The sequence below is a fragment of the Rhyacophila brunnea genome, unplaced genomic scaffold (assembly GCF_057557595.1).
Source record: "Rhyacophila brunnea isolate RB1 unplaced genomic scaffold, BYU_Rbru_1.0 scaffold_24, whole genome shotgun sequence".
Lineage (NCBI taxonomy): Eukaryota > Metazoa > Arthropoda > Insecta > Trichoptera > Rhyacophilidae > Rhyacophila > Rhyacophila brunnea.
Window position 1 is genome coordinate 3,847,005 of NW_028232904.1, and position 557,070 is coordinate 4,404,074.

The window sequence follows — 557,070 nt, forward strand, 5'->3', positions numbered from 1 at the left end:
TGTGCAGTGGTGTTAAGATTTTTTACATTTATTCACTTTTAAACGCATTTATAAAACCATCAGTATAATTTATGTCGACATTATTATGGTGAAATATTTACGATAAAAATTATATTGATAATCTCTGTGATCCCAAATTTGACAAGAATTAGGCATTTTATTATTCAAAAAATGGGCAAGATTAACACATTTGAAGATAATTCTAAAGATACTAATTATAAGCTATATCTTTGACCATTCAAGTGTGATAAACATCCTACGAATGATGATTGCTTTATAATAATTATTGACCTAAGAATAAGGTAGTGTTTTTTTGAAATACGCCATTTCTTTTGGCATTCCCCCGTGGTTAAGCTACAACATACGGCCGTAGCCATAAATTGACAAACTATAATTGAAGTAGGGAGTAAAATGATGTTAACGCGCGTGTTTGAAGATGTACCTAACCGATTTTTTTTTAAACGGTCTCGGTTCGGTTTAAACGTCAATATTTCTACGTCGTTTTCCCCTCTTCGGAGGAAAAACGCACGCTTAGTTTATACAAATATGTTTACAAGATTATATGAGACAAAATCTAATACCTAAATAATATTCACACAAGTGTGAAAATTCGAGCTTTGAAGTCTACCTGTTTCGATGTACTTTTTCGCAAATTGAAAATGGTCTGTGAGACTTAGAGCGGCATGCACAATCAAAGATTTCGATCCGAAGGATAAGTCGCCAAAAAGCATGACTTAACTATAGACAATCCTGAGTATAGAGTTAAGGAATCCTTAACCATATACTACTTTTGTTATGAACACGCCCCCTTCTGTATTACCATTTACCACTGACAGCTTCTGTCAAAATAAATTCGCATGTCTATAAAACAGTCCATACACTTAAATTCATTTAACAATGTATCTCAATATGGATATTGATAGTGTTAATTCGTTTGGCATGTACTTGCAGAATATTATTTTACTTTTATACGCCAGCACTTGATGCTAGTGTTACCATGCTAAAAAAATATCTTGCAGTGCCTTTGGAATTAGGTATAATGACTTATAACGGAAACATTAGAGTATTATAATTAAATATTAATATGTATTTATAGTTATTGCATTTATAAAATGCAGTTGTCATATTTTTGTCATCGTTTAACAATTATAAAATAATTTACCTAAACTATAGGAAAGAGAATTTTTAAATATGGTATTATTTTCAATAGAAAAAGCGAACGAAGCTTTAAGGCTTACCGCGCATGGACGATTACATAACCGGCCGGTAGCATTCGGACAATCGTTGGTTTGCTCGCGCATGATCCAAATTATTACCGGCCAGTATGTTTGAGCGCGCATGGCATGATATAGATCGGAGGCAATGCGCGCGCACTGAAAATATGCTTCCGCACCGAAAAATGGCAGACGCAATATAAGAAACGTCAAAATGGATTTTGTAGAGCTTATATTATATAATATATAGAGGTTTTGTATAGATTATAAACTGTTTTAAAATGTGGGTGTATACCTATATTATTAATTTATGAAGAAAGAAACTGAAAAAATGGGACTGGTACGCGCATGCAAAGCCAATAGGTACGCATCGATGAACTGTCAAGTCAAATGTGATGGTTCGATGTATGCGTGCGCTACATACGACCGCGTCACTTGTGCGTGCATGTATGAGTGCACTCTCGGCCGGCCATGACTTGTCATGTGCGGGCTCTCATTTAAAAGCATTGCCAATGGGACCCCGGCCGGTTCGAATCGGTGTAAAATTTTGTGTCTGAACACAGATTTTCAATTCGGCCGTTCGCTCGATCGTCCATGCGCGGGGTTGCATTGCAATACGATGGTTACAACTCCTCGGTTGTTGACCGTACGATAGGAAATCGTTCATGCGCGGTAGGCCTAAGACGTGGTGAACCATAGACAACATGATCTTAGCTAAGGACGATGTTTCTGCATAGTGTTTTGTACTGAGGAAATTTTAGTTAAGACAAATGTTTCTGCATTTTAGGCTCTTAGCTGACAGATCTAAGATATAATATTTAACTATAAATTAATAAAATAATAGTGCCTCACTACCTACATCATTACAATTACAATTTTTACATGTATTCTATTTATTTACTACATAAGTATGTACTAATTACGTACGTACTTTTATTACGAGCAAAAATTATAATTTATCATTTACATTAGACAGTGGCGCACCCAGGGGGGGCAAGGGGCCGTGGCACCCCCCAAATATGAAAATTATCAGAATGATTTTAAACATTGAAATTGAAAGGCAATAAACTATACTCTGGGCTTAGACAAGTAAAAACACTGCAAAAAATGATTTGTAATTATTCTCCAGCACCCTTTTTAGAAAAATTTCTTAGATTTTAATTTCTAGCACAAAAATTTCGAAACACTAATGTCGGGTTTTTTTAGAAACCCATCCCTAATGGAACTGTCATAAAATTCTCGGTGTCCACCCGAATTCCGGAGTGGTGTAGGTCATGGCTGGGGAGGGCTGACAGGGCTCTAGTCTGGGGGCCCGGCGTATCGGGTTGACCAGATAAGTGAGATAAACATATCATAAATTAGCTTCAATAGTAAAAAAAAAGTTGCCTGCGGCGCTATTATACTTCATAGCCATGAACATTTTAAATTATATTATTGTACAATATATTTTCTGATTATTATGTGTCGATACTCGAAAGCTCCATTATTAAAGTAGATGTATTAAAAATCACCAATAATTCACTAATTAAGTAATTTGAACTAAAACACAATTTGAAAAACGTTAACGTAGTGTTTCACACTGCCTTTAATCTTAGCGGTAGGTAGGGGGCCCGCCAAATATCCTAGCCTGAGGGTCCGTTTCAGGATGTGGGGGCCATGGTGTAGTGCACCGAGTGCAATAGACAAAATACCGATAAACGAGAAATTAGGCTATCTTGTGTTGAGTAGGTTTGTGTATAAGTTAAATGCAATAATACTTTTTTTTGTCCATTTTCAATTAATATTTTGGAACCTCAATAAAAAAAACCAAAAATCGACGATAAACATTCGGCGAAAAGAACGACTACACCCACTACAGTCGGTGGTGGTGTAAATCAAACGGACCATTTTTTTCAGTGGAATTCGGCATAAATATTTTTACAAACACTTTAACTATGCATAATTTGTTTGTAATAATTTTTTTATTGTGACCCTTGACTTGATAGTTAAGTAATGGAGTTTTTACCTACATTACTGTATTGATTTTTTATATAAGTTACAATTAATAGTATTCGTGATCAGTGTTTATTTGCCTTTTGGTGAGTACACATAGTGCTTGAAGATGCCGAAAGGCAAAACCCGGGTCGCAAAAGACAACTCAAATGGAATAGTACAAAACTTAAATACACGAGAATTTAAATTTATAATTGTATTTATCATTTTACTTTAATATCTACATAAGCACATACTTTCTTATTACATATCGTCGCCCCAAAAGCAAAAGGGCACTTGTGCATAAATTGAGTTTTGAGAAAAACGCATTTTAAGTGTTTTTGGAGTGAAAAAAAATCGTGGAGAGGTTATTACTTAATAATATTTTGAAATGAAATTTGGAACACATGTGACCTAATTACTCAAGATTGAAATGCAATTCTTTTTTTTTAGAATTTGTCAATTTTTGATTTTTAAGAGGTTTTAAGTCACATGTTACCTTTTTCCTATATGCATTAAATTTATGAATCGCTTTATCTTCATCTTTTGATTTGCTAGCATCCACTTTACGCTTATTGTGATCTTCCAAAATATTTATTTGGGCCTATTTGTCCGCTGCTAACATGTTTTTAACTTTTTCACAAATTTCACAAGTGCCCTTTTTCTGCAACGAAATTATTTTTTTCTACAAAGGCCCTTACTCGCTTTTAAATAATTACACTTGTTACCTTTTTCCAATACTATTTTTGTAAACATTGCACATAGTTCCTAAAATCGTGTATATGCTTTTTCCTATACATTAAATGAAGATCAGTTAACAAATACACAAGTAACCTTTATTTTCTTTTCTCAATTGTGAATTCATGGGTTTTGTTTCACAAATGCCGTTTTGCCCATAATGTAGAGAAAAAAATTACGAAGAAAACTGCATTCATAACTCAAAGCCGTCAAAATTGCACATATGCCCTTTTTTTCTAGATGCCTTTATGGATACCTCGCAATTACTATCGAGTTGCTTAAGGACTTTGGCACGCAAACTACTCTACTTGATGCTAGTCAAATGAAAATTGTGCCGGCTGAGAGAATATGCCTTATTGAAAACTGTTCTTCTACCCGCATTAGGTATTGCTAATTTGAATTCGGCCAGGGCCTATGAAACCGCCTTGCAAAAACCCTGGAAAACTCTTATTAGCGCAAGGCGGAGGTGATTCTGATGAATATTTTGTCGTATTCATTGGGAACTGAGGACTGCGATTTGTAGTCGAGTTTTTTTCCCGTGGTAAAATAAATGTCGCATAGGACTGATATTCTAAGTATATACTTATCCTATCTTATATGATTGCAGTCACTGGATCTTAAAGGCATGAATCATCTTTACATGTCACCATTTATTATTTTTATTCTTTTTATTACATCAATACAGAAACGTATGCCCTTTTGCTTTTGGGACGACGATAATATATTGGTTGTTATTTGTGATTAAATCATTTTTATCATCTGTATTTATTATGTATTATAGCGCATTGGCCAATCGCTGTAATGCCATAATACTCTTTTTCTAAATAAATAAATAAATTATTTCATTTCAGACCACCCTGATCCACGTGTCTTCAAAGACATTCATTTCTGGTCTTTTGGGGACAAAACATTGCAGATACCACCAATCGAATCGGAACTAAACCACTTCGACAAGAAAATAATGGAGATCGCTGAACAGTTAAGACCAAAGATGAGTGAGGGTGTTCCTGAAGTTGGTCTACCTCCTCTCGACCCGATGCAGCTTAAAGATATGTCTTTGAACATGGGCGAGACATTTTTCAGGTAACTATTTAGGCGGCAACACAGTCACGTCGTAGCAGATTGTTGCGTTTCCACCGTGTGTCCTTCTTCCTTCAAAAAACAAGTAAAATTTATACAATCGAACGCAATAGACTAATAAATTAAAATAAACATATATTCAAGTGCTATTTCGTTCGCGCGCATTTAATTACAATAGTGTTGAATGTCTACCAACTGGCGGGTGCACAGAACAGCAACTCGTGATCATATCATCAGAAGTTTTTTGGCCCACAAATACTTAGTATGGGTAGTTTCATCCGAAACTTGAGTGCACAAACTGGTGACAGTATTTCCAACTCACCTCTAATAACTACTGTAACATACTCTTTTACTGACTGCTGCAAATAAAACTCGCTCCTCCATCCATCGGAGCAACCATCAAAATCATCGACCTCTTCATCCATCACACCATGACTCACACAGTGATGACCTCCAACACTTGTGTAGCCGTATAATGTTTGAGGCTTTCACGGTTGTTTTTTATCGTGGTAGATTTTTGGGTTTCCACCGTCTTCACTCGTCGTTTCGGGCTCGTTGCAGAGGCAAGAGGAAGATACAATCAAGAGATTATATGTTTTATGATGAAAATGTAGAATGTAAACGTTGCTCTAAGAATGTCAAAAGGAATCCGATTAGCTAAGAGCAAACGTTGCTCAGAGTAATTTGTCAATCGTTACGACCAGGGATACCGGCTCGAATATTGGATTTTGCTGATAGTGCCGAAAGCCATGACGTTTTTAACCGTAATCCATCATCCCTATTAATATTTTCAGTGTTGCCAATAAACTTATTCCAAAAAACTTAGTATGGGTAGTTGCATCCGAAACTTGAGTACACAAACTGGTGACAGTATTTCCAACTCACCTCTAGTTGACAGACACAATTTTTAGTTACCTACTTTAAAATTCATCCTAATTTAAGATCTTAACTTCATTATTCTAACATACCCCAATTTCTTTATTTATATTTCAGCGGTGATATAAACCTCAAAAACGTGATTCTCACCGGAATAAAAGACTTCAAAATCAACGGCATTAATTTTCTAGTGAAGAATAAAACTGCTGTTTTTGATATAACGGTCTCTATGGTAAACATCTCAGGTGAGAGTATACAATGTAAACATATCATCGAATAATGTTAAGAAGCCGTACCACAATCACTGCTAACCTTTTAACCTGATCCGTGCCACGGACGAATTAACTCGCCAAAGCATGTATGTCGCGTCAGGCCACGGACGAATATATTCGCGGGTTCTTGTAAACTTCTGAATAAACATTCTGTGTATATTTTCTAAACAATATTTATCATTTTAGTGTGGAAATATTCACGATAAACTTGATAAACACATTGTGTTGCTAAGTTTTCACAAATATTTATCATTCCGTTGCTTTTTCATATTTTTTAAAGGATTTATTTTATTCCGAAAATAGCTGGCCTATAAGTGTCCACCTAGTAAAAATTGGCTGGCAGTGATAAGATTAATTACCACATTTAAATTAACACGTTAATTACGTCTAATGGCCAACTGTTCCAAACGCGCCAGTAGCAGTGTTAGCACTAAATGAGTTAACCGGCAATACTTAAAATATAACCACTTAAAACCAAATAATTTGGAATATGAATACAAAGAGACTTATCCCGACATATTTTGACAAATTATTTAGCAAAAGCACAAAGCATCAGTGGCGAAGGGGGAGGTAGGCTGTTAAGATTCAACATAAATAGTGCAAACTAAACTTTGTCAGTCATACTTTTTTATTTTCATTGAACTAAGAATACAATTTGCAGATGGTGCTAGTTAGTTTTTACAACGTTTTTATTAGCTCGTATTCTTGTTTTCCCGGTGGTTGTTTGTCCGGTAGAAATCTTGCAATCGATTTTTAACTAACTTCCCGACTAGCTAGATATTTGAAACTTTTAGAATATATCAGAACACGATGCCAATGCATTCTTTTAATACTTTTAGCCATCTTTAAGCTGAATTGAATTCATTTTCAGTTAATTCTGTTTTGTATGGAAAGTTATTTAAGAAAAATCCGTAAAAAAGAAAAGACTATTGGTTGCTAAGGGGGTGGTCCTAGCAACTTAATTATTAATATATACGTGCGTTACTATGGAAATCTAAATGAAATGTCAAAATGACATTTCAGTATTCTATATTTGTTAGTTTGTTTGGTTGTTTTTTATTTACTTCATATCAAGTACAAGTTTGAGCATATTAAGCATAATAATTCAACAGAAAATTTAAAAACGTTGTAAGTATATAAAAAGTTATTTTTATCTTGTAATTATTATAATTCAATTAAACGCTGCTAAACCATAAAAGTTTATATTATATCGACTGTAGAAAAGAAAAAGGACATAATCCACACAAATCGAGTTATACAGGAGGCGCAAAAACGTTTTGTTATGATTTTTTTGGTCAAAATTAAAATACAAAATAGACATAACCGTGAAATGCATAATAATTAATAATTTGGTTGTTATAATTCTAATCTTGTATTAATTATTGAGAAAGAAAAGAAAAAGAAGAAAAACCAACAAAAATTATGGTTAAGTCGTTTTTTCCACTTCACTTCCTTCTTCTTTTTTTTTTTTTATTGTCAACTAAATTTAGATAATAAAAGGGCATTTGCAGCTTACATCCTTTGGACACAACGTATATTTAGTAGTGTACAACGTCATTATCCAATAAAACCTATTTTGAAAAAACTGAGGGCTACGTCCTTTTTCTTTTTTAGAGTCGATATGCTATGGGCGATCCGACAAAAATAGAGCCAACTCTTTCAGTCACACTTATTTGTTTTTGTTGAATTAAGAATACCTACATAATATTATAGATGGTGTTGGTTAGTTTGTTAAAATTCATTAAGCCTTACCTAAACCAAACCATAATCGATAAAAAATATTCTTCTATCTATAAAATACTCGTATCTAAAATTATGTACTTACGGTTTAATGGCATAATTTTAGATATTTTGAAGAACAATATTTTTTTTACTATTATCAACTCTGGTTTGGATTAAGCAGGGTTTAATTGAATTTTAAAAGTTAACAAACACTATCTATACATTGTGGTCTTAGTTCAATAAAAACAAATACGTTTGAATGACAAACTTCAGTGTGCACTATTTATGTCGGATCTTAACAGCCTACCTCCACCCTTCGCCTTCCGAGAAATGAGTCGAAGAATTGTGCATGTGATGGTTTCAGCAAAACTAAAATCTGGCAAAGGAAACTTTCTTTTACAATATTTTTGTGTGAGGACTGTGCGGGGGATGAAAACATTGGTTCTGGGTGAAATTTTCATTCCACTTTTTATTCTTGCACATTCAGAAAACTGTCCTTTTACACCCCGACCCTTAGCTGCGCTGGGGGCTGCCGCCTTGCTCTCACACTCCGTGGTACACCACTGTATTTAGGCCATGGGTGGCCAACCCGCGGCCCGCTGGATGTCAACTTGTGGCCCGTGGAGCAGTGAGAAAATAAAAATAATATTAAATGCTGCCGCTAGATGTGCTAATTTCGCAAATTGAGATTCGATATTGGATCAAGATTTTAAAAAGCATGGTGTGGTTTTTGCTGCGTTTGCAACGCCATTCTCCGTAGACGTGATTTTATTACCGGGAAATTTACAAATGGAACTCTGTGAAATATGTTGCGATGAACAGTTAAAGGAGAAATTCCTTTTTGGTTTGGAAGTGTTTTACTAAACATATTTGGACAAGGAGAAATATCCTGCATTTTACAAACATGCTCTAATAATGACTTCGCTATTTGGTAACACTTACACGTGTGAACAGCTTTTTAGTCGGATGAAGCATATCAAATCCCGAGTGAGAACACGAACCACTGATGTGCATTTGGAAAACTGTTTGCGTGTAGGAACAACCTCAGCCGATATCGATATTGATGCACTTAGTTCTGCCACACAAAATCAAACTTATCACTAAAATTTATTATTTTCATATTACCTATTTTGTTTAATTTTTATTATTTAAAAAAAGTCTAATCTAATAAATATGTTTGATTCTCTTTTTTGTTTTGTGTAATAAAAAAAATCGGTTGTGCGGCCCGGTAGGAAATCTCATTTTTAGAATCTGGCCCGGCTGCTGAAAAGGTTGGCCACCCATGATTTAGACCCATCTCTATAGAACAAAGTTTTTTTTCAACATCTTTGATTGTAACATTGTTAATTTGTCTGTTTTTATGAATACGACAGAGAGTTACGACGTCAGTGGATGGTCTTTATTCATCGTGCCCATATCAAACAAGGGTCACAGCTCGTAAGTATATTTTAACAATAATTCTTTCAACATCTTCTTCCAATCCTTTCGATCTTTCCTTCTTCTTCTTTGTCCATGAAATAAGATCGAGAATCATGGAGGTATTATTTATTAATGTGTGTTACAATGCGTCTAGGACAATTTAGCACCGGGACAACTCGGCCCCACGCAATCGAATGAAACTTGAAAATAAATAGACGTTCGTGAATTATATGTACCTACTATTAAAAATTATATTTATTATATTATTATTTAATATTTGGTGATAATTTAAATATGCACACGTAAATAATGATTTAGTTGTGCATATGTTTAAAGTTCCAACGAGAAAAGAGTTCTTTTATTTTACCACGTTTTCTTAGCTCGTATTCTTGTTTGTCCGGTGGTTGTTTATCCAGCACAAATCTTGCAATCGATTTTTAACTAACTTCCCGACTAGCTAGACATTTGAAACTTTTAGAATATGTCAGAACACGATGCCAATGCATTATTTTAATACCTTTAGCCACCTTTAAGTAGAATAATTGAATTCATTTTCAGTTAATTCTGTTTTGTATGAAATGTTATTTCGGAAGAAATCCGTAATCCAATCCACTATTATTGGTTGCTAAGGGGGTGGTCCTAGCAACTAAATTATTAATATATACGTGCGTTACTATGGAAATCAAAATGACATTTCAGTATTCTATATTTGTTTGTTTGTTGCAAAATAGCAAACAAATGATTTGTTGACAATTGCCTTATTTGTCCTAAATTATTAATACATAGAATTGTCAAGTTTATATGATTCAACAGAAAATTTAAAAACGTGTTATATAAAAAGTTCTTTTAATCTTGTAATTATTTATATAAAGCCTCAGGCATGATAATTCTCAATCCGCAATATAAAACATTATGTTAAAAGCATAATGAATTAAAATTACTAAGTAGTAGATAGAAACTGATTAAAATTCCTCGTAAAACGTAAAACCGTAACGAATGTCTATTTATTTCATTCGACAGTCCGGTGCCTAATTGTACTGGCATCCATTTGTCCCATTCCCTGCTCACGTATGCATGTGAACATGTTAATGAAATCCAAAAATTACGAGTACCTACCTCAACATGATGCATATTGGGCATAACACGAAAAGACACTCTAGCACAGGGGGGGGGGCAAACGGGTATTTTTTTGCGGCCCGCAATCATTAATTGTATTTCTGATTATGAATAACTTTTTTATAATTTTTAAAAAAAATATTGACAATAGATTAAAATTTTAAGAATTTGTTGTTTCTTCCTTGCGTCTCGTCTCACACTATGTAACCACTATTTTCTACGTTGAACATCATGACACATTTAAATACTTTTAACTCCGCGTTGCAAAGAAAAAAAATATATGCCCATCATATGGTAAAAAGTTTGAATGGATTTCAATTAAAACTCAAGTTATTCCTTCGACAATAATCGAATAACAACATGGACTACTTTCCAAATTTGAAGTTGCTGAATATACCAGAATATAAATTTGAAGAATATGGTCTCTGATTTTTCACAAAGATTTGGTGACTTCCGAAAAATTGAGACAAGTTTAGCAATAGTACGCGATTCATTTTCAATAGATATTGATAGTGTACCGACAGAGCTACAACCTGAGATTATTGATCTGGAGTGTGACACTGATTTAAGAGAATTGCATCGTCGTGAAGAAATCTCCAAATTTTACAATGCCCTTAATTCAGACAAATTCGACCAACTTAAAGATTATGCTAGAAAAATGTTCGTTATTTTTGGATCAACCTATATATGTGAACAAACATTTTCGATCATGAACCTCAATAAAAATTCTTTACGATCAAATATCTCCGATGCCCATTTACAAGCAGTTTTGAGAATATCAACTACAAAATTAACTTTTAAAATAACCTGAATTTAAAAAAAATATTAAAAAATGTACAACAGTTTCATTCTTCTCATATTTTTTTTTTGTAATGTTTATTTTTCGTGATAATAAATACTATATATCTAAAAATGGTATTTTACTTGCGGCCCGCCGATTCTTGAATTTGGCCCTCCATCCAAAAAGTTTGCCCCCCCCTCCTCTAGCACAAAGAATTCAAAAGTTTCTATGGGTCAATCCGACTCACTTTGTTTTAGTAATTCTTATAGTATATATATTCTTATAGTATATTCTTATATAAGTAGTCTAAAATTGATGTTATAATTAGGTGGCGCAAATGGAAACTATGCAATTATTCTTAATAGTGTTGACATATGTGCTCCTAATAACTATATTAGAAATCGAGAGCATTCGCTGTGTTCTCCCAAGGTGCAGAACTAACCTGCTATTGGTAATGCCAATTGTGAGGGCAATAACTGTGTTCAATCAAATCACTTCAGATATTGATATATTTCACTTACGTGCCAACGTGAATGCATTTTATTATGATGCAGATGTAACTATGTATTGAAAATATCATTCTTTAACGTGTGCTTAAGTTTATCCTATATTTTTCCACATTCGAGATCCGTAGCCTCAAGCCTGTAATACCACCATACCCAGTAGGGTAAGTCTGTTCCCATTAATTTTGTATTCCCTGGGTTTAACTCATACATAGTTTTTGACATTTCATAAAACAATCGGGGTCGTTCGTTGGTCGTCCTATTTGTGGTGCAACCAATGAGTTGTCACTATTGGTAATATTACTAAGGTCCTAGCGAGGGCTCCATATTCTGATTTCTATGCTTATGAACGTTTCCACAGTACAGCAAATAAAATCAAACTTCATTGTTTGAGACCAGCGGCGGCTGGTCTAACATCATGCAAGTGCACTGCACTGCTTGCATTGCTATGAAACATCGTTCAACATCGTAAATCATATTTTTTCTGCATAGGTTTTTAATATTATCGCTCACTTATTGTAATGCAAACCATAAACCGATGTGCCAATATGCAATATTGGCAATATTGCCAATCGGCGATAATACAGGCACTATGCACCGTATACGTCATCTTCACTGAAATCGTTTGCGCTCCGGCAATATATTTTGTTTACTTAAAATGAACCCAAAGCTTAGTGTTAATTAGCCATTATAAAACAACTTAAACCATGCTAATCGTTTACGCCATGCGTAAGTTCCAGAATATCGTGCGCCGACCGGGTAAAATGACATCATATTGTTCTGAGTAGAGAGCAATTACAGATTTGAATTATGGTTTGTTATTATAGACGCTGCGACTTACTGTTCACGCTCAAATTATGTTTAGTATGATATTTAGCAATCTCGTATGTAAAATGCCTGTTAAACTAAAAACAATAGAATTCATTATTTTCTAAATTTAAAATGGGTAAGAAATATAAAACAATGTCGGTAAGATATTTTGATTTATGTGTACTGCAAATTAAATCAGTAAAGATAAAAATAATTTTGGTACCTACCGCATTTCTGGGAAATTAATATTTCATTATCCTGTGTGTTGACTAAACGCGAAATGACGTCGGTTATTTATAATAGGTATAGAAAATTATTAATTCATGAATTCTAGTGATAAGCTAATAAATCTTAATACTATTTCACATAGTGCAGTTTCATAATAAACATTATTCACGTGTACAAATTGCTAAAGATAATGTACTTATATATATAAAGATGGCTTACGTTAAAAGTAAGAGGTATTTATCTACTTTAAGAGATGCAATCGTTTCTTAAAACTAATCCAATAAAGATCGCAACATGTTTTATTAAAAATATACAATATACAGGTAATTTCCCAAATGTCAATAACGCCGAATTGAATTCATTTGTCAATAATGTAAGTTTCCAGCGCACCCTCAAAAATTACAATCCAAAAAATCACCGGCCGCCACTGTTTGAGACACAATAAAAAACAGATGAGACAATGTAACTATTTTATTTCAGTCTCATTGTAAACGACATCCGTGTGAAGGGTCTCATAAAGCTGGGGTTCAGTCTCACTGGGGTCACCCTCAAGAACCACAAGATCGATTTGACCATCAAAGATTATTATGTAAGTAATTTTTTTAAATTCATAAGGGGGGACATGCTCAGCGTAGGTCAAAATGGAGCTTTTATTATATTTTCAAAGCATGATCCTGGACATACCTTAAACGTTGTACATAATATATTTATATAATTTTGAAGCTTTATTATCCTTTATATTATCCTTATTTTAAACATTTGATGACTGCATAAAGTATTTTTATTACATAAAATAGTATTCTTTTAAACCTCTCGCTCTAATGTTTTAGAATATAGTCATATTTCAGTATATAAATGTGCAGTGGTGTTAAGATTTTTTACATTCATTAATTTTTAAACGCATTTATAAAACCATCAGTATAATTTATGTCGACATTATTATTGTGAAATATTTACGATAAAAAATTGTATTGACAATCACTGTGATACAAAATTTGATAAGAATTGGGCATTTTATTATTAAAAAATGGGCAAGATTAACACATTTGAAGATAATTCTAAAGATACTGATTATAAGCTATGTCTTTGACCATTTAAGTTTGATTAACATCCTACGAATAATGATTGCTTTATAATAATTATTGACCTAAGAATAAGGTAGTGTTTTTTTGAAATACGCCATTTCTTTTGGCATTCCCCAGTGGTTAAGCTACAACATACGGCCGTAGCCATAAATTGACAAACTAAAACTGAAGTAGGGAGTAAGATCATGATAACGCGCGTGTTTGAACATGTACCGTTTAAGAAAAAAAAGATTTTTTTTTCGGTTAGGTACCCATAATTTTTACTTCGCTAGCTTTCGGGAATATCTGTGTATTTAGATTGATATATTATACATGGTTATGAATAGCTTGTACATAAAGCATATAAGCCAATAGTACATTACCAATAACACTTTGGCTAGATCGCAACCACTTTTTTGCGATGTGGTTTTAGTAGATCTAGTTTATTTTGAGATCAGACAAAAAGAGCACACTTGTCAGGTGCTTAAGGCTATACCTCAGTTGAGGCATGGTCTAAAAAGATCGTGGCTAAGCAATGCGCATATTGTGCAAATGACGCGTGCCGAATGAAATATAATTTGTCATACAAATCCAACATGCGTCCATTTAATATTCTGTTTACTGTTCTATTAGTAAAAATAATAATATATTCATTGACATGTTTTCTTTTTCAAGTAAATGGGTAACGTTTTTTAGTCATCTTTACACGATTTAAGAATTAATACCCCCGTCGCCATCACGAAACAAATTGACGTGTTCACAGCTCGACGTTCGCTCTCCGATTGCCAGCGAGTCCAAAATTTCGTCGCACCTATAGTTGAAAATTATTTGCCGTTTCACTGAAGTACCGTCTTAAGGGAAATAAGGAGATAATACGATATTACTACTAATGAATAGGTACACACTAATGACAATGACACACAAGTTGACGAAATTTTAATAACTCACTGACAATATAAAATTGAGCGATGAGTTTGAATTATGTATTTTTCCTAAACATTTATACGATCAAGAAGAAGAATACAATTTGCAGATGGTGCTGGTTAGTTTTTAAAATCTAATTAAACCCTCCCTTAACACCAAAACATTATAGTTTAGGAGCGGCATGCACAATCTAAAATTTCGATCCTAAGGATAAGTCGCCGAAAAGCATGACTTAACTATAGACAATCCTGAGTATAGAGTTAAGGAATCCTTAACCATAGACTACTTTTGTTATGAACACGCCCCCTTCTGTATTACCATTTACCACTGACAGCTGCTGTCAAAATAAATTCGCATGTCTATAAAACAGTCCATACACTCAAATTCATTTAACAATGTATCCCAATACGGATATTGATCGTGTTAATTCGTTTGGCATGTACTTGCAGAATATTATTTTACTTTTATACGCCAGCCCGCAGAAATACAAGATGCCAGGTGATAGAATGACACTTGACGCTAGTGTTACCATGTTAAAAAAATATCTTGCGGTGCCTGTGGAATCACGTATAATGACTTATAACAGAAACATAATAGTATTATAATTAAATATTAATATGTATTTATAGTTATTGCATTTATAAAATGCAGTTGTCATATTTTTGTCATCGTTTAACAATTATAAAATAATTTACCTAAACTATAGGAAAGAGAATTTTTAAATATGGTATTATTTTCAATAGAAATGATCTTAACTAAGGACAATGTTTCTGCATAGTGTTTTCTGCTAAGGAAATTTTAGTTATGACAAATGTTTCTGCATTCCGCTCTAGGTATTGAGATCCCCGGGGTTCCAGCGGCTAGCTCAGGTGTCCATCGAACCCCGGATTCACAAAAAAAAAAATTCAAACGGTTGGAGTATAAATAAAACTCGGTCTTTCGTGTTCGTGACGTGGTCTTATATTTTCTTATCCTTTTTAGTTTCACAAATTTATATCTGGGTTTTTACGATTATAGTCGCAGGTCCTATCCTATCGGAAAGGGGACGCTTACTAACTTCTTTTTATTTTTTCTTTTTCAAACTTCGCGTACCCACGCCATTCCACAAAAAGGACTCTCGTGATTGGCCAAATTTTATCGCGTGATGTTTTTTGATTTCACGAATCACGAGGACCACCCTGGCGCAGGCGCGTCGAAATTTGGACGTTGCCGACAAGCGCGGCAAAATTTATTATTTTTGAATCCTTATATTTAGTCTTAAAATTATCTCTTTCATCCATCATCATTTTTACTTTTTAAATTAAAAAAAAAATACTTACGTGGTTGAGCAAGGAATCAGATTAGATGTTTTATGAAGCCGTTTCTAGAGGTCAGGGTTACGTTTCGACTTGAGCTACTAAATGATTATTTTACACCGGGAGAAGCCCGCCTGTAACAGGGGTGTATCAGTATGCTATGGGTCATACTTATTTATTTTCGTTAAATTAAGAATACGTAAATTATTACAGATGGTGTCGGTTAGTTTTTTTAAATTTATTGAGTCCTGTCTACAATAAATAAGAATCGATAAAAAAATGTTCTTCCATCTATAAAATATTAATTTTTGATTATTATCTACTATGGCTTGAATTAGGCAGGGTTTAATTGAATTTTAAAAATTAACAAACACTATCTACACGTTATAGTCTTAGTTCAATGAAAACAAATACATTTGACTGATATAGTTTAGTATATTATACTATTTATGTCAGATCTTAACAGCCTACCTACACCATTCCTTTACGGCAGGGTTGGTGAACCATTTTACATACGCGGGTATATTTTCATGGGGAAAGATGGTTTTTAAGAAGTATATTAAAAAGATGATGATGTTCTATATACCACTTACAGAACATAGCACACATAAGGGTTCAAATAGACTATATAACGATCGGGCACATATATGCTAAGAGCGTTTTAGTGTCTATGATCAAATCTATGCCATTCCGACATATTATACATACATATTGTATGAGAGCTATGACATCGTATTTACACTCTGTGACACCCTATGACACAGGACGCCAACATAAGAAACGGATTTTTCGACATATATATGACCGATTGTCATAGAGTGTATTTGAAGCATTACACAGTTCGGTCAAAGAACAGATAATACATAGAATACCGATAGGCTATATTCAATACGCCGCATCTTGATGCAGGGTTTGCAATGTGTGAGTATCCTACGAAAATGAAGCACGCATTATGTACGTGCAATAGTGTGTGTAATACACCAACATTAAATGAGCGTAAATGCATAAACCGAGAGCAGTTTTCAGTAATCGACGTAAAACGTATTTTTGACACGTGTGTAAGTTTAGCCCGGATTCTTCCTTCTCGAGTCGGTTACCTGCTATCGCCTTACCCGTTATGTATTTCAGTTCCCATTATTTCTGAGTTCCCTGATTTCGGTTCACCAATTTTGAAACTGTTTACCATTTTTACTACTACTAGCTTCACCAAAATTTTGTTTCTTATTTGGCGCAGCCATTTTTGTGGGTAGAAATCAAATTGTTAATATATTAATTAATCTATGCATAAATTGACACCAGAATTGCTCCGATCAGATGAGGCATCCTCTTGCTACAGTGGTCTCAAGCATCGTAAATCGATCGGCATCCCCCGCCACCTAGTAAGGTTAGTGCGATAATAGTTATTATATGTGACGAATAAAGCCTAAGAACCAACCTACGCAATTATAAATCTACATTAAACGTAATGCTAATTCTATTTAGTATTTGCCTGTCATTTATTATTATTATCAGGTATTATTTTCTCTTCAAACGCGTGCCATGCAAAATCATCTCGCGTGCCATAGGTTGGCCACCATTAAGAGCATACATATTAAGTGAAACGGCAAATAATTTTCAACAGTAGGTGGAAAGAAATTTCGCAGTCGTCGCCAATCGGAGACTGACAGTTGAGGTGTGAGTACGTCAATTTGTTTTGTGATGGCGTCGGAAGAATATATTCTTAAATCATGTAAAGATGACTAAAAAACGTTCCCCATGTACTTGAAAAAGAAAACATGTCAATGAATATACTATTATTATTACGAATATAATAATAAACACCATTAAAAGAACGCATGTTGAATTTTTATGACAAATTATATTTCGTTCGGTTCGCGTCATTTGCACAATCTGCGCATAGCCTTGTCACGATATTTTTAGACCATGCCTCAGCTGAGATATAGCCTAAATGACGACAAATTTATCTAGTAGTTCTTACATAAAATGCTTAACAAATTGCGGCAGGTACGTCATGACTAACAATTTGGAGCGATCCGGACGTCGGTTAGTAATTAAAGCATTTAATTGAGACCTACATTGATTTAATATACGAAAACCGATAGCTAACACTATTAACACAGTTTGATAAGCATTTCATGTAAGAATACATAAAACAATAGCGCAATATTTTGGGAAACTTATCGAGTGCTCCAGTTCATAAACTTTTCTAGTTCGAGCACTGGTGTAATGGTAGAATTAGTAGTGCACAGTTTGAATACCACTGCTCTAACCAATGTTGGATAATACCTTTCTCTTTTCATCTTATATTATAATCTAATACCTACATAAAAATACCATAATATTAATAATTTCTTTGGTTTTGACATTTCAATATAAAATTGTAGATAACAATAAACCACTACATTCAAACAATAAAACGTCTGTCAAAAACAATGTTATCTTTTCTGTACGTTACACAACATTCAGTACCTATTTAGTTTGTGGTAATCCACTCTCTGGCTAATTAAGCTAAAAATAAAAATCCATGTGTGTGACATGCTTCATTCTCAGAATATACGTAGATTCAAGTCCAGGGCCCCGATTTCCTAACTATCGACTCGTGTGGCACCAAACGACATGGCGTAATTGTGACGTCAGCCAATACACGCTCAAGGCATGCCGCCCGCGAGCAGTGCTCACCGTAGATAATTATTACGATGAAACACCTATATGTGTATGGTGACAATGAATAGCGCCGCTGTCTGAGTAGCGTGATTTTCTCGAGTGCTACGAGGGTGGGTCAATAATTCCTTAGAAAAAAGCATTAAAACAGTTTTTATTTTTGTATTTTTTTTTTATTTCTCAACATAATCTCCTTGGAGCTCAATACACTTGGTTAGACGTTTCTCAATTTTTTTTAAACCGTCAGAAAAATAAGTTTTCGGAAGGTCCTCAAAATAAGCATTTGTCCGATCGATGACTTCTTCATTTGAAAAAAAACGTTGTCCACTTAGCCATTTTTTTAAGTTTGGGAAAAGGAAAAAGTCACTGGGGGCTAAATCTGGCGAATACGGTGGGTGGTCGACCAATTCGAACTTCAATTCTTCAATTTTAGCCATTGATCGTAAACATGTGTGAACACGGGCATTGTCCTGATGAAAGAGGATTTTTTTCCTGTTTAAATGAGGCCGTTTTTCTTCAATTTCGTTTTTTAGCTGGTCCAATAAAGATGCATAATAATCCCCTGTTATTTTTTTTCCTTTCTTCAAATAGTCAACGAAAATAATTTCACGTGCATCCCAAAATACAGTAGCCATAACCTTACCAGCTGATTTTACGGTTTTCGCCTTCTTTGGACATGGTTTGTCTTCGCAATCCACTGCTTTGACTGTTCTTTCGTCTCGGGAGTATAGTGGTGTATCCATGTTTCATCTACAGTCACAAAGCGACGAAAAAATTCATCCGGATTGCGTTGCATGAGCGACAACAGGGCTTTAGAGGCCACCACCCTATTGCGTTTATTGTCGACTGTGAGCAAACGCGGCACCCATCTTGCAGAAATATTTTTCATGCCCAATTTGTCATGTAAAATAGAAATGACGCTACCTTTTGAGATCCCTGTAACCTCAATTATCTCACTCAACTTTAATCTTCGGTCACTTAACACCATATCGTGGATTTTATTGATCATTTCTGGTGTAGTCACCTCTACAGGACGTCCTGAGCGTGGTTCATCCTTTGTTGATGTACGACCACGTTTAAATTCATTTAACCAGTTATAAATAGTTGCAAGTGAAGGAGCAGATATGCCGTGAACTAAATCCAACTCATTTTTTATTTCCTTTGCTGTTAACCTTTTTATATTAAAATGTTTCATAACAGCTCTAAACAAAATTTTCTCCATTTTCCATTTTTCCATTTTCCACAAGCAAATTTTTTTTTTAAATGTACGAGAAACACACAACAACCCGACCAATCTGATTGAAACTTCGCAGCATACTGAATCGGTAGTGCCGCTGCATGAAAACAAACCGCTTACAGTACTAGTCGCGCCACCTGTCGGCTTTTCTAAGGACTTATTGACCCACCCTCGTATTATCACTCCGGTAGTACGTCACAATGATGTCATATGACGTCATGTCGACCGGGCGACTTCAACTCGCAAGTTACAACATAAGGCCCCAGAGCATCGAGGCACGGGCACAAAAAAATGGTTTGGGAAGGGTCCATTTTGAAAAAATATCCATAATATTTTTGTGTATATTTAAAAAGCAGTGACACCCACGATGGCCCCGCGGTTTAAGCGTCGGCCTATAGCGTCGTGGGTCCCATGTTCGAATCCTGGGTCTGGCAAGTACACATATTGTTTTTCAATTTGTGTATGAGTCAGAGTATGGACCTAATAGGTTGAGCAAGTGGCTGACATCCATATCTCGTATAAACAAAAATCTGTTAATACAAACCTCTACTCTGTGGAGGCCCATATTATGATCCTATTAGGATCGGACATGATCGGGGGAAAGGGATTAAGAGAATCTAGCAAGTGCCAGTGACTTTTACATTTACCCCGCCTACTGTATACTTATAGCTTTCGCAGGTATATTCCCCACACCCAGAAACTACGCACGTTGAGCCTGGCTATAAAAACCTGTGGTAAACGTGCCGCAGAGGTCGACATGAGATTTTACAACTTTCTTTTTAGACCAAACCAGACCTAACCTAACCTAACGTAACCTAACCTAATCTAACCTACCCCAACCTAATATTACCTCATATAATCTTAGTTTGTGATAATGGTGTATCAAAATGTATGAAAATTTCGAATTTTCAATTAACGATTATTGGATCGAAAAGCCGATGCGCCGACAGAAAAAGGTATTTATTAAAATTGTCTACATGGAATAAACTGTTTTCGTAAAAAAAAATTATAAAAGCTCGTGTCCACTTCTGCGGCACAATTACCAAACCTGTATTTCAGGTATAACTAAGGGTGTTCACCGAGCTGTCGCATCCGCAAGTGGTTATCATCCGTTTGTATCATCCACGCTGTCTTGTGTTTTAAACATTGGATGCAATGACATTAATATGGACGAAGCATTTGGGAATAAAAATGACACTCACTTTTTTGTCGGGTCTGCCGAATGGCATAATCTGTTCTAACGCCATTACAATAAAGGTGATATTGCTATAAATTCCCGATGCTTTTTGTTGGGTCTGCCAAATGGTTCGGTTCGAACGGGTTCGCTCAAATGAATTTAGAAACAGGCATTAGAAACACTGCTCTAACGCCATTACAATAAAGGTCATATTGCTATAAATTCCCGATGCGTGATATCGCATAATGGAAATTGCGTGACGTCTACCTATACATGCGAATTTACTTGCTAGCTACTGTATTGAGTGCGTCGTCCATTAATAATGTCATTGATTGGATGCATCATATAGTTAACAAGTTGTCAATTTATGATTGCCATGGGTTTTCCAATGGCCATATGCCTTGCGTGTAGTAGAATACCAAGAGAGGTAGTCCCAACTGTTCGGGGGGGCTGTTCTATACACCTATACGATACGTATACGTAAGGTTTAATTGCATTTTAAAAATTAACCAACACCGTCTGCAAATTGTATTCTTATTTCAATGAAAATAAATGAGTATGACTGACATAGTTTACTGTGCAGTAGTTATGTCGGATCTCAACAGCCTACCTCCACCCTTCACCACTGATATCTGCACATAGAATCATGTATGTAATTAACTAATTAGGTGAATCTGCAAATCTATTCTATACACCAGACTGCTATCGGCGGCTATCGAGTAATTTTTTGCATTGAAGTATTATAACCTTTACAATAAGTCCTATGTTTTAACAGCACCTCTCTTGGCTGTGCTCACTTTTAGAGCGAGATAGACAGTTTTGACTGTTTAGACGGCTAACTTATTGTAATAATTATAAAAATACATATAATATATAGAAAAATAATTACAAGATAAAAAGAACTTTTTATATACAACGTTTTTAAATTTTCTGTTGAATCATATGAACTTGACTTGACTAGCTTAAACGATCAAAAAAATTTGTACTTGATAGAAATTATTCTGAAATGTTTCCATAGTAACGCACATATTATATATTAATAATTTAGTTGCTAGGACCCCAGTCCCCTAGCAACCAATAATAGTGGATTGGATTACGGATTTCTTCCGAAACAACTTTTCATACAAAACAGAATTAACTGAAAATGAATTCAATTCTACTTAAAGATGGCTAAAAGTATTAAAAGAATGCATTGGCATCGTGTTCTGATATATTCTAAAAGTTTCAAATGTCTAGCTAGTCAGGAAGTTAGTTAAAAATTGATTGCAAGATTTGTACTGGATAAACAACCACCGGAAAAATAAGAATTAGACCTAATAAAAACGTTGTAATATGATAAACTACTATCGATGACCGCCGATAGCAGTCTTGTATATAGAATAGATTCGCTGAAATGATAGTGGATTGCCTTCAAATGAACCTACAATGCGGAGTCACTTGTAGCTAACTTAATCGGTACACCAGATGTGCTTATTTTTACTTCAATTTCATACATTTAGTCTGCATCTTTATAGAAGAATGTCGTTTCTGAAAACTTATGTCAGCTAATGGGATATCGTCATATTCCAGATTCGTCTAGACAACATTACGAGCATTGATGTCATTAACAAAATCATCGACTGGATCATCAAAAAGATTTCCACGACGTGGGCTGATTCCAACCAAGACAGCTTGACTACCAAAGTGGACAATGAGCTTACCAAGATTGCATCAGAATCCCTCAGCCACTTGTCTGTCGGCGATTTGATAGGATAATACCATCGTCATTTTTAACACGGCAATATTTGCATTATGACATATCCAAAACATGTCAACCCACATTGTCTTAAACCCCCCTGACTTTCTAATTATGTCTAGTTACAGGTAATTTCACTTGCTTCATATATAATAATGTAGAAATATGAACAGAATAGAATCTAGATGCATGTTTGACCACTGGTCTATATAATATAGCAACATCTCGAAAGCCTCAACTCTCCGTAACATCTTCTGGTTTAGTGTCCAGTCCATACCTCTATCTATATCTATCTGGTTCATAAACTTATTATGCCCATGGACCCCATCTTAAAACAAAAACCTGACCATGAACCCCCAAGTGAAATAACAAATAGAAATTTAATTTTAATGTGTTAAATGAGGGGTAGTCAACCATTTTATATCTACTGCCCACTTTTGTATCTCTGTTAGTAGTAAAATTTTCTAACCACCCACCGGTTCCACAGTAATGGTGATTTATAAAGTAGGAAAAATAATTATTTACAGCAAATTAAAGCATATAATAATAATTACTTACCAAATACTTTATGTCAGACTTTCGCTAAGTTTGGCAGAATAAATCTTTATAAAAAAACTTACCGTAGTTAAATCTATCTTTTTATTTACACTTTGCATACATAGAAGCATGAAGTGTGATGAAATTAAGTCATTTGCTCCCTGACGCTGATGCTGCGAAACTAAATACTTACTGGATATCTGGCTCAATTTTTGTGAGGAACAAACGAAGGTATATTTTCTAAAATTTAAATTGTCACGGGGAATTTTATGAAAACATAATGAAAATGCTTTTAAAACCACTGCCGCCCACCATGAAAGCTGAAATGCCCACTAGTGGGCGGTAAGGACCAGTTTGACTACCCCTGTCTTAAATAGTAAATGGTGATGTAAAAATAAAATATAAATAATAAATAAAACATTTTGATATTTAAAGTACGTATTCATTGAAATTATAACTTTTGTTTTAAAACACAAAAATGCTTTATTTTTTTCAACGAGATGGGTGAACCAGATGAGATGACATGAGATTATTTATGCTCGGCTCTATGTTTGTGAGTAACATTCGTTAAGTCTCCACGAGCACTAATTTCTTGCCTTGTGTGCCTGACGGCCATAAATCAAAACTTCCGAGACCCGCCGGCGAATGTTGCATGATACAACCTCGCACATCTGCCTAGCGACATCTTCATTTGATATTCGCCGCGCATCGCCGCTGCCGCATCCGCACTGATACCGCCTAAACCATGGCATCCTCAGAGGATCCAAGGCCATGAGGCCTGAATCATCATTGGGCTGATTCATGCAAACATGAACAGATCGACTGCGAGGCAAATTTCTAGCCCGTAAGCTTAGATGTATGAAAATTTATAGTCATGCTTTTGCAAGTTCTACAAAATTTAATGAAATCATTCTAGCCCTTAATGTATGTAAAATCCTGCATTTTCTTTATACCTACATTAATCCTAGAAGCAAGCAAAGTAAAACCTAGCGTCATTATAAATTTTATACTTATTCAATTTTAAACATACAAGCAAGCTGTAATTTAGTGCAGTAATGTTAATCCCAGCAAATGCAGTCCCTTTCACAGTATGTACCTGGAAAAGGTCTGGTTGAATATTTCTGTGGTTAGCAAAAATTCTCAGAAATATGACACCCAATGTACCTACCAGCCAGGTACATAGGGTGTAAAGCTGTCCTTTTGTCATTTTTCAGTGACAGAATTTGTAGGTAATATTTTTAATTCTTGCCTGAGTTAACCTACTCCAAAAAGGTTAATTCAGTCGGTTTTCGAACTCTCGAGGAGTGTGACGTCGGCCGTGGCGTCGCGCTCGCCGACGTCACCGCCATTTTAAATTTAATTTTTTTTTTTTTTAAATATTTTCTACGCTGTACTACTTGACTGTAAATGTATTCCGACAAATAAACGCCCTGTTTTCGCCTATAATTCCGCGTTGTCAATCAACATAAGCATGTCCCCGAAAGAAGCCAGCAGACGATATCTGTGACATTACATCATCACGGGGGGTCCAGCGCTAATACCTACCCCCCCCCCCCTTTCGGAGGTGACAGCGCGTACCCCGAAACGTCAAAATATTATACTCTAGCTAGACAACGCATTGTGCAAATATGTCATCAGACGCGGAAACAGCAATTATTATGTATTGGTACCGCAGACATTTAAGTAGAAGGCGAAAATATTGAATTCATCTGTCAATTAGGCATAAATCGATACACAGTGCATCCTTTATCGCAGCAGAATTCTCTCGTCTGCCATTTTTGTCGATGTACGGAGAAACGTCAAACGCGGCAGCAGTCCGGAGAGAAATGGCCGATTGTGCGGCTGTGCGCATGCGCGGAGTCGATATTCATCGATATCGACTTGCAGGCTCTGGCACAATACAACTCGACGCATGCGGTAGCAACATATTTTTTTCAAGCGTCGCAGTTGCATCGTCCAATCTGCGAAGCTCCATTTGATAACGTTTGTTTCTTGTTTTACGATGACGTCACATCGACGAATTCGTCATAAGACGCATACGGCGAGTTCTGATGTGCGAGCCCTCTACTAAATCCACGTTCTATTAAATAGGAAGACGGGAAAGCAATCAACAGCTTCTGTGCAGTGTGACCTATAATGCAGGATATAATATTGATAACTGTTTTTATAAGCAGAATTTGTAGTATCCTTGTTTGCCATCCTTTGAGCGATCAAGACTTTCCATGCTTCTCGATCTTCCGCTTCTCACAGGGCATAATGAATGGTGCCCCCCAGTCAGCTATTTTGTCGTAATCGACCATTACTATAAGTCAGATCAAAAATGGTTCCGGCCTCTCTAGACCAGTGGTTCTCATGTGAAATTTAACTGTAGCCGCACAATAATCTACGTTGACAGTTCTATGTAAACGTCTGGTGGCCGCACCAAATTTCACTTTTTTTGTGATTGAAAAAATTAAAGCTAAATTTTATTTACTAAGAAAAGAGGCTAAACTGGGCAGGCCATGTCCAGCGCATGCCTGAGTCACGGATACCGAAGAAGATCCTCGAAAGAAACCCAGGGGGGAAAAGGCCAGTGGGAAAGCCACGCACACGATGGGGTGATAGTGTTGCAAAGGATGCCAACCAGCTGCTAAAGGTCGGGAACTGGAAAGGACGTGCGGAGGACCGTTCCGGCTGGAGGACAGCGGTGGAGGAGGCCAGGGCTTGAGCTGTAGCGCCATCGAAGAAGAAGAAATTTTATTTACTAAGAAAATGGATCTATTTATTTATAGATAAGTCATTTAATAAAATACATTTGAACATTTTAGTACATATCTATTTATTTAAAAATAATGCAAATGGAAATTCCTCAATACTTCTAAGTTTACATCTGTCAACTGGCTTCGATATCTGTTTTTATGAAGTGCATTACCACAGGACAGATAATAAATAGAATACCGATAGGCTATATTCAATACGCCGCACGTTGAAGCAGGGTTTTTGAATGTGTGAGTGTCCTACGAAAATGAAGACGAAAATGAAGCATGCATTATGCACGTGCAATAGTGTGTGTAATACACCAACATTAAATGAGCGTAAATGCCTAAGCCGAGAGCAGTTTTCAGTATTAGACGTACAACGTATTCTTGACACGTGTGTAAGTTTAACCCGGATTGTTCCTTACTCGAGACGGTTACCTGCTATCGCCTTACCCGTTGAATATTTCAGTTCCCATTATTTCTGAGTTCCCTGTGCATTACACTAAATAATGATCTTTCACAGTATACAGTAGTAGAAAAAATCGACAATATTAGTAAAGCAATTGTTGCCAATTTTTTAAATTGATTTGACTCTTGGTCAACGTACAACTTTGACCAAAATTTTTCAACCGTGGTTTTATTAAAATGGTTTTTAAGTACCTACTTGGTCATGACTCATTTCCAATAACACATATTTAATGTTAGCCCAGTTAATTAAATTATTATACTGAAAATGATGTTGGTGGCCGTACATGAGAAGTACAGCTCTAGACCCCCAGAGGACATCCCGCAATTGGTGATAAGTTGGGAAGTGTGACACTACCCTAGATAGCTGTCGTAGCGGCCGAAAGCAGTCTTGTATATAGAATAGTTGCGCTGGTTGTTATTACTGTACCACGCACTGCAAGGGTTAAAGATAATAATATAATATGATATTTAATTTTGCCATTTCAAAAATACAAATTTCTCATTCTATTAATAATAAGGAACAAAACAAAACAAAATTGCACACTAACCCAGATAAGCCGTACCTCGCTTGAAATGGTTTTCACAGGATGTGGTCGGCGTGACGATAAACATTAAGTACCTTTTCCTTAAATGAAGATTACTTGACCAGAGTTTAGTTGAGTGTTATTCGTGTTGTTTGTTGCTACAAGAAACGTTCTGTTAATAAGTTTAAAATATTGTCTTGTGAATACCTTCGAAATGACGCAATTCAAGCAAGGAAGCACGGGAGATAAATCTAACTGCTTCAACCGGGAGCATATATATACACCTAACAAGACAAGAACTCACCCATTTAAATGGATCAACTTTCCGATATTCGTAATGGCTTGGTTTATACTGTTCTGGTTTATAATATGTCCGATATCAATCTCGAGACTTTCGAAGGCGTACCCCGAAAAAAATGAGGACTGGAAACTTATGAGTTATTACTTCTGGAGCGGAGCCCTTCTTATTTTTTGCGTGATAATGGCAATCCTGTTGACCATCTGGAAATGCTGCAGCCCGAAGAGTAAGAGTCCTTACGATAAGATATTCCAAAACCCTGAATACGGCGATGAAAAGGAAGTCTTGTGTATAAAATGCATGAATTTTCATGCTCCCGGTATTCCAAACTGTCCGATTAAGCCGAGCGATAAGCCTTTGTGCTGTAAGTGTGGACGAACTAAGGATTCGTTCAATAACTGCTGCCAACAGAAGGCGTTGAACGAAGACAGACTACTAAAAGGACCGAGTTATGATATTATATTACGGAAGCAACAACCGGATGATGCTCAAGATGTCACGGAAGTGCCGATTAAAAAAAAACCGGTTCACAGTAATAAAAGAAATAGTTTACGTAGTGCCAGAAGCAGGAATTCTAGTTCTTCAAGTGTTATTATATCGTCTCATGATATGGATACGAAGAATTTAATAAACGCTCATGTGAAAATGAGTAAAAATGATATGATACCGCTTAAGACGGTACGAAAAGATTTTACTACTGTTGTAAATGAGGTTAAGCAGGCCGAACCGAAGTTAGAGAGAACTGTTTCGAAGGACGTCGACCATTATTATCCGAGCGGTGCTGCGAAGCCGAGTACTTCAAAGAGTAAGAAACCTCTGCATTTACAACCAGTGGATGTTGATCTGGCTAACCGCCATTCGAATGTTGAATTTTTCGGGGAAAAAATTCCTATACGTGATAAAAAAACTACCGAAGCTGAAATCACAGAAGTTCACTACACTAAACCATGCGAGTCCAGTGAAGTAGTTCCTGCAGAGAAGTCAGAGTCTGAAGACCAGCAGAAGACTGGCAGCGTTGGAAGTATGGAGTCAATGAAGAAAGAAAAGTTTGATCAATATTTACATTTGGTGGAAATCAACACGCCGTTTACACCGGATAATGATGAAAACATCCCCAAGTCTCCGATGAGTCCTCGAGAGATATTCTTTTATGATATGATCCAAGCTGCTGATCATTGCGAGAGCGGAACCAGCCCCGATAGCACGCACTGCGGGTTTTATAACAACTTTGAAAAGAAACGGCCGGTTTCGCATATTTTGATGACGTCTGATTTTAATCTGGAAGATGAAACTGCCAAAGCAAAAGCTGACGCGTCAAAGAGGCACACTCTTGGACATGTACAGCCGATACCGAAAGTAGATCCGAGGTTCAAGCCTGCGGAAAATACTGTTGCTGTTATCAAGGAAACAACCGCCAAGGCAGAGCCGGATCCTTCAAGAAACGAGCTGGTGAATAATGATCAAAATATGCCAGTTCAAACAATCACGCGAATTGAAACTACGGTTATTAAACCAGATGTAACTGAACGTAAAACAACAGTTAAGATTCTACGCACAGTTAAAAAAAGCACTTCTAATACCGAATACGTTACCGATCCTAACGATACAGCAAAAATTGTTCCGTTCTCCGAACAAAATTCCGTCCAGGACTTGGACAGTTTGAGGAAAGAGTCGGTGAGTCAGTTCTTCATTTCGGATCTGAATCAAAAGCCACCGAAACCGATGAGACAGATCTCCAACGATAGTAACGGAAGCTCGAGGAGAAATTATGTGGTGACTATTACCAGTTCAAAGACCACGTCCACGGCGAGTACTCCAAACAGTGCTCACGATAACCCGCCGTCATTTGACCAACAAGTGATCGAGGAGGCGTCACATGCCAGTGATGACGTTTTCAGAAAGTGAAAAATGTGACAGTTTCTTGTAAATGAGTGATCGGCCGATAAATGTCTCGTCGCAATGATCTCATTGTTTTGTTTTGCTATTATTGATGTTATAACATTGTAAGACTAATTGAGGTGCTGAGGATTAAATGAATATAAGTGACTTATTAGTATAAATACGTTAGGAACCGTTTTCATATCATCACATATCTATTTGTGTGTGAAGCAGTTTTTAAATACGTCGCCGTCCTGGAACCAGACATCTTCAAAAAATGCAGTTTTGAGTAATCCAATAGTACACACAACGATTATAACGGAGTTATTCCACAAAAATACAGCCTTGCTTTTGATGAAATTTAGGCAATTAGTTTCAAAATCAGTAATCTCCATTTTAATTTTTTTAATTCTGATTCAATAATTACTTAGGGTACTTTTATATTATACTTTATAATATATTGATAAAATATGTGTTATCAACTCTGTTTCTTTTTTCTGACCATGTCCAATCCTAATAAGATCATTATGGGTCTCCACAGAGTGGAAGTCTATATTACTATGATCTTATTAGGATCGGACATGGTCTGATAATAAAAAATACTAGTTTCCCCACGATGGCCAAGACGTAACATGTCGACACAGAACAGATTAATAAATAGAATTAAGATAGGCTATACCCCAATACACTACATTTTGACGCAGGGCTTTGAATGTGTGAGTGTCCTACGAAAATGAACCACACATTATAGACGTCTAATAGTGTGTGTTGCAACCTTCAATACACCAATATTGAATGAGCATCAGTGCATAGACTGAAAGCAATTGTCAGAACGAAGGACAATCTTAGAATGACGTATTCTTGACACATGCTTAAGTTTATCTCATATTCTTCCACACTCGAGTTCGGTTGCCTGTTACTCCACTTTGTCTTTCTTCTTGGCCATATCCGCCCCTTAGTTGGAGCATATGGACACCACGAGGCGCCTCCAAGAATCCCTGTCGCTCCCCAGTCTTCTTGCATCGTTCCATATCAAACCAGCATCCTGTAGCCTTATACACTCTTCTTCTTGGTCGTGCACTCATGGCTGAGGATCGTGACCACATTTAAATTTCGCCATCCATTGAGCGACCAAGACTTTCCATCCTTCTCGATCTTCCGCTTCTCTCAGGGCAGAATGGATGGTGCCCCCAGTCAGCTTTTTCACTTGGTCGCTCCAAGGAGGCTACCCAAAACTACCAGTCTCTCCAGGTTGTCCGGTCCGCGCCTGACAATATGTCCAAAAAACTGCAGAATTCTTCTCAGACATATCGTCGAGAGCCGTTCCTTTATCTTCAGTCTCTGGATGATTGACTGGTTCGTCCTGTGCTCCGTCCAAGAAATGCGACTAACTATAGATAGTGTTTAGCAGGCTTCCAGGACGCTGGAATCCAGTTGGCTTGAAGAACAGGCAAGCCAGGATAAAATTCTGTGGTCGCCAGGTCCAACGTCGCCTCTTCACTCTCAGCGTGATGAGAGGCTGCTTGGTGCGCTCTCTTATCTCCTCGTTGCTCCTAAAGTCATACCACTGCACTCCCAGTATCCGTCGCAAACATCTGTTTTCTCCACACCCATTAGGTATTTCAGTTCCCATTAATTCTGTGTTACTTGCGTGTCAGCTTATAATGGTCTGGTTAATTCATATGTTGTTTTACAATGTCTTTTTGGACCCAAAGTGTTGGACCTAATAGGTTGAGCTAGTGGTTAACATCCATTTCTCGTACAAACAAAAATCTGTTAATGCAGCCTCCGTTCTGTGGAGATCCATACGATCCTCATGGGATCAAACATGGTGATGTAATGTACTACAGTCTGGTTCCAGGACGGTGATGGAACTGTAATGCACGAAAAGTTATAAGCATTTTATTCTTAACATTGGATTTTACATTTTTTGAACTCGTGTAGGTATATATAAAATATTATAAATCTATTGTTATTTTCATTTTAACTAATTTGAATATTAAATGACATTTCCATGTAAAGCTTCTAGGGTCGTATGCGTGAGATTCCCAAATAATTTATAGGCTAAATACTGCTCATTTGTATGCATGATTGCAAATGTAATCCGTTGGTTAGCGACGTCATAATGTGTCATGGCGTCCATATAATGGCAAACTTATAAAATTTCATTCCCCGATCATTAATTTAAAATTTTTAAATTGTAAATGTGTCTGAAAGTGTGCGAACGGTACCATATAAATTTAATAATTATAAATGAATAATTATTATGAACTTTAAATAATTTATCAGTGATTTTATCACATTTATTTTATAATTCTACTGTACGAAAGGATAAAGTATTCCCAGTAAACATTTCCATTTGGTGACAATACATACAGTTATATTATGACTAACTTCACTTCAATCACTTCTATTATGAGATGTCAAAACGGAATAAGAATAAATGAATGAATGAAATGAATAAACAGCACGACTAGGAACTGTTTTTAAAATTCGCAAATGTTTTACAGAGTCTACAAAATGAACGAGGGCCTCAAGCAAACGTTTGTTGTAATGAATGAATTATTAAAATGACATTTGAAAGTGACAGATGAAGCAGCCATTTTGAATGACGTGTGACGTCAGATTGCTTACGTCACAAACAGTGCTATACGCTATATGGTGGAAAATCGGTTAAATAGCTTATAAAGAATTTCGGAATCTCATACATACGGCCCCTAGTGCATATTGTATTAATAAAATATATTTAATCTTTAAAAAATGAATTTTTTTATTAGGTACTGTAATATCTCTTGATTCTTGATATAAAAAAGTCATTCTTTCACTCTTATGGCAGCAGGGTGTCGGTGACACAGTTACACAAAATTACACATCCATGGCCTAATGTCATCCCATAAGAGACTTTTCACAAATTGAAGGAAGGCAAGGAAGTGCAGGAAGCTAAAAAAACTAAATATATAAACTATATATCCTGTATCCGACTGTTAATAGTTCACACATGTTGTAACTGCATAGCATGCCAATAACCCGTAACCAATGACATTAATATGGACGAAGCATCTGGGAATAAAAATGACACTCACTTTTTTGTCGGGTCTGCCGAATGGCATAATCTGTTCTAACGCCATTACAATAAAGGTGATATTGCTATAAATTCCCTATGCTTTTTGTTGGGTCTGCCGAACGGTTCGGTTCGAACGGGTTCGCTCAAATGAACATTAACACTAGAAACACTGTTCTAACGCCATTACAATAAAGGTGATATTGCTATAAATGCCCGATGCGTGATATCGCATAATGGAAATTGCGTGACGTCTACCTATACATGTGCGAATGTCACTGTGCGTGAATTTACTTACTAGCTACTGTATTGAATGCGTTGTCCATTAATAATGTCATTGCCCGTAACGTAAAAAGTGGTAAAGCAAAGCATATAACGCTTAATATGATGATAACATCCAATAAAATGTGATATATATAAATGAAGAGTGACATTCCAAACCGGCCTAAGTCTAAAAATCTGATTTTGAGATAATCATATTTTTGTGATTTGCAATTTACCTCTTAATTTTTCGGTACTATAATGTTTGGCAATTTCATAGAAAATTTAAAGACTCGAAAACATGAAATATAAATAACATTAAAAAGTACAGTTAAACTTCAAAAAAATTCATTCAAAAACTCACTTTTTTTCAAAATGGCCCTAAGTCTGTACTAAGTACAGTTGGAACACAATAAAGTTAAGTTAAGTATCTTTTGTGTGTACAATTATGATTGTGTCATAGAATGTGGTCATGGACAGGTCTGTTGGGATGATTAATGAATAAAAATAATATTAAATTTCTTTCACTTTATTGCATTTTTTGATAAAAAGGTAAATATTGTAACTTTTACAGCATAATATATTATATAATAATACTACAATGTAGGGATTATCTTCAATAAAAAAAATAGTTTACTTATGTGCATATGAACTTATAAAACACAAATTCTCTAATATTTCGTCTGACATTTCTAATCTGACGTGTTACAATATTATATTATAGCCGCTTGGAGCGTAAATGTAACAAAAGAGTTCAACTGCGCATGCGCATATATCCTTAGGCGAGTTTGGAAAGAATCAACCGTTACCTTAGTGCTGTTTTGAAAAAAAAATGAACATGTCGACATCAAATTGAAGAGACTTAGGATTTTTTGTAAAATATGAGTTTTAGTGAGACTATAGATCTCAGCACACTCTATCGGATTCCATCAAAACATGAAAATTTGTAATTTTGGACTAAGGCCGGTTTGGAATGTCACTTTTCAAATATATAAAGATCAGTCAATCATCCAGAGACTGCAGATAAAGGAACGGCTCTCGACAGTATGTCTAAGATACATTCTGCAGTTTTTTGGACATATTTTCCGGCGCGGACCAGACAACCTGGAGAGACTGGTGGTTTTGGATGGCCTCCAGAGAAGGCGAAGCAGAGGAAGAGCGCCTGCGACCAAGTGAAAGAGCTGACTGGGTGCACCATTCATTCTGCCCTGAGAGAAGCGGAAGATCGAGAAGGATGGTAAGTCTTGGTTGCTCAAAGGATGGCAAAATTAAAAAGTGGTCACGATTCTCAGCCAGGGGCGCCTCTACCTTAAGGGTTCATAGGGACCATCCCCACATCGTTATCACGTCAAAAATACACGTCCGATAATTTTAAGTATAACTGTCATAATATACCTACTTAATTACATGGTTAAATGAACTATTTAATTTATTTTATCCATCTAAGCCTGTCGTAATTTTATATAAATAAATAATGCAATGATCGTAAATTATGTTATAACATAATGATGATAACACGGTATTAAAATAATTAATTTAATTAAATATGCCCTAGTTCACGGTGACACCTATGTACAAATTAAGAAAGATATGGCGTCTATTTTTCGTTGATCAGAGTCACTCAGGCCCGTCGCCGCGGTCCAAATTTCGATCTGCAAAGGATGTGAATGCATTAGCGTACTGGGGAATGAATCAAATAGCCATTGGGTGAGTAAAAACGCTCGCTGTATCTCATTGTTCAAAACTCATAATGGCAAGTCTATAATAGTCATTATTATTAATTAAGTTAATATTTTAATCACGCTTCTAAGTAAGTATGTAACGACTCAGATAATTATATTATTTATTCTGAAAAATTACTGACCTCATTAATAAAATCATATTATTATAAGTATCTTGGTACATAATGTATAATTTGAGCAAATATGTAGGTATATTTAATAATTAATGGCTAAACCCCACCACCTAGAAACTCGTCGAGCCACCAGTGTCCTCAGCCATGAGTATACGACCAAGAAGAGAAACATCCAAATTTGTTATATATACTGTTATACCTTTTAAATAATTCGAGAGTGACATTTTGAAGCTGAATATAACACACGTCATGCAACACGCTTGACAGCTTAGAGGCAAGATACGAGTTATTACAGGTTTATTCCTATAATGTTCAGATACGGGAAATTACTAAAATGGCTGTACCATTTTTGTTAAAATAACTACAGATATGGGAATTTCGCAGTCGATGGGCAGTATATTTGTTGTTTTTAGTAGGTACATCAAAAGGTCATGTTCGTCATATAAATCAGATACGGGGTATTTACATCAAAACATCGGTATCAATTAATCATATGCCAGCGCATTTTCATCAGCTTGGTGAAAGTCCTTGAAAAAGGCAAACAAGTTGCTGATCTCAACAATATGTTCAGCGGTTTGGATTCCTCCGAATTCACACAAAGGAAGAGGATTTAATCCCCTGTCATGCATTTTATACACACGTCGGATATCTTCACAGCTATGTCTGGAAATTTGTAAGTATACAGTTCGCCGTATCACTCTTCACGGTGAAATTTTGTATCGGAAATAATAATATATGGTTGTACACCCGATCCTCTTTTTGCACGGTTTCGAAATAATACGGCTTAAAAAAGCAGCGATTATTTTTTATTTGCACTGATTTTTGCTTTAACACGGTTTAAAAAAAATAAAAAGATTAAAAATACGTATGTATGTACAATATTTATCAAAAAATTGCATTTCAATGGACAGGACACCACTAGTGCATACATACATACATACATGGCGCCACTAGTCAGTCACTTCGGGTTCGATAAGAGAGATGCGGCGCGTGCTTCGGCGTCAGCGTCATTAAACGCAACCAGCAATGAGAGTGATTTTTCACCAACGAAAAACAACAATAAACGGGCACGTGTATTGTCAAGTAGCGACACTGAATGTATGTACCTAATTCTCTATGCTAAATTTAATTTAAATCGAAAACTATGTATTTTATGTATAAATAATAAATAAATTCGATTTATTTTTGAATTCAAGAATTTCGTATTTTGAGTTGATTTTAAGTAACGGAACCTATCTACCATTTTTGTATGGGCACCTTATCTTTTCTTACACGGTAATCTTTGGAACGTATCCCCCGTGCAAAAAGAGGATTGGGTGTATATTATACCATTCAACCTCTTCGGGTCGTATAGTACTGACATTAAAATACATGTCTAAATAAAACACGGTTCTTATCGGTTTATAGGAAGCCAGCGGCAAAGAAATTTTGAAAATAGCCGATATACTGGATTATTTGTAAGGTTTTCATTCTTGAATTCATGGATTTTGCCAAAATCGGCTATGAAAATTAAATTAATGTTCATATTGAATCAGAAATACAGAAGCTTCCAGACTTTTTTGATGCATGCATGAAATCTTGCCAACTGCAGTATAATACATGTATAATACAGAGATGGGAAAACTGGTCGATTTTTTAGACTAAGTATACTTGCTACCATGCGCGGCTCCCTCCTTAGGTCAATTAGTCAATGACCTCCCAAAATAAATACCTTACAATCGACAGAATAATATTAATAATATCTACAATGTCATATATAATAATAATCGGTGGATTTGAAATTATAAGGCGTACGCTTGTTTTTGTTTTGTATTCTCGATAGGCGAGAATTCCCCGCCAATTGCCGGACAATTCAATTCTTGACCCAAAATTAATATTTTTATAAAATTTTCTCTCTCATTTCTCATACATTAGACAGAGAAAGATAAATTCAATATTCGACGCTTTGAGTTCCAAAGATCCGTGCATTACAGGCCTCTCGCCCATTGTCCGAGTGTGAAACAAAAAATATTTTCAGCTAATTTTGCGAAACAGAATGATAAAGTCGACTGAATTATGGAGTCCAATGCTACTGCCACGCCGAAAATTATTGTATACTTACTGTATTTTGTTCTGACAGTTGACAAGTTTCAACGAATGTCTGTTGGTTGTTTTAAACGTATTTAAATAGTTTTTGGTGTAGTTATTATACGAATTTACACACAAAGTTTGGTTTTTAGTGATTTATTACATTTTCGTGAAGTTTTGTGGAATTTACGATGGTTTATTTGTTTGAACTGACACAAAATGTCTAATTCAGTGGATTATATTTTAAACGAAATAAAGAATGAGACATTTAACTATGATAAACGTCTACAAGCGAAGATATTAGGCAGGTACATGCCGGATATGAAAATAATTCAAACAACAAAAGAGAAAAGCAAAGATGTTGACAGATATTTCAACAAGAAAAGCTATCATTTTTGTGAATGGATATGTGGTTGCAATGAAAGGAATTTATTTTTTTGTTTTCATTGTTTAATTTTTGATTGCAAAAATGAAAAGCAATGGACAGAATTTGGTGTTGGTGATCTAAAACATCTTAAAGAAAAAATAAAAAAGCATAGCAAGTCAACAGCACACATAAATAATTCTATGAGTTTTGTTTTATTAGGAACAACAGACATCCGAATTCAGTTAGATAGTGCATACCGCAGATCGATTGCTGATCACAATGAAACTGTCGATAAAAATCGTTTAATTTTAACAAAAATTTTAAAGTGTATTCAATTTTGCGGATCGTTTGAGCTGGCCTTACGAGGCCATGATGAGTCTAAAGAGTCTGATAATCCTGGTATATTTCGTGGATTAATAAATTTCATGCAGGAAATAGATATTGTTATGAAGGAGCATTTAGAAAGGTCAACTTCATTCAAAGGAATTTCGAAGACTATCCAAAACGAATTGCTAGATTCAATATTAAAAGTCACTCAAGAAGAAATTAGATGTGACATAAAAAAATCTAATTACGTAGCTATTCAAGTTGACGAAACGACAGACAGCTCTACAAAAACGCAAATGGTTTTCGTTGTAAGATATTTAAAAGACAATATAGTATGTGAAAGATTTTGGAAGTTTGTAAATCCAGAGGTGTGCACGGCAACAGGATTAACAGAAGAAATTTTAAAAGAGCTGAGAATCTTGGAAATTCATCCTCGACAGCTAATAGCGCAACGCTACGACGGAGCGGCAATAATGAGTGGGAAAACTGGAGGAGTTCAGACGAGAGTCCGCGAAACTTTTCCACTAGCACAGTACATCCACTGTTATGCTCACCAATTTAATTTAGTTATGCAAAAAGCATCCACCATAACCACTGGTCTGAAAGTTTTTTTTGCCACCGTCCAATCATTTTCTGTCTTTTTTTCGAGATCACCAAAATGAACGAAAATATTAGATGAATTCGTCAAAGTGCGTCTACCGAAAGCAGCTCCAACTAGATGGTGCTTCAATGCTAAATGTGTGGAGACAGTTTTTTTGTACCGAGAAGACATTTTACAGTGTTTAAATTCAATACTGGACAGAGAAAATGACACCAATACCCTAAGTCAAGCCCAAAACTTAATAAATAATTTGGAAAAAAACACTTTGATTTATTGGTTGACTTTTTTTCACAAAATAATGCCTCATTGTCAAATTTTATTTAAACAAATGCAAAAAAGAAACTTAGACGCTATTAAGATAAAAACATACATCGATAATTTTAAAAAATATATTTCCGAAATCAGAAATGAAGCTAGCACTAATCCGAATTCCAGCTGTGCAACGGGTGACCATAAAAAGAGACGGATAGATGACAATAGCAACGCAGTAGCAATTGAAGTCTGTGATACAATTATAGTGGAAATAGAAGCACGATTCACATCCAACGATCATCTCATTATATCCGATTTGTTCAATAAAGAAAATTACGCTGATTTTAAAAATAATTTTCCCACGAGTCAACTAAATTTGGTAAAACAGTTAGAAGAAATAAACATAACCAAGTTAAAAAATGAATTATTGGTGTTTTATCAACGAGATGATTTGCATGGCGCTAATAGTGCAGTTTCTCTTCTACATTTTTTACTCAGCAATAATTTCAATGAAACATTTTCCGAGTCGATCAAAGTTCTCCAATTTATTTGCGTCATACCAATGACAACAGTTGAAAGTGAAAGATGTTTTTCCACTCTCAAAAGAATAAAAACCTTTCTACGCAATACGATGGGCCAAGATAGACTGACCGCTCTTGCAATGCTCAGTATTGAAAAAAAATATGTGGGAAAAATAGACAATTTTTATAATCGTGTGATTGATGATTTTTCAAAAAGTAAAGAAAGAAAAGTGGACTTAATTTACAAAAAATTATAACGCGTTATGTGCAATTTCGGTTAACGATGGGTTGGCGTTATGAAAAATGGACATTTTTTGAAGGGTAAGTAGGTATCCACCTATAACAATTTCTAGCACTTATTATATAATGTATAAAAAGTCAATTTTCAATACGTCTTTTAAGTATACAACGAAAAGGCAAATTGAAATAATATATTCAAAATTGACCTACCAGTTTTTTGGGCCTAAGGCCGCCAATGCTTACTACCAGTATAAAAAAATACTTAGTATAGAAACTTGTTCCAAAATACTTACTAGTATTTGTACTCTATAGTACTCTATATTATACAGCAATCATTATTCGTAGGATGTTTATCACATTTGAATGGTCAAAGACATAGCTTATAATCAGTATCTTTAGAATTATCTTCAAATGTGTTGATCTTGCCCATTTTTTGAATAATAAAATGCCTAATTCTTGTCAAATTTGGGATCACTGAGATTATCAATATAATTTTTTATCGTAAATATTTCACTATAATAATGTCGACATAAATTATACTGATGGTTTTATAAATGCGTTTAAAAATTAATAAATGTAAAAAATCTTAACACCACTGCACATTTATGTACTGAAATATGACTATATTCTAAAACATTAGAGCGAGAGGTTTAAAAGAATACTATTTTATGTAATAAAAATACTTTATGCAGTCATCAAATGTTTAAAATAAATATAAAGGATAATAAGGCTTCAAAATTATATAAATAGATTATCTACAACGTTTAAGGAATGTCCAGGATCATGCTTTGAAAATAGAATAAAAGCTCCATTTTGACCCACGCTGAGCACGTCCGCCCTTAATAGTAAATCCATGCACGTGTAAACGAGGTATAATACGTTTGTTCAAGTTGTTATTGGAGAGTAGATTAAACTGTACCTACTTGAAGTTCGACACGCCAGCGACAGGACATAGTGGAGATGTTTCCTGGAAATGGCCATGACCTATTTTGATAAGTGCTCATTATGACGCTGATTAGACTATCTATTGTATTTCCATATATTGATTTTATTTCCTCATCTTTTCATTTCCTGTTTGATCATCGCTGTTTCATAATAACTGTGTATTAATTATCCTCAGTACGTAAATAACACCCACTAGAAAATTGCTGAGGATTGAATGAATACAAATGCACCACAATGAGTAATTGTCTCTAAATTGCAGAATATGTAGGTTACCGACATTAAAACTAACAGGCCAGCACTGGAAAAAGAAAAGTTTATCAACCGAAGCGCTCGATAATTTTTCAAAAATATTTGAGTGTCCAAGTTATGTTGTTATATAGGTAAGTACCTTATATACCTACCTCGCAGCAGCGAAGGATGGAGGTAGACTGTGGACACTAAATTTGTCAGTCATACAATATATTTATTTTCATTGAACTAAGAATACAGTTTGCAGATGGTGCTGGTTAATTTTTAAAATTCAATTAAGCCTTGCCTAAACCAAACCATCATAGTGGAGATAGGAGATGGAGATCTGACAAAAATAGTGGACACTTTGTCAGTCATATTTATTTGTTTTCATTGAATTGGAGTTGGTTATTTTTTTTTATTCGTGTTACCCTAACCCAGTGGTCGGCAAACTCATTAGTCAACAGAGCCAAATATCAACAGTACAACGATTGAGATTTCTTTTGAGAGCCCAATTTATTAAACTTAAATTATATAATATGTAGGTACCTACACTGTCTATTAACTTAATAAAACTTGATATCATACGTAATAATGTTCTTAATTATTGATAAAAATTAAATTGTAAGTTTTGGTATTCATAAAATTAAATCATGACAATGACTGACAAATAGTCAATGTGAATATTGGCCTTGCATCGCCTTGGAAATTTTGGGAAGTTAAGTTTGCATCTTGTTGATAAAACGTTTTCTCAATTTCCTCTCTTAGAAATCTCTTTACTAACCACAAAACTTGCAATATTAACATTGTTGGAAGATTGTATTCAGTAATTAAATACAAAACTTGATTTTTCTTGACTCTTCTAAAGTTTCTCAACCGCTTTCTTCCTTACATCACCGACAGGATATTTACTGCTAAATTTTGTGACAGGGCGTATTTAATTGTATAGTGTCTCTCCAAATTTGACTTATTGTTATGCGCCAATTTTTCGCGACAAACAATACACGTCGGTAGGCCATTTAAGTTTTTAATAGACACGAAAGTCTCGGTCCTTCAACTTTAAATTCATGGTTTTAGTCTTCCGTTTTTCTTCGCTTCTTCTTTGTAGCCATGTCAAATAGGGCAGAGGGCATTTGTGGCAGAGCCGTAATCAAGGGCCCAAAGAGCCACATATGGCTCGCGAGCCGCGGTTTGCCGACAACTGCCCTAACCAAACCATAATAGATAAAATATATTCTTCTGTGTATAAAATATCTAAAATTATGTATGGTTTCACCGTTTAACTGCCGAAAGCGTCATTACACGCTGTAATTACTCTTATGTTAATTACTATCAATTAACTTGAAATGAAATGAAGTTAGTGTGTAGACACGTGTTGATACCGGCCTTTCTCTGTCAAGGAGAATGGTGAAGGCTGTATCACTAGCAGGCCAGAAGCGGGGTGGAATTGAGAGAAACGCACGTTGTCGCTTGGTAGTGTTTATTGAAAAGTTATTGCAGGGTATTTTAGTATTCGGTCATGGGTAATGGCGATTTGGCGGGCTGCAGACGCGGTATCGCTGGCTGGAGATGATCGCGGCGTGGTTTTTTATGGTTGGAGATGCTAGCTGTTGGCCGTTCGACGTCCGAGACAAGAGAGTTTTTTGGCGGGTTGTAGACGCAGTGTTCTGGCTGGAGATGCTTGTTGTTCGACGTCCGAGGCGAGAGAGTTTTTTGGCGGGTTGTAAACGCGGTGCTCCGGCTGGAGAAGCTTGTTGTTCGACGTCCGAGGCAAGAGAGAGCATTTCGCGCGCATCAAAATGGGATCTGCGGCGTCATTCTGACGGCGTTGTTCTGTCAGTCACGAACCTCTCTGTTTTACCGACGGATTGACTAGTGGCGGCGCTATCTCATGTGGCCGTTTTCGACAGACCGCGTCTCTGTGTTTTGGCGGGAGTGTGGACGATTTTGAAAGTCGGATTTGAGGAGATGCGGGCTTTGCTCGGCCGAGGGTTGCGAGAACCGCAAAGAGTGGACGTAGGCTGTGGTGTTATGGGAAAGTTGATGGTTCGGTCCGCCCTTTGAGGTGGTCTCCTGTGGGAGACCTTCATCTGGTATCAGTGTGCATCACGCATCTATCGAGTTCTTTTGTTTTAACCTAAAAGTCTTATTTATATTATTCATATTTGTTGAATTATCAAGAACTGTACGCTGTTATGTACTATAATTTTTAGTGTAGGAAAAGATTGCAATTTGCACTGATTAACTGGTTTACTATACTGGTTATACTAACATTTAATTGCTAATACCGAACGGGTATTTTCTCAGATGAATTTAAAATGGTCAGATGTAAGAAATAGATGTTCTGTTGAGTTGATAAAATCGGAATTACATGTTCAATTCAACATGATAATATACTCATGGGATGTACTTTACCAATACATTAAGCAGCAGAAAGAAACTCTTCAGGAAGTAAAATCTTCAGCCAAGTACTTATACATAGGCAAGTGTCAGGAAAAAATATACTTTGACAGTATTATTTTGATTGTTAAAGAGTTTTGTAGGTTGTGTTGTGTCATTTATGATAGATATTATAGAAATAAACATTACAAATATTGAACTATGCATTTTTTAGGTTGTCCTAAATCCCGATGTTTTTAATTTCACATGATAAAAATCCCGATTTGGTGAAATAATTATCTGGCAACGCTGGTAGGCACACATAAATTTGTTCATTCCGAATGGCGGTTGGAGATAACCTTGACTCCTGACCACTACACCCATGGCCCCCACAAGGGGGGGGCTGACAGGGCCCTAGCCTAGGGGCCCGGGCTCAGGAAGGGCCCGTCGAGGCGAGTCGAGCAGATAAGTTAGCTAAACACACATCACAAATTTGCTTCACTAGTAAGAAAGTTGCCTGCAATAATATTATTATTAAAAATTATGTGGTTGTACGATACAATTTTTAATTGTGTATTCAATACTCGACAACTCCATAATTCAAATGGATGTATTAAACTATACAAAAAAACACTAAATATACACATTAATTTTAACGCGTACACCGTTTGGAAAACGCTACTGTAGAGCATCACAATCCCTTTATCCTTAGCGATAGGTAGGGGGCCCGCCAAAGATTCTAGCCTGGGGGCCTGCTTCAGGATGTGGGGGCCATGACTACACCAGTCAATTCTTGACTGGTCACGGTGGATTTTCTGCCAAGCTCATTGAACTTGGACTTGTCACTCGACCACCATGTCCATATGGCGGAGAAACTTCCTCTGGGAAACAGGCATTAGATACAATACAACAATAGTTGTGCTATTGTGATTTTTATGCATACTTATATTATTTTTTAAACTAAAATGTCGATTCTTTCTAATGAACCGACCACATCGTCTGCTAACATGGGATTCTATCAACTAGGCTCCTAAATTCCGATTTGGTAATATAATGATATGGAAACGCTGGTGCACTGGTATAAAATGGTATTTCTGCAAAATTTACAGTACAGGAACATTCTTCATCTTGAATCCTTCAAAATATTAGTATTTTACATTTTGTACAGGCCATCCTAGACTTTGTAACATAAATGGTTCCTGAAAATATATTCAAAAGTAGTTTTTTAAGATAGATAAGATCATGAAAACTTATATTTAGTCACAAATAATGATATAGCGTCTCCCTAGAACAATAAGGTATCATCTGGCATTTTTGTCAATTTTGACTTTTTGGTACCAAAATTCTTATAATAATTTTCTCTTTAAAACTGTGTTACAAAATTTAAAAAAATCTTTATGGTTTATGACATAGCAGGGCATTTAAGTTCTATATCAGATGCACTGGTAATTTGTTTTGGAACGATATGGTTCGATTTAAAATTTGAAAGCAACTATGGACCATTTGCTATAAAAAAAAATTTTTTGTAGCAATATGGTTTCATTTCCGTTCAGCTGTCAAACTAGTACGTTTCTCTCAAATATTCGCGCTTCGTTTTTCAACAATTTAATAAAAATAACATAAAGATGAGCAATAATTTAAGTGAAAGGGGTATTGTGGACATTTAAGAGGATGATAATACTACGAATATACCTCACCAACCTACAATATTGTTGCTTTAAATACAAGGTAAGTTTGAGGTTATGTATTATTTTTGTTATTCATGTATTGCAATTAATTATTCTATTTTGTTTCAAATTTAATATAAGTAATTCTATTATCTATTTATTTTATTTTCAGCAACAATCTCAATTTATTGGATAATATAAACGATCTTCAAGTTATAAGTACTGTCTGATGATATTACAATTGATGAGGATTTTGGGTACTTATGTTTCTTTTCAAATGAGTACTTACTTAATTTATTTGCTGTTCTTTCATATTTTGTAAATTTGACATTACATCTGAATAAATATTTTCTAGAATATGTCATAATTTCATATATATTCTCCTTTTTATTATTCAGGTAGGTGGAAGTACTTGAAGAAGTTGCAGATTATGTTGTTTGCGAAGAAAACATAGATGTTGGCGATGATATTGACTAAATAATAATAGTTGCAATAGCTCTTTTCATAAACTATTTAATTATTACTTTATGAATCACTGCAGTGACAATACAATGATATCTTTATTAAGTTTCATTTAAAAATTGAGTAATTTGAGAGGTTTCGTAATAATAGTTTTGTGAAACTATTTTTTTATGCCAGTCTATTATCATAAAAACTTTTTTTTCAGAGCTGTGAAGTTATGTGAGTACACTGGAGCGTTCATCATGGATCATATGGATTCTAACAACAAAAACCTTGAAAGTGAAGATACTTCATGTCATTTTATAAACTATTAATATTGTTCTAAATATCAGTATTATGAAACATTTTTTTATACCACGTCCTGTCATTTTTCATAAACTATGTTTAATTTAATGTTGTTTTAATAAAGAATTAATCGAAAAAGGTATTTTTATTCAATTTTAAACACAATAATTAAGCCCTGTAGCAAAATATTTTCACAACATCAAGGTTTAATAATCACATAGAACTTTGTTGCTCTGATTTTTTTCGATTTTCAGAGCAATTAAGTTCCATCACAAAATTTTAATGTCTGGATTAGATAATATCAGATATATTTAGTATACAATGCTTTGAAAATACAAACATAATACAATAATAATAGTATTGTTAATATCTACCAATTTTCATTGCATATAGTTAAGATTTTATTCATATTCAAAACTTTGGAGCTCGATATCTCAGTTTGATATAAATGCCAGATGATACCTTGTTGTTCTAGGGTGACGATAGGTTAAAGACCAAAGCCAATAATTATAGTTTTAGTAAACTAATGTTTATATTATTACAACATTTTTCTTAGCTCGTATTCTTATTTGTCCGGTGGTTCTTTGTCCGGTTCAAATTTTGCAATCGATTTTTAACCAACTTCCCGACTAGCTAGATATTTGAAACTTTTAGAATATATCAGAACACGATGCCAATGCATTTTTTTAATACTTTTAGCCATCTTTAAGTAGAATTGAATTTTATTTTCAGTTAATTCTATTTTGTATGAAAAGTTATTTCGACACACTTGATAGGTTGCTAGGGGTCTGAGATCCTAGCAACTAAATTATTAATAATATATACGTGCATTACTATGGAAATCAAAATGACATGTCAAGTACAAATTTTTTTGATCGTTTAAGCTAGACAAGTCAAGTTTATATGGTTCAACAGAAAATTTAAAAACGTTGTATATAAAAAGTTCTTCTTATCTTGTAATTATTATTATGTACATGAAAATGGTTTTAAATTATTTTTACTTGTAAGTGGCATCTGTTGATTATAAATAACACTACCTTATAAAAATTTAATAAAATGTTTCAGAAATTATCAACAGATGTCAGAATTACATAAAAAAAATAAATAGCATTGAATCACTAATTTAATAATTAAATATTTAAAATGTTTTTTATTTTCTTACAATAATTGAAGGGTACAGAATGCCTGAACACCATAAAGGAAAACTAACTATAACTCTAAAATACAGCGCTTATTGGTGATACAGGTTCAAAAAATATATTTGAAGCTCCATTACTTGACGCTGTATGGCAGTAGTGAAGGGTGGAGGTAGGCTGTTAAGATACGCCATAAATAGTGCACATTAAGAGGACGTTCCACAGAAATGGCCTTGAGAATTGAAAATATGATTTTTTAACATGTGGTCCATAATATCTGGTCTACTAGTTAATATAAAAAGGTCGTGTCAAAGTTGTTTGTGTTAATAAATTTGCTCTGTGACTGATCGGACTCATATTTCACATTTATTTCATCAGGGCTGTCGAAGACATAAATCATAATATATATTTATAATTTTAAATTTTTATTTATAATATATGTTATTTAAGTTTTGTGCATCTAATGCCGGGTCCACACTGGCAACAAGTTAATTTGCTGGCAACCTCGTTAGATTTTACGATAATTATTGTAAAATTTCTTAAGCAATTATGGTAAGTATCGTAAAATTTAATGAGGTTGCCAGCAACTTGTTGCCAGTGTGGAAATGGCTTAATATCCACTGTGGTTCACGTAGTGGCATGGACCTGGGGTTAGCTAATTCAGGAAGTCAACACCCATGATAGAATTTTTTCCAGTTTTGGTTGCATTATATTCCAAAACTCTTCTGTAAAAATCGTTTCCGAGTTTATAAATGGAAATTTCTCGGTGTACATAGTAAACAAACCTACGAATAAAAAAAAGACAAAAAGGAACATACTGATTCATCGCAGTAAAATCTGGTAATCAAATTCGCCATTTTGAAAAGCGACGATTTTGCGTAAACAAATATCACGTGGTCTGTACGTGTGCGGCAAACTTCGAATGTGTTTGTAATTTTGTGCAAAGTGCGAATGTAATGTTTTCAAATAATTGATATGGATTAATTATACCATCGTATTATTTTCTCGAAATCATAAACATACTATAATAGTATTTGAGTATCAACCTATGTTCAATTTGAATTGGGTTATAATAATAATATACCCGTATATATATCAATAGTATGTTTGCTACAAAATCCACCCAAGTTATCAGTACGTACTTGCACAGGTTTGATTAAAAACCATGATGAAATTAACATTTAAAAAATATGAATGCTTAATATTATTTTGACAGCCCTGTTTTCTGATCGGCTTCATGTCGCAGGTGTTCATAAAATAATAATAATTCTCCACGCGGCAGAAATTATCAGTAATAATAATAATATTTCTTGAAATAAAATCTCCGATGATTAGTGATTTTTGCGAAAAGATCGATTTAAATTGACGTAGTTACGACGCCGAGGTCCTTTTTATACTAAATTATATTTGAACGGCGGGCTCTTCAGCGGGCCCTTAAGCTTTGTCAGTCACACACGTATTTGTTTTTATTGTACTAAGACTACAATTTACAGATGGTGTTGAATAGTTTTTAAAAATCAATTTTGGACGATACAACAAAATTGTGCATACTTTTTCATTCCCCCATTCAACCCCTGTCTAAACCAAACTATAATAGGTAAGAAATATTATTCTATCTATAAAGTTATGTATGATTTAATTGTATAATTTTTGATATTTTATAAACAGACTGGTATTTTTTTGACTATTATCTATTATGCCTTGGTTTCGTAGGGTTTATTTGCATTTTAAAAACTAACAAACACTACAGATAGTAGGTAGTCTTAGTTTAATGAAAAGAAATACGTATGACTGACAAAGTTTTACGTGCAATATTTATGGCGGATCTTAACAGCCTACGTCCACCCTTCGCCACTGCTATATCTATATGTATACTATCATATTAGTCTATGGATACTATCTGTGACTTTATCTAACTGACTTTCTCTTAGGTATGCTTACATACTGTAGTTTCAACACTAGAAGATAATTTATATATTTGGCCGCATATTATTTCTGACTTATGCGCAGTATAAATGAGAACTCTGCCATTCTTGGTAGTATTGACCTGTGTTTCTCTGTTAGCTAGGTATCTTAGAAATCTGGAGCATCAGTTGTATGTTCTCCCAAGGTACAGAACTAACCTGCCATTGATGATGCCAATTGGGAGGTCAATGTGTTCAATGAAATCTCTTCCAATATTGATATATTCCACTGACGTGAGAGTGAGTTAAGGGGACATTATTTCATAAATTATTAAATATGGCCTACTTGCTCATTCGGCTTACTTCCATGTACTTATCCACTTTAAAATTAATTATTGTTGTAGTAGGTATCTAGCGAAATTTTACTTTGTATATCTAGGTACTAGAGGTGAGTTGGAAATCTGTCACCAGTTTGTGTGCTCAAGTTTCGGATGAAACTACCCATACTAAGTATTTGTGGCCCAATAAACTTATTCCAAAAAAACTTGTGATGATATCATCGCGAGTCGCTGTTTTGTGCACTCACCAGTTGGTAGACTTTCAACACTATTGACATTAAATGCGCACGAACGAAATAGCACTTGAATATAGGTATATTTTAATTTATTAGTCTATTGCGTTCGAATGTATGGATAATAATAGGTCATAAATTTTGTGTCGCAGCACAGTGGTGAGATGACGCACAGGCTTAGGCTTGTTATATACCGCTCAAGAGATGTTAAAAATTAAAAAAAATCACTGTTATTCATTTTTGTTAACAATAATATTGTAACCTAACAGAAAAACAACTCATAAATTTAAAATTTTATAAGAAATGGGACTTTTCGACAAGCGGAGCTCAGCGTATTTTTAGCGATTATATTGAAGCCGATACACAGTCTGAGTTCCCTGAGCCGATACGTATTTTAAAATGCCTACTAATAATATGGAGTTGGTTTTAGTTTCAGTTGAGTATGAAACTTTTGCCGCATACGCACGCCAAACGATCTATATAGTATTCCAAATACTAGTAAGTATTTTGGAACAAGTTTCTATACTTATACTGGTAGTAAGTATACTAACTTAGTCTTCAAAATCGACCAGTTTTCCCATCTCTACTAGGTACTCTAGCAATAATGCTGCTTATATGTCTTTGTTTTGTTCATGCCATGTTGTGAACCTCTTGAATTTGTAATTTGTAAAGCTAACTATGTACTTACCTGTAAATATTTTGAATTTGAATTTGAATTTATTCATGGTAATTTCTTTGTGGCTATTATGTTTAGATAATTCGAATATTCAAATTATTTCTATGATTGGATGTAAGCGGTAAATAATGGTTTAGTATCAAGTCTTCGCCACCGTCTCAACTAGGGTTGCCAACTGTCCCGGGTTGGCCGGGATCGTCCCGGAATTGAAACTCTTGTACAGGATCCCGGTTGAAGCTTGTCCGGGACGCGCAATGTCCCGGATTATTTAGAAAAATCAATCGAGTAGCATCGAGGAGCCAACTTCCCGCACTATTTTTTTTTTTTGCTCTATGACTAAAAGAAGCTTTCGACTTTCATTCTGGACGGGAAAAAATTGTCCAGAAGAGTTTAAAAAAGATTTCGTTAACAAGCTATGACGATAACAAGATATGACGCCAATCATCATTAAATATTAACTTCCTTCAGGCCATATCTAGCTACTCCTTGTCCTCGAACTTGTTGAATCTTGTCCGATATAATAGGTATTGAAAATCCATTAAAACATAATATATAAACAGAAAGGAGATACCTACCTACCTGTATTTTTTTCATTTTTCAACACAGGTAAATAATCTGCGAGGATGTAGGTAATAGAAGGAGAAAGCAATATAATGGTTATCTAAAGCAGATGTTCTCATACTATCAACAGGTAGATTTATTTTATTTATATTAAACAAATTTTCTTTCGACTATTTCCGATACTAATAAGATCATATGGGCCTCCACGAGTGGAGGTTTGTATTAACATATTTTGTTTTTACGAGAAATAGATACCAGCCACTTGCTCAACATGTTAGGTCCATACTCTGACCTATACACAAATTGTAAAAAACAATATGTGTACTTACCAGACCCAGGATTCGAACCTAGGACCCACTGCGTTATAGGCCGACGCTTAAGCCCCTTGGCCATCGTGGGACTGATAAATATGAATACATACTGTCAAATGGGAATCTTGTAATACTTATTATAAATTGATTCTTAAACGTTATGTATACCGTGACGTCTCGTAGGTGTAGGTAGGTCATGCGTTCCTTAGGGGCAGCACACTACAAAAGTCGGCGAATGAAGGAATTATTACAATGTTTGAGAGCAATGGCGGTTTTCCATGAAGCAGACTATATGATCGCGTCGTTAGAAAGTGCCGAAATCTTAACTTAAAAAATAATGGAAGTGTAAAATCACCATATTTTTCTCAAGGGGGCCTCCAAACCCCCAACGCCTAGGATACATAAAACAATAGTCTAATTCTCTGTAGATGCGCTTTGTATTTCTTGCTGACCGCCATTAAGAAGTTGTAAACTGTAAAAAAATAAGTTTCAAAACCTTGTTCCATGCGGCTGGCTTTTGCATTTCTATCTTAATAATGTGTTATGCGCTCAATACTTATAAATATTATAATTTGAATCATTATAGTAGGTCTTGGATTCAATACTTTAGCGGGTAAGAAGGAAGATTATGAAGGGGCACAGTCACAACTCACAAGCACACAACCACATTGCCAAAACAGCACAACGCCTGCGCGTTTTTCAACAAATTGGTGGATGACAGGTTCAGCAAAGTTGATGACTTGTATATTGAATTTAATGAAGTTCCTTTCTACTTTTAGTCGATTAAATTGTGAATCATCATCGGAGTCGACAATGCGATTAGTTGGCTGCAGAGGGTGCCTTTTTATGAAATAATGATGACATTAACGAACTAAAAAAATCAATCGACGCCATCTTATGCGACGATTTTTGGCATTCGACTGTATGTTGAATGACAGTTAAAAGTCAATTAATTGATAAGTGGGAAACATATTTAAACAAAGTTGATTAAACTGTAAGCTGAATTGAACGTAGTCAATGCCCTATCTACTTTTGTCGGTCTATCAGTCAATCATTATTCGAGTCAACTTGTAGCCTAGCAAATTATTGACTACAATTAACTCACGTGACATTTGTTTGATACCCTCCCCCCCTATATCCGTAATCCATCCACTAGCATCTTCAAATTACAGTCCACTGCAAAAAGCGCCACCTACAATAAATAATCATATTCAAAATACAGCTCAACGACAAAAATCACCACACGAAAACACGGTATTATTAATTTCGACTAACGATTCAACTAATATTGATAATATGTAGGAATATTCCTTTCAATTTCATTTTTATTACATCCAACAGTCAGTTGAGCAACAAAATCGACACGTGCAAACGCGGCAATATTTTACTTTAAAGTCAATTCACTCCGGTTGGTTACTGCTGCACTTGTATACATTGAATCCTCATATACCTACCTATAATAATATGATCCTATCACCTTTAATAAAATTATCTAACAACATAGATCACCGCCATCTTTAGATTAATAAAGCCTGAGCATAACGTTTTGCACAAGCAACGAGTGGTCCACTTTTCAGCTGTTAAAATCAGATCCCAGATTGCTTGTTGCTCGTTTAAAATTGAATTATAAAAAAAAAAAATTCAAATATATTAATTATCAGTGTTATTAATAACTAATATACATTCCTGTTATTCATCAGCTGTCAAAATCAGACTAGTCCTTCACACAAAAAATTCAAATATATTAATTATCAGTGTTATTAATAACTAATATACATTCCTGTTATTCATCAGCTGTCAAAGTCAGACTAGTCCTTCACACAAAAACCGGTGGTAATATCGATTTCCAAAAAATATGTAGTATTTATTACATTACATTTGTAGAAGGCTAGTGCATTATTTATCATGTAACTTAGCTATTCAAATCAAACCATTCTCTGTGTGAACACGACAGACGCGTCAGTATGAGCACTCTATAGAGTATAGAACAATGACAGGTCATCCATAGAAAACAACGGGAGGGGCGGAAAAAGTAGGACCAGTCATTGTGAATGTATCGGCTTTCTACTCAAGTCGGCAATGTCCTATCACCTTTAATAAAAATTATCTAACAACATAGATACATATCACATGTAGGTATCTACCTACCTATCTAATAAGGTGCCATTAAGTCTGTGCTAAATTCGATTCCCGGAAAAAATAATATACATAATAAATAATTCTAACCATTTAAATTAATTGTCATTAATTTTAAAGTTACAGAGCCGCTGACATAAATTACGGCCGACAACTTACGAATATTTCCGAACGCATCCGACAGCCGTGAATCAAAAACGAGGAAAGGTAAAATTAATTTAGTACATTGCCAACGGTCGGTTGTGTTGTTTATCGCCCGACGAACCGCGATTTACCGGCTTTTTTTGACGTACAAATAATTCGACACGCGTGCGCTGTTTATTTGTTGAAATTATCCCCAAATCTGACACAATACTAGTCGATTGATACTGAAAGTGAATAATTTGACAGTTGGTTAGTATTTTATGCAGTGTTAAAAGAGTTGTTTCAATCACAAGTGGGGTAAATTGCTAAATTAATTGGAGCGAAAAGTCAAATGTTTCCGCGAAGTGCCAACATTTATCATTTTTGCGAATTGGCTTTTTAATCGATTCCTAGTATTGTTGCCGTTAAAAAAGTAGAAATTTTGTTAAAAAATCAATATAAACAGTGTTTACGTTAAATTGAAGTGTTCTATTATTGTTTTTTTGCAGCGGATAAAGTTTTTACATTCGTTTTAAAGTGACGTCATTTTATATATATTTTTATATACAATACATTCTGGGTTTTATCGGCTGTTTTTAACTACAGGTAAATAAAATACATTCTATATAAACTTTTTTAATCTTAATTTATGAATTATTCTATTATCTAAATGTTTTGGGAACATTTATTATGTAGGTATACACAGAAAAGATTAATGAATATAATTCAGATAGGCTACATTTTGAAGCAGACTTTTGAATGTGTTGTGTCCTACGAAAATGAAACACACATTATAGACGTGCAATAGTGTGTGTTGCAATCTTCAAATACACCAATATTGAATGAGTGTCAGTGCATTCACCGAGACTGCAGTTGTCAGAATGAAGGACAATCGTATTCTTGACACGTGCTTAAGTTTATCCCATATTTATTGATTTTTATAGCGTTGGGAAGGGGGACGTTAACAAAATCTATCTGCCTAGCCGGCAGGAATAAACAAGGGTGCTAAGCACAGAACATATTAATAAATAAAATTAAGATATTCTATACCCCAAGTACAAGAGTTTTGAATGTGGTGTGTCCTACAAAAATGAAAAACACATTATAGACGTGCAATAGTGTGTGTTTCAACCTTCAAATACACCAATATTGAATGAGCGTTAGTGCATAAACTGAGCGTGTCCGGAAACTTGTACGTATGCAGTTCGCCGTATCACACTTCACTGTGATATATTTTATGGTCATATATTAAAGACCGTCTAACCTCTTTGGGTCGTATAGTAGTAACATAAAATTCGTGTCTAAATAAAACACGGTTCTTGTCAGTTTACACTTTACAGAAAGACAGTAGCAAACGAATTTTAAAAATAGCCGATATAGTGGATTATTTGTTATGTTGTTATGGTTTTCAGATCAGCTATGAAAATTTAATTAATGTTCATATTGAATGTAATAAAATTTTCCGATAAGAAAGCTCACGGCGAACTGTGCCACGGTGAAATGTTTAACGTACAATTTACATGGAACCTAAACCGAGAGCAGTTGTCAGCATGAAGTACAATCGTACCTATTCTTGACACGTGTTTAAGTTTACCTATCTCATATTCTTCCACAATCGAGATCGGTTGCCTGTTACTCCACACCCGTTAGGTATTTCAGTTCCCATTACTTAGGTATGTGTTCCGTGTTTAACTAGTTTGACGTCAAATTAAGATTTATGTTTGTCAGTTTTATTATGGTGAAAAACAAAATTAATATCCCAACAAAAAATACATACCTACTTCCACACAGTTGTTAGCTATTCAGATTATTTTACAAACTATGCAGTTGTGAGTTTAAGGACACGGATGCCTGAGGCCATGGCCCCCACATCCTGAAGCGGGCCCCCAGGCTAGGATCTTTGACGGCCCCCTACCTATCGCTAAAGATAAAGGCAGTGTGACGCTCTACGGTAGCGTTTTCCAAATGGTGTACGCGGTAAAATTAATGTGTATACCTACCTATTTAGTGTTTTTTGTATATTTGAATGTCTATTTGAATTATGGAATTGTCGAGTTATCGACAGACAATTAAAAATTGTATCGTACAACCACATAATTTTAAATAATAATAATATTGAAGATAAATAGCGCCGCTGGCGACTTTTTTTTACTATTCGAGAGAATTTGTGATGTGTCTTTAAATCACTTATCTGGTCGATTCGCCACGCCGGGCCCACCCTTGTGGGGGCCATGACCTAGGTATTATAGCGCAAAGTGTTCAACCAGTATGTGCTTCCCGTGATCACATATGCGTGTGAAACATGGACCCTAAGTAAAAGAGAGATCCAGAAACTTAGAGTAGCACAACGTGGTATGGAGAGGTGCATGCTGGGCTAAGGAAGGAAGCAGACAACGGTTTGCGATGTAATAGAGTTTATTAAAAGCCTTAAATAGAGATGGGCTGGACACATAGCTCGAAGAAGAGGCAATCGTTGGACAAATCTAGTCATCCAGTGGTATCCAAGAAGTACAAAACGTCCGCAAGGTAGACCTAGAGGCCGCTGGATCGATGAAATGATAAAGTTCTGCGGAAGTACGTGGCAAAACAACGCACAGGACCGAGAGAAGTAGAAGCAGCTTGAAGATGCCTTCAGTGGATAGATTCAGGCTGATGATGATGACTATAGCCACATCTCGAAAGCTTCAACTCTCAGTGACATCTCTTGGTTTAGTATCAAATACTATGTAATGCGGAACCATAATTATTATAATATTTAGGAATATATTGTAGGCACTTACCTATAAACATAATATGACGCCACAATTCACCTACCTAATGAGGAAGTTTTTTACTCAAATTTACCGTATTTCTAATTTGTATGAGTCAATATTAATATTTAGCCAAGTGGGGGATCTATTTTGTTTAGAAATGGCATGTCTTGAAGTTACCTGTTTATCTTAAAATGCATATCTAATTAATATTTAATTTAATAAGGTCTATTATAATATAGAGTCAGTTTGAGTTTGAACCCATCCATTTATCCGGTTTTTCCTAGACTAAAAACTATCATTGACGTATTCAGGTAAAGGTAAAAATTTCCAATGTCTACGAAAATTGATCAGCACCTATGTAGGTAGGTATTTAAAAAGTTTTCCTTGTGTACTTACTTACCAAAATTGACGCAGAAAACGTATAGTAGAACATCTTTATAACAGAAGATGGTGACGGGTGTCCATTAAAGCCGAATGTCCGTTATATAAAAACAAAAATAAAATCCTGTTTATTTGTCTTCGGATGATATATATATATATATAAATACAGATACACCCATTAATGTTCAATGTCAACGCGCTTGCTTTTGGTAATCCTGCTTTGAAAATACAATCAAGTTTTGTTTCCAATTTTTCAGTATGCTGTTTTATTTTAAATCGTTTTTACGGTTTGTACGGTACATGTTCAAACACGCGCGTCAACATGATCTTATTCTCTACTTCAGTTATCGTTTATCTTATGGCTACGGCCGTATGCTGTAGCTTAACCACTGGGAAATGCTAATAGAAATAGCGTATTTCAAAAAAAATACTACCTTATTCTTAGGTCAATAATTATTATAAAACAATCATTATTCGTAGGATGTTTTATCACATTTGAATGGTCAAAGACATAGCTTATAATTAGTATCTTTAGAATTATCTTCAAATGTGGTAATCTTGTCCATTTTTTGAATAATAAAATGCCTAATTCTTGTAAAATTTGGGATCGTAGAGATTATAAATATAATTTTTATCGTAAATATTTCACTATAATAATGTCAACATAAATTTGACTGATGGTTTTATAAATGCGTTTAAAAATTAATAAATCTAAAAAATCTTAACACAACTTCACAAGGATGTACTGAAATATGACTATATTCTAAAACATTAGATCGAGAGGTTTAAAAGAATACTATTATATGTAATAAAAATACTTTATGCAGTCATTAAATATTTAAAATAAATATTAAGGATAATAAGGCTTCAAAATTATATAAAAATAGATTATCTACAACGTTTAAGGAATTTTCATTTTGATCTTCGTTGGGCATGTGGGCCCTAACCCCCTATTAAATTATGTTATCCCCGAAACTTGTTTTTAATGTTTATATATTAATGAAATTAATCAATACATTTTTCTTGTTGTTCCAGGTGGATCAATAGCAACACTGTTCATAAGTAATTATTATAATTCCTTGCAAATCAATCGAATCTATTTTTATAACAATAATGTTAGCTGATAAAAAACCAGTAAGTTCATATCTAATCGTTTTTTAAATAGATAACATTTTCAATCACCGCGCAGTTTAATTCCGGGGAATCCCCGAGCATAAAGACATATATTTACTCAGCTACGTCACGGAAATGAAATCCAACATGACGGCATCAGACAATAATTCAATGTTTGACAGACTTCAAAGATCCGCATTATTAAATTCAAAAGAAAATAGCATCACTGCATCAGAAAAAATGTGTCAAAACAGTGCAAGAAGAAGTGGTTCCAAGTTATCTCTCGTAGTGCTATGGGTGTTTGTTTTCGTCGAGGCGCTGGCTGGAGTGTCAGGTCTGGTGGATTACTGCTCCACCAACACCTTCCAGACCAACTCCACGTGGCTGCAGTTCACAAAAGAAGTCAGCTCCACGGAGTATGCCGTTGTTAAGAAGTTCAAGAGTCTTCATTGCTGTGCCAAGGGATACAGGAGTATTGAATGGTGAGTGTTTTAATTTTGTTACAATAATCTCTTATTTTTTAGTGGCTTGTCTTCGTCGACTATTATTGATGAATGACGATGTTGTAGAGACGAACTGTCTGAGATTCTTCAGCCATTAAAATATAATAGTTATTTATTGCACCATGACAGTAACGAAGACTGCCTGTTAGAGATAAAATGTACCTAAGAAATAGTGGATTACCTAGGTACCATGTTTGATTCTAAGTTGAGCAATATGGGCATCCATATAATGGACGTTGACCACTTGCTCAACCTATTAGGTCCATATACTCTGGATCCAAGCAACATGTGACTTTGCCAGATCTGAGATTCGTACCTGAGATAACCTAATATAGCAAACAATTGATAACGTAACCATTGATACCATTACAAAAATACACTGGGACAGTTATAAACATAATGAAAGCACAACAGTGCGTTTCCTTATGGGTATGGTTGTTAGAAGGTATCGTACCTTCCAGAGTATGGAGAAATGTGGGGGAAACTTAAACAAGTTACAAGAAATGAAAATATAAATAATTCTACAGGTTTTTTAAAACGTTTTCTTTGATAGATATTTCGGTTGTAACACCATTATCAAAACTATCTTGTCTTAGTCTTGATAATGGTGTTACAACCGAAATATCTATCAAAGAAAACGTTTTTAAATTTTCTGTTGAATCATATAAACTTGACTTGCTAGCTTAAACGATCAAAAAAAATTGTACTTGATAGAAATAATACTGAAATGTCATTTTGATTTCCATAGTGACGCACGTATATATTAATAATTTGGTTGCTATGACCCCAGACCCCTAGCAACCAATAATAGTGGATCGGATTACGGATTTCTTCCGAAATAACTTTTCATAAAAAACAGAATTAACTAAAAATTAATTCAATTCTACTTAAAGATGGCTAAAAGTATTTAAAAAATGCATTTGCATCGTGTTCTGATGTATTCTAAAAGTTTCAAATGTCTAGCTAGTCGGGAAGTTGGTTAAAAATCGATTGCAAGATTTGTACTGGATAAACAACCACCGGACAAATAAGAATACGACCTAATAAAAACGTTGTAAAATGGACGTTTGCAAATTCGTAACAAATATAATATTTAAGTAGATACCTAACCGTCCTAACCTATGAGTAATATTTTACTATTATTTTCCAGCATTTCTTATTTTTATTTTCAATGGCCGTTCAGAATTCTGACAGTTAATATTTATTGTATTAATGTTTTTGACAATGGCATTAATAACGAGAAATCGAACAATGAGGAACGACGGTAGACATTTTGGATTTCTCACAAAATTTCACACTTTTACCATTCTTGCAGTCACTACCTAAGTCCTAAACAGTAGCGGCGCTGAACTTTTGGCAGTCGAGTGAAAAATACAAAACCTGGGAGACTTTCAAGTGTGATTGCCCCGAGACCTAAGAAATCTCATTGATAATATTATATATTTAAATTCTTTGTTGGTTTATAGTCCATTTAAGCCTCAATTACATTGAGCTTCTTTACGAGCTGTGCGTTGGCGAATTTATAATCTGCCTGTAAACTCGCCCAGTGTAATCATCGAACAAGCTAACATGTTCCATGATTACACTGGGCGACTTTACAGGCAGATTATAAATTCGCCAAAAAACAGCTCGTAAAGAAGCTCAATGTAATTGAGGCTTTACGTTTAGTGTTGGTATAGTACGTTACCTAATCTAACCTTACCTTACATTAGGTACCTACCAGCGGCGAAGAATGGTGGAGTGGTGCAGTTTGCCGATTTCACTATATTGTATCGGAAATATATGGCCGTACAATAAAGACCGTCCAACCTCTTTGGGTCGTATATTACTGACATAAAACTCAAGTCTAATGCGTCAATTACATTTAGCTACTTTACGACCTGTTTGTAAAGTCGCCCAGTGTCATCATTGAAAAAACTAACAAGCAGATTGTAAATAATCTACCGAGAAAAGTTGAAAGCCGGTCAACTTTACACGCTACACGCCGCGGTGCGCCGGCGTGTGGGCCTGCTGGCTTGTGGCTTCTCAGCGAATGGAAAGTGTTGTGTGTCATCATCACAATCGCAGTAGCTGAATCGCCCGCTTTCAAATTCGCCACAAACAGCTCGTAAAGTAGCTCAATGTAATCGACGCATAAATAAAATACGGTTCTTGTCGGTTTTGTTAGAACTCCACAGCCTACGTCCACTGTGGTGGTTTGGTTGAGCAGGGTTTAATTGGTTTTTTTAAAACTAACCAGCAAAATCGTAATTTGTATTATTAGTTCAATGAAAACAAATAACTATCAAAGTTTAGAGTGTACCTAATATTTATGTCGGATTTGAGCACCTTTCCTTGGTTACATGTAAATTGTACGTAAAACATTTCACCGCGGCACCGTTAGCCATTAGCTTTCTTATCGGAAAGAGATGACCGTTTACTATACGGTCTCCAATTTTATTAGATTCAATATGAACATTCAATTTTCATAGCTGATTTTGGCAAAATTCAAGTATGAAAACCTAACCTAACATATACCGAGCAAAACTGTTAATGTGTCAATCGTTTAGAAACAACATTTTCGACCCTAAGCAATAAAATCCGACCGGGCAGTTAAATAGACCGATGCCACGGGAATCGGATTACGTTTATGACACTAGTTAAGTGTCAAGTACCTAATTGATGTTTTCACCGACAAAATTGAAAAAGTATCCACGCATATGGTTGAAATTACATGTATAAAATCCAAGCTTTGTGAAGTCAGTAGGTACCTATCAGCGCGGGTGGCTCAACACTTCATTACAATAAACAACTTCTTTTGTAGTTTATGAATGCCATGCTTGTTTCGGGGTTTTTACGATACGGTTTACAGATGTTTTACAACGTTTTTCTTAGCTCGTATTCTTATTTGTCCGGTGGTTCTTTGTCCGGTACAAATCTTTCAATCGATTTTTAACTAACTTCCCGACTAGCTAGACATTTTTAGAATATATCAGAACACGGTGCCAATGCATTTTTTTTATACTTTTAGCCATCTTTAAGTAGAATTGAATTCATTTTCAGTTAATTCTGTTTTGTATGAAAAGTTATTTCGACACCATTATTGGTTGGGTTCCTAGCAACTAAATTAATAATATATACGTGCGTTACTCACATTACTCACTCAAATTGATATTTCAGTATCATTTCTATCAAATACAATTTTTTTTGAACGTTTAAGCTAGTCAAGTCAAGTTTATATTATGATTCAACAGAAAATTTAAAAACGTTGTATATAAAAAGTTATTTTTATCTTGTAATTATTATGTTGTATGCTTAAATAGAACGTGGCGCGAAAAATGTTATATAACGATATAACAAGTAATGCTTTTAACGAGCAAATTCAGTCGGTCCAATCGTCCTCGTAATAACCAAGTTCGACTGTATTTCGTCTTTCTTAGATAGGTTTAAGTAAGGTGCACTTTCCTACTCTAAGTTCTAAGTACCTACCTACTTGGTAAACACCTCTATTGCTCACCTTTGGCAGCAGGGCACAACACACCTTTTCAATCCATCGCAATAAATAACAACAAAGCTTACCTACTTCTGAATGGTTTGCAGAAGAGACCCTCATCTTTGTACCCTATTGTCATTTTTTTCTCTACCTTCAAGTTGAAACTTGCGACGGCTTTGTAATAGAATGATAATAAATTGTTGAAAATCTGAAATTCCAGGTAAACTGAATTATTATTATGTTGTATCTCGATTTTATTGGATGCGCTTGTTAGTATTATGAAAGGTGTGCTTTTGTATTTATTTAAACAGGGGTGGATGGTGGAAAATCGTTTCTTTGTCACCCCATTGATGGCACAGTAGCGATTATTTGAATTTATTAATATGTAATGTAGTATTAAAACTATGCTATATTCCGGATTGTAACAAAATAAATATTTACATTGTCACAGCTGCTGTCAGATATTTATTCTTATTGTGCCATCCCATGGCGGAGATCGGCCACGACGTCGTCTGCTACCCGGAACAGTTCAGTGGAGCTGCACTCGTACCAATCACGGAGGTTCTTAAGCCACGTAATGCGGCGCCGTCCTCGCTACATGTTATTGTATAATATGTGCTTTTCGGTAACCGAACAAAACAGAACAGCCAGGGGGAAAATGAAACCTTAATTTTTGTGGAATCTATTTAGGTTGGGTTAGGTCATTATTTCGTTGTACCTAGTCACCCAATCATTTTGAACATATTATATTGATTAAGATGAGATATCCTAAGCTTGCCGGCAAAGTCCCGTTTATTTGAGGCTTTCTAGCGATTAGGTATGCAGAAATTAGGTATATAATTTGATTTATTATGGCGTATTGAAAATCTGTGCTATTAAAAATCTATCAACATAATAGAGTTAGAACAATTTCAATATTAAATTAATATTTTTCCTGAAAGGTCATAGTTATATTATTGTTGTTCTGTTTTGTCATGGAACCACTTGCTTTTCATGTTAATTATGCTGTGAACGTGTTGAATTTATAAATTGTAAAGATCTCAATGTGCAAATAATGCCATTGATTCTTTCGTGTTGTTCGCTTTTACAATTTAATAAGAATTGCTGGAAAACATTATTAGTTTAAAGTCGTTGACGACTTTATCAGACGACGAGTATTTAAGTATTTTCCACGAAAAGGCGGGAAATTACTACTTACTTTGTTGGCAATCACTAAATATTTTAACAATAACGAGGGAAAAGCCCCGGATAAAGTATAATAACCATTATTGGTTTAATGCAAGTAAAACCACCCGGATTACCATTAAAATATTGCCAATAAAAGAGGTATAATTTTTTTCGCGATATTACCTCCTACGGTTGGGTCAAGACTCTCCAAAATTGAGACAATTTAAATGGGAAATCATCACATATTCACCATAATTCGGATAATTAATATCAATATAAAAAAAAATATATAACTTCGGATATTGATATGTTCCACTTACGTTAGAGTGAATTCAGGTGGACGTTGTTTTAAGTTTTTAAGATAGGGTCTATCGATTGTTCACTCTGTGTGCTTCCATCTACTTTTACTTTTGATGCTTTATTTTATTTCTTTTCTTATTTTGTTTCTTATTTTATTACTTATTGTATTATTAAGTCACATTTCTCTGTATTTTTATTTTATGTCATATCGTGAACGCTTTGAATTTGTAATTTGTTGTGTTCATTATATGTAAAATAAATAAATTTAATTTGATTTGATAATAATTATTTTACTGGCCTGACACCAGTGGCGAAGGGTGACTTTTGAAAAGAGGTAGGCTGTGGAGATCTGAGAAAAAGAACACACTTGTCAGGTATACTTACGAGAAATAAGAAGATAAAACGATGTTACGACCGCACATCTACCAGAATGTGTCCGCACACATGTTTGCATCCCCCGCACAGTCCTCACACAAAAATATTGTAAAAGAAAGTTTCCTTTGCCAGATTTTAGTTTTGCTCGAATGCACGGAACCATCACATCACATGCACAACTCTTCGACTTATTTCTCGAAAGGAATTTTCTTGAAAAGAGGTGGACTTTTGAAAATAATTAAGGAAACACCCTAAGAACGAAAGAATAGGATTGAGATCGCTGAGCGCAAAAAAATTGGTTGCGATCTATTCAAAGTGCTAATTGATAATGTAATATTGACCATAAAAATAAATGCATCTATGCTTTCTGTAGGTACAAGATATTATTATTCATAATCATGTAAGTATCTAAAATACACAGATATTCTCGAAAGCTGGTGAAGTAAGAATTATGCGGTCGAGTTTGTCGAATAATGCGTGATGCAGTCATTAAAAAAGATTTTTTTTGACGAATTACGGAAGTTTTGGTTTCATACATTAATTGTTGATGAAAGTACGGATGTATACTAATTACAAATTGACTAATTCAATGAAACTTCAAAAACTTACTGACTGCGTTTAATTGAGATTTTAAATTACGTATTTTTACAAACATTTATACCTACACATCAAAAATCATTAGATATAATTTATTGTTAAGTATTTAATTAAACGCCATATAAAATATTTTGTTTAATTATCAAATTATTAATTATTTTGGACAAGGTGCAGTATGACAACAATATTATGCTCGAAGGTTTTAGGCTCTACGATAGGAGCCTACCATATTTCATACAATTCGATAGACCGACTGAGGTTACGTGACGTTAAGTCCATAATACGAAAAAATATCACAATTCCTTCACAAATAATCTGACATTTATTTACGTCAAGACAGATGGTGCGATGTGGTATATATTTTTGAAATCTTTGCAGATTGTTGTAACCTGTATAATATTCAGTGACGTCCCGAGACAAAATGCCGCCACATTTTTTTATACAGTACTTTTTATCATCGTTATTACTCAAATATCAAAGAAATTTAATGTGTTCTGTGGATACATTACTAACAAGTTATACTTACCTAGGTCGGTATACTACTAAATCAATGCCATCTCTGGTTCAATAGACAATATTGCGAGTCTACGGTTTCAGATAGGTACCTGCATTTAAAAATACACCTGAGAACTTCCAATACTCGCTAATTACTGGTAAACATATTTGGATAATTTTTAAATTAGGTATGCACGTCTCGTTGCTGTTCACCAAGAACGTGACGTGCAAGGACAACGGAAGTAAACTAGACATCGTGAACCCGGCGAAAAAATAAAGTCCTGTTAAACTTTAAATTTTTTTTTTTTTTTTCGACCATGTCCGATCCTGATAGGATCATATGGGCCTCCACAGAGTGGAGGTTTGTATTGACAGATTTTGTTTTTCACGAGAAATGGATGTCAGCCACTTGCTCAACCTATTAGGTCCATACCCTGACACACACAAATTGAAAAACAATTTTTTTTGTACTTGCCAGACCCAGGATTCGAACCCGGGACCCACGGCTTTGTAGTCCAACGCTTATGCAGTGCCTAATTATATTTTGTTTCCAACCAGTGATTATTACTAAGTTTAGGTAGCTTTCTATGTACCTATACCAAGTGCTTCCTCTCGATTTTCCGCCCTTTGGGTGACTGCCGCCCCCAAGTGACGCTCAATCTGCCTACCCACTCGGGACGTCACTGAATATATTCCTACATCATGGCCCCTACGAGAGGGGGGGGGGGGGGGGTGACAGGGCTCTAGCCTAGGGGCCCGGGCTCAGGAAGGACCCGGCGTGACGAGTCGACCGATCGTGATCGTGATCACAGACCACAAATTTGCTCAAACAGTAAAAAAAGTCAGTAAGCTTATTAATAATTTAAATATTCGATTGTACGATGCAATTTTCAACTGTGTGCCGATACTCGACAACTCCATAATTCAAATGGATGTACATATTAAAAATACAAAAAATCGCTAAAATTAAACCTTAATTTTACCGCGTACACCATGGAAAACGCTACTGTAGCGCGTCACACTGCCTTTACCATTAACGATAAGTACGGGGGCCGCCAAACATCCTAGCCTGGGGGCCCACTTCAGGATGTGGGGGCCATGTCCTACATAATATAATATACAACATCTGTCTTTGGCAAATTAAATTATTTTTATAGAAATTTAAATAATCAAGTGATTTTATAAATATTAATATAATATAATATGCAATTTAAAAATATTTTTCTTAAGAAGGTAGGCTTTAAATAATCGCCTTTTATGGAGTCTTATCCACTGGGGTATTAATTTAATCGGCTTGCAAAAACCTTTGTTTTAAATTTAAAGAGTGCATCCATTTTAAATTGCAGTACTGCGCTTTGACCTCCGTTCAAAGAGATTGTTAATAATTAATAATTAGTAGGTGAAGGTAAAATTGGGTCAATCAACGCGAAACAGCTAGCAACTAGGTATTTGACCCCACAACACAATTACAGGTAAAGCATTAGTGAGAATGAAAGGTAGCTGTGTACAATGGCGGCTGGTCTATTAGGTCATTTGGTCAATGACCCTCCAAAAATAAACATCTTACAATCTATGTAGGTTATAATCTAAGATGTAGGTACAATGTATTATAATAATTATCAGCTAACACGTCAAGGTGAGACGCACATGGACGGACGAACTGTGTGTATAAAATTCAAACAAACAGAATCCGCTTGGTCGCTATACTTTGGGTCATTTTGGAATACGCCGGGATAAAATATTTCTAATATTTCTCTTTCTCTCTCATTTTCCATATGTGAAACGGAGAAAGCACACATTTTGCCAGTCTTTTTTTTAATTTGTTTTTACGCAGCATAGGCAAGATTTTCGTCATTGTCCGAGAAAGAGATAACAATACATTTTTCAGTGTGTTAAAGGAAACAGGTATAAAACGTTGTTCTGTTATTAATTATTATTGCCTCGCGATTTCATCGAGCATGTTTTGTTTTACCTACCAAACATGCGATTTCATTGAGCATGTTTTGTTTTACCTACCAATTGTTTCAACCGTATTATTTTTATCTGGTTAACCTTTTTATATTTTTATTATTTCAAACTTCCTATTGTTGTCTGAAAGTTTCATATGCAATGTCATTGTTTGTTTTGTAATATTATAGTACTCTACCAAAAATAGCTTTTTAGTTTAGTTTAAATACAACCTTTGACTAAAACGCATCGACTGCATTCATTGTGTTAAACAGTTAAACCATTGTATAAATGTTACCCTTTAAAATGTAATCTGCTATAGGTATCAATCATAAAAGTAACCTTCTAATAAAATCAGTGGAAATATAAAAAGTGTTTATATATAAATGATCCCGCCATTTCATAACAGTACACAACACTTTTTCTGATAGTGACAGTTTAAAGAAAAATGAAGCTAAAAAGCTACGGAGTTTTTATTAAATATTTTTGATTGTTTGATGTGAAAATATACATTTTTTTGAAGGGTAAGTAGGTACCTATCTTTTCTATCTGACTATCTAACAATTTATAGCACTTCTTTTATAATGTTTAAAAAGCCAGTTTGCTATACGTCTTTTAAGTGTACAACGAAAAGGCAAATTAAAATAATATAAAATTATTTAAAACTGACCTCCCATATTATCTAGCAAAGAGCCGCCAATGGCTGTGTACATAATATATTAAATATTAAAACATAGTGCATAGGTATGACGTTATTACAGGGTTCAGTCTATCTAAACATGTGGTCCGCAACGTTTCTCTAATCTATGTATTATGTGCAGCTAATTCAAATTAATTGTAATATTATAAAACACATAAATAATAAACTATCAAGACAAACGAGTGTAGGCAGGTACTTACAGACCTACAAACTTATCTGAAGAATGGGATGCGGGAGCCACTGTCGAAAACTAACCATTCAAGACTCGTAACTGGACAAAATCTGACATTCGAATGACATTTTCAAAATGGCGTCCTATGGTAGTTCGTAGTACCATTTTTGGCCATTCTACAGATAAGTTTGTGGGTCTGTACCTAAGCAGGCCTGGTCTTAGAGCGAATGGACGGATTGTCCCTACGGTTCTTCGGGCAAAAATAAAATGATAGATTAAGGGGGAGAGGCATGCCAGCAGAGAACCTAGCGGAAAAATACGAAGCTTGCAATTTCAGATTTTTTTTTTGATAATTTACAATTTCAACTGTATTAATTAAATATGTATCTGAAAACATTAAAAAGATTTTTTTTTAATATAAAGATAAACTTACAATTGTAAAAAAAATGTAATAAAATTTGAATTCGTTGCAGGGTCACATCTTATTATTACATTATATTTTATGGTCATATTTATTATTAAAATTTAGTTTATTAAGTTTTCAATTTTTCGTCGTTCAGATTTTTGACTAATTCATCGTTTTAATATTTTTTATATTTATTTTGAAAAACATCGATTTTTATAAAAATATAAACGTGTATAACTTGAAGTCCTTCTTATGTATATCAAATCAAACTTCAATATTGGGACCATACCAATATTGAAGCTCGATTTGATGTAAATAAAAATGATTTCAAGTTATACACATTTATATTTTTATAAAAATCGATGTTTTTTAAAGTAAATATAAAAAATATTATAGGGACGTCACTGTCTCAGCATGGTCCCCTGCGTGCGCAGAAGAGAGTTGCAACAATGCTGAAGGTTTGATTTATGGCCGTATCTCAGTCGAGTCGATGTTGTACGTGGGCGGGCAAAGTCAAATTCTGTCACAGAATAATCATTTAAAAAAAAGCTCAAGTGTTACAAGATTGAGAAGCTCTGGTTGAATTACCAGGTCACGCGAGGCATTACCTCATCGTACCGAGTCTAGGAATTTTCGTCACTACAATTTCTGATAAAGTTAAAATTGCCAATGTACACACCATTTTGTCTGAACGAACAAATATATTTTTTAATATTAAATAATATAATTTTATCATCTATTCTATTCCACACAAACAAAGCGGATAAATAAATGCACATCTTTAATCAGTGACGTCTCCAGGAAGTGCCGTGTCCGGAAACCTGTACGTACGCAGTTCGCCGTATCACACTTCACCGTGGAATGTTGTATGGGAAATATTTATGACCTCTTTGGGTGGTACCACATGAAAATGTACCCCATTAGAGTCTGTATTCAATAAGCTGGCGTACACGTCACACGGAAAGCATTTTACCATCGCGTTTAACTGTTGCAAGTTTTTAATGGAAGGGAACGAGATGGATTCTGAAGCCAGGGGGGGGGGGGGGGGCGCACGCCTGTTTATAGAAGAGAGACTCTAGTTGAATCATTAGAATTGTGTTACGTATTAATGGAATTGCCTCGTGCACATAAAGTTAGTGGTAAATATTTTTAGTTAATTTAGTAGAAAAGATGGTTCTGTGTGTTGTATTAAAATGTGATAAGTGATAGGCAAGAAGATGGTATTACGTTTCATAGGTAAGTTGATACATGTTCGTGATAATTTATTTGTATATTATTATGTATTTTAATATCAAGTGACCTAGTGTTTCTTTAAAATATCTTAAATTATGGATATCTTTACCTAATGGTTGCATTTTGACCGCTTAAAAATACTATATAATGAATAAATAAATAGAAAATTATATTTTAATTCTGAGCGTCTAGTTCGAGCACTAGCGAAATGGTCTATGGTCTCAAACATTTGTATACGAATGCGTTCTCTCGCCCACAAACCAAACGCACGCACGCAGCTTCATTTAGCAATGCAATGGGTGGCGTCTAGATGTATCTATAGTCTAAGCTCGTGCCCTCTGGTTGACCAAGTCGACAATCAATTTAAAACACATACCTACTTACACACAGAATAATATGACGTTGGCAAATTATATTTTTGTGGAATATAAAATAATGAAGTTATTATTTAAATTCCTACGTCAATAGGCAATTAAAAATATGTTATCCAATTATTATGGAACCATGACCTTGTAAAACATATAAAAAGGATCTGTGACTAAACTTATTGGGAAACGCATTCTTGAAACGATGACCGCGCGGCTCAAGCGTCGGCCTATAGCGTCGTGGGACCCAGGCAGTGATGCCAACTGTACTATAATTTTTAATTCAGCGAAAAATGTAAAATACCATAATTTTACGCCAAATATACCAAAATACTATAATTTTAAAGGGTTCAAGACGAAAAATGTTCCTGTACTATATATTTTTCAGACATACTATAGTTTTTACGCCTTTGTACTATAATCGGCATAGAAAAGTATGGCAACACTGGTTCCAGGTTCGAATCCTGGGTCTGGCAAGTACCTGCGCATATTATTGTTTTTCAATTTGTGTTTGATTCAGAGTATGGGCCTAATAGGTTGAGCAAGTGGCTGACATCCATTTCTCGTCAAAACAAAATCTGTTAATACAAACCTCCACTCTGCGGAGGCATGTCATTGGCGGAGGCCCATATTATGATCTTATTAGGATCGGACATGGTCGGAATGTATGAAATGTCTTAAAGTAATTAAATAAAATATGGTAAAAATGGCTTCAATCAAAGTAGAAACTCAGTTCGTCTACGATCAATTTCCCGCGAACATTAAGTTACGGTTGGTACTCATTATTCGCGGTCTAGTCTAGTCACCCACTTAAATACAAATATCGGCTCTCTCTTGGTTTTTATGTATTGATCGTATTTCGAGAGGTAACTTAGCTCTTGGTATTTTTTCTCGGAACTCTGTTAATCGACTAGCACACTTTGGTTTATTAAAAATAAATTTTAGCCGAGAATTTATTCTGGTTTGCTTTTCCCGAATCCGCAAATGGTTTGATATTTTTACACTCTCTAGAATCTAGTAGGTTCTCAAACTTATTTCGACCACCGCTCACTTTGAGATTAAAAAAAAATCTAGTGCCCCGTATATTTTTTAACTTAGGTACCTTTTTACATTACCATCCGTTGTGTATCTTACAAACAGTTATTGCAAATATTATTTTTATACATGCATTATTATATGGATAGGATAGATAGGGTGTGACCACAGAACAGATAATAAATAGAATACCGATATGCTATATTTAATACGCCGCATGGTGAAGCAGGCTTTTGAATGTGTGAGTGTCCTACGAAAATGAAGCACGCATTATGCACGTGCAATAGTGTGTGTAATACACCAACATTAAATGAGCGTAAATGCATAAACCGAGAGCAGTTTCAGTATTCGAAGTAAAACGTATTCTAGACACGTGTGTAAGTTTAACCCGGATTCTTCCTTACTCGAGTCGGTTACCTGCTATCGCCTTACCCGTTGTGTATTTCAGTTCCCATTATTTCTGAGTTCCCTGGGTGTGACCCATATCCTACTTCTGAGATCAAAGAATGTTTCAATGAGAGAAAATAAAACTCATACGTAATGGGTCGCCGCGATCGACCGAAAATTTTTGTATGAAAAAAAATATCGGAAATCAGACAATTTTATATACTTAGTTAACTTAACCATGGACTACGTATATGAAATATAAAGCTGCATCCACATTATTACATGTGTAAGCGACTCTAATTTAACCGTCTATACTGGACTCCAAGCATTCGAGTAGTAAATCGCATCTCAAGTGGTGTCGTGTCTAGATTCCATCGGATTTTTCTAGATAGAATTGAAGAGTGACATTCCAAACCGGCCTAAGTCTAAAAATCTGATTTTGAGATAATCATATTTTTATGATTTGCAATTCCTCCTTGCATTCCAACCTCATAATTTTTCGGTACTATAATGTTTGGCAATTTCATAGAAAAATCAAAGACTCGAAAACATGAAATATAAATAACATTAAAAAGTATAGTAAAACTTTAAAAAAAAATTATTCAAAAACTGACTTTTTTTTCAAAATGGCCCTAAGTCTGTACTAAGTACAGTTTGGAACACAATAAAGTAAAGTTGAGTATCTTTTGTGTGTACAATTATGATTGTGTAATAGAATGTGGTCATGGACAGGTCTGTTGGGATTAATGAATAACAATAATATCAAATTTCTTTAACTTCATTGCATTTTTTGATAAAAAGGTAAACATTGTAACTTTTACAGCATAATATAGGTATTATATAATAATACTACAATGTAGGGATCATTTTCAATAAAAAAAATAGTTTACTGATGTGCACATGAACTTATAAAACACAAATTCTCTAATATTTCGTCTGACATTTCTAATCTGACGTGTTAAAATATTATATTATGGCCGCTTGGAGCGTAAATGTAGCAAAACGAGTTCAACTGCGCATGCGCACATATCCTTAGGCAAGTTTGGAAAGAATCAACCACAGAACATAGAATACCGATAGGCTATATTCAATACGCCGCATGTTGAAGCAGGCTCTTGAATGTATGAGTATCCTACGAAAATGAAGCACGCATTATGCACGTGCAATAGTGTATGTGATATACCAACATTAAATGAGCGTAAATGCATAAACGGAGAGCAGTTTTCAGTATTCGACGTAAAACGTATTCTTAACAGTTGTGTAAGTCTAACATGGATTCTTCCTTACTTACCTGATATAGCCTTACCCGTTATGTATTTCAGTTCCCATTATTTCTGAGATCCCTGGAATCAACCGTTACCTTAGTGCTGTTTTGAAAAAAAGGCACATTTCGACATCAAATTGAAGAGACTTTTGTAAAATATAAGTTTTATTGAGACTATAGATCTCAGCACACTCTATCGGATTCCATCAAAACATGAAAATTTGTAATTTTGGACTAAGGCCGGTTTGGAATGTCACTCTTCAAATTGTCTGCCATCGCCCCTCTAGATTTCCTTAACGCCCCGTTTTCTTTGAGCCTTTTAGATAATAATTATTATATTTTCCCAAGAAAATCGAGTAAATTGCGCTATTCTGCTTTACGGAATAGTAATTGCCTAAAGAGCTACGGCAAGCGTATTCATAATGGGGGGGGGGGGTGGTTTCGAGTCCGAAAAAAACATTAATAATTTAGGTAAATGAAAAAATATATCTTCTCAACGCTCTTATCTCGATATTCTACGATATGCAAGGCTGGAAAAACCGTGGCAATAATAGATAGTTGAATTTATCTGGGGCATCCAATGCATGGTTTAATATTCCGATGTGGCGTGTCTAAAAGACAAGACGGCGCGGATGACACCAACGGACACAAGCGATCCCAGGTAACGTTAAGCCACGCGCAGTCCATAACCACGTATGGATGCGACAGTTTACAATAATTCGTAAGTGTTTATCGCTAGATTAAAAGTGCGGAGTGTCTGGATATGGGAAATATAGGCTGTATTCAGCGGTAGAAGCGACGATAAGCTATATGTATTACTTATTGCAGACCCTGGAGCGGAGCTGGTGCAAGTATTAGGTCCAGGAGCGGAGCAACTCACAAAAGGGTCCGCTCCAACCCCCCGATTCAAATTCTGTACAAGGATAACTGGATGGTTTTAATTACTATTAATTGTATTATATTATCTTATCACTCTTATCAGTTATCACTCAGTACCTAAGTACTTAGAAAATTAATGTGAATTCATTTGAAGTTCCCGCCTAAGTACCGTTTATTGACATTTTAACTGCTTCTGCAGAAGTGTATTATTTTATTGTTGGTATGTTTGCAATAAATGATAATATTGGTTGGTTTTGCAGCTCATTCATTCATAGAATTATCCACAAGTCATTTTCCGTAGGTGATACACCGATCAAAAGTGACTGATGAATGAATATTGATAATGATAATACAAAACTGATAAAATATAAAATGCCATCAGATCTGTTATCGGTTTATCATTTACCCGATTTACCGCTTATCGGCTTGCAATAAAAGCTATTTGCAACATCACTGAATAATTAGATTATAGCCACTTTTTTGGTATTTTCTAAAAGTAATGAATAGCTAATAGCCACACGACTGATAATATTAAGGCGATACATCAGTGAAACAGCAAATAATTTTCAACCATAGGCACGACGAAATTTTGGACTCGCTGCCACTCTTGGAAACTCTTGGAATGCTGGAAACACGTCAAAATGTTTCGTGATGGTGACGGGCGTATTAATTCTTAAATCGTGTAAAGATGACTAAAAATGTTACCCATTTACTTTAAAAAGAAAACATGTCAAAGAATATATTAATATTGTTACTGATAGAACAATAAACAGAACATTAAATGGACAAACGTTGGATTTTTATGGCAAATTATATTTCGTTTGACATGCGTTATTTGCACCCGCGGTGGCCGCGTGGCTTAAGCGTTGGACTATCACGCCGTGGGTCCCAGGTTCGAATCTTGGGTCTGGCAAGTACAAAAATATTGTTTTTCAATTTGTGTGTAAGTCAGGGTACGGACCTAATAGGTTGAGCAAGTGGCTGAATCTATTTCTCGTAAAAAACAAAATCTGTTAATACAAACCTCTACTCTGTGGAGGCACATATGATCCTATTAGGATCGGACATGGTTGGAAAAAAATTTGCACCCGCGACCCGCAATCCGCGCATCGCTCAGTCACAATCTTTTTAGACCGTGTTTCAACTGAAGTATGGCCTTGAGTAAATAAACATTTGATCGCCCGCAGTGACGTCCCGTGGGGGTGGCATGTCGTGCGCTGCACACGGGCGGCGAATGAAAGAATAAATTCAAATACTGCAACTTTTCAGAGCAGTTGTGAAGATGCGAAGATGAGAGGAAGATATTAGTTTAAAAAAAATCGAAGCATAGCTGATCCTGACAACGTAACTATTGTAATAACTACTCACCTCCAAACCGGTCAGCGTCATAGACCTAAACATGCCTGTTTGAGAGCAGTTTCGCGAAAACTTACAATTCATCATAATATATGTAGTTAATTTAATAAAAAGAAAAAAACAGTGAATTATCAATATTAGGTAATATCATTTCCCTCCATTTTGGTATGTGAATAGCAAACTGTCACTTTTATTTTGTTGTCTGGTTTTTCGTCTGGATTCGGGATGTGGAGGTGAACAGATAACACACCGGAATTGTTTTGGAAACGGCAAGGTATATTTACGTTAATATATTCTAAACAGTTACATTTTTATACAAATTCTTTTTAATTTAATTTTGACGGATAGCGAGGTTAACACTGCTTACAGCGTTGCTGTCAAAATCGCTTCTCCCGCTAAAACCAACGGTCACTTGAGAGCCGTACAAAATGCGGCGTTGCCATTCGTATTTTTTTAACGCTATTCAGACAATGTTGCCGACAGATATTTAACATTATTTAATTATTTTCACAATCAGCCGTTACTATTTGTTGGATTTGATACCGATTCGGGCCTCTCCATATACACAAAGACATCCCCAAATGGGGACCTTACGGGGGAGTCACAGTAAGTACATATAATTATCCAAATGAAAGACTAAACAATCAGTAAAAAAGACGATTCGTCCCCCGATAATTTAGTCATTTTAGGATGAATTTTTCCGTTCATTTTATTGCTGCACTTTCAACGAAACTCCACTTCTGCGGCCCTACCGGAGCTGCGCCCGAGACAGCTGCCCAGCTCGCAACACCTTTGTTACACCACTGGTCAATTATTGACTTAATTATACAGACATAGTTATTGACCCTCTCATTGTAGTATTAATAAACAACATTTTGGTTATATTATACATTATAATATTATATCATATTAAAATCCATTAAGGCTATATTTCAGCTGGGGCACGGTCTAAAACGATCGTGACTACGCGACGCGGAGATGTTGCAAACGACGCGTGCCATAATATATAATTTGTCATAAAAATTCAACATGCGTCCATTTAAGGCTATACCTCAGTTGAGGCATGGTCTGAATAGATCGTGGCTAGGCGATTATTGCGGGTCGCGGGTGCAGATGACGCATGCCTAACGAAATATAATTTGTCATATAAATCCAACATGCGTCCATTTAATGTTCTGTTTATTGTTGTATTAGAAACAATAATAATATTATATTCATTGACATGTTTTCTTTTTCAAGTAAATGGGTAATGTTTTTAGTCATCTTTACACAATTTAAGAATTAATACCCCCGTCGCCATCACGAAACAAATTGACGTATTCACACCTCGACGTTCGGTCTCCGAGTGTCAGCGAGTCCAAAATTTCGTCGCGCCTATAGTTGAAAATTATTTGCCGTTTCACTGAAGTATCGCCTTAATGTTATGTTTATTGTTATATTAGTAATAATATATTCATTGAAATGTTTTCTTTTTCGTGTACATGCGTAACGTTTTTTTGTCATCTTTACACGATATAAGAATATATTCCTCCGACGTCATCACAAAACAAATTGACGTGCTCACACCTCGACTCCGCTTTAAGATTGGCAACGAGTGCGAAATTTCGTCCCATCTATTGTTGAAAATTATTTGCCGTTTCATTTATGTATGCTTTTAACAAGTGAATAGTACATTAGGTTGCTACCACATTATCATAATATGGGCCTCCACAGGGTAGAGGTTTGTATTAACAGATTTTGTTTTTACGAGAAATGGATGTCAGCCACTTGCTCAACATATTAGGTCCATACCCTGACTCACACACAAATTGAAAAACAATATGTGTACTTGCTAGACCCAGGATTCGAACCTGAGACCCACGGCGTGATTGTCCAACGCTTAAGCCGCGCGGCCACCGTGGGTGTATCTTATACGGCACGTATAATATAATATAATAATATGTAGAGGTTCTGTACATACTTACCAGTTTTTTCACTGTATTCAAATGAAAATTAATTGCAGTACAAACACTTGAATTAAAATGAGACGCGATGATGTGATGATGAAAGATGACGGAAGATAGTGATTCATGAATCATCAGGGCTAGGCCAAAGAATAATAACTTGAATTATACTCAGGACCGAATCTATAATATTTTTGTGTCCGCTGGTCATTTGCGCAGTTCTAATTCCAAAAATGTTATTTGTAAGTCAAAATATGATAACATGCAGATAAACAAAATGGTTACATGTAAATTGTACGTTAAATATTTCACCGTGGCACAGTTCGCCGTGAGCTTTTATATCCGAAAGAGATGACCGTACTTGCACTATACGGTCTACGATTTTATTGGATTCAATATAAACATTAATTCAATTTTCATAGCTAATTTTAGCAAAATTCGTGTTTTCAAGAATGTAAACCTAACATAACCAAACAAATAATCCAGTATATCGGCTATTTTAAAAATGTTTTTGCTGCTGGCTTCCTGTAAAGTGTAAACCGACAAGAACCGTGTTTTATTTATTTATACATGAATTTTATGTCAGAACTATACGACCCAAGAGGTTGGACGGTTTTTAATATCATCATCATCAGCCTGAATCTATCCACGGCGGGATGAAGGCCTCTTCAAGCTGCTTCCACTTCTCTCGGTCCTGTGCATTGCGTTGCCACGTACTTCCGCAGAACTTTATTATTTCATCGATCCAGCGGCCTCTAGGTCTACCTTGCGGACGTTTTGTACTTCTTGGATGCCACTGGATGACTAGATTTGTCCAACGATTGTCTCTTCTTCGAGCTATGTGTCCAGCCCACCTCCATTTAAGGCTTTTAATAAACTCTATTACATCGCTATTACTCTATTACACGGTCTTTAATATACGGCCATATATTTCCGATGACACACTTCACGGTGAAGTGTAAATCGGCGAACTGCATACGTACAAGTTTCCGGACACGCCTTACCTCCACCCTTCGCCACTGGTAGGTACCATAGGTAAGGTAAGGTTAGATTAGGTAATGCAGTACCTACACTTTGCGTAAATTGACTATAGACCAACAAAGAATTAAAATTAATCATTGACATTTCTTAGGCCTAGGGACAATCAGACTTGAAAGACGGTCTTTATTATACGGCCATCAGTGGCGAAGGGTGGAGGTAGGCTGTTAAGATCCGCCAAAAATAGTTCACACTAAATTTTGTCAGTCATACGTATTGGTTTTCAATGAAATAATAATACAATTTACAGATGGTGTTAATTAGATTTTAAAATTCAATTACACCCTGCAAAAACCAAGCCATAATAGATAATAGTAAAAAAATACTCGTGTATCTATGAAATATTTAAAATTATGCGATTAAATCATAAATATATATATATCTTTGGATATTTTATAGGTAGAATAATATTTTTATCTATTATAGTTTGGTTTAGGCAGGGCTTAATGAATTAAAAAAATGAACCAACGATATACGTATCTATTTTTAATCCAACGAAAACTAAAATAATTTGAATGTAAAAGTGTGCATAATTTTGTCGTATCGCCCAAAATACACCAAAATTATTATCGATTGTTTTGGGCAGGGTTGAATTGATTTTTAATTACTAACCGATACCATCTGTAAATTGTAGTCTAAGAGCGGAATGCAGAAACATTTGTCATAACTAAAATTTCCTTAGCAGAAAACACTATGCAGAAACATTGTCCTTAGTTAAGATCATTTCTATTGAAAATAATACCATATTTAAAAATTATCTTTCCTATAGTTTAGGTAAATTATTTTATAATTGTTAAGGTGACGCATCAGTGAAACGCCAAATAATTTCCAACTGTAGGCGCGACGAAATTTTGGACTCGCTGCCATTCACTGAGAGAATCTCGAGACAGAAGCACGTCACTTTGCTGCGTGATGGCGACGGGTCAATTAATTCTAAAATCGTGTAAAGATGACTAAAAACGTTACCCATTTACTTTAAAAAGAAAACATGTCAATGAATATATTATTATTGTTACTAATAGAACAATAAACAGAACATAAAATGAACGTATGTTGGATTTATATGAAAAATAATATTTCGTTTGACAGGTGTCATTTGCACCCGCGACCCGCAGTCCGCGCATCGCCTAGCAACGATCTTTTTAGGCCGTGCCTCAACTAATGCATGGCCTTAAACGATGACAAAAATATGACAACTGCATTTTATAAATGCAATAACTATAAATACATATTAATATTTAATTATAATACTCTTATGTTTCCGTTATAAGTCATTATACTATACCTACGTGATTCCACAGGCACCGCAAGATATTTTTTTTAACATGGTAACACTAGCGTCAAGTGTCATTTTATCATCTGGCATCTTGTATTTCTGCGGGCTGGCGTATAAAATTAAAATATTATTCTGCAAGTACATGCCAAACGAATTAACACTATCAATATCCATATTGAGATACATTGTTAAATGAATTTGAGTGTATGGACTGTTTTATAGACATGCGAATTTATTTTGACAGCAGCTGTCAGTTGTAAATGGTAATACAGAAGGGGGCGTGTTCATAACAAAAGTAGTCTATGGTTAAGGATTCCTTAACTCTATACTCAGGATTGTCTATAGTTAAGTCATGCTTTTCGGCGACTTATCCTTAGGATCGAAATCTTAGATTGTGCATGCTGCTCTTAGTTCAATAAAAACAAATATGTATGACTAACAAAGTTTAATGTGCAATGTTTATGGCAAATCTTAACAGCCTACCTCTACCCTTCGCCACTGACGGCCATATACCTACTTATTTCCGATACACGGTGAAGTGTGATACGGCGAATTGCATACGTACAAGTTTCCGGACACGACATTATAGAAGCCAGTATAAAATACCTAATAATGAATTAACAATAATTTAGAGTGGTACATATTTTTCCTACATTCATAGATGAGCTTTTCACCTGCTTATTTGTAAAGATGTAACCTTCATTAATTGCAGGTATGCTAGCACTTCATTATAGGTTGTTTTGTACCGCAAAACACCTAGAATTTACATTCGTGTATTCCTATTAACGTCTTACTAAAGTAAGCCTATTTCGGCTACCTACCACAAAGGATAAGTCTAAACACACCTGTATTGTGTTAAAGATTAGGTGAGGCGCACCCTCGCTGTTTCTCAAACGGTTTCGGTCCCTACCACACGTCACATAATAATATATTCGTCCATAAGATTCTAAAGCGCGACCCAAATTGAGGTGCATGTCGCTTACTGTCATGGGCTGGTGCTACGGGAAAAAAGTGTGTAATGTCGTTGTTCTTGGTGTTTAAAATGTTATCGGACTGATGTTCCCATCCCGTAGCTCATTTTGAACCTTTACCGTAATCACTAAAACAACAATTAGGTCACTTCACTGCACTGAATCGGCACCTGCAAGACGTTTTGATCATATTCCACATCCCTGCAATTTTTGAATGTCATGTGAAAATCACATTCTTTTGTTTTTAGATGTTTTTGATCGGTGATTCAGCGAGTTGTAATATTGTTACAATAAGTGCTGTTTTAACAGCACCTCTCTTAGTCTCTCTCTCAGTTTGGACGGCTAACTTATTGTAACAATTATAATACCACAATACATAAATGTGATAAACTATCCTAGATAGCGGTCTATAGCAGTCTTGTGTATAGAATAGATGCGCAGAAATATTCCCAGTCGTTAAAAAAAATATGCTTCACAGCCAAACGTGGTTCTCGTGATATGCCTGGATGTGGTGCGGAGCGGGTGTTGGTTTGGTGGGCCATAAACTCCAATGTCCAGCGGTCATCCGCTCGCCATTGTCTGTTAGTATATTATAATATTAGTGTACCAATACTACCAATTCCAATGACGAATGGCATGGTTTACGCTGGGTGTAATAGAATTTTCCAGGGAAAACGAAACTGAGGAAGAGCGTCGACGCGCTGAAGCGACCAAGTGATGGAGCTGACTGTGGGCACCATTCATTCTGCCCTGAGAGAAATGGAAGATCGAGAGGGATAGAAAGTCAAGGGATGACAAAATTCAAAGTTGGCTGCTACGAGTGTACGACCAAGAAGAAGAGAGAATAGAATTTTAAAACCAACTAACACTATCTTGAATTTGAAGTCTTAGTTCAATGAAAACAAATACGTATGACAAAGTTTAGTATGCACTATTTATGTCGGATCTTAACAGCCTACATCCACCCTCCGCCACTGACCACTTGTAAAAAAGGCGAATTAGCCTAAATGCTATTTTACAGGAGGAAGATTTCAAACTTTTGACATTTATTTATTAATTACCTGTGGATTATAAATGTCTAACAAGTGTATAATAAAGTTGGAAAGAATACTGTTTTTATAATATAATATTTTGAAAGGCACATTCGCTTTTTATCCGTAACAATATATTCGCCTTTACGATTATCGTTTTTAATTTTAAGTACTTTCCTGTGGGGCAGTGTTGCCATCTTTTTATATACTGATTATAGTACAAAGGCGTAAAAATATAGTATTTCGGAAAAATATATAGTACAGGAACATTTTTCGTCTTGAATCCTATAAATTATGGTATTTAGGTATATTTGGCGTAAAATTATAGTATTTTACATTTTTCGCGGAATCAAAATTATAGTATTGTACTATACTTATATTACGGTTGGCATCACTGCTGTGGGGTACAAATTCGCCATTTTAAGGTACATATTGTTTTTTTTATTAAAATCTCGATTACACCAAAATGGTTGATTCGCCTTTTTACAAAACCCGACGTCATGTCGTCTGTTACTATTGTCATACTTATTTTATAAATTCATTATTATCGTAATTCGCTGCAATTCACAGTTTTACAAGCTTGCGAAATATGCTACATTCACCTTAAACTGGGCTTAAACTAAACCCAGGTAAATCTCCGAACCTAATAGTTTGTAAGGTAAGTAGATTTCCAGCAACGTTTCCCTGAAGAGGTGTCATAAAACTGTGAAAAAAATCATTCACAACATTATAAGTCGTAAAAATCATTTCAGGTTTCACTCAAATTTAAATCTAAACAATTGAACGTCAGGAGCTTATGGCTTACTCGCCTTTTGAAAAGTTGCGACATTTACTGAGAAATGGGTACACATTATAATTTGTTTTTGGGGAATGTTACTTACTGCAATTTTGAGAAAGGACCACAGTGATCTAAACATTCTAAACATAAAAATAATATTCTAAATAACTTTCTCCACTGCTTTCTTTCATTGATTCTGGACTTTATTATTTTGTAGTTCGTCACTTTCAGATGGATCTTAAGACGATACATCAGTGAAACGACAAATAATTTTCAACTATACGCGCGACGAAATTTTGGACTCGCTGGCATTCGGAGAGAGAACGTCGAGCTGGGAAGATGTCAATTTGTTTCGTGGTGGCGACGGGGGTATTAATTCTTAAATCCTGTAAAGATGACTAAAAACGTTACCCATTTACTTTATATAGAAAACATGTCAATGAATATATTATTATTGTTAGTAATAGAACACGTTAAAGTGCCCACCACCACCCGTCATATATGCACAACCGTGGATATGCACGGCCGCTTTCTATGACGCTTTAAACGTGTCTGAAAGAAGTGATTTTAAGTGCTCATTCCATCCCGAGACGGAGCCGCACGGAACTGATGCTGCAACCATGCACCATAGTGCTTAAAGAAGAAAGTTAAGAAAGAAAATTTTTGTTTTTTGGACTGGCTCTGCTGTCCGCTGTAAAGGAAATCATACCCTTACAGAATAAGAAATGCTCAAATATTATGTTTGAACCTAGTTTACCTACTCAAAAATAACCAGAATGGACTATGCTTGTGAAACATCCATAATGCTCTATGAATCGGATGACTTTGATGTATTGTTCTAGCATACAATATTCATATATAGACTTATAGACTTACCAACTTTTGGCAGCAACCCACGTCGTGGGGTTGGTAAATCAAAAGCTGATCAAGTTGGTAAGCAAATCGATAATTTAGGTATTTAGTGTTAACAATGGTCAATATATAAATATGTATGCTAGAAAAAAAATTCAAGGTCGTCCGATTATAGAAGATGCCAGTGGCGAAGGGTGGAGATAGGCTGTTAAGATCCGCCACAAATAGTGCACACTAAACGTTGCAGTCATACGTATTTGTTTCCATTGAAATCATCATCATCATCATCAGCCGGGGTCAATCCACTGCTGGATGAAGGCCTCCCCAAGCTTCTTCCAACTCTCTCGGTACCACGCTGCCACGTATTTCCGCCGAACTTTACCAGTTCGCCAATCCAGCGACTTTTAGGGCAACCCTGTGGCCGTTTCGTGCCCCTTGGGGATGACGGCATTTCAGCGGCCGCCCTTTCCGCGAGCAATGTGCCCCGCCCGTCTCAATTTCAGCTGTTTGGCAACGCTTACTACACCGCGTACACCTGTCTGCTTCCTAACCCATTCGTTGATTGAAATAAGTCTACAATTTACAGGTGGTGTTGATGAGTTGATGCACTGTGTGTGCACAATTTTGTCGTATCGCCCAAAATATACCAACATTATGGTTTGGTTTAGGCAGGGTTTAATTGGTTTTAAAAATCTAACCAATACCATCTGTAAATTGTAGTCTTAGCGATGGTGCCCATAGAACGCGTCGAGCGGGCGAAGTCCGCGTATGCAGCGTTTATTCATAACCATAATCACACGTCTCGTGCCGCGCATTACCCTTCACCTATGTAATAAGCGGCCCAAGCAGCACAAAATAATTATTATTACAGTGCCTCTCATAACAAAGCAATAAAAATATTATATTATTTCGGGGCTTGTAATTAATATTTACGACGACATTATTCAACCAGCGATAAACTTGACACGCAATAAAATTAAACAATGATTCTCTGTTATTAAATAATTGTTTTTCGCCCGTCGATCGACGACGCATCGAGCAGCGTAATTTTGGTAGCCATGTTAAATGAATGGACTCCATTGTATTTTCTTTTATTCGTATCGCCGAGAAGCGGTGATTCGCGAAAAAACGACGATTCATGCGGCGGGCGCGTATAATGCGTCGTGAAATCCAGTGGGCGCTGGCGTATTTGATTACGTTGTATTTTCGTTGATTTAGCGCCACTTATAGAAATTTTGCGCGAGCGCCGCACTCGCTGCGTCAATGGGCTTTATGCCTTAGTTCAATAAAAAACAAATACGTATGACTAACAAAGTTTAATGGGCATTATTTATGGAGGTAGGTACATTAAATTACGTACATGTTGTGTTTTGTGAATACCAACAAAATTCCATCGGCATAAATTCGAAGTAAATTATTGCAGTCGGACGAGTTTAGGCATAAAGTCCACTAAAGCAGGCTTACGGGGCGCTCGCGCATTTTCTATGTGAATCATCGAAAATACAACGTAATCAAATACGCCAGCGCACACTGGATTTGACGACGCACTGTGCCCGCCTGCCCCATGAGTCACCGTTTTTGGCTTCTCGGCGATATGAATTAACGAAAATACAACGTAGTCCATTCATTGAACACGGCAAGCAAAATCACGCTCCTCGAAGCGTCGTCAATAAGACGGGCGAGAAGCCATTATTTAAGAACAGTGAACTCTTTGTTTAATTATTGCGTGTCCGATATTACAAGCCCCGAGAAATTTAATAATATTTTTATTGCTTTGTTATGAGAGACGCTGATAATAATAATTATTTTGTGCTCCTTGAGCCCCTTATTACGTTGATGAAGGGTAATGCGCGGGTGGGAGGGGGCCTACTTAGTAGTGAGCGCACCGAACGCCTTTTTGGTGGGCTTTATAGATTTGCGACCCGGATTAAAGCGTTCTAATTTAAAACAGTTTTGATAGAATACAAAACTTCGATTGAATACAAACAAGCAAATGCAAATATGTCAATGAAATTGAATTTTTTGCGGCAACTGTGTCAATTTGCGAAAACCGCGGACAGCATGCTAATAAGTACCATTAATTTATAATCATAGTGTAGCACAAAGACTAGAGGGATTGTTGTGTGTAGATAAATTTTACAGTTGACATGAATTAAGAATTAAAATGCACGTCAGTTTTGGTGCGGTGCATAATTGGTCAATAAAATAATTTAAGAGAACGTCTTTTGCGGATATAGTTGCGTCGATAGCTGTCCGATGACGTGTTCACCAAATCCATAATACATGTTCGAACATGCTCCGATAAGAATTCTGTCAACCTACATACAGCCGATTTTATGCGGAATATTACTGGACAACTTATTTCTTATAACTTATAACTTATAACGTTATAATAACTTATAAGGTAGGTTATCAGTGTTATCAGTATCGATCGATTTTGCAATACAATTAATTGTTACCTATGTATGAATTATTATCATAGTAAAATAAAAACTCTCAACGCTTACTTAAATAGTTATTTAATTGAAATAAAATGTAATGTGAATGGTGGACTGTGGAGATCCGACATACTTAGGTACTTAAATCTTCTTCTTCCACAATGTCATGTCCAAACATTGGGGCATATAGGTAATGTGACCAGACGTCCCGTTTTCAGGCGGCGTGTCCCAGTGTCTCCGAACACAGCTTCGGGACGCCAAAATGTCAATTTTTGAAGTGAAAGAAACTTGTGACCAAGATACAGAAATATTTGATGAGTATTCACTTTTTTCTAATTACATTGCACCGGAAAAGGTGTCTGAATGGAACACTGGGAATCAGTAGCGCACCCAGGGTTGGGGGAGGCAGGGGGCCCTGGCACCCCCCAAAAATGAAAATTATCAGAATGATTTTTAAACAAATTAAAAGCCAATAAACTATAACCTTTGGGCGTAGAAAAATAAAAACACGGCATAAAAAATGATTTGTAATAATTCTCCAGCACCCTTTTGAGAAAAATTTCTTAGATTTTAATGTCTAATACAAAAATTTCGAAACACTAATGTCAGGTTTTTTTAGAAACCCAATCCTTAATGGAACTGTCAAAAATTTTTCGGTGTCCACCCGAATTCCGGAGTGGTGTAGGTCATGGCTGGGGATGGCTGACAGGGCTCTAGCCTTGGGGGTCCGGGCTGTGGGGGGCCCGGCGTGTCGGGTTGACCAGATAAGTGAGATAACCACACATCATAAATTAGCTTTAATAGTAAATATAGTAAGATATAATTGTGCAATATATTTTTTGATTAATATGTGTCCGATACTCGACAGCTCCATTATTAAAGTAGATGTATTAAAAATCGCCAATAATTCACTGTATAAGTACCCTTAATTTGAACTAAAACACAATTTGAAAAACGTTAATGTAGTGTTTCACACTGCCTTTAATCTTAGTGGTAGGTAGGGGGCCCACCAAATATCCTAGCGTGAGGGCCCGTTTCAGGACGTGGGGACCATGGTATAGACTATAGGTACACCGAGTGCAATAGACAAAAGACCGATAAACGAGAAATTAGACTGTGAAGCAGACTAATTTACATTCTCATCCTTGCCCCCCCTCCAGTATTAAATCCTGGGTGCGCCACTGCTGGGAATGTTTCAACCGAAAGTCGTTTGGTGAAGTTGTTCAAACACTTTCGCGCCAATAATTTGGATCACAAATTGTTTCGTATAATAATTATTGAATCTATTTTATGTCTTCCCGGCACTATTGCACCAGTAGAAAGGGTCTTCTCTCTTATGAATAAGTTGTAGACGAGTGAAAAAACACAGTTGAGAGTATATCTTCTTAAAGCAATGTTAATTATAAAAGTAAATTCGAAAAAATCCTGCCAAGAAGTTCATTCGTTTTTTAAACCAACACCAGATAATAATACTAAATTTGTTCTTCGGAAAAATATAACAGATAAATTTTCATGTATTCATAACCTGTGTGTACTTTTCATTAATAAATAAAATAATATGTACCTACTATTAAAAATATGTATAAACTCGAACGTTGTATGCGCCTACTCAAACATTCCTACCGATAATCTTCAAATAAATAAATAAAACAATCTCCAAAGGTTTTAAAAATATACCACAGCGCGCCATCTGTCTTGACGTAAATAAAGGTCGGATTATATTTCAAATAATTCTCATTTTTTTTCATATGGACTTTACGTCACGTAGCCCCTCCCAACCTGTCGAATTGTATGAACTACGGTAAGTTCCGATCGCAGAGCCTAAAACTAAATAATTAATAATTAGATACTTAATTTAAAAAATTAATTTCTATGGTGTTTAATCGAATATTAATAAATATAGACTGTTTTTAAAAATAAAAAGAACTTTTATCTAATAATTTTTTGATGTTTATAAATCTTTTGAAAAAATACGTACTTCATTTAATCCTTGGGTGGCCAACCTTTTCAGCAGCCGGGCCAGATTCTAAAAATGAGATTTCCTACCGGGTCGCACAACCGATTTTTTTTATTATACCAAACAAAAAAGAAATAATATATTATATATTAATAAAATAAAACAAAAATGAGAATCAAACATATTTATTAGATTAGACTTTTTTAAATACTTAATAAAAATTAAACAAAATAGGTAATATAAAAATAATAAATTTTAGTGAGAAGTTTGATTTTGTGTGGGAGAACTAAGTGCATCAATATCGATATCGGGTGAGGTTGTTCCTACACGCAAACAGTTTTCCAAAAGCACATCAGTGATTCGTATTCTCACTCGGGATTTGATATGCTTCATTTGACTAAAAAGCTATTCACACGTGTAGGTGTTTCCAAATAGCGAAGTCATCATTAGAGCATGTTTGTAAAATGCAGGATATTTCTCCTTGTCCAAATATGTTTTGTAAAACTCCTCCAAACCAACCTGATGGATTTTCTCCTTTAACTGTTCATCGCAACATATTTCACAATGTTCCATTTGTAAATTTCCCGGTAATAAATTCCGTAATAAAATAAATAAAATTAAAATGGCGTTGCAAATGAAGCAAAAAGCACACGGTGCTTTTTAAAATCTTGAGCCAATATCGAATCTCAATTTGCGAAATTAGCACATCTAGCGGCAGCATTTAATATTATTTTTATTTTCTCACTGCTCCACGGGCCACGAGTTGTCACCCAGCGGGCCGCGGGTTGGCCATCCATGATTGAAACTGATCACTTAATTTTGTGTCGTCAGTGAGTTTTTGAAGTTTCATTAATTTAGTGTGTCGTTGTCATTAGTGTGTACCTATTCATTAGTAGTAATATCGTATTATCTTCTTATTTCTCGTAAGTATACAAGTGTGTTCTTTTTATCAGATCTCCACAGCCTACCTCTTTCCAAAAGTCACCCTTCGCCACTTGTGAATAGTTATCCAAAATGTGTGAAGAATGTGTTTTTCACGAGCAGACGGGAGACAGACTCAGTTGTCAATACCTACTATATTTTTTTGTTCGATGGTTTTTTTTAAAATTTCAACCAAACCGATGAAAAAATACAAATTCCGCAGCTCTGACCTCAACACGGCGGTCATATGGAACAAACCAATTCCCAGCTAAAACACAAAAACAAACAAACCCAAAAAATGTATTTTCGTTTGAGTGCACCTCGCCGCTATCTTGTTGGTTATTCGGACATCATAATGATGACTTTTGGAGGGTCCTAAAATCCATCCTTTCCCGCTTTTTGTTGTTTTATTTAGTTTTGTCGCAATGTGTAAATTTGTTTAGCCTTTTTTTGCTAGAATCATATTTCACCTACTTGTCCCGCCAGGTTTTCTGACTGTATGTATACCTGACGAAATATAGTCGACTCGAAAGTCATGTCAGTATAGTATTTATGATATTAATTTTTGAAATTAAATTTATTGAATCGCGCCAGCTTTAGACAGCGGCGATCTTCTTTGACGAAGATGACGCAATCGAAAGAGGGCTTCGAAACAGTTCAAACGAGTTTAGTTAAGTACACCAAAAAGTACATGTACCTATTTCTCACAAATTGAGTACGTAATATAAAATATCATTGAAAGCAGATATCTGTTATGCTTCGTTTTGTGTTGGGGGGGGGGGGGGTCTTAGTATCTTTTTCTTTCGTAATATACAGATAAGACGGTAACCGAACAAAACAAAACAGCCAGGGGAAAATGAAACATTAATTTTTGTGGAATCTATTTAGGTCAGGTTAGGTTAGGTCATTATTTTGTTGTACCTAGTCACCCAATCATTTTGAACATATTATATTTATTAAGGTGATTCATCAGTGAAACGGCAAATAATTTTCAACCATAGGCGCGACGAAATTTTGCACTCGCTCCCATTCGGAGAGAGAATGTAGAGCTGGAAACACGTCATTTTGCTTCGTGATGGCGACGGCCGTAATAATTCTTAAATCGTGTAAAGATGACTTAAAACGTTACCCATTTACTTTACAAAGAAAACATGTCAATGAATATATTATTATTGTTACTGATAAAACAATAAACAGAACATTAAATGGACACATGTTGAATTTGTAAGACAAATTATATTTGGTTTGACATGCCTCATTTGCACCCGCGACCCGCAATCCGCGTATCGCCTAGCGACGATCTTTTTAGACCGTGTCTCAGCTGAGGTATGGCCTTAAGATGAGATATCCTAAGCGTGCCGGCAAAGTCCCATTTATTTGAGGCTTTCTAGCGATTGGGAACGCAGAAATTAGGTATATAATTTGATTTATTATGGCGTGTTGAAAATCTGTGCTATTTAAAATCCATCAACATAATAGAGATAGGACAATTTCAATATTAAATTTATATTTTTCCTGAAAGGTCATAGTTATATTTATCGTTGTTCTGTTTTGTCACTGTTCTGTTTTGTCATGTTCTGTTTTGCCATGGAACCAGATAAGACATACTTACCAACAAACCACTCCCAATTATTATGTACGTCAACACCAGAGAACTCTGAAATAATGGGAACTGAAATAAGGTAAGGAGAAGCGGGCATCCGAGTAAGGAAGAATTCGGGATAAATTTAAACACGTGTCAAGAATACGTCAGACGTCGAATAGTGACAACTACTCTCGGTTTATGCATTGACGCTCATTTAATATTGGTGTATTACACACACTATTTATTGCACGTTGTAGGACACTCATAATATATTCAAAACCCTGCGTCCAAATTTACTGTATTGGTATAAAACCTATCGGAATTCTTTTTATAATCTGTTATGTGTTCAACACGTTGAAACCCTGTGACGTCCCGTGGGGGGGCAGATTGAGCGTCGCTTGGGGGTGGCAGTTACTCGAAGGGCTGCAAATCGAGGAAAATCATTTGGAATATATAGAAATAGCTACCTAAACTTAGTAATAATAACACTAATAACAAAAATACATTTCTATTAAAAAAATCAGCTCACTGGTTTTGTCGGGCTCGCGATATCTAGTTTACTTCCGTTGCCCTTCGACGTCCTTGGTGACGTGAAACGACACGTGTAGATTTACGAATAATTAGTCTGATATGTTGTTAGTAATGTATCCATTCAATACACTTCTTAGATATTTGACTCATGAAAGAATGATAAAAATAATGTAAATATAAAAAAACGAGGCGGCATTTTGCCACTGCCTAGGGGCGGCATTTTATCTAGGATCGTCACTATGAAACCCGTCTCATTCACAAGCGATTGTCGTATACAGAATAAACAATTTAACTACGATAGTGATGAACTTTTTTAACGCAGATATATTTTGGGCATCTCTATTTTCAATCCTGTTTCTTATTAAGTTTTGTTAAGTAAATATTTAGCTTCTATATTTCATGTTGAAGAGGTTGGAAATGTTGGAATAGGTGGAGGCAGTATGTGAATATACCTTTAACCTCTTTCCGCCCGTATTTTGTGCACGTGAGAATTCTTTCAGATAGTCCATTGTCGTTTAGACAATATACAATGTGTGGGGTTGCCAACCTTGAGCTAAATACGACAGATAATAATTAATAGTATATCTGAAGAAAATACATACAACTTTATCAGAAACCACGTCGAAGCAATATGATATTATGTCGTTATACGTAACTAACTTGTCATATCCTAAAATATGTTAAATGAATACCATTTACATTTAGGTACATCTGATCTACGAGATGGCAGTAGGTATACAACTAAACCAAACAGAAAACAGTTACTAACTTCATTGATAGTAATATTATAGGTACTTCTCTCCCGAAATCTAAGCCGGCTCGCACATCACAACTCGCCTTGTGTGCCTGACGGCCATAAATCAAATTTTCTGAGACCGCCGATGAATGTTGCATGCTACAACCTCGCACATCTGCCTAGCGGCAAACGTCAAACGCGAAAAAGGAGAGTCTCTCGTCTGCCATTTTTATTGTGTTGATTGTATGAACAAACGTCAAACGCGGTGACCAGCGATGAGCGAGCAATGACAGTGTAGACAGAGACAGAAATGGCCGATGGCCGCAGGCTGTGCGCTTGCGCGGAATCGACTTTTTTAGATACAACATGCAGGCTGTAGCAAATGCGACATGTTGCATCTGCGGATCGTCTCGCGTCGCAGTTGCATCGGCCAATCTGCGAAGCTTCATTTGATAACGTTTGTTTCTTGGTTTACGATGACGTCACATCGACGAATTCGTCGTAAGACGCATGCGGCGAGTTCTGATGTGCGAGCCCTCTAATAAGCAAATCTATCATGAAATTCTCAATGCCATGTTTCTTGAAGAAGTAAAGATATTCGAACTTTTACCCCAAATTTTATATGGAAATCAAATAAGCAATATATATGTATATTAGATGCAGGTGTGCACACCGAAAACTGATTTAGGAGGGGGGTCCATTTTGAAAAAAATATCTAACAGTTTTTAATATTTTTTAATGTGCCAAGAGGGGGCACCGTTTGTCTATTGATAAACACCTGAATCGCAGTTATAACGTTTATGGGGGGGGTCCGAATACCATACTTTCATAATTTTGGTTAAACAATACATTTTACACAATTCTTGGTTCATTTTTTAAAATTCATTAAATCTTGCCTAAACCAGACTATAATAGATAAAAGATATTATTCTATCTATAAAATATAAGTTATGTATGATTTAATTGCATAATTTTAGATATTTTATAGATAGACGAGTATTTTTTGACTATTATCTGGCTTGGATTAGGCAGGGTTTAATTGAATTTTAAAAACTAACTAAAACGATCTGTAAAATGTAATTTTATTTCAATGAAAACAAATACGTATGACTGACAAAGTTTAGTGTCGACTATTTAGGGCGTATCTTCACAACCTAGCACCATCCTTCGCCACTGGCTCATACCATCGGAAAGGCAATCGACTTGAAAGTCAGTTAGTGTAATCGGAGCTTTAGTAAGTTAATACAGACACGTCTCGCAACCCGATTGTTGGCAACCCCACATATTTGATTTTTAACCATAGATAAACATCAACTTGCCTCTTGTGAGAGGTTTCTTTTTCACACAATTCTCTCACTTTTCGGAACGCAAATGACAAAAGACATTAAAAATAATAATGAAAAAAAAAACACACACAATCATCAAACACACTGCAGGAATGTTGTTCTATTTTTTTATTGTTTTTTTATTCCATGCACTTCTGCATTGTGTTATTTGGTCTGGTATTTTATTATTTAATTCAAATTTGGTAAAACACAGTGACGTACCATAAGCAGGTCATGTGTTGCATAGGGGCGGCGAATGAGGGAACCACAGAACAGATTATTAAATAGAATTCCGATAGGCTATATAGGTATATCCCAATACACTACTGACGCAGGGTTTTGAATGTGTGAGTGTCCTACGAAAATGAAACGCATATTATAGATGTGCAATAGTGTGTGTTGCAACCTTCAAATACACCAATATTGAATGTGCGTCAGTGTATAAACCGAGAGCAGTTGTCAGAAGCTTAGAAATACGTATTCTTGACACGTGTTTAAGTTTATCCCACATTCTTCCACGCTGGAGATTAGTTGCCTGTTACTCTACACCCGTTAGGTATTTCAGTTACCATTATTTCTGACCTGGTCGCCACAAAGGCCGATTTTGTTGCATTTAGAAAATTTGCGGTGTCAAATTGGAAACGTGGAGATCTCTTCACTTGGACTATTCAGCAGTTCTGCATTAATTAACTTTGATTACTTAGGTACTACAATTTTGCCTTGGCGTGGTTCTCTCTCCCACGGGGACTCTTAACTTAAAGTTACGTAAATTCAGTTACAGCACATTTGGTTGCATATCGACCTCAGTCTTGGGTAACTGCTCCGGATACATTACATCCAAACGTAGGGTCACGTGATACGCCCGATTAAGCCCGGATGTGGTTTGGTGGGGCCTTTAACTCCAATCTTATAATAAAAGATTTAAAATGTAATAAACAAAATACACATTACATAAATATTAGTTTTTATTTTGTGTTTGCGGTCCGCAAAATATTTCTCATATTTTCACCGAACCGCAGGTGTAAAAAAGTTGGGAAAGACTGCCCTAGACGGCTGGGAAAGAGGTTTCTTGTATGATAGATACTACCTACACTACACTTTCATAATAATATACAAGCTCTGTCTACGCTCTACAGCAGTGGTTTCCAAACTTTACGTTACTACACCTCCCTTTTAAAACAATCTAATCTTGGCGACCTCCCCCTTTATTTCATTAAATACATTTTTACACTAAAGTGCTTTTTTCTACTAAACGAGCTCGATATATGGATTTCATTGCATCTAATACAGAAAATTCCGTTTCGCATAAGTATAATGTTACGAATAGTAGCAGGTAGCAGTACCTATTTGCATTGTTTTTCTTGACAAAGTATTATATTATTCTTCGGTTCGATTCAACCAAAATTGAACAAAGGTTTTTGTTTCCATATAGCCATTCTTATTACTTATTAGTCAGGAAATACATTACAAATATGTAATTATAAAATAAAATTCTACATGTGTATTATCATCAATCACACACACCACACAATCACATCAAATTGTATCACACGGGCACACATAGGTATTGTACAATGTTAATATTCTGTAACCGAAACAGCACCGCAGGCGACTTTTTTAAAACTAATATAACGAATTTGTGGTGTGTGTTATCTCACTTAACTGATCGACCCGTAACGCCGGGCCCCAGGCTGGAGCCCTGTCAGCCTCCCTCGTGTGATGGCCATGCACAATAGTATAGAAAAGAGGTATAATAAAATTAGTCTCCATATCTTCATACAGCTTTGCAAACAACCTAACTTTTATAGGAATGTTTTTTTATGTAGTTTACATAGAGATATTAAATAAAAAGAGGGGCAAGGAATAGGCTTTCTCATACAACTGAATGAAGCAGGCCAACAATAGCCGATAACTTACGAGAAATAGCGACGGGATAAAAAAAAATTCAGGGCATCACTGAGGATTTACTTTGGTCATACGTACCCTTAAAGTTGAAGCTTTGTCGCGACTTGTTTACCAACCCGCCTCACCATACTTTTTCACCATACCAGCCTGCTTCACCATACTTTCTTATAACCTGCCACCCCTGGGTAGTTTATAACTAACTGCCATTTTATAAACTATGCACTTGCAAACTGCAAACCTGTGGACCCTGTGGCTACATTATTGTGTTAATCTTTTCGCACCTCCCTTTGCAACAGTCCGCACCTCCCCAGGGAGGCGCGCCCCTTAGTTTGGAAATCGCTGCTCTACAGTGAAAGATTTTTCTTTTGATCGGTGGGTACTAATAATCATTATCTTTGATACACAAAATCCTATTGATGAGTATATAATTAAAATACACCAACCTCCACTTCTCGTTAAAAATATATTCATCAAAGCCAAGTGGCCGCAGCGATCAACCCTTGCCGGACAAAGGCGTAAAGATAAAATTAAAAAGAGCAAAACTTGTTCCCGGCGAGAAAGATGTGACTAATTTTCTTGTTAGCGACATCACAATGCTTCGCTCATATGTTGACTTTATTATTTATTTTTTCGTCTACCTGTTACATACCTGTAAAAAATCTCCGACAAAATCCTTTTTATTCTTTATAGACTGTCTACGTTTGCGTTGAAAGTGTTTCGTCCACACGGCGTGGTATATTTCGACCGGTCGCCAAGACTCGATAGTTACGCTGCCGGTATATATGTGTACGTATTCAATTGGCCGTATTTTGTTTACATTATTATGTCATTTCCATAGAGATATTAAATAGAAAGAGGGGCAATAAATCGGCTTTATCATTCAGCTGAATGAAGCAGGCCAACAATAGCCGTCAACTTACGAGAAATAGCGACGCGATAAAAAAAAACAGGGCATCACGGAGGATTTACTTTGGTCATTATAATGTACCTATATAATATAATGTTAACGTGGAAATTTTGCCGCAAATTGATTACCAGCCTGCCTCACCATACTTTTTCACCATACTTGCCTGCTTCACCATACTTTCATATAACCTGCCGCCCCTAGGTTATTTCGATAATAGATATCCAGAATCTTGAATATCGAAATTGTGTAGGTAGTGCATATCGTCACCTTACTATTAAAACCTCCTCACACTGGTTGTGAAATACGAGGTTTTAATTCCATGTTTGAAACCACGAGACTTGTCTTTAAAATCTGTCGATAGATAGACAGCATACTAGTCTAGAGAACCGAGATTTAAAATGTTTTTTTGTTTACATTTTGTCGAACAAACTTCATTTTTTCATAATATCGGACTTACGAGGTGTTAATAGTAAGGTGACGATATGCATCAAATCGTTGTTTGTTCACTAAAGGTTGTATTTCATATTGTGCTATTATTTACTCTTATTATTAAAAACAGCCAAATAAGGGAAGGGAAGGGAAGCACGCAAATTCACACAAATTCCAATAAATATGACCGTTAAGCCACGCGTAATTGATAAGCACTTGTGGATGCGACAGCTCCCAACAGGTCGTAGATGTTTATTGCTAGACTCATAGCGCGGAGTGCCTGGGTATGGGGAATGTATCCGAAAAAGTAGAGTTTCCGCGGGTGGGGTAAACGTTGAAGTCAGGTTTTGTCAACCCCGCTCCATCTCGCCACCATAAAAATCAATAAAAAAATATTAAGGAGATTATTTCAAAATAACCCCCCCTCAAATATGTTTTCTGTTTGCGCGCCTGATTGTCGTGTTCTAGTCAGACGGCAAAATAAATAGTGAGCTTCTTGTATGTCTTCCACCGAATGTGTGAAATTGCGTATTACACGAAATCGGTAATATTTTGCTTAATTCATGAATAAGACAACGGGCTTGCATTATTCATGAATTAGGCAATTTATCTGCCGAGTGCGTGAATTTGACAGGGTATGGAATTCTTAAACAGCTGTCAACATGACAGTAGAAAAAGTAAATTTAATACGGATGGTTTTATTAGTTATAATTGGACATAATATAATATTATTATTAGGTTAGGTTAGGTTTTTTAATTCTGAATTCAACTGAATGTTCGTTTTGAGGTTAGCTAACAAGTGCCAACAAACTATCAAATCATACTATCACAAACAAATATCGACCATTGCTTGAGACCCAAGCACGAATCAAATCGCGACAATGCCTTTTAATAAAATTCTTCCGTTATCATATTATAGTTCTAGATTTTTTAGGCATAGTAAATAGATAAATTAACGTCATTGTAGTTATTGATTGGTATATTTTTATATAATCAATGACATTTGACACATTTGGTTAGTTTGATTAATTGCAAAAAACACCACCGGAGCGCGACCATCTATTTTGACCAATGCATGAGCATTTGACACATTTGGTTTAGTTGCAAAAAACACCACCGTAGCGCTACTATCTAATTTGCCCAATGCATGAACTAGGCAGAAAAAAATACTGCTGAATTCACGCATTCGGCATATATTTTGCCTAATTCAAGAATAAAGCAACGTGCTTACATTTTTCATGAAATAGTCAAAATTTTGCCGATTTTATGTAATACGCAATTTCACACATTCGGCGTAATATATGTACCAACAAACACATGTAATATATTTTTCCGTTCGGACGCAACACTACCTGAATTCTCAGAGGCTGATTTTTTATTTACTCTTTTATTGAAAAGGCATCCCAAAGGGAAGCGATTAATTGGAAATCCCAACATTCCCAATTGATTCATAAGAAACTGCCTTATTTGTTAAAAACTCCATTGTATAAGCATTTAATTAATTTTCCGTCTAGCCTTTCGGTCGAAAAATCAACCATTCCCAGATAAAACGTTTTGTGCAATAAATGAATAACATAGGTATACCTACACTAGAGAAACCTATTTAGTATATTAATGCTATATTATACGTATTTAATGGGTGTGGTATTAAATATGTTTCAAGATGACCGTACACAGGGAACACTGAATTAATGGGAACTGAAATAGCTAACGGGTGTGGAGTAACAAGCTACCTACCGATTTCGAGTGTGGAAAAATATGGGATAATCACTCGAAATGAATTTGGCGAGCTTATTCTACGAACTCCGTCTCAAGGGCATCGGGTAGTCTGGTTTTATTCATACGAATCTATAAGCGTATAAGGCAAAGCTTATCTCCGGATATATTTAGTGTCGACGTCTGCTGCTTTGGCGCTTTATTCAAATAATAATTAATAATGCCATAATTAAAAAATAGGTTCAATCACTTCATATAAAGATAGAATATTTTTAAAATTAATTAATAATTTTATGTCGTGATTATTATTTATCAGTTAATTCAGTCATAGACTAACATAATATAAGTATATTATTTTTTTGTTTCGTTGTTTGTCATTTTGAGCTGTTGATACCGCTATATTTACCGATGATATAATATTTTTAGGCGTATGTTACGTGTAGGTATAGGAAAAGAGGTAAGTACATAGTTTATATTCATTGCTGAATTCTATATCGTCAGTGAGCTATTGAAATTTCTTCGATTTAGTCTTAGTGTGACGTTGACATTAGTGTGTACATCAGTAGTGATATCGTCTTATTTCCCGTAAGTATACCTGACAAGTGTGCCCTTTTTCTTTAATCTCCACTGCATACCTCTTTCCAAAAGTCACCCTTCGCCACTGGTATCCAATGATCTGGTGTCAATCTGGTTGTTTTCCATGCGATGCAATAATATTTGGAAAGTAAACTTTACCAAAACACCGTTCATTTCAACAAACTATAGGTACCAATTTTGGCGTATCGTAACGCTTGTTTTCCCACTAGACTTATGCAATAATGACCGCATGTCCGGTGTATTATTTGATTAGCAGAAATTCATTATGATGGCGGACGCAGTACGAAAAACAACTACGTGTTGCATTTTTATAATTGCTTGACTTCCGCTAATGACCGGATGCGGGGGTTGGGTCGATGGACGGAGCGCCGTGTGGGGAATCTATAAATTATTATATTCTGTTTATGGCCAACCATAGACCATTATTGCGAATCAATTAATCCAGTGATGCATAACTTTGTATTCCCATGTCAAATATAATTTATGAATTTTTGTCTATAATTCACACACCGAAAAGATAACGTGTGTCGCGGATGATTATTAAATTTATATGTCAGAGATAACCTGCGTGTACCCACGGACTCATTTGTAGATTTTCTATTAAATATTGTATATTATAATCAACTTTCCCTCTATTTTACAACGTTTTACTTAGCTCGTATTCTTATTATTTGTCCGGTACAAATCTTGCAATCGATTTTTAACTAACTTCCCGACTAGCTAGACATTTGAAACTCTTAGAATATATCAGAACACGATGCCAATGCATTTTTTATTACTTTTAGCCATCTTTAAGTAGAATTGAATTCATTTTCAGTTAATTCTGTTTTGTATGAAAAGATATTTCGACACCATTATTGGTTGCTAGGGGTCTGGGGTCCTAGCAACTAAATTATTAATATATACGTGCGTTACTATCGAAATCAATATGAGATGTCAAGTATACATTTTTTTTGATCGTTTAAACTAGTCAAGTCAGGTTTATATGGTTCAACAGAATTTAAAAACGTTGTATATAACGTTGTTCTTTTTATCTTGTAATTATTTTTTATATTGTGTGTGCGGATCATCAACGCATCTGAGCAGTGGCGTACCTAGGGTTGGTGTCACCCGGTGCGGTAAATTTACACCCCCCCCCCCCCCACAAACACAGACATACAATTTTTCATTAAAACTTATACGCTAACAATTATAATTTTTGAAGTACCTATCTAAATTAAAAAAAACGGAAATAAAGATAAAGGTCAACAAACACTTTTACCGTTTAAAAAATACTGTAAGAACTGATATTTTTACAATAAGGACTACTATGAGATTGTACTGAGAATGTTTCTTGCGAATTGAAACAGTGTGAGGACTGTGCGGGGGATGAAAACATGTGTGCGGACACTTTTGGTAGGTGTGCGCGTGGGGAACCTTACGCCACCTTACGGGGGAACATTGTATAAAATGTTAAAAGTTTCTAAATGATTAGGCATCCTATTCGCAGCATTGGCGAAGACGATTATTGAAAGCCTACTTTCTAAATAAAAAAACAAATGCCTATTAACTGTATATTCATAAAAATATATCATTCGCCAACGACATAATAATATGCCTGTAGCAGTGGCTAGCGTTGGGTATTTCTCGAGAAAATCTCAATCTCGAGATTCGGGATTTCCAGATAAGAATTCCCGAGAGTTCTCGAGATATTGGGGAATTTAAAAAAACCCTTAAAAATCCTAAAATCTAAAAACAGACGAATTAAAATTTATTTAAGAAGGCAAACAAAATAGAAGTAGGAAAACAAAAATAATTCAAAACATTACTTATTAAAATGGAATTTCAAAAAACACAGACTGTCAATCGCGTACGCTTTTGAGACACAAAATTCCCTGATGTTGCAAAAATTGCGCACATTTTAAGTCGACGTTGGCTTAATTGTGTTAAATGCCCCGATCAGTCTTGTGTTTTGTGTTTTCTGTCCACTTTTTTCATAATATAGAAAATCGATTTTTCAATTAATATTTCCTAAGAATCCCGAGAAAAGTTCTCGAGATCCGGGATTTCCCGAAATGTTAAAAATTTCAATTCTCGAGATTCGGGATGGAAAATCTTGAAAATTTCTCAAGAATTCCCGTCGGGAAATTCCCGAAACCCAACTCTAGCAGTGGCGAATAGTGGGGCTAGACTGTTTGGATCTGACATAAATAATGCACACTTTGTCAATCAAACATATTTTGTTTTCATTGAACTAAGACTAGTGTGTGTTAGTTTTTAAAATTCAACCTTCCTAATCCAAGCCGTAGTAGATAATAGTCAAAAAATATACATTTATCGATAAATTATTTAAAATTATGCAAAGAACAAATTTTAGATATTTTAGATAGAATATTTTTTATCGATTACGGTTTAGTTTAGGTTGGGCTTAATGATTTTTTTTAGAACTAACCAAGTCGATTTCTGTACCATGTATTCTTAGTTCAACGAAAACAAATAATTAGTATGACTGAAAAGGTTTGCACTCTTTTAGTCGGATCGCCCAAAGTATACGAAAACTATTATGGTTTGGTTTAGGCAGGGTTTAATTGAGTTTTTAAAACTAACCAACACCATCAGTGTAGCCTTGTTCAATAAAAACGAAATATACGTACTAGCAAAGTTTAATGTGCACTATTTATGGCGGATCTTAACAGCCTACCTCCACCCTTCGCTACTGCTATAATGCGCGCTTCATTTTCGTGGGATACTCACACATTCATAACCCTGCTTCAAAATCTAGTGTATTGAGGTATAGCTTATTGCATATAGGAATTCTATTTATTAATCTGTTCTGTGGTTGCTATATTCCACTGTGGGAGCTTCGAGGGTTAAAGGCATACATAAGTGAAACGGCAAATAATTTTCAACAGTAGGTGGAACGAAATTTCGCAGTCGTCGCCAATTGGAGACTGACAGGGAGGTGTGAGCACGTCAATTTGTTTTGTGAGGGCGTCGGAGGAATATATTCTTAAATCGTGTAAAGATGACTAAAAAACGTTCCGCATGTACTTGAAAAAGAAAACTTGTCAATGAATATACTATTATTATTACGAATATAATAATAAACATGACATTAAAAGGACGCATGTGAATTTTTATGACAAATTATATTTCGTTCTGCTCGCGTCATTTGCACAATCGGTGCATCACCTAGTCACAATGACATTATTAATGGACAACGCACTCAATACAGTAGCTAGCAATTAAATTCACGCATAGCGACATTCGCACATGTATAGGTAGACGTCACGCAATTTCCATTATGCGATATCACGCATCGGGAATTTATAGCAATATCACCTTTATTGTAATGGCGTTAGAATAGTGTTTCTAGTGTCAATGTTCATTTGAGCGAACCCGTTCGAACCGAACCGTTCGGCAGACCCGACTAAAAGCATCGGGAATTTATAGCAATATCACCTTTATTGTAATGGTGTTAGAACAGATTATGCCATTCGGCAGACCCGACAAAAAAGTGAGTGTCATTTTTATTCCCAGATGATTCGTCCATATTAATGTCATTGCCTAGTCACGATCTTTTTAGACCATGCCTTAGCTGAAGTTAAAATATAGCTTCCAATCCCGGGATCCCGAGCTATTTTCGATACCTATGAATCCCGGGATTGATTTTTTTATCAATTTTTATGGAAAATAAAATAAAAGCGAAAATATAACAGAAAAATACTTTTAATAAAAAATAACTACATTAGAAATAAACTGAGTTTCAATGAAGTTTGATTTATACCCATGTGTAGGTTGCCGATTCATTTTATTTTTTTCACATAAATTATTAATAATGAGAAAGATTGGAAAAAACAATGCTTCGCACTTTTAACAAAGTAATTCCACCATGATATCATACGTTTTACGGCAGTTTCATATTTGGCTGACTAATTAGATTTATGAAGCGGAAAGGCCATAAGTACGCCATGATTATTTGCTTTACTTACTATTTTAAATCTCGCTAATCCATTCATTATGTCTTTACTACCAGAAACAGCAATCTCATATTAAATTCACATTATTATTTATATTACAATATTATTTACTCCATTAAACTTATGTACGTCCAAGATTGAACGTATAAAATATTAACAATAAATGTCTTAAATAGTATAAATTATACTAGATTTATATTTGACCGATTTTATCAATGTTATTTGTAAATATAAAATTTTTATATTTTAACAATGGAAAAAAATGTCAATCCCGGGACCAGTCCCGGGATCCCGGGGTTGTCAAATTGTAATCCCGAAATCCCGGGATCAGAATTTTGGCTCGGGATTGGATTCCCTACTTCCAAGTGACAGAGATCTTTGCTTATCATGGATTAATGAACTGAGACTACAATGATTTATATTTTTATTAATTAAGAACCTGCTACTTTCGTCCCAGGTGGTCGTAGCATTTTGATGGTTTATAATTTATAAACAAAGGCGAAATTAGATTCGCTAAACACATACAATGCTGATTCAAATTCGGAGAATAAGACAATTGGTTCTCCACTGCAATCGTGTGAGGTCACTAGGGTCTGGTTGCGCAAGTTCAACTCGAAGTAGCACCAATAATAATTTGTAATGGTTTATTTTTTTCAACATATCCCAAAGATTTCGAAGAATATCTTCTTTGAATCTGAAAAAAAAATCATTTTTCATTAGTACAAGAATGTCATAATTATGTCAATAATAAATACGTAGCTAGCGCCCAGACGTTTGTTACAATTAACGGCCCACGTGCTCAGCATAGGTCAAAATGGAGGTTTTATAGTGTTTTCAAAGCGTGATCCTGGACATTCCTTAAACGTTGTAGATAATCTATTTATATAATTTTGAAGCTTTATTAATTATTCTTTATATTTATTTTAAACATTTAATGACTGCATAAAGTATTTTTATTACATAAAATAGTATTCTTTTAAACCTCTCGATGTAGTGTTTTAGAATATAGTCGTATTTCAGTACATCCATGTGCAGTGGTGTTAAGATTTTTTACGTTTATTAATTTTTAAACGCATTTGTAAAACCATTAGTAAAATTTATGTCAACATTATTATAGTGAAATATTTACGATAAACAATTATATTGATAATCTCTGTGATTCCAAATTTGACAAGAATTAGGCATTTTATTATTCAAAAAATGGGCAAGATTAACACATTTGAAGATAATTCTAAATATACTGGTTATATGGTCTTTGACCATTCAAATGTAATAAACATTCTACGAATAATGTTTGCCTTATAGTTATAATAATCATTGACTTAACAATAAGGTAGTATTTTTTTTGAAATGTCCATAGCTGATGTTACTATAAATGACATTGAACATATCTACTTACATAATTTTGAAAAACACTTTTGATGAAATGACTGTAGGTAATGAAGAATGTACCATTCTAATTATTATTGAACATACATACTTTTGAGAGAAAATATATTATAACCAATAGAAAAAATCTTTTTGAAAAAAGTAAGACACCCGGCAGGAATCTGACCAGTATCTCTTGGGTTTACGCCCGTCCGCGCATTATCCTCTATGCTGCGAGGCGACATACTAATTGCGACAAATTTTAACTAGTTAGTATGTCGCCTCGTAGCATAGAGGATAATGCGTGTAAACCCAAGAGATGCTGGTTCGATTCCAGCCAGGTGGCTTACTTTTTTCAAAAAGATTTTTTCTATTGGTTATAATATATTTCAAAATTATGCAGATATGTTCAATGTCATTTACCTTAATTTATAGTAACATCTATCGACATAAAATAAAATAGTAGAGCGTTGGCGCTGAATTCGGAGCAGGAGCACGGAGCAGTGGAGCAATGGGTCTATGCCCGGAGCAAGAGCGAAGCTTGAGCTCCGAGAATCTGTAGTGCTCCACTGCTTTGGATGTTTTTTATTATTATTAAATTTTCGTCCTAAAATCCAATATATAATATAATCTAACATACATATTATTATTGATATATACACATACTCCGTTGTTAACTCTAAATACCTAAATTATCGACTTACTAATTTTTGCCAGTAACCCCGCGATATATTGAAATTTTTTGACATTATGTATTACATATTTAAATTAATATGATTTAATTGCGCTCAATTATAATATATTGCTATAATTTAGCTTGGCTCTTTTAAAAAAAATGCATGACCGCTGTAATTTGAACCATTAATCGGTTTAACATTTCAAATATCCGTTACCTGTGGTTGTAATTTGATAGACACCATAATTATTACATTTATAATATAAGTCACTTCACCTGTTTCAATTTCTGGGTGGTCCACGTTTTAACTATAATAATTTATTAATTGTTATCTTATTGTCGTGTGCATGAGATTCCCAAATACTTTATAAGCTAAATACTGCTAGTTCGCATGCATGAGTACAGATTATGTAATCCGTTGTTTAGTGACGTCATTATGTGTCATGGCGTCCATATAATGGCAAACTTATAAAATGTCATTCCCGATCACTAATTTAATATTTTGAAATTGTAAATGTGTCTGAAAGTATGCGAATGGTACCATATAAATTTAATAATTATTATGAACTTTAAATAATTTATCAGTTATTTTATCATATTTATTTTATAATTCTACTGTACAAAAGGATAGAGTATTCCCAGTAAACATTTCCATATGGCAATACATACAGTTTTTGCCGATAACGTTTCTTGACATTTCTAATTGATCCGATTGATCGCTTCAAGTTATCTCATAATAATTTAAATAATGAATCCATCAATGGCATCAATCCAGCAACAAATGTCTGCTGCGTACCTGTTAATATTCGTGTTTGCTGTACGGAATCCATTATTAAAGTGACAGATGATGCAGCCATTTTGAATTATGTGTGACGTCTGATTGCTTACGTCACAAACTGTGTTTCAACGCTATATGGTGGAAAATCGGTGAAATAGCTTTTAAAGAATTTGGGAATCTCATACATACGGCCCTTAATTTTTAGAGGTCATCCATAAATGACGTCATACGATTTTCGACCCACCCCCCTCAAGCCCCATCTTAACAAAATATTTGACCACCGTTTAAATCACGTATCACATTCGTTGGAAATGTCATATTTCTCATACCCAACTATTTCCTTATTCAAAATTTAATTATATTATATAAGACCCCTCCCCCCCTTAAGTCGTAACGTCTTATATGTACTACCTCTTATTATGTGCCTTGCAATGACCTTATAACCAACATTATTCGTGTCTTTCGTTAAATTAATAAGTGATGATTTTTTAAGAAAATCCAGATGCGATCATTCATATTAAATCATTTTTAAATGTTAATGCCATGAATTAATATTTAAAATATTAAAAAAAACAGATTGATATCTTATACCATTTTGTTTTTATTTAAAATTAAAAATATAGTACAGTCGAACTTGGTTATTACTATCACGGAAATAGCGAGATCTCGGGTGTAATGAATGAGGAAACATTCGTTGACATTTTAGTTTATGATTATCTCCATACATTTATTCACTTTTCTCGGGTATACCGAGCAAAACTGTTATTGTGTCGATCTTTTCAACAACATTTACGACCGTAATCAATAAAATTCGACCGGGAAGTTAACTAGACCGATGCCGCCGGGATCCGATTACGTTTATGACACTAGTTAAGTGTCAAGTACCCAAATGATGTTTTCGCCGACAACATTGAAAAAGTATCCACGCATATGGTTGAAATTGCATGTAAAAAATCCAAGCTTTGTGAAGTCAGTAGGTCCCTACCAGCGCTGGCGCTTTAATTGGCGCTTAATTACAATAAACAACTTCTTTTGTAGTTTATAAATTTATGTTCTATGGTTAAATGGAACGTGGCGCGAAAAATGTTATATAACGAGTAATACTTATAACGAGCAAATTCAGTCGGTTCCATCTTCCTCGTAATAACCAAGTTCGACTGTATATCTATATCTCTTGATTGATAACCCTCATTATGTAAAAATAAAAGCAGTTGTATTACATATTTCAAAGATTCACCACATAGGGCCGTGGCATAGCATCAACTCTAATAAGCAAAGATGTGAGTTCAGATACCTGTGTATATTGAAGTCAGGTGCTCGGTTCTTCGCGTTTGCGAACACGCGATCTGTTCGCTTGGCTGCATCCTAATGACCTCTTAGGTTTCTTTTCTTCTCTACTTTAGGAAAGTGCACTCACTCGAGACATACTGCGGCCAGTTCACTGTCTAAATTTTGATATATTATTATCTTACAGCCTTACGCTGTGGAAGACTTATTAATGTCTAAAAAACTCGTGAATGTTCATTAAAACATAGATTCCATGTATTTACTGACATACTTTTGAAAACACTTCTGACAAAATATATTATAACCAATAGGAAAAATCTTTTTGAAAAAATTAAGACAACCCCACAGGAATCCAACCAGCATCTCTCGGGTATCGCGCCCATGCACATATACCACTATGCTAAAGGCGTCATAATTAATTGCGACAAAATGTTAACTAATGTCTTTTAGTACTCTGAAGCATTTTCCAAATTGAGACAGTATATTAGTTGGTCTATGGCAGGCGCGCTCGAAAAAAAATTAAGACAAGACATGTGTATTCAACAAATTTCATAATTTTATAAACTTATTTTTGAAATATTATTCTGTAAAGCGCTGATGGTCTTTAGGTATTATACGGCCATATATTTCCGATACAACATTTCGCGTTAAAGTCTGATACGGCGAACTGCAGATGTACAAGTTTCCAGACACGGAATAGTAGATGACAGCTTATTTGAAGTTGGATATGCCTGCACTAAAGGTATGCAATTTCAACTACATTGTCTTAAACCTGCGCTCCGTGGCTAATGAAGTGTGTGATGCATCCAGCATGCCGCATGCATATTGCATGAGCTTGCCCGATTTTATGATTGAGGTAACATTACTTTGTGTGGTTTCGTTTTGATGTTAGGTGCGTTCAGCATTTTGCCCATTCTACTTTCAAAATTATCCAGAAAGGTAATACAGTTGAACTTGGTTATTAAGATCACGGAAATATCGAGATCTCGGATGTAATGAGAAAACATTCGTTGAAATTTTAGTTTATGATTTTCTCCATACATTTATTCACTTTTATAACGACCTACTTCTCGGGTATACCGGACAAAACTGTTAATGTGTCGATCGTTTAAAAACAACATTTTCGACCCTAAGCAATAAAATCCGACCGGGCAGTTAACTAGACCTATGATCCGGGATCGGATTACGTTTATGACACTAGTTAAGTGTCTAAGTACCTAATTGGTGTTTTCGCCGACAGCATTGAAAAAGTATCCGCGCATATGGTTGAAACTGCATGTAAAAATCCATGTTTTGTGAAGTCAGTAGGTACCTACCAGCGCCGGCGGCTCGGCGCTTCATTACAATAAACAACTTCTTTTGTAGTTTATGAATGCCATGCTTGTTTCGGAGATTTTTACGATGGTTTTCAGATTTTTTATGTTCTATGCTCAAATAGAACGTGGCGGGAAAAATGTTATATAACTATATAACGATAATGCTTATAAAGAGCAAATTTAGTTTGTCCCATCTTCCTCGTTATAACCAAGTTCGGACTGTATGATATAATGTTTCTCGTTAAAACTCCGTAGACAGTCATCCAGCCCAGTGGTCCGCAACCGGTGTGCCGATGCTAGGTGTGCCGCGGTGAAAAAAATCATAAATAATTAGTCAACGGGTCTTCACACATAATATGTACCTACACCAATTTTAGACAGCTCGTCAATAGCAGTCATGGCGTGCCGCGTGTTAATGGTCACCCTCTCTCTCTCGCAGTCACACAGTCTCACTTGCGTGTGTCCAAGCGAGAAAGAGATTCACCACACGCTACTGATATATACTTTTGGTGTGCTGCGGAATTGTGGGATGGAGTTTGGTGTGTCATTGGTGAAAAAATGTTGCGGAGCACTGGTCTTGTCCATAGTCAAGATATAACTAATTTCATTACCTGGATATATCTAATCAATTATGTACAAAATGTGGGGAAGGTGTGAAGATGTGAAGATGTTTACACGCCCAATCTTTAAAACATTATATTGTACAATGTCGCTCAGATGTTTTTTGTCGCATAATATTTAACAACATGACAAGCTTAAAGTTTTAATATGCAATAAAAGGTTGTCACTCCCTGGGTTTCATGTGACGCCCTCTTATCGAAGATCTCCCGGTCAGATGTGGTCAACCCCGCAAAATAAATTAATTATTAACAAATATATTATTATTGTGTTGAATAATGCAGTAAAATTACTGCCTTGCTAAGTAAGTAAAAATACTGTATTTACTTAGGGCAGTTTAGTAAACATCAGTAAACTCAGGCGAGTTTACAATTCGAACACACAATAGACAAATCAGATTGGTGGTCGAAGGTTGATGGGTTTTTAGGAATCTAGGGCATCCATTGTTTGTTCTCCCAAGGTGCAGAACTAACATGCCATTAGTAATGCCAATTCGGAGGGCAATAACTATGTTCAATCAAATCGCTTCGGATATTGATATATTCCACGTGAGGGTGAATTAGGTTGCACATTGTTTTATATGTTTTAAGGTAGGGTATATCAACCTGGTTCACTCTGTGTGCTTGCATGTACATACTTTTATTTTTCTCATTTTATTATTGTATTATTTACTCACATTACCACATACTTTTATTTTTCTCATTTTATTATTGTATTATTTACTCACATTACCCTGCATTTTGTATTTGAAAAAGTGTTAATTGTCATGTAACGATTTGAATTTATAATTTGTCATGTTCCATTATATGAAAATAAATAAATTTGAATTTGGAAGTAATCCGGCATACAAACGTGTGAAAATATATGATATATGTGTTTTATTTAACTATGACTTTTCGTCGACTAAATGGATACGTAGGTAAAGTGGTTTTCAGTTACTATTTTCGTTCTTGGTATAAATATTCATTGGATCCAAGAGTAAAAATAAAGTTAATTTTGCGTTTAAAATAATTACCATCCAATGAATCAACGTCATTTGGCGAGGCGTTGCACTTTCGATGAATCTGTTGGCAGACTATCGCGGAGTAATATTTTAATTGTAAATAGTCCCTTCATCTTCAATTCGAAACCAGAAACAATATAGCAAACAGCGTATCAATAGTTAAATATTAAGTTAGTTATACAAATCTGATGATTACCGCTTTTATTTCTTCGATATTTCAACGCAAACTTGTTATGTTTTGTTTGCTGTGGGTTATAAAATTTGATGAATACCTAAGTATTAAACAATTAAACTAACTAAAATACAAGTTTCGAGATAGTTGAACATTAATGTTTTTGTCATACAATTACCTACTTATAATTATATTTTGTTTTTTCTGTGGTTTATAATATATGATAATGGTACGATTTTATATTTTTTTTTTGACCATGTCCGATTTAATAAGATCATATGGGCCTCCACAGAGTGGAGGTTTATATTCTCATTTAGTGCTAACACCGCGACTGGCGCGTTAATTGTGTTAACACAATCACTGCAGACCTTTTAATTACCACATTTAAATAACACGTTAATTACATCTAATGGCCAACTGCTCCAAACGCGCCATTAACAGATTTAATTTTTACGAGAAATGGATATCAGCCACTTGATCAACTATTAGGTCCATAATCTGAATCATATACAAATTGAAAAACAATATGTGTAGGTACTAATTGCCAGACTCAGGATTCAAACATAGGACCCACGACGCCATAGGCCGACGCGTAAGCCGCACAGCCATCGTGGGAGTGTCTTCTCAGTTTTCAGTTATCCCACTGTAGCTTTTAAGTTACGTGTCAGTTTTAATAATTGCAACATTGGCGTTTTTTCTTTTAAATGGGGTATTAGCAATGACATTAATATGGACGAAGCATCTGGAAAATAAAATGACACTCACTTTGTGTCGGGTCTGCCGGATGGCGAAATTCATATTTTAATATCGGTATCCTACGCTCAAGTGAACATTCTGCTTGCAAGCGGTCTGGCGACAGCGCTGGGTCTGCCCATACAATCTACAACGTCTAATCTCCGAGAAGTCGTAAGTAACCTAGAATCTGTTTCTAACGCAATGAGTAATGACACTAATACGCCATTATAATAAAGGTTATATTACTATAAATTCTCGAAGCTTGTATCGCATAATGGAAATGGATACGTCATATGGTCACGTGACGTCTACCTATACATCTGTGAATGACTTTCATGCACAATTTCTCGTGCGCGCCGATATGAAGTGAGTCGTCCATTTAATATGTCATTGGGTATTAGCCATAAAGAAAATGTGCCAAAGCATGTGAATAGATTTTCACCATAGGGTCCACCAAGTCAATTCTACCATCCCCACAGTTGGTGCCCTGGTTTGTGGTCTCCTTTGAAGTCAAATGAGCTTCAGATGATGCTGAGTCTAAGAATAGGACACACAATGGGTAAAATATGTGATGTCCTCATGAGAAGAAGCGATTCGTAGCTCTGTGATGAATGTGATGTTTTGTAGGACATTGTGTATATAGCTATGCAATTCCCTAAATTAATATGAACGACACAGTACAGCTGCGAATTGCTGATATCTTTAAGAATGTCGACGAAATGAAAGGTGCCCTGGCGGTGAGTAAGGCGGAAGAGGTTGCCAAAATTTTGAAGTTCTTTAACAGAATTGGAGTGAGGACCTGATCGGCGGATCCCCTTCTGGAAGAGAAGAGGCAGTATGACAGCGAGTCGCAGTCAAATCCTCGGTAAAATCATAAATAGGGGTAGGTATTACAATTTATTTATCTCAAAATCGACTTTTTTCAATCTATCTCACACAATCTACACATATCTGTCTTTCGAATGAATCATTATAATTACCTTATTGGTTTATTCATAATAAAAGTGTTTATCATGAAAACAATAATTAATAATCTCTCGACAATGTGTTTCAAAATATTCAGAGCGGAATGCACAATCTAAGATTTCGATCCTAAGGATAAGTCGCCGAAAAGCACGACTTAACTATAGACAATCCTGAGTTTAGAGTTAAGGAATCCTTAACCATAGACTACTTTTGTTATGAACACGCCCCCTTCTGTATTACCATTTCCCACTGACAGCTGCTCTCAAAATAAATTCGCATGTTTATAAAACAGTGCATACATTCAACAATGTATCTCAATATGGATATTGATAGTGTTAATTCGTTTGGCATGTACTGGCAGAATATTATTTTTCTTTTATACGCCAGCCCGCAGAAATACAAGATGCCAGATGAGAGAATGACACTTGACGATACTGTTACCATGTTAAAAAAATATCTTGCGGTGCCTGTGGAATCACGTATAATGACTTATAACGGAAACATAAGAGTATTATAATTAAATATTAATATGTATTTATAGTTATTGCATTTATAAAATGCAGTTGTCATATTTTTGTCATAGTTTAACAATTATAAAATAATCTACCTAAACTATATGAAAGAGAATTTTTAAATATGGTATTATTTTCAATAGAAATGATCTTAACTAAGGACAATGTTTCTGCATAGTGTTTTCTGCTAAGGAAATTTTAGTTATGACAAATGTTTCTGCATTCTGCTCTTACCTGTTAAGTATTTCAGTTCCCATTATTCCCTGGCTATCAGCAATCGATTGGCATACTTATCTCAAAATTCGACTTTTTTTCAATTTATCTCACACAATCCTTACATATCTGTCTTTCGAATGAATCATCATAATATTGGTTTATTCATAATAATAAAGGTGTTTATTATGAAAACAATAATTAATAATGTCTCGACAACGTGTTTCAAAATATTCAATTTATAATAATGAACTTAAAAACACCTGTTTAACTGTTCGCTGTTTCCAGGTAATGTAATCCATTGTTTCGTATTGTGTGTGTTCCAAAGAATCGTATTGTGGACGGGATGCGGCTAATAGGTAAGCTTTGTGCACCTCCCGACATGCCCGTCACACTTACGTCAAAATATTACCACACCAATGAACGTAATATATTTTATTTCAAACAAATCCATTGTTCACTTTAATGTAGTTAACTGTAAATTCTTAGTGGAAAGACATTGCTGTAATTAAAATATAACATTACAGGGATATCGTCGTTAATTATCTACAAACACGTATCTCAAAAAACACAACTTTTCAGGAGAGGCGAATAACAACTTTATTGTCTCAGTTTTTAATTGAGAAATACCTAAATTTTCTTCTATAAAATATCCATTTAGTATCATCATCATCAGCCGAGGTCAATCCACTGCTGGATTAAAGCCTCCCCAAGCTTTCTCCAACTCTCTCGGTCCTGTGTCGTTCGCTGTCACGTATTTCCGCCGAACTTTACCAGTTCGTCAATACAGCGGCTTTTAGGGTGGCCCTGTGGCCGTTTAATGCCCTTTGGGTACCACTGGGTGACGGCATTTGTCCAGCGGCCGTCCGTTCGGCGAGCAATGTGCCCCGCCCATCTGCATTTCAGCTGTTTGGCAACGTCTATTACATCGCGTACTCCTGTCTGCTTCCTAAATAGTTACACATATGTTCATGAAAAAAATGTTATGTTTATTCAATTTATCGCACTATACTTTCGACCGATCAGTCATATTGCCGTTGCAACTTTACTGTGAATATCACTGCATACACTGCAACCGCGTATCTTGACTTACGAGAAAGAACTTCAGTATAATCATCTGTCGGAGTTCAGTATTCTGTGTACTTACAAACACGTAACTCAAGATACTAGTTTATAATATTTATAAAAGTCTTTTATTGTGATACGAGTTTTTTGCTATTGCTTAAATTTATTATGTTATGAACAGGGAACTCAGAAATAATGGGAACTGAAATACACAACGGGTAAGGCGATAGCAGGTAACCGACTCGAGTAAGGAAGAATCCGGGTTAAACTTACACATGTGTTAAGAATACGTTTTACGTCGAATACTAAAAACTGCTCTCGGCTTATGCATTTACGCTCATTTAATGTTGGTGTATTACACACACTATTGCACGTGCATAATGCATGCTTCATTTTCGTAGGACACTCACACATTCAAAACCCTGCATCAAGATTCGGCGTATTGAATATTGCCTATCGGTATTCTATTTATTATCTGTTCTGTGGTTATGAAGTATGTTTTGAGATACGTGTTAGTGGAATATGTGCGTATTCAAATTCTGAATTCATTACATCAAACAACTCAAAACTGACGAAAATTTAGATACGTGTTTGTAGAAAATAAGCGACGATATGCAATGTTGTCAACTGTCGTTGACAAAAACATGACAGACGGGGTATGAAAACAAGCTATTTGGCATGAAAAAACTCTAGATTTTGTGAAAATAAAATTGCAAGTAAATTTATTATTTTATAAAGAACGAAGTCAATACCTTTGCGTATCGAAAAAATGAAAAAATCGAAAAATTGTCGATATTAATAAATTTAATTAAGACTATAGGTACTTCAGCTGGGGCACGGTCTAAAACGATCGTGACTACGCGTCGCGCAGTTTGTGCAAACGACGCGTGACGAACAAAACATAATTTGTCATAAAGAGTCAACATGCGTCCATTTAATGTTATGTTTATTAATTGTTCTATTACTAATATCTAATAATATATATATATTTGGTAGGAGATGAAATAGGGAACAGGAGGGTAGGTTGACTCCAAAAATGAATAACTCAGAATTTGGTGCGTGAATGAAATGAACCCTGGTTTTATTATCTCCTTCCAAATAAATGTCAATTTAATTATTACAGGTAAGTTCACAGATTTATAATTTAGCTGAGTGGAAGTACGTGTATGCGTTATAAGAAGTTGCGAAGTCGATCGGGTGGGGCGGAACTATAACCTTACGGTTAACTCTTTGATAACTGACTGACAATATTGTTTTCATGTACTGGGTGTTTTTATAATGATTCGATACAATAGAAAATGCTGTTATCGTTACTTGAATATTTTGATAATCATGCTTTGTTGTGTAATGCATAGCTTGTTTGTAAATTATAAATAATTGATTTTAATTTTAGACAATTAAGCACTTTTTAATTATTAGGCACGATTGATTTTCATATAAACAATTTTGTGCATATCATGATGTTTTGTAAATTATAAATAATTGATTAATATAATTATTTTGCTAAATTAGCTTTATGTTAAAAATTGATTTATTCACATAAATCGCTTGTTTTGCTATTTCAACCGTGTTATGTTGCAAGATAGGTACATTGTAATTATAAATTAAGTCATGCAGATGGTAGGGTATTGACCCCTACATATATATATTCATTGACATGTTTTCTTTTTCAAGTACATGGGTAACGTTTTTTAGTCATCTTTACACGATTTAAGAATTAATTCCCCCGTCGCCATCACAAAATAAATTGACGTGTTCACAGCTCGACTTTCGCTCTCCGATTGCCAGCCAGTTCGAAATTTCGTCGCACCCATAGTTGAAAATTATTTGCCGTTTCACTGAAGTACCGTCTTAATGGTAGAAAAATAATATTGACTAATTACGCTTGTTTTAATTAGGCAGTGACATCTGTTTGATAGCAATGAAATCTTGGGATTATATAAGCTTTTAAGAGCTTTCAAGCGTCACGCATATAGTTGAAAATTATTTGCCATTTCACTGAAGTATGCTCTTAAAGTAAGATCTCTCTTCTTGGTCGTGCGCTCATGGCTGAGGATCGTGACCACATTTAAATTTCGCCATCCTTTACTTATGTCTACCCAAATGCAAGTCACTTTTCGCGGCGTATCCGTTCCACTGTTCTGTCACCTGTTGACTATCGTCGGCAATTGTGATAAACCTCGATCAGCGATAAGGGAAAGGAGACGAGGAATATTGAGTATTGTTTTATTGTCTATGAGGGGGACGTATTGTAAATAATAATTTAACCTACGTTCATTTTATTGGGTAGGTATCTTCCATACTTATATGACAATAAACATGGCGAGCAATAATAATTGTCTATTATCAGTGGCATTGAAACTGTGCGACGCGGTGGTTCTACTAGGCCAGTGGTCGGCAAACTCATTAGTCAACAGAGCCAAATATGAACAATTCAACGATTGAGATTTCTTTTGAGAGCCAAATTTCTTAAACTGAAATTATATACCTATGTAGGTACACTTTTTATTAACTTCATAAACTTTAGTTAATGATTTAAGTCTTAATTAAACTATTGGTACACTGAATAAAACTTGATATCATACTTAATAATGATCTTATTTATTGATAAAAATGTAATTGAAAGTAAGGTATCTATAAAATTAAATCATGACAATGACTGATAAACACTCAATGTAAATTATGGCCTTGCATCTCCTTGGAAAGTTTGGGTACGTCAGGTTTGTATGTAGATGTTTTTAATTTTAAGTCTTATTGACGATTCCAGGTTCTCATCAATAAGATGACTTCTCGATTTACTCTTGATTTCCTCACTTAAAAATCTCTTTACTAACCACAAAAATGCAATATTAACATTGTTGGAAGATTGTATTCAGTAATTAAATACAGAATTTGATTTTTCTTGCCTCTTCTAAAGTTCCTCAACTGCTTTTTTCCTTGCATCACCGATAGGATATTTAGTGCTAAATGACGTGTGTTTAGTTGTCAGGTGTCCCTCCAAATTTGACTTCATGTTATGCGCCAATTTCATGTTATTCGACAAATAATACAGGTCGATAGGCCATTTAAGTTTTGAATAAACGCGAAAGTCTCGATCTATTCAACTTTAAATTCACGGTTTTCCTCATCCGATTTTCTTCGCTTCTTCTTTGTAGCCATGTCAAATATGGCAGAGGGCATTTGTGAGAGAGCCGCAATTAAGAGGCCAAAGAGCCGCATGTGGCTCGCGAGCGGCGGTTTGCCGACCACTGTACTAGGCGCAAGGTAATAAATTTAAATTAATAATTCAGGCAATCGTAACTGATGCATGGTCACAGTGATAGTTCCCAGCATGGCTACCACAAGGGGGGGGGGGTGCTGACAGGGCTCTAAGAGCCTAGGGGCCCGGGCAGAGGGGGGCCCAGCGTGGCGGTCGATCAGATAAATGTGATAAACACACATCTTAAATTTACTCTAATAAGTAGTAAAAAAGTATACTTTACTTAGGTTTATTCCCATTTTAAAATAATAATATATGGTTGTGTGACGCAATTTTTGGTTGTTGTGTGTTAAAAAATCTGCACTGAATTTTATTCGACCTAGAAAACCATTTGGATAACCCCACCGTAGAGCATCAGACTGCCTTTAACCTTAGCGATAGGTAGGGGGACCCGCCAATGATCCTGGTCTGGGGGCCCGCTTCAGGATGTGGGGGTCATGGTTCCCAGTGTTGCAATATTATAGTTGGTCAACTATAAGTGCTTTCTCTTATGTTTTAAAATTATTTTTATACAGCACCCATCTTACCTTAGTTGTTAGTTTTTACTTTCAGGAATATATTTTAGAATTAATAGATAAGTTCACATATTGTATTCGTGAAGGAAACGCAAGTATCTGCAATGATGTATCATGTGGTTAGGAGGCAATACGTTGCTTAGGGATGGCAATTTAAGGATGAAATACAATTTTTGACAAAATTCCACGGAGTTGACACTAATTGTTGACAGGATGTACATTCATTCGATTTTAGATCTAATTACTTAGGGGCGACACTTTGCCTAGAGATCACTGTTGTGTTGACATCGATTCCGCAGCATCCTAAAAATGGATAATGACACGCAAAAATGTTTTTTATATAAATTAATTTATGCATTTTATAATAATTATAGTCTTTATTTTGAAATATATTATGATATCTTAAGCTAAAGAAATGGTTAGTTAGTATCAAATGTTAGTATATGCACAATCTTTTGTAATTCGACACGGCTAGCCATTGATATTATAATATAACTTGGAATGTCTGGAGACAATATAGATAGTTACTCTTCTAGCTGTGTCATATTATTTAAGATTTTTTCGTGGATTATCTGAAACGACTGTTTTTGCTTAATATTCTTCGAATTTGGAGGCTCCATGTCAAGGCGAGTCCCTACTCCTTCGCACACTCAGAATACAGGTAATTCCTCCCCTGGAGCTCACACATCCCACCAATTCGATATTTTTAGGGCGCAATGAAAAAATATTTCTAAATGATTGGCTCTGTGAGATGTAAACGTTTTAAAGCCACTGGTGTTTGTGCATATTCAATTTTAATTTTAGATATCTCATTCGTGCAATGATACCTATAAAACTTCATACTCTGTGTCTACTAAGTTGGTAGTGATTGAATCATTGGACTGCGATCAGATCAGGTGTCGCTACTTATCGTATAACTTAATATCTTGTTGTGAACGTCCTGAATTATAATTTGTTATGTTTACAATGTTTTGTCCAGCTGATGTAATTTAATCGATAGATTTTTGAAGTTATACTTCTTTGGCGCGTTTGTAAAATCAGATCAGAGTGTATTTTTGGCGTGTGACATGTAACTCATAATTTATTTTTTCACACAAAAAACACACTCGATTGGATTCGAACCACAGATTGTTCGGTTATCAGCCGAACGCACTACCATTACGCCACAGTATAATACTCCAATCGTGACGATTATACAGTAAAATATTTTAGTTTAGAATTGTTCCGTTGCCTAGGCAGCGAATTTATTATACAGTATAATATTATAGTTTACAATTGTTCCGTTGCCTAGGCAGCGAATTTATTATTGTCGGCCATTTGCAATTCCTTACGTAAACGAAGTATAAAACGTCATAGTGGAAGTTGTTACTTTAAAAATAAAAACAACGATAAATAATTATATAATTTAGTAATATAATATGTTAAAGTGTATAGAAATAAGCCAACGGCGTTGCAATAGTCCTTTTTTGAGTGTGTAATTTAACAAGATAATTAAGAGCTAGTCGAAGAAGCTATACTACGAGTATCACAAGTTTTGTTTTTGTTTTGTTACGCCAAACTTCTAACCCGCGTACACAAGTACACACACCGATTTTTTTTATTAGGTATGGGTAAATAATAACATGACCATTTACTAATGACAATTTTATTTTCATTTTCAGGTAAGATCTTCTAATCAATGATAACAACAATGGTGGAAACTTTGCCCCCTAATCTCCCTGTCCGCAAAAAGCAAGTATTTAAATAATATACCTATAAGTATTATACTATACTGTTACCATTGTGATATTATGGACTAAGGGCCGTATGTGTGAGATTCCCCAATTCTTTATAAGCTATTTAACCGATGTTCCATCATATAACGTATAACACTGTTTGTGACGTAAGCAATCTGACGTCATGCGAAATTCAAAATGGCTGGTTCAATCTGTCACTTTCACGTCTAGCTTTACCGGCAAAAACTGTATGTATTGCCATATGGAAATGTTTACTGGTAATACTGTATCCTTTCGTACAGTAGAATTATAAAATAAATGTGATAAAATAACTGATCAAGTATTTAAAGTTCATAATAATTATTAAATTTATATGGTACCGTTCGCACACTTTCAGACACATTTACAATTTCAAAATTTTGAATTATTTATCGGGGAATGAAATTTTATAAGATGCCATAATACGAACACCATGACACATGATGTGTCACATTCGTGACGTCACTTAACAGCTAATTACGTTTGTACTCATGCATACAAACGTGCAGTATATAGCCTATAAGGTTATTGGGAATCTCATGCATACGACCCTAAGAGCGCGATGCTCAATTCGTACTTACAGTAAAATTGGTAATTTTTTAATAAGTATACATGAATATTAATTGGAGCCACAGTACACAGCTGTGCGCGCAAGGTTGAGAGGGGGGGGGGGTCCGGACCCCTCCCGAAAACGGATCTTTTTTAGGTTAACGGAATATTACACCTTATTCGTGAGGACCTTCTGAATAAGTATCGTAGCCGGATGATTTGGATATTCAAACAACACCATTCTAAGACACGCAAGGCCTGTGGTGACACTTGTAAATTGGGGCAACTATCTGGAGCATCCAATGTTTTCTTTAATATTTAATGCAGCAAGTCTAAAAGATAGGACAGCGCGAACGACACAAAAGGACACTAACCACACTAATAACCATACTAATAACCTTAGTTATACATTTGGATCAGCGCATCTATTCTATACACAAGACCGCTATCGGGGGTAGTTTTGTATCGAAGTATTAGCACTTATTGTAAAAATAATACCAATAAGTTATTGTTACAATAAGAGCTGTGTTTTAGCAGCACCTGTCTTGGGTGTGCTAAATTTTAGAGCGAGATTTAACTATGTAGACGGCCTTAATTCCTTAGTGAGAAGCCGGCTTGAGAGTGGGTCGATTGTTTGGGCCCCGCATCAGTTGAAATATGACCTTATGGTGGAGCGAGTTCAAAAGAAATTTTTGAGACTCCTTTATTTGAGGTTATATGGATACTATCCGTGGCTTTATCCAACTGACTTTCTCTTAGGTATGCTTACATGCTGTAGTTTAAGTGCTAGAAGATATCAATATTTGGCCACGTATTTTTTTCGACTAATACGTGGTGTGAATGAGAACTCTGCCATTATTGGTAAAATTGACTTATGTGTCCCTGATAACTATCTTAGAAATCGGAAGCATTAGTTGTTTGTTGTCCCGAGGAGCAGAACTAACCTGCCATTGGTGATGCCAATTGGGAGGGCAATAACTCTATTCAACCAAATTGCTTCGGATGTTGATATATTCCATCTACGTGAGAATGAGTATAGGTGGATGTTATTTTATAAATTCTTAAAATAGGGTCTGCTTAACTCATCCGGTGTACTTCCTTGTACCTATATACTTCATATTTTTTGTATTTACACATTTATACTGTAGAATAACTTAATATTGCATAATTACAGTATTACATAATACTGTTTTAATAATATTTCTTTGTTTCTAAATGTCACGTTGTGAACGTCTTAAACTTATAATTTGTAATGTCCACAATATGTAAAATAAATTAAAATTGAATTAAATTAAATTAAATACTTCGATACAAACATTGAAAAACTACCCTCGATAGCTGCCGATAGCAGTCTTGTGTATAGAATAGATGCGCAGGTGTTTATAGCTACATTCATAGTGCGGAGTGTCTGGGTATGGAGAATGTACCTAGAACAGCGTTGTAGTATGCGGTTGAAGCTCAGAGTAATGATATATATAGGGCGCCTATTTTTTGCCAAAGTGAAGCCGTGTTTCTTGCGTATAAAGCACAGTAGAACCTCGATTTTATTATTATCAACTTAACTGTGAAATGTTATATATGCTATCGTGTTGCTTGTCTACCTACATAGTTAACTATAATATGTTCTACTTAAATAACTACGAATAAATTAACACTAACTATATAACTATATAATATTATTTAACACAAAAACAATAAATTTCAGCAACACCGCTCGCAGTTTTTAAATGAATGTAATCAGTCTAATCCATTTTTACCGGTGACGTCTTGAAAAAATATTTAATTCAGCCGTAGAAATTCTATCTTCCTCTAACGTATAGTGCGGAGATATTAGCGTGCCGAATGCTTACTCACTCGCACTTATGGTTCGTTTTTGTTCATGCCTTGGGTTGAAGCGACGAGAGGATATAAGAAGTAGGCGAGTTTAATGTGGAAGTCAGTGGCGCTTGCTATTATAGATTTTGTTAATCAACCCTTGCACCTCACACCGCCTTAAAAATCAATAAAAATAATCAAAATGGATCCCCCATCAAACCATTTTTCTGTATGTGTGCAGTGCCGAGTCAGTACAAATTAATGTAGTTTTAAATTTTATAAATTATATTATTCAGTAGCACTAGAAATGTTTTATGAATGATTGATTATTACGTGGAAAACAAAACCATTTGTTTACATATAATTAAAGTACAATACAATATGCCACACCGCAAAATTACAAGGAGAAAAAATGATCATAATTCACAAAACCTTGTACGCCACAGACCACACAAAGAAAACGTTTTGCAATATATTTTACATCGACGTATTGAATTTGCAGAGATACAGTATGTAATTAAGACCATTTAGATCAGTGCTTCCCAAATTTTTCAAAACCCAGCCCCCCTCCGCCGAAAAATAAATTATTTTAGTTATAAAAGGCCGGATTTTGCATTAGTTATTATATGACTCAGTGGCGAAGGCTCCATACTAATGCGATTATTTAAAGCTTACCTTTTTAAGAAACATAATTTTTATTTGCACATTAACGTACTTAAAAAAAAAATCATTTATATTCTATAAAAATAAATTAATTTAGAACATGTTGGAATGTAAGTATTATAAATATAGGTATACCTACAGTTTGCAGCACCATCAGTTAAAGGCTTAAAAAATATGGCACTGTAACAAAATATCTTTAGAGGCAGAATGATGCAAATCCACACTACGTATTTGATAATATAAAATTGTATTATATTTATTCCTTTCTTACATATTCCAGAAGTACTTTAATTGAATTAGAATACAAAAAATCTTGACCATTCTATGTATTTTGTTTGAACAAATTGTTTTTTGGCTCTCCTGAACAATTAGGTATTTGGCACTTGCATCCGTCTGTCTTTGAGGTAAGTACAGATATTAATGTATATGTATATACTTTCATAAACCAGGTTTTCATGATGTGTATTGGTAAAAGTTGATAATAATAATTTTTAGTAAGAAATAAATAATCGAATGTACTGAAGAATTGGTACTGCTAGCATTAGGCCCCAGATATTTTTTTTTGACCATGTCCGATCCTAATAGGATCATATGGGCCTCCACAGAGTAGAGGTTTGTATTAACAAATTTTGTTTTTTACGAGAAATGGATGTCAGCCACTTGCTCAACCTATTAGGTCCATACCCTGACTCACACACACATTAAAAAAACAATATGTGTATTTGCCAGACCCAGGATTCGAACCTGAGACCCACGGCGTGATAGTCCAACGCTTAAGCCGCGCGGCCACCGTGGGTTTACCAGATATTTACCTACGTAAATAAATAAAAATAATCTATTAATTTTATTAGGTACATGTACAGATGCAATATAAGTTTTAAATTTTATAAAACTAGATAGTCCGAAGAATATTGATATTTTTTGTATGCACTTTACGTCACGTGACCTCAGCATGTCTATCGCAATATACAGGCTCTAAATTTTAGATCATACCCTACTCGGTCAATAACACTGACAGTAATTCTGACAATATTCATAAAAATGGCATTCATATTTTTCGACTTTACATGATTAATTACATAATGGTCATAATGGAACATCATTTGGAAAATATCACTCATAACTAGGCTTACCATAATTATGAAACTCTAAACCGGGACAGGAACGGGATATATGGCAAAGAAACAAATTTAACGACCAAAACATGTTAGTACCTATGTACAAAAGACGAATGCAGACCTTCTGCAGCAGAAATTTAAATTAATTATTTATTTATTGTACCAGTCCGTACTTCTAGCTGGAATGAACTTTTTTCGCATTTCTCCCCGCTGTCTCATCACATAATATACGCTACTACGGTCAATTATGACAATTTATTATTGACAATCATTCATTCATACGCGGAACAGCCGGGACCAATGTGTGAAACCGGGACAATCCCGGTCAAACCGGGACGCATGGTAAGCCTACCCATAACCCCCTTTCACTCATTTAAATCGTGAGCCGACGTCGCATTTCCGTGATTGATTCGAGTGCAGCTCCGCTGAACTGCTGTTAATTAAATTTAAAAAAAATACTAACCTACACTATCTGCAATTTGTCGTCTTCTTTCAAATAAGCTTGACTAACAGAGTTTAGTGTGCAATGTTTATGTTTAATCTTAGCAGCCTACCTCTACCCATCACCACTGGTAGATAATAATACGTAATTAAAACATAATAACAGCATCCCTACAAGAAAAGCCACAACACGCCACTGATAGCTCAGTTTTATATTCATTTGTTTTTACCCTGTAGTATGTAGTTGAATATAATAATATTTTCATATAATTCACCCAACCAACGGCTATTCTGTCATAAACAAAATTCGTGGATGTTGATATAATATAATTTAATAATTAAAAAAATCGTCTGAATTCATGGAAACCGTTTTAATAGGTTTAGCGGTCATTCACGAACACACGACGTCATAAACAATAATGAATAAAAAATGCCTACACAACACGACAGGAAGTGAGATGGCTAGCTGGCGATTGCTTTAACATGATTCTCGGGGATTCCCGGAAATTTGTTTAATAAATGAACATCGTCTCTTTGAAGCCTGTCAAAACAGCCAGATATGATTGTAATCGCTAGATTGCTTTCAATTGATTGTGTGCTAATTGAGTGGTGTAACTCTTTCAATGTAACGCTTCTTTCAACTGGTTCCAACGCAATCCTGTATGCATGGCAAACGAGGCCGGAAGAGATGAGCTTTTTAATTTCTGTATTGATGTATTAAAATTAATTAACATAATAAAAGGTGACATGTCACTATGATTCATGACTTTTTGATCCCCTGATTGCAGTCATATACATTAGGATAATCAGTATATGTTATAAGTTATAAGACATTATTCAGGCGGCCAAAAGCACTCCAACCCAGCTTTCCTCTGCGAACAATTTCATCAAATATACACCCATATATAGATACTTGTACAGATATTAAGGCCGTACATCAGTTAAGGCACGGTCTAAAAAGATCGTTGCTAGACGATGCGCGGATTGCGGGTCGCGGGTGCAAATGACGCCTGTCAAACGAAATATTATTTGTCATATAAATCCAACATACTGACACGAACAAAAACGCCGACCTTCAGTTAGTGTTTATGGCAGAGTATGGTTTAACGACATAACTATACAAATCTAGCCTTGTAGTCAATTCTACTTCTCAAATAGCCGTGCGACAACCTCACGACGAGGTACAAACAGAATATATAAGTCCCATGGTCCTAAACTATGGAAGAAGCAGAGAAGAAATGGTCGAAAAAGACCATGAACAGGTAACCAGTAGCGTAATCGTTTAGTATTAGGAAGTAAAATGTATGTTGTTAACCTTTTCTTTGTAAAATGTAATAAAATTTTACGTAAAAAATTTCGCCTCGGAGAATCGAGACTGTTCAAGTGTAATTGGAACGCTGTGACCACAGACCTCGAAATGACACGCCATGAAATTTCAAATCGATCTATTTCGGAAATAATTTCCGGGAAATCTCCATTAAACTTAGAAAATAAGTTATGGGAGAGATTGTTTACGTAAAATTAAGCAGGTACATGCTTCAATAACTTTTATAGCTATAATGGAAGTGTATGAAAATTGGAAAAGAAAATTGAATATTTATAAATTTATATACTGTATAATTGTAAATAAAGAATTTTAATACTAATTTTATCAATACAAGATAGGAGTTAACTACCGTTATAAAAATATTGTAAACGCGTATCTATATCTATAGACGCGTAATTATAATTATAGATTTTGTTAATGCTATAACTTGCTGACTATAATGAATATTGTAAAAGTAACAATTGGAAAAACTTGAAATTCTGGTATAGATGGGTTTCTACCCATAAACAATAATAAATCTTAATTGCCTCCTAAGTAATAAAAGAATCAAATACTGCGACTAAAAACACAAACTGGCGCGTGACCTTGAACCTTAACTAAATTCTGTTCGACTAGAATTTACGGCCCGGCTGTGTTGAGTTGCCGGATAAAAATAGATTCAAGGTTACGTTTAGATTACTATGGAAAAGCCACTATTAAGGACGAAATAAATTTGTAGTCGCTTGTAAATAACATCTTGTTAGGATTAAGCATTTATATATTTAAGTTGAAATGTTAAGTATAATATTATAGTATTTTCACGTAATAATGTTCGTCCGAAAGGTAAATATCGAATGAAACGTTTTCTGCGGCTCCAAATAGTTTTATTAAAACTTAGTAAAATTCTATTGGCCTAAAAAGGCCAAGAGTGGTGGAAAGGACTAGTACGTGGGTGTCAACCTTTCATTTTGACATTTTAAATTTAAAGACTGCCATTCCCTTATTTAGTACACGAGTACCTATTCTGATACCTCGTTGGAAAGCTAAAAACTTTCCCCTCCGTTTGAACACGAAAAATCATATAAAATCAACTATTTTGCTGACGTCACCGTAACTACGTATTTAAAGGACATGTTCTAGAGGGTGCTTAAAACACCCCTATTAAGTCTTAATTTTGCGGAAATAAAGTAGAGTAAATTTAACCCGATTTAATTAGAAGATATCTCTATTAGAAAGTTACCAGGAACGGGAGATATACGTAAATTTATCCCGTGAGAGAAAGATATACATCTGCTATCCCTTACGGACTGTTTCCTGTTAAACCTTCATCCCGAGGGTATAAAAGGTGACATCCTTTTTCCGTAAAATCATTAGTTTCTACACTTCTCACCGGCGATCTTCAGTAAGCAGCAGACCTCTCTGCGAGCTTGTGGGACACGGTTCTCAGTACATTCGCGATTCATACGTACCAGTAAGTCCCCTTCGACGGGCAAAACGTAGCGCGAATAACTCGTATCTGTCGGTAGTGACGTCGGCCGCCAAAACGTAGCACGAATACTACGTATCTGTCGATGGTGACGCGCCGCGGATTAATTTTATTTTTCATTACTCATCATACGAGGTGACGTAATCGAGATAAATTACGCGATCGAATTTGTTTTATAAAAACAAATTAATAAACTCAGTCTGTAATAATAAATTTTACAAATCTTTTCGGGATTATAAAATAAATTTTTGAAACTTTATTAAGTAAACATAATTATAAAATAAATTTTTGAAACTTTATTAAGTAAACATAATTATAAAATAAATTTTAGTAAACAAATTCATAAACATAAAAACAAATTTTAGTAAATAAATTTGTAAACATTAAGCAAACCTTTTGTAAACAAGTCTGTAAACACAAATAAATATTTGTAAATACACTGTGAACATAAATAAACTTTATAAACAACAATAAAATAATTCTATTCTTTTATAAACCTAATACTGTGTGACCAAAGAATAATTTATATTTTCTTTCTTATGGGAAAATATTTCATGAATTAAAAATATCCAAAGAATATCTGCGTATACATTCTCTGAATTAGGTGTGACTTTTCTGGAATTTGTGAAAGATTTCACAGAGATCCTATAGTGAACAAATAAATAGTTTGCTGATACTTTAATGAGATTTAATTACGGGAACAATGACAGTTAATCTTATTGTGTGACCGTGAACTCTAGTACCTGAATAAATTCGGCACCACACCAGCTGAGAGTTTTATTCGGGAATTCAAAAGTTGTGATACTACAAAGGAGATCCACCTCTCCTAATTCATCACTAGTCTCCTCAGTGACGGCCCGGTAGCATTATTGAGCTAGCCGTGAGCCGGGTCATGTCATTATGGCGCCCAAATGCGTGCGGCATCTTCAGGTTGCGAAAACCTGAACGATCCTACAACTAAGATCTACTAAAAGATTTTAAAAACAATATATTGTGAAGTGTATCAATGAATTGTGGTTACCTGAGAGGTTTTAAGAACCTTATACCGGAGCTACAAGAGCGATCTACCTCAACTTTATAAATGTGAGTACAATGAAATAAAGTGTAACTCGCATTAACGAGGAACCAGTAATGAATACTTTTGAAAAATATAATTTGGAGAAGAATATATACGTAAAGGCGACTATATATAGAATACTTTTCTTGATTTACTTGGAAAAGGAAAGAATAAATAAAATAAATACTTTTGGTAATTTATTAGAGTCAGATACCGACATTAAGCAAAAGTATGTCGATGAGACTATCCAAAGGATCTCTCTGACCCTTTTAAACCATAAAGAAAGTATAAAAATAAATTGTGTTACTCACCGTAACAGAAATAATAGAATTAAGAATAAAATGCACAATAAAAATTTCGTGTGAATTTTTAAGCTTTTTTCTAATATAAAGTTGAGTACCATACAAGTATAGGTACAAGAACCCAGACAAAGAAAAAAATTTTTGAAAAAAATAAATTTATACTACTTTGTATATTAAAATCTCGATAATTATCATAATTACCGTGACGTCATGGGTATAGGTACATGAAGGCCTGTACCTATTACAATATAAGATTTTAAACGGAGAAGATTGGACGCTTGTAACAGGAGTTGCAAGCCTTCAGGGTTATCAGCGACAAGCAGCGCATGCCCTCAAAATACTTTAAACGTCGATTGCGGACGAACGGGTGGTCGTAGGAAGCTGAAAACCGGCGCAATCGATAGCTGAATTTTTATATGAATTTACGGTCGAAGGTCCGCTTCTTCCAACTCCAGGGGACGGAGGAATTCGAAGAAATTATGCCGAACCCTGTTCCGGGTCCGAGTGTAGAAGAAGACTTCATATTGGAAGAAGGCTTGCAAAACGCGCAAGTATTCCCCGAAGAGGATTCATTTTTGCAAGTAAGCACGTCGGATCCCAAACAAAAAATGGCACCACCAGAACCAGCCGTGTGTACCCCGTGCCATGTTAAGCCGGAACTCCATTCCACCTATGAGGGTAGCCCAAAGCAGAGCGTTGAACTTTTTCTCCGACGCTGCAGAGAATATTGCGAAGCTGTGAAGTACCCAGCTGAGAATTGGACAGAGTTGGCTATGCGTCAGCTCAGAGGAGAGGCCAAGACTTGGGCCAAGAATATTGACACATCGGACAGTTGGCGGTCGTTTAGTAACGACCTGAAAGAGCACTTCGAATCACCTTCAAGGCGTCGTGCTCAACGAACGGAGCTCGAACATAAAGAGCAAGGACCTCAAGAGGGAGCTTATGGTTTCCTCCTGAAGAAGATGGAGTTAGCCGAGGTACTCCTTCCAGAGATGAAGTCGGAAACCCTGGCTTCGACCTTTTATGACCTACTCACTGTGAGCGATCAGATAAGGGTTAATCAAGAGAAATGGAAGACGATGGACGAGCTGCTTGAAGTAGCTCATACACTTCGACCATTGAAATCGGCATTGGCTTCCGTGCCATCTCCAGCAAATGCCGTCAAGGCGAATAATGAAAAGAGGCCCGCTCAGCAAAATACTTGGCGCGAGAAGCCGCGTTCGGTACAAGAGACTAACGCGAAATCTGATAAGACCACGGAGGCTGTTGATAAAAGGCCTCCACGGCAATCGGACCAGCAAAACGATTCGGAAAGACCTGCGTACCGCCCACGTCCTCGCATTGATGAGCGAGGCGGTGCCAGACAAAGGCGCTGTCAACATTGTCCTGGCTTCCATGAAAACAAGGATTGCCCAGACAGGCAAGCAGCTCAGCAGACCAGAAAGGAGCCATGAAGACGGCTCGCGGACCGGGTTGATCGTCGATGGCTCCAAGACGACGAACACTGGCGGACCGCCGAAGAGAAGACTCAAGAAGGTGACACGAACGTTCCTCGAACGCCGTTCAGCCGAGTTCTAGCTAGTGACATAGACGCTCTTCTGGCGAATAGGGTTAACTGTGAAAGTGAACTGAAGGACACCCTTCCGGTGAAATCATTTAACCCTAAGGTTCACTGTGAGGTCGAAGCTGGCCCCAGTAACCAAGTTAATCTTTGTACAGGTCCTCTTGTAAAGGATAGCAGCGTAAGACCGGAGAAATATCGCAAACGCGATATTAAGAATTCTGCTAGTAAAATAGTAGGAAATTTTAATAAAAAGAATAGCGGTAAGACGTTGTCCAATGTTGAGACTTCGCGAGCTAATAATTCTTTTACCGGCGGCGAAATAGAATATAAAAAGTTTTTAGATAAATTAGAATTAGGGAGTTATGAAATAAATGTTGGCAACAAGGAAGAAGGTTATCAAGATAAGCAGTTAAAGACAGCTAGCGGTGGATGCGGCGAAGGCGTAAGCAGTGGCGCTCTTGGTGTGCTGAGAACATCGGCAAACGTAAGTAACTGTAGTCTCGTCGATACTGACGACAGATCTCTTGTAACAAATAATTTAACGAATTATTGTGCTTCCGCTAACCATTTGTGTAAAAATATTAATAGTACTAACTATACTAAAGCCGAAGCTGGCAGTTTACTTGATATTAATAGCGATGTATGTAGTTTAGATAGTCGATCGTCGTTACAATCGAGCAACGAAACTTTAGGAAGGGACTCACCTTTTAAATTAGCGAACAGACCCCACGAGGCTGACGTTAAGAATATTATTAGGAAGAGTCGAACTAATCGTCGACTACAAAACATTAATACCTTCGGTAAATTAAGGCGAAATAAACTTAATGAAGAAGAGCTCATAGCATTAGATGACTATAATCGTTATCTTAAACAAAAATCAAGTAAATGTAAGTCCTTTAGTATTAAGATTATTAAAAATAAGTTACGTAAGCTTAATAAGATTAATTTTGATAGCGTTAAGTTTGAACTAAGAAATATGAACTTAATGTATATAGATAAAGCTAGATATAGTGACGAAAGAGTTGTTGTGTATGATCATCGTCTCAAAGGCGGTGATATACTCAATAACGGAGAACAAGAGTTATGGGACTCAGCTACGGCGGCCCATGACCAACAAAGCAAAATATCTACGGATTTTCTCGGTTCTGTAAATATTTTAGATCCTAGGGACAGGTGTAGTCGGGGACAGAACTTTGCGGCGTGTCAAAAGACACTACCATCTGTAACGACTGCAGACCGTCCAAATAGCGTAGTCAGAAGTACGTGGACAATTGTAGGTAGTACGTTGGATGCGTCGGGTGAAGAGAAATTGCCAACTACTGCAATTGCACGTAATAAAAATAGTTTACCTCATAAAGATTTAAATATTAAACTTGATAAAAATGTTAGTAATAAGAGTGCTTTAAATGCTAGTGATAAGTTTGAAATATTTAATAGTGATAAGTGTAATATATTTGAAATTAATAGCGGGTCGAACGCCGCCGTGTTGAATGGTATGCCCTCTGCGGGAGTATACAGTGCATGGGGTAGGGGCGCACCGAAATTGATCGGAGGTCACCTCCTCACACTGCCCTTCCGTATCTTCGGAATAGAAACAGACTATGAGGCTGTCATCGATACAGGTGCGACGCACTCCTTGGTGCGTAGTGACCTACTTCGCCCTCCAATTGAGCCGTGCGGGAGGCCTCTGACTTTGACCACGGCCGGGGGTGGATCACTGTGCACTGAAGGCGTCGTCAATGTGAAGGGTTTTCTTCGAGACACACCGATAGAAATACCGGCTTATGTTTCGAAAGACCTTCATATAGACCTATTAATAGGTCTGGATTGGCTAGAAAAGCAAGAAGCAGTCGTCGATATGAAGCGTCGCTGTTTACATTACGGCGACGGCATAAGGCAGACATTGTACTGTAAAACAACGCGGGAACCACTGCCATGTGGTCCTGTAAAATTAGCAGAGCTTGCGCCCGGAATCCCAGAATCGGCACGGATCGCGTTGACTGAAGTCATGGAAGACTTTAGAGACCGTTTTGCTGAAACTGGACCTCCGTGCCGCACAACTGAGTTTCGCATCTTCTTGAATAAGGAGACTCCATTCCGTCTGGGCCCTTATCGCCAGTCGGAACAGAAACGAAGACAGATTCAGGAAGATGTCGAACAAATGATGGTCGATGGAATAATCGAGCCGAGTTCGAGTCCCTACTCCTCACCCATCGTTTTGGTGCCGAAGAAAGATGGGACCTCGAGGTTCTGCGTCGATTATCGAAAGCTTAATACTTTGACAGTGGATGAAGCAACTACCTTACCTCTGATCTTGGAAACATTGAAAGATCTGGGAACGGCAAAAATCTTTAGTTCATTGGACCTTAAAAATGGATACTGGCAGGTGAAATTACACCCTAGCACTAAACCCTTAACTGCGTTTACGACTGCTGATGGTGGTTGTTACCAGTTTCGCGTGTTGCCGTTCGGTTTGAAGGGCGCGGTGGGGTCGTTTCAAAGACTCATGTCTCAAGAGGTTCTCATTGGACTCGTCAACAAGATTTGCCTCGTCTACCTCGATGATATTATCATTTATAGCGATACATGGGAAGAACACGCGCAGCACTTGCGAATCGTGTTTGAGAGGCTGCAGTACCATGAACTTCGCGTCGCGCCAAAAAAATGCCAGATAGGGAGACGAGAAGTAGACTATCTGGGACATCATATTACGGCCACGGGAAATGAACCGCAGACTCATCATCTAGCAGAAGTAGAAGCTGCGGCGGTGCCAAAGACTCGAAGGGAGGTGCGTGCCTTCCTCGGCCTTTGCAATTGGCTGAGGGAGTATGTAACTCGTTTCGCTGAGATGGCGGCGCCATTGACGAGATTACTCCGAACCACTGTACGATTTCAGTGGAACGATGAAGCTGAGGACGCCTTTCGTAAAATAAAGCGTGCCCTATCACAGCCTTTGAGATTAGCCCGACCCGACTTTACTAGATCCTTTTGCCTTCAAACGGATGCTAGCGGACATGGCATTGCGGCCGTTTTATTCCAGCCAAAGGAAGACGGTGGTCGTGATGTCGTTTCCTTTGCGAGTAAGCGCGTTAATGAGGTGGAAGCTCGTTATCATATTAATGAATTAGAAACAATGGCTGCCGTCTGGGGAATCACTAAGTACCGTGGTTACCTGGAGGACAGGAAGTTTAAATTAATAACCGACAACCAAGCCTTAACGTGGTTAAATACTGCAAAGAATCAGAAGGGGAAGTTGGCTAGATGGGCAATGCTGTTATCGGAGTTCGATTTCGAGACAGAACATTGCCCAGGAAAGGAGAATCACCTCGCTGATCATCTGTCAAGATTTCCCCAGAACCCTGCGGGTGCGACTTTAAGCCCAGAAGTAGAGTGTGCTCGTATGGCAGCTCCGACGAGACGACCGGAAGTAGCAGTACTGTTGCTAGAGGCGGTAAACATTCGGGAAGAGATAATTACGAAGCAAAGGACGGATCCACAGTTTATTGAACTGATGGCGTCTCTCGATTCTCCCGCTCATGTGAGGAGGAGGCCTACTGGACTGACTGTACGCGACGGGATTTTAGTACACGTTGACAGCGAATTAAACCCTCGATTAGTAGTACCGGAAAATTTAAGAAGAACAGTAATAGAAATATATCACGATCAGTGTGGACATCCGGGTGCCACTGAAACTGACCGATCAATAAGAGAATGGTATTTTTGGAATAGGCGACGATGCGATGTCCAGAAATATGTGCGCGCCTGTAAGATCTGCGCGACGCGCAAGCGAGGAGCGTTGCAGCCTCCTGCCCCGCAGACCTCGCATATCGAGGCTGTGAGACCTTGGGAGATACTCACGCTAGATCTAATGGGTCCATATCCCGTTACGAAGAAGCGTAACAAATACGTACTTGTCATGTCCGATATGTTCTCGCGATGGGTGGAAGCGTTTGCCATGCGTTCTGCAATGGTTACTGCGATTTTACCGCTTGTGGAAGAGCAGGTCCTCAAAAGGTACGGGTACCCTCGAGCTATCCTTACAGATAACGGCACGCAATTCGATCATCCGAAATGGCTAGCAGCAATGGAGTCGTGGGGGATTAAACACTGGACGACGGGTATTTATCACCCTCGGGCAAATCCTACCGAACGCCGGAATCAGGAGATCAAGAAAGGACTCCGTGTTCGTCTGGAGAGCGATTCTCACGACGAATGGGACATACACTTGAACGACATTATGTACGACCTACGTTGCAGGAAGAACGCCGCGTCTGGCTTCTCTCCTGCGGAAGTATTGTGGGGATATCCTATTTGCCGACCGGGGCATTTTAATAATCCCCTACGGCCAGAGAGCGACGATCGAGTTAGGCTTGATCGCGACGAAATGAATATAGCGGTTTCGGCCCATCAGAAAGAGTATTTCCGAAAAATGGGTACCAACTCTGGCGCTGAGCCGCTGGCATATGAAGTGGGGTGTAAAGTTTATACTAAAGAACACCCGAAGAAGAGGCCCGGAGCCTGCGCCGGCCTCGACGCCCGGTGGTCAGGACCTCATACCATAATCATGAAAGTGGGAAAGACCCAATATTTTGTTAATCGTCGCGGAAGACCTTATAAATTCCACGTCGATCAGATCAGACCTTACATTCCGTCAGCCCCGGCTGAAGGGAATGTAACTAGTGAAAGTGCGGACGACCCAGTGGAACCGCCTGCACCACTTTCCGAAGCTACCAACGACAGAGACGAGGGAGTGCACGCCCTGTCGGAACGTCGTATGGATGCGCAGGAATGTGCGCGGGAAGAACTACTGGCGAGTTCAGGAACAGATTCCGAACTAAGCGATGGAGGAGCTGAAGTGGAAAGAATTGTTGACTCGACAATATCTAATGAAGAGAGGATCCTTGGCGAGAGGCTGGATGCGTTGGACGCAGTCCTACGGGACGCCCCCATCAAGATAGCGCCCCCCAAGAGAGAATTTAGGAGGATGGGACGATTGGGAGTGCGGCGCCCTGCGCGGACCGACCTCCCAACGCCCTGGAGCAAAGATCAAGGTACTACCTTTGGCGAGTGGCGGGATGCGTTGGACGCTGTCTTACGAGACGCCCCCATCCGGAATGCGCCCCCCAAACGTCAGTATCAGCGTATAGGCCGATCAGGTAAGCGTCGCTCAAAGCGATCGCTACCGCCATCGCCTGTAAGCTAAGTCTCTAACTAAACCGAGCTATAAGTCTTCGAGAGGAGCGATAAAGAAATAAGTCTATTATCGAAGCGAGCGATAAGACTTCGAGAGGAGCGATAAAGAAATAAGTCTCTGATCGAAGCGAAAGACAAGTCTTTTCTCGAAGCAAAAGAGAAATAAGTCTTCGGGGAGAGCGAAACGAAGAACGTGTTGCTAATTAAGGCGTGGGGAAGTCCGTGACTTTCACGCTAAGTCCTTATTAGTATTCGGAGCTGCGAAACAAACAAGTCTTCGAGAGGAGCGATAAAGAAATAAGTCTATTATCGGAGCAAACCACAAGTCTTCGAGAGGAGCGATAAAGAAATAAGTCTATTATCGAAGCAAACAACAAGTCTTTGAGAGGAGCGATAAAGAAATAAGTCTATTATCAAAGCAAACAACAAGTCTTCGAGAGGAGCGATAAAGAAATAAGTCTATTATCGAAGCAAACAACAAGTCTTCGAGAGGAGCGATAAAGAAATAAGTCTATTATCGGAGCAAACCACAAGTCTTCGAGAGGAGCGATAAAGAAATAAGTCTATTATCGGAGCAAACAACAAGTCTTCGAGAGGAGCGATAAAGAAATAAGTCCATTATCGAAGCAAACGAGTCTTTTCTCGAAGCGAGAAAGAAATAAGTCTTCGGGGAGAGCAAAACGAAGAAAGTGTTGCTAATTAGGGCATGGGGAAGTCCTTGACTTCCACGCTAAGTCCTTATTAGTATTCGGAGCTGCGAAATGAAGAGAGCGTTGCTAATTTAGGCGTGGGGAAGTTCGTAACTTTCACGCTAAGTCCTTATTAGTATTCGGAGCTGCGAAAAATAAGTCTCTTAATTGGGATTGATTTCAAATTCTGTAGAATGTAATATATAGCCAGGAGTATTGAGCGTTGGATTAAATAGGTTTAAATGACCCTATGTAATTTAATGTTAAAGGTATTGTCAGGGGAGTCTCCCTGGCATATCATGGTACTATGCCGTATTTTCTAGTAAGCGGGAACGTGATTCGCGACGGGAAGTCGAACTCTACTTCTGTCCATGGGTCGTAAAGGGAGCGTCTCCGTGAGTCCTCTTCTTTGCGGTTGTCCCTCGGCAGGAAAAGCAGTAGTCGTCCCATACAGCACTCACCGTCCTCGAAATAAAATTTTTAACTTCAGAATTATTGAATTATATAATTTTCTTTTATTAATTAGAATTTTAAGACCTGAATCTGGGCGAATATTAATTATAAAAAGTAAAAGAAAAACTTTGTGTGCATGCGCAGATTTTGTGTATTTTATTTTGAATATGCTTTACTGTTGCTTTATCGCTTTGCATATTACTGAGTCCTGAGGTGTGGCAATGGTGAATTGAGACTGGACATATACAGTTATGTCTTTATTAAGGGTGGGCATTTGACACGAACAAAAACGCCGACCTTCAGTTAGTGTTTATGGCAGAGTATGGTTTAACGACATAACTATACAAATCTAGCCTTGTAGTCAATTCTACTTCTCAAATAGCCGTGCGACAACCTCACGACGAGGTACAAACAGAATATATAAGTCCCATGGTCCTAAACTATGGAAGAAGCAGAGAAGAAATGGTCGAAAAAGACCATGAACAGGTAACCAGTAGCGTAATCGTTTAGTATTAGGAAGTAAAATGTATGTTGTTAACCTTTTCTTTGTAAAATGTAATAAAATTTTACGTAAAAAATTTCGCCTCGGAGAATCGAGACTGTTCAAGTGTAATTGGAACGCTGTGACCACAGACCTCGAAATGACACGCCATGAAATTTCAAATCGATCTATTTCGGAAATAATTTCCGGGAAATCTCCATTAAACTTAGAAAATAAGTTATGGGAGAGATTGTTTACGTAAAATTAAGCAGGTACATGCTTCAATAACTTTTATAGCTATAATGGAAGTGTATGAAAATTGGAAAAGAAAATTGAATATTTATAAATTTATATACTGTATAATTGTAAATAAAGAATTTTAATACTAATTTTATCAATACAAGATAGGAGTTAACTACCGTTATAAAAATATTGTAAACGCGTATCTATATCTATAGACGCGTAATTATAATTATAGATTTTGTTAATGCTATAACTTGCTGACTATAATGAATATTGTAAAAGTAACAATTGGAAAAACTTGAAATTCTGGTATAGATGGGTTTCTACCCATAAACAATAATAAATCTTAATTGCCTCCTAAGTAATAAAAGAATCAAATACTGCGACTAAAAACACAAACTGGCGCGTGACCTTGAACCTTAACTAAATTCTGTTCGACTAGAATTTACGGCCCGGCTGTGTTGAGTTGCCGGATAAAAATAGATTCAAGGTTACGTTTAGATTACTATGGAAAAGCCACTATTAAGGACGAAATAAATTTGTAGTCGCTTGTAAATAACATCTTGTTAGGATTAAGCATTTATATATTTAAGTTGAAATGTTAAGTATAATATTATAGTATTTTCACGTAATAATGTTCGTCCGAAAGGTAAATATCGAATGAAACGTTTTCTGCGGCTCCAAATAGTTTTATTAAAACTTAGTAAAATTCTATTGGCCTAAAAAGGCCAAGAGTGGTGGAAAGGACTAGTACGTGGGTGTCAACCTTTCATTTTGACATTTTAAATTTAAAGACTGCCATTCCCTTATTTAGTACACGAGTACCTATTCTGATACCTCGTTGGAAAGCTAAAAACTTTCCCCTCCGTTTGAACACGAAAAATCATATAAAATCAACTATTTTGCTGACGTCACCGTAACTACGTATTTAAAGGACATGTTCTAGAGGGTGCTTAAAACACCCCTATTAAGTCTTAATTTTGCGGAAATAAAGTAGAGTAAATTTAACCCGATTTAATTAGAAGATATCTCTATTAGAAAGTTACCAGGAACGGGAGATATACGTAAATTTATCCCGTGAGAGAAAGATATACATCTGCTATCCCTTACGGACTGTTTCCTGTTAAACCTTCATCCCGAGGGTATAAAAGGTGACATCCTTTTTCCGTAAAATCATTAGTTTCTACACTTCTCACCGGCGATCTTCAGTAAGCAGCAGACCTCTCTGCGAGCTTGTGGGACACGGTTCTCAGTACATTCGCGATTCATACGTACCAGTAAGTCCCCTTCGACGGGCAAAACGTAGCGCGAATAACTCGTATCTGTCGGTAGTGACGTCGGCCGCCAAAACGTAGCACGAATACTACGTATCTGTCGATGGTGACGCGCCGCGGATTAATTTTATTTTTCATTACTCATCATACGAGGTGACGTAATCGAGATAAATTACGCGATCGAATTTGTTTTATAAAAACAAATTAATAAACTCAGTCTGTAATAATAAATTTTACAAATCTTTTCGGGATTATAAAATAAATTTTTGAAACTTTATTAAGTAAACATAATTATAAAATAAATTTTTGAAACTTTATTAAGTAAACATAATTATAAAATAAATTTTAGTAAACAAATTCATAAACATAAAAACAAATTTTAGTAAATAAATTTGTAAACATTAAGCAAACCTTTTGTAAACAAGTCTGTAAACACAAATAAATATTTGTAAATACACTGTGAACATAAATAAACTTTATAAACAACAATAAAATAATTCTATTCTTTTATAAACCTAATACTGTGTGACCAAAGAATAATTTATATTTTCTTTCTTATGGGAAAATATTTCATGAATTAAAAATATCCAAAGAATATCTGCGTATACATTCTCTGAATTAGGTGTGACTTTTCTGGAATTTGTGAAAGATTTCACAGAGATCCTATAGTGAACAAATAAATAGTTTGCTGATACTTTAATGAGATTTAATTACGGGAACAATGACAGTTAATCTTATTGTGTGACCGTGAACTCTAGTACCTGAATAAATTCGGCACCACACCAGCTGAGAGTTTTATTCGGGAATTCAAAAGTTGTGATACTACAAAGGAGATCCACCTCTCCTAATTCATCACTAGTCTCCTCAGTGACGGCCCGGTAGCATTATTGAGCTAGCCGTGAGCCGGGTCATGTCAATACGTCCATTTAAGTTCTGTTTATTGTTCTATTAGTAACAATAATAATATATTCATTGACATGTTTTCTTTTTAAAGTAAATGGGTAACGTTTTTAGTCATCTTTACACGATTTAAGAATTAATTGGCCCGTCGCCATCACGAAGCAAAGTGACGTGTTTCTAGCTCGACGTTCTCTCACTGAATGCGAGCGAGTCCAAAATTTCGTCGCGCCTACAGTTGAAAATTATTTGCCGTTTCACTGATGCGCCACCTTAATACTTTGGAGGAGGCCTTCACCCGAAGAGGGGTTCTTACAAACCAAACAAACTAATTATATACCATTGTTCAATTTATAAACATTATCTAATAGTATTATATACTAAAATAAAAAAAATCTTAATATGTATAGATATGTATTATACAAAAAATATAAAAAAATAATAATAATTAATATTATATAAACTAGAAAATAAGTAGATAATACAACCATAGATAGATAGGTATATATACATACTATATTCATAGGTTATATATATATTCATTAGATATAGACATTTAACTGTCATTTACTTTTGTTTGTAAGAAATAAAAAGGATTTTTGTTATTATTATTATTATATAGATACATGTTGTCCCAGATAGATGTAGTTTTTCACTTGTTCGAGCTGAGCTAATCGAAATGACCTTCCACTTTGCCCAAAGCGCAATGTGTGCAACCTGTGTTTGCTTCCCGTAATTACATGCGCGTGAAACATGGACCTTAAGTAGAAGAGCGATCAAAAACTTAGAGTAGCACAGCGTGGTATGGATAGGTGCATCCTGTGCATAACGGGAATGGACAAAAAGCGGAATGATTGGATAAGAAAACAGATGAAGGTTTACGATGTAATAGAGTTCGCTAAATTCCTCAAATGTAAATGGGCTGGATACAGCTCGAAGAAGGGACAGTCGCATGCATAAATATAGTCATCCAGTGGAACCCAAGAGGTATAAAACGTCCGCAAGGAGACCTAGACGCCGCTGGATCGATAAAATGGTTCTACGGAAGTACGTGGCAACGCAACGCACAGACCGAGAGAAGTGGAATCGGTTTGGAGAGGCCTTCATCCAGCAGTGGATAGATTTAGGCTGATGATTATGATAATATAGCATTGTTTGAGCAGGCTGCTATAATTCTTAGTCAAAAATTAGTAATATAATTACAATAATTATATTATCAGGTATTTCACATACATAACTTAACAGTATGACGTCCAAGAGTCCGTGCTCCTGCATGCGCAATATATTGTTTGGATACTGAATAGAGATTTAAAGTTCTTGCGATATTCCCACGGTTAAGGGTCAAGGGGAGAATATGTAGATGCCCTAACTAAACAACAGATGTTCTACAAAAACATCATAAACTATCGATTTTATGATGTGAACATTGCAATTTATATTATTACACGCTCCACAGAATTGTAGAAACATAGCTACTTCTTAAAATTACACAATAAATATAATCTATAATCAGTACCTAATTTAAAAGGTATCCCTTATTTACGAGTATTTATTTATTTCAAACATGCCCTGCTATAATATTTTACTATATGACACAATACTGTAGAAATTAGGTCAGTTAGAAATAATTTACTTATTGATTCGTGACGTCTTATAATATCTAATAATATTTTACTTATAACAGTTCTGAAGATCAGTGGCAATGCGACATTCCATTTTCATCGAGAGCTTTTTAAAGCTCTTATTCCTAAAGTTTACTCTAGTTTTAATTAGGAGTCGAATTACTAGTTGACTAGTTAACACATTGTATTTTACGAATCTGTGGCCCTATGCTAGAACTTGCGAAAGCAAGCGTCCCGGCCGACATGACGTCATATGACATCATTGTGACGTACTACCGGAGTGATAATAGCACTCGAGAAAATAACGCTACTCAGACAGCGGCGCTATTCATTGTCACCATACACATATAGGTGTTTCATCGTAATAATATCTACGGTGAGCACTGCGCGCTGGGCGGCATGCCTCGAGCGTGTATTGGCTGACGTCACAATTACGTCATGTCGTCTGGTGCCACACGAGTCGATAGTTAGGAAATCGCGGTGCAGCACTATCAATACAAATTTCACCGAAAAAATGTTATAGCATAGGTACAAAACAACAATTAGTGTAATGCGGTGACGTGTCACAGAGATGGGGGAAACCTTTGTCATATTAGCCAATGCATTATAATTATCATATTAGTATCTATTAGTCACCATCATCATGAGCTGCGACCCAGTCAGTATGCGCAATAAAATAAAACATTATGGCCGGTCCCGCTCCACATATTAAAATATCGTTTGCCGAGTTCCTCGTTAACCCCTTCAATACCAATGGCAATGTAGGCAGTTAATGTTTAAAAGTTACATAGTAATTTTACATAGGTACTGTAACCTCCACTTTTCCGATTACATTCCGCCGGGCCGAAAGCGTTATTTCAATTTGAGACGTTGGTTTGGTAACAAAAATAAGTATCACGAGTTTGTTGGTTTGTTCCTTCCATTTTTAATTGTTTACAATAGATTAAGAGAGAGTTTGCCTATCCTAGATTCAATGTTAATTTGGCGTTCTTTCGTTTGACTTTTTATGCTATCAGCTATTTTGACATATTAAATGCCTTCTTCTAATTGTGTCATCCCTTAATATATGTCGACCACCATCTATCATCTGCTACCCGGAACAATTTGATGAAGCTGCACTCGTACAAATTCCGAAGGTCCTTCGCCATGAAATGCGGCATCTTCCTCTCCTAAATTTATTATTGATCTTAAGTTGGGGATTGTCGCACCTTTGTCCTTTTATAATATAGCTGAGGTACTGTAGTTTTATGGTTTTGGTCGATCCTTTCCCAATCAATGGAGAACATCAACATTTGTCCATTTAAGCCGGCTCTCATATCTGAACTAGCCCGTCTGCCAGACATAAATCAAACCTTCCAAGAACGTCGATCCGGTGTTGCATATGAACACCGCGCGCATCTACTGCGAACTACTACGAATGACCAAGTCGTAGGTGTTCGTATGCGTTCTGGCGTCTTCGAATTGCAGCCCGAGAAGCATGCATATTGTCGATTGCAACAGTAGATTTTTTTTCAAACTAAAAGTCGCATTCAACCAATCAGCGTAGCTCCATTTGGCAATGCGTGTTTTGTGAATAACGATATGTCACATCGACGTATTCGACACGTTGCAGACTAGGCGAGTTTAGATATGAGAGCCAGCAAATAGTCCAATAAATTTTAAGGATAGGTACGTCTATACAGTCACACATCAAAAGCCTCAATTATCTGTAACATCTCCTGGTTTAGCGTCCATATAGAAAAGGATTGAGATCTTCTTGAGATCTCAATTTTAGTTTATATTTCCATTTCTAATTGACCCATGTTCCGAAATATTTATAGTGGCCAGTGGGTCACACGTTCAATGTTCAATAGATACCTACAAGATAGATACAAGCGATCTCGTGCACAGCCAGGTACTTCAGCTGCTAACATAAGTAATATTAGTTTCATTTTTTAGTCGATAGCTATTTTTCTCAGAACATCATTATTTATAACCAGTGAGTTTTTTTTTTCAAAATTATTGTGTTAGCCACACACTTTTAAATCAATTGGAATCTGGCGTCACAAAATTATTGGATTTAAAAAAAATCTACAAATTTACATTTATTATACCTACTTCGTTTTTGAAAAATATTGTGATACATCAGTGGTGTATTATATCTTACGCCGAATGTGCGAAGTTGACTATTACATGAAATGGGAAAAATTTTGCCAAAATCATGAAAAATGCAAGCCCGTTACCTTCATTCATGAATTATGCAAATTATCTGCCGAGTGCATGAATTCTTCAGTAATTTTTCTGCCTAGTTCAAGCATTGGGCAAATTAGATAGTAGCCCTCCGGTGGTGTTTTTTGCAACTAATCAAACTAACCAAATGTAATTTATTATATAAAAATATAACAATAAATAACTACAATGACGTTCATTTCCATTTACTATGCCCAAAAAAAATCTAGATCTATAATATGATAACGGAAGAATTTTTATTAAAAGGTATTTTCGCGATTTGATTCGTGCTTGGGTATCAATCGTGCAATGGTCGATTGTTTGTGATGGTATGATTTGATAGTTTGTTGACAGTTGTTAGCTAACCTCAAAATAGACATTCAGTTGATTTCAGAATTACAAAACCTAACCTAATCTAACCTCAAAATTGTATATGACAATTGGTCCATATTTACTTAAATGACACCACATGCAGAAAATTTAGTAAAACTGTTACATGTCCAATTAATAATTATATTATATCATTAATAATAATAATATATATTATGTTATAATTATATTATGTCAAATAATAACTAATAAAACCATCCGTGTTAAATTTACTTTTTCTACTGTCATGTTGACAGTTTAAGAATTCCATACTCTAACGAATTAACGCACTCGGCAGATAATTTACCTAATTCATGAATAAGGCAACAGGCTTGACTATTACATTTCATGTAATAGTCAATTTCGCACATTCGGCGTAACATATATAATATAATGCATTTATCATTAACGTAAATAAATTTAGCGTTTGATTTTGGTGCACCTCAATTTTTTCTTGTGATCAAAAGTGCACCGTGACTTCGAAAAGGTTACGAACCACTGGATTAGACTTTAGTGACATTACTTTCCCGGTCTAAAATTTAAAGTTGCTGTCGACAGAGTAGAATTTACTATGATTCATTAATAATTATACTTTTCTATTTCGATTGTCTATGGCAGCTCGGGCGAGCTTTGTGCGTTCCTCTTGTCTATGACGAGACACGGCCGGCCGTTGTTTCGGTTTCCCCCTCGAAGTTGCTCATCCGAAATCTGCTTCGCCGAAATTCACTTTAATTATATTCCGAAAGTATTTCCGCGAAAACCGCTCGGCTTGTTGATTGTTATTGGTGCGTTGAATTTGTTGGCGTTGGTTGGTATTTGAGTAAGTAGTTTGTTTTGTATTAGCTGTTGAATTACGTCTAAATTTGCTGTTGCGTACTGAAGAATTAGTGGTACACTAGTACCTATTGATACCAAATAATATTTATTATATTATCATAATGCCTAAATCCCCCATAAAAAATCCTTCAATCGACAGAATTGGGAATATAATGATATTATTGTAATTGAAGAGTGACATTCCAAACCGGCCTAAGTCTAAAAATCTGATTTTGAGATAATCATATTTTTGTGATTTGCAATTTACCTCTTAATTTTTAGGTACTATAATGCTTGGCAATTTTATAGAAAATTCAAAGACTCAAAAACATAGTATATAAATAACATTAAAAAGTATAGTAAAAATTCATTCAAAAACTGACTTTTTTTTCAAAATGGCCCTAAGTCTGTAGTAAGTACAGTTTGGGACACAATAAAATAAAGTTGAGTGTCTTTTGTGTATACAATTATGATTGTGTAATAGAATGTGGCCATGGACAGTTCTGTTGGGATGATTAATGAATAAAAATAATATAAAATTTCTTTCACTTTGATGCATTTTTTGATAAAAAGGTAAACATTGTAACTTTTACAGCATAATAATATATTATATAATAATACTACAATGTAGGATCAGTTTCAATAAAAAAATAGTTTACTGATGTGCACATGAACTTATAAAACACAAATTCTCTAATATTTACTCTGACATTTCTAATCTGACGTGTTACAATATTATATTATGGCCGCTTGGAGCGTAAATGAAGCAAAAAGAGTTCAACTGCGCATGCGCATATATCCTTAGGCCAGTTTGGAAAGAATCAACCGTTACCTTAGTGCTGTTTTGAGAAAAAAAGGCACATTTCGACATCAAATTTAAGAGACTTAGGATTTTTTGTAAAATATAAGTTTTAGTGAGAATATAGATCTCAGCACACTCTATCGGATTCCATCAAAACATGAAAATTTGTAATTTTGGACTAAGGCCGGTTTGGAATGTCACTCTTCAACTGTAAATGAATCAAGGCTAGACCATGATGCACAGCGAAACAAAGAAAAAGAAAGTTACCGTTATCTGTTTCTGGGCGGACGAAGGGTCGAGAGTGGGTACGGTCAGTCAGTTACCTACCCTTGAGCCTCTTACGTTGCCGCTAAATACGATTTGCTACCTTTTTCGCGCCAAAGCGTGCGTTTACATATGTTGTTAGTAATTAATTGTTACTTGTCAAGCGAAATATACTTAATGTCCCTGAATCAGTTTTTTAATAAGTGGAAAAGTGTAAATCAATACCCTACCACTCACTATGTACCTACTTACAACTCTTTCAGATCCTCGTGTGGATACTGCCGAAAACTTTTGAGAAGCCTCATTGCCATCTTAGGTACGAGGGTGGGTCAATAATTCCTTAGAAAAAAGCATTAAAACACTTTTTATTTTTGTATTTTTTTTTATTTCTCAACATAATCTCCTTGGAGCTCAATACACTTGGTTAGACGTTTCTCAATTTTTTTTAAACCGTCAGAAAAATAAGTTTTCGGAAGGTCCTCAAAATAAGCATTTGTCCGATCGATGACTTCTTCATTTGAAAAAAAACGTTGTCCACTTAGCCATTTTTTTAAGTTTGGGAAAAGGAAAAAGTCACTGGGGGCTAAATCTGGCGAATACGGTGGGTGGTCGACCAATTCGAACTTCAATTCTTCAATTTTAGCCATTGATCGTAAACATGTGTGAACACGGGCATTGTCCTGATGAAAGAGGATTTTTTTCCTGTTTAAATGAGGCCGTTTTTCTTCAATTTTGTTTTTTAGCTGGTCCAATAAAGATGCATAATAATCCCCTGTTATTGTTTTTCCTTTTTCCAAATAGTCAACGAAAATAATTTCACGTGCATCCCAAAATACAGTAGCCATAACCTTACCAGCTGATTTCACGGTTTTCGCCTTCTTTGGACATGGTTTGCCTTCGCAATCCACTGCTTTGACTGTTCTTTCGTCTCGGGAGTATAGTGGTGTATCCATGTTTCATCTACAGTCACAAAGCGACGAAAAAATTCATCCGGATTGCGTTGCATGAGCGACAACAGGGCTTTAGAGGCCACCACCCTATTGCGTTTATTGTCGACTGTGAGCAAACGCGGCACCCATCTTGCAGAAATTTTTTTCATGCCCAATTTGTCATGTAAAATAGAAATGACGCTACCTTTTGAGATCCCTGTAACCTCAATTATCTCACTCAACTTTAATCTTCGGTCACTTAACACCATATCGTGGATTTTATTGATCATTTCTGGTGTAGTCACCTCTACAGGACGTCCTGAGCGTGGTTCATCCTTTGTTGATGTACGACCACGTTTAAATTCATTTAACCAGTTATAAATAGTTGCAAGTGAAGGAGCAGATATGCCGTGAACTAAATCCAACTCATTTTTTATTTCCTTTGCTGTTAACCCTTTTATATTAAAATGTTTAATAACAGCTCTAAACTCAATTTTCTCCATTTTCCATTTTCCACAAGCAATTTTTTTTAAATGTACGAGAAACACACAACAACCCGACCAATCTGATTGAAACTTCGCAGCATACTGAATCGGTAGTGCCGCTGCATGAAAACAAACCGCTTACAGTACTAGTCGCGCCACCTGTCGGATTTTCTAAGGACTTATTGACCCACCCTCGTAACTGGAAAAAACAGAGCCATGATATAACAATAATTACAAGATAAAAAGAACTTTTTATATAGGTACAACGTTTTTAAATTTTCTGTTGCATCATATAAACTTGACTTAACTAGCTTAAACTATCAAAAAATTTGTACTTGAGAGAAATACTGAATAAACATAGAATACTGAAATGTCATTTTGATTTCCATAGTAACGCACGTATATATTAATAATTTAGTTGCTAGGATCCCATACCCCTAGCAACCAATAATGGTGTCGAAATAACTTTTCATACAAAACAGAATTAACTGAAAATGAATTCAAGTCTACTTAAAGATGGCTAAAAGTATTAAAAAATGCATTGGCATCGTGGATATATTTTAAAAGTTTCAAATGTCTAACTGGTCGGGAAGTTAGTTAAAAATCGATTGCAAGATTTGTACCGGACAAATAAGAATACAAGCTAAGAAAAACGTTGTGATGAATCTCAAGATAATAAAACTATCACTAGTATCAAAAATGGCTAATTTAACGTGTGACCCATTATAAATAGTTAGGTACGAGGGTGGGTCAATAATTCCTTAGAAAAAAGCATTAAAACAGTTTTTTTTTGTATTTTTTTTTTATTTCTCAACATAATCTCCTTGGAGCTCAATACACTTGGTTAGACGTTTCTCAATTTTTTTTAAACCGTCAGAAAAATAAGTTTTCGGAAGGTCCTCAAAATAAGCATTTGTCCGATCGATGACTTCTTCATTTGAAAAAAAACGTTGTCCACTTAGCCATTTTTTTAAGTTTGGGAAAAGGAAAAAGTCACTGGGGGCTAAATCTGGCGAATACGGTGGGTGGTCGACCAATTCGAACTTCAATTCTTCAATTTTAGCCATTGATCGTAAACATGTGTGAACACGGGCATTGTCCTGATGAAAGAGGATTTTTTTCCTGTTTAAATGAGGCCGTTTTTCTTCAATTTTGTTTTTTAGCTGGTCCAATAAAGATGCATAATAATCCCCTGTTATTGTTTTTCCTTTTTCCAAATAGTCAACGAAAATAATTTCACGTGCATCCCAAAATACAGTAGCCATAACCTTACCAGCTGATTTCACGGTTTTCGCCTTCTTTGGACATGGTTTGCCTTCGCAATCCACTGCTTTGACTGTTCTTTCGTCTCGGGAGTATAGTGGTGTATCCATGTTTCATCTACAGTCACAAAGCGACGAAAAAATTCATCCGGATTGCGTTGCATGAGCGACAACAGGGCTTTAGAGGCCACCACCCTATTGCGTTTATTGTCGACTGTGAGCAAACGCGGCACCCATCTTGCAGAAATTTTTTTCATGCCCAATTTGTCATGTAAAATAGAAATGACGCTACCTTTTGAGATCCCTGTAACCTCAATTATCTCACTCAACTTTAATCTTCGGTCACTTAACACCATATCGTGGATTTTATTGATCATTTCTGGTGTAGTCACCTCTACAGGACGTCCTGAGCGTGGTTCATCCTTTGTTGATGTACGACCACGTTTAAATTCATTTAACCAGTTATAAATAGTTGCAAGTGAAGGAGCAGATATGCCGTGAACTAAATCCAATTTAATAACAGCTCTAAACTCAATTTTCTCCATTTTTGTAAACAAGCAATTTTTTTTTTTAAATGTACGAGAAACACAACAACCCGACCAATCTGATTGAAACTTCGCAGCATACTGAATCGGTAGTGCCGCTGCATGAAAACAAACCGCATACAGTACTAGTCGCGCCACCTGTCGGCTTTTCTAAGGACTTATTGACCCACCCTCGTACATGGTCAATGGGATCAGTCTCAGAAAATAAAAACTAGAATTGAAATCGCAAGGAGTGCCTTTCTCAAAATGAGAATACCATGGACATGGATTCCATTACTATGGAAATCAATATGACATGTCAAATTGATATTTCAGTATTATTTCTATCAAGTACAATTTTTTTTGATCGTTTAAGCTAGTCAAGTCAAGTTTATATGATTCAACAGAGTTTAAAAACGTTGTATATAAAAAGTTCTTTTTATCTTGTAATTATTTTTTTGTATCATTTGATAATAACAATACTTACATATAAATAAATATCTATATAAATATGTATAACTGTTTGGTATTGCACACCATAAAGTGATTGATTGTAATAGCATTTAATTTATTAGCTGAGATTTCTAGGAAATGGCCACGTAATGAAATAGGTGGTACATTAAAACATATAATTGATATTTTCTTTTCATTGGAATCAGACCACCTGCAGTTAGTTTGAATTTAAAACATTCACTGACATTTCAATGCAAACACAATTTGAAAATTACTTATACCAGACATGTCCAACTTTAAGTAGACTGCGATCTTCTATCCAGTATCAAAACTTGCAGTTATCCACTGCACTCATCTATCTATCAGTGCTTGAAATGGACAATTCGAAGAACCGGACCGCTCGATGATTTTCCGAAAATATTTACATGCTAATATCGCCAAAGAGTGCGACATTTCGTACCCTTGTGGCACAGCCTCAAGGGTTCCGTCGCCGTAGCCGTCAATGCAGTGGTGCTACAAAAGTGATCTACGTGCTGCAGGTCTGACATGGCGGGAGGCGCAAGTATTGGCGATGGAGCGAGGGAAGTGGTGTGAACTTGTGCTTGCCTTATGCTCAGTGGCGGCTCGCGGATAACATATCTGGGGGTGCTACGGATCATAAAAATAAAAAGAAATGTTTATTTGGATTATATTTTACTATTAACATCAAAATTCAATATAAATTATTAACTATATTAATAAGTAATTAAAATAAAGAACTTTGAGTAAATTGCTTGCGGAAATAAATTTTAACATTGTTAATAAATCATTAAAGCTATATATTTTTTTTGTGATTTTACCGAGGCTTTGACTGCGACTTGCTGTCATATCGCCTCTTCTCTTCTAGAAGGGGATCCGTCGATCAGGTCCTCACTCCTATTCTGTTAAATAACTTTACAATTTTGCTTAGCTCTTCCGTCTTACCCACCGCCAGGACACCCTTCAATTCGTCGACATTCTCATAGATATCCGCAATTCGCAGCTGTACTCGGTGGAGTTCATATTTAGGGCATTGTAGTGCTATATGTACAATGTCCTCTAAAACATGACATCTATTGCAGAGTTGTGATTCGCTTCTTCCCATGAAGACATCAAATCTTTTGCCCATTATTTGTCCTGTTCTTAGCCTCAGTATTAACTTAAGCTCATCCCTCGTCAAAGAAGACTCTACAAACCAGGGCACCTCTCGTGGTGATGGTAGAATAGACTTACTCCATTTCCCCTTTTCTAATTATGCCCTATGGTGAAAATCTATCGACATACTTTGAAAGCTATATTTCTTTCTTCCGCTGTCGTTCGCGTGCTCACGTACGAACGCAGAAACGTCGATACACTGTCGGGCCGACAGTACCGATCAAGCTCCCAGCTGCTTGCTCCGCTCCCCGCACCCCTCCTGCGCCGATTAGAGCACGGTTGAAAACGGTACTGCATTACCGCGGTGTATGATAATTATTGGATAATATATCGGTGCGCAGCGAGCTTAATTCACACTTAAGTAATATTCATATTTTCAAATAATATAGATAGATTAATTTATGTATATTATGGTTGAGCTTTTTAAGTGGACTGTAATTATTTTAAGGGAGGATGAGGAGGTCGGATCTAGGGGTGGGGGCGATGGAACAGGATGCCATCACTGACCTTTGTGATGATGTATGATGACTCCGTGGTCTGGTTTCAACTTTCACTCGAGTATCGGTATTGTTGTTTTGGGTCACCCGGTTCGTACACTCACGCACTTTGTGATACAGTTTTATGGATTATATGTGAGTGTTTATTAATGATGGTGATAGATTCTGAATGAGTCTGTATCTACTGAATCAATCACTTAAGGCGACGGAAAGCTATTAGAAGCCCGCACGCGCCTGCTGTCGAGATGCAACTAAATGTCTCTTTGCCGACGTCATGACGCATCATTTCTTATACATTGTCTGGTGACAATAACACTGGGGATTAGGAGATAGGGAAAGGAATGGGAATATAAATGGCCCAACCATATTATAATATTCCATTTTTCTCAATTTGCTTGGGGGTGCTGCAGTACCGCAGTGCATATGGATGAGCCGCCACTACTTATATGCCCCAATGCTGAGTCTTGACAGGGTGAAAGAAGAAGAAGATGATTGCAATCCCTAGCCTCCATATAAAGTGCGGGGATTCAAATCATTCGCTTTCTCACTTCTACGGAAGCCCTACCCTATTTGTTCCAATACGATTCATGTGATACGACTAGATTACGCGGGCTTTCTCATTGTTAATTTGAAAACGACTTTCACGTAAACTGGTTAAAGAAATAAAACATCGGTTTGTGTACTTACTTATGTACGCGCGTTAGAAGTTATACTTCTTTGGCGTAACAAAAACAAAACTTGTGATAAACTAGATTCTTTGACTAGCTCTTAATAATCTTGTTAAATTACACACTCAAGAAAAAGAACCGCTTATTGGAACACCGTTGGTTTATTTCTATACACTTTAACTTATATTACTAACTGACGTTTAATCGTTTGTTTACGTAAGGAATTGCAAATGGCCGACAATAATAAATTCACTACCTAGGCAACAGAACAATTCTAAACTATAATATTATTATACTGTATAATCGTCACGGTTGCAGTATCATACTGTGGCGTAATGGTAATGCGTTCGGCTGATAACCGAACAATCGGTGGTTCGAATCCAATCGAGTGCGTTTTTTTTTCGTGTGAAACAATAAATTATGTGTTACATCTCACACGCCAAAAATACACTATGATCTGATTTCCCAAACGCGCCAAAAGAAGTATAACTCTTAGACTATAGATACAAATCATCTATAACTTCAAAAATGTGCTTCCCCTTCAAAATCATAATGAAATCATATTATATTAATACTAAATTTTCACATCTCAATTTATAATGGTCTGTAGTGCGATCGCGATCGACACGTTAAGAATGCCTGATTTATAGTAATCTAACAGAAATTCGTGACTTTCCTCTATCTTTTGTTTGTAAACCATAATAACATCTCTTCTATACAACGATATGTATTAATCTATCATATATATGGTGTAGATAATAGTTATATGCAATTAATTATATTTAGCGTGGTGTGATTGCGGATATGCGAACTCTTAGAATCTTGGAGTCGTATGCATGAGATTCCCAAATACTTGATACGCTAAATACAGCTCATTTGTATGCATGAGTGCAAATGTAATCTCTTGGTTAGCGACGTCACGATGTGACGTCATAATGTGTCATGGCGTCCATATAATGGCAAACTTATAAAGAATTTCATTCCCCGATCATTAATTTAAAATTTTGAAATTGTAAATGTCTGAAAGTGTGCGAACGGTACCATATAAATTTAATAATCACAAAAGAATAATTATTATGAACTTTAAATAATTTATCAGTTATTTTATCACATTTATTTTATAATTCTACTGTACGAAAGGATAAAGTATTCCCGGTAAACATTTCCATTTGATGGCAATACATAGTTATATTATGACTTATGACTAACTTCACTTCAATCACTTATTATGAGATATTATGAGATGTCAAAACGGAATAAGAAATGACAGAAATGAAAATGGATTTAGCTTAGAATGTAATGTAATGATCTCTGTATACTATACAGATACAGCAGTAGGTACCTATCTTTGCGGTCGTTTAGCGGAGGTATTTTATCGTATTTTCAAAGCATGATCCTGGACATTCTTTAAACGTTGTAGATAATCTATTTACAAAATTTTGAAGCCTTATTATCCTTAATATTTATTTTAAGCATTTGATGACTGCATAAAGTATTTTTATTACATAAAATAGTATTCTTTTAAACCTCTCGCTCTAATGTTTTAGAATATAGTCATATTTCAGTACGTCCATGTGAAGTGGTGTTAAGATTTTTTATATTTATTAATTTTTAAAAGCATTAATAAAATTTATTTCGACATTATTATAGTGAAATATTTACAATAAAAAATTATATTGATAATCTCTGTGATCGCAAATTTGACAAGAATTATACATTTTATTATTCAAAGAATGGGCTAAATTAACAAATTTAAAGATACTGATTATAAGCTATGTCTTTGACCATTCAAATGTGATTAACATTCTACGAATAATGTTTGCTTTATAATAATTATTGACCTAAAAATAAGGTAGTATTTTTTTGAAATATGCCATTTCTATTGGCATTTCCCAGTGGCTAAGCTACAACATACGGCCGTAGCCATAAATTGACAAAACGATAAATGTAGTAGGGAGTAAGATCATAGTAACGCGCGTGTTTGAACATGTACAATTTAAAAAAAATCGGATAGGCACATGTTCAAACACGCGCGTTAACATTATCTTACTCCCTACTTAATTTATCGTTTGTCAATTAATTTATGGCATTGAATATGTATTTTCTCCATCTGCATAACTAAAATGTCATTGGTAATTCCAATTCTGCGCTTATTAATCAATGACAGTTAGTTGGTATTAACCAATGACATTATTAATGGACGATGCACTCAATACAGTAGCTAGCAAGTAAATTCGCGCATTCGCATGTATAGGTAGACGTCACGCAATTTCCATTATGTGATATCACGCATCGGGAATTTATAGCAATATGACCTTTATTGTAATGGCGTTAGAGCAGTGTTTCTAATGTCAATGTTCATTTGAGCGAACCCGTTTGAACCGAACCATTCGGCAGACCCAACAAAAAGCATCAGGAATTTATAGCAATATCACCTTTATTGTAATGGCGTTAGAACAGATTATGCCATTCGGCAGACCCGACAATAAAGTGAGTGTCATTTTTTTTTCCAGATGATTCGTCCATATTAATGTCATTGGTATTAACAGTGGTGGCAGCATTCCACTTATTATGCTTGGAAGAATCCAGAGGCTTCTTTTTATGTCCAATTATCCAATTATATGTTCCATTCGCTTTGAATCCATTGCATCGTATTTTATCTTCAATAATATATGTAACTGTGTAGGTATATAATTATTTAAATATCCCCTACAAACTGCATTTGCCGTCATTGTCAATGTGTGGCTCGGGACGGGCGGATCAAAACGTTTGACAAACTTTGATTAATAATATTTTGTAATGCATTATAATATCTAATCGCTTTGTACTATAATAGATAACGAAGTCGTGCGTCAGATCAGCGCACAGGCGCATACAAATGACAGAACACGAAGTTGTTTGTATTATAATCCAACCAAACATAGTAAACGTAATCCATTGATTTAATAGGTTAACATTGTCAGTCTGACCCCTGGCTGTCCTTTTTTTGGTTGCTTCCACACATTGGCGAGGGAGTTATCAAAATGTACTTATTTAAAAAAAATTAAAAACGTTCTTTTTTTATAGGGCATCATTAGAAAAGGGGAAATGGAGTAAGTCTAGTCTACCATTACCACGAGAGGTGCCCTGGTTTATAGAGTCTCCTTTGACGAGGAATGAGCTTAAGTTAATACTGAGGCTAAGAACAGGGCACACAATGGGCAAAAGTTTTGATGTCCTCATGGGAAGAAGCGAATCGCAACTCTGCGATGAATGTCATGTTTTAGAGGACATTGTACATAATATAGCACTACAATGCCCTAAATATGAACTTCACAGAGTACAGCTGCGAATTGCGGATATCTATGAGAATGTCGACGAATTGAAAGGTGTCCTGGCGGTGGGTAAGACGGAAGAGCTAGGCAAAATTGTAAAGTTATTTAACAGAATAGGAGTGAGGACCTGATCGGTGGATCCCCTTCTAGAAGAGAAGAGGCGATATGACAGCGAGTCCGCAGTCAAAGCCTCGGTAAAATCACAAAAAAAAGTTCTTTTTATCTTTTAATTATTGTATATTAAAATGTCTGCTTTTATACGGATGTGAATTGTTAAATTGAAGTCGAATTCAATTATACACTGTCCAATTCTGTGAATTTAAGTATTTGCGACTTTTTTGCCAATATCTGCACATGTAAGTATGTACCTACTTATTCATATTAAAATTTATTTATTTTCCATATAATGATCATGACTAAAATATAAATTGAAAGCGTTTGAAATAAAATACAGGTAGGTAATGAGTGAATAATAAAATATTTAAAATAAAAGTACACGTGAGCACACTGAGTGAACTAGGTAGATAGACCTTATCTTAAATACTTATAAAGCAACATCCATCTCACGTAAGTGGAATATATCAATATCCTCCCAATTGACATCGCTAATGGCAGGTTTTTTCTGCACCTTGTGACATAATAACGGATGCCGCCGAATTAGAAGATACTTATCAGACACTCACATATCAAGAATGACAGAGTGAAATCGGGAGCATCAGTTGTTTGTTCACCCGAGGAGCAGAACTAATCTGCCATTGGTGATGCCAATTGGGAGGGCAATAACTATGTTCAACTGAATCGCTTCGGATGTTAATATATCCCACCTAAGTGAGGTGAGTAAAGTGGACGTTGTTTTATAAATTCTTAAAATAGGGTCCACTTGGCTCATTCGGTGTGCATTTATATTTTTTATAATTTGTGTACTTTTTACTTTACTTTTCATACTGTTTTTGTGATACTGCATATCATCAGCCTGAATCTATCCACTGCTGGATGAAGGCCTCGTCAAGTTGCTTCCACTTGTCTCGGTCCTGTGCGTTGCGTTGCCACGTACGTTCGCAGAACTTTATCATTTCATCGATCCAGCGGCCTCTAGGTCTACCTTGCGGACGTTTTGTACCTCTTGGATACCACTGGGCGACTAAATTTGTCCAACGATTGTCTCTTCTTCGAGCTATGTGTCCAGCCCATATCCACTTGAGGTTTTTAATGAACTCTATCACATCGCAAACCCTTGTCTGCTTCCTTATCCACTCATTCCTCTTTTTGTCATTTCGCATTATGCCCAGCATGCACATCTCCATACCACGTTGTGCTAGTGTTAAGTTTCTGGATCTCTCTTTTACTTAGGGTCCATGTTTCACACGCATATATATTTATTTATTCTTTCCACTATTTCTTTATTTTTAAATGTCATGGTGTGAACGTCTTAAATTAATAATTTGTAATGTTCACGGGTATGTAAAAAAATAAATAAATTTGAATTTGAATAGAGAAATCGTGATTGTATGAACAAATACATTTCTTATAAATCACCGTTTAAGTGGATTGTAATGAGATGGTCCATCGATGGTGGTGGATAAATTAGTTAGCGAGAAATCCGCCAGGCACGCGAGTTGCAAACACCAACACCCCCCCAGCACCACAAATCATTATAAGGAATCATTACGACATTCCGATAAACGGCGGATTCGAGGAAATTGATCGCGTGGACTCGATGCGTTACGTGAAACAGTTTAGTTTGCTAATCGCAGGAAATTATGTCGGAAAAATGACACGCAATATTGCGTCTAAATAATATGTTAATATTGCAGACTTGGGCCGCGCGCACGCGATAACCACTTGTGGGCAACGTTCCCTTTAATTTTTAGTGTGCGCATCATCGACGCATCTGAGCAGTGGCGTAACTAGGGGTGGTGTCACCACCATCACCCGGTGCGGTAAATTTACACACCCCTCCCCACAAACATTCACAAACAATGCTTTTTGGCATGAACACTTTTGCTGTTTAAAAAATATTGTAAAGACTGATGTTTTCACAATAAAGACTACTATGAGACTGTACTGACAATGTTTCTTGGAAGTTGAAACATGTCAAAGACCAGGAAATGTAGAGGACGCGTCACATAGGTGGACATTGATAACACGTAAGTATCTTATTTTCGTATACTTTGTCACGTGATAGAACGGGACGGATATAGTGATCCCGCTGGACGTAAATTTACTTGCGTGCTCGCGTTAGTCGCACTTGACTTTCGCTTTCCGAGAAATGAGTCGAAGAATTGTGCATGTGATGGTTTCGTGCATTCGAGTAAAACTAAAATCTGACAAAAGAAACTTTCTTTTACAATATTTTTGTGTGAGGACTGTGCGGGGGATGAAAACATGTGTGCGGACACATTTTGGTAGGTGTGCGCGCGCACAGACGCACACCTTACAGGGGACATTGCTTCTGGGTGCGACGACTTGCCACATTGAAAATCATCTCGTCTGGGATACCTATAGTCATAAAGCAAAACGGGGCGCGATGCCATGTCCGGACAATGACGTTACGCGGTTAGCCAAAAATGAATGACGAATGTCAGGTAAGCCCAGTCGCATATTGAAAATCGTCTCGACTGGGATAATAGTTATAAAAACTGAGCGCAACATGCAACTTTCTTATGTGCGTATAGCAAGACAGCGCGAGGACAATGACGTCACTCAGTAAGCCAAATTGAACGACGAAGTGCGACATTTCGGGATTATAGAATGCGCTGCATGTCGGGTGAAAATAGTTGCATGACGTGCCTCCAGATGTTTTTTTCAAACTAAAATGTTATCTTCCAGCAATGTGCGAAGGTCCATAAGATAACGTGTGTTTTGTGAATACCTATCGATGACGTCATATCGACGTATTTGACACGTTGCGGGCGAGACGAGTTTAGATGTGCGAGCCTGCTAAAGTTCGTTGTTTGCTACATCAGTTTTTTTCAAACTAGCTAGAATGTCGCTTTCGAGTTGTCTGCGGAGATACATTAAATTACATACATGTATTTTGTCAAAATCAAAAAATCGTCTTGCAGTCGGACGAGCTTAGATGTGTGACCCGGATTATAATGGATTGAAGTTGAGCATCTCATCCAGTGTTTTTATTGCAAGATCTAGCATCTTTGAAGACACGTAGTTTGGAAAATACGCATCTGGTGTATCGTCTTAAGGCGATGTCTTTACCTACCAGATGCACCTAGCGGAAAAATATGAAGCTTGTAATTTGAGACATTTTTTTGATAATTTACAATTTCAACTGTATTCTCCCACTTGACCTGCACATTCAGGTCAGCGGCGCTTCAGTGTTGCTCCTCAAAGGTGAGGAGGCCGACGTTGGTGATTTTCATCTCGTCCCCCCCCCTCGACGAGCCGGCGAGGGATTAGCACTACTGAAGCGCAAAATTAGACTCATGTCGCTAGATGCGGCCATTAAGACCTGGCAGCGAAAGTGGGACGAATCCACCAAGGGCCGGCACACATACAGCTTTTTTCCAGACATTCAGTGGCGAATGGAGATAACCAAGTATTTGACTCCAGACCATTACACCAGTCAATTTGTGACTGGTCATGGTGGTTTCGCTGGCAGGCTCTTTGAGCTTGGACTTGTAAGCCATCCGACATGTCCATGCGGATGGGAGGTACAGGATGCCAATCACATCCTGTGGGAGTGTCTGAGTATGTGCTCCGAACGGGAGGAAATGCTCAGGTCGGTCCAACCAGCTGTTGGACCCATCGGCCCGTCCGACCTGGTTGCTACTAAGGCCAACTATCTTGCATTCAAAAAATTTGCGGCGTCTTACTACGGGCGTGAAGATCTCTTCACATAAATTTTGCTGCCTGTATGATTAGCTTCGTTCTTTGTTATATTAAAATAGTAGCTTCTTTTTCTTTAAAGTAAATTCCATGTGCTTTTTCTCTCCCTGGCACTTTGCATTAGAGTAAACTCAGTAAACTCAGTCAGAGCTCACTTTGAGCGTAGCAACCTAAGTCTTGGGCATCTTCTCCCAGGACACTCCCAGGCCAATTTTTAGATGCTTCACATCACCAATTGATGGGTCCCGTGATACTCTCGATTAAGACCGAGGGTGGTACGGGGCGGGTTTTGGTGGAGGGAATTTAACTTCAATGTAGATATTAATTAATAAATATGACGTATCTGAAAACATTAAATATTGTATATATATATTGTAAAAAAATGTTATAAAAGTAAATTTGTCAAAGGACCCCATCTTATTATCACATATATTTTACGGTCATTTTTTTTATTGAAATTTAGTTTATTAAGTTTTCTATGTTTTGTCGTAGAGATTTTTGACTAATTCATAGGTCTAAAAAGATCGTGGCTAGGCGATGCGCGGATTGTGCAAACGACGCGTGCCGAATGAAATATAATTTTGTCATAAAAATCCAACATGCGTCCATTTATTGTTATATTACTAATAATAATAGTATATTCATTGAAATGTTTTCTTTTTTAAGTACATACGTAAAGTTTTTTAGTCATCTTTACACGATTTAAGAATATTTTCATCCGACGCCATGACAAAACAAATCGACATGCGCACACTTCTACTCTCGGTCTCCGATTGGCGAGTCCTCAGTCCAGGCGACGAGTGGGAAATTTCGTCGCACCTACGGTTGAAAATTATTTGCCGTTTCACTGAAGTACGCTCTTAATACTTTTTATATTCATTTTAAAAACATGGATGTTTATAAAAATAAAAATGTGTATAACTTGAGATCCTTTTTATTTATATCAAATTGAGCTTCAATATTGGGACCATACCTAAATAAGATCCAAAGAAAATCTTATTATTACCTAATAATATATAAAAAAATATTGGGGATGGACAATTTTGGGCTGGTTGGTACTCGGACGGCAACCACCCTGATGGTATGTGACACTTCAAAATAAGTGCATTATGATAATAATTACAAGATAAAAAGAACTTTTTATATACTTACCACGTTTTTAAATTTTCTGTGGAATCATATATCTAAACTTGACAATCCTATGTATTAGTAAAAACTCGATCCATGTCATTGTTCACAATGAAATTGACGATGGAGGGAATAATATCATCCACATATTCGTTGAGGATTGCTGTCACGGAAACCTTCGATCTGAAACAATAATAAAATAGTTTTTTAAATTTTCTAAAATGCCGCCCTTTTTTAGAGAACATAAATTATTATAATCATTAGTGCCTACATTCAAAAATAATTACAAGATAAAAAGAACTTTTTATATACTTACCACGTTTTTAAATTTTCTGTTGATTCATATAAACTTGACAATTCTATGTAGGTATTAATAATTTAGGACAAAAAAGGCAATTATCAACAAATCATTTTTTGCTATTTTGAAACAAACAAACAAATATAAAATACTGAAATGTCATTTTGATTTCCATAGTAACGCACGTATATATTAATAATTTAGTTGCTAGGACCACCTCCTTAGTAACGAATGATAGTGGATTGGATTACGGATTTCTTCCGAAATAACTTTTCATACAAAACAGAATTAAGGCTGTACCTCAGTTGAGGCACGGTCTAAAAAGATTGTGGCTAGGCGATGCGCGGATTGCGGGTCGCGGGTGCAAATGACGCATGCCAAACGAAATATAATTTGTCATATAAATCCACAATAATAATATATTCATTGACATGTTTTCTTTTTAAAGTAAATGGGTAACGTTTTTAGTCATCTTTACACGATTTAAGAATAAATACGCCCGTCGCCATCACGAAACAAATTGACTTATTCCCAGCTCGACGTTCTCTCTCAGAATTCGAGCGAGTCCAAAATTTCGTCGCGCCTATAGTTGAAAATTATTTGCCGTTTCACTGATGTATCACCATAAAGATGGCGAAAAGTATTAAAAGAATCCATTGGCATAGTGTTCTGATTTATATTCTAAAAGTTTCAAATGTCTAGAGCTAGTCTGGAAGTTAGTTAAAAATCGATTGCAAGATTTGTACTGGATAAGCAACCACCGGTCAAACAGGAATACGAGCTAAGAAAAACGTGGTAAAATATGCGGCATAATGCAATTAAACTCTTGCAACAGTTTGCATCGATATTGTTATCGAATTTCAATGGAATTTAACGGTGCATAACTGCGTACATTATATTACGACTATGACTAACAGATAGAGCTTTTTTCAGAAATTCCATTATGAGTTTTATGACTACATCAACAAATCGTGATGTTTATTACAAAAGTTGGTACAAGTCTGTTTACTGGATACCAGGCGGGAACAGAGGCAGTTTTCATAGACGATTTCGGTAAAATTTATGAATGAATGATAACCTAACCCAGGGTTTCCCAACCTTTTTCTGCACTGGAACACTTCGCAAACCCGGAAATTTCAACGGAACATTTATCTTATTTTTTAGGTTGGCCGGTCAAGTAAAAACAATATGCCTACTATCACTTCCCTCCATTTTCGAAAGTGAATAGCAAGCTGTCACTTTTATTTTTAGTATGGTTTTTCGTCTGGATTTTAGGACTTGAAGGTGGATAATTAACACACCGGAATTATGATGGAAACGACGAGTTTTATTTAAGTTAATATTATATAATAGTTACATTTTGAATATGCTTGAATAGTACTCGTATTATTCGCCATTTTGTGTTTCGAGAGCGTTGTCGAAAAACGGCGACGTTGAAAATATTTTTCAACGGTCATAATCTACGGCATTGCCGGCTCTATCATTATTATTTTTTTTCGTAATCAGCGCTTACTATTTGTTGGATTTGATACCGACTCGGGCCTCTCCAGATACACAGAGACATCCCCAAATGGGAACCATTCGGGGGTGTAACACTACCCCATTTCGTTTAATGCGCAAGGTGTGAGAAAATATGGTCCTCCGCCTGCACGAAATACTTGACGTCATAAACATCAGTGGAGATTGATCATCACTCGCCTTTCAATCTGAAGTAGATTCTTTACTTATTTTAGATTTACTTACTTACTTAGTAGAAGATCTTTAAATGTGTTGCAGTGCATAAAACCTTTCCAAATTGTCGCGGAACACTGGTGTTCCGCGGAACATAGTTTGGGAAACCCTGACCTAACCTAACCCAACCGAGAGTTGGCGAACGTTTTTACGTACGCGTGCCAAAATTTCCCAATTATTATTTTTGTACTGTCTGACGTGCCGAGCAGTTTTTCAGGGGGTAAAATAGTTTTTAAAAATCCTAATTAATAAAGCTACTAGCTTCACCAAGTTTTGATTCTTATTTGGTGCAGTCATACACACTTGTCAGGTATACTTACGAGAAATAAAAAGATAATACGATATTGCTACTAAAGAAAAGGTACACACTACGAAACTTCAAAAACTCACTGACGACATAAAATTAAGCGATCAGTTTAAATTACGTATTTTTTCAAAACATACACATCAAAAATCATTAGATAAAAGTTCTTTTTGTTTTTAAAAACTGTCTATAGGTCTTTATTAATCGATTAAACACCATAGAACTTATTTTTTCCGGTTTTAGGCTCTGCGATCAGAGCTTACTTTAATTCATACAATTCCATAGACTGGGCGGGGCTACGTGACGTTAAGTCCATATGAAAAAAAATAAGAATTATTTGAAACATAATCCGACCTTTATTTACGTCAAAACAGATGGCGCGGTGTGGTATATATTTTAAAACCTTTGCAGATTGTGTTGTAATTATCTGTGTAATACATTCCTACACATACGGCATCTCTCGTTGGCAAAATAGATTATTTTATAGAATATAATTATAATCAAGTGATTATATAAATAAGTCAATATGCAATTAAAAAATATTTGTCTTAAGAAGTTAGGCTTCAAATAATCGCCTAGTATGGAGTCTTCGCCACTGGTAGACATGAAATTGTTTGTTAATGTATTCATTAGTTTGATTCTTTGCGCATAAATTGACACCAGAATTGCTCCGTTTAGATAAATAAATCATTCTCTCTCTACAGTGGTCTCATGCACTGTAAATCGATACAAATTAGAGGTTCGCGGCGCGGCATTCCCCGCCGCCTGATGCGGTCAGTGCGATAAAGTTATATGTGACGCATAAACTCTGAGGACCGACTATGCATCGTCAAGGAAAGAAGGAAGAAGTACACACGTTGGAAACCCAAAAATCTATTACGATCAAGGCCTGAACAAAAACGATGCATAAGTGCGAGGGAGAAAGTATACGGCAACCTTATAATCTCTGCGACACGCGCTAGAGTAAGATAAAAGGTTTACAGATGCGTAAGATAGTTTGCTATGGTGTCGCCGCCAAATCTTAGTTTGTTGCTTAACTAAGCGTCGATAACCTGCGAGCGCGTGTTGCTAAAATTGATATTTTTGTGTTGAACATAAAGTCAGTGGTAAATATTTTTAGTTAATTAAATAGAAAAAAATGGTTCTGTGTTTTGTATTAAAATGTGGTAGCCGTACTGATAAGCAAGAAGATGGTATTACGGTTCATAGGTAAGTTGATACATGTTCGTGGTAATTTATTTGTATATTATTATATATTTTAATATCAAGTGACCGTGTTTCTTTAAAATAACTTAAATTATGGATATTTTTACCTAATGGTTGCATTCTGACCGCTTAAAAATACTATATAACGTAAAAAAATTAATATATTATATTTTAATTCTGAGCGTCTAGTGCGAGCACTTCGGGCGAGCACTAGCGAAATGGTATATGGTCTCAAACATTTGTATACGAATGCGTTCGCTCGCCCACAAACCAAATCCACGGCACGCAGCTTCATTTAGCAATGCAATGGGTGGCGTCTAGATGTATCTATAGTGTAAGTTTACGATAAAAAAAACAACCGTGAATCTCTAATCTCAATCTTTGAGTAATTGCATGGTTTTGAATAAAATTACTTTTAAATTCATTTTAAAAGAAAGATTATACTTTGTCACGTCTTGTTGACTTTCGTTAAAGATCGTTTTTCGACGATTCTTAGTAATGAAATAGATAATATGAATATCCGATATTCATATAGATAGTGTAAGTAATTTCGATACCATGTGCTTACATTATCGCCTGACAGAAATCACATATGGACTACTGCGAATTATTGCTATGTTACATTAATTAGGTATTTATCGAAACAGTGGGAAAGGCAGGTACAAAGTGGATCGAAGCAACCTCAACAAAATTGCTTTACCAATCTCATGTAGTTAGTTGTTCATCAATCTCCGTTGGGATTACCATTCAATTTGTAGTTGTTTAGTAGGTTTTAACCTATGGATACATGTGAATTTTTCAGGATCACTTAAAAAGGCACACTGCTTACTAAAATTGATATAACACATGTACTATTCTTTTAATTCAAATATTTTTTTTAAATATTTATAGGTACATATTGCATTCTTTTATTATTTGTATTTTAAGCTAAATTTGTCGATATGTCTGAGAAGAATTCTGCAGTTTTTTGGACATATTGTCAGGCGCGGACCGGACAACCTGGAGAGACTGGTATAGATCTACCATCATAAATTGGCATTTCAGCGAGGGCGCTAGTATGACATTGAGAATATTACCATAACTAACCAAAAAATGGTAATTTATAATTTTTTATTGGTAGAAGATTTTTGTACAAATATTATGCAATCCATAATTCGAGAAACATGTTGTAAAATTAAATGGCATTTGTAACAAATTTATCCTCGATAGACAATTTTAGTTTCAAATTCGACCGGCTGCCAACTTACGATGGTAGATCTTTAGTTTTGGGTAGCCTCCAGGGAAGGCGAAGCAGAGGAAGAGCGTCTGCGCGATGGAGCGACCAAGTGAAAGAGCTGACTGGGGGCACCATCCATTCTGCCCTGAGAGAAGCGGAAGATCGATAAGGATGGAAAGTCTTGGTCGCTCAAAGGATCGCGAAATTTAAATGTGGTCTCGATCCTCAGCCATGAGTGCACGACCAAGAAAAAGAAGTTAAATTTGTGTGTCAGTGGAATCAAGAAAACAGGTCAAATATAGTTTTTTTAGCCTTTCTTTATACAAAAATGACAACGGTAAAAAGTATATGATCGAAGTAAATGATAAAAGGAAGATATACTAAAACTGGAGCTAAATATAATACTTTTCGAGATATTTAGAAGATGGAGGGCTATTATGTTTTTTACTGTCGCAAACACCTCATACCTACCATACTGATCATTTTTACAAATTTAAATAAAAATAGATGTAAAACTGAAAAAAATATATCTGACTATATATAACTAACATCGTAAAATTATAGCTGCTACATCTTTTATTAAGTAATTTCTACTTAAAAAAAAAACAAAATATTATTAAAATTGTTTGATTTTCACCTTGTCCTGGATCTTGTAACAACATCGACAAATTAGCGCTAATTTAGTGGTTCTTAACCTTGTTGGAGGTACTGACCCCCACCAGTTTCATGCGCGCATTCACTGAACCCCTTCTTAATTGGAAAAATATTTTTTTTATAAATTTTATTTATTTTTTCAAAATCAAAACATAGTTTTTTTTTTGGTTTTACCGAGGCTTTGACTGCGACTCGCTGTCATATCGCCTCTTCTCTTCTAGAAGGGGATCCGTCGATCAGGTCCTCACTCCTATTCTGTTAAAAAAAACTTTACAATTTTGCCTAGCTCTTCCGTCTTACCCACCGCCAGGACACCCTTCAATTCGTCGACATTCTCATAGATATCCGCAATTCGCAGCTGTACTCTGTGAAGCTCACACTTAGGGCCAAAACATAGTTATATATTCTACTGGTGCACAAAATAAACCGTGCATCAACATCACTGTGTTCAAGGAACAAAACCATTAAAACATGATTATCACACAAAAACAAAAACATAATAATGAATATTTACTGCAAATCAGTGTGACTTCTGCTGTTGCCTTTCAGAGACCAGTTCAGAAATGCGTGGCTTCACATTGGTAAGTGCCACTCTCATGTCATTTTCGCAACAAAGTCTGTTTCTTTTCTTCGTTTTTATGTCCAGCATCCTCAAAAAGGATTGCTCGCAAAGATATGTTGTAACAAACGGTATGAAAATATCCAAAACTTTCTTAGCAATAACAGGGTACGTTACCATTTGTTGACACCAAAACGTTGAGAGCGTTGTTGTTCTGAAGAGTTGCTGTTGAACTTGGCTCTGCTGAACTTCAATGATTTCATCGAGGTATTCATCATTGACATCTGTTGTCTCAACACTAAACGTGCACAGCTGTCTCACCCATGCTAGATATGACCGATATCGCCGAACCCCTGAGACTGACTCACCGAACCGCTGGGGTTCGATCGAACCCAGGTTAAGAACCACTGCGCTTATTGGGTCCAATGGGTAAAATTTTATATTGATACATATTTGATTAATAAATACTGACTGCGACTTTTGGTGGACTATAGGAAAGGGATGAAGGGAAAAATTAGCCGATATACTGGATTATTTGTTAGGTTAGGTTAGGTTTTCATTCTTGAATTCATGAATTTTGCCAAAATCGGCCATGAAAATTGGCGCGGTTCCCGTCTGGCTTCCTGTAAACGACTTGTACCAAATCAGCATTATAAAAATGTGTTAAGGCCGGTTCGTATTAGTCGAGTAGTTTAGTCGAGGGGCGAGTGATTTAGTTACCACTAAATGATTTAGTAACTGAAAAGAGTCCAAACACAGTACATTTTAGTGAGTGACATGTCAAAATGAACAGAGCACAATGTAACAAAGCAAAAATAAATAATTAACATTTTTTTTAAGAATGACACAATAACACAGGATTAAAGAATCTTATTTTTATTGAACATACATAATTTAAAAACACTTCGGAGAAATATATAACCAATAGACAAAAATCTTTTTTATAAAAATACGACACCCAGCAGGATTCAAACCTGCGTGATGATGAAAGTATTTTCAAATTATGTATGTTAAAAAAATAAATATATTAATAATTTCATTTATAATGGCTATATTAGAAAAATTGGAGGAAGAAATTCTACGACAACCAATGAACTTGACTAAAAATAACGTCAGACGTGACTCGTGGCTTGTTTAGTATTTAGTGAGAGGCGGTGGGGGTCGCTACTCGACCGAAAAATTAGAACAAAATGCATTGACTCGATTAAATGATTTTACTAAATTTGTCTGTTCGTACACGTTTAGATACTAAATTACTCGCCACTCGACTAATCTGAACCGGCCTTTAAAACCAGAATTAAAAAATTGAAGTGCTCAAATAATGTAGACATAGCTTATTATATTATTAACCTCTTTAGTTTCAACAATGAACTTTTAATAACATTAACGGTAAAGCACTTCACTGTGTTTCACTGAAAAACAACGTAGTCGCAGTGGTAAATTATAAAGTTTGCGTTGATTTTGTATTGTGAACGGGCTCGCTAAACAGTTCGGGGAAAGCGATGCTTCGGCTACGAAAACATCGTAGCTCTATATTATATTGGTTGTTGATTTTGTTTGAAATTTCACCGATAATAGGTACCACTCAGAATACTTTCCGATACGTTCTGTAAACCATTATATTAGGCGGCCACAGACGTACAGTTTTCGTAGCAGGTTGAACATGGCATAGACAATTACTGTACGTTAGTGGACACACCACAGATCAGTTTAACTACCCCATTTAAATCTGTCGAACTGTCAACAGACGTGCCCATATACGTACAGCTATTGTCTGTGGCAGAGCAAGTGTCAAAAACTATGGAGGTTAGGTTCGCGGAGATATTACCCAGGGTTATTGTTTAAATTAGTTTTAGGTAGGGTATACTTGAACGATATTGATACCCGAATAATTTTACTTTGAATTTATTATGGTTATAATTATTGTTTTTATTAGAAACAAATTGACATAAAATACACACCTATGACGTTGGTAAAATAAATCATGATTTCGCTAGTGGATTGTGTATTTATCGATTCACCGAAACAATATTATACACATTCGTGTAAATATAAAATAATAATGTAATATTTATAAAGGTATTGATTTTATATATAATAAATTTAAACATGCCACAAAATTATATTTACATCAATCATCAGTATAATAATTAATTACTATGATATTATTAAAATATATACTTACATTTTATTTAGATATACCGACATTGTCATTCACGATTAGGTATATTAATTACTTACTTACTGCTGGCAGTTTGAACCTGGCACACATCTGGCAGGTCGAAAACTGTCCGTCTATGGGCGCAGATTGGAATTTTATAGTCAGTCCACACTGGGAAATTCTATAATATCGTTCATATAATATTATGTTATTTTTTTATATATAAGGCTCATCAGTATGTACCAGTAGCGACGGGTGGAAGTAGGCTGTTAAGATCCGTCATAGATAGTCCACTTGTCTGTTATACGCACATATTTGTTTTCATTGAACTAAGTCTACAATTTACAGATGGTGTTGGTTAGTTTTTTTAAAAATCAAGTAAACCCTGCCTAACCAAACCATAACAGTTTTATTATATTTTGGGCGATGCGACAAATTGTGCACACTTTTTCATTCATACTTATTTGTTTTCGTTCGCTTAAGAATACATATTACACATATTGTTGGTTATTTTTTTTTAATTCATTAAGGCTATACATCAGCTGGGGCATGATCTAATCATACTCCATTTAATGTTAATATGTTTATTGTTTTATTACTAATTATAATATATTCATTGCCATGTTTTCTTTTTCAAGTAAATGGGTAACGTTTTTTAGTCATCTTTACACGATTTAAGAATTAATACCCCCGTCGCCATCACAAAACAAATTGACGTGTTCACAGCTCGACTTTTTCTCTCCGATTGCCAGCCAGTCCGAAATTTCATCGCACCTATAGTTGAAAATTATTTGCCGTTTCACTGAAGTACCGTCTTAATCCCTGCCTAAACCAAACTATAATAGATAATAATATTATTCTATCTATAAAATATTCAGAGTAATGTATGATTTAATTGCATAATTTTAGATATTTTATAGGTGGACGAGCATTTTTGACTATTATTTATTATGGCTTGGTTTCGCATGGTTTAATTGAATTTTCAAAACTAACCAACACCGTCTGTAAATTGTAGTCATGTTTCAATGAAAATAAATACGTACGACTGACAAAGTTTAGTGTGCACCATTTATGGCTGATCTTAATAGCCTACCTCTACCCTTCGCCACTGATCGGTACAGGTACATTCTGCTTACTAATAAGTACTTATACTTTGTACCTATACTCGTTCAAATTGGCTATACATGAGACTCTTAACACAATTTTTCTAAATAATCTGTTATGGAGAATCACACGAATAACTGGTCGAGTGAATAATTGTTATCTTTGATTTATTTCACGTATTTTTTCTGCCTGATAAATAATATTCCTCGCATGTATGGACTTTCTATTTAAGCTGAAACGTATAATTTCAAATTTCCACGAAAAAATGTTGCCAGCCGCCAATTTCAATCGGTAGTAATTACGGGCCATTGACAGTGAAACAATCAAACGGATAATTTGTTAAAGGTAATAGTTTATATCTGGAAATAATATTTTTTAATATGTCGAGAGGGACTACGCCTAGGTTTAACACGATACCATTTAGAATTTAGATTAATATTTATTTAATGCAACGATTATAATATTGTATAGTATTGTTGTTTTATTTAATAAAACGATTTTTTTTTGTAGTAGGTACTTATTCCACTTTTAATAAATAGATTAGGACCGGTTTCGTCCGCCTCAGAGGGACATTTTCAACTGAATACATTTTTTTAAAACAATATTTATCAAACAAAATCCAAAGCGACAGAAATAATATAACACTAGGTACTTACATAAATAGATTAGGACCGGTTTCGTCCGCCTCAGAAGGACATTTTCAACTGAATACATTTCCTAGGAAGAGTGTCTGAGAATATTTCAAGAAAAATAGATAAAAATCTTTTCAATGTAACATTTTACAACACACAAAATTTGAATTCAATACTGGTGAATACTAAAGATAGATTAGATAAACTTAACCAAAGTGGAATTTATCTATTAGTTGTGACTCTTGTGATGCCAAATATGTCGGACAAACGGGACGATCTTTTAACACTAGGATCAAAGAACATTTAGCCTGTTCCAAAAATGGTAATGATTCTTCATCTTTAGGAAATCATTTAAGTTTAAATAATCACTCTTTTAATATTAGTAAACATTTTAAAATCCTGCATTTGAATGAGAAATCTATAAAATTGGATAAACAGGAAAATTTAGAAATTAATAGGTATAAATTTTTTCCCAATTCAAATTTGTTAAATGATCAATTATATTTTGTGTCTTCTCCATTATTATACCCTATTTAATATTTGGGATTGTTATAAGTTATAACATACCTTTATAATATATTGTACATTATTTTTTATTTTAATTTTTATTTAATTTTGACTCATATTTTGGTTGTATTTGTTTTTGTATTCGATCTCACTTCAATTGATAATATTGTTTATTTTATTATTTTTTATAAATTTTTTATTGTAAATTTTGACTAATCATAATTATTTGTTGATATTAATGTTATTGTAAATGTTGATTGTTTCATATTATGGTTTGTTAATATTTAAAATAATTTGTTTAATGCCCCTGATGTAGTATGAAATATTAATGTCCAACCTCATTAATTTTAAATTAATCTGTTATTGGGAAGGTATTATTGGACGGATAATTATTTATGTAAGTACCTATTGTTATATTATTTCTGTCGCTTTGGATTTTGTTTGATAAATATTGTTTTAAAAAAATGTATTCAGTTGAAAATGTCCCTCTGAGGCGGACGAAACCGGTTCTAATCTATTTATGTAAGTACCTATTGTTATATTATTTCTGTCGCTTTGGATTTTGTTTGATAAATATTGTTTTAAAAAAATGTATTCAGTTGAAAATGTCCCTCTGAGGCGGACGAAACCGGTTCTAATCTATTTATTAAAAGTGGAATAAGTACTACTAAAATTTGCGTTTTATTAAATAAAAAAAAACAATACAATGCAGTTCCACCATGAATGACAGTTAACAAAATAAATGATATTATATAGTATGTCATGCCTTTTTAAAAAGCTAGGCAAATTTAATTGATTTACGTTTTAACAGAGAATTTTATTTAATTACTGTCAATATCTTCAATAAGTAATGTCACCTTTAAAATTTGTTAGTATACATACCTGTAATATTGTAGGTATACAAGAAACACAACATTAATGGGAACTGAAATACCTAACGGGTGTGGATTAACAGGCAACTGATCTCGAGTGTGAAAGAATATGGGTGTTTCATTTTCATATGACACTCACACATTCAAAACCCTGCTTTAAAATGTAGTGTATTTGGGTATAGCCTATCTGAATGATATTTATTAATCTCTTATGCTTGGTCCACACTGGCAACATGTCGCGCGACAACCTTGTTAAATTTTACGATAATTATCATACTTATCGTAAAATTTAACGAGGTTGTCGCGCGGCATGTTGCCAGTGTGGACCCGGCATTATGTGGTGTCGATATTGTTGACATTGGGACTTAGGGACTAGAATCTAGATGGTGCCACAACAGAATCAGCAACAAAATATAATATTATCTACTGGAGCAAGTGCAGATGTGCACCAAGTATGTGAGTTACAGCCCCAATTTTTTTCAGCCAGTTTTTGTTAATACTGTTGATATCAAACCCTGAACAAAAGCGAACCATAAGTGCGAGTGAGAAAGCATTTGGTACGCTTATATTCTCCGCCATATGCGTTAGATTAAGATAGAACTTATACGGCTGAATTATTTTTTTTTTGTACACGTCGCCGGTAAATATTGGTTTTGTTTTCAATATCAAGTTAGTGGTAATTATTATTTTCAGTTAATTTAGTATAAACTATGGTTAACTATGTTGTGTGTAAATTTGGTAGCTGTACTGAAAAGCAACATGGTGGACGTTTCCTAGTTTAGTTAATAATAATAAAATTGAGGTTCTAATGTGCGTTGTATGCAAGAAACACGGCTTCAAATTATGGTTACATGTGAATTGTACGTAAAACATTTCACCCTAGCACAGTTCGCCGTGAGCTTCCTTACCGGAAAGAGATGACCGTCTACTATACGATCTCCAATTTATTAGATTCAATATGAACATTAATTCAATTTTTATAACTGATTTTGGCAAAATTCTTGAATTCAAGAATGAAAACCTAACCTAACAAATAATCCAGTATATCGGCTATTTTAAAAATTTGTTTGTTGCTGGCTTCCTGTAAAGTGTAAACCGACAAGAACCGTGTTTTATTTAGACATGAATTTTATGTCACTACTATACGACCTACGACTCAGAATTGGCGCTGAAAAAGGCATTCACAGCACTAGAAGCCTCTGCCAAAAGAATGGGTTTACAAATAAACGAGGCAAAAACTAAATACATGCCTGTCTATGTCACACCACGAGAAGTCGCACCAAAGTTAGATATTGGTGCATACAAGTTTGATACGGTCGACAGTTTCATATACCTTGGATCTCTTGTAACTCGACATAATGATATTACAGAAGAAATCAACAAGAGAATCATGTCTGCGAATAAATGCTACTTTGGTCTGTTAAGACATTTTAAGTCCCGCTTACTATCTCGTCGAACTAAAAGCACTCTTTACAAGACACTTGTAAAGCCAGTGCTCACCTACGCATCGGAAACCTGGACATTAACTCTCCGAAATGAACGAGCCCTGAACATCTTTGAAAGAAATATTCTCCGCCGTATATATGGACCGATCAGGGATGGCACCAATTGGAGGAGAAGATATAATGCTGAGCTCTACGGACTGTACGAAGATTGCAGCGCAGTTCAATCAATTAAGATTGGGAGACTGCGATGGCTAGGTCATGTGCACCGTATGAATGACAATGAACCGGCAAAGAGAGTGATGTCCAGCAATCCAATAGGACGTAGAAGAAGAGGGAGGCCAAAGATTCGCTGGTTAGATGGAGCTGCCAGTGACTGCCGTATTCTGGGGGTACCAAATTGGAAAGCGGCCACACTGGATAGGGACAGGTAGAGGGAGCTGTTGGAGGAGGCCAGGACCCACACCGGGTTGTCGCGCCCCTGATGATGATGATGATGACTATACGACCTAAAGAGGTTGGACGGTCTTTAATATACGGCCATATATATCTCCGATACAACGTTTCACGATGAAGTGTGATACGGCGAACTGCATACGTACAAGTTTAGTTTCAGGACACGGGATTCATATAGTTGAACAATACACACTCTTTTTACAACGTTTTTATTAGGTCGTAGTCTTATTTGTCCGGTACAAATCTTGCAATCGATTTTTAATTAACTTCCCGACTAGCTAGACATTTGAAACTTTTAGAATATATCAGAACACGATGCCAATGCATTTTTTTAAAATACTTTTAGTAGAATTAAATTCATTTTCAGTTAATTCTGTTTTGTACGAAAAGTTATTTCGGAAGAAATTCGTAATCCAATCCACTATTATTGGTTGCTAGGAAATTATTAATATATATCTACCTACATGCGTTACTATGGAAATCAATATGAGTGTCAAAATGACATTTCGGTATTATTTCAATCAAATACAATTTTTTTTGATCGTTTAAGCTAGTCAAGTCAAGTTTATATGATTCAACAGAAAATTAAAAACGTTGTATATAAAACGTTCTTTTTATCTTGTAATTATTATATTTTTACTCTTGTTTTCACGATTCTTGGTAATTCTCTTGACATCCGCGATATTGTATTTTATTTAATGTCTATCTACAAATTGACAGTTAACACCATGAAAGAGACAAAATAACAAACTATTTTAGATAAGTAGATAAGTAATTACGATGCAATATTATTGTATGTTGCATGTTTGGTAACGAAATCATTAAAACGTTGCGTACAGTTAGCAGTAAAGTCTTTTGCAACAAAGTGGAATCGCGCAAAAAAATATCCCATCAACTTTTACAATGCTGTCTTGTACTTGCCCACCGTCGTCTTGGCTACACCGTACACGGTGTTTACAAAATCGGCTGTCAAAATTCAAAACCCAGTAAGGGACTTAAAAAAATGTTTTTATGAATCCCATTGCTACAATTATCAACAAAAATAATATAATTAATGTCTTGTTATGTATCCATAACTCCACTCTCTATGATATCTCCGCAATAAATTGTCTTTTGTTTAATTCATCGACGCCCTAAGTAACTAATGAAGTAGTTATTGTTAAGAATATTATATTGATGTGATTTCGACTATTTACTCAATATTATATCCTGGCACTTTGCATTAAAATAAACTCATTAAACTCTGTCAGAGCTCACTTTGAGCGTAGCAACCTAAGTCTTGGGCGTCTTCTCCCAGGACACTCCCAGTTAAATTGTTTCAGATACTTCACATCACCAATTGTAGGGTCCCGCGATACGCTCGATTAATTCCGAGTGTGGTGCGGGGCGGGTTTTGGTGGAGGGCGCTTAACTTCAATATTGATCAACCCCAACGTATCTATGTTACTACACACATAAATCGTCTCTGTTCTGGCAGAACACACTAACTGGAGAATGCTAGTTTTGAGTAATTTGACTTTGAAGTTGTTAAAATGTTTGAAATGGTCTATCATGTGAGTTTATTAAGTAATCGTAAAAAGGATGACTTTAAAATAAAGACTGTTTATTTATTAAGTAGGTTTCCAGGCGGTAAAGTTTGAAATAAGGAACATTTTACTCTACAATACACTCAATATGTCATTTTTTTCGAATTAGTGTCTTCTGCCAGAACAGTGACGATATATTATGAACCCTTGTACATGAACTAAACGTCACTAATAGTACTTACCTTTTTTAACGATTTTACCGAGGCTTTGACTGCGACTCTGACATACCGCCTCTTCTCATCTAGAAGAGGATCCGCCGATCAGGTCCTCACTCCAATTCTGTTAAAAAAAACTTTACAATTTTACCAAGCTCTTCCGTCTTACCCACCGCCAGGGCACCTTTCAATTCGTCGACATTCTCAAAGATATCCTCAATTCACACCTGTACTCTGTGTCCACAGAATAGATAATAAATAGAATACCGATATGCTATATTCAATACGCCGCATATTGATGCAGGGTTTTTGAATGTGTGAGTGTCCTACGAAAATGAAGCATGCATTATGCACGTGCAATAGTGTGTGTAATACACCAACATTAAATGAGCGTAAATGCATAAACCGACAGCAGTTTCAGTATTCGACGCACAACGCATTCTTGACACGTGTGTAAGTTTAACCCGGATTCTTCATTACTCGAGTCGGTTACCTGCTAACGCCTTACCCGTTAGATACGCCTTAATCGTTCGTATTTAGGGCATTGTACTGCTACACGTACAATGTCCTCCAAATCATTACATTCATCGCAGCGCTGGTAATCGCTTCTTCCCAAGAGGACATCCTCATATTACTTACTTCCTTTTTTCATATTTATAACATTATAAATGATTCTAATACCATTCAACTTGTTCAAACTTAACTCAGCTCTACCCTCCGAGTTGTTTCACTGCGGATCGAACTCTTTCCCTTTTATTTATACCATGTAACTATACTTTGAGATTAATTGACGAATAAAAAACACTGAAGATTAACTATTGATTGACTAATTACCGACGTATACCTTCCACTGGACCACGTGAAGGATTGTTGGTAAGGATATCCGTTGCCGAACACATAACACACTGTTTTATGGGCTTTACCACATAACAGATAATAATTTCTGAGTTCCCTGGGCTTTACCATCCAATCTACAAGAATTAATGGATTCCCAAATTGAAATAACAGTATCTACACAAATTTAATTCAAAACCTTCATATTATTAAAATTTAAGTGATGTCAAATGAATAATACATTTCTTGTGTAGACGCAGCGCCGTCTTTAGATTAATAAAGCCTGAGCATATCTTTTTGCACTAGCAACGAGTGGTCCACTGTTCAGCTGTCGAAATCAGATCCCAAATTGCTTGACATATTGATTAGCCCTTTCTCGTTTCCAATTGAATTATAAAAAATTCTCAAATCAAATATATTAATATATGTTATTCATCAGCTGTCAAAGTCAGACTAGTCCTTCACTCAAAAACCGGTGGTAATATTGATTTCCAAAAAATATGTAGCATTGATCTATGCATTACATTATTGTAGAAGGTGTGTTAATGCTAGTGTATAATTTATCATGTAACTTAGGTATATATTCAAATTAAACCATTCCCTGTGTGAACACGACAGACGCGTCAGTATGAGCATTCTATGCAGCGCTCGAAATGGAAAAGTTTACGAACCGGAGCGCTCGACAAATTTTCTGAAGATATTTACATAGTCATCAAATCGTATGTGTATTTTATAAAAATAAATGTGTCAGATTTTCTATTCTATGGCCTATCTAGCTCAGATGGTCAACATATTTTTTCCACGAGACGGAGCGATAATTTTACAAATTTCACGAGCCGGAACGGCGCTCCGGTGCGTTCCGTTCCATTTCGAGCCCTGCTATAGAACAATGACAGTTCATATATAGACAACAACGGGAGGGGCGGAAAAAGTAGGACCAGTCGTTGCGAATGTATCGGCTTTCTACTTTCGTCGGCAATGGTAGACACCATTAGTAATATTATTGTTTGATTTGAGCATACATTTCCAAGAACTGGGTAAATACCGCGGGGGAATCCCCATAAAATGTGCCAACTTAAATCGACGAATGTGACGACTTAAATTAACTCAATATCAATAAAAACTCCTTTAGATGATTACAATTCTATACTAGATTATTTATTGCACTTCGACTGTTTAATCTGCAAACCGGCTAACTCCATTTGGGCAAATTGTTCAGGAAGGAGAAAAAACTTAATAATTTAACTATCGAGCGGAATTTAACAATTCCAAATATTTTTTTTACAAACAAGCTGCATAATGAAAAATAATTACACTATTATAGCTTCCCGTTTATATATAAAGACAATTTATATAAAGAGCGGAGTTGTTCCATTTATGATATTGGAAATTTTGCCCCTGCAGTTGGGTGTTTTGTATGAAGAACGACAACGCATGTATTTATAGGTTTAGGAATTTGAAATTTTGTGTGAGCATAGAAAATATGCTTTATAATAACAAATCTCACTTTTGGTCAAAATTGCAGTTAGCTGGTTTGCAGATTAAGCTGTCGACTGTCGTATTTATCAATTTATTTATATTCATCAGTATTATACTGAATGAAACAAACATCTACATCAAATCGCAGTGTGGCCATAATCTATTGTAAAACAATGCTACAATCCAAAGTTATATAACCCAGCTCACATACTTGTTTTAGAAATTGTTTTTATTGAATACTGTGTAATGAATTTGTTTACTGGCGGCAAGGTTCGAAAATGAAGCAATTTTTAAAACACACAAGAATGTGATTTATGGGATTGTATATTTAAAAATAAAATAGATATAAAATGTCCCGTACTATGTTTAACATTTAGACAGCCAAAACAGCTTGTGAGAAAACGGAAATCGTTTCAAAAAGAAGTTGTAATTTTGGACTACTAATTAGTATGAAGTTTGAGAAATATAACTTATAGCATTTTTTTAGTGTCGTTAAATTGGTAGCCATAGGAGAGATTATAGTCTTCATAAAATTAAAAGATGGCCAATTTTATATGCGTAATGCGTATCTTTCATTCGAGCTCGATTCTCGGTAAGGTCACAATATATTTATACAAAGCGTTGGAGCGGAGATCGGGGCAGGAGCACGGAGCGGTGGAGCAATATGGTTTTACCTGGAGCAGGAGCGGCGCCGGAGCACCGAAAATTTGTAATACCCCACTGCTCCGGATATTTTTTTTATTATTATTAAATTTTCGTCCTAAAACCCAATGAAAATATTATATCTTTTGATAGTGTGCAACACTGGAACACTGCTAAATGATAAATAACCTCACTTTATATAATGAAAATGACGAATAATTAATAAACTTGTTTTAAAACTACTATTTTTTTTTACATTTGTATACATATACTCAGAGCGTTGGAGCGGACCATTTCTTGAGTTGCTCCGCTCCAGCTCCGCTCCGGGACCTAATACTTGCTCAGGCTCTGCTCCAGGGTCTGCTCCGCTCCGGGTAAAAAGTTTTAATAAGTATATATTATATGTATAAAAATGTTAAAAAAAAAATAAAAAAATAAGTAGTTTAAAATAATCGTCATTTTCATTATTAATTCTATTAAACAAAACCGACAGCAAGTCGTCTCTCATTATTTGCCTCTTCTGTCAAAAAAGTGAGAATAAAGTGTCAAAATATACTATTTTCATTGGATTTTAGGATGAACATTCAATAATAAAAAAAAATATCCGGAGCAGTGGAGCACTGCAAATTTTCAGTGGTTCTGCTCCGCTCATGCTTCGGGTATAATGCCATTGCTCCAGTGCTCCGAACTCTGCTCCAACGCTCTGCATATTATAATACTTACCTATTATTTTTTTTTACTCGCAGCAGACTGGAGCAAGTATTAGGTTCCGGAGCGGAGCTGAAGAGGAGCAACCCAAAAAAGGGTCCGTTCCAACCCTTTGTATTTATTGATTTTCTCAAAGCCTGAGTATTTGTAATTGTTTCACTTCTATTACTCAATATACTACTGTCACCGGGCCTCATGACTTGTTGTAGTGCGTAAAAACTTCTTCAATTTATAATTTGTTTACATTATAAAAAAATCAGCCACACTCGTTTTATTTTAAGATAAATATTAAATTATTTTGTAGTAAGGCTGTACTCTTGCAAAGAGTGTATTATATTGTGTATATCGTAATTCGCGGAGTAGGCCGTAATTGACCGTTCTTGGAGTACGTAGAAGATGAACAGAGTATCGCCATCTTGGTCGCTGATAGGTGGTGGTGGTTGGTACTATGTGATGGCTGCAAAGCGCAGGCCAGGGTAGGATGGGCAGAGATGAATCAAGGTATTATTTCACCTGTCGAAAGATGAAACTATTGCGATTCCAACTTACACCCAAAGTACACGAGTGATTTTTTGATTCTATAATACTATATTCCTTGAATAGTCAAACGCAAAGTAAATGCTAATCATTGATATACTACTAGATGAGGAGTTCCCATACAAGTGTCATTTTAAAAATGTACCACAAAAGAAGATATTACGAATATCGTCTTATAATATTTCCTTGTAGGTATAATGCGTTAAGACCGTTAACATGGATTCCCAAATTTCACCCGTATTGCCCTGACTGTAAAACTAAATTTGCGTTCTTGGAATAGTGACCCTAAGGCATAAAGTCCACTAAAGCAGGCTTGAAGGGCGCTCGCGCATTTTCTATGTGAATCATCGAAAATACAACGTAATGAAATACGCCAACGCACACTGGATTTGACGACGCATTGTGCCCGCCTGCCCCATGAGTCACCGTTGTGTGGCTTTTCAGCCGGACGAATTAACGAAAATACAACGTAGTCCATTCATTGAACACGGCAAGCAAAATCACGCTCTGGAAGCGTCGTCGATAGACGGGCGAGAAGGCATTATTTAACAACAGAGTACTCATTGTTTAGTTATTGCGTAATTACAAGCCCCAAGAAATTATATAATATTTTTATTGCTTTGTTATGAGAGACGCTGATAATAATAATTATTTTGTGCTTCTTGTGCCTGGTCCACACCGAAAACAAGTTGCGCGACAACTCGTTAAATTTTACGATAAGCATGATAATTATCGTAAAATTTCTTAAGCAATTATGATAATTATCGTAAAATTTAACGAGTTGTCGCGCGACTTGTTTTCGGTGTTGACCAGGCATTGGGCCCCTTATTACATAGGTGAAGGGTAATGCGCGGATGGGAGGGGGCCTACTCAGTAGTGAGCGTACCGAACGCTTTTTTGGTGGGCTTTATGCCTAAGGGTGCTGCAACCCAAAGCTTGCAAGCTACCAAAAATTCATGTCTGAGCGGACAGAGCAAGTCGTCATGCGCTGATTATTAGTTAGAGTAATGCCGGGGCCACACCGGCAACAAGTCGCGCGACAACTCGTTAAATTTTACGATAATTATCATGCTTATCGTAAAATTTAACGAGTTGTCGCGCGACTTGTTTTCGGTGTGGCCGCACTTTTAGATGCAAGCTAGATCGGGCTTACTCATAATTATTGCCAGGTCGTTTTCGAGACAAATATTAAGTGAGCTTATATCGAGTTAAGTCCGCTGATATTAAAACAGTAAGTTTTAACACTGGCCGAGTCGCTGAAAATCGGGCGTCATTTTAAGAAGCATATGATTCATCCAGTACTATATCAATGATACTAATGAATTAAAATACATCGAATGCAGTCAATTCTCATTTATTCCCATATTACTCCAGCGCATCTACTCCACAAATTGTACGTAAAACATTTCACCGTGGCACAGTTTGCCGTGAGCTTTCTTATCGGAAAGAGATTACCGTATACTATCCGGTCTCCAATTTTATTAGATTCAATATGAACATTAATTTAATTGTCATAGCTGATTTTGACAAAATTCATGAATTTATGAATGAAAACCTAACCTAACCTAACAAATCATCCAGTATATCGGTTATTTTAAAAAATTGTTTGCTGCTGGCTACCTGTAAAGTGTAAACCGACAAGAACCGTGTTTTATTTAGACATGAATTTAATGTCAGTACTATACGACCCAAAGATATTGGACGGTGTTTAATATACGGCCATATATTTCCGATACAACATTTTACGGTGAAGTGTGATACGGCGAAATGACGGACTGACGGACTCGCTCAGTACTCGCTGGCATTCTGAGAGAGAACGTTGAGCTGGACACACGTCAATTTGTTTCGTGATGGCGACGGACGTATTAATTCTTTAATCGTGTTAAGATGACTAAAAACGTTACCCATTTACTTTAAAAATAAAACATGTCAATGAATATATGAAGCGCCTAGTTTCAAAAGCCCCTAAAACGGTTTTTGAAATTTTTTGAGTTAGATATGTAGTTAGATGGAAATTTCTGTTACCTATATGATGGCCTAAGATTGAACTTAAAAAAAAACGCCAAAATTCGTCAATACGCATGACCAAAAATTAGGGTAAATTTCAAAACCCGCTAAAATGGTTGGGTGTGCTTTTCAAATACCGCTAACATGGAAAGCCAAAATACTCTTTAGAATGTAACGAATTAAAAAATAAATACATAAAGTTCACAAATTTAATATATAAGATTTTTTCTCATTTTTCTCAAAACTACCTAAAATCGTTTTTCTCATTTGTCTCAGAACTACCTAAAATCGTTTTAGGGGCTTTTGAAACTAGGCGCTTCATATTATTATTGTTACTAATAGAACAATAAACAGAACATTAAATGGACGCATGCTGGATTTATATGACATATTATATTTCGTTCGGCACGCGTCATTTGCGCAATCCGCGCATCGCCTAGCCACGATCTTTTTAGACCATACCTCAACTGAGGTAGATATAGCCTTAAAAAATACTGAATTCACAACGGCCGGGGGCATAGTAATTCCTGAAATCAGCTCTGTTCTAATGCTGTAATGCTGGTTCGACACGGCCGCGTCAGTAAAACAGTACTGTAACAGTTAGTAAGTACCGCAGATTGCTGTTGGTACAGCAATTTACAAGAATAGTCAGATGGATCCCCATCACTCGTTGGCCTCTCCGATGCGACAGGCAAGACGTATATACTTGACGATCGACACTGTTAGAAATGTGCAACTGCAATGATGTCTATTTGTGAAGGTAGATAATAATGTTTTTACAAAGAAATGGAGGAACACACGATAAAACGGTATCTCTACAGATTCCACCTCGCACGTGTAATACCAGTGGGTCGGAAGTAGGCTGCTAAGATTCGACATAAATAGTGCACACTAAACTTTTTCAAACACACTTATTTGTTTTCATTGAACTAAGAATACTATTTACAGATGGTAGCTAGTTTTTAAAATTCAATTAAATCCTGCCCAAACTAAAGCATAATAATATTAATACTATCGACTGAAGGTACTTGATGGAATTTGAATTTAAATTCTAATGGATTCAAGCTCTGTACTATTAAATTTTAGTCGTTTTTTGCGACCCGGGTTTCGCCTTTCGGCATCTTCGGGCGCCGTGTACACTCACCAAACGTAAACACACACTGACAACGAACTGTCTTTACTCTAGCTTATATAATAAATCAATACAATTTAAGAAATAAATAATCGAATGTACTGAACAATTGGTATATTTGACATAGGCACTGCTAGCATTAGGCCCCAGATATTTTTTTTTGACCATGTCCGATCCTAATAGGATCATATGGGCCTCCACAGAGTAGAGGTTTGTATTAACAGATTTTTTTTTACGAGAAATGGATGTCAGCCACTTGCTCAACCTATTAGGTCCATACCCTGACTCACACACATATTGAAAAACAATATGTGTACTTGCCAGAGCCAGGATTCGAACCTGGGACCCACTATCAAGTCAAAGGTTACAAAAAATACAATAAACAAATTATGAATAGTTAAGCGAAGTTAAGAATAATTTGTTTATTGTATATTTTTTGTAACAACTGTTCATCATTTACTTATTATACAGGCGGATTTGGATGGTTTTGATAATACAGAAGTGTTAGAAAGCATTAGTTCTTCAGCAATTCACAAAAAGTCAAAAATACCTAAAGGTGGACTTGGCTGATTTTGAAATGTAGCGACACAAATAATTATATAATTTAGTAATATAAATTAAGATGTATAGAAATCAACCAACGGCGTTCCAATAAGCGGTCCTTTTTATTAAGGCCATGCATTAGTTGAGGCACGGTCTAAAAAGATCGTTGCTAGGCGATGTGCGGATTGCGGGTCGCGGGTGCAAAAGACGCCTGTCAAACGAAATATTATTTCTCATATAAATCCAACATACGTCCATTTTATGTTCTGTTTATTATTCTATTAGTAACAATAATAATATATTCATTGACATGTTTTCTTTTTAAAGTAAATGGGTAACGTTTTTAGTCATCTTTACACGATTTTAGAATTAATTGGCCCGTCGCCATCACGCAGCAAAGTGACGTACGTCTGACTCGCCGTTCTCTCAATGAATGCGAAGCGAGTACAAAATTTCGTCGCGCGTACAGTTGAAAATTATTTGGCGTTTCACTGATGCGTCACCTTAAGTGTGTAATTTAACAAGATACTTAAGAGCTAGTCGAAGAATCTAGTTTATTACAAGTTTTGTTTTTGTTTTGTTACGCCAAAGAAGTATAACTTCTAACGCGCGTACATAAGTACACACACCGATTTTAATGGGTAAATAATAACATTACCATTTACTAATGACAATTTTGTTTTCATTTTCAGGTAAGATCTTCTAATCAATAATAACAATAATGGTGGAAACTTTGCCCCCTAATCTTCCTGTCTACAGAAAGTAAGTATTTAAATTATATACCTACGTACTGTTACCATTGTGATGTCATGGACTAACTAAATAATTGGTTAACCTAAACTAAACGGACCAAATGTAATTTAAATTCATTTATTCAAAATTCCCGCCTTTTCAGGACATTATTTAAAATAATTACAAGATAAAAAGAACTTTTTAAATACAACGTTTTTAAATTTTCTGTTGAATCATATAAACAGACTAGCTTAAACGATCAAAAAAATTTGTACTTCATAGAAATACTGAATAAATATATTGAAATGTCATTTGACACTCCATATTGATTTCCACAGTAACGCACGTATATAATAATATTAATAATTTAGTTGCTAGGACCCACTTAACAACCAATAATAGTTTTACTTTTTACGGATTTCTTCCGAAATAACTTTTCATACAAAACAAAATTAACTGAAAATGAATTCAATTCTACTTAAAGATGGCTAAAAGTATTAAAAACTGCATTGGCATCGTGTTCTGATATATTCTAAATGTTTCAAATGTCTAGCTAGTCGGGAAGTTAGTTAAAAATCGATTGCAAGATTTGTACCGGACAAACGACCACCGGACAAACAACCACCGGACAAATAAGAATACGAGCTAAGAAAAACGTTGTAATAAAATATAGCATTAGCCGCTCTGTCACTAGATTGCAAGTACAAAGTAATTGCAGTAAGGACTTTTTGAAAAACGGCAATTGAGAAAGGACCAGGCGCGCGAGTACTTTTTTTACTAACCCATAGGTGGCGCTTTTAGCAGTGGACTGTAATTTTAAGTTGATGGTGGATTGGTGGATTACGGATCTAGCGGGGGGGGGAGTTTACACAGGATGCCAGACACTGACCTTTATCTTGAGAGGGCTGGCGCGCGGGGGCCAGTTCGGTGTTCACGCACTCATGCACTCATGCACTGGTAAACGGACGCTACACTTTTGATGGATGATATCGTCACTGTTCTGGCAGAAGACGCTAATTCGAAAAATGACATATTGAGTTAGTTATACCAAAATGTTCCTTATTTCACACTTTATCGCCTGGAAACCTTCTTAATAAATAAACAGTCTTTATTTTAAAGTCATCCTTTTTACGATTACATAATAAATTCACACGATAGACCATTTCAAACATTTTAACAACTTCAAAGTCAAATTACTTAAAACTAGTATTCTCCAGTTAGTGTGTTCTGCCAGAACAGAGACGATATATTATGAGGTTGATGAATGATAATGATACGCTCAGGATGGATGATATAGACGCGACGTTCACTCAAACCGTAACAGATTTAGTGCAACGAAGGTCGAACAGATGCGTTTTGAGTTACTCGGTAGTTAACGACGGCTAAGTTATCACAAGCCCGCAACGCTTCTTGATGTCACTTGAGCTAACTTTTGAAGCAGTCTACTTGGTTGAATTAACCAATAAACTGTGGTTTAGCGGTAACAGGCCTATATGCACCAGTTGTGTTGAGCTAACTAAACTTAACTTTGATCACGGTCAATCATGACCCGTGACTGGTGGTCTTGTGACAATAATTTGGGATTTGAGGTTGGTGGAAAGAAAAGCCTATCGGCCACCATTAGCGAGGGGTGCAAGATTAGTAAATGCGCACCCTAAAGACAGACATTTGCAATGATGTAGTTTGCATTTTGTTTTTGAAACTTTATTTAGTATATTTTGATTTTTTTTGTTATTAAGTATTATTATTATTATTTTCTATATTCTCTTCCTCTCTCTTGTGAGGGTAATATGTTATAATGTAAATCTCATGTTATGTACGTCTTGACTTTAGATTTGTTATGTCCACAATGTTTTGTTTTCTTAAGGGGGGACATGCTCGTCGAAGGTCAAAATTGAGTTTATATTGTATTTTCAAACCATGATCCTGGACACTCCTTAAACGTTGTAGATAATCTATTTATATAATTTTGAAGCCTTATTATCCTTTATAGTTATTTTAAACATTTGATGACTGCATAAAGTATTTTTGTTACATAAAATAGTATTCTTTTAAACCTCTCGCTCTAATGTTTTAGAATATAGTCATATTTCGGTACATAACTGTGCAGTGGTGTTAAGATTTTTTACATTTATTAATTTTTAAACGCATTTATAAAACCATTAGTATAATTTATTACGAGATAATTTTTGTAAAATATTCACGATAAAAAATTATATTGATAATCTCGGTGATCCCAAATTTGACAAGAATTAGGCATTTTATTATTCAAAAAATCGGCAAGATTAACACATTTGAAGATGATTATAAAGATACTTATTATAAGCTATGTCTTTGGCCATTCAAGTGTGATAAACATCTTATGAATAATGATTGCTTTATAATAATTATTGACCTAAGAATAAGGTAGTGTTTTTTTGAAATACGCCATTTCTTTTGTCATTCCCCAGTGGTTAAGCTACAACATACGGCCGTAGCCATAAATTGACAAACTATAATTAAAGTAGGGAGTAAAATAATATTGACTTAATTAATTAATTTTTAAAATAACTATAAAGGATAATAAGGCTTCAAAATTATATAAATAGATTATCTACAACGTTTAAGGAGTGTCCAGGATCATGGTTTGAAAATACAATAAAAACTCAATTTTGACATTCGACGAGCATGTCCCCCCTTAAATAAATAAATAAATAAAAGATGAATGCGAATACTGGCCCAATACATAATAATACATAAATCTATCAGTGATGGTCGTGCAATTGAAAATGTATTGATCCAAGTATTCCTACACAAATTTTTGCATCAAAGTACTATTATGTATGTTCGCTTTGTAAATTTTCGACGCAACAGCCTTTAAAATATAAAAAAAAGAAACATGGGAACGCAGGAGGGCCGGACACGAGCGAACCATTCAAAAGAAGCCACCACTTGAAAAGGGAACATGCTTGATAACCATTTCTTGTCGAAGTCATTATTTACAAATAATATAACATCAATTTATTAAAATTATCATTATCATCAGCCGGTAGATCCATTGTTGGATGAAGGCCTCCTCTAGCTCCCTCCGCTCTTCTCTGTCCCTAGTTCTTCACTGCCACGTATATCCATCGAACTTTACGAGTTCGTCTATCCGGCGGGTTTTCGTGTCCGGAAACTTGTACGTATGCAGTTCGCCGTATCATACTTCACCGTGAAATGTTATATCGGACATATTATAGGGCCGTATATTAAAGACCGTCCAACCTTAAAATTCATCAAGACTCAATGGGAGGTTACTTTTGAAGATACTATTCAGCCCAAATGCACTCCGCGCCAGTTTGATTCTGCGGGCAATCTCGTCATACATCATATCTACCACTATTAATTTATTATAATAGTATGGCATCTAAAGGCGTGTGCATGTAGTTACAATATGATCACCTACATGACATCGTTGTATAATTTGACAGCCTGCTACAGGAGTGAGAGAAAGATAAGGTGTTAATTCCGCGATTAAACTGATGTGTAGTTTCCCATTACTGTCACGTACCAGGCTCTTTGTACAGTAGAATAATAGTTTGACCATGAGTGTCCTAAACATAATTTTCACGCCAACAAATTAGATGTTGATAGACAGATGTTTAATTTGTATAGCCTCTATTTCCTCGTTGGAATATAATACGTTTATTGAAAAATGATAATGTAAGAGTGTAGAGTCCGTATTCTTTATGCTGGTATGCGGTTTCCTCCCCGCTTCAGAATCTTAACACTGCATTCCCTCTCGTTTCCTCCCATTGAAAACTTGCAACAGTCGAACACGATGATACAATGCTTTCCGCCCGCGAGCAACGTGACGTGAACGCCAGCATAAAGAATACGGACTCTAGTAGGACACTGCCAGTTTTGATTCAAAAGAGTATAGCCTGCCAAGCTGGAAATGCTTGGTTTATAAAAGGTTCCTATCATTCAACCTGAATTGAACAAATCAAATCGCACCGTTGGATGTGTTTGATTTGGGACCGTTTGGTAGAATGTCCACGGAAACGCTTTTCTGACGTTTGACAGATCATCATTAGTCTATGAACCGTCCGAATTGGTTTGACGTTTCATGTCAAACCATTTCTGATGGTTCGATAACGGTTTGATTTTTAATGATACACTGAACCAAACGTCAGATCTCAAACCATTTCCGGTCTACTTTCTACTCATACAATTTGTACGACTTTGATTCAGGTTGAATGATACGAACCTAAAATAATCGCTCTGTGCAGAAAGGGTTAAAAGTCAAAAACGTAATTCTGATTTATTCGTCCATTTCGATCGCGGAAGAGACCTAAATCATCCCAATGTTCGGACACAGCGTTCGCAAGGCCCAGTCTCATCGCACGGCAATGCCTTATTGGCTTCGCGACTCGTTTTGAATGTGACGTAATATTAATTACAGGTATAATATGTAGCAAAACCGGTTGGGAATATCATTCACCCAAAACTGCACGCGGTCGGTCAATTGGCAGAACTTTCAGGATTCGAATTTCGAACGGAATTTGACGTTTCGTTTTGACCAGTGTTTCCCAACGTGGCGTACGCCCCACCGCGGGACAATTTGAATGTTTTAGGGTGGGCAATGTGGCAAATCATTAATATTTTGTACATTTTTTGTTGTTAAAAAACACATTTTCGAAAATTTTTGATATTGCAACCATGACTTTCCGAGAAAATTACTGTTGCCATTCCCATCATATTATTTTTAGTTGAATACGGCGCTTTAGCGCTATAAATGATTTGTTTCTGAAAAAAAAAAGAAATCGTTTTGATATCACAAACTGTGGAGATTTAAGATTAAAATTGACCAAATTGGTGGAGAGCGTAAGCTACAGAAAGACTGTATCTGAGCTGGTCTACAAGACCGCATATGCGGCATGGCAGGCGAGATGTCTGGCCTCCCCTAAGGGCCGCCAGACTTTTCTATACTTTCCAGATGTCTCGGTGAGACACATGACGAGGAGACTGATGCCGACCCGCTGGACCAGTCAATTCATGACTGGTCATGGAAACTTTGCGGCCAAACTGCAAGGGTTTGGCTTGGCAAGACATGGGTCGGGTTGCTCATGTGGATACGACCAGCAGGACGCAGAGCACGTCCCATGGGCCCCGAACGAGCGGAGTTGTTTCCCTGGGTCCGACCCCATTCGGGCCCAATAGGACACGCTGACATGGTGGCAACCGAGGCCAATTTTGCGGCCTTTACTAAATTCGCCAGAGCGTACGAGGAGCGGGACACTTAGCGGGTTCCATGACAACAGAACAGTGACAAAACAGAACAGCCAGGGGAAAAATGAAACATTAATTTTTGTGGAATCTATTTATTAATTAAATTTTAAACGAAATAGGTACATATACTTATACAAAATATTTAATAGGTATTTAAAAAAAAAACAATTTTTAAGTGAAATCATCAAGGTATAATATTAAGGTAAATAATTATATACTTTCATTTTTTTCATCTCATTTATCTGGTCGACTCGCCACGCCGGGCCCCCAGGCTAGAGCCCTGTTAGCCACCTCCCCGTCGTGGGGGCCATGCTGACAGTAGGCGAGTGTGGTCAGCATTGCCATAGATTTGATTCTGGATAGTCGATCATAGCATATCTAATTGAAGTTAGACATGTCTAGATGGTACAATGCAGTGCATTGCGTGTGGCCGTCACATCATTTGACATGCGGCAAATTAGACGCGAATTTAAAATCTGTAATGTTCTTGTATTCCCTTAAAAGGGGGTATGGCGGCACACTGCCTTCGAATTTAGGCACCGTCCTGCTGAATAATGCATGGCCTGATTGCATGCACCAGGAATAATATGACGCTTTGCAACGCCGTTTTACATAACTCGTTGTGAGGTTTATTTATCACAAATCCAAAGCTCAAAGATTGGACATAGCTGATGCCTTGGTTTGTGATTCGCAAATCGACTAGGTATATCCAATGACATTATGGTATATCCAATATGTTAGCAAGGTCTCACACCAAAACTCGTCCGCCTACAACGTGTCGAATACGTCGATGTGATGTCATCGTTATTCACAAAACACACGTTGCCAAATGGAGCTCCGCAGATTGGTCGAATTCGACTGTTTCGTTTGAAAAAAACATCTGCTATTGCAATCGACAAGTTGCATGCTTCTCGGGCTGTCGCCAAGACGCCAGGACACACGCAAACACCTACGAATTCCATCCAAATAAATATCTATATGTTTCGAAGGATACATGCAACTGTCGCTAAATAGATGTGCGCAGTCTTCATATGCAACACCGGATCGACGTTCTTGGAAGGTGTGATTTATGTCTGTGCGGCAGACGAAGCCTGTTTAGATGTGAGAGCCGGCTAACATGTCCAGTCGTACACACAAGGGGGGGTCCGACCCCCATAAATAGTTAGAAAACAAAACATTACTGTTTACTCTAGCAGCATTCACTTTCAGCTAGACCACAATATACAGACCTACAAACTTATCTGGAGAATGGCCAAAAATGGAACTACGAACTATCATAGACGCCATATTGAAAAAGGTCATTTGAATGTCAGATTTTGCCAGTTACGAGTCGTGATTGGGTAGTTTTCGACAGTGGCTCCCCAATTTCATTCTCCAGATAAGTTTGTAGGTATGTACTCGTACCATAGTTATTTTCTAAATTTAATAATAAAACAAAATAATATGACGTGTAGGTATCTTCCTCTGCTGCAGGTTGCAAGAATAAAACATCGCGAACACACAGCCATACGCCCCGGCAAAAAAAAACAAGAAAAAAACTAAAATTTCGCCGAGCTTTTGCTTCGCCGGTGGCTCTTTGCGAACGAAATATTTTTTTATAACTATTTGCAACTCTTTTCTCGATAACAATGTCAGCCTTCCCCGGCTTTGTTCATTTTTCTCGCGTTGCCGTTCTGAAAAAAATGTTTTCGAGTGAGCAACATTGTAAAAAAAAACATGATAAATTTTTTGAAATAGGAATCTGCCTAAGCCAATGTGAACGTTCTAAGTTTAAAATGTTAAACCGGAACTTATAACCACTTTAAAAAGAATTCCCTTGTTACTATCGATTGATTGTAGTGTAGATATGTATAGTGACTAATGGTAAAGAAAAAATATTTATGTCATGTCGCAAACTTCGTATTCGCCTGCGGCGTTGACAATATTTACATAATAAAATAATCTTGCATACCTACCACAAGTTTAAATTCTATTAGAGATCATCTGTGAGAGTGACGTACCTAGGTATATAACAAAACACACTTATTGTTACAAAATATTCATAAATATACCTATTTACTTATTGATATTTTCGTTAAATTATCGAGCGCTCCGGTTTGTAATTTTTGGCATATCGAGCCCAGGGCTCCAAATGGACCGGAGCGCCGTTCCAGTTCATAAAATCCCCAAAATTATCGTTCCGTAAATCAATTAATTTGATCGCGTGAGCTGGATATGTCATGTAATGAAAAATCTAACACACTTATTCTTATAAAATTTACATATAAAATTAGATCACTGTATTAATATTATTTTCGTAAAGTTATCGAGCGCTACGGTTCGTAAAATATTTCATTTCGAACGCTGTATTCTACCATACTCTCATATTTATAGTGTCCGGAAACTTGTACGTACGCAGTTCGGCGTATCACACTTCACCGTGAAATTTAATATTGTATCGGAAATACATGGCAGTATATTAAAGACCGTCCAACCTCTTTGGGTCGTATAGTACTAGTACTGACATACAATTCATATCTAAATAAAACACGGTCCTTGACGGTTTACACAGGAAGTCAGCAATAAACAAATTTTGAAAATAGTCGATATACTTGATTATTTGTTAGGTTAGGACAGCTTTTCATTCTTGAAATCATGAATTTTGCAAATTCAGCTATCAAAATTGAATTAATGGTCATATTGAATCTAATAAAATTGGAGATTGGTCTTTTTTTAATTAAATAAATATACCCAAATAGGTAGTATAGGTATATATATTATCAATGATATTAATATGGACGAAGCAGCTTGAAAAAAAATGATACTCACTTTTTTGTCGGGTCTGCCGAATGGCATAATCTGCTCTAACGCCATTACAATAAAGGTGATATTGCTATAAATTCCCGATGCTTTTTGTCGGGTCTGCCGAATGACATAATTCACATTTTAATATCAATATCGCTCGCTCAAATAAACATTGACACTAGAAACACTGTTCTAACGCCATTACGAAAAAGGTGATATTGCTATAAATTCCTGATGCGTGATATCGCATAATGGAAATTGCGAAATTTTGTCACGTGACGTCCACCTATACATGTGCGAATGTCGCTATGCGCGAATTTACTTGCTAGCTACTGTACTGAGTGCGTTGTCCATTAGTAATGTCATTGCATATTATAGACTTATAGAGAATTCCAAAAGTTGACCGCTCATGAGCTCGTAAAGCAGCTTTCGGGCTTTCGTTTCATTCCGTCGCAGCGATGTCGAACCGCAAAATTAAGATGGACGACGACCGACCTGCAACCTGCGGTCGGATATAGGTATTTCCTTTCGAGAATACGACAGCGCGGTTTGTCCGAGTAATCGATATACTTACCTATTTCATATTCGATAATATGTAGGTAGATACGTTTATATTGCCTATAAGCATGGCACGATCCTTCGTTTTGTTTACGATCATTTGTAAAAAAAGAGTAGGCCAAAATTACAGGTCGGAGGAGACAATAGTAATCATTGGAGACAGTAATTTTAGAACTATATTAGACCCGGTGGCCATTAGATATAATTAGCATGTTATTTAAATGTGGTAATTACATATTAATTAAAAAGCAGCAATGGCTTTATCCATTATCAATAATTGATATCAAATATCTCGTTTTCTTCTGGGTATGCTATCAATGCAATCCCTGTCCACCCGAAGAGTGATTGCTCTTTTAAATCATTTCTTTTTACTTCTTCGTGGCTTCATTTACAATCCGTATACCTATACTGGCAAATATTAATTTTCATGTTCCCACCAATATCACTCGTAACTCTACGGTCTTCAAGATACCTCGTCGCAGGATCGGCGTTATGTTTCATGATGCTGTGTATCGTGCGATTAACTTATTTGATGGCACCATAAAGGTTGATTTATTTTTTATTAATTAATAATGTTTGTGGACGTGTTAAATAGGTTAACTTTATAATTGTATATATTATCATGTTTCTTTAATATTTACATAAACACATGCTGTCTTTTCTACTTTCTTGTCATATTAGTTGTTATTTGTAATTCAGATATTTTTATAATTTTGTATGTATTATGTATTATGGTGCATTGGCCAATCGCTGTAATGCCGAAGTACTATTTTTCTAAATAAATTAATATAAATATGTGATAATAACGCTGTCATTAGTGCCCAGTCCGCACAGTAGACACCCACCACTTGTTAACCTACTTTTCAATCCTACATAATATTTTGGCTTGTATTCCGGTGGTTTTTATGTTTAGTGTTTTATTTAGAGATGCATTGATCTCAAAGCTATACGGCCATTGGCTTCCGATTACAACAGCTCACGGTGAACTGTGATACGGCCAAATGCATTCTTACAAATTTCAGAACACGACCTATTTATAGATGCTTTGTATGAAAATATAAAAGTATTTTAGATTGTAAATCATTCCCAGTTTTGATCTTGGATATTGGATCACAGCCTAGTTAAAGTTGGACATGTCTGTTATAATAATATAGCGGTTGCCAGATATATTATAATATTCCAAACGGATACAGCAAAAAATCCAAGAATTCTTCCTCGTCCGTTTTTTTCATCAGGCAATCAAAAAATATAACCAGACACGACGTAGCCATAGATACCTGCACATTACCTATGTGTATATCGAACCAATCATCGCATCGGATCGCCAGGATTTATGTTTTTATTGCTGGGCAAGATGGCTGGTCTGGGTTTCGATAATAATGGCCATAAACAATATTATTAAATAATAATTGAGCGCAAAGGAATCCAGACGGTTTCCGCCCAAATTCTCGTTTTGGGGTCTTTGTTCTTTCGCGATGTTATTTTTTTATCAAAGACCCCAAAACTTTAGGGATCTATCTAACCGACAGAAGTCCATGAGTAAATATGTCTACTGATCGGGATTTGAACCTTCATCCGCCTCAATCCAGGTGATGTGCTCAATTAATTATTTAACTATCGTAGCAATCACGAATATGGATTCCAATCCCGGGATCTCGAACTACTTTTGGATACCTATGAATCCCGGGATTGGTAAACATAATCCCAAAACATTCGGGATTGACTTTTTTTATCAATTTTTATGGAAAATAAAATAAAAACGAAAATATAACAGAAAAAAAACTTTTAATGACAAATAACTACATTAGAAATAAACTGAGTTTGAATGAAGTTTCATTTATTTATACCCATGTGTAAGTTGCCGATTCATTTTATTTTTTCACATAAATTTATAAAATTGAGAAAGATTGGAAAAAAACAATGCTTCGCAATTCCACCATGATCTCATACATTTTACGGCAGTTTCATATTTGGCTGACTAATTAGATTTATGAAGCGGGAAGGCCATAAGTAGGTACACCATGATTTGCTTTACTATTTTAAATCTCGCTAACCCATTCATTATGCCTTTACTATCAGAAACAGCAATCTCATATTAAAAACACATTATTATTTTTATTGCAATATTTACTCCATTAAACTTATGTATTTCCAAGATTGAACGTATACAATATTAACAATAAATGTCTTAAATAATATAAATTATACTAGATTTATTTTTGACCGATTTTATCAATGTTATTTGTAAATATAAAACTTTTATATTAACAATGGAAAAAAATGCCGATCCCGGGATTGTCAAATTGTAACCCCGAAATCCAGGGATCAGAATTTTGGCTCGGGATTGGATTCCCTTCTAATCACTAATGTATTACCATTTTACAGCAATCGTATTTTGTTATAAATAACACATTCACCCCTCTAAAACAATCCCCCACGCAGCAAACTCGAACGTATCACGAGGCACTATGTTTATGGTAAAACGTTTCACCGTGACACAGTTCGCCTGGGTCTAGGACGATTTGGCGCCGGGACAACTGGACGCCACGGAATTCGAAAATAAACAGACGTTAGGTACTTATAGATACTTTGAAAAAATATTTAATATTATTATTTATATTTATATTTAAATGATTATATTATGATTTAATAGTTGGTGAGAATCTAAATATGCAGACGTAAATAATGATTTAATCGTGCATATGTTTAAGTTCCAACGAAAAAAGAGTTTTTTATTTTATATAAAGCCTTAGGCATGGTAATTCTCAATCCGCAATAAAGCATACGTTATGTTAAGAGTAAAATGAATTAAAACTACTAAGTAGTAGATAGAAACTGAATAAAATACCTCGTCTACGTTCTGTATACGTGTCTACGACAGTGCGGCGTCTATTTGTCCGAAGTCCAGTTGTCCCATTCCCGTTCGCCGTGAGCTTTCTTATCGGAAAGAGATGACCGTATGCTATACGGTCTACAATTTTATTAGATTCAATATGAACATTAATTCAATTTTCATAGGTGGTTTTGGCAAACATCATGAATTCAAAAATAAAACCGTAACCTAACCTAACAAATAATCCAGTAGGTAGGTATATCGGGTATTTTCAAAATTTGTTTGCTGCTGTCTTTCTGTAAAGTGTAAACCGACAAGAACCGTGTTTTATTTAGACATTAATTTTATGCCAGTACTATACGATCCACAGTGGTTGGATGGTCTTTAATATACGGCCATATATTTCCGAAACAACATTTAACGGTGAAGTGTGATACGGCGAACTGCATACCTACAAGTTTCCGGATACGTAACGTTTATAATGTAAAGCATCAGCATTTTTTTTCAATCAGGAAATGTCTCAGGAACAGATACCCAAGACTGGAATCGCCATGCATTCAAGTGTACTTTGACTGAGTTTACACAGAGACTTTCTAAAAAAAGTGCCTATGGGAGAAGGGAGCAAGTTGAACTAATTAAATAATTAATAAATATTATATAATACAAAAACAAAGCTGAAACAATACAAAACACTGTGAAGTCAGAAATACGACGCTGCTATTTTTTGAAACGCAACTTCCTTATCCATTGGTTTATTTTGTGGTCTTCTGTAAATTTGATAATGGCAGTATTTGAAGACATTCAGCATATTTATGGGCTGTCTGTCATTGATTAATATACCAAAAAACTGACTTTAAAACATTGTTCCATGGCGACTGGCTTTCAAACTTCTATCGTATTAACCTATTCTAATGGATTTTTAAACTGTGTACTATTCCATTTGAGTCATTTTTTGCGACCCGGGTTTCGCCTTTCGGCATCTTCAGGCACTGAGGTTTTTTTTACTAACATTTCAACTATTCATAATTCGTTTATTATATTTTTTTATTGTGACCTTTGACTTGATAGGTAGGTAATGGAGTTTTTACCTGCTTTATTGTATTGATTTATTATATAAGTTAGAGTTATGAGTGTTCGTTGTCAATGTGTGTTTGCATTTGGTGAGTAGGTATACACAGCGCCTAAAGATGCCGAAAGGCGACACCCGGTTCGCAGAAAACGACTCAAATGGAATAGTATACAATTAATTATTAAATTCATTAGAATTTAAACTCAAATTCCATCAAGTACCTTCGGTCGATAGTATTAATATTATTAATCTGTTCTGTGAAAGTACACAACATTATCATTATGTTACGAAAATGTCAATAGGTTGGTACTTCATCAAAATATTGAATATATCGTGATTAGAATTTAACTAACTAGTTTATTTGTCACTACGCACCACATTTTGAGCACCACCTGTTTTGGGTTACTGGTTTAATTGTGTTATTTTTACTGCTAGCCACACTGGAAGCATTGAGACTTTGTTTACCATAATATTATAGACCGGGTGCTGAGATCAAATCCGTAGACATAATTCTAAAGACGCGCTACCTTTTGTGATTCGTCTACTTAACAAGATGTTATACCGACACGAAAAGTCATTGTGGCAGGCCGGGAAGTGGTCGTGGCTCCTACTCAGGTGAGGGCACGTTCGTCGGATTCGTCTACAATCTACATATTATAATATAATTCAGTGGCGAATGGTGGAAGTAGGCTATGGAGATTCGACATAAATACTGCACACTAAATTTTGCCAGTCACACTTATTTGTTTTCAATTAACTAAGAATACACATTGAAGATGGTATTGATTGACTAATTCTTAAAACTTGTTTAAACCCTGCCTAGACCAAGCCATAATAGTAGTGGTAGGCTGTGGACATTCGATAAAAATAGTGCACACTTTTTCAGTCATAGGTACTTATTTGTTATTATTTAACTAATCTTAACAGATTGTTTTTAAAATGCGATTAAACCTGCCTAAACCAAACCATAATAGATAAAAAAAAAATATTCTTCTATCTACAAACTATCTAAAATATTGTATGATGTAATTGGTTTAATTTTTAGATAGAATAACATTTTTTTATTTAGTATCTATTAGGTAGGTATGTGTTGCTTTAGGGTTTAAAACTTAATTGAATCTTAAAAACTGACCGATACCATCTGCAGTTTGTATTCACACGACAAAGTTTAATGTGCACAATTCATATCAGATCTCCACAGCCTGATATAAATTATTCAAAGTCAAACTGCGTCCTTATATACAATATATTAAAAATGAAGGCTATCGCACAGTTCCGTTGTAATTCGAAGTAGGAGAGTGAGGATTTGGATCCATGACCACTTCCGGTGCTGTCACTATGATTTTTCGTATCTACCTATCAGCGGCGAAGGGTGGAGGTAGGCTGTTAAGATCCGCCATAAATAGTACACACTTAACTTTGTCAGTCATACGTATTTGTTTTCATTGAAATAAAACTAGCACATACAGATGGTGTTAGTTAGTTTTTAAAATTTAATTAAACCCTGCGAAACCAAGCCATAATAGATAATAATAAAAAAAATACTTTAATATCTAAAAGTATGAAATTAAATCATACAAAAACTTTGGATATTTTATAGATAGAATAATATAGTTTACGTATAATCATATTGTATCAAAAATATTATGTGTAACATGTATTCTTAATCCAACGAAAACAAATAAGTGTGAATGAAAAGTGTGCATAATTTTGTCGTATCGCCCAAAATCTAACAAAACTATTATGCTCATAGACTATAGATACATGGTTTAGTTTAGGCAGGGTTTAATTGTTTTTTTAAAAACTAACCAATACCATCTGTAAATTATAGTCTTGGTTCAATAAAAACAATTACGTATGACTTACAAAGTTTAATGTGCACTACTTACGGTGGATCTTAACAGCCTACCTTCACCCTTCGCTACTGGTACCTACTATCGTCTCAAGTGGAGAAAAGATAGTGTGTCTCTCAAATTACATATACGCAGTGACGTCCCGTGGGGGTAGTCAGATTGAGCGTCGCTTGGGGGCGGCAGTTACTCGAAGGGCGGCAAATCGAGGAGAATCATTTGGTATATATAGAAAAGCTAAAATTATTTTGTTTACATGTTGTACAATAATAGAATAAGTAGTAAAAATAGTGTGAAAATAATAAATCCGTGTATTGCTAAATGGTACAAACCAAATGTGTCAGAAGTATCAACCAATTATGACGTCAGACATAATTACCTTATTTATTCGCTTTTTGTATCGAAATTTAATTTGGTATGTTTTTGTGTCTCCATTCAACACATTTATTAGATATTGGAGTCATGAAAGGATGATAAAACATACCTAATATATAACATATGGAACGGCATTTTGGCGCTGCCTAGGGGCGGCATTTTGTCTAGAGACGTCACTGCATATACGGAACCGATTTCTTCACCTGGACTAATGTTATGGTAAAGGTAAAAAGGTTTTGGGAATATTGCTAAACCTAATCGTTTTATTACCATAGTTTTTTATTACAATTCGTCGAACAACGATAACAATATTTCCAAAAAATAGTAATAAATCCATAATTACAACCGACCTATGCGGTTTTTTGTTTTATTTTATTTCTTCCCCCTTTGGATCGAAATAAAATTAAACTATGTAGATACGTTGTACATGTAGATCAGAAAAATATTAGATCCTCGCACACAGGTAATCCACGTTACGTTAATTTAATCTGTAAGTACAGAGCCAGGGCAACAAAATTGCTTTCACATATCGCCGTTGCAGTTGACCTATTCTAGGACACGGTCCTAATGTAATTAACTATTTCTTTTATTCAACGAATAATTCACAAGATTTAAGAATGCAATATTCCAATTATTGAACATATATAATTCTGAAAACACTCGGCGCGAAACCCAAGTGACGCTGGTTCGATTCCGGTCGGGTGTCTTACTTTTGTCGATCAAGACGTGAAGATCTACGTGAAGCGATTAACCACGATTTGCCGGCGATGCTTTTGGAAACTAACTCACACATATGTAGACCTTTTATCTTACTTTAGCGCGTGTCGCAGAGATTATAAGGGTGCTGAATACTTTCTCACTCGCACTCATGCATCGTTTTTGTTCAGGCCTTGGTTCAAAGGCTCAATTGTCAAATGGGTAGATTAAAGACAAACGAGATTTTTTGGCAAAAATATTAACAAAATTTAGAAAACACTTAACGGCCCACATGCTCAGCGTACGTCAAAATGGAGCTTTTATGCTATTTTACAAGGAATGATCCTGAACATTCCTTAAACGTTGTAGATAATCTATTTACATAATTTTGAAGCCTTATTATTCTTTATATTTATTTTAAACATTTGATGACTGCATAAAGTATTTTTATTACATAAAATAGTATTCTATTCGGCCGTGTCGAGAAAGTGTGTGCGAGCCCACTAGGAGTCCACGAAATAATATTTGAACTATTTTTCCTGTGCTATTCGCGTTTCCGGCAGCACCAAAAGTGGGGTGATTCCTGGATCTCACCATAGCATGTTGGTTCTTATAATAATTATTATTCCTCAAACATACTGTTTGGAATAACTAGAATATGGGTATGCGATGAAGAAATAAGATAATTTTAAGCTTCGTTTGTTAAATGTAATATAGGTATTCCAGTATATTATATAATAGTATAGTAAATGTCTCAAAGACAAAAGTGATGAGGAACTGTTTTTCAGACCCTGCGATTATCTGTATTAATGGCACCCAACTCAGCTGCTACGTCTATCTCGGACAGCAGGTGCCCATAGACGGATGAAATTGCTCGAAGAACAAAGCTGAGATGGAGTGTCTTGTATGAATAGTATCTTCAAGAGTGACCCGCCATTATGTATTAAGCGTAGGGTGTTCAACCAATGTGTGCTACCCGTGTTCACGTATGGCTGTGAGACGTGGACCCTCAACACAAGAGATGTCCAAAGACTAAGAGTCGCACAGCAAGGCACGGAGGGGTGTATGGTGTATGTTGGGCATCACGCGAAAGGACCGTAAGAGAATCGAATGGGTTAGGAAGCAGACAGGAGTACGCGTTGTAATAGACGTTGCCAAACAGCTGAAATGGAGATGGGCGGGGCACATTGCTCGCCGAAAGAACGGCCCCTGGACAAATGCCGTCATCCAGTGGTACCCAAGGGACACGAAACGGCCACAGGGTCGCCCTAAAAGCCGCTGGATTGACGAACTGGTAAATTTCGGCGTAAATACGTGGCAGCGAATGAAACAGGACCGAGAGAGTTGGAAGAAGTTTGGGGAGGCCTTCATCCAGCAGTGTATTGACCCCGGCTGATGATGATAGTATATATATATTACAGTATATTATATAAGACAAGCTGAAGTACCCGGCTTCGCACAGGGTCGCTTCGTGGATACATTTATCTTAGATATTTAAAAGTAATAATAAGTAATGATCTTGTAATCAATATGAAAATAATTCTAATATGAGTAAAGGTCAAACAAAAGAACACTAAATTAACATCGAATCCAAAATATGCAAACGTTATTAATAGTATTAATATGTAGTAAAACATTCAAAATTGGATGGAACAAACAAAAAACAAACGTTGTAGTTGAAACCTTCGCGGGCATGCGCACAACAACTCACCAAAGTTTCATCGCAATCGGATGAATGGTATAGGAACGCATAAGGGACAGACAGCTAGGCAGTCAGCCATTCATTTTTATATATAAGACCTACTGTAAGTTACTATGCCTATAACCTTCACGCAGGTGCAAGCAATAAGTTGACAAAGTTTTATCGCAATCGGATATGCAGCGTATAAAATACGAACAAACAAACATTAATTTTTATATATTAGATTATGTAATATTATAGTATAAAACAATATATTATATTGTCATAATTAATGAAGAATGCATATAAACTGCACATGGTAAAAATCCCGATTTGGTAAAAATAATCATCTGGCAACGCTGGCTTTAGCCGTGTATGAAGAATCCTTCTTTCCTCGACGATTCGGGATTGTCAGACCACGTCGCGCATGGCCTGCCTGCCTTCACAGGACGTCACTGGACCAATATCGTGACCTACAGACTGAATTGTAAACATCACCTATATCATTTTCATTGTTAACAACACGCAGGTAAAAAATATATCTAAAAAATATTATCTGAAACCTATTAATCAAACTTCAATTCAATACAATGAGATTGATCTATCTACGTTCTGTAATAGTTATCTGTATGTAGTATAGATCTTGTTATATTATCCTAATGCAGGGGTTCTTAACCCGTGGGTCACGATTCAGTACCCAAAATTGAGTCGATTAGGATGCTGAATGTTTTTTTCGAAATGGAACCTTTCCTACCTTTTTTTCTGTGCTGGTGACCAACTTGCAGTACACCTCCTTATCATGGGCCAATCGTATCAGATCCCCAACGCTTTGGACTGTGAGCCACTTACAGAGGTTGCGTAGATATTCAAGAGTATCTCATTCTATCAACGCTTCTGCTACGCTCTACTTCCCCCTGAACACCAATTTAGCATTTTTCTTGCCAGATCTAGCTTTTTTCAATAGGCATCTAGCTTGTAAAAAATGCATCTGGCTTGTGGCGTTTTTACTAGCGTTTTTGATGCCTCCGATCGATATTTGAAAGAAACGACAGGAAATATTACTAAAATGTTTTTCCCAACAATTTTCCATGCCTTTGATTTCAGGAGAATGGAGGAAGTTGGCTTTGAACTCACACAATTCCTCACGGGTCACGGTGGGTTCATGAGCTACCTGCATCGATTTAAGCTCTCCGAGAGCGACAGCTGCCCGTGTGATGATATGACTCCTCAAGATGTCCCTCATCTTTTTATGCATTGCCCCATTTTCAGCTTCCAAAGACAGCAGCTGGAGGCGCGATGCAGGAGTCTAGATGAGGACCTATGCGACATCGGATCCGTGATAGTTCACAAGGAACTATCACGAAAGGTAGTATCATACATGATCAAAATAGTGCAGGATATTGGCAAAATAAACAAAGCCAGGACACAAAATGCCGAACACTCTTCAAGTGAAACGGAAGGCCTGGTGATTTCTGTCAACAGTCCGTCTTCTCCTGAAGAGTTTTCTGTGGTTTCCTCTTCACAAGAGCAAATGCGGAGAAGTTCCTGTTAAGACCCACAGTAGTATATCCCTCCTGATCCCAACACTATATAGTAGAAAAAAGACTAATGAATAAAGAAAACTCCAATTAAAGATCTACAAACCTTGTACATAATAAGCAAGGTCAATAATAAATGCAACTCCCATATAAAAAAAAAAAAAAAAAAACAGCTTTAAATGCGTTTTTTTTCTAGATGCCTTTATGGATACCTCGCATTTACTATCGAGTTTTGACTTTGTTCTCGGTAGAATAAGTAAATTTACTTGCGATTCTATTTTCACAAAATCTAGCGTTTTTCCTGTCAAATAGGTTGTTTTTATACCCCTTTGGCATGTTTTTGTTAACGACAGTTGGCAACACTGTTTATGAGTTGGAGGAAATTATACCTATTTCTCATTGCAGAAAATATGGCCGAAGTATACCCACTAACACCGAATGAAAAGTCAAAACCGGTCTTTCGGTATTTCTTAAACATTAAAAAAACAGAAGTAGGTGTTTATCAATAAATATAGCTATTAAAATCTTTTTATGCTATTTTATAGCAAAAACCTACATACATACATTTATTATGTTGACATTTAAAAATATGTATTGATCATAATTGTAGAACTAGTGATTTTTACAAATAATTTGAATATATTGATAATTTTAACATAACCCTCAAAAGTTCACCTAGTTCAAATAAGTCCGGCTGCAGGAAAAGCTTCTTAAATTCAACGCTTATAGAATTATTGAACATTTTTGTCACGGATGTTTTCTATTTCGAAATAATATTATGAAAATTCATCGCGACAATTAGGTACTTATATAAATATATTTGATGAAATTAGTTTTATTATTTTTTCACATCTGTTGGCTTCACTCAATATATTTGCATTTTAGCAGCACAAAACTTATAATTCATTTTCAAAAACGTAAATGAGTGTGCTTTCTTAATACCGAAAATTCCGGTATTTTGGATTTTTAAAACCGGTATTTCGGTATTGATAAATACCGGAATACCTATAATAATACTGGATAATTTTGTTAGGAATTCAGATTTATTTTGTATGACCGTCAAGTCACGTAACCTCGTCCACCGAAATGTATGCAATACGGTAGGCTCAAAAGGCGTAGCCTAAAACATTTACTCTCTGTCTTCTTGGTCGTGCACTCATGGCTGAGGATCGTGACCACATTTAAATGTTGCCATCCTTTGAGCGACCAAGGCTTTCCATCCTTCTCGATCTTCCGCTTCTCTCAGGGCAGAATGGATGGTGCCCCCAGTCAGCTCTTTCACTTGGTCGCTCCATCGCGCAGACGCTCTTCCTCTGCTTCGCCTTCCCTGGAGGCTACCCAAAACTACCAGTCTCTCCAAGTTGTCCGGTCCTGACAATATGTCAAAAAAACTGCAGAATTCTTCTCAGACATATTGTCGAGAGCCGTTCCTTTATCTTTAGTCTCTGGATGATTGACTGGTTCGTCCTGTGCTCCGTCCAAGAAATGCGAAGCATTCGGTGCCAACACCACATCTCAAATGCATCAATTGCCTTCAGGGTCCACGACTCGACTCCGTATAGAAATATCGAGAACACTAATGTTTGCACAAGCATCATTTTTGTGGCAATCGAATTTCCCCGATCCTTCCACATTTACACATAATATTATTATCTATGCAGTATGACTGCAGCTTTGTCCATAATAATTAATAATAAGATAGGGAATTTTGAAATTTCTACGGCATTCAATCACATAAAATATAGACTGTTTTTAAAAATAAAAAATGGTATAAGTCGGTTTATAGTAATCTTAATAGTAATTTTAGCTTTAACTTATCTTAAAAGTAATTTTGTTTCCAACCAGTGAGCTGATTTTTTTAATGGAAATAAATTTCCGTTATTACTGAGTTTAGGTACCTATTCCTATATATATTATATTTATTGATTCTCTTCGATTTGCCGCCCTTCGAGTAACTGCCGCCCCCAAGCGACGCTCAATCTGCCTACCCTCACGGGACGTCACTAATCACCCTCAATCAAGTGCCCAGACATATGTCTGATCGCAGAATAGTTAATATAAGTAATCTATTTTGTATTATTAAAATATTAATTTTATTGAATTATTATCTTGGGTCGCGAAATCACGGCTCAAAAATGTTGAGAAACCCTGTTGTAATGGGTTACGTCCAAAGCGATTGGGTGAGGTAACAATCGAAAATTTGTTGAGAAGGGTTTATTGTCGTGTCACAGGTTGGAATTTATTTATTCTTAATACGTATTTAAAGTGGTAGGCTGTAGGTATAATACTTACCTATTTAATAATATGTATTATTCCTTTCAGAGAGACATGACACCATATAGGTGGACTCCTCGATGGAATAATCAAATCGCAAGTCATTCAATGTATCAAGGTACACTTGACTCCTTTAGGGATACCATGATAGTTATGCCCGTTACAGACGGGACACCGGTGTCGCGCTCGATAAAATATAGGAGGCCTTTTTATGATGTTTATGAATACCCCAGAGCTAATGAGTCAACGCATAATTTCGCGTTATAAATTAGAACATAAAACTGGCTGCGATAATAAAAACAAGTGTATCGGCGGCTTGAGAATGTATCGGCCGACGGAAAAGTGTACAGGGCACGCGTTGACTCATTAGCTCTGGGGCGTTCATAAACATAATACCAATGACATTGCATCTGGAAAAAAATGACACTCACTTTTTTGTCGGGTCTGCCGAATGACATAATCTGTTCTGACGCCATTAAAATAAAGGTGATATTGCTATAAATTCCCGCTGTTTTTTGTCGGGTCTGCGGAATGGTTCGGTTCGAACGGGTTCGCTCAGATGAACATTGACACGAGAAACACTGTTCTAACGCCATTACCATAAAGGTGCTATTGCTATAAATTCCGGATGCGTGATATCGCATAATGGAAATTGCATGACGGCTACCTATACATGTGCGAATGTCGCTATGCCCGAATTCACTTGCTAGCTACTGTATTGTGTGCGTTGTCCATTAATAATGTCATTGCATTATACAAAGTCCCCTTTATTCGAATACAAAGGCCTCCTATATTATATCGAGCGCGACACCGGTGTCTCGTCTGAAACGGGCCTCAGGGAATCCAATTCCGATCAAAATTTTTGATCCCGGGATTTATGGATTACAATTTGACGACCCGGGATCGTTTTTTTCGATAGTTAATATTTTTTTCATTTATAATACATGCATAGATACAAATCGGTCAAAAATGTCTCGATTAATTTATACTATTTAAGACATTAAATGTTAATATTGTGTACGTTCAATCTTGGAAATACATGGGTTTAATGGAGTAAATAATATTGTAATATGTATAGATAATAATGTGAAAGTAAAACATTTATTTAAAATTCGGTGTAGAAACAAGTTCCTGCCTGCACGTCCTTGCCACTGGCGGTTAGATGCCGCTCGCGTGCCAGAACGTCAGTGGCGTCTAGCTGGATAATTAACGAATTTATTCTTTTTTTTATGTTCTTACGATTGCGTATGACAATAAAAAATGATTATTTATTATCCGTGAGCATCCGGCGATTCCCCCTGTGACATGTGCAGGTACATACAGTTCACTAACATAATTTTATATATTATATAATTGAGTGTGATTGATAAAAAAGTCAATCCCGAAAGTTTCGGGATTATGTTTACTAATCCCGGGATCCATAGGTATCGAAAATTGTCCTGGATCCCGGGATTGGAATCCCTACACTTGACTGCTTTAGGGATACCATGTTAGTATTATATAATATGACGAAAACTGAGTGCATTGGGTTTAGTATTCGTGGTATAGCCAGCGCTCGAAATTGACCGGAACGCTCCGCTCCGTCTCGTATAAAAATTAAAAATGGCAATCCGGTTCTGGATTTATTATGAATTACGTTATATTAATTAACATTTTTTAATAAAGTTTAATAAGAAACTTGACATGGCGTAACTAAGTAGGTACATTCCTATTTCTAAACACAACAATAAGATGTTGTGTTGTTTTGTCAAAAGTTAGTAGGCGATCTTAATATAGAATAAATCGTTTTATAAGTTTCTTCTTGATTGTCATAACTAAATCGTCTTTGAAACTCTCTAAAAAATTCAACAGCTCCGTGACAGACTTCCTAAACTAGTCGATCAAAGATCTAAACAATTACGATCCAGCCATTCGAGACCACACGCTATATTGGTCTTAAAGTATTCTTAGTCTATATTTTTCCCTACAGTAGGAGACAAAAAAGAGACCATTTTGTTATGTTCCCTCCATCTGCGTAGACATCAAAAGTAAAATATTTCGCAGTGCTGACTCCATTACTTCGAAGGAGAAGTCACTGTAGGCATTACCCCTATTTTTCTTTTCTTCCAACGGACCCACGACGAAGGGCCATGCGCTTTTCGTTAATAGGTATACAAACCCGAGTACTACAGATGATGAGGATAAAATGTCGTTTGACCTTGGTGCCTCATATTAAACCTATATACCTATATTATAATTGAATTGATATTCGCTCTCAGTTTGCATTTACCATTTGATTGGTGAGTGAACAATGCGTATATTGCATAAATATACCGAAAGGCGAAACCAGGATCGCGAAAAATACTCAAATGGAATAATAGTACAAAACTGAAATCAATGAAAATTTATGTATATTAGTCTGAACTGGACATTGGCGTATTCTACAACTAGCAAGAGTAACAATTCACATTATAATATTATTTTAATTAACTAACATCACCCATCATTACTTCATACGAGAAGGTATAGTTATGTTATCGTATGAGATGGGAGACGAGTGGTGGAAGATAGAGGAGACAGGCCCGCGCTAAGGATTGGTGACGCCCGAGTACCAATCCCGTACCCAAAATTTAATGGAAATCGAAGAAATGAAAAAGCATTTATATTATTACATATTATTTTATATAATATTTATATTTTAATAATATGACATTTTTTTCATATTAAAAAAATCTGTATTCTAAGTTGTATGAATATTTGGACGAGGGCAGTATGATAAGTCTGGTACAAATGAAACATGGTATAATTTTTTTTAGCAAAAATGGTATCGCGGGGATCCATTTCGAAAAAATATCCTCAGTAATTATTTATTTATGATTATTAAGACGACGGGAGGGGGGCGCGGCTAACACAATCTGGCAGGCGCCATTAAATTTCATAGTTACCTACTACGCACTTTTTCGGATACTCTCCCCATAGCCAGACATTTTGAATCAAGTAATGAACATCTGACCTGCCTCCATAACTTCGGGTGCTCGTCTCACGTATTGCAAGTATGAGTTCCGCTGACACCGACTTGTCTAATGATGCCGAAAGGAGGGAGACCAATCCGTTGAGAAGGCTATTTAACAGATAAATCATCCGGGCCACAATCTTCAACCATGAAGTCTTGACGAAGAAGAAGCGATATTCCATTCTCCTAAATAATTTTTAATTTTTCATTCCTGATGGTGTCCGGACCCCGAAACACATCCCCTCCCTTATGTGCGCATCTGTTATTGACACTGAGAGAATACATTATGGCATATAATGGTAATACCACATAACAGATTAATAAATATAATTCAGATACACCACATTTTGAAGCAATGTTTTAAATGTGTGAGTGTCATAGGAAAATGAAACACACATTATAGACGATAGTGTGTGTTGCATCCTTCAAGTACACCAATATTGAATGAAAATCGGTGCATAAACCGAGGGCACTTGTCAGAACGAAGGAATGACGTATTCTTACACGTGTTTAAGTTTATCCCATTTTCGTCCACACTCGAGATTGGCTGCCTGCTACTGCACACCCGTTGGGTATTTCAGTTCCCATTAATTGTTACCAGGGTACCTATTACATCAGTCATAATATATAAGAGATTTTAAACTCTAATAAGAATATGATATGCATTTAAAAAAGTATTTTGTATTAATTTTCTTGATGTCATTATTTGGCAAATACCGCAGATTGCATCTGGCCCGATCGTCTGCCACGATTGCCAAAATCTATTATCTATGGTTTTCCGCGATCGTGAGCAAATTGGAACCAATCCTATTTCCGTCTGTCACGATTCACGAAGATTCAAGCGAAGATTGCCGAGAACGTACAGACATATCCGAAGCTTACCGCCCGCTTGTGAGGTTAGGTTTGACAGCAGAGTTTTGACGTAAAATAGCAAGAGAAAACTGTTCAGTGTAGCCACCAATCTAACGAAGAAATAGTTTTTGGTGAAACTGTATTTTTAATAATGGCAACACTATGTTTATTTTAAACCAATCAAAAGCAAGGACCAACGCGATCGAATCGTTGCGTGTAATTGCTTATAGTGTAAACACGTTGGTCACGACGGTCGGTGTGGATCATTGGATGTGGTTGGATCTGCGCGTTTACGTTTAACGTTTATATCTCATTACAAGATTCAGTGTGTGTAATTGAATTTAACATATTTTAAAAAATTAACTACCAGTAAAAATATATTCAAATATTTTGGCGCGCCCTAAATACTGCCGCCCGGGTGTAGCGCGCCATCTCTTTGCGCGCCCCTGAGAAGAGATCGGCGTAGGAATAAAGTGGCCATGTAATTTGATTGTTGCAGGTCTGATATTGAATCTGTGGAAACGGCTTTGAGGCCAGAGAACTTCAAGCGATTCAATCATTCGATTACTTAAAATTAAGGCTATACTTCAGCTGAGGCATGTTATAAAAAGATCGTAACTATGCGACGCGCGGATTGTGCTAATGACGCGTGCCGAACGGAACATAATTTGTTATCAAAATTCAACATGCGTCCATTTAGTGTTATGTTTATTGTTATATTAGTAATAATAATAATATATTCATGGAGATGTTTTCTTTTTCGAATACAGGGATAATGTTTATTAGTCATCTTTCCACGATATAAGAATATATTCTTACGATGCCATCACAAAAAAAATCGACATGCTCTCACCTCGAATGCCGCTCGGCGATTGGTGACGAATGCGAAATTTCGTCCCACCTACTGTTGAAAATTATTTGCCGTTTCACTGATGTATGCTCTTGAACAATCGTATTCTGATATTATCAATTCGGTTCAACCAATCTACAGTTCTGTATGGCACCCTGGCCTCTTCCAACATTACTGTCTTGCCCTAGAACTCCGGCTGGACACACCGAGAGTCAAGAGAAAACGAAGAATACAAGGTTTAAGTCCAAAAACCAAGGTTTCGGGTTAGGGCTTTTGGAGTTTCTTCAAACCAGGTATAGGGCCGAGCTGCAAGGCCAGCTATTCAGTTTAATTTTTATCATTTTTATCATTTTTAATAGATACTCTTCATCTTTATAATAATGTTTCATATCATGTTGTGAACGTCTTAAACTTATAATTTGGAATGTCCTCAATATAATTAAATAGATTGGTGGTGCCCTGGTTTGTAGAGTCTCCTCTAACGAGGATGGGGCTAAGAACAGGGCACATAATGGGCAAAAGACTTGATGTCCTCATGGGAAGAAGCGAATCGCAGCTCTGCGATGAATGTTTTAGAGGACATTTTACATATTACGAGGGTGGGTCAATAATTCCTTAGAAAAAAGCATTAAAACAGTTTTTATTTTTGTATTTTTTTTTATTTCTCAACATAATCTCCTTGGAGCTCAATACACTTGGTTAGACGTTTCTCAATTTTTTTTAAACCGTCAGAAAAATAAGTTTTCGGAAGGTCCTCAAAATAAGCATTTGTCCGATCGGTGACTTCTTCATTTGAAAAAAAAACGTTGTCCACTTAGCCATTTTTTTAAGTTTGGGAAAAGGAAAAAGTCACTGGGGGCTAAATCTGGCAAATACGGTGGGTGGTCGACCAATTCGAACTTCAATTCTTCAATTTTAGCCATTGATCGTAAACATGTGTGAACACGGGCATTGTCCTGATGAAAGAGGATTTTTTTCCTGTTTAAATGAGGCCGTTTTTCTTCAATTTTGTTTTTTAGCTGGTCCAATAAAGATGCATAATAATCCCCTGTTATTGTTTTTCCTTTTTCCAAATAGTCAACGAAAATAATTTCACGTGCATCCCAAAATACAGTAGCCATAACCTTACCAGCTGATTTTACGGTTTTCACCTTCTTTGGACATGGTTTGCCTTCGCAATCCACTGCTTTGACTGTTCTTTCGTCTCGGGAGTATAGTGGTGTATCCATGTTTCATCTGCAGTCACAAAGCGACGAAAAAATTCATCCGGATTGCGTTGCATGAGCGACAACAGGGCTTTAGAGGCCACCACCCTATTGCGTTTATTGTCGACTGTGAGCAAACGCGGCACCCATCTTGCAGAAATATTTTTCATGCCCAATTTGTCATGTAAAATAGAAATGACGCTACCTTTTGAGATCCATGTAACCTCAATTATCTCACTCAACTTTAATCTTCGGTCACTTAACACCATGTCGTGGATTTTATTGATCATTTCTGGTGTAGTCACCTCTACAGGACGTCCTGAGCGTGGTTCATCCTTTGTTGATGTACGACCACGTTTAAATTCATTTAACCAGTTATAAATAGTTGCAAGTGAAGGAGCAGATATGCCGTGAACTAAATCCAACTCATTTTTTATTTCCTTTGCTGTTAACCCTTTTATATTAAAATGTTTAATAACAGCTCTAAACTCAATTTTCTCCATTTTCCATTTTTCCATTTTCCACAAGCAAATTTTTTTTTTAAATGTACGAGAAACACACAACAACCCGACCAATCTGATTGAAACTTCGCAGCATACTGAATCGGTAGTGCCGCTGCATGAAAACAAACCGCTTACAGTACTAGTCGCGCCACCTGTCGGCTTTTCTAAGGACTTATTGACCCACCCTCGTATATAGCACTACAATGCCCTAAATATGAACTTCACAGAGTACAGCTGCGAATTGCGGATATCTATGAGAATGTCGACGAATTGAAAGGTGCCCTGGCGGTGGGTAAGACGGAAGAGCTAGGCAAAATTGTAAAGTTATTTAACAGAATAGGAGTGAGGAACTGATCGGTGGATCCCCTTCTAGAAGAGAAGAGGCGATATGACAGCGAGTCGCAGTCAAAGCCTCGGTAAAATCACAAAAAAAAACCAAAAAAAAATTAAATTGAAAAAGTCGCATTCGACCAATCTGCGGATCTCCATTTGGCAACGTGTTTTGTGAATAACGATGACGTCACGTCGACGTATTCGACACGTTGCAGGCGAGACGAGCTTTGAACTATTAAATATAATTCGACAAATAATTTCAATTTACTCTTAATATATATTTAGATTCGGTTTTACTTTTCTGTGTCCATTTCACGCGCCACGCGATGACGGTAAAATTGAGAGTCTGAATTAAAGGCTTAAATCTTCTTTTTTTATTATTTATTAAGTGTATCAAAATGTGCCGACTCATGGCCATAGATGCATTTCTTATTCACACTTGTGTACGTTTTTTCTTCTTCTATTCAATAATATACGTATATACTCCCTTATTTGTTTATTTTTACACTCGAAATACTTTCAAGACTACATTATACATGAATAATACTCATTTTAAATTCAACCTAACATAGAATATATAGACATGAATTCTCGGTGTATCATTTGTGAAGTGAACAGAATATATTGTACAAACCTTGGAGTAATAATATAAAGAGAGTGTGTATTTTTGGTAACCGGACAAACAAAACAGAACAGTGACAAAACAGAACAGCCAGGGGAAAAATGAAATATTAATTTTTGTGGAATCCATTTAGGTTTGGTTAGGTTAGGTCATTATTTCGTTGTACCTAGTCACCCAATCATTTTGTACATTTGATTAAGATGAGATATCCTAAGCTTGCCGGCAAAATCCCATTTATTTGAGGCTTTCTAGCGATTAGGAATGCAGAAATTAGGTATATAATTTGATTTATTATGGCGTATTGAAAATCTATGCTATTAAGAATCTATCAACATAATAGAGATAGAACAATTTCAATATTAAATTTATATTTTTCCTGAAAGGTCATAGTTATATTTATCGTTGTTCTGTTCCTCAAACCTCAATTATATTCAGAACCTCAATTATATTCACCCTAAGAAAGTTCTTCTTCCACGGCGCTACATCCCGGGGTGGGATTTGGCCTCCTCCACAACCGCTCTCCACTCACTCCGATCTCTCGCCACACTTCTCCAGTTACCGGGTCTTCCTATATGAAGCCAGTCCACTTCTACGGCGTCAGCCCATCTCCTTCTTGGACGGCCTCTGGGTCTCTTCCGTTGGGGTAGCCACTTCGTCATGATCCTTGGACCCTAAGAAAGTATTTGTTTTATATTTAATGACTATTAAGCGAGAGGATATCACTGGTAAGTATATAAAATGCCCGGTTTAAATACGCGTCTTCATATATGTACGTATTATGCATATCACGATCGTGACTTGCGATATATTCCAAATAGTAATTCAATAAGAAACAATTTTCTCTCCCACTTAAGCGGTGTTTCAATTTTACACTTGGGTTTTAATTCGGCTTATATTATTTTATCTCCCGCGGCGCTGCGTATCGCAGACTTTAAATTAATTCAACATGTCATCTCTGATATGCCTTCTTGACTATTGGAAGAATATGCATCCATCTACGTATTATATCTAAATAAAATGTGAAAATCTTAACATATTGTATCTATGTAGATTCTAAAGCGCGAATCAAATTGAGGTGCATGTCATGGTGTATGTCGCCTACTGTCGACAAATTTAGTCTATGTTTTCGTCATTTTGCAGAATATTTTGAACCATCACCATCTCTGTAAATTCACTAAGAATAACACTGATGAAGAGTGCCTGCTATAATGTATTAGTGATTTGAATCAGTTAACCCAGAATAAATTTCAATTAATTTTAACAGTTTCTACGTGTGCATACGTTAAAATACTTGCGGCATGACATCCATAAATAATATTTTGAACAGAACCCAACCTGCGTGCTTGTAGGTGAATACTTATTATAAAACAATCATTATTCGCAGGATGTTTTATCACATTTGAATGGTCAAAGACATAGCGTATAATCAGTATCTTTAGAATTATCTTCAAATGTGTTAATCGTGCCCATTTTTTGAATAATAACATGCCTAATTCTTGTCAAATTTCACCGTTCATCACACAGAGATTATAAATATATTTTTTTATCGTGAATCTTTCACTATAATATAATGTTAACAACAATTTTACTAATGGTTTTATAAATGCGTTTAAAAATCCACTGCACATGGATGTACTGAAATATAACAATATTCTAAAACATTAGGTCGAGAGGTTTAAAAGAATACTATTTTATGTAATAAAAATACTTTATGAAGTCATTAAATGTTTAAAATAAATATAAAGGATAGTTAGGCTTCAAAATTATATAAACAGGTTATCTACAACGTTTAAGGCAGTGGTTTCCAAACTTTATGTTACTACGCCTCCCTTTTGAAAAAATCTAATCTTGGCGTCTCCCCCCCCTTTATTTCAATAAATAATGCAGACACCTTTTTAAATATCATCATATATCAAAAATTATCATTTAAGTATATCAATCATCATATAGGTATCACATCAAATTGTAACGCATAACCACTATAGGTACAATAATTTACTATTAATAAAATAACGTAATAAGTGCGTTAGCAAACTAACCAAGAACTCAGTAAATAGATTTTTGTTTGCTTCAATGTATCTGGCGCATTTGCATTGATTTATTTATTCATTTTTTTTAATTTCAACCAAATAGACATGTTTAACAACAAAATTATCGTTCCTAAACAAATTTGCATCAAATTTCAACATTATGATTTGACCCTTTTATTTCATTTTTTCACGAAATAGCCAGCCCGCTTCACAATATTCTATGGAAGTGAGGTATTATAAAATTAGTCTCCATATTTTCAGACAAGTTTGCAAACAGCCTTTTATAGGACTGTTTTATGTAGTTTATATCTAGCGACTGTTTTATAAAATAAGCATTTGCAAACTGCAAATCTGTGGCTACATTAATTGTATGAAACTTTTCGCGCCTCCGTTCGCAACACTCCGCGCCTCCCAGTTTGGAAATCGCTGGTTTAAGGAGTGTCCAGGTTTATGCTTTGAAAATACCGTAAAATCTCCATTTTGACTTACGTGGCGCATGTGGGTTCTTACGCCTTTTATGTTAATTAATACACTTTATTTCCACTGTCAATACATCCGAATGTATTTAAATTATAATTAATTTATAACTGATATTTTTTTCCGAAATGGACCCTCCCCAAACCATTGGTACATGTGCACGCCCGGATTAATATGTTTAATATTTTAATGCGGGCTCATATTATTTAGTATAACCAAATGTATTTTACAACGTTTTTATTAGCTCGTATTCTTGTTTGTCCGGTGATTGTTTGTCCACTTCCCGACTAGCTAGACATTTGAAACTTTTAAAATATATCAGAACACGATACCAATGCATTCTTTTAATACTTTTAGCCATCTTTAAGCAGAATTGAATTCATTCTCAGTTAATTCTGTTTTGTATGAAAAGTTATTTCGACACCATTATTGGTTGCTAGGGCTCTGGGTTCCTAGCAACTAAATTATTAATATATACGTGCGTTACTATGGAGATCAATATGACATGTCAAGTACAATTTTTTTTGATCGTTTAAGCTAGTCAAGTCAAGTTTATATGATTCAACAGAAAATTTAAAAACGTGGTAAGTATATAAAAACTTCTTTTTATCTTGTAATTATTTCAAATCAAAACGTAGCTGGTTGAGACTTCCTATGAGCATAGAAAGAGGTCATGTTACATCGCTATCATATCATTTCTCAAACGAATTCCTTAGAACTGATCATCATCAATGATAAATGATTTATCCTCTCAGATAGATCGATTCCATCGACCAAAATAATTTATATTGTGGTCAGTACAGTACGACAGAAGAAAGAATGCTTGTTAATTAACTTTATAATGGGCTGTCTGTCATATCGTACATCTCAACGGGATAGAAAGTAACATATCTTGTCGTGCCCTACTTATATGGTACGTGGTTATGTGAAAATTGGGAAGAATATATAATTCGGTGTTGTTTGGGCATAACCTGATAACTGCTTTTTTGATAATTTTATGTTACGAGTAAAATGTGGATTACTTCCATTTGTTAACGCTAGTTGAGGCATGGCGATGCGCGGATTGCGGATCGCGGGTGCAAATGACGCATGCCGAACGAAATATAATTTGTCATATAAATCCAACATGCGTCCATTTAATGTTCTGTTTATTGTTCTATTAGTAACAATAATAATATATTCATTGACATGTTTTCTTTTTCAAGTAAATGGGTAACGTTTTTGGTCATCTTTACACGATTTAAGAATTAATACCCCCGTCGCCATAACGAAACAAATTGACGTATTGACACCTCGACGTTCGCTCTCTGAATGCCAGCGAGTCCAAAATTTTGTCGCGCCTATAGTTGAAAATTATTTGCCGTTTCACTGATGTATCGTCTTAATTCCCCGATGTCTATATTTCATTTGACATGTTCAAAACGCTATGATGTTGGTATATGATGATCATGCCCCACATCCTGAAGCGGGCCTCCAGGCTAGGATCCATGGCGGCCCCCCTACCTATCGCTAAGGTTAAGGGCAGTGTGATGATCTACAGTTAAGTAGTGTTCCCCAAGTGATTTCCACGGAACCCCAGGGTTACGGGGGTATTCTGTGTATTCTTGCAAGTGAAACCCGATAAGTAGGTTTACAGACAAATGTTTCGAAGACGTGTTTTTCCGAACCCTAATCGAGCAGGTCAGCAACTACATCTATCTCGGACAACAAGTGTCAATTGACGATGGTATGTATGACGAAATTGGTCGCAGGCATGGGTGTATTATGACCGCCTGAATCTTTCTTCTGAATATCTTCAAAGGTGTTGTGTCTTAAGCGTAAAGTGTCCAACCAATGTGTGCTAGCAAGTGCACGTACTCGTGTGAAACATGGGTTTTTACTATAAGATAAATCAAAAAATTTCGAGTAGCGCAACGCGGCATGGAATGGTGATTGATGGGCATAACGCGGAAAGATCACAAAATAAACCATTGTATAATTATGCAGACAACATTACGCGATGTTATAGATGTCGCTAAGCAGGTTAAATGGGCAACCGTTGGACAGATGCCGTCATACGGTATGCAGTTGGTCGTACCATAGTTCACCGTGAAACTGACAAAGTGTACACTATTTATGTCGAATATTAACCGTCTACCTCCACCCTTCATCCAGCATGACCTTTGTAGACAAAGAGTATTATCTCAAACGTACAAGTAGTGAGGAGGAGAACCAGAAATAAAAGCTTTTAAATTCCTCTCAAAAGTTCCAGTATAGTGTCTGCTATGACAAGTTAACACGCAAAGAGAACGTCACATAATAGTATCAGCACGCAAAAACCATGCGACAACAGTGTCAGCACATGCAACTGTGACGTAGAACACTTGGAATAGAAGCTGGTCTATAATCCCAAAATCCCGGCATTAAAGATTCTTGCCGGGATTGCAATTCATGGTACTGTACATACATATTTATAATTTATATTATGTCAGAATTTCTCTGTACAGCCTTTAACGGGTTATAATATCACCTATATATTACCTACATATTCCAGTATGATATATTATTAGTATTACACTCATCAATAACACTTTGTTGTACATGTTTCATACTTCTCCCAGCGACAGTTTTCTTATGCGCAGTTGCATTATCAAATACAAAAAAACACTTGTACAAAAGAGAGACCGCCGAGAACTTTTCCCCGAATAATAAAAAATGGGAGAAAATTATTATAAACGAATGCAATTTTCGTCATCAGCTCTTTTCTCAGCCTGTAATTCGTACAAATTTAGTACAAAAGAAGCAGTGGCGAAGGGTGGAGGTAGACTGTGGAGATTCTACATAAATAGTGCACCCTTCGTCAGTGATTGATGACTTTTTCCTGTTTTCATATAGCTAAGAGTATCAATTGCTGATGGTATTGGTTAGTTTTTAAAATTTAAATGGTGGATATTAGATAAAAAATATTATTTTGTCTATAAAATTTAGATATTTTATAGACAAAATAATATTTTTTAGCTGTTATTTATGGTTTGGTTTAGGAAAGGCGTGATCGAATTTTAAAGACCATCTGCAAATTGTATTCTTAGTTCAATGAAAACAAAGATGTATGACTGACAAAGTGTGCATTATTTTTGTCAGATATCCATAGCCTACCTCAAATATCGTGGTTTGGATTAGGCAAGGTTTAATTGAATTTTAAAAACTAACTAACACCAATTTGTATTCTTAGTTCAGTGAAAACAGATACGTATAACTGACAAAGTTTAGTGTTCACTATTTATATCGAATCTCCGAAGCCTACCTCAACCCTTCGTCACTAAAAGAAGTATTTAGTTGAGCTACGACACTTGTTTGAAAACAATAATGTTCCACATGGAGAATTGATACTTAAACCAAAGTATTGTTTTTATAATACAATTATTAATGTAAGTGAGGGATAGTCAACATTTTATACCTACCGTCCACTTTTGCATCTCTGTTAAGCAGTGGCGAATACTCCATACTAGGCGATTATTTAAAGCCTACCTTCTTAAGAAAAATATTTTTTATTTTCATGTTGACGTATTTATATAATCACAAATAATAATATATTCAATATGCCCAAAGACATATCGTATAATTGTCATAATTTTACGATCTTTTCCCATATTTCAATAAGAACCATCTATGGCATCTCTCGAAAGTTTAAAAAAAATAGAATACACCGCGTTTCGCTTCACATATTGTATAGGATTATTTTCGCGTGATCGACGGGTTTTTCAATATGAAGTTTTTTTCTCATTATTTCAAAAGTCTGGCGTCCCGCATACAAATGTACATGTTGTTTCGAGCGCTTATGGTACGTTTACATTTGACACTTATATTGTCATATTTATGTATGACACCATATTCACCAAGTGTAAACAGTAATTATATTTGTACCAGCCACTTATTTTGCGTGTGTCGACACTCACCTGTCACTTATTCAATATACTTATATACGCAAATGTAAACACCGCGTATTCGACAATTCCGAACTTGCCGCGATATATCACCAAAGTTGGACTCCCGTCTACTTTTATATCAAGTACCTGACACATTATTCGTAGTTTGACAGGTACCTAGTGAATTGCATAGGTATATTTCTAAAACAACGGACAATCAATTATCATAGGTACACCATGAATGTATGCCCAACGTTTACGTTAATAAATATACTGTAGCGATCTGTCAAAAATCATAGACAGTGAGAAACAAATCGGATGTGCCGTGTTCTATGGATTTTGTTCGAAAATAAAATATCGCTTGTTCTCGGCACATACGATTTTAATTCTGATGCACTCTGTGAAGAAAAAATGCGCTTCAAATGGTATTACCTAATTCATTTTGGCCCACACCTACACTCGTATTACGATAATACGAGTATTATATTGAATATGCAATGACGATCAAGTGCTAGATATCGCAATGTGTTTCTGAATTGTGTGTCTTGTTTTTTGGCAAAAAGTCCAATCTTGCAAACTTAAGTTCACAAATTGAGTTGGATCTTCGATTTTAAACTCTGTCATTAAACGGAAGGCACCTAGTTCTTCTCGTCGCTGAATCCATTCCCGCACCCATCTAGACCATTTTTTCCTCCTTTTTGTTGCCAAAAGACTTAAAATAATAACACTCGCTGCTTTCTTTTTTAACATTCCCATATTGACAACTGACATAACGTTTTTGAGAAGTATACGAAATAAGTGTCCGAATAAATTACAATACCATATGTAAACACCGCATATATTTATTCCAATGTTGCCATTGAATAAAGTGTCGAGACTTTTATTTCAACGAGAAGTATACCAGAATTTTATGTCAGATCCATGCAGGTGTAAACAGTAAGTGAAATTTTACGTCAGACACATAAAATAAGTATAACGGTATAAGTGTCAGATGTAAACGTACCATTACGTCGCGAGAGCACATTTATTCAAAATAATTAATAAGAAGATAATTTAAAAAATAATTTCTATGGGATTCAATCACATAAATATGTATTGATTGTTGTTAAAATATAAAATAATTTATCTCGTGATTTTTATTTATTTATTAGTTCACTCATTAGACAATTTAGTAGTAAAATGTTCTTACCGCCCACCGATTCCACAGTAATGGTGATTTATAAAGTAGGGAAGTCACTTAACTTTATAAAATATATAAAGCAGAGTTACACCAACTTAAAGCATTTAATATTAAAATCTATATTTTTATTTGTACTTTGCATACATAGAAGCATGAAGTTGTCACGGGGAATTTTATGAAAACAATGAAAATGTTTTTAAAACCCTACCGTCCACCACGGAAGCTGGAACGCCTACTAGTGAGCGGTAGGGACTAGAGGTGAGTTGGAAATACTGTCACCAGTTTGTGTACTCAAGTTTTGGATGAAACTACCCATACTAAGTATTTGTAGCCCAATAAACTTATTCCAAAAAACTTGTGATGATAACATCGCGAGTCGCTGTTCTGTGCACTCGCCAGTTGGTAGACTTTCAACACTATTGACATTAAATGCGCGCGAACGAAATAGCACTTGAATATAGGTATATTTTAATTTATTAGTCTATTGCGTTCGAATGTATGAATAATAATAGGTCATAAATTTTGTGTCGCAGCACAGTGGTGAGATGACGCACAGGCTTAGGCTTGTTATATACCGCTCAAAACATGTTTAAAATTAAAAAAGATCACTGTTATTCATTTTTGTTAACAATAATATTGTAACCTAACAGAAAAACAACTCATAAATTTAAAATTTTATAATAAATCGGACTTTTGACAAGCGGAGCTCAGCGTATTTTTCGCGATTATATTGAAGCCGATACACAGTCTGAGTTCCCTGAGCCGATAGGTATTTTAAAATACTAATGATATGGAGTTGGTTTTAGTTTCAGTTGAGTATGAAACTTTTGTCGCATACGCACGCCAAACGATCTACATAGTATTCCAAATACTAGTAAGTATTTCGGAACAAATTTATATACTAAGTATTATTTTATACTGGTAGTAAGTATATTTAGTCTTCAAAATCGACCAGTTTTCCCATCTCTAGTAGGGACCAGGTTGACTTCACCTGATTAGCTTATAATAACTGTGATACGGAAAGGCCGTTGTTAATATTTTTTGCTCATGAAACGAAAACTCGACAAATCGCAGTGAAACTCATAGCGTCCATAATCTCTCGCTGGCGGTGGTTTACTGTCTCCCGTCCAATTTGTACTGTTGTATCGATTCTGGGAATTTCGAGTCAGTAGATTGGTATTGTGCGATGGCTCGCGGCCAGACGAAAATATATCACGTCGACTGTCAAATTTCATGTGATTGAATAGCTACATTATGGTGCAATATATTATTATTGCGCGGCCTGGCTGGATTGGCTCGTGTGATTAATACTTTGAACGCTGAAGACGCACCTGGGGCCCTATGTTAGAACTTGCGAGTGCAAGCTTCCCGGTCGACATGACGTCATATGACATCATTATGACGTACTACCGGAGTGATAATAGCACTCGAGAAAATCACGCTACTCAGACAGCGGCGCTATTCATTGTCACCATACACATATAGGTGTTTCATCGTAATAATTATCTACGGTGAGCACTGCGCGCGGGCGGCATGCCTCGAGCGTGGATTGGCTGACGTCACAATTACGTCATGTCGTCTGGTGCCACACGAGACGATAGTTAGGAAATCGGGGCGCGTAATGACCAGGCGGCCGATCGATGTAATTAACGTGCATTTTAAAGGTGGTAATTAAAAATCATTATCTGGTCAGCAGCGAATGAGTTTTAAGTAGTTGGTCGCATGGCCCCAACATCCTGAAGCGGGCCCCAAGGCTAGGACCTTTGTCGGGCCCCCTACCTATCGCCAAGGTTAAAAGCAGTGTGATGCTGTACAGTAGCGTTTTCCAAATGGCTTTCACGGTAAAATTTAGGGTGTCTTAGTGTATTTTCAATACTTACATCCACTTGAATTATGGAGTTAATATCACGTAATGACACAATTAAAAATAACATCGTACAATCACATTAAAAAAAAATAATCATTATTTAAGGAAAATAGCGCCGCAGGCGACTTTTTTAATATTAGATAAAATTTGTGAGTTGTGTGTTTATCTCACTTATTTGGTCGACTCGCCACGCCGGGCCCCCAGACTAGAGCCCTGTCAGCCCCCCCCCTTGTAAGGGCCATGGTTGGTCGTATCACCTTCGAATCTTAGATGAAATCAATTCTATCTTCTTCTTCTGCCATATACGCCCCTTAATTGGAGCATACGGACACCACGCGGCGCCTCTAAGAATCCCTGTCGCTCGCCAGTCTTCTCGCTTCCTTTCAGGTTAAGCCAGCATCCCGTAGCTACGCAGTATACACTCCATAGATAGTATTTAGTGGCCTTCCAGGACGCTGGAATCCGGTCGGCTTGAAGAACAGGCAAGCCAGGTTGAGGTTCTCTTCTGGCATCCGCAGCTCGTGGCCAAGCCAGGTCCAACGTCGCCTCTTCACTCTCAGCTGGTGCGTTCTCTTATCTCCTCGTCACGCCTAAAGTTATATCACACAGTAACCGTCGCAAATATTATTTTCGAAGCTCAGTACATATTCTTAGTTTAATGAAAACAAATTAGTCTGACAAAGTTTAGTGTGGATTATTTATGTCGAATGTCTACCTACAGCCTACTTCCACCCTAGTCTACCGCTATTACCTAAGCTTACCTAGAAATCGTGTCACGTCTTTAAAATAATAAGACACGACGATTTAGTACCTAATCATTTCAGCGAATACAATCGTTTAAAACCACAAAAGAATAATTATTGGAAACTGCAATGAAATAGTCATTATTAAATATTGTGGTTTGAAAGATAGGTAGGTAAATAGATATGACATATAGTATACCTAATATTGTGTCTTTTGTGTCTATGGTGATGCATAGTTTAGCGATGTTATCTCTGGTCGGAGAGCACGACAAAACCGCGGCGACTCGGAGAAAAGGACAATGAGATTCTCGGTTGCCATTTTTATTTTTAATTCGCAGAAAGGAGACAAATAAAATAATATTATTCTTCAGAGGGTGGCAACCAGATATAGTAAAGAATAACCTTTTTCTGTGCCGATCGGTTAAATGTAAATTGTGCGTAAAACATTTCACCGTAGCACAGTTCGCCGTGAGCTTTCTATCGGAAAGAGATGACCTTATAATATACGGTCTACAATGTTATTAGATTCAATATGAACATCAATTCAATTTTTCATATCTGATATTGGCAAAGTTCAAGAATGAAAACCTAACCTAACAAATAATCCAGTATATCGGCTATTTTCAAAATTTGTTTGCTGCTGGCTACCTGTAAAGTGTAAACCGACAAAAACCGTGTTTTATTTAGAAATCAATTTTATATTAGTAGTACTATACGACCCAAAGAGGTTGGACGGTCTTTAATATACGGCCATAAATATTTATATGTAATTTATACATAAGTATAATACGGCGAACTGCATACGTACAAATTTCTGTACACGGTGCCGATCAGGGAACGCTAAAATAAAGCTGATTTTGGCAAAATTCAAGAATGAAAACCGAACCCAACCTAACAAATAATCCAGTATATCGGCTATTTTCAAAAATTGTTTGCTGCTGGCTTCCTGTAAGCCGGCTCTCACATCAAAACTCGTCTCGTGTGCCGCACAGCCATAAAACAAAACTTCCAAGAACGTCGATCCGGTGTTGCATATTGCATATGAAGAGCGCGCACATCTACCTAGCGACAGTCGCTCGTAACCTTCGAAACGTATAGATATTTGGATGCGGCGATCGGCGAGCCGGTATAGGCTTTGCCAATTCGTAGGTGTTTGTACGGGTCTTGGCTTCTTCGACTCGGAACCCGAGAAGCATGCGACTTGTCGATTGCAATGCAACAGTACTTAGATGTTTTTTTTTCAAACCAAAAAGTCGCATTCGACCAATGTGCGGAGCCTCCATTTGGTAACGTGTGTTTTGTGAATAACGAAGACGTCACATGAACGTATTCGACACGTTGCAGGCGAGACGAGTTTTGAAACTCTTTGAAGAGGGAATGTTGGTGCCGAACTGCCGAAGATGATTCTCTAAGTTAAATTTCTTTGTTTAATAAAACACAGTTGCGTTCACTTGTTGGTAACTCCATGATATTCGCGGCATTGCTATGAGTGCAGCTGCGGCCTGTTTCAGACGCCATGACAGTAAAGTCGCATCGCCTGGAACTGTGCACTGCCAGTTACCTCAATACTTACAGACGCTTCCGAAACTGTTCCGACACCAACCTCCGTTTCAAGCAAAAAATAATAATCATAAATGCCACACGTTTTTGAAGTTATAGGTAAGTACTTCTTTAGGCGCGTTTGGAAAATCAGATCAGAGTGTATTTTTGGCGTGTCACACAAAAAAACACACTCGATTGGATTCGAACCAATGATTGTTCGGCTATCAGCCGATTACGCCACAGAATGATACTGCAATAGTGACGATTATACAGTATAATATTATAGTTTAGAATTGTTCCGTTGCTAGGCAGCGAATTTATTATTGTCGACCATTTGCAATTCCAACGGCGTTCCAATAAGCTGTCCTTTTTCTTGAGTGTGTAATTTAACAAGATGATTAAGAGCTAGTCGAAGAATCTAGTTTATCACAAGTTTTGTTTTGTTACGCCAAAGAAGTATGACTTCTAACGCGCGTACATAAGTACACACACCGATTTTTTTGTTTTAATTTAACAATGAAATTAGATATGATAAGACAATGAAAATTTTCAAAGTATTAGTGGTTTATTGAACATTATTACACAATTTTGAAAAGACTCATGAGAAATATAGTCAATAGAGAAAAAAAAAATTGGAAAAGTAAGACACCCGACAGGGATCGAACCTCGGTCTCTTGGGTATCGCGCCCTGTGCATTACCACTATGCTTAATTGCGACAAATTTTATCTATTTACCTTTTTAATACCTGCTCATAAGCGCTCTCCAAATTGAGTTACGGTAGGCCGACCTTTTGCATACCATGCGTCAATTTTTTTCACACTAGTTCAGATGCGTCATACAACTCAAGCAACTTTTCTACCTTCTTACCATTGATATACTACTAAATGAGCAGTTCCCATACAAGTGTCATTTTAAAAATGTACCACAAAAGATATAACGAATATCGTCTTATAATATTTCCTTGTAAGTATAATGCGTTAAGACCGTTAACATGGATTCCCGAATTTCACCCGTATTGCCCTGGCTGTAAAACTAAATTTGCGTTCTTGGAATAGTGAACCTAAGGGTGGTGCAACGCAAAACAGACAGAGCAAGTCGTCATGCGCTGACTATTAGTTAGAGTAAGATGCAAGCTAGACCGAGCTTACTCAGGAAGTTTTAACAAAGGCCGAGTCGCTGAAAATCGGGCGTCATTTTAAGAAGCATATGATTCATCCAGTAGTATATCAATGCTTCTTACGTTCACGGTTGGGGTTGGAAAATATGGATATGGGGTAAAATCTGCTTCGCTTAGGGGAGGAAAAGGACTAACTCAATCACGCAATTAAATTAATTTATTTATGCCAGTTTAAAAAACACACGTTTATTGGAGCACCAATCTACAATAGTCAGAAATGATCTCTTGGACGAGAGGGTGATCGCTGTCGTGGACCCCGCTGATGGTGCTACAGCTACCGGAGAGTCTCGTTTGGTGAAGATAATTCTGTACCACAGTTGTTGTATGTGATGAGAGAGAGAGAGAGAGAGAGAGAGCTATGAACAGGATGGGGCACTGAGAGCTTTTGGGCGTTTGGATTTCGCTAGTTTTTCAATGTTCGCGACCAATTGGCGACATTGTTTTGCTTTTAATCAATTTCATGAATGAAAATGCTTGTTCACATCTGTATATCGAGCGGACGAAACCGGTCCAAAGTTATTGAATAATAAAAGTGGAATAAGTACTAAAAAAAATGATCAATTATACACATTCAAAAAAAAACACACAAATTTAATCCAGCTGCGATATTTTACTAAATGGATAATTATTTATTCTAGAGTGCATCGATGATTTGTATTGTAGAGTGCTTCGATGGTCTCCAGGTGTGCCCGCGCGGGACAGTTTGTAAAGCGCTGCTCTATCCTTCTGGTCGTGTATAAAGAAAAGAAGTTGTAGCGTCGAACACATCCATTTTGATTAACCGCAACAAACAAGTGTTTTTTCGCCGACTGCTTCTACTCCGTCTTCACGACATGCCATTTCTAGTCGCGTTTTAACTGCGATGGGCTGCTAGCCTAATTGGCAGACTGAAGCGGCTCGCATCGTTAAATTATTATACAATATAAAATACCTGCTAAACTATGTATTTGTTATATATTTATTAAAAAAAAACTTAGTTTATAAACGAAATATTTAATATTTTTAAATTTTTAAGTGAAATCATCGACTGTTTATTAGGTAGTATATAATATACATTTTTTACAAAACCGTTATTTTGAAAGTTTACCTATATAAATTTTTGCATGATACGGGAGCTGATGACCCAGAAAGAATATTATTGGCAATTAGAAACGTTGATCTACTCTCAGAATTAAACAGAGATTTTGCCATTTATGGAGACGAAACATTTTTTTGATAAAGCACCTAGCATTTTTTATCAGCTGTATACATGCCATGTAATAAATAGATTCCACAAAAATGAATGTTTTATTTTTCCCCTGGCTGTTCTGTTTTGTCCGGTTACCTACTTAATTCAATAAACTGTTTTTTTTACTCGGGGTTCGCGCCCATGTGCTCTGACTAATAAGCTATACGTATCAGTGGCGAAGGGTGGAGGTAGGCTGTTATAATCCGACATAAATAGTGCACACTAAACGTGGCCCACTGACGCGACACGCCGTGCGCGACTGCTCGCTGCAGTGGGCTTAATCCCATACAAACACGTGTAAACTCGTGTCACTCCTTGCCGCTATCCATCCACAAGTACAACCCCGCGCAGCAGAGCGGCAGCGCCGCGTTAGTAGGTTGAGGGCATGTCCCTAAGAGCTTGTTTAGATGATGCGTGTCTCGCCGCGAGTGCATGTAGACAGCTCAACTAGGTCACCCGTACCTCGACCGCGAAGTAACACGCGGCGATTACATTTGGACGGCTCAATGAGCTCACATGTACCTGGAATGCGCGCGAGTTCAGGCTATACATCAGTTGAGGCATAGTCTAGGCGATGCGCGGATTGTGCAAATGACGCGTGACGAAGGAAATAAAATTTGTCATATAAATCCAACATGCGTCCATTTAATGTTCTATTAGTAACAATAATAATATATTCATTGACATGTTTTCTTTTTCAACTAAATGGGTAACGTTTTTAGTCATCTTTCGCCCGTCTCCATCACGAAACAAATTGATGTGTTCACACTTCGACGTTCGCTCTGCGATTGCCAGCGAGTCCGAAATTTCGTCGCACCTATAGTTGAAAATTATTTGCCGTTTCATTGAAGTATCGTCTTAAATCGCGCCATCTGGACAAGGCCGAAGTCTGCGTAAGGGCGGCATGCCTTGGGACGTTACTGATATCAACTGGATCGCGCGAGCCGGTTGGATCCTCTTTGTGGGCAGCATTAGTTGTTGTTAATATGTTTTATGGCGAAGACTTCCACCGCTCACATGCCTATAAATTATATTGCGCGTGGATGACAGAACGCAACTCATGCGTGTTCGCTGCACTAACATAATTTGACCCTGTAAATTGCAATTGTCGTAAGGGACACATTCAAATTATACCGGAAAACTACCACCTAACCGTTTTTATGGTATTATTCATTTTAATTTTGTATTTTTTTTAAATACTTACCATAATTTTCAACAGTCTGTGGGACGTAACTTCGCACGCGTTGCCAGTCGGAGAGCGATAGTCGACCTGCGGGTCTATTCTATACAATAGGTGACTATCGACCGCTAACGTGCTAACGTGATAATGTGTTAGTGTTTATTAGATACATTTTGTATTGAAATAGTATAATTTTAACAATCAGTTAGCCGTTTGATCAGCTTGAAACTGTCTCTCTCTCTCTATCGCTCATGCTCTAAATTTTAGCACAGCCAAGGGGCATGCTGTTAAAATATAGCATTTATTGCAACAATTAATACCAGCTAATTGTAATTGTTACAATACGTGCTAATAATTCGATACAAACATACCCTAGTTAGAGGTTTTATCGGACGAAAGCAGCCTTTTGTATAGAATAGACCCTCTGGGGCCTTATGTTATAACTTGTGACATGAAGTCACCCGACGACATGACGTAATTGTGACGTAACCTCAATACACGCATCGAGGCGAGCCGCCCAAGCACACAGCTCACCATAGATATTATTATGTTGAAACACCTATTTGTGTATGGGGACAATGAATAACGCCAGTATTTGAGTAGCGTTAATTTCTCGAATGCTATTGACTCACTCCGGTAGTACGTCACAATGATGTCATATGACGTCATGTCGACCGGGCGACTTCAACTCGCAAGTTACAACATAAGGCCCCTGGGAGCACGTCAATTTGTTTTGTGATGGCGTCGGAGGAATACTTATATTCTTAAATCGTGTAAAGATGACCAAAAAACGTTCCGAATGTACTTGAAAAAGAAAACATGTTAATGAATATGCTATTATTATTACGAATATAATAATAAACATAACATTAAAAGGACGCATGTTGAATTTGAATGACAAATTGAATTATGCCTATGACCATGCCTCACCTAAAGTATAGCCTTAAGGCTATAACTTCAGCTGAGGCATGGTCTAAAAAGATTGTGACTACCCGACGCGCAGATTGTTCAAACGACGCGTGACGAACAAAACATAATTTGTCATAAAAATTCAACATGCGTCCATTTAATGTTATGTTTATTGTTAATTAAGTAATAATAATAATATATATTCATCGACATGTTTTGTTTTTCGAGTAAATACGTAACGTTTTTTAGTCATTTTTACACGATTTAATAATTAATTCCTCCGACGCCATCACAAAACAAATTGCCGTGCTCACAGGTCGACTATCGCTCTCCGATTGGCAGCGCGTGCGAAATTACGGCCCACCTATTGCTGAAGATTATTTGCCGTTTCACTGAATTATGCTATTAATATTTTTGAAATCTGTTTCACAATCGGTTATTAATTCAAAACAATTATCGGTAAACCGGTATTTCTTATCACAACATTTTTTTCCGGCCATGTCCGATCCTAATAAGATCGTGCCGACCTCCACAGAGTGGATGTTTGTATTGACAGATTTTTGTGTTTACGAGAAATGGATGTCAGCCACTTGCTCAACCTATTAGGTCCATACCCTGACTCATACACAAATTGAAAAACAATATGTGTACTTGCCAGACCCAGGATTCGAACCTGGGATCCACGATGCTATAGGAAACCTGTACGCAATGACATTAATATGGACGAATCATCTGGAATAGAAAATGACACTCACTTTATTGTCGGGTCTGCCGAATGGCATAATCTGTTCTAACGCCATTACAATAAAGGTGATATTGCTATAAATTCCTGATGCGTTTTGTTGGGTCTGCCGAATGGTTCGGTTCGAACGGGTTCGCTCAAATGAACATTGACATTAGAAACACTGCTCTAACGCCATTACAATAAAGGTCATATTGCTATAAATTCCCTATGCGTGATATCGCATAATGGAAATTGCGTGATGTCTACCTATACATGCGAATGCGCGAATTTACTTGCAAGCTACAGTATTGAGTGCGTCGTCCATTAATAATGTCATTGCCTGTACGTATCCAGTTCGCCGTATCACACTTCACCGTGAAATGTTGTATCGGAAATATATGACCGTATATTAAAGAACTCCCAACCTCTTTGGGTCGTACCTATAGAGAGAATACGGTTCTTGTCGGTTACACTTTACAGGAAGCCAGCAGCAAACAAATTTTGAAAATAGCCGATATACTGGATTATTTGTTAGGTTAGGTTAGGTTAGGTTTTCATTCTTAAATTATGAAATTAATAAAACTATGCAAATTGAATTAGTGTTCATATTGAATCTAAAATTGGAGACCGTATACTTATAAATTATAATCATCTCTTTCCGATAAGGAAGCTCACGGCGAATTGTGCCACGGTGAAATGTTTTACGTACAATTTACATATTGTAACCTATTTCTTCACGCTGGAGAATTAAATCTTGTTACTTTACTACTATACCTACTTAAAAGACAAAAGATAACGCATTTCTCATTATTTATATGTTGCCTGGTTAAAATCAATTTAGGAATTTGAAATCCGATATTAATTCCGCCGATATGCATGCAATCATTGTTATACCGAGAAGAAAGCAGATAATATTATCAGACGAAATCTGAAACCCTGGACTTCACAACTAACTGCCAGTAAAACCTTTTTGAAAATGCCTTTGTACGTATAACAAAGGAGATTCTCAAAGGAGAAATAAACCATAATCGCTCAAAGAGTAATATAATTTCTGCATAGAAGCGTGTTCCTGAACCTACCGTTATGGATCCAGAAAGTTCAAATATTGTATTTTTATCATCATCATTCGATATGGATTTACTTCTTCATAGATACCCCATTTGCAGTGAGGCCCCGTGAGGGTATGCAGGGCACGCGTTGCTTATGTGTGCCAAATTAAGGCGATGTCTTTACCTACCTGGGCCCCGATTTCCTAACTATCAACTCGTGTGGCACCAGCAGCCCGATTTCCTAACTATCGTCTCGTCTGGTGCCACACGAGACGATAGTTAGGAAATCGGGCCCCAGACGACATGACGTAATTGTGACGTCAGCCAATACACGCTCGAGGCATGCCGCCCGCGCGCAGTGCCTACCGTAGATATTATTAAGATGAAACACCTATATGTGTATGGTGACAATGAATAGCGCCGCTGTCGGAGTAGCGTTATATTCTCGAGCGCTATTATCACTCCGGTAGTACGTCACGATGATGTCATATGACGTCATGTCGACCGGGCAGCTGGCACTTGCAAGTTCTAACATAGGGCCCCTGCAGACGCACCAAGCGGAAAAATATGAGTTTGAGACATTTTTTGATGATTTACAATTTAAACTGTATTAATTAATAAATATGTACTACTTATCTGAAAACATTAGAAAGAAAAATAGTTTTTATTGTACCTAAGTCAAAGATAAACTTCAAGATAATTATTGTAAAGAAATGTTACAAAATGTGAATTTGTTAAAGGACAAATTATTTATATTTATTTAAATAAAAAATCTGGTATGAATAAGGATTTTCGAATTTTTTTCTCTCTAGATTCGAGATTCACATTTTTTTATTGTTTCTCGAGATTTCTTGATAACTAGATCTGTGCACTATGTACCTACGTTGTACACTGTATTACAGTGATTTACAACATTTCTACTAGCAGTATGTCCTGGTATCTCCTGAGAGAACACATTATTTTTAATTGATATTGTCAATTTTAAATAGATAGCATAAGCAATGTTTCAACTACCAATTTGATCACTAGTTGCAGGTTGCGAGTCATCTTGGGTTAAAATCAGTGACGTCCCATGGGGGTAGGTAGGTCATGCGTTGTATAGGGGCGGCACATAATAAAGGAACATATACAAATATTACTACTTTTGAGAGCAGTGGCGGGTTTCCATGACATAGACGATGCTGTCGCTTCATTAGACAATCATCTTAGAAAGACAATGTTTTGCGCCGGATAGACGGCAGCGACTTGCCTGCACGGTATAGCGACTTGCCTGCCGTGTCCGGAAACTTGTACGTATGCAGTTCGCCGTATCACACTTCACTGCGAAATATTTGGCCGAAATTAAAGACATTTGAACCTCATTGGGTCGTATAATGCTTACACAAAATTCATGTCTAAATAAAACACGGTTCTTGTCGTTTTACAGGAAGCCAGCAACAAACAAATTTTGGAAATAGCCGATAATATACTGGATTATTAGGTTAGGTTAAGTTTTCATTCTTGAATTCATGAATTTTGCCAAAATCAGCAATGAAAATTGAATTAATGTTCATATTGAATCTAATAAAATTGGAGACCGTATAGTATGATGGCCGCCGGCCTATAGCGTCGTGGGTCCCAGGTTCGAATCCTGGGTCTGGCAAATACACATATTGTTTTTCAATTTGTGTTTGAGCCAGGATATGGACCTAATAGGTTGAGCAAGTATCTGACATCAATTTCTCGTAAAAACAAAAAAAAATCTGTCAATACAAACCTCCACTCTGGAGGCCCATATCGTCTCTGTTCTGGCAGAACACACTAACTGGAGAATACTAGTTTTGTATAATTTGACTTTGAAGTTGTTAAAATGTTTGAAATGGTCTATCATGTGAGTTTATTAAGTAATCGTAAAAATAGTATAAATAGTATAATCGTATAAATAAGTAATCTGTAAAATACAGACTGTTTATTTATTAAGAAGGTTTCCAGACGGCAAAGTTTGAAATAAGCAACATTTTGGTACTAACTCAATATTTCGTTTTTTCGAATTAGTGTCTTTTGCCAGAACAGTGGCGATATTATGATCTTATTAGGATCGGACATGGTCAAATAATTAATAAATAATAATAGTATACCGTCATCTATTTCCGATAAAAAGCTTACGGCGAACTGTGCCACGGTGAAATGTTTTACGTACAATTTACATGTAACCGTGGAGTCTACGATTCTGCTCTTGCAATTTGTGCTTTAGGTAGTTGTAAGGTAAAATTAGTGTACGCCACTGGAATGATATCGTGCAGGAGTGTGTGTTTGTGTGGTGGAAGGCACTGACTACGTTCCCAGAATTGAAAATTATTATTTTCTCCCTCCGTTAATGCTATAATAGTGCTCGGAGCGAATTGGCCCTGCAAATTTCACTGAAATACCTACAGCTGCATACAGTAGTTCGTCATATTATTATTGATACCTAGTATACCAGACCACCGCCATCTTTAGATTAATAAAGCCTGAGCATCTCTGCACAAGCAACGAGTGGTCCACTGCCATACTGTTTATTGATAACGTACTTGCAAGCAGAGTTTGGTATTCTATAATGACTGAAGAGTATAAATAAGTTATTAGTTATTGTCGTTTAGAATCGACTGTCACATTGACAAACGTCCTAGTGTATTATGATATTATTATACACAGAAGAAGTTTACTTACTTTGATCGTCACTTCCAATTATTAATAACACATAACCACTAAATAAGATGAACTCCAAGGTCTCCAAGATACGTTAAAATAATCTGAAAACTAAGAATACTCCGACAAGTGAACACGACAGACGCGTGAGTATGAGCACTCATTTGGCAATGACAGGTCATCCATAGACAACGGGAAAGGCGAAAAGTAGGACCAGTCGTGTAATGTATCGGCTTCCTTCTTCAGTGGGCAATGACCAGACATATTATCCAACTTCAAGTGTGTTGTGATCTACAAGCTAGTATCAAAACTGCAATGATACCACGTAAGCTATGTCTACCTTAGATTATAGACATCTACATTAAATTTGAGGGGCTTAGAAAAAGGGCAGTTTCCATGTTCGTAAAATATCTCCATAATATAACATTCTAATAATAAAATTATAATAATCTCGGTACTGTGATGGCAGACGGTTATAACTGATGTTTCTTCTTTTTTTTCTTCCATGATAATATGTTTCAAATTGTAGATTCTTTGATGTCGCAAAATATTGGAGCTGCAACTTTATTAATCACAAAATTACGCTTAAAGATATCTGCATCTGACCAAATGTGAAAAACAGTTGATATGGCAAAAACATATATCTGATCAACGGCCCAAGTGCGCCACGTAGGTCATAATGGAGCTTTTGTGGTATTTTCAGAGCATAATCCTGGACACACCTAAAAGCTATACTTCAGCTGGGGCACGGTCTAAAACCATCGTGACTACGCGACGCGAAGATTTTGCAAACGACGCGTGCAGAACAAAACATTCCATTTAATGTTATGTTTATTGTTCTATTAGTAATAATAATAATGTATTCATTGACATGTTTTCTTTTTCAAGTAAATGTTTATCGTTTTTTAGTCATCTTTACACGATTTAAGAATTAATTCCCCCGTCGCCATCACAAAACAAATTGATTTCAAAGCTCGACTTTTCTTTCCGAAATTTCGTCGCACCTATAGTAAAATTATTTGCCGTTTCACTGAAGTATGCTCTTAAGCGTTGTAATAATCTATTTATATAATTTTGAAGCCTTATTCTTATTATCCTTTATATTTATTTTAAACATTATCGATGACTGCAAAAAGTATTTTTATTATATAAAATAGTATTCTTTTAAACCTCTCGCTCTAATGTTTTAGAATATAGTCATATTTCAGTAAGTACATCCCATGTGCAGTGGTGTTAAGATTTTTTAGGTTTATTAATTTTTAAACGCATTTATAAAACCATTAGTAAAATTAATGTTAACATTATTATAGTGAGCTATTTACGATAAAAAATTATATTTATAATCTCTGTGATCCCAAATTTGACAAGAATTAGGCATTTTATAATTCAACAAAATGGACAAGATTACCGCATTTGAAGATAATTCTAAAGATACTGATTATAAGCTGTCTTTGACCATTCATATGTGATAAAAACATCCTACGAATAATGATTGTCTTATAATAATTATTGACCTAAGAATAAGGTAGTATTTTTTGAAATACGCCTCTTCTATCGGCATTTCATTCCAGCAAAAGAAATGGCGTATTTCAAAAAAATACTATCTCATTCTTATGTCAATAATTATTATAAAACAATCAGTATTCATTCTGTTATTATTACTTATTTAGTTTTATTATTGTAATTACATAATTTTCAGAAAAGTAACGCATTCAGTTACTTTGACAAATAAATATACTTTCGAATTTCGATAACCAGCATACAGAGAAACAGTAGGCAAAGCATGTTCCATGTTTAATAATTTTAGCCGTCAGGGTTTTTTTGTCACATTTAATACTAATTGAATATTTCTTTTCTCCCAGGTACAAAGATGAGCGGGCATATCCATGGCCTGGTGGTGAGTCCACCTTCATTCTGTATCCCGAAGCAGCTAATCAGACTATCTACACGCAGGTCGCAGCGGAATCAGACAGAGGAAACTACACCTGCCTCATGAGGAATGATACACACATCCATGTCCACACCGTCATGCTGGCACTCGTTGGTAAGATATGCCCTGAATTGACATTTCAGTCACGTGGTAGAACTCCATAATAATGGATTTTAAACAAAGAAATCAAACCTTCTAGGAATATCGCTTCGATGTTGCATATGAAGACCGCGCACATCTACCTAGCGACAGTCACACGTAACCTCCCGAAACGTATATACATTTGGATGCGGCGACCGGGATAGGAATGACCAATTCGTAGGTGTGTGTATGCATTCTGGCGTCTTCGACTCGCAGCCCGAAACACATGCGATTTGTTGATAACAGCACTGGATGTTTTTTTTTTCAAATTAAAAAGTCGCATTCGACCAATCTGCGGAGCTCCATTCGGCAATGTGTCTTTTGTGAATAACAATGACGTCACATCGACGTATTCGAAACGTTGAAGACGAGATAAGTTTTGATGTGCGAGCCGGTTGATATCGCTTCGTCGCATCAATGCGGATTCACGCATTTTACGGCTACATTCCTCATACCCAAACACTTCAAACTTTGAGTCTAGCGATGAACACCTGGGCTGCAGCTTTAACTGCGAGTTGTTGCAAGCTGTCGTGTCTACAACTGGTTATCGATTACTCGTAACGGTCATAATTATTAGTGTCGTTGGTGTCCCTTTGTGTCGCCTGCGCTATTTTTACTTTTGCACATCGGATGCTCTAGATTAGGGGTTCTCATGTGCAGCCCCGATGGCCACCAAAAGATTTTGCTGCAACCACCAGCGCTCTACAGAATGATATTTCAAAAATGTATTTATAAAATTATGAAATTGGTTGAATACACAACATGACTTGTTGAATACAAATATCGAAGCCAGTTGACAGATGTAAACTTAGAAGCAGCCATGCGGCTTGCATTGGAAAAAAGGAGTATTGAGGAATTTCCATTTGCATTATTTTTAAATAAATAGATATGTACTAAAATATTCAAATGTCTTTCATTAAATTAATGGACTTGTTTATAAATGAATTGATCCATTTTCTTAGTAAATAAAATTTAGCTTTAATTTTTTCAATCACAATAAAAGTGAAATCTGGTGCGGCCACCAGACGTTTCCATAGAACTGTCAATGTCAATTGTGCGGCCACAGTTAAATTTCACATGAGAACCACTGCCCTAGATGTGTGCACAAATACAGGTCTTTCACTGACATATGCCTTGCGCATTGGCGGCCTTAGGCCCGAAAAACTGGTAGGTCAATTTTGAATATATTATTTCAATTTGCCTTTTCGTTGTATACTTAAAAGACGTATTGCAAATTGACTTTTTATACATTATATAATAAGTGCTAGAAATTGTTATAGGTGGGTACCTACTTACCCTTCAAAAAATGTCCATTTTTCATAACGCCAACCCATCGTTAACCGAAATTGCACACAACGCGTTATAATTTTTTGTAAATTAAGTCCACTTTTCTTTCTTTACTTTTTGAAAAATCATCAATCACACGATTATAAAAATTGTCTATTTTTCCCACATATTTTTTTTCAATACTGAGCATTGCAAGAGCGGTCAGTCTATCTTGGCCCATCGTATTGCGTAGAAAGGTTTTTACTCTTTTGAGAGTTGAAAAACATCTTTCACTTTCAACTGTTGTCATTGGTATGACGCAAATAAATTGGAGAACTTTGATCGACTCGGAAAATGTTTCATTGAAATTATTGCTGAGTAAAAAATGTAGAAGAGAAACTGCACTATTAGCGCCATGCAAATCATCTCGTTGATAAAACACCAATAATTCATTTTTTAACTTGGTTATGTTTATTTCTTCTAACTGTTTTACCAAATTTACTTGACTTGTGGGAAAATTATTTTTAAAATCAGCGTAATTTTCTTTATTGAACAAATCGGATATAATGAGATGATCGTTGGATGTGAATCGTGCTTCTATTTCCACTATAATTGTATCACAGACTTCAATTGCTACTGCGTTGCTTTTGTCATCTATCCGTCTCTTTTTATGGTCACCCGTTGCACAGCTGGAATTCGGATTAGTGCTAGCTTCATTTCTGATTTCGGAAATATATTTTTTTAAATTATCGATGTATGTTTTTATCTTAATAGCGTCTAAGTTTCTTTTTTGCATTTGTTTAAATAAAATTTGACAATGAGGCATTATTTTGTGAAAAAAAGTCAACCAATAAATAAAAGTGTTTTTTTCCAAATTGTTTATTAAGTTTTGGGCTTGACTTAGGGTATTGGTGTCATTTTCTCTGTCCAGTATTGAATTTAAACACTGTAAAATGTCTTCTCGGTACAAAAAAACTGTCTCCACACATTTAACATTGAAGCACCATCTAGTTGGAGCTGCTTTCGGTAGACGCACTTTGACGAATTCATCTAATATTTTCGTTCTTTTTGGTGATCTCGAAAAAAAGACAGAAAATGATTGGACGGTGGCAAAAAAAACTTTCAGACCAGTGGTTATGGTGGATGCTTTTTGCATAACTAAATTAAATTGGTGAGCATAACAGTGGATGTACTGTGCTAGTGGAAAAGTTTCGCGGACTCTCGTCTGAACTCCTCCAGTTTTCCCACTCATTATTGCCGCTCCGTCGTAGCGTTGCGCTATTAGCTGTCGAGGATGAATTTCCAAGATTCTCAGCTCTTTTAAAATTTCTTCTGTTAATCCTGTTGCCGTGCACACCTCTGGATTTACAAACTTCCAAAATCTTTCACATACTATATTGTCTTTTAAATATCTTACAACGAAAACCATTTGCGTTTTTGTAGAGCTGTCTGTCGTTTCGTCAACTTGAATAGCTACGTAATTAGATTTTTTTATGTCACATCTAATTTCTTCTTGAGTCACTTTTAATATTGAATCTAGCAATTCGTTTTGGATAGTCTTCGAAATTCCTTTGAATGAAGTTGACCTTTCTAAATGCTCCTTCATAACAATATCTATTTCCTGCATGAAATTTATTAATCCACGAAATATACCAGGATTATCAGACTCTTTAGACTCATAATGGCCTCGTAAGGCCAGCTCAAACGATCCGCAAAATTGAATACACTTTAAAATTTTTGTTAAAATTAAACGATTTTTATCGACAGTTTCATTGTGATCAGCAATCGATCTGCGGTATGCACTATCTAACTGAATTCGGATGTCTGTTGTTCCTAATAAAAACAAAACTCATAGAATTATTTATGTGTGCTGTTGACTTGCTATGCTTTTTTATTTTTTCTTTAAGATGTTTTAGATCACCAACACCAAATTCTGTCCATTGCTTTTCATTTTTGCAATCAAAAATTAAACAATGAAAACAAAAAAATAAATTCCTTTCATTTCAACCACATATCCATTCACAAAAATGATAGCTTTTCTTGTTGAAATATCTGTTAAAATCTTTGCTTTTCTCTTTTGTTGTTTGAATTATTTTCATATCCGGCATGTACCTGCCTAATATCTTTGCTTGTAGACGTTTATCATAGTTAAATGTCTCATTCTTTATTTCGTTTAAAATATAATCCACTGAATTAGACATTTTGTGTCAGTTCAAACAAATAAACCGTCGTAAATTCCACAAAACTTCACGAAAATGTAATAAATCACTAAAAACCAAACTTTGTGTGTAAATTCGTATAATAACTACACCAAAAACTATTTAAATACGTTTAAAACAACCAAAAGACATTCGTTGAAACTTGTCAACTGTCAGAACAAAATACAGTATACAATAATTTTCGGCGTGGCAGTAGCATGGGACTCCATAATTCAGTCGACTTTATCATTCTGTTTCGCAAAATTAGCTGAAAATATTTTTTGTTTCACACTCGGACAATGGGCGAGAGCCTGCGAGAGGCCTGTAATGCACGGATCTTTGGAACTCAAAGCGTCGAATATTGAATTTATCTTTCTCTGTCTAATGTATGAGAAATGAGAGAGAAAATTTTATAAAAATATTAATTTTGGGTCAAGAATTGAATTGTCCGGCAATTGGCGGGGAATTCTCGCCTATCGAGAATACAAAACAAAAACAAGCGTACGCCTTATAATTTCAAATCCACAGATTATTATTATATATGACATTGTAGATATTATTAATATTATTCTGTCGATTGTAAGGTATTTATTTTGGGAGGTCATTGACTAATTGACCTAAGGAGGGAGCCGCGCATGGCCTTGCGTGTCGTAAAACGCCGAGAAGAGTGGGGCCAACCCATTAAAAAGGTTGTTCAATACCCAAATCATCCGGGTCACGATCCACAGACACCAGGTCAAAGAAAAAAATATAAGATTGCACTCAACATAAATATTTTGTTGGACCAGACCCGAAAACTCCCGCTTGTGCACGACTGGCGGTTTCGGATTTTAAACCCATGTAATGACAATTTTCGGCTCTGTATTACGAGAGCTTAACCGGAATAAAACTAGCAATCTCCACATTTTTACCATAGACAACCACGGCAAATAGTTGTATATGGTCAAAAAGTGAAAATTAATGCAAATGAGCAAGTTTTATTTATTATAAATTTAAATGAATACGGATACGGAATACTGACTATGGATATGTTATATATGGAGTGTCAAAGGTTACATTATATTTATTTAAATTTTATGAAATGCATTGGCAAACTCTATTTGCTATACTGATTTATGAAATTAGTGATTTTTTTTCATTGCAAATGATTTATATATTTTACCATGGTTGTCTATGAGCAAAAAGTGGAGATTGCTAGTTTTCATCCGGGTAAGCTCTCGTAACATAGAGCCCAATTTCAAAACCTAAAAATGAACGCTTGCAATATACAGGTCACGAGTGAGAGAGTTTCTTTCGTCTATCAGTGGCATAGTTTGCTTGCTACGCTACTGCTTGGTTATCTATATTCATCTCATATTTCCTGTTTCCATACCCAGCTCTACAAAACTTGATATATTTTTTTATTACAGAAAAGCCACCACCAGCGCCCCGAGCCACTTTTACGCCCGTCGATCAGTGGGTGGAACTTGGATTCCCTGCAAGATTTTACTGTGAAGCATTCGTTGGTAAGTCTAACCTTTTTCTCTTCATTTTAACTTACTATATAATAAAATAAAATATGAATCCAAAAATTATGAGTAGCAAATTTGGAAACAGGTATTAATTACTAAGTGCCAGATCAGGACTGTAAGGTGGATGATGAGGTAATTCCTGGAAGCCGCATTTTCTCATATCAACCATTGCAATTTGAGCCTTGTGACCAGGTGCATTGTCATGGAGTAAGAACATGTCTTTTGTTAATTTGCCCCTCCTTTTTACTTTAATACATTCTTTTAAATGATTAAAGGCTTAATTACATTGGCAGACGCGCAGACCCAACCCGATCCATCAACTATTGTGGTCAACGTTTTAACACTATTTTCAATTACACGCAACGATTCAATCGCATTGGTCCTTGCTTTTGATTGGTTTAAAATAGACATAGTGTTGCTATTATTAAAAATATAGGTTGACCGAAAACTAGATATTTCTTAGATTAGTGGCTACACTAAACGTATTCCCGCGCAATATTACATCAAAAAAACTGAGCTGTCAAACCTAGCGAGCGTCTGTTGAAATTTGCGCGGCCGTTTGACATTTATAGAAAGTTTTGTATACTTATTGTTAATTTACATCATGAATAACTGGGCGAGCTTGAATTTCCAAGCCAATCGATTAAGACTAATTGTAGCGAGTATGGCTATATTTTAACTGGCGTGTATTAATTCGACGAGGACCTCAGCGCTAGTCCATACCTACATTTTTTTGAGATTTCGCCATCTTGCAGTTGTTGAAATCGAGCAGTAGAATGAATGACCGTTTTGCGAGACTCGCGAGCGGGCGCGTATTCAGACGATCGGGCCAGACGCAACCTACCAATGTAATTTTAGAATATGAGCGTAGTGCTGTCCTGTGATGTTGGTGCCCTTTGGTTTATAATCTATTAACAGGATTCCTTTTGAATCCCAAAACACTGTTGCCATCACCTTCCCAGCCGATTGTAAGCCATTGAACTTCTTGGGGGCTGTGTCTATGTAGCATAAGCATTCGTGGCACCCATCTTGCGCTTACCTTTGACATGCCAAGATTTACATGTATAATTCTGGAAATTGTTTTAGATAGATTGAACCTTTTTGCGATTTCAGTTAGTTTTAGCCGACCATTTTCGATTTTTAATACCATTTCCTTCCACAATCATCGTGACTCTCTGCCTTGCCGTGACCATTTGTAAATCATGATTTTACCACAACAAAGAGTGCCTTAAACCAATTTCATTTCATTTTGGATGGTTTCCACACTTTTTCCATGCTTTGTGAGGAATTTAATAACTGCATGGAGCGCAATGTTTGACATTTCTTTAAATTATTAGACTCTCTTTTGTTCTTTTGAATATTGCAAGCGGTTTAATGGAATAATCAACTTGAAATTGTACAAGTATACCTAAAAAGGATTACTTAAGGGCGGGCGGACATGCTCAGCATAGGTCAAAATGGAGCTTTTATTGCATTTTCAAAGCATGATCCTGGACATTCCTTAAACGTTGTAGATAATCTATTTATATAATTTTGAAGCCTTCAAACACGCGCGTTAACATCATTTTACTCCCTACTTCAATTATAGTTTGTCAATTTACGGCTATGGCCGTATGTTGTAGCTTAACCACTGGGGAATACCAAAAGAAATGGCGTATTTCAAAAAAACACTACCTTATTCTTAGGTCAATAATTATTATAAAGCAATCATTATTCATAGTATGTTTATCACACTTGAATTATCTTCAAATGTGTTAGTTAATCTTGCCCATTTTTTGAATAATAAAATGCCTAATTCTTGTCAAATTTGGGATCACAGAGATTATCAATATAATTTTTTATCGTTAATATTTCACTATAATAATGTCGATAATATAAATTATACTGATGGTTTTATAAATGCGTTTAAAAATTAATAAATGTAAAAAATCTTGATACCACTGCACATTTATGTACTGAAATATGACCATATTCTAAAACATTAGAGCGATAGGTTTAAAAGAATACTATTTTATGTAATAAAAATACTTTATGCAGTCATCAAATGTTTAAAATAAATATAAAGGATAATAAGGCTTCAAAATTATATAAATAGATTATCTACAACGTTTAATGTATGTCCAGGATCATGCTTTGAAAATAGAAAAAAAGCTCCATTTGGACCCACGCTGAGCACGTCCGCCCTTAATGAATTTTAAAAAACTAACCATCACCATCTGTAGGTATTCTTAATTCAACGAAAACAAATTAGTATGACTGACTACGTTTAGTGTGCATTATTTATGTCTAATCTTAACAACCTACCTCCACCCCTTGCGACTATGCAATTGTGCCTTGCCTAGTGATCACTCCGTGTGACAAAGATGTATACTGGGAATGAGTGGTGGAGCTGCGTGGATGATACACTCTTCTACTCTGTCCATTCCTTGCACACCCCTATTTCTGGCAAAGAGTGAAGTGATGCTCATCAGATGTCCGTGTCCAAACCATCCCTGCAATGAATGACTAGACTCACAACTAGATGTCGCAATTATTTAGTGGTTGTCTGTGGTATTTCAGTTTCGGATGTCGGAGATGATTTTGTTTACCTTTTCCCTTTATGCTTTGAGCTTTTTTAATCTGTCTGGACATCTTGAGTGAAGGCACTCTTTTACTCCCATGATCTCACTTACCAGAAAGTGTACTCCATATAATTTACATGTTCTGACATCTATCGGAGACTTGCTTGTAGTCGTGTACTTGGTCTCTATGGAGTACAGTATTTAGACCACAGTTACTCTGTAAACCTCTCCGACTGCTTGCAATGAATACTCTATCGTTCACATATCGCAAGTTAGAGTAGGACTCTGTTCTTATACACATAATTATATACATATTATGATGTTTTCTTATTTTAGGTCGGATCAACTTGCCGGACGCCCAGAGCGACGTGTCTTGGCGACGCATTCATCCGGAAGGAACCACGCATCGTTTGAACCGACTGCAACAGGACAAAGTCACCAGGTATGGGACACGTCTTTTGACTTCATTAATGCACCTACCGTTGTTAAAGTCTGAATTGTCACAAAACTAAATAACTTCCAATATGAAGAGAGTCGCAGCCAAAAACGGAGATAAAGAAAGACTCACCAATGCCTGGATAGAGTCAATAGTGAAACTCTCAACTAACTTTCAATATCGGTACATAATTTGAATACCTCAGACAAATATTATACAATCACTAGAAGAAGAAAAATCTGTGTGTGTACTTATGTACGCGCGTTACAGGTTATACTTCTTTGTCGTAACAAAAAAAAAACAACACTTGTGATAACCTAAATTCTTAGACTAACTCTTAATTATCTTATTAAATTATACACTCAAGAAAAATGGCCGTTTATTGGAGCGCCGTTGGTTTATTTCTATACACTTTAACTTAGATTACTAAATTATATAATTATTTCTCATTGTTTTTAGTTTTAAAGTGACAACTGTCACTCTCACGTTTAATCGTTTATTTACGTAAGGAATTGCAAATGGCCGATAGTAACAAATCTACTATCAAACTTGCGTTTGTATACCTACAGCTGACTGATTCGCAGCTAACTTCATACTGTCGGGCACTTTCGTAATGGTGTGCTCGTGCAGCTCTCAATTTCACTCTCTATCGAACGCCCCAAAAGATGTATAACTTCAAAAAAAATATTGAAAAAAATATGATACCAAGTGGGTTACGATTCCAGATATCCAGTGGCGGCTCGACAACTTTCTAGGTGGTGGGGTTTAGCCATTAATTATTAAATATACATACCTACCTACTTTCTCATATTATACACATTATGTACCAAGCTACTTATAATAATATTATGATTTTATTAATAAGGAAATGAGTAATTTTTCAGAATAAATAATATTATTCACATCATATCTAAAAAGCTTACTTAAAAATTATAACTTAATTAATATTAATAATTATTATAAACTTACCATTAAGAGTTTTGAACAACGACATACGGCGAGCGTTTTTAACTCACCTAGGGGTTATTTGATTCGCTCCCCAGTATGAATATACTAACGCTAATGCATTCACATCCTTTGTAAAACGAGATTTGTACCGCGGCGACGGGATGGGAGTGAGTGATCCCGGTCATCGAAAAATAGACGCCATAGCTTTCTTAATTTGTACATAGGTGTCACCGTACAATACGGTGTATTTTATTTAATTAATTATTTTAATACCGCATAATCATAATTATGTTATTACATAATTTACAATTATTGCTTTATTTATTTGTATAATTATAATTATACATATCTCTATAAAATTGCGAGGAGTTTATATGGATAAAATAAATTAAATAGTTCATTTAATCATGTAGTTAAGTAGGTATATTATGACAATAATAAAAATATCGGACGTGTATTTTTGAGATGATAATGATGTGGGGACGGTCCCTACGAACCCTTCAGGTAGAGCCGCCCCTGCAGATATCGATGGCTGAATGTTAATATCCCGTAAGTGACTTTTTACAAATTGTGCAGGAAGCTAAAAAAAACTAAATATTTAATATCCCGTATTTGATAGTTAATAGCACACACAATATGTTGAAACTACATAGCATGCCAATAACTCATAACATTTTGAAGCTGAATTCAACACACGTCATGCAACACGCTGGACAGCTTAGAGCAGGGGGGGGCAAACTTTTTGGATGGAGGGCCCAATTCAAGAATTCAAAATGAGCGGCGGGCCGCAAGTAAAATACCATTTTTAGATATACACTATTTATTATCACGAAAAATAAACATTAAAAAAAATTAATGAGAAGAATGAAACTTGTACATTTTTTAACATTTTGTTAAATTCAGGTGTTAATTTTGTAGTTGATATCCTCAAAACTGCTAGGAGTAGGCATCGGAGATATTTGATCGTAAAGAATTTTTATTGAGGTTCATGATCGAAAATGTTTGTTCACATGTATAAGTTGATCCAAAAATAACGAACATATTTCTTGCATAATCTTTAAGTTGGTCGAATTTGTCTGAATTAAGGGCATTGTAAAATTTGGAGATTTCTTCACGACGATGCAATTCTCTTAAATCAGTGTCACACTGCAGATCAATAACCTCAAGTTGTAGCTCTGTCGGAACACTATCAATATCTATTGAAAATGGATCGCGTACTATTGCTAAACTTGTCTCAATTCTTCGGAAGTCACCAAATCTTTGTGAAAAATCGTCATTCAGAGCTTTAATAATTTTACCATATTCTTCAAATTTATATTCTGATATATTCACCAACTTCAAAGTTGGAAAGTGGTCCACGTTGTTATTCGATATTTGTCGAAGGAATAACTTGAGTTTTAATTGACATCCATTCAAACTTTTTACCATATCATGAGCATATATTTTTTTCCTTGTAACGCGGAGTTAAAAGTATTGTAATGTGTCACGATGTTCAACGTAAAAAATAGTGGTTACATAGTGTGAGATGAGACGCAAGGAAGACGTACTAAGATAATACATTTACGAAACAACAAATTCTTCAAATTTTAATCTATTGTCAATATTTTTTTTAAATTTTAAAAAAGTTATTCGTAATCATGATGATGGCGGGCCGCAAAAAAATACCCGGCGGGCCGCAGTTTGCCCCCCACTGGCTTAGAGGCAAGATATGGGGTATTACAGGTTTATTCCTGCAATGTTCAGATACGGGAAATTACTAAAATGGCTGTATAATTTTTGTTCAAATTACTACAGATATGGAAATTTTGCGGTCAATGGGCAGTATTTTTGTTGTGTTTAGTACGTCAAAAAGTAATTTTTGTCGTATAGGTCAGATACGGGGTATTTACATTAGACCATCGATAAATGTTAAGTACAGGGAACTCGGAAATAATGGGAACTGAAATACACAACGGGTAAGGCGATAGCAGGTAACCGACTCGAGTAAGGAAGAATCCGGGTTAAACTTACACACGTGTCTAGAATACGTTTTACGTCAAATACTGAAAACTGCTCTCGGCTTATGCATTTACGCTCATTTAATGTTGGTGTGTTACACACATTATTGCACATGCATAATGCGTGCTTCATTTTCGTAGGACACTCACACATTCAAAAGCCTTCTTCACCATGCGGCGTATTGAATATAGGCTATCGGTATTCTATTTATTATCTGTTCTGTGGTTAAGTATGTGTGCATCGCGCAAACAAAATACTTTTAAAATGTATAGTTTAGAATTCCTAGATATAAATAAAAATATTGACAGTAACATTATGGCATTCGTGTTTTACAGGGAAGATGAACAGATTCTCGGCGCATATCTGATGATTAGTGAACTCCGGTCGGATGACTACGGCCAGTATGTATGCAGGGTTGGAAACGCTGACTCTTACATCGAGATGCCAGTCTGGTTACACCACAAACGTAAGCCGTCTTTCTTGTATTTTAGTGGTATTCAATGTCGTGTCCGAAAACTTGTACGTATGCTGTTCGCCGTATATTAAAAACCGTCCAAAGAAGTGGCACGGATAAACGAAAGATACAGATAATCCGACCATGGTTTTTTTTTTTTTTTAATACTACATATTATTATTATTATACACTTCTAAAGCAGACAATTATTTTAACATGTTTAATACTCATTATTTATTAAGAAAATCTGTAATTTTGGATTGTTTGTAAGAATTTTTTAATGATTTCCTTATATCAGTTCAAATTTTCCTAAGAGCTATTATATCGTTGTACACACCATATCGTTGTACATACATATAATCAAGAGTATACTGTAATCATAAATAAATTTCACCGTGTATTTATCTCTCATGTTATGTTACAGTGACTGAACCCAACGTCCAATATGTGACGGTGCCATGGAAAGTACTCTTCATTGCCGCCGTTGGAGTGTGGCTGGCCGTCATCACTGCTCTGGTGCTGTATGCTCGCTTCGGACAGAGGCTCATACTGCGCTGGCGGACATTCTACAGCTCTAGGCATCCGTCAACGATCGATGGTAAGTAATAAAATCCTTTGATGGTCATTCCTACTCTTGAATAAATAGAAGAAACCTTATACATTATTTCGTTCATTTTACCTATCTCGCTCTATGAGGCCGTGATCAACAGGTCGCACATACAAATTTCGCGAGTTATCTCAACTTACTAGCCACTGTCGATTGATTTGCATAATCTAAAAAATTAAACACACAGTGACATCTGTTTGAATAATTATGTAACACTAGCCACAAATTATCGGTATTATAGCGATTATAGTAAGAGCTTTACTCTACATTCAACGTGTGTCGTTAAAAATCTGCGGCCTGTCAGAAACTGCCGTAGTATTATCGTGAAGCATTTTTTATTTTCATTGTGGTTAAAAGTTCAGCTAATTTTTCAATTAAATAATAATGCCAAAGTTATTAGTTGCCTATCTACTCATCGTGACAGATTGTTTTTTATACACCTTGTAAATTGACAAATACGTATTATAGCAGTAGTGTGAAGCTCTCTGCAAATGAACCTGCAATGCGAAATCATGTGTAGCTAACTTAATCAGTGATCCAGAAGTGTTTTCTTATACCTACTTAAATTTCATACATTTTTTAAGGTTTTCTACAACATCTTTAGTTATTTACAATTTTTAGGTGTACTTCAAGGTTCAAAGCTTGGCCCGGTTTTATTGTTTTCTTTTCTTTTTTTTTCTTTCAGATGACAAAGAGTATGATGTACTGGTGCTATACACTGAACAGAACTCTCCTTTTACGCTGGGCATGTTCATACCGACCCTCCAGAATAAATATCTCTACAAGTGCATCAACTGTCAACTTCCCAACGACCCTACACAATGTAAGTTTACAAAAAGTTCTTGTGGCAAAGTTAAATAATGTAAAAAAGACCCTTTCAATATGTTAACCCTGCTTCTCTAACCAGGTATTCCGGATTCGTTTCTGTTAAAAGCAGGCCTGGACAAACTTTCTGGATGAAGGTCCATATTTGGAATATAAAATGAAAGGTGGGCCGCAAGTAAAATACTATTTTTAGACATACATTATTTATTATCGTTAAAAAGGAATTTTAACATAAAAAAAATAAATGATTCTCTAATTGCCAACAATTTACTTAGAAGAATGAAACTGTTTTACATTTTTCAACGTTTTTTTAATTCCATTTATGTTAATTTTATAGTTGAGATTCTTAAAACTGCTTGTAAATGTTCATCGGTGATGCTTAATCGTAAAGAGTTTTTATTGATATTCATAATTGAAAATGTTTGTTCACCAGAGATCATAAAACAATTAACAAGTTGACAAATTCTTAATGCATTATAATATTGAATATTTATATTTTATTTTTAAAAAAGGCGTTAAAATATAGAAGAAAGTAAAATGTTTTCAGTAATACGATTAAAGCTCGCGGGCCCCACAGAAATACTTGCCGTAGTTTGCCTAGACCTGGTTGAAAGTGACATGGCTGGACTCAATGATATTATTAATGGACAACGCACTCAGTACAGTAGCTAGCAAGTAAATTCGCGCATAGCGACACTCGCACATGTATAGGTAGACGTCATGCATTTTCCATTATGCGATATCACGCATCGGGAATTTATAGCAATATCACCTTTATTGTATTGACGTTAGAACAGTGTTTCTAGTGTCAATGTTAATTTGAGCGAACCTGTTCGAACCGAACCATTCGGCAGACCCGACAAAAAGCATCGGGAATTTATAGCGATATCACCTTTATTGTAATGGCGTTAGAACAGATTATGCCATTCGGCAGACCCAATGACATATTAAATGGACGACTCACTTCATACCCGGCGCGCACGAGAAATTGTCCATGAAAGTCATTCACAGATGTATAGGTAGATGTCACGTGACCATTGACGTATCCGTTTCCATTATGCGATACAAGCTTCGAAAATTTATAGTAATATAACCTTTATTGTAATGGCGTATTAGTGTCATGACTCTTGCGTTAGAAACAGATTCTCGGTTACTTACGACTTCTCGGAGATTAGACGCAAGCGTGCCCAGCGAATCACAGGCGACTGACTGTCCAATGGTTCCTGTCATTCAATTGCATTGAATAAACATACATCAATATCTTAAAATGGCATTTTATAAATAATAAATAATACTAACACATGCAAAGTGATATCCCATCTTTCTTGGAGTGTTTAGTAGATTTTTTTTACAATTTTTAACTAGGCACATTGGCATTTTGTAACATAATAATAATGGTGGAGTCGAAACCTGACAGTCAGAAATTTTGTATGGGCAGACCCAGCGGTGTCGCCAGACCGCTTGCAAGCAGAATGTTCATTTGAGCGTAGGATACCGATATTAAAATATGAATTTCGCCATCCGGCAGACCCGACACAAAGTGAGTGTCATTTTATTTTCTAGATGCTTCGTCCATATTAATGTCATTGGGCAGACCCACAAAAAAGTGAGTGTCATTTTTTTTTCCAGTTGCTTCGTCTATATTAATGTCATTGGCTGGACTTTACTTTCCAATCCTTGAGCCTGCAACGTAAGTTTGAGGTTTGAGCAATTAAACATTTCCAGATGTTCGTTACAACGAATTTTCTAAAAAGATTTGGGTTTGCGACCATGTATAATTCAATTAGCTCAAAAAATAAACCCTGCTAACCATCAACAACGCCGTATGTTTGTGAATTGGTGCTTGGAACGTATTGGAGATGAGGATTTAAAAAATATTTTTTGATTCATTACTGCAATTGGTTAATGTATTTAAAATACCCATTGCAATTATTGGTACATTTACACCCCGCATTCAGAGGTGACCAAATAGACATTGTTACAAGTATCCATGCGATAACATCTAATCCTCTTAATCGATTCCAGGGTACGAAACTGCCAGCAATCTGTGTCAGCTGAGCCGAGCCATTGTGGCGGTGATCTCCCCGTCGCAGCAGACGTCTCTGCAGTTCACCGCGTCCCTTGCACAACTCCACAAGCTCGCCACCGAAATCCCCCTCACCGTTGTACTACTTCAGGTTTGTTCTGATAATTTTTACATTTTGGGTTCAGTTCGTTCTCAGTGCTGGAAGCCTCGGCAAAAAGGCTTTTTGTACACTGCACTAAAACTGCACAACACGGATAAAATAATTACAAGATAAAAAAAAGTTTTTAAATACCAAGTTTTTAAATTTTCTGTTAAATCATAATATAAACTTGACAGTTCTATGTATTAATAAATACTTTTTTTGTACTTGATAGAAATACTGAATACATATAGAATACTGAAATGTCATTTTGACATTTCATATGTAACGCACGTATATATTAATAATTTAGTTGCTAGGACCCACTTAGCAACCTATAATAGTGAGTAGTAAATATTACTTTTAACGAATTTTTTCCAAAACATACAAAACAGAATTAACTGAAAATGAATTCAATTCTGCTTAAAGATGGTCAAAACTATTAAAAAAATGCATTTCTGTCGTATTCTGATATATTCTAAAAGTTTCAAATGTCTAGCTAGTCGGGAAGTTAGTTAAAAATCTTGGACAAACAAGAAAAAATCTGTACGGGACAAAGAAGAATACGAGCTAATAAAAACATGGTAAAATATCTAAAATTCTGCCATTAAATCATACATAATTTTAGATATTTTATCTATTATGCTTTGATTTAGGAAAGGGTAATATGAATTTTAAAAATCTAACAATTAGGTGAGACCAGTGGTTCTGAATCTTTTTGAAGTCACGGTGCACTTTTGATCATAAGAAAAAATTGCAGTGCACCAAAATCAAACGGTCAGGAAACAAAGAAAAATTACGTAAATTATTTTTACTTTTACTCTTATTACAAATTTAATAGATAGAAAAATTAAACAGATCGATTCGGCAAAATCTGAATCACATTAGATGCTTTCATAATTTAGCAAAGGACTTTTTCGGTGTTCACTATTTCGCGGATCTTTATGCTTTTATCTTTCGCGGTGCACTTACAACAAGCTAGCGGTGCACCAGTGCTCCGCAGTGAACCGGTTAAGAACTTTTGTCATGTAAATAATAAGTTTTGGTCTTCTTTAGGAGCACTCATGGTCAAACTATTTTATTCACTGTTCAAAGAGCCTACGAAAGCAAATAAATATGACTGACAAAGTCTACACTATTTTTGTCCGATCTCCACAGCCTACCTCCAATATGATGGTTTGGTTTAGCAGGGTTTAATTTAATTTTAATAATTAACCAACACCATCTGCAATTTGCATTCTTAGTTGAATGAAAACATTTATATCGGATCTCAACAGCCTACCTCCACTCTCTGCCACTTGTGCTTGAAGATGCCAAAAGGCGAAACCCAGGTTCCAAAAAATTACTCTAATGGATACAAAAGTACCTACCCTAGTCGATGGTATTAATTTATTCATACAATCCATTTCTTTCAATTTCAGGATCTCCCGAAAATCGAAGTAACTGTGAAAGACAGCAATGGTGAAAACCTTCTGACGATGCTAAAGAAGACGCGGCTGCTGATACTGAGGCACCCGGAAGAGAAGAACTTCTGGATCAACCTCCAGCTCGCCCTGCCAAACAAGATACAGCCTTGAATTCAACGACACTCCCTCACTCATCAAACGATTTCATAGACAATATATTAACGTGACTGCGTAAAGTGGAGTGATTTTGAGGTTATAAAAACATTAGTGACCCGCTGTTTCTATTATCATACAAATCGATCGATCGAATCTTTTTTTTTAAATGCAATGGTCAAAAGAATATGGAAACTTTATGGGTACTGAACTGAGATTTTAAATTTTAGTCAAGTAGGCACATGAAAATGAATTTATACGTAATAATACTTACCTAAATTAGATTAATCATTTAGCCTCTATTGCTAAATTCTTTTATCTATGACAATATTTATTTTTGACTTGAATATTATTGATTATATTCTATGGTAACATTATTGCGATTACATTAATTGAGGACCCGGGTAGAATCATGGTGTACGTGGTAAATTATAGTTTTTATGCCGGCTCTCACATCTAAACTCACCTCATCTGCCGCAACAGCCAATGATCCAGTGTTGCATATGAAGACTGCGCACATCTACCTAGCGTCAGTCGCACGTAACTTTCGACGAGCCGGTATAGGAATGACCAATTCGTAGGAGTTCGTATGCGTTCTGGCGTCTTCGACTCGCAGCCCGAGAAGCATGCAACTTGTCGATTGCAACAGTTCATGTTTTTTTCAAACTAAAAAGTCGCATTCGACCAAACTGCAGAGCTCCATTTAGCAACGTGTATTTTGTGAATAACGATGACGTCACATCGACGTATTTGACACGTTGCATGTGAGACGAGTTTTGATGTGAGAGCTGGCTGATCATTTATGTAATCCATATTAGTATGTTAATATTTTCACCACTAGTGGCAACTGTTGTCGACGGATCGAAACGATTCTTGGTTACTGTAAAGAACACTTCATTAAAATGGCATTTTCGCCAAAGATATTGAAACCTAACCTAACATTAACACAGAAATCAAGTAAAATATTGTAGTTATGATATTTTTTTATACGCACAATTAAAATTATATGGTCCGAATGCAAGGGATACTGTATCCACGATGTGTGCAATTTATCCAATTAAACCATTGATAAAGCAAAAATATCAAATTATTTAATTTTTATATTAACTGTGAATTTATATCATGCAGTTATGTCAATTAAAAAATAGTTTTGGAAATTATGTTGAAAACTATGCAACGGGTCCGTAATTAGTTGGTCAAACATAACATCGACATATTTGCATTTTTCACTTAGGCCAGTCTTCTATCTAACTCCTCAATTTTATTGTTAATCTTTAATTATTGATTTAAAATAATTAGTACTATGTTTTTAGCCTTAAGATATTATCGATTGTAATGTTTATATCAATTAACCCTTTAAAAATATTTCGCCATACAGGGAAACAAAATCGCGTGATCTCCAGGATAAATGTGAATGTAAAACTAATATACATATATATATGTATATCGACTTTTAAGTAATACATATATATATATAATCGTCAGTATTCAGAGTGTAGTGAAATTTTGGAAGGAATGAATGTAGTTTTTTATAGAATGAAAAAGAAAACGTAATTTATAAGAAAATTGATATAATTTTAAAAATGTCACTCGGATTTGCTCTCGGTATTTTAAGTGACAGTATTTGTTAGACACCCTGCACACAGACATTTGCCACAACAATAACATAATTTGAACTTTAAAAAATTGTATTGTAGACGACGCCAACAGACGCGACGTGACTTATTCAAGTATTCTAGAAATGAAAACAAAGAATATGTGTATTAATTAAGGCGCTAAGTACCAAAAAAATAAAAACTGATATTTTTATACGAAAATGTTCTATGTACCAATGCCAATAACGTCAACTATGGTCTAAGTGCCTCAAGCAAGTCAAAAAAATACAGCAAAATATTTAAATCTGGCGACGGTGTAAGTCCGTTGGCGTGTTTTATTTATAATGGTGTAAGTACCACTGCAGCGGTCAACGGCATTCAATATAAAATGGCTGACAACGGTCTGTTGACACTCGCAAATTTTTAATTTCTAAAATTATGGAAGCTGCCGACATTGCTCAAACACTTTTTTCAAAATGTCTGCTTCATACAATTTTACTGCAATGACTCAGTATTTTGTAATCACAGGCAATACTACTTTTTGGTACTTAGCGCCTTAATTAATACACGTATTTAAATGAGTATTGCTGACAAATTTTAGTGTGCAATATTTATGTTGGATTTTAACAGCCTACCTCTACCCCATCGCCACTGGTATGAACGTAATATTAAACTATGGCAGTATTATAATTTTTAATATAATCCTCTGAACTGTTTGCAATCAATAATAGTTCATTTTATGTAAATGTGTTATTACATACTTAAAAACATACATGTTTCATGAATATTTTTATTGAAATAGCAAGCAATATTGTTCTTCATGTATTGAATCAGTAAAGGCCTAATTACACCAGTAAACTTGCAGACCCAACCAGATTCACTGATCGTCGTGAGCGATCGTTGACTATAGCAATTATGCAGAACGATTCAGCTACCCACTCGATCGTGTTGACGCTTGATTTCATTGGTTCGTAATATACTCTCAGTTGTAAAAATGAACAATTATAAGTAAAGTGATAAAATGAAATTTAGACAAGTAACAAATTGCTGATTGTATTTACTAGGGTATTGTTTTTGTTTTGTATTATTATCAATGACATTAATATGGACGAAGCATCTGGAAAAAAAATGACACTCACTTTTTTGTCGGGTCTGCCGAATGGCATAATCTGTTCTAACGCCATTACAATAAAGGTGATATTGCTATAAATTCCCGATGCTTTTTGTCGGGTCTGCTGAATGGCATAATTCATATTTTAATATCAATCGTTCGCTCAAATGAACATTGACACTAGAAACACTATTCTAACACCATTACAATAAAGATAATATTGCTATAAATTCCCGATGCGTGATATCGCATAATGGAAATTGCAAAATTTTGTCACGTCTACCTATACATGCTAGCTACTGTACTGAGTGCCCATTAATCCATTGTCCATTATTAATGTCATTGATTATTATTGTCTCTTAAAGTAATGAATTAAGTCGGACAGCTTTCATTATGTAAACATCAAATTTGTGATCAAACGTAAGACAGGACTATATAAAGGATATTTTCGCACATTTTTAGTAATCACTAAATACACGATAGTGCCCAAAAATAAGAATAGTTCCTATACAGTCACGACTCCAAGGAACGATTCAAAAGTGACGGTTGGCCTGAGAATCTATCAATGTAATTTGGGCTTAAAGCTCACTATTTACCTCAAAGGGGATATTTGGAAACCCATTGCTAGACCATTAAATTGATATGGACCCCGTTGTTTGAGCATCTTTCTCAATTATTTTTTATTGTGATTTTAAAGCAGGTTTCGCACAAGAAAAAATATGCAACTAGCAATAAGCAACAGGCAACAAAATCTATCTCGTAATTTATTAGTCATCTTCCATACTTAGTAGTGTACAACAAAGTGTGAAATTTAATAATATGATAAATTAATTTTCACTGTATAAAATCTAATATTAACTTGTCAATTATGTCCGTACAACTCTGTAAATAAATTACGGATTTTTCAAACTAATTCAAAATTCAAAACGACACATTTATGTAATAGTATCTTGCAGTGACTAAGGGTGGAGGTAGGCTGTTTAGATCAGACACAAAATAGTACACACTTTTTCAGTCATACTTATTTGTGTTCGTTGAATTCAGAATACACAATATTACAGATGCTAGTTATTTTTTTTAAATTCATTAAGCGGTTTAATGGCATAATTTTAGATATTTTATAGATAAACGAATATTTCTTGACGATTATTTACTATGGCTTGGATTAGGCAGGGTTTAATTGAATTTTAAAACTTAACAAACACTGTCTATACATTGTAGTCTTACTTCAATAAAAATAAATATGTTTGACGTTGAATTAAGAACACATAATATATCAGATGGTGTTAGTTTTTTTTTTTAATTCATTAAGCCCTGCCTAACCAAACCATAATATGTAGATAAAAATATTCTTCTATCTATAAAATATCTAAAATTGTTAAATTAAAACTTTAAAAACTAACAGAAATACGTATGATTTACAAAATTTAGTGTACACTATTTATGTCGGATCTTAGGGCTATACCTCAGTTGAGGCATGGTCTTAAAAGATCGTGGCTAGGCGATGCGCGGATTGCGGGTCGCGGGTGCAAGTGACACATGCCGGCCGAAATATAATTTGTCATATAAATCCAACATGCGTCCATTTAATGTTCTGTTTATTGTTCTATTGGTAACAATAATAATATATTCATTGACATGTTTTCTTTTTCATGTAAATGGGTAACGTTTTTAGTCATCTTTACACGATTTAAGAATCAATACCCCCATCGCCATCACGAAAAAAATTGACGTATTGACACCTCGACGTTCGCTCTCCAAATGCCAGCGAGTCCAAAATTTCGTCGCGCCTATAGTTGAAAATTATTAACCGTTTCACTGATGTATTGTTTTAACAGCTTACCTCCACCCTTCACCACCGGTCTCTCTATTTTATATAATTTGGACATTCAATGAACTCCTAAGTTAGTATTCTACAAACAGAGGTCACTAATATTCGAATGCAGATTAGTTGCTTTATTGCTCGTTGCTTTTGCTAGTTGATGGCAACTTCTGTGTGCGAGTTGCCTGAAGTTATTATTATGCCTTGTGATGATTATAAATAAGTCTTTTTTTAGTAATATTATTTTCAAGTCATTCCAAATTATTGCATTGCATTTTGCATCTCATTAATTTGTTTTATTTTAGTTATTTTTTTTAAGTAATAGTATTAAGTGTTGTAAGTTATTTAAGATTTCACATTTTCTTTATTATTCAACAATTTTTTTAAAATATTCAATTCCAAACACCTACCCAAATGACCGAACTTAATGAATACATAAAATTTAATTGATTTCATTACATTACTATGTTATGTACAGTCTCACAAACTTATCTGTAACAACAAGATAAACATCGTGGGCTTACTGCCAAAAGTTGATAGGTCTCAAAATCATGTTATGAAGTTAGGTTCACATATTATGACGTCACATGATTTTGTGACCCCCGTCTTTAAATGTTGATAAATGTTTTTTTTTTATATATTTATCCTTCTTAATTTTTTTGTTTACTTTGTGACATCACATTTTTTCAGGTGTCTAATTCCAAAAAGCGATAAGTCCACATTTGGTCAAAATCGAGAAAAAAATACGCACGTATTCTTTGTATAATTTTACACAATATGTATTGATCTATAAATTCCAAAACGCGACATAACCCTACGAAAAAAATATTTTAAGTCTCGATTTATTACAAAAAGCGCCAAGTCCGTGTTTCATATTATTTAAAACTTGGTTGATTTCGCGCGTGTTTAAGTCAACCAATAAGGGAACGTTCAATATTGAAAAGGGCATCTCCCATGCTGTAGCATCTGGTGAACTCATGACAGTGCCACGGAAATATGTGCCTCATGCGGAGTAAATTAAAAAGTGAGCTACAAATAGCGCTACGTCCAATTTTATTTTGCCTATATTTATTACATTTAAGAGTTTATCGGCTGAAACAAATTGCCATTAGGTTCTAATTTCGACATAGAATACAACGGAAAAAATAATCTCACGTTAAAACAAATAATTGAAGCTTGAAACATAAAAACGTTGTTTCCCGAAAATATTGAATTGTGGACTTGTCGCTTTTTGTAATTAGACGCCTCATATATGTCATCACCCAACCACTAAAAGCACACGATTTTGACATGGGCCAAAAATGCGTAGGCATGTAGAAAATGATAATAAACATTCATTGAGTCATGCAGGTGTCGATGCAGTGTGGTACACGTGAGGTGAGAGGCAGTCAACACTTTTACATGTGAACAGTTATTGTCATGATAGTTTAAAATAAGCACTATTGCCGACAGTAATTCCATGCACGTGTACAGGCGCTATAATAATTCAGCTCAATCAGCCGCAGCTGAAATTGCATTAACTGTGTCAGATGTTGATGCAGATATTGGACTGCTTCCAATTGCAGATGTACCGCCAACTTATCGCTTCTATATCTGGCACGGAAAAGAACCCAAATCCAGAGGTTATAATAATTAAATAATTATATCTGATGATGATGATGATTAAACTCCATCAGTTTGCACAGGATTACAGTCATTATTACAGGTCATCGTATACTACTTAAACGGTGGTCCAATGTTCTTGAAGCCACTAGCCAGTAGCGGCAGCTTACTATGACAACACAAAACGTACATGATCTTAATATATTTGAACCTTTAATAACAATATTTTACAGTTATATAACTTTGAAATCTATTCACTCAATTTTGACTTCACTTATATTTGTTCAATTCTTCAGCACCTCACCATATCTAATTTGTGATTTCAATACACAAGTATTAAAAATAGTGTTACTTAGGATAATTCTTCATTTGTCTGACGATTCGTTTAGTTATTATTGATAAAGGTTAACCTTTTCTATGCCTCACGATATTACAATGGCAGTATCTGACAAGCCGCAGATTTTTAACGATACACGTTGAATGTAGAGCGAAGCTCTTACTACAATCACGGCAATACCGATAATTTGTCACTAAGTATGTCATAATTATTCAAACAGATGTCACTGTGTCTTTAATTTTTTAGATTATGCAAATCAATCGACAGTGGCTAGTCATTTGAGTTTATAGTCGGACGAGATAAATCAAGAAACTTGTATGTGCGGCCTGTCGATCACGGCTTCATAGAGCGAAAAAACTCACTGAAGGCATAGAACCGGTTAAAATAATTAATATTTAAAATATAATTAAATTAAGCTCGCATTAAAGAAACGAGAAAACTGATACTTTAGTAAATTAAATATTTTTTTAATAATTATAATGTCCACTATATTATACCTATTGTAAATATTTATTCAATTTGTTTTGGGTTAAGATTTATTATTAAATGTTTTAAATAATGATTATTATTTTAGGACTATTTAGTCGAAAAATAAATATTTTTATGACAAAACTTACATTTGTATTTTTACTTATCGATTATCCTATCATAGAATATGTCTTCTCCGCCAAAAAGCTGAACAATCCATCGGCGTTATGCTTTGTCAATTACGAGAAGGCAACAGTCAGCATCATCCTTCTAATGGAAGAGTTTAGAGAGAAGTATATGTGATCCCATCCAAGATCGTTGCCATAATCTAGTGATTCTCAAAGTGGGCGATATCATCCCTCTGGGAGGGGGGTGGTGCTGGAGCGATCCAGGGGTTCGGCAGTATCCTCTGATGCAATTGAGGGGCGGTGGAAGCCAAAATAAAGCAAAATAAAATTTAATTCATAGTGATTTACAGTAGAACCCCATTTATACGAACACGGTTAATTCGAATTTCGTCATAACACGAATTTTTCGCTGAATTATAATCCCGCCGACGCAGTTTTCATATAAAACCATACTGATAATACGAAATGGTTTTTGACCCAGACAATGCAACATTTCATAAATCGAAAGATTCATACATTACACTCTCAGTAATCTGCCGCTCGATTATCCGACTACTATAATCCGCCGTTATTTTTACTAGTTGAAAGCACAAAATCAAGCTCTATAATTTGCCGGTGTTCGATTGTCAAATTCAGTAGTCCAGTTTATTTTGGAAACTTCTCCTTCGTAAAACGTACATTCATCGCGAAAAAAGTAATGCAATGCACTCCAATGCAACCGGGACACACAAAATGAAGCTTTTGGTCACAGGGAAAGCCAGGAATCCTAAGCCATTCAAGAATATCTGCCTCACTGAACAACTAGTTGTGTCAACTGATTTAATGTTTATTCATTTGGATTCATTTGTAGCTAACTTAACACTATTATTTATTTATTTATTTGAAAAAGGCACATTGAGCACATTACAAATTATTTATTCGTTCACACATTTAGAATAAATAGTACAGGTAAATCAACTTGGTAGAGAAAAAACAAAGCAAAAAATAATTTTATAGCAAAAGAAATGAATAAATAAAAACAACAATAATTCAAGAAAAATACAATAATTTAAACAATAAAATAGGATTTTAAAAACAAAATACATAATGCATCGCTAAAAATGTCTTGCGTCGTGGGTTCCAGGTTTGAATCCTGGGTCTGGCAAGTACACATATGGTTTTTTCAATTTGTGTATGAGTCAGAGTATGGACCTAATAGGTTGAGCAAGTGGCTGAAATCCATTTCTCCTAAAAACAAAATCTATCAATACAAACCTCCACTCTGTGGAGGCCCATATGATCCTATTAGGATCGGACATGGTTGAAAGAAAAGAAGAATAAAAATCTCTAGGGAGTGCATTGACCAGCCGCACAGCCCTCGCTATTGGCGCCTGGTGAGCCTGACATGAGGAAACAGCTTTCACCCAAAATAGACTATGGCTGCAACCTAGTGTTGCCAAATAAAATTTTCAAAATTCAATAGATTTTTTGATTTTTTCTTCAAAATATCAAGTAGATCGACAAAAATGTATGAAATTCAACGATTTTGTTTGGTGAAAGCGCGCTTATTCACATAATCTCACAGGTGTCTTTTAAAAAATCATGTAAAAAGTGACTTTTATTCATCACAAATATCATAATTTCTTTTTTTCCTGACCAAAATTTCAGTAGATCTATTCACATAATCTCACAGGTGTCTTTTAAAAAATCATGTAAAAAGTGACTTTTATTCATCACAAATATCATAATTTCTTTTTTTCCTGACAAAAATTTCAGTAGATCTACTGGAATTTCAGTAGACATGGTAACACTGCAGTGCAACCACGCATGTAATTTACAGGTGCATAAAAATTATCACCCGCATCCGCCAAAAGCGCAAGAATACCAACCATGGCCCTCACGAGGGTGGCTGACAGGGCTCTAGCTTGGGGTCTGGCGAGGTGAGTCGACCAGATAAGTGAGATAAAGACACATCACAAATTTGCTGTAATAGTAAAAAAAGTCCCCTGCGGTGCTAATTTCAATATAATAATATCATTACTTAAATTGATGTGATTGTACGATACAATTTTTAATTGTACATCAATACTTGACATATCCATAATTCAAATGGATGTATTAAAATATACAATAAAACACTAAATGAGTCGTATAGTATCAAAAGTAGAACTGTCGCATATATGTCGAAATTGAACTAAGTATGCCACATTATTCTTCGGATCATAATGTATGATTAGCAATATAATATTCGAATTAAAATCATATCTGTGTGGTATAAAATCGTGAAAGAAAATAGGGCTTAGTATCAAAGTTAGAACTGTTCACGTCTTTGGAAACACAAGTAGAACTGATCGGTTTCGACCAATCACAGAGTTGCCCTAAGTGACGTCACAATATGCCCGCTCATACATATCGTTCAGTTGTGACTGTTGACATGCCGTGTTTAAAGTTGAGTTTTTTATGGTTTTTTTTACCAAAACATATAAATACTGATGGCTAGTCCCCTCATGGAGTACCAACCAACACCAGTAATAATAAACAAAGGTCGCAAGAGAAGCAGAAATCCTGAAAAATTGACATTCAAAAATCGACAAAGTTGGCAGGTCAGTGCGTGTAAAATCCATAGGCGTACCTACATCAAATGTTTTGAAAATATTACTTATTAAATATTTTAATTTTATTTTGTTTATCCAAGTTTAAACTATTTCAAAAACATACTGCTAATTCTTTCTCATCCTCGGAAGAATGAAACCTCAGTTGAAAATTTTCCTATAAGGGTAAACCGCTCCTGTGGGTCTATTCTATACTTATCGAACACTAAATTGATAAATAGTATCAAACTTAGGGTAGGTTTGTATCAAAATATTAGCACTTATTGTAACAATTACACGAAGCCGGTTTTTATTGTTGCAATAAGTGCGATATTTTAACAGCAGCAAGATAGGTGCTGTTAAAATATAGCACTTATTGCAACAATAAAAACCGGCTTCGTGTAATTGTTACAATAAGTGCTAATATTTTGATACAAACCTACCCTAAGTGTGATAATATTTTTCACTTTATCACTTTAGCGGTCGATAAGCATAGAATAGAACCACTGATTCATTAAATAAAGTGGATTTTAGTACAATTGTTTTTATCAAATTTTATTTATATTATTAAAACTAGATTATAACAATGTCCCCCCTCTCCACCAACAAGAATAGTTTCTATAATTATTTGGATTGTTTTTGTTCACTTTTTATTTGTGTTCTTAAATCTTTTATTTATTTTCTGTGAACTGCTTATTTCATTCCTTTTTTCTTATCGATGACATATTAAGTTTTCTGGGTCCAAAAGAAATATGAAGCGTTCAAAATGTTAGGGGAATGTTTTAGTCCAGGTAGAGAATTTATATCGATCAGACTACGGGAAACTAAAGAATATTATATAAGAAAAATAATAACATTGATACGATTCGTCCATTTACAGTTGCAAAAAGGTTGCCAAGTGAAAGAAGTTTTTGAATAAATTATTAACTAAGCGTTATGGGCCACAATGGTAAACTTTACCTAGGTACTCTCCAATTCTATAAAAAAAAACATTTGATAAAAAATAACTCCCGGAATAATTTACGAGATTCGGGGGACGTGAACTTAGGTGAAATACAAGATGACATTCTAAAAGTATTATAAATTTAATGTAGGTACCTATTAAAATTGAAATCAATAAATAAAAAAATACATTATTTTTATTATAATGATGTACTGCACTGGTAAATTTGAACTACTTCTTAGTGACATCATTCACAATTGTTTGGGATCAAATACAGAACGTTACACAACCTTGGTAACAAAGACAGAACTGTATACTATGTGAGTATCAAATGTAGCACTCTTCACTTTTAAAACATGTATATTTAATTATTTACAACAATCAGAATTCTGACATACGTAAATTCTGTTGTGTATTTCTAATTTCTAAAAGTAGAAAAATATTTTATGCTTTTATAAAACTCAAAAATCCAACAAAGCGTTTTTCGTCATTTTCTCGAAACGATGAATAGTGCACAGTTCTACATATGATTCTATACGACTCAAATATACACATTAATTTTACCGCGTACACCATTTGGAAAATGCTACTGTAAAGTGTTGATACCAGATGGAAGTCTCCAACAGGAGACCACCTCAAAGGACGGACCGAACCATCAACTTTCCCATACCCCTCAGCCCATGTCCACTCTTCACGGTTCTCGCAACCCTCGGCCGTGCGAAGCCCGCCTCAATGAATCGTAAATTCAAATTCGTCAGCGTTCCCGCCAAAACACAGACGCGGCCTGTCAAAAACGGTCGCTCGCACCGCCACTAGTCAATTCGTCGGTAAAACAGAGAGTGCGTTAATGCCGGCAATCTGACAGTGGGACGCGCGCGAAAAGCTCTCTCTCGTATCAGACGTCGACCAGCTAGGATCTCTTCTCTCTCGCCTCGGACGCGGAGCCACAAGCATCTGCAGCCCAGTCAGCATTTCCCGCCAAAAAGACTGCATCGCCACGCCGAAAGCACTGACTCTCACCTCGGATGCCAAGCATCAATCAGCAGCCCAGCCGCGACACCACGTTTGCAGCCCGCCAAAGCGCCAATTACCGACCGCCAACGACAATACCCTGTATCAAATACGATAAAATATACCAGCCTCGACACCATACACCGTGCGTTTCTGTCTCCCACCCCCGCTTTGGCCTTGACGTTATTACGGCCTGCTATCTCCGCTTAAGAGCGCGCAGAAGACCGGTGATAGTGTCACACTGCCTTTATCCTTAATGATAGGTAGGGGGGTCCGCCAAAGATCCTAGCCTGGGGGCCCGCTTCACGATGTGGGGCCCATGACATGGCCCCCACAAGGGTGGCTGACAGGGCTTTAGCCTGGGGGCCTGACGTGGCTGGTTAAGTGGAGTATATAAACACCACAAATTTGCTTTAATAATAAAAAAGGCGCCTGCGGCGTTAGGTATTATATATAAAGGACATTTACATGATGTGTGATACAATATGATGTGATATGAAGATTGATATACTTAAATGGTTATTCATATGTAGAGTTTTATTTTATAATTATTTTTAGTATGTTTCTCGACTATAAAAATAGCTATTTATCCAATATGTCGAAGGGTTGCATGTTACTTAGCCACCAAAAAGGGGGTCACGATTAGTGCTTCATAATATGATGCTGAGTGCCGACAACTCAATAAATTCAATTGGATTTATTTAAAAATACACAAAACATCCTTAATTTGACCTCAAAAAACCCTGGGGTTTCGAGAAATACCATTTGGGGAATAATAATGTAAAAAATCATACTACCTTTCACCTTAGAGATATGTAGGGGAGGCCACCAAACATTCTGATCTGGGGCCCGCTTCCGGATGTGGGGACCATGAGTTACAAACTCTAGATAATTTATGTAACAATAATAATATTATCTAGGTAAACCTATATTATGAATTTTTCCAACACCATCCCTACAATCAAAAGTCATTGGTTATGTCTGAAATATTATTATCTTTTCTGTAATATATTATCATGTTTTATATTAGAGTAATCAGTAAATTATATTTTAAGTAATCGTGATTTCGAAAAGACGACAATGCTGAGATGAATATTTTTATTAAAAAGGTTTTTAATAATATTCTAACTAAAATACTGAAACTCAACCTGGCAATAATTTCTCGCCTCGTATTCGTATTTCGTAAGTTCAGTGACGTTTATCCGCTGTCGATGTTTTAGCGGGTTTTATATCTATTATTAAATGAAAGTGAAGTGCTAATCGTTCAAAATGAACAACCAAGGTAACCAGATGCTTTCGTTCAACAAACCGTTCTACATGCAGTCCTCGGACAACTACCAAATGCGAAACTACAATATGAGCAATGACAGGTCAGAGTTTATGAGCCCGCTTTTCGGCTTGAATGGCGATCAAAACAGCGATAAATACTACGACCAGTTCTACAGGAGGCCTAGCCAGGGGTCCATGGGCCCTTACCCTCAACAAAATATACCCCTGAGGCAAATGGGACCCGTCGATATGAATTTTGGGTAAGATTAATGTGCCGGAGAAACCGCTGTACCGTAAAAAGTAGCTGTAAATTTTGACATTATTATGAATTGACAGTATTCTTTTTTCAAATATAAAAACAAATGAATGGCTTTGCTTTTTTTTTTGCTATTTAGCGAATAGTGATAGAATTTTTAAAAGTGTAATATTCTGTAACCTCTTTACGAATTATGAATAGGTAATCAAAAATGTTGAAAACCTCCTATAGAGGTTGAGCCTATGAAATTAAATCAAAAATAGGACCATTGGTCCACATGTGAAATACCTACAAGTGACTTCGAATTGCGGATTCACTTGCAGAAAACTTCATACTACTTGTATGACATTTAATTGCCAATTTACAGGGCATATAAAAACACAATCTGTCACGATGAGTAGATTAGCAGCTAATAATACTACACTTCAGCATTATTATTTAGTTGAATAATCATGTAAAATTTGTGTAAAACTGTTTACTTATAGCTGCACTCGAGTAAGTTATCACAATGAACATAAAAAATATCTGCCATTGCGTATGTAAGAGAATCAGGATGGCAACTCAGTGATCTTAATATTTGTGGAGGTTACCAACTTAAGCAAACTTCATTCTCCTGCAAAATAATTTGAAATATCGCCACGATCTGATGCGTTAGAATGAATGGATAATAAAAATCAAAATAAAGAAATTTTAATGTTTTCCGTTCACTTTCATATCAGTTACGGCCCCCGAAACTACAACGGCGACGGAATGATGAGGCGTCCCATGGGGAATTCTGACGGCATGATGATGCGACGCGGCAACATCCCCATGAACCCTGATAGCGGGCGGGGCTTCATGCCGTCAGAGGGGGGGCCCGCGTTCATAAATGGCGGTGGCACACGCAAGCCGGGTGTCGCTACCTCCAGGAAAAGGAGTGCCGCGCAGGCGTTCCCCCCGCCTACCATGGCCAAGAAGCCCAGCACGGGAGGCGTAAAGAAGCCCAACACAGGAGGGAAGAAGCTGACCCCTATTAATGCCTTGCAGAAGCTCGAAAGAGTTATTCATGGAATGATGCGTACGTATTGTCTTAGTTTGACTACCTATATCCAAGTAGAGTACACAAATTACGCAAAATAGTGACATTCAATGTGTGTCGTTAAAAATCTGCAGCCTGTCAGATACTGGCATAGAAGAGGTTAATGAATCAGTGACAGTACATTCCAGTCGCGGTGGGTATATTGAAATAATTTCTTTTATTTTGTTAACTGTCAATTCATGGTGGAACTGTATTGTATCGTTGTTTTTATTTAATAAAACGCAATTTTTTTGTAGTACTTATTCCACTTTTAATCAATAGATTAGGACCGGTTTCGTCCAAATTATTAACTTAATTAAACAAATTATTTTAAATATTAACAAACCACAAAATATGAAACAATCTACACTTACAATAACATTAATATCAACAAATAATTTTGATTAGTCAAAATTTACAATATTTTTTTTTTTTATAAAAGATAAAATAAACAATATTATCAATTGAAGTGAGATCGAATACAACCAAAATATGAGTCAAAATTAAATAAAAATTAAAATCATAAATAATGTACAATATATTATAAAGTTATGTTATAACAATCCCAAATATTAAATAGGGTATAATAATGGAGAAGACACAAAATATAATTGATCATTTAACATCATGTACCTATTGTTATATTATTTCTATCGCTTTGGATTTTGTTTGATAAATATTGTTTTAAAAAAATGTATTCAGTTGAAAATGTCCCACTGAGGCGGACGAAACCGGTCCTAATCTATTGATTAAAAGTGGAATAATTACTACAAAAAAATTGCGTTTTATTAAATAAAAACAACAATATTGAAATAAAGCTGGATATATTGAAAGACAGTCCGTGTCCTGGTGAAAGTACTTCTGTTGCCTCCGTTTATTTGTGAAGTTAAATGATATATAGCTTCTTCGTTACTGCCGTGTGCGCAACTTACGTTGAATTGAATGTTAACATTAGATTTTGTTTAGTTAAACAAGATTGCTGGTCAAACTTGCAGGTTATGGGGTGAATGAAAAATTCCTCCGTCAGCTGCCCAAGGAAATCATGGAGAACTTCGAGCCAATCTTCTGCAAAATGTGCAACGCCAGCCTTAACTCAGACACGAACGGTAATCATATTATTATTCTTATTATCTATTGAAATAAAAATATGTAAGTAAATAGCAGTAACGGAGGGTGGAGGTAGGCTGTTGAGATTCAACATAAATAGTGCATGCTAAAGTTTGTCAGTCATATTTACTTGTTTTCATTGACCTAATACTACAAATTACAGATTGTATTGGTTACTTTTTTAAATCTTATTAAAGTCTGCGCAAACCAGTGGCGAAGTGTGGAGGTAGGCTGTTAAGATCCGATATAAATAGTATTTGTTTACGTATTTGTTTTTACTGAACTAAGACTACAATAATTCACAGATGGTATTGATTAGTTTTTGAAATTCAATTATACCCTGCGAAAACCAAGCCATAATAGATAATAGTTGAAAAATACTCGTCTATCTATAAAATATCTATAATTATGACATTAAATCATCTATATTTTATAGATTGGATAATATTTTTATATATTATGGCTTGGTTTAAGCAGGGCAACATGTGTCATATATATTCTTAATTCAACGAAAATAAATAAGTATGAGTGAAAAAGTGTGCACAATTTTGTCGGATCGCCCAAAGCATATCAAAACTATTATGGTTTGATTTAGGCAGGGTTTAATTGATTTTTTTTAAAATTAACCAACTCCATCTGTAAATTGTAGCCTTAGTTCAATAAAAACAAATCCGTATGGCTGAAAAAGTTTAATGTACACTATTTATGTCAAATCTTAATAGCCTACCTCCACCCTTCGCTACTGGCGTAAACCAATCACAATAGATATCAGACGATAACGAAATGAAGATAAATGTGTAATCACCGGTTTTGGCAGTCAAAATAAACAGCATTGGATGTATATTGTTTCAGCGCACGTCCATTACACGTCTAAGAAGCACCTGAAGAAAGTCCACCAGTGGCTGGAGGATTGGTCACAGAAATCCGGGAAGCCCATCCCGGCCGATATTGTTGCACACATACAGGTACATCTTCGATGTCCATTCCAATTGTGTGTGCCCTCAAAGTAGTCGGATTCTTTAATTGAGGTAGCAATCTCTAGGTAGAATTTTATTTTACAACATTATTTCCGGTAGTTAAAAGGAAGAAAATGAAGTCATAACCGATTTTGGCTTAATCAATTTTATTGCTTTTAAAAAATTTGCAGTGCCATACTCCAAACATGATTTCTTCATTTAGATCGTTTGGAAGTTTTATATTAGCGTTTGATTTATATTCTATTATTACGCTGACAATGGCCAAGCGGCTTTAGTGTCGGCGTTTAATGTCCTGGGTTCGAATTCGAATCATTTGTCTGGCAAATACACATATTGTTTTTCACTAAATTTGTGTTTGGAGTCTTAAAGTATGCACCCTAATAGGTTGAGCAAGTGGCTAGCATCCATTTCTCGTAAAAACAAAAAATCTGTTAATACAATCCTGCACTACACTGGAGACCCATATGATCTTATTAGGATCGCACATTGTAAAAAATATCATTTTCATCTGTTGTTTGTGCTTTTCTCTTCCATGAGTACTCTTAACCTGTTCTATGCCTTCAGCGAGTTTTCTCTATCTATGAGGCCGTGATCGACAGGCCGCATATACAAACTACGCGAGTTATCTCGTCCGACTTTAAACTTAAATTACTAGCCACTGTCGATTGATTTGCATAATCTAAAAAATTAAAACACACAGCGACATCTGTTTGATTAATTGTGAAATACTAAGCCACAATTTATCGGTATTACAGCGATTTTAATAAGAACTTCGGTCTACATTCAACGTCTGCGGCCTGTCAGATACTGCCATAGTAATATCCTGAGGCATAGAAAAGGTTATTAACAAAGTCACGTAAACTCAATCAAAGCACATTTCAGTGTGTGGCATCTTCAGTCTTGGGTAACTTCTTCTGAGACTTTCTCAGACATAAACAACGGTGATGCTGTGATATGCCCGTTTGAGACCGAGTGTGGTGCTGGGCAGTTTCTTTTAAGTCTGTACAATATTTATCCCAGCACAAAAATATTAATAGAAACAATTTAGTCTTAATAGTGTTTTTACGGTTCGTACATTTGCACTTCCGGATCACTTTGTGACTAAAGTACAGCTTTGAGAACGGAGAGCAAAACAAAAGGTTTCACTTAACCTTTTGTGGACGGTGATGAGTAATGTAGTTGTTTGCGGTTCAGTTGCAGGACGTTCAGAAGTCTCGGGAGTCGGTCTGCGAGCTGTGCGACGTCACCTTCTCCTCCACAATCAACGCCTCTTCGCATTACAACGGAAAGCAGCACAAAGCGTCAGTATTTTGCCATCTATTCAATGACAATCGTACCCGACGCAATGTCCAGCTTATACATATTCAATGACCCCATTATTTTTCATTCTCTATTCCAGAGTCGTAGATGGACGAAGACTTCCCAAAATTGCCAATACAAAAGGAGAAAACGCCACAAAAATGTAAGTCAATAATTATATCATCATGCTGCTGTGCGCGCACCCAGTATCCGTCGCAAACATCTGTTTTCGAAGCTCAGTATACACTTGCTCTGAGCCTTCGTAAGGTACCATGATTTGCTCCCGTAAAGCAGCACCGTCAGAATGCAAGCATCGAATTGGGGGCATTTGGTTTTGACCTAGGGGCGGCAGATTATATGAAAGTGGTGATTAAGTATAGTGAGGCAGGCTGGTAATCAATTTGCGGCAGACTTTCTACGTTAACATTATATTATATGGGTACGTTATAATGACCAAAGTAAATTCTCCGTTATACCCTGCATTTTTTTTATCGCGTCGCTATTTCTCGTAAGTTGTCGGTCACTGTTGGCCTACTTCATTCAGTTGTATGAGAACGCCGATTCCTTGCCCCTGTTTTTAGTTAATACCTCTATAGCTTTGACCAAGTACAATCATGAGTCCCAGACACTCGGCATCGAGTTGAATGTTGCTCCAGTCCTTACCATTTGGATAGCAAGCTTTCTCTGCAAACTGCCATCTCCCGTGATGTGTATACCCAGGTATTTGAAGCTGTCGACGCTCTCGGATGTTTTATCCGACGCTAATCAAAGGGAAATTCGGATCAGGACAAGTGCTATTGCACAAAACGTTGATTTTGAAACCAACGCGAGACGAGTTGTCATGCAACCTGTCAATTGTATCTTGAATGCCCTCGATTGAGTTGCGGAATAGGATAGCATAGCTTCACTCAGAGTGTAACCGATAAGCCTCGGTCAGGTAGTATTGACTTTCGTAGTATGAAGTCAAAGAGGATGATGAAGAGAAATGGAGCAAGGATACAACCCTGTCTGACTTAGGTCATGACCCCGAACCATTCCGTGATAGTGTCACCAATTCTAACACAGCATTCGCTATTCGCATGCAGGCATTATGGCAATGATCTTGGGAAGGATCCAGTATGCTCCCAGTATCCTTCAGAGGGAGAGGCGTGGATCCTGCAAATAAGTACCAAATATCAATCTGAAGGGAATCATACCTTATCAGTTAATCTTCGGTTCTCGCTGACAGGAAGACTTTTTTCATATCACATTATCGTCTCGCTTGATGGAATTTATTTGGATTATTAAGGGCGGACGTGCTCAGCGTGGGTCAAAATGGAGTTTTTTTTCTATTTTCAAAGCATGATCCTGGACATACCTTAAACGTTGTAGATAATCTATTTATATAATTTTGAAGCCTTATTATCCTTTATATTTATTTGAAACATTTGATGACTGCATAAAGTATTTTTATTACATAAAATAATATTCTTTTAAACGTCTCGCTCTAATGTTTTAGAATATAGTCATATTTCAGTACATAAATGTGCAGTGGTGTTACGATTTTTTACATTTATTAATTTTCAAACGCATTTATAAAACCATCAGTATAATTTATGTCGACATTATTATAGTGAAATATTTACGATAAAAATTATATTGATAATCTCTGTGATCCCAAATTTGACAAGAATTAGGCATTAAGATTAACACATTTGAAGATAATCGTAAGACTACTGCACATTTATGTACTGAAATATGAATATATACTAAAACATTAGAGCGAGAGGTTTAAAATGATACTATTTTATGTAATAAAAATACTTTATGCAGTCATCAAATGTTTAAAATAAATATAAAGGATAATAAGGCTTCAAAATTATATAAATAGATTATCTACAATGTTTATGGTATGTCCAGGATCATGCTTTGAAAATAGAACAAAAGCTCAATTTTGACCTACGCTGAGCATGTCCCCCCTTGAGATCTTTATCGCGAATTTGCTTCTCAACTTGCTAAACAGTCTTCATACTCATCTGTGCAAAATGCCGTCAAAGCATGCCATGTTCATATCGCCATGTTATGTAAATTGCTTCGAGAGCGTTAATAATTTCTTTGATTTTTGAATGCTGCGATGTTTCCATTGCAGTCAGCAGTTGCTGGCGCGGGAGCGTACTCTGCTGTCGAAGGTGAAAGCAGAGGGCGGCAGTGGCGCGGGAACGCCGATCGTGCAGGACGCCCTCGCCCCCCTCTCCGCCCGAACCCCCGCTGAGATGTACTGCACCACATGTGATGTAACTACATTTTTATAACACGATATCCATTCCACGTAGAGTATAATGACCGTAAGTCATCTAGAGACGATTCGACATAATATATTATTAATAGGATTCAGTCATCGTTAGTTGTAATCTCCGTCAGTTAAGCCCGGCCTGGAGTGCGAAAATTATAACTTGAAGTGTCATGGCCGCTGTCGTGTGGCGCTGCGATATGTTATGAAAGGATTGCCAGTATTAGATGATTTTTTTCCATTAAAAACAGAAATATCAAATACAATAAAAATACCAGACGACAATATTTTTCCAATTTGTCAGGATATTTTACCACGTTTTTCTTAGCTCGTATTTTTGTTTGCCCGGTGGTTGTTTATCCAGTACAAATCTTGCAATTGATTTTTAACTAACTTCCCGACTAGCTAGACATTTGAAACTTTTAGAATATATCAGAACACGATGCCAATGCATTTTTTTAATACTTTTAGCTATCTTTAAGTAGAATTGAATTCATTTTCAGTTAATTCTGTTTTGTATGAAAAGTATTTTGGAAGAAATCTGTAATCTAATCCACTATTATTGGTTGCTAAGAAGGTGGTCCTAGCAACTAAATTATTAATATATACGTGCGTTACTATGGAAATCAAAATGACATTTCAGTATTCTATATTTGTTTGTTTGCTTTGCAAAGCCTTATTTGTCCTAAATTATTAATACATAGAATTGTCAAGTTTATATGATTCAACAGAAAATTTAGTAGAAAATTAAAGTGTATATAAAAAGTTCTTTTTATCTTGTAATTATTTAGTTATACGGTAACACTGTAATGTCAAAGAATATCTACCTGTCATTGCAGCGACTCATCGAACTAATTTATAGGCCTAGTGAGCTCATTTTGTTTTTCTTCTTCTTCACAGTAGGTGATAACACGACTTATAATCCTCCTGCTACCACTTTGCATTACTATCACGTTTAAACACTTTACACGAACTTGCAGCACGTACAAATAACGAACATCAAATGATTGCACTGCAAGGAGAACGAAGAGGAAAGGGCTAGGGAGGATTGTAGTTCTCGAAACGGCCATGCTTCACATTATACTGCAGTTTACACATTCATATACCTAACAATACACTTCAATATATTTGAGAATGACGTTTGCAATGAGCCAAAAGCGTCGAGGAAGGAAGGTGGAAGAACAAATCTAATATGGAAGTATGATGAGTGGAGGTTATATTATAGACTCGTTAGGTCTTAGCACTGGATCAAAGACACCATTAAAAGAACAACATGCAATTTCTTTTCCCCAGCCCCAGACCACTGTATGTGCCTTGTAAAAGTTTTATCATATACATACGTATTGTATTACTTTGTTTCGTTTCAGATTGCGGTGACGTGCCGAGAGCAGCTGGTCAGCCACAAGAATGGAAAGAAGCACCTTCAGAAGGAGAAACTGATGCTGGAAAAGATTGCAGGTCAGTCCATTCTTGTCATGCTACTGATTCTTTATTTACTTTAAAGTATATATTTAAAGTGATATACAGTAACACTCTCAGTAATCCGCCGCTCGATTATCCGACAACTAATATAATCCGCCGATATTTTTACTAGTTGAAAGCACAAAATCAAGCTCTATAATTCGCCAGTATTCGATTGTCAAATACAGTAGTCCACCGCGTGCAAGTATACAACGTAGATGGGACGGGTTTATTTTGTAAACTTCTTCGTAAAACGTACGTTTACCACGAAGAAAGTAATGTACCAGGGAGGAAAGTGCCCAAGGACCGCATCACAATTATTATGCTGTGCTCCAATGCAACCGGAACACACAAAATAAAGCTTTTGGTCATAGGGAAAGCCAGGAATCAGCCTCACTGAACAACTGGTTGTGTCAAGTGATTTTCTGTTTAATATTTATTTAATAAATTTACTTTACAAATATGTATAATTTATTAAATGCTTTAATACTTTAATTTGCTAGTGCAAATTTCTCAAAAAAAACTATTTACGAAATACCTGTTTTACCATATTTTCTATGTATGCACTATAATCCGACACTTGTCTGGTTTTTGGGGTGGCGGATTACTGAGAGAGTACTGTATTCAAAAAAAATAGTTAAGAATTCGGAATGCCCTCTGCTATTACTATATCCATGTCCTTTGAGGGAAGACCTTCATCCGACACTCGATCGGATCAGTCTGCCAATATAACTGTGCTTTAAAATTTTATGAGAATTTCTCTTATCAAAATAGAGAAATCACACACGTCAATCAAGATCTTGAGAGGTTCCCGCCACAACTATGAAGACTACTCGTTAAGCCATAGTATACATATTTCTCCTTAGTTGGAGCATAAGGACACCACGCAGTGCTTCTAAGAATGTCGTCTGACAATCTTCTCGTGTCTTCCATGTGTTTCAGATAATGCTAATAACTCTCTCGGTACATATGTCAAAACTTTCGCTTTACCTATAATTCAAAATGATTTGAGAATGTGAGAATGTAACATTCTTTTTTAAATAGGAATACATAATTTAACACAAGGCGGCTATCGACAGCTATCGATGGTAGTTTATCATATTTATGTGTTGGGTATTATAATTGTTACAATAAGTTACCTGTCTCAACTGTCTATCTCGCTCTAAAAGTTAACACAGCCAAGAGAAGGACTGTTGAAACATACTATAACTTTTTGACAGTTAAGACCAGGGATTCACAAAGTGTGTCCTGCTTGACTTTTTGATGTATCCTGAGAGATTGCTTCTTTATTTGGAAGTACCTATATTTGTGAAAAAACATTTTCTACAATTAGCATTGATAAATCAAACAGACAGCCATATTGCATCTGTTTTGGGTATTTACACCACAAAATTTGAGCCTAGATTGCAGGATTTCGTTTCAAGCAAACAATTACATAAATCGCATGCTGAAAAAAAATTATATTATTTTGTAGTTTATTAATAAGAGTAATAATAATGTATATTTAGTAAAAATATAAGTTTCAAAAGAAAGGGCGGCCCGCCAAATATTTTTGATTTCAAAATTGTCCCTTTGACGAAAAAATTAGTGAACCCCTGGTTTAGACGGTTAACTTAGTGTAACAATTAACTGTCTCAATACATAAATATGATAAACTACTGTCGAGAGCCGCCTTGTGTATAGAATAGATGCGCAATAATAAACCACTAGAAAAAAAAATTTTTGGAAAAAATACAACGCCCAAAGGAATTCACGAAAATGTTACTACCAACTAAGTTTACGTGTGTCATATTTAATTGCAACGAAATTAACTAGCATGAATAGACTCAAGCAGAATCTGGGGATATTTGTTACAAGGCGTCTTTTATCCTACAGACAGTTCATTCATTTCGCACCGTGAGTGTAAAACCAAAGCATTTGCGAAGGGCATATTTTGGATATATTACGGTTTGAAGTTTTCGTTTTGTTAGGAGAAATAGAGTTTCTAAAAAAAAACCATAATATTTTGTTTATATCTACATTATATTTCATGTTCTTTCAGTTACTTCACTTTTACATTATCAAGTTCAAGACTCTTGCAGTTGTTTTGAATTTAATCTCGACATTGAAAAATTTGCAGATGCCTTGGTTTTACACTCACGGTGTGATTTAGTACACCAATAATTTCACCACTAATTATTATTGCCCTGTGGCCTATTATAGTCTTTATAAAATACATATTATTTTTAAATACATATTATTTTTAAATAAGTATTATTTTTGTCCTTTTCACAGCTGAGGACATCCACTGGAAGGATGATCCATTCATGCAACCCCAGGCCAGCGATGACTTCATTGCCGTCCACCAAAACAACATCTCGGCACAGGATTCTCACTCAGAAGGTGATGATTAATGTAGTAACAGTCTGCCTGGGTTTCATTAATAGACCCCCGGCAGACCACTACACTAGATCAAAACTTGTCCGATTGAAGCGCGCTGGAGATGCTTCGTGAGGACATAAACAAATCGATAATCTCAGAAACGTCAGATCAAAAATGTCAGCTGTAAACGGATTTACTTGTTCAGATAATTTGCGTAAAGTTTTCTATTTGCACTCGAGGTAAGTAGTTAGATTGTTTCAGAGAAAAGTCTATTGTTGTGGTTTTTGTAGTCTTATTTCAAAGAAAACAATTACATATTAGGTACTGATGAGGTTTAATGTGCGCTATTTATGGCTGATCTTAATAGCCTACCTCCACCCTTCGCCACTGGTATATACATAAACTATCCAATCCAGCTCTGTTTGTTAGTAATATATATAAAATTAAACTCCAGTTGATTGAGAAAGTTGTTTATATTCATCGGCTGTCATTTTTAAATATTCTATTTGCAGCCTATAATGTGTTTGACGGTTTTTTGCGACCATCTCAAAATGGCGGACTATGGAGGTAACCGACTTTGAAACCGATGGTTTGCGTAAATTATCTGAGCGCGTAATCTAATTATACGATGACATGTGTCTTTGATCACCAGTGATTTATTCTATAACTCGTAGTTGATAGCCGTGAAGGAAAGACGTTTCCTTTAGACACTAGTTTTTTCATAACCAATAGTAGAATAATATACCTACTAATCTTACTGGGCGTTTTACGTGGGCGAAGTGAAGTTAATGCGAATGCAACGCGACATGAAAATATCAAACAGTCAAGGCCACCTGTAGTGGCCTACGTGCAGATAATACCCGGCGAGCGTTACGAAGCGGGGCGGGGCTTCAGCGATGCGATCAGTTGGTTTGATATTTTTGCGCAAAGTGGACGCGGCGAAAGTGACGTTTATCATACATTCATCATGTCAGATATAGATGTTTTAATCAGTTCCATTCAAGAACGTCCTGCATTGTGGGACAAAAGAAACAAACGATAACATATTCGTCTATTATCTCCCGTGAATAGACAGTTGCGGAAATAAGTGGTTCTACAAGTAATTACTGCTATTATTTGATTTACATTTCATTGTATAGGATGTTGTCAAAATTTTCCCTTGCTTGCGCGGCATAAAACATTATATCTATAGATGCGTAATTAACGCATATTATATCGAAAAAATTTAAAACATGATAATTAATTAATTGTATATAATATATATGAGTTATCAAATAAAAAGCCTTTGTGTCCGTTGATGACGAATGTGCGATGCCGACCAGCCAACTGGTGACGGGTACTGGCAACGTTGGATAGCGTTGGCGCTTCGCAACGTATTGCTTTATATCGCTTCAAGCCGTGTCGCGATTGCATTCGCATCGATTAAGCCCACGTAAGACGTCGCGATATACGTACTAATATAACTTAGTGAATCGTTTTATTGTCAGCAGGAAAGCATTGTTTTGTTTTGAATTTTGTCTCGTGCGACATTATTTATTGTGTCTTTGGTTTATTCTCGTGAGCAGATCACATAACTCGAATATAATACAGTTTATTCCAGCTGCACTGTGGTTTATTGATCACCGAATCTCCCGGACTTGATATAGCAACAAATAAATGAAGGGTACACAGCAAAAACGAGCTCATCGCATTTTGCATTTTTGAGATTTATATGCCAATTTGTTAAACAGAGGAAGTGGTCAAGAATGATATCATTAAAACCAAAATCCAAAATTTCATTGTTTCATAAATGAAGGGAGAAGAAAGTCAAAAGTTAGCTCATTGTGTATAAAACTGCACAAAAACGGGCTCATTGCATCATAAACTAAACCATGACCCCCACATCTTGAAGCGGGCACCCAGGACAGGATCTTTGGCAGGCCCCCCTACCTATCGCTGGCTACCTAAGGCAGTGTGACGCTCTACGGAAGCGTTCAGTGTATTTTCCATTAATAAATCCACTTGAATTATGAAGTTTTCGAATATCGTCACTCAATAATCAAAATCACACTACCACATATTTAAAAATTTTAATATTTCTAAAGTAAAATAATGCTGCAGGTGACTTTTTACCTGTTGAAAAAATTTGTAAAAAATCACGACGGGGCCCCTAGGCTAGAGCCCTGTCAGCCACCCCCCCCCCCTCGTGGCGGCCATGAACTAAACACAAATGAGCTGATTACAAATTCATCGCTATTTTCACTTTCATTATATTTCAAAATAAATGAGAAATCAATATAGAAATAAATTCTTCTAATTATTAATATTAAACCCATTTTCCAACCGATTCCAACGATTTCATTCTTTTTTTTCCTCTCCTGCACAATTATCATTTTGTCGATAAGCCTGTTGTTGCCGTGTACCCTTCAAATATTATGGTATTGACAGTTGATTCGTTTTTGATGTAGCGAAATTGAGTGCTGTTTATCTATGCAACCGTTTTACCGTTAAGGCAATACTTCAGTGAAACGGCAAATAATTTTCAACTATAGGTGCGACGAAATTTTGGACTCACTGGCAGTCTGGGAGCGAACTTCGAGGTGTGAATACGTCAATTTGTTTCGTGATGGCGACGGGGGTATTAATTCTTAAATCGTGTAAATATGACTAAAAGCGTTACCCAATTACTTTAAAAAGAAAACATGTCAATGAATATATTATTATTGTTACTTATAGAACAATAAGCATAACATTAAATGGACGCATGTTGGATTTATATGACAAATTATATTTTGTTCGGCATGCGTCATTTGCACCCGCAATCCGCGCATCGCCTAGCCACAATATTTTTAGACCATGCCTCAACTGAGGTATAGCCTTAACAAAACAGTCAACTATGCAAGAGGTTCATAATTACTTAGGTTAATATAACGTAAACATCTTTGCATCCGACCCCTACTATATAATATAATATACATAGTCGTATGTATAGCTTATGATGAGCTGGCTCATTCATTTGTGTACTCATTACATTCGAATTAAATTATGTTTAAATTGAGGTTATGTTTACATTTTTTTGAAAAACATGACTATTTACTCTCAGATGTTATATTTTATGTTTAAAAATAAACCTTTCCTTGAATTATGATTTTGTTTTATTTTTTTTCCACCCCATCCTTTTTATACACTCATACAATTCAGTTAGTTACTAGTTTTATGCACATAAATAAATGCATTTAATTTGCTTTCGATGACCCATTGCCGACCCAAGTAGAAAGCCGATACATTCACAACGACTGGTCCTACCTTTGCCGCCCCTCCCTTTGTTGTCTATGGATGACCCGTCATTGCCAGTCATTGTTCTATAGAATGCTCATACTGACGCGTCTGTTGTGTTTACACAGGGAATGGTTTGATTTGGATAGATGAGTTACATGATAAATAATACACTAGCATTAACACGCCTACAAATGTAATGCATAGATCAATGCTACATATTTTTTGGAAATCAATATTACCACCGGTTTTTGTGTGAAGGACTAGTCTGACTTTGACAGCTGACGAATAACAGGAATGCATATTATTTATAAATAACACTGATAGTTAATATATTTGATTTGAGAATTTTTTATAATTCAATTTGAAACGAGAAAGGGCAAATGAATATGTCAAGCAATCTGGGATCAGATTTTGACAGCTGAAGAGTGGACCACTCGGTGCTTGTGCAAAAAGATATGCTCAGGCTTTATTAATCTGAAGAAAGCACTGGATGATCGCATAAGTAAAATCATCACTTATGTTACATTCATAAACTCCAGACAACACAAGAGGCATTACGGACATTTCAAATTTAGTGGACATATGAAGGTTGTATTTACCAAACACGCGGAGGGGGTTTTCGGGTCCGGATCCTGCCTCAAGAATGAAAAAAATACAAATTATTTTGACAAAGGGAAGATTACTTCTTTTTTCTCTTCGTCAAGATCTCATGACGTGACCGGGATGATTTGACTGTTGAGCAGCTTTCTCAATGGGTTAAACTCCATTGACTGCAAATTGCAGTTACTCCATAACATGACATTTTTACGCAGGGTTTTTAATGTGTGTGTGTCCTACGAAAATGATTCACGCATTATATACCTGCAATAATGTGTGTAATACACCAATATTAAATGCGTGTCAATGCATGAACCGAGATTCCGAGCCAGTATTCGACGTATGACATATTCTTGACACGTGTTTAAATTTATCCCGTATTCTTCCTTAGGTCGGTTCCCTGCTTTTCCTTACCGTTAGGTATTTCAATTCCCATTATTGTTGGTGTTCAGAAAACATATGTCTCCGAATGGACCTCCGAACTCTGGTAGAATGTGACATTTTAATTTGAGGAAAACAACTGGTGTCGCATGCAACAAATTTCTCACAACATGCAATGCAGGTATAATTCCAAAATGTCGCACTTCATGACGTCACTGTTCCGGCATGGCCAGGTCTATGCGCATGGAAGAAAGTTGCAATATTTCGTCCAGTTTTGATTGATGATTATATCCTACTCAAGACGATTTTCAATGCTTGATTATGCGCTGTTATAATTTTGAATAAAGAATATTTCTTAACCTTAATCCATAAACGGCGTCAGGATCTCTTGAAATTTTGCTCTTAACATACTTGCGCTTGCTAATAATTATTTAAAGAAAATTGAAGAATGTAGCATTCTTTATTAAACATACATAAATTTGGAAGGCGTGTCAGAACCATACCTACTAAAACGTTAAAAGTGTTTTTGTTTCTGTAGTAATTCATGTTCACACCATGTCTGATTGTACCCAGCCAACGGAGTGGCAAAAGACAGCATCCTGGCCGCCGTGACCGTGGTGAAGAACGAAGAGAGTCTCTTCGAAGACTTGTCTCAGTACCGCATGCCCTCTGGAGGATTCTATTGCGGCTCCTGCTCGCTCGCCATCACCGCCGATTTCCAGATGAGGACACATCTCCAGTCGCGGAGGCATCTTAAGGCCATCTCCATGACTAAATAGTCTCACTAGATAATAGGATGACCCAGTTACTAAATCTATGAATCAGTGGCGAAAGGTGGAGATAGGCTGTTGAGATCTGACATAAATAGTATACATTAAACTTTTTCATTGAACAATAATAGTGGAACAACTTAACCGGTTCTATGCCTTCAGCGAATTTTCTCGCTCTATGGCCGCACCTACAAATTTTGCATGTTATCTCGTCCGACTTTAAACTCAAATTATTATTCATCTGTTCTTTGTGCTTTTCTCTTCCATGAGTACTCTTAACTGGTCCTATGCCTTCAGCGAGTTTTCTCGATCTATGAGGCCGTGATCGACAGACCGCATATACAAATTACGCGAGTTATCTCGTCCGACTTTAAACTCAAATTACTAGCTACTGTCGATTGATTTGCATAATCTAAAAAATTAAACACAGTGACATCTATTTGAATAATTATGACATACTAAGCCAGAGATTATCGGAATTTCAGCGATTGTAGTAAGAGTTTCGCTCTATATTCAACGTGTGTCGTTAAAAATCTGCGGCCTGTCAGATACTGCCATAGTAATATCGTGAGGCATAGAAAAGGTTTTAACCTTGAAATTGTGCAGATGCGATTTCTTCTACACGAATTACATAAGGTATTTGTTTTATTGTTATCATTATTATTACCGATTGCTCTTACATGAAACCTATTGTACCGTTTTCTCTCGCTCATCGTCGCTCTACCTACGTGATACTTTCCGTCAAAACTATCAAACTTCATGATAATGTGGTATCAAGGCGATCTTATCTTTGTCGTCTTCTACCCGGAACAGTTCAGTGGAGCTGCACTCCAATCACGGAGGTTCTTAAGCCACGAAATGCGGCGCCGTCCTCTGCTACACTTCCCATTGATCTTTCCTTGAATGACAAGTTGGGGAATGCTGTATTTTTGTCCTCTCATAATGTGACCGAGGTACTGTAGTTTCCTGGTTTTGATACTACGTAGAACTTCTCGGTCCTTCCCCATTCGATTGAGAACTTCAACATTTGTCACCCGGTCAGTCCAAGGAATTTTGAGGATGCGTCTATATAGGCCACATCTCGAAAGCTTCAAGTCTCCGTGACATCTCTTGGTTTACCGTCAATACTTCCATATCATAGAAAAGAATTGAGAGCACATAACAACGTACCATACGCAGTCTCAGACCTAGGTTAAGATCTCGATTGCTAAGGAGGCGTCTCATTTTGAGAAAGGCGCTCCTTGCGATCTCAATTCTAGTTTTTATTTCTTGAGACTGGTCACATTTCTCATTGACCCATATATTTTATAAAAATTATTTTATAAAAATAAAAATTGCAGATAGTGTTGGTTAGTTGTTAAAATTCAATTAAACCCTGCGCAAACCAAGCTACAATAGATAATAGACAAAAAATTTTCATCTATCTATAAAATATTTAAATGTATGCTTGGTTTGATTATAACATGAATTTTAAAAAACTAACTAATTATTTCTACTAGTATTTCAACTAGTATTCTTAATTCAATGAAAAACAAATAAGTATGACTGATAAGTGCACACTATTTTTGTCAGACCTCCATTTTATGCGTGTCCGGAAACTTGTACGTATGCAGTTCGCCGTATCACACTTTTCACCGTGAAATGTTGTATCGGAAATAAATGACAGTATATTAAAGACCGTCCAATAGAGGTGGGAAAACTGGTCGATTTTGAAGACTAAGTATACTTACTACCAGTATAAAAAAATACTTGGTATCTAAACTTGTTCCAAAATACTTACTAGTATTTGAAATATCAGCTTTAATAGAATCGTTAAAAATACGTCGGCTTTTTGAAATGTCCCATTTTCGAGACAGGTACAGCTAGAACTGTGGCGCTAGTCACTCATGTTTCAGTAGTTATCCATTTATACAATCACGCATATAATTTGAATTCAGTTTATGTTTACAAATTACAATTATAACACTAAAAAATCGAGAAACTTGACATGACGAAACCAGATAAACGCGTAGTCAGTTAACGTTATCAGAACTCCGTTATTCCGGCTTGCGACTGACGTCAATTCGATGTAAATGTCTTACTCAACTAAAACTAAAATTAAAACCCATCGCATACTACGCATACGCGAGTCGCGACGCCGAAGCGATGATTTCATACGTGGCAAAACTACGAACTAGCTAGCGGTCGGCGAGATCTCATACCATGTGTCGAACTCCTGGACTCGATTAAGTTTCATACTCAACTAAAACCAAAAACTAAAAACTCTTTTAAACCTAAAACCCTAAGGCGAACTCAAAAGTATCCTATAAAACGAACACGTGACCATTTCTGTCCTTCACTATACCAACTTTACAACAGAGGAGAAAGGGAGAACAATGACAGTTGAGTATAATATCACGGCTAGACATACGTGTATCATGATATCTCGCTCGCGCGCATTTAATATCAATAGCGCTGAATAGCGAGTCACAGCGCATATATTAGCGAATGCGTTCGAATTCGAACATCTAATACGTTTCAAGTTTCTTGAAACAAGTTTATTGGGCAACAAATACTTAGTATGGGTATTTTCATCCGAAACTTAAGTACACAAACTTGTGACAGTATTTCCAACTCACCTCTACCGTCCAACCTCATAGTACTGACATAAAATTCATGTCTAAATAATACACGGTTCTTGTCGGTTTACCGAGCCGACCAAGCCAGCAGCAAACACGTTTTGAAAATAGTCGATAAACTGGATTATTTGCTTTAGGTTTTCATTCTTGAATTCATGAATTTTGTCAAAATCAGCTAAGAAAATTAAATTAATGTTCATATTGAATCTAATAAAATTGGAGACTTAATAGTATACGGTCATCTCTTTCCGATAGAAAGCTCACGGCAAACTGTGCCACGGTGAAATGTTTTACGTACAATTTACATGTAACCTATTTTAAGATGTTCAAGGAAGGATTAATTAAATTTAAAAAATTGACCAGCACCATCTGCAATTTGTATTCTTAGTTCAATGAAAACAAACAAGTATGACAATATTTATGTTGAATCTCCACAGTCTACCTTCCAACCTTCGCCACTGCTACGAATATAATATGTATTGTTTTATTGTCAGACTGACGAGATTAAACGAGTATTAGTGCACCGGTGACCTTGTTGAATAATTTAACTTCAAAGTTAAATAATATCGACTGCTTAATCTACAAACCAGCTAACTTCATTTGGGCAAATTGTTAGTTTAGTGGAGAAAAAAGTTAATAATTTAACTATCGACCGTAATTTAACAATTTCAAAAATATACTTAAAGCTAATATAATAAGCTGCACTATGAATTAATACACTATTTTAGCTTAATTTTTATATATATTACGCCGAATGTGTGAAATTGCGTATTACATAAAATCGGCAAAATTTTGCATATTTCATGAAAAATGCAAGCCCATTGCTTTATTCTTGAATTTGGCAAAATATCTGCCGAATGCGTGAATTCGGCAGTATTTTTTCTACCTAGTTCATGCATTGGGCAAATTAGATATTAGCGCTACGGTGGTGTTTTTTGCAACTAAACCAAATGTGTCAAATGCTCATGCATTGGTCAAAATAGAAGGTCGCGCTCCGGTGGTGTTTTTTGTAACTAATCAAACTAACCAAATGTGTCTAACGTCATTGATTATATAAAAATATACCAATCAATAACTACAATGACGTTCATATCCATTTACTATGACCAAAAAAAATCTAAAACTATAGATAACAGAAGAATTATATTAAAAGGTATTTTCGCGATTTGATTCGTGCTTGGTCTCAGGCAATGGTCGATTGTTTGTTTGTGATAGTATGATTTGATAGTTTGTTGACACTTGTTAGCTAACCTCAAAATGGACAACCAGTTGAATTCAGAATTAAAAAACCTAACCTAACCTAATAATAATAATATTATATTATATCCAATTATAACTAATAAAACCATTCGTATTAAATTTACTTTTTTTACTGTCATGTTGACAGTTTAAGAATTCCATACCCTGCCAAATTCACGCACTCGGCAGATAAATTGCCTAATTCATGAATAATGCAAGCCCGTTGTCTTATTCATGAATTAGGCAAAATATTGCCGATTTCGTGTAATAAGCAATTTCACACATTCAGTGTAACATATATAAAGAAAAATTATATATAGAGCGGAGATGTTCCAAATACGATATTGGAAATTTGTGCACCTGCGGTTGGGTGTTTTGTGTGTAGAACGATAACGCATTTATTTATAGGTTTAGGAGTTTGAAATTTTGTGTGAGCATAGAAAACATTCTTTATAACAAAATGCCATCAAAATCTAATTTTTGGTCAGAAGTGCACTTGGCTGGTTTTCAGATTAAGCCGTTGATGTGGTGTACAATACTCTCTCAGTAATCCGCCAGCCCAAAAACCAGATAAGTGTCCAATTAGTAAAAGCGGCGGATTATAGTGCATACATACAAAATATGGTAAAAATTAAAACAGTTATTTCGTAAAAGTAGTTTTTTTTGAGAAACTTGTACTAGCAAATTACGGTTTTATTTATAATCAAAATCAAGTATTTACTAAATTATACACATTATTTATAAACTAAGTTTATTAACTAAATATTAAACAGCAAATCACTTGACACAACCAGTTGTTCAGTGAGGCAGATATTCTTGAATGGCTTAGGATTCCTGGCTTATCCCTATGACCAAAAGCTTCATTTTGTGTGTCCCGGTTGCATTGGAGCACGGCATAATTGTGATGCGGTCCTTGGGCACTTTCCTCCATGGTATATTACTTTCTTCGCGATTAACGTACCTTTTACGAAGGAGAAATTTCCAAAATAAACCCGTCTCATCTGTGTTGTATACTTGTACGCGGCGGACTACTGAATTTTATAATCGAATACCGGCGAACTATAGAGCTTGATTTTGTGCTTTCAACTAGTAAAAATAACGGTGGATTATAGTAGTTGTCGGATAATCGAGCAGCAGATTACTGAGAGTGTACTGTATTTAGCAAAAATAGTGTTTCGATAGTGTGCCATTTTTATTCTGGTTAATTTTTTAAGCCAAAATAACTCGTTGATTGTGGTAAATTCCATATATTTTATCTGACAACACAGGTCATTCCATCGCATAAGTAAAATAATTTTATCTTAATTTTTCATACAAAACATTGACATGTTTGAATTATGTTTCACTCATTTATTGTCACTTGTACTTGTTTAATCTCCAGAATAACATAGAAAAAACTTCAGATGTTTTATTATATTAATATAATGTACTGAGAATTCCTAAATTGTTTTATAATACAATTTTAGTTCACCATTTTGAAGTTCTAGTGGAACCTCATTTTTACAACGTTTTTATTACGTCATATTCTTATTTGTCCAGAGGTTGTTTGTCGGGTACAAATCTTGCAATCGATTTTTAACTAACTTCCCGACTAGCAAGACATTTGAAACTTTTAGAATATATCAGAACACGATGCCAATGCATTTTTTTAATACTTTTAGCCATTTTTAAGTAGAATTAAATTCATTTTCAGATAATTCTGTTTTGTATGAAAAGTTATTTCGCAAGAAATCCGTAATCCAATCCACTATTATTGGTTGCTAGGAAATTATTAATATATACGTGCGTTACTATGGAAATCAAAATGAGTGTCAAAATGACATTTCAGTATTATTCCTATCAAATACAATTTTTTTGATCGTTTAAGCTAGTCAAGTCAAGTTTATATGATTCAACAGAAAATTTAAAAACGTTGTATATAAAAAGTTCTTTTTATCTTGTAATTATTATGTACATTTGATTGCCGGTTTTACAAATTTATTTCCCGCATTTTATGTCTGATATTCCAAATGATAAGGCAAAGACGGAGCGCCGTGTGAACGTGGGGTTACATGTCCTATATAATTCTTTATGTATAGGTAACTAATTTTTATCAGTGAATTACCCAAATACCTACATATCAGCGGCGAGGGGTAAAGGTAGGCTGTTAAGATCCGACATAAATAGTGCACACTAAACTTTGTCATTCAAAGGTATTTGTTTTCATTGAACTAAGAGCACAAGAGTAGTTGCCCACGGTGGCCGCGCAGCTTAAGCATTGGACTATCATGCCGTGGGTCCCAGGCTCGAATCCTGGGTCTGGCAAGTACACATATTGTTTTTCAATAGTGTGTGAGTTTTTTCCAAATATTAAATGGCGATTGGAGATAACCAAATATCTGACTCCTGACCATCACACCAGTCAATTTGTGACTGGACACGGTGGGTTCGCTGGCAAGCTCTTTGAGCTTGGACTTGTAAGCCGTCCAACATGTCCATGCGGAGGGGAGATTCAGGATGCCAACCACATCCTCTGGGAATGTCTTAGAATGTGCTCCGAACGGGAGGAGATGCTCAGGTCGGTCCAACCAGCTGTTGGGCCCATCGGGCCGTCCGACTTGGTTGCTACTAAGGCCAATTATCGCATTTAAAAAATTTGCGGCGTCTTACTGCGGGCGTGAAGATCTCTTCACATAATTTTTGCTGTCCGTATGATTAGCTTCATTATTTTGTTTTATATACACTAGAATCATTTTTATTTTCATAATTTCCCTGTGCTCTTCTCTCCCCGGCACTTTGCATTAGAGAGTAACTTTAAACTCAGTCAGAGCTCACTCTGAGCGTAGCTACCTTAGTCCTGGGTATCTTCTCCTAGGGCATTCCCGGCCTAAAACTTAACTAGATGCTTCACATCGCCAATGTAGGGTCACGTGATACGCCCGATTAAGACCGGGTGTGGTGCGTGGCGGGTTTTGGTTTGGAGGGATTAATTTCAATGTGTGTGAGTCAGGGTATGGACCTAATAGGTTGAGCAAGTGGCTGACATCCATTTCTCGTAAAAACAATATCTGTTAATACAAACCTCTATTCTGTGGAGGCCCATATGATCTTATTAGGATCGGACATGGTCGAAAAAAAAAAAAAAGCGTACAATGCCTCGTGGGGTCACTGCCAAAAATTGGTAAGTCTCGAAATCATGTTATGGAGTAATTGCAATTTGAAGTTTGACATGCTCTCTAAAATTAGGCATAATGCTAGTTTCTATGTGCTTTATGTGCATTTTCTATATATCCTTGATTTTTTTCTAGCATACATTTATATAGACACACAATCCGTTGTTGAACCAACCTTTGTCAGTGACCCCACGGGCCATTGTAGTCTTAGTTCAATGAAAACAAATACATTTGAATGATAAAGTTGAGTGTGCATTATTTATGTCGCATCTTAACATCCTACCTCCACCCTTCGCCACTGCTATATATATAATATGTAATTAATTAAAACTTCCAAAACTCACGAAAGGCATTCAAAAAAATGTAATGAAAGCAATGAAAATAAATGAATAAACTCTGATACATGTCTAATTTTATTTTCTTCTTTGTCTGTCTGTTTGTCTGGTGGTTGTTTGTCCAGTACAAATCTTGCAATCGATTTTTAACTAACTTCCCGACTAGCTAGACATTTGAAACTTATAGAATATATCAGAACACGATGCCAATGCATTCTTTTAATACTTTTAGCCATCTTTAAGCAGAATTGAATTCATTTTCAGTTAATTCTGCTTTGTATGGAAAGTTATTTCAGAAAAATCCATAAAAAGTAAAACACTATTATTGGTTGCTAAGGGGGTGGTCCTAGCAATTAAATTATTAATATATACGTGCGTTACTATAGAAATCAAAATTACATTTCAGTATTCTATATTTGTTTGTTTGTTTTTTATTTACTTCATATCAAGTACAAGTTTGAGCATATTGAGCATACTAATTCAACATAAAATTTAAAAACGTTGTATATGTTACGCCGAATGTGCAAAATTGACTATTACATGAAATGGGCTAAATTTTGCCTAAATCATGAAAAATGCAAGCCCGTTGCCTTATTCATGAATTAGACAAAATATCTGGTGAGTGCGTGAATTCGGCAGTAATTTTTCTGCCTTGTTCATCCATTGGACAAATTAGATAGTAGCGCTACGGTGGTATTTTTTGCAACTAAACTAAATGTGTGAAATGCTAGTGGATTGGTCAAAATGTACGTATATTATCTATGGTCAAAATAGGTGGTCGCGCTCCAGTGGTGTTTTTTGCAACTAATCAAACTAACCAAATGTGTCAAATGTCATTCATTGATTATAATATAAAAATATACCAATCAATAACTACAATGACGTTCATATCCATTTACTATGCGCAAAAAAACTAGAACTATTATATGATAACGGATGAATTTTATTAAAAGATATTTTCGCGATTTGATTCGTGCTTGGGTATCGATCGTGCAATGGTCAATTGTATGTTTTTGATAGTTTGTTGACACCTGTTAGCTAACCTCAAAATGGACATTCAGTTGAATAATTCAGAATTTCAAAACCTAACCTAACCTAATAATATTATATTATGTCCAATTATAACTAATAAAACCATCCGTATTAAATTTACTTTTTCTACTGTCATGTTGACAGTTTAAGAATTCCATGCCCTGGTGAATTCATGTACTCGGCAGAAAATTTACCTAATTCATGAATAAGGCAACAGGCTTGACTATTACATGAATTAGCCAAAATTTAGCCCATTTCATGTAATAGTCAATTTCGCACATTTGGCGTAACATATATAAAAAGTTCTTTTTATCTTGTAATTATTTTATATATTTGTTGCAATCTAGGATTGATAAAAATAGTCATATTGTTACAAGAAATTAACGTGAAAACCATCCGTTAACGGTTGAACCACGACAAGTCATTTACCGTAAATATTGTATTGTGGACTACTCATGTAACATTGGGAATCAAGCCAGTGCATTACATATTATGGGGGTCTCTTACGACCCATCCATAGACTGAAACCGTATGCGGTTTAGAATCGTGTGCCATACTAAATTTATGATTTCCATTCATAGAAATATATTTTCACAAAGCATATTATAAGCATCTGATCGTATCTAGAGTCGGGTATTTCCCAAGAAAATCTCAATCTCGAGATTCGGGATTCCCAGAAAAGAATTCTCGAGATATCAGGAAATTTAAAAAAAACCTGTAAAATCCTAAAATCAGTGTAAAAACAGAAAAATTTCAAAAAATGGCTGCGTCTGACAATCGCGTACGCTTTTGAGACACAAAATTCCCTGATATTGCAAAAATTGCACTCATTTTGAGTCGCGTTGGCTTAATTGTGTTAAATGCCCCAATCAGTCTTTGAACGTTTTGTGTTTTCTGTCCACTTTTTTCATATAGAAAATCGTTTTTTCAATTAATATTTGATAATAAAGAAATGCCGAATCCCGAGAAAAGATTCTCGAGATCCGGGATTTCGCGAAATGGTAAAAATTTCAATTCTCAAGATTCGGGATGGAAAATTTCTCGAGAATTCCTGTCGGGAAATTCCCGGAACCCAACTCTAATCGTACCCATTGATACCATACACTCACACTCACAAACTTAATGAAAATATATTTTCATGTACAAGAAATCATAAGTTTAGTATGGCACACGATTCTAAACCGCATACGGTTTCAGTCCATGGATGGCCTATTAGTCGGATATTTCTTCTTCGTCGCTGAAGTAAGAATCCTTTTTAATGGTCTTTTTATGGCGGATTGGTTGCGGTGCGGTGGATTCCATTCCAAACTTCCCGCTCTCCATCAGGTCTCTGTATTCTTCAGTTTCCTGCTTCACTTGCTGCAATTCAAGGTTAACAATAATATTAGATTGGCAAAAAGGAATTCGAGCTCCAGCGATTCCAACAAGAAGTTTCCACTGTATCTGTAGGTGGCGATAGCATTAAATTCGTATACATCTTACAATCTAATACTACAGGTGATTTTATTTATAACTACTTAGAAACACTTTGGGCCGACGTTCGTTGTTAGTTATAGTATGTTTTAGTTATAAAATAGAAACACTTCCGGTTTTGGTATTTATTCAGAGTTCACAGAGATTAATCAACAATATCAGAGAATACTTCAAACGGTACAGGAAAATAGATTAACAAGATAAGATGACTCGCTCGACCAAATAACCAGATGATCTTGCCAAAGAATCAATTCAGTTCAGGTTGGTATCACATTTGACAACTAGAAACCACACTTATCACTAGAAACGAATCTCAATAGTGTAAGGTGCTTAGTCTCAAAATAGAGGACCTGTATGATCAAAAGGGTCAGAGCTAATCAGACTAAGCTGACTGGCTGTGAGAGACATCAATTTCGGAGTCAACATAGAGTTAAATCCTAATCCGTCTACATCAATGATACTCAACCTTTTTTTTCTTCGGGCCAAATACATATATTTGTAAAGTAACACGGGCCGCATCACTACTGGTGTGACGAAAAAAAATCATGAAACCCCCCCTTTTTTACAAAACATTTTAGAGATTTTAAAAATTATAAACTAAAACGAATAATAATATACATATCTGTTTGTCAAAAATTACAATAGTGAAAGTATAATATACGAAATTTAGAAAGCCAGATTTTTAAAAGTCATGTTCCTGATAATAAATGTGTTTCGGGCCGCACATAAAGGCTTCAGGTTGAGTATCGCTGGTCTACATAGTGCTTGCGAAGTCCAGTCAATGGGCAGCGGCATTTATGGGTCTCTTTTCTAAGTTACGCCGCTGCATATAGAGTTAAATCTTAATCTGTCTACATAGCGCGCGCAATATCTAGTCAATGGGCCGCGCCATCTATGGGTCTCTTTTCAAAGTTATGCCTGCTATAATTGTGAATATTTTTCTATACACTTATAATACCATAAAAAAAATCATAAAGATTTCACCCAGAATTTTGTAGGTTAGGTTATTCAATGATTTTTTTGTTGTAAAAGGTTCAATCAAGTTCTTTGATTTTGATATAATACCAGTAAGTATTGTTTTAACTTTGTTTTAACTGTTTAACTATACAAATATTCCATCTGACCGACATTTTAGGGAGAGAAAGGGAGAGGATCCCTGTAGTAAATCATCCACTGTCTCCAAATCCGTTATAATTGCCCTCTTCTCTCAGCATCCTTACGGTAGGTGCGGAAAACTGTGGAACCATGTTGCGGTGTGACCCCGAGGCGTCGAAGTGGTGTATTCCCAGTTTGACCGGCCACCGACGGTTCGGGGGGGGGCTTCGATCCTTTAATGCAGGAGATGCAACCACCCACATATCAAACCGCCGCATTGTCCAATTACACACACTAAAAACTTTGTATCGTGGTCGATCTTAATCAGCCCAATTACGGTTCAGGGCCTTTTCCAGATAGGTCGCTTGATACCGCCTAAACCATGGCATCCTCAGACGATCCAAGGTGAATCATCATTGGGTGGATTCAAGTAGACATGATCAGATCGACTACGATACAGAATTTTCTAGCCCGTAAGAAATATCGTTATTTTGTAAAAAAATATGTCAAATCATGCATCGAATCAATATGCTGTCACCTGCGCAGTCGAATCTATTTCTGGGGTGTGCAATGACAGATGGTTCAGTCAGCACGCGCCGACGCATGCGCAAGAGACTGCCCGGTCGCTTCGAGCGAGATTGCCAGAGAGATATCCAGAGAGAACCGACGCACCTCCGCGAATTATTTTTTTTTTTTTAAATATCATGTTTAGACGCTGTATTGGTTACGGTAAATATATTCCGAAAATAAAAAGCCCTGTTTCCGCCGTAAATCCGCGTTGTCAATTAAACCCGTATGTCCCCGAAAGAAGAAGCCAGCAGACATAACCTAGACATTACTTCATCAGGGGGGGTCCAGCGCATCCGACGCCCCCCCCTTTCGGAGGTGACAATATTAAAATGCGTATGCGCAAGAAAAGTTGCATAACCGATTTACCCTATTGTGCGATCGGTAGATCTTCCCATGATAGATTACCGTGGCAAGGATTTGAGTTGCCTGGAGTAACCAGTGACAACTACAGTAGAAACTCGATATGACGGACAAAATTTCCGGTCAAATGTAAAAATTGTTAAAAACATCCTGTTAATGTTATACATGTATAAATCCAAGTGTCACCGTTTGTAAAGGTACCAGGTTCGAATCCTGGATCTGGCAAATACACATATTGTTTTTCAATTTGTGTACGAGTCAAAGTATGGACCTTATAGGTGGAGCAAGTGGCTGACATCTCTGACACTATGTGGAAGCCCATATCGTCACTGTTCTGGCAGACACTAATTCGAAAAAATTACATATTGAGTTAGTTATACCAAAATGTTCCTTATTTCAAACTTTACCGTCTGGAAACCTTCTTAATAAATAAACAGTCTTTATTTTAAAGTCATCCTTTTTACGATTACTTAATAAACTCACATGATAGACCATTTCAAACATTTTAACAACTTCAAAGTCAAATTACTCAAAACTAGTATTCTCCAGTTAGTGCGTTCTGCCAGAACAGAGACGATATGATCTTATTAGGATCGGATATGGTTCTATCTATCTATCTATCTATCTATCTTAATATGTCTAATTCCAAGACCTGTGATACGTTGATTCATTATTTTTTGCAATTTATAATAATAGAAAATTAATTTAGACTGTAACAAGAATGTCTGTTCGATTTACAGATAAAATCATTATCGATTGAAATTTTTAGATATATGTAGATAAGTATGATGGCCGCGCGGCTTAAGCGTTGGCCTATTGCGTCGTGGGTCCCAGGTACAAATCCTGGGTCTGGCAAGTACACATATTATTTTTCAATTTGTGTTTGAGTCAGAGTATGGACCTAATAGGTTGAGCAAGTGGCTGACATCCATTTCTCGTAAAAACAAAATCTGTCAATACAAACCTCCACTCCGTGGAGGTCCATATGATCCTATTAGGATCGGACATGGTCGGAAAAAAATAACACAAGAAAGAACATACTTCGAGCTGGATGGCGGTGCTGAGAGTTTCCAAGTCTTGCTCTTCGACTGGTTCATCACCTCCTCGAATGTCTCTCACTTCATCATCAGAGCCGTAATAATCTTCATACTAAAAATAAGAAAATAAGGTATGTACTTTTAATAAACTATTTCTTTTATTCAACAAATAAGACACGATTTCAGAATGTAACATTCTATACTGAATATACATAATTTGAAAACATCCAATGCATATATTATATACACACTAGAAAGTCTAGGTCTGGCAAGTACACATATTGTTTTTCCATTTGTGTGTGAGTCAGGGTTTGGACCTAATAGGTTGAGCAAGTGGCTGACATCCATTTCTCGTAAAAAACAAAATCTGTTAATACAAATCTCTACTCTGTGGAGGCCCATATGACCCTATTAGGATCGGACATGGTCGGAAAAAAAAAAGAAAAAATCATTTTGTAGAAAAGAATACGACACCCGACGGGACTTGAACCTGCATCTGCTGGATTCGCACCAGTATGCTTTTCCAATTAAACTACGGGCATCTCAGTTAATACGACAATTTTAACTAGTAGTCGTTACATGAAATGCTTACCAAATTGCGTTATAATGTTATAATTAAGGAGTTAATTAATTATATAGCCAACAGAAAATAATATAAATACAAAAATACGTTTTCCCTATATTTAAGTATTTTTTTGTTTCCCTCCAAAAATGTAAAATCGGGGGTTCACTGTAAATAATTTACCCTTCCATCAGGCAGCTGATGCTTTCTGCGAACTCTTGGCTTCTTGGGAGGAGGAGACCGTGGCCCAAGGGAATTCTTGGGACAGCTGTAGCTCAGGTGGCCCTCTTCACCGCATTGGTAACACGAAGACTTATCAGGATACTCACGCCTGTTGGGAAATAAAATTACAACACCATTGAGAAGCTGCGATCAGTCAGGGAGACTTTACCAAATGATTGGAGAACGAGACTATAGCTTATTGTAACATCAAGAGTACAAGAGTGGAGCCGTAGCATGATAGCTGTATGCTCCAATTATATTATTTATTTAATATTTTAAATACAGTAAACTCCTGATTATCTGTGTACGGATTATCTGGTTTGCGGCAGTGGCAAAGGGTGAAGGTAGGCTGTTAAGATCCACCATAAATAGTGCACACTAAACTTTCTCAGTCATACGTATTAGTTTTAAGAGCCTAAAAGAAACCATAATAGTATTGGTCTAATTTGGGCGATACAACAAAATTGTGCACACTTTTTCATTCATACTTATTTGTTTTCGTTGGATTAAAAATACATTACATAATATCGTCTCTGTTCTGGCAGAACACACTAACTGGAGAATACTAGTTTTAAGTAATTTGACTTTGAAGTTGTTAAAATGTTTGAAATGGTCTATCATGTGAATTTATTAAGTAATCGTAAAAAGGATGACTTTAAAATAAAGACTGTTTATTTATTAAGAAGGTTTCCAGGCGATAAAGTGTGAAATAAGGAACATTTTGGTATAACTAACTCAATATGTCATTTTTTCGAATTAGTGTCTTCTGCCAGAACAGTGACGATATATTATTGGTTCATTTTTTTTAATTCATTAAACCCTGCCTAAACCAAACTATAATAAATAAACAACATTATTCTATCTATAAAATATTCAAAGTTATGTATGATTTAATTGCATAATTTTAGATATTTTATAGATTATTTTTTGACTATTATCTATTATGGCTTTGTTTTCTCAGGGATTAATTGAATTTCAAAAACTAACAAACACCATCTGCAAATTGTAGTCTTATTTCAATGAAAACAAATACGTATGTCTGAAAAAGTTTAATGTGCACTATTTATGCTCGCCGATCGCCACATCCAAATATTCAATTTATTTATTTTACATATTGTGGACATTACAAATTATAAGTTTAAGACGTTCACAACATGACATGAAACAGTATTATAAAGATGAAAGAAAAAGAAATGTAATAAAAGGGATACAAATGAAAATATAAAAAAAGAACATAATATAAACATACAAACGCAGTGAAAATACAATTATACATCTATTTCAAAGAAGTACACCGAGTTTGCTAAGAAGACTCTATTTTAAGAATCTTTAAAATAGCGTCCACCTAAACTCACCTCAGGCAAGTGGAATATATCAACACCCGAAGCAATTTGGTTGAACATAGTTATCGCCCTCCCAATTGGCATTACCAGTGGCAGGTTGGTTCTGCACCTTGGGAGAATAAACAACTGATGCTCCCTATTTCTAAGATAGTTATCAGGGTTACGTGCAACTCTCGCTAGGTAGATATGCGCGGTCTTCATATGCAACACCGGATTGGCGTTCTTGGAAAGTTTGATTTATGGCTGTGCGGCAGACGAGGCGGGTTTAGATGTGAGAGCCGCCTTAAGCAGAGACAAAACATTCTAGTTTATCTAGAAGTGACAATTGAAATAGCAAAATTGCAATAAGCATAGTATAAGGATACTCAAGCAGTTGTCAGTGTGCAAAATGAGCAAACTGAAAGCTTCAAAATCGAATCAGGTGTGAGACAAGGGGATGCGCTATCCACTATGGTATTTAACCTTGCTCGTGAAACCAACATATGAGGATGGGTAGATAACAATACAACGCAGATGTGCGCTTATGCTGACGACATAGTAATTACAAGCAGATACAAACAGAGGATGATCGACCATGGTGGCACTATGAAAATAAAAGCAGAAAACGCTGGGCTGCATATAAACCAGTCAAAAACTAAGTATATGGTCAGCACACGCGATCAGGTACCGCTGCAGAATATAGACATAGGACAGCATGCATATGAAGGGGTGGACAAGTTCATGTATCTCGGATCCAGCCTAAATACCCAAAATAAGACAGCAGAGGAGATAAAAATCCACCTTATCTCCGGGAATAAATGCTGGGATGCCTGCAAGCGACTGGTGGGGTCGAAAATTCTAGGCCGAAGAAGTAAACTTCTAATATATATAACAATTATAAGGCCAGTGGTCACTTACGGCTGTGAGACTTGGTGCTTAACTCAAAACGAGGAAAACAAATTAGCTGTCTTCGAGCGCAAAATACTCCGCAAAATCTTTGGACCCACGTTGGAAAATGGGAACTACAGAATAAAAATGAACCACGAATTGGAAGAGCTGATTGAACAGCAAACAATCATAAGGTACTGTAAGTCCCAAAAACTACGATGGGCGGGACATATGGAGAGAATGCCTGAAGTTAGAGCCCCAAGGATCATGGCGAAGTGGCTACCCCAACGGAAGAGACCCAGAGGCTGTCCAAGGAGATGGGCTGACGCCGTAGAAGTGGATTGGCTTCATATAGGAAGACCCGGTAACTGGAGAAGTGTGGCGAGAGACTGGAGTGAGTGGAGAGCAGTTGTGGAGGAGGCCAAATCCCACCCCGGGATGTAGCGCCGTGGAAGAAGAAGAAGAACAAGCATAGTTCGTATGAAACTCTGATTCAATAATTAACGCACTTTGAAAAAAACAACTTCAATTTGATATGCTGCTTTTTTACTTACTTTCGAATGAAGTCCACAGCTCTGCCGTTGTCCCGAGCGATAGAGCAGGCCAGCGTTCTGCCGAAAATTTCTTTTTTGTTGAGGTCGAGGACACACTTCTGCGCGTCTTCTTTATTTAAAAATAAAATGAACGCCACGCCCTTCGAAGTACGCCATTTCTTATCTGTCACTATGGTCACCCTGGAAAAAATAGGATAGAAGGAATCGTAGGTACTAGAGGTGGGAAGACTGGTCGATTTTGAAGACTAAGTATACTTACTACCAGTATAAAAAAATACTTAGTATCGAAACTTGTTCCAAAATACTTACAAGTATTTGGAATACTATATAGAGCGTTTGGCGTGCGTATGCTACATAAGTCTCATACTCAACTGGAACTAAAACCAACTCCATATTAGTATTTAAATATAATTCAATAGAATCGCTAAAAATACACTGAGCTTCGCTTTTCGAAATGCCCCATTTATTATAAAATTTTAAACACATTTTAAATTTATGAGTTGTTTTTCTATTAGGTTATAATATTTTTGTTAACAAAAATGAATAAGTGATTTTTTTATATTTTAAGCATGTTTTGAGCGGTCATAGCCTGTGCTTTTTGCCTGAATTTTTATAACAAATTATGTTTTGTTCGTCACCCGTCGTTTGCACAATTTGCGCGTCGCGTAGTCACGATCGTTTTAGACCGTGCCTCAGCTGAAGTATAGCCTTAATATTTATAAGACTTATTTTTTTAGGTTACGTTGCCATTTGTCAGGTTAGGATTGTTTTTCATTATGATTAATAGAGCTTTGAGTTGCGATCAATACAGAATATTATAATATACCGATCAAAAGAAGTCAGTGTTGTAAGAATTCAATTCTACTTACTTGACAACTTTTCCATATTTCTCAAATAGCTTGTGTAAGTCATTATTGGTTAGAGAGAACGGCAGGTTGGATACATACACCGTACTTTTACTAGGAGCAATACCACCACTCATCCTTTACTTTGTAATATTACCAAAATTCATTAAAATTTAATATTACAGTATGTGAACCGTCCAACCTCCTTGATAGTAAGTCATAATATTATTTTGTTTATTTATTTACAACCGAGATTTGACACTGACAGTTTAATGTTATTATTGCCATAATGCTATATAGTACTGAAAATAAAATATGATGGAAATGTTTTTATTATGGATACTTAAAAATATAATTCTCACAAAAATTCAAATGTCTAATGAAAGTAAATTTAATAATTCTTTCCTAGGTATACTAATATCAGTAATATCTACCTAATAATTGTTAATCAAAGCTCTTATGCACATTTAAATTATTTAATTGTCGTAATTATTAATCCAATCATGGTGACGTAAAATGTAAGAAAGACATTGATGTAGCCACCTAGGTATGTATAATTTTATGGATAACCAATAATAATTAGATATAAAATCCATGGGACTAATATCTATTAATGAGCCAAAGCCCAAGAGTTCAACCTCTATACGATTATTGCGAATATATACCTAATTTCAAAGTCTTTCGAGGACCTACCCGCAGCAATGAATTAATGAAGTAATGAAAAATAAGTAAAAAAAACAGAGATCAAAAAGTATTTTCAAATTTACAAAATGTAGAGCTACGGCCATAACATATTTTGACTATGTAAATACTATTCAATTAACAAGATAAATGTACTAAATTAATTCGATAGGTAATATAAAAAAATTATACGAAAGCTCACTGCTTGCTATTTGTATGGGTAGGTACCTACTAAACTAAACTTGTAACCTAATATGTTATGTATAGGTAATTATTTATAATATATTATGTTTTTTTTTTAATAATAATTAAGCTGCTCATCCTTGCCAACGTCATCATGGGATTAAAAATAATAATTTAATATTTGAACGACCGATAGAAGCTTTGAGACAAGGTAAAATTAAAAGCATAAATTATTATATATATGCGTCTCTTTCTTTCAAAATTTACTAGCCAAAAAGTATGTAACGCTTTACGTGAGAAAAAACGAGAGAGAGAAGGAGCTAATAACCTTCGCTTACAGTATTTTATTATGGCGAGATAGAGAAATGACAGTTTTTTATGTTTCCCTCTCGGCATTTCCACGATACAAAATAATGGCCTGTATTTTCTTGGACAAAAGAAATCATTGAGGTGATAGGTTATGTTGTCATTTGGCGGGATATTTACTAGGCAGACGTCAAAACATATTAAAATCCAAGATGAATAGCGGCCTCAACGAATCTGTAGTACAAAATAAAGGTAAATACATTCATACAATCGAGTTTATCGGGGCAAAATAATCGCTCTCTCCGTGCCGTGTTGTGTTGTGTTTATCCGATAATTTGCCCAGTCGGCTAATTACGTTGAATAAATTTTATATGATGGCTGCCCCCCGTTAATTTCTTATTATTTTTAATAATTAACTCTGTTTATAAATTAGCATCCTGGGGGTCAATAATCGATGTAATCCGCTTCGTATTACGGCAAACGGAACGAAAACAACATAATTTAAATGTTTCATAGTGCAGCCATTATGGAACACCTACCTATATGGAATGGAATAAAATGGGCGCGATTTTTGATTTTCGATCTAATTCTTTTTTTAAAAAATACCCAATGCAAATATTTATATTCCTCTAGTGAAATGTAAATTTTGATATTTTTACTGAAATTTTATTTATAGTAGGTATATTAATATTATGTTGACGCCACCCACGTAGGCCACACAGCCTTGCTATTGTATTTAATAATATGTTAGGTAAATGTGCCGCAGATGCCGTCATGAGATTTTACAACTTTCTTCTTAGATCAAACCAAACCTAACCTAACCTAACCTAACCTAATCTAATCTAACTAATCTAACCTACCCCAACCGAATATTACCTAATACAGGAGGACCTCGACTTTCGCACATAATTGGTTCCTGAAAAGGTGTGCGAATGTTGAATGTTCGAAAGTAGAGGGAAGTAAAAAAAAATGAAATTGTGTGTATTTTGAAATATGTATGTATCAAGTAAATATAAGATATTTAAGAGACATGTTTAAGTGGGGTTTGCGGGTGTTTCCCTTAAAAAGTTATTAAGAGTTAACTGTTTGCCACTCTTCTTTTTCTTATTTTAAATGGTAAATTATTAACTTTACAATATTGCTTAACTGCTGGAACGAAATGTAAAGTGAACCAATCTTTTAATATTAACGCAGTAAACCCAGGCTTTTTTATTTGATTACTGGAAGCAAATCTTTATCCTTCCCTTTCAATGCTCTGAGATTTTCTGGTTGATAAATTAACATTGGCATCAATTTTAAATCACCAGCCAAGTTTCCACCAAGAAGCAATGTCAATCGGTTTTTAGAAGGTTTATGCCAAGGGGCAACTGATTCTGCCTTAGATAAGAATGTACGACTAGGCATTTTTTCCAAAATAAACCTGTGCCATCTACATTAAATATTTGGCTAGAGGAATATTCTCCATCTTCAATAATTTTGGATAATGAGGAAATAAATTCTTTTGCAGCATCTTTATCCGCATCAGCCGATTCTCCAATGAATTTAATATGAACCAACCGTTACTTGCTTGAAAAATCGTGTTAGAATCTTTTTTTAATCTAGCCTTCCAATCTCTGTGCAAACTAAGAGCCTTCGCTTGAATAATTGAAATATCCAGAGGGACATCTTTTTGATGTTGGTCGTAGATCCATGATGACAAATATTTTTCCATTTCATCCATAACTATGCCGTGTCTTTTGGAAACAACCTTTAAAGATATATTTCCACAATTTTGAACGTATTCCTTAATTTTATTTTTAGTTTTCAAAATTGAACATATCGTAATAGACCTGTTTGTATCATACGAACGTCCGATTGAAACAAAAGATTCACCGCAATCAGAACGTCGTGTGAAGTTTATAAGTCCTTGATTTCTCTTTGTTCGTATCAACACTACAGTTTTTCTGTTTCTCACTCTTGTTTATAAATCTTTAGGGTGAAATATTTCAAATGAATCAAATTAGCAGAACGCACAACACGACAAGCCTGCACGTGCTCCTGCGCAAGACAAAACCTATCCTAGCTAGCTCACAAGCAAAGTGACGGGTGCGAGCAGGATGCAAGTGATGCAAGAAATGCACTTGCTTGTGAGTGAGCGAGAGGGGGATATCTTTACCCCACAGCGCGATGTTTTAAAAAAACGATTTTTTTAAATGTGCGAAATAGCGAATTGTGCGAAAGTCGAACGTTCGAAAGTCGAGGTCCGCCTGTATAATCGTAGTTTGTGATAATGATACATCAAAATGTATGGAAATTTCAAATTTTAAATTAACAATTATTGAATCGAAAAGCCAATGCACCGACATAAAAAGGTATATTATAATTGTCTACATGGAATAAACTGTTTTCGTAAAAGCTCATGACGGCATCTGCGGCACAATTACCATTCCTGTAGTGAAATGGAAATTTTGATGACATTTTATTTGTAAGTAGGTATATTAAAATCATGTTGTCGCCACCCGCGTAGACCGCGCAGCCATGCTATTGTATTTATTCAACATACCTACATAATTCTGAAAACACCCATGAGTAAATATAGCCAATAGAAGAAAATCTTGGTACAAGTCGGTTATGGGGAAGCCAGGCGGGAACCGCGCTAATTGTCATAGCCAATTTTGGCAAAATTCATGAATTCAAGAATGAAAACCTAACCTAAACTAATTCAACCTAACAATACTATTTTCAAAATGCGTTTGGCGCTATCTTCCCTATAACTGACTTGTACCAAAATCTTTTGTAAAAAAAGTAAGCCATCCGGCAGAAATCGAACCTGCGTCTCTTGGGTATCACGCCCTGTGCATTGCCACTACGCTACAACTGCCATGTTAAATTGCGACAAATTTTAACTATTGGCCTTTTTAATATCTGTTCATAAGCGCTCTCCAAATTGAGTTACGCATCTCTCGCAGGTTTTAATACGGTTCGATCCTGCCGGGTGTCTTATTTTTTTCAATAAAGATTTTGGTACAAGTCGGTTATGTGTATGCCAAGCGGGAACCGCGCTAATTGTCATAGCCGATTTTGGTAAAATTCATGAATTTCAAGAATGAAAACCTAACCTAACTTAACATAACCTAAACTAATCCAACCTAACAAATAATCCAGTATATCGGCTATTTTCAAAATGTGTTTCCCTATAACTGACTTGTACCAAATAAAATTTATCACTGTTATTATCGTCAGCCATTAACGAATTCCAATGTTTCACGGAGGGTGTAACATAACCTCCCCGCCGAGGCAGATTCGGATTAGTGTGTGGTTTTTCACCTGATTCTTGTCATCACCATCAGCTGGGGACAATCCATTGCTGGATGACGTTTAGCTTCTTCCACTCTTTTCGGTTCCTAGTTCTTCACTGCCATGCACATCCACTGAACTTGACCCAGCGGGTTTTATGACCCTTGGGTACTTCTTAAGTGGTGTCCACATTGGCAACAAGTTGCTGGCAACCTCATTAAATTTCGATTAAAATAATATATCGTCGCTGTTCTGGCAGAAGACACTAATTCGAAAAAATTACATATTGAGTTAGTTATACCAAAATATTCCTTATTTCAAACTTTACCGTCTGAAAACCTTCTTAATAAATAAACAGTCTTTATTTTAAAGTCATCCTTTTTACGATTACTTAATAAACTCATATGATAGACCATTTCAAACATTTTAACAATGTCAAAGTCAAATTACTCAAAACTATTATTCTCCAGTTAGTGTGTTCTGCCAGAACAGAGACGATATTATAGTCATATAAATTATTACCCAATCCAGTAAATCCAGATTCAACCAGATATAAGTTTATGAACGGGTACCGAATTTAAGATCTGCTATTTTGGCTCTCGTTGAAGGAAATCATTTTAGATGAGTCATTATGCATTCTGGCAGTATCGACGAGATCATATTATATGACGTGTCCGGAAACTTCTACATATGTAGTTCTCCGTATCACACTTAACCGTGAAATGTTGTATCGGAAATATATGGCCGTATATTAAAGACCGTCCAACCTCTTTGGATCGTAATGTACTGACATAAAATTCATATCTAAATAAAACACGGTTCTTATCGGTTTACACTTTACAGGAAGCCAGCAGCAAACAAATTTTGAAAATACCCGATATACTGGATTATCTGTTAGGCTAGGTTTTCATTCTTGAATTCATGAATATTCCCAAAATCAGCTGTGGAAATTGAATTAATGTTCATATTGAATCTAATAAAGTTGGAGACCGTATAGTATACGGTCATATCTTTCCGATAAGAAAGCTCACGGCGAACTGTGCCACCGTAAAATGTTTTACGTACAATTTACATGTAACGATTATAGTTCATTGTTCCCCATTCTTACACCTACAATAACACTATTAAAATAGGGGACAAATATTTGCGGTCTGGAAGATAGTTTCTGCGGAGCGGCGGTTGGGAAACACTGATCTATGAATTCTCTAAGATCTGTGATTATTTTAAACTAATTAAAATTGTATTGTCTTTTATAGAAATCTATGGCCCCACGAAGAAGATATGGTACTGCAAGCAATGCGGGACAGTGGAGAAAGTGGAAGCAGACTTCGCCAAGCATCTGCGGAGTCATTTCAAAGGGCACCGAGCGCGGTCAACTCGCAGAGCCGGTATTTATTTGTTCCATATTATGAGTACATATTCATTTTTGACCCTAAGCCTGCTCGCAAATGTAAACTCGACATCCTCTGCGGCACAGCCATAAATCAAACCTTCTAGGAACGTCGCACCGACAGCCTAGTGACAGTCACATGTAACCTCTCGTAATGACAAAATATACTCTTGACTAGTGACCGGCGAGCTTGACATCTGTATAGAAATGACCGACTCGTAGCCTGTGCTAATGCGTGACCCCCAAAAAAGTGCGGCTTCGACTTGCAGCGTGAATCGCATGCACTTGTTTCTTGCAACACTAGATGTTTTTTTTCAATCTAAAATATCGCATTTCACCAATGTGCGGAGCTCATTTGGCAACGTGTGTTTTGTGCAGACGAGAAGTTATCATGTTGCAGACGAAACGACCTTAAATGTGCGAACCGGCTTACATTTTCACTCTTGATAGTGGAAAGACCTGGCTCATAACACATTTTCAGAGAAGACCAAACAGTGTCTGGCTTTTCTTTCAAATAGATGGATTTCAGCATTATTAAAAGACTGCAAAATACAATTCTTCAAGTCACGGGATGGGTGCACGACTTTTGTTTGGCGGAACGGTTGTAATATTTTGTAGGGGACCCTACATGGCTGGCTGACACGTATTATTGTCCGGCGGGGTGAATTATAAAATAGACATAGTTATCAGTAGGTTTACTTACCGTCATTAATTTTCTACAGACACGTATCTCAATTTTTGTCAGTTTTATGTTTATTGATGTAATGAATTCAGAATTTGAATACGCACATATTCCACTAACACGTATCTCAAAACATACTTCATAAAATAATAGATTTAAGCAATGACAAAAAAATCGTATCACAATAAAAGACTTTTATAAATATTATAAACTCATGTGAGTTACGTGTTTGTAAGTACACGGAATACTGAACTCAACAGATGATTATACTGAAGTTCTTTCTCGTAAGTCAAGATACGTGTTTGCTGCAGTAATATTGTGGAATGATTCACAGTAAAGTTGCAACGCATTCTCGTATCTCCGATAATATGACTGATTGGTCGAAAGTATAGTGCGATAGATTGAAGAAATATAACATTTTTTTCATGAAAAAATGTGTAACTATACTAAATGGATAGAAGAAAATTTGTTTCTGAATTAAAAACTGAGAGAATAAAGTTGTTATTTGCCTCTCCTAAAAAGTGGTGTTTTTAGAGATACGTGTTTGTAGAAAATTACCGACGAATTACTCAAAATGCTCTCCTTTTGCGCACCACACTGATCCACTAGTTTAGAAGACATGCAATCCTCACCGATTTGTGGACATACGGCATTTTGAATTATTGTAAATCAGTCAGGTATAAATCACGGAATGGAGTAGACCTCAATTATAAAGAAAAATTATTTTACGCCCAAACTCCAGGAGCAGAGGAAAATATTGAAACAGGCCCTTCACGAGGGGGGCTAAGAAAAATGCTTTTCCCTACAGATAAGAATCGCCATGGCTCACGAAGCTAAACTTTCAAAATTCTTCATTGTTTGAAAATAGTTTTTATACTAAGGTGGTTAAAGCTCAACTGGTGGACCCTGACTCCGGTGGTTAGACGGTATTAACAAAGATGCTAAAGCGGCCTGTGCAGACACCAGGAAGATACTGACCCAAGACAGAGGGAGATGGACAAAGTCCTTGGCTTACCAAACGGGTTTTAAGTCGTACATTTTCTTCGTCAGCGTTTCCAAACTCCCACAGACCCCGGGGTTCTGCGAAATTTGGTCGGGAATCAATGATTAGTGCTTTTAGACTCAAACTCTGGCAAGTTCAAAATTTTCATTAAACATACTATTATAAATATACAGTCGAATTCGGTTATTATGATTACGGAAATAGCGAGATCTCACATGTAATGAGGAAACATTCGTTGATATTTTAGTTTATGATTTTCTCCATACATTTATTCACTTTTATAACGAGCTACTTCTCGGGTATCCCGAGCAAAACTGTTAATGTGTAGATTGTTTAAAAACAACATTTTCGATCCTAAGCAATAAAATCCGACTGGGCAGTTAACTAGACCGATGCCGCCGGGATCGGATAACGTTTATGACACTGGTTAAGTGTCGTAAGTACCTAATTGGTGTTTTCGCCAACAACATTAAAAAAGTATCCACGTATATGGTTGAAATCAGTAGGTACCTACCAGCGCCGGTGGCTCAGCACTTCATTACATTAAACAACTTCTTTTGTAGTTTATGAATGCCATGCTTATTTCGGGGATTTTTACAATGGTTTTCAGATTTTTTATGTTCTATGCTTAAATAGAGCGTGGTGCGAAAAATGTTATGTAACAATATAACGAGCAAATTCAGTCAGTCCCATCTTCCTCGTAATAACCAAGTTTGACTGTATTATGTTTCGGCACATTTTCCTTTCACTAATCCTCACAAAATGGCGTGCACATAATATCTCCATATTATGAGATTCATATGGATAAATATTGGATTTTATCTGTAAATTATTATCTTTTCCCCAGCGATTATCAATGATGCCTCTACATTGAGGTTATCCAAAAACATATCTATGAAGTGCTTCACGGATCTGATAACAACCGTGGATTTAATTTATTGCTGAGTTTTCGGCATCGCCTCAACCGGACCATAATGTCAGTTTTAATACAAATAATACTCCAACACACTTAAATCCTTAATGCCAAGGGTAGCCAACTTGTTTGTCATCAACTTTTTATATAAAAAAAGATATTTTCTATTGGTTATAATATATTTTCTCAGAAAGTGTTTTTCAATGTTATGTATGTTCAGTAATTAGAATGGTACATTCTTAAATATTGTGAATTATTCGTTGAATAAAAGAAATAGTTAATTATAAATTATTAGCAAGTTCAAGTAAGTTACATCATACAAAATATTGGAGAAATCCACGACGTCGGTTAGTAATTGAAGTAATAGGTATCTACTTTGATTTAATAAACAAAAATCGATTGCCAAAGTAGCTTGATTTAGAAGAGCGCTGATGAGTGGGTATTAAAAGTGGCCAATAGTTAAAATTTGTCACAATTAGTATGTCACCGCGTAGCATAGAGGTAATGTGCGCATGGGGCGTAAACCCGGAAGATGCAGGGTTCGATTCCCTGCCGGGGGTGGCTTGCTTTTTTCGAAAAAAGATTTTTTCTATTGGTTATAATATATTTTCTCAGAAAGTGTTTTTCAAGATGATGTTCAAAAATATAATCGCAAACTATCTATCAAATGTGTATAATAAATGGACAAATAATGCATTTAGGTGGTATTGTTATAGTAAAACCCCGTTAATAGGAACACACTTCATTAAAAATTCGTTGTAAATCGAAATTTTCACGAAAATTCATAAAATCTAATTAATACTAATAAATTTTCATTTCGTAATTCGATTTTTTTTCTGATTTCGAATTAACGGAATTTTACTGTAGTCTTTTAAAATCAGTCAGCATTTAGATTAGCAAACATTGCATCGATGCAGTTTTTCATCAGTATTTATCATTCGATTACGGCGAAAACTAGAAAAATTTCACTCAATATCTTAAATAATATATAAAAGGTTCTTCAAACAGGAAACATAATATGTAGATTAATATCGAATCCTTAAGGAAAGTGATTAAGGTTTTTTGTTGGAGATCTTTGATCAACATGTTACTTATAGTCTTATCTTGTCGATGCGGTTTTAGTCCAAAACGTGAAATTTATGTAAATTATTACTGCCAGCCAATTTTTACTAGGTGGACACTTGTAGGCCAGCTATTTTCGGAATAAAATAAATCCCTTAAAAAACATGAAATAGGAACAGAATGATAAGTATTTGTGAAAACTTACCAACACAACATGTTTATGTAAATGCGGCTGCGGTCGGTTAAAAATCACGATAAAAACCAACCATGCTGGTACTTTATATCAGTTAGAATCCATTTTTTTTTAAAGTAACTGTCTCTGAGGCTGTTTTGCATTGTGTACTGTCGATGATGAAGAATGTTACATTCTTAAACCTTGTGCATAAAAGTTAATTTAATTAATTTCGTTTACTTTGATTGTAGGCAAAAGTTTCATAAACGGAATCGCAGGCAAGGGCGTATTGTCAAACGGAATCAGCATTACGCAGAATCCAACGTCACTGTTGAAATTCGACAACCTCTCCACCAGACAGCTGGAGATTACGCAACCCAACACCGCTACCAACCTGATGTCAATCAACGGAGACGACGTCTGCGAAAGACTTGTCGATCCAGCACTTGTGATGCCCAAGAAAAACTATCAAGAACCGATTGATTTTAACACCTCGGATATATCTCTTGATGCGTTCGGAAGAAGTAGTGAAAAAATTGACAATTTCCCGAGAAGCGATGATACATTTTCGAGAAGTATAGGAAAGAATCAAAATGGGGACGATTTCAGTTTGAACGAAATAACGGCTGCGGCTGCGAAGGCATTATCAGACAAAGAAATCACTCTTCAGATCCTAGATGATATATTAATCGAAAGTAGTACGGATTTTAAAGGCGTCGACATGATGAAACCACTACAGTTATTTTACGTATCGGCCGATAATTCTTTAAATGTGTTACCGGATAAAACACCGCAGGAAGTTATCGGCGATGGAGGGTTAAATTTAAAGAATTCCGTCAATGAAATGTTTGAATTGAACCCCGACGATGCGTTCGATGTGAATTTAAATTCCGATGGCGTCTCGGATGATAACGTGAACGGAGCTTCGAGTAAGGAAGACTACGAGGCTTCGTTAATTTGCGAGATCTGTCTGAAGAACTTCAAAACGAGTGCTTACCTCTACAGGCATCTGAGGAAACACACGGGAGAATTCAAATGCGGCACCTGTTCCACGGTTAGTAATACTTTATGATCTAGTTTTATCGGTAAAAATCAAAGTACTACTATAATATATGACAGTGGCGAGTGGTGGAGGTAGGCTGCTAAGATCCGACATAGATAGTGCACACTAAACTTTGTGAGTCATACTTTTTTGTTTTCATTGAACTAAGAATACAAATTGTAAATGGTACTGGTTAGTTTTTAAAATCCAATCTTACCCTGCGTTAACCAAACCATAATAGATAATAGTCAAAAAAAATAATTTATCTATAAAATATCTAAAAATATGCTGTTAAGGTGAAGTCTCTAGGTAAAGTCGTTAACGAAAAATAACTTTAAAAGTTTATTAATTGCCCGAAAAAAAATTACAATATTTTTTTCAATATTATCCTCTGGCATTAAATTTTTCCGCATAGATATCTGTGAGTATTTTTTTTATATGCGGAAAACGACCTCTCAACATCTACAGAGGTGATTAGGCAAACTTTAAATAAAAGTGCCCGAGTTGACTTCACCTTTTCTGATAAATCCACAGCTCAGAGATGGCATTAAAATGCAAGTGCAACTGAACTATCTACCTTCCTACATTAAACAATTGGCATTAGACATTTGTCTACATTAAAGATGTAATGTTTTCCTTCCTCAGACATTTGCACGGAAGGAGACGTGGATCACCCACAGATGCGTTGGCAAGAACATTGACAAAGATCCGTTGAATCCGGCAGAGCTGATACCCAGGTGCTTACACCAAATTATTCCTATGAGATACATTCGACCGTGTTTAGGAAAAAGGGCGTAACCCTCACAGAACAAATTTTACAGGAGGGGCAAAAAACGTTTTTTGAATGATTTTAGTTTAATATTTTTTTTAAAATAGGCACAGGCATTGGGTGCATGATGATTGATGATTTGGTGTAATATATTTTCGATCTAATAATAATTAAAGAAGTTTTTACAGAAAAATCATTAAACTTGAGGGTAAATGCTTTTTTCCTTAAATTAAAACATAATTAATTTCAATTAAAACCTGAATTTAGATAATAATTCGGCTTTTGCGGCTTACTTCCTTTTTATAGCAAGTGTATTTAGTTGTATACATTGTTAATATCTAATAAAAGCACTTTTCGAGGGTTACGCCCTTTTTCCTAAACACAGTCGAATATTATAACCTTTCCATTGGTCTGACGAAAAGTCTATCTGTGTTCCCCTGAGAACTCAACAGTATTAATTTTTTCTTATTTTAATATTTAATTTTTGGGCTGTCGCTGTGTTCTTCTTCGCTTGACATTTCGGGCTTGTTGCAGAAGACATTCTCAAGAGATAATGTAGTTAAGTGTATGAATGCAAACAAAATAATGAGACAAGAATGCAAGTATGTCGATAATGAGTGCCTTGTGCGGCGATTACATTATGATCACATCATGTGCTGGCACGGCGACAAATTTAGTCTATGGTTTCGTCATTCCGCAGAATATTATGAATGATCACTATCTCTATAAATTCAATTATGGAGATTGCCCACTATAATGTATTGATATTTTGAATTATTATTCATTATTCATGCTAATTTCAACAGTTTCTACGTGTGCGTACGTTAAAATTACTTGGGATATTGCATCCATAGCTAATATTTCCAACAGAATCCAACCAGCAGACCATAAATAATAAATGTAAATAGGAAACGGATAATAATTTAATAGAAAATCAGGCAACCACTTAAAACAAAGAACCCGTGAGTCGAGAATGTATATGCCTGCAGAAAATAGAAAAAAATGTTCACTGACTAGTGCGGTTCATGATGTAGCGCGATACGCGTGAGGTGACCTCATTGTTGTTCTGGCGATTTTGACAGATGTTGCTGACTGACAATGTTCGTTTAAAGGTTCAAAATGTGCTACAGGAAAGGAGTATCAGTCTGATAACATTTTAAATACCAAAAAAAATGATTCCCATAATGGCAGCTTACTGTGACAGCACGTAACGTGATGATAATGTATTTGAAGCATAAAGCATTAAAGACGACAGTACTTATTGACAGTTCACGAAAGAGAAAGTTGTTCCCATGTATTTTTGCTGTGCGAACATGATGATTAGTTGATGTTATGTTAGCGAGCACAAAGATACCCTTATTGAATAAATATTGTATTATGATGAATTTGCTTCTTGACTGGATTTGGCTCAAACAACTATTTTAATTTTTTTCAGTGAAACACCGTTACCGATTGCGGAGCTGAAGCCAGATGATTCCGCATCTTCTTCAATAACCATCAATAATAATACCGAAGATGCATCGAAGGTTTCAACAAATACCGCCAAAACTACAAGTGATGCAAAGCGACGAGCCATGGAATGCCCTACGTGTGGTGTGACACTGAGTGATGCGTCCTGCCTCAAGAGGCACATGCTGACTCACGACAGAGCCCCGTGTTACACTTGCGTGTATTGCACGGCCGTCGTGCAGCACCGACACTCCATCCGCAGGTGCAATGTTGCTTATTTTGTTTTCGGTTAAAACATTGAGAAACACAACGGAATTTTCACATATAACACGTTTGTTGATTTTGCAATATGCTCGCACTAGTTCGCTTCACTTAGAATATAGTATGTGTTTTCCGCTGTATTCCGTATAACCGAACAGTACCGAAGATTGTATTTGAATATAAAATTTAACTATAAATACCCGTAAAAAGACACTCTTTTGTTAATTTTATGTGGGCATTAGGATGAATAATCACGTGAAACATTGAGAAATGTGTACGCAGGTTGTGTGGCTTGGTTTTCGCAGGGTTTAATTGAATTTAAAAAACTGACCAATACCATCTGTAAATTGTAGTGTTATTTCAATGAAAACAAATATGCATGACTGGCAAAGTTTAGTGAGCACTATTTATTGCGGATCTTAACAGCCTATCTCCACCTTTTGCCACTGACCTGTAACCTGCTCACGTTTGATATGTTGACTTATTTAGGTTATTGTACATTTTCAGACATCTACGATTGCACCATCCTGAGTACGAACACGAATGGAACAACACCGCCTTCATCACCAGCCTGCAGACCGAAGACACGGAGAGACGCTTCAGCAGCAGTACGCACAAGCGGATCGCAAACACGAAAAAGAAAAAGATTCATATGGCCACCAAAAACAGCGACACCAACTTTAAGATACCGCTCAAGAAAGACAGTGTTCTCGGCATGGCTACGGATCTCGATTATAAGTTATTGCAACAGCCTGTTAAATCCAACGGAAATGTGTCAGTCGCTAAGGAAAGTTCGATTGATTTATCCGATCAGTTGTCGTCAGGGTTTACAGTGCATTTTGAAGACGATATATCGTTTCCGGGCCTGTCTGATTCTTTAGGGAAATCCTTTGATAGTGACAAAAACAAATTCGATTCTAAAGAAAATTCGCCATTGAAAATATTTACGCAATCATTTGCAATGAACGGGTTTAAAAGGATAACGGACTCGTCGTGTGATACCATTAAATCTTCAGGCAAAACATTCACTCCGTTTTTGAATAACGGATTTAAGACTGTCAAGTCGTCGGACGCATTTAGTTCTTCGTTTGCATCGGACAGTTTTAACATCAAGTCGTCTGGTGACGCAATAAATGGGACAAATTTCTTGCCGTCGTTTTTGAAGAATGGCCTGAATAAAATCAACGATGTCAATTCGGTGAAGACTGATTCGAACCTAAGTACAAATAATTGCAGGGATTATAGTGTTATTTTAGATGAAGTAAGTCAGAAGGGACTCGTTAGTGAAAGGGTGCTTAGAATCGGTGATGCAGCGTCGCCGGAAAAAGATGTTGGGTGTGTGAGGGCCAACGGGAAGATAATGCCGAGTATGCCTGTCATCTTCTGCAACGACGATGAGATGGCTAGCTCCGAGGACATAGAAGATGTTCGGAAAGGTAACGTATATTATTCAATCATTTATAACTTAGTGTAGATCCCAAATTAAATACCCTAAATTCCCTCAAAATTAAAACCTCATATGGACAGGTCTACAGCAAACGGTAAAATTTTAGTTACATGTAAATTGTACGTATTACATTTCACCGTAGCACAGTTCGCCGTGAGTTTTCTTATCGGAAAGGGATGACCGTATACTATACGGTTATCTCTTTTTTCATAGCCGATTTTGACAAAATTCATGAATTCAAGAATGAAAACCTAACCTAACCTAACAAATAATCCAGTATATGGGTAATTTCCAAAATTTTTTTGCTGCTGGCTTAAAAAATATGTGAATTTTTTGATTATTGTGTCAATATATATATATATACTCCATAATTCAAGTGAATGTATTAAAATACAACAGTAGCTAAATTACACTGAATACTCTTAATTTTACATCAAACTCCATTAGGAGCTAACAATAATGTAGCGTATTACATTTCCTTTAACCTTGACGATAGGTAAGGGGGCCCCGCCAAAGATCCTAGCCTGGGGGCCCACTTTAGGATGTGGGAGCCATGATGTTCACACAGATTTTATGTTGCATGTGTAACACGATCGAAGAAATCGATTAATTTTACTCACCTATTCTTTATCTTTCTAGAAGTAGAAATCTTGGTGCAGCAATCCATAAGCGAGTGCCTGATGGAGGCGGTGCCGACTCTAGACTACACCACCTCCGTAGTTCTCTCCGAGGATTCCCCCAACACCAACTACAACGTCCTGGAAGAAAGCTCTTCCATGCACCTCATCGAAACCTCCAACGACTTCACCTTCTTCGTCCTCGGATAGAATACTTCTCATATTAATTGCCGGGCACTTTCTCTATATAATACATAAATTACACGAGCAAACTCGGTCTGGCATGATCGATAAATGTCATTTTGAATGTTTTCATCGATTCACGGGTGAAATAAAAACATTGTTATTATACCCTATTCGAACTCAATTGATTGATTGTGACAGACTGACTTGCCATTCCCTGTCAATGCTGTCAGTTTGACGTTTGCCTTTATAATAACAATCATTAAGATTTTTTATATTATTTTAATAGCCGATAATATTACAAAACCAAAAAAAAATGTTAGTAAATATAATTATTGCAATCACGTAGGCCGTCTTTGTATCCATGGTTGGTTAAAAAATGCATGTTGTTTTTGATCCGGTGCGATTTATATATATTTTTAAATACAATCAGCAACTTGCGGTGACATCTTAAATAAGAAAATATAGGGAAAGTATATTTCGTCACTGTTCTGGCAGAAGACACTAATTCGAAAAAATTACATATTGAGTTAGTACCAAAATGTTCCTTATTTCAAACTTTACCGTCTGGAAACCTTCTTAATAAATAAACAGTCTTTATTTTAAAGTCATCCTTTTTACGATTACTTAATAAACTCACATGATAGACCATTATTTCAAACATTTTAACAACTTCAAAGTCAAATTACTCAAAACTAGTATTCTCCAGTTAGTGTGTTCTGCCAGAACAGAGACGATTTAGTGTTGCCATAGAGCTGATCAATATATATTTTTTGGTTTACTAGCAACTCAACTTATGTTATGAACCAATGAAATCCACCGTCAATATGATCTACAGTAAAACCTCGTTAATACGAATACGACCATAGATGTGCCTACCAAATTTCCGATTCAATTCCTTCAAATTAAAATCTGTGCAAATACCATGCGTCATTAATCCATTTATTGAAGTTACCAAGAAATGTAGGTAGGGGAAAAATGAAACATTAATTTTTGTGGAATCTATTTAGGTTAGGTTAGGTCATTATTTCGTTGTACCTAGTCACCCAATCATTTTGAACATATTATATTGATTAAGAAGAGATATTCTAAGCTTGCCGGCAACACCGAGTTAAGTCCTGTTTATTTGAGGCTTTCTAGCGATTAGGAATGCTAAATTAGGTATATAATTTGATTTATTATGGCGTATTGAAAATCTGTGCTATTAAAAATCTATCAACATAATAGAGATAGGACAATTTCAATATTAAATTTATATTTTTCCTGAAAGGTCATAGTTATATTTATCGTTGTTCTGTTTTGTCATTTTCTGTTTTTTCATGGAACCGAATTACAAAAAAATAAGAATTATCCAATTTGTCAACACAATTGTTCGGCATTGGTTAAAATTTTAGTAAAATTATGTGAAAATCCAATAAACAATCAACAATTAAATACCTACAGCCCTGAAACATGTGAGTTATTGTTTTTCCTTTGAGTGGAGTGCAGTTGTGCCACTGATGTGTTGATAGGTCATAAAATGTCAGGATTATTTTTTTACATTCATAAAATATGGAATTTATGATAAAAAAAGTCCATACTTTTCAATGTCGGACTCATGAAATAGTCCACTTTATTACGATTTATTGAATATTTTTATATGCCAGAACTCTGAAATCATTTAGTATGTATTATGAAATTCGAATTAAAGGTATGGTTTTATATAAAATTAATGTTCAAGTGACGTTTTTTTGCGAAAATTTTGATTTACGGTGAACTTTGAATTTTCCGTGTTCTTATTATCGAGGTTTTACTGTAGTTGTTGGCTAAATCGTTCTTAATAATTCCTATTTAAGCTTGACGACTTCTCACGACAATCGATGTGGATCGTTGGATCTGTGAGTCGGCAGGTGTGAATAGATAATGAAAATAACTAAAGATGAGATTCTATCATGCTGCAAATATGCTGTGTGAACTTATTTCTGTTGATTTACAATAATTTTTAACACAGCGTATCAAAACAAGCGTCGAGACGATCAAATTGGTATCTGAATTGTACATTGTCCATGTAATTTATATATAATGTTGACAATAATTGCTCACGATTAGTCTGCTTGTGTACAGAACTACAAACTTATCTGAAGAATGGGATGGGGGAGCCACTGTCGAAAACTACCCAATCAAGACTCGTGACTGGACACAATCTGACATTCAAATGAAATTTTCAAAATGGCGTCCTATAGTAGGTTCGTAGTTCCATTTTTGGCCATTCTACAGATAAGTTTGTAGGTCTGTAATTGGAGCATAAGAGCCGTTCTATTTTCAAACATGCTTTAAGTTTACACTTTTAAAATATAATTTTAATATTATTACAAAATAGTTGTTAGCGTTTGAATTATAATACAACTTCTATGTTGCTACCGACACGTCAGAGCGCTATATTCAGTGGCGATGGTAGGCTGTAGATATTCTAAATAAATAGTGCACACTAAACTTTGTCAGTCGTCCTTATTTATTTTCATTGCACTGAGAATACAAATTGCTAATTGGTGTTGATTAATTTTTAAAATTCAATTAAACCCCGCCTAGACCAAACCATTATAGATATTAAATAAAAAATATTTTTCATCAATAATTATCGACTGATTTAGGCAAGGTTTCATTGATTTTTAAAAATTCTTCAATTTGTTTTCTTAGTTCAATGAAAACATATAAGTATGACTAAAAATTGTGTATTATTTTTGTCAGATATACATAACCTACCTCCACTATTATGTTTTTTTCAAGGCAGGGTTTAATTGTAATAATTTAACCAATACCATCTGCAATTTGTATTCTTAGTTCAATGAAAACAGATAAGTATTGTAGTGTGTTTTATTTATGTCGAATCTCCGCAGCCTACCTCCACCCTTTGTCAGTGGTATGTATTGTGGACGGACATAAGTGGCAGACCATGTATATAGAAGAGTGATATGGGGACATTTTTTTTTACCCAAATAGTCGGTCTGACGTTTCGGCCACAATTGACGTACAGTACAACCTCGTTAATACGAAATCCACGAGACCAAAAATCGAAAAAAAATTACGAAATAAGAAATGTATAGGGGAAAAATATAATTTTTTATTTTTTTTTATTTTAATTAATTTTGTTTACGATCATAGATGTGTCTACGAAATTTCCGATTCCGTGTGTGTTAAGGGCGGACGTGCTCAGCGTGGGTCAAAATGGAGCTTTTATTCTATTTTCAAAGCATGATCCTGGACATTCCTTAAACGTTGTAGATAATCTATTTATATAATTTTGAAGCCTTATTATCCTTTATATTTATTTTAAACATTTGCTGACGGCATAAAGTATTTTTATTACATAAAATAGTATTCTTTTAAACCTCTCGCTCTAATGTAAGTACATAAATGTGCAGTGGTGTTAAGATTTTTTACATTTATTAATTTTTAAACGCATTTATAAAACCATCAGTATAATTTATGTCGACATTATTATAGTGAAATATTTACGATAAAAAATTATATTGATAATCTCTGTGATCCCAAATTTGACAATAATTAGGCATTTTATTATTCAAAAAATGGGCAAGATTAACACATTTGAAGATAATTCTAAAGATACTGATTATAAGCTATGTCTTTGACCATTCAAATGTGATAAACATCGTACGAATAATGATTACTTTATAATAATTATTAACCTAAGAATAAGGTAGTGTTTTTTTGAAATACGCCATTTCTAAATAAAAGTTCCATTTTGACCTACGCTGAGCATGTCCCCCCTTAATGGGTCATGAAATGTCAGGATTATTTATATTACCTTCTTAAAATAAATAATTTATGATGTTTTAGGAAAAATCTGTCACATTTTTCAATGACTGGCTCATGAAATAGTTAGTACTTTATTACGATTTATTGAATATTTTTGTATGCCAGGACTCGGAAATCGTTTCGAATTAAAGGTATGGTTTTATATGAAAATATTGTTAAAGGGACTTTTTTTTTTGCGATAATTTCGAATTAAGGGGGAATTTCGAATTATCCGTGTTCTTGTTAACGAGGTTTTACTGTAGTAATAAATAATTTTTTACCATACTTAAGAATATTAGTAATTTTGAAGTTGTATAGTACCAACATAAAAGTGCCCGGCAGAATGTTAAGCTAAGTCTATACGCACAATGGTAACAGAAACAATTTCTTCTATGTTTATATTTGAAAACATCATCGATTGATTGTTACTTATAGATTATTGCATGTTGTGCGGTTAAAATCATTTTCTCCATTCATCTGATGTTTATATTTAAATCTAAATCAATGTTTCTGATAATTGACGTGTCCATTTTCAAAAACTGCTAAGTTCACTTAACAAAATTTGGGTGGAAAATGACATTTTAGATTTTACAAATAAGTGTATCTATTCTATACACTGCTATCGGTAGCTATCGAGGGTAGTTTTTCATATGTTTGTATCGAATTGTTACAATAAGTTAGCCGTCGAAACAGTCAAAACTGTCTATCTCGCTCTTAAATTTAGCACACGCAAGAGAGGTACTGTTAAAAGTTAAAACATATCACTTATTGTAACATTTACAGCTAACTTATTGTAATCTTTACAATAAGTGGAAATACTTCGATACAAAACTACCCTTGATAGCTGCCGATAGCGGTCAATATCAGTCTTGTTTATAGATAGATTTAAAAGTTTCATTTTTAGCTCAATACAACTGGGAGATCCAGACATTTTGCGTTGAGTTAAATGTTACTCCAGCTGCTACTGATTATTCGGGCGAGCTAAGTTGGTTATCACTATCAAGGGAATGGGACAACTGGGTGCCAGGACAATTCGAGGGCTTAGTGTCAAACAACACTATCTACAAAAGTACAACTTTACAGGAGAGCCAAAAATCGTTATTTTAGATTCTTGTAACTCAACAAGGGAAATGTTTATTTAAAATCTAATGTTAATATTTTATAATTTATTGTGTATTGTACATTTATCTTGCTTATGATGATGTTAAAATTTATAGGGATAGTTTTAAAAAAATATGACAACAAGGGTAACTTATGTAGTTAGCGTTAAACTTTACTGACGATTTAATAAGAAATTAGAAAAGATTGACATAACGTTGTTTGACTATCTTGTAGCCGTAAATGTAAAATAACGTTATCTCAAAAAAAAAAAAAAAAACACTTTTTGTAGAAACGTTGTCTGACTTTAAGCACTCGAATTGGGCGCCGCACTGTAGAATGAAATAAATAGACATTCGTTACGATTTTATACAGAAAGTTGACGAGGAATTTTAATCAGTTTCTATCCACTACTTAGTAATTTAAATTTAAATTGCTCTCAACATAATGTTTTTTATTGCGGATTGAGAATTATCATATAAAAAGAAAATAACTCTCATCTCGTTGGAATTTAAACATACGCACAATTAAATCATTATTTACGTGTGCATATTTAAATTCTTACCAAGTATTAAATATATATTTTAAAAGTACCTATAATTCACGAACGTCTATTTATTTTCGAATTTCATTTGATTGTGTGGCGCCCAGTTGTCCCAGCGCAGAATCGTCCTATAAACCCACTATCGACGTTATGTTTTTTCTGATCAGGCGTCAGTATGGATCTTGACAGGTGCAGTTGTATACAATGTTGGTCTTAGCAAGAATGCTAGATGAATAATCTCAGTTTCGTAAAAAGTTACTTAATCTACAAATACATAACTCGGAATCATTTGTTTTGTTGAGAAAATGATTTTTGACTTAGCCAATTATTAAATATTCTTAAACACGTTGTACGCTTAGACCATAGGCAACCAATCTACCTCAACGATTGTTAAATTGTCTGTTCCAGTACTGACGAAAATGTTAACATATAATTAGGTTAATTTAGTGATAAGTACTGTTTCTTGTAAACCAAGACGGCAATAATTTTTTATCGCATTTGTTAATAATTATTGAACTGGTATTGTAAAAATTATTGAGCCGATATTGTAACAAATAATATTATATGTTGAATATGTATTAGGTAACACAAAATTAATGGGTGTGGTTCCAGTTTCGAAGCGGGGTCCGCTTTATTACATATCGTCACTGCACGCAAAACACCTCCAATGTGATAAAGAGACAAAAAAAAAAACTAGAACAAAATAATTAAATAAATAATAATGCAGTTTCTTTTCACCATGTCCGATCCTAACAGTGGCGAAGACTCCATACTAGGCGATTATTTGAAGCCTACCTTCTTAAGAAAAATATTTTTAATTGCATATTGACTTATTTATATAATCACTTGATTATAATATATTCTATAAAATGCCAACTTATAACAAAAATATGCCAACAAAAGATGCTGTATATGTATGAATCTATTACACAGATAATTACAAAACAATCTGCAAAGGTTTTAAAAAATATACCACAGCGCGCCATCTGTCTTGACGTAAGTAAAGGTCGGATTATGTTTCAAATAATTCTAAATTTTTTTCATATGGACTTTACGTCACGTAGCCCCGCTCAGTCTATCGAATTGTATGAACTAAGGTAAGCTCTGATCGCAGAGCCTAAAAATAATAATTAAAAATTAGATAATTTAAAAAAATAATTTCTACAGTGTTTAATCGAATATTAATAAATATAGACTGTTTTTAAAAATAAAAAGAACTTTTATCTAATGATTTTTGATGTATATAAATGTTTTGAAAAAATACGTAATTTAAACTGAAGTTTTTGAAGTTTCATTAAATTAGTGTGTCATTGTCATTAGTGTATACTTATTCATTAGTAGTAATATCGTATTATCTTCTTATTTCTCGTAAGTATACCTGACAAGTGTGTTCTTTTTATCAGATCTCCACAGCCTACCTCTTTCCAAAAGTCATCCTTCACCACTGGATCCTAATAGGATCATATGGGCCTCCACAGAGTGGAGGTTTGTATTAACAGATTTTTGGATGCAGAAATGGATGTCAGCCATTTGCTCAACCTATTATGTCCATACTCTAACTCAAAACACAAATTGAAAAACATTATGTGTATTTGCCAGACCCAGGATTCAAACCTGGGATCCACGACATTATGGTTACATGTAAATTGTATGTATTACATTTCACCGTAGCACAGTTCGCGGTGAGCTTTCTTATCGGAAAGAGATGACCGTATACTATACAGTCATCTCTATAGCACCGAGATGGAAAAAATACGTGTTGTTCGTAGAGCATTGCAGACAATAATTTTCCTTGAAGAATGAAAACCTAACCTAACCTAATAAATAATCCAGTATATCGACTATTTTCAAAATTTGTTTGTTGCTGGTTTCCTGTAAACCGACAAGAACCGTATTTTATTTAGACATGAATTTTATCTCAGTACTATACGATATTTAATAGCTCTATGTATACGACCCAAAGAGGTTGGACGGTCTTTAATATATGACCACATTATATTTCCGATACAACATTTTACGGTGAAGTGTGATACGGCGAACTGCATACATACTTACAAATTTCCGGACACGTGAAATTATGTGCTGACGCTTTAGTGGAGTAATATTATTTACACTATTTTGGATAATAAAATTATATAATTTGTTCATAAGTTTTGTCGATATTTTTACATTAGAGGTTTATTTGGCACAGTCTTGTATATATTTTGCCACAATTGAACATCGCGGATGTGTGCACAATCGTATCAATTTGTATACCGAAAACTCATTTTCACAAAATTGGCACATTGGAGTATTTCGCGTGCAGTGACGAATTATTTTTACGTAACAAACTTTAATGCGTATTATAAGACCGACAACTATTGATATTCTTTAACACGTTTACCTCATATTTTTCCACACTTGAGATCTATACCCTGTTATACCACAACTGATAGGGTAAGCCTGTTCTTATTAATTTTGTGTTCCCCGTTGAATATTAATAATCCGTTGAGATGTTTTGTTGATTCTTATGGAGCCAAAGTATTAAACATATTTTCTTTCTTTCAAGTATGTAGGTATGTATGAAACTTCCTTTGGATGAGTTTCAAATGTTGCTATGCATATAATTTGAATTTGTATTACAATTCGTCACCTTAATACTGATACCAGGTCATTTGCTTTTGTTTATTTTCGAGGATATCGAACCATAATTTTTGTCGTACCTGCAACGGTTAACGTACTGTAAAATAGGAAAAAACATAAAAAAACAGAAAATTTTATTATTAAAACTGTGTATTCGTTAATGCTTTTCAACTTTTATTTGAAACATTTTTTGATATTTTCATTTGTCAAAGAGATACAGCTGAATAACTAAAAATCATCTGCCATTTACCAAGATGGCGGCTGTAGTACCTACTAGAGGTGGGAAAACTGGTCGATTTTGAAGACTAAGTATACTTACTACCAGTATAAAAAAATACTTGGTATCTAAACTTGTTCCAAAATACTTACTAGTATTTGAAATATCAGCTTTAATAGAATCGTTAAAAATACGTCGGCTTTTTGAAATGTCCCATTTTCGAGACAGGTACAGCTGGAACTGTGGCGCTAGTCACTCATGTTTCAGTAGTTATCCATTTATACAATCACGCATATAATTTGAATTCAGTTTATGTTTACAAATTACAATTATAGCACTAAAAAATCGAGAAACTTGACATGACGAAACCAGATAAACGCGTAGTCAGTTAGCGTTATCAGAACTCCGTTATTCCGGCTTGCGACTGACGTCAATTCGATGTAAATGTCTTACTCAACTGAAACTAAAATTAAAACCCGTCGCATACTAAACATACGCGAGTTGCGACGCCGAGGCGATGATTTCATACGTAGCAAGACTACAAACTAGCTAGCGGACGGCGAGATCTCATACCATGCGTCGAACTCCTGGACTCGATAAAGTTTCATACTCAACTGAAACCAAAAACTCTTAAAACTAAAACCCTAAGGCGAACTCAAAAGTATCCTATAAAACGAACACGTGACCATTTCTGTCCTTCACTATACCAACTTTACAACAGAGGAGAAAGGGAGAACAATGACAGTTGAGTATAATATCACGGCTAGACATACGTGTATCATGATATCTCGCTCGCGCGCATTTAATATCAATAGCGCTGAATATTATCGAATGCGTTCGAATTCGAACATCTAATACGTATCAAGTTTCTTGAAACAAGTTTATTGGGCAACAAATACTTAGTATGGGTAGTTTCATCCAAAACTTAAGTACACAAACTTGTGACAGTATTTCCAACTCACCTCTAGTACCTACAGTACTGTGCGACATCAAGAAATCAGTGATAACAGGAAGGCAGAGGCATGTTTAAATAATATATCAGCTGTCCTTTAAGATGCGACTCTTTTTCTTCACAGTAAATCAAAAGTTTACTAATAATAATTCTAACATTACTCCTGATCGTTTTAGACATTTTTTATTTTTTTTAAAGTTTCATCATCATCATCAGGGGCGCGACAACCCGGTGTGGGTCCTGGCCTCCTCCAACAGCTCCCTCCACCTGTCCCTATCCAGTGTGGCCGCTTTCCAATTCGGTACCCCCAGAATACGGCAGTCACTGGCAGCTCCATCCAACCTTTTTGCTTTGACTTTGGATTGCTGGACATCACTCTCTTTGCAGGTTCATTGTCATTCATCCGGTGCACATGACCTAGCCATCGCAGTCTCCCAATCTTAATTGATTGAACTGCGCTGCACGCTACAGCCCGTAGAGCTCAGCATTATATCTTCTCCTCCAATTGGTGCCATCCCTGATCGGTCCATATATACGGGCGGAGAATTTTTCTTTCAAAGATGTTCAGGGCTCGTTCATTTCGCAGAGTATAAAAAGTTTCACATTACCTAAATTGATAGATCCGTACTTCACGGGAGTGTAAAATGAAATAATAAATTTGGGAATGTTTCTCATTTGAAAACGGAAGTGCAATTAGCTGCACTGGAGGGGGTTGTTAGTTGACAGTTTAAACACGTAGTCAAGAAGTTCTTGTTCGAAAATAGATTATAATAGTGTTGAGTTTTGGTAATTCTTTCTCAGGTAAGGGGTTATTTTTATCTAATATGATTAGGTTATAATGGGTACTTCACTGTATCAGGCCTAGGAACCTATCTACAGTTACCTACATATTAACATTGCATTAAAATGTTACTTAATTTTTAACATTCAACATATAACTGAATGTTGCCATTATGAAGTGAAAGGGGAATTAATTGTATTTAATCCAATTACGGGGAAACCCCGATTTTAAGCTCTTGAAGGGACTGACAAAAAAAATATATAAATTGGTTTGTAACATAATATTACGTCTACGTGTTCTTTCACTTTTTCACTTTCACGTTGAGTAACCTTGGTCTTGGACATTGCAGATGTATATATAAATAGAAATGCAAACATGCGTTTGGAATTCATTTTAATTTTGTTCAAATAAATTGGAATTTTAATATGTCGGTAATTCCAATTGATGAATTGCACTGCTTAACGGCCCACAGCGTAGGTCAAAATGGAGCTTTTATGGTATTTTCAGAGCATAACCCTGGACATTCCTTAAACGTTGTAGATAATCTATTTATATAATTTTGAAGCCTTATTATCCTTTATATTTATTTTAAACATTTGATGACTGCATAAAGTATTTTTATTACATAAAATAGTATTGTTTTAAACCTCTCGCTCTAATGTTTTAGAATATAGTCATATTTCAGTACGTCCATGCGAAGTGGTGTTAAGATTTATTAATTTTTAAACGCATTTACAAAACAATTAGTAAAATTAATGTTTAAAAGGTTTAAAAGAATATTGTGTATTTTTTTTTTTTAAATTTAGTAAAACGTGAGTTTAGAAAACGGAATTGGTTTTATTCAAAATCAACAAATTCATAATTATGTGGCATATCATTGTCTTGCGATAACCCCTTCAATTCAAGTAAATTTTGGGATAATTAAATGTAAAACTGGGAATTAAATTGTGCTAAATGAAACGGGACTCCAAAAACTACACGTAAATTACGGGAAGACGTGAATTTAATATTATACAGTGGAACCCCGATTTACCGTTCTCGCATAAATCATTCATTTTTGAAGTCCCGCCAAACACCCATAAGAACAATGTTAAATAATCCTGCATTAACCGTTCCCCGATTTATCGTTTTCCTCGATCTATCATCTAAATATTATGGTCCCGTCACAAATATTATCCCGATTGACCGTTTTTGTTGAATATTTTTCATTTCGCTTTCGTAGAATTGTTTATGATACATACAGACCTTTCAGTCGCGTCGCTTTGTTTGCACAGGTCGGTCGGCGCTCAAGCTTGCCTCGCATCTCATATCACGAATTTTTATCAACCAAAATCCCCCCCATGAAGAAAACTAGAACTCTAGCTGAGAAACTGTAAATAATTTAAGACATCGAAAAAGATCCAGGAGAAAAACACCTCTTTATACCTTTATATAACACCTTTATATACCTATCCCACATTTATCGTTTGTTTTTTAGGGTCCCTTGAAAAATGTAGAATCGGGGTTTCACTGTATATAGTTCTGGTATATCGTATTGAGGTGACGAAGTGTTGATAATGTTTGTCAGATATGATCAAGTGTGGATATACATCTTGGTTTCAATAATATTTTAATTCTAGCAAAATGTAGTTAATAACTAGTTAATGATAGTTAAACAAAATATGTGATGATGTGATGTCCCGTACGTAGAGAATTTAGAAAATAGTTTTACACTGACGCATTGAACAATAATTTGAATTTGATTGTCAATTTTCTTTTGTTTATTTTACGAATTTTGTTCCATTCAAACATCTCAGTAATATGACATTTGTCCATGGTTGTGTAGTCACAGAGAGCCTATCTTTTGACCTTCCAGCATCCGGCAATAATATTCTGACTCTTCTCTTATTAAGGAAAACAAATTTGTCTTATTAAAGCACATAATATTGCACCCTCGCAACTAAACCGCCACAAGTCCAAATTTACGTGTTTTGAGTTAATTACTACATTTCATAGTATATGTACCGAAAATTTCATATCTCTAAGTCATCAAATTCAAGTCAAAACTTCATTCAATATCTAAACATATTTCAAAAACACAGTACAAAAATGTGAAAGGTAAAAACTTCATAGCTGATTTTCTCTGTTTGACGTTTTTTGGATTGTGGCAGTTTAGTTGTGAGGGTGCGATATATCAATCAGTAGCGAGGGTTGAAGGTAAGCTGTTAAGATTCAACGTAAATAGTGCACATTAAACTTTGTCAGTAATACATATTATTTATTTTCATTGCACTAATACGTCAATGACATTGAGCTACTTTACGAGTCAGCTAGTGCCATTGCGTTGATGACACACAAAACTTTCCACTCGCTCAGAAGCCAACAAGCTAGCGAGTTGAAACCGTCATTTTTGGTACTATTTTGACAGGACGTATTGAGCAGTTTGCTTTATTACCGGCAGGTTCGCCACTATCGCTCTACCGCGCAGACGCAGATCGGCCCACATACCAGCGAGTAGCAAGTAAAGTAGCCCGGCTTTCAACTTTTCTCGGTAGATTGTTTACAATCTGCTTGTTAGCTAGTTCGATGATGACACTGGGCGAGTTTACAAGCAGATTGTAAATTCATTCTTATTTGTTTTCGATGAATTTAAAATACAATTTACAAATGGTGCTGGTTAGTTTATAAAATTGCATAACCAAACCATAATAGTTTAGATATGCTATGGGCGATAGTGCACACTTTTTCAGTCATATTTCTTTGTTTTTGTTGAATTAAGAATACTTATTACAGACGGTGTTGGTTAGTTTTTTAAAATTCATTAAGCCCTGCCTAACCAAACCATAATCGATAAAAAATCTTCTTCTTTGGCCATATCCGCCCCTTAACTGGAGCATATGGACACCACGCGGCGCCTCCAAGAATCCCTGTCGCTCGCCAGTCTTCTTGCTTCGTTCCAGGTCAAACCAGCATCCCGTAGCTCCGCCGTATACACTCTGTAGATCGTATTTAGCGGCCTTCCAGGACGCCGGAATCCGGTCGGTTTGAAGAACAGGCAAGCCAGGTTGAAGTTCTCTTCTGGCATCCGCAGCACGTGGTCGAGCCAGGTCCAACGTCGCCTCTTCACTTTCAGCGTGATGAGAGGCTGCTTGGTGCTTTCTCTTATCTCCTCGTTGCCCCTAAAGTCATACCACCGCACACCCAGTATTCGTCGCAAACATCTGTTTTCGAAGCTCAGTATACGGTTGCTCTGAGCCTTCGTAAGGTGCCATGATTCGCTACCGGAAAATATTCTTCTATCTATAAAATATCTAAAATTATGTATAGTTTAATGTTATAATTTTAGTTATTTTATAGATAAATGAATATTTTTTGACTATTATCTACTATGACTTGGGTTGACTATGGGTTAGGCAGGGTTTAATTGAATTTTAAAAACTAACAAACACTACACATTGTAGGTTTAGTTCAATGAAAATAAATACTTACGTTTGACTGACAAAGTTTATTGTGTACTATTTATGTCGGATCTTAACAGTTTATCTCCATCTTCGCCACTGGCATTTGGTTTGAACCGTGATGTGCACCACCAGTCGATACTATCCATGTCGATCGCTGATTGAGAAATCTGTATCGGGACAGATACATAAATCCTCAAACTTAATATAAATTAACGATTACAATAACTTTTTGGTTTCCCTGTAAACTTTGTAATTTTGTTGATAGGTCATATTGCCAGATCAAAAATGGTTATTTACTTTCATGGTACTGAGATGTGTAAATGGATTTCAACGTAGCAATTGATACTTCAGAACAGGCATGTCCAACGTGTAAAAATGGTGTATATTCAGTTGAAAGACGGTCAAGGAGCTACCAGGCGTCTTGAAGGAGGTACTTATCAGACTCTCCGAGATTGGTTCCCATTTTAGGGGCCGTTTTTTTTGACATCAATACTGCCACACCCTGGCGATGATATTGCTCCTGACCTGAGTAAACAATAGAGTAACCCTCAATCAACTTTCTCTCTGCTCATTTTCAGTGCACTTCGCGAGCTCTCTCTGCAAAATGTCCCGTGATGTGTACCCTCAGGTATTTGAAGCTGTCGACGCTCTTGATGTTTTGCCCGTCGCTAAACAGAGAGAAATCTGGATCAGGACAGGTGCAAAACGTTGGTTTTCTTCGCATAAAGCAGCATCGTGAGAATGCAAGCGTCGAATAGGCGAGTAGAATGTTGCTCCAGTCATTCCCATTCGTCTAGCGAGCTCTCTCTGCAAAATGCCATCTTCCGTGATGTGTACCCCCAGGTATTTGAAGCTGTCGACGCTCTCGATGTTTTGTGATGTGATGTTGCATAAAACATTGGTTTTCTTCGTGTTGATTTTTAAACCAACACGAGACGAGTTGTCATGCAACCTGTCGATTGTCTCTTGAATGCCCTCGATTGAGTTGTCGAATAGAACAGCGTCATCGGCGTATTCCAGGTCGCATAGCTTCACCGTAGGGGTAACAGGTATGGTGGTGGGAATCTTTTAATAAACCTTTAGAACTTTAGATCACAGCCTACTTGAAGTTGGACATGCCTGCATTAGAATAAAAAATTACCAAACGACCCACGTAAAGTATACAATTATTGTATACTGCCATGAACTGGGTGGTACATAATATGTAGACGATATATTATATCGTCGGTGTTTTGTAAAAAGGGCGAATTAACCATTTTGGCGAAATTGAGATTTTAATGAAAAAAGAATATGTACCTCACTAGCTTTGTTGTGTAAAAATGGCGAATTTGTATCTCCACAGGAAAGCACTTAAAAACGATAATCGTAAGGGCGAATATCCATTTAGTATTATGAATAAAAAGCGAATGTGTTATATTAGGCCTTTTAAAATATTATAGTATAAAGCCTATTATAAGGACAGTATTCTTTCAAAGCTTTATTATAAATTTGTTAGACATTTATAATCATCCACAGGTAGTTAACAAATAAATGTCAAAAGTTAAAAATCCTCCTGTAAAATAGCATTTTGATTAATTCGCCCTTTTTACAAAAAACCAACAATATTATGAATTGTGTTTTTGATTTAGTTAAAAGAACTTGCGTTGAATCCAAGTTCCGGCGTATTGCAATTTTGGCTTTAATTTAAAAGTTATTATGTTTATTGTTTGATGTAAGTTAATTTATTGAGTTTGCATTTAGTAATTAGGTTTTAACGTGTGTTATTATATATTATCATATTTGAAATAGTAGAAAAGTAATTTAAACAATGTATTGTAATCTTTTTATGATTTAATGTTGCATTACTATTCTGGCTATTTATTACTGATTGGCCAGTTACTTGAGCGTTGTAAACAATCGATAACGATTCTGCCCTGCTAGGTAAAAAGACAGTGTATATTGAGGGTATACTGACAGAAAGCATTATCTCATTAAAACAAGTTCTGAGATAATCGCAAAAAGGACTTTCATTTTTTTTTCAAAGCGTTCTCCCACGTAGATTTTTTTATGATTTAAAAACATTTTTTCTACATTATAAAGACTAACCTTTATGACAAACGACATGTTACAAGTCCTGTATTTTGTATACGCAGAACGCATTAGGTCATTATCATGCTTTCTATCAGAATAAAAAAATAACAATATGATTTAATAATGTTTCTATTTTCTCACCATTATATCTTATGCCTTTGTGCGGGGACTAGAGGTACCAGGACGTAGAGCGTAAAATTGTATACATTTTGGCATTTAAAACAGAAAAACAGCAAAAACTGAAATAATGCATTCTGTCAGTATACCCTCGATAATTAAGAGATTATGTCAAAACAATCCAATAATTTTACATTCGTTGTCGTACAGGCAGAAGTCACTAACTCCAAACACACAGTTCTGAGATAATCAATGTTTTGTGTTTTTGGTATTCTTAAAATGGTTGTATCTTTATTTTTCGAGTTATTCATTACTTTTATTTTTTTATATGTTCAATAATCTTAAATCGTGACTTCTGCCAGTCAAGCAGCATTACTTTTTCTATATAATGACATTAAAATCTCAATTTAGTCAAAACTGGAGTTAGTGACTTCTGCCCGCACACTCACGATATAAGAGGAAAGGTAGTTTAAAACTTGGGTTCTCATTTCACTAAAACCAAAAACACTCTCTTTTTACTTAGCAGGGCAGAATTACACACAATGAATACCTTTTTTTATTCAATACACAGGGTTTAAGTATGCAGTATTCTTTAGTACAATTTACATGTAACCAGTGGCGGCTCGTTGATATTATATCTGGGTGTGCTGCGGTTGATTAAAAATAAAAATAAAAATAAATGTTTATTTGGATTATATTTTACTATTAACATCAAAATTATTACAATTAAACATTAGAAGTGGTTTTATTTCATTATAAAATCGATTCTGCTGTCTTTTTTCCTTGAAAGAAGGTCTATCACCTTCTAGTTGCTCTCGACATCTGTCGCGACTCGCGCTGCGCATCGCGTCTAGCTCAGACCCGCTGTACCCGACAATGTTCTCAACACGAAAATACTGCCAAAGCGGCGAGCCCCGCTCCCTGCACCCATTCCAGCAAATTCTATCGAAAATGGTACTGCATGAAATCACTCGATGCATCACTTTCATCGCAGTGTATGATAATTATTATTGGATGTATCGGTGCGCAGGCGAGTTTAACATGCTTAAATAATATTGATATTCCATTTTCTCAATTTGCTTGGGGGTGCTGCAGTTCCGCAGTGCATATGGACGAGCCGCCACTGCATGTAACCGAACATTTGACGGTTACTTTCATAAAATTTATTGTTGCGGTTTCTTTTATCAGTTTACGGAAAAAGATAAAAGATCCAAATTCTACTGATGAAAAAATACTTTGAATTTTGCACTTAAGGGAAAATTAATGTTCTCATGAAGTTCTTACAAAAATGTGTTTATATTCTGTTGGGTTGGTGGAGTCACATTTCCTACAATCCCATCGAATCTTTTTGTCACAAATCATCACAATCAGACCGCCCCATATTATAAATGACCAAATACCATAGAAATATTGATTATTGATTGTTTATAGCCCGTTTACACGTGCATGGATTCACTGCTGACTATGTATTATCGCGGCCATAACAGGAAAACGCACATGTATTATCGTGCAAGTTGCAAGATTATATGCGTGGATCAAAAAAGTTCAGCAACTTCTGAATTCTCATGCGATAGTTAGAACTGGCATGATAGTGGCGAACATTGTGAAAAAATATGAACTACACCGTGCAGAGCATTTTGACAACCTATAGAATAGTACTGTACTGACAAAAATGTGAACTTTTGCATGTAAACAGTTATTATCGCAATAGTTTAATTTACACACTATTTACCGATTCAGTGGCGAAGGATGGAGGTAGGCTGTGAACATCCGACATAAATAATGCACACTAAACTTTACCAGTCAAACGTATTTGTTTCCATTGAACTAAGACTACAATGTGATGATAGTGTTTGTTCTTCAACCATGTCCGATCCCAATAGGGTCATATGGGCCTCCACAGAGTGGAAATTTGTATTAACAGATTTTGTTTTTCGAGAAATGGATATCAGCCACTTTCTCAACCTATTAGGTCCATACTCTGACTCGTACACAAATTGAAAAACAATATGTATACTTGTGAGACCCAGGATTTGAACCTGGGACCAGTGATGCCAACCGTTCTATAATAAAATTATAGTACAATACTATAATTTTAATTCTGCGAAAAATGTAAAATACTATAGTTTACGCCAAATATACCAAAATACTATAATTTTAAAGGATTCAAGACGAAAAATGTTCCCGTACCGTACTATATATTTTTTAGAAATACTATAATTTTTACGCCTTTGTACTATAATCAGCATAGAAAAAGATGGCAACACTGCCTGGGACCCACGACGCTGCCTAATCTAAGCCATAGTAGATAATAGTCAAAAAATATTCATTTATCTATAAAATATCTAAAATTTTATAGATAGAAGAATCTTTTTTATCGCGATTGTGGTTTGGATAGGCAGGGCTTAATGAATTTTAAAAAACTAACCAACAATATCTGCAATATATATTCTTAATTCATCTAAAGCAAATAAGTATGACTGAAAAAGTGTGCACTATTTTTGTCGGATCTCCGATAGCATACCTAAACTATTGTAGTTTGGTTTAGGCAGGGTAAGATTGGATTTTAAAATCTAACCAGCACCGTCTGCAAATTGTATTTGTAGTTCAGTGAAAACAAATAAGTATAACTGACAATGTTTAAAGTGCACTATTTATGTCGAATCTTAACAGCCTACCTCCACTTTTCGCCACTGCTATTGGTGCCAGTCAGGGAACTCAGAAATAATGGGAACTGAAATACCCAACGGGTAAGGCGATAGCAGGTAACCGTCTCGAGTAAGGAAGAATCCGGGTTAAACTTACACACGTGTCAAGAATACGTTGTACGTATAATACTGAAAACTGCTCTCGGTTTATGCATTTACGCTCATTTAATGTTGGTGTATTACACACACTATTGCACGTGCATAATGCGTGCTTCATTTTCGTAGGACACTCACACATTCAAAAACCCTGCTTCATCGTGCGGCGTATTGAATCTAGCCAATCGGTATTCTATTTATTATCTGTTCTGTGGTGCCAATAAATCCATGCACGTGTACAGGCGCCATTATATTACAATGTATGAATGTATTAATTCGCCCAAATTCCTATTGTCGTAATCTAATATCTTTTGAATAGTGAAACATAATAGTCGTATTTTTTGTATGAAATCTGTATAAGTCAGTGCGGTTAGGTTTTTTTTCACCAAAAGTTGTTTGATATAAAAACTGTTGTAGAAAATAACGATAATACTAAATTGGTAACTTGCTCAATTATAAAAATACCTGTGCTAAATATAAATAGGTACCTAATCGAGATTTATAAATGTTTAAGTCAAGTATAATTATTATTAACCTTTTTTCTGTGTTTATAAAATCTGTTGATTTTGGTTGGTAATGTCAAATAATGTGTTAACAAAAGTCCAACTGAATTTGTAATCATTTTCAATTTAAATTAAGTGTGTGTTTGACTAAATTTAATTCAATTGACTGTTGTTTTCAATGCTGCGAATTACGTTATGATCACGTCACGTGCTGGCATGGCAACACATTTAGTCTACGGTTTTCGCATTCCGCAGAATATTTTAAATGATTAGTATCTCTATAAATTCAATTATGGAAAGTGCCAACTCAAATTTATTAGTATTTTGAATTATTATTCATTATTCATGATAATTTCAATTAATTTTAACAGTTATTACGTGTGCATACGTTAAAATTACTTGTAATATTGCATCCATAGATAATATTTTATACAAAACCCAACCGGCAGACGTAATAATAGACGCAATAATAGACGTAAACAGCAAACGTAGATAATAATTTAACAGAAAATCTACAGAGTAAACCAATAAAAACAAAGAACACGCGATTTTGACGTGAGTCGAAAATGTGTAGAACTGCAAAAAATAGAAAAAAAACGTTCACTGACTAGTGCGGTTGATGATGTAGCGCGATACAACAGGTGAGGTGACCTCATTGTTGTCCTGACGATTTCGGCAGATTTTGCTAACTGACAATGTTCGTTTAAAGGTTCAAAATGTGCTACGGGATGGGAGTATCAGTCTGATAGCGGCAGCTTATTGTGACAGCATGTAACGTGATGATAATGTATTTGAACCATTATGCTCTTTGCACATACAAAATCATCTCGTCACCACTACATTTTAGTAGTTGGCATATAACGAAAACTTGTCCAGTTTTATATGGCTATAACTTTCAAGTCCAGCTAAACGGTTACTTTCTCCAAATATGACTGAACTGTTCTGTAAACGCGTTTATTATATTTGTTTGAAATTGCTACCGTTACAGAATGCATCATTTATTTTTTGATCTCCGATAAATACGTATTTAATTTAAATTGTTAACGATAGAGAGTAAATTTTTTAATAATTTGTTTTTGTGTTTACTATTAATAATTATTATGGAAAGAATGTTGTCTTAGTTATATACACTAATATTATTGTTACAATTATGTACACCTATCCCTGGATTTATGCCTCTGTTGGTCTATTCTATACACAAGGCGGCTATCGACAGCTAAAGTAATTATTACAATAAGTTTAGGGATTGCAATACCGGTATCCCAGTATTTTTCGATACCGAATACCGGTTTTAAAAATCAGATTATAACGATATATTCGATATTGAAAGTGGAAACAAAATGTATTAATTAACATGACTTTACTTTTTGTCAGGTTATGCGATGTCTGGCTTACTTCCATTAGCCTTCAACACCCTTGGAGACCAGCAATGGCACGTGCTATAAAATATTAATATCTTAAAGAGATTTTTGTAAATATATTATATATATTGGTTGATACTTCTGTTTTTTTATTTATTAGTATTTTCATTCAGAATTGCAATCCCTAAATAAATTAACCGTCTAAATTGTCAAAGCTATCTACCTTGCTCTAAAAGTTAACACATTCAGGAGAGGGGCTGTTAAAACATAGCACTTTTTGATAATTTAGATGGTTAACTTATTGTAACAATTAACCGCCTCAACACATAAATATTATAAAGTACCGTCGATAGTCGCCATGTGTATAGAATAGCTTCGCTGATCTTTTGTGCTAAAGTAATCAGAATGCATAATTTACTAGATAACATTTGGATAATAAGGGCATGGCCATCCTGAGTCATTTTACTGTTTCATTACGTCCCGTAACACATTGGTATAGATAACACCACTACTGAGGAATGGAATATCTAAAACGTAAAACCACTTCATTTAAATTCGCCTCTGTAGCATGCTGAGAACTGATAGCAGAAAAGCTGCTTTTAGTGTGCTAACTTGTGGGGGGGATGGGACAACTGGACGTCAGGACAATTGGACGCCGCACTGTCGTAGACACGTAAACAGAACGTAGACGATGAATTTTAATCAGTTTCTATCTACTACTTAGTAGTTTTAATTCATTTCATTCTTAACATAATGTTTTTCATTGCGGAGTGAGAATTACCATGCCTAAGGCTTTATATAAAAATAAAAAAACTCCTTTTTTTCTGGAACCTAAACATATGCACGATTAAATCATTATTTACGTGTGCATATTTAAATTCTCACCAACTATTAAATCATAATATAATAATTTAAATATAAATAATAATATTAAATATTTTTTTTTAATGTACGTATAGGTACCTAACATTTATTTATTTTCGAATTGCGTGGCGTCCAGTTGTCCTGGTGCCAAATCGTCCTAGACCCCTTGTGAGTGTAGCAGGTCTCAGGTCAGGTGTCCATTCGACGATCTGTTTGGACATGGAATAAAGGGGCTTTGTAGATGCAATGTGAATGCGTAGACAATAAATATATTCAACATGCAAACTTCATCTTCACAGCGCTGCAAGCCTATGTGAATCATGGCCGTCTCCATCCACATCTGTATCAAGTCTAATTCAACACTATCCCTCCATTTTGTACGATGTTAGTCAAGTATTTGGGGTCTAGGACGATTTGGCACCGGACAACTGGACGCCACGGAATTCGAAAATAAATAGACGTTATGTACTTATAGGTACTTTAAAAAGAAATATTCAATATTATTATTTATACTTCAATGATTATATCGTCACCGTTCAGGCAAAAGTCACCAACCCTGAAAATGGCAGTTTTGAGTTGAGTATGTCACATGAAGCGTAAAATTATGTTCTTTAAGATGCAAAAGTCACCACGGTACATTAGTTAGTAAAATGTTGCTTAAACCCGAATTATTTGTTTTCCACTAAATGACTTTCGATAAAATCTTAACAAGCAAAAGTCTTTATAGGTGAATAGACATTATTGACTCTAAAAAAACAAATCCTTCGTTATAAATATACAAGCAAAAGTCACTATACTATGGATGGTGAGTTTTACTGATTTGTCATTTGAAAACTTCTAACACTTGTCTGAAATACGCAAAAATAACCAAATAGGAATAGTTTACCTTAGCTTGTTATAATAAGATCGCTTTGGTCAGATTATTAACAAGCAAAAGTCACCAAACCATAATTGAGCTACCTTACCTCCTTCAAAACCTTCCAGATGTTTTAATTAGCATCAACAAGTAAAAGTACCTTAAAGAAATTATTAAGAAGACATGAGACAATAATGTAATGTAGATAAAACCTTAAAAACATTTAAATCTGATTTTTCCTGCATTTTCAAACTTTCAAATTGCGATATCTCAAAACTATGTTTTTATGGTTGGTGACTTTTGCCTGAACGGTGACGATATCATGATTTAATAGTTGGTAAGAATGTAAATATGCAGACGTAAACAATGATTTAATCGTGCATATGTTTAAGTTCCAACGAAAAAAGAGTTTTTTATTTTATATAAAGCCTTAGGCATGGTAATTCTCAATCCGCGATAAAGAATACATTATGTTAAGAGTAAAATGAATTCAAACTATTAAGTAGTAGATAGAAACTGATTAAAATACCTCGTCTACACGTGTCTATGACAGTGCGGCATCCAATTGTCCGGAGGCCAGTCGTCCCATTCCCAGTATTTGTCTTCCAGTTTCCTGAAGTATGTTACTCACGTGTCTACTACTGTACAAAATTTACAGCTCATTTTGTACAGGATGCATTTCAAGTGTCAGTTCAATACATTCGAACGAAGCTAGCATAATTTTTTTCATTATTTTGTTTTTTTAGGCTACTTGGAGAATCCCAAGTATACGAAATTTTTTATCCTCAAAAACGCTGATGAATCCTGAAAGTGTGACATGTTCCATGCGGTCCTCTGGATATAACCATATATTTGATTTTTTCCACGTTAACAGTGAGGTCTATGATTCAAATTCAAATTTATTTAACGTATTATATCGTCACTGTTCTGGCAGAAGACACTAATTCGAAAAAATGACATATTGTGTTAGTTATACCAAAATGTTCCTTATTTCAAACTTTACTGTCTGGAAACATTCTTGATAAATAAACAGTCTTTATTTTAAAGTCATCCTTTTTACGATTACTTAATAAACTCACATGATAGACCATTTCAAACATTTTAACAACTTCAAAGTCAAATTATTCAAAACTAGTATTCTACAGTTAGTGTGCTCTGCCAGCAGCCCTATGTTCTAACTCGTGATATGAAGTCACCCGACGACATGACGTAATTGTGACGTCAGCCAATACACGCTCGAGGCACGCCGTCCAACGCACACGGCTCACCATAGATATTATTATGCTGAAACACCTATTTGTGTATGGGGACAATGGATAAAGCCACTATTTTAGTAGCGTTATTTTCTCGAATGCTATTATCACTCCACGTCATGTCGACCAGGCGACTACAACTCGCAAGTTCTAACATAAAGCCCTAGAACAGAGACGATATAGTGAACTTAATTACAAATTCAAAGCGTTTACAACATAACGTAAAGACAAACAAAAATAATATGTGACAATACTTAAACAAAAGACAGGGTAATAAACAACACCCTGAAATAATGACAGATACCTCGATTGATGGTGATTCTGTAAATCTGCAGCCAGTAATGAAGGCAGCGTAAAGATCCTTAGGCTAAATTTGGTTTTGCTTCACGCGGTGTGGTCCGGACTCTTATTGTCTCTAAAATCCATTTTTAACACCGCTTTGAGATATTACTGTGTTTATAAAAATGGCTTAAACCGGGGGATGGGTGTACAATAAATAAGTACCTAATTTAAATGTTTTGAACAATAAACAATGTACAAAAAGTTGATAATTAATGTGTTTAATAAAAAAATGTTGTTGGAAAAACTTAAAGTCTTTTTATTGAATTTTCTTTTTAACTTATTATTAGTGGTACCTAGGTTTGAGACTGCGTATGTTATGTTCTCTCAATTCTTTTCTATGGTATGGAAGTATGGACGCTAAACCAAGAGATGTCACGGAGACTTGTAGCTTTCGAGATGTGGTTGTATAGACGCACTCTCAAAATTCCTTGGACTGACCGGGTGACAAATGTTGAAGTTCTCAATAGAATGGGGAAGGACCGAGAAGTTCCACGTAGTATCAAAACCAGGAAACTGCAGTACCTCGGCCAAATTATGAGAGTACGAAAGTACAGTATTCCCCAACTTGTGATTCAAGGAAAGATCAATGGTAAGCGTAGCACAGGACAGCGCCGCATTTCATGGCTTAAGAACCTTCGTGATTGGTACGAGTGCAGCCTGCTCTACTGAACTATTACGGGTAGCAGACGACAAAGCTAAGATTGCCTTGATGGTGACCGACTTCCGCTAGGAGATGGCACAATAAGAAGAAGATTAGTGGTACTACAGCCTCGGTATATGGATGGATTCCGGCCACCTCAAATATTGCTTTCCGCCATCTCCTTTCCCTTACCCTGAAGTGCCAGTTGGATAAGCAGAGAGTTGGATGTCCTTTTCTACTCAGTCCATCCACTGGAGTCGTGGTCTTCCGTGATCCACCCGACAGTTTAAACAACGCTCGAAATGGAAAATTTTACGAACCCGCGCGCTCGGTGATTTTTCGAAGTTATTAACATATTTATCTAATTGTTTATACATTTCATAAAAATAAGTGTGCCCGATTTTTTGTTATAATATGGTCTACCTAGCTCAGATGGTTAAATTAATTTTTCCATGAGACGGAGCGATAATCTCGGGGATTTCATGAACTGAAACTGCGTTCCGGCCCATTTCGAGCCCTGAGTTTAAAATTTTTATGACATCCAGCTCATTGTAGACACTGCAGTTTTTACAGTTGCAACGTTTCGACTTTTTGAACTCCTGAGTGGAAGATAATATGGGTCCTTCTGCTGGACAATTAAAAAGTGCATGTCACATCCAGAATTTTACGCATGGCCTTTCAGTGTCAGTTTTTTCTAACGCAGTGATTGGAATTTGCTCCGGTTAACTGCTGTAAGCGTCTTTACGCGCCGTTATTACACCAATTTTATACTTACGTTAATTACTATCAATTAACTAATTTGCGGCATAAAAAGGATTAAAATGTGTTGGCGGACTAGAGCAATAAATTGCAGGAATCAAAACTTTAACAATACCATTCCACAGGTTTTCATAGAAAAAAAATATTGAAAATTATAGCGCGCGGCCTCCGAATACTTTCTCGCTCGCACATCGGACGTCACCTACAGTCAGCGCGGGCGTCCCCACCATCGCGCGTCCCTGCTATCTGGCGTCGCCCACCGAAGCGCACCGGCGTTACCAGCTGGACGGCGAGGAAGGGGCCGCCTAGTTCGCTATATAAGGCGATGCTCGGCCTTGAACAATCAGTTAGCTTTGCGCCGGACTTGGCCCTGACTAAGCTTAGCATAGTAGTCTTGCTTGCTCTGACAATGGTATACACGGTTAGCCGTGACTATCCAAGTACAGTGAGCTATTATGGTGAGCGAGGCACAAGCTCAGGATTTGCCATAGTTCCACCTTCAACATCACAATGAACTCATTTCAAATTTATTAAGGAAGTCTCTGAATTTACCCTTATAAATCTCATAAGTCTCACTTAAACGATTCGTATTAACCTAATAATATGCGCTGAAGGAAGACCTATAATTTTTGAATAGGAGCATTTCACCTCAGCCTGATATTTCATGCGCAAAAGCAAGGCAAACCAATTTTCATCGTAGGTATGTACTGATAGGTATGGGTTTACGTAGGGTGTTGATTTATACTTTTCCACTTATTTAAAACACGGATTCAGGGACATTAAGTATTACGTTAGTATATTTCGCTTGACAAGTAACAATTAATTATTAACAACATTTGTAAACGCACGCTTTGGCGCGAAAAGGTGGCAAATTGTATTTAGAGGCGATGTTCAAGGCTCGGGGTAGGTTACCTACTCTCGATCCTTCGTCCGCCCAGAAACAGATAACGGTAACTTTCTTTTTGTTTGTTTCGCTGTGCATCATCGACCATCGTTTAGCCTTGACTCCTTTACAGTTACAATAATATTATCATTATATTCCCAACTCTGTCGATTGGAGGATTTTTGATGGGGGATTTAGGCATTATGATATTTGGTATCAGTACCCAAAATGTGATACACACTTACAATATTTCTTTGCAAATTTATTCACGTCACTGTGTCTGATTTTTATGGTTACATGTAAATTGTACGTAAAACATTTCACCGTGGCACAGTTCTCCGTGAACTTTCTTATCGGAAAGAGATGACCATATACTATACGGTCTCCAATTTTATTAGATTCAATATGAACATTATTAATTCAATTTTCATGGCATAACCTAATGAGATACCCGGGGTTCCAGGGGCTAGCTCAGGTGTCCATCGAACCCCGGATTCACAAAAAAGATATTTTAAATTGAGGAGAAATTAAATGAAACCACGTCTGTCTCGTGCGTAACTTGGTATTATCTTATATTTACATTTTTCTTTACACGTTTACATATTTTGTTTTAACAATAAGTTTCGCAGGTCCGTACATGTTGGAAAAGGGACGCTCACTAACTTTTTTTTTCTTTTTCAAACTTCGCGTACCCACGCCATCCAACAAAAAGGACTCTCGTGATTGGCCAAATTTTATCGTGTGATGTTTTTTGATTTGACGAATCACGAGGACCACCCCGGCGCAGGCGCGTGGAAATTTGGACGTTGCCGGCAAGCGCAGCAAAATTTATTATATGAATACTTATATTTAGTCTTAAAATTATCTCTTTCATCCATCATCATTTATACTTTTTAAATTAAATTAAATGTATCTTAATTGCACCTCCGCCCAATATGTGATCTTCACACACCGGACGAAGGCCTTTACTTATGAATAAAAAATACTTACGTGGTTGAGCAAGGAATCAGATTAGATGTTTTATGAAGCCGTTTCTAGAGGTCAGGGTTACGTTTCGACTTATAGCTACTAAATGATTATTTTACACCGGGAGAATCCCGCCTGTAACAGGGGTGTATCACTAACCTAACCTAACAAATAATCCAGTATATCGGCTATTTTCAACATTTGTTTACTGCTGGCTTCCTGTAAAGTGTAAACCGACAAAAACCGTGTTTTATTTAGAGATGAAGTTTATGTCAGTACTGTATGACCCAAAGAGGTTGGACGGTCTTTAATACACGGCCATATATTTCCGATACAACATTTCACGGTGAAGTGTGATACGGCGAACTATATACGTACAAGTTTCCGGACACGGTTATATAAATGACCGTATAGTATACGGTCATCTCTTTCCGATAAGAAAGCTTACGGTGAAATGTAATACGTACAATTTACATGTAACCATTTTTGTACATAATTAACCGCCAGAATACGTAATGTGATAAATGTGATATATTTATCACAATTAGCTCTTTTTAATGTTAAGAGGTATGTTAGGATAGGCCTGAGATTGGTGCCTTGACAGTTCCACTGTGACATGTTATATGATTTCTTTCTTTTTAAACAATTTTTTATTATCGCCATAATATGATTACATTAGTTTCATTAGTATATAGATATTAGATATATCCGATTAGATATATAAAGAAATTATAATAAAATTTATAACAATTAAACAAATAAACATATATTATTATAGTAACCCAACAGTATATCGCTGTTGTTCTATTTCACATTTTTAAGAAAAATGACTTTTTAATGCCATTTTGTTCTATTTCCAGAACTCTGTTTAACACATTAGTTAGAATATAAAAATTATGAACGCATTTGTCGATAATCTCGAAAATAAGTTATTCTTTTAAATGCAGAACACAGTTTTTAATATATATAGGTTGTGAAATTATTTCAATATGAACTATCAAATTGTTATCCTGCAAATTTTATAGAAAATGACCATAGAACAACCTGGGAATCAGACAGCGATATTGCACGGGTGTCAACCAATTTTTATTTACATAACTGTAGTTATTTTATTTTGAATACATTCAGTGAAGCGCCTAGTTTCAAAACCCCCTAAAAATTTAGGTAGTTTTGAAAAAAATTAGAAAAACTCATCTATTAAATATGTGAACTTTATGTGCTTATTTGTTATTTAATTCGTACTTACTATAGAGTATTTTGGCTTATCCATTTTAGGGGTGTTGGAAAAGCACACCCAAACATTTTAGCGGGTTTTGAAATTTACCCTAATTTATGATCATACGTATTGACGGTTTTTGGCATTTTTTAAAGTTCAATCTTTGGCCATCATATAGATCAGTGCTCCGCAACCGGTGTGCCGCGAGACGATGCTACGTGTGCTGCGGAGCATTGCTTCCAAAAAAAACACAAATAATTTTGTATATTATATACAATACTTACTTAAAAATCAAATTTGCGTTCATGGCTGGTAATAAATACATTTGAGCACCTGCATGAACTTAATAAAACAATGCAAGGTCAGAATGAAAATATATTGACGTGATCTGATAAATTAGAAAGATTTAAGACAAGGATCTCTACAAATGTACCAAAGGACCTATCAGACCACTAATGAAAACAAGCAATTAATTTTGGATCCTTCTCAAAAATATTTAACTTTGCTTCAAAAGAAATTTCAACATTACTTTCATACAATCAATACGACTGGATTCGAAACCCTTTTGCAACCAATGCCAAAAATTCTATAGAACCTCTTATGGTATTTTCTGGATTTCGGTTAATAAAGAATATCCTCGTATTTCTGACAAGGCTACCAAAATAACTAAGTAAGGCTAAAAACTTGTACGATCATTGAAACAAGCTATTTATTAATTGATAATACCAATACATGGGAATAATAATGTACATTTGGTTCTTCTTAGTGTGTTATGTTTATTTAATTATTTATCAAATAAGTAGGTATGTAATGTAATTTTGGTGCTCTGGGGGCCCAAGCTCAGGATGGGTGGCGTGGCAGGTCAAGCAGATAAGTGAGATAAACAAAAATAATTACAAATTTGCTCTAATTGCAAAAAAAAGTCGTCTGCGGCGCAGTTTTACTTCGCTGGCATTAATATTTTAACACATACGATTGTGGGATACAATTTATTATTATTGTGTCAATACTCGACAAATAATTATTGTTCACCCAACAACTAACCGTAGTTCAAGTGGATGAATTAATAAATACAAAAAATCGCTAAAGATAGAATCAATACGATTTATTTTACTTCGAACATCATTTGAAAAACGCTAATTTAAAGTATCACACTGTCTTTAACCTTACCGATAGGTAGGGGGGGGGCGCCGAAGATTCTGGTCTGGGGTCCTTGTTTTGGTTTATAAATTGTTTTAACGTGTGGTGTGCCGCGGAATTTTGGGAAGACCTTTTGTGTGCCGTGGGTGAGAAAAGGTTGCGGAGCACTGATATAGATAACCAAAATATCTATCTAACTCAAAATATTTCAAAAACCGTTTTAGGGGGATTTGAAACTAGGCGCTGTAGGAATCAGTTTTATGATGTTTATAGAATAATTAGATACCTAATTAAAAAATTGGATAATAGAAATATGTATAATGAATAAAATACCATTATACTTAAATCAAATTATGAATAAATAAATTAAATATTTTTGGCGATTGACCAAAATTCATTTCGTGATCAACCTTATTGACACCACTGGTATATTGTATCCAGGGAACTCAAAAATAATGGGAACTGAAATACCTAACGGGTAAGGAGAAGCAGAACACTGATCGTGAGTAAGGAAGAATACGGGATAAATTTATATACGTGTCAAGAATACGTCGAATACTGACAACTGCTCTGGGTTTATGGATTGACACTCATTTAATATTGGTGTATTACACACACTATAGCACGTCTATAATGCGTGGTTAATTTTTGTAGGATACATTAAAATCTGCGTCAACATTTACTGTATTGGTATATAGCCAATCGGAATTCTATTTATTATCTATTCTGTGATTGTATCAATCACAATAGTGACAGCTCAAGCGTATATGTTAAGTTAATTTCAAATGCTCATGATGTCTTTACAATGGTTTGTTTCCCCCGATCATATCAATAACATCCTTTAGGGTGAGTTTTTGTAAGAAGGGGTTGGCAAAGTCCTTGACGTGCGTTTCGATAAAGTCAGAGATTTCCTTCCTTTGCGTCTGCAATGCACCTGGGACAATCTCTTGAATTAATTCATTCACAATGTCGCTGACTTCTCCACCACCCAGAATACCTTGCACGTCGCACTGAAAGCAAATTAGGATAATACTATATTATGTAGCAGGTACGTATACAAAAAATGGTTGGGGGGGGGGGGGGTCTTTTTTGTTTTTGGTTTGTGCGTGTCATGGTGCTGTGGATGAAGAGGTCAAGATTTGGTGGTTGCTCCGATGGATGGAGGAGTGAGTTTTATTTGCAGCGTAAACAGTCAGTACAAGAGTATGTTACAGTAGTTATGATACTGTTCCGAGGTCCGAGTCTCGGTAGAATGAGATGTTGTGCGGAGCGATAACTAAGATACTAACAGACCGGGTTGTTATACTCGAGTGACAACTCCAATGAATTATGATCCGCTATCCGAAAAGAATATTTGTGTCACTGAGTTTCAAAATCCGCTTTAACATTTTTCCATTATGTTGATAAAATCAATAAAAACTTTTTGAACTAAAAAGGTTTTTGAATGTTTCAGTAGTGTTATAGCGGGATTTGATAGACACATTGATTTTGTTTCATAAATGACAGTTAATCGTAGCGGATTTTGAAAGAGACGATAAAATTTTCATGTAGAGATTTTAATAACGAATCCAACGATATATATATCTTAATTTTTCCAAAAAAGTGTTGTAGCGGGTTTTGAAATTTAGCGACACATTTAGGATATAATTATTATAATTAAGTCAGCTACTCTATATGAAGTATGTGTAGTATGTAAGTATGTGCAGTATACTACTATAAGTGGTGGATATGGCTGACTATGTGGAAAAATGGATATTGCGGAAATTATAATTGCAGTAAGCTATTTACTGATTTTGCCATAATTAATGCCATACTGGATGTTAAGGAATTTATAATTGTGGTCAGTTATTTAATATCGCCGATCAATATGCTGACACGGATTGAGTTGTTTATCCCCATAGGTTCAAAACGTGCTACTGGATGGGAGCATTAGTCTGAAAATATTTTAAATATTAAGAAAACTGACATTATACACTTTTTTCCTGTAGCGTGTGCTTACCGTGCCAGCATGTCACAGCAGGTAACGTGATGATAATGTGTTAATGATGATAATGATAATGTGTTGTAACGTGATGATAACGTGATGATAATGTGTTCACCAGAAGATCCACGTCGAATTGTAATTGACATAGCGTTTCAAAATAAATAATGAAAATAAACAGTTCAGACTATTTATTTTAATTACCTCCAACTTTTCCATGCTCAAGTCAATCAAGAAATCTCTCAAGAACAGAAATTTATTTTTGATGGTTATTGTTGCATTTCCTTTGAGCTTGAAATTCGTTGCCAGAATACTGAAATACAAAAGGTAAATTATTACAAATAATATATAATTAACTATTTCTTTCATTCAACGAATAATTACAAGATTTAAGAATGTACCATTCTAATTATTGAATATATATGCAAAAAAAGTGAGGTTATTTATCACTCGGCGCATATTTCAAATAATTCCTGGGTTGCAAAGTGTCAAAAAATATAATATTTTCATTGGATTTTAGACGAAACTTTAATAATAAAAAAAAACATCCGGAGCTGTGGAGCACTACGAATTTTCGGTGCTTCGACTCGGGTAAAATGCCATTGCTCCACTGCTCCGTGCTCCGCTCCAATGCTCTGCATTAATTTGATATGGAATAATTACAAGATAAAAATAACTTTTTATGTACTTACTTACCACGTTTTTAATTCTGTTGAATCATATAAACTTGACAATTCTATGTATTAACTTTCTTTTGGACTTGATAGAAATACTGAATAAATATAGAATAGGTACTGAAATGTCATTTTGACATTTCATATTGATTTCCATAGTAACGCACTTATATTTTAATAATTTTAAGTGTTTTACTTTTTACGGATTTATTCCGAAATAACTTTCCATACAAAACAGAATTAACTGAAAATGAATTCAATTCTGCTTAAAGATGGCTAAAAGTATTGAAAGAATAAAAGAATGCATTGGCATCGTGTTCTGATATACCTATTCTAAAAGTCTCAAATGTCTAGCTAGTCGGGAAGTTAGTTAAAAATCGATTGCAAGATTTGGACAAACAATAAAAAAATTGTACCGGACAAACAAGAATACGAGCTAATAAAAACGTGGTAAAAAAAATACTCACTCAAATGAGCCATTTCCGAAGAGATGGAAATTTCCCATGATGTCACCATCGAGCTCGTATTTGGCTGAAAAAAGAGAAGGATCTGATTTATTTCTTCTTTGATTGATGATTTAATTTTTTTAAGTGAGTCAGACTTTCAACCCTTTTGGATTTTCTGCTTCTCTCAGGGCAGACCCAGTCAGTTCAAATCACTGACGTCCAGTGGGGGTGGGCAGATTGAGCGTCGCTTGGGGGCAGCAGTTACTCGAAGGGCGGCAAATCGAGGAGAATCATTAGGTGTACCTACTTATATAGAAATAGGTTCTAAACTTCGTAATAACGGAAATATCTTTCCATTAAAAGATTGAGTCACTGGTTGGAAAGAAAATGTAGGTATTGATTAACAGAAAAGGTTTAACAGACTTGTATTTTTTGTCGGATTCGCGATGTCTAGTTTACTTCCGTTGTCCTTGGACGCAGTGGCGCACCCAGGGGGTGGGCCAAGGGGCCCTGGCACCCCCCAAACATGAAAATTATCTCAATGATTTTAAACATTGAAATTGAAAGCCAATAAACTATACCTTTGGGTTTAGACAAATAAAAAGACGGCAAAAAAATGATTTGTAATTCTCCAGCACCCCTTTTAGAAAAAATTCTTAGATTTTAATTTCTCACACAACACTAATGTCAAGTTTTTTAGAAACCCAATCCTTAATGGAACTGTCAAAAAATTCTCGGTGTCCACCCGAATTCCGGAGTGGTGTAGGTCATGGCTGGGGACGGCTGACAGGGCTCTAGCCTGGGGGCCCGCCGTGTCGGGTTGAGCAGATAAGTGAGATAAACACACATCATAAATTATCTTTAATAGTAAAAAAAAGTCGCCTGCGGCGCTTTTATACTTCATGGTCATGAATATTTTCAATTACTTATATAATTGTGCAATTTTTTTTTGATTATTATGTGTCGATACTCAACAGCTCCATTATTAAAGTAGATGTATTAAAAATCGCCAATAATTCACTGTATAAGTACCCTTAATTTGAACTAAAACACAATTTGAAAAACGTTGATGTAGTGTTTCACACTGCCTTTAATTTTAGCGGTAGGTAGGGGGCCCGCCAAATATCCTAGCCTGAGGGCCCGTTTCAGGATGTGGGGACCATGGTGTAGGTACACCGAGTGGAGTGGTAGACAAAAAACCGATAAACGAGAAATTAGGCTCTGAAGAGACTAATTTACATTCTCTTCCTTGGGCCCCCCCCAATATTAAATCCTGGGTGCGCCACTGCTTGGACGTTACATCTTTGATGACTAGCAATGCCACGTGCATATTTGCGAATTACATTTGAATTATAGGTACAGGTACTGATTTGGTCAGTCAATTTATTCAAATAGTTTTGCTAGTCATTCGCGAGTTTTGAAAGTTGTCAGGTGTATATTTAAATGTATCTAAAACCGTGGACACGCAATATTGTCTATTGAAGTATGGTATTTAAATTAGATTTAGTGGTACCTATATATTTTGTTAGTAATGTATCCATAAAACACATTTCTTAGATATTGCGGTCATGAAAGGATGATAAAAAATATTGTATAAAAAATGGGACGGCATTTTGGCGCTGCTTAGGGGCGGCATTTTGCCTAGGTACGTCACTGGTTCAAATATATATATTTTTTAAATAGTATACAAATGTAGCCACAGGTTTGCAGTTTGCAAAATGGATAGTTTATAAAGAGCCTGGGAGCCCGGGCATAATAGACATCACATATTTACTCTAATAGTTAAAAAAGGCGCTACTTTGTTTCAAGATTATTTAATATTTTAAATATGTTGTTGCGCGTTGTAATTTGACGTGATACCTATTATATAATGATTGCTATATGTACTTAAATGATAACTCCCGTGTATAATTTAGGAAACACTACTTTAGAGCACCACACTGCCCTTAACCTCAGCGATAGGTAGGTGGGCCAGCAAAAGATCCTGGCATGGGGGCCCTCCTTCAGGATGGGCCCTACACACATGATAGAATACATTTGTCAACGAACGATGATGAATGTAGATTGACTAATAACTATTGAAAAGGGAAAAAAAATGATAAAATTATCATGCGATAATTCATTGAAACAAAAACCCTAGTTCAATTTTGATTGAATCGAAAGTGAAGAATAATATAATACTTTCTCAAGAAAAGCAATGCAAGTTGTAAGTAAAGTACTACTACGACGGGGTGACTGTAGTGTCGCGTCAGAGTGGTGGTGTGGGCACTGACGCGATCGGGGTCGAGCAGTCTGCGTCACGACAGAGATCGTCAGAATAGCAGTGGCGGCTCTAGCATCTTTTAGTAAGTGGGGTCAGATGGCGTGAAATATCTAATAAATACCTACCTAATCAGTATTAATCAAAGCGTAAAAAACATATCTTTTGTAGCTATTACTTCATCTTCATATGCCTCCTGCGTTCGAAAGAATCTTATTGCTACAAGAAAAAGAAAATAGTCTTTTCAAGGATACACTCGCCGTGAAGTATGTTTTTTGGTAAACTGTTCGGAGTTAAATGCTTTTTTTGTTTTGATTAGTTCATACACAATAACTAAATCTGTTGGTGACTGGTTGGTTAGGTCCTAATCGTTTCACTTCTAGTTTGTCTTCAAATGTCAATGTACTGAACTTATATTTCAATAGATGAACCACCTCATTCATCATAATACCTAATATTATTTATCAAAATTATTTTACTAACGTGAAATTCAACTATCCACAACTAGTACATTACAATAATTAATATTTAGGTAATACAAATTAACTGAAATAGCACATACCTACCCTTTGTTATTATCATTCAAGATAATATTATAAATTATTATAGTATGTATTAACAAATATATTTTAAAACTTAAGGAGATAGATAACATATTTGATCACTTACTGGCAAATTAACTAATAAACTAAACCGCTGGGTCATGGGATATGAATTTACAGCCGACCGACAAGATAACTTCATAATACATTATAAACTCACACTTATGCAAGACCAGGTATTTACTACAGTGTACCCGGTCCAGCATCGGTACATGTGGGTAAAATGTGCATAGCACGTGCAAAACGGCCTACAGACGTACGCATTGTTCAGCTTCCTTATGAATTTTGAGAATCATAACTGGCAATCGCATATAGCATCTCATAATATAAACATTGCTTTGATTTTAAAGGGACCACCGAATTTCGACCCCAGAAGTATCGTTGTATTGTACTATGTAGGTAGAGCCAAAACTCACATAGAGCATTAGGGATGGGCCAAGAAACAAGAATCAAGGATGGGCAAACAGTACAAATAAAATATAGGTATACTTAATTAATTTATACAAAATCAATGTATTATGGTAGGAACGTATAACATGAATATTCAATTGGATATTGACTATAGAATGATGAGGGGACCAGGGTCTGTCCCCTAGGTACCCTAAAGAAGAGCCGCCCCTGCAGAATAGTATGCACGCCTTCACACAAAATAAAGGCTTCCGATGTACTTCTGATGCATCATGACACGCATTGAATATTGGGGGGGCCCAAGGAGGAGAATGTAAATTAGTCCCACATAGGATCTTTTTCTCCTTCACAGCCTAATTTCTCGTTTATCGGTCTTTTGTCTATTGCACTCGGTGTACCTACACCATGGTCCCCACATCCTGAAACGGGCCCTCAGGCTACGATATTTGGCGGGCCTCCTACCTACTGCTAAGATTAAAGGCAGTGTGAAACACTACATTAACGTTCTTCAAATTGTGTTTCAGTTCAAATTAAGGGTACTTATACAGTGAATTATTGGCGATTTTTAATACATCTACTTTAATAATGGAGCTGTCGAGTATCGACACATAATAATCAAAGAATATATTGCACAATTATATAAGTAATGAAAAATGTTCATGGTCATGAAGTATAATAGCGCCGCAGGCGATTTTTTTTACTATTAAAGCTAATTTCTGATGTGTGTTTATCCCCCCACAGCCCGGGCCCCCAGGCTAGAGCTCTGTCAGCCCTCCCCAGCCATGACCTACACCACTCCGGGATTCGGATGGACACCGAGAATTTTTTGACAGTTATTATTATTAGGGATTGTGTTTGACATCAGTGTTTCGAAATTTTTGTGTTAGAAATTAAAATCTAAGAAATTTTTCTAAAAAGGGTGCTGGAGAATTATTATATTACAAATCATTTTTTGCCGTGTCTTTATTTGTCTAAGCCCAAAGGTATAGTTTATTGGCTTTCAATTTCAATGTTTAAAATCATTCTGATAATTTTCATTTTTGGGGGGTGTTAGAGCCCCTTGCCCCCCCCCCCTGGGTGCGCCACTGACGACACGATACGTCAGACTAGTGTGAATCCGGCATCAGTCTAGTATGGCTGCGTCATAAGCAGTGACGTCCCTAGATAAAATGCCGCCCCTAGGCTACGCCAAAATGCCGCCTCATTTTTTTATAATCCTTGCATGATTCCAATATCTGAAATGTGTTGTAAGCACTAAGTATACATTACTAACAAAATATCAGACTATTTATTCGCAAATCTGCACGTGTCGTTTCTGGTCACCAAGGACCCGACAAAACCAGTGAGCTAATTTTTTTAATGGAAAGATATTTTCGTTATTACTAAGTTTATGTAGCTATTTCTATACATTCCAAATGATTTTCTTCGATTTGCCGCCCCCAAGCGACGCTCAATCTGCCTACCCCCACGGGACATCACTGGTCATAAGTCTAGCATGAGTCCGGCTTCACGATGACGTCACACCGACGTATTCGACATGTTGCAAACAAGGCGAGTTCTGATGTGAGAGTGGGCTTAGAGTTGAAACATAAATAAATAAGTATCATAAACATATATTAATATTTGTCTTACGTCCTGAAATATTCGTCTTTGGTAAGTTGATGTCGAAATCCAACCTCATGGGTAGGAGACTCAGGTTGACACGAGTCACGTTGAACAGGTCCAGTCCTTCAACCAACAAGTCCATTAACGAAAGGCTGATCCTATAAAATAAAATACATTAAATTTAATTCATGCTCTGCAAGTTTTCTTTTTCTGGTAGATCAGAGGTGTTTTCTAATTATGTGGTTGAGATTTTTAAGAGGACTGTAATTATTTTAAGGGAAGATGAGGTGGTCGGATCTAGGGGTGGGGGCGATGGAACAGGGTGGCAGACACTGACCTTGTGATGATGTATGATGGCCCGGTCGTCTGGTTTCAACTTTCGCTCGCGCGGTATTGTTGTTTTGAGTCACCCGGTTCGTACATTCCCGCACTTTGTGACACAGTTTTATGGTTTATATGTGAGGGTGTATGAATGATGATGATAGATTCTGAATGAGTAACTTAAGCGGCGGAAAGCTATTAGATGCCCGCACACGTCCGCTATCGAGATGCAACTCAATATCTCTTTGCAACACGGTCGATTGTCTGGTAACAATAACACATTAGGAGGTGGGTGAGGAGATAAGGAGTGGAATGGGAACATAAATGGCCCAACCATTATGTATGTTTACTAAAGTATGTTACATTATTAAATCTTGCAATTATTCATTGAATAACAAAGATAGCTTGTCAGATTATTATCAAGTAGTAGGGATCGCAACACCGAATGAAAATGTCAATACCGTTTTTCCGGTATTTCTTATTAAATCTTCTTCTTTGGCCACATCCGCCCCTTAATTGAAGCATATGGACACCACGCGGCGCCTCCAAGAATCCCTGTCGCTCGCCAGTCTTCTTGCTTCGTTCCAGGTCAAACCAGGATCCCGCAGCTCCACAGTATACACTCTGTAGATTGTATTTGGCGGCCTTCCAGGACGCCGAAATCCGGTCGGCTTGAAGAACAGGCAAGCCAGGTAGAGGTTCTCTTCTGGCATCCGCAGCACGTGGCCGAGCCAGGTCCAACGTCGCCTTTTCACTTTCAGCGTGATGAGAGGCTGCTTGGTGCGTTCTCTTATCTCCTCGTTGCTCCTAAAGTCATACACCCAGTATTCGTCGCAAACCTCTGTTTTCGAAGCTCAGTATACGGTTGCTCTGAGCCTTCATAAGGTGACATGATTTGCTACCGTAAAGCAGCACCGTCAGAATGCAAGCGTCGAATAGGCGGCATTTGGTTTTGACCGAGTACAATCGTGAGTCCCAGACATTCCGCATCGAGTCGAATGTATTTATCTTATTGAATACCGGTATTTCTTAAACATTAAAAAACAGAAATAGGTGCTTCTCAATAAATATAGGGATGAAAGGCTTTTTAAAATATTATTTTATAGCAAAAACCTACATTTATTATGTTGACATTTAAAAATATGTATTGATCATAATTGTAGAATTAGTGATTTTTACAACGTTTTAATTAGGTCGTTTTTTAGGTTGTTTATCCAGTAAAAATCTTGCAATCGATTTTTAACTAACTTCCCGACTAGCTAGACATTTGAAACTTTTAGAATATATCAGAAGACGATGCCAATACATTTTTTTAATACTTTTAGCCATCTTTAAGTAGAATTGAATTCATTTTCAGTTAATTCTGTTTTGTATGAAAAGTTATTTCGGAAGAAATCCGTAAAAAGTAAAACACTATTATTGGTTGCTAGGGGTCTGAAGTCCTAGCAACTAAATTATTAATGTATACGTGCGTTACTCTGGAAATCAATATGAAATGTCAAAATGACATTTCAGTATTCTATATTTATTCAGTATTTCTATCAAGTACAAATTTTTTTGATCGTTTAAGCTAGTCAAGTCAAGTTTATATTATTAAACAGAAAATTTAAAAACGTTGTATATAAAAAGTTTTTTTTATTTTGTAATTATTTACAAATAATTTGAATATATTGATATTTTTAACCAAAGCCCTCAAAAGTTCATCAAGTGTAAATAAGTCCAGCTGCAGTAAAAGCTTCTTAAATTCAACCCTTGTACAGACAGTCATCAATCATTATTGAATAATTGAACATTTTTGTCAGGGATGTTTTCTATTTCGAAATAATATTATGATAATTCATCGCGACAATTACTTATATAAATATATTTGATGAAATTTGTTTTATTATTTTTTCACCTCTGTTGGATTCACTCAATATATTTGCATTTTAGCAGCACATAAATAGTTCATTTTCAAAAACGCGAACGGGTGTGCTTTCTTAATACCGAAAATTCCGGTATTTTGGATTTTTAAAACCGGTATTTCGGTATTGGTAAAAACTCGACTATCGGTTTTGAAACACCGGTATTGCAATCCCTATCAAGTAGGTACCTAGGGTAATACTAACATTTAGAGTCCTGACATCGACTAGGAATCGAGGTGAGTAACTCCATTTTATTGATACCTTGAGTCAAATCACAAAATGCGATTACCGATATTAACGGTTTAATTTTAATTTCATTATGATACACCCACGATGGCCGCGTGGCTTAAGCGTCGGTCTATAGTGTCCGAGGGTCCCAGGTTCGAATCCTGGGTCTGGCAAGTACACATATTGTTTTTCAATTTATGTATGTGTAGTCAGAGTATGGACCTAATAGGTTGAGCAAGTGGCTGACATCCATTTCTCGTAAAAATAAAATCTGTTAATACAAACCTCCACTCTGTGGAGGCCCATATGATTCTATTAGGATCGGAGATGGTCAAAAAAAAAAATATATATATTCATGTGGGTAAAATTGTAGTAAGTATAAGTACATCGACCGAAATCCAATGGATTCGAATTTAAAGATTTTTATAGTAGGTATGTTTCTGAGGTGTACACAATTTTATTCGCACCGTGAGTCTAAAACCAAGGCACCTGCAAATTTTTCAATTTCGAGATTAAATGCAAAACAACTGCAAAAGTCGTGAACTTGATAATGTAAAAGTGAAGTAACTGAAAGAACATGCAATATAATGTAGATATAAACCAAATATTATGGTATTTTTTGGAAACTATTTCTCCTAACGAACACTTCAAACCCTAATATCTCCAAAATATGTCTTTTGCAGATACCTTGGTTTTACACTCACGGTGCGAGTCATGTTCATTAGCGGCCCACATGCCCAACGTAGCTCAAAATGGGATTTTATGGTATTTTCAAAGCATTAGCCTGAATATTTATAACAAATTTCGGGATTTAGGCTTTCGGGATTTCGGCCATTCGGGATTTCAGCATTCGGGATTTCGGCCTTCGGGATTTCGTCCGACACCCAGCACCTAAGTAGTTTATCAATCAAACTACTGAAACATTTATACTAAGCAGATAACTTACTTAATATTTTGTTTGTAATTTCATACTATCTTAAAATACGCATTTATGCATAATAATATACATGTTTAAGCTTTATTATAATATTAAGTCGATAAAACGCTGAAATATAATGTTATTTTCATTCTAACATCTAACATTATTTTTAATATTTGTTGTTACTATAAATAAGTACCCATGTATAGACAATAAATTAATTGATTATGCACATCTTTAAGTTTTAACGAGGGAAGAATTATATTCTTTTAATAAACATCATAAGGCATAATAATTATTCTCAATCTATATTAAAAATGTGTTAAGTGTGAAATGTATAAGGTACAACTACTGATAATATAGAAGCATATTTAACTGACTTGCTTATTTACTCCAACAAATCGTAACGTACGTCTATTCCTTTGCGCATTTAATTTAACTGTGCGGCGTCCAATCCTCCCGGAGGCCAATTGGGTCGGCGTTGAATTGGGTCGGCGTCCAATTGGGCCGGCGTCCGATTGTACCGGCGGCCAATTACCGGAGGCCAATCGCCGGAGGCCAGTTCGTGGTGCCAAATCGTCCCATTCCCGTGGGTAGGCATCACTCTGGGAGCCATGGATGTTGGATGATGAAGATGCTGATTTGAGATTTGATTTTTGATGAAGATGAGATTTGGTGGTTGCTCCGATGGATGGAGAAGCAAGTTTTATTTGCAGCGTAAGCATTTGGTACAAGAGTATGTTACAATACTTATGATACTGTTCCGAGGTCTGAATCTCGGTAGCATGAGATGTTGTGCGGAGTGATATAGAGACTGAGATTCTAAGAGACCGGGAACTTATATTCGATTGACATGTCCACTGAATTATGATCCACTATTTATTGACGTATCTGCTCACAATCAAAATAATATCTTGAAAAGAATATTTAGGAAATATTTATTAGCATACCTGGCCGTTGGTAGAGCATCAATATTTATGTCCAATTTATGATTTTTGTAAGGCGCGAGGATTGGTATGTTGAGAGGCTCATATCCAACTTTCATGATAGCTCTTACTTTCTCAAGCAAAGCCTTGAGCTCGTCCTCGTAAGACCTCGAAATAGATCTATCCTTCAGGAATTCTGAAATTTTGAAAATAAAATTGGTTCATGGAAATTAAGAATTGTATTTTAGAACTGCTAATTTTTACAAATACTATAAGTCTGGGTACAGGGGCCTTATGTTATAACTTGTGACATGAAGTCACCCGACGACATGACGTAATTGTGACGTAATCTCAATACACGCATCGAGGCGAGCCGCCCAAGCACACGGCTCACCATAGATATTATTATGTTGAAACACCTATTTGTGTATGGGGACAATGAATAACGCCAGTATTTGAGTAGCGCTAATTTCTCGATATAGCATTATTATCACTCCGGTAGTACTTCACAATGATGTCATATGACGTCATGTTGACCGGGCGACTTCAACTCGCAAGTTACAATATAAGGCCCCAGGGAAATCTCTCTCAAATTCAACGTTTGTTGGATGTACTAACAATGTTGGATCAATTCTTATAGATTAATTGAAAATATTTGCAACGGATGCTTTCTTTTTCGAAATTTGTTAATTTATTGCGACAATTATTCTGCCCTTCCAAGGAAGAAGGCAGTAATTCGCAAAATTTGTGAAATTGAGTTATGAATGACATCAGTTGAAAATGTCCCTCTGAGGCGGACGAAACCGGTCCTAATCTATTGATTAAAAGTGGAATAAGTACTAAAAAAAATGCGTTTCATTAAATTAAAACAACAATGAATGACATCCGTTAGGTAATTTTGAAAGCTATATATTCTGTTCACTTTAAAATAAGTGTTATCACTAAAATACCGTTAAAATCCTTAGTGAAAAATAGACATCTTCTAAAACAAAACATATTCTTTAGAAAAAAGACAGTAATTGCACCCATTCATTGCAGTTACTGCTTTTTACGTCGTTTTTCTTAGCTCGTATTCTTATTTGTCCGGTGGTTCTTTGTCCGGTACAAATCTTGCAATCGATTTTAACTAACTAACTAACTAACTTCCCGACTAGCTAGACATTTGAAACTTTTAGAATATATCAGAACACGATGCCAATGCATTTTTTTAAATACTTTTAGCCATCTTTAGGTAGAATTGAATTCATTTTCAGTTAATTCTGTTTTTTATGAAAAGTTATTTCGACACCATTATTGGTTGCTAAGCGGATTGTCCTAGCAACTAAATTATTAATATATACGTGCGTTACTATGGAAACCAAAATGAATTGTCAATATGACATTTCAGAATTCTATGATCGTTTAGGCTAGTCAAGTCAAGTTTATATGATTCAACAGAAAATTTAAAAACGTTGTATATAAAAAGTTCTTTTTATTCTGTAATTATTTATTATTACTTTGTTTGTATTTTAACATCCTACTAATAAAAATAACGACTTTTTTTATTAATTCACAGTACTAAAGTTTGAGAAAAAACATATTATGTCATTTATCTCGAAAGTGTGTCAGAGTCAGTTACAGCCTTCTTCATTAGAAGGGCAGTATTATATTTGTTTTATGTTATTTAACTTATGTTAGTTTCAGTCAATATTATATTTGCAGAACCAGGCCAGAACCTCAATTATTATTTAAAATAATATATGCTTTTCTCACGCAGTCAGCAAATACCCAATAAAGTGGTTGACCGAAATTAATGGGATATTCAGTGTCAGCCATTATTCGATTGTGAGGGCTTCAATAAATACCCCGTCACAATTGAATGGATATGTCACTCTATATCATAGCTTCTTCTTATTGTGCCATCCCCTAGCGGAGGTCGGCCACCATCAAGGCGATCTTATATTTGTCGTCTGCTACCCGGAACAGTTCGGTGGAGCTGCACTCGTACCAATCACGGAGGTTCTTAAGCCACGAAATGCGGCGCCGTCCTCTGCTACGCTTCCCATTGATCTTTCCTTGAATGACAAGTTGGGGAATGCTGTATTTTTGTCCTCTCATAATGTGGCCGAGGTATTGTAGTTTCCTGGTTTTGATACTACGTAAAACTTCTCGGTCCTTCCCCATTCGATTGAGAGCTTCAACATTTGTCACCCGGTCAGTCCAAGGAATTTTGAGGATGCGTCTATACAGCCACATCTCGAAAGCTTCAAGTCTCCGTGACATCTCATGGTTTAGCGTCCATACTTCCATACCATAGAAAAGAATTGAGAGCACATAACAACGTACCATATTACGCAGTCTCAGGCCTAGGTTAAGGTCTCGATTGCTAAGGAGGCGTCTCATTTTGAGAAAGGCGCTCCTTGCGATCTCAATTCTAGTTTTTATTTCCTGAGACTGGTCCCATTTCTCATTGACCCATGTACCTAAATATTTATAATGGGTCACACGTTCGATTGGTTCGCTGTTAATGACAAAATTTGTGTTGGTGTCTGGTGTCGCTGTTTTCACAGCGCCTCGTGCTTAATATCCTTGTTTTTTTTTTAAATTTTGTATTATTATATTGTGTAAAACTGTCACTCTTATACTTATATTATCAATGTATTTGTTTAAACAAGTAAAATAAACTCGCAATCTCAATCCACAATACAAGTCTTCACATCACCATTCTCCTCACACCAGTGGAGGTAGGCTGTTACGTTCCGACATAAATAGTGTACCTATATAATTCTTTGTTAGTCATACGTATTTCTTTTTATTGAATAAAGATTACAATTTAAAGATGGTGTTGGTTAATTTTTAAAAATCAATTAAACCCTGCCTAAACCAAAACATAATAGTTTTGGTATATTTTGGGCAATCCGACAAAATTGTGCACAATCATACTTATTTGTTTTCTTTGAATTAGAAATACATACTTATTACAATTACACAAATGTTGGTTATTTGTTTACTCATTATGCCCTGTCTAAACCAAACTATAATAAAAATTCTAATGGATTTAAGTTTTGCATCAATGGAATAGTACAATAGTATGAATAGTAGAATTAAAATTAAAATTCCATCAAGTACCTTCGGTCGATAGTATTAATATTTCAAGCTATAATAGATAAAAAATATTATTCTATCAATAAAATATCCAAAAGTATCTATGGTTTAATGTAATGATTTTAGATATTTTATAGATATACGACTATTTTTTGACTATTATCTATTATGGTTTGGTTTTCGCAGGGTTTTATTGCATTTTAAAAACTAACCCACACCATCTGTAAATTTTAGTCTTATTTCAAGCGCTCGAAATGGAAAAAATTTACGAACCGGAGCGCTCGACAGTTTTCTGAAGATTTTTACATAGTTATCAAAGTTTATGTGTTTTTTTTATAAAAATAAGTGTGTTAGATTTTCTATTATATGGCCTATCCAGCTAAGACGGTCAAATTATTTATTCCACGAGACAGAGCGATAATTTTACCGATTTCAAGAACAGGAACGGCGCTCCGGTGCGTTCCGGTCCATTTCGAGCCCCGTATTTTAATGAAAATAAATACGTATGACTGACAAAGTTTAGTGTGCATTATTTATGGCGGATCTTAATTGCCTACCTCTACCCTTCGCCACAGCAGGCTCACACACCTTCAATTCAAATCACACTTTATTCAAAATCCCGTTCATATATTATTTTGTTTTTTTCTTGGGGGAATTTTCTACGGTTTGGACAACATAATATTATCGTGTTTATTGTATATTAAGGATTATTTGTTATTTTATTATCTATGGATTATTTGAGATAATCTTCAATGATCAATAAGAATGTGATCAATCATGATTATATACAAGTAAGATAATCTTTATAATATAAGTATATTTGTATATATTGTTAATTGATCCCATAATAAAAAAAAAAAATATTATTTGGTAAAAATAGAATAATACATCGTAATAGCACGGATTAATTTCCAATCATAAACCAAGGTCACAGTGTAATAGATAAATGAGCTACCTAGGTCATAAGTCACATATTAAAAAAATCGAGTTTTGAGACAATCGCAAAAATCACCAGGGCACCATATAAACTTGACTTGACTAGCTTAAACGATCAAAAAAATTGTACTCGACATGTCATATTGATTTCCATAGTAACGCACGTATATATTAAAAATTTAGTTGCTCCTAGCAACCAATAATGGTGTCGAAATAACTTTTCATACAAAACAGAATTAACTGAAAATGAATTCAATCCTACTTAAAGATGGCTAAAAGTATTACAAAATGCATTGGCATCGTGTTCTGATATATTCTAAAAGTTTCAAATGTCTAGCAGTCGGGAAGTTAGTTAAAAATCGATTGCAAGATTTGTACCGGACAAAGAACCACCGAACAAAATATAAGAATACGAGCTAAGAAAAACGTTGAAAAATATTGAGCTCCCTTGAATATTAATGAGTGAGTTAGTCGATTTACATTATTTTTACTAAATACATAATACTCCCAAGGCTGCAGACCATAAGAAATAGATCTCCCTGTTTTGTTTAGAAAGGCCTTGGTGACAGAAATCACATTATTCATTGAAAAATGTGACCAACAGTAAACATTGTCAACGATTTTCACATAATTTAAAATGACTTTTGATACCCAACTAATTTTCTTTATATCATCATCATCAGCCGAGGTCAATCCACTGCTGGATGAACGCCTCCACAAGCTTCTTCGAATTCTCTCGGTCCTGTGTCGTTCGCTGCCACGTATTTCCGCGACGAAAATTACCAGTTCGTCAATCCAGCGGCTTTTAGGGCGACCCTGTGGCCGTTTCGTGCCCCTTGGGTACCACTGGATGACGGCATTTGTCCAGCGGCCGTCCTTTCGGCGAGCAATATGCCCCGCCCATCTCCATTTCGGCTGTTTGGCAACGTCTATTACATCGCGTACTCCTGTCTGCTTCCTAACACATTCGTTTCTCTTACGGTCCTTTCGCGTGATGCCCAACATACACCCCTTCATGCCTCGCTGTGCGACTCTTAGCCTTTGGACATCTCTCGTGTTGAGGGTCCACGTCTCGCAGCCTTAAGTGAGCACTGGTTGCACACATTGGTTGAACACCCTACGCTTAAGACCATGGCCCCCACAAGGGGGGCTGACAGGGCTCTAGGCTGGGGGCCCGGGCTCAGAAAGGGTCCGGCGTGACGAGTCGACCAGATAAATAAGATAAACAGAGATCACAAATTCGTCAAAAAAAAGTCGCCTGCAGGGCTATATTAGTTTAATATTATTAATAATTTCGTTTTTTGGTTTTACGATGCAATTTTTAACTGTGTGCCGATACTCAACATCTACGAGTACATACCTTATTCAAATGGATGTACATATTAAAAATTCAAAAAATCGCTATAAAGACACGTTAATTTTACGGCGTACACCATTTGGAAAACTCTACTGCAACGCGTCACGCTGCCTTTACCCTTAGCGATAGGTAGGGGGTCCGCCAAAAATCCTACCCTGGGGGCCCGCTTCAGAATGTGGGAGCCATGCTTAAGACATAATGGTAGGTCACCCTTGAAGATACTATTCAGACGTCCGAAAGCACTCCATTCCAGCTTTGTTCTTCGAACCATTTCATCGTGCATGCTTCCGTCTATGGGCACCTGCTGTCCGAGATAGACGTAGCTGCTGACTTGCTCGATTTTTCTTTATATAGATTAATGCATTTAAAATCACAAATAATGGCAAAATTGCAAAATGTGGGTCCCGAAATTCTGATCCCGGGATTTCGGGATTACAGCTTGACAATCCCGGGATTGGCATTTTTTTCCATTGTTAATATAAAAATTTTATATTTACAAATAACATTTATAAAATCGGTCAAAAATAAATCTAGTATAATTTATACTATTTAAGACATGTATTGTTAATATTGTATACGTTCAATCTTGGAAATACACAAGTTTATATATTGTAATATAATATTGTAAAAAAAATAATAATGTGAATTTAATATGAGATTGCTGTTTCTGATAGTAAAGACATAATGAATGGATTAGCGAGATTTAAAATAGAAAAGCAAATAATCATGGCGTACTTATGGCCTTTCCGCATCATAAATCTAATTAGTCAGCCAAATATGAAACTGCCGTAAAACGTATGATATCATGGTAGAATTACTTTGTTAAAAGTGCGAAGCATTGTTTTTTCCAATCTTTCTCATTTTTAATAATTCATGCGATCAAAATAAAATGAATCGGCAACCTACACATGGGTATAAATCAAACTTCATTCAAACTCAGTTTATTTCTAATGTAGTTATTTTTTATTAAAAGTATTTTTTCCGTTTTATTTTCGCTTTTATTTTATTTTCCATAAAAATTATGTTTATCAATCCCGGGATTCATGGGTATCGAAAATAGCACGGGATCCCTAGTTATGACTCTAGGCGACTCAAATTTACTAACCAGGAATAGTATCTATATCGGATGTAGCAGGAATCGCTGATGCAGCCGCCAAGAAACCAAACGTTAGCAAGAGTAAGATTTTCATGGCTAGAATCTGAAACATAAAATGTGAAAATATTAACATTTAACAAGTTAATGGCCTCACCAAACGGTTACAATAAGTAAACTGTAGGTATTATATTATTTCATCATAACACAGTTCGCCGTGAGCTTTTTTATCTGAAAGACATGACCGTATACTATCTTTGATTTTGGCAAAATTCATGAATCCAACATAACCTAACCTAACTTCATGTCCCCCACAACTGACAGGGTTATAGCCTGGGGGCCCGGACTCTGGAGGCGGCCGGCAAGTAACCAGATAAGTAAGAAAACACACATCATAAACTTGCTTTAATAGTAAAAAAAACCGCCTACGGCGCTATTATACTTCATGATCATCTTCAGAATTTTAGATTATAACTGATTGTGCGATGTAATTTTTGATTATTTTGTTTCAATACTCGACAACTCCACGCCTTAAATTGGTAGATATTTTATTAAAAATATAAAAAAATCCCTAATAACACACTGAATAGGTACATACCCTTATTACCCATATTTGACTTGAAACACGATTTGATAAACGTAAATGTTGTGCAACACACTGCCTTTAACCTTAGCGATAGGTAGAGGTCCGCCAAAGATCCTAGCCTGAGGACCCGCTTCAAGATGTGGGGGCCATGCCTAACTTAACCTAATCCAGTATATAAGATATTTTCGAAATTTGCTTGCCGCTGACTTCCTGTAAATCGACAAGAACCGTGTTTTATTTAGACATGAATTTTATCTAAGTACTATAATATGATCCAAAGAGGTTGGACGGTCTTTAATATATGACCATATATTTCCTATACAACAGTTCACGGTGAAGTGTGATACGGCGAACTGCATACGTACAAATTTCCGAACACGCTTTAAAACAAATGAACTTGTACATAATTTGTGACAATCTTTGACCATAACCCATGACCTTCCGCCCTGGTCATTATTTGAAGATATATAGAGAAAAAATGTGAAAAGTTTGTTACTGCATAACCTGCTGGTCACCTATCTTCTAAATTACCACACTTTTGACTGTTTGACGCCCTCTTGAATTAGCTCACAAAATTGTATAAACTCATCAACTAACTCAGGGTTTCCCAAACCTTTTCTGCAATGGAACACTTCACAAACCCAGAAATTTTAACGGAACACCTAGTTTATTTTGTAGGTTATTTATTAGCGCAGCTAACCGTTCTGCCGATATTGGCAACTGTCGTTAAACTGACAAGACTTGTCAGCCGGTCAGTTAAAAACAATATACCCCATCTTTTTCGATGTGAGAAAAGATGGTCCTCCGCAAAGAGATTGGACTCCTCCATCACATTTTTTCAATCTCTTTGGTCCTCCGTTTGTACCTTGATTATGGCCCCCACATCCCGAAGCGGGCCCCCTACTTATCGCTAAGTTTAAAGGCAATATGACTATCTACAGTTGCATATTCCAAATGGTGTTTGAGGTAAAATTAAGGGTATTTTTAGCGATTTTTTGTATTTTTAATACTCCCACATTTATGTTGATATACACAATTATGGACATGTCAAATATCGACAATAATCAAAAATTGTAAATATGGCAAAACCACATACTATCAAATATTAGTATGCTTGAAGTGAAACAGCGCTGAATTAGTGCATGTTTGTGATGTGTGTTTATCTCACTTGGCTGGTCGATCTCTCACGACTGGCCCCCTTGTGGGAGCCATGACCTATCTAGATACTTGACGTCATAAACATCAGTGGAGATTGATAATCACTCGCCTTTCAATATGAAGTAGATTCTTTAATTATGTTAGTTATACTTATTTTACTTCTACTTAGTAGAAGATCTTTAAATGTGTTGAAGTGTATAAAACCTTTCCAAATAGTCGCGGAACACCTATTCAGGTTTGGCGGAACACTATTGTTTCGCGTAACATAGTTTGGGAAACCCTGAACTAACTCATGAATATCATGAATTCCATTAATTTAGTTTTCGGGCGACGGGGCTTCTAATAATTTGGGGCCCTGGGCTGTGACCTCTTTATTAGTCGTACTATGTTAAATCTGTCCCTGGATATAACAGATGCACAAGCCATTATTAAAATACCGTTGATACACACTGAAAAGATAGCAATTTATTTAATTATAAGTGAACATTATATTTTTTGGTGGTGCTCAAAGGCATTGAGACAACCTGACGCCAGGACAAGTGGGCGCCGCATTGTCGAATGAAATAAATAGACGTTCGTTATTTGATTTGATACAAAAGTAGGCGAGTAATTTTAATAAGTTTCTATCTATTACTTAGTAGTTTTAATTAATTTTGCTCTTGACATAATATTTTTATTGCGAATTGAGAATTATCATTCCTAAGGCTTTATAAAAAAAATACACTGATCTGTTTTCCCAAACGCGCCTAAAGAAGTATAACTTCAAAAATCGGTGTGTGTACTTATGTACGCGCGTTAGAAGTAACACTTCTTTGGCGTAACACAACAAAATATTATTGCAGAATACTTTGGAAGAAAAAAATCTCAAAACCTGTGTTTTAAAAATTTAGCAAACCGCTATTTCAACCATCTTTGCTTAAACAGATGATTGTACAACTATTTTCGTTAACAATAATAATTTATTCGAAAGTAAAACATAGCCTATGCAGTATTTAATGGTTTAACTGAAATGTGATATTGGCTTTTGTGATGAAACTTAATAATTATTATTGTTTTCAATTATTATAAACCGCTAATAAATAAATTGACATGGGATATATGATAAATATTATCCTAAACTAAACTGTAAAAATATGTATTTTTGTGTATGAAGTGTCTAAATATTGTAAATTTACAACATACCATTGTTTGAATAATTTATCAACTCAACATTCACGAAATTTATTTATTTATTGATATATAATTTTACTCATAAATAAAAGTTGCAACATTCAGTATTTACCCAACCGGCCCAAGCCACAGCCCTCAATATCACAGCTGAAAATTACAAACTCCAGCATTTAGAACACCCGAACGTCGCCGCGCAAATTAAAGTATGTTGCATCGGCGGGCAAAACTTCCGTCCCATACCAAATTGATGCGTTACGTTTGCGCGCGCAACTTCGTCTCACGCCAAAAATGCACTCTGATCTGTTTTCCCAAACGCGCCTAAAGAAGTATAACTTAAGAACTCTCATCTCACTGGAACTTATACATAATATGCATAATTAAGTCATTATTTACGTTGGCATATTTAAATTCTCACCAAGTATTAAATAATAATACATAAGTATTAATTATATACCCTTATTATATATTAATTAGACACCCACGGTGGCCGCGCGGCTTAAGCGTTGGATTATAAAGCCGTGGGTCCCATGTTCGAATCCTGGATCTGGCAAGTACACATATTATTTTTCAATTTGTGTGTCAGGGTATGGACCTAGTAGGTTGAGCAAGTGGCTGACATCCATTTCTCGTAAAAAACAAAATCTGTCAATACAAACCTCCACTCTGTGGAGGCCCATATGATCCTATCAGGATCGGACATGGTCGGAAAAAAAAATAATTATACATTTTAAATTTACCCACCAATTCACGAGTGTTTATTTATTTTCGAATTTCATTTGATTTCGTAGCGCCCAGTTGTCACGGAACCGAATCGTACTTGACCCGGTCAAACGTTCACAACCAACACCTAATAGTCTACTGGTTATCGTGTGCGCGTGGCCTAAATATTTTAAACGAATTACAAAATTAAGGCAATATTACAACAACTGCATTAATGTCATAATCACAATGACTAAATACCTATTGTACATAATGATTGATACTAATTTAAAACTTGTTTTTTTAACATAAATTTCTATACAAATAATCATTACATTACGAAAATTTAAAAAAATGCAGATAAGATGCATTATCCATCAGTGTTTTCCAAACTATTTATAACATATAGATACATTTTTTTTAAATTATTTAATATTTGTGGTACACAGACCTCTGGCACGCGTGCCACAGTTTCGCTAAACCTGCACTATGGCGACTATAAACTAAATTTATAATCGTCGATGGTTTATTACGGGTGATATTACATATATATCGTGTCCGGAAACTTATACGTATGCATTTCGCCCACTATGCAGACTGTCCAACCTCTTTGGGTCGTATAGTACTGAGATAAAATTCATGTCTAAATAAAACACGGTTCTTGTCGGTTTACATAAAGCCAGCGACAAACAAATTTTGAAAATAGCCGATATACTGGATTATTTGTTAGGTTAGGTTAGACTTTCATTCTTCAATTTATAAATTTTGCCAAAATCGGCTATAAAAATTGACGCGGTTCCCACCTGACTTCCTGCAAACTGACTTGTACCTAAAATACGTAATAAAAGCTACCGAAATACAAAGGAAAGACTGTAGAAAATAGGTATGTAATTAAATTATATATACAGAACAACGCGAATTTTTTGAAGTTATACTTCTTTAGGCGCGTTTGGAAAATCAGATCAGAGTGTATTTTTGGCGTGTGACATGTAACACACAATTTATTTTTTCACACGAAAAAAATCGCACTCGATTGGATTCGAACCACGATTGTTCGGTTATCAGCCGAACGCACTGCCTTTACGCCACAGTATGATAATGAAATCGTGACGATTATACAGTATAATATTATAGTTTATTCCGTTGCCTAGGAAACGAATTTACTATTGTCGGCCATTTGCAATTCATTACGTAAACAAACTATTAAACGTCATAGTTGCAGTTGTTACTTTAAAAATAAAAACAACGATAAATAATTATATAATTTAGTAATTTAAGTTGAAGTATATAGAAATAAACCAACGGCGTTCCAATAAGCGGCCCTTTTCTTGAGTTTGTAATTTAACAAGATAATTAAGAGCTAGTCGAAGAATCTAGGCTATAACAAGTTTTGTTTTTGTTTGTTACGCCAAAGAAGTATAACTTCTAACGCGCGTACATAAGTACACACAAAGATTTTTTTTCATCTCAGTGCAATAGAGATAACCGCATACTATACTTCCGATAAGAAAGCTCACGGCGAACTGTCCTACGGTGAAATGTAATACGTACAATTTATATGTAACCGTTTTAATGACAATAAACTCTGAAATGACAAGTAGTTTTGCAAACAAATTAATAGCAAACACAAAAATAAACAACATTGTTTTGAAATTACACACGGATACGTTTAGATGCATTGTTTTCTCGTATCCGGATATTTGTACGTAAACAGTTCACCGCAGGACACTTATTCGTGCGCCGCAGTACGTGAAACATGAGTTCGTGTAACATTTAATCAAATGACGAGTTCTTCGTTGAACATTTCACAGTGGGGTATATTTGTACGTACAACTTGTGGAGATGTCTTTATTAGGTTAGGTTAGGTTAGGTTAGGGTTAATCTAATTGGAACAGTACTATTTGCAAACTATCGCCGCATTTTGTGATACGTACAAATCGATACACCAGTTCAATAGGGGAACAACTCATAAAACCTTATTCCGAGATAATGGCGTTTGAATTTTTTGCAGTAATTCTTATTTTAATTTTAAAGCCTTGATTTCGATGAAAGTGTATGTTTTTTTGTATTTGATTTAGTGGAATTCATCAATGCACAATGAAATTGTACATTTTAATAACGAATTAACAAATAAATTTGATTATATAATGGAATTACTGATTAATCTTAGAAAGGATAATTCAATTTTATGACACATTGAAGAAATTTTTATTTATTTTTTTTGGTGAATTATAAAGAGAAGACTTTTCTACATCAAATGGCATTCTTAACTCAAAACCTTTAAATTTTGAGTTGTTCCCCTATTGAACTGGTGTACCGAAATGTATTCCACGGTGAAATATTCAACGAATAACTCGTCATTTGATTAAATGTTACACGAACTCATGTTTCACGTACTGCGGCGCACGAATAAGTGTCCCACGATGAACTGCATACGTACAATTACATGTAACCTTGTTTTTTTGGGGGAAGGAGGCAAAATTAATTAGCCCAGGCTATCTTGACGTGTAAATACGGCCCTGATCATGTCATCACTTCAAAATAATGTTTTTAAAATTTTAATTAAATTAATATCTCACCTGTATGTAGGTATTGACACTTGCTCCAAATATATATGACTGTATAACTTATTTTATCTAATCGATTTTATATAATAATCATAATGAAATTGATAACAGGGCGTGAAAATCTTGAGATTAGCAAACATCTGTTTATATCACAAAATACATTATCAAAAATTGAAGATCAAATAAATCACGAATATAAAATACTTATACAATATGTATCATCATCACCATCAGCCTGAATCTATCCACTGCTGGATGAAGGCCTCTTCAAGCTGCTTCCACTTCTCTCGGTCCTGTGAATTGCGTTGCCACGTACTTCGGCAGAACTTTATCATTTCATCGATCTAGGTTTACCTTGCGGATGTTTTGTACTTCTTGGATACTATTACTAGATTTGTCCAACGATTGTCTCTTCTTCGAACTATGTGTCCAGCCCATCTCCATTTAAGGCTTTTAATTAGCTCTATTACTTCGCAAACCCTTGTCTGCTTCCTTGTTCACTCATTCCTCTTTTTGTCCTTTCGCGTTATGCCCAGCATACACCTCTCCATACCACGTTATGACATTCTAAGTTTCTGGATCTCTCTTTTACTTAGGGTCCATGTTTCACACGCATATGTGATCACGGGAAGCACACACTGGTTGAACACTTTAGGCACAGTGGAAGGTCACCTTTGAAGACATTATTCAGGCGGCCAAAAGCACTCCAGCCTAGCTTTACTCTGCGAACAATTTCATCAAAATATACATCCATCCTTAGACACTTGTTGTCCCAGATAGATGTAGCTTTTCACCTGTTCGAGCTGAGTGCCATTGATGACGATCTTTTTTTGGCCCGCAAAAAGATGACTTTCGTCTTTGTTACAATTTGTATGAATGCGATAAATTTTTTGTGCTTCTGTTTATATGGTTGAGTTATAAGATTGTATTATGCTTTGGGTTATATTTTATAGCAACTACATACCAGTCGTGAAGGGTGGAGGTAGGCTCTTAAGGTTCGACACAAATAGTGCACAATACACTTTATCAGTAAAACGTTTTGTTTTCATTGAACTAATACTATAATATATGGATATTGTTTGTTAGTTTTTTTAATTCAATTAAACCCTGCCTAATCCAAGCCATAATAGATAATAGTAAAAAAAACATTCGTTTATCTATAAAATATCTAAAATGATGTGGTGAAACTAAACCGTAAATAATTTTAGATATTTTATAGATAGAAGAATATTGTTTATCGATTATGGTTAGGTTTTATATATTTATATTAACCGTATTCGATCCTAATAGAGGATCATACGGGCCTTCACAGAGTGGAGGTTTGTATTAACATATTTTGTTTTTACGAGAAATGGATGTTAGCCATCTGCTCAACCTATTAGGTCGATACTCATACACAAATTGAAAACAATATTGTGTACCTACTTGCCAGACTCAGGATTCGAACCTGGGACCCACGACGCTATAGGCCGACGCTTAAGTTGTGCGGCCATCGTGGACTCTCAAATGTGTCCATGTTTTGGTTAGGCAGGGTTTAATGAATTTTAAAAACCTAACAAACACCATTTGTAATATTGTGTATTCTTAATACAACGAAAACAAATAAGTGTGACTGAAAACGTGTGCACTATTTTTGTCAGATCGTCCAAAGCATACCTTAACTATTATTGTTTGGTTTAGGCAGGGTTTAATTGAAATTTAAAAACTAACCAGCCCCATCTGCAAAATGTATTATTAGTTCAATAAAAACCAATAAGAATGACTGACAAAGTTTAGTGTGCACTATTTATGTCGAATCTTAACAGCCTACCTCCACTCCCCACTGGGGCCACTGCCACTGCTACATACCTAATTTATGAGAATTGAAAACACATATTTTGAAATTGGTTTAATTTAATTATTCTATGGCTGGTTTTCACAGTTGTGAGGCCCTTTTTAAGTCTTCTTCTCGAATCGATTGCGTCATCTGCGTCAAATAAATTCGCCGCTGCCTGAGACGAATAGATATACGGACATATAAAAAAATACGACACCTAACGGGACTTAAATCTGTAGTTACCTAGCTACCTTACTATACTAAAACCGATAGCCAACATTATAACGCAACTCGATAAGCATTTCATGTAACAACTACTAGTTAAAATCATCGGTATTAAGTAGGATGCCCGTAGTTTAATTATTGGAAAGCACACTGGCGCGAATCTAGCGGATACAGGTTCAAGTCCCGTTGGGTGTCGTATTTTTTCTACAAAAAGTTTTTCTAGTGTGTATATGCATGCGATGTTTTCATATTATGTATGTTTAATTATAAATAGCTGTGCATTGATAATCACTAATTAAATTATTCTCGAGACACCTTTGTTAGGGATTGCAATACCGGTATTCAAATATTTATCGATACCGCAATACCGGTTTCAAAAATCCAAAATACGTGTTTAATAATGTTTTCGGTATTAAGAAAGCATCCGCTTTTGAAAATCGAAAATGAATTTGTAGGGTGAATACCCTACCATCCAGCATGACTTGGCAAGAAACGATTAATTTATAGCTACATTGTAACTTGCAACATAATATTGTTAAAATTGCAAAACAAGCGATCAATCAAATTTCAACAGAAAGCTAATTTAGCAAAATAATATAATAATTCAAATATCCCAAATTAATAAATAATGCTATATAGGTTACTGCGATATGCACAAAAGTTGTTTGTATGAAAATCAATCTTGCGCAATTATTAAAACTACATAATTGTTCAAATTAAAATCAATTGTTTATAATTTACGAAACGAATCATGCATTGCACAATAAATTTCATAAGCATGACTATCAAAAATATTCAAGTATTGTCCGGCAACTTCATCTTGGCTACGTGGCAAATCTGTGAACTACGTACACCTAATCGAATTTCCGGTTTCAAATTAGGAACGCCCCCAAATTTTTCATTACATTTTTGACACTTCGTATTGGACGCATCTATCAATTTACGTAATTTGAAGCTTTTTATATTCAAAAGATGTCTAAAACAATACGAAATGATATTCGAATTATTATCAGTAAACTTTTGATTTATTGCGAATAAGAAAAAGAGTCGTATTTAAAAGGCGAGCTTATACAATACTTTCAACAAGCCCATTTTACGGGTTCCTGTCATGTCAGGTATGTCAAAATTCAGTGTTGTAATACTAGAAATATTTCCCCAAATACTGGAAATTATGTTTGTATATTATAAAGTTATGTGTATCGTAATCTATTTTATTAATATTTTTAGACGTATAATAATTAAGTATAAATGATCATTAGTTAGTTAATGAATTGTCCTATTTTTTCCTAATTATTTTCCTAATTTTTAAACCGATAAGTAGGTACATATCGTTTTAAAATTTATGTAAGGTGGATATAATTTAATTTATAGAAAATTATTTTCACAGTATGTGTTTCTACAACAATTTTACTAAAAATACGATATAAAGACATCATTTGTAAATTATAAAACATGTGATTGGGTCATCAATATAATATTGAATATGTTATATCTTTCACTTCTACTTTTTTACTCATAATTTGTGTTCTAGTTATTTAATTAATAAATACCTGCAGCAATATTATCAGTTAATGTGGGTTCAATGATACATTTCCTTCCAAATTCAATAATTAGGCTGTATTAATTAACCTAATATAATAGTAATAATTAAGAGGTGAAATTATTTGAAAAAAAAAATTCTATTGATATTTATTGAACAATAATTAGACTTATAAATTAATGTACTTATAAACTTACTGAGAATAGAATTGATATAAACTTAAAACCTAATTTCGCGGGATATGTTTTCTCAAAAAATGACAACACTGTGAAATATTCTATACGCGATAAGAGCGACTTCCTGTTGTCGCCGAAATAATGTTGTCGTACATGTTGATAGCAGTATTTTCTATTGTATCGAATCAGTATAAAACACTCAGTAGAAGAAAGCAACATAGTCATTCAGTTATCAAAGATACAACTGTAAGTTTATCTTGCGCTTCGCCCGGTCGAACTCGTAATCTATCAGAAAGCATTCTCGCGATTTCACTCAGCTTAATTATAATCTGTAAACTTATCTGTAATAATTAAATTAATATTTATTTGGAAGGAGATAATAAAACCAGGGTTCATTTCATTCACGCACCAAATTCTGAATTATTCATTTGAGAATCAACCAACCAACCCTGCCTGTTTCTTACACCATCTCACTTCCATAAATTTAATGTTATTTTTTCATTACTTATCTATTAATATATTGTTTAATATTAAATTTAGTGTACAAGATTAATGCCTTAACCCAAATATATTGACTGGAACCAACAAAAGTTAAATAATAATAAAACAAAATCCCTCAACTATATATTATATAATATAGAATTGTCGAGATGAATTAATATATTTCGAAAAAGAAAAAAATCATGGAAAATATTTTCAATTCGTCAGCTGAATGCAGAACTATTCTAACTCACATTTGAAATATTTTGCAGAAGATTTTTTTGAAACAGCCTACTTCAGTTATTTATTATTTATATAGACAAGTGTATGCACCGATGTTATCATCAATAATTCTACTAACATATGATGCGTACATTTATCCATAAAGATAATAAATAATTTCAGTAAGTTGTTTCAAAAAACTCTCTCTTGAAAAATTTCAAAATATGTTATAGCTCTCCATTCAGCTGACGAATTATTCTATAACTATTGATCCAACGTTGATAAAACATCCAACAAACGTTGAATTTGAGAGAGATTTTCCTGTACCTGTGGGTCTATTTTATACATGAATACGTGTATTAAATAAGGCTCTAAGTACTAAAAAGTAGTATTGCCTGTAGTTACAAAATACTGAGTCATTGCAGTAAAATTTCATGAAGCAGACCTTTTGAAAAATGTAGTTTTACAGTGTGAAACAGTCACGGCAGCTTCTATAATTTTAGGTATTAAGAACTCGCAAGAGTTAACACACCATCGTCAGCTATTTTATATTGAATGCCGTTGACCACTGCAGTGCTACTTACACCATTATAAATAAAACACGCCAACGGACTTACAACGTCGACAGGTGTAATTATTTTGCTGTATTTTTTTGACTTGCTTGAGGCACTTAGACTACAGTTGAAGTTATTGGCATTGGTATGTAGAACATTTTTCTATAAAGTCAGTTTTTATTATTTTGGTACTTAGCGCCTTAATTAATACACGTATTCATTATCGACCGCTAAAGTGATAAATATTATCACTTTATCACTTTAGCGGTCGATAAGTATAGAATAGACCCACTGGACTTATATTATTTGTAAAAATTCTAGCAGTTCTAAAATATTATGATCTATAAATATTTATAAAGGTGAATGTAATAAATGTAGGTAGGTATTTTAGGTTGCTATAATTCTAAATAGATTTTTATGGCTATATTTATTGATAGTTTGTTCTATATGTTTTGACGAATACCGAATACCGGTATTCAATATGAAATACCGAAAATACCGGTAGGTATTGAAATATTTATTCGGTATTGCTACCCCTAACCCTTATGTGCTTGCCTGATATATGCCGAATAGTTGAACATCGTTGCTTTACATTAATGTCCGGATTTACCATGGGTTTATAGCCCAGGGTACCCAACTTGGTAAAGGAGTATGAAAATAATATTGACGACAAAATCTTGAAGTAGACGAAGCAACCAGCTTCAGTTCAACCAATTTTCAGGGTTGAAAATCTTGACAAAAAGAGGTAGGTAGGTAGCTACTTTCAATTAATGATAACTTTAATAGATAATATTATTAGAAATGTTTTTTTTCCAGACCATTGCCACCCCTTGAATCCTGTCGCCCTGGTATTTCACACTCCTAATAGATTTGCTTAGCGTGCCCTGAATAAAATATGATATTATTGAATGTTCACTATGCATATATTTGTGTGATATGGTCTCGCACCCCCTTTGCACCTTGCTGAACTTACCGGTAGAACCGTAACCGTGGAACGTCGGAGTCACCACTGTGGGTTTCAGGTATGGCGGATGAAGAAGTCGAGATTTGATGGTTGCTTCGATGGATGGAAAACCTTTAACTATTTTTTCAGCACGCTTTGTTCACTGTAGAGAGCTATAAGTTTTAAAATATAACTTCATTCACACAAAAAATATAATGTGTTTGGGCCAATTATCGCATTCATCCTTTCTTTCTACCAACAAATCCCCAATTATTGTCACAAGACTACCAGTCACGGGTCATGATCGACCGTGATGAAAGTTAAGTTTAGTTACTCCAAGACAGGCAACGCGCGTAGGCTTCTTAAAGCTATCGTGCTCTATCTGATACCATACGAACGAGGCTGCATTAACTACATAATGATTCATACAAAATGCATCTGTTTGATCTTCGTTGCGCTAAATCTGATACGGTTCGAGCGAACGTCGCGTCTATAATACATCCTGAACTTGTCATCATCATTCATCCCAAAACAAAAGTGAAACCCTGAGAGTGACATTCCGAACGGTCCGTTTACCAGTGCGCGCCAGCCCTCTCAATATACAAGGCCAGTGTCTGGCATCTTGTGTAACCCTCCTAGATTAATCCACCAACCAGCATCTTCAAATCACAGTCCACTACTAAAAGCGCGACCATAAAGAATAATACAGATTGTTGCTGAAAGGCAAAACACCATGCAATAAATAAAATAGTTGATACAGTTATTGTTTATTTATTATCTTTTAATTCTGGTGTTTTCAGCACTAATAATATCAAACAACATTTGTTTAATTATAATTTGAAATTAAACATGGAGGTAGTTTACTGGTTGGTATGTTGTTATTGTTTTAAAATACGACAGTCATCGCACTAAGTTTATAGTCATTAAACCCAAGAGAACCCAGTAAAGGATCCCAAATTAATGTTGTAAGCCCATGGTGTCTTTACAGTGATTTGTTTCCCCCGATCATGTCAATTACGTCTTGTAGTGTGAGTTTCGTGAGATAGGGGTTGGCATATTCCATGATATTTGAACCGATCAGGTCAGAGATTAGCTGCCTTTGGGTCACCAATGCGTTTGGGATGAGGTCTTCCATCATCTGATTCATGATGTCACTGATACTTCCTCCACCGAGCAAACCCTGGACGTCACACTGAAAATAAAATAAAAACGTATAAGTAATATTGTAATTAATGCCTTATCTGCATCAGTGTTGGCAAACTTCTTTGCTAGTCAACCTGAAGACAAATGTTTTTTAGTTTTAATATATCCTGCGTTTACTATCGAGGTTTCTTCACGCTAACTACTGTTCAACAAGTTCTTCTTGGCTACGTGTTAAAACTGTGAAGTAACAAGCTTCTCCCATTTAGTCTCCCCTCCTATTTAGTCAACGACAGCGCCTTCCGGCTTTTGCCTAAATCTTCTTGTTGGACAGTAGCTTGGTGCTAATTTAAAAGAAGATAAAATGTGTCAGCTGAGAAAAAAAACCTCATTGGAAATAACCTGTCTATTCGCATCGAGTATTGCTGATTTTTTTTTCGGTCAGTGGGTCTATTCTATACACAAGGCGGTTATCGACGGTAGTCTATCATATTTATGTATCTAGGCGGTTAATTGTTACAATAAGATAAACGTCTAAGCCAGTCATTCTCAAAGTGGGCGATAACGCCCCCTTGTGGGCGCTGTAGGCTTTCAGGGGGGCACTAGAAGGCTCAAAGAAAATTAGAGGGCGTTAAGGAAATCTAGAGGGGCGACGGCAGACAAATTCTATCTATAAAAATCCGACGGAATCTAGACACGACACCGCTTGAGATGCGATTTAACAAACTGATAGTCTATAATATATATTAAGTATATAGATAGATATTAGCAAACTCATCGAAATGCATCAGATTCATCCTTCACATTAGATAAGTTTTAAATTCAAAACCTTCTTTTCATGTTAATAAAAATACTTATAAATATGATTACATAGTATGAGTTTTATATCCTCTCATTGAAACATTCTTTGGTTTCAGAAATAGGATATGGGTCACACCCTATCTATCCTATCCATATAATAATGCATGTTTAAAATGATATTTGCAATAGTAACTGTTTCTAAGATGGTAACGTTAAAAGGTAAGTTAAAAAATATGGGGGGCACTAGATTTTTTAAAAATCTCAAAGTGGGCGGTGGTCGAAATAAGTTTGAGAAGCTGTGGTCTAAACTGTCAAAAAGTGCTATGTTACACGAAATGCTTATCGAATTGGATTTTAAGGTTGGCTATCGGTTTTAGTATATTAAATTAAGTTAGCTATCAATTAATTCCTTAATTACTAACTAATAGACGTAGAATAACTATACGCAGCCCGCCCGCGGTCCGATTACTTACGCGCGCCGATTATTTTCCTTTTACGTTCAGTAGCCTACATTCTGTGCGACGTATTGTTCGTATGTTATTATTACTTCTTTAGTTTTATTATTGTAATTACATAATTTTCAGAAAAGTGAATTGTTTGAATCCTTTGGATTCGGTTACTTTGACAAATAAATTTTCTTACGAATTTGAACAACCAACATTCAGAGAATCAATAGGCAAAGCATGTTCCATGTTTGATAATTTTAGGCAGGGCTTAAGTAACCATCATCTGAGGGGCCCAATTTCTTTTTTTCAAATAATCGTTGCAAAACGATTAAGTGGCTGGGACGCCTGGACCTTATCATCAAACCAGGACATAATATGGTGAGTCTAAGCTAACAGATATAATAATATGTCAAATTATTTACCTTAATCTTTTCCATACTCAAGTCAACCAAGAAGTTTCTCATGAAGAGAAATCCATTTTTGATGATTATTGTTGCATTTCCTTTGATTCCGATATTAGTCGCTCGAACACTGAAATAATGACATGGTAAAATTATCATAAACCAGGCCTGCAGTCAGAACATGATATGGGGATCCATTGTGAAAAAATATCCATAATAATATAGCTAAGATCCGCCATAAATAGTGCACATTCCCCTTTGTTAGTCATACGTATTTGTTTTTATTGAACTAAGACTACAATTTACAGAAGGTATTTGTTAATTTTTAAAAATCAATTAAACCCTGCCTAAACCAAACCATAAAAGTTTTGGTATATTTTGGGCGATACGACAAAATTGTGCACACTTTTTAATTATTCATACTTATTTGTTTTCGTTGGATTAAGAATACATATTACACATATTGTTGATTCATTTTTTTTTAATTCAGTGAGCTCTGTTTAAACTAAACTATAATAGATAAAAAAAAATTATCTATAAAATAATCAAAGTTATGTATATTTTAGATATTTTATTGATAGACGAGTATTTTTTGAAGACTATTTACTATGGCTTGGTTTCACAGGGTTTAATTAAATTTTAAAAACTAACCAACACCATCTGTAAATTGTAGTCTTATTTCAACGAAAACAAAGACATATGACTGACAAAGTTTAGTGTGCACCATTTATGACGGATCTTAACAGCCTGCCTTCACCCTTCGCCACTGCCTGCAGCTATAACTACAGGTGCTCATTTACGATCTGTGACATTCACAAGTGGTTATTGTTAGTCTCCGTTAGTATCGTCCGCGCCGTCTTGTCTTTTGAACTTGCCGCGTCAGAATATTAAAGGAATCATTTTAAAGGAAGCCTTTGGCAATGTCACACTGTCATCAATCGAGAATGGTGACAGAAAGTACAAACATGGAAATAGTATATAAGTAAGTGGGTACTCACTCAAATGAGCCATTTCCGAAAACCTTAAAACTGTCCATTAGGGTTCCATTGAGTTCATAATGGGCTGAAAAAAGAAAAGGCGCTGTTACCATATATATATAATCATAGTTTAAATCAAGCAATAGGTCGTTTTCCATGCCATCGGGTCTATTCTTAACCGTTATCACTTTAGCACATTTCCGTTATTTTCATTGGTTCCAATTAACACGGAAGGCATTCCATACACTAAACAGTTATCAACGGCTTTCTTCTTCTTCCACAGCGCTAAATCCCGGGGTGGGATTTGGCCTCCTCCACAACCGCTTTCCACTCAGTCCGGTCTCTCACCACATTTCTCCAGTTACCGGGTCTTCCTAGATGAAGCCAGTCCACTTCTACGGCGTCAGCCCATCTCCTTCTTGGACGGCCTCTGGGTCTCTTCCGTTGGGGTAGCCACTTCGTCATGATCCTTGGCGCTCTAACTTCAGGCATTCTCTCCACATGTCCCGCCCATCGCAGTCTTTCGGACTTACAGTATTTTATGATTGTTTGCTGTTATCAACGGCTATATTCTCAAATATTCGAAAATTCGTAATACGGCAAAAGTTTAGGTTGGTAGACACGTCGGTCAAATTAGGATATGTTCGTGCTGGCAGTTACGGCCGAATCCAAGCGGAAAAGACCGAACACAAGAATTTTGTATTGTCACGTCAAATATATCAAAATAACCTAGAATTTTATTAGTCATGACATTGCGATTGTAGCACAAAATGTAATTGCAGTAAAACACATATTATATTACTACTAGCTGCTACTAGCCACTCAATTAAGACGGCGGCCTTCGTATTACGGTGAAAATTTAGGTTGGTTGACATGTCGGTCAAATTCAGGTATGTTTGTGCTGGCAGTTACGGCCGAACCCAAGCGGATACGCCCAAACACATCAGACATATCAACATAACCTACAATTTTATTAGTCATGCCATTGGGATTGCAACACAAAATTGCAGTAAAATAAATATTATATTACTACTAGATGCTCCTAGCCACTAAATTAAGATGGCGGCCATGATGTAATCATATTTCAAAACAGTCGAATCTTGCATCTCAATTTGCAATATGTAAAATTGACGTACTCTGTCTCGCTCTACAAGTTAGCGTAGTTAAGAGAGGGCTGTTAAAAGATGGTACTTTTTGACTGTTATGGTTAACTTATTTACATAATTAACCGTCTGAATACGTTAAGTGATAAATGTGATATAATTATCACAATTAGCTCTCTTTGGATGTTCAGTGGTATGTTAGAATTGGCCTGGGGAAATTTTCTTAATAAATTAGAAATAATAAAACGATTTTCCTTACGTCCTGAAATATGCATATCCGGCATAGTCGTGTCGAATTCCAATCTGATCGGTAAAAGATTCAAATTGATTTTATTCACAATGAAGAGGTTTAGTCCTTCAACCAGCAAGTCTGTGAAGTTCAAACTGACACTGGAAAATAAATTAATAGTTTGCGATGATGTATATATTTTTAAAATCTTATTTATTATCTAATGAAACCAACAGTTACATATTGATTACAAAAATAACAATATAATAATGAAAAGTTATTGCAACCAGCAAAGTTTCCATGTATAAATTATAATATAGTTAAGCCTAACAAGAATAAGCCTAAGTAAGAATGACATAAATAATTAAGATTTTGACAAGAAGAAATTTTCTGTTGACTCATATAAACTTGACTTGACTAGCTTAAACGATCAAAAAAATTTGTACTTGATATAAATAATACTGAAATGTCATATTGATTTCCATAGTAACGCACGTATATATTAATAAGAATAATTTAGTTGCTAGGACCCACTTAGCAACCAACAATAGTTTTACTTTTTACGGATTTCTTCTGAAATAATTTTTCATACAAAACAGAATTAACTGAAAATGAATTCAACTCTACTTAAAGATGGCTAAAAGTATTATAAAAATGCATTGGCATCGTGTTCTGTTACATTCTAAAAGTTTCAAATGTCTAGCTAGTCGGGAAGTTAGTTAAAAATCGATTGCAAGATTTGTACCGGACAAACAACCACCGGACAAATAAGAATACGAGCTAAGAAAAACGTTGTAAAAAAAATATAAAGAAATTACTTAGATAAAAAAATTACGTGAGAAAATGAGGAAGAATAATGAATAATTAATTATACACAAAAAAGTAACATTTTTTAAATAATATATGCGTATATACTATGTATATCTATTTATACAAAATTTTGGAGATAGCGCGTTTAAATGAAACAGGTGAATTATTAAAAGGATCAACGGCGAAGAAATAAATATTGTAACTTAAACAAGAGCGCCGAATAAAAGAGTTTTGTGCATAATTAGAATCGCTACGACTGACATGGTACAAAATTTGGTTTCGCATAAATCTTGATGGGCAATGGAAACCCACCCTTTCGAGTAGGTTTGGCGAGTCAACAAAACCATTGATGAACCGGAACGGCGCTCCGGTGCAGTCAGCTTCATTTCGTACCATCGCTTTTGATTCAGCAAAGCAGGTTATCATTAATTTTATCTTTAGAGCTATTTTCATTCGATGTTCTGAAGATCTTCTGGGTCCATTGCAAAGTGCAGGTGACTGAGGTATCTGCCGTTAATGGCGATGTTCTCCCAGTCAAGTCGCCTGAATAGATCTTCCAGTATAGCGTCGAATAATTTGGGTGAGATTGTCTCGCCTTGTCGGACACCGTTAAGAAGCCTGCAAGACGACTAATGAAGTTTTGCGTTTGTATCACTAAAAATGGCGCCATATAACTGATTTGAGGCAAGCCAATACGCATGCGCTTCGACGCATTCGTATTGCACACAAAAATCGCACAACATAACTATCATCATACCTGATAGTTGGTGGAGCATCAACATTAATTTCCCAACGTTCATTGCGGTATGGCGCAAGAATAGGAATGTTTAATGGCTCATATCCAACTTCCATGATGACTCTCAATTTCTCCAACAACTCTCTGAGCTCCTTTTCGTAAGCTCTCTCAAAAGATCCATTCTTCAGGAGTTCTGAAATTTAAAGAATAAAATTATTGATTATTTTATATTAGCATAGCTGGAAATGGAACCGAAATCCCTTACTTATATAATATAAACCGGAACCCTCGATCCGAATCTCGAGAACCTAAAATCGTTTTAAAAAAATATTTAAATTTATTCCAATTTTTTTTTTTTTTTTACATATTGTGGACATTACAACTTTTAAGTTTAAGAGTTCACAACATGACATGACACATTATTATAAAGAAGAAAGAAAAAGAAAAGTAATAATATGGATAAAAATAAAAACTATAAAAAGATAACATAATATAAACGTACAAAAGCAGTGAAAATACAATTATACATATTATAGTAAGTTAAAAGAAGTTCACCGAGTTTGCTAAGACCCTATTTTAAGAATTTATAAAATAGCGCCCACCTAAACACACCTCACGCAAGTGGAATATATCACCCGAAGCAATTTGGTTGAACATAGTTATCGCCCTCCCAATTGGCATTACCGGTGACTGGTTGGTTCTGCACCTTGGGAATACAAACAACTGATGCTCCCTATTTCTAAGATAGTTATCAGGGACACACAGGTGAACACTGCCCAGAATGGCAGAGTTCTCATTTATATCTCGTATAAGTAAAAAAAAATACGTAGCTAAGTAAAGATCTCTTCTAAATTGCAGACTGCAGTATGTAAGCACACCTATCTCGGTCACCATCTTTTAAAATGTCAAAAAGTAGGTACAATGAAAACGCAAAATATACTTGCCAACAACGCTTTCGATGTCAGATAAGGCAGGAATCGCTGATGCAGCCGCCAGGAGACCAAACGTTACAAAAAGCAAGAACTTCATGGTCAAATCTGAAATATAATATATATTAATATTAAGAATATAATATTGTATAAGTACCACATGAAAAGAGGAAGTCACAAAATATTGTGCTTAATGATTTCAATGTAATTATTTTCCGTGTCCGGAAATTTGTACGTATGCAGTTTTCCGAATCACACTTCACCGTGAAATGTTGTATCGGAAAAATATAATATGGTCGTATATTAAAAACTATGGGACAACAAGTAGTGTCTATAGATGGATGTATATTTGATGAAATTGTTCGCAGAGTAAAGTTAGGCTGGAGTGTTTTTGGCCGCGTGAATAATGTCTTTAAAAGTGACCTACCCCACTGTGCCTACAGCGCAAAGTGTTCGGCTAGCGTGTGCTTCCCGTAATCATATATGCGTGTGAAACATGGACCCTAAGTAAAAGAGAGATACAGAAACTTAGAGTAGCAGAACGTGGTACGCGAAAGGACAAATAGAGGAATGAGTGGATAAGGAAGCAGACAAGGGTTTGCGATGTAATAGAGTTTGCTAAAAACCTCAAATGGAAATGGGCTGGACACATAGCTCGAAGAAAGGACAATCGCTGGACAAATTTAGTCATCCAGTGGTATCAAAGAGGTACAAAACGTCCGCAAGGTAAATCTAGAGATCGATGATACAATAAAGTTCTGCGGCAGTACGTGGCAACGCACAGGACTGAGAGAAGAGGAATCAGCTTGGAGAGGCCTTCATACAGCAGTAGATAGATTCAGGCTGATGATGATTATGATATTAAAGACCGCCCAGCCTCTTTGGGTCGTATATTACTAGAGATAAAATTCATGTCTAAATAAAACACGGTTCTTGTATGTTTACAGGAAGCCAGCGGCAAACAAATTTTGAAAATAACCGATATTCTGGTTTATTTGTTAGGTTAGGTTAGGTTTTCATTCTTGAATTCGTGGATTTTGCCAATATCGGCCTTGAAAATTGGCGCGGTTCCCGCCTAGCTTCCTGCAAACTGACTTGTACCTAAAACACTTGCAAAATACGTAATAAAGACTTCCGAAATCAATGATCGTATAATATACGGGCATTTCTTTCCGATTAGAAAGCTCACGGCGAACTGTGCTACGGTGAAATGTAATACGTACAATTTACATGTAAATAGAAAATTCTAACCACTACTCCGATGGCTGAATTGAGTAGAATAGGACCTCGAGACTTTTGATGTGTCCAACTGGCGTCCAGGGCAAGGGAGAAGAGATTGTGAAGAGTTTGTCTGGTGTCGGGTGGCGAAGTTAATTTTAAACATTCATAACATAATGTTTTCACCCCTCGACGGGATTTGAGCCCTTATAACCATTGGTGTCGCGCCAATCTGTGTATTAACCAATTATTATGCTATGAGCCTCCTATATATTATATACTTACGACAATTTAAACAAGTAGGTCATACATGAAATGCTTATCAAATTACGTTATTATTGACTATCGGTTTTTGTGTATTAAATCAAGGAATACTAATTACCTTAATTACTAACCGACGCCCGGCTCTCCCTAAATATTTTAGTTATAACGTCTTCTTGAATTTGCTAACAATTTTTAATAAACCATTTTCTTTTATTCAATGAATAATTCAAAAGATTTTGAGAATGTAACCATTCCATATTATATTGAACATAAATAACTTGAAAACACCTCAGATATACCCATTCGAAAAATTAAACCCTGACGGCTAAAATTATTAAACATGGAACATGCTTTGATTACTGATTCTCAGAACGCTGGTTGTCCAAATTCGAAAGAAAATAACATACATTGCGAGGCGTGGATTTACACGTCATTCTCGAAGCGCCGTGCGCGGCCGACTGGAGTTTTTCGCGGTTGCGCTACTTTTGTGACTTTATTTTTCATTACGCATGTGCTTAGACTCTAGATAACTAAAAATATTTTTCCGACCATGTCCGATCCTAATAGGATCATATGGGCCTCCACAGAGTAGAGCAGATTTTGTTTTTTACGAGAAATGGATGTCAGCCACTTGCTCAACCTATTAGGTCCATACCCTGACTCACACACAAATTGAAAAACAATATGTGTACTTGCCAGACCCAGGATTCGAACCTGAGACCCACGGCGTGATAGTCCAACGCTCAAGCCGCGCGACCACCGTCGGTGTATTTACCAATATTTAAAAATATTTACCACCGACTTTATGTTTAACACAAAAAATATCAATTTTAGCAACACGCGCTTAGTTAAGCAAAAAACCAAGATTTGGCGGCTACGCCGACAGCAAAATCTTCTACACATATGTTAACCTTTTGTCTTACTCTAGCGCGTGTCGCAGATATTATAAGGGTGCCGAATACACTCGCACTTATGCATCGTTTTTGTTCGATCGATTTTCCATAACGAATCCGCCCGGGAGGTCAATACAAAAGCATGTATCCATGCTATCAATAATGTAAAATGAAAAAAATGGAATATTACATTCTCAAAATCTTGTGGATTATTCATTGAATAAAAGAAATGGTTTATTAGAAGTTAATTTAGTCCGGAATTACTAGTTTGGTAATCAATCAGTCGATTACTAAATAAAAACAGAACTAAAAATTGTATTTACTCTTTCTTGGCAATGGTGATTAAGTTATTTACTATTACGTGATTAAGTTATTTAGATTAGGTGATTAAGTTATTAACTGATATTATAGATAATGAATCCTATCTGCACGTTTTTATCATTTTCATGACACAATTATTGTTTTGTAAATAAACGTATCTAAATGTAAAACTGGTTTATAGGTCGGTCCCTAAATATTGTATTAGTGAACTGTCATGTTGTGAACGTCTTAAACTTATAATTTGTAATGTCCACAATATGTAAAAATAAATAAATTGAAATTGAAATTGAAATTGAAATTGAATTAGTTAATTAATTGTAGTGGTTTTAACAGTTATTTGTAATTTAATAATTCTAACTAAATGCAGTGCAAGAAATGGAAATTTCAACGAACCGGTACACTACTTCAGAAAAATATTTTGAAGTCTTTAAAATAGCTCTGGCGAAAAACGGTTAGGGTAACTTTGGCAAAACAGAATAAAAGTACAGCAGAACCTCGATATAACGGACAGAATATCCGGTCAAATGTATTGTCTGTTAAGGTGATGTCTTTACCTACCAGAGGCACCTAGCGGAAAAAAACGAAGCTTGTAATTTGAGACATTTTTTTGATAATGTACAATTTCAACTGTGTTAATTAATAAATATGTATCTGAAAACATTAAAAAGAAAATTTTAAGTCAAAGATAAACTTACAATTGTAAAAAATGTTAATTTGTTGAATCGGACCGCACCTTATTATTACATATATTTTATGGTCATATTTATTATTAAAATTTAGTTTATTAAGTTTTCTAAGCATAGAGATAATTGTTTTTTATATTTATTTTAAAAAACATCGATTTTTATAAAAATATAAATGTGTATAACTTGAAATTCTTTTTATTTATATCGAATCGAGTTTCAATATTGGGACCACACCTAAATACAATTTAGATACAAAAGTGGGCGGTAGGTATAAAAAGGTTGACTACTCCTGCTCTAAACTGTCAAGCGTGTTGCATGACGTGTGTTGAATTCAGCTACAAAATGTCACTTTCGTATTTTTTAAAAGGTAAAACGGTAAGTAATACTAATAATAAATTTGGGATGTTTATCTTTATAATATGTATATCACATTTTATTGGATGTTATCATTATATTAGGCGTTATGTGCTTTGATTTACCACTTTTTACTTTACGGGTTATTGGCATATATTAAATATTTAGTTTTTTAGCTTGCTGCACAATTTGAAAAAAGTCACTTACGGGATAATAACATTAGGCTATCGTTAAGTGGTTTTTAATATGTATTATAAACTTAATTAACCATTTCTTTTATCAACGAATAATTCACAAGATTTAAGAATGTACTATTCTAATTATCGAACATACATAATTTTGAAAAACACCTCTGAAAAAATCCCGGCAGGAATCGAACCTGCATCTCTTGGGTTTCCTGCACATAGACCACTATGCTACGAGGTGACATACTAATTGCGTCAAACTTTAACTATTGGCACTTAATACTTTGCTCATCAGCGCTCTTCCAAATTGAGCTACTAAGGCAATCGGCTGTTGTATTCTTAATCAAAGTAGGTACCTACTACTTTAATCACTAACCTACGTTACGGATCGCTCCAACATTTTATGCAAGCGGTCTATGTGCAGGAAACCCAAGAGCAGGTTCGATTCCTGCCGGGTGTCTTACTTTTTTCAAAAAGATTTTTGTTTGTGTTTTTCGAAATTATGTATGTATTATAAACGTTTAATATTTTGCAAATCATTTATAATTGAATGGATACATACTAGATAATAAATTTATGGAATTTTGTTGTCTTCAAATCACTGTTATCAATATTAATTTAAAAAAATATATGTCAATAGCTCACCAGAAGTTTCAGTACACTTGCTTCAAATAAATCTGACTGCAGCTAATTATTATTTCAATCCATTTTATATAGATATTATTTTAATCAAGAAAGATAAAAAAATGGAAATCCATGGATTAACAAGTATTTGTTTATCTAAAATGGGTATTTTATCAAAGGTTAAGCCTACCAAAAATGCAACTTTAATATAAATTAGAGTTTTGTAATTAATGGATCTAAAGATTATTCTAAACAGTGTTTCCCAAAGTGGTCGCTATTGGCAGTTAGTAGCCTTGGAAGCAATAATTGGGAGGCATTGAGTATATTATATAAGTGAGCGGTGGAAGCAAAAATAACGTTCGATAAAAAAAAAATTAACTTATTGGTTGGGCCAATTGTGGTTGCATTCATCCTTTCTTCACACCTATCCTCGATTCCTTATTTATTATTGTTGCAAAACCTGGGCGACTAGCAATAGTCATCAGCAACGTTCCCTCTAATTTTTCTATTGTGTGTGCGGATCTTCAACGCATCTGAGCAGTGGCGTAACTAGGATTGGTGTCACCCGGTGCGGTAAATTTACACCCCCCCCCCTTACAAACACACATATGCATTTTTTTATTAAAACTTATATTTTTAAGGTACATGTGTTATGTGGTACATGTTTGTGCATGTGATGGTTTTGTACATCCGACCAAAACTAAAATCAGGCAAAGGAAACTTTCTTTTACAATATTTTTATGTGAGGACTGTGCGGGGGATGAAAACATGTGTGCGGGCACATTTTGGTAGGTGTGCGCGTTCCCTTGTGTGTTCCCTTAGAGGGAACATTGGTCATCAGTCGACCGTGATGGAATAATATTGAGTTAGCTTGAGTGGCATCAAGAAAGCGGTCGTGTGCGTGCATGTCGAGTGACTCAAAACGCATATGTTCGACCTTCGTTGCGCAAAATCTGATACGGTTTGAGCAAACGTCCCGTCTATCATCCATCCTGAACTTTTCATCATCGTTCATCCCAAAACCATGTGAAACCGTGAGAGTGACATTCCAAACCGTCCGTTTACCAGTGCGTGAGTGCGTGAACACCGAACCAGCTCCAGCGCGCGCCAGCCCTCTCAACAAAAAGGTCAGTGTCTGGTATCCTGGGTAAACCCCCCCTAGATACGTACGATATTTAATCTTTTATTATTTTTTTTAATTTTAAAGTTTATAATTATTTTCCTTTTGACAGCTTCTCAAACGAGTATCTTCCGACTAACTTTCTCCTAGGCATGCTCGCCTTTCATTCTCTTCAAGATCGTAGGCCACTTCTGTTCTTAAAGCATTTTTCCCTAATAGGAATAGTTTCCAATCCCGATATTCTAGAAAATTTGAATTTGTATGCATCCGTCAATTACATGCGTGGTCGCAGCCTATTTTGGGTGAAAGCTGTTTCCTCATGTCAGGCTCACCAGGTGCCAATAGCGAGGGCTGTTCGGCTGGTCAATACACTCCATGCATTATATACCTATTCTGTTTTTAAAATTCTATTTTATTGTTTGATTTGTATTTTTTTTGAATTATTGTTATTTTATTTCTTTTGTATAAAACTATTTTTTGCTTTGTTTTTTTCTCTAACTGATAACTTGTACTTTTTATTCTAAATGTTCATGTTGTGAACGTCCTGAATTAATAATTTGTTTTGTACTTACTCAACGTTTTTTTTAAAATAAATAAATATTATAAGACCCCAATGTTAGGAAAAAATTGAGAACCATGCATTTTTGTTTGCAGATATTAATATTAAGAAGTAGCGCCACGCCAGGCGCACACAAATGGGTTTTTCGGGTCCCCCCCAGAAACGGAAAAGATATAAATTATGTGGGTAAATTAAATTCCTTCTTCTTCTCCACGGGTTGGCTTTACGATACGGACACGCAAGTCCTATGATCATTGGAAGACCCTTGGCTATGGCCCCTACAAGGGAGGCTGATAGGGCTCTAGCCTGGGGAGCCGAGTTTAGAGGAGGCCCGGCGATGCGGATCGACCAGTTAAGTGAGAAAAACACACACCACAAATTTGGTCTAATAGTAAAAAGTCGCCTGCGGCGCTATTTCCCTTTCATGATTATTAACATTAAAAATTATATGGATGTGTGATGTAATTTAATGTGATATGATGATTGATATAATTAAATGATAATTCACGTGCACTATTTTATTTTTAAATTATTTTAAGTGTGTTTCCTAACTTAGAAAATGGCTTTTTATCCAATATGGCGAAGGGTTGCATGTTACTTGGCTAGCACAAAGGGTTAAGGGCAGTGCAACCGAGTTGTTTCCACGGAACCCCAGGGTTACGGGGTATTCCGTGAATTTTTAGCGATTTTTAAATAAATCCTGTTGATTTTTTATTGAATTGTCGACACTCAGCACTCAGGGTGGAGGTAGGCTGTTAATATCCGCCATAAATAGTGCACACTAAACTATGTTACATACGTATTTGTATTCATTGAAATAAGATTACAATAGTTTACAGAATATGGTGTTGGTAAGTTTTTAAAATTCAATTAAGCCCTGCGAAAATCAAGCCATAATAGATAATAGTCCAAAAATACACGTATATCTATAAAATATCCAAAATTATGATATTAAAGTATCATACATAGCTTTGGATATCGTATAGATGGAATAATATTTTTTATCCATTATGGTTGGTTAGGCAGGGTTTAATTTAACTAACAATATATTGTGTAATATGTATGTATTTTGAATTAATCTAACGAAAACAAAAATAAGTATGAATGAAAAAGTGTGCATAATTTTGTCGTATCGCCCAAAATAATACCAAAATTATTATAGTTTCGTTTAAGCAGGGTTTAATTGATTTTTAAAAACTAAATAATACCATCTGTAAATTGTAGACTTAGTTCAATAAAAACAAATACGTATGACGGTATGACTAACAAATTTTAATGTGCACTATTTATGGCGGATCTTAACAGCCTACCTCTACCCTTCGCTACTGAACTGTTATTAATAATTAACAATACCTTCCATCAGGCGGCTCTCGTGGTGCAGTGGGCAAGGCGCTGGCCTTCCACCCGAGAGTTCTGGGTTCGATTCCCGGTCATGACAAAAACATTTATGTGTTCTTCTCAAAGCCTGGGTGTTTGTGATTGTTCAAAATTACTAACAACCACCTTGTACGAAAAAGCAAGGACATGGTTATTAATAATTCTAAAAAATAAAAACCTTCCATTAATATGTCAGCAATGAAACGGAGTCATAACAGAAACGGGTGTTACTTTGGTGTACAAAAGCAACCAAAGTCTAGTATCGTCTACTTTGCTGTCGTACAAATCGTCGCTCCAAAATCAAAACATTGTATATTCCCAATCCCAACTAAATAAATAATAATACACGATGTTTTCATTGAATTGTAACTATCGGTATAAGTTAATAATATATAGGTACCTATATTTTAATGTACGCATTTTTATTCCATATTTTATTAAAACAATAAGTCATAAAATATGCTTATTTACCGTAATTCTTCATGCACACCCTGTGTCAATACTACCAAAAAACACCAACATAACTGAAAAGCGTTTTTAGCGTACAACAGTATCGTTGTAGAACGAAACACCTATACAAGCACCGATTTTTTTTTTTAAATTGACCCTTCCCAAACCATTTTTTGGGTGCGCGCCTGCTCTGGGCAAAGTGTCGCCATTAGTCAAATTGAAAATTGCGCGTTATTATTAATTATTTTACTAAACCTACCTACTCAAATTAATCTTAAATCTAAAGATAATTTTAAATCTTTTCCGTTGCAGTAATGAATTGATTTATGCAAAGATGGCCTCGTAGTTATCGATTTATATCTTAATACCGTATGCGTTATAATAATCGCTCTACTGTCTACATTGACATGGTTACTGAACATTGAGCTGACTTTATATTTAACACCGTGTCCGGAAACTTGTACTTATGAAGTTCGCCGTATTACACTTCAACGTGAAATCCCCATACTCTTTGTAAAACTTTATAGACACGCTGTACTATTTCGAGTTAAACATTGCGTAATGATGGTTCTTCCATTAAAAAGCGTAATAAATATAGTTGTATTAAATAAAATCGTTTAAAGTAAGAAAAACGCGACGTAAAAGTAATATTATTCCAAATAAAAACGATTTTTTGACACTATCTCAGCTGTTTATTAATTAATCACCATTAAATTTTAATAGGAATATAGACCATAAAATTATTGAATTACTAAAATAAGATAGGAGAAAACTTACTCATTTTATATGATGAATTTAATAGTGTAAATAATTTAGTTTTTTCGCTCTCCTGAACATTTGTTATTTAAGACTTATAACGGTTTTTCTGGGGGCCGTCGATATATAACTTACATAGTGATCCCTTCCATATAACCCATGTCCATGTCCAGCGCCTCCATATCCTAATCCATTAAGAGCCAAGCTGTTGTGACCCAGTCGATTATAATTTAATCCGTTGTACCCAAGTCCACTATAGCCTAAGTCGCTGTGTCCCAGTCCACTGTGGTCTAAGCCGTTATACCTCAGTCCATTGTAACCTAGGCTGTTGTATCCCAGTCCACTGTATCCGATATTATTGTGAACTAGGCCACTAATCCCAAACAGCCGTGGCCGGAGGCTAAGCCGCCATAGCTTAGATGATTGCCAGCGAGTATCAGCGAATGGTGGCCAACGTCTCCTCGTACAATATTACTGTGCGAGACTGTGACTCCATAACCATTGCACATCGCGGCTAGTGCCACGACGCAAAAAGACAACTGAAAATATATAAAAAATAACGTGTTGTTAAATTTGTATTTAGCTTTAATAGTAGAATCAAATGTAAAAGCTATGATTTCTTTTATTTTGTTAACTGTCAATCCATGGTGGAACTGCATTGTATTGTTGTTTTTATTTAATAAAACGACATTTTCAACTGTCCCACTGAGGCGGACGAAACCGGTCCTGATATATTAATTAAAAGTGGAATAAGTACTATAAAAAAATTGCGTTTTATTAAATAAAAACAGCAAGTAAAAGCTATGAGTTAATTTTATATGTGAAGGAACCAATTCATTTAAGAGGCATGAAGAAAGTTGAGTGTTAACCACGTTGTGTGGGATCTTCAATATATTTCTATACGAAATTTAGTATTTCGATAGCGTCGAATTCAATTATTAAGTTTACACATTCGCATGTATTTATTATTTTAATTTAGAATATTTTTCATAGGTAACGCTATTTTCAATTATTTTAGCCCTTTTTTCTTCCTGTTTTTTGACAACATAGGAAATGCATTATTTAAAGTAATTTCAACAAGAAGTACATTAGGCAAAAATATATTTATGACTGTATGGAAGGTATATTAATCAATTGTGTATTTTTCAATTTAAGTATAATATAATAATTTCGTTTTAGAAATAGAAATAAGTTGTTATGTGTAGATTTTAAGATACTTTAATATTAATTTGCAACAATGACCATGATTACAATTTATATATAAAATTTCTGTCGATAACAAACGAATGATATTTCTATGAGAAGACCTAGATGTCTATTTAGTATTTATTTGACAAACTACATCCACTGGGAAATATTTTAGTAAATAATGACGATTAACCTTAATGAACACCATCATTATGGTAGTATTGTTGACTAAACTGAAGACCTAATTAGACTAATCACTTAGTACAACTGATGTATGTACTCCTCGAGGAGTGGGCCTATACACTCATTCGATTGGTTTTATGTTTCCGTTATTACAAGAATTTCCATAAGTTTTAATGCTAACAAAAACAAGCTCAAAAGTTGATGAATACAAATATTTTTAATTATTTCATTATTATTAACATGATTTATACCGAATTGAATGCCACACATATAATGCATATTTGTTCAGTCGGGATTTGTTATTGTCCAGTTCTTCACTGTGGTTTTTGTAAAGGTCTGTCTGATTGATTAACTACCTACTATCTCTAACTTGTGTAGTTAATAGGTTGATCACATTCTCTGAGAGTGTACCCATATATCGGTTGGAAGGGAAGAGCTTTTTAAGTCAGCTATCACTTTAACCTGTGTCCGATAAGGGAAGATTATCTTATGGCAAGTGAGAATGTCTTTTAATCATCAAGACTTGATAACATGTTAAATTTCGATCACCATGCCAAGACCCAGTTCCACAGGGCCGGGATGGCCTTCCAAAGAGATAGTCGTAAGGCTGGTGATAGATGGGGTCTAAAGATAAAGATACACAGAATAGCCTATGACGCAATTTTCATCGCTGCCAGCGTGTATGGTACATATATATCCACAAAAGTGTTAAAATCAGAAAACATTCTTTTAATTGGCAGCACAGTGCACTGTTGTCATTCACTAATGCCTCTCGTTCAACACCGCGGACGTCCTCTTTGTACTTCATGTTGACCTGCACATACAACAGGTATGCGGTGGGAAGGCCGTTGTTGGTGAATTTCACCCTGCCCCGCTTCTAAGCCCTGATGCTGATAAAGTAACACTGAGGAAGCAGACAATACGTCAATAATAACGTCAAATGTATGGTTAGTATCAAATAAACACTGTGCACCTCGCACTGCTGCAATCAATAGTAATTTTCAAGCGGTAAAATTAACATGGTTAAAAGCACGTACACATACGGAAAATATTTCCTTCCAATTTATTTTTGACGTTTGATTGTTTCGCATTTCATTTGAATTAGGAATTTCCCCGAATCACTGCTTGGTATACTTTCTTTTACAATTTTTATGGCTACAAAATGAAGGTATATTGACATTGGTTAAGTAATTTAATGTGTCTTTTATGTAAAATAAGGTATGGACTTGGATCACCGGGGTGGGTGCAAAATTATGGTTGACGTATCTACAAGTAAACGTATGTTATGAAATAATAGTGGACATTGAGTTTGTGCTCCTAGTAAAATTATTATATCGTTTATTCGTTAAACTAAGCGGAATTCGAACCCATAACCTGTTTCAGAAACGGACTTTTTGCCAACTAGCGATGAGATGGTCCAGCGGCAACAATATTTTCTTACACCTAACAATTATTGATTGGTAGGTTGTATTTTTATTTTGAAGGTTATCTTGTATCAAGTTAATTTATGTATGTACGTGGGTTTTCCTCGAAATCATTTGGAATTTTCTAAATAAGATTCGTTTGTTAAGCTATATATTATAATAATAGTAATGCATCGTCAGATTCTAGTAATTAAATTCTGCCGTATACAGCGCTCGAAATAGAAAATTTTACGAGCCGGAGCGCTCGATAATTTTCCAAAAAATTATGTCTCCCCGAATTTTTGTTACATCTATAAGTACCTACCAGAGAAGGACAAATGCAAATAGCCATTAAACATATACATCGACTGAAGATATGGATAGGCAACAGCTATCAGCGCCGCAGGCGACAATTACTACGAAATATATTCTAAAAAATATATTATTTTCTTTGTTGTCTTTATTTTCCGCATAATATATACCATCTGCCCGCACGGGACGTCTCTGTCTTTTTACTTATAATTTTATTATTAATGTATTTATTTTGATTGATTTGAATTAATAGCTTGATTTAGCAAAAACACAATCAGTGACGTCCGTAGGTTTGATATTTTTTTCAACATTATTTGATAACAAACGAGTGCGTTTAAACAAATGCGTCTAAAAATTAATAAATCTAAAAAATCTTAATACCACTGCACATGGATGCACTGAAATAAGACTATATTCTAAAACATTAGATCGAGAGGTTTAAAAGAATACTATTTTATGTAATAAAAATATTTTATGCAGTCATCAAATGTTTAAAATAAATATAAAGCAAAATAAGGCTTCAAAATTATATAAATATACTATCTACAACGTTTAAGGAATGTCCAGGGTTATGCTCTGAAAATACTTTTTACCTACGTGGTGCATGTGGGCCCTTAAATAGACTGAAAATGCCGCTTTTCCGTATTTAAAGAAAATATATTGTATCGTTTAAGTAAAAAAAGATTATTATTTAAATGGATAACAATATTTTTAGAATAGTAGTTAGCTCAATTTTGGTTTTAAAGTTTTAATAACATAATTATAATATTACTAAGCGTACCTGTGTGACTTGTTTTTTTATACAAATTATTGCTGACGATAGTCGTTTTTGCACTCAAACTTCACAAATATTTTAATTAATCGAAAAAATATACCTACTACCACATATCCGTTAAATGCCTTTATACAATCAAAATTCAAACGTAAAGTTATTCAAAGTGAGCTTAGTTATTGTGTCACTATTTAATATTTATGTAATATATTATTATATTATATTTTGTAGCGCACTTAATAACAAGCCAACTTTATTGTAAGAAGGCCTGCAATGTTATGTACTTATATGTAAATGCACTATTTTGTTATTTTATCATAAAATATGCTGTGATGTTTTAAAAGTAAATTTTAACAGTAAACTAGTAAACAATAACTAGATAGGTACATCAATAACTAGAATTCAACTTTTAACAAAACTATTGTCTTGAACGATTGTGTGTCAGACGGTCAAACTGAAAATTTTAATTTGAATTGAATTTCACAAAATACAGGTGTTGCCTAGCTAATAAAACATTACTTCTCAGAATAGGGTGAAGGGGCGTGAAAGGACAATTTTTTGTGCGCTACGAAAGCGTGTGCAATAAAGCTACCCTAATTAGCCTTTTAAAATAATATATCTCTTCAACAACTAGAAACGTTTAAGTATTTTTCAAATGATGAATACATTGTTCTGTTCATTCAAGTTTACGCAATGCGATATTAGTTAATGTTTATGATACCTATGTCACATAACAAGCCAAATTTTTTTTTAATATGACTTGCTGTTTATTTATTCACTAATCACAAGACTGCAATACTGTATTGAGTTTGAGATGTTTAATTTTTTGTAGGTAATAAAGTCATTTATGCATCAGGTATTGATCATTCACAAACATTCCCAAGATCAAAAACTATTTGACAACACTCGATTTAGATACTTACAATCAGTTGAGTTTTATGGTTGATACCAAGGGGTTGAAATTTCAAAACTCGGTGGCATATATCAGCATCTCGGTAGTGTAGGTGCACAAAGCTTAATTCACACCTCTACTATTTTTGTACAATATTTAACAAATTAAATATTTTACAACTTATGCAACATTTTTGTCTTTAATGTGTTTTATGAAAATCCCAAAAGTCCTAGTGTTGAATTATTACGTTATTAACTTAAGTACGTACCTTCACTTTATTATGCAATATTTATCTACTATGTTGGTAGAAACTTTGATATCGAACATACAACCGTAGAGAGTTAGATAAGTCTTTTTATTGTAGATTTCTTTTAAATACAATGTACCTACCGATTTTCTAATACATATACTTTAACTAATATTAAATTTGATTCTTTCCTTAAAACCATAAATAAATTAAGTCTTTTGTATATCTTATTTTAAACAAAAATCTTCGTTTTCAATAGTTATTATTGCACCTATTGTCATACTATGAACAAAGCAATAAATCTTATGACTGGTGCAAGCTTTTTTTCAATACAATTCTGTTACGCAAAAAATATCGGTTCTGTGAATTACTATTGATGGCCTGTGAAGGGCAATTTGGTTGAATACAATTATTGTTTTGAAAGTTTAGGTAGATGCATGTTCTAGATTATTTAGTTGTTAACCAGCTAACCGCTGTTTCGCACATTCATAAGTCTAAAATTTGTATGGATCATTACAAACTCAAAGATACTCAACAAAATAACTTTATTTTTAGTAGAAAAGTATTTATTATATCATGTTTATGTATTTTTATATAACAAATTTATTTCAATTAAATCTGAATCGTAATGCAATATTATATATTTTGATGAGGGTCAAGGATTTTGCGAGACGGCTCGCTGTCCTTCGGGGATTTTACGAACCGGTACGCCATCCTCGTGATTCTTACGAACAGGAACGCCATCCTCGGGAAATCTACGAGCCGGAGCTGCTCCGGTGCGTTCTGCTCCATTCCGAGCGCTGAATGTGCCTCAAAATTTATTTTGATCCACAATAGAAACATATTTTCAATAAAATGGCAGAGATTCTAATACTTACTTAGATCACTGTAATAAGAGAAAATACAAGGAAACGTTGCTGTTTATTTAATTGAAGACGCGGGTACGTAATTATATCCAGAGTAATATTCTTATTTTTCCATAACTCTTGGGCACTTTAATACTCGCTAATACTTTTTTTTGTATACAACAAAAGCATAGTAAAACAGAAGTAAACATCCAATTTTTTTTTTAAATATACACAGTCAATTTTAAAAACTACACAAAACAGTTTTGACAAAATGTAAAATATGTCAGGGGCGAAGAATGTTTTCAAAAGAATGAATCCAGGACAGTGGCGACAGTAGCTGTCTCCATGGCTTGGCATTCCGCGTCACGTAAAATCGGTTGAAAAATCATTCGGCACTCATAATTTGCGCCATCCATCTGAAGGAAATTCTGCCTCACACTCTTCAATAAGTCCAAATACTACCAATTTTCCCATGTCATCTTCCTCAAGCGTGAAGACAAAAATTAGAGTACTCGGCACAGTCAAATTCATAATGTCATCCAACTCGGAGACTTTCAGCATCCATTCCACATCCAACACCACACTTTAAAATCTTTAAATAGTATTTGACAAATACGTATAGTCTCTGTCTCTCCCTTGACGTTAACGTCCTGGGATCAAAATATAATATAATATTGGTATTTATTACTGACCAATAAGCTTGTAGGTATGTTTTAAATATAACGAGATAGTAATTTATTATTATTTCTTACGTGTGACAGTTAAACAATGACACGAGAAGAAAAATCGTTTTAAAAAACAAAAGAAAATATGATTTGAAAAAAGAATCTATCCTTTGAGCAGTATTGCCAAATTTAAAAGTGTCGTAAACACCATATCAATGTATACCTAGTCAATAACATAATAATAATTATATTATTTGGAAAAACAATTTACGTATTTCAGCCGTTTTGGTAAAGCGTTTACTGATCTAAACCGGTTGTATTTAAGATAGGTGCATTGTTGTTTTACCATAATTTTGATTATACAGAAAAATTACATTTTTTTAATCGATGCTTGAAGAATTCAATTACTGGAATCTGAAGCTACATTACAATTCTATATTTAGTAAGATGGCAAAACATTCCCTTCAAACCGTGCAGCATTCCCAACTTCAACTTCAAGACAAGGTAAAATAAATGTTGCACCCATTAAAACTACATTTTTTTAATATCAGTAGATTTTTTTGGATAGTAAAGTGGTGAAATATTATATTATGTACCATTTTAATCCAGAAACATACAATATAAATCATTGGAAGCTGTGTCACATAAATTAATAAAAATGAGAAAGATTGGAAAAAACCAATGCTTCGCACTATTAACACGGTAATTCCACCATGATCTCATACGTTTTACGGCAGTTTCATATTTGGCTGACTAATTAGATTTATGAAGCGGAAAGGCCATAAGTACATCATGATTTGCTTTACTATTTTAAATCTCGCTTATCCATTCATTAAGTCTTTACTATCAGAAACAGCAATCTCATTAAATTCACATTATTATTTATATTACAATATTATTTACTCCATTAAACTTATGTATTTTCAAGACTGAACGTATACAATATTAACAATAAATGTCTTAAATAGTATAAATTATACTAGTTTTATTTTTGACCAATTTTATCAATGTTATTTGTAAATATAAAATTTTTATATTAACAATGGAAAAAATGCCAATCCCGGGACCAGTCCCGGGATCCCGGGATTGTCAAATTGTAATCCCGAAATCCTGGGATCAGAATTTTGGCTCGGGATTGGATTCCCTGCTCGTAGTATGTCACCAAGTTAATGGTTCTTTGAGATTGAACAAAATGTTTCAAGGCTTCTGCCATCCAAAAAGGTTTAAAATTACCGACCTACATCAAATGACACCACAGTGTCAATTTGCCTATAAAGTTAATTATTGATCCACAACAGGAACAAACTTTTAATGAAATGGGAGAGATTGTGATACTTACTTAGATAAATAAAAAAAAAGATAAGTAATAAGAGAAAATACAAGGAAATGTTGTTGTTTATTTAAATGAAGACGTTGGTACGTAATTATATCCAGAGCTACATTCTTATTTTTCCACAATTCTTGGGCACTTTAATACTCGCTAATACTTGTTTTTCGCATAGTGAAACAGAATTAAACATCCAAAACATAATTTTTTCTAAGTATTTACGTTAGTTTTATTCGGGAAATCTTCTTCACTTAATAAACAAACAATTATAAAACGTAATTAATCATATTTATAAAAATATACGTATGGCTCTCGATTTTTTTTTAACCGTTGTGCCACTCATATTTAGCTCTTTTGGTTCAAGAGATTGCGACCCCTGGGTTGACCTAACCTAACTTACCTAAGCTAAACTAACCCAACCTAACAAATAATCCAGTATATCGGCTATTTTAAAAATGTGTTTGCCGCTGTATTCCCCATAACCGACGAGGATGTGACGCATTCATTCTTTACGGAGTTATTGCGTAATACGCCAGCATTTGAGGAGTACTTTCAAAAAACGCCTGTATAAGGTTTTCGACTGCAACTGCATCGCGCTCAGCATATTTTTGTAAATGACAGTTAGTAGTTGGCAACACTTTTCATAATGTCAGAAAACTTTGACAGCTGATATCTTTTTTATAACCTTATTATTATCTACTTCTCGTTCACATGTTGAGGTTTTTATTCGCTATTGCATAATATCGGTATCAAATATACATGTAAGAATACATCTTTTTACCTTAGACACGTTTATTATGTAAAATGATTATAGTATTATGTAAATTTGTGCCGGCTTTTTAAACACTAGCGCTTAGCATCATCAGTCTCATTAACTTATAAATATTACCCTAACGTTGCCGAAAGAAATTTCTTGAAATGTTGACAAATCAACGGCCAATTCTATTCTCATTTGCTTGTTAATTGACCGTGTTTCTTTATTTCAGAATGGAAAACTTGACAGAGGTATCGTCGAACGCCTGTTTCGGAGGCTTCCAAAAAGTGTACAGCCACGATTCGACGGAGTTAAAATGCAAAATGAACTTTGCCATCTTCATACCGCCTCAGGCGGACTGCGAAGGCATCAAGGAACAGAAACTGCCGATAGTGTGGTGGCTTTCTGGACTCACTTGCAATGAACAGAACTTTATAACAAAAGCCGGAGCGCAGAGGTAACTATGGCTCTTTAGGTTACTTGTAATTTATAGATAGAATCAGCGGAAGTACATGGCAGTGAAAAAATGTTTCAGTGGTGTGCTAGTGAGGGTGGTTCTGGGCGTAATTACTTACTTACTTCACCCTGTCACACCTGAGTATTGGAGCATAGCATCGCTAATTTTCTACATCATGCGATAAATTGAAGAAACGGCTCTATTTACTGAGAGCTTACCACGGAGAAACGTCAGATTTTTCGAGTCTATACCTGAAACCATCCAAATGCCACTTTTTAAGCATAGACAACCATGGCAAAACCGCTATTATGGTTGTCTATGCTCAAAAAGTGGCGTTTGGATGGTTTCAGGTATAGACTTGAAAAATCTGACATTTCTGCGGTAAGCTCTAAGTAAATAGAGCCGAAGAAACATAACATTTTTTTCATGAAAATATCTCTAACTATACTACAGTAGAACCCCGATCTACCATTCTCACATAAATCGTTTTCCCGCACGGATCGTTCATTTTTGAAAGTCCCGCCAAACACACATAAGAACCGATTTATCGTTTTCCATACTAAAGACCTTACTTACAGACTATCATAGACCTTTCAGTCGCGTCGCTTTATTTTCACAGGTCGGTTGACGCTCAGGGTTGCCTCGCATCTCGCATCACGAAGTTTTAAATTCTAAATACCGTAAAGTGGGGTGACTTTGACCGATTTTGATTTTATATTTACGATATTTTGAAAACCAGCTATAGGAATAGACTGAAAAAATAATGTAAATATTGCATTATAAATACCAATCGAATAATAATATTAAATTGAAATTTTAACGAATACGTATTGAAATAAAAAGTACCCTATCAAAGTCACACCATGGGGTGGGGCTACTTTGATACCTATTTTTTTATGCTTTCGTTAGTTTATATTTGGGACTTCAAACCCATCCTTATATTTCATTAATTTTTTCAATTTTTTTTTCAGGTGTTACAAGCACTAAGTTACAGGGGGGTGACTTTGATAGGGTATCAAAGTCACCCCGTGAGTTAGTAAATAAAATAAAAATATGAAAACGTATTCTCAATCAAAAAAATAAACAAAAAAATGTACAGATTTGCATTATAGCATTTATTCATCATGTTATCAAAAAAGTACAGGGTAAACATCAAAGAACTAGGAACATTTTTATACGAGACCAAAATTACAATACAAAATAACCAATAAAACTTAAAATGAAATAATTTGAACTTAGTTTTCTTTTGTACTGTCGCACCGTCTTATTCTGAAATTAAAAACATGGAAATTAAAAAAATATTCTTAAAATTTAGCAACTACACCATCTTCAGTATAGGTATTAGGTGTGGGGGCGACTTTGATACCCCGTATCAATGACGCCCCATACTTTAAATCAGCATGTTACACAAAAGTGTACTTCACCTCAATAAATTTGAATTTAAAATATGAAAAAGAAATAGTGATATCACTATAGTATTTAAATAATCATTGGATTACTACGATGATAATAAAAGGGTACTCACATTTTATAGCTCTTCAAATAAGACACCAAATTCACCTTGATGGTTACGGATTCCGATATACAACAAATCGGACATTTAATTACCGTATTTGTAGTTTGACAGGTAGACCATAGATATATCTTTTAAAATAGACCGGTAACTTATAATTATACCGTTCCGGTGGGTACTGTGTTGCCAATTTCAAAAACATTTTCAAAGTATCAAAGTAGCCCCTCGATTTCAATGTCGCCCCATTTGACGGTAACAAAATTATCGACTTACCAGGTTTTGCCAGAAACACCACATAATATTTATGCGTGAAACAGGATTCAAACATGTAACATGGTGTATACAATTGTATTATAATTTTCATAGCTACTAGAGTCTGTCTTCTATAAGCTGGCTTGCCAGTTTCCCCCTCTCTTCAGCATCCATCTCGTTCCCTCCCATTGAAAACTTGCAACAGTTGAACGCGATGGCATAATGCTTTCCGTGTGACGTGTAATGCCAGTTTATAGAATACAGACTCTAGTAAGTATACAAATTTGACAATCGCACATTTAACTTTGAAGTTGATTTCCCCATCTTGGTAATAGGCGCATCCTCGGCTATTCAATTATTACTATCCATTTTAAGGTATGCAGCTGAGCATGGTCTGATTATCGTTTGCCCTGATACGTCACCACGAGAAGTAAACATCCCCGGAGAGGACGAGTCGTACGACTTTGGCTCTGGAGCCGGATTTTACCTGGACGCCACCTTGGAACCCTGGAAAAAGAATTACCGCATGTTCAGTTACGTCACGCAAGAACTTAACGATCTTGTCGCTGCAGCCTTTGCGGATGTGGCCGACGCATCTCGGCAAAGCATCATGGGACACAGGTAACAAAACAACCATGCTTACTTTTTCTTCTTCTTTTATGTGGAATCGACATCCTTTAACATTCTTCATTGAATATACACAACTTGTAACAGCCTCAGAAACATATTGACGCTAGTACCTACTTCATTTCTAAAAAGATTATCAGTTATTTTTTGTTTTATCTAGTATGGGAGGACACGGAGCGATGGTGTGTGCCCTGAAAAACCCCGGATTATACATGTCCGTGAGCGCGTTCGCCCCCATCTGCAACCCGAGCAATTGCCCCTGGGGCATTAAGGCCTTCAGTGGGTATTTGGGTCCAAAAGACCAGAGCAATTGGGCGGAATGGGACACTGTCGAGCTGGTGAAGACCTACAACGGACCACCCATCACTTTATTCATCGACCAGGTACTTATTTGAAATGTTGTCAGCTTTCAAATGTTGCTTATGGCGACCACAATGTAAATTGTTTCTGATCAGACCACTGCATTTAATTCGGCTTTGCTATTTGTAGAGATTAATCAGCGGCGATTTTTTTTTGACCCAATCAATTCGCCAGATGATATGAAAAGGGGGCCTCGAAACAGTTCAAACCAGTCATACAATTATATGTAAATCTTAAAATTATGTGTATTTCTCACAAACTGACTATAAAATGTTACCAAAGCAAAATAAAATCCTCGCAACTAACATCAAATGGGTATATAACATAACCACTCAAACAGATATCTAATTTTAGATATTTTGTAGATATAAGAATATTTTTTATCTATTATGGTTTGTTTTAGGCATGGTTTATTCGGATTTTAAAAACAAACGGCTATTTGTATTCTTAGTTCAATGAAAACAAATAAGTATAACTGACAATGTGTATATTATTTTTGTCAGATCTCCACAGCCTCCCCAATACTATTATGGTAGAGTTTAATTGAAGTTTTAAAACTAACCAATACTGTCTGCGGTTTGTATTTTTATTTCAATGAAAATAAATTAATTTGAATGACAATGTTTCTTTTTTCGACCATGTCCGATCCTAATAGGATCATATGGGCCTCCACGGAGTGGAGGTTTGTATTGACAGATTTTGTTTTTACGAAAAACGGATGTCAGCCACTTGCTCAACCTATTAGGTCCATACTCTGACTCATACACAAATTGAAAAACAATGTTTGTAGTTGCCAGACCCAGTATTCGAACCTGGGACACATGACGTTATAGGCAGATGCATAAGCCGCACGGCCATCGTGGGTGTTCGGGTCGTATAGTACTGAGATAAAATTCATGTCTAAATAAAACACGGTTTTTGTCAGTTTACACGAAGTCAGCAGCAAACAAATTTTGAAAATAGCCTATATACTGGATTATTTGTTAGGTGAAGTTAGGTTAGATTAGGTTTTCATTCTTGAATTCATGACTTTTGCCAAAATCAGCTATGAAAATTGAATTAATGTTCATATTAAATTTAATAAAATAGGAGACCGTATAGTATACGGTCATCTCTTTCCGAAGCTCACGGCGAACTGTGCCACGGTGAAATGTTTTACGTACAATTTACATGTAACCCTTCTACACGGTGAACACAGTGGACTATTGCAAAACTATAAAGAATAACAATATTTCTTTTCTTTTTCAGGGAAAATCAGATAAGTTCTACACGGAGAAACAGCTGTTGCCCGAGAGTCTGGCAGAAGCGTGCCGTGATGCTCAGTTCCAGTGCGTGCTGAAGCTCCGGGAAGGATACGATCACTCGTACTACTTCATTTCCTCATTCATTGGAGAGCATCTCGATTACCATGCTAAAGTTCTTAAGGCGTGAAGACTTAAATCTAAAATTAATAATTACACACATCAGCGTTTTCCAGATTGCTTTAATTAGAACACTATTGTCGTGTCCTGCTCTAAGATATCTGTCATGGAGTGATTCCATGATCAAATTAAGAGTAAAAATTTGGGCAAAAGGGTGGGGTTCATTTTGTACATAGTAGGTAATATAATCTTGCGATTACCGCTTTTTCGATGCAAACTGATAATTCATTTGACATCGATTTTAAAAAACTTCTGAACATTGGATAGCTACAATCAGAAACATAGTATACTATATACAGCCGAACTTGGTTCTTACGAGGAAGATGGGACCAACTGAATTTGCTCTTTATAAGCGGTTGTAAGGATTTATCAAATGGTGTTCTTATCCAATTGTACTTTGGTGTTTATTTAAGTTTGGGAAATATTATCGTCCAGTGATCACGTTTTTATGATTTTTTTTTTTCAAATACTGAAATAATTCGCGGCTCTCTGGAAGGAGCGGCAGGGTTTCCTGGGGGGCCGCGCTCCCCAGTTTGAGAAGTACTGCACTAAGGAATAAGCCACATGACGCTGCAAATGGATGCAATTGCAGCGCAAACACAATTGGCTTCAGGCTAGATCGGTCTCATGATACCATAGTTGGCGTCAATTTTCAGCACCATGCAACTTAGCCCTTACGTAGAACACAATTTGGAGAAGCTATTTGAAAGTAGAGAGCCAACAGGAAAGAGGGTTGGATTTGAACGCCTCCTGATTCTGTCAGCTATTTGGATGGAATGGAAATATCGCTGGAGGGATGCAATCGAAGGAGTGTAGTCACAATTGTCTACAATGTGAAAGACGGCAAATAGTGTTCCGTGCAACAGTTTGGGAAACGCTGACGTACCATATTTACAATGATATCCGAGTGGTTTTATTTAATTTTTTCAATAAATATTTTTTTATCAACAAAATGTGTTTTAAATATATATTTTCTGAGTATACATTTTTATTAAGTCAAAATAATGAATAAAGGCAAGTGACTATCGTTACAAAAGCAAATGTCAAACTGACAGCATTGATCGGGTCGGCCGGTTGCGGAAACTCATGTTAATAAACTAATCTATTGCCTCGGTAATCGAGTTGGATTCGGCTAAAATAAGAACATTTCAGTTTTGCTAATAACTACAAAATGATTCAATTTATTTTTTTAACATATTGTGGTTAAAAATTATACGTTTGAGACGTTCACAACATGACATGAAACATTATAAAGGGAAAAAAAAGTAGTAAAACCGATAAAAATGAAAATATAAAAAGAAAACATAATAAAAACATAGAAAAGCAGTGAAAATACAATTATACATCTACAGAAGTTCAAAGAAGTACACCGAGTTTGCTAAGGAGACCCTATTTTAAGAATTTATAAAATAGCATTCACCTAAACGCAAGTGGAATATATCAACACCAGCGGCGGCTCTTCTAATACCATGCAAGTGCAACGCACTGCCTGCATTTTTGAAGACATCGCTCAACTTTTCATTGTTATTCATACGTGTATCACTCACTTCGCGAAGTAGAACATGTAGCAGTATTATTAACAATTCTCCGTTCATGAGCGCAGAGCGATTGCGTCCAAATAGATTTTCAGTTTGCACAGGATGACAATGAGGTCATTGTATACTGCTTAAACGGTAGCCGAATGTTCCCGTAATGGCGTTTTGTGTAGAATTTTTTACACACTTTTAGATCGGCGCACGAAACGAAGGACTCTAGAAACAAAAACGCCAGTTTCTGTTTTATAACAATGTTGGGGAGTTAATTTTTAATATTTTTACAGTTAACATATTTAATGAATCGCCAACATTTTACGAAAATACAAACCTGCCGCGTTTATTTCTGAACCACTCAAATTCATTCAAAATAATAAAAAAAACACATCTGCGGTTATTTATTTGGCTAAAGCATTGTTTGCTCAGAGCGTAAGCCAAAAACTGTGACATTTATATTTCTTTATTGATATTAAATCATTCTTGCTGTTCAAATCTTTTTTGTGAAATAGTATAAATAAACAAAGACATATTCAATTTACCTTCTGAGAAGTCGGTAAGAGAACACGGTAGCCTTCGGTGATTGAGGTAATCATGAAAAGACGCTTTACGACCTTACGTGGCTAGGACACGTGCTCCGGATGCCGCCAAAAAGAGTGACACGTCGTACTCTTATGGCACAGCCTCAAGGGTTCCGTCGCCATGGCCGGCCCTCACTCACCCTGTAGCACTGCCACAAAAGCGACCTACGTGATGCAGGTCTGACATGGCGGGAGGTGCAAGAGTTGGCGATGGACCAAGGGAAGTGGCGCGAACTTGTGGTTGCCCTATGCTCCAATGCTGGGTAGTGACAGGGTGAAAGAAGATCTTCTCTTTATAGAAGGTAAACCATTGCGCACTACCAGAAAATGCTATTCTGAAGACCACCGGCCGCCACTGATCAACACCCGAAGCAATTTGGTGGAAGATAGTTATTGCCCTCCCAATTGGCATTACCAGTGGCAGGTTGGTTCTGCACCTTGGGGAACAAACAACTGTTGCTCTCTATTTCTAAGATAGTTATCAGGGACACAGTTCAACACTGTATCATGGGATGATTTATGTGGGGGTAAGGAATAGGTATGGATGGGGATGTAGGATAGGGATAAGCATGAGACTCGGGGAAATAGGATGCAGGGTCGTGGGTGGTTTGACTTTTACCTCTAGGACCTCAGCTACCTGTCCGGTTACTATACTCATTCGTGTAGGTTCCTAGATTAATAAAAAGCATAATGAATATGGAATAAATATAAATATCTCGGATTGAGCGCCACTCTATGTTGATGCATAGAGACAATAGTGTTAAGGATAATTAAATGAAAAGCAAGTAGAGAAATTTAAACAGGTGTATAATTAATTAATATATGAGATAACTTGCGGGCTACAGTGTATAGAGAAGTATAATTACTCAAGTGAATCACGAGCACCTAATGCGATATAATATTTAAACAAATAAGAACAAAAACTCAAAAGCTAATTCGAAACAAAGACTAATTCGGTGGACCGTAACATAAAAGAACAATAAATACCAATTACACAAAAGGCTCTTCAGCCTTTTCGCTGCCCTCGATTCCTTCCAGGACGGAATCGAGGAGTGCGTCTTCAAACGTGTGGGGACCGTGGAGTTCCTCCGATCTCCTGGCGTGGGGGGGACGTCCTTCGGATGGCCATCGTCCTCGCCTCCACAACGTCAGGAAATCGAAAACCCTGTGCCCCGGGTCCGAGGCTCGGAACTGGCCAAGACGTCTGCTTCCTTCGAACGATCAGGACTGAGAGCTCGACTCCTGCTTCACCTTCGGGTAAAAAGCCCGCTATCTCGTATAGCGCCGGAAATAGTGTCACGAACTCCGTACAAACTATCCCGTGCGCAGGCGTGATCCGGTCGTACTTTTGCGTAGTGTTGCCCTCGTAAAGACTTCCTTGGCTTAGTGTGTTATGTTATAAAATAACATGACAACTGCCTGGAATGGCAGAGTTCTCATTTATACCTCGTATAAGTCGAAAAAAATACCCAGTCAAATAAAGATCTCTAAATTGCAGACTGCAGTATGTAAGCATACCTAAGAGAAAGACAGTTGGATAAAGCCACGGATGGTATCCATACAACCTCAAGTAAAGGAGTCTCAAGAATTCAAAATGACATAATACCTCGATTGGCCCAGATTCGAGTCTGCTGATGAAATTTTGATATTAGATTAGGTACTCTAGGTAACAGTTGACCCTAAGTGCGGTTTCCGTTAACTTACTAACTCAATGGGTACCTATTAATGGATAGATAAAATGAAAGAGTAGTTTCTATTGAAAAATATTTTTTATTACAAAAGATTTCTTAAAGGTAATTTAATGACATTTAATGGTTTTTTTGTGCTACTTTCGCAAACATGAATATCATTCATATATATCCTAATGATCTACTTTTAGTAGACATTTTATAACCTAATTACCCGTTTGAATAATAATAGGAACATAGTATATTAACAGTGTATTACCACAGATCCGAAATATCGGCTTTGCGTTCTTTGCTAAAAATACCATAAAGTGATATATCGGCTTTTTGATGGACTTTTTTTTGAAGTTATACTTCTTTAGGCGCATTTGGGAAATCAGATCAGAGTGTATTTTTGGCGTGTGACATGTAACACATAATTTATTTTTTCACACGAAAAAAATCGCATTCAGCCGAACACACTACCATTACGCCACAGTATGATACTGCAATCATGACGATTATACAATATAATATTATAGTTTAGAATTGTTCCGTAGCCAAGGCAGCGAATTTATTATTGTCGGAGTTGCTGGGCGATTGATATATTTATTTTAGTTTTCATAATGCCTTCAACAAATGCGGAGATGTAAAAAATATCGCTAGCGTGATCAAGCAGAGAAAAGAAAAACAGTAGCAGGACGTGTTCGAGCTCACAGGCTACGTCAAAAAAATAATTACAGAAAATAAAATTACACAAAAAAGTGAAACGTCGACAAGTGGTTCTTCCAGTATTATTTCAAATCAAGACATATGTGTAGTGACTCCCGGACCATCATGTCAGCAAGCTCATATTAGTCTAACACAGAATAATTGCAATATTATTACTGTACAAGAGGTACATATACAAACTTCTCCTCGGCGTTGTAACGGCCGAGTAACCAAAATAACATCAGCGAGTATACATATAATAATTAGGACTTTGGAGAACAATTACAAATGGCATTTTCAACTATAAGTACACAATAAATGATATGCTGTTAAAGTAAAATAAATAATAGGAAGAACACAATTTAATGTCATCCATTTAACCTAAACACGCTAAACCGTTCTTAAACCAACTCCTGATGTATCCGAAACTTCTGTCACAACACTACTTTCACTACACATTTCGTTTTAATTTTTTATGTATGTTTATATATTATATACAACTTCCTTCGTTTGGGCATTAATATTATGGATGAATTAAACGGGACATTATAATTCAGTATGCAAAATCGTTTCGATAACAATCACTATGTGAACACACTGTAGACAACTGCAAAGAATGAGTTTATGACTGGTTTATGGTACAGTATGGACAGTTCGCGACTATGGCAAGCAAAATAAAAGAAACAATTAGCTGAAGCCTCACTCTTACAAGCCCTCTCTAACCAAGACGTAGTGATGGATGAGGAAATTATTTTGTTTTGTTACGCCAAAGAAGTATAACTTCTAACGCGCGTACATAAGTACACACCGTTTTTTTTTATACAATTTTATGCTATATTTATGCGATGCTATATTTTATAAATAATGAGTGTTTATATTTCAAAGTCAACTGTAGTAATAAAATATAACCAGAGCAAACTTATGAAACAAGACTTGTCCTATTGTCCTCATTACATATTCTAATACGTCTCGAGTCATAATATGAGTTATGAATACAGCAGTGGCGAAGGGTGGAGGTAGGCTGTTAAGATTCGCTATAAATAGTGCACACTAAACTTTTTTAGTCATATGCAATGACATATTAAATGGACGACTCACTTCATACCCGGCGCGCACGAGAAATTGTCCATGAAAGTCATTCACAGATGTATAGGTAGATGTCACGTGACCATTGACGTATCCGTTTCCATTATGCGATACAAGCTTCGAGAATTTATAGTAATATAACCTTTATTGTAATGGCGTATTAGTGTCATGACTCATTGCGTTAGAAACAGATTCTCGGTTACTTACGACTTCTCGGAGATTAGACGCAAGCGTGCCCAGCGAATCACAGGCGACTGACTGTCCAATGGTTCCTGTCATTCAATTGCATTGAATAAACATTCATCAATATCTTAAAATGGCATTTTATAAATAATAAATAATACTAACACATGCAAAGTGATATCCCATCTTTCTTGGAGTGTTTAGTAGATTTTTTTAGAATTTTTAACTAGGCACATTGGCATTTTGTAACATAATAATAATGGTGGAGTCGAAACCTGAGTCAGAAATTTTGTATGGGCAGACCCAGCGGTGTCGCCAGACCGCTTGCAAGCAGAATGTTCATTTGAGCGTAGGGTACCGATATTAAAATATGAATTTCGCCATCCGGCAGACCCGACACAAAGTGAGTGTCATTTTATTTTCTAGATGCTTCGTCCATATTAATGTCATTGGTCATATGTATTTGTTTTTATTGAACTAAGACTACAATTTACGGATGGTGTTAGTTAGTTTTTTAAAAATCAATTAAACCCTGCCTAAACGAAACCATAATAGTTTTGGTCTAATTTCGGCAATACGACAAAATTATGCACACTCTTTCATTCATAGTTATTTGTTTTCGTTGGATTAAAAATACATATTACACATATTATTGGTTAATTTTTTTAATTCATTAAACCCTGCCTGAACCAAACTATAATAAATAAAAAATATTATTCTATTTATAAAATATTCAAAGTTATGTATGATTTAATTGCATAATTTTAGATATTTTATAGATAGACATGTATTTTTTGACTATTATCTATTATGGCTTGGTTTCTCAGGGTTTAACTGAATTTTAAAATCTAACCAACACTATCTGTAAATTGTAGTCTTATTTCAATGAAAACAAATATGTATGTCTGAAAAAGTTTAATGTGCACTGTTTATGGCGGATCTTAACAGCCTACCTCCACCCTTCGCCACTGGAATACAGTATGGGGCATTGTGTGATGCATTCTCAATTATTATTGATCATGACATCGGATAGTCCACCACTGAAAACTGGTCCTGAGTCATATTTTAATTATATATCACTTGTACACATTTAATTCTCAGCACCTTGATTATAAAAAAACTAAACTGAGTTTCATATTCAATCAATTTATGAAGAAGGTTTATTAAGTACTATATCCATGTAAGCTCCGGAGAGTAAGTCTTCTTTGAGGACTCCAAGTTTCTCCTGGAGATCATCAGCGATCCGTTGACCTTCTTCAAGCGTCTGCTCGGGACTGAGGACCACCTCTAACTCCATGAAGTCTCCCAGACCTTCCACTTTGTCGATGTGGACCCTCGTTTGCCCCACCAGATAAAGGACTCTGTGAAGAGAGAGAATAATGAAACACATAATAATATGATTATTTCAGGCTGATATTATCATTTTAATGAGGCATTATGAAGAACTGGCAAGTATTTTGTTTATTTTCATTTGATATGGGCTATAGAATCAAAATACTTTTGTTCGTCTATCAATATTCCCGAATATCTTTATAAGAAACATAATATCCAAGATGTTCTTGAATAATAAGCATCTATTTTCACCATAGAAGTCCATGATTTTACTGTGCAGTGGGTCTATTCTATGCTTATCGACCGCTAAAGTGATAAAGTGAAAAATATTATCAAACTTAGGGTAGGTTTGTATCAAAATATTAGCACTTATTGTAACAATTACACGAAGCCGGTTTTTATTGTTGCAATAAGTGCTATATTTTAACAGCACCTATCTTGCTGCTGTTAAAATATCGCACTTATTGCAACAATAAAAACCGGCTTCGTGTAATTGTTACAATAAGTGCTAATATTTTGATACAAACCTACCCTAAGTTTGATACTATTTATCAATTAAGTGTTCGATAAGTATAGAATAGACCCACAGGAGCCCCATGTTTTAAATGATTTACAATTAATAAACAAAATCGTTTATTTAAGGCATATTGTGTTCTTCTCGTGTCACCCCATCAGAGCAATTTTCGCTCTATTATCCTTCGCCAAAGAGGCTGAGTGTGACAGACTGGAGAAAGAGCTCGGGATAAAGATACTGTATGGCAGTAGCGAAGGGTAGAGGTAGGCTGTTAAGATCGGCCATAAATAGTGCACATTAAACTTTGTTAGTCATACGTATTTGTTTTTATTGAACTAAAAGCACAATTTACAGATGGTGTTGGTTAGTATTTAAAAATCGATTAAGCCATGCCTAAACCAAACCATAATAGTTTTGGTATACTTTGGGCGATACGACAAAATTGTGCACACTTTTTCATTCATACTTATTTGTTTTCGTTGGATTAAGAATATATATTACACATATTGTTGGTAATTTCTTTTAACCCTTAACACTCGAGTGCCGCCATATCGGCGGCATTAGAAGTTTCCCGTATTACTCGAGTGCCGCCGTAGCGGCGGCATCGCCTATAAAGTCATTTTTTGTAATATTTTCAGAAATTTTTATAATGCGATTTCAATCAAGTTAGAATGAATAATAATAGGTTATTACATTTATCTGAGAAAGAAGTCGGCAAAAGAATACTGCGTGCCTAATTTCAACATAGTATTTTTATCGGAATCTTCTCTTTTTTTATTCGTAGGTCGTCGCTTGCAAGCAATGTTTTTTGTCACATAAATTTTATTTATTGAACGTTCCCAGACTAGAGTGAAGTGTTTGTCACGCATGATTTTGAAGTGTGTTTATATTTTTTATTGGTTCTCGCTTGCGCAGGGGCGTCTCGTATAGTTTACAGTTTTATATTTGAATACTGTTTTTGATGACAATACTTACTAGTATATTATGCCGATTCGGAACCTATATAATGTGAAATACTCTAATGAGTCAAATGAAAATTATTACGTATCGATTTATTATTTTTTGAGAAATCTTTTGATAATGTGTACCGCACTGGGAATGAGTTGTTATGAGCCCGAAACTAATTTAGGAAATTTACGAGACAGCCGCTTATATTACAAGTGTATTTGAAGGCAATTCATTTGTATCATATTTACAGTCATAATGGACGATTTACACTTTATAGCCAGTTCTCTACATACCGCTATTTCATTACGATTCTGTGATAAGCCAGGATTACATATTGGAGATTGCTTTGTGAAATACCACACAATCAAGAATTATAAATAAACTAAAAATAAGTACAGTATATTCATTATAAATTTATTTTACAGAATAAAAAAAAAAAAAATTTTTTTTACATTTTTTTCACCAATTAAATGTTTTATATTGAAATTATGCTTTGTGCGGGAAAAAGTCTCGAGTGGGTGGTATGTACCTATAAAAAAAATTTCGAGTGGAAAAGGTTAAATTCATTAAGCCCTACCTAAACCAAACTATAATAAATAATAAATATTATTCTATCTATAAAATATCTGAAGTTATATATGTTTTAATTGCATACTTTTAGATATTTTATAGATATACGAGTATTTTTGACTATTATCTATCATGGCTCGGTTTTCGCAGGGTTTCATTGACTTTAAAAAAATAACCAACACCATCTGTAAATTGTAGCCTTATTTCGATGAAAACAAATACGTATGACTGACAATGTTTAGTGTGCACTATTTATGGCAGATCATAACAGCCTACCTCCACCCTTCGCCACTGCTGGATGGAAGATGGTTGTACAGTCAGCCATGGACCTGAATGGTCTATAGCGCCAGCATAAGTAACTATATAGAGAAATGGAAGACATTATAAGTCGAAAAGGACATCTCAACCTTTTGGATAACATCTGGTTATTGAACCCCATAATCGGCTCATTTCCTTAGTTGGATATGACATTGTTGCCTTGCAAATATCATAAGAATGAGAACAACACAAATGGTGAAAAATCGGTAAATGTGCCGCAGATGCCCACATGAGTTTTTTAACTTTCTTTTTAGACCAAACCCAACTTAACCTAACCTAATATAATCTTAGTGTGTGACACGATGCATCGAAATGTATGAAAATTTTAAATTAACAATTATTGGATCGAAAAGCATCTGCGGCGATAGAAAAAGGTATTTAATATAATTGCCTAAGTAGGTACATGGAAGAAACTGTTTTCGAAAAAAAAAAAGGTAAATTTGCCACAGATGCCCGCATGAGATTTATAACTTTCTTTTTAGACCAAACCAAACCTGACATAACCAAACCTAATATAATCTTAGTTTGTGATAATGATACATCAAAATGTATGAAAATTTTAAATTACTTAGGTAACAATTAGATCGAAAAGCATCTGCGCTGACAGAAAAATGTATTTAATATAATTGTCTACATGGAATAAACTGTTTTTGTTAAAAAAAAAAAATATATATATATAAGCTCATGCGGCATAATTACCGACATCTTAACCTTTTGGGTGCCTTTTACTGGTTCTCCGTCATCGTAATCTGTCAGTCGCCATTTTGGATTTTAGCTATCTATCGAATTGTAGTACGCGGTCCAAGCCATTCTAGTATTTTGGCAAAAATTATAGGACGTGTAGAAAATGAAAGTTTTTTGTTTGTCACATAAACATAACGGAGAATTCGAGAAATTCCGATGCCCTGCTTAATTATAACACCTCTTACGACCGAAAAATGCTAACACCGGCCGCCGCCATTAACTGTCACGTTAGTTTTTTAGAGTAGGTATACAACGCAAAACCACGTCCATAGACTAATATCGCACACTGATATCTTATATTATTTATATTATACACCTAGATTATACTTACTACGTCCCTCGCTTCACGTCATTACGATTTGCTGTGATTGAAGTACGAACATTTTACGGAACTTTAAACATCACAACATATGAACCCCTAACCAAACCGGGGAATTCAATTAATAAAATTTTTCAAAATTGTATTTTTGACGTACTATTCTTTTTTAATAGTACGCGGACAAAAATGTAACTTTTCGAATAGTACGCAAACCAAAATGTACTATAATTATAGTTCAGTTGGCAACACTGCGCTCACTGACAGATGATAGCGAGCGGTGGCGGAGAACCAGTAAAAAGACCCACATTTTGGATACCTAAGTAACATCTGATTGTTGAACCGCAAAATTGTAGAAAATTAGGAGGGTAGTTTTTTGCCCCCAGCGCTATTATCAGCACATTTTCATGGTTGGATGTGCCATTGTTACCATGAAATATCATAAAGATAAACACAGCACGAATCAAACACAAACCTAGTTTTTTTGAGTTCTCCTTTCACTCCGAGACTGCGCGTGAGGATCGAATTGATATGCTGTCCAGTCGTGGCCCCCGCTGTTCCAGCGGGCGGGAAGTCACACTTCTCGTATTCGCTGAGTTTTGGCCCTTCAGTATCAGGCCTGTCATAGAACACCAGCGACGAAGAATCGTCTTTGAACTTGCGAAGCTTCAGCCTGCCGAACAGAACGTTGTAGAAGATGTCATGTTGGGTGATTATTTCGCCCTCGGAGTGCGACAAAGACTTCGCCTTGGCCACGATATCGGCCAAATTGCGGACTTTAGCTTTTATTTCGACGTTACGCAACATTTTAATACACTAAACCAATTGGAATGAGTCTCTGCGATTTGTGTTGGTTTGACGTTTATATTTGAGGTTATTAAAATTGGCGGTAAACGAAAACCTCGTACTCTCGTAGTGCCATTATGCAAAATATATTTTCCGTTATAATTATTATAATATAAACTTAAATCATACTCAAACCATATAATTTGTAGAAAAAAAATATAAGAACGGGTTTGATTTTAGCGGTACCAGGGATTTTGACTTGAAAAACAGAACAATTAAATAATCTAACAATGAACAGGTTAAAATTATGTAATAATATTATAAATGGTTATTAAACTTTTTCAGTAGGTAGGTACGCGTCGCTTCTTGGTGTACAAAAGTTCTTTCATAACACCCGAAATTTTTTTATTCTTTTTATACAGAGAAATTTTATCTGTGTCAAGAGCTTTTTTTTTAACCTTAACGGCTAAAATATTTATCACGGAAATTTACAAAATTTCATTCAGAATCAAAAGTTGATGATTCTTTTACTGTATGTCTATTTCTGTGAAAAACGGTCTAATAAAATATACTAATAATTAGAACAGATTGTCATCTGCAGCGCTAATAATTTATTGAATAGCAGTAAAGATTTTGTTATCGTCCCATGCCCTAAGAAAACAGTCTCAGAATAATTATTAAGTACCTATTATGATTAAAAACAGCGTCGCAACTAATAATATCATTGGTCGCAACGCACCGTTTAAATACTATTGTTAAACCTAATCATTAATACACAATCAATTGTTTTTTATTTATGCATGTGGGAAGCTGAAGGTTTGGCATTATAAGAGCTAAAATGTTTTTTATTTTTTAAATAAGTATCAGTGCAGGCTTTTTCAAAATAGTAATTAAATAAGTAAGTTTGATCGGTAGGTGTGATATAAATTGCCAGGGGTCTTTATGACAGTTTCTTCATCTTCGGCAATATCATGACATATTGTGGACACAACACGGCACCTTCAAGAACACCTGTCGCTCGCCAGGCTTCGTGTATCTTTCTAGATCATATCCGTAGCTCCGTCGTCTATAATACTCTAGCGCATGGTTTCCCAAACTATGGGTCGCGAGCGAATATTGAGTGGGCCCTCGTCACTGTATACATGTATTAAAAAAAATAGGAAGTGATAAATTTGATATTTCATTCAGCTATTTATAATTATTCCTAAAAATTGAAATAAACTTAAGTTACGGAAAATATTGTGATAAAATAATAATAATTTGAATTGCCAATGCACTACAGATGGCAGCACAGTCGCGGATTTTTGCAGTTCACGATAAAATTCGAGCGTTCATGAAAAAGCTTATGTTGTAGAAAAGTTGTATTGAGAATGGCAAGTATGATTGTTTTGAAACACTTGAAATTTTTATTATTGAAAATCAAGTGCAGCCTAAGATGAACGTACTGTCTGAAATTTCCAGTCATTTATCACTGTTAATAAATAACTTTGACGACTATTTTGGGGTAGAGATGAAAAAGTTTGATTCGTTGCGTTGGATTTGTAACCCATTTCAAGACGACTTACCAACTAGTATGTCAACAAAAGCAAGTGAAGAACTCATTGATTTATCAGAAGATACGTCACTGAAAAATAGTTTCAATCGTAAACAGTTAACGAAATTCTGGCTCAGTTGCTGATAATTATCCTTGGCTGTTCGATGAAGCTATGAAAGTCCTCCTCCTCTTTACTACCTCATATCTATGTGAGGTTGGATTTTCGGCTATGGTTAACATTAAAACTAAATACTGAAATAAATTGGATATAATATCAAACTCACTGCGATTAAAAGTAAATAAAGTTGAAGTTGATGCTAAAACTGTAATGAAGAAAAATAAGAAACATATACATCCTTCCCATTGAAATACCTTTGTAAAAAAACCTTGCAGGTGTAGGTATTTAAGTTTTTTTTTATTTATTTAAGTTGTGGTTCTTATTTGAACAGTCTTTCATTCATATTGGTAACTTATTTATTTATTTACTTATTACTAATATTTTTTTTATTTCAATTAGAACAAATAAGACAGGATTAAGTAGTTCCACGACTCGCTACTAGGGAATCTGAGCATAAAGCCTCAATTACATTGAGCTTCTTTACGAGCTGTTTGTTGGCGAATTTATAATCTGCCTGTAAAGTCGCCCAGTGTAATCATCGAACATGTTAGCTTGTTCGATGATTACACTGGGCGACTTTACAGGCAGATTATAAATTCGCCAACACACAGCTCGTAAAGAAGCTCAATGTAATTGAGGCTTTACCAATATTTATGCCCTCTTTTCTCTAAGACAGCTAAGAGGTGGGTCCCAAGATTGGAAATTTTTGTTAGATGGGTCGGAGCCCAGTCAACTTTGGGAACCACTGCTCTAGCGACATTCGATCAAAAAATCCGCTTGGCCGAAAGAACGAAATCCAAGTTTAAATTCTCTTGAGGGTTGAGACATTACCACTAAATATATACCATCATACACGCAGTATCTGCCGTAAACATCAGTTATTCTCGAAGCTCAGTAGGTATGCGGTTGCTCTGAGCCTTCCTTCATAACCATTTCATAATGTACCATGACCATAGCCCCCTCGTCCTTAAGCGGGCCACCAGGCCAGGATGTTTGGCGGGCCCCCTACCCATGGCCAAGGTTAGGGTAGTTTGATGTTCTACAGTAGAGTTCCCTAAATGTTCTTCCGTGGATCTCCATGGTTCTGCGGGGTATAAAATTAAGGGTTTTCCAAGTACTTTTAGTGATATTTTCTATTTTTCTATAAATGCACTTGTCGGCACTCGCAGGGCTCGAAATGGACTGGAGCGCACCGGAGCGCCGTTCCGGTTCGTGAACTCGGTAAAATTATCGCTCCGTCTCGTGGAAAAAATAATTTGACCGTTTGAGCTAGATAGGCTACATAACTTTTATAAAGTACACATAAAATTTGATACCTAATTCAATGTAAATATCTTCAGAAAATTGTCGAGCGCTCCGGTTCGTAAACTTTTCCATTTCGAGCGCTGGGCACTCGACATCATAGGTATTATAAAGCCCTGATCATAACCCCCTTTTATGGTAGCCAAATAACATGCAACCATTTGCTATTCCGGTGTGGCATCTCTAAAAGACAAGGCAGCGCGAGTGACACAAAATAATTATGACCGTAAAGCCAAACGCATTCATTAACCACATGCGGATGCGACAACTCGTAATAAATCGCAAGTAAACACCCTTAGTTGTTATACCTGCAGGCCAGGTGTTTATTGATTTAATACGAGTGTCTGGGTATGGAGAATGTTAAGCGACTAGAATTTAAGAGTAAATACGGACGTCAATGGTACCAGCTAAATTTTGATAACCCTACCCCCTCCCGCCACCCTAAAATTCAATATAAATATTAAGAATTTTTTTACCTGCTACTCCTTACCCGTTAGTGATTTTAGTTCCCATTATTTCTGAGTTCCCTGAGTTCTACCCCCTGTTTCAAAAACCCCTGTATAAAAATGAAAAGTCTTTCGAAAAGTTCCCTGATTAGAACCATTCCCACTTGGATAGCAAACTCAATAGATAATTCAAAATCACATAGCTTTTATGTTTTATGTAGGCACTATATCAGGGGGGGGGGGCAAACTTTTTGGATGGAGGGCCAAATTCAAGAATTCAAAATGAGCGACGGGCCGCAAGTAAAATACCACTTTTAGATATACACTATTTATTATCACGAAAAATAAACATTACAAAAAAATTAAGAAGAATGAAACTGTTGTACGTTTTTGAACATTTTTTTAAATTCAGGTGTTAATTTTGTAGTTGATATTCTCAAAACTGCTTGTAAATGGGCATCGGAGATATTTTGATCGTAAAGAATTTTTATTGAGGTTCATGATAGAAAATGTTTGTTCACATATATAGATTAATCCAAAAATAACGAACATTTTTCTTGCATTATCTTTAAGTTGGTCGAATTTCTCTGAATTAAGGGCATTGTAAAATTTGGAGATTTCTTCACGACGATGCAATTCTCTTAAATCAGTGTCACACTACAGATCAATAATCTCAAGTTGTAGCTCTGTCGGTACACTATCAATATCTATTGAAATCGATGTTCAACTTAGAAAATAGTGCTTACATAGTGCGAGACGAGACGCAAGGAAGATGTACTGAGATAATACATTTACGAAACAACAAATTCTTCAAATTTTAATCTATTGTCAATATTTTTTAAAAAATTATAAAAAAAGTTATTCGTAATCAAAAGTACAATTAATGATGGCGGGCCACATGCGGCCCGCGGGCCGCAGTTTGCCCTCCCTTGCACTATATTGTGTTTTTTTTATGTATGACTTTTTAAAATTGTATAGCCTCACCTTTAACCATTTAGTGAATTCGTTCATGCTTCAAATTCATTATCACAATTATAATAAAAACAGATTCATCAGAAAATAGCAAAATAAATAATACCTCGTTCGTTTGTCAATAATGACGGCGATATTCTTCCGCACACAAACAATAAAAAATATGTTACCGTATCAGTGTCAGCAATAATTTTATTAGGTCACGGACGTACTACATGTACGTGTGTTTATAATACAAAAATATTAATTATTACAAGTATCGATTATTGCCTCTAATCTAATCTGTAATCAATTAGAAATGTATGCACTTGTTTTATATTAGATAATGGCTTGCTTTGTGTTGGGGATTGTATTGATAAAAAAAACATTTTATTTGAATGAATACCTACAGGTACCATACGTCCCGATTTCACACATTGGTCCCGGTGTCCCGGCGGTTTGGTATTTTGTCCTGGCTGTTTTTCCGCGTATGAATGATTGTCAATAATAATAATAAATAATATGAATTTAATTTAATAACATGCAATTTTTTATCGTACTTATTCCACTTTTATCTAATATCTGGACTGGCTTTGTCCACCTCAGAGACATTTTCAAGGATTTTACAATAAATAAATAAAATAATTCGACCTTCTGCATTCTTCTTTTGTACATACTTTCAGTAGGTTATAAAACAATTTTTACAACGTTTTTCTTAGCTCGTATTCTTATTTGTCCGGTAGTTCTTTGTCCGGTACAAATCTTGCAATCGATTTTTAACTAACTTCCCGACTAGCTAGACATTTGAAACTTTTAGAATATATCAGAACACGATACCAATGCATTTTTTTAAATACTTTTAGCCATCTTTAAGTAGAATTAAATTCATTTTCAGTTAATTCTGTTTTCTGTTAAAAGTTATTTCGACACCATTATCGATTGCTAGGGATCTGGGGTCCTATATAGCAACTAAATTATTAATATATACGTACGTTACTATGGAAATCAATATGACATGTCAAGTACAAATTTTTTCGATCGTTTAAGCTAGTCAAGTCAAGTTCAGAATGTAAAAACGTATATAAAAAGTTCTTTTTATCTTGTAATTATTAATTTTAAATGTGTTTCTTTGCCCTATCTCCCGTTCCTGTCCAGGTTTAGAGTTTCATAATAATTATACTGAGCCTACCTATTATGAACATTAGTTTAGTTAGCTGGTTTACCCAACCAGCGATGATGTGGGGGCCATACCTAGTACCTAGCGTGGAGGTAGGCTGTGGGTATCCGACATAAATAGTGCACATTGTCAGACATATCTTCAGCGCTCGAAATGGGCGCACCGGAGCGCAGCTGCTGTTCGTGAATCCCCATAGCATTGCTCCGGTTCGAGAATTATTAAAACGTAATACAATTAATTTACTTCATAAATACTTATTTAAAATAACCCTAATCTGGCGCCGCAAGTTTAAAGACAATTACTCTGTTTGACTGTCTAAACTTCCCAGGTATATTTTTATATAGGTAATACAAATATATAAATACAAACCTCTACTCTGTGGATGCCCATATTATGATCCTATTAGGATCGGACATGGTCGGAAAAAAATACCTACATACAATAATTATTACATAAATATGTAAAGATTTTCAGAAAGTTATTGAGCGCTCCGGTTCGTAAAATCTTCTATTTCGATACGCTGCATAGGTAATAATTATTATTTGTTTTCATTGAACTATTAAGACCTACAATTTTCAGATGGGGTCGGTTAGTTTTTAAAAATAAATTATACAAAAATACGATAATATGAGTGTCGAATTCGTACGTATATGAGGCGTCTAATTCCAAAAAGCGATAAGTCCACATTTGGTCAAAATCGAGAAAAAAAATACGCACGTATTTGTATAATTTTACACAATATGTATTGATCTATTAATTCCAAAACGCGACATAACCCTACGAAAAAAAATATTTTAACTCTCGATTTATTACAAAAAGCGCCAAGTCCGTGTTTCATATTATTTAAAGCTTGGTTGATTTTGCGCGTGTTTAAGTCAGCCAATAAGAGAACGTTCAATGTTGGAAATGGCGTCTCCCATATTGTAGCATCCGGTAAACTCATAACAGTGCCACGGAAATATGTGCCTTATGCGGAGTAAATTAAAAAGTGAGCTACAAATAGCGCTACGTTCAATTTTATTTTGGCTATATTTATTACATTTAAGAGTTTATCGGCTGAAACAAATTGGCATTTGGTTCTAATTTCGACATAGAATACAACGGAAAAATAATCTCACGTGAAAACAAATAATTGAAGCTTGAAACATAAAAACGTTGTTTCCCGAAAATATTGAATTGTGGACTTGTCGCTTTTTGTAATACGACGCCTCATATGTACATAGTTAGATAGGTACTTAAATATGTAGGTATAACGATTGCTCACTCATCAATAAACACTGGGAAAGCCGAAAGAGCATCATACATTATTATATTACTTTAACAATTTAAATAATATACAGTCTCATGAAATCCCAGTGAGAAATACTACCATTTATAATCACGGAAATATTGGTTAGTAATTAAAATTCTATTAAACACAATGACATTATTAATGGATAATTCACTCAATACAGTTAGTAGCTAGCAAGTAAATTCACGCAATTTCCATTATGCGATATCACGCATCGGGAATTTATAGCAATATGACGTTTATTGCAATGGCGTTAGAATAGTGTTTCTAGTGTCAATGTTCATTTGAGCGAACCCGTTCGCATGGCCCCCACAAGGGGAGGCTGATAGGGCTCTAGCCTAGGGGCCCAGGCTCAAGGGGGCCCGGCGTGGCGGGTCAATCAGATATTTAAGATAAACACACATCACAAATTTGCTCTAATAGTAAGTAAAAAAGTCGCCTGCGGCGCTATTTCACAAGAAAGAATTTTACATAAAAAAAAGAGGTTGTTAGATGCATTTTGATTATTTTGTGTTAATTCTTGACAACTACATAATTCAAGTAAATGTATTAAAACTACAAAAATCCCTAAAAATAAACCGAAGGCGGTTACTTTTACCTTTAACACAATTTTGAAAACGCTTCTCTTGTGCGTCACACATGCCATTAAATTTAGTGATAGGTAGGGGGGGCGCCAAAGATCCTGGCCGGGGGGCCTGTTTTAGGATGTGGGGGCCATGCCCGTTGGAACCGAACCATTCGGCAGATCGACAAAAAGCATCGGAAATTTATAGCAATATCACCTTTATTGTAACGGCGTTAGAACAGATTATGCCATTCGGCAGACTCGACAAAAAAGTGAGTGTCATTTTTTTCCAGAAGCTTTGTCCATATTAATGTTATTGATTAAGCCTTGCCTAAAACAAATAACTATTACAGTTTGGTTTAATCGAATTTTAGAAACCATTTAATGAAAATAAATAAATATGATTGACAAAGTGTACACAATTTTTGTCAGATCTACCTCTATTATTACACTTTGGCCTAGGCAGGGTTCATTTGGATTTTAAAAACTAACAACTCAAATGGACAATTTTACGAACCGGAGCGCTGGATTTTTTTTAAAAATAGGTATTATCTTATTTATGTAATAATTTTATATATTATTTATATTATAAAAATTCGATGTTTTGTGTTATATAGGTAGGTAGGTAGGTACCTGCCAAGATCAGCATCTGATGGTCAGTGGCAATGACAATATTAAATGGACAACTCACTTCATACCCGGCGCGCACGAGAAATTGTGCATGAAAGTCATTCACAGATGTATAGGTAGATGTCACGTGACCATATGACGTATCCGTTTCCATTATGCGATACAAGCTTCGAGAATTTATAGTAATATAACCTTTATTGTAATGGCGTATTAGTGTCATGACTCATTGCGTTAGAAACAGATTATCGGTTACTTACGACTTCTCGGAGATTAGACGCAAGTGAGGCAGCGCATCACAAGCGACTGTCCAATGGTTTCTGTCATTCAATTGCATTCATTAAAATGGCATTTTATAAATAATAAATAATACTAACACATGAAAAGTGATATCCCATCTTTCTTGGAGTGTTTAGTAGATTTTTTTTACAATTTTTAAATAGGCACATTGGCATTTTGTAACATAATAATAACGGTGGAGTCGAAACCTGACAGTCAGAAATTTTGTATGGGCAGACCCAGCGGTGTCGCCAGACCGCTTGCAAGCAGAATATTCATTTGAGCGTAGGATACCGATATTAAAATATGAATTTCGCCATCCGGCAGATCCGACACAAAGTGAGTGTCATTTTATTTTCTAGATGATTCGTCCATATTAATGTCATTGGTCAGTGGGATAAAATACGTATTGTGAAATGCTAGATTAGGGCATAATATTGTCACGCGCCGCAGGTCAAAAGAATTGGGGGTTTACGTCACGCCATAAACATTATTTTTTAATGATACGCTTCCGAGAAGACGTTTCGTATAAATTAAATATATAAATATAAAAGTAGTTAAAATAAAGGAGTATGTATAATTCACGAATCGTAATGCAATGTTTCATTTTTTCACGAGACGGACGATTATCTCGAGGCTTTCACGAACAAGAGCTGTGCTCCGATGCGTTATAGTCACTTGGGGGCGGCAAATCGAGGAGAATCATTTTGTACATAATATAGAAAAAGCTACCTAAACCTATCTTTCTATTAAAAAAACTGGCGCATTGGTTGGAAACAAAATGTATTAATTAACATAAAAGGCTTAACAGGACTGTATTTTTTGCCGGGCTCGCGATATCCGGCTTGAGAGTGGGTCGATTGTTTGGGCCCCGCATCAGTTGAAATATGACCTTATGGTGGAGCGAGTTCAAAAGAAATTTTTGAGACTCCTTTATTTGAGGTTATATGGATACTATCCGTGGCTTTATCCAACTGACTTTCTCTTAGGTATGCTAACATACTGTAGTTTAAGTGCTAGAAGATATCAATATTTGGCCACGTATTTTTTTCGACTAATACGTGGTGTGAGTGAGAACTCTGCCATTCTTGGTAATATTGACTTGTGTGTCCCTGATAACTATCTTAGAAATCGGGAGCATCAGTTGTTTGTTCTCCCGAGGAGTAGAACTAACCTGCCATTGGTGATGCCAATTGGTAGAGCAATAACTCTGTTCAACCAAATTGCTTCGGATGTTGATATATTCCATCTACGTGAGAATGAGTATAGGTGGACGTTATTTTATAAATTCTTAAAATAGGGTCTGCTTAACTCATCCGGTGTACTTCCTTGTACCTATATACTTCATATTTTTTGTATTTACACATTTATACTATAGAATAACTTAATATTGCATAATTACAATATTACATAATACTTTTTTAATAATATTTATTTGTTTCTAAATGTCATGTTGTGAACGTCTTAAACTTATAATTTGTAATGTCCACAATATGTAAAATAAATTAAAATTGAATATATAAGAAGCCACTGTATTACCTACCAACATCAAAAAAAAATCCACATTTGGGCTAAAAATATTTATAAATTTAATTGTGTATGTTTTAGTGGTACATATTTTGTTAGTACCTTGTGCATGGCCCCCACAAGGGTGGGGCTGACAGGGCTCTAGCTTAGGTGCCCCGCCTCTGGAGGGGCCCGGCGAGGCCAGTCGACCAGATAAGTGGGATAAACACACAACACAAATTTGCTTTAAAAGTAAAAAAGTCTCCTATGGCGCAAATGTCCCTCAATAATGTTATTAATTGAAATTATATGGTTGTACAATATTTTTTTTTATCGTGTATCGACACTCGACAACTCCTTTTAAAATATACAACAAAAAACACTATATATTATACACATTAATTTTACCGCGTACCTACACCATTTGGAAAGCGCTTTTCTTATAGATAGGTAGGGGGACCCGCCAAAGATCCTAACATGGGGGCCAGGTTCAGGATGTAGGGGCCATGACCTAGTGTATCAATACAACACATTTCTTAGATATTATAGTTATGAAAGCATGATAAAAAATGAAGCGACATTCTGGCGCTGCCTAGGGGCGGCATTTTGTCTAGGGACGTCACTGATCTGCAATTAATTATTGGTTCAATAAAAACAAATAAGTGTGATTGACGAAGTTTAATGTGCACTATTTATAATCTCTGCGACACGCGCTAGAGTAAGATAAAAGGTTTACAGATGTGTGAGATGTTTACTATGGTGTCGCCGCCAAATATTAGTTTGTTGCATAGCTAAGTGTAGATAACCTGCGAGCATGTATATATAGTCTAAGGTTGTATGGACTATTACTAATATAATATACCACTAAAACAGAAAAAAATGTGGAGATTTCTTTGACGTTGGTAATACAGTGGCCAGTGGCGCACCCAGAATTTATTATTGGGGGGGGGGGGAGGAGAATGTAAATTAGTCCCATAGGCTCTTTTTCTTCTTCATATAAATATTTTTACATATTTTCACAATACACCGCGATATATTTGTACAGTTTCTTCTAGTTTTTATTAAATTGGAGGCATAGTGGCAGTAACCGTTGAGCGTGTCATCAGCGACTGGCTGATTGGAAGTGAACAGCGACCATGCTGGACATGTGTACCTAGTATGCTAAAACATTACTTAACTAATATCGGCTGTGCTACCCGCTTGGTCTAGAGCAGTGTTTCCCAAAGTGTGGTACGCGTACCCCCTGGGGTACGGGAAGAGTTTGGTGGCGGTACGCGCTGCACCGGGTTATGGCTACGCCTGGTGCAACAAGCATTAATGCAACATCCATGCTAGAAGGTTAATCGCATGCGGAAGAAGAGCAATTGTTGGAATTATTAGCTTCAGACGGATTCTTGCAAAATAAATATAAGGAGTGTACTTAAACATCATTTAGGTTGCAAGTGCAACATGTGTATCCAGTTTTAACAGAGAAATTCCTGAAATACATCTTGCCTTTTCCAACTTCATATCTATGTGAAGTTGATTTTTCAGCATTTGTAGACATTGAGTCAAAAAAAGGAACAGTCTTTTGGGTGTGGAACCGCATCTCTGAATAAAATTAATAACCAGGGAACCAAATTATGATGATCTGTCGTTTCAACATAAATAATTTCATCCTTCTCATGGTTTATAATGAGTGTTATTTTTTATAATTATAACTTTTATTTATATTTTATTATGAATGAATTTTATTTTTCGTTTATTATTATTTTGTTTATGTACTACAAAAGGAATACGTATATAAATATATTTTGATTGTTATTGAAGTACTTATATGCATTTTTCTTTGATGAGGAGTACTCAGTGTTACGAAAATTATAGAAGGGGTACGCAGATGTCGAAAGTTTGGGGAAGACTGGTCTAGAGAGCTACAATATTTATGCCGAATTTCACCGAAAAAAATGTCCTTTTGATTTACACGGGTAGTCGTAGTAGTTTCGTTGTAGTCGTTCTTTTCGCCGAATTTTTATCGCAGATTTTTGGTTTGTTCCAACATATTAATTGAAAATGGACAAAAAAGGTATTATTGCATTTAAATTATACAAAACCTACTCAATACAACACAGCCTAATATCTCGTTTATCGGTCTTTTGTCTATTGCACTCGGTGTACCTACACCATGGCCCCCACATCCTGAAACGGGCCCTCAGGCTAGGGCAGTGGTCGGCAAACTGCGGCTCTTTGGGCCCTTGAGTGCGGCTCTGCCACAGATGATCTCTGCCATATTTGACTTGGCTACAAAGAAGAAGCAAAGAAAATGGAAGAGGATAACCGTAAAAGTAATGTTGAATATATCGAGACTTATGTACCTGTATTTATGTGTCGGGGAAAAATTGGCGCATTCAAATTTAGAGAGATACTACAACTAAAAACTCGTAATTTTGCGCTAAATATTCTGTCGATGATGCAAGGAAGAAAGCAGCTGAGGAGAAGAGTCAAGAAAAATAATGTTCTGTATTTGATTAGGTACTGAATAAAATCTTTTAACAATGTTAATATTGCAAGTTTTGTGGTTAGTAAAAAGTTTTCCAAGAGAGGAAATCAAGAGTAAATTGAGAAATCGATTTATTGATGAGATCCTGGAATCGTGCTTAAAATTAAATCAACAACATACGAACCTGACTTACCCAAACTTTACAAGGAGATGCAAGGCCATTATTCACATTGAGTTTGTCAGTCATCATTGTCATGATTCAATTTTATGAATACCTGACTTACAATTTATTTTTTATTAATAAATAAGTATTATATTCAGTTTTATTCAGTGTACCTACTTATAATTTAATTAGGACTTAAAACTTTAACCAAAGTTTATTAAGTAAATTAGCAGTGTACCTACTTACTACCTACGTACTTTTATAATTTAAGTTTAAGAAATTTGGCTCTCAAAAGAAATCTCAATCGTTGGACTGTTGATATTTGGCTCTATTGACTAATGAGTTTGCCGACCACTGGGCTAGGGTATTTGACGGGCCCCCTATCCACCGCTTAGATTAAAGGCAGTGTGAAACACTACATTAACGTTTTTCAAATTGTGTTTTAGTTCAAATTGAGGGTACTTATACAGTGAATTATTGGCGATTTTCAATACATCTACTTTAATAATGGAGCGGTCGAGTATCGACACATAATAATCAGAAAATATATTGGACAATTATATAATTTAAAATGTTCATAGTCATGAAGTATAATAGCACCGCAGGCGACTTTTTTTTTACTATTAAAGCTAATTTATGATGTGTGTTTATCTCACTTATCTGGCCAACCCGACACGCCGGCCCCCCCACAGCCCGGGATCCAGGCTAGAGCCCTGTCAACCCTCCCCAGCCATGACCTATACCACTCCGGAATTCGGGTGGACACCGAGAATTTTGTGTTAGAAATTAAAATCTAAGAAATTTTACTAAAAAGGGTGCTGGAGAATTACAAATCATTTTTTGCCGTGTTGTTTGTCTAAGTCCAAGGTATAGTTTATTGGCTTTCGCTTTCAATGTGTAAAATCATTCTGATGATTTTCATATTTTGGAGGGGGCAAGGTCCCCTGGCCCCCCCCCTGGGTGCGCCACTGACAGTGGCTTCTTACATAATATCTTGATGAATTAAGGGCGTCCGTGTCGTTTTACTTCTTCACAAAACTTGGCAACATTTGTAATGATATTTTTAGCATGAGATCGCAAAGTTTTAGGCATTATTACATCGATAATCGATATAATGACGATGTGATGCTTCGATACAGACTAACATCGTGGACCAGGAGCGGTAGGTGGGACGATCTGTAAGATGGAGGTGCATCTTTAGTTTTGACGGCCAACGCAACTTCCGTGCGCACTGGTTGATAAGTCACACTGTAATTATTTGCAAATCTGCACATTATTGTCATTTCTTGTCAGCGATGACGTCAAAGGGCAACGGAAGTAAACTAGATGTCGCGAATCCGACAAAAAATACAATCCTCTTATTTATGTCAATTAACATATTTTGTTTCCAGCCTGTGAGCTGATTTTTTTAATGGAAAGATATTTTCGTTATTTATAAATTTTAGGTAGCTATTTCTGTTATATTATATACTGAATGATTCTCCTCGATTTGCCACCCTTCGAATAACTGCCGCCACCAAGCGATGCTCAATCTGCCTACCCACAGCTTACCTCCACCCTTGGCCGCTGTTACACAATCATGCAACACGTTATAGATACTTACCAACCGGTAAGAGGAAGAGAGTAAACATAAAAATGCTTATCAAACAACGAAGATAATACCTAATATTATTTTAATACACGTCATATATATATCATGATAAGATAAAATTATTGTTTCAAGTTGACTTGATTTTTTTCTTTACGACAATGACATGGCCCTTTTAGGCCTTATGACAATGACAATAGGAATAAATCATGGCTCGAAATGAACCGGAGCGTTCCCCAAAATTATCGTTCCGTATTGTGGACATGTTAATTTGACAGACTGAGCTAGATATATCATATAATAAAAAATTTAACACAGTTATTATTATAAAATACACGTACTATTAGATAACTATGTTAATATTTTCGTAAAATTATCGAGCGCTTCGATTCGTAAAATATTTCATTTCGAGCGCAACATACCTACATGGCCGCGATATTTACACAATAAGTTAAGGGTAGTGTGATGTTCTACAGAAGTGTACCTAAATGGTATTCCGTGGAACATCAGGGTTCCACCAGGTACCTAAACTTAAGGGTATTACGTGTATTTCTAAATAAATCCATTTGAATTATCGAGCTGATGGCAAAAATTTAAATATTTTTTAAGTGACTTTTTTTGGTATTAGAGTAAATTTGTAGTGTGTGTTTATCTCACTTCACTGGTAGACCCGTCATGCCATGACCTTGTGGGGGCCATTCGTTATATAGTTATTGCCTTACCAACGGACGTCATAACGGTGATCTGTGGAACTATACACTCTCCCGTACTTTCAGGTATGAATCTAGGTACGTCCCCGACCTCCACTATAGAGTCCGTATGGGTCTCTCAACCCGAGTTGGTGCGAACACAGATACGACAGATTGTGTTTATTGATACATTCTGAGGTAACGGACATTGCACAACGTCTACGAGAAACAGCCGTTTGTCTTGCTTACTTAATGCTTAATAATTGCTTAATAGTCAAGATATGATGGTTCATGTATACTTTCACATATTATATGATTTCACTAACTTAGTGTTACTTAGGTTAGGTTAGGTTGTGTTGTGTTATGTTATGCCGGGTCCACACCGAAAACAAGTCGCGCGACAACTCGTTAAATTTTACGATAAGCATGGTAATTATCGTGAAATTTCTTAAGCAATTATGATAATTATCGTAAAATTTAACGAGTTGTCGCGCGACTTGTTGCCGGTGTGGCCGCACTTTTAGGTTAGGTTTGGTTAGGTTAACCTAACAAATAATCCAGTAGATCGGGTATTTTCAAAATGTGTTTTCCGCTGCATTCCTCATAACCGAACTGTACCGCTCAATGTTTTGTCACTGAAAGAACAATAAAATTCATCCTTCCGTACATGAAGACGAGGCTTTTTTTATTATTTTGATAGGTCTACACAATCATGTCATTGGGTCTACAAGAGACAATATTACTATGAAACGTAAGATGGATTACCTAAGTCCTAAAAGATAGGCAGGGCAAACTTCAAAAACAATAGTCAAAGCCTTTTTCTTAAATTTGTCACAGAAAAAACAATGATGATATACAATTTTAATAGGTAGGTATGTACAAACACATCTAAAGTATAATTTTTGTACATAACAAATGCGATTTTTGTAAATTAGATGACTAAAAATGCTGGAAAGGAAAGAAAAATTTTATGTTGGCAACTTTTTTCGTGGTTCCCGGGCATAATTATCATCGTATAGCGCGAATTTCATTTCACTACAATAAGATTTTATTCGTGTTGATATTTTCATCAATCATTATTTTTTTTAAGATATGGAAGTATGGACGATAAACCAAGGGATGTCACAGAGAGTTAAAGCTTTCGAGATGTGGCTGTATAGACGTATCCTCAAAATTCCTTGGATTGACCGGGTGTCAAAATGTTGAAGTTCTCAATCGAAGATCTGCGTAGTATCAAAACCAGGAAACAACTCAGTACCTCGGACACATTATGAGAGGACATAAGTATAGCATCCCCCAATTTGTCATCAAAAATGGTAAGCGCAGCAGACTACGACACGCATTTCGTGGCTCCATTATTGGTACGAGTGCAGATCTACATAACTGTTTCGGGTAGCAGATAATAAGGCAAGGATCGTTCTGAATGTGGCCAACCTCCGCAAGGGGATGGCAATATAAGAAGAAATTAAGAAAACTTATTTCAAATAATAGGTAGGTAGGTACTTATTGATTTTATAAATTTTAATAATTAATTGAAAGTCTGTTAAAAATTGATGGCTTGTCTCCGAGACAAACGTAATGACAAACTGCATTGCTAAGCCAATAGCGATCCTCATCAATGGTACTTAATCGAGGGGGCAATAACTCTATCTATATGTATCGGTAACAAATGCCAAATTGATAAAGGGAGGTATTGATGATGTTAGATACGTGTTCAACTAATTTGCGTTATCAGTGCTCAACTGCTCACATATTATGTATGTGAAAGATGTAAAAGAAATCCATAAAAATCCAGTAGCGCACTGGGCATAGAAAGATGCATGTTGGACATATTGTGGGAAGATCACAAAAGACGCCAATCGATAAAGCCGCGTTGACACGGTCCAAGTACGATCCAAGTAGACTTGGATAGGAATAATTAGTATGAAGATGTCTCATCGAAGTGACAGCTTCATACTATTTATTCCTATCCAAGTGACAGCTCCATACTATTTATTCCTATCCAAGTTAACTTGGATGAGTAGGACGTGGTCCAAGTAGCTTGGATAGGAATAATTAGTATGAAGATGTCACATACGAGTGCACTTGGATGGCACTCGGTCCAAGTGTACTTGGATCGAGTGTCATCCAAGTTAACTTGGATAGGAATAAATAGTACGAAGCTGTCACTTGGATGAGACATCTTCATACTAATTATTCCTATCCAAGTCTACTTGGATCGTACTTGGACCGTGTCAACGCGGCTTAAAGGAGGCAGACAAGAGTACGCGATGTGATAGAGTTCGCCAAGCAGATGAAATGACAATCGGCTAGAGACGTCGCTCAGCAAATTGATAACCGCTGGACAAGCCACACAGTGGTACTCCAACCTCCACCTACTCAAACGGCACTGAACACTGGGAGGTAATTATTTCCACAACAAAAATAATAAAATCATTTTAATTAATTATATTTATATGCCACAATGAAATGATTGTTTAATTGTTTATTTGTTAAAAGAAATATAATACTACATGTATTTAATTGTCACCCATATTTTACTATCGTTGAAAATATTTGTAGATTGATTGATATCATTTAATGAAGGTACCTAGGTACATACAAATCATAAAACAATTAATAAAGAAACGTAAAAACCTGCCATCATGGATCGAGGTCATAAAAGCCGGGCTCGATTTATTATTTTATGACGGATTTATTATCAGGCCATGAAATTCAAGAAACATAAAGCGTGCCTAGTGTCCTCAAATATTACCAATATTAAATGCGCGTTTCGTTTCCGTGAGAAACTTGAACGCATAGGTATTATGGGATACAGACGTAACTAATAGGGTAGGTAATATATTCTTGAGATGTTGTAAAAAATCTTTTCTCCAGTCACAATATATTTTTAAACACTCAAGATTTTAAACTTTTTTCAAACCAATTCCCATTATTTTTATAGTTATTCACTGATATAAATAAAATATGAGGGTGTCCGCAGATAGAAAGTCATTATGACGGTTTAAGTGATAATTATAATGAAATAAGAGTTGATTTATAAATCGCACTGATGTGACTATATCACCTGATCGCTGTATATTTTACAATCAAACACGAAAGTAGTCTTCCGTATTTGTTTTTTTTTGTCAGTTGCTATTTATCATTCGCCGCGTCAGTTCGGTAAACATTGCAAGATTTTTGTAAGTAGCAAAGTTAACTGCATACACAAGTGCATTCGTCAACATACTACAGTTTCATCGATTATTTATATTGATGTACAGTTTTACGTTAGAATATTCAATAATCGCGGCCTTCGAAGGGCATTGTTTGTTGAATAACTCTAAAAAGTGAGGTTAGATCAGTGCTCAGTTTGCTCGATGTCAGCTGATTCTGAAGTTTGACGTGAAGTGTTGCTATCAGTGTTGCCATCTTTTAAAAGTGGATTCATATGACAGAGCCTCCAAAATTAGTATTTTTAGTAGTTAGTAGTAGTTAGTCTTTGGGGGAAAAGATATAGTACGCGTTGTCATCTGTTGAACATGTATAGGTTTTTTGTTTCTCAGAAAAAAATAACGGAGAATTTGAGAAACTCAGAGACTCCTTTTTATTTAGGTACCTCTTCCGACCAGAAATGCTTACCGAAGAATTCAAGAAACTTCATTTTAAACCAAAGTCAAGGGATTTTCATACGTTTTTCGAGCATTTTTTTTCCAAGTTCTCCAAATCTTCTTATATTGCGAAATTATAGTACTTTGCACCAATTTATCGAACGAAAATATTGAAATTTTAGTACTTTTTGCATATTTTTTTCGATATTCAAAATTATAGTATTTTGGGCTTCCTATACCTGTTTTATATCGTACATAGTACACGGACCAATATTATAGTACAAATACTATAATTATAGTACGGTTAGCAACTAAAAAAATCACCATTTTCCAAAATAATATTAAATGTAGAAGGAGTGACGTCCCGTGGGGGTAGGCAGATTGAGCGTCGCTTGGGGGCGGCAAATCGAGGAGAGTCATTTTGTATATATAGAAATAGCTACCTAATCTTAGTAATAACGAAAATATCTTTCCGTTAAAAAAATCAGCTCGCTGATTGGAAACAAAATGTATTAAGTAACATAAAAGGTTTAACAGGACTGTATTTTTTTTGTCGATTTCGCGATGTCTAGTTTACTTCCGTTGCTCTTCGATGTCCATAGTGACCAGTAACGACACGTGCACGGTAATAAAAAATACTGTATAAAAAATAGAGCGGCATTTAGTCTAGGAGCGTCACTGTGAATAAATTAATTTTTAAATAAGTTAAAAGTGGTTTGGTTAAACCTAATACATAGTTAAAGGCATGGCCCCTACATCTTGAAACGGGCCCCAAGCCCAGTATGTTTGGCGGGCCCACCGGCCTATCGCTAAGATCAGGGGCGGCTCTACCTTGAGGGTTCGTAGGGGCCGTCCCCACATCGCTATCATGTCAAAAATACACGTCCTGATATTTTTTACATTGTCATAATATACCTACTTTATAGAGATATTTATTATGAATACTCATTTCCTCATATAAGTATTTTGGTATAGGTACCTATAATGTATAATACGAGAGAGTAAGTTGGTATGTATATTTAATAATTAATGGCTAAACCCCATCATTTAGAAAGTCGTCGAGCCGCCACTGGCTAAGATTAATAGCGTCTGTACACGTGCATGGAATTACTGTCAGCAATAGTGCTTATTTTATTTAAACTATCATGACAATAACTGTGTACACGTAAAAGTGCTGACTGTCTCTCCAATCTCATTCTTCAGGCAAGTTCTACATTAGTGTTCCCCAAGAGGTAAAATTAAGGGCATTCCGTGTGCTTTTAGCGATTTTTTTGTATTCTTAAGTAAATCCACTTGAATTATCGAGTTGTCGGTATTCGGCGTCATATTGTAAAGCACTGGTTGCGATCCACTTTTATAGGAACCAACGTGCCAACAATGGTCCGACCCTTCGCCATATTTAAGAAATAACCATTTTTATTAGTCAGGATCATGGCCCCCACAAGGGGGAGGCTGACAGGGTTCTAGCCCGGGATCAAGGGGGGCCCGGCGTGGCGTGTAGATCAGATTTGACCAGAACTGAGATAAACATACATCACAGATTTGCTCTAATAGTGATAAAAAGTCGAATGCGGCGCTACTTTACTTCTTGGCCAATATTTTTTTCAAATGATTACGTGACGGTGCGGTATAATTTTTGATTATTGTGTGTTGATGCTCGACAACTCCACAATTCAAGATATGCATTACAAATACAAAAACACCATTTACAAAACACCACTGTAGAGCGTCACACTGCTTTTAACCGTAGCGATAGGTAGGGGGGCCTGCTAAAAAACCTAGCCTGAGCAGTGGCGCACCCAGGATTTAATATTGGGGGTGGCCCAAGGAGGAGAATGTAAATTAGTCCCATAGGCTCTTTTTCTTCTTCACAGCCTAATTTCTCGTTGTCTATTGCACTCGGTGTACCTTCACCATGGTCCCCACATCCTGAAACGGGCCCTCAGGCTAGGAAATTTGGCGGGCCCCCTACTTACCGCTAAGATTAAAGGCAGTGTGAAACACTACATTAACGTTTTTCAAATTGTGTTTTAGTTCAAATTAAGGGTACTTATACAGTAAATTATTGGCGATTTTCAATACATCCACTTTAATAATGGAGCTGTCGAGTATCGACACATAATAATCAAAAAATATATTGCACAATTATATAAGTAATTGAAAATGTTCATGGCCATGAAGTATAATAGCGTATAATAGTATAATAGTATAATTACTATTAAAGCTTAATTTATGATGTGTGTTTATCTCACTTATCTCGTCAACCCGACACGCCGGGCCCCCCACAGCCCGGGCCCCCAGGCTAGAGCCCTGTCAGCCCTCCGCAGCCATGACCTACACCACTCCGGAATTCGGGTGGACACCGAGAATTTTTTGACAGTTCCATTAGGGATTAGGTTTCTAAAAAAACCTGACATTAGTGTTTCGAAATTTTTTGTGTTAGAAATTAAAATCTAAGAAATTGTTATAAAAAGGGTGCTGGAGAATTACAAATCATTTTTTTGCCAGTGTTTTTATTTGTCTAAGCCCAAAGGTTTATTGGCTTTCAATTTCAATAGTTAAAATCATTCTGATAATTTTCATGTTTAGGTGGTATCAGGGTCCCTTGCCCCCCCCCCCCCCCCCTGGGTGCGCCACTGTAACCACCTCACTTCAGTGTAAAAAAGCAAACATTCGTACTTAGCTTGCATAGAAATGCAAAGTTTTTTTTAAAAATGCCTGTTTTTAAAGGTCTGGATTTGATGAAATTTACCATATTGGTCTAGCACAGGTTTTAGCACTGCGTTAATGTTTTCGAAACTATAGATTCCCTGTGTAAATAAAACAGTGCGTAGATATAATGTTAGGGTTTCTTGTCTTTGCGAGGGTAACAAATCCTTTAAATGAGCCTAACATTGACGGAGCACCATCCATACAAATTCCTCCATGATATTTTAAATTGTTCTAAATATGAAGAAATAGAATCAAAAACATCTTGTCATGTCGTACGCTCGGTGAGTTCTTTGCAGCATAGATATTGATCCACTTTTTTGTTTTCATTTATGAAACGAAAACCTGTGACTTTTTCGGTTTTCGCTATTTCGCGGATTTTTCTGCTTTTATCATTATTTTCGCGGTGCACTTGCAACAAGCCAGCGGTGCACCGGTTAAGAACCACTGGTCTAGAGCCACAATATTTATGCTGAATTCCACCGAAAAAAATGTTTTTTTTTAAATTTACACCACCACCGACTGTGGTGGGCATGGCCCCCACATCATGAATGTTTGGCGGGCCCCCTTACCTATCACCAGGGTTAAGGGGAATGTGATGTTCTACAGTAGTGTTCCCAAATGGTATTCTGTGGATTTATCTATATTGTTAAATAATTCTCTTGAATTCTTGATTTGTCGGAACTCATATCATATTATTATCGATCGTTATCATACTATGAACCACTGGTCGCGACCCCCCCTTATTTTTCTAAAAACACTAAAAATAATTGTAATATAAAATGATACACGTGAATTATTATCATGTAGTTACGTATATCATATTTTCATCATACTTCATATTTTTTATGTTAATTTTGATGAAGTAGTATAGCGCCACATGCGATTTTTTTTATGATATAACATATTTCTGGTGTGTGTTTATCTCACAATTAGACGAGCCGCCACGCCGGGCCCTCTTAAGCCCGGGCCCTCAGGCTGTAGCCCTGTCAGCCCATGGTGGTGGCTGTAGTCGTACTTTTCGCCGAATTTTTATCATCGATTTTAGGTTTTTTAATAGTGAAGTTCCAAAATATTAATTGAAAATGGAAAATAAAGTATTATTGCATTTAACTTATAGGTACACGAACCTACCCAACAGAACACAGCCTAATTTATCGTTTATCGGACTTTTGTCTATTGCACTCGGTGTACACCACTCCGGAATTCGGGTGGACACCGAGAATTTTTTGACATTTCCATTCGAGATTGAGTTTCTAAAAAAACCCGACATTAGTGTTTCGAAATTTTTGTGTTAGAAATTAAAATCTAAGAATTTTTTCTAGAGGGTGCTGGAGAATTTCAAATCATTTTTTTGCCGTGTTTTTATTTGTCTAATCTATTGGCTTTCAATTTCAATATTTTTGGGGGGGGCCAAGGGGCCTTGCCCCCCCCCCCCCTGGGTGCGCCACTGAGCCTGAGGGCCTGCTTCAGGATGTGGGGGCCATGGTCAGGATACACTAATAAAAAAAAACTTTTTTACTATTAGCGTTATTTAAAAAATTGTGATATTTATCTCACCTAACTGGTCAACCCGTGATACCGGGCCCCTCTAAGTCTGGTCCCCCAGGCTAGAGCCAAGTCAGTCCCACCCTTGTGGGGGGCATGGTTAAACGCATGGGTGTAGTACTTAAGGCTATACCTCAGTTGAGGCACGGTCTAAAAAGATCGTGGTTAGGCGATGCGCGGATTGCGGGTCGCGGGTGCAAATGACCCATGTCAGTCGTATGGGGAGCGGGATAGTCCCGACTCTTCTGTAGACTCATCCATTTCAATTCGTGACACTCAGTGTGCGGGTACACAAGGCGCTTAACGTCAGCGGACAGCAGAGCCAGTCCAAAAAACAAAAATTTTCTTTCTTAACTTTCTTCTTTAAGCACTACGGTGCATGGTTGCAGCATCAGTCCCGTGCGGCTCCGTCTCGGGACGGAATGAGCACTTAAAATCACTTCTTTCAGACACGTTTAAAGCGTCATAGAAAGCGGCCGTGCATATCCACGGTTGTGCATATATGACGGGTGGTGGTGGGCACTTTAACGTATGTTCTATCAGTAACAATAATAATATATTCATTGACATGTTTTCTTTTTGAAGTAAATGGGTAACGTTTTTAGTCATCCTTACACGATTTAAGAATTAATACGCCCGTCGCCATCACGAAACAAATTGACGTGTTTCCAACTCGACGTTCTCTCTCCGAATGGCAGCGAGTCCAAAATTTCGTCGCGCGACGCGCCTATTCTTGAAAATTATTTGCCGTTTCACTGATGTATCACCTTATAAACAGATGTAATGTTATATACTATACAGAAATACTAATAGTTTGCCAGGGAATTGACAATACCGAACTCATTGTACTACCTTCTCCTGGCACTACAACTTTCAACCCAGCGCTCAAAATGGACTGGAACGCACCGGAGTACGGCTCCGATTCGTGAAAACCTCGAGGCTAGCGCTCCATCTCGTGAAAAAATATCAATCCGTTCCGATTCGGGAATTATTATGAAAATCGTTAGCGACATTAATTTAAACTTGACTTTTTGTACACACCCATTACTACAAACAATAATAAGATTTCGTGTTGTTTTGATACATGGAGGGCCATATAATTATGATATTCTTAGGATCGGACATGGTCAAAAAATGCCAGTAGACGGATTGTAACAAAGGCCACTATTACAGTCAGGCCGTGACACACAACTTGCTCATACTTCGAATGTTGAATGCAATATAATATTATATTAAATAAATTGTTTTTAGACGATGATACTGATGATTGTTGCATATTGAAATAAATTTGAATGAAATATGCACTCGAAAACCTTCATTTACTGCGAACAGTGGGTCTATTCTATACTTATCGAACGCTAAAGTGATAAATAGTATCAAACTTAGGGTAGGCTTGTATCAAAATATTAGCACTTATTGTAACAATTACACGAAGTTGGTTTTTATTGTTGCAATAAGTGCTTTATTTTAACAGCAGTAAGATAGGTGCTGTTAAAATATAGCACTTATTGCAACAATAACAACCAACTTCGTGTAATTGTTACAATAAGTGCTAATATTTTGATACAAACCTACCCTAAGTTTGATAATATTTATCACTTTATCACTTTAGCGGTCGATAGGTATAGAATAGACCCACAGGTTACCGCAGTGTATTCGAAGATAATCAGTAACTAGCACTACCACGGAACAGATAATAAATAGAATTCCGATAGGCAATATTCAATACGCTACATTTTGATGTAGAGTTTGGAATGTGTGAGTGTCCCACAAAAATGAAACACGCATTATGCACGTGCAATAGTGTGTCATACACCAATGTTAAATGAGCGGCAGTTGTCAGTATTCGACGTATGACGTATTCTTGAAATGTGTTTAATTTTATCCCGGATTCTTCTTTTCTCGAGATCGGTTACCTGCTACTCCTTACCCTTTGGGTATTTCAGTTCCCATTATGAGTTCGCTGAGTACTGCCATTGTGATTCGGTCTGAATTCGGTCGACAGGGATTGCATTGATAGCATACATACACAAAAGAAAATGAGTCGAAACTGTATCTATAGTCTATGATCGAAACCTTCTTTTGGTTATCATTAGAGACCGGATTATATGCAACATAAAAAGCTTGAAATATGCATAAAAAATGCTTGAAAAGTGTCAAAATATGCAACATTAAATAATAATAAATAGTAATTTTTAGTATTTTTGCATCGTCACTAGATTTTAGGTAAAAACTGCAATAACCGGTGAGAATGGGCTAAATTTGCAATTGCATAATGTATCGATACCATAGTTTAATAGGGGAACAACTCTAAAAACCTTGCTCCAAGATAATGGCGTTTGAATTTTTTGCAGAAATTCTCATTTTAATTTTAAAGCCTTGATTTTGATGAAAGTGTATGTTTTTTATATTCAATTTAGTGGAATTCATCAATGCACAATGAAATTGTCAAGTTTAATATGGAATTAACCAATAAATTTCATTATATAACGGAATTACTGATTAATCTCAGTAAGGGTTATTCGATTTTATTTGACCTTCCTTGCATTTCTTTGGAGAGTGTGTATGTTTGGTATGTAACTTGTAGTTTTTAATTTCAGGCGCGATTCCAAAAAATTCTCATCGATTATTTGGCTTCTCTAAATGCTATTTATATTGTTCATGTTTGAAAATGATTGTTCACATACATATTATTATGTAGACTCGAATACAAGTTCGGAAAGCTATTCCATAATATGTATTAAAAATCGTAGTATCTACTTTTAGAGCGCCCCACTTGTGCTGTGAAATTAAATTGCATTTGTCTCTCTCCAAATCCTCAATTTTGGTGGCAAGACCTACAAATTTTGAGCTCCATAACTATTTGCTTGTTAAATCCACCAATAAAATTGTATTTCAAAAGTGCTTGTGTTAATATCAAATGGAGAAAAATTTGATTTGTCGACTTTTGCAATGGGCTGATTTAAAACAACAACAATCATACCTTTTTGCATTAACCATCACGGAGGAAAAATTAGGCTCGCGATAATGTCATTATATAATATAATAAGTGTACAAATCAATGACAAAAAATAAAAATTGTGAATTTTGCAAAAGTTTTTGTAAAAATTGGGAATTTGGCAAAGAGCCGCACGCCAATACCCAAAGAGCCACATGCGGCTCGCGAGCCGCGGTTTGCCGACCCCTGAACTATGGTATCGATATGCAAGTGCATATACTCCGGTCTCTAGTTATCATTATCACATGGAAAGAATCCTTAATTCATAGAAAAATCGAAGAAATACTTTGTGGACTCAATCCAACTTACATTATTATTGTGACGTCACATACAACCTTGCTATATTGAGACAGCAATATAATAAAAACTGACGAATGCACAGAAGTATTGTATAGTTAATTGGTCCGTGTGATGTTTTTATTGTATTGGCCTTGGACATCAATTGATTTAAATCATTTGGTATACCAACCAGTGTTGCCATCTTCTCAAAGTGGAATTATAGTACAGAGCCTCCAAAATTATAGTATTTGTTGAAAAAATATAGTACGCGTTGTCATCTGTTGAAAATGTATAGGTTTTTTGTTTCTCAGAAAAAAATAACGGAGAATTTGAGAAACTCTGAGAACCCTTTTTATTTAGGTGCCTCTTCCGACCAAAAATGCATACCGAAGAATTCAAGAAATTTCATTTTTAAACCAAATTCAAGGGATTTTTTTACGTTTTTCGAGCATTTTTTCCAAGTTTTCCAAATCTTCTTATAGGATTGCGAAATTATAGTACTTTTCACCATTTTATCGAACGGAAATATCGAAATTTTATTACTTTTTACATATTTTTTCCGATATTCAAAATTATAGTATTTTGGGCGTACTATACCTGTTTTATATCGTACATAGTATTCGGACCAAAATTATAGTACAGATACTATAATTATAGTACGGTTGGCAACACTGATACCAACATATTGTGTAGGTACGATGCTTATTAATTATTACTAGGTAGGTATGCGATAAATGTTATTATCGTCGCCCATTAGGTATATTGCCAATGAATGAGTTTGTTTGACCTTACGCTTTGCTTTCCTTCAATATACTCACCAATAGGGATTCCAATCCCGGGATATTTTCGATACCTATGAATCCTGGGATTGATAAACGTAATCCCGAAACCTTCGGGATTGATTTTTTTATCAATTTTTATGGAAAATAAAATAAAAACGAAAATATACTTAACAGAAAAAATACTTTTAATAACAAATAACTACATTAGAAATAAACTGAGTTTGAATGAAGTTTGATTTATACCCATGTGTAAGTTCCCGATTCATTTTATTATTTCACATAAATTAATAAAATTTAGAAAGATTAAAAAAAAAACAATGCTTCGCACTATTAACAAAGTAATTCCACCATGATCTCATACGTTTTACGGCAGTTTCATATTTGGCTGACTAACTAGATTTATGGAACGGAAAGGCCATAAGTACACCATGATTTGCTGTACTATTTTAAATCTCGCTAACCCATTCATTAAGTCTTTACTATCAGAAACAGCAATCTCATATTAAATTCACATTATTATTTAAGTATATTACAATATTATTTACTCCAATAAACTTATGTATTTCCAAGATTGAACGTATACAATATTAACAATAAATGTCTTAAATAGTACCTATAAGTTATACTAGATTTATTTTTGACCGATTTTATCAATGTTATTTGTAAATATAAAAATTTTATGTTAACAATGGAAAAAATGCCAATCCTGGGATTGTCAAATTGTAATCCCGAAATCCCGGGATCAGAATTTTGGCTAGGGATTTGATTCCCTACTCACCACACATTTTTAACGAAATCTTTCTTTTTGAGTTATACGCGCAAAACAGATTAATAAATATAATTCCGATAGGCACCCCATTACACTACATTTTGATTCAGAGTTTTGAACGTGTGAGTGTCCAACGCAATAGTGTGTGTTGCAGTGGCGAAGGGTGGAGGTAGGCTGTTAAGATTCGGCATAAATAGTGCACAATAATCTTTGACAGTCGTACGTAATTGTTTTCATTTAAATAAAGTTATAATTCTATAGATGGTGTTGGTTAGTTTTTAAAATTCAATTAGACCCGCGAAAACAAAGCCATAATAGATAATAGTCAAAAAACAATCGTCTATCTATAAAATACTTATCTAAAAGTATGCAATTAAATCATTCATAACTTTGAATATTTTATAGATAGAATAATATTTTTTTTATCCATTATAGTTTGGTTTTTTTTTTTTCCGACCATGTCCGATCCTAATAGGATCATATGGGCCTCCACAGAGCAGAGGTTTGTATTAACAGATTTTGTTTTTTTACGAGAAATGGGTGTCAGCCACTTGCTCAACCTATTAGGTCCGTACCCTGACGCATACACAAATTGAAAAACAATATGACATGTACTTGCCAGACCCAGGATTCGAACCTGAGACCCACGGAGTGATAGTCCAACGCTTAACCAACAGTACTTACGTGTAATGCGTATTTTTAATCCAACGAAAACAAATATGTATGAAAGAAAAAGTGTGTACAATTTTGTCGTTTGGCCCAAAATATACCAAAACTATTATGGTTTGGTTTGAATTTTAAAAGCTAACCAACACCATCTGTAAATTGAAATCTTAGTTCAATAAAAAACAAATACATATGACTAACAAAGTTTAATGTGCATATTTCTAGCGGATCTTAACAGCCTACCTAAACCCTTCGCTACTAATGTGTTGCAACCTTCAATACACCGATATTAAATGAACGTTATTCTATAAATTATGAGCAGTTGCCATTATTCGACGTATGACGTATTCTTGATACATGTTTAATTATATCCCGTATTCTTCCACACTCGAGATTGGTTGCCTGCTTCTCCACACCCGTTAGGTATTTCAGTTCCCATCATTTCTGAGTTCCTTGGTTATACGTTATACGCCTACGGTCAAAAATATCCGTAGAGTTAAAATATTATATCTTTTCTATTGAACGGTAAATTGTCAGCGAACTCAAAACTAAAAACAAAAAAACTCGTGGTCATTATTACATTATATAAATATACATGATTTCAATGTCAATATCAAATTGTTACACGTTATTCATTAGAGAATACATTTCAATAGTAGACATAGTTAGGGTCGAGTTACACCAGCTGCAAAAAGAGGTCAATGGCAACCGGAAAAAAAACATTTTATTATTTTTTAAGTTTGCCGTCGGAGTGCGGCGACCAATGACAATATTAAATGGACAACTCACTTCATACCGGCGCGCACGAGAAATTGTGCATGAAAGTCATTCACAGATGTATAGGTAGATGTCACGTGACCATATGACGTATCCATTTCCATTATGCGATACAAGCTTCGAGAGTTTATAGTAATATAACCTTTATTGTAATGGCGTATTAGTGTCATGACTCATTGCGTTAGAAACAGATTGTCGGTTACTGACGACTTCTCGGAGATTAGACGCAAGTGAGCCCAGCGCACCACAGGCGACTGTCCAATGGTTTCTGTCATTCAATTGCATTGAATAAACATTATCTTAAAATGGCATTTTATAAATAATAAATAATAGGTACTAACACATGAAAAGTGATATCCCATCTTTCTTGGAGTGTTTAAAGTTTGGGAAAAGGAAAAAGTCACTGGGGGCTAAATCTGGCGAATACGGTGGGTGGTCGACCAATTCGAACTTCAATTCTTCAATTTTAGCCATTGATCGTAAACATGTGTGAACACGGGCATTGTCCTGATGAAAGAGGATTTTTTTCCTGTTTAAATGAGGCCGTTTTTCTTCAATTTTGTTTTTTAGCTGGTCCAATAAAGATGCATAATAATTCCCTGTTATTGTTTTTCCTTTTTCCAAATAGTCAACGAAAATAATTCCACGTGCATCCCAAAATACAGTAGCCATAACCTTACCAGCTGATTTTACGGTTTTCGCCTTCTTTGGACATGGTTCGCCTTTCGCAATCCACTGCTTTGACTGTTCTTTCGTCTCGGGAGTATAGTGGTGTATCCATGTTTCATCTACAGTCACAAAGCGACGAAAAAATTCATCCGGATTGCGTTGCATGAGCGACAACAGGGCTTTAGAGGCCACCACCCTATTGCGTTTATTGTCGACTGTGAGCAAACGCGGCACCCATCTTGCAGAAATTTTTTTCATGCCCAATTTGTCATGTAAAATAGAAATGACGCTACCTTTTGAGATCCCTGTAACCTCAATTATCTCACTCAACTTTAATCTTCGGTCACTTAACACCATATCGTGGATTTTATTGATCATTTCTGGTGTAGTCACCTCTACAGGACGTCCTGAGCGTGGTTCATCCTTTGTTGATGTACGACCACGTTTAAATTCATTTAACCAGTTATAAATAGTTGCAAGTGAAGGAGCAGATATGCCGTGAACTAAATCCAACTCATTTTTTATTTCCTTTGCTGTTAACCCTTTTATATTAAAATGTTTAATAACAGCTCTAAACTCAATTTTCTCCATTTTCCATTTTTCCATTTTCCACAAGCAATTTTTTTTTTAAATGTACGAGAAACACACAACAACCCGACCAATCTGATTGAAACTTCGCAGCATACTGAATCGGTAGTGCCGCTGCATGAAAACACACCGCTTACAGTACTAGTCGCGCCACCTGTCGGCTTTTCTAAGGACTTATTGACCCACCCTCGTATCATGTTCTGTTTATTCATGGAACCGTCCGCAGCGTATGCAGTGTAGGCCTACGTTGTGTTTGCAGGGGTGTTGGGGCAGTGTTGCCTACTTAAATTGTCAAAATTCAGTAGATTTTTTGATTTTGTCTTCAAAATATCAGTAGATTCACAAAAATGTATGAAATTCAACGATTGTGTTTTGTGATAGCGTGCATATTGACATAATCTCACAAGTGTCTTTTAAAAAATCACGTAAAAAGTGACTTTTATTCATCACAAATATCATAATTTCTTCTTTTCCTGACCAAAATTTCAGTAGATCTACTGAGATTTCAGTAGACATAGCAACACTGTGTTGGGGTTCACACCAGATGGGAGTTCTCAAAATGCCTGGTATCCACAGCTCCAGACTTATCCAGGCTTATCATTATTTCTTCAAACCAGCTAGACTATTTTCAAATATGTATATTTTTAAAAATTGTTCTTAGCTATGATTATAGATATACCATCATAAATCGTCAGATGTTCGAATTTAGAACTAAGCTCATCTCAGTATACAAAGTATGAAATGGTATGTCAAATGTTAGCATGTGGCGCCCTCACTCAGAGGACAACTTATACTGGTGGATCTATAGTTGTTTTATTGAGTAATTAAGTGTTTTAATAACCACGTCCTTGCATCGTGCGTATCATGCAAGTTAATAGACATAATAATATTTACTTATTTAACATTTTATAGCACAATCACGTTTTTTAATATTTGCTAACTGACAGTCAACACTACATAATAATCTTTTTAAACCGCTGATACTCTTTATACTACCACAATACAGCGCTTTCCAAACGTTTTGCTTTAATGCCCCCTTTTGCGCGCCTTACAGACAAATATTCGAGGCGAACAACAATGCTTGATAAACAATGTTTTTAACTAATGCATTATCATATATTTAAATCAATATTCTTATATTTATAGTTTTCAAATTAATGACAAAAAAATTTAAAAGTGCTCTCCTGTAAAATGTCAATAAATAATTACAAGATAAAAATAACTTTTTATATACAACGTTTTTAAATTTTCTGTTGAATCATATAAACTTGACAATTTTATTTATTAATAATTTAGGACAAATAAGGCAATTGTCAACAAATCATTTTTTTGCTATTTTGCAACAAACAAACAAATATAGAATAGGTACTGAAATGATTTTGATTTCCATAGTAACGCACGTATATATTAATAATTTAGTTGCTAGGACCACCCCCTAAGCAACCAATAATAGTCTTTTACTTTGAAAATGAATTCAATTCTGCTTAAATACGGCTAACAGTATTAAAAGAATGCATTGGTATCGTGTTCTGATAATATATTCTAAAAGTTTCAAACGTCTAGCTAGTCGGGAAGTTAGTTAACAATCGATTGCGAGATTTGTACTGGATAAACAACCACCGGACATATAAGAATACGACCTAATAAAAACGTTGTTAAAAATCAGTTTGGCTTGTTCTATTCTAAGGCATAAAGCCCACCAAAAAAGCGCTCGCCCCCTCCTACCCGCGCATTACCCTTCACCCATGTAATAAGGGGCCCAAGAAGCACAAAATAATTATTATTACAGCGTCTCTCATAACAAAGCAATAAAAATATTATATTATTTCTCGGGGCTTGTAATTAAAATCAGACACGCAAAAACTAAACAAAGAGTACACTGTTCTTTTATAATGGCTTCTCGCCCGTCTTATCGACGACGCTTCGAGGAGCGTGATTTTGCTTGCTGTGTTCAATGAATGGACTACGTTGTATTTTCGTTAATTCATATCGCTGAGAAGCGAAAAACGGTGACTCATGGGGCAGGCGGGTACAATGCGTCGTCAAATCCAGTGTGCGCTGGCGTATTTGATTACGTTGTATTTCCGATGATTTACGCGCCACTTGTAGAAATTTTGCGCGAGCGCCCCACTCGCTGCGTCAATGGGCTTTATGCCTAAGGGGTAATTTGAATATTTTTTTTTATATAAAATAAGGATTCGAATGATTTTTGCCAATGTTTAGTGTCTTCCGGGGCCTTACCGCGGCGGATAGTTTGGAAACCGCTGCGTGACATGAGATAACGTTAACAATTATAATTTTTTACTATCTCTCTCAAACAACGTTTTTATAAAATTATCATATTGTCATACACGACATGCAATAAATACACTCATTATAAAATGCTAGTAGAATCTACACACGAACGATGATCATGTGTACAATTAACTTGACTAAATATGTTTACATTCGATCACTTCATCTTCCACGTCAATTTTTTAATTCTGGTTTTAACACCGAGTAATTTGCGCATGCTTTAGGTTTATCGTGTCCGGAAAGTTGTACGTATGCAGTTCGCCGTATCTAGAGTTGGGTTTGGGGAATTCTCGAGAAATTTTCGATATTTTCCATCCCGAATCTCGAGAATTGAAATTTTTAACAAATCGAATCTAATAAAATTGGAGACCGTATAGTTATACGGTCATCTGTTTCCTATAAGGAAGCTCACGGCGAACTGTGCCATGTTGAAATGCTATACGTACAATTTACATATAACCTTGTCATATTTTTATAATACTGATTTTAATAAAAAAAAATATAGTATTTTGAACAAACTATAGTACACATCAATGGCCAAGGGGAATTTTTTTCATTGAACTAATACTACAATGTGTAGATAAGTAGTGTTTGTTAGTTTTTAAATTCAAATAAACATTTCATTTATTTTTACATAAAGGTAGTAAACATTACAAATTATTAATTTAAGACGTTCACAACATGACATTTAGAAGAAAAGAAATATTAATGAAACAGTATTAAGTATACATAAAAAAAGAAATATATCAGCATTAAACAGTTGAAATGTGTAGTTTAAATTAGATACCTACAAGGAAGTAGGTACACCGAGTGAGCTAAGCAAACCCTATTTTAATAATTTATAAAACAATGCCCACCTTATCAAATTAAATTTATTTATTTTACATATAATGAACATAACAAATTATAAATTCAAAGCGTTCACGACATGACATAAAATAAGTGTTAATATTTTTTTTAAATAAAAATACAGAGAAGTGTGAGTTAATAATACAATAAGTAATAAAATAAGAAATAAAATAAAATAACAAAAATAACAAAGTAAAAGTATTTATCCTCACGCAGGTGGAATATGTCAAGTGATTTGTTGGAACAGAGTTATTGCCCTCCCAATTGGCATTGGCAATGGCAGGTTAGTTCTGGACCTTGGGAGAACGAACAACGGATGCCTTCGATGTCTAACATAATTATCAGACACACACAAGCCAATATCGCCAAGAATGGTAGAGTTTCAATTTACGCCGCGTGTTAGTCGGAAAATATATGTAGGTAGCTAAATAGAGATCCCTTTTAAATTTTAAGCTACAGTATGTAAGTGAAAGAAGAGAAAGTCAGTCGGATAGAGCCACGGATAATATCCATACAGCCGAAAGTAAAGGAGTAAAATTCAATTGAACCCTGCCTAATCCAAGCCATAGAAGATAATAGTAAAAAAATATTCGTTTATATTATATAAAATATATAAAATTATGCCATTAAATCATACATAATTTTAGATATTTATAGATAGAAGAATATTTTTTATTGATTATGGTTTAGTATAGACAGGACTTTTATGAAATTTTCCAAGCCATTTCACATCGTGAAAAGGGCCCCCAGGCTAGGAGCCTTGTCGGGCCCCCCTACCTATCGCTAAGGATAAAGGCAGTGTGACGCTCTACAGTAGCGTTTTCCAAATGGTGTACGCGGAAAAAATAATGTGTATATTTAGTGTTTTATTTTATGTTTTAATACATCAATTTGAATTATGGAGATGTCGAGTATTGATACACAATTAAAAACTGTATCGTACAACCACATAATTTTAAATAATAAAATTGTTGAAGGAAAATAGTACCGCAGGCGACTTTTTTTACTATTAGATCAAATTTTTTATGTGTGTTTATCTCACTTATCTGGTCGACTCACCTCGCCGGGCCCCTCCTGAGCCCGGGCCCCCAGGCTAGAGCCCTGTCAGCCACCCCCTTGTGGGGGCCATGCATAGTAGATAATAGTAAAAAAATATTCGTTTATATATAAAATTATGCCATTAAATCATACATAATTTTAGATATTTTATAGATAGAAGGATATTTTTTATTGATTATGGTTTAGTATAGACAGGACTTTTATGAATTTTAAAAAATCTAACCTACACCATCTGTAATATTATGTATTCTTCATTCAGCGAAAACAAATAGGTATGCCTAAAAAAGTGTGTACTACTTTTGTCTGATCGCCCATGGTATATCTAAACTATTAGGCATAAAGTCCACTAAAGCAGGCTTACGGGGCGCTCTCGCATTTTCTATGTGAATCATCGAAAATACAACGTAATCAAATACGCCAGCGCACACTGGATTTGACGACGCCTTGTGCCCGCCTGCCCCATGAGTCACCGTTTTTGGCTTCTCAACGATAGGAATTAACGAAAATACAACGTAGTCCATTCATTGAACACGGCAAGCAAAATCACGCTCCTCGAAGCGTCGTCGATAGACGGGCAGGAAGCCATTATTTAAGAACAGCGAACTCTTTGTTTAGTTATTGCGTGTCCGATATTAATTACAAGCCCCGACAAATTTAATAATAATTTTATTGCTTTGTTATGAGAGACGCTGATAATAATAATTATTTTGTGCTCCTCGAGCCCCTTATTACATAGGTGAAGGGTAATGCGCGGGTGGGAGGGGGCCTACTCAGTAGTGAGCGCACCTAACGCTTTTTTGGTGGGCTTTATGCCTTATGGCTTGGTTTAGGCAGGGTTTAATTGAATTTTAAAATCTGACCAGCACCATCTGCAAATTGTATTCGTAGTTCAATGAAAACAAATAAATATGACTGACATCGTTTAGTGTGCACTGTTTATGTTAAATCTCCACAGCCTGCCATACCCCTCGCCACTCTACCTACATACGTAGATATCACGGTATAATACAATATAGATTACAATGCTTACTCGTGTCCAATGACATTGACATCAGTTATTCCTACAGCCTACCAACAATAAAATATGCACTAATTTAATACTTATTTTATTTTTATTTTATTTTATTATATGAAATAATCACCTCATATATATTTAGAATATATGTTACGCCGAATGTGCGAAATTGACTATTACATGAAATGGTCAAAATTTTGCCTAAATCATGAAAAATGCAAGCCCGTTGCCTTATTCATGAATTAGGCAAAATATCTGCCAAGTGCGTGAATTCGGCAGTAATTTTTCTGCCTAGTTCATGCATTGGGCAAATTAGATAGTAGCGCTACGGTGGTGTTTCTTGCAACTAAACCAAATGTGTCAAATTAATGCTCATGCATTGGTCAAAATAGATGGTCGCGCTCCGTGTGTTTTTTGCAACTAATCAAACTAACCAAATGTGTCAAATGTCATTGATTATATAAAAATATACCAATCAATAACTACAATGACGTTCATATCCATTTACTATGCCCAAAAAAAATCTAGAACTATAATATGATAACGGAAGAATTTTATTAAAAGGTATTTTCGCGATTTGATTCGTGCTTGGGTATCAATCGTGCAATGGTCGATTGTTTGTTTGTGATAGTATGATTTGATAGTTTGTTGACACCTGTTAGCTAACCTCAAAATGGACATTCAGTTGAATTCAGAATTACAAAACCTAACCTAACCTAATAATAATAATATTATATTATGTTCAATTATAACTAATAAAACCATCCGTATTAAATTTACTTTCTCTACTGTCATGTTGACAGTTTAAGAATTCCAAACCCTGGCGAATTCACGCACTCGGCAGATAATTTACCTAATTCATGAATAATGCAACGGGCTTGACTATTACATGAATTAGGCAAAATTTTGCCCATTTCATGTAATAGTCAACTTCGCACATTCGGCGTAACATATAGACTTGGTTTATCTGTAACGTATGAGAGAAAATGTGTAAGAGAGAGCAAGGCAGGTAGAAAACGTATTATGGATACACGTATAAACGCAAATTCTAAATATTCACATAACTCACATAAGCCTAATAGCGCCTGTACACGTGCATTGATTTACTTGCATCAATAGTGTTTATTTTAAACTATTGCGATAATAATCACTGTTTACATGTAAAAGTGCTGACTGTTTCGCCAATCTAAGTATTCAAGAGTAAACGAGACGCGATGTTGTCATTTTTAATCGGGTCGTGAAAGAAAACAAACGATACTCTAATAATAGTTTGACAAATACTTATAGTGCGGTATCGAGAGATTAGTGTGTTATCCAAGAGATTTGAGGGTAATCAAATCAAATTTTATTTATTTTACATACCTACCTATAGTGAACATTACAAATTATTAATTTAAGACATTCACAACATGACATTGAATTTAAAACAAAGAAATATTACTAAAACAGTATTATCAGAGAACTCTGGGAGTATTTACTTTTCCTGACCAGGTTCAAGCCGATATGATTGAAATCCAGGGAACAATACCGAACGGAAGTGGAGAAGCAGGCAACCGATGTCGAGTGTGAAAGAATACGGGATAAACTTAAACACGTTTCATGAATACGAATACAGACAACTACTCTCGGTTTATGCATTGACACTCATTTAATATTGGTGTATTTCACACACCATTGCACGTGCATAATGCGTGTTTCATTTTCGTAGGACACGCATACATTCAAAACCCTGCATCAAAATGTAGCGTTTTGAATATAGCCTATCGGAATTATATTTATTATCTGTTCTGTGTTAGAACCCGACAAACAACCCTTGTGATTTCGACATTTCAAGCACTTAAAGAAACTTAGTGGCAGGGTTTTTTTCCCCGACCATGTCCGATCCTAATAGGATCATGTGGGTCTCCACAGAGTAGAGGTTTGTATTAACAGATTTTGTTTTTTACGAGAAATGGATGTCAGCCACTTTTGCTCAACCTATTAGGTCCATAACCTGACTCACACACAAATTGAAAAACAATATGTGTACTTGCCAGACCCAGGATTCGAACCTGGGACGCTTATGCCGCGCGGCTTAAGTGGCAGGGTTACTATGCAATTAATTTGTAGTTCATTTTCGTCGAAATATTGAAAAAACGTTGAGGAAAAAGAGGATTTTTAAAACAGTACCGCATTATTTTATTTAGAAATACACTAATCGCTACAATATTTATTCTCTTCATGTTTGAAATGTCTCAGCTGATAAAAATAATAATATATTTTTAATTATATATCGCATATAGTATACCTACACTATGTTTACACTGTAGTTTTGTATCGTTATTTTTCTTTTAATTACATATAATATATGTGCATTATATATGTAAATAGATAACCAAAAGGCATTGAACTACCTACTATACTAATTAAATTTGCACGAGTAACGTAGGGCCGGCAGAAAATATTGATATATTTTGATCGATATTTCGATACTTTGGAATAGATTTTTCTTCCTATAGGATAATGGTATTAACAATTTCCCATAGTTGAATAAAGCTTATTGGCAATAAAATTAGAGTATATGCTTCATAACTTTGTACTCCGGCTTTAGGATGAAAATGATGTAATATATTATAAAAATATTTATTCAATTTTTTTTTTTTTTTTACATATTGTGGACATTACAAATTATAAGTTTAAGACGTTCACAACATGACATTTAGAAACAAAGGTATATAAATATAACAGTATTACATAAAAAAGAGATATATCAGTAGATAAATTAGATAGGTACAACGAAGTACACCGGATGAGTTAAGCAGACCCTATTTTAAGAATTTATAAAACAACGTCCACCTAAACTCATTCTCACGTAGGTGGAATATATCAACACCCGTAGCAATTTCTTTGAACATAGTTATCGCCCTCCCAATTGGCATTACCAGTGGCAGGTTGGTTCTGCACCTTGGGAGAATAAACAACTCCTTCTTCTTTTGCCATATCCGCCCCTTAACTGGAGCATATGGACACCACGCGGCGCCTCCAAGAATCCCTGTCGCTCGCCAGTCTTCTTGCTTCGTTCCAGGTCAAACCAGCATCCCGTAGCTCCGCCGTATACACTCTGTAGATTGTATTTAGCGGCCTTCCAGGACGCCGGAATCCGGTCGGCTTGAAGAACAGGCAAGCCAGGTTGAAGTTCTCTTCTGGCATCCGCAGCACGTGGCCGAGCCAGGTCCAACATCGCCTCTTCACTTTCAGCGTGATGAGAGGCTGCTTGGTGCGTTCTCTTATCTCCTCGTTGCTCCTAAAGTCATACGCACACCCAGTATTCGTCGCAAACATCTGTTTTCGAAGCTCAGTATACGGTTGCTCTAAGCCTTCGTAAGGTGCTATGATTTGCTACCGTAAAGCAGCACCGTCAGAATAGACGGCATTTGGTTTTAACCGAGTACAATCGTGAGTCCCAGACATTCCGCATCGAGTTGAATGTAATAAACAACTGATGGTCTCTATTTCTAAGATAGTTATCAGGGACATACAGGTCGAAACTGCCCAGAATGGCAGATTCCTCATTTATACCTCGTATAAGTCGAAAAAAATACGTAGCTAAATAAAGATTTCTTCTAAATTGCAGACTGCAGTATGTAAGCATGCCTAAGAGAAAGTCAGTTGGATAAAGCCACGGATAGTATCCATACAACCTCAAGTAAAGGAGTCTCAAGAATTTCTTCTGTACCCTCTCCACCATATTTTTTTTATATCCGACCATGTCCGATCCTAATAGGATCATATGGGCTTCCACAGCCTGCATATATTATCGATATATTTATTTATTACTACATACATATTATATTCATACAAGTAAATATAATTTATTGATCCAATTGTATGCGAGGTAATCAGGTAAAGAGGCGTATTAGTATAGTAAAGAGTGCAAAAAGTGCAAAGTTATAAAACGTATACTCTACAGTGCATTATACCTCGTTTACACGTGCATGGATCTACTGCTGATAGTACGTATTATCGTGGTCATAACAAAAAAATGCACGTGTAAGTGTAAACACGTATTATCGTGCAAATTGCAAGATCACAATCAAACGCTTTATGAATTATCACACGACAATTCGCGACCCGAGAACTACAAGGTTCTAAGTGTCGATTTTTGGCCAAACTAAAGTAATAATGAGGCAGTCTTACAAGTCATATTATCTACATACTATATCAATATGAGGTCAATATTTTTTATATTTTTTCATTAAACCCCAATACTACCGAGTTATATGTGCACTTTACTTAGTATCTGTGGTACTACAGAGTTCTATCATAATCTAAAAAGATCCGTCGTTCTACAAAGTTCTATCTGCTTTGACATTTCGTGGTTGTGAATACATTTAAAGTTGTTAAAATGGTGTAAATTGCAATATGAAAAGTAAAATCTTGTTGTTTTGTATTTTAAATTTATTATTAAGACTTAATGCAGTGTATTATTTAACAATAAACCACGAGTATTTACATAAACTACTATAGCTTCGAGATACATAACCTCAAAAAATGATTTGTGATATTTGATATCAACAGTAAATTGTGAACTCACTAATAGATGAATAATAATATTATGAAACGTAAGTAGGGTTTAATTATATTATCGTTATTTTTTAAATTTTCGTTACAAACGGCGTTACTGTTACATATTCATATCATATGTAATGTGTAAATATTGAGAGTATTTTAAGGCTATTTCATTCATTGATTTAATGTTTCAGGTGCGATTTCTGCGCAGTTGAACGATAGTAGCGAACCTGCCGGTAAAAAAACTAACTACACCGAGACTCATTTTGAGGTTAACCTATTTTCACGATCTGTCAAATAGTACCATAAAATGAGAAAATAGCGTCTCGCTTACCTACTCTTGAAGAATGGGATTGGCAAGACAGAGCTCTTTTACGTGTAAACAGTTACACATTATCGCGATAGTTTAAAATACACACTATTAGTGAAAGTTAGGGCTCGAAATTGACCGGAGCGCCGTTCCGGGTCGTAAAATCTGCAACATTGTCGTTCCGTCTCATGGAAAAAATAATTTTACCATTTAAGGGGGGACATGCTCGTCGAAGGTCAAAATTGAGTTTTTATTGTATTTTCAAACCATGATCCTGGACACTCCTTAAACGTTGTAGATAATCTATTTATATAATTTTGAAGCCTTATTATCCTTTATAGTTATTTTAAACATGACTGCATAAAGTATTTTTGTTACATACAATAGTATTCTTTTAAACCTCTCGCTCTAATGTTTTAGAATATAGTCATATATCGGTACATAACTGTGCAGTGGTGTTAAAATTTTTTACATTTATTATTTTTTAAGCGCATTCATAAAACCATTAGCATAATTTATTACGAGATAATTTTTGTAAAATATTCACGATAAAAAATTATATTGATAATCTCTGTGATCCCAAATTTGACAAGAATTAGGCATTTTATTATTCAAAAAATCGGCAAGATTAACACATTTGAAGATGATTCTAAAGATATTTATTATAAGCTATGTCTTTGACCATTCAAGTATGATAAACATCTAATGAATAATGATTGCTTTATAATAATTATTGACCTAAGAATAAGGTAGTGTTTTTTTGAAATACGCCATTTCTTTTGTCATTCCCCAGTGGTTAAACTACAACATACGGCCGTAGGCATAAATTGACAAACTATAATTAAAGTAGGAAGTAAAATGATATTAACGCGCGTGTTTGAACATGTACCTAACCGAATTTTTTTTTATTTTTTTTTAAACGGTACATGTTCAAACACGCGCGTCAATATCATTTTACTCCCTACTTCAATTATAGTTTGTTAATTTATGGCTACAGCCGTATGTTGTAGCTTAACCACTGGGGAATGACAAAAGAAATGGCGTATTTCAAAAAAACACTACCTTATTCTTAGGTCAATAATTATTATAAAGCAATCATTATTCATAAGATGTTTATCACACTTGAATGGTCAAAGACATAGCTTATAATAAGTTTCTTTAGAATCATCTTCAAATGTGTTAATCTTGCCGATTTTTTGAATAATAAAATGCCTAATTCTTGTCAAATTTGGGACCACAGAGATTATCAATATAATTTTTTATCGTGAATATTTTACAAAAATTATCTCGTAATAAATTATACTAATGGTTTTATAAATGCGTTTAAAAATTAATACATGTAAAAAATCTTAATACCACTGCACAGTTATGTACCGATATATGACTATATTCTAAAACATTAGAGCGAGAGGTTTAAAAGAATACTATTTTATGTAACAAAAATACTTTATGCAGTCATCAAATGTTTAAAATAACTATAAAGGATAATAAGGCTTCAAAATTTTATAAATAGATTATCTACAACGTTTAAGGAGTGTCCAGGATCATGGTTTGAAAATACAATAAAAACTCAATTTTGACCTTCGACGAGCATGTCCCCCCTTAAGCTAGAATGGCCATAATATAACAAAAAATCACACACTTATCTATATATATAAAACAAAGTCGGGTTAGTTACACCATTTATAACTCGAGAACGGCTGGACCGATTTTTATGATCTTTGATTTGTTAGATTTGTCTCCGCCCCGATTAGCAGAATAACTATTAAAATATCGGATAAATCACGGAAAAAAAATTATGAAGACAATTCATTTTCTCATACATTTTGACATTTTGAAAAATGACCTCGCGCATTCGAAAATAAAAGAAAATCACAAAAAAATTAAATCCATATACAACGATACATGACAGAAAGAATAAACAAGAAACAAATGAAAGGCGTTGTGTGCATTATCTATCCTTTGACAGTTGATTCAGTTTAGCCTCAGATAATCCCGAAAGACTTTGTTGTATACTCCGGTGAATTTTGGAGGAAGTTGTCCTGCCTGAATCTTTTTTACTTCTTCGACAGCGTCCAAAAATAAAGCCAAGGATAAAATTACATGATCTCATTGCTGGTATTGCTCATTATTTACCTACCAATTTCAAAATCCATCCTTCGAACTTCATTCGACAATCGATCTACGTGAATAATCGAGCCGATTACCAGCTAGGTGCGCAAATAGCTATTTCGATCGTGATTTTCAAACGGTAAGTTGCCTTCGAAGATGTTCACTTTGTGAGGTTATCAAATTTGTGATTGTGTGTGCATCGATAACTGCTTCATTATGTAATTTTGAATTATGTGATTAATTTTCCAGTGTTTATTATTCGTCGATTGCTTAAAATCGAGACGGAGCGCCTCACTTTCATTCGGTTGAACCAAGCCAAACTGCGATCGGAGGAGTATATTCATTTACGCGATGCAATCAGCACCGTAGGAGATGCAGCTAATGTTGGTCGATTGACTATTTTATCGGCGATGTACATTGGCAGCCCACGTCATATGCATGAAGATGCAATGAAATATGTTCGTCATTACGGTCGTCCAGATCTATTCATCACCTTTACATGAAATCCGAAATGAATAGAAATTGTTCAACTGCTACTCCCCGGACAAACATCAAGTGATCGGCACGTGTCTTCAAACAAAAAATCCTGTCGCTGATGAACTACATTGTTAAGCATCGCGTCTTTGGGAAACTCGATGCTGGATGTATTCGATTGAATGACAAAAACGAAGCTTGCCGCATGCACACATTCTTATTTGGTTAGTCGAAAGAATTCGACCAGACCAAAAAGATGACATCATATGTGCCGAGATTCCTGATCCCGAAACCGATCCAGACCTGCATGATGTTGTAATTACTTAAATGATTCATGGACAGTGTGGCGCCATCAATCTCCCCCAATCAGCGTGCATGGTCGACGGCAAGACAGTGTTCCAAGCGTTATCCATGAAGTTTAACGGCGGAGACTATCACTGCCAATGATGGTTATCCACTGTATCGGCGTCGATCACCCAATGATAACGGTAGAACTATCACAACGAAAATGAAGTGAAACGATATCGCGGTCGACAACACTTGGATTGTTCCGTATTCTCCACTTTTTTCCAAAACATTCAAGGCGCATTGCAACGTGGAGTTTTGCAATTCAGTGAAATCCATCAAATACATCTGCAAATATGTCAGAAAAGGCAGCGATATTGTAGTTTTTGGCGTTCAAACTCCCAATACCAACGATGAAATCACGCACTATAAGTTGGTCGATATGTGACCTGCAATGAAGCAATTTGGCGTATTCTCTCATTCCCCATTCATGAACGTCATCCCACTGCTGTACATTTGGCGGTACATCTGAAGAATGGTCAACAAGTTTATTTCAACGCATCGAATGTTGCTCAACGTGCTGAAATATCTCCAGCGCCAACATTGACCAGTTTCTTTTCGATTTGCCAAAGCGATCCGTTTGCACGAACGTTGTTCTACTCTAAGATGCCACATTATTACACTTGGAACGCTTCATCGAAGAAATTTCAACGTCGGAAGCAAGGCGATGCGGTTCCTGATCATCCGGATGTGCATTCTACTGATGCTCTTGGTCGCATTTACACAGTTCATCCAAATAATGGCGAATGATTCTACTTGCGGTTGTTGCTGGTAAATGTTCGTGGGCCGACATCATTTGAATCACTTCAAACTGTCAATGGTGTAGTGTGCCCAACATTTCATGCTGCATGTCAAAAGCTCAATTTGCTTAAAAATGATACTCATTGGGACATGACAATCGCTAAAGCATTTGTTTCTGCATCTCCAAGTCAGATACGCACATTATTTGCTATCATTATTTCGACATGCTTCCCATCGAATCCACCTGAACTGTAAAACAACTACAAGGATGACATGTCAGAAGACATTTTACATCGAATTCGTGTCATTTCAGGGAATCCTGATCTCGAGGTGAATAAGGAGATACATAACCAGGTTTTCCTTTTGATCGAAGACATGTGTTACCTCATGTGCGGCAGTTTGTTAGTCAAGTTAGGAATGCCAATGCCACATCGTGGAGTGAATTACGCTTTCCATCTAGAATTGGAACGTGAACGTGAAAATGATCAAGATCCATTGAACTAATTAGTTCGAACGAATGTACTAATGTTGAACCCCCAACAGAAGGTAGTGCACGATACGTTAATGAAGGCAATTGATGATGGAAATGGTGGCTTATTTTTCCTCGATGCGCCCAGTGGAACTGGGAAGACATTCCTCATGTCATTGATTTTGGCCACTGTTCGTGCGAGATCCGAAATTGCTGTAGCAGTTGCTTCTTCCGGGATAGCGGCCACGTTGCTAAAAGGATGCCGAACGGCTCATTCAGCGTTGAAATTGCCGTTAAACCTTCAAACGACTGAAAAACCGATATGCAATATTGCGAAACATTCAGCAATGGCCACAGTTTTGGTAGCAAGTAAAATAATCACCTGGGATGAATTTAGAATGGCGCACAAACGCGCATTGTGAGAGATGTTTTGGAGGCGCAATGATTCTACTATCTGGCGATTTCTGCCAAACACTACCAGTCATTCCAAGATCGACCGCTGCCGATGAAATAAATGCTTGCCTCAAACCATTGACTCTGTGGCGCTATGTGAAGAACCTTCAGCTGACGACAAACATGCGAGTTACATTGCTAAACGATCCGTCTGCCGAAGATTTCTCTAAGCAATTTCTGACTATCGGTAACGGCCGTGTTCCTGTCGACGAATCAAACGGATTGATTTCGTTTCCGCTGAATTTTTGCAATTTCGTGTCAAGAATTGGTTGAGTGAACGAGCAATTCTTGCGGCAAAGAACAAAGATGTGGATCACTTAAACTTCACAATTCAAAATCAAATTGTTGGTCTACTGCATTCCTTCAAATCTATCGACTGTGTAAGTGCTCGGCCGTAGTAATTTGGCGGGCGTGGTGCGGCGGCGTCTTGCGAAACTCAAACATATAGCCATGTGTATTATGCCCGAAAAAAGACACTGTCTAAGAACATTTTACACACGGTTATACGTTTGAGTTTCGCAAGATGCCGGCACGCCACCCCCGCGCGACCACTACGTTCTTGCACTAACAAACGAAGACGAAGCAACCAACTAGCCAACTGAATTTTTAAACTTATTGGATCTTCCTGGCTTGCCACCGCACAATTTACAATTGAAGGTTGGCTCGGTAGTCATCATGCTTCGAAATCTGAACCAACCAAAACTATGTAATCCATTTCATTTTGGTTTGATTTTTGCACATTTATTGAACTTAATTCATTTTGAATATTCATTTTAACTTAATAAAAAAAATAATTTAATTCAGCTAATAAGTTACGGGTAACACAAGATTATTGATTCTGAGGCGGTACGAAGTTCGCCGGGTCAGCTAGTTTTTTATAAAACACATAAAATTAAATAACTATGTTAATTCTAATGGATTCAAGCTCTGTACTATTCCATTTAAGTGCAAAAAACGACTTAAATGGAATAGTACAGAGCTTGAATCCATTAGAATTTAAATTCAAATTCCATCAAGTACCTTCGGTCGAAAGTATTAATATTAACTATGTTAATACTTTCATAAAATTACCGAGAGCTCCGGTTCGTAAAATTCTCCATTTCGAGTGCTGACTGAAAGTAAATCCATGCACGTATACAAGCGTTAAGTATAAGACCTTATTTCAATCCAATCATTCATGGCGGCCATTGAATTAAGGGTGGCTAGTGTACGGAATGATCGGGGAATTTCGATTGCCACAAAAATGATGCTTGTGCAAACATTAGTGTTCTGTATATTTTTATACGTAGTCGACTCATTAACCCTGAAAGCAAGGGATTGGAAGGCAATTAATGCCTTGCAGATGTGGTTTTGGCGCCGAATACTTCGTATTTCTTGGACGGAACACAGGACGAACCTGTCAATCATTCAGAGACTCCAGATAAAGAAACGGCTCTCGAAAATATATTGTCTGAGACGCATTCTGCAGTTTTTTTGACATATTGTCCGGCGCGGACCGGACAACCTGGAGAGACTGGTGGTTTTGGGTGGCCTCCAGGGAGGGCGAAGCAGAAGAAGAGCGTCTGCGCGCTGGAGCGACCAAGTGACTGGGGGCACCATTCATTTTGCTCTGAGAGAAGCGGACGATCGAGAAGGGTGGAAATTCTCGGTCGCTCAAAGGATGGCAAAATTAAAAAGTGGTGACGATCCTCATGCATGAGTGTACAGAAATAAATTCAAGAGGTTGTCCCCGGTTGCCCCTCGATGTGACCGCCCGTTAGTGCCGCACACATTCCACAGAGCGGCCCTGTAATTAGGTAGTTAGTTATTCACAAATGACCATCAAACAACTGTAAGTATGTATTACATACAAAATAACAGTCATTGTCATTGTCATTACAATATTTGTATTAATCATTGAAATTGTTAAGTATATTGTTATAGTAGATATGTACTCTTTATACCGGAAGACGGAGATTATATAACTACTATGGAATTAATTAGTTTTGAGTGTATTATTTAATATTCTGATATCTTCACCAGGCTATTGTAAATTGCTATTATTAATGCAGACGACAATAGTCTGGCGTGGGACCTGGTCATCTCCAACAATGTTCCACAGTGGCGAAGACTCCATACTAGGCGACTATTTAAAGCCTGAAAGAAAAAATAGTATTTAATTGCACATTGACCTACCTATATTCTATAAAAATGATTTAATTTACTAACGATATCTGTCAACGTTTTAAATAAAATATGCCACAGCGCGCCATCTCTCTTCAACTATTGTATGTATCGGATTATTCGCCGAGGATTGATGATGTTTCTTCGTATGGACTTTATGCCAAGTGACCTCAGAATCTCTATCGCAATGTATGCAATACGTTAGGCTCGGATAGCTAAACCTAAAACAAAATTTGCGCATAATATTATCGTTTTTGACTGGAGCTTTGTCCAAAATAATTAAATACCTAATTTGACCAAAAAAATCTTTGGCATTCATTCACATATTATTATAAATAAGTAAATATAGATTGTTACAATAATTGTAATAAAATATGTTTTATTGGGATTTTGAGGGAGAAGCACTAACCATGAGAAAGCCCGCGTAACTTCGTCATTTCAATTAATTCGTATACATCACTCATGGCCTGCCGCAGGGGTGAGAGAAATAGAAAATGTGAATCTCCATGCTTTAAACTGTGGCGTAGTTCCACTTATCATCACGCAGTCGGCTCTTTGTACAATAGACTTTTGACGATGATTGCAATGAGTGTCTACAAGAAGACCAATGCCTTCTATTTTACGACGAAATTGAGTATTTCTTTGAGATTCTTCTTTACATAATATATTACATTCTTTTTTAAGGCCTAGTGGGCCAATGATACTACTGTAGTTTAACAGTAGTCTACAGTAGTCTATTATATAAGTGAAATAATCACAAACATCTAGAGTTTGAGAAAATCACATAAATATATTGTGTCCACACCGGGTCGAATCTGGGGCTCCCGGATGAAAGGCTGGCGCCTTTCGCACTGCACCGCGCGAGCCAATAATGATATTATTCAGTGGCGAATGGTGGAGGTAGGCTGTTAAGATCCGCCATAATTAGTGCACATTAAACTTTGTCAGTCATACGTATTTGTTTTCATTGAGTTAAGACTACAATTTACAGATGGTGTTTTTAAAAATCAATTAAACCCAGCCTAAACCAAACCATAATAATTTTGGTATATTTTGGACGATCCGACAAAAATAGTGCACCCTTTTTCAGTCATACTTATTTGTTTTGTTGAATTAAGAATACATATTACATAGCGTTAGTTTTTTTAATTCATTAAGCCCTGCCTAAAGCAAACTATAATAGAAAAAAAATATTATTCTATCTATAAAATATCCAGTATTATGTATGATTTAATTGCATAATTTTATATACATAATAGGTGGAGGAGTATTTTTTGGCTCTTATCTATTGTGGCATGGTTTTTGCAGGGTTTAATTTGATTTTTCAAACTAACAAACACAGTCAACACCTTGAGAATGGTTAGTTGGTTAGTAGGTAGATAGCAGCATACTTGAAGCTGCCACTGTTTGAATTCGCGCACGCGCACAAAAAAACGAACAAAATTTAAACCCGTTTCTGAGTTTTCGGAAAAAAAATCGCTTCTGAATCAACACGGATTTATCATCTTCACAAAATATTGAATACTTGTTGGACAATAACTGTACAATATTAACAATTGAATAATAATATTCTTCTATCTACCAGCTACCTAGTGTATTCTGAGCCAGCGATGGCAAATACGTGGCACGCTAAAAGTTTTTGACGGTACGCACAAAAGAATAAATTCCTTTTATTTTTTAATACCTATTCAAAACATGTACCACTGTAGCCAGCGAATGCCTCATCTGATGGGAGCAATTCTAGTGTCAATTTGCGCGTAAATAAATAACCAAACTAATTAATACATTAACAAACACTTTCATTTGTGCCCACAAAAAATGACTACACCCAATAAGAAACAAAAACTTGGTGAAGCTGGTAGTAGTAATTCTGGCAGACAGTTTCAAAGTTGGTGGACCGAAATGTATGGCGTAATTGAAAAAAGTGATAAAGCTATATGTGTGCTATGTTCTGTGAGTGATATCTAGAACATCATCATTTTTAATAGGATTTTTAAAAACTTTCCCCCATAACTGCTCGGCACGTCAGACAGTTGAAAAATAATATTTGGGAAATTTTGGCACGCGTACGTAAAAAGGTTCGCCAACCCTGCTCTAAGCTAAATTTTAACGGTACCTACCTGTCTTGAGTATTAATTTTTCCTTCATACCTGTCCTGTGGTTGAGTCAGATAACAAAATATATGAAGATAGGTAGGTACTTGTTTTGGCAAATCATTAAAATACACAAGCCTTCAACAGCCTCCATAGTCAGTGGCGTGCTTTTGGTTACATGTAAATTGTTCGTATTACATTTCACCGTAACACAGTTCGCCGTGAGCGTTCATCTCTATAGCACCGAGATGAAAAAAATACGCGTTGTACGTGGAGCATTGCCGACAATAATGTCATCTCTATTTCCATAGCCGATTTTGGCAAAATTAATGAATTCAATCATGAAAACCTAACCTAACTTAACCAACAAATAATAAAGTATATCGCCTATTTTCAAAAAGAACCGTGTTTTATTTAGACATGAATTTTATCTCAGTATTACACGACCCAAAGAGGTTGGACGGTCTTTAATATACGACCGTATATAAATTTTAAAAAACTAACCGACACCATCTGTAATATGTATTCTTAATTCAACAAAAACAAATAAGTATTACTGAAAAAGTGTGCACTGTTTTTGTCGAGTCGCCCATAGCATACCTAAACTATTATGGTTTGGTTAGGCAGGGTTTCATTGAATTTAAAAAAACTAACCAGAACCTTTTGAAAATTGTATTCTTAGTTCAATGAAAACAAATAAGTATTATTGACAAAGTTTAGTGTGCACTATTTATGTCGATTCTTAAGAACCTACTTTCACACCTCGCCATTGGTATTTTATACTTCTAACTGAATAATATCGTCATTGTACAGGCCAATGGCCGTAACCCTCACTTTTCACCAAAGTGACATTTTGATGGCAATGGACCTATTGCATAACTATTTTTTAAGCCATTTGTAACTTGACAAAAAGTATTCCAGCCAAATGCTGTAACCCTCTCTTAACGTGAACCACATCCTGAAGCGGGCCCCCAGGCTAGGATTTTTGGCACCCCCCCTACCTATTGTTAAAGATAAAGGCAGTGTGACGCCCTACAGTAGCGTTTTCCAAATGGTGTACGCGGTAAAATTAATGTCTATATTTAGTGTTTCTTTTTATATTTTAATATGTACATCCATTAATTTGAATTATCGAGTTGTCGAGTATCACTACAAAATAAAAAATTGTATCATACAACCACATAATTTTTAATAATAATGTTATTGAAGAAAATGCAGGCGACTTTTTTTTACTATTAAATCAAATTTGTGATGTGTGTTTATATCAAATAACTGGTCGACTCGCCACGCCGGGCCCTTCCTGAGCTCGGGCCCCCAGGCTAGAGCCCTGTCAGCCCCCCTTTTGTGGGGGCCATGGGGTAGGTACACAGTAAGCTACTCAATCTGTAATAAAATAATAAATACGTGTTTCGATATCCCAGTTCAATAGGGGAACAACTCATAAAACCTTGTTCCAAGATAATGGCGTTTGAATTTTTTGCAGTAATTCTCATTTTAATTTTAAAGCCTTGATTTCGATGAAAGTGTATGTTTTTTTATATTTAATTTAGTGGAATTCATCAATGCACAATGAAATTGTACATTTTAATACAGAATTAACCAATAAATTTGATTATATAACGGAATTACTGATTAATCTCAGAAAGGGTTATTCGATTTTATGACACATTAAAGAAATTTTTGATTGTTTTTTTTTGCTGAATTATAAAGAGAAGATTATTCTACATCGAATGGCATTCTTAACTCAAAACCTTTAAATTTTGAGTTGTTCCCCTATTGAATTGTGGTATCATTATATAAAATAATAAGTAAATCCAATGGCCACAGTTTTTTTCACTTCCTGAACAATTTGATATTTGAGGGTTACGACAATTGGCTTGTGCAGTGACGATAATATTATTTTGTATGTTGAATTTACAATACCATGTGAAAACTTGACTCGCAAGCATTGATATACTACTGGATGAATCATATGCTTCTTAAAATGACGCCCGATTTTCAGCGACTCGGCCAGTGTTAAAACTTACAGTTTTAATATCAGCGGACTTAACTCGATATAAGCTCACTTAATATTTGTCTCGAAAACGACCTGGCAATAATTATGAGTAAGCCCGACCTAGCTTGCATCTTACTCTAACTAATAGTCAGCGCATGACGACTTGCTCTGTCCGCTCAGACATGAATTTTTGGTAGCTTGCAAGCTTTGGGTTGCAGACACCCTTAGGCATAAGGCACTTAGGCAGTCGGCGTGAGAAGCGCATATTCTATGTGAATCATCGAAAATACAACGTAATCAAATACGCCAGCGCACACTGGATTTGACGACGCATTATGCGCGCCCGCCCCATGAGTCATCGTTTTTTGGCTTCTCGGCGATATAAATGAACGAAAATACAACATAGTCCATTCATTGAACGCGGCGAGCAAAATTACGCTCTGGAAGCGTCGTCGATCGACGGGCGAGAAGCCATTATTTAATAACAGAGAACTCATTGTTTAATTTTATTGCGTGTCCTATATTTCGCTGGTAGAATAATGTCGTCGTGAATATTAATTACAAGACCCGAAATAATATAATATTTTTATTGATTTGTTATGAGAGACGCTGTAATAATAATTATTTTGTGCTTCTTGGGCCGCATATTACATAGGTGAAGGGTAGGGATTCCAATCCCGGGATCCCGGGATCCCGAGCTATTTTCGATACCTATGAATCCCGGGATTGATAAACATAATCCCGGGATTTCGGGGTTGATTTTTTTTATCAATTTGTATGGAAAATAAAATAAAAGCGAAAATATAACGGAAATAATACTTTTAATAAAAAATAACTACATTAGAAATAAACTGAGTTTGAATGAAGTTTGATTTATACCCATGTGTAGGTAGCCGATTCATTTTATTTTTTCACATAAATTATTAAAAATGAGAAAGATTGGAAAAAACAATGCTTCGCACTTTTAACAAAGTAATTCCACCATGATATCATACGTTTTATGGCAATTTCATATTTGGCTGACTAACTAGATTTATGAAGCGGAAAGGCCATGATTATTTGCTTTACTATTTTAAATCTCGCTAATCCATTCATTATGTCTTTACTATCAGAAACAGCAATCTCATATTAAATTCACATTATTATTTATATTACAATATTATTTACTCCATTAAACTTGTGTATTTCCAAGATTGAACGTATACAATATTAACAATAAATTTCTTAAATAGAATGAATTATACTAGATTTATTTTTGGTCGATTTTATCAGTGTTATTTGTAAATATAAAAATTTTATATAAACAATGGAAAAAAATGCCAATCCCGGGACCAGTCCCGGGATCCCGGGATTGTCAAATTGTAATCCCGAAATCCCGGGATCAGAATTTTGGCTCGGGATTGGATTCCATAGTGAAGGGTAATGCGCGGCAAGAGGCGTGTGATTATGGTTATGAATATACGCTTCTCACGCCGACTGCGCCTGCTTGTCCGTCTTGGTGGGCTTTATGCCTTAGGGTCACTATTCCAAGAACGCAAATTTAGTTTTACAGCCCAGGGCAATACGGGTGAAATTCGGGAATCAATGTTAACGGTCTTAACGCATTATACCTACAAGGAAATATTATAAGACGATATTCGTAATATCTTATTTTGTGGTACATTTTTAAAATGACACATGTATGGGAACTCCTCATCTAGTAATATATCAATGCTCGCAAGTCAATAATTCAACCAAATTGGTTATGCATACAAATGGATAATGTTATATTATCAAATAGTTATTTTGATATTTCGGGCACAGCACTGGACGCGTTTTGTTTAATGTAATTATTGCACTACACACAAGATAAAAAAACACACATACATCAATGATGGTCTTTCGGTTAAGCGAAAAATAAATGCAAGTCATCTCTTTCAATCTTGGTTGAAATACCTCGTAATTGTTTTAGGACAATCTTTGCCTGTTTCGTGTGCATTCCATTTCAACATTTATTAACATGAAGGGTTACAATATGTAAATTGTATGTTAGTAGGGATTTCAATCCCGGGATCCCGAATCCCGGGATCCCGGGATCCTGAGCTATTTTCGATACCTATGAATCCCGGGATTTCGGGATTGAATTTTTTTATCAATTTTTATGGAACATAAAATAAAAGCAAAAATATAACAGAAAAAATACTTATAATAAAAAATAACTACATTAGAAATAAACTGAGTTTAAGTGAAGTTTGATTTATACCCATGTGTAAGTTGCCGATTTATTTTATTTTTTCACATAAATTATTAAAAATGAGAAAGATTGAAAAAACAATGCTTCGCACTTTTAACAAAGTAATTCCACCATGATCTCATACGTTTTACGGCAGTTTCATATTTGGCTGACTAATAAGATTTATGAAGCGGAAAGGCCATAAGTACGCCATGATTATTTGCTTTACTATTTTAAATCTCGCTAATCCATTCGATTAGTCTTTACTATCAGAAACATCAATCTCATATTAAATTCACATTATTATTTATATTACAATATTATTTACTCCGATGTATTTTCAAGATTGAACGTATACAATATTAACAATATAATATGTCTTAAATAGTATAAATTATACTAGATTTATTTTTGACCGATTTTATTAATGTTATTTGTGAATATAAAAAAATTATATTAACAATCGAAAAAAATGCCAATCCCGGGACCAGTCCCGGGATCCCGGGATTGTCAAATTGTAATCCCGAAATCCCGGGATCAGAATTTTGGCTCGGGATTGGATTCCCTATATGTTAGTATAGTTTATTAAAAAAATGGTTAGCAAGTTCAAGTAGACGTTATAACTAAAAATATTTAGCGAGAGCCGGGCGTCGGTTAGTGATTAAAGTAATTAATATTCCTTGATTTACCGAATGGGAATGGCTGGAGCAACATTCAACTCGATGCGGAATGTCTGGGACTCACGATTGTCAAAACCAAATTCTGACGGTGCTGCTTTACGGTATCGAATCATGGCACCTTACGAAGGCTCAGAGCAACCGTATACTGAGCTTCGAAAATAGATGTTTTCGACGAATACTGGGTGTGCGGTGGTATGACTTTAGGAGCAACGAGGAGATAAGAGAACGCACCAAGCAGCCTCTCATCACGCTGAAAGTGAAGAGGCGATGGTGGACATGGCTGGCCACGTGCTGCGGATGCCAGAAGAGAACTTCAACCTGGCTTGCCTGTTCTTCAAGCCGACCGGATCCGGCGTCCTAGAAGGCCGCTAAATACAATCCACAGAGTGTATACGGCGGAGCTACGGGATGCTGGTTTGACCTGGAACGAAGCAAGAAGACTGGCGAGTGAGAGGGATTCTTGGAGGTGCCGCGTGGTGTCCATATGCTCCAATTAAGGGGCGGATATGGCAAAAGAAGAAGAAGATTTAATACACAAAAATCAATAGTCGATAATAACGCAATTTGATAAGCATTTCATGTATGACCTACTAGTTTAAATTGTAATCATTTGATAGGAGGCTCGTAGCATAATTGGTTAATTCACAGATTGGCGCGACACCAATGGTTATACGGGTTGAAATCCCGTCCACGTTCGTATTTTTTTCTATTGCGTATATATCTGAGGTGTTTTAAGTTAGTGTCTCCCACAATGGCCGCGCGGCTTAAGCGTCGGACTATAGTGTCGTGGGTCCCAGGTTCGAATCCTGGGTCTGGCAAGTACATGTCATATTGTTTTTCAATTTGTGTATGAGTCAGAGTATGGACCTAATAGGTTGAGCAAGTGACTGACATCCATTTCTCGTAAAAACAAAATCTGTTAATACAAACCTCCACTCTGTGGAGGCCCATATGATCCTATTAGGATCGGACATGGTCGAAAGAAAGAATATTAAATTGTACATTTTACCGTGGCATAGTTTGCCGTGAGCTTTCTTATCGGAAAGAGATGACCGTATACTATACGGTCATCTCTATAGCACGATGAGATGAAAAAAACGCGTTTTTCAGTATTTCTAATTTAATTACATACCTATTTCTACTGTATTTTCCTTGTATGTCGGTAGTTTTTATTACGTGTTTTGTTAAAATAAGTGCTAATACTTGCAAAAATGAAAAACTAACCTCGATAGCTGCCGATAGCGGCCTATAGCAGTCTTGTGTATATAATAAATTCGCATATCCATATAGGATTGTAGAGCCAATAATAATAATAATAAAATATTATATTTAAGTAGTTACCTAAATAATCGTTTTTAGAGGTGTCCAGACCCGAACCGCCCCCTTTTTTAATAAACTTTATTAAAAATGTATATTACATAATATAATTATTTTCATAATAATTCCCAAACCGGACCAGTGCATCTATTCTCTACACAAGACTAGTTTCGGCCGCTACGACAGCTATCTAGGGTAGGTTTGTATCGAAGTATTAGCACTTATTGTAACAATTACAATAAGTTAGCCGTTTAAACAGTCAAAATTGTCTATCTCGCTCTCCGGTGCGTTCCGGACCATTTCGACTGCTGGCACTCTGTTCGCAATGTCTGCGATAATGAAGAGTAGTTTTAACCGGAGCGTTGGAGCGGAGCACGGAACACTGGAGCAATGGGATTGTACCCGGAGCAGCGAAAATTTGTACTGCTCCACTGTTCCGGAAGTTTTTTTTATAATATTAAATTTTCGTCCTAAAATCCAATGAAAATAGTATATTCTGATACTGCAACATTGAAATTATTTGAAATTGGACAACGCATTCAATACACTAGCTAGTAAGTAAATTCACGCACAGTGACATTCGCACATAATATATAGGTAGACGTCACGCAATTTCCATTATGCGATATCACGCATCGGGAATTTATAGCAATATCACCTTTATTGTGATGGCGTTAGAACAGTGTTTCTAGTGTCAATGTTCATTTGAGCGAACCCGTTCGAACCGAACCGTTCGGCAGACCCAACAAAAAGCATCGGGAATTTATAGCAATATCACCTTTATTGTAATGGCGTTAAAACAGATTATGCCATTCGGCAGACCCGACAAATAAGTGAGTGTCATTTTTATTCCCAGATGCTTCGTCCATATTAATGTCATTGAAATATGGCAACACAGCCGAATGATAAATAACCACTCTTTTTGACAAAAGAAGCAAATAATGAGAGACGATTTGCTGTCGTTTTGTTTGATCGAATTAATAATGAAATTGACGACTATTTTAAAACTACTAATTTATTTAACATTTGTATACTGTAACTTATTAAAACTTTTTACCCGGAACGGAGCAGATCCTGGAGCGGAGCGGGAGCAAGTATTAGGTCCCGGAGGGGAGCATCTCAAAAAAGGGTCCGCTCCAACGTTCTGGTTTTAACATGAGAGTTGAACCCGAGATTCACGACTTCATAAGCGGACAAGCTATCACTCGTACATCGAGGGAGGGTGTTGGTTATTTCAACATCTACACTTATATTGCGTAATAATATGTATGCATTTTTCCGTGTGCAATTTTTTGACATCGAGTGACATACGAGATATTTCAACGATATTATAACATATATACCATATACCGTCACTGTTCGAATTAAGAGAATCAATTTCAGTCACACTACTTGATAAGCGTGAATCACTCTGCTTATTCACTCATTGGCCATATCTACGCTTGGCAAGTTGTGTTAGTACCACGTTGTTTAACATGTGATTTAAAATATTATAATTTTATTATTGTGTTTGTGTACAGAAGAAAGCAAGAGTGTAGAAATTAGTAGTGTTAGGCATAAAGCCCATTGACGCAGCGAGTGCGGCGCTCGCGCAAAATTTCTACAAGTGGCGCGTAAATCAACGAAAATACAACGTAATCAAATACGCCAGCGCCCACTGGATTTGACGACGCATTTTACGCGCGCGCCGCATGAATCATCGTTTTTTCGCGAATCACCGCTTCTCGGCGATACGAATGAAAGAAAATACAATGGAGTCCATTCATTGAACACAGCGAGCAAAAACACGCTGCGCGAGGCCTCGTCGATCGACGGGCGAAAAGCAATTATTTAATTACAGAGAAGTCATTGTTTTATTTTATTGCGTGTTCAGTTTATCGCTGGTTGAATAAAGTCGTCGTAAATTTTAATTACAAGCCCCGAAATAATATAATATTTTTATTGCTTTGTTATGAGAGGCGCTGTAATAATATTTATTTTGTGCTGCTTGGGCCGCTTATAACATAGGTGAAGGGTAATGCGCGGGAAGAGACGTGTGATTATGGTTATGAATAAACACTGCATTCGCCGACTTCGCGCGCCCGACGCGTCTGTGGGCACCATCGCTTATGTGTAGTGAAGCTAATTTTTTTCCAATGCTCAGTTATAAATTGTAATTAATTATAATATACGTTATAATTAAACAAAACTCTTTAATTATATTATCTACCTACTTATAAATTTAATGTCATACATGCTCATCGAATTTAATTAATAATAATAATTATACACGACAGCATAATAAATCCACACCAATAATAAGAGTGCAGTTGTTATCGAACGCCGACTATACTAAACAGACCGGGGCACTGAATTGCGAGTCACGGTGGTAGTGCTAGTCAGTGGCGATGGGTGGAGGTAGGCTGTTAAGATCCGCCATAAATAGTGGATATTAAACTTTGTAAGTCTTTTTTTTTTTTTTTTTTTGTGATTTTACCGAGGCTTTGACTGCGACTCGCTGTCATATCGCCTCTTCTCTTCTAGAAGGGGATCCGTCGATCAGGTCCTCACTCCTATTCTGTTAAATAACTTTATAATTTTGCCTAACTCTTCCGTCTTACCCACCGCCAGGACACCCTTCAATTCGTCGACATTCTCATAGATATCTGCAATTCGCAGCTGTACTCTGTGAACTTCATATTTGGGGCATTGCAGTGCTATATGTACAATGTCCTCTAAAACATGACATTAATCGCAGAGCTGCGATTCGCTTCTTCCCATGAGGACATCAAATCTTTTGCCCATGGTGTGCCCTGTTCTTAGCCTCAGTATTAACTTAAGCTCATTCCTCGTCAAAGAAGACTCTACAAACCAGGGCACCTCTCGTGGTGTTGGTAGAATCGACTTACTCCATTTCCCCTTTTCTAATGATGCCCTAACTTTGTAAGTCTTACGTATTTGTTTTTATTCAAATAAAACTACAATTTACGGATGGTGTTGGTTAGTTTTTAAAATTCAATTAAACCCTGCGAAAACCATGACATAGTAGATAATAGTATAGATAATAGTATAGATAATAGTATAGATAATAGTATAGATAATAGTATAGATAAATACTCCTCTATTTATAAAATATCTAAAACTATGCAATTAAATCATACATAACTTTGGATATTTTATAGATGTAATAATATTATAGTTTGGTTTAGGCAGGGCTTAATGAATTTAAAAAAATGAACCAACAACATGTGTAATATGTATTCTTAATCCAACGAAAACAAATAATTATGCATGAAAAGGTATGCACAATGTTGTCGTATCGCCCAAAAGTATACTAAAACCATTATGGTTTGGTTAAGACAGAGTTAATTGGTTTTTAAAAACTAATCAACACCATCTGTTAATTGTAATCTTAGTTCAATAAAAACAAATACGTATGACTAACAAAGCTAAATATGCACTATTCACGGCGGATCTTAACAGCCTACCTCCACCCTTCGCTACTGAAGCTGAGTTGCACATTGAAAATTGTCTCGATTGGGATATAGTCATAAATGAAATGTTTCAACCACAGAACAGATTAGTAAATATAATTCCGATAGGCTATATCACAATACATTACATTTTGATGCAGGTTTTTGAATGTGTGAGTGTCATATAAAAATGAACCACACATTATAGACGTGTCCGAAAACTTGTACGTATGCAGTTCGCCGTATCACGCTTCACCGTGAAATGTTGTATCGGAAATATATGGTCCATATGAAAGACCGTCCAACCTATTTGGGTCGTATAGTCTTCTTTTTCTTCCACGGCGCTACATCCCGGGGTGGGATTTGGCCTCCTCCACAACCGCTCTCCACTCACTCCGGTCTCTCGCCACACTTCTCCAGTTACCGGGTCTTCTTATATGAAGCCAGTCCACTTCTACGGCGTCAGCCCATCTCCTTCTTGGACGGCCTCTGGGTCTCTTCCGTTAGGGTAGCCACTTTGTCATGATCCTTGGCGCTCTAACTTCAGGCATTCTCTCCACATGTCCCGCCCATCGTAGTCTTTGGGACTTACAGTATCTTATGATTGGTTGCTATTCAATCAGCTCTTCCAACTCGTGGTTCATTTTTATTCTGTAGTTCCCATTTTCCAACGTGGGTCCAAAGATTTTGCGGAGTATTTTGCGCTCGAAGACAGCTAATTTGTTTTCCTCGTTTTGAGTTAAGCACCAAGGCTCACATCCATAAGTGACCACTGGCCTTATAATTGTTTTATATAGTATATATATTGGGTCGTATAGTACTGAGATGAAATTCATGTCTAAATAAAACACGGTTCTTTTTGAAAATAGGCGATATACTTTATTATTTGTTGGTTAAGTTAGGTTAGGTTTTCATGATTGAATTCATAAATTTTGCCAAATAAAAATTAAATTAATATTCATAATGAATCTAATAAAATTGGAGACCGTATAGTATCGGTCATCTCTTTCCGATAGAAAGCTCAAGGCGAACTGTGCCACTGTGAAATGTTGTACGTACAATTTACATGTAACCCATTATAGACGTGCAATAGTGTGTGATGCAACCTTCAAATAATACACCAATTCATATTAAGGTGATGTCTCTTATCGAAAAATAGCTAGAAAAGTTTATTAATCGGTAAATATATATTCAAAAGTAATGAGAAAAATAAAATAAAAAATTAAAAAGTATCGTGGAGTTCTGTATTCCAAAAATACGTGTCAAATTTGGTACATTTATATCGGGTGTCAAGAATGAATGAATGAATGAAGAATGAAATACACAGACAGCGTATTTATTACAACGTAAATTGATTAACAAGAAGGACAACACAAACATGAACCCTCCAAACCAAACCGCCTCTTTATCTAGCGTATCACGAGGCCTTTTATTTGGTTGTAAAGTTTACACCTGGGTATGTCTCAGGAGCAGATACCGAAGACTAAGGTCACCACGCTCTCAAGTGAGCTTTGACTGAGTTTAATGAAAGACGTCTTAATTTAATTTTGTTAGTCATACGCATGGCCCCCACAAAGTTGAGGCTGACCGGGCTCTAGCCTGGGGGCCCGGGCTCGCAAGCGTCGCGAGTCGACCAAATAAGTGAGATAAAGACACATCACAAATTTGCTCTAATAATAAAAAAGGCGCTATTTTCCTTTAGTAAATGTTATATTTTAAAAAATGTTGTTGTGCGATGTTATTTTTAATTGCGTCATTACTTGATAACTCCATAATTCAATAATAAGTTTTAAAAATACACTAAATACTTATCTTAATACCGTGAACGCCATTTGGAAAACGCTACTGTAGAGCGTCACACTGCCTTTAACCTTGGCGATAGGTAGGGGGGGGCGACAAATATCCTAGCATTGGGGTCCGCACAAGATGTGGGGGCCATGGTCACACGTATTTGTTTTTATGGAACTAATACTACAATTTACAGATGGTGTTTGTTAGTTTTTAAAAGCAGTTATGCCCTGCCTAAATCAAACAATAATTGTTTTGGTATACTTTGGGCGATACGACAAAATTGTGCACACTTTTTCATTCATACTTATTTGTTTTCGTTGGATTAAGAATATATATTACACATATTGTTGGTTCATTTTTTTAAAATTCATTAGGCTCTCCCTATCTCAAACTATAATAGGTCAAAATATTATTCTATCTATAAAATATACAGTTATGTATGATTTAATTGCATAATTTTATATATATTTATAGATAGACGAGTATTTTTTGACTATTATCTATTATGGCATGGTTTTCGCAGGGTTTAATTGAACTAACCAATACCGTTTATAAATTATTGTAGTCTTATTTCAATGAAAACAAATACATACGTATAACTGACAAAGTTTAGAGCGCACCGCACCATTTATGGCGGATATTAACAGCCTACCTCCACCCTTCTTCGCTGATCGGCTTATGTTTTACAATATTCTTTGACTAATATCTATTATGGCTTGGTTCGTAGGGTTTAAAACCAACACTGTCTGTAAATTGTAGTCTTATTTCAATGAAAACAAATTCGTATAACTGACTAAGTTTAGCGCGCACCGCACTATTTATGGCGGATTTTAGCAGCGTACATCCATCCTTCGCCACTGCTCGGCTAATATTTTACAATATTCCTTGACTAATATCTATTATGGCTTGATTTCGCAGGGTTTAATGATTGAACTAACCAACACCGTCCGTAAATTGTAGTCTTATTTCAATGAAAACAAAATACTTATGACTGACAAAGTGTGATGTGCACTATTTATGGCGGATTTTAGCAGCCTACATCCATCCTTCGCCACTGCTCAACTTATATTTTACAATATTCTTTGACTAATATCTATTATGGCTTGGTTTCGCAGGGTTTGAAACCAACACTGTCTGTAAATTGTAGTCTTATTTCAATGAAAACAAATACATACGTATAACTGACAAAGTTTAGTGCGCACCGCACTAAGTATGGCGGATTTTAGCAGCCTACGTCCATCCTTCGCCACTGCTCAGCATATATTTTACAATATTCTTTGACTAATATCTATTATGGCTTGGTTTCGCAGGGTTTAAAACTAACACTGTCTGGAAATTGTAGTCTTATTTCAATGAAAACAAATACATACGTATAATTGACAAAGTTTAGTGCGCACCGCACTAAGTATGGCGGATTTTAGCAGCCTACGTCCATCCTTCGCCACTGCTCAGCATATATTTTACAATATTCTTTGACTAATATCTATTATGGCTTGGTTTCGCAGGGTTTAAAACTAACACTGTCTGGAAATTGTAGTCTTATTTCAATGAAAACAAATACATACGTATAATTGACAAAGTTTAGTGCGCACCGCACTAAGTATGGCGGATTTTAGCAGCCTACGTCCATCCTTCGCCACTGCTCAGCATATATTTTACAATATTCTTTGACTAATATCTATTATGGCTTGGTTTCGCAGGGTTTTAAACTAACACTGTCTGGAAATTGTAGTCTTATTTCAATGAAAACAAATACATACGTATAATTGACAAAGTTTAGTGCGCACCGCACTAAGTATGGCGGATTTTAGCAGCCTACGTCCATCCTTCGCCACTGCTCAGCATATATTTTACAATATTCTTTGACTAATATCTATTATGGCTTGGTTTCGCAGGGTTTAAAACTAACACTGTCTGGAAATTGTAGTCTTATTTCAATGAAAACAAATACATACGTATAATTGACAAAGTTTAGTGCGCACCGCACTAAGTATGGCGGATTTTAGCAGCCTACGTCCATCCTTCGCCACTGCTCAGCATATATTTTACAATATTCTTTGACTAATATCTATTATGGCTTGGTTTCGCAGGGTTTAAAACTAACACTGTCTGGAAATTGTAGTCTTATTTCAATGAAAACAAATACATACGTATAATTGACAAAGTTTAGTGCGCACCGCACTAAGTATGGCGGATTTTAGCAGCCTACGTCCATCCTTCGCCACTGCTCAGCATATATTTTACAATATTCTTTGACTAATATCTATTATGGCTTGGTTTCGCAGGGTTTAAAACTAACACTGTCTGGAAATTGTAGTCTTATTTCAATGAAAACAAATACATACGTATAATTGACAAAGTTTAGTGCGCACCGCACTATTTATGGCGGATTTTAGCAGCCTACCCTTCTTCACTGCTCGGCTTATATTTTACAATATTCTTTGACTAATATCTATTATGGCTTGGTTCGTAGGGTTTAAAACCAACACTGTCTGTAAATTGTAGTCTTATTTCAATGAAAACAAATTCGTATAACTGACTAAGTTTAGCGCGCACCGCACTATTTATGGCGGATTTTAGCAGCGTACATCCATCCTTCGCCACTGCTCGGCTAATATTTTACAATATTCCTTGACTAATATCTATTATGGCTTGATTTCGCAGGGTTTAATGATTGAACTAACCAACACCGTCCGTAAATTGTAGTCTTATTTCAATGAAAACAAAATACTTATGACTGACAAAGTGTGATGTGCACTATTTATGGCGGATTTTAGCAGCCTACATCCATCCTTCGCCACTGCTCAACTTATATTTTACAATATTCTTTGACTAATATCTATTATGGCTTGGTTTCGCAGGGTTTGAAACCAACACTGTCTGTAAATTGTAGTCTTATTTCAATGAAAACAAATACATACGTATAACTGACAAAGTTTAGTGCGCACCGCACTATTTATGGCGGATTTTAGCAACCTACATCCATCCTTCACCACTGCTCTGCTTATATTTTATAATATTCTTTGACTACTATCTATTAAGGCTTGATTTCGCAGGGTTTAATGATTGAACTAACCAACACCGTCCATAAATTGTAGTCTTATTTCAATGAAAACAAAATACTTATGACTGACAAAGTTTGATGTGCACTATTTATGGCGGATCTTAACAGCCTACCTCCACCCCTAGCCACTGCAGTCGGCTTAAGTTTTACAATATTCTTTCTTAAGTTTAGTACCTACATTCTCAATGCCATTATGTGCACCTATTAAGATAAGAACTCGGAAATACAATCGGAATTATTCAAGCGTTAACATCACTTTAGCAAATGATTTCAATCTTAGATAAAATAGATTATTTCTGATTGATTAAGTTTATTACTATAGTAGGTAGCTTCATATGTATTATAAATGTAACTAGGCACCAAAGGCGAACGCGATTCGATCTTTTGACTCGCCGATCAAAATTGCAAATCGATAGCGTCGTCCAAAATGCCAATACTAAATTAATCCTTTTTGAAAGATATTATTTTTATAATCTTTACAAATAAACTAAAATTAATGCAATTAATGAGTGGACATTTTTAGAGTCTTTGGTACTCCTGCGCATCTATTCTATAGACAACACTGCTATCGAGCGTAGTTTTTATTTTTTTGTATTGAAGTATTAGCACTTATTGTAACAATTACAATACGTTAGTTGTAATTGTTACAATACGTGCTGTGTTTTAACAGCACCTCTCTTGGCTGTGTTAAATTTTAGAGCGAGATAAACAATTTTGATCGTTTAGACAGGAATGGGACGACTGGACTCCGGACAATTGGACGCCGCACTGTCGTAGACACGTATACAGAACGTCGACGAGGTATTTTAATCAGTTTCTAAATACTAATTAGTAGTTTGAATTCATTTTACTCTTAACATAATGTATTCTTTATTGCGGATTGAGAATTACCATGCCTAAGGCTTTATATAAAATAAAAAAGTATTTTTTCGTTGAAACTTAAACATATCCACGATTAAATCATTATTTACGTCTGCATATTTACATTCTCACCAACTATTAAATCATAATACTTAATATAATCATTGAAATATAAATAATAATATTAATTTTTTTAAAGTACCTATAAGTACCTAACGTCTATTTATTTTCGAATTCCGTGGCGTCCAGTTGTCCGGTGCCAAATCGTCCTAGACCCGTTTAGATGGCTAACTTATTGTAATTGTTACAATAAGTGATAATACTCCGATACAAAAAATGATAAAACTACCCTCGATAGTAATGCCAATAGCGACCTAATAGCAGTCTTGTGTATAGAATAGATGCACTGGTCTTCGTACCCGGAAATTTGTACGTATGCAGTTCGCCGTATCACACTTCGCCGTGAAATATTGTAATAATATATGGTCGTTAATTAAAGACCGCCCAATGGGTTGTATAATACTAAGATAAAATTCATGTTTAGATAAAACACGGTTCTTTTCGGTTTACAGGAAGCCAGCGGCTAACAAATTTTTGAAAATAGCCGATATACTGGATTATTTGTTATGTTAGGTTAGGTTTTCATTCTTGAATTCGTGAATTTTGCCAAAATCGGATATGAAGATAGAGACAACCGCATAGTATACGGTCATATTCTCTTTCCAATAAGAAAGCTCGCGGCATACGTAGGTATACTGGCATATTATGATATGAATATGACTGCAGGCTATTATGACTGCAGTAGTTGGGTCTGAAGGGCATGAATCCTTAGACTATAGATACATCTAGACGCCACCCATTGCATTGCTAAATGAAGCTGCGTGCCGTGCGTTTGGTTTGTGGGCGAGCGAACGCATTTGTACACAAATGTTCGAGACCATAGACCATTTCGCTAGTGCTCGCCCAAAGTGCTCGCACTAGACGCTCAGAATTCAAATATATTTTTCTATTTTTTTTTACGTTATATAGTATTTTTAAGCGGTCAAAATGCAACCATTAGGTAAAAATATCCATAATTTAAGTTATTTTAAAGAAACACGGTCACTTAATATTTAAATATATAATAATATACAAATAAATTATCACGAACATGTATCAACTTACCTATTAAACGTAATACCATCTTCTTGCTTATCAGTACGGCTACCACATTTTAATACAGCACACAGAACCATCTTTTCTACTTAATTAGCTAAAAATATTTACCACTGACTTTGTGTTTAACACAAATAATAGCAATTTTAGCAACACGGTTATCGACGCTTAGTTAAGCAATAAGGTAAGATTTGGCGGCTACACCGTAGCAAATCATCACACACATCTGTAAACCTTGTTTCTTACTCTAGCGCGTGTCGCAGAGATTATAAGGGTGCCGAATACTTTCTCACTCGCACTTATGCATCGTTTTTGCATGAATCATTTTTTATTTGCCATCGACCTAACTCATTCACTCATCTAGGGGCGTGAGAAAAAGTGTCAATACCTGGTACAGTCCAGTCGAATTGGACCGAAAAATACGTTATGGTTGCAAAAGGTGTGGTAGAAGATTTTTTTCCTACTTGTGTATAATATCAATGACATTAATATGGACGAAGCATCTAGAAAATAAAATGACACTCACTTTGTGTCGGGTCTGCCGTATGGCGAAATTCATATTTTAATATCGGTATCCTACGCTCAAATGAACATTCTGCTTGTAAGCGGTCTGGCGACACCGCTGGGTCTGCCCATACAAAATTTCTGACTGTCAGGTTTCGACTCCACCGTTATTATTGTGTTACAAAATGCCAATGTGCCTAGTTGAACATTGTAAAAAAATCTACTAAACACTCCGAGAAAGATGGGATCACTTTTCATGTGTTAGTATTATTTATTATTTATAAAATGCCATTTTAAGATATTGATGAATGTTTATTCAATGCAATTGAATGACAGGAACCATTGGACAGTCAGTCGCCTGTGATTCGCTGGGCTCACTTGCGTCTAATCTCCGAGAAGTCGTAAGTAACCGAGAATCTGTTTCTAACGCAATGAGTCATGACACTAATACGCCATTACAATAAAGGTTATATTACTATAAATTCTCGAAGCTTGTATCGCATAATGGAAACGGATACGTCATATGGTCACGTGACATCTACCTATACATCTGTGAATGACTTTCATGTACAATTTCTCGTGCGCGCCCATTTGATATGTCATTGTATAATATACATACAATATTATGGTAAAGAGTGAGAAAAAAACGAGTTTGCCAATTCAACTGACATCGGCACAACTTTTGGCGGGAAAAAAACCGCGAAATTTTGGATCATTTTTTCGTTTTTCGCTTATTTCTCAAAAACGGTTGGTCGTAGCAAAAATATTGTTATATACAAAATTAAAACTTATTAGATTACCTAAAAATGTTTTGTAAAACGTTTTTTTCTATCTCTAACCGTTTATGAGATATTTGCTGTTGAAAACAGTAAGTATATGTATTCGAAAACACGCGTTTTATACCTATTTATATTTTTATAAAAAAAATATGAACGTTTGTAAGTAACTTGAAATCCTTTTTATTTATATCAAATTTTATTTAGGTATGATCCCAATATTGACGCTTGATTTGATATAAATAAAAAGGATTTCATGTGATATACATTTATATTTTCATAAAAAATCGATTTTTTTTTAAATAAATATAAAAACATAATAAAACTATGAAGCTAGGTATTCTTCCATATTGTGGACATTACAAATTATAAGTTTAAGACGTTCACAACATGACATTTAGAAACAAAGAAATATAAAACAGTATTATATAAAAAAAGAGATAGATCCAGTAGCGCACCCAGGGGGGGGGCCAGGGGGCCTTGGCCCCCCCCCCCAAAATATGAAAATCATCAGAATGATTTTACATATTGAAATCGAAAGCCAATAAACTATACCTTGGGCTTAGACAAACAACACGGCAAAAAATGATTTGTAATTCTCCAGCACCCTTTTTAGTAATATTTCTTAGATTTTAATTTCTAATACAAAAATTTCGAAACACTAATGTCAGGTTTTTTTAGAAACCCGTTCCCTAATGAAATTCTCGGTGTCCACCCGAATTCCGGAGTGGTATAGGTCATGGCTGGGGAGGGTTGACAGGTCTAGCCTGGGGGCCCGGGCTATGGGGGGCCCGGCGTGTCGGGTTGACCAGATAAGTGAGATAAACACATATCATAAATTAGCTTTAATAGTAAAAAAAGTCGCCTGCGGCGCTATTATACTTCATGACTATGAACATTTTAATTTATATAAATGTCCAATATATTTTCTGATTATTATGTGTCGACAGCTCCATTATTAAAGTATATGACGTACTGAAAATCGCCAATAATTCACTGTATAAGTACCCTCAATTTGAACTAAAACACAATTTGAAAAACGTTAATGTAGTGTTTCACACTGCCTTTAATCTAAGCGGTGGATAGGGGGCCCGTCAAATACCCTAGCCCAGTGGTCGGTAAACTCATTAGTCAACAGAGCCAAATATCAACAGTACAACGATTGAGATTTCTTTTGAGAGCCAAATTTCTTAAACTTAAATTATATACGTAGGTAGTTTAGTTAAAGTCCTAATTAAATTATAGGTAGGTACACTGAATAAAACTGAATATAATACGTAATAATGATCTTATTTATTAATAAAAATTAAAATGTAAGTAAGGTATCCATACAATTGAATCATGACAATGACTGACAATTTCAATGTGAATAATGGCCTTGCATCTCCTTGTAAAGTTTGGGTAAGTCAGGTTCGTATGTTGTTGATTTAATTTTAAGCACGATTCCAGGTTCTCATCAATAAATCGATTTCTCAATTTACTCTTGATTTCCTCTCTTGGAAATCCTTTTACTAACCACAAAACTTGCAATATTAACATTGTTGAAAGATTTTATTCAGTACCTAATTAAATACAGAACTTTATTTTTCTTGACTCTTCTCCTCAGCTGCTTTCTTCCTTGCATCATCGACAGAATATTAAGCGCAAAATTACTAGTTTTTAGTTATAGTATCTCTCTAAATTTGAATGCGTCAATTTTTCCCGACACATAAATACAGGTCGGGAAGCCATTTAAGTTTTGAATAAACGCGAAGTCTCGGTCTACTCAACATTACATTTACGGTTATCCTCTTCCATTTTCTTTGCTTCTTCTTTGTAGTCATGTCAAATATGACAGAGAGCATCTGTGGCAGAGCCGCACTCAAAGGGCCAAAGAGCCGCAGTTTGCCGACCACTGCCCTAGCCTGAGGGCCCGTTTCAGGATGTGGGGGCCATGGTGTAGGTACACCGAGTGCAATAGACAAAAGACCGATAAACGAGATATAAGGCTGTGTTGTATTGAGTAGGTTGTGTATAATTTAAAGGCAATAATACTTTTTTTGTCCATTTTCAATTAATATGTTGGAACCTAAATATTAAAATACCAAAAATCTGCAACATTCTGCGAAAAGAACGACTACACCCACTATGGTGGTGGTGTAAATCAAAAGAACATTTTTTTCGGTGGAATTCGGAATAATTGTATTGTTGTTTTAATTTAATAAAACGTAATTTTTTTTTTAGTACTTATTCCACTTTTATTAAATAGATCAGGACCGGTTTCGTCCGCCTCAGAGGGACATTTTCAACTAGTTGAAAATGTCCCTATGTATATCGCCATGTATTGTGAAAATATGTAAAAATATTTATATGAAGAAGAAAAAGAGCCTATGGGACTAATTTACATTCTCCTTCTTGGCCCCCCCCCAATAATAATTCCTGGGTGCGCCACTGGATAGATCGTATCGTCTCTGTTCTGGCAGAACACATTAACTGGAGAATACTAGTATGAATTAATATGAGTAATTTGACTTTGAAATTGTTAAAATTAAAAGTTTGAAATGGTCTATCAAGTGAGTTTATTAAGTTATCATACAAAGGATGACTTTAAAATAAAGACTGTTTATTTATTAAGAAGGTTTCCAGACGGTAAAGTTTGAAATAAGGAACATTTTGGTATAACTAACTCAATATGTCATTTTTTCGAATTAGTGTCTTCTGCCAGAACAGTGACGGTATGTTATTAAACAGTAGAAATATGTACATACAAAAAATATAAATTAGATATGTACAAGGAAGTACACCGGATGAGTTGAACAGACCCTATTTTAAGAATTTATAAAACAACGTCCACCTAAACTCATCCTCACGTAGGTGGAATATATCAACACCCGAAGCAATTTCGTTGAACATAGTTATCGCCTTCCCAATTGGCATTATCAGTGGCAGGTTGGTTCTGCGCCTTGGGAGAATCTTCAGTCTACCTCATTGATAATATACGTAAAGTCTACCTCCACCCTTCGCTACTGGTACACTATTCGTTTATTAGTTTTTTGATTCATTTTATGACATCAATGCAGAATTCGCAGTGATTCTTTTTTTCATCGACGGGTCAACGTTTCTAAATCATTTTCTTCTTATTCAAATATTTTTTTCTAACAAATAGAAAATAAAATAGAGTGTCACAACGAAAGAGCTCATTAAATGATACAAGAGCAGTGCTCGATGTTATTAAACAGCAACAGATGATAAGAAGTTCAGTGCCTCTGACATGGAAGCGAATAAACAGAAGTCGGAGCCGTGTCCTAAAGATAGTGCCAACCCGATTTCCAAGCTCCTCTTCTTCTGGACTGTACCCATATTCAGGAAGGGATATAAGAAGCCGCTGCAGAAGGAGGACCTATACGATGCCCTGAAAAGGGATCGTTCAAGCAAGCTGGGAGACACATTAGAAGCGTAAGTACAAAATATTCACATTTTTTCAAGTCATTCGTATTCAACGTCGAATTCCGTTTTTTAATTATTTGTAAATAAAAAAAAATCATTAACACGTTATTTACCGTCTAGTTACTTTACGGGTTTACCGATAAATATAATAATATAATAGTGTGTTTAATAATAACATAAAAATAAAATAATGTCCATTAATGTGTTTAGAAACTATTTACAACCAATAAGTAAACTCTAGATCAGCGATTTCCAAACTGGAAGGCGCGAAAAGTTTAACACAATTAATGTAGCGACAGGCTTGCAGTTTGCCAATGCATAGTTTATAAAACAGCCGCTAGTTAGAAACTACATAAAATAACAGTCCTATAAAAGGTTGTTTGCAAGCCTGTCTGAAAATATGGAGACTAATTTTATAATACCTCACTTCTATACTATTGTGAAGCGCGCTGGATATCTCGTGAAAAAAATGAAAAAAGGGTTAAATCATAATGTTGAAATCTGAGGCAAATTTGTTTAGGAACGATCATTTTGTTGTTAATCTTGACTATTTGGTTGACATTTAAAAAAAATGAGTGAATAAATCAATGTAAGAACCACTAATGCATTGAATGATTTAAAAAGACAAAGTGAAGGCTTTCATAAAAAATTGTAGCTTTGGAAATCAAAATTACAAAAAAATAAGTTCGCCATGTTTCGACTTTTAAATGATTTCTGCGCCAGATAGGTATATTGAAACGAACACAAATCTATTTACTGAGTTCTTGGTTAGTTTGCTAATGTACTTTTCACATTATTTTATTAATAGTTTATATGCGCAGCTTTGTTTCAAGGCTATTGAATATTTTAAATGTGAGGTTGTGCATTGCAATTTGATGTGATACCCATATGATTATTGATATACTCAAATGATAAACTCCCGTTTATAATAATTTAGGAAACACTACATTAGCCTCAGCGATAGGCTGGCCCACCGCCAAAGATCCTGGCATGGGGCCCGCTTCAGGATGTGGGGCCCATGATAGAATCCATTTGTCAATGAACGATGATGAATTTGGATTGACTACTATTGAAATTGATTGTTTTAATAAACAAACACATTCATCGCATGAAAGACAAATTATTTAAAAAAATTAAATAATATAAATGTACCTAAGTAGTAAAACCTTGTTTATTTTTATAATTTTTACTTCTTCATTTTTGTATTAGTACATTGTTAACTATTTAAAAAAGTGTATTTAAAAATATTATTCAATGAAATAAAGGGGAGGGGGAGGCGCCAAGATTTTTTTTAAAGGGAGGCGTAACATAAATTTTGGAAACCACTTCTCTACATATTATTGTGTTTATCAAGATTGTTATTTTAATAATATTATAAACCATTTTTTTTTTGCGATAAAATAAATTCACATGATTAAATTTAATAATAGTGGGTAGTTAGAGATTGTAATACCGATTGAATATATTATCAATACCGGTATTTCGGTATTTCTTTATTGAATACCGGCATTAAACCTACATACCTAAATTTATTATGTTGACATTAAAAAATAGGTATTGATCATAAGATAGAACTAGTGATTTTTTACAAATAATTTAAATATATAGATAATTTTAACTAAAGCCTTCAAGAGTTCATCAAGTGCAAATAAGTCCGGCTGCAGGAAAAGCTTCAATGATTATAAAATAATTGAACATTTTTGTCACGGATGTTTTCTATTTCGAAATAATATTATGATATTAATTCATTGCGACAATTACTTATATGTATAAATATATTTGATGAAATTTGTTTTATTATTTTTTCACCTCTGTTGGAATCACTCAATGACATTAATATGGACGAATCATCTGGGAATAAAAATGACACTTACTTTTTTGTCGGGTCTGCCGAATGGCATAATCTGTTCTAACGCCTTTACAATAAAGGTGATATTGCTATAAATTCCCGATGCTTTTAGTCGGGTCTGCCGAACAGTTCGGGTCGAACGGGTTCGCTCAAATGAACATTGACACTAGAAACACTATTCTAACGCCATTACAATAAAGGTGATATTGCTATAAATTCTCGATGCGTGATATCGCATAATGGAAATTGCGTGACGTCTACCTATACATGTGCGAATGTCGCTGTGCGTGAATTTAATTGCTAGCTACTGTATTGAGTGCGTTGTCCATTAATAATGTCATTGGAATCACTCAATATATTTGCATTTTAGCAGCACATAACTTATAATTCATTTTCAAAAACGTAATCGAGTGTGCTTTTTTAATATCGAAAATTCCGGTATTTTGGATTTTTAAAACCGGTATTTCGGTATTGATAAATACTGTAATACCGGTTTTTAAATACTGGTATTGAAATCCCTAGATCTGATATACAAAGTAGACGAGGAATTTTAATAAGTTTCTATCCACTACTTAGTAGTTTTAATTCATTTTGCTCTTTACAAAATGTTTTTTTTTATTGCGGATTGAGAATTATCATGCCTGAGGCTTTATATAAAAAATTAAAGAACTCTCTTCTCGTTGGAACTTATTGGAGTCACTGACCGTTATTCGCAATCACGGTCGCCTTATGACCCGTTGCTCATCGTCTGGTCTTGTGACAATAATAAATAAGGGATTTGGAAGTAGGTGGTCGATGGCTGCGTGGCTTAAGCGCCGGTCTATAGAATCGAGGATCCCAGGCAGTGACGTCCCGTAGGGGTAGGCAGATTGAGCGTCGATTGGGGGCGGCAGTTAGTCAAAGGGCGGCAAATCGAGGAGAACCATTAGGTGTAAATATAAATACGTATCTAAACTTAGTAATAACGGAAATGTCTTTCCATTAAAAGATTGAGCTCACTGGTTAGAAACAAAATGTATTAATTAACATATAAGGTTTAACAGGCCTAATTTTTTTGTCGGGTTCGCGATGTCTAGTTTACTTCCGTTGTCTTTGGACGTCACATCCTTGATGACTAGCAATGACATGGCATTTAAATTAGATTTAGTGGTAGATATATATATTTTGTTATTAGGTACCTAATATATCCATACAATACATTTCTTGGATATTGAAGTCATGAAAGGATGATAAAAATTACTGTATAAAAAATGGGGGGACATTTTGACGCTGCTTAGGGGCGGCATTTTGTCTTGGGACGTCACTGACTCCCAGGTTTGAATCCAGGGTCTGGCAAGTACACATATTGTTTTTCAATTTGTGTATGAGTCAGAGTATGGACCTAATAGGTTTAGCAAGTGGCTGACATCCATTTATCTTGTAAACAAAATCTGTCAATACAAACCTCCACTCTGTGGAGGCCCATATGATCCTATTAGGATCGGACATGGTCGAAAGAAAGGAAAAAAGAAAAGGAAGGGGAAAAATGAGGGTTAGCATTTGCCCCAACCAATTGGTTTATATGATTATTTTATTAATAATATTGAATTTACTTAATATTGGGGTGTTGGTGTTACTCAATGACATTATTATTGGACAACGCACTCAGTACAGTAGCTAGCAAGTAAATTCGCACATGTATAGGTGGACGTCACGTGACAAAATTTCGCAATTTCCATTAAGCGATATCACGCATCGGGAATTTATAGCAATATCACCTTTATTGTAATGGCGTTAGAACAGTGTTTCTAGTGTCAATGTTCATTCGAGCGAGCGATATTGATATTAAAATATGAATTATGCTATTCGGCAGACCCGGCAAAAAGCATCGGGAATTTATAGCAATATCACCTTTATTGTAATGGCGTTAGAACAGATTATGCCATTCGGCAGACCCGACAAAAAAGTCAGTGTCATTTTTTTCCAGATGCTTCGTCCATATTAATGTCATTGGTGTTACTACGTATCAATAATTTTTATCTTTATGAGGTTTTTTTTACTGTTTCAGAAATTACTTAAAAGAATCGACAGGGTTGAAACCCAACGGTGAACACAAAAAGGGGAGCTTAGCTGTAGCCTTATTAAAAACATTATGGGTTGATCTACTGTTTCTTGGGGCACTGGTGGTATTCAACGAACTCATTGTCAAGTAAGTAAACTGATTTAAATTATTATACATATTGTTACTAAACTTTTAGGATATAATATCACAGTGGCGAAGTGTGGAAGTAGACTGTTAAGATCAGACATACATAGTGCACATTAAACCAGTTAAACGTATTTGTTTTCATTGAACTACAATGTGTAGATAGTGTTTGTAAGTTTTTAAAATTCAATTAAACCCTACATAATTCAAGCCATAGTAGAAAATGCCAATAAACCATGCATAACTTTAGATATTTTATCGATTATGGTTTGGAGAAGACAGGACTTAATAAATTAAAAAATAAACAAACCAACACCATCTTGTAATATTCTCTCTTCTTGGTCGTGCACTCATGGCTGAGGATCGTGACCACATTTAAATTTCGCCATCCTTTGAGCGACCAAGACTTTCCATCCTTCTCGATCTTCCGCTTCTCTCAGGGCAGAATGGATGGTGCCCACAGTTAGCTCTTTCACTTGGTCGCTCCATCGCGCAGACGTTCTTCCTCTGCTTCGCCTTCCCTGGAGGCTACCCAAAACTACCAGTCTCTCCAGGTTGTCCGGTCCGCGCCTGACAATATGTCCAAAAAACTGCAGAATTCTTCTCAGACATATCGTCGAGAGCCGTTCCTTTATCTTCAGTTTCTGGATGATTGATTGGTTCGTCCTGTGCTCCGTCCAAGAAATGCGAAGCATTCGGCGCCAACACCAAATCTCAAAGGCATCAATTGCCTTCAGGGTCCACGACTCGATTCCGTGTAGAAATATCGAGAAAACTAATGTTTGCACAAGCATCATTTTTGTGGCAATCGAAATTCCCCGATCCTTCCATATAGTAGTAAGGCGTGTCATCGCATTTTTTTGCAATCCGTGTGCGCCTTCTTATTTCCGCTTCGCATTCTCCCTTTCCACTGATGGTCGATCTCAGATATACAAACTCGTCGACAGTTTCGAGGTTTTAGAGTGTATTCTGTGTTGGTAGAAGGTTGGCCCGATCAACAACCATTAACTTGGTCTTATTCCTATATAATATTATGTATTTTCAATTCAACAAAAACAAATAAGTATGACTGAAAAGTGTGCACCATTTTTGTCGGATCGCTCATTAGTACCTAAAATATGACGGTTTAGTTAAGGTAGGGTTTCATTAAATTTTAAAAACAAACTGCAAATTGTATTTTTAGTTCAATGAAAACAAATAAGTATGACTGACAAAGTTTAGTGTGCACTATTTATGTCTAATCTCCACAGCCTACCTCAACCCCTCGCTACCAGTCTACCTACATACGTAGGTATCATGGTATAATACATTATTTATGTATGTATTACAATGCCTATTCATGTCCAATGACATTGGTATCAGTTATTCACAGCCTACCAACAATAAAATATGCACTAATTTAATATGAAACAATTGCCCCATATATATTTGTCTAAAGTTATCTCTAACGCAGTGGCGAAGGGTGGAGGTAGGCTGTTAAGATCCTCAATAAATGGTGCACACTAAACTTTGTCAGTCATACGTATTTGTTTTCATTTAAATAAGACTACAATTAATTTACGGATGGTGTTGGTAAGTTTTTAAAATTCAATTAAACCCTGCGAAAACCATGACATAATAGATAATAGTATGGATAAATACTCGTCTATCTATAAAATATCTAAAATTATGCAATTAAATCATACATAACTTTGAATATTTTATAGATAGAATAATATTTTTTATCTATTATAGTTTGTTTTAAAAAAAACCAACAATATGTGTAATATGTATTCTTAATCCAACGAAAACTAATAAGTATGAATGAAAAAGAATGCACAATTTTGTTGTATCGCCCAAGGTATACCAAAACTATTATGGTTTGGTTTAGGCAGGGCTTAATTGATTTTTAAAAACTATCAAAATATCATTTATGTAAGTTGTAGTCTTAGTTCAATAAAAGCAAATACGTATGACTAACAAAGTTTAATGTGCTCTTTTTATAGCGGATCTTAACAGCCTACCTCCACCCTTCGCTACTGCTGTAACGCCTACCTCCAACCCTCGCCACTGATATGTCATTAATTTTATAATGACGATCCAAACGTATAGGCTGTAAAAATACACGATACTATATGATTTCTTAAATCTTGACTTATCGTCGATAAATAAATTTTTATTATGGTTTTTTATTACCATTTTCGTGCTGAAATAAATATAGTTTTTATGTCATTATGTCGCAATTACTAAATTACTTTAAAATTACTGTCTGACACGGTTAAATGTCTATCGCCGACAAAATCATGAGGCGTTGCGTGATTAACCAATTAGAAAAGCAATGTCTACATTTGATCACTTCATCTTCCACTTGATTTCATCTTTTAAATTCTGGTTTTAACGGTTACATGTAAATTGTACTTAAGTATTACATTTCAACGTAGCATAGTTCGCCGTGAGCTATCTTCGTGTCCGGAAATTTGTACGTATGCAGTTTGCCGTATCACACTTCACCGTGAAATGTTGAATTGGAAATATATGGTCTTATACCAAAAACCGTCCAATCTCTTTGGGTCGTATAGTACTGAGATAAAATGTATGTCTAAATAAAACACGGTTCTTGTCGGTTTACACTTTACAGGAAGCCAGCAGCAGACAATTTTTTAAAATAGCCGATGTTCTGGATTATCTATTAGGTTAGGTTATTTTAGGTTTTCTTTCTTGAATAAAATTCATGAATTTTGCCAAAATCTGCAATGAAAATTGAATAATTAATGTTCATATTGATCTTCATTATTTTTTCATAGTTTTTCATATTGAAGTTCATATAATCTAATAAAATTGGAGACCGTATAGTATATCTACGGTCATTTTTTTCCAATAAGAAAGCTCACGGCGAACTATGCTACGGTTAAATGTTCTACGTACAATTTACATGTTACCAGCTTTCTTATCGGGATGACTGTATACTATACATATATACATAGCACATCTATATCTCTATAGCACCGAGATGAAAAAAATACGCGTTGTTCTGTATTTCTAATTTGATTTCATACCTATTTTCTATTGTCTTTCCCTTGTATTTCGGTAGATTTTATTACGTAATTTTCGATGTGACGTCATCGTTATCCACAAAACACACATTGCCAAATGGAGCTCCGCAGATTGGTGGAATGCGTCATTTTAGTTTGAAATCAGCAGCTGGAGTCACATGTAACGATTTTCACCCAACATGCATGTCAAGTATAATCCTGAAATGTCACCCTTCGTCATTCATTTTGGCTTGCTGTGTTACGTCACTGTCCTCACACGGCCTTGCCTATACGTTATAATATACCTATAAGAAAGTTACACTTTCCGCTCAGTTTTGATTTATGACGATTTTTAATATGGCAGAAAAAATAGGACACATAGGTATATTATTTTTTTTTCAAATATCAAATGCCGAATGGAGATAACCGCTTTGACTCCAGATCTTTACACCATTCAACTCTTGACTGGACATGGTGGCTTCGCTGGCAGTCTCTTTGAGCTTGGTCTTGTTACCCGTGTGGCGGAGAAATACAGGATGCAAACCACATCCTCTGGGAATGTCCTAAAATGTGTACGGAAAGGGAAGAGCTGCTCAAGTCGGTTCAACCAGCTGTTGGGTCCATCGGACCGTCCGACCTGGTCGCCAAAAAGGCTAATTTTATTGCGTTTAGAAATTTTGCGGCGTCATACTGCCAACGTGAAGATCTCTTCACTTAGAATGTTCGTCAGTTTTGTATTAGCTTTAATTTGTTACTTACAACAATTTTTAATATTGCCTTATCTACGTGCTCATTTCTCCCATGGGTACCTTAACTTAAAGTCATATAAATTTAGTCAAAACACATTTAAGTGCATGGCGACCTTAGTCTTGGGTAACTGCTCCTAAGACATTCCCAGTCATAAAAATAAAAATGATGCTTCACACCAAACGTAGGGTTCCGTGATACGCCCGATTAAGACCGGGTGTGGTGCGGTGCGGGTTTGGTTTGGTGGGGCCATTAACTTCAATGTGCGACTGGGCTAACATGCGAACTTGTCGATTTAAAAATTTAGTATGGCGTCTTTCACGGAAATAGGCAGAGGTTTCACAGTATTAATAATATTAAGTATGATATGTTTCTTTCAGACTCAGTTCGCCAGTTCTGCTAGGGATGCTTCTGAAGTACTTCGAACCGAACAGCGATATGTCACGGGAGACAGCCCTCTGGTGTGCCGGAGGAATCGTGATACTCAACGGGACCAGCGCTCTCTGCATGAACCACTACGTCGTCGGCGCTTTCCACATGGGTATGAGGGCCAGGGTCGCTTGCTGTTCGCTTATATACCGGAAGGTGATATGACCTCTCTCTGCATTTTAATCATATTTTAAAAACTAGACTAGGTATACGTATACTGCTGGCTTAAAGAATTAAATTTGAACGAGAAAGAAAAGAAAAAGATAATAGATGTCTTAATACCAAAGCTGCGTGAAGGTTGAAAATGAAGAATATTAGTGTATTTTTTTTGAGCTTTGTTTAATAGTAATCTGTAGACTTTGTGGGAATGGGACGATTTGGCACCGCGAACTGGCCTCCGCCGATTGGCCTCCGGTAATTGGCCGCCGGTACAATCGGACGCCGACCCAATTGGCCTCCGGGACGATCGGACGCCGGTACAATCGGGCGCCGACCCAATTTGACACCGGCCCAACTGGCCTCCGGGAGATTGGACGCCGCACGGCTGAATAAAATGCGCCAAGGAAAAGACCTACGTAACGACTTGGTAGAGAAAGTAGACGCGACACTTTAATATGCTTCTATCTACTTAGTGGTTGTACCTAATATATTTTGCGCTTAACGTATTTTTATTATGATTAATAATTATTATTACTTATGCTTTATGCTGTTTATAAAAAGAAAAGAATTCTTTCCTCGTCAGAACTTGAAGATGTGCATAATTAAGTGGTTTATTGTGTTTACCTACCTATTCATATTTAAAAAAAAAACAAATATTAATAATGAATTGGTTGGTTAAAATAATATCTTTCGGCGTTTTTTCGATTTCATGTTATTATAATTGAACATTATATGTGTACATAATCCGTAAATAAGTATTTTGAAGATTATGAAATTACAAACAATATAAGTAGGTAAACCACTTGAAAGGTACCCACATACCTAATTTATTAGCAAACTATACCGTATTCAGTACCTACTTTATTATATATTATGTTGACAAAGCGGATTTGTATGTAGGTGTATATTATTATTAATACACCATCGTTTGAAATAGGTAGTAGGTATCTTCGACTTAAAATTGCTTATTCCATTTTTATTACTAAACGTATTTTATAAAAAACGCGCTAAATCTCATTAGATGATTTCAAGAAAAGTTGACTTAAAAAATTCAGCATGGTGCATAGGTAAATGAATATTTTTTCATAGTGTGGTTTATTTTTTTACATTATTTTAAAAATAACTGGAGTAGAGTGAAGTAGATATTAATTTAAGTCGAAATGTTCATATGTTAAAAATTTCACCTTTAATTTACATGTGTATTTCATCAATACATATTTTTGTTGAAAGATAGATAGTATAGCTAACATTAATACATTATTATAAACATTATTATAGACGCTATACTAAGAGATGTCACGGAGACTTGAAGCTTTCGAGATGTGGCTGTATAGACGCATCCTCAAAATTTCTTGGACTGACCGGGTGACAAATGTTGAAGTTCTTACTCGAATATGGAAGGACCACGAAGTTCTACGTAGTATCAAAACCAGGAAACTACAGTACCTCGGCTACATTATGAGAGGACAAAAGTACAGTATTCCCCAACTTGTCATTCAAGGAAAGATTAATGGTAAGCGTAGCAGAGGACGGCGCCGCATTTCGTGGCTTAAAAACCTCCGTGATTAGTACGAGTGCAGCTCCACTGAACTATTCCAGGTAGCAGACGACAAAGCTAATATTACCTTGATGGTGTCCGACCTCCGAGGGGATGGCTTAGTAAGAAGAAGAAGATAAATATTTATTTCTGAAGAAAATGTCACAAAAAATGAAAATGTCAAAAACGTCCAAATTCACTGTCAGAATATGAATACGTATACCTAATATAACAAAAATAGTATAAAGAATTGGAATAAGTAACAGGGTAAACTTAATAATTATATCCTCTTTGACAACAAAAGTCAATACCACCACCTGTCACCTGACCAAGGCTGTTTTTCAAGCCAACTCGATTTTATTTTATTTATTTTTTACGAGTTGTATTTTTTTGTGTAACTACGTCGAAATATATAATACCTATTATATAAATCACTAGGAAGCCGATGTTTGTGATAGGGAATTATTTTTAATTTACCTGTGGAAATACCTGGGTACGCGCTAAGGCCCCAGGTATTTAAAAATAATCTAATCTAACTACATCATTAGTCAGGGGTTAAAAATGATTGTTCATTTTCATGAGAATCATACAAAATATTATAATAGCGTTAAAATATTTTTAATATGACAAGAATTTCGAAAAATGCCTAACTCATCGGCTAATAGTCTAAGAGCAGGGCCATCCAGTGGATTCGTCCAGATTCATTATACCTAGCCAAACAAAAATATCAGCAAAATATAATATAAAACACTGGAGTGATCCCGAAATCGATAATTCAATACCTACTTTGATTTAAAATATAAAAGCCGATTGCCAATAACGCGTCTGGGCGCGAATCCTGTTGGATGTCGTATTTTTTTAGTTAGGTTATACTGGGTAATTATTGAGTTTGGAAGAAAATAAATCATTAAATCGACATTAACTGATTATATTGCAGCGCGTATTTATAAATTAAATAATTATTAGCATAACACAAATTATGACTTAATATGTAGAAATGAACAGAATTTAATATGTATATTAAATATGTCGATGACCCAATCAGATGAACCTTTATAACTGCGACCGGTTTCGTCCACCCAGTGGCTAGTCTAGTCAGTACGATAAAAATTGCGTTTTATTAAATTAAATAAATAATACAATTCATTTCTACCATGAATTGACAGTTAACACAATAAAAGAAATATTATATTAAACAGAATTATAGGAGTGAACACAGTTTGAAAACCCCTTTTTTGGAGAAAAATAGGTTTAATAGTATTATCTCGATCAGGGTTGGCGAACCTTTTTACGTACGCCGGCCAAAATTTCCCTATTATAATTTTTCGACTGTCTGACACACCGAGCAGTTTTTCATGAGAAAAAGATGAAAACCAGTTTTTAAGAATGCTATTAAAAAAGTTTAAAGATTATAATTAAGTTCCCGAATTATATTTTCACCGTGTTTCTAGCCGAAAGCTAATCTTTTATTTGTTGAATAATTTTTTCCTTGTTTTCAAAATTTCAAGGAGATCGTGGAAGCATTTTAGCAACGCTTCTTTCATATTATTATAATATTCCCTATCACTAAGCGGTTTTCCGTTTTTAGCGATTATGTTTGAGGTAAAATAATAAGCAGCTGTTTATATTTGAATGACTGCCGATAAATTTCATCAAGTTGTCATCATTGTTGGTTGAATATTTTTATCTGTCATTTTTGCCTGACTTTTATCGATTGGTAAAAATAATATTAAACACCGAAGAAAACACGCATTGCTCTGTCGTTATCATTTTTTAATATTATATACTTACTTACTTATAGGAACATTAATTTATTTGCAAAACTTTCTTGTATATTATTAAATTATTGTAGGTTTTTTCTCTTTTTAAAATAAAACATTCGCGTGCCATGAAAAATTATCTCGCGTGACACTAGTGTCACAGGCTCGCCATCACTGATCTAGGTGCATTCTGTAGGGTTAATGCTTTTAACTTTTGCATTATCTACTTAGTAATAGTATTTTGAGATGTTTAAAAAATACCTAATGATTATTTACCTTTGTATACATAGACCATAATTTCGGAGTATATTTTCGGGGCAGATTTTCATAACAACTAAAAATCGTAAAATAAAAAAATGTATAATCCTCGTCATAGACATTTTCTTTGATCATTGTGGCAGTGTCAGTGTAATATTACTTAAGTATATAAATTTGTGACATTTATGATAAATTCACGATTGAATATAAATTCCATAACGTTATTCCTATTCTTCGGAAGCAGATTAATGCAACTCCATTTTTTTCAGAAATGAGTTTTTGACAGAATAATTAAGATGAAACCATTTTTAATAATTGATAAAAATGTCCTACAGTCAATCGTGGTGACTATCTAACTAAACGATTGCCAAGTTCTTGTCGGTTGACTTTGGGATCAAGACAATGTGTCGGAATGATGGGCTATTTAGAGGCAATATGATGCTAATTATTACTGCTTATTTTAATAATAATTTAGTTTATATTCTAAATTTAATTTAACGTTTAATTTTTTTTAAATATTCTAACAGTGCTTTAATGAATTAAATTTACCAAAAAGATGATCGCCTTTTGTTTATGTTTTTAGTTCTTATTAGTTATAGGCATTCATCAAAAATATAAATTGTTTTTTTCTCTAATCTAAATTGAGAATATGGCAGTTGCCGCCGTCTGCCTCTGAGGTATATATATTATTTATTTAGTAGATTCTAATGTAATGAACAAGGAAAGGCCTCAGAAATACAATCATTTAAAGGTGCTGATAACCGTATTTAAAAAATATACAGGATTATGGTTGTAGAAATCCAATTGCATATTATAATGGACTCTTTCACAACTACAAAATGTCTCAATACGTCCGATAGTTTTTGTATAACTCCAAGTAGGCCTATTACTTAATAACCTATATATTTATAAAGAATATAAATACATTACTTATGAGGTATTAGATACAATAAATAATATGAATTATATTATATAATTAATTGCCATACAAAACCAATGATTTAAGAATTCTATGCGTAAGTTAATTTGAAAACCTTTAACAATAAAACGGTACCTAATTGTCAATTTTTTTATAAATAAAACAATTTAAAAAAACTGTAGATATCCATTAACTAATTATTAGGTAGGTATGGATTTTTAACTTTACATCAAATAAAAACATGTTATTTGTAAAATTATGGATACCCCCAAACTGGGTAACCTATAATATGATAAGGTATAAAACGATTACTTGGGAGGATTGACTTATTCAGTATTCAAAATCGTGTTTAAATAACTAAAACTTCCAATAAAGTTACAAATTCGCTTTGTCAACATAATATATAATGTAATATGTAGGTACCTTTCAAGTAGTTTACTTACTTATATTGTTTGTAATTTCATAATCTTCAAAATACTTATTTACGGATTATGTACACATATAAAGTTCAATTATAATAACATGAAATCGAAAAAACGCCGAAAGATATTATTTTAACCAACCAATTCATTATTAATATTTGTTTTTTTTTTAAATATGAATAGGTAGGTAAACACAATAAACCACTTAATTATGCACATCTTCAAGTTCTGACGAGGAAAGAATTCTTTTCTTTTTATAAACAGCATAAAGCATAAGTAATAATAATTATTAATCATAATAAAAATACGTTAAGCGCAAAATATATTAGGTACAACCACTAAGTAGATAGAAGCATATTAAAGTGTCGCGTCTACTTTCTCTACCAAGTCGTTACGTAGGTCTTTTCCTTGGCGCATTTTATTCAGCCGTGCGGCGTCCAATCTCCCGGAGGCCAGTTGGGCCGGTGTCAAATTGGGTCGGCGCCCGATTGTACCGGCGTCCGATCGTCCCGGAGGCCAATTGGGTCGGCGTCCGATTGTACCGGCGGCCAATTACCGGAGGCCAATCGGCGGAGGCCAGTTCGCGGTGCCAAATCGTCCTAGACCCAGACTTTGTAGGAAAGATGTATCATTATGATACCTTATCTTTTGTTACCTTTAGCTCAAATTACGTTGAAAGATTTTCAGGACAACCGTCTGTCAAAGATCTAAACAATTACGATCCAGCCATCCCTATCGAATTTTCGAGACCACGAGCAATATTGCTCTTAAAGTCTTCTTGGTCTATATTTTTTCCCCACACAAAAGAGAAGCCATTTAGTTTCCTCTCCATCTGCATAGTATTACCAAATATACCCTTCCCTGTAAAAATGCCCCCAATGCCATATCAGAAACCTATATAAAACAACAACGACCATCCCGTAAAATCACTACATGCGATGCGACCCCTGATACAAGTTTACCAGCGCGTAATATCAAATAAATATTTCGCAAACAAACACGCTTTCTCAGCGTCCTCTCACACAGAGCTACCTACCGGATTGCCTTTCTCGGTAAGATACATCCGACCTTGACAAAGTAAACCAAAATTTACCGTTAAGGCGATACTTCAGTGAAACGGCAAATAATTTTCAACTATAGGCGCGACGAAATTTTGGACTCGCTGGCAGTCTGAGAGCGAACGTCGAGGTGTCAATACGTCAATTTGTTTCGTGATGGCGACGGGGGTATTAATTCTTAAATCGTGTAAAGATGACTGAAAACGTTACCCATTTACTTAAAAAAGAAAACATGTCAATGAATATATTATTATTGTTACTAATAGAACAATAAACAGAACATTAAATGGACGCATGTTGGATTTATATGACAAATTATATTGCAGTCGGCATGCGTCATTTGCACCCGCGACCCACAATCGGCGCATCTCCTAGCCACAATCTTTTTAGACCATGCCTCAACTGAGGTATAGCCTTAAGATTTACTTTGCCAAGTCCCTCCTTCGCCCTGTCCCCGCAATCCTATCAACATGCTCTTCGACAAACAGTGAGTAGAAAAAGCACCCTCGTAAAGTATGGTCACGCTGGTGTCCCGGCAGTGGCCCTTTCAAATGTTATCTTCCCATATTCATTCCATCGCAAAATCTTCAACTTAATAAACGATATAACTATGCGACCCCTACCACGCTAGTTTGTAATAAATACCAGGTGAACAGTGCAGTGCGATTCGGTAATATACCTAAAGTGAATCTAGGTACCCATCAGTAATTAGTGCTGAGCGTAATCTAAAGCCCTCCAAGAACCAATGTAATAAAAATCAATGTCTGTATAATCTACAATAAATCTACCTCTGCGCGGAGATAACAGAATATCGAAAGTCCTGTGTTATTAATTCATTACTTTTTATTAATACTATGTACAATATCAAAGCCATACAATGTCTAACTCCCATACACCAACGAGCCAGATCCGAGGACTTCATACATGTGAGTTCTTCCAAAGTCACAATAGATATAAAAAGTAAAATATTTTGCAGTGCTGACTCCGTCAATTCGAAGAAGAAACCACTGTATAATGCCTATTTTTTCCAGTTCTTTTCCTTTAGACCCACAATGAATAGCCATGCGCTCTTCGTTATTAGGTACAGAAACGCGAGTACTACAGATGACGAGGATAAAAGGCCGTTTGGCCTCGGTGCCTCATATCGTCTCTGTTCTGGCAGAACACACTAACTGGAAAATACTAGTTTTGAGTAATTTGACTTTGAAGTTGTTAAAAAGTTTGAAATAATGGTCTATCATGTGAGTTTATTAAGTAATCGTAAAACGGATGACTTTAAAATAAAGACTGTTTATTTATTAAGAAGTTTTCCAGACGGTAAAGTTTGAAATAAGGAACATTTTGGTATAACTAACTCAATATGTCATTTTTTCGAATTAGTGTCTTCTGCCAGAACAGTGACGATATTATACCTATTTATAATTGAATTGAATTCTAAATAGAGCAATTCCTATTTTTGGGCATGATCGTGTCGAAGATTACCGAGAACGTACGAATATATCCGAATTAACCTTGAGCTTCCAAGAGTGGGGGCGCGAGCATGTCCTATCTTGCGTTTGACATAACAACACAAATTTGACATTTATATAATTAATGCTGCCTATCTTTATTCATATATAACAGACAATAATAGACATATAACACAATAGACAATTAATAATGATTTGATTTGAATTTGATCAATTCTCATATAAGTGTAATATTATAGCATCTGTTTATAGCGTCTGTACATGTCCATAGATTTACTTGCACGAATACTGTGTATTTTAAACTATCGCGATAATAACTGTTTACACGTAAATGTGCTGACTGCATCTCCAATCTCATTCTTCAAGAGTAAGCAGAACACGATGTTGTATCGTATTGGTGCTATTTGTTAGATCCAGACAAGTTTGTAGATAATCGGTAGTCGTCAAAATATTCTGTGCGGTGTAGTTCGTATTTCTTCCGGCAGATTCACCACTATCGTTCTACTGCGCATGTGCACTGCCATGCAAGTAGCAATTATTGCATGAAAATTCAGAAGCTTGTGAACTTTTTTGATAGATGCATTCAATTAGTATAATTATACCCTGTTTACACGTGCATGAATTTACTGCTGACAGTACCTACGTATTATCGCGGCCATAACAAGAAAATTCACATGTAAACATGTATTATCCTGCAAGTTGCGAGATTGCATGCATGAATCAAAAAGTTCGGAAGCTTCTGAATTTTCACGCGACAGTTGAATTTATTCGATATCTGCAGTAGAACAATAGTGGTGAACCAGCCGATAAAACAACCAACTATACACCGCGCAGACTCATTTTGAGGTTAACCGATTTTCACGACCCGTCAAATAGTACTATAAAACGACAACATCGCATCTCGCTTACTCTTGAAGAATGAGATAGGAGAGACAGTCAGCACTTTTACGTGTAAACAGTTATTATGGCAATAGTTTAAAATACACACTATTGCTATAAGTGAATCCATGCACGTGTACAGACGCTATTAGTCTATGCATGCAATCCTGGAACTTACACGATAATACGTGTTTATTCCTGCATTTTTTTGTTATGGCCGCGATAATACATACTGTCAGCAGTAAATCCGTGGTATAATATAGATACTAATTGCATGCATATATCAAAAAAGTTGAGAAGCTTCTAAATTTTCACCCAATAATTGGTACTTGCATGGCGGTGCGCATGCGCAGTAGAACGACAGTGGCGAACCTGCCGGAAGAAATACAAACTACACGGCACAGACGTAAACAGACAGAGTAAACGGGTATTATTTCAATGTTATTTTATTGTTTCAGGCTTTGAAATTGTCCAGGACTGCGTTAGGCGAGTCCGCTACGGGCAAGGTGGTGAACCTTCTGTCCAATGACGTGAACCGCTTCGACGTGGCTGCCATGTTCCTCCACTACCTGTGGGTGGCGCCACTAGCCTCTTTATTCGTGCTGTACTTCTTGTGGGTAGAGATTGGAATCTCAGGACTATTCGGAATACTGGTTGTGTTCACAGTAGTTCCTATACAATGTAAGGAAACTTTTTTTTTATATAATCATATTTTTAGTTATCTGACGGCAGAACTGATGCATTATGACGGTGGTAACATACCAGTGGCGAGGGGTGGAGATAGGCTGTTTTGATTCGACATAAATAGTGCACACTAAACTTTGTTAGTCATACTTATTTGTTTTCATTGAACCAATAATACAATTTGCGGATGGTGCTGGTTTATTTATTTATGTAAATTAACAAATTAATCAATAAAAAGGTTTTGGACAATTACAGGGTTTTTTTGGGTAGTTTTACGTAGAAGTAATGGACGAATTCTGGCAACTCGGCGAGTAAAATATCAAACGTGTTTGAAATCCAACGAACCTGGTCTGCAGACTTAAAAGTCCACATATTAGGGATGCTCCACGCGAAAAAAAAGTTCAAATACTGTAAATAGTCTGACTTGCATGCCAATAGAGTACAGGCATGAAACATGGCATCTAACCAAGGTTCAAAAATGCTCTTTGAGAATCGATATCTCCGCTGAATTTTAGTACATAGGTATAACCCAGTGGTTTCCAAACTTTATGTTACTATGCCTCCCTTTTAAAATAAATCTTATCCTGGCTATTTCTTTAAATAATAATACAGACACATTTTTAAATAGTCAAAAATGTACTAATACAAAAAATTACTTAATTATAATATAAATAAACAAGGTTTTACTATGTATTATATTCATTTTTAAATCGATTTGTTTTTCATGCGATGGATGTGCTTGTTTATTAGCACAAAGTGCTTTTTTTCTACTAAACGGGATCGATGTTTGGATTTCATTACAGCTCATGCAGAAAATCTCGTTTCGCATAAATACGAACTTTACTTACAACTTGCATTGATTTTCTTGACAAAGTATTATATTATTCTTTACTTCGATTCAACCAAAATTGAACTAGGGTTTTTGTTTCAATCCAAATTCACCGTCGTTCATTGACAAATGGATTCTACATACGGGTTCTTTCCTTATGACAATGATAATAAAATGAATTTCCCGACTCGTTTTCTTCTGGGTATGCTATCAATGCAATCCCTGTCCACCCGAAGAGTGATTGCTCTTTTAAAGAATTTCTTTTTACTTCTTCGTGGGTTCACTTACAATCCGTATATACTGGCAAATATTAATTTTCATGTTCCCACCAATATCACTCGTAACTCTACGGTCTTCAAGATAGCTCGTCGCAGGATAGATGTTATGTTTCATGATGCTGTGTATCGTGCGATTAACTTATTTGATTGCACCATAAAGGTTGATTTATTTTTTATTAACTATATAATGTTTGTAGACGTGTTAAATAGGTTAAATTTATAATTGTATATATTATCATGTTTCTTTAATATTTACATAAACACATGCTGTCTTTTCTTCTTTCTTGTTATATTAGTTATTATTTGTAATTAAGATATTTTTATAATTTTGTATTTATTATGTATTATGGCGCATTGGCCAATCGCTGTAATGCCATAATACTCTTTCTAAATAAATATATAAATAAATAAATATCCACGCGAACTTTGTAAAATTGAGATCTTATAAATAAATATTGTAAAAAGTACATTAATTCTTGTTGGCTTCAATATATTATGTGGCGCAGAAATCATTTAAAAGTGTAAACATAACGAACTCATTTTTTTTGTAATTTTGATTTCCAAAGCTCCAGTTTTTAATAAATGCCTTTACTTTCTATTTTTAAATTAGTGAATGCATTAGTGGTCCTAGCATTGATTTATTCACTTAATTTTCCTAAAATTTCAACACAATAGACAAGTGTAACAACAAAGTTATCTTTCCTAAACAAATTATTTGTCTCAAATTTCAATATTATGATTTGACCCAAGGCCTGAACAAAAACGATGCATAAGTGCGAGTGAGAAAGTATTCGGCACCCTTATAATCTTTGCGACACGTGCTAGAGTAAGATAAAAGGTTTACAGATGTGTAAAAGATTTTGTTGTCGCGTAGCCGCCATATCTTAGTTTGTTGCTTAACTTAGCGTCGATAACCTGCGAGCGCGTGTTGCTAAAATTGATATTTTTTGTGTTAAAGTTTTAGTCAGTGGTAAATATTTTTAGTTAATTAAGTAGAAAAGATGGTTCTGTGTGCTGTATTAAAATGTGATAGCCGTACTGATAAGCAAAAAGATGGTATTACGTTTCATAGGTAAGTTGATACATGTTCGTGATAATTTATTTGTATATTATTATATATTTTAATATCAAGTGACCGTGTTTCTTTAAAATAACTTAAATTATGGATATTTTTACCTAATGGTTGCATTTTGACCGCTTAAAAATACTATATAACGTAAAAAATATTTTAATTCTGAGCGTCTAGTGCGAGCACTTTGGGCAAGCACTAGTGAAATGGTCTATGGTCTCGAACATTTGAATACGAATGCGTTCACTCGCCCACAAACCAAACGCACGGCACGCAGCTTCATTTAGCAATGCAATGGGTGGCGTCTAGATGTATCTATAGTCTAAGATTTGACCCTTTTATATCATTTTTTCGCGAGATAGCCAACGCGCTTCACAATAGTATAGAAGTGAGGTATAATAAAATTAGTCTCCATATCTTCAGACAGGTTTGTTAACAATCTTTTATACAACTGCTTTTTTAAGTAGTTCTTAGTTCAATGAAAACATATAAGTATGACTGACAAAGTTTAGTGTGTACTAATTGTGTCGGATCTTAGCAGCCTACCTACATCCTTCACCATTGATAAACGGTATCGTGAAACACCATGTCTATCCTACGATGAAGTATCTTGAAGACCAAAGAATTGATATGATTTAGAATGTAGCAAGAAGACCATTCAGACTATACCTAAATGAATCCTACAATAAGTTTAACGTGCATTACCTCAGTACTGGTAAGATTATTTTTTAAGTCTAATGATGGTTAATATTGATTACAGCATATACCGGTAAACTGGCTGCCAAATACAGACTGCAGACTGCCCTGAAGACGGATGAGAGGGTCCGTTTGATGGGGGAGATCATATCTGGTGTTCAGGTTATCAAGATGTACGCTTGGGAGAAGCCTTTTCAAATCCTAATCGAACTGGCAAGAAAGTATGTTCTTGTACATATAATTTAAGAAAATAATTAAAACTTTAACACCTTTTTTTGTTTCATGTTGTGATCATTTTAACCTTATAATTTGTAAAGTTCACTATTCATTACCCTACTTCTATAGAGAAACAACTCAAAATTTAAATTTTTTGAGTTATTCGTTATTCAATGTAAAAAGGTCTTTTCTTTATAATTCAACAAAAAAAAAATAATCAAAAATATCTTCAACTGTTCATTAATCATTAATACAATTATAAATGGGAATGTCTGGATTGTTTATTTGTTAAACTGTGAAATTTTGTTGCGCATTGCTAAGTTCATTTGAACTAAATAAAATATTAACACATTTAATTCGAAAATCAAGGCTTTAACACAGTAAGAGCCGAGCCACACCGGGCGACTCTGGTCTCGAGACCAGTCGCCGAGACCAGACGGATGTATGCAGTTATATGGACCATGCCACACCTGGTCGCCCAGTAGTCGCACAACCAAGCATACATCGGTCTGGTCTCGGCGACTGGTCTCAAGACCAGAATCGCCCGGTGTGGCTCGGCACTAAGTCAAAAAATTTAATAGAGTTAATGAGATTAAAAATATTACATTGTTGTTTCTAGGTTAGAAATAAAAGTGATTAAAAAGTCTTCGTATGTGCGTGCAGTCTACATGACATTTCTAATGGCCACGACGAGGATTGCCATCTTCTGTGTCATGGTCTCGATGGTTCTACTCGGACACAAACTCACAGCTGCCAAGGTAAATACAGTAATCCTCTATTATCTGGATTTCAATAACATTGTCAGTTTTGCAGGATCACCAGAAAACGACAATATCATCATTGGCACTACAATCCAAGTTTTTACACTCCTGGACCTTTGAAAATAAGAGAAACGTTTTGCAGACCACCGTGGGCGCCAGCAGCGTGGCGCAAGGTGATGCTAGCGCACCACCTTTGATTAATTTTTTTTTGTGGATAATCATCTAAATTTTTGTTTAGCATTTCATTGATAATTACTCACATTTTCCTCCATTATATCGTCACTGTTCTGGCAGAAGACGCTAATTCGAAAAAATGACATATTGCGTTAGTTATACCAAATGTTCCGTATTTCAAACTTTAACGTCTGGAAACCTTCTTAATAAATAAACAGTCTTTATTTTAAAGTCATCCTTTTTACGATTACTTAATAAACTCACATGATAGACCATTTCAAACATTTTAACAACTTCAAAGTCAAATTACTCAAAACTAGTATTCTCCAGTTAGTGTGTTCTGCCAGAACAGAGACGATATACTCCGTATGTAGCCAAGTGGCGCCCATGCGTAGGTAGCAAAAATAATGTGCATAATTTTGTTAAAAAATGAAATTATTTCAGGAGGTATAATAATTATGTCAATGTAAAAGGTACCAACTGTGATGAACGAGGTTGTTATAGTATAGGTATGAACTACTAGACGCTTAAACGGTACCGTTATAGTAATGTTTAAGTAAGTGAATGTCGAAGGGACAGAGGACTAAGGTGTAGCTGCAAATTTTAAACTGCGATGCCTTCACGAAATATCCAACATTCGATGGAATAAGAATATGAGTTTTTTTACATGCACCACTTTATACAAAATCCTGGCGGTGCCCAAGCAGACCACTGACGCAGAAATAAATTTTTTTATTTATATGGTAATGCAAAATAACGTCTGTTCACGGCAGTGGCGAAGACTCCATACTAGGCGATTATTTAAAGCCTACCTTCTTAAGAAAAATAATTTTTATTTTCATGTTGACGTATTTATATAATCACAAATAATAATATAATAATATGCCCAAAGACATCTATCATATAATTGTCATAATTTTACGATCTTTTCCCATATTTCAATAAGCACCATCTATGGCATCTCTCGAAAGTTTAAAAAAATAGAACACCGCGTTCCGCTTCACATATTGTATAGGATTATTTTCGCGTGAATCGATGGGTTTTTCAATATGAAGTTTTTTTCTCATTATTTCAAAATGTCTGGCGTCCCGCATACAAATGTCCAAGCTGTTTCGTTAGCGCGCTTACATCGCGAGAGCACATTTATTCAAAATAATTAATAAGAAGATAATTTAAAAATAATTTCTATGGGATTCAATCACATAAATATGTATTGATTGTTGTTAAAAATATAAAATAATTTATCTCGTGATTTTTATTTATTTATTAATTCAGTCATTAGACAATTTAGATATCTGTTAATGTACTTACCTAAGTCTGTGTTTTAAATATAGAAGTATTTTAAAATGTCTAGTTTTACGGGTTAAATTATAAATTGTTATGGAACATAATATATATACAACAACGGATATTTTCATAGATGATAGGTAATATATTTTGAGTGTATGTTACGTTTATAAATGTTTAGGAAAATATAATAAATAGAATAAGTAATTCAAACTAATTGCTTATTTTTATGAACTAATTATAACAAACCAATTAAGCTTTTGAAATTTCTTCGTTTTAGCGTACCTATTCATCAGTAGTAATATTGGGTTATCTTCTTATTTCCCGCAAATATATCTGACAAGCATGGTTACTCCCAGAGCCTACCTCTTTCAAAAAGTCACCCTTCGCCACTGGTTCACGGTTGATTACGTCACGTGAAACCATTAATCTATTTTATGAACAAAAACACAATGCACATACACTTGCAGGTGCACGGATTTTGAAGAATTTATTAGAATTTTTAGCATATCGACTGCTTAATCCGCAAACCTGCTAACTCCACTTGGTCAAATTGTTCAGGAAGGAGAGAAAACTTAATAATTTAACAATCTAGCAGAATTTAACAATTCCAAAAATACACATTTTATTTTTACACATAAGCTGCACTATATTTTAGCTTCCCTTTTATATATAAAGAAAATTTATTTACAGAGCGGAGTTGTTCCATTTACGATATTGGAAATTTGGCACCTGCAGTTGTTTGTTTTGTGTGAAGAAGGATAATGCATTTATTTAGGTATAGGAGTTTGAAATTTTGCGTGAGTATAGAAGACATGTTTTATAACAAAATGCCATCAAAAGACGCCAAAAATTCGCAGACCACTGTTTGAGAAACACTGATGTAAACCTAAGAGAAAAATATTTTTTAATTGCATATTGATGTATTTAAATAATCACTTACTTATATTCTATAAAAACAATTTAATTTGCTAACGACATCTGTCAAAGGTTTAAAAAAATATGTGAATGCCCGCGCCATCTCTCTCACCTATTGTATGTATCGGATTATTCGCTGAGGAATGCTGATGTTTCTTTGTATGGACTTTATGTAACGTGACCTCAGCATGTCTATCGCAATGTATGCAATACGGTAGGCTAGCATGGCTAAGCCTAAAATAAAATTTGCGCATAATATTATTGTCTATGACTCTATACCATCAACAAAACACGTCAAAATTGAGCAAATGCTGACTTAATGAAATTTTGTTTCCATTCACAGATGTTCGTAGTAGCAACCTATTTCAACCTGTTATCGCAGACGATGTCGGCCATGTTTGTCCGGGCGATCGCGGAGACGGCGGAGGCAGCCGTAGCTATTAAGCGGCTCGAGAAGTTTCTCCACAACGACGAGTTCGTGGAGACCAACAAATTCATCACAGCCAACGGAAAGAATGACCCTCATATTTTGAGTAATGGAAATTCAAAGGGATCGAGAAAGACGCATGTTAGCATCTTGAAGGGTGAGGCGAAATGGCTGCCCGAAAATGAAGAACCGACTCTTCAGATTGAAGACATGACGGTAAAGAAAGGGAAGCTAATTGGAGTGGTTGGACCAGTCGGATCTGGAAAGGTTAGACATCCTGCATTTAATTTTAGCCCATTGGAGACATTTAGTGTCAAGTTGTAGTAAATGGACTCAACCTACGTATGTGTTACCAGTAGTCGAAATGGACCGGAGCACACCGGAGCGCTGTTCCGGTTTGTGAAATCAGTAAAATTATCGCTCTAGTAAAAATAATTTAACCGTCTGAGCTAGATAATAAATGTCATATAACAAAAAATCTTTTTTAAAATACATAAAATTTCAAAATTACAAAATTACGAGTATGTTAATTTCTTCAGAAAATTGTTGTGCGTTACGGTTCGTTAACTTTTTCATTTCGAGCGCTGTGTATTACGAAAAACTTGTATGTAAATCCACTCACGGTGGCAGGGTGTAGATCAGCAATTTCCAAACTGAGAGGCGCGGAGTGTTGCAAAGGGAGGCGCGAAAAGTTTAACACAAATGTAGCCACAGGTTTGCAGTTTGTAAATGCATAGTTTATAAAGAGCCTGGGGGCCCGGGCATAACAGAGATCACAAATTTACTCTAATAACTCTATAAGGCACGGCACTACTTTGTTTCAAGACTACTAAAAATTTAAATATATAGTTGTGCGTTGTAATTTGATGTGATATATATATGATGATTGTTATAGGTACTTAAATGATAACTCCCGTGTATAATTTAGGAAACACTACTTTAGAGCACCACACTGCCCTTAACCTCAGCGATAGGTAGGTGGGCCCGCTTCAGGATATGGGGCCCATGATAGAATCCATTTGTCAATGAACGATGATGAATTTGGATTGACTACTATTGAAATTGATTGTGCTGTTGTGTGTGTAGTACATTCATCGCATGAAAAACAAATTAATTTAAAAATGAAAATATAAGTACTTAGTAAAACCTTGTTTATTTTTATATTTTTTTTTTATTTTTGTATCAGTACATTGTTGACTATTTAAAAGGTGTGTGTATTATTTAATGAAATAAAGGGGGGAGGCGCCAAGATTAGAATTTTTAAAAAGGGAGGCATACTAACATAAAGTTTGGAAACCACTGGTGTAGATAATATTATTTACCCTGCTGAAACCGAAATATATTACAATGCTTAGTCCCACTTTGGTGACAACTTGAGTACAAGCAGATGATTATATTATTAATCCAAATGCCGCTTTTCAAATCCTTTTGTAACACTGTTGTGCCCACAACCATTCTGATAATCGTTGAATCCAATGTATTTCAATAAAATTGAGCAATGGATGAAAGCACCTGCAATGGATGCGTGGTAAAGTTTCCACTAATGTTGTCATGGGTCTCGTGTTTAAAATCTCAGATCTGACTTTTTTGATCTTTTTTTTTCACACAGTTAATCTGCCGCACGGTTGACACAACTCTGGTAAACCGATAGTCATCTGCATTATTCGATAGTCTACTATCTTGCAACGAAGGAACCCACCCCATTGAAATGGATAATTGTAGATTCATCATTTCAGTGCAATATTAATTTATCATTTCAGAGTTCCCTACTGCAAGCAATCCTGGGTGAGCTACAACTCTTGAAGGGTTCCCTGGAAGTGAACGGAACTCTGTCATACGCCTGTCAGGAGCCGTGGGTCTTTGGTGCATCTATCCGGCAGAATATTCTCTTCGGACAACCGTACGAAAAAAATAGGTACTGACATCCACTATACTGATTCCCTCACGGGAATTAGGCCGGAACCGATTTCGAGTGATCATATAACCGTTTAATACATTGTCACCTCAATACTACAACTAGATAACTTGATTTTTACTGTTTTTGAGATAGCTATTGAATATGATTCTACATTTCCTACTCTACAGAAGTCAGAAGTTAATGGGAACTGTATTAATTTTGTGTTTGAAAATATTAGATAACTTTAAAACCATAAATGCATTAAATAAATAAAATAATATAGATATCTACAATATTTTTTCATGCAATTGAACATTATTTAATTGTTCCCAATTAGACAAGAACAATTTTTCATTTTTATTTTAAATTATAATTATAGCCTAGATTTAAGATATTCAAGTAAAGTTTAAATTTCATTTTCCCAACAATGACCAAATCAGAGTTATCTAGTTGTAGTATTGAGGTGAAGTCAAATAATCATATTAATATTTAGTTGTAAGATTGTAAAGTACCTGATCTAGTCTGCCAGTGAGCCATTTCTGTAAAAAATCACATTGACGTCGACCAGCGATGATGATTACATTAGTCGTCACTTGATGCACACCTGAGATTGTGCAGGTAAGAAGTCACTCGGCTCAGCTCCCTTAGTAAACTGACACCTTGTGAAAGAATGCCAAAAACAGTACGTTGACCATTATTTTTAAGATGAATAATCACTTAAAACACTAAGAGATACGTATAAAGTAGGGTATGCAAACAAAGCTACAGACTTCAAACCATAGCAGCCATTTTGTTTTCATGGCTGCCAATACAAGAAGAAAATAATGAATATGTTACCAATATAATTCTGAAATCGAACTGCCTTAAAAATTATTTATACGGTATCCATTGATACTCCCCTCCGGCTGTAAGAAAGCTTCTTGGTGGCTTGGAGAGTACTTCATCTCGGGTTTTGATAAAGGGAAGGATTTGCTGACCAGAGACGGGAAATGATTTCCAGTGTAATTCTTCTTCTAACTTCCAATTTGATGTTACTTTGAGAAGTGATCGTAGGTAAATGAATTCATTGACATTGATCACGAATAATGTGCTCAAAGGATAACTTTTCTATGATTTTAGATATAACCAGGTGGTCAGAGTATGCGCGCTGCAAGCAGACTTCCTACAGTTTCCACACGGAGATCAGACACTGGTCGGGGAGAGAGGCACATCACTCTCCGGCGGACAGAAAGCTAGAGTCAATCTAGCAAGGTAGGTAATGTCTTGCATTTTCAGCGCCGCGTGTCATAATATTATGATGTTTAAAGTCAATACTACAGGGATTCGGCAGTTCAAGAATTGGACATAACAATTACAATAGTAATTTATGGAATCTACTCAGATTCAGGGAAGACCAAAGGTGGCACATCCGTACTGTCATCTCCGAAATGCTGGCCACAGACGTACAGTTTTCGTAACAGGTTGAACATGCCAGTTAATACGTAATGGCGGCCATACAGTTATCTTTGGTAGATAATCTGCTGCGCCCATAGACGGACAGTTTTCGACCTACCAGATGTGTGCCAGGTTCAAACTGCCAGCGACCCCCTACTCCCGTGTTTTTGTAAAACTGTTGGAATTTCAACTAGCCGAAAGTTCTCGGGTGACGTTAGATGTTGGTAACGTAAAGTAGAATATACCGCGCGATACAACTGCGGCTGGTGTTGCTTGTTATAAAATACAAATTCATTTATTATTAAAAATGTAATAATATTATGTACGCGGAGATCGCAAATATTATATTTTATTTATTTTTACGAGAGTAAAACAAAGTTATAGTTATTTATGTAAACATATTATTTTATACAATATAATATAAATGTTAAAATTTTAGAGAGCATTATAAATATTAAGTTATTGTGAAAATATAGACTAATAACTCAGTACTCAAATTTTATTTATTGTATGTAGTGAATATTACAAATTATTCATTTAAGACGTTCACAACATAAATTAATATACCTAATTGTGAATGACAATGTCATTAAATAAAATTTAAGTATATATTTTAATAATATCATAGTAATTAATTATTCTTACTAATTAATACTGTCCATTAAAGGGAATAATTTATTCAAAAGAAAAGATTATATTTTATATTTACACGAATGTGTATAATATTGTTTCGGTGAATCGATAAAATACACAATCCACTAGCGAAATCATGATTTATTTTACCAACGTCATAGGTGTGTATTTTATGTAAATTTGTTTCTAATAAAAACAATTATAACCATAATAAATTCAAAGTAAAATTATTCGTGTATCAATATCGTTCAAGTATACCCTACCTAAAACTAATTGAAACAATACCCCTGTGTAATATCTCCGCGAACCTAACCTCCATAGTTTTTGACAATTGCTCTGCCACAGACAATAACTGTACGTATATGGGCACGTCTGTTGACAGTTCGACAGATTTAAATGGGGTAGTTAAACTGATCTGTGGTGTGCCCACTAACGTACAGTTATTGAACAGTTATTGTCTGTGCCATGTTCAACCTGCTATGAAAACTGTACGTCTGTGGCCACCTAAAGAGGCGGGAGGGTCTGACGTAGAATCTGGTACCCCTCCCGCCGGGGACATACTATGCTTGATTGACAACGCGGATTTCAAGAATAACGGTGTATTTTATTTTCCAGAATACATTGATTACAGTTAACAAAAATATTTATAAGTTAAATAAATTCGCGGAGGTGCTTCGGCTCCGAGTAACCGATGCGAGAGACAGACACCGAATGAATTCAAATGTTCTAGCGTATAAAATGAATATTTATAAAATAAGTAAATTTAGCTGGGCGGCGGCTCGCGCCGGCGACGCCGCAAAGGGTATCGGACCGAATGAATGAGTCCTTCTAAGGGCCCAGGTCAACTCTCCAAAAAAAACAATGTGAATGCCGAAGGGTGCTCATCCCTAGGCTTGTACCTGGAGTTTGAATCAGACCCTTGGTACTCAGCTAACTTACACGATTCTGAGAATATTGCGCGGCGGAATGAAATATTTTGCATTATACCTAGTAGGTATATTTTCTTTTAAATATTTAAAATAAATAACTTAACACAAGAGATATTCTAATACTTAAATAAAATCTTAATATACATAATTTTAAACTAAATACATTAGACATTTAATGGCTTGGAATGAATGAATTAATTTATATTTAATTACTATGCAATGAATTTAATATAAGTAAGTGCTTTTACTGATGTTCTTTTTAATAAAGCTTTAGGACTTAGGTCAATGATTTTAATGCTAGGCACGAAGTTAATGGCAAGGCTTCTGATAGAATTAGTAAGGCTGAGAAAAGCAATTACATATTACTAATATGTATTTATGAAATAATATTAAGTTTAGACTGGCGAAGTTTAAAAAGGGTGACCATAAAATTGCTTACGGGCTAGAAATTTCGAAGTCTCGTAATTGACCTGTGCATGTCTCCGTGAATCCGCCCAATGACGGTTCAGGCCTCATGGCATTGGATCCTCTGAGGTTGCCATGTTTTAGGCGGTATCAGTATGAATGCTGAGCTCTGGAAACAAGTTAAGTCCAATCACCGCCATCTTTAAAAGCCTGAGCATAGCTTTTTGCACAAGCAACGAGTTGTCCACTTTTCAGCTGTCAAAATCAGATCCCAGATTGCTTGACATATTAATTCGCCCTTTCTCGTTTCAAATTGAATTATAAAAAATTCTCACATCAAATATATTAACTATCAGTGTTATTAATATACAATATACATTCCTGTTATTCATCAGCTGTCAAAGTCAGACTAGTCCTTCACACAAAAACCGGTGGTAATATTGATTTCCAAAAAATATGTAGCATTTACCTATGCATTACATTTGTAGAAGGTGTGTTAATGCTAGTGTATTATTTATCATGTAACTCATCTATCCAAATCAAACCATTCCCTGTGTGAACACGACAGACGCGTCAGTATGAGCACTCTATAGAATAATGACAAGCAATGATAGGTGATCATCCATCGACAACAACGGGAGGGGCGGAAAAAGTAGGACCAGTCGTTGTGAATGTATCGGCTTTCTACTTCAGTCGGCAATAGTCCAATGTAGTCAATGGCTTGTGTGCGCGAAAACTCAGATGGGCCGGTCACGTTCTTAGATGCAATGTGTCTAGAGCTCTTCATAAAGTTTATGAAAGAACTCTTGTAAGCATTCGGTTCCTGGACTGCCCCTGTAGGAGACAGGTGGATAAAGTCAATAGGGATGCGAAACTTAGCCATCTTCAAAATGGTTTAATTTCGTATAAAGCTCATATCCATACAATTAAAAACAATCTCGCATTACACCTATAAACCTGATGTTATTTATTATTTTTGTGTTTACAGGTCAGTGTACCGAAACACGGACATATATTTGCTTGACGACCCCCTGTCGGCGGTGGACACGCACGTTGGACGGCAACTTTTTGACCAGTGCATCATGGAGCACCTGAAGCACAAGACGCGGATCCTCGTCACCCACCAGCTGCATTACCTGGAGGCTGCCGACCATATCATACTTCTCAAAAATGTACTTTATTTTCACTGTTTTTAAACATATCGTAGGGTTCATTTAGTTATAGTCTGAATGGTCTTCTTGCCACATTCTAGATCAGGGATGGTGAACTTTTTAGCGTACGCGTGCCAAAATTTCCCAAATATTATTTTTAAGAATTCTGTTAAGAATGTTGGAAAATAACGATTGTGTTCTTCAGATTCTATCTTTCGCCGTGTTTCCAGCCTTTTTATATCTTTTATTCTTTGAATAATTTTTTCCATGTGCAAAGAGATCGTTTAAGCTTTTTAACCACACTTCCTTCGTATATTCTTCCTTTTTGAGTGATAATGTTTTGAGCCAAAATAACAATAGACTATTTGTATTTGAACGAATGTCGATAAATTTCATCAGGTTTGTTGATTGAATATTTTCGTTTTTAATTGCCTGATTGGTCTCAAGCATTGGAAATTGATCGAAATCAGAGGTTCACGAGACGGCTTCTCCTGCTGCCTTATGAGGTCAGTGTGACAATATTATGTGTGACGCATAAAGCCAAAAGGACCAACTTATAAAATTATATATTTACATTCATTTTACAAACATTATTTATAGCTTATTCTTGAAATTAGTAGTATTTGCATGGTATTTTTTATACAATGCGATCTGTCATTTACGCATTTTGTTGTTTTCATTTGCGCATCGATAGATAAATATTATTCGTAAACATGGTGTTTCATGATACCGTTTATCAGTGAGAAGGACGGGTATAGGCTGTTAAGATACGACATAAATAGTACACACCAAACTTTGTCAGTCATACGTATTTGCTTTCATTGAACTAATAATACAAATTGCAGATAGTATTGGTTGGTTTTTAAAATTCAATTAAGCCCTGCGTAAACCAAGCCATAGTAGATGACGTATATGTCAGATTTTAAACATATTGTATAATCAAAAAATATTTGTCTATCTATAAAATATCTAAAATTATGCCATTTAATCATACATAAAAAAACTAACGAACACCATAAGTAATTTGTACTCTTAATTCAATGAAAATAATTATATAAGCATGACTGATAAAGTATATACTTTTGGGGGAAGAACAAACATTTGCTCGCTTGGTCTAAATGTGGCTTTAGGTAGTAGATATGCGTTAATGCAATCCGCAGATCAATAATACTGTGATAATAATTGTTTCCAGGGAAAAATATCTATGCAGGGTTCTTTCCACGACCTGAGTACGAGGTCTGTAGAATATGCCCAACTCGCCATGAGTGCAGTGCCGGAGGAGACTACCGAAGACGCGCAGTCCGAGTCCTCAATGGGAATGCAGAGAGAGCGCTCCATGAGTCGATCCAAACTCCGACGGTTAACCAGTCGGAATAAGAGGGTTAGTGTAATTTATTTTTGTATTTTTTTTAACTAATACACAATATGTCTATGTATCGAAATGTATTTGCTATTATCTCGTCAACCGCTTAATTTTTTTATTAAGAGGTGCTCTGTGTGTCTATTCTATACACAAGGCGGCTATCGTCTGCTATAATGATAAATATTATCATATTTATGTATTGAGGTATTGTAATTGTTACAATAAGTTTGCCGTCTAAACTGTCTTCTCGCTCTAAAAGTTAACACAGCAAAGAGAGTGGCTGTCAAAACATTTTCAAACACTTTTTGACAGTTTAGACCAGTCTTTCTCAAAGTGGGCGATAACGCCCCCTTGTGGGCGCTGGAGACTTTCAGGGGGGCAGTAGACAGCTCAAAGAAAATTAGGGGGCGTTAAGGAAATCTAGAGGGGCCACGGCAGACAAATTATATCTGTAAAAATCTGACGGAATCTAGAGAAATCGGCTGCAGGTTGCTGAAAGCGGCGACTTACGGCTGTTTGTAAGTCAATTCGAGACTGATATTAACAAACTCGTCGAAATGCATCAGACTCATCCTTCACATTAGATAAGTTTTAAATTCAAAGTCTTTTTTAATGTTAATAAAAATACTTCTAAATACGATTAAGTATGAGTTTTATTTCCTCTCATTGAAACATTCTTTGATCTCAGAAATAGGATATGGGTCACACCCTATCTATCCTATCCTATAGTAAGTTAAAAAATATGGGGGGCACTAGATTTTTTTTTAAATCTCAAAGTGGGCGGTGGTCGAAATAAGTTTGAGAACCTGTGGTTTAGACGGTTAACTTATTAAAACAATCTATCATCTCAATACATAAATATGATAAACTACTGTTGATAGCCAGCCGCCTTGTGTATAGAATAGCTTTGCTGAGAACAGTCTACATATTATTTAAGCTAAGTTAGCAAAGATATTCCAAATTCTTAATTTTCGACTTGCACCTTGGCCTGACCATTCATGAGTGAACACACAAAAAACTGCTAAGTTTCAAGACACTATTATTCATAATAAACATCTTGCGAATAAAATAACATGATTTTTTCGGAAGATAGATGTTTTATTCCTGTGACATGTTTTTAAAAATTCGCTTGTCTAATAATCTTCAGAGAATATCTTATAATCCCCAACAAACACACTCACAAACAAAATTGGGTGATAAACAACGTGATAACAACTCACATCGGCATGTCAAACTTGATTGCTTCACTTGACCTGTTTATGACTGTTCAACATTCAACAGAGAGTTGAACGACAAAAAAACGCCACATGCGAACACGGCATAAGTAATAAAGAATTAATGTTTTGTTTTCAGAGTGAATCGATAACGTCATCTGTGATGGACATTAATGATCTGAAGATAGAGTGTAACTCCGATGATGATGAAGAGGAAGAAGATGAAAACAAACCGCAAGTTGCTGAAGCGGAAGCCAGCTCCAAAAGTAACCATCTAATCTACTAGTTCTATTATATTATGTCATGTCAAGTTTCCACAACTTGGCAATCGATGTAGTGAAGGCTTTTATATTCTGTGGAGTCTGAAATGTGTCGTAATCACGGTTATAGGATACAATCACATGTGATGACATTGACAGTTCAATTGACAAATTTTACAGTCGTATTCATACAGTCGCGAACCGCACTCAACGCAGTTAGTGGTTTATCGGCCGATTAACTATAAAAAATGCATACGTCACGAAGATGCGTACAGTAATGCGCACCAAACTTAAAATGGCGGCGATCTGTCAGTGTCACTTTAATATACGTCTAAAATAAGAAATAAAATAATCATCACAAAAAGCGTTTAGTAGGTTTACTTCGTCTTGATTGAAGTTAACTGCCCGTTGTCGTTGGGCTATAGATGGATTCATGATGGTAAAAATGCTAAAATTGTGAAAATGTATACAGATATCGAGGAACGATGGAAATGTCAATATTGTCAATGAGCCCGCGAAGCTGTATTGCCATATTATGGAAATGTATGCTGGGTATACTTTATCCTTTTGTGCATTAAGAAGTATAAAATAAATATGATATTATAACAAATAAATTATTTAAAGTTCATGATAATTATTAAATTTATATGGTACCGTTTGCACATTTTTACACCTATTCACAATTTCAAAATTTTAAATTAATTATCGGGGATTCAAAATTTAAAAGTTGGTAACATTAGTCACGGCATGACGTGTATTACGTCAGCAACGTGACGTCACTATTCACCGGACTTTATTTAGCTTTATGCATGCAAATTTGCATTAAATAGCTTGAATGCAGTTTGCTGTTATATGCATATGCCGTGTTTACATCTCAAATCCTACTAACAAATTAATTCTAAATAACCTTTTCAGACGTTGTGGAAGGCTCGGTGTTTTTCGAATACTTCAAAGCTGGAGGCGGATTCTTCACAATGTTCTTTATCGCGGCCGGATTTATCATCTGTCAGGTTGCTGCATCAGCTGCCGATTATTGGATGTCATTCTGGTAACACTATTTAATTCTTTTTCGTATATCCAGAAATCATACCTGCGCATCTATTCTATACACAAGACTGCTTTCGACCGATACGGCAGCTATCTAGGGTACGTTTGTATCGAAGTATTAGCACTTATTGTAATAAGTTATACCCTAGATAGCTGCCGTAGAGGCCGAAAGCAGTCTTGTGTATAGAATAGATACGCTGGCTATTGTAACATATGACTTAACTCCAAAAGCAATAAAAAAGTGTTAAATATGATAAACATTTAACACTTTGTGTATTCAGGCAGTTAATTATTACAGGAAGTTAACCATCAAACATGCTATCTTTTAACGCGGCCTCTCATGACTGTGCTAACTGTTTTAGAGCGAGATAGAGTACATCAATAACAAATTGAGAATTGTGATGCGACTATTTTGAAAATTAATACTAACTACGTCACAGCTGTCACTGGCGTTACCTGCGAGCTGTCGAATATTGTAGGTTATGTTCGATTACCATTTGACGTTGTAGGTTTGTGCATAAAAGTTCGCTTCGGGTAGGAAAGCCATACATGAGTACACATAAACTGAGGCGTATTTTACATGATATGTGTAGCAACTTAAGTTTTCACCATATTACGAATTATCAATATGTTACCAATTATTTTAGATACCTACCCACCTTGTTTATGGAATTACTTCCGTGTTAATTTGAAACAATGAAAATGACGGAAACTCGTTACCGTTCTAACTATTAAGAATAGTTCTGCTGGTGTGAAATATATCTGCCTGTGAGATGTCACTCTATGATTATGAATATCTCTGACACATATCTGTAAGATATATCTGTGAGGTTAATCTCTGTGATTAACTCTCAGACATGTCTAACAGTTAAATCTTTTTGAGATTTTTATGTTTTTTTGTCTGATAACATATTTAATTTGAGAAGACAAAAAAACCGACAAATAAACCTGTAGGGAAAACTTTAATTAATAATAATCTCTTTTTAAATGACTGTATATCTTTGCATCTGTTATTTTATGTCATTTGAATACGTGTATTAATTAAGGCTCTAAGTACCAAAAAGTAGTATTGCCTGTAGATACAAAATACCGAGTCATTGCAGTAAAATTTCATGAAGCAGACCTTTTGAAAAATGTGGTTTTACAGTGTGAAGCAATCACGACAGCTTCTATAATTTTAGGTATTAGGAACTCGCAAGTGTCAACACACCATCGTCAGCCATTTTATATTGAATTAAGTTGACCACTGTAGTGCTATTTACATCATTATAAATAAACAGGCCAACGGACTTACAACGTCGACAGGTTTAAATATTTTGCTATATTTTTTTAACTTGCTTGAGGCACTTAGACCATAGCTGAAGTTATTGGCGTTAGTATGTAGAACACTTTTCTATAAAAATGTCAGTTTTTTTGTTTTTGGTACTTAGAGCCTTAATTAATACACGTATTCATTTAGTATGAACTCGGCACTCTTCCAATCATGTTTTTACTGAATTATGTACAAAGAATGGGACAACTGGGCACCAGGACAATTGGGCGCCGCACTGTCGAATGAAATAAATTGATGTTCGTTACGATTTTATACAGAAGGTAGACGAGGAATTTTAATCAGTTTCTATCTACTACTTAGTAGTTTTAATTCAATTTGCTCTTGACATAATGTTTTTTATTGCGGATTGAGAATTATCATGCCTGAGACTTTATTTACATGTGCATATTTAAATTCTCACCAAGTATTAAATAATAATATACTTAATAATTTAAATATAAATAATAATATTAAATATATATTTTTAAGTACCTATAATTCACGAACATCTATTTATGTTCGAATTTCATTCGATTGAGTGGCGCCCAGATGTCCCGGAGAAAAAATCGTCCTAGACCCGAAATTACTGGGTCTGTAATTGTAACTAATATTTATAGTAGGTAATTAACGCCACACTTTGTTGTTTAACAGGACCACGCAAGAGGAACTCCGGGAGTATTACCTTGGTTTAGGAACACCGAGCGCCGCTTTAAAACTGCCTAATTCAACGGAGAGTCAACTCAATAATACTGACATCGAAGATAGCTTTACAATTCCTGACAATTCTTCATTTGTGCCATTCTTTTCGACGTCTCCGGTGACAACTATTGCGGAAAAACTGCAGTATGCTGACGAAGACAGCTTACTCTCTACGGACACTTGTATGTGGGCTTACAGCATCATTGCCATATCGCTTCTCTCCGTCAGCTTCTTGCGGTCTATCACATTTTACAATGTAGCTATGAGGTCATCACAGAAGTTGCACGATGTCATGTTTCGAGGTTAGTACCGTCTGATGCAGCGGCGGCACGACGACTTTCTAGATGGTGGGCTACATACATACCTACCTACTTTCTCATATTACATAGTATGTACCAAGCTACTTAAGGGGGGACATGCTCAGCGTACGTCAAAATGGAGCTTTTATGCTATTTTCAAAGCATGATCCTGAACATTCCTTAAACGTTGTAGATAATCTATTTACATAATTTTGAAGCCTTTTATCCTTTATATTTATTTTAAACATTTGATGACTGCATAAAGTATTTTTATTACATAAAATAGTATTCTTTTAAACCTCTCGCTCTAATGTTTTAGAATATAGTCATATTTCAGTACGTCCAATCTGAAGTGGTGTTAAGATTTTTTATGTTTATTAATTTTTAAAACCATTTATAAAACCATAAGTAAAATTTATGTCGACATTATTATAGTGAAATATTTACAATAAAAAATTGTATTGATAATCTCTGTGATCCCAAATTTGACAAGAATTAGGCATTTTATTATTCAAAAAATGGGCAAGATTTACACATTTAAAGATACTGATTATAAGCTGTCTTTGACCATTCAAATGTGATAAACATTCTACGAATAATGTTTTCTTTATAATAATTATTGACCTAAGAATAAGGTAGTATTTTTTTGAAATACGCCATTTCTATTGGCATTTCCCAGTGGCTAAGCTACAACATACGGCCGTAGCCATAAATTGACAAACGATAAAAGAAGTAGGGAGTAAGATCATAGTAACGCGCGTGTTTGAACATGTACCGTTTTTAAAAAAAATTATTTTGGGTACATGGTACAAAGGTGCATGTTCAAACACGGGTATACCGAGCAAAACTGTTTTATGTGTTGATCGTTTAAATACAAGATTTTCTACCCTAAGCAATAAAATCAGACCAGGCAGTTAACTAGACCGATGCCGCCGGAATCGGATTACGTTTATGACACTAGTTAAGTGTCTAAGTACCTAATTGGTGTTTTCGTTGACAATATTGAAAAAGTATCCACGCATATAGTTGAAATTGCATGTAAAAAATCCAAGCTTTGTGAAGGCAGCAGGTACCTACCAGCACCGGCAGCTCAGCACTTCATTACAATAAACAAGTTCTCTTGTAGTTTATAAATGCCACGCTTGTTTCTGGGATTTTTACGATGGTTTTCAGATTTTTTATGTTCTATGCTTCAATAGAACGTGGCGCAAAAAATGTTATATAACAATATAACGAGTAATCCTTATAATGAGCAAATTCAGTAGGTCCCATTGTCACCTCCGAAAGGGGGGGGGGGGTAGGTATTAGCGCTGGACCCCCCCTGATGATGATGTATGGTCAAGTCACGGTGATATCGTCTGCTGGCTTCTTTCGGGGACATGCTTATGTTGATTGACAACGCGGAATTACAGGCGAAAACAGGGCGTTTTATTGTTCGGAATACAGTTACAGGAAAAGTACAGTGTAGAAAATATTTAAAAAAAAAAATTATTTAAATTGGTGCCGCCGACGACGTCACCCTCGAGAGTTTGAAACCCGAATGAATCAACCTTTTTGGAGTAGGTTAACTCTAGGCAAGAATTAAAATATTACCTACAAAGTCTGTCACTGAAAAATGACAAAAGGACAGCCTTTACACCCTATGTACCTGGCTTGTAGGTACATTGGGTGTCATATTTCTGAGAATTTCTGCTAACCACAGAAATATTCACCAGACCTTTTCCAGGTACATGCTTTGAAAGGGACTGCATTTACTGGGATTATCATTACTGCACTAAAATTACAGCTTGCTTGTATGTTTAAAATTGAATAATTAGTATAAAATTTATAATGTCGCTAGGTTTTACTTTGCTTGCTTCTAGAATTAATGTAGGTATAAAAAAATGCAGGATTTTATTTATATTAAGGGCTAGACTGATTCTATTAAATTTTGTAGAACTTGCAAAAGGGTGACTATAAATTTTCATACATCTAAGCTTACGGGCTAGAAATTTGCCTCGCAGTCGATCTGTTCATGTTTGCATGAATCAGCCCAATGATGATTTAGGCCTCATGGCCTTGGATCCTCTGAGGATGCCATGGTTTAGGCGGTATCACCATCTTTGTAATAACCAAGTTCGACTGTATAAACAAAAAATATTACACTCGAGAGGTGTAAAATCGCCCATTCTGAGAATTATGGCAACACATTGGGTATTAATGGAGTTGACTATTATTAATTAAGTTAGTATTAAAGAGGTAGTATTATAAGTAATTTTTTGCTTTTTTATTTCAGGAGTAATTCGTTCACCGATGCGATTCTTCCACATGAATCCTTCAGGCCGTATCATGAACCGATTCTCTAAGGACATGGGAAACATTGACGAGTGGCTTCCCAAGGCAATCCTTGATGCCTCACAGGTAAACTTAAAGATATAATAGACACTAGACCAGGGATGGCGAACCTATGACCCGCAGGTCAGACACTGACCCACGCAGGGTTTTTAAATGACCCACGCGTTGATTTTTATAAACTTATTTTTTATATCATAAAAGAGAGAACAGACAATCAAAAATATTAAACACAGTATATATATCGCACCGTGAGTGTAAAACAAGGCATCTGCAAAAGACATATTTTGGATATATTAGGGTTTGAAGTCTTCGTTTTGTTAGGAGAAATAGAGTTTCTGAAAAAACACCATAATATTTGGTTTATATCTACATTATATTGCATGTTCTTTCAGTTACTTCACTTTTACATTATCAAGTTCACGACTTTTGCAGTTGTTTTGCATTTAATCTCGAAATTGAAAAATTTGCAGATGCCTTGGTTTAACACTCACGGTGCGATATATCTAATGTCCAATTTATAAAAAAATATTTCCATGTAGACATTGGCTAGCTAATTTTCTATCGTATCACTGCACCTGTGTATGAGGTACATGGTCGTAAAACGTCGTGTTTCGTCCTTTTGTCGCGAAGCGTGTATGACTCATGACAGTTAGTCACAAACTTAACCCGCATACATATTCATTGCATCGTAGAACGGGGAGATGTACCAGTGCTGAACTAAATGGCAACCTTGTCGTACGCGTCTAGAAGTGTTTAATAATTCCACATTATTATTTTTTACTTTTTTTTTTTATTTACGTTTTTCTTAGCTCATATTCTTATTTGTCCGGTGGTTGTTTGTCCGGTACAAATCTTGCAATCGATTTTTAACTAACTTCCCGACTAGCTAGACATTTGAAACTTTTAGAATATATCAGAACACGATGCCAATGCATTTTTTTAATTCTTTTAGGCATCTTTAAGTAGAATTGAATTCATTTTCAGTTAATTCTGTTTTGTATGAAAAGTTATTTCGACACTATTATTGGTCGCTAGGGCTCTGGGGTCCTAGCAACTAAATTATTAATATATACGTGCGTTACTATGGAAATCAATATGACATGTCAAGTACAAATTTTTTTGATCGTTTAAGCTAGTCAAGTCAAGTTTATATGCTTCAACAGAAAATTTAAAAACGTTGTATATAGAAAGTTCTTCTTATCTTGTAATTATTATTATTAAAGTTTCTCATCTACATAATGTATGTATATCAAGTACGTTAGTAAGAAGTTTCTTCTCAAATCATTGTGTTCTAAATATAAATATTTTTAGTTGTACTGTACTATGTCGGCGGTTAAAAAAATAAAAACAAACGATACAAGTTCCAGACCATATCAAACAAAATGGTTTGAAAAATATGGTGTGATTGAAAAGAATGAAATGACGATGTGTGTATTTTGCCATGTAAGTAAGTAAGTATCATCTTCAAATGTGTTAATCTTGCCGATTTTTTGAATAATAAAATGCCTAATTCTTGTCAAATTTGGGATCACAGAGATTATCAATATAATTTTTTATCGTGAATATTTTACTAAAATTATCTCATAATAAATTATACTAATGGTTTTAGAAATGCGATTAAAAATTAATAAATGTAAAAAATCTTAACACCACTGCACATTCATGTACCGAAATATGACTATATTCTAAAACACTAGAGCGAGAGGTTTAAAAGAATACTATTTTATGTAACAAAAATACTTTATGCAGTCATCAAATGTTTAAAATAAATATAAAGGATAATAAGGCTTCAAAATTATATAAATAGATTATCTACAACGTTTAAGGAGTGTCCAGGATCATGGTTTGAAAATACAATAAAAACTCAATTTTGACCTACGACGAGCATGTGGGCCGTTAAGGCTATACCTCAGTTGAGGCACGGTCTAAAAAAATCGTGGCTAGGTGATGCGCGGATTGCGGGTCGCGGGTGCAAATGACGCATGCCAAACGAAATATAATATATAATATAATCCAACATGCGTCCATTTAATGTTCTGTTTATTATTCTATCAGTAACAATAATAATATATTCATTGACATGTTTTCTTTTTAAAGTAAATGGGTAATGTTTTTAGTCATCTTTACACGATTTAAGAATTAATACCCCCGTCGCCATCACGAAACAAATTGACGTGTTCCCAGCTCGACGTTCGCTCTCCGAATGCCAGCGAGTCCAAAATTTCGTCGCGCCTATAATTGAAAATTATTTGCTGTTTCACTGATGTATCGCCTTAATGATAAATTTGTTTTTATTTATTTTATTCGACACAACTATTTTAAACAATCGGTAAATGAAGCTTGGTACTTAAATAATACATTATTCCTATATCGACAAATACTATTATTATTTCTTTATGTTTTTTAGTATTCGGAGGGGTACAAATAAAATTTCTCTAATAAGAAAACGTCGCCTGCCGCTATTTTCATTTAAATATTTTGAAATATGTGACTTATGCGCCGGCTACACGGTATGAGACTTGCCTGTGCAAAAAAAAACCGAACACTCGCATGGCCACACAGCACAAGTAAAACTGCGCAAACCTCATTACGTTACGACAGAAGTCGTCGTCGTGAAAACACTGTTTTTCGGAATCGCAGCAATGTCGTCAAGTGACGATTTGTTTTTGTCACAAGCGTTTTTCTATTGTTTATTGGTTAATAAAAGAGAAATAAATCCTCCAGATCCAAGTGGACCAAACAATGGCTATTGAGAAGAAACATACACTCGCATATAAATCAGCATTTTTTGCTTAAATATAATATATACTAGTGGCGAAGGGTGGAGGTACGCTGTTAATATCTGCCATAATTGGTGCACACTAAACTTTGTCAGTCATACGTATTTGTTTTCATTGAAATAAGACTACAATTTACAGATGGTGTTGGTTAATTTTTAAAATTCAATTAAACCCTGCGAAACCAAGCCATAATAGATAATATTCAAAAAATACTAGTCTATCTATAAAATATCTAAAATTATGCAATTAAATCAAATATGAATATTTTATAGATATAATAATTTTTTTTATCTATTGTGATTTTGTTTAGGCAGAGCTTAATGAATTTAAAAAAACGTACCAACAATATGTGTAATATGATGTATTCTTAACCCAACGAAAACAAATAAGTATGAATGAAAAAAGACCGTAACCTTCGACGAACTGAGCGCAGCTTGTAAAACTCGGTTTGCGCAGTTAAAATTTCAAGCAAGTTGAATTTTACGCAGGCCGCACTTTTTGGTTTGCGCGGTGTACAGTTTTGCCATCCACACGCACGGGTTTGCCTGCACAAACCGGTTTGCGCAGGCAACACCGTAGTGAAGCATGCGCGTGTGGCCGGCCTTTTAGTGACCCACAAGCTAGTACTAAAAAAATGAACAAAATTTGACTCACTTCTCAAAAAAGTTCGCCATCCCTGCACTAGACAGTCCAACAACTGCTTCAGTTTACGTCTCCCAAATCTCCTTTTCCCTTCTGGTCTATTCTAATTCTATAATTGTTAAAGATGAATGCTGTTGATGTAATTTCAGGTTCTGCTGCAGATGGTGGGGTCCATTGTGCTGGCTTGTTACTCCAACCCATACTTCGTCTTGCCCATCGGAATGCTCTCCATCTTCTTCATGATGGTTCGCAAAATCTACCTCAAGACCTCAAAGAACATCAAACGCTTAGAGGGAATAGGTATCACATTTTTTCCATCCATCACAATATTTTTTTAACTTTAAAGAAAATCCACAATGTGAATAATTTTTGCATAGTAGGTAGTACCTTACCTTAGTGTACCATCAACAGGGGCCTTATGTTAGAACTTACGAGTTCTAGTCGCCCGGTCGACATGACGTCATATGACATCATTGTGACGTACTACCGGAGTGATAATAGCATTCGAGAAAATAACGCTAGTCAAATGCTGGCGTTATTCATTGTCCCCATACACAAATAGGTGTTTCAGCGTAATAATATCTACGGTGAGCAGTGTGTGTTGGGTGGCTTGCCTCGAGCGTGTATTGGCTGACGTCACAATTACGTCATGTCGTCGGGTGACTTGATATCACTAGTTAGAACATAGGGCTGCAGATAGATGTATATCATTTATAATGGATTTCGATAGTAAGCCAGTGAGGCTATTCTAACATATCACAAAGAGCTACATGTGGTAAATATATCAAATTTATCACTTTACATATTCTGGCGGTTAATTATGTAAAAAAGTTAACCGTCTGAACTGTCAAAAGGTGATAATATCTTTTAACAGCCCCTTTCTTGGCTTAACTATGAGAACGAGTCAGAGTACGTAAATTTTACATATTGAGAATTGAGATGCAAGATCCGACCGTTTTGAAATATGATTACGTCACGGCCGCCGTCTAATTTATAGTTCCCCGCGAGCTGTCAAATATCGAATGGCTAGTAGCAGCTAGTAGTAACATAATATTTTTTACTATAGCATACCTGAATTTTACCTATATGTTTACCAACCTAAATTTTCGCCGTATTTCGAATTTACCAATTATTGTAGATAACCGCCGATAGACATCGATAACTGCCTTGTGTATGGAATGCCTTCATTGTTAATTTGGACCAATGAAAATAACAGAAACATGCTAAAGCCCTAACTGATACCTAGTTAACCGATAATGAATCCATTAATATTAGGTTTTACGTTAAAATTACCTGAAAGATTGTAACAAACATTTTACCTATTATTACAACGTTTTTCTTAGCTCGTATTCTTATTTGTCGGGTGGTTCTTTGTCCGGTACAAATCTTGCAATCGATTTTTAACTTCCTGACTAGCTATGCATTTGAAACTTTTAGAATACATCAGAACACGATGCCAATGCATTTTTTTAATACTTTTAGCCATCTTTAAGTAGAATTAAATTCATTTTCAGTTAATTCTGTTTTGTATGAAAAGTTATTTCGACACCATTATTGGTTGTTAGGGGTCTGGGGTCCTAGCAACTAAATTATTAATATATACGTGCGTTACTATGGAAATCAATATGACATTTCAGTATTATTTCTATCAAGTACACATTTTTTTGATAGTTTAAGTTAGTCAAGTCAAGTTTATATGATACAACAGAAAATTTAAAAACGTATATAAAAAGTTATTATTGTAATTATTTAGTGTAATTCAGAATAAATCCGTAATCCAATCCACTATTATTGGTTGCTAGGGGTCTGGGGTCCTAGCAACTTAATTATTAATATATACGTGCGTTACTATTGTACAACAACATCTTTTTGGCTACATGTTAATACTGTGAACTAACATGCTCCTCTTATTTATACCCTGAATCCCATTATAAATTAACAAGCTTCTCCCATTTAGTAGACAGCAGCGCCTAGAAGCGTAGCCAAGAAGATGTTGTCGTACAATACGGAAATCAATATGAATGTCAAAATGACATTTCAGTATTATTTCTATCAAATACTATTTTTTTTTTGATCGTTTAAGCTAGTCAAGTCAAGTTTATATGATTCAACAAAAAATTTAAAAATTTTGTATATAAAAAGTTCTTTTTATCTTGTAATTATTTATAATGGTTTTAAAACATAATTTTTTGTCAAATCCACGATAATTAAATTATAGTAAAATCTCAATTTTATATTTTTGGAGTGGCAATACTGAACCAAATAGAACTGTAACGTTATTCTTACTGTTGTAGTACGAGTAATAATTGATTGTTTTGTTTTATTTCTTTGACAGCTCGGAGTCCAGTTTTCACCCATTTGAATGCCACGCTTCAGGGTTTATCCACAATCAGAGCTTATGGTGCTCAGGATATTCTCAAGGAGGAGTTTGACAATTATCAGGTGATAGTTAAAATTATATATACTTGTCGACTATAGAATACTTATAGACTAACCATGACTCTTAAATTCGTCTATGTTCGGTGGATAAGACTTAAACTGAACTAGTTAGTAGGTGTATCTCCATGTCCAGAATGCAGTTCGCGGTATCACCCTGCACCGTGAAATGTTGTATTAGAAATATGGCCGTATATTAAAGACCGTCCAACCCTTAGACTATAGATACATCTAGACGCCTTGCATTGCATTGCTAAATGAAGCTGCGTGCCGTGCGTTTGATTTGTGGGTGAGCGAACGCATTCGTATACAAATGTTCGAGACCATAGACCATTTCGCTAGTGCTCGCCCAAAGTGCTCGCACTAGACGCTCAGAATTAAAATATATTTTTCTATTTTTTTACGTTATATAGTATTTTTAAGCGGTCGAAATGCAACCATTAGGTAAAAATATCCATAATTTAAGTTATTTTAAAGAAACACGGTCACTTGATATTAAAATATATAATATTATACAAATAAATTATCCGACCATGTCCGATAATTTATTTGTATATTATTAAATTAAATTATCTGTATATTAATTTATTTGTATATTATTATATTAAATAAATTATCACGAACATGTATCAACTTACCTATGAAGCCTAATACCATCTTCTTGCTTATCAGTACGGCTACCACATTTTAGTACAACACACAGAACCATCTTTTCTACTTAATTAACTAAAAATATTTACCACTGACATTATGTTTAACACAAAAAATAGCAATTTTAGCAACACGGTTATCGACGCTTAGTTAAGCAATAAGGTAAGATTTGGCGGCTACACCGTAGCAAACCATCTCCCACATCTGTAAACCTTTTATCTTACTTTAGCGCGTGTCGCAGAGATTATAATAGTGCCGAATACTTTCTCACTCGCACTTATGCATCGTTTTTGTTCAGGCCTTGGTCCAACCTCTTTGGGTCGTGTAGTACTGACATAAAATTCATGTCTAAATAAAACACGGCTCTTATCGGTTTACAGGAAGCCAGCGGCAATTTTGAGAATAGCCGATAATATACTGGATTATTTGTTAGGTTAGGTTAAGGTAGGTTAGGGATTCTTGACTTCATGAATTTTGCCAAAATCAACTATGAAAATTGAATAAATGTTTATATTGAATCTAATAAAATTGGAGACCGTATAGTATACGGTCATGTCTTTCCGATGGAAAGTTCACGGCGAACTGTGCTACGGTGAAATGTCTTACGTACAATTTACATGTAACCGTAAATAATAAATGAGTAGATAAGCTGCCAATGCAATGATGACTTTGGCATTTTTATTTAGTTGAAAAATCCTGTACAATCTGTGTTAAACCGTTAGTTAATAACTATACTCGAGTAAGTAATCATAATGAACATAAAAAATGGCATGAGAATGCACGAACTGAAAGCATACAAATTTTCGGACACGATTATTCCATATCCATCCATCTAGCTAATTTTGTGATGCTTTTTAGGATTCGCACACGGCAGCTTGGTACCTGTTCATCGCGACCAGCTCTGCCTTTGGTTTGGTGTTGGATATGCTGTGTCTCATCCTCGTTGCTTGTGTCTCATTCACTTTCCTCTTCATTTCATCGAGTAAGTAATTTATGGTTAACGATAATCCATTGTAGCTTGTTTGATATCTTACTGCGTGGTATCTTCGGACCCATCAATGTCCTCCTCATATATTTTTGAAGTTATACTTCTTTTGGCGCGTTTGGCAAATCGGAACTGAGTGTATTTTTGGCATGTGACATGTAACACATAATTTATTTTTTCACACGAGAAAAATGCACTCGATTGGATTCGAACCACCGATTGTTTGGTTATCAGCCGAACGCACTACCTTTACGCCACGATATGGTACTGCAATCGTGACGATTATACAGTATAATATTATAGTTTAGAATTGTTCCGTTGCCTAGGCAGCGAATTTATTATTGTCGGCAATTTGCAATTCCTTACGTAAACAAACGATTAAACATCAGAGTGACATTTGGTACTTTTAAAATAAAAACGAGAAACCATTATATAATTTAGTAATATAAGTTAAAGTGTATAGAAATAAACCAACGGCGTTCCAATAAGCGGTCTTTTTTCTGTGTGTAATTTAACAAGATAATTAAGAGCTAGTCAAAGAATCTAGTTTATCACAAGTTTTGTTTTTATTTTGTTACGCCAAAGAAGTATAACTTCTAATGCGGGTACATACGTACACACACCGATTTTTTATTTAGTAGGTACATAGACCACGGCAGTGGCGAGGGGTTAAGATTCAACATAAATAGTGCACACTAAATTTTATCAGTCATACTTATTTGTTTTCATTGAACTAAGAATACAATTTGCAGATGGTGCTGGGTATTTTTTAAAATTCAATTGTACCCTGCCTAAACAAAACCAGTGGGTCTATTCTATACTTATCGAACACTAAATTGATAAATAGTATCAAACTTAGGGTAGGTTTGTATCAAAATATTAGCACTTATTGTAACAATTACACGAAGCCGGTTTTTATTGTTGCAATAAGTCCGATATTTTAACAGCAGCAAGATAGGTGCTGTTAAAATATAGCACTTATTGCAACAATAAAAACCGGCTTCGTGTAATTGTTACAATACGTGCTAATATTTTGATACAAACCTACCCTAAGTTTGATAATATTTTTCACTTTATCACTTTAGCGGTCGATAAGCATAGAATAGACCCACAGGTATGTTAGTTCAGGTATGCTATGGGCGATCTGACACATTTTTTCAGACATACTTATTTGTTTTCGTTGAATTAAGAATACATAATGATGGTTAATTTTTTTAAATTCATTAAGCCCTGCCTAAACCAAACTATAAACGATAAAAAATATTCTTATATTTATAAAATATGTAAAATAGTATATGTGCCATTAAGTGCCGTGAGGTTTTGTATGGCGGAAAGTGAGAGGCTGCGAATTTTTTAGCAAAGATATACCTTTTTGGTAAATATATTGAAAGTTTATCATAAACACTTCTCCACCAATCAAATGCTATATGTCTCATTATTGGACTAGTATTCTTCGGAATTTTAAGTTATTCAAAACAAACGCCCGAGACTGGCATTCTGTCTTCAAAGACAGGCGAATAAGTCCGCGCTTTTTGTATGGCCGGCGCTGTACGCCCGGCCATATCCGCGGACTAGTTCGCTTTGGCACAGAACAGAGGCATAATTTTAGATATTTTATAGATAAACGAATATTTTTAGACTATTATCTACTATGGCTTGGATTAGGTGGGGTTTAATTGAATTTTCAAACTAACAAACACTATCTACACCTTGTAGTCTTCAGTGGCGAAGGGTGGAGGTAGGCTGTTAAGATTCGCTATAAATAGTGCACACTAAACTTTTTTAGTTATATGTATTTGTTTTTATTGAACTAAGACTACAATTTACAGATGGTGCTAGTTAGTTTTTAAAAATCAATTAAACCCTGCCTAAACGAAACCATAATAGTTTTGGTCTAATTTGGTCAATACGACAAAATTGTGCACACTTTTTCATTCATCGTTATTTGTTTTCGTTGGATTAAAAATACATATTACACATATTGTTAGTTATTTTTTTTTTAATTCATTAAGCCCTGCCTAAACCAAACTATAATATATAAAAAATATTATTCTATTTATAAAATATTCAAAGTTATGTATGATTTATTTGCATAATTTTAGATATTTAATAGATAGACATGTATATTTTGACTATTATCTATTATGGCTTGGTTTCTCATGGTTTAATTGAATTTTAAAAAACTAACCAACACTATCTGTAAATTGTATTCTTATTTCAATGAAAATAAATACGTATGTCTGAAAAAGTTTAATGTGCACTGTTTATGGCGGATCTTAACAGCCTACCTCCACCCTTCGCCACTGGTAGTCTTAGTTCAATGAAAACAAATATGTTTGACTGACAATGTTTAGTGTGCACTATTTACTGGACCACGGTTTCAGATGTATTTTAATGGCATTTGGTTAATCTTACGCAAACTAATAATGTCCTTCGTGCTTCATTGGGTTCTGCACCGTTTTGCTGACAGGTATGTAAGGAAGTATTCAGTACATACTTTTCGTTGGTTCGTTTAAAAGTATTGGAACAGTGTATGGCATAAATACCTAACAATTACACACATTGAGTGATGTTTTAAAAAATACGAGGAGTGCTGTGCACTTGCATGATGTTAGAACAGCCGCCACTGTCTCTGTCAAAATTTTTTTCTGTTGTATTGGGACGATAAAATGTTTTGATAACTTATTTTTTTCCAGGCGTAATGGGCGGGAGGGTGGGGCTGGGAATCTCGCAGGCTATGTCGATGACGTTCATCGTGCAGTGGGGTGTACGACAGTCTGCAGAGGTAGCCAACCAGCTCATGGCTGTCGAGAGGGTCCTGGAGTACAAGCTGCTTCCACCAGAAAACGTAACAATCATAGATTAATTTTTTTGACGATAACTTTTTTACCAAAGACATTGAAGATAGCTCTCTCTACTTGACAGAGCTTAAATAATATATGAAAGAGAAGTTAAAAAAAGGCTCATGGTCTACTTTTTAAATTGACTGCAATTGCATCTTTATTTGTGGCAAACTTCACTATAATTTATATAACAAGCACTTTAAGGCAGTTCTCGTGGTCCAGTACATAATGCACTGGGCTCTCCGGGTTCAATTCCTGGTGAGGTCACAACATATTTAGGTGATTTTCTTAAAACTGGTTTTTACATTTCTATCTTATTAATCTGTTCTGTTGTCTAGGGAATCGAACCTGATGACATAGACAAGAGAAATAAGAAGCAGTTGCCCAAAATGAAGCAGCCACCTCGCGAATGGCCGGAGGAGGGCGGAGTCCAGTTCAAAGACTACAGCATGAAGTACGCGGAAGAGCCCGGTGACACTTACGTCCTCAGAGACCTCCAATGCATCATAAAACCTCGTGAGAAGGTTTGCACATGAAATTTTTGTATTTTTAATTAAGCACGTTGGAAGCAAAAAGTGATATATCAATTCGAATAGAGTCTATGGATTATTTAGCACTATGGCCCAGAGTGGATAGAATGCCTTCCGTGTTAATTTGGACCAATGAAAATAACGGAAACGTGCTAAAGTGATAACTGTTAAGAATAGACCTGCAGAGCAATTAATTTTTGAGTACGACGTTTAATGATAGACATGCGAGCGTAGCGAGCGTATCTTGTCTGTGGCCATTGTGTGACTGTGTTGAAACTATCCGATAATTCAATTCGGATTCTGACTTTATTTGGCGGTACATTGTCATTTATACAGTGTACATGAACGACGAGTTATAGTGACACCTGTGGACAAAATAAGGAATTAGGATCAAGCTTTAAAATTAGCCGCCAGAAGTAACATTGTAGATTGAAGAAAGCATCTGTAGTATCGACTCGAAACTATTGGATTGTCATAGTAAATGCCAGACTTCCAAAGCAAACACATGTAACCTTATTTAATTTAAGTGTTCGGTCCCCGTTTAATTTCTGGTTTTACTGTGTCTACAATAATTGTATGACATAAAAGTTATATAAAATGTTTTTTGCCTTTATCCCTAAAATTACATTATGTCGGGTGGATTCCTGACATGTTGTGACTCCGACAAATTTTCCCGACGACGGTAAGTTTCTTAAAATTTTGCTTAACGGCGTGTTCTGGTATTTTTAATTGTCATCCAAATCATTCTTCAACAGGTGGGAATCGTTGGACGAACTGGTGCCGGTAAATCTTCATTGATCTCCGCGTTATTCCGGCTGGCGTACGGAGAGGGTTCAGTCATCATCGACAATGTTGATACCAAAGATATTTCATTAGAGGTATGTATTACAATCACCCACATCAAACCCACAATTTTTTTGAAAATTTGGTCCTTTTTCAGTTTAATTTTTCAATTATTGTTATGTGTTCGGCAATGAAAATCCTTACCAATGAGCCCTGATCCGTGATCACGTGATCCATTGGAAGGTGTATGTTAGTAATAAGACTCTGTGGATGTTCATCTTCAATTAATATCAAAGTTACATGGTGTAAATAAAAGGAAAAGAACTCAGGAGAGTTCGGTCCGCAGTGAAACAACTCGTAGAATAGAGCTGAGTTAAGTTTGAACAAGTTGAATGGTATTGGAATCATTTACAATGTTATAAATATAAAAAAATACATAAGCAATATTCGCGATGCTTTGTTCATGTACAAGGGTTAATATGTGTGTAGTAACACAGCTTGATAAGGTGGATAAATTGGGGTTGATCAATAATAAAATATTAAGCAAGTACGTTGCATAAGTCGAAATCACACCAATCGAATATTCTTAACAATGGTACATAATTAGTAACTTAGGATGTTGATGAATTAAACAAAATACAATCTATTATCGTCATTGGTTAGATATGATAGAGAGGGGAGTTATGGATACATAAACACAATTATTAGCCATGCACCTTTTAAATTTGTCGCAGTTTATAGAGATAAAAGCCCTTATAAACCAATCAATTATCAATGTAAAATTGGCCTGATTTAGTACTGACAATGCACATTGAATTTGCAGAATTTAAGAAGAAAGATTTCCATAATCCCGCAAGATCCTGTGTTGTTCTCCGGAACACTCCGCAGAAACCTGGACCCCTTTGAAGAGTTCTCAGACAATTCTCTGTGGCAGGCTTTGGACGAGGTAACTCGCTTTAAATATTTACGTTTTAAGACACGGTTTTACTATAATATTTATTTGTAATTTAGATTTTGCTGGATAGATGGTGCTTTTTTTGCCTATATGGAGTGCCTGTTATTTTTCTATGGCGAGCCGTACTGACTGACCGAGTCAGTCACTCAATCAGTATGCGCCTATTAATAATAATGTAATTTAAAAAATGCTTCAGTTGTACGATAATTAGTTAATTTCGTCGTAATTAATGGAAATCTGATAGATGCGGGCTTAAGTTCCACCTGGCACCGGCAGTCTTTAAAGATTTTTATTTTTCTGAAGTGTTTCTGAATTACGTAACTTTTTTTGTTTTGCGTTTTGATTAGGCAGATTTCAGGAGTTATAGATGAGAACATACTGTGTGAAATACCACATAGAATAGTTTGACTACATTATGGCTTCATCGGTTTTTAGAAATAGATGCTTGATAATATCTGCTATTAATGATTGATTTAATGTCATTCGTGCAGGTGGAGTTGAAAGAGTCGCTGAGCAGTGCAGCTGGTCTGGAGGCAAAGGTGATGGATGAAGGTTCCAACTTCAGTGTGGGGCAACGGCAGCTGGTCTGCCTGGCCAGAGCTCTCCTCAGGAACAACCGACTTCTGATGCTTGACGAAGCGACGGCCAATGTCGATCCACAGTAAGTTTTCAACTATTATCAAGCGCCAGATGGCTGTACCATGTTTCATTTACAAACACAAATCTTATTGGTGGAGGCTCAGCTTATTAGGGATATACAGTACACTCTCAGTAATCCGCCGCTCGATTATCCGACAACTACCATAACCCGCCGTTATTTTTACTAGTTGAAAGCACAAAATCAAACTCTATAATTCGCTGGTATTCGATTTTCAAATTCAGTAGTCCGCCGTGTACAAGTATACAACGCAGATGAGACGGATTTATTTTGGAAACTTCTTCGTAAAATGTACGTTCATCGTGAAGAAAGCAATGTACCAGGGAGGAAAGTGCCCAAGGACCGCATCACAAATTATGCCGTGCTCCAATGCAACTGGGACACACAAAATGAAGCTTTTGGTCATAGGGAAAGCCAGGAATCCTAAGCCATTCGAGAATATCTGCCTCACTGAAAAACTAGTTATGTCAAGTGATTTACTGTTTAATATTTAGTTAATAAATTTAGTTTATAAATATGTATAATTTAGTAAATACTTGATTTTGATTGTAAATACAACCGTAATTTGCTAGTACAAATTTCTCAAAAAAACTATTTTTACAAAATACCAGTTTTAATTTTTACCATATTTTGTATGTATGCACAATAATCCGCCGCTTTCACTAATTGGACACTTGTCTGGTTTTTGGGGTGGCAGATTACTGAGAGAGTACTGTATTACAAAAAAAAAATGTATTTTTTTTAAAATCAAAGATTTACCCGACGTTCGGACGGTTGAAGGTAACCGTAAACAGGCTCGCCGCGAACTTGAATCGTGTAAGTCTTCATCTGAATGCGGTGAAGACCAAATCCATGTGCAGTGCTGTATGCATTGATGCCAACACTTCCCTGCAGGTTTCTGATTTGCCCGTCGAGCTTATGACTAGGTTCAAATACTAAGGTGCCACAGTTGCCAACGATGGTGGTATTTCAGTGAGCTTAGAATCAGCAAGGGGTATGGCGGGGTCTGCATTTACTCACTTGATAAAATGCTAGGCGATGTACGTTTATAAGAAGTCAGAATAATTTCTTATTTTGTATATTTGTAAACTGATGGAATTCTGGCATAAATTTTATGTTAACGATTTGATAATAGTCATTAATTGTCGATTATTGCTTGCAGCACCGACAGCCTCATTCAGAAGACGATCCGCAGTAAGTTCGTGAACTGCACCGTCCTAACAGTTGCCCACCGTCTCAACACCATCATGGATTCTGATAAGGTGAACAAATGAGGACTCTAGAAACATAACGGCAGTTTTCATTTTTGAAAAATGTTACCAAGTCAATAAAAATATCTTACATATTGAGATTTTAAGATTTTTACAACATGAACAACATTTAAAAATATTTTTTTCATAAATCATAGGTACATATTAGAAAGATATAAAACATTTTTAATGACACGCCAACAATTTACGAAAATGTAAACTGCCATTATTGTTTCTAAGCCTCTCAAATTATCATAATAAATTATTATATTATTATAACCATAATATGCCCGTTGGATTGGTAAGATTATCAAGTTTAGCAGAAGTATACGTCAGGACTTTTTTGAAGCTAATGGGTCTGTCAAACTACACACACCCAGACTTAATCGAGTGTCTCACGGGACCTTAGAGCTGTTTCACATAGGACATCTGTGTCCAGCCACTGGTGTCGAGCTGCCGCATTTACATATAAATGAACGCGACACTCGTGTCTCTGTCTGAACACGCCCATTCATTTATGTGTAAATGCAGTCGCTCGACACACCAGTGGCTGGACACAGGTGTCCCGTGTGAAACGGGCCTTACGTTTGACTGTGAACCATAATTTTTTTTATGACCGGGTAACTTGGAGAGACTGGTGGTTTTGGGTAGCCTCTGGGGAAGGCGAAGCAGAGGAAAAGTGTCGGTGTGCTGGAGCAACTAAGTGAAGGTGCTTACTGGGGGCCAGTGTTGCCAACCGTACTATAATTATAGTATTTGTACTATAATTTTGGTATAAATCTAATTAACTAAACTAATTGATATAAAACAGTTATAGTACGCGCAAAATACTATAATTTTGAATATCGGAAAAAATATGTAAAAAGTACTAAAATTTCAGTAAATTGGTGCAAAATACCTACTATATTTCGCAATATAAGAAGATTTGGAGAACTTGGAAAAATAATTGCTCGAAAAACGTAAAAAAATCCCTTGACTGGCTTAAAATGAAATTTCTTGAATTCTTCGGTAAGTATTTTTGGTTGGAAGAGGTACCTAAATAAAAAGGGCTCTCGGAGTTTCTCAAATTCTCCGTTATTTTATTTTTTCTGAGGAACAAAACCTACAAATTTTGATGATAGATGACAACGCGTACTATATTTTTTCCCCAAATACTATAATTTTGGAGGCTCTGTCCTATAATTCCACTTTGAAAAGATGGGAACACTGCTGGGGGCTTTCTATTGAGACAGAAAGAAGCAGAGGATTAAAATTTCCAAATTCCATTTCAAACGATATTTATTTGAGTTTTTTTAACACTTATACTCATTATATTCAACATAAAGTGTGGTGAAAAATCCTCTAGAAATGAGATTCAAGATTTCTCATAATTTCTTGTGAATTCTCGATCACAACCTAAAGTAATAATTGTCAGTGGCGTAATAAAAGTTAAATTTATTTCTATTTTTGCAGGTCCTGGTAATGGACAATGGGAGGATGATGGAGTTCGACCACCCGTACAAGCTACTGCAGAAAGAAGATGGCTACCTAACCAAAATGGTGGCCGAAACCGGCAATCAAAACGCAGAACTTTTGCTATCCCTCGCGAGGGAAGCCTACTTCAAGAACCACCGAAACGAAGACATCAAGATGATTGATGAATAAACATTGTTCATTATGTGATATTTGCTTTGTAAGTAGAGCATATGGCTACTAAAATGTGTGATATTTAGCAGTTTTTAAAGACGCTAGTATTCAGTCAGATGAAAGAGAAGACACCTGTAGCGTTCGTCTTAGTGTATAAGATACGATATATTATCAAGTGGGTTTACATGTAAATTGTACGTACAGTCGAACTTGGTTATTACGATCACGGAAATAGCGAGATTTCGGATGTAATGAGGAAACATTCGTTGACATTTTTGTTTATAATAAAATTTTCTCCATTCACTTTTATAACGAGCTACTTCTCGGGTATACCGAGCAGACTAGTTAATGTGTCGATCGTTTAAAAACAACATTTTCGACCCTGAGCAAGAAAATCTGACCGGGCAGTTAACTAGACCGATGCCGCCGGGATCGGATTACGTTTATGACACTAGTTAAGTGTCTAAGTATATACCTAATTCGTGTTTTCGCCGACAACATTAAAAAAGTGTCCACTCATACGGTTGAAATTGCATGTAAAAAATCCAAGCTTTGTGAAGTCAGTAGGTACGTACCAGCGCCAACAGCTCAGCACTTCATTACAATAAACAACTTCTTTTGTAGTTTATGAATGCCATGCTTGTTTCGGGGATTTTTACGATGGTTTTCAGGTTTTTTATGTTCTATGCTTAAATAGAACGTGGTGCGAAAAATGTTCGGTTCCATCTTCCTCGTAATAACTAAGTTCGACTGTATTACATATCACCGTAGCATAGTTCACCGTGAGCTTTCTTATCGGAAAGGGATGATAAAATTACACATTGTTTGTGGAGTATTGCAGACAAAATATTCCAATTTTACCTAACCTAACCTAACAAATAATACAGTATATCGGCTATTTTCAAAATTTGTTTGCCGCTGGCTTCCTGTAAAGTGTAAACTGACAAGAACCGTGTTTTATTTAGACATGAATTTTATGTTAGTACTATATGAACCAAAGAGGTTGGACAGTCTTTAATATACGATTATATATTTCCGATACAAAATTTCACGGTGAAATGTGATACGGCGAACTGCATACATAAAAATTTCCGGACACGATCAAGTGGATGACAACTTAGAGTGCCGAATTATTGATCAATCCAATCCGACACCATTCTTTTTTATTTGTTCATGATGATCTGACCAATGCAGTCCGCCATTTTTGTTGCTATTATAATGTTACGTATGTTTAAAATATCTTGTGAAATATTTTAAAGACAGTTGAAGGAAACAAAAGAATAATTAGGAAATTAACTAAATTAGAAGGAGAAGAAGTATTCAATGATCTGTCATTGTGTTGTTATGCTGCGTACACGCCGCGGCACTAAGTGATGCATGCGAATATGCCCCACGTTTGCCGTATCTTTGTGTTTCTAAACATCAAAGTCTGCTGCGTTATTGCCGCATCATGCAAGTGTGTACGCATAGTTATATAGAGTTATTTCTAAATCAGTGTTTCCCATTTGGTGAGTCGTGTTCCGGTACTAGATGCAAATTAACATTCTAGATAGACTGCAGCAACCTTAAAGCCGATGGTTTGATGAACTAACTTTGGGAAACACTGCTTTATGGAATCATAACACAAGTATGATTACAGTGATGTTTTGTAAGTCTATTTATTATTGTTTACATAGGGCCAGATGCTAAGTCATACTTAACCGCCGCTTAACGTTAGGTGACCAATAAATAGACTTGACTTTCAGTCGGAATTCAGTTTCGTTTTATTTTAACAAGTGCGCATCTATTCTATACACAAGACTGCTGTCGCCCGCTATCGATGGTAGTTTTGTATCAAAGTATTAGCACCTATTGTAACAATTACAATAATCAGTTGTAATTGTTACAATAAGTGCTCTATGTCTTATTAACAGCACCTCTCTTAGGTGTGCTAAATTTTAGAGTGAGATAGACAGTTTTGACTGTTTAGACGGCTAACTAATTATAATACTTTGATACAAACATATGAAAAACTACCGTCGATAGCAGTCTTATGTATATAATAGATGCGCTGATGTGTTTCTTAAGTCTGCCACTACTTACTTATATTACTTAGGTTAATTTAATGACATCTCTGCATCTGGGCCATAAACTGTAATTATTATGTACCTATATGTATTAATCTACCAGTGTTTTCGACTTGAATTCCAAAATAATTACATAAATATTGAATTACATAATTATATGTACATAATCTTGCCCTATTTAAGAGGCCCTTTTTTATAAAAATATTATCCTATTTTTGATAATTGAATATTTTTAATTATATATTATATAAAACAATTTTTGAGTGTCTAAACTCTAAACACATTGTTAGTATGTAAGTAACGGAATTGGAATCCTGTGTTGTTTAGAGTAACTTATCTATAGAATTGATAGGGGAGTTTCAGTCGATATAGCGATGCTATCTGACAGCGGAATGATGTATTCCATATGACGTCATGCAGTGGCGAAGGGTGGAGGTAGACTGTTAAAATTAATGGTGCTAGCTAAATATTGTCAGTCAAACGTGTTTGTTTTCATTGAACTACAATGTGTAGATAGTGCGCAGTCATCTGTGTTCATTGAATTAAAAGTACAAATTGCAGCTTGTGTTTGTTAGTTTTTTAAAATACATGTTCCCCTCCCTAAACTAAACCATAATAGATAAAAATCTATAAAATATCTAAAAATATTTATGATTTAACTGCATCCGCCATAAATAGTGCACATTAAACTTTGTTAGTCATACATATTTGTTTTTTTATTGAACTAAGACTACAATTTACAGATGGTGTTGGTTGGTTTTTAAAATTAAATTAAACCCTGCCTAAACCAAACCATAATAGTTTTGGTATATTTTGGTTGATACAACAAAATTGTGCAAACTTTTTCATTCATATTAATTTATTTTCATTGGATAACGAATGTCATAATATTATTATTACACAAATTGGTGGTATTTTTTTTTTAATTTATTAAGCTCTGCCTAAACCAAACTATAGTAGATAAAAATATTATTCTATCTATAAAATATCCGAATTTATGTATGATTTAATGGCAAAATTTTAGATATATATGAGTTTTTTCGACTATTATCTATTATGGTTTAACTTTCGCAGGATTTAATTGAATTTTAAAAACTAACCAACACCATCTGCAATTTGTATTCAAAGTTTAATGAAAACAAGTACGTATGACTGGGAAAGTTCAGTATACACTATGTATGTCGGATCTCAACAACCTGCCTCCACCTTTCGCCACTGACGTTGTAATGTAACCATATGACTTTATGCTACCTTAGCAACGACGATAGGGGAAGTGTAAGATTTCCTTAAAGGGGGCTTAGTGTATTTAAAATCAGAAGTTACCACGTTGTTATCATGTTCTTGCTGTCCAACTTCTTGGCATGTACGCTAGCGTCACTCTATTGAGATTTTTGTTTTGTTGTAGTTGTTAGTTTTATTTTTGTCAGCTTTACAGCTACCTACGTTTGGGACTGTAAAACCCCTTTTATATTGAACCAAACAAGGCGAATGTTTGACGCCCTTTGATGCGTGTTGAAATACCGACACTGTGTTGAAGTATGGTGAACATTTTCCGGCCAAAAACAATGCATATATAATGATGACCGCACACTCGTCTTGCTTGGCCCATGGTGAAGGGGAGCACAATAAGATATGACCATAAACAATTTTATCATTGGTCATCGATTTGTTCGAACAGCTATTGAATGATTATTGAAATAGCCATTTAAAATGTTACTAGGAGAGGAGAATTTTGAAATTACGAAAGCCAATTGGTAAATTACCAATTTCGTTTCTAAACGAAGTTTATTAATATTAAATTTAGATTTGAAATCTAATACTTATCGGTGCCTCGAAACTAATTTACTTAATATCGTGTTATATATTATACTTAATTTTGTATTTTGAATATCGGCCGTTTACCATTTAATCATTAGATACATATTGTTTAAAATGTTTTAGTAAATTTTGGAATTAATCTTGTTTTCTGTATTAAGTAAGTAGATACATTATTTAATTATAAACTTAACCGGTTTATAACTTTATAACTGGAGAATAAGTAATATAACAGCTGTATCTGAGAGCCAGACTACGTTAAGTCCAAAAACACAATTTATGATTTTTCATGCCCTTAACCGGACGTATGCCAATATCGTGCGCGGAAGACCGGCTATAGAAAATGAGCATGTATATACGCTGTATTTTACACTCATTACATTAGTCATGGTCGATTATTTTAAATAATTTAATATATTGTACACACACTGCCATCTCTTAGAATCATAGTGAAATACTTAATATGTTTATAATTAATGGTTTATTTTTTAATATAAATTCGCTCGTCCTGCTGGGTACCGCCATGCTAATACCTCTTGGCATTTAATGGGATTAAATGATATGAATATACTCAAACGTGTTTATTGGGCTTGACAGGTATGATAATTTAGAGTGCGATGCAGAACTGTTGACGTTACGAAACCGTTCTAACAAGAAAAATACGTCACATGTTCTTTCTCTCTGCCACTTATGTAATAAGAATTATTTATATCGATAGCCTAATGTTAATATCCCGTAAGTGACTTTTTACAAATTATGCAGGAAGCTAAAAAGAGTAAATATTTAATATCCCGTATCAGACTGTTTATAGTTCACACATGTTGTAACTTCATAGCATGCTAATAACCTGTAACGTAAAAAGTGGTAAAGCATAGCACATAGCGCCTAATATAATGATAACATCCAATAAAATGTGATATATATTTAAAGATAAACATCTAAATTTGTTATATTACTTACTGTTTTACCTTTTAAATAATTCGAAAGTGACATTTTGAAGCTGAATTCAACACACGTCATGCGACACGCTTGACAGTTTAGAGGCAAGATACGGGCTATTACAGGTTTATTTCTGCAATGTTCAGATACGGGAAATTACTAAAATGGCTGTATCATTTTTGTTAAAGTAACTATAGATCAGTGGCGAAGGGTGGAGGTAGGCTGTTAAGATTCGCTATAAATAGTGCACACTAAACTTTGTTAGTCATATGTATTTGTTTTTATTGAACTAAGACTACAATTTACAGATGGTATTAGTTAGTTTTTAAAAATCAATTAAACCCTGCCTAAACGAAACCATAATAGATTTGGTCTAATTTGGGCAATACGACAAAATTGTGTACAATTTTCCATTCATAGTTATTTGTTTTCGTTGGATTAAAACTACATATTACACATATTTTTGGTTCATTTTTTTGATTCATTAAGCCCTGCGTAAACCAAACTATAATAAATAAAAAATATTATTCTATCTATAAAATACTCAAAGTTATGTATGATATGGCTTGGTTTCTCAGGGTTTAATTGAATTTTAAAATCTAACCTACACTATCTGTAAATTGTAGTCTGATTTCAATGAAAACAAATATGTATGTCTGAAAAAGTTTAATGTGCACTATTTATGGCGGATCTTAACAGCCTACCTCCACCCTTCGCCACTGCTATAGATATGGGAATTTTGCGGTCAATGGGCAGTATTTTTTTTGTTTTTAGTATATCAAAAAGTCATTTTCGTCATATAGGTCAGATACGAAGTATTGACATTAGACCATCGATATATTTATCTCACTGAACTTAGGTCGTCGAAATCGGCCCCTTAAAGTTAGGCGCGTATCTTAGCGACTTACATGTCTAAGTATGGTTCCGCATCGCGCTCTTAGGTACAAAATCTGTAGGTACTTAAGGCTCTGAGGTACAGACGATAATATCGTATTTTATTTCAATTAATACAATGTCTTTCCACCGAGAATTTACAGTTACAATATTTAAAGTGGTAAGCGTGTCTATATTTTCTCATATACATATTGAATATTAAGATTGTGTCTTGAAGACATTAAAATAATATTATAAAATATGTAAGTACATAAAAATAATTATTACATAATATATTATTCTATTATATATTTTTATATGATTTTTATTGAAGAAAAGACAAATTACAAGTCTTGGTGATATTTGAATAAAAAAATAGTACCTATAGTGGTTCACTGTATCATTAAATAATTACATACAGATCGCCATCTTGTATTTTTTTTCTTGCAAGATGTAAAAATGTTGTGAAAGTTGCCAGTGTCTGTTATTTTTTAATATTTTATCGGCAGTATATACCTAATTGTTGGCTGTAACATAGCTAGGTATTTTTTATTAAATAAAACTTTATTTATTTTTGGTAATTATGTATATCGTCTTTGTTCTGGCAGAACGCACTAACTGGAGAATACTAGTTTTGAGTAGTTTGACTTTGAAGTTGTTAAAAAGTTTGAAATAATGGTCTATCACGTGAGTTTATTAAGTAATCGTAAAAAGGATGACTTTAAAATAAAGACTGTTTATTTATTAAGAAGGTTTCCAGACGGTAAAGTTTGAAATAAGGAACATTTTGGTACTAACTCAATATGTCATTTTTTCGAATTAGTGTCTTCTGCCAGAACAGTGACGATATATTATATATTATTATCCCACTAATTAGCGAGTATGTGGCATTAGTACTTTGCCTATTATTTTCTCCATAGTCTTCTTTGTAATTGTAGAAATCGAGGGCTTAGTGTCAAACAACACTATCTACAAAAGTGCAACTTTACAGGAGAGCCATAAATCGTTATTTTAGATTCAAGGGAAATGTTTATTTAACACCTAATGTTAATATTTTATAATTTATTGTGTATTGTACATTTATCTTGCTTATGATGATGTTAAAATTTATAGGGATAGTTTTAAAAAAATATGAAAACAAGGGTAACTTATGAAGTTAACGTTAAACTTTACTGACGATTTAATAAGAAATTAGAAAAGATTGACATTACGTTGTTTGACTAAATGTAAAATAACGTTACCTCAAAAAAAAAAAAAAAACACTTTTTTGTAGATAACGTTGTCTGACTTTAAGCACTCGAAATGAAGTAGATAGCAGTGGCGAGGGGTGGAGGTAGGCTGTTAAGTTTCGACATAAATAATGCACAATAATCATTGTCAGTCATACTTATTTGTTTTCGTTCAACTAAGAATACAAATTGCAGATGGTGCTTATTAGTTTTTAAAATTCAATAAGTAAACCCTGCCTAAACCAAACTAGTTTAGGTATGCTATGGGCAATCTGACGAAAATAATGCACACTTTTTCAGTCATACTTATTTGTTTTCATTGAATTAAGAATACATTTTACGGGTCCAGGACGATTTGGCGCCGAGACAACTGGACGCCACGCAATTCGAAAATAAATAAACGCTAGGTACTTATACATACTATTAAAAAAAAAAAAATATATTATTATTATATTATGATTTAATAGTTGGTGAGAATTTAAATATGCCCACGTAAATAATAATTTAATTGTGCATATGTTTAAGTTCCAGCAAAAAAAGAGTTTTTTATTTTTATATAAAGCCATAGGCATGGTAATTCTCAATCCGCAATGAAAAACATTATGTTAAGAATAAAATGAATTAAAACTCCTAAGTGGTAGATAGAAACTGGTTAAAATTCATCGTCTACGTTCTGTTTACGTGTCTACGACAGTGCGGCGTCCAATTGTCCTGGTGTCCAGTTGTCCCATTCCCCACTTTACAGACGGTGTTGGTTAGTTTTTTTAAAATTCATTAAGCCCTGACTAAACCGAACCATAATCGATAAAAAATATTGTTCTATCTATAAAATATTTTTTGACTATTATCTACTATGGATTATACAGGGTTTAATTGAAATTTAAAAACTAACAAACACTATACTGCCATTCTAAGGAAGAAGGCAGTAACTGACTCTCACACACTTTCGAGATAAATGACATAATGTATTTTTTCTCAAACTTTAGTACTGTGTTAATTAATAAAAAAAACCGTGGTAATTTTTATTAGCAGGATGTTAAAATACAAAGTAATAATAAACAAGCAGTAACTGCAATGAATAGGTGCAATTACTGCCTTTTTGCTAAAAAAAATGTATTATTTTAGAAGATGTCTATTTTTTCACTAAGGATTTTAACGGTATTTTACTGATAATACTGATTTTAAAGTGAACAGAATATATATCTTTAAAAATTACCTAACGGATGGCATTCATAACTCAATTTCACAAATTTTGCGAGTTACTGCCTTCTTCCTTAGAAGGGCAGTATATTATACATACATATTGTAGTCTTAGTTCGATGAAAACAAATAAGTATGACTGACAAAGATTAGTGTGCACTATTTAAGTTGAATCTTAACAGCCTATCTCCACCTTTCGCCACTGCTATCCAATGCTATGAATTTTTATGCATTCAAGGTTTACTTTGCATATAATCGCGTATGTAACTAACTAATTGAGAAACTCTGAAATTAATTGTACAAGTGTGAAGTTCTCTTCAAATGAACTTGCAATGCAGTCATTTGTAGTTACCGTATTCAGTAAGGTTCTTTTTGCTTCGATTGCATTATAGTGAAACGTTTTTTTAATATCAGCTTCTGAGATAGATTTCGTTCTTTGATTCAAATCTTTTAAATTTGATTTTCTCATAATATGTAACTGGATATACTACGGTTACATGTAAATTGTGCGTAAAACATTTCACTGTAGCACATTTCGCCGTGAGCTTTTTTTATCGGAAAGAGGTGACCGTACATTTTTTTAGATTCAATATGAACATTAATTCAATTTTCATAGCCGATTTTGTCAAAATTCATAAATTCAAAAATGAAAACCTAACCTAACCTAACAAATAATCCAGTATATCGGCTATTTGCAAATTTGTTTGCGACTGGCTTCCTGTAAACTGACAAGAAACGTGTTTTATTTAGACAAGAATTTTATTTTAGTACTATGCGACCCAAAGAGGTTGGACGGTTTTTAATATATAAGACAACCATATCATCTCTGTTCTGGCAGAACACATTAACTGGAGAATACTAGTTTTGAGTAATTTGTTTTGTCGTTAAAATGTTTGAAATGGTCTATCATGTGAGTTTATTAAGTAATCATAAAAAGGATGACTTTAAAATAAAGACTGTTTATTTATTAAGAAGGTTTCCAGACGGTAATGTTTTAAATAAGGAACATTTTGGTATAACTAACTCAGTATGTCATTTTTTCGAATTAGTGTCTTCTGCCAGAACAGTGACGATATGTTTCCGATACAACATTTCATGGTGAAATGTGATACGGCGAACTGCATACGTACAAATTTTGAACACGATATACTACATCTATGCATGACCAATCTACATATACATAATATTATTTGTTTTATGTCTATTTACCATGTTTATAAGGCAGCGAAAAGTACAAAATAATTATGTATGAATGTTGTTTTAAATTTAATAATCCCTACCTATACATATTTAATTATTTACCTACCTATAAAAATCATTTGTTTAACGAATTTAAATCCTAGTATATTTTACTTAATTATATTTTAGTCTTTGTGATTTTGTCTATGTTAAATTTTAATGTAATTATTATAATATATTATTTTGGGTACTTATTAATTTTCTGATTAAATTAGGAAATAAAGTGAATAAAAATAATATTGATTGGAAACTTGTTAAATAAATTATATTTGTGTATGTTTTGTGTTTTATTTTCCCCATCCCGTGGGTTTAGAATCCCTAGAACCCCTGGAAATCTACCTGTTTTAAGCCAACAAACATAATGAGAAGAAGAGGATCGAGAAGGATGTAAAGCACAGGTTCACAACCTTTTTCGGGTGGTGACCTCTTTTTATAAAAGCCATGTGACCCGTGACCCCGATGCAATTGAAAAAGGCATTTTTATAGTAGTATAATTGTATTTTAAATTACGTTTAATAATTAATTAATTGCATGTTATTAACCAGCCTCAAAATTCGCGGGTGAGTTTTTGTTAACGCCAACCTCATGTCATTCTCTATATTTAATTTATTTCTTTCTTTTGTTTTTAAATGAAGAAGAGTTAAAAATCCACTCTCGCAGAGATATGTAGACAAAAATGGAACTAAGGGGCCTTTCATCCAATATTTTCGAATGCGATTTTACGCCAGATGGCGTGCAAAACGTATAATTGCGTTCATCCAAATTTTGTATATAAGCATCTCGCCGAATCCGTACACCGAATGCCCCTCTACCATAAGTTTAGCGAACCGATTGCTAAATTTGTCAGAGTCGATGTTTGACAGATTACAACTGACAGAATGCGTTTGTTGATATCGTCATAGGTAGTACTTGTTTTCTTCTGTGTTTCATTATGATTCAGTGAATTATTTTGATTATTGTCTAATGGTATTATTTATTTTACAATTTATCCTATAATTGGTGCTTCATTTTATTCAATTATGACTGCTTTCTTTATTACTAAACTTTGCTTTCGTGAATGAAACTAATCTACAACGCCGTAAATTTCGTAAAAGCGAAATGCTTTCGGATTCAAAAGTTTCGATAGTAAATACGCAGATAATCAGACGCAGATTAATGAAAATATAATTTATATATATATATATATATATATATATATTATTAACTCAATTCATATGGAAACGATTTATGCATAATACATGGTAGGTATACAATCACAAGGTAGGTACCTAGGTATCTACCTTCCGCGATAGTAATCATGCACCTACTTCTCAAGAGATTTATTATATTTGATTATGATGATGATAATAATATAATGATTATCTTTATTCAATTACGTTTATTCGGGCATAATGTAATATAAATCAATAAATATAAAAAATAATAAGTATGAAAATGACGTAGCGATTTTAACATCTTTCATTTTCAATATTGTCATTGTATTACTACTAGAGGTATCTCGCGGCAAAATGCGAAAATTACGTCGTGTTTCGTTTTTGTTTGACGGTTAAGCGTCCATAGACATCAAACTTGTTAAAAATTGACCATAGAGAAAAAAATTCTTCTGATTTTGGTAGAAAGAATACTTGATCCAAATAAGCGTGCATACCCGAACACTATGATTTGAGTGAAGCATAACGGAACACGAAGCGATGTCTGTATACAGTTTCGCAAGCACTTCCATGAACACTCGACTAGTTAGTACATGGTTGTAAACGGAAACAGCGTAAGTTTTGAGGGTAATAAACGATTCGGTTTGGCTTATTCCATGGAGGGGCTGTAAAAATCGAAAGGCAAGCATTGTTACATTTGGGTATGAATGATACATACCACACCAAAATTGTGTGAGAAATTTTTCATTAAACAAGTTACGTGCTGAGGAATCATTCTGCAAATCCAAGAATTCATCGGGAATGCTGGCTACATCAAGGGAAGCAGAGAATGGATTTCGTGTCAATGTAGTTTCTTCTTCTTTCAGCTCAGGGAAGTAACGCTGAAGTTCGTTTACAAGGGATTCGAGATGCCCAGTAATCTCCTCCTTCAAATATTCATTCATTTCACCTTCAGATTCATCTACCATACTGCAGAGTTTCTCAAACATGGCAATGTTTCCAAGATTTATTTTTCTTTGCCAGTTTTCGCCAGATCGCAAAGGACAGGGCTGAATCGGAAGAAATAATCGATAACGATAATAAATAAACGCACACGCCAACCGAACCTCCCGAACAACAAACCAATACTGCCCTGTTGATTAGTATGCGTAAATTCGTTTGATGGTCATCTGGACGTATTATTGCTTACCTTCTCAGAAATTGTCGGTTCCGTTTCGAATGAATTGCCTCAAACAATAGAGGTATTTCACCATTACTCCCAAACTCTCAACACATGTTTCAACCAACTGTGACAGAATAGCGTACCTAGATTACACTTATTTTAATTTAAAAAATATATATGAAATTATTGACAACCAAGACAAATCAAGACACCATTAAAAATAAAAATTGCATTATACTGAATATTTTTTTTAGTTGACTATAAGTTGGCGACCCCACAGAAAACCCCGAAGAGGGTCGCAACCCATAGGTTGGGAACCCGTGATGTAAAGTCTTGGTCGCTCAAAAGATAACGAAATTCAAATGTGGTCACGATCCTCAGCCATGAGTGTACGACCAAGAAGAAGAGCAATACTTAACCACTTGTTGAAGGCTTTGCGCCTTACTCTGCTTCACATCTGCCTCTTCCACTAATGGTCGATCCCAGATATACAAACTCGTCCACTGTTTTTAGGTTTTGGAGTATACTTCCTGTTGGTAGAAGGTTAGCCCGATTGACAACCATTAAATTGGTCTTATCGCGCCTGTAAACGTGCATGGATGTACTGGCAGCAATAGTGCATATTTTAAACTATCGTGACAATAACTGTTTACACGTAAAAGAGATGATTGTCTCTCCAATCTCATTCTTCAAGAGTGAGGCGAGACGCGATGTTGTCATTTTATGGTACTATTTGATAGGTAGTGAAAATCGGTTAACTTCGTTCGCAGTTCGTTTTTTTGCTGGCAGGTTCGCCACTGTCGTTCTACTGCGCAGTAATAATTATGGAGCTCTAAATTTCAATGTCTCTGTGTTGATATGGACATATTGGAGTAAAAGAAATATGAACGTAGTTCACAGCACAAAACACCTGAAATAAAAAACTAGCGTATGCTGGTCTTTCCCTTTTCGGTTATACATCTTCATGCGAACAATCTTTTTCAAGCATGAACCTTTTCAAGAGTAATTGAGAAGTCATCTTTGTTCTTTTGAATTGATGAGAACCTGGAATCGTGCCCAAAATGAAAAACAACATACAAACCTGACTTACCCAAACTTTTCAAGGAGATGTAAGGCCATTGTTCATATTAAGTGTTTGTCGGTCATTGTCATTATTTAATTTTATGGATATCTTACAATTTAATTTTTATGAATAAATAAGATCATTATTAAGTATGATATCAAGTTTTATTCAGCGTACCTATAGTTTAAATGTCTCATGTTTACATGTACAAATGTTACAATAATGATACAAATGTGTTCATTTTAAATGTAATTTCATCAGGCTTCATGCTAATATGCATGCAAAGTATAAATAAAAAGATAGATAACTACAGTAAGTTGTTTTATAAAGATTTATTTTGCCAAACTTAGCGAAAGTCTGACAAAGTATTTGGTAAGTAATTATTATTATATGCTTTAACTTGCTGTAACTCTGCTTTATAAATTTAATTAAGTAAAGTTACTTCCCTACTTTATAAATCATCATTACTGTGGAACCGGTGGGCGGTTAGAAAAATTTACTACTAACAGAGATACAAAAGTGGGCAGTAGGTATTAAAAGGTTGACTACTCCTGCTTTAGACTGTGATGAATGGAGTGTGTAGAGAGAGACACGACATCCCTGTGATTGGGGGTTGGAGGGAGTTTGCGGGAGACAGAAGGGAGTGGACACATTTTCGAGAAGCAGCAAAGACTCACATTGGGGCTTAGTGTGGATGATAAATGTTGACAGGAAATATAATAAATGATCCAATTATCGTGTAGATTTAATTTTTTTTATTTCCTTCACGCATCGTAAAACAGTCAAAACAAGATACAACCATACTACATAATAATTACAAGATAAAAAGAACTTTTTGTATACCACGTTTTTAAATTTTCTGTTGAATCATATAAACTTGACAATTCTATGTATAAATAAATACTTTTTTTTTGTACTTGATAGAAATACTGAATTAATAAATATTGAATACTGAAATGTCATTTTGACATTTCATATTGATTTCCATAGTAACGCACGTATATATTAATAATGTAGTTGCTAGGACCCCCTTAGCAACCAATAATAGTGTTATAATTTTTATGAATTTTTTCCCAAATAACTTTCCATACAAAACAGAATTAACTGAAAATGAATTCAATTCTGCTTAAAGATGGCTAAAAGTATTAAAAGAATGCATTGTCATCGTGTTCTGATATATTCTTAAAGTTTCAAATGTTTAGCTAGTGGGGAAGTTAGTTAAACAAGATTTGTATTAGACAAACAAAAAAAAATTGTACTGGACAAACAAGAGTATGAGCTAATAAAAACGTGGTAAAAATAACATTAATATTATATTTGAAATTAATTGTTACATCATTTAATAATAATTATTAACAATAAATTGTTCAAATAAATAAAGTAGATTTATAATAAATTAATTAAATATTTAATATAATATAATAGTTTTATTCATCTATATTTTTATGACTATATTTGTTTCTATATTCTTCTGTGCAAATATTATTTTATAATACAGTCGTTCCCAAATAGTTGGGACATATCTGGGGCATTTTGACCCAATTAAGAAGGTGAAAGTAGGCTGTGGAGATTTTACATAAAACTAACCCATTGTCAGTCATACTTTCTTTTCATACAGTCACAATTTAATTAAAATTAATTAAAGTATTAACATACAGTCATAATTTGTTTTCTCAATATTCATAATAAATAACATTGTATTAAAGTGCGTTTACACGTGCATGGATTTACTAGTGACAGTACGTATTATCGCAGGCATAACAATAAAATGTAAGTGTAAACACGTATTATCGTGCAAGTTGCAAGACTGCGTGCATGGATCAAAAAAGTTTAGCGGCTTCTGAATTTTTACGCGATAGTCACAGCTTGTGTGAAACATTCACATGCACAGTAGAACGATAGTGGTGAACTTCAAGGAAAAAATACGAATTACACTGCGCAGAGCATTTTAACGTTTACCTATTTTCTTCTTCAGACCACGTCAGATCCTAATGGGATCAGATGGAGGTTATAGAGTAGAGATTTGTATTAACATATTTTTGTTTTTACGAGAAATGAATGCTTGCCACATGCTCAATCCATTAAGTTCATACTCTTGACTTCAAACAAAAATTGAAAAACAATATGTGTATTTGCCAGACCCAGGATTCGAATCTGGGATCCATGACATCATAAGCTGACATGTAAACCGCTCGGCCATCATGGGCGTATTTTCAGAACCTGTTAAATATCACTACAACGACAACAAACGTGTTTCGCTTATGCTTGAATTGGTGATACAGTCAGCACCTTTGTGTGTAATCACCAGTGGCGAAGGGTGGAGGTAGGCTGTTAAGATCCGTCATAAACAGTGCACATTAAACTTTTTCAGACATACATATTTGTTTTCATTGAAATAAGACTACATTTTACAGATTGTGTTGGTTAGTTTTTAAAATTTAATTAAACCCTGAGAAACCATGCCATAATAGATAATAGTCAAAAAATACATGTCTATCTATAAAATATCTAACATTATACAATTAAATCATACATAACTTTGAATATGTTGTATATAGAATAATATTTTTTATTTATTATAGTTTGGTTAGGCAGGGCTTAATGAATTCAAAAAAAAATAACCAGCAATATGTGTAATATGTATTTTTAATCTAACGAAAACAATTAACTATGAAAGAAAAAGTGTGCACAATTTTGTCGTATTGCCCAAATTAGACCAAAACTATTATGGTTTCGTTTAGGCATGGTTTAATTGATTTTTAAAAACTAACTAATACCGTCTGTAAATTGTAGTCTTAGTTCAATAAAAACAAATACATATGACTAAAAAAGTTTAGTGTGAACTATTTATAGCGAATCTTAACAGCCTACCTCCACCCTTCGCCACTGGTAATCACTAATTGTCGTGATAGTTTAATTTACACGCTATTGTTGCCAGTAAATCCGTGCATGTGTACATGCGCTATTAAGATATTCATTATCTTATTTGTTAAATAATACATTATTAAAACAAATAATAATATCGTCTGTGTTCTGCCAGAACACACTAACTGGAGAATACTAGTTTTGAGTAATTTGACTTTGAAGTTGTTAAAATGTTTGAAATGGTCTATCATGTGAGTTTATTGAGTAATCGTAATAAGGATGACTTTAAAATAAAGACTGTTTATTTATTAAGAAGGTTTCCAGACGGTAAAGTTTGAAATAAGGAACATTTTGGTATAACTAACTCAATATGTCATTTTTTCGAATTAGTGTCTTCTGCCAGAACAGTGACGATATATTCCATACTAAATTACTATTTTATACTATGATGTGATCAATTGACTATTAACACACAACCCAATTTGTTTTAACCTTTTTTATGCCTCACGATATTACTATGGCAGTATCTGAAAGACCGCAGATTTCTAATGAAACACGTTGAATGTAACGCGAAGCTCTTACTAAAATCATTGTAATACCGATAATTTCTCGGTTAGTATTTCATAATTGTTCAAACAGATGTCACTGTGTGTTTAATTTTTTAGATTATGCAAATTAATCAACAGTGACTAGTAATTTGAGTTTAAAATCAGACGAGATAACTCGCAAAATTTAAGGCCTTATAGAGTGAGATAACTCGCTGAAGGCATAGTACCGGTTAACTTGTTCGACACGGACGACATGGCTGCCGTGTCCCCGTTAATCGGCCGCAACTGAATTTCAGTGATGAATATCGTTCAGAGTAAATACGGTAGATACAGACATGGCTTGGGGAATGACACAAATCCTTAGTGGCGGCGTCTCTAAATTGTTCACCTAAGTAGTGGACACGGATGAAGAAAATTAGATCTCTGTTTATCCTGAATATCCCAAAAATCTTTGTGTCATCCCTATGAATAAATGAGTAACTGATCAAAACATGACCGTGTTCCAGTGGCGAAGGGTGGAGGTAGGCTGTTAAGATCCGCCATGAATAGTGCACACAAAACTTTGTAAGTTAAACGTATTTGTTTTCATTGAAATAAGACTACAATTTGAGTGCTTAATGTCAGACAACGTTATCTACAAAAAAGTGTTTTTTTTTTTTTTTTGAGATAACGTTATTTTACATTTACGGCTACATGATAGTCTAACAACGTTATGTCAATCTTTTCTAATTTCTTATTAAATCGTCAGTAAAGTTTAACACTAACTACATAAGTTACCCTTGTTTTCATATTTTTTTAAAACTATCCCTACAAATTTTAACATCATCATAAGCAAGATAAATGTACAATACAAAATAAATTATAAAATATTAACATTAGGTTTTAAATAAACATTTCCCTTGTTGAGTTACAAGAATTTAAAATAATGATTATTGGCTCTCCTGTAAAGTTGCACTTTTGTAGATAGTGTTGTTTGACACTAAGCCCTCGAATTTACAGATGATGTTGGTGAGTTTTTTAAATTAAATTAAACCCTGCGAAACCAAGCCATAATAGATAATAGTCAAAAAATACTTGTCTATCTATAGAATATCATAAATTATGCCATTCAATCATACACAGCTTTGGATATTTGAATCTGTTATAGTTTGGTTTAGACAAGGCTTAATGAATTTAAATAAATGAAGCAACAATATGTGTAATATGTATTCATAATCCAACGAAAACAAATAAGTATGAATGAAAAAGTGTGCACAATTTTGTCGTATAGCCCAAAGTGTACCAAAACTATTATGGTTTGGTTTAGGCAGGGTTTAATTGATTTTTAAAAACTAACCAACACCATCTGTAAATTGTAGTTTTAGTTTAATAAAAACAAATACATATGACTAACAAAGTCTAATGTGCATTATTTATGGCGGATCTTAACAGCTTACCTCCACCTTTCGCTACTGCCGTGTTCAGTTAATCAATAATCCAGTAGTTTCTAGTTGTTTATTTTTAAATCACTCAAGAGTTTGTAAATTTAAACATGTATAACATTAAAAGGATGTTTTAACCATTTTCATTTTTGACCGGATATTTTGTCCGTTATATCGACGTTCTACTGTATTATAAAAGAAAAAAGATATTGGGTTAAGCGTAAGTCAACTAATCACCATTGACTCTTACACATTATCTTATTAAGGTCACACTGTAGAATAATTAAGGCTTCACTTTATTAATTAGTCAATCGTTAAAATTAAGCTATACTTTAAGGTTTTCATAAAGACTCTTTAATATATTTGAGACATTCATGGTTGATCGTTAAAATTAAGCTATACTTTAAGATATATTACATATAGACTATTTAATATTTGAGACATTCACGGTTGCTTGTTATAATCGTAATAGATTTTTGGCCGTTCACCACGTATTCTTCCTTATTAAGAAGCATATTGGTCAAACTTCTTGAACTGTAAAAAAGCGTGTGAGTGAACACGAAACCTAACCGGTCAAAACAGGACAGTAACAAAACACAACAGTCTGTGGAAAAATAAAACATTCATTTTTGTCGTATCTATTTATTAATTTTTATATTAATACTATCGACCGAAGGTACTTGATGGAATTTGAATTTAAGTTCTAATTGATTTAAGTTTTGTACTATTCCATTTGAGTAGTTTTTTTGCGACCCGGGTTTCACCGTTTGGCATCCTCAGGCACTGTGTACACTCACCAAAGGGCAAACACACACAGACAACACGCGATTTTGACGTGAGTCGAAAATGTGTAGGCATGCAGAACGAAAAAAACGTTCATTGATTCATGCAGTTACCGATGTAGCCCGGTATGTGTGAGGTGACCTCATTGTTGTTCTGGTGATTTCGGCAGATTTTGCTAACTGACAATTTTCGTTTAAAGGCTCAAAATTTACTACAGGACGGGAGCGTCAGTCTGATAACATTTAAAATAACACGAAAAACGACATTACACATTTTTTTACCGAAGCGGCAGCTTTCTGTGTCATCATATTATAATGTGATGATAATGAATTTGAAGTTATAATGTGATGATTATGTACACTATTTCTTGAGAATGGCCTTCTCAGCAAGCCCGAAATGTTGAGGAAAGAAAGAGGAAGAAGCCCAAAAATCTATTACGATTTCATAAAAACTGATTAAAAACATTTTCATACATTTGACATTATTATTTTAATTGTAAAAAAGAGTTATATTAAACATTGATCAAATTATTGAGATTTTACATATGGTCTACTTACGATATCTTCACATATTATAAAGAATTCAAACCATTTTATAGATTCATTGATTTTGTACAGACAAAATTATACAATACTTTGATATCATGCTTATATTATGTTTAAATTCAAACAGTAAGGCTTCGGCCACATAGGCAGGTGCCTTGCTTGGTGGCTACGTGCTAGGTGTGATATCCTAGTGAACGAACGCACATTATTCTATTGCAATGGCCACACTGCACGCTTCGTGCCTCGCTACGTGATTATGAGTCACCTCGTGAGTCTCCCGGCAAACAAACGTGTTGGTTATTTTTATTGTGTCACCTAGTGATTTTGCCATTGTCTATGGATTTTGCAAGATGGCGGATGTTTCTTCAGTATGACTAACATCAAACACCGTATATTTTGAGGTTATCAATAATGACGCATGGGATGAATGCATCCAATGAATTCGAATTTGAGACTTTCGAAATTTTAAACTTAAATTCTCTGTGAGAAGTAGCTTTCCGGTTAGTTTTGAGAGTGACATATCGTTTTTGACTTGATCGCTCCTAAATGTCAAATGAATTTGTACCTAAGCACGTAGCCTGCAATGTGGCAGTGTTTTTAGTAGACAAGCATAGCATCTAGCTCAGCACTAGCGAAGCACCTGTCTATGTGGCCGAAGCCTAATGGTTCTAGAAACATCACCTTAACTATGTTTCAAAAAACGTCATAATAATTAGATTATGTTTCTAGCAGTGGCGAAAGGTGGAGGTGGGCTGTTAAGATTCAACATAAATAGTACCAATGACATTATTAATGGACAGTGCACTTAATACACATGTATAGGTAGACGTCACGCAATTTCCATTACGCGATAACACGCATCAGGAATTTATAGCAATATCACCTTTATTGTAATGGCATCAGAACAGTGTTTCTAGTGTCAATGTTCATTTGAGCGAACCCGTTCGAACCGAATCATTCGGCAGACCCGACAAAAAGCATCGGGAATTCATAGCAATATCACCTTTATTGTAATGGCGTTAGAACAGATTGTGCCATTCGGCAGACCTGACAAAAAAGTGAGTGTCATTTTTTTTCCAGATGCTTCGTCCATATTAATGTCATTTAATAGTACACACTAAACTTTGCCAGTCATGCATATTTATTTTCATTGAACCAAGACTACAATGTGTAGATAGTGTTTGTTCATTTTTAAAATTCAATTAAACCCTGCCTCATCCAAACCATAGTACTTAATAGTCGTTCATAGATATTTTATAGATAGAAGAATATTTTTTATCTATTATGCTTCGATTTAGGCAGGGCTCAATGAATTTAAAAAAAACTAACCAACACCATCTGTAATATGTATTCTTAATTCTACAAAAACAAATAAGTGTGACTGAAGATGTGTGCATTTAAAAAAACCAACCAATATAATCTGCAATTCGTAGTCATAGTTCAATGAAAACAAATGCGTATGACTAACAAAGTTTAGTGTGTACTATTTTTGTCGGATCTTAACAGCCCATCTCTACCCTTCGCCACTGGTTTCTAGTTACTGTCGAACTTGGTTATTACGAGGAAGATGGGACCGACTGAATTTGCTCATTATAAGAATTACTCGTTTTTCGTTATATAACAGTTTTCGTGCCACGTTTTATTTAAGCATAGAACATAAAAAATCTAAAAACCATCGTAAAAATCCCCGAAATAAGCATGGCATTCATAAACGACAAAAGAAGTTGTTTATTGTAATGAAGTGCTGAGCCGCCGGCGCTGGTAGGTACCTACTGACTTCACAAAACTTGGATTTTTTACAGGCAATTTCAACCATATGTGTGGATACTTTTTCAATGTTGTCGGCGAAAACACCAATTAGGTACTTAGACACTTAACTAGTGTCATAAACGTAATCCGATCCCGGCAGCATCGGTCTAGTTAATGGCAGGTCAGATTTTATTGCCTAGGGTTGAAAATGTTGTTTTTAAACGATCGACACATAAACAGTTTTGCTCGGTATTCCCGAGAAGTAGCTCGTTATAAAAATGAATGAATGTATGGAGAAAATCATAAACTAAAATGTCGACGAATGTTTCTTCATTACATCCGGGATCTCGCTATTTCCATGATCGTAATAACCAAGTTCGACTGTATATACCTAATTATAAAATATGTTTAATATATTAATAAGTGTCTAAAAGATCATTTTTAATTGCACAGTCAATTAACTGACTAATCATAAAATACGTCAATAGTTATAAATAAGTCAAAAAATAATATTAAGTCCTGCTGTATAATAGCATGTCTATAAAAATGCTTGTATGTACAGTAGAACTCCGATTATCCGGATGCTGATTATCCAGTGGTTTTACTTGTCAATGTGAAACCAATGCCAGATACAACTACGTGTGTCGCATTCCAGATTATCCTTTGATCAGCGACGTGAGTGACTCACGATCAAGAGCGTTGCGGGCATAGATGACACTTTGCAAAGATAAACTTTCACCTCAATATGGAATAACTGGCTATCCCAGTTGTGCTCGATTGAAGTTTGCATTTTGATGGTTCTGCTTTACGGTAGCTTACCAGTGATGTGACCATGATATTTAGAACAGAAAATGAGATTTGAGAGAAGATCGTCTAGCCTTTTGTCACATCTAATGTGAAGCAGTGGCGATGCCTGTGTGAAATAGGCTGTGGATATTCAACATAAATAGTGCATACTAAACGTTGTCAGTCATACGTGTTTGTTTTCGTTGAACTAGGACTACAATGTGTAGATTGTGTAGGTTAGTTTTAAAATCCAATTAAGCTTTGCGTAACCAAACCATAATAGTTTTGGTATACTTTGGGCTATACGACAAAATTGTGCACACTTTTTCATTCATACTTATTTGTTTTCGTTGGATTATGAATACATATTACACATATTGTTGGTTCATTGATTTAAATTCATTAAGCCCTGTCTAAACCAAACTATAACAGATTCAAAATATTATTCTATCTATAAAATATCCAAAGCTGTGTATTAAAGCCATAAAAGATAATAGTCAAAAAATACTCATCTATCTAGAAAATATCTAACATTATGTAATTAAATCAAAACATATAACTTCGAATATTTTATAGATAGAATAATATTTTTCTATCTATTATAGCTTGGCTTAAGCACAGTTTAATGAATTTAAAAAAATGAATCAACAATATGTGTAATATTGTAGCCATAATCCAACGAAAACAAATAAGTACGTATGAATGAAAAAGTG

General features: G+C 35.5%; 8 protein-coding genes and 2 long non-coding RNA genes across 12 annotated transcripts; 7 read left to right on the forward strand and 3 right to left on the reverse strand.

The window, feature by feature from the left end:
• The first annotated feature begins 18,473 nt into the window (after positions 1-18,473).
• LOC147068900 (uncharacterized) lies at positions 18,474-23,827 on the forward strand. Its single transcript, XR_015071243.1, has 3 exons — positions 18,474-18,496; positions 20,581-20,867; positions 22,658-23,827. It is a non-coding gene; the product is annotated as an uncharacterized LOC147068900 (long non-coding RNA).
• A 20,083-nt stretch (positions 23,828-43,910) lies between these two features.
• Positions 43,911-44,917, forward strand: LOC147068901 (uncharacterized). The gene is made up of 3 exons (XR_015071275.1): positions 43,911-44,098; positions 44,210-44,294; positions 44,705-44,917. It is a non-coding gene; the product is annotated as an uncharacterized LOC147068901 (long non-coding RNA).
• Positions 44,918-52,288: 7,371 nt separating this feature from the next.
• LOC147068902 (interleukin-1 receptor accessory protein-like) lies at positions 52,289-249,039 on the forward strand. Its single transcript, XM_085951258.1, has 10 exons — positions 52,289-52,808; positions 56,372-56,931; positions 230,429-230,610; positions 235,511-235,606; positions 238,510-238,615; positions 241,891-242,021; positions 242,434-242,607; positions 243,302-243,439; positions 245,467-245,618; positions 247,028-249,039. The coding sequence occupies exons 2-10, from the start codon at positions 56,585-56,587 to the stop codon at positions 247,181-247,183; spliced, it is 1,482 nt and encodes a 493-aa protein (XP_085807384.1). The 5' UTR covers positions 52,289-52,808; positions 56,372-56,584; the 3' UTR covers positions 247,184-249,039.
• A 10,888-nt stretch (positions 249,040-259,927) lies between these two features.
• Positions 259,928-273,931, forward strand: LOC147068903 (uncharacterized). The gene is made up of 10 exons (XM_085951664.1): positions 259,928-260,281; positions 260,997-261,334; positions 262,330-262,440; positions 263,294-263,406; positions 264,613-264,719; positions 264,818-264,880; positions 266,846-266,990; positions 268,354-268,444; positions 270,722-270,829; positions 273,340-273,931. Exons 1-10 carry the CDS (start codon positions 260,022-260,024, stop codon positions 273,456-273,458), a joined length of 1,455 nt encoding a protein of 484 aa, XP_085807790.1. The 5' UTR covers positions 259,928-260,021; the 3' UTR covers positions 273,459-273,931.
• Positions 273,932-283,485: 9,554 nt separating this feature from the next.
• LOC147068904 (zinc finger CCHC-type and RNA-binding motif-containing protein 1-like) lies at positions 283,486-293,414 on the reverse strand. Of its 2 annotated transcripts, XM_085951667.1 has the most exons (6): positions 293,143-293,378; positions 292,274-292,453; positions 289,471-289,618; positions 288,730-288,837; positions 285,380-285,549; positions 283,596-284,746 (listed from the first exon to the last, which is right to left on the reverse strand). In XM_085951667.1, the coding sequence occupies exons 1-5, from the start codon at positions 293,253-293,255 to the stop codon at positions 285,403-285,405; spliced, it is 696 nt and encodes a 231-aa protein (XP_085807793.1). In that variant the 5' UTR covers positions 293,256-293,378; the 3' UTR covers positions 283,596-284,746; positions 285,380-285,402. The 2 variants fall into 2 exon arrangements, with proteins under 2 accessions (XP_085807792.1, XP_085807793.1); XM_085951666.1 differs by having other exon boundaries at positions 283,486-285,549; positions 293,143-293,414.
• A 959-nt stretch (positions 293,415-294,373) lies between these two features.
• Positions 294,374-309,515, forward strand: LOC147068905 (uncharacterized). 2 transcript variants are annotated; one of them, XR_015071278.1, is made up of 8 exons: positions 294,374-294,540; positions 298,821-298,952; positions 303,038-303,840; positions 304,474-304,565; positions 306,033-306,308; positions 306,815-307,743; positions 308,394-309,036; positions 309,297-309,515. XR_015071278.1 is itself a non-coding variant. In XM_085951668.1 (7 exons), exons 1-7 carry the CDS (start codon positions 294,501-294,503, stop codon positions 308,579-308,581), a joined length of 2,460 nt encoding a protein of 819 aa, XP_085807794.1. In that variant the 5' UTR covers positions 294,374-294,500; the 3' UTR covers positions 308,582-309,515. The 2 variants fall into 2 exon arrangements, 1 of the variants encoding a protein (XP_085807794.1); XM_085951668.1 differs by having other exon boundaries at positions 308,394-309,515.
• Positions 309,516-369,410: 59,895 nt separating this feature from the next.
• On the reverse strand, positions 369,411-380,835 carry LOC147068906 (uncharacterized). The gene is made up of 7 exons (XM_085951488.1): positions 380,796-380,835; positions 376,245-376,337; positions 375,322-375,493; positions 373,785-373,915; positions 372,444-372,507; positions 371,467-371,575; positions 369,411-369,849 (listed from the first exon to the last, which is right to left on the reverse strand). Exons 2-7 carry the CDS (start codon positions 376,327-376,329, stop codon positions 369,640-369,642), a joined length of 771 nt encoding a protein of 256 aa, XP_085807614.1. The 5' UTR covers positions 376,330-376,337; positions 380,796-380,835; the 3' UTR covers positions 369,411-369,639.
• A 12,674-nt stretch (positions 380,836-393,509) lies between these two features.
• Positions 393,510-399,207, forward strand: LOC147068907 (S-formylglutathione hydrolase). Its single transcript, XM_085951175.1, has 5 exons — positions 393,510-393,634; positions 393,860-394,084; positions 396,225-396,470; positions 396,637-396,859; positions 398,085-399,207. The coding sequence occupies exons 2-5, from the start codon at positions 393,861-393,863 to the stop codon at positions 398,265-398,267; spliced, it is 876 nt and encodes a 291-aa protein (XP_085807301.1). The 5' UTR covers positions 393,510-393,634; position 393,860; the 3' UTR covers positions 398,268-399,207.
• A 2,953-nt stretch (positions 399,208-402,160) lies between these two features.
• On the reverse strand, positions 402,161-409,642 carry LOC147068908 (uncharacterized). The gene is made up of 2 exons (XM_085951122.1): positions 409,229-409,642; positions 402,161-405,372 (listed from the first exon to the last, which is right to left on the reverse strand). Exons 1-2 carry the CDS (start codon positions 409,558-409,560, stop codon positions 405,159-405,161), a joined length of 546 nt encoding a protein of 181 aa, XP_085807248.1. The 5' UTR covers positions 409,561-409,642; the 3' UTR covers positions 402,161-405,158.
• Positions 409,643-427,336: 17,694 nt separating this feature from the next.
• Positions 427,337-536,212, forward strand: LOC147068909 (ATP-binding cassette sub-family C member 4-like). The gene is made up of 26 exons (XM_085951254.1): positions 427,337-427,433; positions 479,506-479,795; positions 483,683-483,823; positions 487,959-488,163; positions 496,927-497,149; positions 500,089-500,245; positions 500,860-500,998; positions 503,724-504,074; positions 505,568-505,722; positions 506,824-506,955; positions 510,094-510,277; positions 511,449-511,637; positions 512,973-513,099; positions 514,009-514,141; positions 516,104-516,453; positions 518,726-518,850; positions 522,356-522,506; positions 524,542-524,648; positions 526,152-526,275; positions 528,975-529,126; positions 529,460-529,645; positions 530,407-530,529; positions 531,258-531,380; positions 531,881-532,050; positions 533,210-533,309; positions 534,750-536,212. Exons 2-26 carry the CDS (start codon positions 479,611-479,613, stop codon positions 534,939-534,941), a joined length of 4,224 nt encoding a protein of 1,407 aa, XP_085807380.1. The 5' UTR covers positions 427,337-427,433; positions 479,506-479,610; the 3' UTR covers positions 534,942-536,212.
• The last annotated feature ends 20,858 nt before the right edge of the window (positions 536,213-557,070 follow it).

What these genes read in the sequence shown, in the direction of transcription:
- LOC147068902 (XM_085951258.1), top strand. Translation starts at nt 56,585, where the DNA reads ATGAAATCCAACATGACGGCATCAGACAATAATTCAATGTTTGACAGA. An exon ending in CGTCATGCTGGCACTCGTTG is followed by an intron (nt 230,611 to 235,510) that starts GTAAGATATGCC and finishes TTTTTATTACAG; the next exon opens with AAAAGCCACCACCAGCGCCC. An exon ending in GCATCCGTCAACGATCGATG is followed by an intron (nt 242,608 to 243,301) that starts GTAAGTAATAAA and finishes TTTTTCTTTCAG; the next exon opens with ATGACAAAGAGTATGATGTA.
- LOC147068903 (XM_085951664.1), top strand. Translation starts at nt 260,022, where the DNA reads ATGAACAACCAAGGTAACCAGATGCTTTCGTTCAACAAACCGTTCTAC. An exon ending in GGAGAAAACGCCACAAAAAT is followed by an intron (nt 264,881 to 266,845) that starts GTAAGTCAATAA and finishes TTTCCATTGCAG; the next exon opens with TCAGCAGTTGCTGGCGCGGG. An exon ending in TGTACTGCACCACATGTGAT is followed by an intron (nt 266,991 to 268,353) that starts GTAACTACATTT and finishes GTTTCGTTTCAG; the next exon opens with ATTGCGGTGACGTGCCGAGA.
- LOC147068904 (XM_085951666.1), bottom strand. Translation starts at nt 293,255, where the DNA reads ATGAGTGGTGGTATTGCTCCTAGTAAAAGTACGGTGTATGTATCCAAC. An exon ending in GCTGTGGACTTCATTCGAAA is followed by an intron (nt 289,619 to 292,273) that starts GTAAGTAAAAAA and finishes ATTTCCCAACAG; the next exon opens with GCGTGAGTATCCTGATAAGT. An exon ending in ATCAGCTGCCTGATGGAAGG is followed by an intron (nt 288,838 to 289,470) that starts GTAAATTATTTA and finishes TCTTATTTTTAG; the next exon opens with TATGAAGATTATTACGGCTC.
- LOC147068905 (XM_085951668.1), top strand. Translation starts at nt 294,501, where the DNA reads ATGAATAGCGGCCTCAACGAATCTGTAGTACAAAATAAAG. An exon ending in ATCTGTAGTACAAAATAAAG is followed by an intron (nt 294,541 to 298,820) that starts GTAAATACATTC and finishes TGTCTTTTATAG; the next exon opens with AAATCTATGGCCCCACGAAG. An exon ending in GCGGTCAACTCGCAGAGCCG is followed by an intron (nt 298,953 to 303,037) that starts GTATTTATTTGT and finishes CTTTGATTGTAG; the next exon opens with GCAAAAGTTTCATAAACGGA.
- LOC147068906 (XM_085951488.1), bottom strand. Translation starts at nt 376,329, where the DNA reads ATGAAGTTCTTGCTTTTTGTAACGTTTGGTCTCCTGGCGGCTGCATCA. An exon ending in TGACATCGAAAGCGTTGTTG is followed by an intron (nt 375,494 to 376,244) that starts GCAAGTATATTT and finishes TTTAAATTTCAG; the next exon opens with AACTCCTGAAGAATGGATCT. An exon ending in TTCGGAAATGGCTCATTTGA is followed by an intron (nt 371,576 to 372,443) that starts GTGAGTACCCAC and finishes TCATTATTTCAG; the next exon opens with TGTTCGAGCGACTAATATCG.
- LOC147068907 (XM_085951175.1), top strand. Translation starts at nt 393,861, where the DNA reads ATGGAAAACTTGACAGAGGTATCGTCGAACGCCTGTTTCGGAGGCTTC. An exon ending in CAAAGCATCATGGGACACAG is followed by an intron (nt 396,471 to 396,636) that starts GTAACAAAACAA and finishes TGTTTTATCTAG; the next exon opens with TATGGGAGGACACGGAGCGA. An exon ending in TCACTTTATTCATCGACCAG is followed by an intron (nt 396,860 to 398,084) that starts GTACTTATTTGA and finishes TTTCTTTTTCAG; the next exon opens with GGAAAATCAGATAAGTTCTA.
- LOC147068908 (XM_085951122.1), bottom strand. Translation starts at nt 409,560, where the DNA reads ATGTTGCGTAACGTCGAAATAAAAGCTAAAGTCCGCAATTTGGCCGAT. An exon ending in GGAGAACTCAAAAAAACTAG is followed by an intron (nt 405,373 to 409,228) that starts GTTTGTGTTTGA and finishes CTCTCTTCACAG; the next exon opens with AGTCCTTTATCTGGTGGGGC.
- LOC147068909 (XM_085951254.1), top strand. Translation starts at nt 479,611, where the DNA reads ATGGAAGCGAATAAACAGAAGTCGGAGCCGTGTCCTAAAGATAGTGCC. An exon ending in CACAGTAGTTCCTATACAAT is followed by an intron (nt 497,150 to 500,088) that starts GTAAGGAAACTT and finishes TATTGATTACAG; the next exon opens with CATATACCGGTAAACTGGCT. An exon ending in GACCAGTCGGATCTGGAAAG is followed by an intron (nt 504,075 to 505,567) that starts GTTAGACATCCT and finishes TTATCATTTCAG; the next exon opens with AGTTCCCTACTGCAAGCAAT.